The sequence below is a fragment of the Marmota monax genome, unplaced genomic scaffold, assembly GCF_021218885.2.
Source record: "Marmota monax isolate L192 unplaced genomic scaffold, Marmota_monax_Labrador192_F-V1.1 WCK01_AAM20220418_F8-fsc00108, whole genome shotgun sequence".
In the NCBI taxonomy this organism is placed as follows: Eukaryota; Metazoa; Chordata; class Mammalia; order Rodentia; family Sciuridae; genus Marmota; species Marmota monax.
Window position 1 is genome coordinate 5,014,065 of NW_026694593.1, and position 560,936 is coordinate 5,575,000.

Sequence of the window (560,936 nt, forward strand, 5' to 3'; positions counted from 1 at the left end):
GACTGGGGCTGTTCAGAGGTAAAACACCCCTGGATCCAATCCCCAGTTCCTGTGGGGATTGCATGTATCTAGGGATCAGTTCCTTCAAGAGGACTTTGGTTATTTCTGAAGTCAGGTTGTTGTTGTTGTTCTGGTGGGATAAACCCAACCTTCCAGAGGTGTCTACCAATACAATCAAATACCTGAAATTTCTCATAGCTCAGGGCATTGGGTAAAATTTATTTGTCAACCATCAAAAGGCTGTGTTTTTACATATTGTAGGCTGTCTGCAGTAGGCTTTTGGTCTTCAGATTTTTGTTGTACATAAGACAGTTCTGAATTTCTTGCTGAATAGTCCACTGGAAATGTAGCCCTGACAAGTGGGGCCTGATGAGATTTACCAAGGCATCCCTCTCACAGATTACAAGTCTTGTAGGGTTCTACCAGGGCCAGACCCCACTTCAGGTGGAGGATGAGCCTATGAGAATCCCATCTCCATTTGGCAATACTATCCAGGAGTCCAGACTCCGTTCCACGGCCCATTTCTCATCCCCCTCAGCATAAAAAAAAAAAATGTTTTGTATTGGTCTGATGTAAGCTGAGGTGTTGGGACTCCCATAAACAGTTTGTCCTCTGGGACCCTTTTGGCTGCCTATTGGCAGCCTGATTTCCTTTGGCCACAGAATTATCAGTCTTCTGTTGACCAGGACAGTGTGTGATTGCCACCTGCTTTGGTTTGGCCACAACCTGTATTATGACAATATTTCAAGGGAATGTTTGATGTCCTCAGTTTTGTTGTTGTTTTGTTTGGGGTTCTGGGGATTGAACCCACGGCTCTCAACTGCTCTCAACCACTGAGCCACATCCCCAGCCCTTTTTAAAATATATTTTATTTAGAGACAGGGTCTCACTGAGTTTCTTAGGGCCTCACTAAGTTGCTGAGGCTGGCTTTGAACTTGCAGTCCTCCTGCCTCAGGCTCCTGAGGACTTATAGGGATTATAGGCTTGTGCCACCGCGCCTGGATAATCATCTAGGTTGTTTTTTTGTTTTTTTTAATGGACACAATACCCTTATTTTATTTATTTATTTTTATGTGGTGCTGAGGATCAAACCCAGGGCTTCACACATGCTAGGCAAGTGCTCTACCTCTGAGCTACAACCCCAGCCCAAAAATTTAGCTCCTTGGCTAATCTAAAATCCCAGTTAGGTGACTTATTTACAAATCTGAGCCTTTTTAGTGGACACCTTATATCCACATGAGGCGAGTACAGCAGTGTTTAAAAAGCAGTGTGCATAGTTGGTCCAGCTATAAGCAGGTCATCCCCATATTGCCAAAGGATTCTTCAGTCCAGCCATTATCCTTGCAGGTCTTTTACTAGACTCTCAGGAAACAGAGTAGGAGAGTTTTAAATCCCTAGCTAGGACAGTCCACAAATACTGGGATACTGGGTAGTTACTTTGATATCAGGGACCTGCCTTTCAGAGCAAACAGTAATCGGGACTATTTTTTCCTGCATTCCAATGGGATGCAGAGAATGCATCCCATATACCTAGTCCCATGGACTAGCCATAGTTATCTGGTGCTGCAGTCAGCAGGGTGTATGGATCTGGTACTGTGGGATGAACACACTGAACAATATTATTTATGGCTCTCAAGTCTTGCACAGATCGGTACTCATCACTGTGAGGCTTTATAACAGTCAGGATTGGAGTATTATAGGGGATCTGGCAAAGCCAATTCAATTGGGTTTTTAAAAATCTGTCCAGAAGAGGCTGGATACTTATCAACGCCTCTGCTTAAGGGAGATGTGATTTCTTCCTGGGTCAGATTACCTCCTCCTTAGGTAAAATCTTGATTTTAGCATTGATCACCTTTCCCAGGGTCCTTTGGGCCATACTGCCTTACTTACCTTTTAGCTGGTCCCCAGCAGAGGAGGCTGTTTCTTTTTCTGGTTGGAAAATGAAAGCTGGAACCAGAGTGTGTTTTCCAGTGCCACATGCAAACGGACGTGTTGCATTCTGGGTGAGAAGGTTATTTGAACATTTAATTTACACAACAAATCATATCCCAGGGAGGTGTCAGACAACTGGCATGTACAAACAGCTACGGCTTAATCTTCGTTCTCCCAGTTTGCTTTCAAGGGGTTGGAGGAAAAAAAAAATGTGGAGCCTGACTTGTCACTGTTGTCATTATCAAAACTAACTGAATGAGTCCCCCATGTCAACTGAAGCCAGGGGTTCCTGTGGGCCTTTTTCTTGCAGTGGGCATATTGATTCTTAATGGAGGGAGGCCCTTCCCAACCTTTTCTTTAGGCTCCCCGGGGGATCCCTTTGAGAGGTTGCCAATAAAACAGGAGTGGACTTTAGTTTCTGTCCCCTCCACCCACTGACTCTCCTTATGTCCAGGGCACTCTGTCAGATGACAGTCACAGGGTTTTCAGGATCCTTTCTGCAGAAACCAGCAGGTCAAGAGGCATGTACCTGCATATGCGGGGACTCTGGGAGTCCTTGTTCCTGTTCAGCGACGTGAACAGCAGGCAGGGCTCACCCAGGAGTGTCTGCTGCTGGGAGAAAGCTCAGCAGTGAGGTGGGGGAGCAGCACGCTTCGTGGTGTTCACATCATTTTGGGTCAGGACAGCCCCAAATGCATATATACGGCAGGTCAAGGAGGCGAAAGGCAGGGCAGAGGCCAAGTCCTCAGGGGTTCACTCCGCTTGTTCCCAATTCTCTGTAGCCCAGGCCGCTTTCTGAAAAATCTCCTCCAGCCCAGGGTCTCGGGTCTCCTCTCCCACCCACAGGCCTGGAGCCGGGGCAGGCTGAGAAAGTGCTGGGCCAACAGCACTGGGTTGAAAGGATTCGAATCTTCTGCAGCTTTTCTTCCAGGGTCCTGCTGTCCTTGCACACCAGAGGCAGTGCATTTCTTTGCACCATCAACTTAGCTTCTGGCCATTCAGACTCCTGATTGTGCAACTGCATAAATGCCTGCACAGACAGAATCTTTCCCATCTTTTGACCTCTACCAGAGGTCATTATACAACTATACAATATTATACAATCAACTGCAAGACTGTATAATAATCTAGAATACCATTCAATGGCCAGGTTGTATTCTAGTAAAATATCATCTTTTTCGTAATCATAGGCTTATAACTGTATGTGGCCCATTCAGCCCTGATCTTTCCCAAGAGACTGCCCACATCTTAAAGGGCTGGTAACATATACAAACAAAAACACAGAGACAGACAACTGGAAGGGATCCCCCAAACCAGCACTGACAGATGGAAATCTTTAAAACAGACAGACCAGCCAGGCTTGAGAGGATAAGGCAGGAGGTTGGCAAGTACGAAGCCAGCCTCAGCAACTTAGGTTAAGCCCTTAGCAACTTAATGAGACCTTGTCTCTAAATCTCTAAATAAAGAATATAAAAACCACTGGCTCAGTGGCTAAGCACCCTTAGGTTCAATCCCCAGTACAAAAACAAACATCAGACCAGATGGGGGAGAATACTCAAGGTTTCCCACTCCCACTTATACGTGATTCCTATACTGATGGTACCAAATGCATGCAATGTCCCCAAATGCGAGGAATTCAGGGTCTGGTGTGCATACTAGGGGAGCTTACCAGATGGCCAAGGTGTCACCACTTTACTGTGTGCAGTTTCTGTTTCCTCAAAGTAGACCTATTAGTGGAGCAACCTGTACCATTCAGGGGGAGAAAGTGGGAGCTCCCTGAACCAAAAGGAACCTGCGCAGCTCTGGGCGATCTCCCAGTCCCTCCCCTTACTTATAGGACCAGCTTTTCTGTTAAAACCCAAGATAAACTCACTCATCTCCTAATTTTCCAGTGGTCAACTCTCAAAAAGCACTCCAGTCACCTTGCAGCCTCAGGAAGGCTGGAGGGGGTCTCGTCTGGGTTGCCAAATTTGATACCATAAGCTCAATTCTTGTCCCTAATGCCAACTCAATAAAAAGGACAAGGCCTTTGAGAAAAGGGGAAATGAAGTTTTATTGTTTGTTACCAAAAGAGAAACACAGGGGACTCCTGCCCAGGGATTGTGATTCCGTCAGGGGCTTCTAAAGAGGGGAAACGAAGGCTACACCCCAGCTGTGCACTGTTAAGAGTCATGATTCACGTGTAGCCTTGAAAGACAGCCATTTCTTGGACATACTGGTGCCAGCCCTAAAGTCTGGATTACTTCATTCTTGTGACCTGTGAACTGAAGGCAGACAACTCAGCCTAGGATGGCAAGAAGGTTGATCTGGATTCCCCCATGGCTAGGAAGAGGGAGAAAGAGAAAAGAAAGAAAAAAAAAGTCAGCTTTAAAATGAACTTCAGTATAAAACAGAGCAGCAATAGTTATGTTCAGCCGTAAAGTGGACACCTCTTACAGGGGCTTTTCTAAGTACTTGACATATATTGTTCTTTAATTTCCAAGACAAACGATGAGAGTAGGTGTTTTTATTGTCTCTCTCATGGGGATGAGGAAACTGAAGTACTTTGTAATTTGGATAATTTGCCCAAATCCGCATTGCCTGTGACTGGTGGAACCAGAATTCAACAGTGGCAGTGTGGCTCTAACCTTTTTGCAGTTAATCTCTTAATAATAGGCCATCTGGCAGGTGATGGTGTCTGGCAGAAAGCCAGTCACCTGTAAACCGGGCTGGAATGCTTTTTCTTCTCAGGATCTTTCAGGCAGTGTTTCTTCTGAATCCTGTGGGTGAACTGAGCAAGGAGGGTCCCTTGGCAAGCGAGGGCAAGCTGGGTGCAGCCCAGGCAGGATCTGCAGCTTCGCCTCCTTCAGGATGTCCTCAGGCTCGGGCTAGTTGTACTGGAGGTGTGAGCTTCCCTGGGCTGAGGAGGTGGGTCACTTAATTCCTGGTTCAGGAGGGGGCCAGTATCATGAGGTCACCTGGTGTCCTGGGTTTGGTCGGGACCCAAAAGCTCACAAGTGGGTATTTGGCTGTTTATTAAGGGAAGAGCTGTTGCTGAAGTGGGCTCGACCTCCCTCCCCTTCGGGCCACCCGGGTGCCACAGCCTCAAGGATCACCCCCGTGGGCTGAGTACCTGGGATTTGCTGAGTCATAAGACACACGTGGTTGAACCACAGCTGGGAGCGGCCGAGTGCCCTTCCTGGTCCTAGATCCCACTCTCAGGACACTGCCTCTGCCTCTCTAACTCCAAGTGCCGCCCTGGCACCACAGGCTGGGTCCCAGGAGCTTCCGCAGCTTTGCTGCCCACCCCACCCTGCCCGCCCCTCACCAGCCAAAGCGCACTCCCCCCCTGCTCTGCAGCAGTCTCAGCCGGCACACCTGCTGGGGCTCAAGGCCTAGGAGGCTAGGAAGCCTGGGAAGGTGAGCCTCCGGCCTCTAGCCTCCCTCCAAATTCTATAAAAGGGCTGTGTGTACTGGTCAGCCCTCCCAGCAAGAAACACAATAAAAAACAAAAAGCACCTTGTCTTAAGGGTAAGCGACGTGATGTACTGTAGGGCAGGGGTTATGGGCAGAGCGCTAGAGCGACCACCTGGGTACAAATCCTGGGCTCAGCTACTCACTGGCTCTGTAATTTTGAGTAAGTAACTCCCCCTTCATAAACTGTCACTTCCTTATTTGCAAATGGGACATAATGAGAGTACTCGTTTCATAGAATTGTTGTAAATATAAGTAAAACAAACTCATAAAGACTTTATAGAAGTGCTTAGTCAGCATTTATTCTATTTTAGTTATTTCTGTGGTACCAGAAAGGGGACCCAGGGCCTCTCACATGCTGGGCAAGTGCTCTTCCACTGAGCCCACCTCCAGTCCCACAGTTTAACTATCGATGGACATTGACAAATTGCCTTTCTGCATAGGGCACCAGTACTGAATCTTAACCACGGATTGATTGATCGCAGTGCTGAGTGTCAAGTGGATTAGACATGACCTCTCACCTGGTAGGCAAGCATGCTGTCACTGAGCTACGTCCCCCTTGAAAATTTGTGTCCACCTAAGAAGCCACAACATTATTGTATTCTTTCACTATCCTTGTCCTAAATTATGCATGTGTCTCAAGCTTAATTATAAAATTTTTACAGTATGTAATTCATATTCAATGTAAAAATAAAAATTGCTCTCTGTAATCCAAGTCATCAGAAGTAACCACTGTTTGCTGGGTTTCTGATCTCACAACTAAAAGGCTCAGGGGTCACTCTAGTTAAACTGGGCTGACTGGGCTGCACAAAATAACCACACAAGAGACACAAATACCTTTTTCTTTGGGGTCACTGTGACAGCTCCTCTGACCTTAAGGGTCCACAGAGAGAGAGAGAGAGAGAGCGAGAACAATCGCTGACCCCTTTTTTTGAGAAGCTCTTCAAATGAGGCAAGGGGTCAGGTTTCAGGGGGCTGAGTATCTTCATGATGTCCACTGTCAGCAGGTTGACTGACACCTGGGTAGGCCACACCCAAGGGCACAGTAAGAGAAGGGGACACACACAAGGCACTTCCATGGAAGATTCTATCCTAAACAGGGCAAGGGGTTAGATTACAAAGGAACAGGTGAGCATAGCTTCACCCATGGGGCTGTAGCAAGACACACCCATGCACAGGACACTGATCCTCGCACCCAAGAAGGGTGGGGAAAGCTCTGCCACATTTCTGCCACTGAGCACCTCAGCACCCAGCCAGGGAGTGTGACTTAGTCACGTGTAAGGTTGGTCTCCCACAACTGTTAGTTCCATTGGTATGACAAAGGAAGGTTTACCTTGTGGTTAGGCATAGTGGCTCACATCTGTTATCCCAACAAATCAGGGATCTGAGGCAGGAGGATCACAAGTTTGAGGCCAGCCTCTGCAACTTAGAAAGAGCCTGTAATCCCAGAGGCTGGGAGGCTGAGACAGAAGGATCTTGAGTTCAAAGCCAGCCTCAGAAATTTAGCAAGGCCCTAAGCAACTCAGTGAAACCCTGTCCCTAAATAAAATATAAAAATGGGCTGAGGGTGCGGCTTAGTGGTTAAGTGCCCCTGGGTTCAATCCCCAATACCAAAAATAGTAAAAATAAATAAATAAAAACGGTTGGGGACGTAGATCAGTAGTAGAGCATCCCTAGGTTCAATTCCCAGTACCACAGAAATAAATAAAGGAAGAAATATTTGTCTCTACAAATCCTTTTCTGTGAACATATAAATAATAGGTGTATTGGGGCTGGGGTTGTGGCTCAGTGGTAGAGCGCTCGCCTACATGTGCGAGTCACCGGGTTCGATCCTCAGCACCACATAAAAAATAAAATAAAATAAAATAAAGGTATTGTGTTCATCTACAACTAAAATGTAGAATCTTAGAAAAAGAATCTTAGAAAAATCTTAGAAAAAGATTCTTATTTTAAGACAGGTCTTGCTCAATTTCCAGGCTGGCCTTGAACTTGCGAATGCTCTGCCTCAGCCTCCAGGATGGCTGGGATCACAGGTATGCACCATCACATCCAGCTCGATCCTTTTACTTTGAAAAATCACACTTATTGTTGCTTCGGCAAGCTTTCTCTAATTGCTGAGAGACTGGGTACCTTTTCTTATGTTTCTTAACCGTTCATATTTCATTTTCATATCCTTGGCATATCTTTGTGTTGCTTTCTTTTTTTCTTTTTAAAAAACAGAAATTCACCATCCTCTGACAGTTCTAGAAACTAGAAGTCCTAAATCAGGGTGGTCAGGAGGGCAGTGACCCTCTGAAGGTTCTGGAGGAGAATCCTTCCTGCTCCTTAGCTTTCTGTGGCTCTTGTCAAACTTTGACCACATCCTTGGCTGGGAACCGCGCTGCTCCAATTCTGCCTCAGTTGTCACGCGGTTTTCTTCCCCATGGGTTCTTTCACTTTTACAGTTGATTTGTTGGCGATCATTCTAAATTAGGAACAGTCATTAGTTTTCAGGTTAAGTCTTATTTACTTATTTCTTGGCTCTTTGTTTAAGCCTAATTTATTTATTGGCTCCATGGAACCCAGGGGTGCTCTACCACTGAGCCACATCCCAACACTTTATTTATTTATTTATTTGAGCCCGTGTCTCACTAAATTGACAAGGCTGGCCCCAAGCTTGCAATCCTTTTGCCTCATCTTCCTAAATCACTGGGATTATAGGTGTGTAAACCACGCCTGGCTGTTTCAGCCTTCTTGAACTTTCATCTCTGAACAGTCTTTTTTTTTTTTTTTCCCCTCTCCCATTGGTATTGGGAATTGCACCCAGGGGTGCTCTACCATTGAGCTACCTCTCCAACCCTTTTTTAAAAAGTTTAAACAGGATCTCGATTGCTGAGACTGGCCTTAAACTTGGAATCCTCGGCCTCTGCCTCCTGCAGGGATCACAGTGTGCACCGGCACACACAGCCCTACCCAGCCTCTGGATAAATTGAGAGAGGAATTCTGGAGCTCCCAATCCCACACTCTTCATTTCCCACGAGCACTTTCAGCATTTGTCCCTGTGAACCTGGGGGGATCCAGGGCGGGCAATGAGGCTCTGTTCCAGGGTCCCCTATCCCTGGTGTAACTGAGGACAAGTCTCTAGACTCTTGGTCCCTACCTTCTTCCCAGGCAGGATAGGAGCTGAGCTGGAAAATCAGGGCAGGCAGGGGGTGTTTGGGCTCCCAGAGGGGAGATTTGTTCCTGCCCGTCCTGAGCTTTAGTAGAGAAACTGTGACTCAGGACATGACTCCAGGGACCAAAGGTCCTTTCCAACCCCAGATACAACGGCTTTCATCTTCCTTTGCATATTTTATTTACAGTTTTGTAACATGTCCAAAATGGAAGCTTTATGAGAGGTGTTTGATGCTTCGTTTGGGCCATTAACCAAGACTGATGTGATTCTTTCTTCCCAGGCCCTCGCCTGAGGTGCCAGCCCAGGGAGGCTCTGTAAAGTGGGACTGTTGCGTAAAAGCCGTTTTACAGCTCTGTCTCAGCTCTTGTGGAGCCAGGCTTGGCACTGGAGGAGGGCTGGGGGGGCACGGTGATGGCCAAGTGTTTTTTCACCTGTGTCCCTGTAACTAGAAGAGCTGCTACCTTTCCTAGACCTGGTGGTTGTGTTCATACCCACGACTCCTATTTTTCTTGTACATTAGATGTATAACGAGGGACGTAACTTCTGCCCTAGTCAGAGCCCTTTTGGTTTAACCAGAAAATCAGTCTTCAGGGAACCTCTGTTCCTCACCAATAGATTAAAGAGACTCAAAATTCATCAAAAAAGACAATAGAAATGTACAGACCCTCTTTAGCTCTTGAGTCCAATAAACAGACAAAGTGTAAAATAAAAACAGGAAATAATGGGGAAATTGGAACATTGAATATCTGACAATAGTAAAGACTTCAATTAGTTTGAGCCTGATTATGGTATTGTGGCTTAAAATTCGTATCGAGTAGATTTTTTAAAATATTTATTTATTTATGTATATTTAGTTTTAGGTGGACACATTATTTGTTTTTATGTGGTGCTGAGGATCGAACCCGGTGCCTCACGTATGGTAGGCGAGTGCTCTACCACTGAGCCACAGCCCCAAGCCGAATAAGTAAAAATTTATGCTAATCTTTTTTTTTTCTTCAGTATTGGAGATTGAACCCAGGGGTTCAATCTGTACCACTGTACCACTGAGCTACTTCCCTAGCACTTTTTTTTTTAATAATTTTTTTTTGTTGTCAATAGACCTTTATTTATTTATTTATATGCTGTTCTGAGAATCAAACCCAGTGCCTCACACATACTAGGCAAGTGCTCCACCACTGAGCCACAGCCACAGCACTTTGTTTTGTTCTGAAACAGAGTCTCCTTAAGTTGCCTGGGCTGGTCTTGAACTTGGATCCTCTTGTTCAACCTACTCTTTTCTTCTAAGGTGGAGGTAGGACTGGGGCATAAATCAGTGGTAGAGCATGTGCTTGGCATGGACAAGGCCCTAGACTTGGTCCTCAGGAACCATACACACATACACACACAAACACACACACATGGGTAAAATAGTCAAGGAAAAAACATTGGTATTTTTGTAAAAGTTTTAAACACTAAATTGCTGAAGCTGGGGCTTATACTCAGGGAAGGTCTCTACCACTAAGCCACATTCCCGAACAACAGCTGCTTTTAAATACATTTCTTGGTTGCCTATGCCAATACATTGAGGTGTTTCCCCTGTTTTCTTCCAGTAGTTTCAAAGTTTGGGGTTTTTCATCAAGGTCTTTGATTCATTTGGGGTTGATTTCTACATGGGGTGAGAGGTAGGGTCTAGTCTCCGTCTTTTACCTGTGGATACCCAGTTTTCCCAGCGCTGTCTGTTGGAGAGGCTGTCTCTCCGTGTGCGACTGGGCACCTTTGTTGGGGCTGAGTCGGCTGCAGGTGCGTGGTCCATCTCCGTGTCTCCTGCTCCATTGGCCAGCGTCTATGCCAGTGTCACGCTGCTTTTGTCATCATGGCTCTGCAGCATGTCTTGAAATCAGGCTTGTGAGGCGCTGACAAGTGGGATTATGTGGAACTACAAAGCCTCTACAGAGCAAAGGAGACAACCAACAGGGGAAGAGGCGGCCTTGGGAATGAGAGAACCTTTACCAGTGATTCACCTGACACTGGATTAGTACTAGAATATGTAAAGAACTCAAAAAAGTTTACAACCAAAGGACAAGTGATCCAATTTAAAAAGTGGATAAATGATCTGAACAAAAGAAATACAAATGATCAATAGCTGTAGGAAAAATGTTCTGATCTAAAATTTTTAGTCATCAGAGAGATGCATAAATGTGTATCTTAACTACACTAAGATTCCATCTCACCCTAGTCAGAGTGGATGTGAGTGTGTGTGTGTGTATGTGTCAAATGCTGGTGAAGATATGGAGAAAAAGGAGCCCTTACACACTGTTACTGGGAGTATAAGTTAGTGCAACTACTATGGAAATCAGCATGAAAGGTTCTCAAAAAACCTAAATAGAACTACCACATGATTCAGCGATACCACTCCTTGGTATGTACAAAGGAAATGAATACCCATGTTTATTGTGACTCTATTCACGGTAGCCAAGATATGGCTAGGGGCCTGTCGACAGATGAATAGAGAAAATATCATATATACAATGGAATATCATTCAGCCATAAAGAAGAATGAAATTATGTCATTCCCAAGAAAATGGATGGAGTGGGAGAACATCATGTTAAGTGAAATACGACAGATACAGAAAGACAAATGTCCCATGTTTTCTTTCATATGTGGAAACTAAAACAAAAACAGAACAACAACAACAAAACCCCAAAAGTAGAAGAGGGACTATTATGTAAGGGAAAAGGGACCGGGAGGAGGTGGAAAACGGGTGGAGAGGGGTCGGGGGCCAGAGAGGGGAGAAGGGAGGATGGGTGGAAATGATCAGAGCATGAGATATGCATGCGCAGAAATGTCACAGTGAAACCCGTTAAGTAGTACAATTAATATGTGTTTATGACTTTTTATTTTTTTTTAATTTTCCCTTTTTTTTTTTTTTTGGTCGCTGTAGATGGACAGAATGCCTTTATTTCACTTGCTCACCTTTAAGTGGTGCTAGGGATCGAATCCAGTGCTCACACATGCTAGGCAAGTGCTCTGCCACTGAGCCCCAGCCCCAGCCCCATTCTTAGGGGAAAGAATGAAGAGAAAAAGGAGGGAGGAAAAGGGGAGATGACTGGGGGGGGGAGAAAAGTATATAAAATGAAAGTGGAAAGTGTCTTCCTTCCAGTGTCCCCCTCCTAAGGCAACACCAGCTAGCACTTGGATGCAGACCCTTCCTCTCCTTGTTGTTGAATATTCCTTAGTTGTCAATGGATCTTTATTTTATTTATCTTTATGTGGTGCTGAGGATCCAACCCAGCGCCTGCGAGCGCTCCCCCACTGAGCCCCAGCCCCCCTTCATCTCCTTTTATTATTTTTTATCTTTTTGTTTTTAATTAACTTGCTTGTTTATTTATGCAACTGGGGATTGAGCCCAGGGACACTCTACCAGCCCTTGGTATTTTTTCTCATTTTGAGACAGAGTCCGGTAAGTTGCTCAGGCTGGCCTCAAACTTGCCTCAGCCTCCCAAACCGCTGGGCTGCCAGGAGGTGCCATGGCCGCTGGCTCTCCTTGTCTCCTTTCTGCAGCACCATCTCCGCTGATCCTCCTCCCCGTCACCTCCGTTCAACTCAGCAGACAAGAGTCTCTTCACTTTTCTCCCCACCTCTGAGAAAGAGTCCCTCTGTCCTGGGACCTCCAAGAAACCCAACCCCCCAACTTTCTGCATTCCTTTGTTCTTCTGCCTCCCCACTCTGCCTCCCCTCAAACCGAACAAATCAAAGCAAAATGAAGAAAAAGCAAAGCAGCTCAGAGAGACTGCAAAACTGGAGTCGCAGGGGGCTGGGTGGGCGATCTACTCTGCCACCAGCCAGGGGCTTGGATGCTTTCCGTGCCTGAGTTTCTTCATAGCTAAAATGGACCTGGTGGGGCTGGGGCTGGGGCTCAGAGATAGAGCACTTGCCTAGCATGCAGGAGGCCCTGGGTCCGATCCTCAGCACCACATAGAAATAAATAAATAAAGATAACGTGTCCACCTAGAACTAAAATATAAATATTAAAAAATGGACATGGCATTACCTGCAAGATTACAGGATTATAGCAAAGATCAAAGAAGTTGACGTGTACTAGCTGCTTCATGCATGTTGATTTAATTCACCTCCCCAACATCACTCCCTCTTACTGGAGTTTGATTGCTTCCCTTTTGTTTTGATTTTGCTAGAGATAAAGAATACCAAATTTCTTTTTTTTTTCTACATTAGATTATTCTTACAGACTAATTCTATCATCACCCTCCCTTTTTGTTCACTAGGTTTAGCCTGTTTTTCCTCACCTCCCATCTTCCCCATCAATGGTCTTGGAACCTGCGCACAAGGATCACAGTGTCACCACCTGTAATCCCAGCCACTCAAGAGGCTGAGAGAGAAGAGTTGCAAGTTTGAGGCCACCCTCAGCAATTTAGGGAGACCCTGTCTCAAATTAAAAAATAAAAAGGCCTGGGGATGTGGCTCTGTGGTAAAATACTCCTGGCTTCAATCCCCAGTGCCAAAGGAAAAGGTCCAAAGTAATCTGGCTGAGGGTGGGAGGGAACAGGAGAGCTAGCCACAGCCCATCCTCCCACACAGCAGCCACCCAGCCCCCACAGGGCCTGGGAAATTCACTTCTGTTTGAGGAGACCAGAGCCAACGTTCTGAGAAGTCCCGCTGTAGGTCTCGTACCCCGCCTCCCCAGTCTTCCAGTGCTGCGCTTTATCTTGGCTGCAAACAGTAGAAATGCAGTGGGCCTCTGCCCCAGTCCGGCTGCAGCAAAATAACGGGGGGGGGGGGGGGGGGGGGGGGGGGGGGGGGGAGGTGACGAGCAACTTGTGTACATTGATACAGCAGGAGAGGGAGGGAGCCCTTTATTGCAGGACAGGAGCGGTATTTATACATTCCACACAGCTGATCTTAATTAGCATAAACTAGATACAGCAGTCAACCAATAAGGAATCTCCACACTTAATGGCTCGCTGGCGTTACTTCACAAACCACTCCCTCTGGCAAAATGCCAGGCGCCCTCCAGACTTGTTTACAGACTCTAACAGGCCCCGCCCAGCCTGGCCTTCCCATGCAAGCTGCTTCTGGGCAGGGGTGCCGGCACGGGGTCATCAGCACCAGGGTCAGTTTGGGCTGCTCCCCAGCCACCAACTCTTGCTGTGAATTCCAGAGTCACCCAGCTGTGGTTAGCCTACTACACCTAGGGAGGTGCAGATGGGATTAGGGAAGGAGCTCTTCAGCTCTTGAGAAACAAAATCAGGAGGATTTAGCAGATGTTTCTGCCAAATGGGCTCAGTCTACTGACAACTGGAAGCCCCAGATCCATCTGTGCCAGAAGAAGGCAGAGGCCCTGGGAATTTTTCTGTGAGCAGCTGGCCTCTTTCCCTGGACTGCCTCCCCTTGCAGGGCCCAGATTGGAACAGCTTTCCCCAACCAGCTCACGGACTTCAGAGCAAGAGTTCAGTGAGAAAGGCTAGGGGTGCTATGGAGAAGCCACTCGGAGCAGCCAGGTCGGAGGAGCACAGAACCATGTAAGAGCCGTGGTCAACAACAGACTCAAGGACAAACAAAATACTTTAGCAGGTTTTTTCAGAGGTAATGATTCCAGAACTTTTGATGAAAGGCAGGGGTGGGGTTGCTTTTTCTTGCAGAGCTTGGAGGGAGGGTTACCTTGAGCCAAAAGGAGAGTGGAAAGGAAGTAGGAAATGAAGACCCCAGGATCGGGATGAAGGCAGGATGGGCAGAAATAGCCTGGAGACCAGGAGACGGCACAACAAGGAAGCAGCTCTCAGGGGTGTCCCCTGTGGTGGGCTGCACACGAGGCTGGCTTTGATGCCCGGCTGGCTGATGGTACCGGGGCAAGGATCACCAAGAGAGGGGTTGGATGACATTGAGGATAAGGGATGGTCCCTGCTGTGGACAGCTACAGAGGGTCCTCCTTGGTGGGCACATGGCCCCTCACTGATGGGAACCAGGACACTCATTGCACCAAAGCCCGGTTTTGTTTGTTTTCTGGCCAGTTCATTACGATCCCACAGGATAGTGGGGTGTGTCGTTCCATATCTGTACACACACGCGATACCCGATGCAAACAGTGTCGACCACCTCACTCCCCTGGCCCCACCCTGCAGCCCATCCTTCCTTCCCTCCCTCCCTCCCTCCCTTCCTCTCTCTCACGCCTTTCTTCACAATGGATTCATATCGGATATTTCTACATGATTATTTGGTACAGAGAACTTTCTCTCCAGCCTTGTCCATCTGACTCTCTAGCTGCCTGTCAGAAGCAAAAGGTGACTCACAGTGCATCACTTGAGCGCCTGTCATCCCATCAAGGCCTCTCCTTTCTTGTAGGTGTCCCTGTAGCTCTTTCTACTGACAATCTTAAGCCCAAACTCTACCCTTTTCCCCGTCCAATAAACCCTCACCCCAGAGCTTCCATCCAGAAGAGGAAAGTGGCTGGTAGAGTCACAGCCTCAGCAGTTCCCTTAGGAATGGGCACAGGGGTTTCCCTGCACAAACAGCCAACTCTGAGGAAAGAAGAGGACCCTGGCTCCCAGGTGGGGAGAGGGTGGTCTCCCTCTCATCCAGCCCTTCAAACACTGGATTCTTAGGATGAGGGTGACCCCAGAGGCAGTTAGCAGGATCAGGCCTCAGCCCTGCTTTGAGTCCCTCTGCTTCAAGGTCTGCAGCGAGCAGTGGTTTTACTGACCCTGGTGCCTTGTTATCAGCAGGCATGGCCACCCTGAGCAGTCGCTGGCTATCCCAGCTAGAGGACTTCTTGCAGGATAGAGTCCCTGAGGGGTTTCTGGCTATCACCAGACCAGTTGGGGACAGTAGCATCTGTTGGGCTGCCCTTGGGTCCTGCCTTCCATCCCCCGAGGGCTACAGAGGCAGCAGGCTGGGAGATGAGGGGGAGGCACTCCACTTTCACCACTTGAGGTTTACGAGGGTAATAATAGGCACCGCTGGTTCTAACTCTACTTCAAAGCTCAAGGAGAATAAATGGTTTGGGGAAAAGTGGAATCCGGACCCGTTTGTCACCTCTGGTTCTGTTGGAGCAGCTGTGGCAGAAAGCCATGGGTGGGGAGTCCCTGGGTGAGCAGGACTGTGCCTTTTGGAGCATGGGGGACTGGAATAAGAGGAAGACCTTAGCGGGGAGCAGACTCTGGCTGTAAGGAACAGACAGGCCCGCAGCCCCTGGTACCACCAAATGCCAACAGAGAGGTCCAAATACAGAGGAGAGCATCTGAGGCACAAGAACATGGGCATGCGCACACTCACACAAACAGACCCTCCACGCAGGCACATACGCACACACATCCACACAGGTACACACATCCACAGAGGTACACACACATGCAAGCACATAGTAACACATGAGCACACTCACAAGCACCAACTCTCACACAAGCACATGTGCACACTCATGAGGCTCATACACAGAGGTACATGCATGGGTCACAGAGCAGCATGCGCATACACAGGCACCCACCAAAGGCACAGACCATCTGCATAAGCCCAGGCTCCCCCACACACAAACGCACACACAAACACATACCCTGTAACTCAAGCACCAACTGCCAGGCCGCTTGAGAGAGTCCTGGCCAGCTGCCCTGTGCAGTTCAGCCTGGGCTGCAGCCTAGTCCCTCCCCCTGCCCCACCCCGCCCCCAATTGGTTGTACAAATTCCCTCCCTTTGCCCCTTCCTGGACACAGCCTGCCTTGGACACCAGCAAAGCTCTCTGCCTCCCCTCTGCCTGCTCCTGGCAAACCATCGGAACCAAAGCTTACCAGTCAGCAGCATGGGTAAGAACGGGCTTCCAGAAATCGCACACTGGCCACCCTTTGTCTGCCGCCTCTAGTTTGTTTTTTTTTCCCCCTCTAGTTTAAAGGATCCTCCCTCCCGGAAATGCCTCAAAACTGGAGAGGAGGGAGCAGTTGGAGAAGGAAGGATTGAACTCTTCTCCATTTTTCTCCTCTGCACACAGGTTTCCCTCTCTCTCTCTCCTTCCACTCTTTCCTCCTTGCATTCTCCAGCTTAGCCAGGGGCTACTCTCTAGTGCTCTTCGGCAGAGGCAGGGCCAGGCTGCCTTCCTGCAGCAGAGATTCTTAGAGAAATCCCTCGTGTCGCTGTAGGAGATAGACAATCCTGCCTTCAGCCCTGGGCCGACTTCTTATTCCAGGGAGGAGGGAGCCCAAGCCTTCAATGCCCAAGTCTCTTTCTGGCTGCTCCACACAGAGAGTCGGGGGGGGGGGGGGGGGGGGGAGTCAGAGACCCACACTCTCTCACCCGAGACCTGTTTCAGTGTCCTCTCCAACCCACTGTCCTTCTATTCCTCCATCTGTAGCTTATGGGTGTCAGGCTGAGGAGTGTGGGTTTGGGAGGGAGTGTTGGTGTCCTTGTCTCTTGGAGCTGGCCCTTCCCTGGGCTGGCAGAAGGCTCAGCCGCCAGACTGGCATAGAAAACCCACTTGAGTTTTCCCAGGGTTCCTCCCAAACCCAAGATGCTCAGAGACCTAGCCTGAGATGCTTACGACAGAGATCACCTTGGGAAAGAGGGGTGACATTCCCTCGACCTAAGTGGCCTGCACAGCCCGACCCTGGGAAATCTGGGGGGAGTGAGCAGAGCTGGACTGGGCAGATGCCATGGAACCAGTCACCCTTGGCAGCACCTTTACTTCTCTTTGGCTCTGCAGTTTTTGTGTCTCTGGGTTTTCTTTTGTTTGTTTGTTTTTTGTTTTGGTACCGGGGATTGAACCCTGGGTGCTTAGCCACTGAGCCACGTCCCCAGCCCTTTTTTATGTTTTATTTAGAGATGGGGTCTGGCTGAGTTGCTCAGGGCTCTCTAAATTGCTGAGGCTGGCTCTAAACTCGAGATCCTCCTGCCTCAGCCTCCCCATCCACTGGGATTACGGGTGTGCACCACTGCGCCTCACCTTGCATCTGTTTTGGTGACTTGGAGTTTGTGAACCTCCTTCTCATCCCCCGACATCCTGTGCCAAGCTCTGCCATGACTTGGTTGTATAGCAGAACAAGTCTCCTTAATTTCTTTGGACAGGATCTCTCTCTCTCTCTCTCTCTCTCTCTCTCTCTCTCTCTCTCTCTTCATTCCACCCCTACCCCCAATCTGGAGCTCTCTCTCAAGACATCAAGAGGGACCTGGCATGCTCTTCCCTGTTCTGACAGCCCTACCCATATTTATATAATCATTTCATAATTCCAGCCTTTTGCAAACATTGCCTTATTTACCCATGCTTCCACACACTTGTCTTTCATATATTTTTTTTACTTGGAAATGCTTGTGAATATGTTGTCTTATTTGACTTTCGAATCTACATGGAGAAGCAGGTAGGATATTATTATTATTACCTCCTTTTAATAGAGTCGGTGTCAAATCTGGAACTTGCAGTCAGGTTTCTGAGGTCTGAAATGCTGTTGCTGCTTCTCAGCTTCCCAGTCACTGGGCTGCTACCAGCGGGGGTCCCGCCCCTCCTAGTGCAGAGGCTGGGTTCTGACTACCCCTGGCCTACGTGTGTCCCAGGGCAGGCGGGAGGCAGCGTCCTGTCCACCTAACTGCACTCCAGGACTTCATCCAGCTGCAGCTCCCTCTAGGTCGTCCTTCCTGGCTGGCCCCAGACTCCCACGCTGGGGGTCCGGGCAGCTGTCCTTCAGAGGCTGACTGTGGCCCTGAGGGTCAGTGTGACCTCTCTTGCCAGACTTCAGGGTCAGGAGGGCCATTCCCTACGACTGCAGGGTGTAGGGGAGTGGAAACTGGCCAGAATCGCCTTGAACCCCAGCCTCCTCTCCCTGTCTGGATGGGTTATGTCATCCAGGGCTTGGCCGCCCTCTGGGGACTGGCCCTAGGAGAGAAAAGCAGGAAGTGTCCTCTGGCCCTGCCGGGGGTACACTGGGTAAGCACCGTGGTGAAGACTGCTAAGCAGACCTTCCTACTCCCTGAGGATTACCCCTCCAGAACACCAGGGTTCACTGGGAGCCCTCGTGTACGTCTCGGGAAAGCCCGCGTGGTGTTCTTATCATCCCCTTTTACAGACGAAGCAGAAATTGAGCCCAAGAGGTTATGTAATTTGCCCAAGTTCCCGTGGTAGCCAGAGGTGGGCTGAGGTTGGGACCCAAGTCGATGTCACCACCACTGTGCCACATGGCCTCTGCTGTGCTTGCCTTCCCCACCTGCCCTGGGCCCTGCTGGAGTGTCTGTCCTGCCACACCGTCACCATCGTCAGGGATGGAGGGGTGGCGGGCGACAGGCCAGGGTGGTGCAGCTAGGGCCGTGAGGGGCTTGGAGTGGGGCCCTGGACGGCAGCCAGCGCGTCTGCCTCAGCCTGCCGGGTGAGTGTTGCAGGTGGAAGGGAGGAGCCCTGTCCTCCGGAGCAGGCTCTAGCCAACGTGTCCGCTCTTTCCACAGCTACCAAATGTGGCAAGTGCGGCCCCGGCTACCCTACCCCCTTGGAGGCCATGAAAGGTAACTGCCCTGGACTGATTCCAAGGCTGGCAGGGGTGGGGGGACCTCAGGCCTGGCCTCAGCCCCCTGGCACACCCAGGGCTGCCCCCAACACTCCTCCCCACCCCACTACCCCCTCTGCCTGCTTGTTACCTTCCAGGTCCCCGGGAGGAGATTGTCTACTTGCCCTGTATTTACCGAAACACGAACATTGAGGCCCCGGATTATCTGGCCACTGTTGATGTTGACCCCAAGTCTCCCCAGTATTGCCAGGTGAGGCAGGCCTTGGCCCTCCCCAGCCCTGGACCCTGCACTGCCCTTCCTAGCCTTCTTAGTCCTCCCTGGGTGTGGTTGTGCAAGACGCACACTACTCATCTACACCCCTACGCACACTCACCTACAGACAAATCCAGCTTAGGCTGTGATTCAGACCAAAATGAATCCCTGGGGATGCTTTTCTGAAAGTGCACAGAGGTGTCCCGTGGGCAAGCCTCACCCCGGTTCCCCCTCGGTCCTAGGTCATCCACCGGCTGCCCATGCCCTACCTGAAGGACGAGCTGCATCACTCAGGATGGAACACCTGCAGCAGCTGCTTTGGGGACAGCACCAAATCCCGAACCAAGCTAATGCTGCCTAGTCTCATCTCCTCCCGTATCTATGTGGTGGATGTGGGCTCTGAGCCCCGGGCCCCAAAGCTGCATAAGGCATGTCCTCTGCCCTCGCTGGCTGGGAGACCCTAACGCACCTGCTAGTCCATCAGTCTATAGGCAGGAAGCCCCTCGTAAACCAGCTGCCTCCCACTCTGTGCAGGATGCAGCTTAGGGGCAGGGAGGGAGGTTAGAGGTGAGATTTCAGGAGAAAGTTTCCTAGGCATCCTAAGTCGTCATCTCCAGCACTGAGCGCCAGGGCACCAGGGCACCAGGGAAGAGGAAAGAGGTTCTTGTTCTACTCTGACAAGAGAAAGGAAGCATTTCCCCCAACCCAGTTTTGTGTTGAACCCAGGGGTGCTCTACCACTGAGCTACATCTCCAGCCCCTTATATTATTTATTTTTTCATTTATTTATGCCTTTACTTTATTTATTTATCTTTATGTGGTGCTGAGGATTGAACCCAGGAGTAGGCGAGCGCTCTACTGCTGAGCCACCACCCCAGCACCCCTGACAGCCCCCCTTTTTTTTTAGTTTTTTAGTTTTAGGTGGACACAATATCTTTATTTTACATTTATGTGGTGCTGAGGATCAAACCCAGTGCCTCGTGCATGCTTGGCGAGCGCTCTACCACTGAGCCACACACCACCCCCCCCCGCCAGCCCTTTTTATTTGGAGACAAGGTCTCTGGTCTTGAATGTGAGATCCTCCTGCCTCAGCCTCCTGAGCTGCTGGGATTCCAGGTGTGCTCCACGATGACTGGCTTCCTTGCCAGTTATGAGTTCAGGGCTTGCTTCCCTTAGGCAGAAACCTCCAGTTCTTCCTCTGTTTGTTCATATCCTCTTGGTGCCAGTCGCTCACTGTGCTGGTTGCTGCTGATATAAAGTTGACACTGGCACATGCCCAGCCTGGGAGGAGCTTAGGGGCCCCTTCAGGACAGATAAGGGAAGAACTGGTGCTCTCCACCTGGGAAGTTATTAGCAGCCTCTCTGACTCTTCCTTGCTTCTCTGTAGAAGTCACCAGGCTGAATCTTTGTCATATTCCCACAGGAAGAGTTGTGATCATGATGTGAAGGAAGAGAGGACAGTAGAGGGGTGGAGGTAGGGAGTGGAGAACCCCTGGCCCCCGCAGAGTTCTGACCCAGTGCCGCCCTCTCCAGGTCATCGAGCCCCAGGAGGTCCACACCAAGTGCAACCTGGGCTACCTCCACACCAGCCACTGCCTGGCCAGCGGGGAGGTCATGATCAGCTCCCTGGGAGATCCCAAGGGCAATGGAAAAGGTACCTGCTGGCACCGTGTGAAATGCAGAAAGTGTCTGTCCTTGGGGGAGCAATGGAGTAGAGAGCCAGGGGCACCAACAGGCCAAGTCCCATGCAATATCTAAAATGTTACCACGTGATTCTGTTTTTTCAATGATGTCTATGAAGATGAGCCTTGACGGATGAGTTTAGTTAAAAGGCATAGGCAAAACAGTCTGCCATGAGCAATGTGAACCAGACACGGTCCCAGATAACACATCTGTTTAATATCAGGCCTGGCGAGGGCTTGAGTAGATCCCACAATGCTCGAGACTCAGTCTTCACATTTCCCTCTCACATACGGTATGATCCGGGCTCACACTTAGGTATACTGTGTGCCAGCTGCAAACTATGAAACAGACGCTATTACGATTCCTGTTTTGTAGATAAGAAAGTGGGGGTGCAAACGGGCTAACTGACCGACCCAGTATCACAGAGATAATAAGTTACAGAGCTGGGACGCAGACGCAGCAGTCTGGCTCCAGAATCTGTGTTCTAATGGCCACTCTGCACTGCATTTCTCAGAGCCCCTCCCCTCCAAGGTCTGGAGTGGGATATCAACTAAGGTCATTCAGCCAAGGGCACTGCACTGGACCGCATTTGACAGCTCTGTCCAGAAGGTGGGAGGAATGCGATATTCCTAGACTTAATAATACTTAGGAGTAGACATCTGGTGTGTTTGCAAAGACATGAAGATGTCTTAACACACACAGCAAGGGAGCAAAATATCGGGCATTCATGTTGAGTGATAGACAGATATAACGTGTCTCCTCTCTAAGTGAGCAGCGTGGGGCTTAGACTCGAGGAGGAGGGCCACTTTGATTGTGGGAGGCTGGGGAAGAGAAGCACGGGGTCCCGAGTTCCAGAAGATATCTTGCCTTGAAGGGAGAAGAATGTGCCCTGATGTTAGGAGAAGGATGAAGATAGAGGGAGATGGGGCACCAGGGAAGGAGGCCCCATGTCTCACCTGACCATCTCTGGGAGGGACCTTTTGGACACCCAGTGGAGGAGGGGGACAGACAAAGGGCTTAGAGTCTCCTGGAGGTGGCGGTGGGAGCTGAGAGTGGTTGGAGACTCTGGTGCCTCCACCTGACACCCTCCTTCCTTCCCTGCCCAGGGGGTTTTGTGCTGCTGGATGGGGAGACCTTTGAGGTAAAGGGGACATGGGAGCGGCCTGGGGGATCTGCCCCGATGGGCTATGACTTCTGGTACCAGCCTCGACACAATGTTATGATCAGCACCGAATGGGCGCCTCCCAATGTCTTCAAAGATGGTTTCAACCCTGCTAATGTGGAGGCAGGTGAGAATCCCCCGGTGGGCTGTAGAAGCCTTGAGCCACAGCCCTGTCCTGCTCCAGTCCCACTCCAAGTCTTCTGCCTTCTTCCCTTGTCGTGAGGACCCCAGACTCTGAGGGTGTGGTGTGGGGTGTGTCGAATGCTCAGACTGCCCTCAGCACCCTTCTGATCCCCCCCCTTTACACCTTCTTCCCTAGTCCATGCCCCACCTATGCCCATGCCCTCCCTGCCCCACCCACCACCCATCTTGAGCCCGTCCTTCGGCTCTCCCCCCACCCCAGGGCTGTACGGAAGCCACATGTACGTGTGGGACTGGCAGCGCCACGAGATCATACAGACCCTGCCTCTGAAGGATGGGCTCATTCCCCTGGAGATCCGCTTCCTGCACGACCCAGCTGCTGACCAGGGATTTGTGGGCTGTGCCCTTAGTTCCAACATCCAGCGCTTCTTCAAGAATGAGGTATCGTGCCCCCTGCGGCCCTTGGCTCCCAGCCGTCTTGTCAGCCAGGGTTTTGTGAGGGTGCCCCCTGATTCCACCAGGCCAGGCTGCTCCAGGAACAAACCAAGGCCGCATGCCCTGCCTGTCTTGGCACAGCGCAGGCTGATGGCTGCCTTGTCTGCTTTCCTGTGCTGTGACTGGCTGCCATGGTCAGAGTGATGTATGCAAAGAGTAAAGATCTATTTCCCACCCAGGTCTGGATCCAGGTTGGGAGGCTCAAGGTCAAGGAGAGGCATCTGGGGATCCAGAATCCCCAGGAGGCACAGGGGCATCACCTAGTGACAGGGGTGCAAACAAGGGGCAGCCAAACTTTTATAATAAACCCACTCTCAAAATAATCCATTAACCTGTTCATGGATTAATCCACTCATGAGAGCTCTGCCCTGATCACCCCTCACAGGTCCCACACGTCCCACCTCTTAATATCTCACAATGAGGATTAAAATGCAGCATGAGTTTGGGTGGAGACATTCAGATCATAGCACACTAGAACCCTAACTGGCCATACGTATTCATTTATTCAAAAACTACTTAGTGCACATGCCTATAATCATTGCAAATCAGGAGTCTGAGGCAGGAGGATCACACGTTTGAGGACAGCCTCTGCAACTTAGCCTATCTCAAAATAAAAAAAACAAATAGGGGCTGGGACTGTGGCTCAGTGGCAGAGCGCTTGCCTAGCATGTGTGGAGCACTGAGTTTGATCCTTAGCACCACATAAAAATGAACAAATAAAATAAAGGCATGCTGTCTATCTACAACTACAGATTTTTTTAAAAATATAAAAATAATAAATATATAAGTAGGGCTGGGGGGATAGCTCAGTGATAGAGTGGCCCTGGGTTCAATCTTCAGGACCACAAAAGAAAAAGAGGAAAAAAAATAAGTAAAGCCATTTCATGACGTCAGTGGGAGGCGGTGTGCTAGGCTGGGACTGACAGGGTAAAGCAGGCGCAAAGGTGGCCTCCGGGGACCTGCACGGAAGGGGACCCTCGTGGCAAGCAGGCCCCGCATCTACCCTCGCCCTTCTAACCCCCGACTCTCACAGCTCAGCTCGCCGCCTCCTGATCTCACCCTCTACTTCCCAATGTAGGGAGGCACTTGGTCAGTGGAGAAGGTGATCCAGGTCCCCCCAAAGAAAGTCAAGGGCTGGATGCTGCCTGAAATGCCAGGTGAGTGCCTGGAGGAGGTCGGGAATGGCAGGCTGGTTCCCGAGGCCTGGGGAGCAAGAGTCCTTCGGCCTCTGAGCTCACCCCTCTCCCCCAGGCTTGATCACTGACATCCTGCTGTCCCTGGACGACCGCTTCCTCTACTTCAGCAACTGGCTGCACGGGGACCTGCGGCAGTATGACGTCTCTGACCCTCAGAAGCCCCGCCTCGCTGGACAGGTGGGGTCCAGCAATCTGAGAAGGGGGGAAGGAGGAGAAGTGTCTGGGATGGGGAGAAGGGTGTGGAAGAGCTGGGGGATGACGGGGAGGAGCAGGAAAGGCCAACCGGGGGGCCGAGGGGGATGTGGGGAGCCAGCTGGGGACTGGACCCTGAAGGAAGCAAGCTGCTCTTCCTGCCACGCCCCAGACGCTCACTGTTGTGCCCTGCCCCCTCAACACCTCCGCACCCAGATCTTCCTTGGGGGCAGCATCGTGAAGGGAGGCCCCGTGCAAGTGCTGGAGGACCCGGAGCTCCAATGCCAGCCGGAGCCCCTGGTGGTCAAGGTGAGGACTTCTCCCTGTCCCCACCCTCCCCCGGTCCCTGTCCAGAAGCATGCAGGCGGGCGTCTTCTTGAGGTTCGGGAAGGGCTCAGCTCCCCTCCTAGGATCTGGTAATCTTGAGTTTTAAAATCCCATTCTCCCAAGGGAAAACGGGTGGCCGGAGGCCCTCAGATGATCCAGCTTAGCCTAGATGGGAAACGTCTGTACGTCACCACGTCTCTGTACAGTGGCTGGGACAAGCAGTTTTACCCTGATCTTATCAGGTGAGAAGCAGACTATCGGGGCTCCCCTCCAACACCCTCCTCTCCCAGAAGGCTCATTGGGCTTTCTGAAGACTCCCTGGGGTCCCCATCCGCACCCCACCACATAGATGGCCCATTCAGACCCTGCTCACTCCTCAAGAACCCACTCCCTACGCCCACAAGACCTTGAGGGGAGGGAGTGTCCTCACTTATCCCCTTTCCTTTTTCCACCAGGGAGGGCTCTGTGATGCTGCAAATCGATGTAGACACTGAAAAGGGGGGGCTGAAGTTGAACCCCAACTTCCTGGTAGACTTTGGGAAGGAGCCCCTTGGGCCAGCCCTAGCCCATGAGCTCCGCTACCCAGGAGGTGACTGCAGCTCTGACATCTGGATCTGAAGTCCAGCCCTCGAGCCCCTCCTGCCACCTTCTGAGCCCTCCCTTGAGAGGGACTGGGCTTCTGCCCCTTGGCAGTTTGTCCTGCCAAAGCCGCGCTGAGACTGTTGAAACACATGGAACGGCATCTCTGTTGCTGGTTACTCCTGTGCTGTTTTACATGAGCCCCCAAAGCACCAAGAAATAAACGGATGAACCTGTTCTCAGACCACCTTGTCTTTGCAGGGCATGGGACTCCTCTTCCACTGACCCCTGTGGCGACACGCAACTAAATCAGTCAGGGTCACTCCATGTGAATGGGGTTGGCACGAAATAATCACACAGAGACAGAGAAAATACCTTTTTCTTGGGGTTCAGTGGTGGCTCCCCATCCCCAGCTCCCACAAGGGAAGCAAGAGAGGCAGACCCAAGGGACAGAGCACACCCGCCTGAAGCCCTGTTTGTTGAAGGGAAGGCACTCGAGAAAGTTCCACCCAAATGAGGCAAGGGATTGGGCTTCAGGGGGGTGTGGCCCAGTCCCATTGGGTGATGCCCACTCCCATGGCCTCATGACCCGGCCGAGCGGAGATGGGGGTCCACCTGCCTCCCCGGCAGGGAAGCCATCTCCACACTTTCATCACTCAAGGCTCATGCTCATGGTGGCACCCGACAGACCCTTTCTGTCTTGCATGGGGTTATGGTGACTAGTTGACACCATAACTAGGGTTCTGCCTAAAGGACACGAGGGTTGCACGCCTCCTGTCTCAGCCTTATAGGTGTGCGCCTCTGTGCCCAGCTTCCCTTTATTTTCAGGCTGATCATGGTCTCATCTCTCTACACGGGACCCTACACCACTGAAACACACCACAAAAACAATGCCAAAACAGACAACCCCGACATCAGCAATCTGTGTGACCACTGCCGTGCCGCCCTGACACCTCCCTCTACTATACCCCCCAAGGTTTCTCCCCCACACACCTGCATCCGGCTGAATGAGAACAGAGCTGAGTGTGCCCTGCAAAACGTCGGGCGGTCATCTAGGTCTGCCAGCACCGTGGTCAGCTCCACTGGTTGGCCTGTGAGGCCAGGTGGAAGGTTCTAGAGAGATCACTGGGCCCAGGAACACCCCTAGAAAAGCTGTACCCCAGTCCACAGGAACAAAGGATGTGAGAGAGCACTGGGAGATCTTCAGCCCGTGGGGTCCTTGGAGAGTGACCAGCCCTTCACACGGGGCCATGCTGTTATGGTTAATGTCAGCTTCCGGGAACATCATCTCAGGGACAGTGAGGCCCTCTTTCCTGCAGCCCGGCAGCCCGTTCTCCCGACTTGCATCTTCCGAGTGTTTGACTTGATCCGTTGGCCTACTGCTCTGATATCTGCCCCGGCCAGACGCTGCATGCTATTCGCCGTCCCTTCCTGGATTTACTCTGCTCTCAACCGGCCTGGCCTGCAGGAGACCACGGGTTGTGCATTCTCCAGAGTTAGTGTACAGGAGAAGAGCAGGACCCACCCCTTCCCACTCTGTTTTTCTCTGCACTCGGAATCCAACCCAGGGCCTCACACGGGCCAGGCAAGTGCCCCCCCGCCCCCCGGGGTCCAGCCCCGGCCCAGCCCTAGTCCTCATTTTTTAAGAACAAACTCAACCATAATAGCAACAAAAACTCTATGTAGGTGGACATGAGTTTGTAAGAACATGAAAATGAGCACGGAAAGATACTTTCTAGAGTACATTCTCTTAGATGGGTGAGGATTTTTTATGAAATTAGACAGGCCGTTTCTGGAACTAATCTGGACATGTGAATGTATAGTGTTCCAGTTTCTAGTGTGTCTAACAAAACACCTCCTCAAAACTCAGTGCTTAAAGCAATGACATTATTTTGTTTACAAATTTGCAGATTAGATAAGACTGAGTGGGACCAGCTTGCCTCTGTGCCATCAGTATTAGCTGGTGCCATAGAACCATCTGATGGCGCACTCACTCCATGTCTGGTCATTCCTGCAGGCTGTCACTTGGAATTTCAGCTGGGGTTTTGCCCAGGCGGGCCTTGAACTTGCAACACTCCCTCCTCAGCTTCGCAAGTAGCTGGGATTACAGGAGTATGCCACAAGCCAGGCTCTATTCTTAATTTTATGGTAATAATTCTATTACTTTTCACTGCTTAATTTTTAACTACATATGTATTTATCTGCAAATAATATATATTTGCCTTCCCATGAGGCAGCTTAGCTCCCTCACAACGCGGTGCTGGGCTCCAAGGGTGAGCATACCAAAGACAGAGTGAAGCGGACATTGTGTGACCTATTCTAACCCAGGCTTGGAAGCCCTGGAGCATCACTCCTACCCTCCTACCACATTTCATTCAGTGAGGCACAACACAGAGGCCTTCCCAGCAGGGAACAGGAACTAGGCTCACCCCCCCCCCCCCCCCCGCTTCCCCCACAAAGGGAGAGCAACAGGGTTCTGAATAGCCTGCTCTTATGACCTTATTTGAAAAATGCAACCTTCCACATATAGGAATAATTGTGTGTGTGTGTGTGTGTGGGTGTGTGTGTGTTGGGAATCCAACGAACCTAGGGCTTCATCCATGCTAAGCATGTACTCTGCCATTGGGCTACACCCCCAATCCCAGGAATATATTTTTTTAATTAACAAAACTAATAACAGAAATTGTCAGCCTTAATAAATATCAAAATAGGGGTGAGGATGTGGCTCAAGCGGTAACGCGCTCCCCTGGCATGCACGGGGTGCTGGGTTCAATCCTCAGCACCACATAGAATAAAATAAAGATGTTGTGTCCACTGAAAACTAAAAAATAAATAAATAAATATAAAAATATACTATAAAGTTAATAGAATTAACGAAATAGAATAAAGTCCAGAAACAGGTCCAACTATACAAAGCAACTTAGTATGTGAAAAAAATATATGTCAGCGCCAGGCGTGGTGGCATACACCTGTAATCCCAGCAACTTGGGAGGCTGAGGCAAGAAAATTGCAAGTTTGAGGTCAGCCTCAGCAACTTAGTGTGAGACTCTGTGTCAAAATAAAAAGGCCTGATGAGCTGAAGATGTAGCTCAATGGTTAAAGCACTTGCCTAGCATGAGCAAGACTCTAAATTCAATCTCCAGCACTGCACAACAAATAAATAAACAAATACTTAAATAAAATTAAAAATTAAAAGGACTGGGGATGTAGCTCAGTGGTAGAACCTCCCTGGGTTCAATACCTAATACAAAAGAAGGAGGAGGAGGAGGAGGAGGAGGAGGAGGAGGAGGAGATGTCAAGGGTATTAAAATAATTGGCTATCCATTTAAATTAGATACCATGGAAGACATTAATTGTGAACAACTATTCCCAACCTCTTTTGCCTTGCCTATCATAAGTAACTTCTGTCCTCAATGTGTGTGTGTGTGTGTGTGTGTGTGTGTGTGACTGTGGTGTATGCATGTGCATGGGTATGTTCCTAGGGATTGAACCCAGGTCCTTGCAATGCTAGGAGAGTGCTCTACCACTGGGCTACATTCCCAGCCCTTTCTAGTTTGAGACAGGGTCTTCTGAACTGCCCAGGCGGGCCTTGAACTCGCAACATTCCCTCCTCAGCTTCGCAAGTAGCTGGGATTACAGGAGTATGCCACAAGCCAGGCTCTATTCTTAATTTTATGGTAATAATTCTATTACTTTTCACTGCTTAATTTTTAACTACATATGTATTTATCTGCAAATAATATATGGTTCAGTTTTGCTTGACATTAAATATTTACAAATTGCACTGTACCGTATGTTTTTCTGAGTTCTTTCAGTTTCTGCATTTCATCCGCGTGGATGTATCGCAGTAGCTCACTCATTTCCACTGTTTATAACATCCTATCCTGAATATACCACAACTTATCCGTCTACTGTTGATGGACATTTTGGTTATTTCCAGTTTTTGCTAATGCAAGCACTGACTACAAACATTACCACCTGTGTCTTTAGGGCATATGTCTAGACATATGTAAAATTGCTGAGATATTTACCATATTCTGAAATATTCACATATTAAACTTTGCAAGTAATATCAAACTGTTTTATGGAATAGTCATTCCAAATTATACTCCAACAGCAGTGAATGAAGGTTTTTGTTAAGTCTACAACCATGCCAATCTGCCATAGTCTGGCTGGGCACAAATAACCACGAGGCACTTGTAGGTTCAAAATGGAAACTACTTTATTGCCCGAACTCTCACCGGCACTCCACACGTATGCCACACAGTATGGTTAGACTCCTCGGGCTCCCATAATGGAGCGTCGGGTGAAAGGGTTCGGAGAGAACGGCGGGCAGATGGAGTGGAGAAATTTGAGAGGTCAGAAGCCGAGAAGTTCAAGGGAACCGCTGCAAGCAAAGGTCGAGTCAGAGAGGCGCATAAGTAGCAATCAGTTGGTGTAATGGCGGGGAGGGTTAGATTTAAGAAGATTACAGTTTCAGTAAGTAGTCGTAGCCATGAATACTGTGGTGGACTCCCGACATTAGGCTCATATGGATCCTGTATGGAGTCTAACAACTGCTGTTCGGAATGCTTTAAGAGGAGGACGATGATGTCCCCTGGAAAAGGGTGATGACTGTGAAAATACCACTTAGAAGAGTGGGAGTCATGGTGGAGTATGGGCGGTTACGCGAGACAGGCAAAGCTTTAGAGGATAGTTAGGATGTGGAGAGCAGGAGTAAAGGGGAGGTCTAGGAGGTGACTCTTGAGGCTCCTCTGGGGTAGTCTTGTCATCAGCAGGTGGGGCGGCCTCCTGGTGATATGGCTTCAACAGGATTCCTCAGTTTGATCTGCTATGAAGCATAGCATGCTGAACATAAGTGGGATGAGGTGGCCCAGTTGAATCCAGTAACATTAAGGGCCCGATTACAGCCAGTGAAAGGCCAATTGCCTTGACCCATAGACTGAGAGTGGGTGGTGCCATCCTGTTGCCATGTCGCTTGGATGTAGAAGCGCCATCTGTGGGTCGGGATAGAAGCTTGAGAGAGATTAATGATTAGTAACAGGAGAGGGTTGGCGAGAAACTTTGAGTTTGGTGGGCCCCAGCATGGTGGAAATATGACTGTATGGGTTCCTGTCCGGCAAGGTTTCAACGACTGAGAATGTAGCTCTCGAAGTAAGACTGCGTCACCCGGTTGAAGAGGGTCCGATTTAATTCCCGATTGTGCTGGAACAGAAGTAACAGATGGTGCAGGAAGACACCAGTCTGCATGTTCTCTTAGGAGTTTGTATAGAAGCATGAGATAGGGCAGGTGGGACACAAGGGGAGGAGGAGTGACAGGAAAGTTTTAGTCGATTAAGAAAGGCATCCATAGAACAGCTCAAAGGGGCTAAGGCCTGAGGGGGCTCTAGAGGTTGCCCGAATTGGGGTGAAGGCCAATGGCAAAAGATTGGGCCAGGACAGTCTGCGTTCAATAGCAAGTTTAGTGAGATGATCCTTGAGAATGCCATGAGGCCTCTCAACCTTACCCGAGGATTGGGGCCAGTGGGGGATGTGGGGCCTCCTTTGGAAACTAGTTAAACAATCCGAGAAGTGAAGGCTGGACCGTTGTCTGACTGGATGGAGGCAGGAAGTTCGAACCTAGGAATAATCTGCTCAATGAGGATGGAGGCGACAGTGTCAGCAGTTTCCGATGGTGTCAGCAGTTTTCCTGGAGGTAGGGAAGGCTTCTATCCAACTGTAAGAGAGTGCTATCCCCAAATTACAAACAGTTAAATCCTGCATCAAGGCCTGACTGAAGAGGTAGGGACTGTCCCTGAAGCCTTGGGGTAGGCCTGTCCATGTCAGCTGTCGAAACCTAAAGAATGTAAGGTCTTCCCATGTGAAGGCAAAGAGGTAATAAGGGTCAGGATGCAGAGGCACTGTAAAGAAATCAGCTTTAAGGTCCAGGACAGTAAAGTGAATGGTCAAAGGGGGATATGAGAAAGAAAAGCATGAGGGTTGGAAACCACCGAGTGGATGGGAATAACTGCCTCATTAATTAGGCGGAGTTCCTGGACTAAGCGATAGGCTCCGGCGGGTTTGCATACCAGAAATATAGGAATATTACAGGGGGAGTCAGTAAGGATTGGGAGTCCCTGGGCCAGCAACCCATCTATAATGTGTTTAAATCCCTCCCTATGGGTTTTGGAGATAGGAAATTGGGAACACAGGAAGTTTAGTTTGGTGTTCTAGCTGGGTATGGACTGGCTTGTGGTGGGAGGCAATAACCAGCATGGAGATGTCTCAGACCTAGGGATCAGGGGGCAATGGCACAGTAGGTACTGTCAGGTCATTAGAGAGGTAAGAGTTAAAGGCCAAAGGAGATGGGTGGTAATATTCTTGGGGTGTAATTGGAGGGTGGTTCCTAATAATTGAAGAACATCTCTGCCTAGGAGAGGAACTGGACAGGATGGAATGACCAGAATAGTGAGTGAATGGGTGTCCCTCCAGGGCACAGGCCAGCTTTACAGTTCTGTTTGGGGAGAAGGGTTTGTTATCAATCCCCATAACTGAGACCTGGGAAGGAAACAGAGGCCTAGCATGGGCAGGCAAGACAGAATAGGTAGCCCCCGTGTCCACAAGGAAGGTTATGGACTTACCCACTGCCTGGAGCATTACCCTGGGCTCGGAGAGGGCTGAGGGGGTCTTTGAATCTGGGCTTCTTCAGTCTTCTGCAAACCCCAAAAGTTCAGGAGAAGGGACTGCCTGACTGGTCATACCCCTGCGTAGAGGCGCCGAGAAAGGGCCAGCCAGGGGCAGTCAATCTTCCAATGTCCTGTCTGCTTACAGGTGGGGCATGGCCTGGAAGGAGGCCGTGGGTTTGGGCATTGGCGAGCCCAGTGACCTTCGCATCCATATTTGAGGCAAGCCTCTGGTGGAGAGGAATGCTGGTTCCCCTCTGAAACTTTTGCTGGAGATGTAGGCCTCAGGGCTGCTGTCAAGGCCTGGGTTTGGGCGTTACCTTTTTCTGCAATGGAGCCTGCTTTAAAGGCCATTTTCACCAGATCTCAGATAGGGGTCTGAGAATCCTCCTCAGCTCATTTGAGCTTTTTCTAATATCATGAGCCGATTGAGTAATGAAATGGGTTGCTAACACTGTAGCCCTGATGGGAGACTCAAGATCTAGCTTAGTGTATGTGGTTAGGGCCTCTGTAAGGCAGTTGAGAAATAAGGATGGATTTCCCCTCAGGGTTCTGGATAATGTCCTTCAGTTTATCAAAGTCAACTACCTTATTAGAAACTGCTTGCATGCAGTCCCAGTTAGGTTCAGTTATGGGACGTGCACTCGGACTATCCCTTCAGCACCAGCTACTTCCCTGAGAGAACAAAGGATCCGTGAGTTATCTGATAAGAGGGCTCAGTGGGACTGACAGGAGAAGAGAGACTGAGTAGGGGGGGGGGCTTATCAGTAGAAGAAGTGAGCAGAGTGGGGGGAGGGGGAGAGGCTTGGAGGGATCCGGAGATCCCACCCATTGCAGCCAGGTGGGACCCATCCTGCCTGCCTGTTGGAACCGGGTGGCAAAGGGAGGCACACGAGTCAGGGGCTCGCGGGAAAGCTGCTGTGGCGCAATGAAGGTGAAGGACGGCGGTTTGCCAACCGGCTGAGGTGGGATCCCAAGGCCTCTCCAAGCTGCCGAGGGCGCACTACCGGCCGTTTCGCCAGCCACACCAGGAAGGTGGAGCACCAGCGCACGTGTCTGGTGGCCAGGCAGACTAGAAGCATGCAGACAAGGCCATGGGCGGCGGCGGCGGCAGAGGCGGCAGCAACAGGGAGAGGGAGGGGACGTGGATGGGTACCGCTGGGAGGGAGAGCAGACATGGAGAGTGGAGGGAAGGGCGCGGAGGAGAAGGTTGGGAACAGAGAGCAGAAGGCAGGACGGGGAGACCTGGGAACTCTTTCTACCCTTTCAGGCGCCGGCAATAGTTAAAAGGTCCCAGAGGAAATTTGGATCTAAGGAGCCTTCTGGAAGCCAATGATTGTCATTATCTAGTGGATATGTGGGCCAATCTTGGGTACAGAATCTGATAAGAATTTTGGGCTTGAGGTCCGGGGAGAGAGAGAGTAGCCAAATTCTTAAGGAGACACTTGAGTGGTGAGGTTTCTGGTATAGACAGGAGGCTCCCATAGTTAGTGAGTGGAGGAAGGGACAGCAGAGGGAGAAAAAGAATTAACCCGGGCCATAGGAGCATCCTGGAAGCGTAGAGCAGATGGAGGATCACGTGGGCATCCCCGAAGTGACCAGTCCACTACGAGTAGGCAGAGAGGGCACAGCTCGGTCGTCACCGACAAAGTGCAGTCTGTGTGACCCTGTAAGGTCCAGGCCGCGGGCCACCTGACGTCAGGAAAAGTTTTCCACCGGAACGAGAGAAAGTCAAGGAAGGAAAGAACAGAGCCCCAGCAGAACACAGCTCCGGGCAGGAAGTTCAGCTCCGGGCTGAACACAGCTCTGGCATGGGAGGAAGAGACCAGGGAGCCTCTCTCATGTAAACCCAGAAGCCTCACGCCCCAAAGGGAAGCGGGTTTCCAGAGGGTCCACTGCAACCAGTGAAGGTCTTAGTGGGGTGTATTCCCTCCTCCCTACTGGGCGTCAGGAGCATGCCGGATGATCACGGTCCATCTCCAGCTGCTAATCTGAAGGGAGTTGGCGAGCCGGGGAGGGGGAAACTTACCCAGACCCAATCAGTGGTGAGTGCAGGGAGCCCGCGCCCAAAAAGACAAACAAGGGCGAAATGTGTGTGTCGTTGGTGATGGCGGTGGCGGAGACGGGGCTCGGTTTGTCAAGCACACTGCCTCCCGGGTTTTCGGCACCACTGGAAGACTGGAAGATGCTGTACCGCACTACACCACACGACACAGATCACCAAAGAGGTTCCACTTTATTACCAAAGGCTGTGTGTTTATATAGGTCTAAGGAGAGGTAGTAGGGCTGAGGTAGATAACAGGTCGCCCGTTTATTGGCAAGCTCTTCCATATGTCAGTTCCGGAGCCCAAGAAGTTAATTCTTATTGGGGCTAAGGCTTCCCACCAGCAGGATTTGAACATTGGCACCGGTGGGAACGTTTCACGCCAGTGAAAGAAACAAAAAGGAGAAAGAGGGTCGTTAGACGCCATGTTGGGGTTTTTCTCTGGGGTGCTGCTGCTGTTATATGTTTTCCCAACAGTGCTGAGGATCAAACCCAGGGCCTCACATGTATGACACAAGTGCTCTACCACTGAGCCACAACCTCAGCCCCATTAGAAGGTTATTTTGACATATCATATATACATGGAGTATAACTTCCCATTTTTGTGGTTGAACATGATAAGGAGTTACACTGGTTATGGATTCATATTGTTGTAGGGACAAACAAGGCAAGGCACCGAAGATAGCAGGAAACAGTTTTATTTGGCTGCAGCCAGGTTCAGAGGGTACAGCCTTTGCTGTAATCAATCAATCCCCTGAACCCCGAGTTCAGGGAGTTTCAGAGTTTTATACCCAGCGTGTAAGGGGAGGGGCTCAGAAGTTCACAGTCTGCAGAAGTTCACATAAAAGCAGCTTTTTCTTTCACTGTTCTGGGCAAGTTAACCCTTCAAGGACCACACCTGAGAAGGGGAGAGCTTCATCTCCCCTTTCTTTCCTCCCCTGCCAGCTGTTACCATGGAGCCCAGTTGTAACTTATCTTAAAAATTCAGACATCTCTGTGAAGCCCAGCTCAAGGCCAGAGGCCTTGTTTGCACATTTCTTCAAACTACTATACTGGATACGTTTATGAAAAACTATTAAGTGGGTGTCCAGCACCTGGAGTGCTGGTACCTTCCTGGCCAGTGGCCAAGCTAAACAGGGCTACAGGAAAATAGGAAGTTTATCTACAATGGACTCTTTTTCTGACAGTCCTAAAATTAGCCATGGTGAAGAGGGCTTTTCTGTGGAGAAAGGGGGTGCCACTTCAATTCCCCCCTTTAATGATGCTCCCCTTAATTTAATCCTTTAAATTTAAGAGCATCATTACCATTATCTTGGCTTAAGGCCTTATTAATGCCAAAACCTTAGTTGTTGTCATCCTTTGAACAGCAGCTTCTACAGTGAACCCAATAGTTTTAATGCACAGTGGAGCCAAACATGGGAGCAATGAACAGGTTCACAGCAGAATACCCATTACACCAGTTAAGTTTTAAATCTACAAAGAGTTGAAAACCATCTTCCAAAAGCATGTTTGGGACCCAAACTTTAATGCCCTTCTAGGTATGAACTAGGATATGTGCTAGTTCTCTTGTGTTGTTGGCTATATTTTTAATTGCTTGTCTATTGTCATCCATTTGGATGTAACAATCTGAGCTGTTGAACTCTCCACATATTTTTTTTTTCTCAACCAATAAGTAATTTAATGCCAAGTGGTTTTGATAGTTAGCCACTTTCGTCGGGTCTGTTTTGTGGCTAGGTGGTCAAAGGCTATGGCAGTCTGATTAATAATAATTTCTAGTATAGCTTATAAGTGAATAATTTGTTTAACATGTCAATAGGAGTTCTGTAGCTCCAACATTTTGTGCCCAGGTATCTGGAGCATAAGTGGCAATAATCCTCTGAGGTGGCCAGTTACCTTCACCCCAAGATTGGTGACTTCCTAAATCAAGTTTCTTTCCGATGGACCTCTTTTTTCCTTTCCAAATAGTCATCCATCTATAGCATTCCTCTGGTGGGACAAGTCCTAAATATATGTTTTACCACCTCTTAGATATAGTGGATTGTCTTGACACATGGTTCACATGATCTCCATGGTTGGAATAGGAGTAGAACAGAATCCCTTAAGGTTATCAAAGGAAACCAAACTAAATATAGACTAACATTTTGGTTAGCATAGGTTAAACAGCATGAATTAACAAAGCCAAACTAATAACACCAAACAAATCCTAGAAAACTTATATAAGCAAGATAAAAAAAAAATGAAATTTTGTTACCCAGAGTCCAGTCAGTTAGGAGTTACTGTTAACAAACCAGTAGCTAAAACAAAACAGAGAACTGTGCGTATATCCAGAAGCAAAGGGTGGCAATGCATTACTGTATAAGAACTATCTCAGAGGTTGAAAGAGTTCATTAGTTCTGGTGGGAAGTTTATCTTTCATTGATCAGCCAGTCCCTCCTGTGTGGCTGAAACAGGGCTGTAGTGTCCTCAAGCTTCGGCCAGTCAGCTTCCGGAGTGACTGGAGCAGGGCTGTTGTCCTTCTGATCCTCAAGCTTCTCTGGTGCTCCTTTTTCTTCAGGATGGTCAGCTTCAAGGGCGTAGCAGCATCTGGAGGGCACTCCCAGTCTGCAGCTGCAGGTGTGAGTCTGGTGTAGTGAATCCAGGGACCTATCTCTGCAAACTTGACTGTTCAGTTGGGGTGGATAAATAACAGTGAAAGGGCCCCTCCAAAGAAGTTTAGGGGCTGAATATTCCATTCTTTGACTCAGACTCAATCTCCATGCTTGAAAGAGTGTGCACCTGGGTCAAACTTACTGGCAATCTTTCTCCAACCCATTGGTTGAGAATCTGTAAAGTTTTCCCTAAGACCTGAAGCTGTCAACTCAGGGTTAATTTTCCTATCTCTCCCTGTAGTCCCCTAATAAGGGGGGGCCTCCCATATATTATCTCAAAAGAAAAGAATCCAGTCCTCCTAGTGGGAGTGGATCTAATCCTCAGCAGTGTAATAGGAAGAAGTTCATCACAATGTAAGTGAGTCTCCTGACACAGCTTACCTAATTGAGCCTTAAAGTCCTGTTCATCCTTTGAACTTTACCAGAACTCTGCAGCCTATAGGCAGTATGTAACTTCCATCTGAGCCCACAGTGCATCCAAAAGTTTAAGAATTTTTTGCCCATACATCATGTCTTTTTTTTTCTCCTGAGTTAATTAGCCTACATAAGGCCCTATGAACATGAACGGTAGCGGACGCATATTTTCAGTCTGTAAATATCCACACAGACTCCTGCTGTCAACTGAGGTGCTTGAATCAAAGCAATGTTTTACTTTTTGTGCTGAAGTTCCCTGAGGCAGAGGTTCTGCCTCGACAGTAGAGTCCAGAGTGGCCACTGCATATCCAGCAAAACATACCCCATCTTTTATAAAACTGCTTCCATCTGTGAAGTACTCTGCATCAGCATCCTTGAGAGGCTGGTCTGTTAGGTCTGCTGGAGAACACTTCATCCATGACCTCAACACATTTGTGATCAGGTTTTCCAGGTCCAATGGGCAGCAAAGTTGCTGGGTTTAGAGTTCTGACGACCTCTTGCAGATACATGGGTTTTCATATAACATTGACCATTCTTTTCATTAGTCAACCAATAGTGTCCTTTATATTTTCACAATGTCAAAATTGAATGAGGAACTCTGACAACCAGTTCTTGTCCCATGGCCAGTTTATCAGCTTCCAACACCAGAAGAGCTGTGGCTGCAAGGGCCCAAAAAAAGGTGGCCAGCTGTTTGGACAAATAGGCCACTGGATGGTGTCATGCCCCCAGCATCTGAGTCAAAACTCCTATAGGTACTCCAGACCAATCATGGACATACAGAAAGAAAGGCTTTGTGAGGTCAGGTAGCCATAATCCAGGTGCACAGGTGAGTGCTTATTTAATGTCCTCAAAGGCCTTTTGCTTAGATGACCCCCATATAAGAGGATCCCATTTTCCCCCCTTTGTGGCTTCATAGAGGGCTTTTGTCATAACTGAAAGTTGGGGATCCATACATGTCTGAACCCAGTAGCCCCCAAGAATTCTCTAGTCTGATGGCAGGTTGAAGGGACTGGAATTGAGCAGAACTCCTGTTTCTTTTGAGGCCCAGTTGCTATTGTCTGTTCTGTTGCTGAGTCAGATGGTAACCAAAGTATTTGACCTTTTTCTTGATAGATATGGGCTTTTAAGTCAGAGTTCAGTGCTGTCCCAAGGATGGTGTACTCCAGCCCCTGAGAGGAACTGTCATTTAGGGAAGGGAGGCATACATAGAACCTCTGGTGCTTTAAGATGCAGGAAATATTTTGTTATCTCCCAGTGCAGGATCTTGGCTGCTAGGATTCTCCAACTCTTTTTTTTTTTTAATATTTATTTATTTAGTTAGTTATTGGCAGACACAACATCTTTGTTTGTATGTGGTGCTGAGGATCGAACCCGGGCCGCACGCATGACAGGCGAGCGCGCTACCACTTGAGCCACACATCCCCAGCCCTCCAACTCTTAAATCTTAGCAGAGGCTGATGACCTGGGACATCATTTGTGTAAAAGGCACCTATGTCAATCTCGCCGTGGGCTGTCTGTCAAGGTTGGAAGGCAGTGGTGTGGTCCCGTGCAGGTCCTGGTGTGGTAGTCACATTGTGCCCACCTAGGTGTTTCTCCTTGTCTGTGTGGCTTTCTCCTCTTGTCAGGTGGGAGCCTGCTCTAATTGTATATAGTAGCTGCCTCGATTGTGTTTTGTTCAGTAAGCCTGGGTGCATGGGGCTCTGTGGCCCTTCCTACTGGTGGCTCACAGCATGTGGCTTGGAGTCAGGGTGGCATGACCTTTTGGAGTGAGCACCCTATGGCCCACTATTGGCTGTTAACGTGAACATATTCCTGGTTCATTTGGGGGCTTGCAGCAGCTGAGCCCTCCTGAGGCGCTGGGTCCCGTGCATCAGATGCAGCTGTGTGTGTCTACGGGACCCCTGCCATATTCGTCAATCATCGACTTCCAAGCAAGTGGGAAGAAACTGAAAGGAGGGGCTGGGGCCAAAGTCTTGGGAGAAAACATTCACTGCTTCTCTGTTCAAGTCTCAGCTTTTGAGCATGGCAGTGGGTGCTTGCCTGCCAGGGCCATTGGAGGCTTCCCCTCTTGTCTGGCCACGCTTTTTTTCCTTATAAACATTTGGACCACTGGCTGAGTTCTAGTGAGACCCCCCCCTTTGAGTGAACTCTGGGTTTGTAAGGAGATCCATCCTCCTCTTTATCTTTCTGGTCTGCTTGTCTTTGAGTGTCTGGATCTCGATTGATGAAAACTGTGGTGGCCACCTTAATCAGCTCACTGGCACATTTCTCAGTAAAGTCCTCTAGGATTGTAATTTTTGGCAAAGGGCTGTCTGAGCTTGTCCCACAAAGGCTGCATTGATCACCTGTTGCTTGCGCCTGTGCATTTTTTTCACTGACAAACTTGCATTGCGGTTGCAATGTTTGTATGGTGCCCCTCCTCTCCCGGGCACCTCTGGGCAGGGAGAGGGGCAGCAGCGGCGGTGGCCTGGACATTTAGCTCTGAGTCAGTTGGGCACATGTCTTTTGATCATTGCTGCCAGTTTCATAGGGCAGAGGGGCCTTAGGCAGATGTGGGGCCCAGAGAAATGTTCAGGGCTATGGAGGGTGCCAGAGGGAGGTGCTGGAGCAGCGGGAGGCCTATCTCTGCTCTGTTTGTCTGCAGATGCACTCAGCTTAGGCTGGGGCTCAGGGCTGGCTCCGACTCCTTCTAATCTTGGGCACAGACAGTGTGTTTTGTTCTCTTTTTCCCTTCTTTTGGACTTTCTCTGAGGGCTTCTTGACATCTCTTTATCTCTAGCCCTTCTTCTTTGTTGGGCCCCATCCTAGGTCTGGATAATGGATTCCATCAGATCAGTCCTGGCCCAGGGTTTCTCCGTGTAGGAGGGAGTATGATTTTTCCAGCTTATGAGCTCAATGGTGGAGAAAGGCTGGCACCCAAAACTGCCTTGTCTCCCTCAGGTGTTTCCCTCTGGTCAATATGGGCAGGTCCTTTAGTCCCTTGCAGGGGCATCTGGAGAGTTTTTATCTGTAAGGTGTGGCTCTGGTCTCGGGACAAATCTCCCACCTTCCTCTTGGGAGGTGAAAGAGTCTTTGGTCCTAGGAAGCGTTTGGCTCTGAGGACATCACAGAGGAAGGAATAGCCAGTATTGGGGGGGCCATCATTTGTTGCCTCTGAGGACAAGGGGGTTGAGGGGACAGTCTGCTGTCCCAGTGGTCTTGGCAAAATTGGTCATGGGTCTTCTTCTGGCTCACGGGGAATACTGTTTTCTTTCCTGACTTTCCTAGTCAGGTTTTCTGTTTAGCTGCTTTCTGCTGGGTCTTAGAGACCACTATGCTCCTGGCTAACATCAGCTTGGACTGTCCATCTAGACAGGCTCTCAACCAAGGGGACTGTTTCTGTACTCTCTCTTGATAGCAATCAAAATAAGAGAAATGGTTCAGGGGTTCCAACAACAATCAAAGGACCTCAGCAATGGCTCTCATCTAAAGATCCTTCTGGTGGCCATCGCACATCTTGGGTGAGCCACTCTAATTCACAGAGTATGCAACCTTTGAGAAGTGAGTCTCACCCCACAGTTACCAGGAAAACCTTCCTAAAGGTTTCTAACACACATTTCAGAAGGCTCAGTTGCCTTAGTGTGCCTCCCATGTTCCACCCTTCATCGGTGTCGCACACTTAGAACCAAACACATTTAGGACAAGACTTGCTTCATCCATCTCCGGCCACTCCCCTCGCGGGGACTTAGGGCCCTCTTAGCCTTGCGGGTCGGTATCAGCCCCGACCTGGAGCTTTCACCTGGATATTGGTTGGTGAAATTCCGCCATAGACTCTGTGAGGTGCCTCGGAACCGCGGATCAGGACTCTACACTCGCTTCGGCCCTCGGGTTGGGTCGTTGGGTCGGAACCCTTCCCTTTGTCCGTCTTATTCACACACTTTCACACACTTTCCCACAGACATGGCCAGGACAGAATTTCTATACCGCCCAATTTCCAACAATTCCAAACCAAACGGAAAAGGGAGTCACGGTGTCCCCTCTGCTCGCTGACCCCGAACAGAGGCTACTCGGGCGACTTCCTGGGTCTATTTTAGCTCCAACCACTTTGGAGTGTACTTGGGACCCAACAGAGGGTGATCAGGCCTCTCTTCCACCCTCTTAGGCCTCGAAGGGGAAGTCAGGTGGGCTACAAAACCAAATGGACCTGGGTCCTACCTGTTCAGATGGGCGGTGCCTCCAAAACCCTAATTCTGGTTCCTGCTGCCTGTGGGTTCTGTTGTGCTCCGGGGTGGCGGCCCCAGGGTGCTGAGTGAGTCGATCCTCCTTCAGGCCAAGAGTGGCCTGGGCGCGCCAAGGGGACTGCTGTCCCCCATCACCCCAGGAAGCCAGTCCCCAGAGACAGAATAGCCTTCCTTACCTCCTCTGTCCCATCTGGGTCGCCAAAAATGTTGTAGGGACAAAGGAGGCAGGGCACCGAAGACAGCAGGAAACAATTTTATTTGGCTGCAGCCAGGTTCAGGGGGCACAGCCTTTGCGTAATCAATCAATCCCCTGAACCCCGAGTTCAGGGAGTTTCAGAGTTTTATACCCAGTGTGTAAGGGGGGGGGCTCAGAAGTTCACAGTCTGCAGAAGTTCACATAAAAGCAGCTTTTTCTTTCACTGTTCTGGGCAAGTTAACTCTTCAAGGACCACACCTGAGAAGGGGAGAGCTTCTTCTCCCCTTTCTTTCCTCCCCTGCCAGCTGTTACCATGGAGCCCAGTTGTAACTTATCTTAAAAATGCAAACATCTCTGTGAAGCCCAGCTCAAGGCCAGAGGCCTTGTTTGCACATTTCTTCAAAGTACTATACTGGATAAGTTTGTGAAAAACTAGTAAGGGGTGTCCAACACTTGGAGTGATGGTACCTTCCTGGCCAGTGGCCAAGCTAAACAGGGTGACATGAAAATAGGAAATTTATCTACATTGGACTCTTTTTCTGACAATCCTAAAATCGGCCATGGTGAAGAGGGCTTTTCTGTGGAAAAAGAGGGTGCCACTTCAATATAAGAACATAGGAAAGTTATGTCTGATTCATTCTACTGTCTTTTGATATTTTTTAATTGTAGGTGGAAACAATATCTTTATTTATTTATTTTTTAAATATTTATTTTTAGTTTTAGGTGGACAAATATTTTGTTTCATTTCTATGTGGTGCTGAGGATAGAACCCAGTGCCTCATGCATGCTAGGTGAGCACTCCACCACTGAGCTACATCCCCAGCCCTGTGTGTGTGTGTGTGTGTGTGTGTGTGTTTGGGACTTTTTTTTTTTTTTTTTTGGACTGGGGATTGAACCCAGGGGTACTCAATCACTGAGCTACATCTTCAGCCCTTTTTATTTAATTTTTGAGCCAGGGTTTAGCCAGATTGCCAGAGCTGGCCTTGAATTTGTGATCCTCCTGCCTTAGCCTCCCAAGTAGCTAAGATTATAGACCTGCACCACCACACCCAGCTCCTCTGTCCATTTTATTTTTATTTTTGGCACTGGGGATTGAATTCAGGAGTGCTTTACTACTAAGTTACATCCCCAACCCCTCTTATTAATATATATTTATTTATTTATTTATTTATTTTGAAACAGGGTGAGTTGCTAAGTTGCTGAGGCTGTTCCAAACTTGCAATCCTCCTGGCTCAGCCTCCCAAGTTGCTAGGATTACAGGCATGCATTCATGCCTGCTCTGCCCACTTTTTAATTTGGCTATTTATTTATTTATTTTCTTTGTAAAAGATCTGTATAAATTCTAGATACAATCATTTGTCAGCTGAGAAACAGATGTGACTCCATTTTTGAGAAACCAGCCTCTACCTCAGAGCAAAGCCTGTGCAAGGAAGGGGGCATGACCCTTTTCCTTGGAAAAACCCACAGAGCACTCCTAGGCACATACCCACTCTGCTGAGTTGTTTACCCACAAATAACAGGAGAGATCTGTGGCGCCAGGTGTCTGACTCAGCTAGGTGAGGGCAACCCCCTTGCAGCCACCAATCAGCAGGAGACAGGGAAATACCTGGGATGCCAGATGACCCTCCCAGTAGTTTATGGTGGTTGATAACATGTTGGGAAACCACGTAGTTAAGCATGTATTCCCCTTGTGGCTTAAACCAATCAGTTCAAACGAATCCCCCTCTTGTACTAAGCAATCACCCCTACCCAACTTGTTCCCGCCAGTGAATGTGCTAATCATGTTTTAGAGTTGTTATTTGATTTTCCCACGGTGTGTGAGGATTTGCTAAGAGATACTATGATGTATGTGAAGACCCTGCCTTCCCCAGAGAGTGTATAAAACTTCTGCAACCCTGGGCTCGGGGCTTCTCAGCGTCACCAGTTGCTGGTGGAGGACGGAGCTAGCTTGCAATAAACACCTCTTTGCTGCTTACATGGATCTTGGTCTTTGGTGGTCTTTTGAGGATCCTGAACTCGAGCCTAACACAGCTATATGTCTTTTGTGGGCCAGGTCATGCCTGTAATTCTAGCTACTTGGGAAGCTAAGGCAGGAAGATCACAAGTTTGTGGCCAGCCTTGGCACCATAGTGAGATCCAGTCTCAGAAACTGATCAACAAACATATTTTCCTAATTTGTACTGAGAAACTGATGTGACTCCATTTTTGAAAATAAATAAATAATAGCAGCTTCTACCTCAAGGCCTGTCCTAAGGAAGGGGACGTGACCCTGGTCCTTGGGAAAACCCACAGAGCACTCTTAAGCCTATACCCACCCTGCTGAGTTGTTTTTCTGTAAATAACAGGAGAGATCTGCTGGGCCAGGTGTCCCTGACTCAGTCAGGCTAGCTGAGAACCCATAGCAACCCCCCTAGCAGCCATCAATCAGCATGAGACAGGGAAATACCTGGGATGCCAGATGACCCCCCAGTAGTTTATGGTGGTTGATAACATGTTGGGAAACCATGTAGTTCAGCACGTACACCCCTCATGGTTTAAACCAAACAGTTCAAACGAATACCCCTCTTTTTTTTAATATATATATTTTTTTAGTTTTAGGTGGACACAATATCTTTATTTTCTTTTATGTGGTGCTGAGGATTGAACCCAGTGCCTCATGCATGCCAAGCGAGCACGCTACCACTTGAGCCACATCCCAAGCCCAGGAATCCCCCTCTTGCACTAATCAATCACCACTACCCAACTTGCTCCCGCCAGTGAATATGCTAATCAATGTTAAGAATTGTTTGAGGGGCTGGGGATGTGGCTCAAGCGGTAGCGCACTCCCCTGGCATGGGTGCGGCCCGGGTTCGATCCTCAGCACCACATACAAACAAAGGTGTTGTGTCTGCCGAAAACCAAAATGTAAATTTAAAAAATATTTTAAAAAATTGTTTGATTTTCCCGCGGTATGGGATGATTTGCTGCTGTGTGATGTTGTGAGGCATAGAGTATCTCCCCAAAACCTATAAAATCTCACTGGACACAGGACCGGGACTCACTCCCTGGGACTGCTGGAGCTTGCAATAAAGACTCTTGTGTGATTGCATCGGATTCAGCTCCTGGAGGTCTATTGGGGTCCCACGAATCTGGCATTACAGTACCCTGTCTTGTATTCTTGCTACAGCATTTTTAAAAATATATTTAAGATTTTCATATTAATGTCTCTGAATTTATCAGTATTTTTCTTTGTGGGTGTGCTTTTGTGTTTCTTTATTAATTTTATTTCCAACATTAGTAGGCATTGTATAAGATTACCTAATGGCAAATTCTGAGTACATCCAGCCTATATTCAGGTTCTGACTCCATCACCTACTAACTGTATAGCCTTGAGCAAATTATTAACCTGTCAATGACTCAGTCTTCTCATCTGTAAAATGGGGGTAATCGTAGCATCAATCCGATAGAGTTGCTATGAAATATATAACATATATGATGTCTTAGACCATCCCTAGCACATATTAAGCTCTATATAAATATTTATTATGATTATGTCTATTAGACATTTCTTATTTTTAATTTTCAGTAAAAGTAAAACTATCATATTCAGTTTTATATCCCCAGCTCTTGGCTCAATACCTGCCATGAATGAATAGTTCTGTATTTTTCCCCTTGGTAGCCTTGTCCGCCATCAACCTAGCCTTCTGTGGTGTTGTCAAAATAATCTTCCTTACATAGATATGGCACTTTATCTCCTCTTACTAAAACTTTCAATTATTCTCTGTTCCCTGCTAATGTTAAAGCAGCAAATTTTACCCCAAACTTTATTTCCAAAGTGTTCTTGATACCCCTTTGCACCAAACTGCGGTGTTTGGTATCTTTCCTCAGTGTCTGCCCATATCTGTACATGAGCATCTGCAAATATGTATACTTGCAATCTAGGGTGGTGTTCCAGAGAATAAGCTCTGAAGGCAGACTGCCTGCAGCTGGCTTCCGACCCCAGCACTTGCTACCTATGTCACTGTGGACAAGCCCCTTCGTCACCAAGTCCCAACTTCCTCATCTATAAAATGGAGACAGTTATAGTGTCTACTACCTGTGTTATGCTCGAATTCAGGACCCCTAAAAGACCACCAGAGACCAAGATCGATGTAAACAGCAAAGAGGTGTTTATTGCGAGCTAGCTCGGTCCTCCGCACACACACCAACAGGTGACGCTGAGAGGCCCCGAGCCCAGGGTTGCAGCAGTTTTATACACTCTTTACATACATCACAGCATCTCTTAGCAAATCCTCACACACCACGGGAAAATCATAAAGCAACTCTAAAACATGATTAGCACATTCACTGGCGGGAACAAGTTGGGTAGGGGTGATTGCTTAGTACAAGAGGGGGATTCGTTTGAACTGATTGGTTTAAGCCACAAGGGGAATACATGCTTAAAACTACGTGGTTTCCCAACATGTTATCAACCACCATAAACTACTGGGAGGGTCATCTGGCATCCCAGGTATTTCCCTGTCTCCTGCTGATTGGTGGCTGCTAGGGGGCTGCTATGGATCCCCACCTAGCCTGACTGAGTCAGGGACACCTGGCGCAGCAGATCTCTCCTGTTATTTGTAGATAAACAACTTAGCAGGGTGGGCATGTGCCTAGGAGTGCTCTGTGGGTTTTTCCAAGGAAAAGGTGATGTCCCTTCCTTGGACAGGCTTTGCTCTGAGGTAGAGGCTGGTTTTTCACCTGTGAGCCTTACGTGAGGTGTTTGGTGTCTAGTATGGTGTCTGATACACAATAAAGCTCAAATACATTTTAGCTGTTATTAGAAAACTTTCTTGCCAGTGTCTCCTGATTCCACTAACTCTACAATGCTTTGAGTTTCCCTAGAAACCATAGAAGAGAGGAGGGAAATGGAGGCTATAAAGAGTAATGGTGATGAGATCAAGCAGCACCCTTGCCTTCTCTACAAAAGTACCTTGGTGGGGTAGTCAGTACTGCAAATACCCTTGCTATGCAGAACAAAATAGATTAAGAGATTGTCACCCCGGAGTCTATGCCCTCTCTGAAATTAGATGTAAAACGTGGTCTGTATGTACATTTTTCCTGGTGTAACATGGAGCTTGATCTCAATGGAGGGGTTCTTTGGACAAGTGGAGGGTAGACTAGCAAGATCTATTTAAAGCAGAAAAAGCTCCTATAGTACAGGAGAGGTCCATAGAAGAGTGCGCTGTCTTCTGCCTAGGGGTTTTTATGGGTTTGACCTGTTCCTACAGGTGATTGGTGGGACAACATGTGAATATAAGATTCAGAAAGGGGCTGATCAACTCTCTATTTTGGCTTCTTCAGCAAATCCAGAGAGAGTCTTTTTTTTTTTCTTTCTTTCTTTCTTTTTTAGTTTTCGGCGGACACAACATCTTTGCTTATATGTGGTGCTGAGGATCGAACCCGGGCTGCAAGCATGCCAGGCGACCGCGCTACTGCTTGAGCCACATCCCCAGAGAGTAGTTTCTAAGCCTTCATTAGCATAAGGGCTGGGGTGAGGGTTAGGAACAAAGAAGTGCCTCAGAAAACATTTTGTGATTGGTCATTGCTAGGGGTTGTTAAGGAACTGTCCTTGGGGCTAAGTCTAGCTGGAGTCAGAAGCTGGATTTCCCAATTCTCTCTTCCTCCTTTCTTCTCTGAGACCCCTCCCCAGCCGTCAATGAGTGGTCTATCTTCCTGTCTCAATTTGAGGAGATCCATTGCTTTCAGGACATTAAAAAAAAAAGTCTCACTAGGAGGTTAAGAACCCATGACCTACTCAGCACCATGTTCTCTGACGGTAAAAAGTTTGCAAGGCCATCCAGCCCCCACCCAGTTGTGGGAGTCAGTCAAAATTCCCATGTAAGGGAACAGAACCTTGAGGGTGCAAAGGCATTGGCAACCCTTAGAGGAAATTAAAGTACACACAGAAACAGGGACATGAAGAGCGAAAAGCATTTTAGCTTAATATGGTACAACTGCTGAGGTTTTGAGGACTCCATCAAGGAGAAAGGAGAGCCCATTTGCTGACTCCCTGCGAATGAGTGCGTCTGCAGGTTGTCTGTCTGTGACTAGGGACAGGTGGGGTGTGGGGGATTAGTCCAATTTGTTTGACATTAAAGTGGGTTACAGGGCTGGGTAGTAGCTCAGTGGGGGGCTTGCCTAGCACATGCGAGGCACTGGGTTCAATCTGTTATGCTCGAGTTTAGGACCCTCAAAAGCAAATCATCACACACCACGGGAAAATCATAAAGCAACTCTAAAACATGATTAGCACATTCACCGGCAGGAACAAGTTGGGTAGGGGTGATTGCTTAGTACAAGAGGGGAATTCCTTTGAATTGATTGGTTTAGGCCACGAGGGGTATACGTGCTAAACTACATGGTTTCCCAACATGTTATCAACCACCATAAACTACTGGGAGGGTCATCTGGCATCCCAGGTATTTCCCTGTCTCATGCTGATTGGTGGTTGCTAGGGGGTTGCTATGGGCCCTCACCTAGCCTGACTGAGTCAGGGACACCTGGTGCAGCAGATCTCTCCTGTTATTTGCAGACAAACAACTCAGCAGAGTGGGTATGTGCCTAGGAGTGCTCTGTGGGTTTTTCCTAGGACCAGGGTCACGCCCCTTCCTTGGACAGGCTTTGCTCTGAGCTAGAGGCTGGTTTCTCAGCACCACGTACGTATAAATAAAATAAAGGCCCATCAACAACTAAAAAATATATTTTTTTAAAAAGTGAGTTTTATATGGGCCAAATAACATTGTTATATTGTGTGCGTGTACAATATGTTACAGCAAATACCATCATTATATACAACTATAATGCACCAATAAAAATTGTGAAAAGGAAAAAAAAGTGGGTTATATGAATTTATAGTGAATTTTCATCACTACTGAGACAGAAACATAGAGCACCCACAGGCACATAGGAGGAGAGGAAAAGGAGACACCAGACCTGGGGGACATCCTGCTGCCGCCCCTGATAGCTTCAATTGCAATGGCTCTTCCTTAGCTACACCTAGCAACAAGGACAACTACAAAATGTTCTCTAAAGCACTTCCTCCTGCGCCAACAAACCCTCATGCCACCTTTATGTTAATAAAGTCTTGAAAACTACTACTCTCCCCCAGTTGTTGAAGAAGACAAAATAGAAATGATCAGCTCCTGGGGCTGGGGATGTGGCTCAAGTGGTAGTGCGCTCGCCTGGCATGCGTGCGGCCCGGGTTCGATCCTCAGCACCACATACAAAGAAAGATGTTGTGTCCACCGAGAACTAAAAAATAAATATTTTAAAAAAAAGAAATGATTAGCTCCTTTTTTTTTCTATTGTAATTATTTTTTTTATTGGTTGTTCAAAACATTACAAAGCTCTTGACATATCATATTTCATACATTTGATTCAAGTGGGTTATGAACTCCCATTTTTACCCCGTATACAGATTGCAGAATCACATCAGTTACACATCCACATTTTTACATTCTAAAATTTACATATCATCCCACTAATCATCTATAGGGACAGATCAAGCCCCTAAAAACCCCTAGAAAACATACAACCCTTTCTTGGCATCCCTTCCCAATCAGGAGCCCTGCTTTCTTTTTATTACTCTAATAAATCCTGTTTCTCTGCACTCACCCTTGTATCTGTAAATTTCATTCTTTGAATTAGCAAGACAGAAATACTGCCTGATATCATGCTCCATGTAACATTTGTGGGGCTCATCAGGGATCTAAGGGAGGATGAGTAATACAGAAAAGGGAGCTCTCATTTCTCTTCTCTGTGCTCTTTGGGTGGGGGGAACTGTCTTTAAACACTTTAAAAGTGATAGCCTGGGGCTGGGGCTGGGGCTCAGAGGTTGAGTGCTCACTTAGCATGTGCCAGGCCCTGGGTTTGATCCTCAGAACCACATAAAAATAAATAAAATAGAGGTATAAAAATTATGTTAATTTTTTTTTTAAAGTGACTAGCATGACTGTCAGACTCAGATGACAGGCCTGTTGGGCAGGTGGGGCAGATTTCCCTTCGCCTAGGCATTGGAAATGTCCTTACTAGCTTCAGTTTCCTTTCCGTGGGAGAGAACTGGTGCATGGGACAGAGGAAGGCTTTAGACAATTGAAGGCAGAAGACAGACTGGGGTAACTCCCAGATGCTGCATGAAGGTCTCCTGTCCCGAGTCTGACACCAACAGCCCTCAGGGGTACTGACAACTATCTGTCTTTCTGTTTCTGAATGACTTGGTCTGAGGGTGGAGGGCACTCTCACCTGATGTTATGCTCGAATTCGGGACCCCCAAAAGACCACCAGAGACCAAGATCGATGTAAACAGCAAAGAGGTGTTTATTGCGAGCTAGCTTGGTCCTCCGCGCACACACACCAACAGGTGACGCTGAGAGGCCCCGAGCCCAGGGTTTGCAGCGGTTTTATACATTCTTTGGAGAAGGCAGGGACCCCCCATACATAATAGCATCTCTTAGCAAATCATCACACACCGTGGGAAAATCAAATAACAACTCTAAAACATGATTAGCACATTCACTGGCGGGAGCAAGTTGGGGAGGGGTGATTGGTTACTACAAGAGGGGGATTCATTTGAACTGATTGGTTTAAGCCAAGAGGGGTGTTCCTGCTGAACTACATGGTTTCCCAACATGTTATCAACCACCATAAACTACTGGGAGGGTCATCTGGCATCCCAGGTATTTCCCTGTCTCATGCTGATTGGTGGCTGCTAGAGGGTTGCTATGGGTCCCCACCTAGCCTGACTGAGTCAGGGACACCTGGCCCAGCAGATCTCTCCTGTTATTTGTAAATAAACCACTTAGCAGGGTGGGAATGTGCCTAGGAGTGCTCTGTGGGTCTCTCCAAGGACAAAGGTCATGTCCCTTCCTTGGGCAGGCTTTGCCTGAGGTAGAGGCTGGTTTTTCACTGACAAATCTTGGATCCTGAGACAAAGTCTTAGACTGAGCAGAGGTCTTTGGAAAGAGGTGACCCATTGTTCCTGAGCACAAGCCAAGGAGTCTTTCTCCTTCTCTAAGAAATGCCTCTTCCACATGTACACCCTAGTGCTCAGTCTACTTCTAAGTGTAAGTCCTGTTGACCCTCAATTCTTCCATCTTTTCTCTTTCAAGTGCTTTAATAAAGTCTCTAAGGACCTCCAGGCTTTCAAATGCTTTCTGGGACCCAAACCCCAAGTCTGTCCCTGGTGTCCCTACCTCTGAAATAGGGACCCAGCATGGGAGATGACCAAGATGGAGCTCCCTTAGCTTCAAACGTACACTTCCTCCTTTAGACCTTCTTAAGGCACCTTTTCTTCTGTGTGCCCCACTGTCCTGCAGGGAAAAGACCAGAAGTTCTATTTCACATAATTACAGTAAACTACCACTTATCTCTCCGAGTTCAGGGAGCACAATCATTTGCCCTTCTCAGTTGGAGCTATCACCCAGAACAGACTTGCCTCCTTGTTCAAACAAGTACAAGGACCCACAGGGCAGGGAAGCTTTTTTTTTTTTTTTTTTTTGAGACAGATAATTTTTTTAATATTTATTTTTCAGTTTTCGGTGGACACAACTATTTTTTTATTTTTATGTGGTGCTGAGGATCCAACCTAGCGCCCCACACATGCCAGGCTTTAGGAAAAAAATTTAAAGGCACATTCAGTTGACAGATGCTCTCCTTTAACTCAAGTATTTATCAAGAAGTTAGGATCCTCCATATTGAGCGAGGCCCAGTTCTTCCTCCAACAGTTTCTCAACTGGTGGTGGGCTCAGGACGCTGCACAGATAAACAAGTCCAGATTGTTCCAAGTAGGGAATTACCCAGCTCGCTAGAGAAGGCTTCAGGTAGGGCCTTGTTGGTAAGCACAACTATCCAATAGGCCCCATCTCTGTGGTTGCATGTGAGAGAGGACCTGTGGCTACACAGGATGAAATCCAAGGGACACCCTCGCTTATTGGAGATAAGTGATATTGGGGGATGCCCTGACTCCTTTTGACCAAAAAATGGAAATCAGGTTTCTACTCCTCTGGAATATATATTTTTTAAAGTTGTACATGGACCCAATACCTTTATTTTAGTTATTTATTTTTATGTGGGGCTGAGGATCACACCCAGCTCCTCTCACACATTAGGCAAGCACTCTGTGACTGAACCACAACCACAGCCCCACTCCTCTGGAATTTGTCAAAAGAAATTGGGATAAATGCAACTCCCAGACCTTAAGGAAGAAATGTCTAGGGTTTTTCTATGTCCTGATCCCCAGCTGGAGGATGGAGGGGAAAATGGCCTTTAGAGGGAATCATGAACCAAAACACCATCTTACAGCTAGACTTGTTTTACAAAAAGGAGAAAAATGATCAAAAGGCCCTAGGAATAAGCTTTTTGCTTCTTATGCTCTAAATGGCAGCTTTGCTTTTTCCTTATCTGCCTGCCTGATATCCATCTGGAATGTAAGCTACATGAGCAAGGGCCTGTTTTAAAAGGTATCATTTTTAAATACATGTGGCTGTGGGCATAAAAACCTGTTTTCTCCTATCTTCTTCTCCGGGATTCTGCTCTTTCAGTTAGTTCCTCTATAAATGCTAGAAAAAGGAAGAGACAGAGAGGAAGGGAATCTGGAAAAGCCAGTTGCATCAGGCACCAGATCTTTTGAGGTCTACATTCTGCTTCAGAGACAACCTAGAGGAATTGCCCCAAATCATAGGGACTCAGCTTCAGGACACTGACACAATAGGCCCAGGAATATCAGGGGGATTTCTCATCTCTTCAGATGGGCCCAGTAAAATGAAAAGATCTCATATGTACAAATTTCCTTCTTTTTTCTTTTCTTTTTGTACTGAGGATTGAAGCCAGGGGGGCTTAACCCCTGAGCCACATCCCAGCCTTTTATCATATTTTATTTAGAGTTGGGATCTTGCTAAGTTGCTAAGTGCCTCACTAAGTTGCTGAGGCTGGCTTTGAACTTATGATCCTCCTGCCTCAGCCTCCCCAGCTGCTGGATTACAGGTATGCACCACCGCATCCAGCAAATACTTTTTCTTTTTTAAAAAATATTATTATTATTTTTTAGTTGCAGTGGGACACAATATCTTCATTTTATTTACTTTTATGTGGTGCTGAGGATCGAAACCAGGGCCTTGCACATGCTAGGTGAGTGCTCCACCGTTGAGCCACAACCCCAGCCCCAAATTTTTTTTCTTAAAAACCTTTTACTAAGGAACTTGTGGGCTCCCACATTCTTTAAATATCTGGATTGGCTCTAACCTGATCCAAAATTACACTCTGGTCTGATAAAGATCTTCTATGTGCTCTTTTACTAGAGTAATTATTACCATGTCATTTTTTAAATTTGTTCTTTTTAGACCTACATGACAGTAGAGTATATTTTGACATATACATGCATGGATGACCATGGCATTTTTTTAAAAGTCTCTTTTTCTAAGCTCAAGGTTTTTCTGGTGAATTCACCTTTGGTCTTGCACCAAATAGTCCTGTTTTGTCTAACTGGAGTTGCTAGCCCTTTGTTTTTCCTGCTGTCTTTATTCAGAGACCAATTATTCAAGGGTTAACTCTCAAATACACTGGAAAAGGAAAGAGATCTTCTCCATTGAAGAGTCCTAAGGAGGAAGAAGGAACAGTGGTAATGGTGGGAGTGAATTTGCTACCATCTTTTTGATTTCAGTGTCCACCATGACTGATAGACTCTATTCCTAACATCTTCAACTGCTCAGGTCCTTTCCATGTCTGAGTCATACTGTAAAAATCTGTGACAGGCTCTATTTTAATTTCTAAGGGGTTAAATCTGACAATCTGTATAGTTCAATATCTGCAGCTCTTTTGTCTCCAACCTATACGGATCTAATACTTGGGAAAAAAAAAGCTATAAAATCTTCATTTTCTTTCTTTCTTTTTTTTTTTTTTAAAGAGAGAGAGAGAGAGAGAGAGAGAGAGAGAGAATTTAAATATTTATTTTTTCAGTTTTCGGAGGACACAACATCTTTGTTTGTATGTGGTGCTGAGGATCGAACCCGGGCCGCAAGCATGCCAGGCAAGCGCGCTACCACTTGAGCCACATCCCCAGCCCCAAAATCTTCATTTTCTTTCGGTTTTTATGTATATGTGTGCACACCTAGGTATGTATTATAAGTTATGTCTACATACACGCTTATATCTATAAATCATATAAATAAATGAGCACTCATAAATAAAGAATGGATCCAAATGCCTTTCAGTTCACATGACTTAAGTTGGTTAAATGGTTAAGAGTAAGGATGTCTTTAAAATTACTAAACAAGCTAGGATGTGGAGAAAAAGGAATGTTTTTTATATTGTTGGTGGGATTGTAAATTAGAACAACCACCATGTAAATCAGTATGGTGGCTCCTTAAAAGACAAGGCATGGAACCACCACATGACCCAGCTGAACCACTCTTCAGCATTTATCCTAAAGAATCCTAAAGTCATCATACTATAGTGATACATGCATACCAGGTTTACATCAGTACAATTCACAATAACCAACATAGGTGGCCATCCACAGGTGAATAGATAAAGAAAATGTGGTATATATACACCATGGAGCTTTTTGTTTGTTTGGGGTAGGGTATTAAACCCAGGGGCACTCAACCACTGAGTTCCATCCCCAGTCCTTTTTTTTAATATTTTATTTAGAGACAGGGTCTTACTGAGTTGCTTAGGGCCTTGCTAAGTTGCTGAGGCTGGCTTTGAACTCATGATCCTTCTGCCTCAGCCTCCCAAGCCTTGGGGACTACAGGCGTGTGCCATCATGCCTGGCTCCCCATGAAGAAAAATGAAATTATGTCATTTGTAGGAAAATGGATGGAACTAGAGACTACTATTTTAAGCGAAATAAGCCAAACTCTGAAGGTCAAGGATGTATGTTTTCTCTCCTATGTGGAAGCTATAGAGGGAAAAGGAAAAGAAACATCTCTTCAAAGGGAGATTAGTAGACGAAAGGGACCAGGGGTGGGAGGGAGGGAGGGAGGGAGGAAGTGCTGGGGATTTTAGCCAAATTATATTGTTATATCGTGTGCATGTATCAATATGTAACAACAAATCCCATCATTATGTACAACTATAATGCAACAATTAAAAATGTGGAAAGAGAAAAAAAATTACTAACCCACACATTTCTCTAGGTAGTCAAACAATCAATAGAGCGTTGGATTCTATAAAATGTTTAAAATGAAATACCTATTGCTTCTAGGATTTTTCTTCAGCAGGCTTGTTGAATTTCTTGATTTTCATGGGTAACCTAAATATAACAACTAAATGGATAAATTAGATTTAACATAAATGGGATTTTCATAAATATATTTGTTAGAAGAGACACCTGATTAATGTGCAAAGTTATAATTCTGAAACATCAACAAGTACTATTGGCTTCTTGAATTCTGTAAGACAACATATATATTGGGGTCTATTAATATATTTTTATAATTTGTTGGTAAATAGAAAAATAGTTTAAGAGTGATCTGTTTCTGGGTCTTCACTAAAAAGCCAGGTGTTACTAAGAATTCAAATTCTAAGATTCTATAAATCCATATGCAAACAGTACAAAAAGCTCCAGCTGTAAAGTACTGTAAAAAACATGAAGTATTTTGTCTTATTAAAAAGGCGTAATTTGTCTAAGTTCAGAAGTTTCATAAGGATTTTTCAAAAGATAAATTTCACTGGTATTGGGGATTTAACCTAGGGGTACTTTACCACTGAACTACATCCTTAGCCCTTTTTGTTTTCTTTTGAGACAGGGCCTCCTTAAGTTGCTGAGGCTGACCTGGAACTTGCAATCTGATCCTCCGGTCTTTAGCCTCCCCAGTTGCTGGACTTACAGGCACACACTACCATACCTGACTCAAAAGGTAAATTTTTATAAATACCAGCAACTGGAAAAAGGGATGTATAAGAATTTTATAAGCATGGGAATATATTTTCTTAAGAAAAATTGAAAGAAAAAAGAAATGTTTCAGGAAGAGAAAGTATTCTGTATGATAAAGTAATATTCTTGTCCTAAAGTCCAAGATAGGGCTGGGGTTGTGGCTGGGCAGTAGGGCACTTGCCTGCCATGTGTGAGGCGCTGGGTTCGATTCTCAGCACCACATATAAATAAATGAAATAAACATCTATCAACCACTAAATAAATAAATAAAGTCCAAGATAAAAAGGAGAGGACAAGACAAAAGATGTAAACAGGTGAAAGAGTATTCCCATAAGTTACAAAAGATCTGTGAATGGTAAGTCTCAAAAAGTCTATATGTGATTAAGTTGGCTAGAACCAGCAGAGTCCATTAAAGTTATTTAAAGATGCTTTTAGTTTGTTTTTTGTTTTTTTGTTATCAGGGATTGAACCCTGAGCCACATCCCCAGCCTTTTTTATTTTGAGACAGGGTCTCCCTAAGTTGCTTAGGACCTCGATAAGTTGTTGAGGCTGGTTTTGAACTCACAATCTTCCTGCATCAGCCAGTGGAATTACAGGCATGCACTATGATGCCTGGCTTTAAGATCCCCCCCGCCCCCCGCACTAAGGTCAGTTTTTAATACACTGACATAGAACAAAGTCTAATTATCTATGTTTAAAAACAACAGGTCTCTTTAAAACAAAACCTTATAAATGGCTCTCTCTCAAAGCTACAAATAAATTATGATCCTGGACAGAGCACAACTGAAATACAGCCATTAAAACAACTTTTTTAAGGGACTGTTATTTGTCACCTGGGTTTCACCTTTTCTAAGAAATAAAACTTCTTTTTCCTTTATCTCAAAATTATGTCTTTATTAATATCAGGGACACAGCAAAGACCAAGTTTTCGGCAACATTATTATCAAGATTGCTTGTGTCTATCATGTTTACAAATCAATAAGTTTTCGCTCTTGCTAACTGCACTGTACAACTGCTCTCTGTTGGTGTTTTGCAGAAGTTGTGCGCTTGGAACAGAAGAGCCCAGAACAGCCGCCGCCCTGGGCGGACAGGCTACCGCGCTGACTTCCAGTACGACGACCCTAACTAAGCAAAGGGGTAACTGTAAAGTCGCAGTCATCAAAGGCAGAAGCCGCGTTCCCGTTTCCATCGTGGTGGAACTGGCCTCCAGATGTCTAAAAGGCCCGGGGTCCCCTTCCCGCTCCCCGGCACGCGTCCGATCTGCGTGTGGGTGGTCTCCTTTCCCATCTCACTACCACCCATGATTTTCCAGTTATTCTGTCACCCCGTGATTTTCTTCCGGCAGCACTGACGATCAGCCGGAAAACACTGAGACGTGGGAGGAGAGGGCCGAAGAGGAAAAGGCTCCAAAGACAGCCGAACTCCAGGGCTTCGGTCCTGCGATCCCTTTAAAAACCTCTAGGGACCCGCCGTCCCAACCGACCCCAGTTTTAACCGAAACCCAACCCGGACTTCCCCCTCTGGACTCAAATCGGACCAACTTTGGATTTTCCCTCCCCGGATGACCAATCAGATTCTGTTGCCAGGCAGACTAGAGCCGCCGCCTGTGCGGGCCGGCGCCGAGTCCCGGAGGCGGCGGCGACCAATGAGCGAGCAGGCCGTCGGAGTATCCGGGCAGACGGCGGCCGGGAGCCATTCAGAAAAAGCGCAGCCCAGCAGCGCAGGCGCCCGCCGGCCGGCCGAGCGCGGGGCCGGCGGAGTGAGGGCGGCCGCGAGGTAGTTTCTCTTTCTCCTTATCTTTATTGTGGCGTGCGTTGAAGGCGGCCGCTCCGAGGTAGGGAGGGGAGATGGGAGTTGGGAGGAGAGCAAAGAAAAGATAGATTCCGGCCTGTCCGCAGCTCCCCGCACGCGCACGTGTCCGAGTCGGGACCCCTCCCTCCCCGGCTCTCCGACGCCCGGCTCGGAGTCCCGCGGCCCGGACCCGCCGGGGCGGGAGGGAGGGGGCAGGGCGGGGGCGCCGGCCGGCTGTCGTGGGAGATGACGTAGGCCCGCGCGGGCGCGGGGCGGCGGGAGCGGCGACACTGGGCTGGGAGCTGGCCGGCCTCTCCCCGCCCTAGCGAGGCAGGGCCCGCGCGGCCCGTGCTTTCTCACCTCGCAGGTAAGATGAGGAGAACTGAACTTTGTTTTGCGGTTGTTGTTGCCGTGTTTGAGGGGCACAAGGACAGCTCGGGACTCCAGAAGAAATGAACATTTCTTTCTAACGTGGATCCCCCACCCCCCTGTCTATTCCTGGACGGTTTTCCAATTTTAGGAGTCTTAGAAAGGTGGGCAGAGAGAATGGAGATGGCAAAGATCTCTTTGGGTACAGAGGGCCCTGGTGAAGTAATGGAATGATTTCTGGATTTTGGAGACAGTTAGTGGCGAGAAAAAGATCACTGGGGAAATCTGGAGGCTCTTAGTTTTTCTTTCTGGGCAGAGATGAGGGCTGCCCTGAGATCTTCAGGGGAAGAGAAGGCCAGTGTGAGTTAAATCTTCATATCCTGTCCCTTCTCAGCTCTAGCCCTCATGCCAGGATGGCAGAAGATGAGCCTGATGCTAAGAGCCCCAAGACTGGGGCAAGGGCCCCACAAGGTGCTGAGGCTGGGGAACCCACAACCCTTCTCCAAAGGATCCGAAGTACCATTTCGTAAGTACTCATTGCTATCTCCATATTCCATATCCTACTCCAGAGCGCAGGATAGATCCCTGTAGCACTTCACTTTCTTGGGAGATGAATTGCGTCTTCCCAGACAGGTGCCTCTGAGCAAGGCAAGATTCTTGGTCATTCTTGGTCCACAGCCCTTGAGCACCCGCCCGGTGTTTCAGGCCTTTACCCTCCCTAGCAGTCAAAGGGATGGGAAAACAGTGTGTGTGACCTCCAGCTTTCTTTTTTTCTCCACAGCAAGGCCGTACAGAACAAAGTAGAGGGAATCCTGGTAAGCATGTTGGGAAGAGAACAGCAGAGAGATGGCATTGGTGGGGGATGAAGATGGTGGGATGCTATGGGTTTATGTCTACCTTGTCAGAAGATATTGGCTTTGCAACTTGCTGCCAGTTTGATTTTGAGCATCTTACCTCATCTCTCTGTGACCCCTTGTGTACATGTCCAGTAGAGATAAGATCAGAGCTGATCCCCTCTGCTTTCTTCTCTCTGTGAGAGCCCATAGGGTTCCTTAGAGCACAGTGAGCACCCAGCAGCCTCCAACCTCAAAAATCATTTATTTATTTTTTGGTGTTGGAAATCATCAAACCCTGGGTCTGGTGCCTGTGAGGCCAGTGCTACACCACTGAGCTATCTCCCTAGCCTCAAATCATTTCTAAGGTCCCTTCCTAGTCTTGACAATCTCTAAGTCAGCTGAATTCAGACTTTGTGTAGGGATCAGGGGGTCCTACATTTCATTGTTCTTGGCCTTATTATTTCTCCTGTCTCTCTGTTCCCTCCTACTTCAGCAAGATGTTCAGAAATTCTCAGACAATGACAAGCTGTATCTCTACCTTCAGCTCCCCCCAGGTCCCAGCACTGGAGAAAAAAGGTAAGCCTTGGTGGTAGTTTCGGATGTCAGAGGTTCTCATTCTCAAAAAGACAGTCTCGCTGAGAATGGCAAGCTGAGTTGGATTCATAGCTGTTGGCCTTGATCAAAAGGGAGGCCCCTGCCTTGGGTTTGGTTTCTCAGAGAACGGTGAATCTGGATGAAGTAATTTGGTTCAACATCATTGAAGTGTTAGTCTGGGAAGGACTGTAACACTGAGCATGATGTCAGGTGGGTTCTTTTGTCTCATGAATGAGATACATGTAAAGGACAGTAGAATAGCAAGATTTACTTAAAGCAGAAAAAGCTCCTGAGGTGCAGGAGGGGTCCCAAGGGAGGGTACGGCTCTGCTGTCTTCTGTCTGGAGTTTAGATGACAGGATGCCTTGTTTATTTTTATGTGGTGCTAAGGATCAAACCCAGTGCCTCATACATGCTAGGCAAGTGCTCTGCCACTGAGCTATAGCCCAAGGCCTGCCTAGGGGTTTTTAATGGACTTATCTGTCCCTATAGGTGACTGGTAGGATGACATGTAAATATAGGGTTCAGAAAGGGGCTAATCAACTCTATTTTGTCATCTTGAGCAAATCAGGAGAGAGTGATTTCTAAGCCTTTATTAGCATGAGGGTAGAGGTGAGGGTTTATTGGTATAAGAGGAAGTACTATAGAGAACATTTTGTGGTTGGTCATTGCTAGGGGTTGTTAAGGAACTAACCTCGTGGCTAGGACCAGCTGGGGACAGAAGCTTAGTTTCCCAATCCCCTCTTTCTCCTTTTTTTCTCTGAGACCCTTTCCGTAGCTGCCTATGTATGGTCTATCTTCCTGTCTCAGAACCAGGACAGTTGTTGAGATCTTGGTAATACTTGTTCCTTTAACTTCTTTTGCAGCTCAGAGCTAAGCCCACTCACCAATGAGGAGTACATGTATGCCTATCGGTGGATCCGCAACCACCTAGAAGAGCACACAGATACCTGTCTGCCAAAGCAGAGTGTTTATGATGCCTATCGGTGGGTGAAGGGGTTATGCCTGAGTTGGTAGGCACAGGACTAACCCTCATCCCTGGAGAGAACCCTGCCTTGATGCAGCCTGACTTTTAAAAGAGTTGCCCACACAATCCCTAGGAATCCTCTGTATCCTCCTTCTTTGAGTAACTTCCCATTCTGTACTCTACTCACTCAGGAAGTATTGTGAGAGTCTTGCCTGTTGCCGCCCACTCAGCACAGCCAACTTTGGCAAAATCATCAGAGAGATCTTCCCTAACATCAAAGCCCGAAGGCTTGGTGGCCGGGGTCAGTCCAAGTATCCTTGACTGGAGAGGATGGAGCTGGAGGACATGGGGAAGAAGACATAGGGTATGGGGAACCAGCAGTGGGAACAGCCTAACTTGCCTAAGGGGTTGGGAGAACCCCAAGTGTTGGCTGCTCCTTAACTTGCATCAGGTACTGCTACAGTGGCATAAGAAGGAAGACCTTGGTATCTATGCCACCCCTACCTGGACTGGACTTAAAGGGTTCTGAGAGTGTAAGTAACGGCCCTCCCCTCTTCTCTTCCCAGTAAAAGTCGGAGGTCTTCGGGACATGTTTTAAGGACTGACACAGCCTAGCTCATTGTACACATTGCTTCTGGGTGCCCTTTGGCTACCCTGAGATCAAAATAGATGAAAAAGAGTTTGTGGGTTCTGGGGCAGGATGGGTAGAGGCTACTCCCAACCCCAGTCTATTTTCAGCTTTGGTCAATTAGTAGTGTCAGGAGGAAAGGTCCTTTAGTATGGAATGTGATTGGGCATTTCCTTTCCCACCACAGCCAGAAATGGGTCCAGAAGTAACCCCCGCACCTCGGGATGAACTGGTAGAGGCAGCCTGTGCCCTAACCTGTGACTGGGCAGAGCGAATCCTGAAGCGGTCTTTCAGTTCCATCGTTGAAGTCGCCCGCTTCCTGCTACAGCAGCATCTCATCTCTGCCCGATCTGCACATGCCCACGTGCTTAAGGCCATGGGGCTTGGCGGTGTGTAGAACCTCTCTTATGTTTAGTACTTCTCTCATTTCTGAGAAACCCTCAGCCACTCTCCACTTTAAAGGCCTTCCCACATCCTAGAATAGACACACCTTGGAATTGCCTTCTATTCTTGGAGACTCTTCTTTGTTTTTTAAATTTATTTTTTGGGTGTAGATGGACACAACACAATGTGTTTTATTTTTATGTGTTGCTGAGGATCGAACCTGGGTTCTGCCCGTGCTAGGCGAGTGCTCTACTACTGAGCCACAGTCCCAGCCCATATTCTTGGAGACTCTTCTTTTTTTGTTTTTCTTTTTGGTACTGGGCGTTGAACCCTGGGGTGCTTTACCACTGAGCTACATCCCCATCCCTTTTTTATTTTGAGAAAGTAGGTTTAATAGCCTAACCCTCCCCATCGCTGGGATTATAGGCATGTGCCACCATGCCTGGCTTCCTGGACAACCTTCCAAGGCATACTTTAGATATCCTGCTTTTCCCCGCCTGTCCTTTCATTCCTCAGTACCCTCCTTCACCCTCACTTTATCATCTTTTCTGGGCACCTCTGCAGAAGAGGATGAACATGCCCCTCGGGAACGGTCATCGAAACCCAAGAATGGAGTAGAGAACCTGGACGGGGGAGCCCATAAGAAACCAGAGAGACTGGCCCAGGTAAGGAGGTCTTGTCCCTGACTTGCTACCCTGGGCTGGGGGTTTAGTATAAATAGATCCTTTTCCCAGTGGGTCCCCAACTTTTCCAACTCTGGTTTCTCCAGTGCCTACATTTCCTCCAGTATTCAGTCTTCACACCTTACTGTGGTCTTCTCTGCATTTTAGTCTCCAAAGGAGTTGGAAACCCGGGCTGGGCCCAGCCCTCAGGCACGTGGAGAGCGCAAGAAGAGTGTAATTGAGAGCTCTGCACCATCAGCCAGTAACCCGCAGGTCAATGCCCTAGTGGCCCGGCTGCCTTTGCTCCTTCCCAGGGCCCCTCCCTCACTTGTTCCACCAATCCGAGTTTCTTCACCCATCCTGGCCCCCAAGCTTTCTTCAGGCACCCTACTGCCCCTGCCCAGTAGGGTTGGGGGACCCCAGGCAGCTGTGCCTATCATTAACATGATCTTACCAACAGTTCCTGCTCTGCCTGGACCTGGGCCAGGGCGAGCTTCACCTGGGGGACTCACTCATCCCAGGGGCACAGAGAACAAGGAGGTAGGCATAGGTGGTGACCCAGGACTCCATGATAAGGGTGTCAAGAGGACAGCTGAAGTACCTGTGAGTGAGGCCAGTGGACAGGACGCACCAGCTAAAGCAGCAAAGCAGGATACAGAGGATGTAGCAAGTGATGCCAAAAGAAAACGTGGGCGCCCTCGAAAAAAGTCAGGTGGAAGTGGGGACAGAAATTCCACCCCCGAGAAGTCAGCAGCTGCCACGGACTCTGCCCAGTCCTCGAGGTTACCATGGGAGACATGGGGCTCAGGAGGGGAAAGCAACTCAGCTGGAGGATCAGAGAGGCCAGGGCCAGGGGTAGAGGCTGAGCAGGGAACAATGTTTGCCCAAGCTCAGGAAGATGGTGCCGTTTCCAAAGGAGGAAGGGGCCCCAGTTCCTGGCAAGCCAAAGAAGTAGAAGATAAAATTCCTCTTGTCACCTCAAAAGTGAGTGTCATCAAGGGCAGTAGAAGCCAAAAGGAGGCTCTTCAGTTGGTAAAGGGAGAGATAGATGCAGCAGCACAGGGTAATAAAGTCTTAAAGGGGCATGTGCTTCAAAGTTCTTTAATCCATGAGCGTAAAGACCCAGAAGCAACACCCCCATGATATCTGTGGAGAAGAGTGTCTGTTGTCCATATATTAACTCTGCCTGCCTGCCTGGTAGAAGCCCTTCTTTACTGCACTTGCTTCTCATTTGCTATTCTTTGCCTAAGGTAGTCATTCTCTGTAAGGACAGCTGAGTCGCCCAGTCTTACAGAGTGCCTGGTGGCTACCTCTAACCTTTCCAGCTTAATACCTTGGCTTTAGTGTAACCAATAAATCTGTAATGACCTTCTTACCTGAATCCCTGTGCTCTCCTGTGGGAACACAGGGATGGGTAAGTATGATGGATATACAGGTTAGAGATTTTCTGGTTTTCAATATAGAAAAACCTAACTCAAACTGGCTTAAGAAAAAAGAATTGCTGGGTGTGGTGATGCATACCTGTAATCTCAGCTACTTGGGAGGCTGAGGCGGGAGGATTACAAGTTTGAGGCCAGCCTAGGCAACTAGATCAGGCAATTTAGGGAGACCATGTCTCAGAATAAAGGTATAGGCAGAAAAAAGTGGCAGAGACACTTGGGGGTGAGGGTTGGTGGGTAGAGAAAGTAAAAAGGATTTATTGTGTGTAACTGGAAAATCCAGAGGTAGTGCCAGATCCAGTGAAGCTTGATATGGTTGCTCAGTATGTCTCTAAATATCTGATTGGTTTTTAATCTCACTGCTCAGCCTAATGTAAAATCATCTTAAGTCTGGGCTACCTCATAGCTACCAGCACTCCTAGGATTACGTTTACTCATTTATGTCTAGCCAGAAAGAGAAGGTATCATTGTGCCTGAAAATCCTGAAGATTGGTTCTGATTAGTCCAGCCTGGGTCAACATCCACCCCTCAGTGTGGCCAGTAGGATGATACATTAAGTTGCTTATTCTATACCGTGGACCATACCATTGGGGAAAAGGGTGGTGGAATCAGAGTCCCCACATGGAGACTGGGCAAGGGGAGTTGCTAGGAGGCAGCTGACACCCAACTACAACTACAAAGTGCATGTGGTCTTGCCTTGCTGGGCTGAGACCAGCTAGGGCTGCTTCTTTTCTCAGTCTTGTATTTCCCTTCCTGTAACTCTAACTTCTTTCTTCTTGTGCCAGTCCCAGAAAGAAGGAGAGGGAATTCATTCTTTAGGGACTCTTCTCAGTCTTACTTAGATGGCACCATCTTTTTTTCCACCTATATCTCAGTGATGGAGCTCTTTCCATTTCCTGTTTGAACTTTCTCCTCATTTTTGCTTCCCTATCTCCTTACTGACACTTTCACCAACTAGAGTGAAAGATTTACTTCCTAGTCATTTCTCTAAATTCATTCTGTGTCCACCAGGTGTCAGTCTCTTGTCGTACATAATCAGGACGGACTTGGCAAGACTGGGGTTTAGGCTAGAAGTATGAAAGGACGTTGTTCTGCATGTCCTGGAGCACTAAAGGAAGGAGATCCAGACCTTCCGCATGTGTCCCTGGGAAAAGCAGTAAACCAACTCCTTTGTTCTCTACATAGGGTAGCTTTGGTCAGGGAATCTTGGTTCTTCCCAAGAAATATGGATTTGTTTCAGGGAGATACTCATTTGCCCATTTGTTTCCATCAGAGCAGATTTTTTTAAAAAAAAAAATATGTAATATTTGATATATAAAGAATATATGTAACATGAGTAAATTATGAAATATAATAATAAAATGAGTAACTATGACCCTGTACTCGATTCACACATTAAAATACCATTGAGTTTTTGATCCTCCCGATCTTGTCCCCCTTCCTGTCTTTAGAGGTGAAGACTGTCCTTAATTTTGTGTTTATTAATTAATTGTTTTATATATATATATTTTAACCACATATGTATACTTTAAAAGTATATTGTTTAGTTTTGCTTGTCTTTTAGCTTTACAAAAATGTTACTCTACTACTACCTTGATGTTTGCCTTTTTGCACTTACCATTGTTTCTGAGATTCATCCATGTTGTAATAGCTGCGATTAACCCATTTTCATCTGTATAATATTACGTCAAGAGCATAAACCACAAATTATTCACCATTCACCTCTCAATGCATATTTGGGCTGTTTCCAGATTTTTGCTATTATGAACAATGCTGCTATGAATATTCTTGTACATGTTAGTGCCTTTGATTTTAGCAAGATTTCTAAAAAGGTTTCTAAGATGGTCCTTTTGATGGTACACCTTTTGAGCTTGAAATGTTCCCTCTTGTTTTATTCTCTGGATGAGTTTATATCAGAATGAAATGAACTGTTCTTGAATATTTGGTAAAACTCACCTATAAAGCCACCTTAGCCTGGTGTTTCTTTGTGGGAATAATTTTAACTATTGGTTCAAGTTCTTTATTAACATAATTAGACTATGTAGGCTTTCTGTTTCTTCTTGAGTCAGTTTAGACCAAGTGTTTCCCTAGAATTTTTGCAATTCATATCTTTTCTTCCTCTTATTTTCTTACATGATGTACTTTTTCTTTTTTTTTAATTCTTTTTTTTAATATTTTTTAGTTGGACATAATATCTTTACTTATTTTTATGTGGTGCTGCGGATCGAACCCAGGGCCTCGCACCTGCTAGGCGAGCGCTCTACCACTGAGCCACCCCAGCCCACATGATATATTTTTTCTACTTATTTTTTTCTGCTCCTGGGTAGTTCATATCTTCCTTTTCATTTCTTCTGTTTACTTGCACCTCTTTTTTGCTCTTGATCAGTTGTACCAGAAATTTGTGTATTTTATTTTTTTGGTACCAGGGATTAAACCCAAGGACACTTAACCACTGAGCCATATCCCCAGCCTGTTTTATTTTCATTTAGACAGAGCCTCCCTAAGTTACCCAGGCTGGCCTTGAACCTGAAATCCTGCCTCAGCCTCCTGAGTAGCTGGCATTACAGGCATGTGCTACTACACACCCAGTTGAGCTTCTCTTGTGTGTGTTTTCTGTTTTCTTCATAACTGCTCATGTATTTATTTTCTTCTGCTTTCCTAAGGTTTTAATTTTATGTTCTTTTACTTAAGTAATTTTAAGACTCTTCTCTACATCCTGTATATTTTTGTATTATACAGTATTTTGATTATTATTTAGTTCTAAAGGTATTTAAATTAGCTTTGCCACTTTTTTGATTCATGACTTGTGGGCTGGAGGATACTGGGGATCAGACCCAAGGCCTTGTACATGCTAGGCAAGTGTTCTGCTACTGAGTTAGGCCCCCAACCCCTCAAATTATTTAGAAATGTTTTGTAAATTTCCAAATATCTGGAACTTAAAATTTTATTTTTTAATACTAATTTTCAAACTAATAATTTGTATTCAGGAAATGTAGTGTGCAGTGTGTCTGCTACCCCCCACCCTCACCCCCAGTGCTGGGGATTGAATCAAGGGCCTCATGGATGTTGGACAAACACTGTATCATTTACCTATATCCCCAGCCCTTTTTATTTTATTTATTTTTAAAATTTTATGAATTTATTATTTTTTGTGTGTATGTGATCCTAGAGATAGAGCCCAGGGGTGCTTTATACCTGAGCTTTATCCCCAGCCTTTATTTTTGGTGGTGGTAGTAAACAGGGATTGAACTCAGGGGCACTCAATCACTGAGCCTCATCCCCAGCCCTATTTTATATTTTATTTAGCAACTCTCACTGAGTTGCTTAGCACCTCACCATTGCTGAGGCTGGCTTTGAAATGGTAATCCTCTTGTCTCAGCCTCCTGAGCCATTGGGACTACAGACATGTGCCACTGAACCTGGCCCAGCCCTTTTTTGAGAGTTTCACTAAATTGCCAAACTTGCCTCCAACATACAATCCTCTATTCTCATTTTCCCAAGATTCTGGAATTACAGGAGTACACCACCATACCCTGCCCTGCTACCATTTCTCAAATTTGATGGGATTATTTAATATTCTGCAACTATTTTTTCCATTCCTAGTCCTTTTTACTTTTTGAGACAGGATCTCACTAAATTTCAAAGGCTGGCCTTGAACATGTGACCCTCCTGCTTCAACCTCCCTTGCTAGGATTACAGTCATGCGCCACTGAACAGTCTTCTCTAACTTATTTTAGATGTCTGAATCTCTTTCGTTGTTTTCTCATCAGAAAAAAACCTACTCTTGGTAGCTTGTTTCCTTGTATATTTTGTATTTGGGGGTTTAGAACTCATTTCGTTAAACTTTATGGAAGTCCTAAGGGTCTAAATTGAGGGGTACTTTCCTCCAGAGGGGAATGTACATTTGCTTGTCAGGAACCAAGCGATGTTCTTGACCTGGGACTATGTTAGCCCCTTCAAGAGTCCAGGTTTAGTGGGATAGTGCATGTAGCTCAGTAGTTGAGGTTTGCCTACAATGTGTGAAGCCATGGGTTTGAGTGGGGAGGGAGTCCAGGTTTAATTAAAAAGTCCCAGATTTTTCACACCTGCCTGGACTAGACCCAAGATTGACTCTGTTCACAATGCTGACTTTGGCACTTGTCCCCAGATTAAATCTATTTCTGCATGTTGCTCATCCTTTATATAATAGTTTATAGCTTAAAGTTATATATTTTTTTCTCCTCCTTTCCTCCCATCTTCCCTTCCTTCCTTTTTTCCTTTTATTTTAAGATGGTGCCTCCTCCTTTCACCCAAGTTGGCCTTAAACTCCTGGATTCAAGTGATCCTCCTGCCTCAGCCTCCCAAGTAGTTGGAACAACAGGTGTGTGCCACACCTGGCTACTTTACTGCCTTAGTTTCTAATAAACTCAGCAATGTGCTAAAAAATATGAAATTGCTGTAATTTATCTAGAATCTAGTTGTAGTTTAATGGGAAAATGCTTTCTTTTATCCATGCTGCCAAAAGCAGGAATCCATTAATGTGGTTTTGATTAGGCACTTGTTAAAAGTTGTTTTCCTGCTGGGAATGGTGGCACACACCTGTAATCCCAGAGGCTCCAGAGGCTGAGGCAGGAGGATTGTGATTTCAAAGCCAGCCTCAGTTTAGCAAGGCCCCAAGCAATTCAGTGAGATTCTGTCTCTAAATAAAATACAAAAAAGGGCTGTGGCTCAGTGGTTTAGTGCCCTTTGGTTTAATTCCTAGTACCAAAAAAAAGTAAAAAAGAAGAGGGCATTCCAGGAAAAACAAGGTTGTAGAGATGTGGCGTGGTGATGCAGAATAGTAATAAACATCTCAACCAGAAAAGATGTACATTAACAACAGTAATTAATAAACTAGAGTCCAGGAGCAGTGGTACGTCGGGAGGCTGAGGTAGAACTGCAAGTTTAAGACTAGCCTCAGCAACTTAGCAAGACCTTGTCTCAAAAAATAAAAAGGACTGGGATGTAGCTCTGGTAAAGTGCCCCTGTGTTCAATCCCCAATACCTAGAAAGAAAAGAAAAACTATAGGCTGAGGACACAGCTTACTTTCAGACTGCTTGTCTCACATGCCTGAGACCCTATGCTCACTCTTCAGCACTACGATAGATAAATGGGTAAGCAAACTAGAAGACGAACACAGACCATTATCAATCATCTAGTTTTTAATTTTTTTTTAAGTTATAGAGGGATATAATACCTTTATTTATTTGTTTTTTATGTGGTGCTGAGGATCAAACCCAGTGCCTCACACATGCTAGGTGAACACTCTACCACTGAGCCACAGTCCCAGCCCTATCTGTTGATTGAAAAAATAAATGAATGAAAGGCATGAAGTTTGTATTAGAGAATAGGGAACTGGAGTCCAAGGAACTAGTCAGGCAGCTACTGCTGTGATCCTTATGTGAGATGACTGACCCAGGCTGCTGACAGATTACAGGTGATAGGCATATGGAAAAATAAACCACTGGTACTAGGATAGAAGCATCCAAGGAAATATTGTCCTTACCAAGACGTAGGTTGGAGATGTATCCATTTACTAGGATACCAGGCTACTGGATGATTTTTATATTTGCATGAGTGTTATGGGATTTAAGAGTAGCTTCATCTACACTGTTTTTAAAATGTAACAAAACAAGTTGTTATTCTATAGTTCAAGCAATCTTCAATTTTTAGATGAAGGGCCGAACTTAGATTTGGGGAAGTATATACTGCTTCTACTCTACCATTCCTAACTCTCCCTTTAGCAACAATTCTCTGTTTCCCCACTCCCATTATTCCCTGCCCTCCATGTCTTTTTTTTGATTTTAATGTTACCATAAAATAAAATTTAATAAAGTAATCTTTCTATTAAATGAAGACAAACTCTATAGGCCTAGTCTATGACCTCAAATAAATGAATCTATTTATGTGGTTAACAATCTGCTTTCTTTAGAAACTAAAGCAAATGTTGCATCCACAAAGCATACTGAATGGGGGAATTAATGTCATTATATATTTGTCTATAAGTGTTTTTCTCATATTTGGTTCCTCAGTAAACCTACATCATCTGCTAATTTCATCCTATGAGAGAAAACTAAGCATTTTATACATACAGATGGACAGATAAATCTCACAATATTTCTTATATACTCATAAGGGAGCACTTGCCTAGAAAACGCAAAATCCTGGGTTGAACCCAACACCACAAAAAAAATGAGAAGAAATGCTCATAGGGAGACATTCATTCACTGGAAAGATGAATTAGGTTCATATCTTAGCTTTTCTGATTAACATATGATTTGGTGGGGGGAGGTGTTTATGGGGATTGAACTCTGGGGTACTTGACCACTGAGCCACATCCCCAGCTCTATTTTGGTATTTTATTTAGAGACAGGGTCTCACTGAGTTGCTTAGTGCCTTGCTAAATTGCTGAGGCTGGCTTTGATCCTCCTGCGTCAGCCTCCCAAGCCCCTGGGATTATAGGTGTGTTCCACCGTGCCCATTTATTTAGCCCAGTTTTTTCAAACTGTAGATTGAATCCATTAATGGGTTGTAAAATCTGTTTAGCAGAATGCAAAACAATTTTTTAAAAAGTGAAATAAAATTGAATCAAAATATCAAGAGTGTATTGCACATAGAGTCAATATTGTTTCATGAAACTTATTTTAGCTAAGTTATGTGTTCTTCAGTGGTCATGATAAATAAAATGCATTTATTTTGGAATAAAGTAGAACAATTTTTAAAAGCAATGACTTAAATCATTCTGAAGCTCAGTTCCCATAATATGAAATACAGTCTCTTTCACGGGGGTTATAGTGAGGTATAAATGAGGTAATGTTTGTGTTCATACATAATTATTGCTCAAAAAATAACTGTTAGCTGCTTTTTCATTTCTCAAGGAAGAAAAGCCCATAATATCTATGATTCAGGAAATAAATTAACTCTTCCTAAAAAAATATTAAGCCACAAGGGTATTTGAGACATAAGTGGAACTATGTTATGACATAGGTCCTCTATTTTTATGAACTTTTTAACAATAAGCCTACTTCTTTCCCCTATTTGATGAAATTTAAACAAGACCAATAAATGACATTGTCTTGCCCTGTTGGTACTTTCCTGCACTCCCCAAAACCCAGTGTACCACACATGCATATTTTCCCACCAAGGCAAGAGGCTTCAAATGTATACACAACAATGTGGGTTCCTTTATAACCACCTGTCATCCACGTACCACCATTCACACCTGAATGGCTCCCTGGGATCTCAGAGGCGATTTTTTTTTTTTTTAAATCAAAATGGGAGCTCATAACCCACTTGAATCAAAGTGTGAAATATGATATATAAAGAACTATGTAATGTTTTGAACAGCCAACAATAAAAAATTTAAAAAAAAAAAGAGAATTAAAAGAAAAAAAAAAAAGGTTCTGCCTACCACAGTGGCACACATCTAGGATCCCAGTAACTTGGGAAGCTGAGGTAGGAAGATTATAATTTTGAGGCCAGCCTCAGCAACTTAATGACACCCCCTAAGCAACTTAGACACTGTCTCAAAAATAAAAAATAAAGAAAATAAAGATAGATGTGGCACATGCCTGTAATCCCAGCAACCCAGGAGGCGGAGACAGGAGGATTGCGAGTTCAAAGCCAGCCTCAACAATTTAGTAAGGCCCTAAGCAACTTAGCAAGACCCTGTCTCAAAATAAAATATACAAAATCCAGCTGGGATGTTGCCCAGTGCTTAAGTGCCCCTGGGTTCAATCCCCAGTTCCAAAAATAAATAATAAAAAGTACTGGGGATGTAGCTTAGTAGTAAAGTACCAAGTTCAATCCCCAATAACCCTCACCCCTCAAAAACAAAGGTTCAGTGGGATGGGGGATTTTAAAGAATCTGAAATTTTTTTTTTTTAAAGAGAATTTAAAAATATTTTTTATTTTTTTGTTTTCAGTGGACACAACATCTTTTTTTTTAATTCTAATTATCTTTTTTTTTTTTTTAGAGAGAGAGAGAAATTTTAATATTTATTTTTTAGTTTTCGGCGGACACAACATCTTTGTTTGTATGTAGTGCTGAGGATCGAACCCGGGCCGCACGCATGCCAGGCGAGAGCGCTACCGCTTGAGCCACATCCCCAGGCCCGACACAACATCTTTATTTTTATGTGGTGCTGAGGATCAAACCCAGCGCCCCGCGTAGGCCAGGGGAGTGAGCTACCGCTTGAGCCACATCCCTAGCCCCTGAAAACTTTTATACTTTAAAATTTTTTTATATTTAGTTGTTGATGAGCCTTTAGTTAATTAATTTATTTTTATGTGATGCTGAGAATTGAACCCAGTGTCTCACACATGCCAGGCAAGCACTCTATCGCTGAGCCACAACCCAGCCCCTAATATGTATTTTTAAAAAGTTTTACTAACCAGGTGTGGTGGTTGCATCTGTAGTCCTAGCATTTGGGAGGCTGAGGGGGAAGGATCACTAGAGCCCAGGAGTTTAAGACCAGCATGGGCAAGATAACCAGACTCCATCACAAACACATACACACATCCCTCAAATAAAAAACCCAATAACCAATATATTTAATTTATTAACTTACCTTAAATAACTATATTTCCCCAGGCATTAAAATAATAGCCTTGTTTTACAATTGTAGAAATCTTTTTAATACTGACTGGACTGCCTTATCTGCTTCTACATTCAACCCGGTGCTATATCAACAAATATGAACTTTTTTCCTGTGTTAAAAACTAGGATACAGCCAGAATTCAAAGATGAATCCTTTCCTGCTTTGAGGAGTTCACACTAGAAGGGACTAATAGAAATAGGGCTGGGGGCTGGGGATGTGGCTCAAGCAGTAGCACGCTTGCCTGGCATGGTGGGGCGCTGGGTTGGATCCTCAGCACCACATAAAAATAAAATAAAGATGTTGTGTCCACCAAAAACTAAAAATAAATATTAAAAATTTCTCTCTCTCTCAAAAAAAAAAGAAAAAAGAAACAGGGCTGGGGTGTATAGAGAGCTCAGCGGTGAAATAGGTGGTTAGCTTGCAGATAAGGCCCTGGGTTCAATCCCCAGCACCAAAAAAAAAAAAGAAAATTATAGAAGCAGAGAGTGACCCAAAAAATAACTATTGAAAGGCTGGGGCTGTGGCTCAGTGGCAGAGCGCTTGCCTCACACGTGTGAGGCACTGGGTTCAATCCTCAGCACCACATCAAAATAAACAAATGTATTGTATCCGTGTATAACACTATAAGTTTTTTTTAAAAGGCATAAAGACGAATTAATAAATAGACACAAAGAAATTTACACATATGAGCCCAGCTGTAAACAGAAAACTGAACTATTCCCTCCTTTAAATACGGTTGTGTATGTAAGAAAGTGGAGTGGTCTCACTTGATTAAGAAAAGACTTGCAACTGACTGTAGGTATGAAAAAGTTTCTTTTTAAGTAGTTTCTTCTTAAGTTTGAACAAAGCTATTCCCAGAATCTTGTTTTTTTGTCACTGGAAAAGTTAAAAAACTTTCTACTTAGAGGGCTGCCACATCTACTTCTACAATGTTTCAAAAGCCTAGTCTTGAGGCCCTTTGGAACCCTATCCCCTTGAGGGAATGTGCGACATTTAAACTCTAAGCTAATGCAGGGTCATCACCTCTTGCATGACAGCTGGTTGGAAGCTGCCCAAGAGCTGCTGGCCCTGACAGGTGGACTGGTGATCCCCACCTCAAACCAGTGGTAACAAATTTAAACTATCTTTGGCACTCCTGATTTCTTTCTGCTCATCTTTCATTATTGTACTACTGCTTAACCTAGCTTATCTCTTGCCCTGTTCTCCATGATTTGAGCAAATTCCAGTTTCTATTCCTCAACACATTATTTTTTGGTCTTTCAAATTCCCTCTCCCCTTTTAATTTTTAAAATTGTTGAATTTTTAAAATTTAAGTTTTATTTATTTATTTGTGAACCCTGGATGCTCAACAACTGAGCTACATCCCCCATCCTTTTTATTTCTTATTTTGAGATAGGGTGTCAAAAGTTGTTCAGGCTGGACAACTTGCAATCTTCCCACCTCAGCCTACTGAGAGTTGTTGGGATTACAAATATGTACCCTTTTTATTCTGCTGGATCATACCCAAATCTATTCTAAGACCTTGATTACAAATATCTCTAAGAAGTCTTCCATTCATTCACTCACTATATACTGTGTAGCTAGATTCTTCATATCAATTTAACCATACTTTGCCATGTTCCTTCAACAATTAAGTACCCATTTTTTCTGTTTTGTACATACTGTATACTTTACCCAGGCTACTCAAGCTATTACTCTTTATTTTGCCCCCCAATTAAACACTTTTCTTTCATCATCTTTCCTGTATTATTGGCCCAATAATAGTAATATAGTACTATATAGTAATCTGGACTCTCTTGACCCACACAAAATCCTGTAAGGTGTTAATATTACTGCATACACCTTGCAGACATAGAAACTAAGTTCAGCTGGGCACAGGTGGCGCCTGCCTTAGTGTCAGCTATGAGAGGCTGCAGAATTGCTTAGTCCAGAAATTCCAAACCAGTCTGGGCAACATAGTGAGAACAGAAAAGGGGAAGAAGAATGGGAAGGGGGAGGGAATGAAATTGAGGGAAGGGAAGAGGGAAGGAGGGAGAGAGGACAGAAACTAAGGTCCAAAGAGGTTGCATCAGTTATCCCAAAACAAACAGCAAGGGTGAGGGCATCCAAGATCCCAGCTCAAATAGCTATGCTCGATGCAGAATTGATTGATTAATTAATTAATACCCTATGAGGGGTGCTGGATGTTAAGTAAAGTCCTAGAAAAGGAAAGGGAGCTTCTGAGGAGAAAGAGGGCTCTCAGTCAACCCTGCTAACAGACAAAACCGCCACCAGAGGCCTGCTGGCGGGCGGCTTTGGAGATTTGTTTGGTCTTGGAAAAAGGTTTGTGTTCCCAAGTCTTGGCCACATCACTCACCTCTCCCAGCCCGGCTCTGTTCAGACCTCTCCGTGGAGGGGTCTGCGCCTGGATGCGGAGGCCAGAGGCTGCCCAGGTAGAGGGTGACCTCGGAGCAGAACGGCAGCCTCGAGTCGGCCGCTAACGGCGAAAGACTGACGCGGTTGGACCGCGCCATTCCGGAAGCGATAGGGGCATAAACTTGGCGTCGTCCTTAAAGATGAGTATGAAAAGGGTAGTGAGGGTGACTGCCTTCCTCGGGGCCTCGCTCTCTTCTCTCCCTTATGCCCCCACAGCATTCCTTCCGCCGTCTGATTTACTAAGACAGTCCTGCGTGACTGGGGAGGGGAAAGTCACTGACTGCAATGACGCTAACTCGGCGGCTGACTCAAAGGGCTCATTTGCATACAATTTGCATGTCAATATACTTATAGAAGTACACAGCATATCAATACTTCTTAAACTGGGCACCCACGCCCTCCAGCCCGCACTGCCATTTATCCACCAACCTCTACTTCCTTTTCGGCTTCCTTAGTCGAGCAAACGCTATCTTTTAGTTCCGCCTCTCAAATGTTGGCCCCTCCTCCTACCCCCGCCCGCTCCTCCCCTCCTAGCTTCCAAACATCTTTTCCCCGCCCCCTTTTCTTTTTCTGAACAGGCGTGTTCCAGGCAGCTCCTCCGACTCCTTAGATTACTATGGCATCGGAAGGGTCCTGAGCGTCGGGGAAGCAGGAAAGCAAATCCCGGGAGAAGGGCTTGGGCTCAGAAGAAGAACCTTACATCGAGACCGGCTAGAGGGTTGTTTGTTTGTTTTTTTGGTCCTGGTATTGCTGCCCTGTCCAACTTGAGGCAGAGTGAAGGCCCCTTCAGGCAGCGCTGCGGGCAGCCCCGCAGCCGGGGCCTGGTGCAGCCGCCGCGGCCGCTGTCAGGGAAGCGCAGGCGGCCAATGGAACCCGGGAGCGGCCGCTGCTGCTGAGGCGGCGGTGTCGGCAGTCCGACCCCGACCGCCTGCACCCCTTCTGCGGGGGTCCTCCGGAGGTAAGCGACTCCTCCCCGAAAAGTCACCTTTGCTCTGTTTGGTGTGGGGGGGTGTCCTTTTCCCACCCCACCCTGCCCCGCACAGCCTCCCTCGACCTGGGGTCGACTTCAAAACTGCCCTCTCGGTGGCTGCTGCACCCTGGGTTTCTTCTCCACCTTTCCTCTCAAGCCTGGGGTCTTTCTCTGCTTTTTGGCTTCCTTTTCTGTTTAGCTCCTCCCTCTACCCTGGGGATTCCCTCCCCCCTTCTTACCCCTATTGCCTCCGTCCCGAAATATTTTTTTAAAGTCGTGAACCTTTTTCACATTAGACCCCTTCCATTTATATGTCTATCCTTGCTTGTCCTTCCTCATCGTCCGTGCTTCAGCCCCAGACCTTCTCATGGACCCCGCCTTATCCCTTTTCCTATTTTACCCCACTCCTTCAGGATCTGTGCAACCTCAGCACAGAGTTCCTATTTTCCTTGAGCTAAAGATTGTATCCCTCTCTTCCTCTGCCTTTTCTGATTCCATTACCTCACCATCACCTACCCACCCAGCTCCTGGCCTCCAAAAATTGCCTATTCCCCTCTCCGAAAGGGATCTCGGGCCCTCCTCATCATTCCCAAAGTATCATTTACATTCTACTTTGACCTTAGTCCTCACCATTTTTCTTTAGGGTGTTTTATGGTCCCTGTAGCTGTCTTTACCCTCCCTGTCCCCCTTCTCAATCCCCAGACCTTTGCAGGATTGTTCCCATAGGAGAGAGAGCTGACAGTACCCCTTCCCATTGATTTCCAACTTTGACACCTCCCTTTAGTTTGAAGGCTTTTGCTGATCCTTGTGTCATTTGGTTCTGTTTTCCCTGTACTCTTTATGTGTTCTCTGTCACACTCTTTATCTCCACATACCACTTATTTCAGGATCAGCTAAACCTTGAACTATGAAGAAAATGTGTTGGGAGGAGGGGGAGCCTCAGCTGTCTCAGGCTTTTCTGAACAGAAGGGTGTTTCTGAAGGATGGAGCAAGTTTTGAAGAAGTCCCTATCAGATTACACTTTGTTGACTACTCAGGAGCAGCCACTAGGAGGGATGACAGGCCTGCATGGAAACTGAATGAGGTTGTGAGAAATTTTGTTTTGGATTATTTATTTTGGGGCTTGTGTTAAACAGATCACAGAATGAGTGTCTTCCCACCCCCATCCAGATCTAAGAGGAATGAGTTTACTGACTTTGCCTTACAAGAATAGTTTTGGTTAATTTCGTAAGCTTTCAGGCCTGGGGTGGGGTTGGGGGGTAACTGGGAAAAAGAGGATGAGACAATGGAAAAGCTTGTACATTCAGAATCAGGACTCCTAGGTTCAGCATGTGACTTACTCACTTGACTTCCAGAATGGTCGTTTTGAGGAAATGGCCCACTCTATAGGCATCAGTGCAGTTACAGGCTAGTAATAGTAGGGTGTGGGTTGGGGAAAGAATTAAACTTTGTTGACAAAACTTTCTGGGTTCTGAGACAAAGGTATTTATTATCAGAGGTCTTATCATCCTGAGAATTTTTCTTCATCTCAGTCTTTCTGTTGGATCTTTGTGGTCTTAAGAGTGTCAGTTTGAAACTCAAGCTCCTGACTTGTGTTTCATCTGCCTTGCTTTTTACCCCCAGCGCATTAAGTTGCTGACCACCTACACTATTCCTTCCATACTTAATCCATAACTGCAGATTCTAAGGGAAGAAAGAAAGTGTGTTTTTGGAAAAGTCCTTTGAGGAAGCTGACTTGAGAAGAGAACTTGGAGTGAGTTGGGTCTTAGGAAACTAGTTGCTGCCATGTCTTTCTCTTGGCCTGTGATAGTGAAGAGTGCACATGAAGTTCCATCCATCTTCTGACTCTAGACCCATCTCATTCCACTTCTTCATTTCCCCCTTGTAGTTAGCCAAAGTGCATTCTGCTTATAATCCCTTTATAAGAGAAGCCTCACTCCTTGGAAGCAGCTCACTCAACCAAAAATCATATTTACCCTAGTTTCCCTGGTTCATCTTAGCTGGGTCCACACTTAATGAGAACACGTTTGCTGAACACAATCCAAAGGAACCAAATGAGAGTCTTTGATTTGGGAAAGAGGTTTGGGAGAATCCTTTCAATAATTGGTATCGGACAAGAGAGAGCCTGATCCAAGTGCAATTAGGACTGGGAATGGGGAGAAGAAACAGTTCAGAGAAAGGTGAGCATACAGGTTGCTTTCTTTGCCATCTCTCTGTTTCATCAGGGGCTCCCAGAGCTGGCTTGGGCTGTCTGGCTGGAATCTGCTTATACCAGCTTCATGGCCCTGCACAGAGTTCTCAGCCTGATTCAATATTGACTTAACTACCTTGAGACCACTGCCTTCCGGAATGCCCTCTCCCCTGATGCCATCACCCTTTAGGGCATTCAGTTAGCATTCACCTGGTTCCTGGTGAGACTTGAGCCCACTCATTTTTTTTAGCCCTGAGTTTTCTACAGGAAAACTAGAGTACTTGTCCTCTACCTTTACCATTAGAGGGGAAAGATGAGTTGAAACCTTCCTAAAGTAAGGTTTGAACTAGGAATGGTGATGCATGCCAAAGCAGGAGGATTGCAAGTTGAAGGCCAACCTCAGCAACTTCGCAAGACTGTCCCAGAATAAAATTTAAAAAGGGTCTGGGTGTAGCTCACTGATATTCTCCCTAGTACCACAAAAAAAAAAAAAGAAGAAGAAAGGTTTGAGACCTTAATACATATAAAGAACTTCTCAACACCAGAATAGAGAGCCTAGGGTGATACAAATAGGTTGAAGAGCAACCTAATTTTTTTTTATTTTATTTTAAAGAGAGAGTGAGAGATAGTGAGAGAGAATTTTTTTTTTAAATGTTTATTTTTTAGTTTTCGGCGGGCACAACATCTTTGTATGTGGTGCTGAGGATCGAACCCGGGCCGCACGCATGCCAGGCGGGCGCGCTACCGCTTGAGCCACTTCCCCAGCCCGCAACCTAATTTTTAAAAAATTATTTTTTTAAAAGGAATGCATGTACTCAATAACAAATCCAATGGTAGTGTAAGAGTTTGTGATGAAAACCAACAGTCCCCTTCATCTCTACTCCTACTCCCTTAGAATTAACTTCTTTCATTATCTTAGTGTTCAGTTCTGAAGTTTATCATCATAGCTTTAAATAAAATGCTTGTGCCTCTATTTCTTGACTCAGTTGTTGCAAAAGAAGATTTAACTTTAGAGGATTTATACCTCTTGTTTATGTAATTATGCTGTTATTTTAACTTTTAAAAATAATATATTTGAACCTTTCTTTTCCATTATTAAATTTTTTTTTCCCCACAGTGCTAGGGATCAAACATAGGGCCTTCCTCATGCAAGGCAAATGTTCTGCCCTTGAGCTACGTCCCCAACCCAGGCCCTTGTTCATGCTAGTCTCTCTTAATTATCCACCTTATAGGATGAAAATATTGGTTCTTCTACCCGTTTTTCCACCTTTCATGATTCATCTTACAGGATCTTTTAAAGGAAGAGGGAAATTGAGCTTGCCTGCCTGCTTGAAGGCAGAGTACTAGATCAAATGATCTCTTAAAGGCCATTCTGTGACATTAGGATTGGTCTGAATGAATCCATATTTATCTGGTCCATGGGAAAAAAATTGACAAGGGAGATAGTGATTAGCTGAGTGAAGGGATTGATTGGGGCTCCTTACCATCCTGTCCTTCTAGAGACCAATCTAGTAAGTTCCTTAATGAAGGCCGGTGAACAATTGTTTGCTTATAATCTTTTGAGGAGATGGGAAGCAAGAAGCCAGGTTAAGTGATCATCCCCTCCAGAGTCCTCTACAGATCCCAGTGTCTCGCCGCACACCTGTAATCCCAATGACCAGGGAGGCTAGGGCAGGAGGATCACAAATTCTAGGCAGCCTCAATGACTTAGTGAAACCCTATGTCAAAATTAAAATAAAAATAGTAGTAGTTTAGTCATAAGTACCCTGTGTTCAATCCCTGCCCCCAAAACCCAAAACCAGAGTCCTTTACAGACTTGCTTAACTGCCCATGGTCCAGCAGAACACGTATGTACACTCTCTCTGTCCTCTTCAGCCACTGCTCTTCCTTGCCTTGCCCTGACCTGTAGCAACGCCTGATGCTCAAACTTGAGTCCCCTGCTTTGCCCAGGTGGGAGCTGTGGAGCCCAATTAGTTGTCAGTGCACACAGTACTCCCACCAACCTTTCCTGGGAGCTGCCTGTCAGTCTGGAGCAGAGGAGGCCTCTTCTTTTTCCCTTGTAGTCTGCCTGGAAGGAAAGTTTAGGCTTCTGGAATAAATACAGGACTTTTCTTTTGCATTCTAATCCTTTGATTTTCTTTAGAATTGTTAGCCATTAAGGGCATATTTTCTTTGTATTTGAGAATGAATAAATTTGTATTGAGGACAATATCTGGATTTAGGTTTTAAAGAATCCTTTTCCTATTTTTATTGACCACACTGTCAACATCATCTAACCCTGTTCCATCCAGCATTCCTTCTCCCCATGACTTGCTTCAGGTACAGGCAATCCCTGAGTCCCTGAGAGCCAGGAGAGGCCCAGGACCAGTTTGCTGGTTTCTACTGGCAGAGCTGCTTATAGAGGACAGGAGTCTGATTTTCTTACACCTTTTGACATCACTGGAGGAAAGGTGGATAGAGGCATCTGTTCATAGGGAAAGTCCTCTAAATACTGTGATATGGAATTCCTAGCTGAGTCCTAGAAATTTTTCTTCTTTTATCTATGGAATGAAGAGATAATGATATTTTTACCTGCCTTCCTATGCCAATAATAATCCCAGTCATGATTAAAATTGGAGCAGGAATCTGCTTAACTTCTTACATCTATGACATTCAATGTGAGCAAAGGTGTGAATTTCATTTCCCTTGAAAGGTTGGGGTTTTGTTTGTTTGTTCGTTGTTTTTGTCACGCTAGGGATCGAACCCAGGGCCTTGTTCATGCTAGGCAAGTGTTCTGCCACAAAGCTACACTCCCAGCCGCCCTTTAAAGTTTAGAAAAGGGGACTTTAGGAGTTTTTAGTGACTTGGAAGTCTCTAGAGGAAAAAGAGGAATGTACCAAGCATAGACATATTGAGAAGAAGAGTTATTTGTGCAGTATGATTGAGGCCATCATGTGAGATTCTAAGCAGATCTAAAAGGCAGAGAGTTGAATTAAAGTGACCTTCTGATGAGAGTGCCCTACAAAGTTTAGCAGGGAATGATTAACGCTTCTTTCTTATTATTCCTGTGTAACCCAATGTTGCAAGTAGAGACAGATCCACGTAGGCAACCATGCTGGTTCTACGACTCAGGGCACTGCCTAATTTTGGGAGAGAGCATAGTGAAAGAGTTGCCACCTTCTTACCAATACAAAGTTCAAACTGCATCAGGGAAATTAAAGAGACTTGGAAGACAGTCTTGCCTGACAAACGTGGAAGAATAATGAACGAAAGTAGCCTTTTTTGTTGATCTCTGAGAACAGAGGAGTTCCCCATCTGTCTTTCTACAAAACTTTAGGAAACTGGACTGTTTGATACTGGGCAGATGAAAGCAACCTTGACACTTAAAATTTCAGAGATGCAATACAAGGAAAGGTGGTGTAGAAAACAGTGCTTCCCCAAATGCCTAGAGAATCTATATGCTTAGCACCATTTTTCTACCCACCCAAATCTTTATGCTTAGCACCCAGGCTCTTAGGATCAAAGGTGATGTCACTAGGAAATTACCTGCATTGCAGCTCCACAAAAGCTACTTCTCTCTTGTTTGTGCTCTTAAGTATGTCTTAGTTTCAATCTGTTTGCATTTTTGCAAAGAGGACTCTGAATCCATTGCTGGCTAGAGCCAGATTCTGGAGACAGGTTGGTCTGATAAAATTTCCTTCTGTTCTGCACTTATTTTCCTGGTCTGGATTTGGTGAAGCTCTGAAGAATTTCTCTTGGAAAATAGTGGCTTTTGTCAATGGTGTTCTCTAACCATTCTTAGTTATGATTTCTTTTCCTCTCTGTTCTTTAGAAGTTCTAGGTCCATGAGTGCCAGCCTGATTTCTTATTGCCTTATAGCCAGCCCTCCACTTCTTGGAGTGTGTGTATAATAGTGGGAAAAGTAGTTTGAGGGCAGGAGAAGGCTATTATAAATATCTTGGAAGAGTTTTAAACAACTAATATAATTCTAATTCACTTCTCCTACAAAAATAATATATGTGTATAGACACACACACATTATTTACTAACCTTTCAGGTGGTTAAGATTCAACTAGCATTTATTGAGTACTACCATGTGCCAAGGACTGTGCTAGATCTTTTCATACACATTAATTTATTTCTTCTTCATGGCAACAACGAGAAGTAAGTTTTGTTTTGTTTTGTTTTTTTCCCAATTTGCAGTTGAGAAAACTGAAACTCAGAAGATACGTGGCTTGCATAAGTCTGTACATCTCATAAAGGCAGAGTGAGAATCTGAACCCCAGCCTATCTGCCTCCAAGTCCAGGGTTCTTTCCACTGTACTTCAGCTGCCACAGCCCTGGAGAAAGGGTATGCAGTCATGAACCCAGACGAGCAAAGAAATGGCCCAGCTTCAGCGGGGTTGATGATGCTTGTTTTAGAGCTGTTTTCTTCTAAACTAAGCATGGCATGGTATTTGCTGGCCCTTATTCCCTGGGAGCTTTGAGTCTAAAAGGGAAGGTAAGAAAGTATCTGTAACTAGAAAAATATATCAAGACTTTAACACTAAATAGAGGTGAGATGCATAGGACCCTGTGTGATTTGTCATATGAGTAAGGAAATAAAATTTAAGGAGGGGAAGAAAAAGTTATGACAGGCTTTTGAAGGGGGACACAAGAAGAGGAAGAGGGCGGAAAACTATTTGGAGAATTAAGAACAAGGGAATAAGACTCATATTGCTACTCATTTTCCCTGAGGCATTTGTAAGCCTGTGTGAACACAATGCATATCAAGCAACATTTCACAAGAACAGGCTAAGAAGTGAGGCTAAGCTGAGTAACTAAGTGCAGAAGGAATGAAGAATAACACAGTGATCAGAAGTGGAGACAGTGAAGGAAGCCTCCCTGGGAGGAGATGACTGTTCTGATTTTGAAGGAGTCCAGGAAGACAGACAGAAGAGGTGCCTGGGGAGGTTTCATGGTGAAGGGAAGATCTGAGGGGCACCACTAACCAGTGTGTATATGTCTCCCTTTCTGTTCCTCCCTCCTTCTCTCTGCCTCTCCCTCCCTCCCTCCCTCCTGTAGCTTGGAAGCTTGAAGTCTGGCTGTAGCCATGGGAGACACGGTAGTGGAATCTGCCCCCCTGAATCCAACTTCCGAGCCTACTCCTGGCCCACCAGGGAATAATGGGGGCTCCTTGCTAAGCGTCATCACAGAGGGGGTCGGGGAACTATCAGTGATTGACCCTGAGGTGGCCCAGAAGGCCTGCCAGGAGGTACTGGAGAAAGTCAAGCTTTTGCATGGAGGCATGGCTGTCTCTAGCAGAGGCACCCCACTGGAATTGGTCAATGGGGATGGTGTGGACAGTGAGATCCGTTGCCTAGACGACCCGCCTTCCCAGATCAGAGAGGAGGAAGATGAGATGGGGGCCACTGTGGCCTCAAGCACAGCCAAAGGAGCAAGAAGGCGGCGGCAGAACAACTCAGCCAAACAATCTTGGCTGCTGAGGCTGTTTGAGTCAAAACTATTTGACATCTCCATGGCTATTTCATACTTGTATAACTCCAAGGAGCCTGGAGTGCAAGCCTACATCGGCAACCGGCTCTTCTGCTTTCGCAATGAGGATGTGGACTTCTATCTGCCCCAGTTGCTTAACATGTACATCCACATGGATGAGGACGTGGGTGATGCCATTAAGCCCTATATCGTCCACCGTTGTCGCCAGAGCATTAACTTTTCCCTCCAGTGTGCCCTGTTGCTTGGGGCTTACTCTTCAGACATGCACATTTCCACTCAACGACACTCCCGTGGGACCAAGTTACGGAAGCTAATCCTCTCAGATGAGCTGAAGCCAGCTCACCGAAAGAGGGAACTTCCCTCCTTGAGCCCAGCCCCTGATACCGGGCTGTCTCCCTCCAAAAGGACTCACCAGCGGTCTAAGTCAGATGCCACCGCCAGCATAAGTCTCAGCAGCAACCTGAAACGAACAGCCAGCAACCCTAAAGTGGAGAATGAGGATGAGGTAAAGCTGTGGGGAGGTACAGAAAGGCCGGTTGGCAGAGGGCTGCACGGAGATAGGATGTCCTACATGGGGTTACTCTATCCTTTCTGTCCTTTCCTCTGTTTCATTTCACTGATAAAAGAATGGAATGTTAGAATGGAAAAAAGCCTTAGAATTCATGTATTCCAACTGACTCCTTTTACAGGGGAACTCAGAGATAAAGTGAGTTGCCTCAGGTCGTATAGCTAATAGTAAGGCTCCTGGCTGTCCACAGAGTCTTTACTAGACTGTACTGCCGTCCATTAACTCCATACTTACTGGAGGAGACCCTCTCCCCCTGGCTTGAGACCTGAATGCTACCAGAGCCTCTCAGAGCCGCACTCCTAGGGAAGGAGAAGGGGCTGTGGCTTTTGTGTGTTCTGGGGGAGGGAGGATGTTAAATAGAATGTCAGCTTCATTCTCCTGGCCACTCCTTTTCATAATCCCTCTCCCCTATGCCCTGAAGAGCCTGCTTTTTATTGACAACATAGGATCAGCTTCATTCCATATCACTGAGGCATCTCAGGGGTTCTTTGGCCTGACTTTCCTTGTGCAGTAGAGTTCCTTGCTAGTGTCTTTCCCATATCGTATCATTTGGGAGAAGCACAAAGGGACAAGAGAAGCAGTAAGTCTTAGTGCCTAGTCCAGGACCTGAGGCTGGAAGAAAACAAAGCTGAGTAGCAGTTGGGGGTGTGCGATACAGAACAGGGAGGAGATGCGCACATCAGTAGGATATGGTCACCGACCACTCCACATCTGGACAGATAACAAGGGAAAGTTGCCCAGTGGACAACCAAGTTCAGAGACCTGGTATCCCAGCTAGACAGTGGTGCCCCAGTCTTCCTCTCTGATTTGCCATTGGCCGGCCTCCCATCTTGGCTGCCAGCCCAGTCTAGAAAAGAAGGGAGGAAAAAAATGAGGAATTTGCACTGTTGGAAAATGTGCATAGCCACAGTGCTGGCATCTGCCTCCGTGGGGCATAACCCACCCACGTTGTCAACACAGGGCTTCTTCCAAGTAGAGGAAGGTCACAGTGACGAGGGAAGAGAAAAGCAGGGGGGAGGGGAGACTGCAGAGCCTGCTGTCTCTGAAAATGTGGTATTTTATCAAGATCATGCAGGGATCGTAAAGCTAAAAGTGCTAACATTTATTGAGCACTTATGTGCCAGGCATCGTGCCAGATTTTTGACATTTAATCCTCACAACAACCCTAACAGCATATATTATTTTACCAGTGAGGAAACTGAGGCTTACAGAGGTTAAATGATTTGCCTAAGGCGTCAACTGGTGAATATCAGACCAGGACCCAGATCACGGCTTGTGCTCATAATCACTCAGCTGAGCTGCCTTGGTGGGTGACCTTCTTCCTTGGGTCTCAGCTATCAGAGGCCATTGGGAAGAAGGGCTGTGCTGTGGCCACCTACACTTCCACATCTATTCACAGACAAAGCCTAAACTATTCTCAGACCAAAATGAACCATTTTCATTTTTGTTTGAGCTTGGCAGCAGATCTCAGGGTCCATGAAGAAAGGTTGTGGCAGAGCAAGAAGAATCCTCCAGATTCTGGTGAAATTAAGGACATGAAGGATTTGAGAGTGCCTCATCTTGGGGGTCCAGCCTGGGCATTATGGGTGTGAGCAGCAGAAATGAATTCCTTGATACTCTTGTCAGGCTTGGCTTTTCTCTGTATCCACTCTGTAGACCTCATCGTAGGACCAGGAAAAGCCGAAGCTATAGGGCTTTCTCCTTGCACTGGTCCTGATCCTTCTTCCTTGCGTCTAACTTCTGCTCTAAAATGATGGGAGGCTCTGAAAGGCAGGTGTTCTGTGAGTGCTTAAATCTCTGGGGTGGGTTCTCCAGCTGCCATTCTTCCTAACCTGGCTTCTTATCTTGGGTCACTAAGATCCAGGAAAGGAAAGAGATAACATGTTCCCAGGCTCTCTTGGGTAATCATTATCTGATGCTGGCAGAATGAGACACCTGTCTACTGTGGCTCCTTAGGAAATGTGAGCGCAAGGCGGGGATGGGATAAATGTAAATATTGCTGGGTTTCTAAACACTGGGCAAGTCTTCAGCACAGGGGTTTCTTCTAACCCCTCTGACATTTTGAGGTTATGTCCATCCAGGCCGTGTTCCCCAGTGGAAAGGAAACGGCTTTCCTTCTTCTGTCCGTCCTCCTCCCTGTCATGCAACATTCAGTCATTCCTTCAACAAGGAGTTACTAATCTTGTACATCATCAAAGCCCTGTTTGAAAGTCAGCAAAGAGTAGAGGATAAAATGTGTTCTTTCCTCTAGGAATTGCAGAACACCGCAGTATCTAAGGTAACTGGTTAGTCTGTGACTTGAAAGTTGTTAACTGTGCATAGGCAGTAAGTAGACACCTTACTAAAGTGAAGCACAGACTCTCTAGGTGGGCCCTGACACTCTTTTTTCGTACTGGGGATTTAACCTAGGGAGGGATGCTTTACCACTCAGCTACACCCCCAGGCCTTTTTTATTTTTCATTTTGACACAGGGAGGGGCTGTGGCTGTGGCACAGTGGTGGAGCATACTTGCCTCATACATGTGAGGCACTGGGTTCGATTCTCAGCACCACATAAAAATAAATAACTAAAATAAAGATATTGAGATAGGGTCTCACTAAGTAGCTTAGGGCCTTGCTAAATTGATGAGGCTGGCTTCGAGTTTGGATCCTCCTGCCTCAGCCTCCTGAGTTGCTGGGATTACGGAAGTGTGCCATGGTGCTCAGCTCTACTTTCTGTTTGATTTCTGAGTATAATCTTCTGCAATGGAGAAGTGCCAGAGGGTGAAGTGAGCCTCAGTGAGGAAGCTCTGTTCTCCTGCCTGTGGTCTATCTGCAGAGCTCTGGCCAGATCTCACTGAAGGTTCCATTATCTTTTCATGAGGAATTTTTTATACTCCAACTCAGTTCTCTCATCTCCCACCATTTTCCTCCAAACCCAGTTTTTATCAGCCTCCTCCGAGACCCCTGCACAGATAGATTTTCTTCCCATGTGACCAAATGATAAAATATTTTTGGCATAGAGAGAGGCATAGGGAGCAGAGAATGATTTGGGTACTCCCCCCACCCCACACCCTGCCCTACATAATGACACTCTAAATAGATCAACTTTGTCTTCAGGACTGCGACCTTTGTACACAGAAATCTGTTAGTTGTCATACTGGAAGCCCAGTGGGCCTTCTAGCCTGATACAGTGTGATGTCAGCTTCTTGGCCTGAGCTTTACTCCTTGGAGCTGACTCAGTGTGAATGACTCAAGCCCAGGAGTAGGAAGAGAGCAGGTCCTGATGCACCTCCTTTCCCCCAACGCTGTTAATGAGTCTGCTGGGACCTGTCTATGAGAGAGTCCACGGAGCGTTCATGCAGCCAGTGTCCTGCCTGCTGTCCCTTCCCCAGCCAGTTCATGGGGAGAGGTTGAATCATCTGGCCTTCTCACTGCCTCAGTTCTCCCTCCCACTTTTACCCACAGTGGAAGAGTTGTGGCCTCAGGGGAGTGTGTCCAAGGGTGACTTCTCCCTTAAAAGAGTTCTTCAAGGAAAGACCTGCCTATGGGAGCTCCTGCTGGAGTAGAACTTAAGTTATGGTGTTAAGTCAGTGCTTGAAATGCCAGTTGCAGAGTGGAAGCTCAGGGTTCACTGCCCTCCTCCCTGGGGGCTCTCAGGAGTTTGCCTCTGAAGTCCAGGCCCCTCCCCTCCTGCATGTTTGCATACAGTGCACCCCATGCTCCTTGCCTTGGTAGACCTTGTTGGGTAGAACCCACGCTAGCCCTGTGGTATCAGAGCTGCAGAATGAGAGTTTGACCACCATTCCTGTCCCCTGTTTTGTTCATAGACAGCAGTAAGACACAAGAATGGGGGAGAAGTTTAGATTTTTCCCTAAACTGGGACTCACAGAGGTGCTGCCTCAGCTAATCAGCTTTCTCAGGTGAATTTAGCTAGTACCTGACTCTCAAACTTAAGTCAAAAATTTGTAACATATTGAGTGTCAAGTGCAATAACCTGATAAGAAGCCTACGGACATTTGATATGAGACTGACCTGACTGACCTGTCCTCCACTTCCACCAGCCTCCAGCCCAAGGGGTTCAGGTTCATGAGTCTGGGATGACTTTGGGTTCAAGTTGTTATTGGACTTCCCAGGGTGATAATGAGTCTGATTGAAAAGGAGATACACACATATACTAGGCACTGAAGGTTTAGCTCTTCTTCCCCACTGAGATTTCTGAGAGGCTGAAAAAACATGGGGTTTCCAATGTGGGGGTTGTGCAGTGTGTTGAATCCAGTCTCTCTGTGGGAATCCACAGAGTGGATCCATGGGTGGAGACAAAGAGCAGGGAAGGTTGGCAGTGTAGTTACTTACCTGGGGACCCAGCTTTAGGGTTTCATCCTAAAAGGAAGATTCATTCAGGCCAAATGCAGTGGCACACACCTGTAATCCCAGCAATTTGGGAGGCTAAGGCAGGAGGATTTCAAGTTCACAGCCAGCATCAGCAATATAACAAGGCCCTAAGCAACTTAGTGAGACCCTGTCTTAAAATGAAAAATATAAAAGTCTGGGGATGTGGCTCAGTGGTTCACTGCCCCTGGGTTTAATCCCTGGTACCCAAAAAAAAGAAAAGAAAAGAAAAGAAAAATAAAAAGAGATTCATTCAGGCAAGAATAAAAGGGAACAAGTTGGGTGTAGTGGTGCACACCTATAAGCCCAGTTACTCAGGAGACTGAGGCAGGAGGATCGCAAGTTGAGGTTAGCCTTGGCAGCTTAGTGAATCCCTGTTTCAAAATAAAATAGAAAGGGACGGGGATGTAGCTCAGTGGTAAAGCATGCCTAGGTTAAGTTCCCAATACCCCGCTCGCCACCCCCCCCCAAAAAAAAAAAAGAAAAGAATCAAAGGGACTATAGTGGAAAACAAGCAATGCCTGTTTCTTCAGCCTTTCTGACCTCAAGTTCTGAGCTGGCCTTCTAGCGTCTCCCACAAGTGTCTAATCTGGGCAAGTGACATTTCTGGGTTGTCTCTTGTTCATTAAAGCACAAAGGTAGAGCTGCACAGGAGTAGCCGTTATGATCCGAGTTGAGCTAAACTCTTTGCCTTTGTCTCTCCCCCTTTCCACCCTGCCCCCTCTTTTCCCCTTTGCCCTCTGGCCCTTCCCAGGAGTTCTCCTCCAGCACCGAGAGTATTGATAATCCATTCAGTTCCGTAAGTGGGGCCAGGCTGGGACGGGTGGCAGGCTCCCCCCATGGCCGCATTTCCTCTCCCGCCCGTCCCAGGTCTTCAGAGCCCCCAGGCCAAAGCTGGAGTTCAGAGGCCCTTTGATTTCTGAGGCTTCTCCCTCCCAGACACGGAGGAGTCTCCCTGGCCTTCCCTGCCAATGCCAGGCCATACTAAGACGAGCTCAGTTTATTCCTCTCAGAGGCAGCTGGGCTGCTGTGCTCTTCTACCGCAGCTCCTGGGTCTCTGGAGCAAACAGCTGGGAGAGAGGTAGAGTTTACTCCTGGATCAGGGCCAAGAACTGCTTGGCAGAAACCCCCAGGACCCCATTTCTCCCACCCAGACCCTTTCCCCATGGCTTTTGCCATCAGACCATTAAATATTTATTCAGCGTTCTGAATGCTAGGCCCCGCGCTGGGTGATTCCACTCCAAAAGCAAACAGGACTTGGCCTGAAGGGAAGCTTTACCTCTCCACAGCTCGTTTTCTTTTTAACATCAACCACCTTTCTTCCAGGTCGGAATTCTCCCCTTTTCCCAGCTCACTGCCCAGGATGTTCCTTAATCCCCATTCTCCTTCTTGCTCCCTCTGGACTAACCCCTGACCCTCTGGTCCCACAGGGTCTTGGACCTTGTTGCTGGGCAAAGACGTGAGAGGAAATGCTGGACCCTCTGGGAGTTTGGATGATTTTTTTTACATTTTATTTTCTGTTTGTCTACCCAATCAGTTTTCTATGTTCTGTGCCAATCCCCTTTCAACCATGATTCCTATCTCCTCCCATGCAGCAGAGCCTTTCTCTGGAGGCCTGGGGTAACGTTTCCAATGCTCACAGAACTTGGGGGCCCCCAGCTCAAATGCTGATTTGAGGATAGGAAGGAATTCTGCCATTTCTAACCTGAGATGACTTTAAATTGGTTGGGTGGAGGGTCCTTGGGACAGTGACCACTTGCCACATGAGTGGATGGTTTAGGGGATCAGGATGAAGGAGTGAGTCTTCAAACATCCTGTTTTCTTTTTCTGTTAAGCCACCAGGATATATCTGGGGGCCATAGAAACCCAATTCTGTTGTCTTCCTTTTGTCTCTTTTTAACCCTGCTCCTAAAGCATTCCTGAGGGATTTCAGCACCCTGTTACATTACCACATGGTGCTCTAAGCCCGCCCACCTCCTCCCATCATGGGTGGAGGCTGAGAAAAGAGCTGATCCTCTGTACTCTGGCTGTCGCCCATGCCCAGGCAGACCAGATACTTCCCAGTTTTCAAAAGAAGCTCTTTTTTTTGCAGTGTGAGGGAGTCAGGGTAGAGATTCTCAATCAGGAAACTAAGCAAGACACACTCAGAAAGGGAGAGAAAAACCTGGTGAGTGAACTACTATTTGCTGTAAGAGGAGGAGACACCATCCTTATCCAGCTGTGGGGAGGTGGGCTGGGGAGCTGGGTGGCTAGTTGGGTGGCTAACAAATGCCCCTGTGGTAGGAGAAGTGAGACCGGGAGCAGAGCACCTCTGTGTGTGCCGCTGAGTGCATCTTCTCCCACCTCACTCCCCAGACTGACCGTGCCCTTTCTGGGGATGACTAACATGCCCAGTCTGAGGAGCCCAGCCCACAGCAGGGTACTGGAACAGGAAGCCTAGCTGCGAGAAGTAGAGGAAGAGGACCCCAGGAGGAATCACTAGAGACAGGCCTTCAGGGCCGTCCTCAGGACTGAAAAAAAGAGCAATTGCTTTCTTTCTCCATCCTCCTACACACACCTCCCTCCCTCTGCTTTTTTTTTTTTTTTTTTTTTTTTTTTTTGGTTATAGATGGACACAATGCCTTTATTTTATTTATTTATTTTTATGTGGTGCTGAGGATTGAACTCAGTGCTTCACCTGTGCTAGACAAGCGCTCTACCATTGAGCCACAACTCCAGCCCCACAGTCTGCTTTTTCTTTTCCCATTATTGTGCCCTCATTAATGCAGATTTGTTCATCCTCTTCTCATGCCCTGCATGGCATTGATTCCTTGTAAGAGACTGTGGGGTGGACAGGGCATGGGGTACCATGAAAAGCAACAGGAGTCATTTGGATGACTTTGAAAGGAGAAATTGACTTGAAGCTTCCTTCCTTACCCTTGTGGACCCCAGCAGAGCTCTCCAAGCTCCCTTGCCCAGCCTGTGGGCTTTGGTAGAGTCCCACAGCAGAGATCCAGCCCAGGGTCCAGATGGGGAGAGGTACAGCCTTGTTCTTGAGTAAAGCACCTTAGATGTAAGCAGTTCTGTCTGGGGCCCTGACTGACCTCCAGATGTCCCCTTCCCATCTTAAAACCTTGAGACATTACTTGAGGGTCTCAATAAGAGGAGGGGTACTTCTCAATAACTAGGATCCTGGCCCCATATACCTTCAAGAAGTAGCACACAAAAACGGAACGTGCTGGCTATTGTCAGTTCACGCAGAAACAGTGGGGAGAAATCTCCTGCCATGGCCAAAAGGTAGCCTTCTTCCTAGAGTTCCCCAAATGCTGGGGTCCCTGGCCTGTGTGGCCAGGAGAGATTGAGGGGTGGGCCACTTTTTTTTTTTAAAGGTTTCCTCACCATATTTTGTTTCATCCCACCCTCCTGTAGCCTGTCCGACTGGCCCCTGAGCGTGAATTCATCAAGTCCCTAATGGCAATTGGAAAACGGCTGGCCACGCTCCCCACCAAAGAGCAGAAAACACAGCGGCTGATCTCAGAGCTCTCCCTGCTCAACCATAAGCTCCCTGCCCGAGTCTGGCTGCCCACTGCTGGCTTTGACCACCACGTGGTCCGCGTGCCTCACACACAGGCTGTTGTCCTCAACTCCAAGGACAAGGTAGGTAGACTCTGGCCCAAGCCCTAACTCTGATATGATTCTCCCCCCATGATTGTCCAGAGTTTGTGTACATGCACAGGGATTCGCCTAACACATCTTCGACATCTTGCATAGTTGATAATTAATTGCATGTGTCAGCCATGATTCTTCTTCAGTGCTGTAAAGATCCTGTGAGTCCTCCTCCTGTCATACCCTTCTTGGACTTTCCTTTTCTGGGTCAAAGCAGCCTGATAGTTTCTGCTCACCTCTTGCTGGATTTTAGGGGAATTACTCTCCCCACCCACTCCTTACAGTCATGTTGGTAGCTCTTCTCCAGCCCTCCTGTAACTCTCTTGGGCTGTCCAGATACAGCAATCATGATGGTAGTGAAATGTTTTGTTTCTAAGACCTTTTCTGATCAGAGTGGGCAGGGAGGAGAGAAGGATGCCCAATTCATACTGGAGAGAATTAGCCGAATTTGTTGATTGAAGTGAGTAATGATGGTTCAGATTTTTCTTTGAGAGGAAGCATTGAAGATTAGAATCCTCCTTGGGACAATGCCCAGTTTTATCCAGTCTTTGCCACAGCAGCTCCTTTGGCCCTGTCTTTAGGACAACCCCACAGAGACCTCTAGGCTTCTCTTACAAGCTGCGGTTGATAGTTGGAAGAGTTATTCCCAACCATATTGACTGTGCATTTTGAAGCCCAACTGAAAATTTGAAAAACTTGTATACTCTCTTACCAGATTCTTTACATAGGTAATCATATGACAAGTTCCTGCCCTAAAAATATGGCGTCCATAGTATTAAGGGACTGATGATGAATGCAGGTTGGGGCTGGGCAGTGCAACAGGAAGAACGTGGTGTTGAGATTTGGGAGGTAGTTGTGGAGATAAGCTACAAATCCTGTCCTCACTCCCCACGTCAGGCTCCCTACCTGATCTACGTGGAAGTCCTTGAATGTGAAAACTTCGACACCACCAGTGTCCCCGCCCGAATCCCTGAGAACCGAATTCGGAGCACACGATCTGTAGAGAACCTGCCTGAATGTGGCATCACCCACGAGCAGCGGGCTGGCAGCTTTAGCACTGTGCCCAACTATGACAATGACGATGAAGCCTGGTCGGTGGATGACATAGGCGAGCTGCAGGTGGAGGTGAGGGAGCTCCAAGGAGGTAACCCTAGGGCACAGCACCTATTCTCCACAAGCTTCGATATATTTGAGACAAGATAACAAACCCCCTGGCAGGTGAGGCACGTGCCCAAATGAATGGCATGAGTAGTGTGAGGCGAATGCTCTGAGCAGCCGTCTAGACGATACTTAGGTAGAGCTCATTCTCCCACAAAAGGAATGCAAGTTAATGTAATGAGGAAAATTTAATGAAAATATTTGTTGAAGAACAGCTGCTCTATAAAGTTGACTTAGGAGAGCAGAGAGTGGTAAGTCACACAGTCTCTCATTCCAGACCCAAGTGCTATATACTAGTAAACAAGGGAGTTTGTGAACTAACAGGGGAAAGAACAAGACTAGGAAGCAGGAAGTTAGAGTGAGATGTGATCCAGGTTGTGGTGCCTGCGGAGGACGGGGTGTTAGGAGAGCACCCAGTGGGGGAGGTTGTGCTTACTCCAGACTTGGGGAGGGAGTCATAAGATTTTCTGGAGGAAGTAATCTCTCAGCCGAGGCTGGAAGCATGGTAGGGATTAGCTGGACAAAACATTTGGGCAGAAGAAGTACATATAAAGACTAGAAGATGAGAGAGAGCTTGGCTCCTGATAAGAACTAAAGAAAATTTGTAGAGCTAGAATAAGGCTGGAGAGTTGGTTAGGCAGGATCCTGTCAGCTGTGAAAAGAAATTTTATTCTGGGATTCTAGGGAGCAAGAGCAGGATTACATAGAGCCATTCTATGAAAAAGACAGAATCTTTGTCTTTGAACGTACATACATGTAGCTCAGTGGTAGAAGACCCCTGGGTTCAATCCCTATTACCACAGAAGAAGAAAGGGTGCATAGGGTTGTGTACTGGGTGACAAATGGAGTACAGAAGTGCTCTGGTACAGAGACTGGATATCGGACTCGATACGGGCCTTCAGGCCTGGTGGAATGTTTAACTGTAGGGGGCTCTCAGTATGATACTGAAAGTTCAAGTTTCCATGAGGTCATGGCAATGATTTGCAAACTTTAGTGTGTTGGAAATCTGGAGAACTTGTTAAAATTCCATACTTCCAGATTTCATCCCCAACAGTTCTAATTCAGACCAATGCCGAGGCCTTGTAATCTGCATTTCAGCAAGCATCTCCGCTAATTCTGACGCAGGTAGTTCACTTTTTGAGAAACACTGCTATGGGGCCCATGTGAGTGCCGCGGCACCTTGCGGTCCAAGTAGTCATGATCTGCTTGGGGTCCGTAAGAGGGGAGGCTTTTGTGAGGACTCTGGAAGGGAGGGCTGCGCATGCCGTGGCAATGGCAACCAAGCAGGAGGCAAGAGAGGGATCTGTGCTCACTTTGCACGTCTGACCAGCGCTCCCCTGCTCTCCTCAGCTCCCTGAAGTGCACACCAACAGCTGTGACAACATCTCCCAGTTTTCCGTGGACAGCATCACCAGCCAGGAGAGCAAGGAGCCTGTGTTCATTGCAGCAGGGGATATCCGGTATGACCAGATCACATTGCACTCATTAAAAAAAAAAATTTTTTTTGTAGTTGCAGATCAACAGAAAGCCTTTATTTTATTTTTATGCGGTGCTGAGGATCGAACCCAGTGCCTCACGCATGCTAGGCGAGCGCTCTGCCACTGAGCCCGAGCCTCAGCCCCAGCCCTGCACTCATTTTTTTAATCCCTCTTTCAGTCGTTGCCTCTCTCTGTCCCCTTCCTCTCTCTTTAGCACCTGCTGTCAGCCTGTCTTTCCTTTTTCTTTCCTTATTCTGTCCTTGTCCTGAGGCCATCAAACTTGAGTCAGTGAAAGTGCAGGTTGAAACATTGCTTGGGTGACTACAGAAAATTATATTACTTTAAGAGGATCCCAAGGGGATGACAGCACCCAAGAAAGGAATTCAAGCAGTGTTTCTCAAAGTGGGGTCTCATGGTGACGTGCATCACAGTCAGAGGGAATCTGCAGAAATGCAGATTCTGGGGTTAGGCTCATTCTGTCAGTCTTGTGGTAGAGGAATGAGAAGAGCCAGGAACTCTTCATTTTTAGTTGTAGATAGACACAATACCTTTATTTATTTATTTTTATGTGGTGCCAAGGATAGAACCTAGTGTCTCCTACGTGCTAGGCTAGCGCTTCACCAGTGAGCTACGACCCCAGCGCCCATTCGTTTTAACATGATCACAGACTACTCGAGTAGCATAACTAGTTATGCTTCCTCCTGTGAGTCTCTCTCTGTCTGTACATCCAGAATCCAGAACTGTAGAGAGAGTACCAGCAGAGTCAGGGGCATCGGGCTCTGGGGGCGCTCCTCCCAGCAATGGATGTATTTTCTTCCTGCTAGACGGCGCCTTTCTGAACAGCTGGCTCACACCCCCACAGCCTTCAAGCGAGACCCAGAAGACCCTTCTGCAGTTGCTCTCAAAGAGCCCTGGCAGGAGAAAGTACGGTGAGTAGGGTGGTCTCAAGGCCACTGCTGGCGCTCACAGCACCACCTCTGTTGGCCATCAGCCTCCAAAACCTTCATCAGACTTCCAGGGAGTTTAAGCCCTCACCCTGGCATCACCCTATGACACCCTTTACTTCTTCCTAAACAGGAGGATCAGAGAAGGCTCTCCCTATGGCCATCTCCCCAATTGGCGGCTCCTGTCAGTCATTGTCAAATGTGGAGATGACCTTCGGCAGGAGCTGCTGGCCTTCCAGGTGTTGAAACAACTGCAGGTAAGGAAAGGGAAGAAGAAAGATAGCCACCTGAGAGACCACACAGGTTGTTCTGCAGGGAGCTCTCCTGGGGATCAGCTTCCTGCCCAAGGGTGCTAAAGTTGGTGCTTTTTCCCCTGGGAAAAGCAGCCACAGGAACAGCTCCACAGCGGCCTCTGTTGGCTGTTTTGGTGAACTGCACCTGCCCTGTTGTGACCACTGAAAGTCAAGGTGCCTTGTTTGTCCTTTACATCAGAACTTCCTAAATGGCCTGTGGTGGGCGTGTTATAGTGTGTCGAGATATTGATGCCCTGAGCCCCCTGGGTTGGTTGTCTGCAAAGAGCTTCACCACTTTAATCCAGTTCTTTATTTATTTTATTTATTTATTTATTTTTTTTGAGAGAGAGAGAGAGACAATTTTTTAAATATTTATTTTTTAGTATTTGGCGGACACAACATCTTTGTTTGTATGTGGTGCTGAGGATCGAACCCGGGCCACACGCATGCCAGTCGAGCACGCTACCGCTTGAGCCACATCTCCAGCCCTTTAATCCAGTTCTTTATGTCAATATTTTTATTTTCTAGAGATTTCTTTGGTCCTAAATTTTTTCCTGTTTTTATTATTATTATTATTATTATTATTATTATTTGAACTTACACTAATAGTTCCCACTCTCCCTGCTTGTAAGGTGACAGTAATATTTCCTATTCTATCATTTCTTGGACTTTGTACCTATAAGAACCTTTCCCCATATACCTCTTAAGTATAGCTTCCTGTCAGGCCCTAGATGTCCTTTCAAAACTTCCTGGTCCTCATTCGATCTGTGAGTCTTACTTAATGGCCTATAATGCAAGGCCACCGAGGAGAGAGGTACTGGAGAGAGGGATTTTAGCCTTCTCTCTAGTTTGGAGAAAGATGAGAGTCTGATACCTGTGTGTCTCCTCACAGTCCATTTGGGAACAGGAGCGAGTGCCCCTTTGGATCAAGCCATACAAGATTCTTGTGATTTCGGCCGATAGTGGCATGATTGAACCAGTGGTCAACGCTGTGTCCATCCACCAAGTAAAGAAACAGTCTCAGCTCTCGCTGCTCGATTACTTCCTACAGGAGCATGGCAGTTACACCACTGAGGCATTCCTCAGTGCCCAGCGTAATTTTGTGCAAAGTTGTGCTGGCTACTGTCTGGTCTGCTACCTGCTGCAAGTCAAGGACAGGTATGGGTCCTCTGCCCTCATCCTAGTTCTGCACCAGGGTCTGCTGTGTCCCTTCATACATAATTCTCCATTGATAGAAACAAACGATGTATTTTCAGTAGAAACAGATGTATTCATGTGACATTGAGCCAAGGAGGATGCTGACAAATCCTAGGGTGAAAGAGCATAGGAATGTAGGATTTATGGGAGGAGTAAAGGTTTGAATGAATAGGGACTGAAAGGACAGGGAGAATGAAGACAGATAAAGCTGTGGAGGAAATATGTCCCAGGTGAGAAAATATTTCAAGGGGATTAAAGGTTGAGCAGGCAGTGACATCAGACAGGTATGTTGAGGCTAAATTAAGAAAGCCTTCACTGTAGCCAGGCACAGTGGCGCACGCCTGTATAATCCCAGCAGCTCGGGAGGCTGAGACAAGAGGATCACAAGTTCAAAGCCAGCCTCAGCAAAAGTGAGGCACTGAGCAAAAGTGAGGGAAGTGGTAGTGGCTGAGAATAGAAAGGAGAAGGTGGACATGAGGAACATGGAGAAGATGAAGTTGAAACTCCTAGCCAATGAACACTCCTTATCTCTCATCCCAACAGATGTTTTTCACAACTTTTAAGCACCCACTATTTTGCCCAGAACTGTTATTTCTCTCAGTTTCACATGATTTTATAAGGCCTAACTACACAGAGTTAGTATACATACACATATATAGGTTAAGTACATATTGCACATAATTACAACACTGAGGACCTGCCTTCTCAGAGTGTCTCTAGACAGTGACTTGGGGTCTATGCCCCAAATGCTTCTGTGAGTTGCAGCTCTCCCTGGGCACAGAGAAGGAAATGTAGGGTTGGGGCTGTAGCCCAGTGGTACAGCGCTTGCCTAGCATGTGGGTGAGGCACTGGGTTTGATCCTCAGCATAAAAATAAACAAATAAAGACATTCTGTCCATTTAAAACAAACAAATAAATAAATAAAAGGAAAAAGAAAAAAAAAAAAGAAATGCAGTGGCCTATGCTGCCAGGGTTCCTGGTGACATGGTGGCCTATTAAGATTAGCTACAGAGAAATCTGACATCACAACGCCTGCCATTTAAACCAGATGAAAACCTTGTTGGACAAGTGTTTCCTCATGAGGGAAGTAAGGGTCAGGTAGCTCTTAGAACCTGTGCTCATTCTGCCCTTCCACCCTACAAATGAACCAACACGAGCACTGCCTTTGACAGTTGCTGGGGAATGTGATCACAAGGAACTTGGTTGCCAGCTTTAGACTGTGCCTGGAAACATCCAGATTCTGAGCCCATGCCCTGGAGAACCTAGGGTTCAGCCCCAGCATTGAGTACATGGTGGCAGGGAAGCTGGCTCTAGTCAGGCCTCAGGGCCTTCCCTTAGGAAACGGGTAGGTCTGGAAGATGAGAGTGTATCCTCTAATAGGGGAGTTGGGAGGAGTGTGGGAGCAGGCAGCTGGGAAACTGTTCCTAGTAACTTCAAACAGAGTAGATGCAGGGCTGCTCATGGTTGGCGGCCATCCTACACCTGTGGCAGGAACATGGTGGCAACAAAGAAAATGAAAAAGATGACTGAAGTCAATCAATTCTAGGCTCCCACTTGCTATAGGAAAAGTGGTACTTGAGGGGCTGGGGTTGTGGCTCAGTGGTAGAGCACTTGCCTCGCACAAGTGAGGCACTAGGTTCCATCCTCAGTACCACATAAAAGAAAAAAAGAAACGTATTGTGTCCATCTACAACTGAAAGAAACAATTTTTTAAAGTGGTACTTGCCAGAGTACAAGATGACCAGACAAGGTGAAGCATTGGTCATCCTCACCAGCAACTGCCTAATTTTGAGGAAATCTGAAGAAAAATACTGTGCCATGTTGGCCAAAACTGGTATCCATCAATACCATGACAATAATATTAAATTAGACACAGTGTGCAGAAACTACTACAGAGTGTGCACACTGGCTGTCATTGATCCAGATGATTCAGACATCAGTGCAAGCATCCCAGAAAAGTAAACCATGCAAAATTTTTCTCTAATTAACCTTGCCAGAGCTGTTTTTTTTTTTTTTTTTTTTTTTTTTTTAAGAAAAAAGAATATAGTCAAGCCATGAATGGAATCAGCCACTGGAAAGAGGTGGCAGCAATGAACGGACCCCCAGTCTGGAAGCAGGTTTTAAGATCTCTGTACTTCAAAATGAGTTCCAAGCAGCTTTCCTCCTGGAGCCAAGTCTGGTAGTTAGTGTAGGAGAGAAATTAGCCTTGGGATCTTAAGAAGCGAGTCAGTTATTTGACTTCTCAGGGCTGTTTCCTCACCTGTAAAAGGGAGCAGGACATCTCATAGTCTTTCTGGCCCTCAGTGTTGTGCAGGTGCTGCTAAATCTTTAATGTTTTTCCAGAGGGGGAGGATTCAGGTGGGACTTGTTCTCCCTTTTGGTCCTTCCTGTTTAGGTCAGTCAGACCAGCCCCAGAGAAGGTGACCCTCAGACAGACTGTGAGCTCTTTGGACAGTGAGAAGGTTGGTTGTGCTGAATAGGCTAGGCTTCAAGTGCTTAGCATGTTAGTTGTTCTTTCTCCTGGCCATTCTAGTGGGAATGACAAAGACCTGGGCTTTACCTCCCTTCAACTCTTCTTCCCCTACAGCTGGCCTGCAGTACTTGCCTACTGGGGTGATTTTTGTGTTTTGGTGCTAGAGATTGATCCCACAGATGCTTTTAACCATAACTACATCCCCAGTCCTTTTTGTTTTTTGAGACAGGATCTTGCTACTTTGCTGAGGCTGGCCTGGAATTTATGATCCTCCTGCCTCAGTCTCTTAAATCACTGAGATTACAGTTGTGTGCCTGACACCTTTTGAGATTTTTAAATAATGATTTAAAACTTAACTGCTTGAAGCACACACACTATTTTACACTTAAACTTCAGAGTCTACTTGCCACTGATTGTTGTTTCTTCTGATGGGGCTTGATTTGCAGTGGGCTGATAGGGATTACAAATGAAACACAGGTGGATTAATTGGTTGATGGAGGTTTCCTACACAGCGAAGTGCCTGGCCTCTGTGACAGCTGGCTGGAGCCTCACAGGCCTTATTTCCTTGCTTCTGGATTCTCTACTAGATTGGGACTAGTTTGAATACTAAAAGTGAGATTTCTGGGAAATTGGGATAACCCTAAACTTCTTATTTTTGGTACCTGCGATTGAACCCAGGGGTATTTAACTATGAAGCCATATCACCAGCCCTTTTAATTTATTTTTTATTTTGGGAGTGGGTTTCACTAAATTGCTGAGGCTGACTTTGAACTTGTGGATCCTCCTGCCTCAGCCTCCTGCATCACTGGGATTACAGGTGTGTGCCATTGTGCTCTGCTAAATATTGTCATTAAGTTGTTAATAATAGGAATTTTAGACACCAGCTTTTGTTAGTGGTTTTCTCTTCTGCTTCCTTTCTTTTCACTGGTAGCTTTAGATCCTAGGAGACTGGACTCAGGATTATAGGCAGCAGAAAACATGGCAGGGGATGCCCCAGCCTGGTGTCCTATGGCCAGTGTGTTGCCGTTTTAAAGTCTGGTCTCAGGGGGCTGGGGTTGTGGCTCAGTGGTAGAGCACTCACCTAGCATGTGTGAGGCACTGGGTTCGGTCCTCAGCACCACATAAAGATAGATAAATGAAGGTATTGCATCGATCAAAAAAGATCCAGTCCCAGTAAGACTTACTATGACTCTTCCTCTCCTCTTTTTCTCTTCTTCAGACACAATGGGAATATCCTTTTGGATGCAGAAGGCCACATCATCCACATCGACTTTGGCTTCATCCTGTCCAGCTCACCCCGAAACCTGGGCTTTGAGACATCAGCCTTTAAGCTGACCACAGAGTTTGTGGATGTGAGTCAGGAAGCAGAGGCGCCTCAGGGTCACTGTTCTTTCTCTGCCATGGCAGGGGGAGCTGATGGGCTCCTCCCCGCTCCCCAATTAGGGATGAACAGAACAGAAATGGCAGTAAGTCAGGGTGAGGCAGGATTTCCCGAGTGGGGAACAGTGGAGTTTGGCATGATTGCTCTGGGAAAGGAAGCAGCACTTCTGGAAGGCTCACGGGACAGGGATCACTCCTACCATAGTCCTGTGGTGCACACACTCTTCTTCCTCCCCAGGTGATGGGTGGCCTGCATGGCGACATGTTCAACTACTATAAGATGCTGATGCTGCAAGGGCTGATTGCTGCTCGGAAACACATGGATAAAGTGGTGCAGATCGTGGAGATCATGCAGCAAGGTGGGCTGGGGAGAGCTCAGGGGCCTGTGGTACCCTCCGCATCCCCACTCAGGTTGAGGCCCTAGAGCTTAGGACTCCCATATCAAGATGCAAATTGGTTGTTGGGGGAGAGGGATCCAGCTCAATCCAGTGCCATTTCTCCTCCAGGACACTCTTCCTGACCCTGGCAGAGCTGGGCCTGGGAGGAAGAAGGGGCAGCAGAAACACCCTCCTTAGCACCCTCAGGGAGAAAAGAGCCCCATTTGTAGCCTCCTGGTCCTTCTGATGTCCCTATCCCTTTACCACCGAGTCTCTCAATCTCCTCCGTGCGTGGTTCTTCTCTTGACCCACTCAGGGGTTTCTACGTACTGGACTTTCCTCCCCATTCCACTTGACCTGCTTGCCCTGGCCTCTGCTCCCCCATGTCAGGCCGCCTTCCTTTCCCACTATTCACCTGTCCTGCTCTGAGCTGAATTTCTCATCTTTCTCCTCTACCCTGTCCGACCTCGATGTCCACTGTCTTGCCTAGGATCCCCTCCTGTGAGCTCCCCTGGGCCCCAGTCCTTGTCCCCCCTCCTCAAGGCTCCAGGTGGATACCACATCTAAGCTGCCAGTCTCCTCCTCCCCACCCCTGCCCCTGCCCCACAGGTTGTCGCCGTTGCTCAGGAGCATCCCCATCTGGCCCCATGATGACGGTGGCCCAGGTCATCTGTGAGTGTCAGACGTAGCATAGGCAGAGGCCTGCAACCAGATAAGTGTGCCCAGCTCAGGGCCCATCTCGAGTTTCTTCCTGGCCTTCCTTTTGGGCCCCGCAATTCTGCTCCCTCAACCCTTTCTATGGCCCTCTCCCCTCCTCTGCCCACATACCCTCACCTACAGAGGGGCTTAGAAGCACGGGATGCAGATGAGCTCAAGACAGGACCTCCCACCAGTTCCTCTTCTCTGCACAGAACGGACTCCACAGCTCTCGCGTGGGGAGGGAAGGGGCACTTCAGGAGTACCTGCCTGTGCTCCTGGGGTGGTGGCCACTGTACCTCCTTCCTATCCGGGATCCTCAGTCCCCACTCTTCCCTCCAGGCTCTCAGCTTCCTTGCTTCCATGGTTCCAGCACCATCCGCAACCTCAAAGAGAGGTTCCACATGAGCATGACCGAGGAGCAACTCCAGCTGCTGGTGGAGCAGATGGTGGATGGCAGCATGCGGTCCATCACCACCAAACTCTACGACGGCTTCCAGTACCTCACCAATGGCATCATGTGACACCCTCCTTCTTGGGCCTAAGAGTGGTGGGGGGATCCAGGGTACCCTCCTGGGAGAGCCCTTGTCTGGGAAGTCACAAACCAGGAAACCCCATCTACCCAACCATCCACCCAAGGGAAATGGAAGGCAAGAAATATAAAGGATCATGTGGTAACTGCGAGCGCTTGCCAGGGTGGGAGGAGCCGGCCATGGGGTGCAGGCTTGCTGGGGCTTCCCGCCCCTCATTGTGTATTACCATCTGACAGGTTCCAGGACTCCCTGCCCTCCAGAGAATAGAGGTGATGAATGCGAGGGGCACCTGGCCCTCCTCCCTCTCACCGGGACCTGAGAGGTTCTTTCCACAGGCTGCCCCTTATCTGTTCTGAGTCCCAGGAAGAGGGAAGGTTCTTGGTACTTAGGACTTGATCCTGTGGTTGGCCTTTGGCCATGCTGCTGCCTGACTCTAGATACTCTCCCAGGGACTGACCCCTGCCAGAGTTCCCCTTGATAGGAGGGCTCTGTCACAGGGTCCTGCACTTGCTGAGGTTCCCCATCAGTGGGATTGAGAAGGGGAATTACAATCCCTCCAGTTATTGAGGGTATTGACCTAGCCATGGGGAATTCCTACCCCTGATCCCTTCCTCATACCCAGGGAAACAGCTCTCAATTTTTTATTTTTTGTTTGAAATAAAGTCCTTAGTTAGCCATCTGTGTCATTTCTGAGTCTCTCCCTTTTTGGGGGTGAGTGAACAGATGCCTCAATGTCCAAGATACAAAAGGCACCCCACAGAAGAGGGGATGGCTTCTCCCTGCCTGTCTTGGTCAACACCACAGCTTCCCAGAGGACTCCTCCCCTCCCACCAAGTCCAGTGTTCAAGTCACATAAAAAGAGAAGCCTGATGGGGATTAAACCACAAGCAGTTTTAATGGTCTGGTTTTCTCCCATGTTAGTATTATTATTACTACAAGAATAAAGGATTCCTGAGAGCCTGTCCCCTCCTCTCCCCGGGCCCCCCGACAGGACTCATCCCACCAACCCCTCTGGATTTCTGGGGGAAAAGAAGACAAGTGAAAGGCACTGCAGGGGTGGGGGCTGGAGTGCCAGGGAGGGGGTGCTAGTGTGGGCCCAGCCCAGAGGAAGAGATCTCAGTCTGTGCCTGAAGGACTGGAGGGTGTGTCCAGGCCCCCTGTTCCCATCAGTCCTTCCCTGTGCCTGTCTAGCAGACTTACCAAAGTCCCACTCTCCTACCCACAGTGGCACACTGGGGGTGTGCAGCAGGAGCATAATTAGTGTTGGGTTCAGAAAGGAATGGAGGGCCCACTTGACTAGGGCCCAAGGGCCAAACCCAAAGAGGGGGGGTTGTAAATCACTATGATCCTGAAAAGCTTTCTCCTTTAGGGTTAGGAGGAGGAGAAGTGAACAAAACGTGTGTTAGTTTAACTCTCCAACCCAGGGGCCGGCGGCGGCAGCAGCAGCAGCAGTGAAATCCAGGCTCCCAGGGAGAGGGAGGGGCTGGTCAGCCCAGGGAGGCAGCCTAGTTGTCCCCACTGCCCCCCTGCCGAGCCCTAATGAACGCCATGCCATGTGTTCGGAAATGAGTCTTGAGATTGAGAGGGCTGTCACAGCTCTTGCCACAGACCTTACAGGTCAGTGGGCCTCCAGAACCAGGCAGGGGTGAATCTCCGCCCTCTGGGTCAGACCGTGACGGAAGAGGGGCCTCCTCCTCCCCATCCCCCAGCCCCAGGACACTGGCTCTGCCCACACCCCGTCTCTTCTTGTGACTGATAAAACGGTGCCGGCTCAAAGAGCCAGGGGAGGCGAAGCACAGGCCACAGTCGAGGCACTGCTGGGCACCACCATCCACCCTCAACCCCACCACAAGACTCTGTTCAACTGAGCTACCGCCCCGATAGCGCAGGGGACCATGGCCTCCTGACCCAAGGCCACCTCTGGGGGACTTGGCTGGGGGTGTTGTGCTGTCAGGCTCCTCACTGCATGAGTCGGAAGACTGGCGGCGTTTCCGTCCTGGGCCCTGAAGAAGAGCAGAAGGAAACGGGCCTCACCATCTCCCGTGTCCCTGGCAGCCAACCCTGCAGCCTCCCGCTCCCGTGGGCTAACACAGCAGGCCGGGCTTCTGCCTACCTGACCTCTGGCACCAGGCCCCCGAGCCAGGGCACCCCCTCGGCCAGGGGACTGGTCCCCGAGCTGCAGGCCATGCCGGACCTGGACGTGCTTCTCCAGGATCAGGCGGCTGCTGAAGGTGCGCTTTCCCTCTGTGCAATACCTGGGAGGGGAGAGGGGGGAGGGATGGCACCAGGGACACAGCCAAGGGCCTGGGGTTCCTGTGAGGCCATGGCTGCCAGAGCAATTGGAGGCCTCAGCCAAAGGGCAAGTGGGGAGCACCCTAGGAAGTTCAGGGGTGCAGGTGGGGTTCCCTACCAGGCAGGAGGAAGGGAGGGGGAGCAGGGGTTACCTGCATGGGTACACTCGCTTGATCCCCTCGTGATTGACCCTGACGTGGCGTCTCAGGCTGGGGGCGGAGCAGAAGGACCGCTCACACAGGCGACAAGGGAACTTCTTCACCGACTGGGAGAGCAGGGGGTGGGAGGTGAGAGCCAGGCTCTGGGGGGGCCCCATTCCCACTGGCCCACAGGCCAATCCCAAGGCTGCCCCCCCAGCCCCTCCCCCAGGGCCAGGCTCCCACTCACCTTGCCATGCTCCTTCTTCATGTGAGCCACATATTCATCCCGCTCAGGGAACCAGGAGTGACAAAGGCCACAGGTCCAGCCCCCAGGCCCCCCACCCCCACCCTTGACGCCTTTGCTCCCCAGTTCCCGCCTGGGTCGTTTGGTTGGGCGGGGTGGCTCAGGGGAGCTTGGCAGTTCCTCTTCTTCTGAAGATGAGGACGACTCCTCAGTGGCAGGGGCTGTCCCGCCCCGGGACACCGCCAGCTCCTCAGGCTCAGTCTTGGGAGTCAGAAGGGCGCCTCCAGCCCCTTTGCCAGCAGTCTCCTCCCCCAAGCGCCCAGACTGGTGGGTGTTCTGTAAGAGGGAGACAGGGGCACAGCTGCTTGTGGGAGAAGCTGGCTTTGCAAAGCTCCCACTTCCCGAGGGCTGTGACCCTAGCTCAGGTCAGCCCAGCTGAACAGCCCTGCTCGGCCCTCTGCTCTGGTACCTTGAGGTGCTCCAGCATGGTCCTTTTCTGGGCAAAGAGGAGGGGACAAGATGGGCACTTAAAGACACTGACACGCTGAGGCAGCAAGTGCTGGTCAAAGTGAGAGGTGAGGAGGGGCTTGTGAGTGAAGACCGTGTCACACATGGCGCACTTGTAGATGAGCCTGTGGGGCGGGGGGGGGGGGGGGGGACAGTGCGGCATCAGGCAGAGATGGGTGGCCCTGGCTCCACCCCTCCGCGCCCTCCACAGGTCTCACTTGGCTTGCTGCGTGAGGAAGCTGGGGTGCTGGGAGTAGAGGTGGGCGTGGGCGCTGGGTGCGGACTTGAAGGCCATGGGGCAGATGGGGCACTTGTGGAAAACCTCGCAGTGCGAGGCCTGGATGTGGGACTTGATGGAGTTCACACCCCCGAACACCACTGCGCAGCTAGGACACCTTGGGGAAGAAGCCGGAGGCAAGGTGGTGAGAGGGCGCGTCTCCACACCCACTCCCCACCCATTTATCCCCAAAGCCTGGTGGACTCCAGGAAGGCAACCAGTGGTGGAGGAGCACCAGCAACGTGGAGGGGGACCGGCCACCGAAGGCCGCGGAGGCAGCGCGGGAACCCCATCCTCACGGGGAAGGACTGGAGGGCAGGGCCGGAGTCTCAGGGCTGAGTCTGCCAACACAGCAGAGCTGAGGGGTACCGAGGACGGCGTTCTCTGAGGCCATCTGAACAGTTAGTGCCGAGACGCACGAGACCTAAAGTTCTACAAGGGGAGGGGTCCGAGGCACCTGTATCCCACACGGCGAGAGAAATGCAGACAGGCCTCCCGCAGGTGGGTCTGAAAATTGGCTTGCAGGAAGTTGCCCCCACACTCAGGGCAGACGTGGGGGGGTCGGTTCTTATGCGTGCGCTGGTGGGCACTGAAGCTGCAGCGATTGGGGAGCATCATGGGGCAGGATGGGCACACCTGTCGAGGGGGTTATTAAACAAGGTAAGTCCATGGGGTGGGACTTGTCCCCTATTACTCCTGTTGTTCAGGCCCCCAACACCCTGGATCCTATCCCCACGGCATCTGGTTGTTCCCACCCCAGAGGAACGTAAAGGCAACTCACGTTGCTGGTGGCCCCAGGGACAGGGGGCCCAGGTTGCTGGAAATGGGCTGCCATGCCAGCCTTGTCCCGGCACTGTTCCTTGCACTCCAGGCAGCGAAAGCACGTGTAAGCAGAGGTGGCAGGGGCAGCAGGCGGCTCTGTTGAAAGTGGCAGCACGGGGGCCTCGGTGGCAACTGCAGTAACGGCGGAAGAGGTGATGGCTGCCTCACTCTTGCCCAAGACAGGCAAAGCCAGAGGTCCAATGGCAGGTGGGACAGCTACAGGCAGCAGAGGAGTGATGTCCGGCTGGCCCACCATCTGATCAAGGGCCACAGGCCTCATGACCAGGTGTGAGCACTGCATAACGAGCCCCTTGTCCTTGTGCTCCCGCGCGTGCAGGAGCAGGCTGCACTTGTTGAAGAAGACCAGGCGGCGGGCACAGTGGTTGCAGGTAACCTCGATGCGCATGCTCCGCCGGTCGTAGTGCCGTGCCAGGCTCTTCTCCAAGGAGAAGGCATCCCCACACTCAAGGCAGCGGTAGCCTGCTGGAGGCAGGGCCAGTCCAGCCTCGGCTGGCGGACTCAGGTTTGGCCTGTAGGCGGGCAGCAGGTTCTTGCTATTGAGGATCTTGTTAAAGGCCTCCACCAGGCTGGACTGGGTCCGCGAGATCACAGTGCCACTTGCTGTGCCTGGCCCACTGGCCGGCTTTGAAGGCTGCACCATCACTACTGAGGCACCATTGACCTTCTGCCCCCCTGCCCCCAGTCCTGTCCGCCCCTCAGCCTTGGGCAGGGCTTGGGGAACCAGGCCTAACACATTCTTAGCCATTGTCTTAGGGCTGGTGGCAGTTCCCCCAGGCAGAACTACAGCTTTACGGGCCACACTAGCTGCCATCAGCATAGCGGTGCTGGCATTTTGGATGGTGGCCACAGGCAGCACAGTGCCTTTCAGCCTCGTGCCATCACCCAATTGTACGCTCACCACCTTTGGACCCTCAGGAGTTGGAGTTACGGGGGACAGCTTCAGGAGGCTGGCTTCAGCCAGGAGGCTGGCCTCAGCCAGGAAGGCCCCCTCAGTCAAGGGGGTAGGGGGATCAGGATCGGAGGGGACCCGAGTTACAGTCCTTGTGATATTCCCACAAGATGTTTTAATGGTCTTGATCCGCACCTTGAGGGGCCGGGAGGAGCTGGAAGAGGCAGGGGAGTCATTGCTGTCCTCGTCTGCAGCCTCAGCTCCACTGGAAGGACTCTGGGGACTTCTCGGGGGAGACTTGTCCACTGGCCCCTCATCTTCTTCCTTCAGGGGCTTACAGCTGGGCACTTTAGGGGAAGGAGGAGGGCTCTGGTGCCCTGGGGACTGCTTGAAAAAGGGCACTCCTGCAACCTGGGGAGGGGAGGCACTGGCAGGATCCCCTGCAGCCTCAGGACTGGAGCCTGAGCCTTGCTGGCCCAGTCCCTGGGGATGATGGGGGCTGCAGCTGCCCTGCTTCAAGGTCCCAGGGGGTGGGGAAGAGCTCGGGGGCAACAGGGGTGGGCCATTCTCAGAGGCCAGCTCAAAGGGAGAGGGGAAAGGAGGTGGGGTCATGGCTCCCTCTGGAGGGGGAGAAGGTACAGGAGGAGGCAAGGGATCTGGGTGCTCCCCTGGTTCAGGCCCAAAATGAGCAAAAAGGTCCAAGGGAGCTTTGCTTTCCATGGCTTTTTCTTTCCAAGTACCCCCACTGGGAGGAGCAGGAGAGTGGGGGGTTCCTGGGAGGGATGGCTCAGGGCCCCCAAATCCATTTTGCATCACGCAAGGTCCCACAGGTCCTTCCTCAGTTCCCTCTTCAGCCTGGGCACCTTCTCCTCCTGAACCCCCAGCCAGGGTCTCCGGCGGCTCAGGACACACGGTGTTCTTGACAATAACGCTGACTGTGGAAATGTCCGATGGCGGCAGGCTGTGGTCAGAGGCCTGAGCTGAACCCTCAGGGTCATCCCCAGCTGTTGTGGCTATGTCTTCCGATTCACCTCCTGCACTGGTTTCTGACTTCTCGGGGACTCCTGGCCCCTCATTTTCTTCTGGCCCAGAATGGATGGCTTCATTTGCATCAATGTCAGGGATGTCAAAGGCAGCAAGGAGATCATCAAAATCAGGGGTCTTCATGTCCCCCATAGCGGAAGATCCTAGACCTGACGAAAAAGGACAAAATGAGATGCTTGAAATAGGGACCCTACGCCTTTTCTCTCAGGATCCCCTCCAACTTGGTACACCTCCACCATTCTGTGAATCCTAGAGGGCTGCTGGAAGTGCTTGGTACGCCAAACCCCCAAATCAAAGATGAGTATGTACATACCAGTGCAAGCACCAAAATCCAGAGAGAAAGAGGAAGGAAGACACTCGAGGAAACACTGAAGCTGGGCAGTGACTCAAGAGGCTGAGGCAGGAGGATGGCAAGTTCAAGGCCAGCCTCTGCAACTTCGCAAGACTTCCTCAAAATAAAAATTAAAAAGACCAGGAATAGGGGCTGGGGTTGTACCTCAGTGGTAGAGCGCTTGCCTCACACGTGTGAGGCACTAGGTTGGATCCTCAGCACCATATAAAAATAAATAAAATAAACATATTGTGTCCACCTTTAAAAAAAAATCTTAAAAAAACAAACAACAACAACAAAAGACTAGGGATGTAACTCAGTGATAAACTGCTTCTGGGTTCAATCCACAGTCAAAAAAAAAGAAAAAAGAAACAGAAGAGTAATGCAGATTGAGGGAGCTCAATGAGCCTCTAGGTTAGAACCAGTTCATCCCTTCCTGTGCCCAGCAGAGAACCAATCAATTGATACAGTAAGGAGGATGCGGACACAGTGTTCTCTAGGGTTACAGGTTCATTCATGTCAGCATGGGATCAACTCATATTCTTCGTGGAACTCTTGTATCTGTACAAAAGGGCAGTGAGCAACTTATGCCAACGCTTAAGAAATTGTTCTAGTTTAGCTTTATCATGGGCCTTTATCACAAGCAAATCATTTTTGCTGTTTGAGAGGAAACGAGTAATCCATGTATCACAGGGTTATTCTGAGTATGATATTAAAATCTAAACGTGAGAATTAGACCCAGAATACGATTTACTATTTCAGCTGGACCAAACAAGGACATGTAAGGTGGAGAAGGAGCTCGGAGGCAACACGCGCCAGACATTTAGGGATGGGGTCTGAAACAAAAGTCGGGGGTCATGCAAAGCAAGTCTGGAGCACGAGGGGCCGGCCATCACTGCACCTGTCTAGCTTGGTCAGCAGGGAGAAACAGACGCAGGGAAGTCACACAAGAGACCAAGATGGAAAGAACAAAACAGGGAAAGAGAAAGACAAAGGGAAGAAGGACAGAAGGCAAAATGGTGTCGGCAGCCTAGTCACAAGGGCCCAGCCTAGGTCTCTCCTGTCACAAACACCTGCTGCTGGCTCACCTCCTTCCCCAGAGTACCCCTCCCTCCTCCCATCTTGCTCTCCCAGGGCTAAAACTCCAGGGTACAAGCTTATCCAGCACAACTGGCCCAATGGAGAAAGCCAGCTCTCTCCCCTGCCATTTCTCCTCAAGTCTATCCCTGACTCAAAACTCCCCTTTCCTTTCAATTTTCCTTTGAAAACAGCAGCTCAGGGAATCTCCACCAACCTCCTGGCCTGGCCCACTGCAAAAAATGTCCCATAAGACTTAGGTGACACTAAACCAACAAGGAGACTAGATCAGTATGTGAGACCTGGTCTATCCTCCACCAGTTGTTCCCCTTGAGTGAAGAAGTCTCTCCCCTCACACTCTCCCTGCCCAGGATGCAAGCCATTTCCCAAGGCCAATTCTCTCACCTCTTTCCAGCCTTCAGACTGTAACTGGAGATAGTCCCAGCAGGTGGCAGCTGGCATTGCTCAGACTACAGTGGGGGTGGGGGAAAGGGTACCAACTAAAGGAAGAAAGGGGAGCCTTCCCTGCACCTTGACCCCCCCCCCCCCACGCACACACACTGAATTCTGCAGACTTAAACAAAGCGCCAGCCTCTGCCTGATGAACAGGTAGAACCCCTATAGCCTGGTTCTGTCCGGACCAGGAGAGGCCTAGGCTACCTTCTCCTCAGGCCCCCAGCAAAGTAGCCTGGTGGAGCGCGGAACAGTGAGAAAACACCTGCGAACTTGCTTCTCCCACCCACCTTTCCCAATGACGAGCAAGTGACTTAGAGGTCATCCGATAGCCACCTGGAGCAGCCAGTTGACCCAGCGGCGGAGCTCAAGGCCGAAGAGGCTCCCCACTCCAAAGCCCAGGCCTTTCTGCGGCTGCTGGCTGCTGCACCCGTCTCTAGGTCTCTCATCTCCCCCCCCCCCCGCCCCCTTTTCCCTCTGTTCTTCCTCAAACGCCAAAGGAAAGGGCTTAACAGGAAGAGGGTGCGCGGGCCCGGGTCGGGTGGGGGCTCCACTGCCCTCGGCCCAGGCCCAGGCCTGCTGCGCAGAGGAGGGCGAGGGGCGGGAGCCTGGCTGGGGTCGATTAGGTTGCGGCCAAACTGGGCAGCGGGCGGAATTAAGTCCCTGCCATCTGCCGAGGGCTGGCGCGGGGAGCAAGTCCGGGATTGCGGAGAGGGGGCGGGATGCACATACAGGAAACTAGAGGGAAACTGAGGCAAGCGGCACTCCTTCTGCTCCCACCGGCCGGGCCTCGACCAGGCCAGGCCCTCTGGGAGCTGCCCCACAGCACCCCGCGGCCCAGAACCACACTGGAAGGTGGGGAGCGCGCACGGAAAAGGGGAGGGGGCGGTCCCAGCAGGACTCCCAGCGCTCCGGACCGGGTCGGACCCAACTCGGACCTCGTTTCTCCCCTCCGTGCGGGGCGCAGCCTCCTCCCCGCGCGGACTCCCCGAGGCTCCGGAGGCTGGGGAGCAGGGGGCGGGCGCGCGGCGGGCCCGGGGCGCTCGTGGAATCCTGCGGGGCCCGGACGCGGACTCGCGCCCAGTGGGGATGAACGCTCCGCGCCGGCCGGGCCCAGTTCCCCCGCCCCCACCCCGGGCTCGGACACCATTTTAGGTCGCGACATCCTGCAGCCTTCGGTCCCCGGGCCGCACTTCGGTTGCCTCTCGGGCTAGGGGCGCCAGGACTTGGGGGTCCCCGACCCTTCCTCCACGTTTACCCGGCTAGGGGCTGTGCTTTCAACAGGCTGTGAGTTTCGCCCATCCGCCCCGGGAGACAGAGGTGGTGCCGGGCCTCCCAACCAGCCGCCCCAGGGGGCGGCGCGGAGAAGGGGTAGTTGACCAAGTGGGGGAGGGGCGGGGGCATTTACCCGCCCCCCCAGGGGGCGGGGCCGAGGGCGGGTATTCGCCCCAAGCGAGCTTACCTGTTCGGTTCCTAGTGCGGGCCCAAACCCGGCCGTCTCTACCCTGCTCCAGCCGCCAGCGCTGCCGCCGTCGCCGCCCTCCCCGCGGCCGCCGCTACTTCCTGCTTCTCTCCGGTTTGGCCTCCCCCTCCCTCACACTCCCTCCGCGCTCCTGGTCTGGGCTGCCCGCTTTCACACTCGCCATTGGCCAGCACCTCGGTCGTTCAGTACTGCGCCCCTCCCAGGCTCACACTGGGTTGGCCTTAAGTACTGCCGCTCGGAACTAACCCCGCACAGTCCTCTCATCCTCGTTGGGCAGGGGACCTGGGCCCTCTGAAGAAGCCTGATCTCATTGGCTGCGCCCTAGTCCACCTGCCCCATCGGCAGATCTCCAAAAGCGATTGGCCGCTGCTACTGTCGCTTAGAAAAGAGCGAGCCGGACTCCCTGCTTTCCGCCAGGAGGCGTGGCTGTCCAGAGGCGTCTCCGCCCCCTCACTCCCTATTGGCTGCTGGAAGCTGGAAGCTGCGGTTCACTAAAGCAAATTTAAAGAACTCTGAGCTTGTGTGCAGTGGGCACTTTAAGGAGAATCTCCTCGAATCCCAGTGGAAAGTGGATACCGAGATCTGTGTGCGCTGAGCTGCACTCCAGTGCCAGTGATGCAGTGCAGAAGTCCCCGAATGGGACACCACCCCAAACATTACGTCATCTGGTTGACCATTGCCTCGCGCGCTTCCCACTGCCTACAGCGTTTCATGATCTGGATGGATGAGATCCTCACGCGGACCAGCTCCTGGGCGATGGCGTCACCCGCGCTCCTCCCTCTGCGGGAGGGCTTGGACCGGGCTTGGGCTTTGGAATGTGGAAGGAACTGGGATCTGGGGGCTGGGACGGGCTTGCGGACCGGAAGTGGGGGAGAGGTGACGTTGGGAGTGCTGGCGTGGCCTGGGCCGTGTCCCAAGAGATCTTAGGGTAGCATGCTGATAGGTCTCCTAAGCCCTGGAGGGAGGGACCCCAGAGCGCTTTCCCATTTAGGAGCTCTCTTGCCCCGCCCCCAGCACGAGGCGGGGGTGGGAACCAGGTTGAGCTTTCCCGCGCTCGCTTGCCCCGCCCCCGGAGGCGGGGCCGAGGGAGGAGTTGTGCGAGGACGAGCCGCTCGTGCGCCCTCGAGTAAACCCCGCTGCGGAGCGCGTCCGCCAGCCAAGCGCGCCGCGTGCGCGCCGGCCCTCCCGCCGGTCCTCCCGCGCACCTCCGCGCCCCGCCGCGCGGCAGCTGCTCCCGAGTGGCCGGTTTTTATGAGAGTCTGTTCCCGGACCGTGGGGGCCTGGGCACTGGGCCCCGCACTCTCAGGAGCTCCCTGGGAGTTCCCGTGGATATAAGGCTGCTTCGACGCGTGAATCGACCTGGAGGGAACTTGGGGCCCGCACTTCGCGCGCGGTGACGTCGGCAAGTCGATCGATCTCTCCGGAACTGTTTTCTCGTGGGTAAAGTTGGGATTGCGGTAGCCACCTGCCGAGATTATTTTTGTGAAGATGAAGAGTTTACAATGTACCGGTGATTTATAAAGTGATGACAGATGCGATTAACGCAGCCCCGACACACACGCGCGCGCGCGACCCTGGAGTCCCCTCTCTCTGGCTGCCCACAGTTGCCCCAGTTCACAGCGATCTTTCTTGGCTCAACAGCTAGTTAGGGGTCCCTTACTGGATGCAACCAACCGGCATTCCTTCTCACCCTCTTTCTGAATCTCCCAGTAGGTGTAACAATCACTACTCATATTTGTGTACTATGCGTGATCTACGATTAGAATTTTATGCATATAAACTCATTGATCTTTATCACAACCCCGGAAGGAGGTACTACTGTGATTATAGCCGTTTTACTTAAAGAGGAAACTGAGGCACAGACAGGCTAGGTTAGGTGATTTATCCAAAGTCAAAGGCAATAGAGTTAATTGTAAGAGTACAGAAAACTGAACACTGAATTTTACAGACTCTCTTGCCATAAGGGTTCTAGATAGAAGTTTGTTCTTCAGTCCATACAGTATTCATTCATTTAGAAATATTTTGCCAGGCACCTTGGCGCTCACCTGTAATCCTGGCAAGTTCAGGCTGAGGCAAGAGGATCACAAGTTCAAGGCCAGCCTCAGCAACTTAGCAAGCCCCTGTCCTAAAATTAAAAAATAAATAAAAGATCGAGGGATGTGACTTAGTGGTAGAGCATCCCTGGGTTCAAACAAATGCCACAAAAATAAAACAACAACAAAAGACACTGGGGTCCGGGTGTAGATCAGTGGTAGAGTGCTTGCCTAGCATGCTTGAGGTCCCGGGTTTGATCTCCAGCACTGGGGGCAGGGGAGACGCAAGGGAAGGTGGTAAGTAGGATGGTGGGATGTGAGAGAAAAAACTCAACTGTATGGGGACTGGGGAAACACAAGAATGATGTGCTGGGAAGTCTAAAGGAGAAGCAAGCGTCAGGGATTAGGCCAATAGCTCAATTTCAGTCATGTTGAGTTATTAAATATCCAAGTAGGGATTTGAGTGTCATCAGCTTACATATGGTATTTAAAGCCCAAATTAGAGTAGATTAAATCATCAAGGGAGTGTGCATAGAAAGGAGAAAAAGTCCACAGACAGCCATGGTTTAAAGCCAGAAATGAGAAGTGCAAGCAAAGGAGACTGAGAGGAAAGGGAGGAGGGAGGAAGCCAGAAGAGAGCCTAAACTTGAACACAAAGTCTTCAAGACAGAGGAAAGAATGATAAACTGCGAGATGCCACTAAGGTAACAAGTAGGATGCGAACTGCCCAATGGCTTAAAACAAAGTTGGGGGCTGAGGTTGAGGCTCAGTGGGAATGCTTGCCTAGCATGTGTGAGGCACTGGGTTTGATTCTCAGCCACGGGAGGCTGAGGCAGGAGGATCTCAAGTTCAAAACCAGCCTCAGCAAAAGTGAGGCACTAAGCAACTCAGTGAGACCCTGTCTCTAAATAAAAGACAGAATAGGGCTGGGATGTGGCTCAGTGATAGAGTGCCCCTAGATTCACTCCCCAGTGCCAAGAAAAAAAAAATTTTTTTAAGGAAAGGGAGAAACAGAGAGGTAACTAGAAGGAAAAGAACCCTGATGAAAGGACTTGTATGTATGTGGTGCTGGGGATTGAACCCAAGGGCACTCTACCACTGAGCTATACCCCAGCCCTTTTATTTTTATTTTGAGACTGCTGAGGCTAGTCTTGCAATCCTCTTGCCTCAGCCGCCCAAGTAGCTGGGATTACAGGTGTGTGCCACCATGCTTCACTTAGCTTGTTTTTTTTATTGCTATATCATATTGAATTTTATGAGTCAGCTACAATTTATCCATTGTACTATTGGTGGTCATTTCAGTTGTATGCAGTTTGGGGTTATTATGAATGGAATTAATTATATACATATATATATATATAAAGTTCATATATGTAATATGAATTATATACTAATTCTGTATTATATAATAACGTATGTGATATAATATATTAGTTATACATAATTCATATATATAATATGAAATTTTATATATATATATATATATATATATAAATTATTTTTGGTACCAGGGGTGCTTTACCCTTGAGCTACATCCCCAGCCCTTTTTATTTTTTTAATATATTTTTAATTTTTTTGGTACCAGGGTCACTCAGCCACTGAGCCATATCCCCAGCTCTTTTTTATATTTTATTAGAGATAGGGTCTCACTAAGTTGCTGAGGCTAGGTTTGAACTCATGATCCTCCTGCCTCAGCCTCCCAAGTGGCTGGGATTATAGGCATGCACCACTATGCCCCACACCTTTTTATATTTTTTATTTTGAGACAGAATCTTTCTGAGTTGTTTAGGGCCTCACTAAGTTGCTGAGGTTGGCCTCAAACTTGCTATCTTCTTGCCTCAGTGTCCTGGTACATTCTACCACTGAGCTAAGCCGAGATTCTGTTCTCGTGACTAAAAGGCTCAGGGGTCACTCTAGATTATTGCCACTTACAGGAAAAGTGAGCCATCAAGACCACCATTACATGAGAAGAATAGAGTCTAGCCAAGCCCTCAGCCTCCTGCTCCCCACTCCAGAACACTCTCATTCAGAGATACTCCCTCTTGAAAAATGGAAGTCCCATTAGCTGGGCAGATACATGTGGTCCTAGCTATTCAGGAGGCTGAGACAAGAGGATCTCTTGAGTCCAGGAGCCAGACTAGGCAACAAACTGAGACCCTGTCTGGGGAAGAGGGAAAAAAAAGAAAAAATAGGTGAAAAAAAACCTGCAAGTTCTCACTCCTCGGGAACCCAGCATTCCCTCCTCAGTCCACAGTTGCTCCCTGATGTCGGACAACTCTGAATGTGTGTCACATGAGCCAGATCTCCCACCTGAGCCCCACGGGTCTGGAAATGTTACAGGTCTTCCAAGGCCCCGTGATGAGAACCAGATTCACTGTTTCTACTGTACACTCTCTTGTCACTGGCCCCCACACGGACACCCAGGAGTTGTCTCCTATCACCAGGGTGATCAATCAGACCTTTCGATTCCACCTCCTTAATATTTTTCAAATCCAAGTTCCCTGCCCCAGCCCAGGATCCTAACCCTTGTTCCAAGTCACCATCATGTCTAGCCTGACTGTTTAACACATTTCTAACCTTTGCCCTACCCTAATTGAGGATTTTTTTCTATAAAAGAAAACTAAACATGTATATGCTTAAACCTCTTTATGCTCTCGAGTCACCTGCACCATGAAGCCCAAACTCCTTGGCATGTCATACCAGACACTCCATGAGCTGTGTCTCTTTTAGCCTCATACCCCACCACTCCCTGCACCCTGTACAGTACCAGACCACTTGGCAGATCCCAAAATATGCTGTTTGATACTTTTGCACTATAGTTCTGTCTCCCGATGGTTCACTTTACCTTTCTTTGTTTGCCTGGAAAATTCCTCTCTTCCTTTAAAGCTGTGCTAGTGAGCTCAGGATGCGGCTCCGTGGTAGAGACACATGCCTAGCATGCATGGGGCCTGGTTCAATCCCTAACACCATGCATACAAAAAGAAAAGTAAATTTTGGGGGGGTACCGGGGACACTCATCCACTGAGCCACCTCCAGCCCTGTTTTGTATTTTATTTAGAGACAGGGTCTCACTGAGTTGCTTAGCGCCTTGCTTTTGCTGAGGCTGGCTTTGAACTCGGGTTCCTTCTGCCTTCACCTCCCCCAGCTGAGATTATAGGCATGTGCCACCAAGGCCTGGCTACAAAAAAAGTTAATTAAAGTCATGGTAGCACTATGCTGTATGCACAGCTCTGCTTCTGAACCTATCCTGACATTATGATTCATATTTAGTCATTTTCTTGCTCTCACTGGACTGAAGCATTCTCCTCCTGCCAGTAGTACTGGGGATTGAACCCCGGGTCTCTTACATGCTGAGCAAGCACTTTACCACTGAGCCACATCCTAGACCCTGCTTGTTTGTTTGTTTATTTATTTATTTTTATAATTTTTTTTTTTTAGTTGTCAGTAGATCTTTTGTTTTATTTATTTGGTGCTGAGGATCAAACCCAGTGCCTCATGCATGCCAGGCAGGTGCTCTATACCACTGAGCCACAACTCCAGCCCTGGTTTAGTTTATTTTGAACAGGGTCTTGCTAAATTGCCCAGGTTGGCCTTGAAGTTGGGATGCTGCCTCAGCCTCCCAAGTAGCTGGGATTACACAAGTGCTTTGTCTCCCCTACACTCTAAAAAAGTAAATTTAGCTTTGACTGAGAAAGGAAGATTCTGCCAGGTGCTGTGGTGCATGCCTTTAATACCAGCTACTGCGAGGCTGAGGCAGGAGGATCACACACAAATTTGAAGCCAGCGTGAGCAGTTCAGCAAACCCTGTCTCAAACAGGGCTAGGGATGGAGCTTAGTGGTAGAGTGGTAGAATGCCTAGCATGTGTGAGGCCCTGAGTTCAATTCTCAGTATGGGGGCAGAAGGGGAATCTGCCCTGCCATTTATCAAGCTGGGACTGAAACACACACACACATACACACACACACACACACACAACTACAAAGTTCACAGGAAGCAATATTTCTCCCAACGTATGCAGTAATAAAGTTCATAACAAACCCTTTTTTGTGACTACTGCTTTCTTACTAAGAAATTTGGGGGCTACAGTTGTGGCTCAGTGGTAGAGCGCTTGCCTAGCATGTGTGAGGCACTGGGTTCGATTCTCGGCACAACATATAAAAAAATAGATAAATAAAGGTCCATCAATAACAAAAACAATAAAAATATTTTTTGAAAAAAGAAATATAAATAAATAAAATTTTGTTCTCTAAAATCATAGTCTATAAGAAATATTGCCATTTGAAATCTTGTCAGTAAAAATGAATCATTCTACTCTTTGTAAAAATTTTTAAATTTATTATACATGCAGTAGAATGCATTTTGATACATCATACATAAGTGGAGTATAACTATTCATCTGTCTGGTTGTACACAATGTAGAGTTACACAGGTCTATGCACAAGGGTAATAATGTCTGATTCTACTATCATTCCTACCCCCATGCCCCCTCCCCACCCTTCACTCCCCTCTTTCTAGTCCAAAATACCTCTATTCTGCCTCTCCTCATTGTGAATTAGCATCCACATATCAGAGAAAAAAATTGGCCTTTAGCTCTTTGGGATTGGCTTATTTTGCTTAGCATAATATTCTCCAGTTCCATCCATTTACTGGCAAATGCCATACTTTCATTCTTCTTTAAGGCTGAGTAATATTCCATTATGTATATACCATAGTTTCTTTATCCATTCATCTATTGAAGGGCATCTAGGTTGGTTCCATAGTTTAGCTATTGTGAATTAAGCTGCTACAAACATTGATGTGGCTGCATCACTGTAGTATGCTCATTTTAAGTCCTTTGGGTATAAACCTAGGAGTAGGATGACTGGGTCAAATGGTGGTTCCATTCCAAGTTTTCTTAGGAACGTCCATCCTGCTTTCCATAGTGGTTACAGTAATTTGCAGTCCCACTGACAATATATGAGTGTGCCTTTTCCCCCACATCCTCACCAAGATTTATTGTTGTTTGTTGAATCATTCTACTCTTGCCTAAAGGACCCAAGTCAGGTTGTGACAGAAGCAGCCTTGATTTACCACCCAGGTGCAGAGCCACCAATAAAGGATTTCTGGACACAATATCCTACATCAATGCTACTTCACAATGCAAACATGCTGTCATCCTTTGTTTTTCTTTTTTGTTGTTGTTGTTGTTGTTTTTTGTACAGAGGATTGAACTCCAAGGCACTCAACCTCTGAGCCCCACCCCCAGCCCTATTTTGTATTTTATTTAGAGACAGGGTCTCACTGAGTTGCTTAGTGCCTCACTTTTGCTGAGGCTGGCTTTGAACTAGTGATCCTCCTACCTCAGCCTCCCCAGCTGCTGGGATTACAAATATGCACCACCACACCTGGCTTTTTATTTATTTACTTATTGGTACTGGGGATTAAATTAAATCAAGGGACACTTTTTTTTTTTATTGGTTGTTCAAAACATTACAAAGCCCTTGACATATCATATTTCATACATTAGATTCAAGTGGGTTATGAACTCCCATTTTTACCCCATATACAGATTGCAGAATCACATCGGTTACACATCCACGTTTTTACATGATGCCATATTTGTGACTGTGGTATTCTGCTACCTTTCCTATCCTCTACTATCCCCCCTCCCCTCCCCTCCCATCTTCTCTCTCTACCCCATTTACTGTAATTCATTTCTCTCTTTGTTTTTTTCCCCTTTCCCCTCACATCCTCTTATATGTAGCTTTGTGTAACAATGAGGGTCTCCTTCCATTTCCATGCAATTTCCCTTTTCTCTCCTCAAGGGACACTTTAATACTGAGTGACATCCCCAGTCCCTTTTATTTATTTATTTATTTATGTTTTGAGACAGAGTTTGGCTAACTTGCCCAAGCTGGCCTCACACTTGCTGAGACTGGCCTCAGATTTGCCATCCTCCTGCCTTAGGCCCTCTAGTTGCTGGGATCATAGTCATGCACCATCATACAGGCTATCAACCGTTTTACACACACCCTTATTTCTTATAAGCCTATTAAAACACTGCTTCATTTAAATTCTACCTAGGCTTGAAAATTTTTCTCTCATGCTTTGTTTGAGGAGGTGCCCTGAAGTACTTTTGGTACAAGATATCCTTCACTTCAACTAGCCAGTCAGCCCATCATGGTGGTTGCCTGTTTGGGCTAAAATAAGCCTTCCAAGAAAAACTAAAGGCTTTGGTTCGGCAAAGTAAAAGAGTAAATCCAGAACGAAATTCGGTGGAATAGAGGAGATAGGATTCAACACAAGCAAAATCAGGGAGAGGGCTGGGGTTGAGGCTCAGTGGTAGAGCATGTGCCTAGCATATGCAAGGCACTGGGTTCAAATCAATCCTCAGCACCACTAAAAGTAAATAAATAAAATTAAGGTATTGTGCCTGGCACAGTGGTGCACGCCTGTAATCCCAGCAGCTCAGGAGGCTGAAACAGGAGGATTGCGAGTTCAGAGCCAGCCTCAACAACAGCAAGATGCTGAGCAACTCAGTGAGACCCTGTCTCTAATAAAATACCAAATAGGGCTGGGGATGTGGCTCAGTGGTGGAGTGCCCCTGAGTTTAATAACCAGTACCCCCCCAAAGGTATTGTATTGTATCTATTTACAACTAAAATATATTAAAAAGAAAAAACAAAAAATCAAGGCGAATCTATAGGATGAGATTCAAGAAAATTCACAGGGAAAATGGCAAAGATGATCGGGCCAGAGGCTCCAGGAAAGGTGGAGATTGACTAAATGCTTTCAGAGAAGAACCAGAAAGTTGTAGCAATGTTTTGAGGTAGTCAGTAATAGAAGACAAAAAGAATTTCAAGGAAGGAAAAATATAGTGACTCATCTGCAAAATAATGTAGTTATAATAATGTAATGCTTAAATAATCTTTTTAGCCAAAATTGTATCGTATTTTATGAGGGTAAAAGGGGAGGGAGGGTGAATGTGCACAGAACTTGAGCCCTCGTTATTGGAAATGAATGCACCCTATCATAAAGGAAAACTATCAAGGAGCCTCAATGCAAGCACTGTAGTTAGAGACACGGAAAAAGGTCATTGACAAACATCAGGTACAAGATTTGAAAGTGGTTGCTCTTAAGTAAGGAGAGGATGAACTGGGTTGCACTGGGTTTTTTTTTTATGTAAATAGACTATATTTAGTCATCCACTCTTCACTTGATGGTCATTTGGGGTTTTTCCACTTTGGGCTAATGTAAATAATGCTGCTATGAATATTCATTCATTTACAAGTTTTATGCACACAGTTACTAATTTCATACATAGGAGTACAATTGCTGAGTACAGTGTTCAACTTCATGTTTAACATTTTGAGGAGCTTTTAGACTGTTTCACTAAGTAGTTGCACCATTTTACATTCCCAACAGGAATATGTGAGAATTTCAATTTCTCTACATTCTCAACAACACTTTTACATGCTTTTTAACATTTATTATTACAATTCTCTTAAATGAAGTGAAGTGTTATCTCATTGTGGCTTTTGATTTATATTTTCATAATAGCTAATGACATCTAACATTGATTTTCTTTGGCTTATTGTTTATTTATATATCATTTTTGCAGAAATATTGGTTTAAATATCCTTTACCCATTTAAATTTTGGTTTATTTGTTTTTTCATTTTGGGGGTATACTTATAAATATTAAGTCTGTGACTATTTAACTCAAAATTATATGCATGTGTACATTAAAAACAAAACAAAACAAACAAACAAAAACAACTCCCATCAGGATGTAGTGGAGCACACATAATCCCAGCAGCTCAGGAGACTGAGAAAGGAGGATGGTAAGTTCAGAGCCAGCCTCAACAATTTAGCGAGACCCTGTCTCTAAATAAGATATAAAAAAGGCTGAGCAGGAGCTGGGGTTGTGGCTCAGTGGCAGAGCGCTTGCCTTTCACATATGAGGCACTGGGTTCGATCTTCAGCACCACGTAAAAATAAATAAATAAAATGAAGGTATTGTGTCCATCTATAACTAAAAAAATATTTAAAAAAAAAAGGCTGAGGATATGGCTCAGTGGTTAAGCACCCCTGGGTTCAATCCCTGGTCCCCCAAACAAACAAACAGAAACTCCCAAACAAGAAAAGATAGAACTAAAATTCTGAATGTAAGTACCTATTATTTGGGAGAGGGTTTGATTAAAGTTGTTTTAATGTTTGGTATCGATTAATATTGATTGCGAAATTCAATGTTCATACTAAAAGTTTAAGTTTATATACTAATAGAAGTAGAATGAATAGTTTCTACACAAGTTGAGAGAAAATAGGAATGAGAGGGGGAGGGGGAAACCTCAAAGAGTACAGAAGATAAGAAAGGAGAAAAAATAAACAAGATTTTAAAAATCTGGACAGGGGCTGGGGTTGTGGGTCAGTGGTAGAGAGCTTGCCTAGCATGTGTGAGGCGCTGGGTTCGATCCTCAGCACCACCTATAAATAAATAAATGAAAGTGCATTGACAATTAAAAACTATTTTTAAAAATCTGGACAAATTAAAAACACAAAAAAATTATAGATATAAAACCAATGATATCATTAATCGTGATAATTTAAATAGAGTAAATTCTTCAGTTAATATGCAGGTTGTAAGAGTAAATAAAAATTAAGATACAGCTATACATTGGTTATAAGAAACATTTAAAACATAGTAAGTAGAGAAGTTAAGTACAGAAGCCAGGCACAGAGGCAAACAAACACCTGTAACTCTGAGGCAGAAGGATTACAAATTTGAGGCCAAATTAGGAAGACCCTCTCTCAAAATAAAAAAAAGGGCTGGGGACATATCTCAGTGGTAGAGCACCCCCGGGTTCAGTCCCCAGTACCACACACACAAAAAAATCCCAGATAGGCCAGGCAAACACTAACTAAAAGAAAGCTACTGTAGCTACATTAATGTCAGAAAAAATAAAATTTAAGGCTGAAAGTTTTCCCTATACAAAGAGATTCTACATTGATGTTTCAATTTACCAGGAAGATACAGTAACTCTTAACCTATTTACAATGATAAAGTTGACAGAACTTCCAGGGAAAAATTGATAAATCCCCTACAATTGTGAGAAAGTTTACCATATTTTCCTCAGTTAATTGATAGCAAGACTCTGTGTCAAATAAAAATGAACAGAGCCAGGGATATAGCTCTGTGAGAGAGCACTTGTGGGTTCAATCCCCAGTACATGCCCCCCCCCCTCCCCCGTGAGCTTTATAAGTCAGGTTCAGTGGCGCACGCCTATAATTCCAGTGGCTGGGGAGGTTCAGAGCCAGCCTCAGCAAAAGCACTAAGCAGTGAGACCCTGTCTCTAAATAAAATACAAAATAGGACTGGGGATGTGGCTCAGCGGTTGAGGGCCCCTGGGTTCAATTCCCGGTAAATGCCCACCCCCCAAAAAAATAGCTTTATAAAACCCTGTAGCAGATAACTGGAGGATAGATATTCTTTTCTCCTATACATGCAACATTTTAAACAACTTTATTGAGATATAACTGATATGCAATAAGTGAAATATCTTTTCCTTTGTGATCCTGGGGATTAAACTGTAGTGCTTTACCACTGAGCTATATCCCCAGAAGTTTTTTGTTTGTTGTTTTTGTGACAGGATCTGGCTAAATTGCCCAGGCTGGTCTTGAACTTGTAAGTTGCTGGGATTACAAGTGTGTGCCACTGCACTGGGCTAAACTGCACATTTTTAAGTCACAATTTTATTAGTTGACTTAGTATCCATCTATAAAACCATCACTAAGGATCAAGATAATGAACATATTCATCAATGTGGAAAGTTTACTCATCTTCCTTTTGTCTTGGGTGACAGGATAACCTGAATAAAGAGTATATTTTGGGGGCTAGGATTGTGGGTCAGCGGTAGAGTACTCACCTAGCACGTGAGAGGCCCTGGGTTCAATCCTCAGCACCACATATAAATAGATAAATAAAATAGGGGCTGGAGATATAACTCAGTTGGTAGAGTGCATGTCTCACATGCACAAAGCCCTGGGTTCAATCCCCAGCACTGCAAAATAATAATAATAATAATAACAACAACAACAATAAAATAAAATAAAAGTTTTGTGTCCAACTATAACTTTAAAAAATATATTTTTTAAAAAGAGTACGTTTTCCATTTCTTGCAGCTAGGTGTAAATATGTGACTGCACTCTAATTATATATGTAAACAAAGAAGATGTGAATGGTGTGTGCAGGATGAATCTTCTAGAAAAGCTCCTTAAAGAAGAGTCAGACAAGCTGGGCACATTGGTGCACACCTGGAATCCCAGTAACTCAGGAGGCTGAGGCAGAAGGATTACAAGTTTGAGGCTAGACTCAGCAATTTAGCTAGAACTTGGCTCAAAATAAAAAGGGCCATGGATGTAGCTCAGGGGTAGAGTTCCCTGGGTTCAATCCCCACTACTTGCGGGGGAAAGTATCAGAGAGCTGGCATATACTGTCTTTATTTTATTTTTTGGGTGAGGTGAGGAGGTGATTCTAGGGATTGAACTCAAGGCTTTGTGCTCTACTACTGAGATCTATCCCAGCCCCATCCTCTTTAATTCTTTCAACCATCTTCTCCATCTCTCTTCTTCCTGTTTCCTCTCTAGAACACAGACATGATGTTTGAAGGATCTTGGTTTTTTTTTTTTTTTTTTTTTTTTAATGTACTGGGGATTGATCCCAGTGGTGCTCAACCACTGAGCCACATCCCCAGCCCTTTTTATGAGTTTTTATTTTGAGACAGCATCTTGCTAAATTGTTTAGGGCCTCACTAAATTGCTAAGGCTGGCTTTGAACTCATGAATCCTCCTGCCTCAGCCTCCCTAGTCACTGGGATTACAGACATGCGCCACTGTATCTGGCAGGATCTTGTGATTTTAAGGCAAAGTAAGGATGGAAGCCCAGGGTAAGGATTGTAGAGCAGGAAAATAGAAGCAACCTGGAAATCTGTCTCTGAATTCTTGGGGATACTATATCAGCCCTGTGCTTCCTACAGCCAGACTTCATTACCTTGAGAGAAAAATAAACTTTTATTTTATTAACTTCTGTTATTTCCATTGCCTGTTACAAAAATAAGTACAATTTCAAGTTGATTCATAATTAGTATTGGAAGTGGTAGGGCAAACTACAGTATCTAAAATGTGCCATGCACACCTGTAATCCCAGCAGCTCAGGAAGCTCATGCAGGAGGATTGTGAGTTCAAACCCAGCTTCAGCAACTCAGCAAGATCCTGTCTCTAATAAAATATAAAAAAGAACAGGAGATGTGGCTTGGTGGTTAAGAGCCCCTGGGGTCAATCCCTAGTACCAAAATAATAGTAATAATAATAATAATAATAGTGCCATTGTCTTAGAAGTAGATTGAAAGTTGTTAGGGAGGATTCTCCTAGGGCAGGCTGAAAAGTTGGTAGCCCTTAGGCTCTTCAAATAATTGCCCATGCTACCTTAAATAGCAATTGAGTCAGGCACGGTGGTCACACCTGTAATCCCAGCAGCTCAGGTGGCTAAGACAGGAGGATCGAGAGTTCAAAGCCAACCTCAGCAATAACGAATGCTAACCAACTCGGTGAGACCCGGTTTCTAAATAAAATACAAAATAGGGCTGGGGATGTGGCTCAGTGGTTAAGTGCCCCTGAGTTCAATGCCCGGTACCAAAAAAAAAAGAATGAATTGAGAGGGGCTGGGGTTGTAGCTCAGTGGTGGAGAACATATAAGGCCCTGGGTTCGATCCTCAGAACCACATAAAAATAAAATAAATAAAATAAAGGCATTGTATCCATCTACAACTAACTAAAAAATATTTTTTTAAAAAAAGCAATTGAGAAATTGGCTTTCTGCATAAGCCTAAATTCAAAGTCACCACCCCTTAGAGAGTCACTCATTCTCTGGATATCTTCCCTGTATACATAATACACACATATTAATAAACTTCTGTTTTTTGTTTTTTTCAAGTTGCTTAGGGCCTCGCTAAATTGCTGAGGCTGGCTTTGAGTTCAAAGTTCAAAGCCAGCCTCAGCAAAAGTGAGGCACTAAGCAACTCAGTGAGACCCTGTCTCTAAATAAAATACAAAATGAGGCTGGGGATTTGGCTCAGTGGTTGAGTGCCCCTGAGTTCAATCCCCGATAGCCCCCCCAAAAAAGCAATTGAGAAAATCTGGGCCTAGCTGCACACTACAATCCCAGCAATTTGGGAAGCTGAGGCAGGAGGATCTCAAGTTCAAAGCCAGCCTCAGCAACTTAGCAAGACTTTGTCTCAAAATAAAAGATAAAAAGGGCTGGGGATGTGCTCAGTGGTTAAATACCCTTGGGTTTAATCCCCGTGCCAACAAAAATGCAATTGAGATTGAGACAAGTTACTGTGTGCTAGCTCTTTTGTGCTGCTGTTAGTAAAGCCTTACATAAGACACTTGAAATCAAGCTTGAGCTGATAAGTAGGCATAAAAATGGAAACAACACTCTATGAGAGAAAGCGTTGTCTGCTTAGGACAACACACAAACCAGGAATAGAAAAGATGATTGTAAGGCCCTAAATAACTTAGCGAGACTCTGTCTTAAAATTAAAAAAGTAAAATAAAATAAAAGGACTGGGGATGGGGCTCAGTGGTTAAGCACCCATGTGTTCAACTCCTGGTACAAAAAAAAAAAAAAAACTCAAAAAACAAAAACAAACCAAAGTGACTGTGAGTTTTATTATTTGTTTTGCCATCCTGGGACTCAAACCCAGAAGCTCCACATGCTAGGCAAGTGCTGTACCACTGAGCTCTACCCCAGCCCCAGATCATTGCTTCTCAGGTTTTGTGTTGTTCTTGGTGGTGCTGGTATTTGAACTCAGGGCCTTGTGCCAGCTAGGCAAGCCCTCTACTACTGAGACGTATCCCCAGCCCAAGCTAACCTCTCTAATCCAAACTAAAATGTCCTTAACATTGCTGCTGCTGGGTATGATGGTTCATGCCTCTCATCCCAGCAACTGGGGAGGTTGAAGAAGATCACAAGTTCAAGTTCAGCCTGGAAAACTTAGCAAGACCCTGTTTCAACATAGAATAAAAAGGATGGGGTGTAGCTTAGTGACAGAGCACCCCTGAGTTCAGTCCCCATTACTGAAATAAATAAATAAAATTAACAGTGTAGTCTTCAACTCCCCATGGGAGAGTTAGAGAGAATGGTCAGAACACAGAGGTCAATATGCAAAACATGAGCGCTTCTAGGCTTTGTATGATGAGGTAATATACACATGCTGAAGGATTTACTGAAAGCCTTCCAATTATTTCAGGAAAAATTGTACCAAAGCAAACTAACAAAAAGTCCACATTTGGTCCATAGCAGCCTGCCACAGCCTATGACCATAGGTTAAACATCTTGGACCCCAAACTTGTCCCTCTAGAAGTGGTTGCCAAAATTATGCAGCCCTTCGGAGGAGTATTATCTGCAGAAGCTTCCTCAGGTTGAGCACCAGGATAGAGGCAGAGTCAGAGGACATGGAGGAAGAGTAGTGATGATTTTCAGGATGCAGAACCTGGGAACCCAGGTAGACTGACCAAGTAACTTACTCCTCTGTGCAGACCATCCTGGCCTTAACCCCCATATTTGAATACATGTTGTTCTGATAATGCTAGGCAACACATCATCCCAAAATTGAGTAGCCTAAAATAACAATTATTTTTTTATTTCCTAGTGTCTTATGGATCTGAAGGGCTTGATTGGGCATTGGGCTCAGGGTATCTTATGATTGTGGACAGGCATGGGCTGAACCAGGAGCAGATGGGAGCTGATTGAGATCTTACTATCTTCATATATTCTGAGGTTTCTCAGTGGCTCTCTATATGGGCTAATTTGGGCCACAAGATGGTGGCTTTAGGGCAGTTGGAATGGTGAGGCCCACAATCCCAGCTGAAATTGCATTGCCTTTCAGGACCTAGCCTCTAGAGTTACGAAGTATCACTTTCCACCATGCTATATTGATCAACCAACCATACACAGGCACATCAAGGTTTAAGGGGCAGAAACAGAGCCTGCCTCTCAGTGGGCTATAGAACATTGGCTAGTGACTGCTGGGTATCTCCTGTGCTCTCCTTTCCCAAATGGGAATTTTGACTGTGGTTAACTTTTCTCATTCCATTATTGTATGTGAGATGTGTTGAGTGCTGATAAATTTGTCTTTGCTTTATAGGCTGCTGAACCACAAATAACCACATGAGGAATTAATAAATCATTGAGTAGCTGAAGGGATGTACAGCTTCAGAGTCTAAAACCTATTCTCCTCTTCTTCCTCAGTAAAAGAACCCTTAGCCAGGTGTGGTGGCATACACCTGGAACCCCAGCTGCCCAGGAAGCTAAGGGAGGAGAATCACAACTGAGGCCAGCCTCAGCAACTTAGCAAGATCTTATCTCAAAAAGAGCTAGAAAACGGGCTGAGGTTGTGGCTCAGTGGTAGAGCGCTTGCTTAGCATGTGTGAGGCACTGGGTTTGATTCTCAGCACCACATATAAATAAATGAATAATTGGGCTGGGGATGTGGCTCAAGTGGTAGTGTGCTCGCCTGGCATGCGCACGGCGCTGGGTTCGATCCTCAGCACCACATACAAACAAAGATGTTGTGTCTGCCGAAAACTAATAAATAAATAAATAAAATAAAGATTCATCAACATCTAAAACATATTTTTTAAAAAGAGCTGGAATGAAGCTCAGTGATAGAGTACCCCTGGGTTCAGTCCCCAGTATGAAAAAAATTAAAAAGAACAATAAAATTTAACAGGCATGGTGGTATACACCTCTAAGCTTAGCAACTCAGGAGGCTGAGGCAGGAGGATCACAAGTTCAAGGCCAGTGTCAGCAATTTAGCAAGGCCCTAAGCAACTTAGTAAGACCCTGTCTCAAAAGAAAAAAACAACAAAAAACTGGAAATGCAGCTCAGTGGTAAAGCACAGCGGGGTTCAATCCCCAGTCCTAAAAGTAAAAAGAATAATAATAATAAAACTTGAATCTAAAACCACTGTAATTTTTGGTCTACATAATTGGCTTTATAATTGGCAGCCCAAATCAGCTGGGCACAGTGGCACATGCCTGTGATCCCAGCTGCTCTCAAGGCTGAGGCAGGAGGATCACAAGTTCAAGTCCAGCCTAGAAAACTTACTGAGGTCCTCTCTCAAAATAAAAAATAAAAAAGGCTGGGGATGTAGCTCAATGGTAAAGCACCCTTGGCTTCAATCCCAGTAACACACACACACATCACTCCTACCTTAAGACAGGTAGTAGGTTTTTCTCACTAGTTGTCCATGAAAGTAATTTTGCTTTTTTTTGTGTGTGTGTGTGGTGGGGGCAGCATTGAGGATTGAACCCAAGGCCCTGTCCATATCAGGTAAGTGCTCTACCACTATTAATCATCATTTTTATCCCATGCAACCCATGTTGAGGGTAGGGTACTCAATAGAGGCTGGATGTATACCTCAATTGTAGAATGCTGCCTGGTACTTATAAGGCCCTGGGTTCAATTCCCAGCATGCAAAATACATAAATTCTTGGCCAGGTGCAGTGGTGCACGCCTGTAATCCCAGCAGCTTGGGAGGCTGAGACAGGAGGATCACGAGCTCCAAGCCAGCCTCAGCAATAGCAAAGTGCTAACCAACTCAGTGAGACCCTGTCTCTAATAAAATACAAAAATTGAGCTGGAGATGTGGCTCAGTGGTTGAGTGCCCCTGAGTTCAATCCCTGGTACCCTCCCCCCAAAATAAATTCTTGTTGCATAAATGTCTAGTACTTTAAATTGTGATTGGTTATTGAATTGTCTGGACTTGATAGAGTACAAAGAGGAACAGTTCCCCACTCCCGTCAACATTGCCCTCAGTCCTGCTCTGCCACTCAGCCACATATCCAGCCCTTCTTACTTTTTTTTTTAATATTTATTTTTTAGTTGTAGTTGAACACAGCACCTTTAGATATTTATTTTCATGTGGTGCTGAGGATTGAACCCAGGGCCTTCGCGCATGCTAGGCAGGCGCTCTACTGCCGAGCCACAACCCCACCCCCTTTTTACTTTTTGAGATAACGTCTAAGTTGCTTAGGGCCTTGTTTACTTGCAATCCTCCTGCCTCAGCCTCCTAAATCACTGGGATTACAGGCATGTGCCACCACACCTGGCCAACAGTCAATTCTTAAAACTTTCATCTTATTGCCAATTCAAAGCCTCCCGTATCCCCCAGCCCTGGCTGCACCCACAGCACATAGACCTGCAGTGGCAAACAGGGGAGCCTTTGCTCTACTTTCACCCTCCCTCCACCTCCTACCTCTGGCTTCTCCAAAGGTGAAATGGTGGGAGAAAAGAAAGAGGTCAACTTTTATGACTGGGACCCTTAGAGTTCTCTGTGGACCTAAACACTGGTTTTCTCCTCAGGGAGTTTGAGGATCTTTAGGGACCCGTCACCTCACACTGTTTCTCACACCATGATCTCAATGTGTAGTGCATTATCTTGCTGATCTCTTGCACAGCACCCTGAGTTTTTCCCCATAGCATTTATCATTGGGGTCTTCTTGCCCTGTAGGGTCCCCTCTTGGGCGGTGACCATTCAGATAGCTAAGCCTGGGAACATTTCAAGCTATCCTCAGTCCATGGGAAACTCCCACATGCTTACCTGCAGATGCTGGAAACGCAGGAATCCCACAGCACTGACGTTCCCAGTCCTGCTCCAGTCAGCTGCCAGCATGTACATTCTGTGTTCTGTGTTCGTATACCCTCCCCTAATGCCAGTAAATTCATGTCAGGTTCTCTCTCAGTGCTTCACACATACTCTCTGCCAACACTGGGACAAAAATTCTACCACCAGGAAACATCCAGTCAAGGTGTAAGATACCTACCTGTTTCTTGCAGGCATTCCCTGTCTGTATTCTTCTAACTTGGCCTGTGGTCTATGCTCCCGTCCCGAAGAATGAGGGAGGGAGAGTAACAGATCATCGTCTCTCCATGACTCTTCATTTCCTTGTCAATATTTTTAACGGGTCTCACTATATAACCCAGGCGGGTTTTTTTTTTCCCCCCGGTACTGGGGATTGAATCCAGAGGTGCTTTACCACCAAACCACAACCCCAAAGTCCTTTTTATTTTATTTTTTTGGACACAATACCTTTATTTCTTTTGTGGAACTGGGGATTGAACCCAGGGTCTTGTGCATGCAAGGCAAGCACTCTACCAACTGACCTATATCCCCAGCCCACATATCTTTATTTTTTATGTGGTATTGAGGATTGAACCCAGTTTGTCACCCGTGCTAGGCAAGTGCTCTACCACTGAGCCACAATCCCAGTCCTCCTTTTTATTTTGTGAGACTTTGTCTCACTGTTTCTTAGGGCCTTGCTAAATTGCTGAGGCTGGTCTTGAACTTGCAATCTTCCTGCCTCTGTCTCCTAAATCACTGGGATTATGGGCATTTGCTGCCATGCCCTATGTCCAGGTTGTTCTTTTCTTAGATCCAAAGGATCCATCTGACTCAGCCTCCCAAGTAGTAAGGATTACAGGCATGTGCCACCATGCTTGGACTTTTTGTCAAATTTCTAATCTTGCTGCGAGTGATGGTCCACTCCATTGCAAGGTTGTTTTTTTTTGTTTTGTTTTGTTTTTTTGGTCAATGGACCTATTTTATTTATTTTTATGCAGTGCTGAGGATTGAACCCAGTGCCTCACACATGCTCAGCACTCTACCACTGAGCCCTACAGCCCCAGCCCCCATTGCAAGTTTAAGGCCAGCCAGGACAACTTAACGAAATCCTGTTTCAGAGTAAAAAAGGCTGGGATGTATGCAGCTCAGTAGTGGAGCCTTGTCTGGCACATGCAAGGCCCTGGGTTCAATCCCCAATACTGAAAAAAAAAATTGACCTTATGTAGGCTGAGGATGATAAGAGGCCACAAATCTTTAGCTGTGCTCACTTGGGTGTTCAATGAAGCCTATCAACGTAAACAACAGGAAAAATCTCCTTTGACCTTCGGTTACACATACACCACCACGTTTAATTTTCACAACCACTTGCTGAGACAGAGAAATAAGGTAATGGAGACCTAAGGAAATAGGAGCTTCTGGTTGACTGACCACACACATTTCTCTCTGCTCCCCTGAGAAACCACACCAAAATGAGAGTACAAAATCACAGGGAGAGAGACTAAAACAAATGAGATTTAATTTGAAAACCAGGAAACCAGAATATGAGGTAACTGACATAAGTTCGAAGATTTTCCATTCTACCCAAGAGGTGAGGAGTAGAGTCAAAAACGAACAAAATAATCAGACTTGAAACCTATAAAGACTCAAAACATTAACAGTCCTTATGTGTTCTGAAACGGACACAGTGGTACATGCCTGTAATTCTAGCTACTCCAGTGGCTGAGGCAGGAGGACTGTAAGTTCAAGGCCAGCCTCAGCAACTTAGGGAGGCCTTAAGCAACTTAGTGAGATCCAGTCTCAAAATAATAAATAAAAAGGGCTGGAGATGTAGCTTAATGGTAAAGTGCCACTGGATTCAACCCCTAGTCCTCCCCACAAAAATGTGATTGGGAGAAAGGGTGGTTGAGGGGATAACTCAGTGGTAGAGTACTTGCCTATTATACATAAGGTCCTGGGTTCAATATCCAGCACCCAGCATTCCAAAAAGAGAATACAATTTTTTGTTTTTGATACCAGGAGTGAACCCAGGGGTACTTAACCACTGAGCAACACCCTCAGCCCTTCTTTTTATTTTGAGACAGGGTCTCACTAAGTTACTCAGGGCCTCACTAAATTGCTGAGGCTGGCCTTAAACTTGTGACCCTCATGCCTCAGCTTTCGGAGTAACTGCCTGGCTATATAGTTTTATTGCTTCATCAAGGCCAACTTTTTGGGAGATTAGTATTTTTTAAATTAAATGTTACTTGTAAACTGATAATAATCCCAATGAGTAAAGAGGCAAGAAATGCCCCATTTCACTTAGAACTTGGGAGTCCTTTATGAGTACTGGTCATAAAAATATTAGTCGAGGGCTGGGATTATGGCTCAGCGGTAGATCTCTCATCTAGCACCTGGGTTCGATCCTCAGCACCACATAAAAATAAACAAAATAAAGATATAAAAAATAAAACCTTAAAAAAAAAAAAAAAAGTATTAGTCGATTCAGCTTTCCTGGGCCTGAATGTAGTTCCCTAAGCAAAGTCATGTTCTGGCAGAACTGGGACCTGTGTCCCAGTCTTCTGGTTCTTTCCATGTGTTCGGTGATCATAAGGACAAAGAAACCTTCTTCTGAATTAAGCACTTCATGAAGACATATGTTTTATCCTTTGGCTTCACAGACTTAACCGTTAAAGTCAGGCCTAAAGGATTTCTGCTCCTTGGTGCCCTGGGCCAACTGCCAGCCAGTTTCTGAGCTCCTCAGTTCCTCAACTGTGCCTCCACATGCTGTCAGCACACACTGCTCCTGTGGACTGGAATCATCTCTATCTCTTCTTCATCTGCTGATAAACTTTTCACCCTTTTAGAGGGCCTATGGTCACCTCTAGGAGGGTGCCCAGAAGTCACAGCTGGGCTGCCCTAGAGCCATTATAGTTTTCTATTCGCCTCTTGGGCCCTGATTCCTAACTAAAGAGGGCTCTTAACAAACTTCTCTTAATGACAAAGCAAAATAGCCCCAGGGCAGTAGAGCCAGCAGAAGTGACAGGGAAGAGATGGGAGGAAGGTGTCAGGATAGGGAGTGAGTACAGAGAGCTCAAAGGGAAGTAGTTCCTCAGGCTCCTTCCCCTCAGCTCCTTCTTTCCCAAGTGCTAAGCTATCACTACTTGAAGCAAAAAAGGAAAAAATTTGCCAAGCTTTATTTAGTTTGTAATTGTTACAGATAACATATCTAACCCTATATCCCACCCCACCCTATACAGTCCCCTGGGCAGGCTAGCCACCCTTTCCCTCAGTCTCACTTCTTATCCTCCTCCTTCTTGTCTTTCTTGCCATCCTTGGTGGCCTGGGAGGCCAAAGAGCCCATGGCATTTCGAATGGCTTCATTATTAGGATCCACACCTGGAAGGTTCTCTAGGACACTCTGAAGGAACTCAGGGTCCTGCATCACGTCATAATCATCCTCCTCCTGAAAAAAAGGCAGTGTTAGCTCATGCAGTGTGTGGGCTAACAGGGAGCAAGCAGGTATAAGGGACAGGAGCACACAGCTGCTTCAGGCGTGCTCTTCTCTTGACTAGGGGCAGGGGCTAAGGAGTACCTCTAGCTAAGGGAAGGAAGGAGACTCAGTAAGATACAACGCCCCAGATGTCACGTACTCTGCCATGTCCTTCCCAACCCCGTGGTGTGCAGGTGGAACCCACAGGCTCCTGCATGCTAGGCTAGGTAAAGAGAGCCACATCACCAGTCCTCCTCTAGATGGTATGAATTCAAACTTGTTACTGACAAAAAACAGGAGAAGCTTGAGAACTTTGCTAATTGTAATCAGGAGGTAAAAACACTCATCACATGCAGGTTCCCTGTTATAAGACGCCCAGAACTCCTTTTTCTTTTCTTTTTCTTTTTCCACTCTGGGAGGGGGTGATATCCTATAGAACTGGGATTCCATAGGATAGTTAAAAATTTCCCATCAGCAAGGAATTTGAGAACAGTTGGACATTTCTCCAACCTAGACGAATAGCATTCTGTTGCCTTAAGCAAGGTTTACAAACAAGAAATCCATATCCACCAGTGTGATGGCACACGCCTATAATCTCAGCAGCTTGGGAGGCTGAAGCAGGAGGATCGTGAGTTCAAAGCCAGCCTCAGGAACTGTGAGCTGCTAAGCAATTCAGTGAGACCCTGTCTATAAATAAAATTCAAAATAGGACTGGAGATGGTTGAGTCCCCCTGAGTTCATTCAATCCCCGGTAACAAAGGGAAAAAGAAAATCCATATCCATGTGTTTCCTTCTGCTCTTCAAAGGACTCATTTATGAAATCCTGAGGGAAGAATGGCCTTGGGCCAAGAGAGCTGAAGATCTGACTGCAAGGGGAATTTATTCCTGATGGAGGCAGGAGGTATGGCTGCCCTCACCTTGGCTGGCTCAGATGTATCCATGGCTGAGTTGGCATCGAGGTCAGCTGATTCTGCCTGGCCAAACTCTGAGAAAAGGAAGGCAGTCTGATCAGTTCCATTTCCCCATCCCACCCACTGCCCGTGCTCTATCACCCTGCCCTGGCCTACCTGCTCCCTGCAGGGACATCTGCATGGCATAAGCAATCTGCTCTTCCTCAGTCATACTGCTTAGATCAGGGAGTCCTGTGCGGCCAAATTCCTGCTGACTGATAGTCATCTTCAGCAGAGCATCATCTGAGTCTGGGAAAAGGAAGAAAAGGTTGGGATGGAACTAGTGTCAGTTCCACACAGCCCACATCAGCCATTCCATCAGCACATTCCTTTCACAGATTCCCCTCCCTCCCAGACACTCTCCTGCAGTCAGGCTTCAGATTCCACCTCGCTCACCTTCGGTCCCAGCCGCAGCAATCCCAGCCTCAGCAGCAGAGGCTGCTGCTGCCCGCCGTGCCTCTTCCTCCTGCCTTTGCCGCTGCTCTTCCATGGAAACACGAAGAGCCTGCCAATGGGAAAGGAACGATCAGATGTCCGCAGCCTCGTTTAAAGTCAGCCGAGGATGCAGGAAAGGAGCCTAAATAGCAGCTAAAAGAGCAGCTTGCGGTTTGTCTTATGGGAAAGAGCCGGAGAGGTAAGAACTGGTATGGGGGAAAAGGAAGGACCTGGGGAAAGCATGGGGTTTAATTAGGAGACTGAATGAGATGGAATCTGATGTTGGTGTCCTACAGATAAGACAGAGTTATAGGAAAGAGAGAATAAAAAGGGGGTCTTGGAAAACAAGGGTTATGGGAATGCTTAGGACTGCTAAGCCCTATTATATAAATCAGTAAAGGAGAATAAAGGAAAAACCCCAGGGCTATATTTTGGGTCAACATTTACTTACCAGGGCCAGCTCAGGATCAGCACTGGGATCCACTCCAAATTCAAAGTCACTGGCACCAAGACCCAGCATGGCACCACCTTCACCAGCCAGAATCGGAGAACTGATGAGAGCATCAGCCAAGCTGGGCCCAGGAGGCACTGTCACCAGATGAGAACCAGTTCCATCTTTGCCATTCAATGTGTTTACAAAGGCCGTCAGCTTTTCTGTGTTCACCTCCTGTAGGAAAACATGTGACATTCTCCTTCACACCTTGCTCCTCCTCCTCTGTCACCACATCAATTGTCCATAGCTCCCCTCCCATTCTGGGCCGTTCTCTGGGTAAAATTTGGCCTGAACATAACCAAATCAAGTCAATGCCCCCCCTAGTTCCAGCTCACCTCTTCCCCAAAATTGATAATGTCAACATTCACTTTCTCTTTCTTGAGGCGTTTAGCCAGTTTAACCAACTAGGAAGAAAGGGAGAAAAATCAAGAAATCAATTTCTTTTGAGAGGAAAAAGACTTGCCTCATAGAAGTACACAAAAATCCACTGACTTCCCCAAGGCCCCCCAACAGAAACAGAATCCTGCATATTTACCTTCCCCCAAACCATAAGCTCAGTGCCTCTGCACTGAGCACTAAAAGACCTCATTCCCAAACAGGCTGCCCAAATGCACTATCTCTAGGACTCACATCCTTCTCATTATCTTCTACGGGGCTCCCCACAAAAGCAATGATCCGCATCTTGTGATTCTTGCCCTGTCGGTGCTTCAGAGCCAGCTAGCAAAGGAAGAGAAAGTCCTTAGGGTCAACCAACGAAACTCCCTCGCTCTTCCCTCTATTCTTTTTCTTCTTCACAGTTCCTATGTACTTCATATCTATCATTGTGCTCACACAAGATCTAACCTCTCCCATCTTGCTGTGCATTTCTGTGGATAAAGAAGAGGAAGGGGAATGAATTCTCAATTCAAGGGATCGTTCCCTTCATAATGTTCATTGATCCTGGGATTCATCCCACCATATCCTTTCCCTCCCCCCTTACTCTGGCGATTGTTCAAGATTCCAGAGAAGGTCTGGGATTGTAGCTCAGTGGCAGAGCACTTGCCTAGAACACTGGGTTCAGTTCTCAGCATCACGCAAAAATAAATAAAGGTATCGTGCCCATCTACAACTAAAAAAAAAAGAAGATTCCAGAGGGGAAATGAGTGATGTTTAAGGCAAAACCCAAGCAGGAAGGGAAAACCAAAGGGACCCAGTAGGACTCACATGGGCTACGCGGATGCCAGTGCAGAAGGTGATCTTGCCCTTGGGTTGAACGGTGTGGAGCTTGGAGAGGATGCGGCCGGTGTCAGGGGTGAGTGTGGTCAGCACTTCACAGTCACTGGATGTGGGGAAGAGCATCTTAGTGAGTTCAGGTAAGCACAAGGAGATCCTAACTTGTTTGTAACTCATCTTTTCTTTAAAAACCTCGATAATAACTACAATCTCTTTCCGAATCAAACTAATATTTAATAGACACCAAGCACAAAAACACACGGGTTGGTTTGAAAGAATCTGCCCTTTGTCTCCCAATGTTTTACCCTAACTCTTCTCATCCTATTTTGCTCTCAGGGCCTTGAAAATCTGCCACAAAAATTACATGCTACTTTGTATCTTACCACCCTCTCCATTTCTAGACTCACTTTTCAGCTAAGAGTATGTATATTGAAATGGAAAGTTATTCATTTGATAATTACCAGTCCTGAAACAAGTCATTTTTGGGATAACAGAATGTGTGATGATGTATGCCCAGGAGCTCTGATCACCAAATAATTTTTTATTTATTTTATTTTTCCCCCCTCTTTTTTGAAGCGCTGGAGATTGAACCCAGGGCCTCACAAATGCTAGGCAAATGCTCTACCACTAAGCAATACCCCCAGCCTGACTTTATATCAAATAATTTAAATATCAAAAAGGAGTTACTACTGGCATTTATACTGAATAGTGAAGAACACAGTTGAAGAAGGTAATGGGCAAAAGTAGCCTAAGGGAATCCATGAAAGGGCAGTCATCTCAGATATGACATGCAACATTGTAACATGGGAAGAAAAGCCACCCATCTACCAAGTCCCTCCTCCTGTCTCACATACTTGGCCAGTGTGATGAGGCCCACGTTGTTCTCAGGGTTGCTTCGGGTCTTTGAGTGACATACTATGTTGACAGCATCCTGTTGGGCCTGTAGCCGGGTGGGTAAGAAGTCTCCATTACGCATATACTCACTGTTGTCCACACTGTCAGATTGGGGTGAAGGAGGAGAAAGAAGTATTTTAGGATCTTTCTGAAACATTCTCTTCAGTTCTGGGGCTCCCTTCAGCATCTTTCATGTGAGATACACTGTGTTATGGCAGTGGATCTCAGCCTTGGTGGAATAGAAAATTAACTGTAAATTTTTTTTTTAAATATAGTATATATATGACCAAGTCTTATCATAGACTGACTGACTCAGAATGACCAGAGGAGGAAAATTTTTTTAACATTCCACAATTCTGATGAGCATCAAAGGCTTATGTACCAGTGTTATTAAGCTTTGTCATAGGTGATTTAAAATCTATCATAAAGGGTGTACTCAAAATATAGGAAATGAAGAAAACTTTTAATCCAGCCTTCCACCAGCAGCCAGGAACTATCCCATGTCCTTGGTCACCAGCACATACAGCTCCAGCTGAATGACAGCTAGTTGAAAACCTCTTTGGGTTCATTTTTGCTGTTTTGTTTCTTTGTTTTTTTAAATAATGATATTCAGAAAAGTCTGAGGTTCAAAATGTGTTATTTTGAAATTTGTTCATTAAGCTTTTAAAATCTGGGTGCAGTGGCACACACCTATAATCCCAGCGGCTTGGGAGACTGGGGGGCAGGAGAATCAAGAGTTCAAAGCCAGGGGCTGGGGATATAGCTCAGTTGGTAAAGTGCTTGCCTCGCGTGCACAAGGCCCTGGGTTCAAACCCCAGCACCACAAAAAGAAAAAAGAAAAAAAAAAAGAGTTCAAAGCCAGCCTCAGCAATGGGAAGGGGCTAAGCAACTCAGTGAGATCCTGTCTCTAAATAGGGCTGGGGATGTGGATCAGTGGTTGAGTGCCCCTGGTACAATCTCCAGTACCAACCAACCAAATAAAACATGAAGAGCAATCTTTTTTTTTTTTTTTTTTAAGTTGCCAATGGACCTTTATTTTATTTATCTACATGTGGTGCTGAGAATCAAACTCTGTGCTTCACACATGCTAGGCAAGCGCTCTACAACTGAGCCACAATCCCAGCCCTACAGTAGGATGTTTTAATGGCCTGGGAACTATGTTCATTCCTGACCTAGCTTCACTACATATTCAAAGAGGAGTGTGGTGAAGAATCCTGGGAGATCCAGAAGGCTAAGGATTATTATCCAGACTGGGGTTTTTGGTAGAACAGTCTTTTATTGCAATATGCTAATCCCATCTACAAAGAAAGAATATAAAAGTTACATTGAAAACTTGAGTTTTCTCAGGGAAAAAAAATAGCATCCTGTCTCTCCCCCCTTTTTTTTTTGTACTAGGGATATAACCCAGGGGGCAATTCACCACTAAGCTACATCCCTGGCACCCCCGCCTCCCCTTTTAAAAATAACTTTATGTAGTGCTGAAGATCAAACCCCATGCCTCACATGTGCTAGGCAAGCACTCTATCTCTGAACCACAATTCCAGCAACTGGCCCTTTTATGTATGTATGCATGGATGTATGTATGTTTTGAGAAAATTTCACCAAGTTGTTTAGGGCCTTGCTAAACTGCTGAGGCTGGCCTTGAACTTGTGATCCTTCTGTCTCAGCCTCCTGAGCTGCTGGAATTATAGGCTTGCACCACCGTGCATAGCTCTCTTGCTTTTTACTTTCACATGGATATCAAAGCAGTAGGCTGGGAGCTAGCTGTAGAGCACAGCTAAGACTTCTCACCAAGGTAATGTGCCAGTTGTCTGTAGCAGTGCAATTTCTCTTAGAAGCAGAAACGCTTTGTATGAGCACCTCCAAATCTCAGTGATAAGTTCCAGAACTACCCATTTCCATTTTTATGTAATTTATGAAGAAAGATTGGAGCCATGTTGACTCTTTCACAGCCATTGGAGCTGACTGACCCTTCATTGTGTCACTCTTCCCCAGAGTGAATTAAGTAGAACACAGAGGTTTGATTGTCTAGCTGTCCAGTTTTTATGCCATCATTGTCTTAGATCATTTAAGAATATAACTTCCCTTTAGTTTGTTGGAGGATATAAATTATTCTCAGGAAGAACATAATAAACTCTATAGTTACTCTGACCTATTAAAAAGGTGTTACCAGGAAAAAAAAATTAAAGTACTTACAAATTAGCATATACTAGGCACAATGTAATCATTGTGGTTAAATGTTTAATAGCTTTGGAAGTTGGACTGAACGGCAAAAATTAGGTTTCATTGATTTTGGATCTCAACACTTCTATTGCTATAATTTTTTTTTTAGTTGTAGAAGAACATACAGTTATCTTTATTTATTTTTATGTGGTGCTGAGGATCAAACCCAGTGCCTCAGACATGCGAGGCAGGCACTTTACCACTGAGCCCCAGTCCTATCCCTATGAATTTTGACAATCTAAAAGAATTCAGTCTGGTATGCTGGTGCCCACCTATAACACTAGCTACTCAAGTGGCTGAGGCAGGAGGATCACAAATTCAAAGCCAGCCCTGGCAACTTAGCAAGACCCTGTCTCAAAATAAAAAAGGGCTGGGGATGTAGTTCCATGATAAAGTGCACCTGGGTTCAATCCCCAATACTGCAAAATAGAAATAATAAATTTCTTTAAAAAAGAGGAAAGAGAGGGCTGGGGATGTGGCTCAGCAGTAGAGCACACGCCTAGCACAGACAAGGCCCTGGGTTCCATTCTCAGCACCACACAAAAAAAATTAATTAAAGATAATTAATCCAACTACAATTAAAAAATAAATATTAAAAAGAGGAAATAATCCAGATAATACAAAACACAAGTTCCAGTTTTCCAGCGATCAAAAGCAGTTAAATGAGGTTGTTACTTAAGTCCCTGTAGATGATGAATTCTTTTTTTTTTTTTTTTATGTTTTTAGTCATTGATGGACCTTTATTTTAATTTATTTATTTGTATGTGGTGCTGAGAATTGAACCCAGGGCCTCACACATGCCAGGCAAACACTCTACCGCTTAGCTACAACCTCAGTCCCGATGATGAATTCTTTTTTTTTTTTTTTAATTGGTTGTTCAAAACATTACAAAGCCCTTGACATATCATATTTCATACATTAGATTCAAGTGGGTTATGAACTCCCGTTTTTACCCCGTATACAGATTGCAGTATCACATCGGTTACACATCCACGTTTTTATATATTGCCATACTAGTGACTGTTGTATTCTGCTACCTTTCCTATCCTCTACTATCCCCCCTCCCCTCCCCTCCCCTCCCAACGATGATGAATTCTTGATGACCCCTTAGGTCCCTGTAAGCGAGCTCCAACAGTGGATGATTCTATCTGTGCTAATGGAAGAAAGCAGTGCCCTAGATGATATACTTCATTTCTATTGGCAAGAAAAATACTGGTTTAGGGGCAATTTTTTTTTTCTTTAGAATACACTGTCTAGTAATAAACACACACCAAAAATGGTAAAGAGAGATAATTAAGAAGTTACTGGAAAATAAGCATAGAAAAGAATGTAGGATAGTGTTCAGGCCCAGGTTCAAATTCCCACTCTACTTCTTAGGATCATAATTGTATAATCCTAAGAAAGTTACTTAATTTCTCTGAGATTATTACATCACCTGTAAAATGGATTTTATTGTACCCAATCCTGTGGGATTGCTATATGGGTTAAATACACAGAAAGTACTTAGCAAAGTGCCTGATACTTAGAAGCATAAAACAAAAACTAATCCAGAGTAGGAACTCAACCACACACCTCTAAACAAACTATGTAAAGAAGCTCAAGGTCTAACTTTACTGACCATACCTTATATTTTCCCCCTGATAAATTGTTTCTGATTATTCTCCCAGCAGGGAAGTAACTGCCTCTCAAACTCTTACAATAAAAGTGCCAAGTCCAAACATAAAACACAATGGAGGCCTTGAGTATAGTCCAGATGGAATAGCTACTAAGATTAAGGATTGTGGGCAAGACCAGCAGGTGGATAAGGCTGGGGAGAAAATGGTGACAGGAGAGACCATGAGAACTGACTCTGGAGAACAACGCAGCAGTTTTCATACTTTGCCAGAACCAGTAGAGGGAAGGCTATTGGAGGCAAAAACAGATGCCTTACCACCCATATATGCATTCCTAAGAAACATATTGTTTAGTTTTCTCAATCTTAAACTTGATATGTAAGGAACACTTTTTTTTTTTTTTTTGAGACAAGGTTTTGCTTAGTTGCCAGGTTGGTCTCCTGCCATTCTCCTGACTCAGCCTCCCAAGTTACTGGGATTATAGGTGTGTGCTGCCCACCATGCCTATCCCTAGGCCTTTTACTTTGAAACAGGGTTTTACTAAGTTGCCTCTGCTAGTCTCAAACTAGCAGATCCTAGATCTCAAACTAGTGATCCTCCTGCCTTAGCTTCAAGAGTTGCTGGGATTACAGGCAAAACAATATTCTTTCTTTTCTTTTTTTTTTTTTTGAGGGGGATTGGGGTGGGCGGGAAGGATTAGGAATTGAACACAGGATTGCTTAACCACCGAACACTTTTATTATATTTTAAGGCAGGATCTCACTAAGTCCTTACAGCCTCACTAAGTTGCTGAGGCTGGTCTCAAATCTGCATCCTCATGCCTCTGCCTCCCAAACTGCTGGGATTACAGGCACATGCCACCACACCCGGCATAGAACAATATTCTTAAATGCCATTTTGTATACAGGTCTGCTCCCATGACCCTTAGAACTTTCCTTCTTTCTTTCTTAAGAATTTAACTTTGGGCTGGGGATGTGGCTCAAGCAGTAGCGAGCGCGCTCGCCTGGCATGCGTGCGGCCCGGGTTCGATCCTCAGCACCACATACAAAGAAAGATGTTGTGTCCGCCAAAAACTAAAAATAAATATTAAAAAATTCTCTCTCTCTCCTCTCTCTCTCTACCTTTAAAAAAAAAAAAAAAGAATTTAACTTTTATTTCTATGTGGTGCTGAGGATTGAACCCAGTGCCTCATCCCTGCTAGGCAAATGCTCTACCACTGAGCTACAACCCCAGCCCCAGTCCTTTGTTTTTTCTTTCTTTTTTTTTAGTTGTAGATGGACGCAATACCTTTATTTAATTAATTTAAATAATTAATTAAATAAAGGTGGTGCTGAGGATCAAACCCAGTGCCTTGCATTTGCTAGGCAAGTGCTCTACCACTGAGCCCCAACTCAAGCCCCAGAACTTTCTTAATAGTCCTCAATGGAAGGGTACAAGACAAAGTTCAATCACCTCAATTTAGCCAGGCACAGTGGTGCATACCTGTAATCCTAGCACTAGGGAGGTTGAGGTAGGAGGATCCCAGCTAAATGAAGCCCTAAGCAACTTAGTGAGACCCTGTCTCTAAATAAGAATTAAAAATGGATGGGAGCCAGGCAGGCACAGTGGCACATGCCTATAATCCCAGCAGTTCAGGAGGCTGAGGCAGAAGGATTGCGAGTTCAAAGCCAGCCTCAGCAAAAGCAAGGTGCTTAGCAACTCAGTGAGATCCTGTCTCTAAATGAAATAGAAAGTAGGGCTGGATTGTGGTGCAGTGGTTGACTGCCCCTGAGTTCAATCCCCAGTAGGCCCCCCCCACCAATAAAAAGAAAAAAAAGTAGACTGCGGATGTGGCTCAGCGGGTTCAATCCCCAGTACTTAAAAAGTTTTTTTAATAAATAAAAATCTCCTCAGCTTGATGTTCACAGTATTCTACTTGATTCCATCTACCTTTAAAAAAGAAAAAGAAACAAGTACAGTGTATGTCTGTAATTACAACACTCCAAGAGGCTGAGACAGGAGGATTACAAGTTTGAGTCCCTCCTCAGCAATTTAGTGAGGCCATAAGAAACTTAATGAAACACCACCTCAAAAATAAATAAGATTCTGAGCAGATCCTAGTGCCAAGCACGGCCAGCTGGGCAGGCGGCAGCCTGAGCTCCAGGGTAGCCTGCTCCCTTCCTGTCTCTCCTTCCACTGCGGTCAGCATGAAAAGCCTTCAGTCAGTCTGGTGAGGTGCATTAGGAAAAACAGTCTGTCAGACCACAGCCTGGGCATCTCCTGGAACAGACCCTGTTGGATGACCCGATGAGCCTGCTGTACAACACAAACAACTGTTACTCCAAGCTCAAGGAGCTGGGCCAAGCATCTCCCAAAACAAGAAGGTGAGCAAGATGGAAATCCTGCAGCACACCATAGACTGCATCTTGGACCTGCAGATCGCCCAGAACTCACACCCCAGTATTGTTAGCCTGCGCCACTAGAGACCAGGACAGAACCAGGTGTCCAGGACACCGCTGACCACCCTAAACATGGACATCAGAATCCCATCCTTGCAGACTTCTGAATTCCCTTCTGAGTTAATGTCAAATGACAGCAAAGCACTCTGTGGCTGAATAAATGATGTTCATGACTTTTTTTTTTCCTTTTTATTTTTTTCTTTCTTTCTTTTTGCACAACACCAACAACAAATCCACAGGATCTTTTAAGGCGTTGAACTTATTTTTCAACCATTTCACCAGGACAAATTGAACAGACCTTTTTAAAAAGAAAAACAAATGGAAGGAAAACTAAGAACGACCATCTTCCCACGGTGTTCTCTGTCCTGGACTGTGATATTTGTTATCTATGAAAAAGACTTTTAAATGCCCTTTCTGCAGTTGGAAGGTTTTCTTTATATACTATTCCCACCATGGGGAGCGAAAACATTCTAATTACAAGGAATTGCCCAATCGAAGCAGACTTTGCTTTTTTTGTTTTTTTTTTTTTTTAATGTTGATGAACCTTTATTTTATTCATTTATTTCTATGTGGTGAACCCAGTGCCTCACACATTCTAGGCAAGTGGTCTACCACTGGGCCACAACTGCAGCCTCCAGACTTTGCCTTTTTTCAAAATCCAGAAGGATTCAGTATTCACTTACTTAAATGAAATCTTTTGGTCAGAAATTACCTTTTTGACTCAAGCCTACTAAATGCTGTGTGTATATGTATATATACAGAGAGAGAGAGAGAGAGAGAGCGCGCATGAGCCCCCCCTTGTGAACTCCTTTAATTAAAGAGTTTTCTTGTATAGTGGCAGAGATGTATATTTCTGCATAAAGTGTAATGATATACTTATTCATGCTAAGTTTTTATAATAGTTGTAAACTTTACCTTTTTATACAAAATAAATCAAGTGTGTTTACTGAAAAAAATATATAATTAAATTAAAAAATAAAGGGCTGTGGATGCAGTGCAGGGATTGAACCCAGGGACGTTTAACCACTGAATCACATCCCCAGTCCTTTTTATTTTATATTTTGAGACAAGGTCTAAGTTGCTTAGAGCCTCACTAAGTTGCTGAGCCTGCTGATTCCCAATCCTCCTACCTCAGCCTCCTGAGCTGCTGGGATTACAGTCTTGTGCCACCACTCCATACAAATAGACATCTTTTATACTAAAAATTACTTACTGTTTGTCTGAAATTCAATTTTGGGGAATAATGGAAATTGAACCCAAGGATACTCCACCACTGAGCTGCATCTCCAGTTTTTAAAATTTATTTTAAGACAGGGTCTAGGTAAATTGCTGAGCTGGTTTTTAACTTGGAATCCTCCTGCCTGGGCCTCCTGAGTTGCTAGGATTACAGGCTTGTGCTACCATGCCTGGTTCTGAAATTCAAATTTAACTGAGTATGCTGTAGCACAATTTTCCACCAGAGAAAAGGAGAAATCTCATAGGTATCTGTTCCTCCTAACTGGAGACCTGTGTACATTTGTGTAACTGTTCTTTATTATATTCTAGGTTCATACTTAGAAGGAACATTCTTGCTTTTTTTGTGGTGCTGGGGATCCAACCCAGGACCTCACACAAGCGAGGCAAGACCTCTGCCACTGAACCATATCCCCAGCCCTAAAAAAGAACTTGAAACCCTGCAAAAGTTTGTTGTCAGCTTCTAATCTGCTTCAGTCCATGCCTGAGACTGATGAAGAGTCTCACTGGATTTAAAAAAAAAAAAAAAAGCTTTATGTAGTCCTGAGTCTGATATCTTGGCGCCACCGCTTAACTAGCTGTGTGACTTAGAATCGCTGAGCCTCATCTGTAACATGGAGAAATATTTCCTCTGAAGTGTTGCTGGGAGGTTTAAGTGAAATGAAGTAATATACCTGCCACGTAGGAAACAATCTGCAAGTGTAACTTTAAAGACGACACAGGCCAACGAATGGGACATCTAATAACAATAATCACCAACATCTTTACCACCATCCTCTCTCTTCCTAATATCCATTACTTTGAGGAAAGGAGGGCAAAGTCGGAGAAGCAGCCTGAGACAGTTCTGGGCTGGTAAGGAGCAGATGATGCTGAAACAAAGCGAGACAGCCAGGATCCCCGGCTCGGAGCTAGAGGGCATACCCGGGCCTGCCGCTCTGGGGCCCTGGGATGACTCAGGGAGTCGACCCGGCTCCTCCTCTCTAGACCCCAAGGCCGCGTCTTGACCTACAAGCCCCGCGGCCCCACCCGGGGCCCAGCCGGCCTGGACGCTGCGCGCACCCCCGACCCAGTCACGCCCCCACGGGCCCCAAGGTAGTTCCTCACCAAACCATAGTGCTCTCCAACACCATCTTGCCACCTTCCTCCCTCCCGGCCGGTCTACGGACTGCCTTGCAACAGCTCCTCTGATTGGCCCTCTGGTAACCACCAATCACACGCCTGGACTCCACGCACTGGTCCCGCCCCCATTCGCCGCGTTGAGTCCTGGGAGTTGTAGGCGGTGCTACGTGAAGGGACGCCTGGGGTGGTGGCGTGGAGATGGTTACCCAGGTAACAGAAGCGCTTCCCCGATGCCTTCCCTGCCGCGCTAGCTTTCAGGTGGGTTTCCCCTCTGGCCGAGCTCCGAGAAACTGTGGAGGAACATTGGAAGTGGTAGGAATGTCAGTTCCAGCGTCATCTCCCCCACCTTTTTCTTTTTCCGGTACCGAGGATCGGACTGGGCACGCACTAGTGAATTACACTCCCAGCCACCCACCACCCACCTTTGCGTTTTTGTGTTTTTAAAATTTTATTTTGAAACAGGGTCTTGCTAAATTGCCCAGGCTAGCCTTGAACTTTGAATCCTCCTACCCTCAACCTACCGGACTACCTGGAAGGACAGGACTACACCACCGCGCAGGCGCAGCAATGTCTTTCTTATTTATTAATTTACTTGTTTGTTTGTTTATTTTACTGGGAGTTGAATCCGGGGGCGTTCTACTACTGAGCTACACTCCTATCCCCGCCCACCTTTTTGGGGGTATGGGGTGGACAGAGGCTCACTAAATTGCCCAGGCTCCTCCGGAATTTGCGCTTCTCCTGCCTCAGTCTCTAGAGTCACTGAAATCACTGGTGTTTGCTACCACGCCCAGCAGCGTTGTCATTTTTAAAGAGGGGCGGATCTCCAGGCTGAGCCAGTCTCAGCAATTTGGCTAGACCTTGTCGCAAAATTTAGAAAAGGTTTTGGAGATGTGGCTCAGTGGTTAAAAAAAAAAAAAAAAGTGGCGCGGGAGCTGTAAGGACCTTTTAGCTACCACATCTGGTCCCCATAGCACTTCATCCATCTACTATAAACCCTTATACCCCTGAATTGAATTTGTTTACATATCTGTTTTCCCCATATAACTAAGGGGAGGAAAGGTTTCTAAATCATTGCAGTTCTTTTTTTTTTAATTTTTTTATTAGTTGCTCAAAACATTACAATGATCTTGACATATCATACATTTGATTCAAATGGGGTACATAATCTTATTTTTCCACGTGTACAGATTGCAGGATCACTTTGGTTATACAGCCACGTTTATACATAGGGCGATACTAGTGTCTATTGTATTGTGCTACCAATCATTGCAGTTCTTGAGCCCATTAGTAAACCTGACACACGGTAGGAGTTTAGAAAAGGTTTGACCAAACAATAATTTAATCTTCCAAAGATTGGGAGACAAACTAATACGATTTGGGTTAATAAGAATATTCGAAGTCTGATGCAGTGGAGCATGCCTATAATCCTAACGACTCCTCAGGTTGAGGTAGTAAGATCTCCACATCCAAAAGCCAGCATAGGCTACTTAGGAAGACCCTGTCTCAAAATAAAAAATAAAAAGGGGACTAAGTGGTAAAGTGTCCCTGCATTCAATCCCCAGTACCAAAAATAAATAATATTCAAAAATGCTTTGTTCAAGAATTATAGGTAACCATTGCAAGTTACATACGAGTAAAATTTTCATATCTCTAAAGGAAAAAAGGGGAGGGGGGCTAGGGTTGCAGCTCAGTAGTTAAGTGCCCCTGGATTTAATCCCTGGTACCAAAAAAAAAAAAAAAAAAAAAAAAAGCATATGCAAAATTAGTGAGTAGAAGGTGCTGAGGATTGAACCCAGAGCCTTGTGCATGCTTAGTACCCTTTCTACCACTGAGCTGTACCCCAGACCCCCAAATGCTTTTTTAAAAAACATGAAAATTATGTAAAGAATAAAAGCAAGGGCTGGGGATGTGGCTCAAGCGGTAGCGCGCTCGCCTGGCATGCATGCGGCCCGGGTTCGATCCTCAGCACCACATACAAACAAAGATGTTGTGTCTGCTGAAAACTAAAAAAGAAAAAATAAATATTTAAAAAAAAAAAAAAAAAAAGCAAAAGCCTGCCAGACACGGTAGTTCATTCCTGTAATCCCAGTGGCTTGGGAGGCTGAGGCAGGAGGATAGCAAGTTCAAAGTCAACCTCAACAACTTAGGGAGGCCCTGAGCAACTTAGGGAGAGCCTATCTCAAAATAATAAAAAATAAAAGGGCTGGGGATGTGGGACAGTGTTTAAGCCTCCTTGGGTTTAATCCCTAATACCAAAAAAAAAAAAAAATGTGAACAAAAACCACACAAGCCACATAATGTAAATACAACTAAGTGACCATAAAAATTGAAAATAAAGATTAAAAAAATCTGCTAATAATAATAAAATTTTAGAAAGCATGTATAGCTGTATTACTATTTTACAATAAGGCTGGGAATGTAGTGCAGTGGTAGAGCACTTGTCTAGCATGTTCAAGGCTATGAGTTGAATCCCTAGCACAGCATAAACTAAAATTTAAAAAATCTAGGGAAGCCAGGCTCAGTGGTGCAAGTCTATAGTTCCAGCAGGAAGGCTGAGGTGGGAAGACCACTTAAATCCAGAAGTTTGAGACCAAGTAGGCAACATAAGGAGAACACTCTCAAAAACAAAACAACAGGGCTGGGGATATAGCTCAGTTGGTAGAGTGCTTGCCTTGTACAAGGCCCTGGGTTCAATCCCTAGCACCAAAAAAAAAAAAAAAAAAAAAAACCTTTCAAAAACAAAACAACAAATGAACATATTCCCTAGGAAATGAATGTAGGTTAAGAAGGGAAGACTGAACCCTGGGATACTTTGATATTTAGATGAGTGAGGGAGCAACCCTTGATAAAAACAACCAGGAGAAAGTAGTATCCCAGAAGCCTAGTGAAGAAAATGTTTCAGAGAGGAAGTAAACTCAGCTGCTGTTGACATCAAGAAAGATGAAGACTGATATATTTAGCAAAATGAGAGGGCATTAATGACCTTAACAAGAGACACTGTGGGTAGGAGAAAAACCTTGGGAGTTCAAGAGAAATTTGTGGGGCCAAAAAAAAAAAAAATCCAAAACAAACAAACAATTTGTAGGCACAGTGGTGCACACCTGCAGTTTCAGCAACTCAGGAGACTGATTCCCAAGTTCAGAGCCAGCCAAACCAATTTAGAAAGACCCTGTCCTAAAAAAAAAAAAAAAAAAAAAATGGATTGGAGAAGCACCCCAGGGTTCAATGTCTAGTACTAAAGAAAAACAAAAAGAAACAGAAAATTATTTGTAAAAATTCATTTGTTGGGGCTGGGGATGTGGCTCAAGAGGTAGCGCAACAAAGATGTTGTGTCCGCCGAAAACTAAAAAAAAAAATAAATAAATATCAAAAAACTCTCTTTCTCTCTTAAAAAAAAAATGTAGCCAGGCATGGTGTAACATACCTGTAATTCCAGCGATTTGGGAGGCTGAGGCAGAAGGATTACAAATTCAAGGCCAGCCTCAGCTGGCCTCAGAGAGGCCCTAAGCAACTTAGTGAGACCCTGTCTCAAAATACAAAATAAAAAGTCTCCTCTGAGTGGCTGGGGTTGTGGCTCAGCGGTAGAGCGCTCGCCTAGCACATGCGAGGCCCTGGGTTCAATCCTCAGCACCACATAAAAATAAATAAAACAAAGATATTGTGTGTCCAACTACAACTAAAAAATAAGTATTAAAAAAAAAAAGTCTCCTCTGGGTTCAATCTCTAGTCTCCCCCTGCCCCTGCTGCCCAAGTAAAATAATTTGTAAAACAATTGAGTAACTTTGAAAAGTGATTGGATATTTGATATTAAGGAATTAAATTATTTTTTGAAATAATATTTTTTATTTTTATTTTTATTTTTTTAGAGAGAGAGAGAGAAAGAGAAGTTTTTTTTTGTTGTTTTTTAATATTCATTTTTTTTTTTTTTTTTTTAGTTTTCGATGGACACAACATCTTTGTTTGTATGTGGTGCTGAGGATCCAACCTGGGCTGAACGCATGCCAGGGGAGCGCGCTACCGCTTGAGCCACATCTCCAGCCCAAAATAATATTTTTTAAAAAGTCCTTATCAGGACTGGGTTTATCTCAGTGGTAGAGCACTTACTTACCTAGCATGCACAAGGCCATTATATCCCCAGCATGCAAAAAGTAAAAAAATGTAGGTTTTAGTGGTTGGGGGTACAATTGGTGGTAAAGCACTTGTCTAGCATGTGTTGGAATATTTATGGATGAAAGGATATGATGTCTAGAACCATTTTAACCTGATCCTTTAGAAATGCAGAAAGAAAGTAGGGGGTGGAGCATAAGGTATAGATGACTGACTTCCCCCCTTCCCCCAGTACTGGGGATCAAATCCAGGGCTTCGGAAGCTAGGCAAGCACTCCACCACTGAGCTGTATCCCTAACCCCAGACTGGCATTATTTATGTTGATGATTATTGAAATTGAGTTATAATGTACATGGTGATTCACCATACTACCCTTACTTTTGGAAATTTGGGTAAAAAGGAAAAAAGAACCAGCGGCAGGAGGATCAGAGTTCAAAGCCAGCCTCAGCAACAGCGAGGCGCTAAGCAACTCAGTGAGACCCTGTCTCTAAATAAAATACAAAAAAGGGCTGGGATGTGGGTCAGTGGACAAGTGCCCCTGAGTTAAATTCCCAGTACAAAAAAAAAATGGGAAGAGGAAAGATAAATGGGAACCAGCAATCAGATCCTTATTAATGGACTTTTGAATTTCTTTTGTAGTACTGGAAAGTGAACCCAGGGGTGCTCTACCACTGAATCACATCCCCAGCCGTTTATAAATTTTAACACATTTTAAAAATACCTTTATTTATTTAATTTTATGTTGTGCTGAGGATTTAACCCAGTTCCTCACACATGCGAGGCAAGCTACATCCCCAGCCCCAATTTTTTTTAAAATTATTTAAATTTTGCAGTGCTGGGGATTGAACCCAGAGGCACACTACCACTGAGTTACATTGCTAACCCTTTTCAATTTTTGCATCAGGGTCTTGCTAGATTGCCCAAACTGGTCTGCAACTTGCGATCCTTCTACTTCAGCCTTCAGAGCAGCTGGGATTACAGATGTACATCATCGTTCTTGACTAAGCAGCAATTTTAGAAGATTTTAAATAACCAGATTTTCTTTTTTTTTTTGAGAGAGAGAATTTTTAAAGTATTTATTTTTTAGTTTTCAGCGGACACAACATCTTTGTTTATATGTGGTGCTGGGGATTGAACCCGGGCTGCACGCATGCCAGCCGAGCACACTACCGCTTGAGCCACATCCCCAGCCCCCAAAAACAACCACATTTTCATGTCCCCAAATAACTGAAGTATAAATAGTTTAATCTTGTATCTTATTTCCACTGGAGAGTCTTTGTTTAATGATGAATACCTTTTTGGAATAGCTGAGTCTGACACTCTTAAAACACTAGAGCATATGAGGATTTTCAATTTTACTATGATTTTTTTTTTTTTTTTGGTGGTGGTACTAGGGATTGAACCCTCAGCCTTGTGCATGTGAGGCAAGCACTCTGTCAACTGAGCTGTATCCCCAGTCCTTACTAGGATTTAGTGTCCCTTTTTATTACAGAAGTTTTACACAAATAGACCTTGTTTGTATCTGAATAGAAATTAGGGTGCAGCTATAGAATGAACACTAGCTGCCACTCACCACTAGAGGGATCCTCTGACCAGAAAAGGGTATCTACTGCACTCCCTTGACAGCTGTAAACTGAAGAGGGAATGTTAAGGTCAGGGTAGCATAAATAAAAAAAAATAAAAACCATGTATGCTTAAAATACATTTAGATACAATTCCTGTTAGCAAAAACTGCTTTCTTTTTATCCAGATTAAATGAGGGCTGAACCTGTGAGTTAAAGTCAAAATTAAACCAAGAATCCCTAATTCCTCTTCCAATCCAATGATTCCATCACATGGTTTTAGTTTTTTTTGCAGTACTGAGGATTGAACCTAGGGCCTCACACATGCTAGCCAAGTGGTCTATCACTGAGTTAACATCCTCTGCCCTTTTTATTTTCTAGAGACAAGGTCTCCCTAAAAGTTCCAGCTGTCCTGGAACTTTTGATCTTCCTGCTTTAGCTTCCCAAATTGCTGGGATTACAGGTGTGCACCACTGTACCCAGACCCATCAAGTTTTATTTATTTAAGAATTTAACCTGGGGCTCGGGATGTGGCTCAAGTGGTAGTGCACTCGCCTAGCATGCAAGCCCTGGGTTCAATCCTCAGCACCACATAAAAATAAATATATTGTGTCCATCTAAAACTAAAAAATAATTATTTTTTTAAAAAAGAATTTAACCTTTATTTATTATTTTTTAATGTAGTGCCGAGGATTGAACCCAGTGCCTCACCGAGGCTAGGCAAGCGCTCTACCACTGAGCTACAACCCCAGCCCCAAGTGTTTTGTTGTTGTTTGGTATTAGGGATTGAACTCAGGGGCACTCGACCACTGAGCCAGCCCTAGTTTGTATTTTTTTTAGACCGGGTCTCACTGAGTTGCTTAATGTGCCTCACTTTTGCTGAGGCTAGCTTTGAACTCCAGATCCTCCTGCCTCAGCCTCCTGAGCCACTGAGGCCACTGGGATTACACACATGGACCACCATGCCCTGCCCCATCAAGTTTTTGTTACCATCTCAATGCTGTTAACTTTTCTTTCCAATTGCTCTCACCATCAACCCAGACTCACATCACCTCACATCTGACTTCTAGTCCAACCAGTCTGCTTTTTCTATCCATTCTGATAAAACTTTTGTTAACAGAGTCATGCATGGTGCATGCCTCTAATCCCAGTGGCTCAGGAGGCTGAGGCAGGATCACAAGTTCTCAAAGCCAGCCTCAGCAGTTTAGCAAGGCTTTGAGCAACATAGGGATGCCATCTAAAAAAAAAAAAGGTTGGGGCTGGGGTTGTGGCTCAGCAGTAGAGCGCTCGCCTAGCACATGCAAGGCCCTGGGTTCAATCCTCAGCACCACATAAAAATGAATAAAATAAAGGTATTGTCTCCAACTACAACTAAAAAATATTTAAAAAAAGTTTGGGGATGTGGCTTAGTGGTTAAGCATCCCCAGGTTAAAAAAAAAAATGTTAACAGATTGTCTTTGAATTATTTTTTGGTTTTGGGTGTTTTGCAACAATGGACATTGAACCCAGGGCCTGGAGTATCCTAGAGGCAAGTGCTCTACCACTGAAGACACACCCTGTCCTAAATTATTTTTCTCTAATGTTTTTCCACTTTTTTTGGTACCATCTTTCAGAGAATTTAGGCTTAGATATCTCCCATCTATGTTTTTTACTCCTGGATATTATAAACTCCTGGAAGGACAATTACTTCTTTTGACCTCCAACTGCTTTTGGGCATTACTCACTAGCTGCTACATAAATATTTGTAAAATATTCTTACCAGGATAGGGAATAGTGGTATGGAAAGGAGGATTCTCTAAAGCTTCCCTTATCTCTATGCCTTAAAATGAATCTAACTGCTGAGCACAGTAGAGCATGCATGTAATTCTAAGCAATCCACATGTAAGTGACTCAGGAGGCTGAGGCAGGATTACAGGCTAGAGGCCAATCTCTCAGCAAGTGAGCAAGGACCTAAGCAACTTAGTGAGATAGTGTCTCAAAATAGTTAAAAAGACTGGGATGTAGCTCAGAGGTAGAATGCTTGCCTAGTATGGAACTGAGGTTCCAGCCCCAGCACCAAAAATCAATCAATCAAAGGGCTGGGGATGCTCAATAGTAGAGCACCCTGGGGTTCGATTTCCAGTACCACCCCCTACCAAAAAAAGTGTTAGGTTGTAGCTTGGTGGTAATACATCACTGGGTTCAATCCCCAGAACCCGCTCTCCCAAAAGATAAAGAGTCCCAGGTCAATACCCAGTAATGGGAAAAAGTAAAGGTACCAAGAGGGGTGGGGTGTATATCTCAGTGGTAGAGCACTTGAATTAGGTGCAAGTCCATGGATTCAATTCCCAGTATTTAAATAAACAAAGAAACAAAAAACACAATAAGAGGTCTAAATAAGTGATGAAAGTTTAATACATTAAAATGATATTTATTATTATCACATTTTGCCATTTCTGAACAATACAAAGTAGAGGCAAATAGTAACACTTCATAAAAACGATGAGTTCCCTATTCCTTTCCCTAAGACCCAGCCCTCCCTCAAATATCCCCTCCCACCCCTTACAGAACTCTGTCCTGAATAAAACATTTAAATACATCATAAATAGTAAATTATGAAAAAAAAATAGCAAGAATTGTTTCTTTCCGTCTTGTAAAAAACATGGCAGCAAAGACAGGCAGCCAGAAACTGGTTGGAGGCGTCTAATATAGACAGTTATTTGGTGTATGGGTTAACCTACTATCCAGGTACAGTGGGATGGAGAAGAGATATTGTGGGACTTCAACAATCTGCCTGAGACACAAGGCCCTCTTCTTCCCCTGACAAGAACGGACAATTCAGACAGACAGCCACAAACAACTCTTAGAGATAGGCAGGAGAGGGCTTATATAGCTCTCACTTCCAACTTCCCTGCATGAAGAGAGGGGAGAGAGCATGTAGCACAGCAATGACCTTACCAGGAGGCTGCTGGCTCCCCAAGAGTTTAAGAAAACATTCTCAATTCTGGTAGATATGGACTTCCCGGTAGTCTCCCTCCACCTTAGCTCCATGAACAACAGAACATTTTGGGGGGGAAAATTGGGAAGAACAAGAAATCTCCTTTAGAGAAAGTAAAGTCTTCAATTTTTAGAAAACAACCAGAATACATTTCAAATTGCAGAAAAGTAATAACTATATGGTCTGGCAGTGAACAGGGTCCTCCCTAGAAGAGCTCTGAAGAGCCCCATACCCACCCCACTGGATTAACAAAAGGAGTAAGATAACCCCATGTTGCACTGTCTCCATTCCTTCATCCTGGAGAAATCAAGAGGAGGAGTTAAAGAGGAACTGCTGCTGGCAGAGCAGTCACCATATTTCTGCTTCACCAACACCAGGACTCTTCTGTGGGAAGAGGCATACAAATAGGTCTCTCTCTTTGACACTTCTGGAATTTGATCTGAAACTGCCTTGAAATTGTGCTGTGAACTGTTTGTTCTTTTCCTTTTTTAAGGAAAAAAGAAGATTGGGAGGTGGTTAACACCCTTACTCTCCCAAAAATCTTTACAGAAAGTGCAGGGTCTTATTCAGGGATCAGAGAGAAAGAGCTAAGATGGGGATAATTTGTCAGCCAGTCTGTCCTGAGGAAATTAATAAGAGTCCAGCTCCTGATGAAAGGTAGATGAGGAGGGAAGAAACCCAAAGTCCAGCAACCCCACTTCCAGCACAAAGACTGGGGCTTTGAAAAAATTCAGTTGTGGAAGCCAAGGCAGGCCAGTTGAAAATTCATGCCACCCAACTTAAGTGGAGGGGATACTGCTGTTCTCAATTGTCCAAGGCACTAATGCCCATTCAGAGGAAGGTCAAGGAGAGTAAATTCTTCTTCAGGTAGTGAAATGGAGAGCTCCCCTAGCCTCCAAATCATAACTCCTTTTTTGATGACCAAGCAGAAGAAAACTCAGCATTCCTGGGGCAAAGGCTGACATTCTAGGATCAGAGACAGCAGAATCTTAATTCAGGTCTTCTAGAATTTCTTGCTCACTGAAAGGGAAAAGAATTGTAAAGTTAAATATTTGGAGTGTATTTAATAAGGAAGCAGAAATGAAATTCAAGGTAATTTTGATCTAGCTGCCAAAGTTAAGACACTTTCTTCTATTTCAGCCTCAGTTTCCAAATATAAGGTCCCAAACCCACAAAACTTTAAGAAGCAAAAATTAGGGGAACCCCTCTAACATTGCCAATTAACTTCTTGCTCCATTCCATCCGTGACCCATTTTATTATTGGTACCTCCAGGGATTGAATCCAGGGGTGCTTAACTACTTAGCCACATCCCCAGCCCTTTTTAATATTTTATTTAGAGACAGGGTCTTGCTGAGTTGCTTAGATTGCTGAGGCTGGCTTTGAACTTGTGGTCCTCCTGCCTCAGCCTCCTGAGCCACTAGGATTACAGGTGTGCTGGGATTGCAGATGTGTGTCACTGCACCCGTCAGTGATCCACTTTCTACCTCCCCCACATCCCAAACACTCACATGGCAGAACTCTGACTCTGTAATTTCAAGCTTTTCCAACATTAAACTAACAGGAGAAAAAGAGACAGGAGAAAAATTAGATTAAAAAAAAAAAAAAAGACTCTAAGGTCACATCTCAATGCTGCTTCACTTCAGAATCAATTTTTTTTTATTTTTTATTTTTTTTTAGTTGTAGTTGGTCACAATACCTTTATTTTATTTATTTTTATGTGGTGCTGAGGATTGAACCCAGGGTCTCGCACATGCTAGGCGAGTGCTCTACCGCTGAGCCACAACCCCAGCCCCAGAATCAATTTTGGATTCAGAAAGATGTTAAGAAGCTACCCAATTTAGAAGTACTAAGTACTTAAGTTAGCACCACATAATGAATAAATAAATAAATAAAAGAGAAACTGCCCTCAGTCCAAAAGTCTTCAAGGAATCCTATAACCAACCATATAAGTAAGTGTGGAAGTAGATTTAAATTATTTTAGTTTAAAATTATGTCGTTTCTTGAGCACTACAAAATATTTCATAGTACTCTGCTTTTCTTTCTTCAATTCCCAGGTATGGAAGGCAGCCTCTAAATGTGCTCCCCAAAATCTCTCCCTCCTGGTAGTCACCTCTTCCTCTTTAGTATGGGCTGAATTCAGTGATTCTCTTGTAACAGAATGTAGCACAAATGAATATGAATTCTAAGACTAGGTTAGGAAAAGACTAGCTTCCTCTCAGTTTGCTTCTTCTAAGGAAAGCTAGGAAGCTGCTATGATATAAGCTGTCCTATAATAGATGGGACAATATGTGACAAGGAACTGAGGAAATACCATCAGCAAAAAGTCATCAACAGGTGAGGGAAGAACAGAAGGTCACTGGATTAGACAAAGGGGAACGAAGGGAAGGGAAAGGAGATGGGAATAGGAAGGACAGTAGAATGAACTGGACATAATTTCCCTATGTTCATACATGAACACACGACCAGTGTAATTCCACATCATGTAAAACCACAAAACTGTGAAGTTATACTCTATGCATATATGACAAAATACACACTACTGTCGTAAAAAGAACAAATTAAGTTTCGGGGTAACTTGTTACACAATAGATAATACAGATTTGTGCAGTTTTTCTAACAGAAATGTAAAGTTTAGGGATCTAGGCGTATAGCTCATTGGCAGAGTGCTTACTTAGCATGCAAGGAGTTCCTAGGTTCAATTCCCAGCAGCACCACACCACCACACCACCATTGCCACACACACATAAAAAAGATGGCTTTGACTTTAGAAGATGGGAATGGCTTTGAGGAGAGTTTTAATGCAAGTTTAGTGTCCTGAATGTGCTATTTATAGAATTTTGGACTAACTAGGGTTGCCAATGAGAAAAATCTAATTAGAAATGGAATTAGGAGGGGCTGGGGCTTTGGCTCAGCAGTAGCGCACTTACCTGGCATGTGTGAGGCACTGGGTTCGATTCTCAGCACCACATATAAATAAGTCTATCAACAACTAAAAAATTATTATTATTATTATTATTAATTTTTTAAGAGAGAGAGAGAATTTCAACATTTATTTTTTTAGTTTTCGGCGGACACAACATCTTTGTATGTGGTGCTGAGAATCAAACCCGGGCCACACGCATGCCAGGTGAGCGCGCTACCGCTTGAGCCACATCCCCAGCCCCTAAAAAATTATTTAAAAAAGGAAAAAAAGAAATGGAATTTGGAGATCCTTATAATGTAATGGCACAAAACTTACCAGCAACATAGTCCAGTTAGTGAAAAGCAGAACATGTGCCTAAGTAATGAACTGGTGATCTGGCTAAGGAGATTTCCAAGCAAAGTCTTGAACTGTCACCTGGTTTCTTTTTCTTCTTCTGTTTTGGTGGTTCTGGGATCAAATCCAGGGCTTCATGCCACAAGGTAAGGATTCTACCACTGAGCCACATCTCAAGCCCAATGGAAGACTTAACAAACAAAAAGAAGCCAGGATTTGGAAAGTTTCAAAACTTCTGAACCTTGATAGGGCATGGTGGTGCATACCTATAATCCCAGCCATTTGGAAGGCTGAAGGAGGAGGATTGCAAATTTGACTCCAGACTTGGCAATTTAGCAATTGAGACTCTGTTTCAAAATAAAAAAAGGACTGGGAGCCGGGTGTGTTGGCACACGCCTATAATCGAGCAGCTAGGGAGGCTGAGGCAGGAGGATTGAGAGTTCAAAGCCAGACTCAGCTAAAGTAAACGACTGAGACCCTGTCTCTAAATAAAAATACAAAATAGGGCTAGGAATGTGGTCCAATAGTTGAGCGCCCCTGAGTTCAATCCCCAGTACAAAAAAAAAAAAAAAAAAGGACTGAGATATAGCTCAGTGGTAAATCACCCCTGGGTTCAACTCTTGGCACAAACAAACAAAAAATCTGAAACTTTTGAGACAGCAATCAATGCTAAAATTAAGAAATTGCAGCAGGGCACAGTGGCACATGCCTGTAATCCCAACAGCTCAGGAGACTGAGGCAGGAGGATCACAAGTTCAAGGCCAGCCCCAGCAATTCAGCAAGGCCCCAAGCAACTTAAGACCTTATTTCAAACTTTGTACCCCTGGGTTCAGTCCCTAGTACCCACCACCACTCCCCTACCAAAAAAAGGAAAAATTACTCAGCTGCCAAGCCAAGCCAAGAGACATGAATTATTCTCTTACCTTGAGATCTAATCAAAGAAACGCCAACATTTCCTGACTTTCAGAATAGCGAATGCATCAGTTAACTTCTTTCATGCCTCCCATAACTCCTCACCACTTTTTTTTTTGGAGAGGGGCACATGGGGCCTGAACCCAGAACCTCACCTCATACATTAGCCAAGCCAAGCACCTTACCACTGAGCTGTACCCCAGCATCCCCTAACTTTTGCTACTGGGGATCAAACCCAGGGGTGCTCTCCCTCTGAACTACATCCCCAGCCCTTTTATTTTGAGAAAGGGTCTTGCTATGTTGCTGGGGCTGGCCTCAAACTTGTGATCCTTCTGCTTTAGCCTCCCAAGTAGCTGGGATTACAAACATGCATGACCATGCCCAATTTAACTTGTCTTTGTAGTTTCACAGACTAAGAGCTCTGGTCGAGCAGCTGCGCTTAAGGAACTTAAACCCAGGGAACTCAGTCAATCTGGACCCAACTTGTATAACAAAATTCTGGGCTTCGATCCAATGCTAAAGGGATAACACTTTGGGAGATCTCTGGAGGAAGGAAATGTAGTTTGCACATAGAGAGATGTAAGTCACTTGGAGCCAGGAGCCAGACTGTGATATGCAGTTCCTAAAATAGCTCCTAATGATCCTTGCTCCTGGTATTCACATCCTTGTGTCATCCCTTCCTTTTGAGTGTGGGCTGCATTACTCAGTAAAATGAAGCACAAGTAATAGTATCCTATCAATTCTGTAATTAGGTTACAAAAAGATTATGGCTTCTGCTCAAGCATATAAGAAGCCAACTGCCATGCTCTGAGTCTCCCTCACAGAGAGACCCACATAGCAAAGAAGTGAGGGAGGCCCACAGTCCCTAGCCAGCAAAGAACTAAGACCTTCCAGTTCAGCAATCCACAAGGAACTGAATCATGCCAATAACTACACAAATAAGCTTAGAAGCAAATCCTCCCAGTCAAACCTTCAGACAAGACTCTAGCACCAGAAATAGCTTGATTGCCACCTCATGAGAAACCTTGAGCCAGAAGACCTAGTTAAGCTGCATCTGGTTTCCTGACCGTGGAAACCACGATGTATATTTATTATTTTAAACCATTCAGTTTTAAGGTAATATATGACTCAATAGATAACAAATACACTAGATAATAAAATTAAGTCATGATCTTTACACTGGACCCTTCTGAAAAACTGACTCTTCATTATTTTCATCACCCAACAAAGATTTTTCCAGCCTTACATTTTTTTAAAAAAATATTTTTTAGTTGTTGATGGACCCTTATTTTGTTCATTTACTTATATGTGATGCTGAGAATCGAACCCAGTACCTCACACATGCTAGGCAAGGGCTTTACCACTGAGCCATACCAGCCCCCAGCCTTAAATTCTAAGTGAGAATTCTCACATTACCACCAGGAGATGAAGGGTTAGTTAGGATATGTGAGTGAATACCAGAAAGTCTGCACACACAGATCTCCCTTATCCCCACACTTTTCCAAATAGCTTAAGATGAGCTCTTAGGAAGGAGAACCTGCACAAATCCTAGTGAAGACCAACTAACAATGATCCACAGAAAAATAGAATTATGGAGGTTCCCAAAGACCTGAAGACAGAAAAGATAAGATACATGGAGAAAGGGCCAAAGAACCAACCTTGTATTTAGTATCTGCAAAGTCTCTGGAACTACAGGTGAGAAACTGGGGCCAGGAACAGGTGAGCCTTCACTGATTTCTTCCAAAGGTGGAGTCTGAGGTAAAACATCAGGACGACCGAGATGAACATCTGGAAAAGAAAAAGAATATTAAAAAAAAGAGAGAGAGAGAGAGAGAGAGGGAGGGAGGGAGAGAGGGAGGGAGAGAAATTAAGAAAGAAAGAAAGAAAGAAAGAAAGAAAGAAAGAAAGAAAGAAAGAAAGAAAGAAAGAAAGAAAGAAAATGGGGTAAGGGAAAAACTGGAATAAGTTGGCTTTTCCTGGATAGAAATGGGGAGTAGAATTCCTGGCCAAAGATAAGGTCTCAGAAGGGAGGGAAGGCATGCCCAATCACACGGGAAGCCCCAGCCCTGGCGCTGACCTGGCTCCACTTCCGCCTTTGTTGTCACTTGTGCTTTGTGTTCCCCAGAGACGGATGGCTGGGAAGTAATGCAGGAATTGCCGCTGGGGCCTGATCGCCGAGAGAAAGATGAGCCAGACCGAAACTTTTTGGAAGGAGAGGGCTTCACTTCAAAAGGGAAAGAAAGAGCCTACTTAGCACCCACTTCAGAAACCATCACCAAGACACAGATAAAAATTCCTAGTGTACCCAGGAGTTGGCACACACAGCCAAAGTTGTTCTTCTGAAGCAAAGGAGGAATAAGGGTTAACATCAATGAAGAAGGCTCTATGAATTACTATTTGGAGTGGGAGGTGTTTCATTTCACTTCATTTAGGAAAGAAGCAGAAAACTTAGAAGAAAGATGACACATACTCATCTCCCTCCCTTTCCCCTATATGCAACCTTGATAGTTTTGCTTCCACCTGATGAGATGTGCTCTTTTCTATAATTCCCTTGTTCTTTAGTAATATTCCCCCCACAACCTAAAAGATGTATGCACCCAACAGTGTAATTTATACTTATTTATGTGTCACTTTGAAAAGATAGGATTTTTCCATCCCCCATAAAACTGTCTGGCATGTTTAGGTCCTCTATATCTCACTAAAGGATTACTGATGTCTGATGAGGTGAAGGAAGGAAGAGCTGGAATTTACCATGGCAACAGCATGGATGGTTGGGGGGCGAGGAGCATATTGGCACTTCCCCCTGCCTTGTTTTACCCCTTGGAACCAAAGATTGAACCCAGGGGTGCTTAACCACTGAGCCACATCCTCAGCCCTTTTTATTTTTCATTTTGAGATAGGTAGGGCCCAAAGTTTCTGAGGCTGGCTTTGAACTTGCAGTCCTCCTGCCTCAGCCTCCCAAGTTGCTGGGATTACAGGCTTATATCACCATGCCCAGCTCTGTCTTTCTTTCTCACACATGTTAGACAAGCACTCTATCACTGAGCTACATCCCCATCCTTTAATTTTATCTTATTTTGAGATAGGACATCACCACACCCAAACTGGAACTTCTAAACCCATAAAGTTGAGGTTTTAAGCAGAAACCAGAAATGCTTCACCCACAGCAACTAGTCTGAGAACTGCTTGGTACCTGGGGCATGGACAGAAGATATAATACTGGTAACATCTTTGTCTATCACTCCCTGTACATAAAAGCCTGGCTCTGTCTGAGACTGCAGCATGGATTCTATATTCATAACTAAACATTTTTGCAATCCCACCAATTCCCCGGAAAAGGCCCTCACCTCAATGACACATGGAGGGAGAGCCAGGGGGAAAGCAGCAACTCGGAAACGACTGGGACAGACAGAGTGACTGACATAAAGACGAGAAGCAGCTTTCACAGGATGTAGAGCAGGAGAGGCCTTTGGCCTTTGCAGCTCCCTGACACAGGTGTCCTGCCACCCATCTCTTGGGGTAAGGGAGCCACTGGGGGATCATCTGGTAGAAGCCACTTACAGGGGATCTTCTTGAACACTGTGTTGCACATGAAGCGTTGGAACCGTTCAGCGTAGAAGCCTGGACGATGCACCGATACAGTGTCCTACAGAGCAGAAGAGATGGCTACAGAGTTAGAGAAAGGCCCAATAAAAGAATCTGAAGTCCAAGGAACATTTTCCTTTAGACCAAGCCCTGTCCAAAGGATAAAACCCCAAAATGAAATTGGGAGTGAGAGAGGCAAAAGTGGGGAGGAAGCCTTTAGCTGACTGCTACTCACCCCATCATGTACAAGTGCTTTCCAAGAATGCTCCAATTTCTTAACAAACCTGCAGAGAAAAATTAATATCACACACACTATTTCTGAATGAATGTCTAATAGGTTTTTTTCTCCTCCCCCAATTCTAGGAAGAGGCAATAATATAAAACCTTGAAAAGACAAAATCTGACAAAGTACTTCCACTCTGGTAAGCTGGCTTTCCAGAGAAAGGCATGGCAGTGCTTATTCAGATTAGAAATCAATGCCTTTTTTGTTTTTTTTTCACAGGGGGAGGTACTGGGGATTGAACCCAGGGGCACTTTACCACTGAGTTATATCCCCAGCCCTTTTTTGAGATAGATTCTCATAAAGTTGTTTAAAGCCTCACTAATATGCTGAGACTGGCCTTGAACTTGTAATCCTTTTGCCTCAGCCTCCTGAGTTGCCGGGATTGATTACAGGCATGCACCACTGTGCCCAGCAATCAATGCTTTTTCTATGTAAATCAATTATTCCTTCATAGGAAAGGGGCAGTTTATATGTCCTGGCAAATCAGGGACAATAATATTAATTTTAAATGGGCTGGGGATATAGCTCAGTGGTAGAGCACTTGCCTAGCATGCATGAGAGGCCCTGGATTTGATACCCAGCACTGCAAAACAAAAGAAAATAATATGAATTGTAAAAAGAGAGCTGGAGAAACAGATGGGCAAAACTGGAAATAGCAGTTGAAAGTGGATAATAATATGAAATCAGTAAGTCAAGTATTTTCCAGTCCCTATTAGTACCCAAAGTGTTATAGGAATAACAATGGGGCCTAACATTTCTAGCTTCTCCCTCATCACCACTTCACTATCTCTGTTGTTCCATAGGCTGATACCTTTATAGAACATTGATCCTCTTGTTTTTCCTCTGTGGGAAAGGGAATATGCTTCCAGCTATACTCCAATGTGGAGTATGACACATCTCACAGGTTTTCACAAAGAGCCAGGCAGATGGCATGTTCCACTCTGGTGCTTCTGAGGACTGATTCAGCTTTCCAGAGAAGGTATATATATATCATGTTTGGGAAGTGGTGGGGTAGGGAAGCCAGGAAGAGAGGTTAAATCAAGGAAGTTTAGAAAACCAATGGGTTAAACAGTCCAACGGCAACTCAAATGTTTTTGCTTTAGGAAGGGTGTGATGATAGACCCATCTAAAAAACATGAGTAGCTATCTGCATTTACTCTGTCTCCTACTTTGAGGTCTATATGTTTCTTACCTGTAAGACTGCAGAATATCAATAATGCCAATATAAAGCAGGAGCCTTTCCCCTTTACTGTTCCGGGCAGGGATGCCACCCATACTGGGGAAGACAAAAAGAAAGAATTAGAAAATCTGCTGGCTAGCAGGCAGAGGCTTCTCCTAACCCTAATTCAAATTAGAACATGGAACTCAGACCTAAACATAACTGACTCATTTTTCATAAACCATAAGAGAATGAAATCCTTCCTCAAGTCTTAAGAAACCCGTTTTAGTCTTCTCTACAATCTCCTTAATTATGTCTCCTACCCCATCAGAGACTGTAGAATCCCTATTACATAGCAATTTGGGGAATACTCCCCCAATTAACTAAACTTCCTAAGAACTTTCGTATTTTAACTTATGCCCACTAAAATATTCTTCTTCTTCTTTTTTTAATATTTTTTTATTTGTTGCTGAACCTTTATTTTATTTATTTCTTTATTTATATGTGGTGCTGAGATTTGAACGCAGTGCCTCACACACACCAGGCAAGCGCTATAGCACTGAGCCAGAACTCCAGCCCCAAGATACTCTTCTTAACAGTCATATTATAGGATACCTAAAGATACTTCGTGTATTTTACTAACATTAGTTAAATCATGATGCTAAGAAGATGCCTTACATTAAGAAGCCATTATTATAAAGTTATAATTTTCATATGTGTCTAAGACTCACTCTTTTCATCTTGAGTAGCTCACCTTCCCAGATGTACTATAAACCCCAAATCAAAGACCTCCTCCTTTCCTTTTATATTCTTTTATTTAAATTTTTTAAATTTATGACAGCAGAATTCATTATAATTCACATTACACCTATAGAGTACAGTTTTTCATATCTCTGGTTGTATACAAAGTATATTCACACCACTCTTGTCTTAATACACTTAAGATGGACATCTCATTCCATCATCCTTTTTCAACCTCTTGCCCCCTCCCTCCCCGTCCTGCTTAGGAAAGGTCTTCCTATGGTTCTATAAGCATTAATGTTGCTGGTTTGACTGCTGAAATCAAAGCTATTCTTTCTTTCCAGAATCCAAGTACGTTCCTTAAGGAAAAGTGCTGTGAGCTTGTGCTCACCTCCCTGGTACCCGAGCCTACTCACTGATCTTCTGTCTCCATGGTTCCACCTCGTCGAGCCTCGCCCTGGATGGATTCCATGGCTGTGGAGTAGAGAGCTTTTTGGGGAGCTGGTCTGCGCGTGTCAAATGAATATTGTGTTTCATTATTTAAGGGCTCTCGTTGTGCATGATCTATGTTGTGGATTGACATCAAAAGACTGTAATCCATTATCTTAAAACTCTGCAGCACCTAATGGAAAAAACAAGCAACCAAACAAATATGATATGAACCTTTGGAGGCATAAGGATTTTTTCAGGATTTCACAGCTTCATGATCTAATTATACTTGATAATGAACCTTCAGGGCTAACCATAAAATTGTCCATTGTTCTTCCTACTCTTTGGAGAAGAGAATATTAAGCTCTCTGGTCAGTCTTTAATTATACCCCTTTATCTTTCTCTCATTTGAGTAATGGAAATTAATTTTTCAAATCCCACTGCCAATCCACAGACACTCCTTGTATTTCTTCATGAAAATAACACTATATTCTCAAGGTAACAAGGAATATGTATTTGTGCTATAAGGAATCCACAATTAAAGTCTAAGTAAAAGCATACTTTATAGGGGCTGTGGGCGGTTGTAGCTCAGTGGTAGAGTGCTTGCCTAGCAAGTGTGAGGCACTGGGTTCCATTCTCAGCATCACATAAAAATAAATAAAGGTCCAGCAACAACTGAAAAAAAGTATTCTTTGTAACAGAGCAGACTTTAACCTATCAGCTTCAATTCGGTTCAAAATTTACTGAATCCCCACAATGTGTTATAGATATACACTTAGATATGTAGATACTTGATGAGTTTCTGGGCTGGGGTGTAGCTCAGTGGTAGAGTACTTGCCTACCAGGCAAAAGGCCCTGGGTTCAATACCCCACACCATGCACACACAGACATAAACACACAAAGGATTTCTGTCTTCAAGCATATTATAAATTTAGAAGGGCTACAAATGTAAATAAAGGCAATACAGTCTAACATATGCAACAAGAGAAGTATTTATGTGACAGAAAAGCACACATCTAATGGATTTATGAAGTAGAAATTGGACATAAAATAAGCCCAAGTAAATAAAGGCAGGAAAGAACGTTGCTAAAACTGGGAGCGCAAAACAGCACATTTTGTGCAGGGAGATATAATCTGTTATTGCTAGAACATAATATGCAAATACCTGGTGTAGAAGATTATGGGCAAGACAATGAGGGCACAATATATGTCATATTAAGAAGCCTGGTCTTGGGCTGGGGATGTGGCTCAAGTGGTAGTGTGCTTGCCTAGCATGCGTGAGGCACTGGGTTCGATTCTCAGCACCACATTAAAAAAAATAATATAAAGCTATTGTGTCCACCTAAAATTAAAAAATAAATACTAAAAAAAAAAAAGAAGTAGTAGTAGTAGTAGCAGCAGCCTGGTCTCCCAGGTCAGGTGGTACATGCCTGTAATCCCAGGAACTCAGGAGGCTAAGGCAGGGGTATTGCAAATTTGTGGCCAGTTGCAAGTTCAAAGCCAGCCTCAATAACTTAGGGAGACCCTGTCTTAGAACAAAAAACAAAAAAGGGATGGGGATGTGGCTCAGTGGTTAAGCACCCCTGCGTTCAATCTCCTGTAACTAAAAATAAAGAAGCCTGGGTATACTTCCAGTGCTGTGAAAACTCAACCAAAGGTATGCTGATAGAAGGATGAAGTAAAAGGAGAGGAAAACCTAAGGCTAGGATAGTTTTTTTTGTGCACAGTGTGAAAAAAACCTGTCTCCATTGGTTGAGTAAGTCTCCAGTCCTTGCAATTGAAGGATACAATCTAAAATAGACATTATCCTTGGAAGCAGATGCAGACTGAGCAAACAAAGGCAAGAATGGACAATATTCTGGACTGAGCAGAGGAAGATGATTTTGCAAAAGCAGTTAAAACAACAACAACAAAGAAAAATCAGTAGGGAAATGTTGACCGAAAGAAAAAGGAAATGATTTACAGTCAAATGCTGCAGAAAATTGAGAAGTATTCTACTCAGTATGTAGGTGGTCACTTAAAGAGTAATTCTACTGAAGTAGTGAGAACAAAAAGGGAGGACACAGTAGGTTAGGACAGGAGTAAGAGCTGAGAAAGGAAAAGGAAGCCTGGAAACATCATTAGTTAAAAGCGCTGAAAAAAAAAAAAAGTCCCCCCAAACTTAAGATAGAATAGATAAAGCTCACTTGCATGTAGAAAGAAAGTAGCCAATAGAGGTGGAATCTAGAGAAAGGAAAGGAAGGGATGAAGAAGGTCATGAAGAAATAAGAAGAAAAAAAAGAGATTTATTTATTTATTTTTGCAGTATAGGAGCCTGAAAAGAGGGCTTCATAAATGCTAGGCAATCTACCACTGAACTACATCCCAGCCTTTTTAAAAATTTTTTTTTATTTGTTGATAGATGTTTATTTTATTTATTTATATGTGGTGGTAAGAATCAAACCCAGTGCCTCACACATGCCAGGCAAGTGTGCTACTGCTGAGTCACAACCCCAGCCCTCATCCCAGCCCCTTTCATTTTTATTATGAATCATTCATTTATATATTGGTACTGGAAATTGAACCCAGGGTGTGCTTTACCACCAAGCTACATCCCCAGCCCTTTTTAACATTTTATTTTAAAATAGTCTCACCAAGTTGCCCTGATTGGCCTCCAACTTGTGATATTCCTGCCTCAGCCTCCTGGGTAGCTACTATTATGAGCGAGCACCACTGTATCCAGTAAAATTAAGAATTTTTAAGATACACTTACAAATTAGTTATGAGCATAGCACAAAGGGATGAAACAGGATATAAAATTAAGGTGTTGAGAAACAAGTTGGGAATTAGGAATTAGAAATGGTTTTAACAGAATGCCAAACATTTGAAAATCCCTGTTGAGAGGAACAGGAAATGAAATGATGAGCAATACTGAAGTTCTAGGTAGAAGTGAATACCATAAATCTATAGATATGCCAGTTTACAAAGTTGTGTGATTCTTCTTCAATAGCACTCGGCTTCTAAGATACAAATTTGGATTTAGCAGACAAAATCAAAATCTGGGGAATGATGGTGCTAGTGTGAAAGTAAGTACAAAGTTTGACTATAAGACCCAGGCTATCTAGAGAAGGCCCAGTGAGAGGATAAACAGAAATTACAAATGGAAAGGCATGGTAAATTTAAAAGTCATTTTAAATGAAGTCTAGAACATGGAACTAAGGAATAGAGTTCCATCTCCCACAGACTCAGTCTCAAAGAACCAAGTTGTTTTTTTTTTTTAATATTTCTTTTTTTGTTGTAGCTATTATTTTGTTTATTTATTTATTTATTTTATGTGGTGTTGAGAATCGAACTCAGTGCTTCACACATGATAGGTGAGTGCTTTGTCACTAAGCCACAACCCCAGCCCTTCAAAGAACCGAGCTGCTTCAATTTCTGAGATTTTTTGATGTCTGAGAGAAAGGTAAATATGGCAAACTCACCAAACAGTCACGCTGCAGGGTCTTACAAAGAGCATTGTACATGTCAGCATCCAAAAAAAGACCATCGGGGATGTCTTGTAGGAAGTCCAGGTCTTTATAGGTGGGGAGAACCTTCTCTCGCTCTTTCTGAGAAGCCCGTCGTTTATATGTTGAGCCCTTGAGGTCATATTTCATATGCATCTTGACTGACCGAGGTAAAAGATTGTTCATCACCACAATTCGTATGTTCTTGCCACCTGCCTGCACACAGTACAGTCCATAGAATTTAGGCAGCAAAGTTCGAGGGTTCTGATTGAGATTCTAAGGGAACAAAAGTAAAACACAGTAAAGCAAGTTAGCTGCTTTCCAGTGAAATTCAAGGGCAAAGGTTGCCATCCATCCTCCCTTTGTCTCCTACATGGGATTCAGGCACAATCTGCTCATAAACCCACATCACATTGGGTCAAAATTTCCAAATGCATCTCAACAATGTGATCACCATCAACCTGAGCAACAGACCTTCCAACAAAGTAATCAGCTAAGATCCCAAACATATAATGGATATACTAATTCAAAAGGACAGTGTTTTTTTTTTTTTTAAATTCTTGTATTCCTAATTATAGTATATGTTCCTGGGGGTATTATGCAAAGCATAAAGTGTTTCCTAACTTCTCTAACACATAAGACAAAAAAAAAGCCCCCCCCCCGTTTTTGGTAATGAAGACTGAATCCAAGGGTGCTCTACCACATGAGCTATATCCCCAGCCCCACCTTTTGTAGTATTTTTGTTGTTGTTGTAGATGACAATACTTTTTATTTACTTATTTATTTATATGTGGTGATGAGAATCGAACCCAGGGCCTCGCATGAGCTAGGCGGGCGCTCTACTCTGAGCCACAACCACAGCCCATCCCCTAGCCCTCCCCCCTTTTTTGTGGTGCTGGGGATTGAACCCAGTGCCTTGTGCATGTGAGACAAGCACTCTACCAGCTAAGCTATATCCCCAGCCCTCCTCCAGCCCTTTTTAATTTTTATTTTGAAATAGGCTCTTGGGGCTGGGGATGTGGCTCAAGCGGTAGCGCGTTCGCCAGGCATGCATGCGGCCCAGGTTCGATCCTCAGCACCATATACAAAAAGATGTTGTGTCTGCCGAAAACTAAAAAATATATATTAAAAAAAATTCTCTCTCTCTCTTTAAAAAAAAAAAAAGAAAGAAAGAAAAAAGAAATAGGCTCTTGCTAAGCTGCTAGGGCTGGCCTTGAATTTGTGATCCTCCTGCCTCAGCCTCCCAAGTCTCTGGCATTACAAGTGTGCATCAACATGCCCTTCTACAAAACCCTTTTTAACCTAATGAGGCAAAAGTACAAAAACAAACAACTGTTAAGAAAACAACGCTGAACTGTCTTGGCTTGCTGAAGACAGCTTTATAGCCTTGTCCAGAAGTGTCCAGCAAAGGTGGCCAGTGTTCCTCTCCTCCTTACCATGTAATATCCTGGAAGCAACTTCTGCAGAAACTCCGCTTCTTTATGCTGGACTGTCTTGATGATGAATTCGTCATCACTGGACACGTAAAAAAGGGAACCACTAGCTCCAGAATTGCAGAGTTCAATCAGTGGCTCACTACATAAGGAATACTAAAGTCGAAAGAGAGGACAGTAAAAAAGATTCAAACTATCCCACACAGAAGTCAACTATGAATATATTTCTGTTCTAAGGAAAACTAGAACAAAACTGTGGAGAAAGTGAGCCTTGCTTGGGAACATCCCTCAAACCTGGAGTCACAGGGTGCTGATACGAGACACTTACCAAGTAATCATCAGGCCGGATGCCAAATAGCTCCCTGAAGTAGCGGAAAGCAACCGGTGCATAGGTTTTGAAACGAAAGTCATTGTAGTGATGAGCAGGGGTCAGGTTGCTCCCTTCACTATGAAGTTAAATAAAAGAAACCTTAGAGGAAGGTCAATTCATCTTCCTGAGAGAACCAGAGGGATTACTCTCTCCTGAGAAAACTGAATGGGACAAAGTCACAACAAGAAGATCAAGACATAGGAATCAGTATCTCCTGGCCAATGCTACTGTTTTTTTTTTTTTGGACAGATCACTCCACAGGCCAGAACCTCATGGCAGCATCTGCTCTCCAAATGCTCCAGTATTACATCAGCCTGTTTTGACCAGGCTGAGAACTAGCAGGCTAAGTATTACAAGTGAGTCAGGCCCAATTTCTTAAAATTGCCCTGAGTTGATTTGAAAAACCCACATTTTCAACGATATTCTTATAAATGTTAATTGACCTCTGTACCTGGGGAAGAAGATACTCTCCACCACGTAGAAATCTTGCATGAGGACATCCCGTTCTGGTTTGGTACTCAGGCTCCCCACAGTATGAGTAATGCCTAATTGGATGGCACCTTTCAAGGCTGATGAGGTTGTCTTAAGAAACAGAAGACAAATGACAGAGCTAAGCTTCTAGTATTAAGTCTGACCATAGCAATAAGACTAGGAAAAAGGAGCCTGAAGGAATACCCAAAAGCAAATATACCCTCAGTGGTTCAGGCTGAATTGTTATATTTGTTATTAACCTTAGTTACTTTGTAATTACTCCCGGAAAAGAGAAGGACAGTGAAGGTACAGTAGCAAGGTAGGACCATCTGAAACAGACTTAGCTAGACATAGTGTTCCCTTTTTATAGGACAGCCTCAACAAGAATGAATATCTATATGTGGAAGATAGACTGTACTGAAAGAATAATCTTAGGACTCACTTGTAAGATTTCCTTCCCCCTGAGGTCCCACAAACATCAATTCATCTGATATAAAATTAACCAATACTTTGACTTGACTATGTAGTTACATAAGCTTCAGTCCTCTAAAAAAGGGTATGACTAACATGTCAAAGACAATTTATTGCCAAAAAGTTCTGAAGAAAGCATGAAAAATTAAAATTACTTCTGAGGTGGGTTTGGGGATATAGCTCACTTGATAGCGTGCTTACCTTGCATGCACAAGGCCCTGGGTTCAATCCCCAGCACCATAAAAAAAAGAAAACAAAAAAATTACTTTTGAGGAGTATTTAGATTTAAGATTGTTATACTAGGGCTAGGGTTCAGCCCAGTGTACAGCGCTTGCCCATACCATGTGTGAGGCACTGGGTTTGATGCTCAGCTCTACAGAAAAATAAAGGTATTATGTCCATCTACAACTAAAAAAAAAAAAAGAATCATTACACTACAGTCAAAACACATATAGAAGAATAAAGAATTCTAAATCTAAGATTTCAATCCCATTGCAAAATATCATATCATCTATATCTGTGCTACTAATACAATGCTCTCTTAGTGATCACAGTCCTGGGGCTTGATCCCAGGGATGCTCTACCATGAGTCAGATCCCTAGTTCTTTTCATTTTCCTTGAGTTAGATCCTTAGTTCTTTTCATTTTCTTATTTATTTGTTTATTTGGTGGTGTTGAGGATTGAACCCAGGGCACTTTACCACTGAGTGACATCCCCAGGACTTTTTATTATTTTTGAGAAAGGGTCACACTAAGTTGCTGAAGCAGGCTTAAAACTTTTTTTTTTAATATGTATTCCTCAGTTCTTTTTTTTTTTTTTTTTTTTTTTTTGAGAGAGAGAGAGAATTTTTAATTTTTTTTTCTTTTAGTTTTCGGCAGACACAACATCTTTGTTTGTATGTGGTGCTGAGGATCAAACCTGGGCCGCACACATGCCAGGCAAGCGTGCTACCGCTTGAGCCACATCCCCAGCCCCCAGGCTTAAAACTTATGGTACTCTTGCCTCAGACTTATGAGAAGCTGGGCTTACAGACTTGTGCCATCACACCTGGCAATATGGACATTTCACTTATTTCCCTCATATGGACCCCCATCAGACATTACTTGTAATTCCACTCAGGCCTCAGCAGACATTAAAATTACAAATAATCTTTCAAGTGTTTGCCACCCTAATCAGATCAGAAACTCACTTTTTTTTTTAGTTATACATGGACACAATATCTTTATTTTGTTTATGTATTTTTATGTGGTGCTGAGGATTGAACCCATGGTCTCCTATGTGCGAGGTGAGCGTTCTACCACTGAGCCACAAACCCCAGCCCCCAGAAACTCACTTTTTTATATCAATGTTCAGTACATAAAGAGCTCAATAAATGTCTGTTAAGTGACATGAGCCTCAAAGCCTACTCCAGACACAGACAAATGAGAAAAATAAGTTAGTCCACTTCTGTTACTTGGAAAAATGAAATAAAAGCAAAGAACGGACACAAAATTTACATGGACCCCGAGAAACCTGAGCTACAAGATATTTTGCAATTTGTATCAGACAATGTATAGATGCTAAAGCATTGACCTTTGGGAAGCCTAAGCTTCTCCAAATTAGTTCAGAACTGAATGAAGAACTGATAAGGAGAGAGGGCAGGGTGCAAAGAGAAGGTTTATGAAGAAGATAGGAAGGAAAGATGAGAAAGATTGATGACAACAGGACAAAATAGCAAAAAGAACAAAAACAAATTTTCGGCGGACACAACATCTTTGTTTGTATGTGGTGCTGAGGATCGAACCCGGGCCGCATGCATGCCAGGCGAGTGCGCTACTGCTTGAGCCACATCCCCAGCCAAAAACAAGATTTTTTTAAAAATTACAAAAAAAATAAAGAATCCAACCTGCTTCCTATTTATGGTATTACCAGGTAAAATATGGCCTTCACTTCATGAACATCCAGCAACAAAGAAAAGACAAAAGTATTGCAGAAACATGGGTTCCTGTGGCAAAGTGAGAATGGCCTACCAGTTACATATCTACTCCTAACAGTGAGACACAGTTTCTTCAGGCTCAATGAAATAGCAATGAGCTATTTTGTTCATTTGTTCATTAAGATCATAATCTGCTGGGGATGTAGCTCAATGGTAGAGCACTTGCCTAGCTTACTCAAGGCCCTAGTTTCAGTCCTTAGAACTACAAAAACAAAACAAAACAAAATTAAACACATGTATATAGATAGAAAACAATCCACCCTTTGTGAAAAAAATTCTAAAGCTAAGTTACATGATGGTCATTGTCCAAAGTCTTAAGACTATCAAGAAATGGGACAATATGTGGAGAATAGTATTAAGGTGGCAGTGTTGTGCCTGCTGAGTTCTCAAAGTAAGATGAGAGGGTTCAATCCAGACTCACCTTTTTTTTTTTTTGTAATGGGGATTTAAAACAAGGTACTTTACCATTGAGCTACATCACCAGCCAAACTTTTTCTTTTGATACAGGGTCTCACTAGTTGCTTAGGGCCTTGTTAAGTTGCTAAGTCTGGCCTTGAACTAGTGAACCTCCTGTCTCAGCTGCCCAAGTTGCTGGGATTATAGGTGTGTGCCACTGCGGCTGGTGAGACTGACCTTTTTATATGTTGTCTCTCCTGAGGAATCCACACTTCGGTGGCCTATTTTCTTGATGGGCAGTGTAGAGGCACAAGGTACCTAGAAAATAGAGTCAAGATCAAAATATGATTTCCATGTTAATACAACAAATAGCTATACTGATGGTATATTAAAACATACAAAACCTAAACACATCCTTTCTAGATCAAGAACATTTTATAAAATCTTTAGGTTGGGGTTATAGCTCAGTGGAAGAGTGCTTGCCTCATATGTATGAGGCACTGAATACAATCCTCAGTGCCACATGAAAGTAAATAAATAAAATAAAGGTACTGATTCCATCTACAACAACAATAAAAAATCAGAAGTTCCACCCCATGCAAATACACAGCTATCAAGTTTCTTCCCAATGTATTAACTGGGAAAAAAAAAAAAAAAATCAGAAGAAAATTCCAAAGGACATATATTTCACCTTTGGCCTGAGAAAGATGACAAGAAATAAAATGATTATCATTAGAGAAAAGCAGAAAGAGCAAAAGCAGGGAATAGAAGCCCCATAAAAATGGATAACTTCATCCACAAAAGCAAGACAGGTTAGAAACAGAGTTTCACACTTTTTTTTTTTTAAATTGGTATGGAATTTTGCTATGTTACCCAAGCTGACCTGATCCTGAACTTCTTGGCTCAAGCCATCATCCTGTCTCAGTCTCCCAAGTACCTGTAAGCTGCCACCATACCTGGCTTTTTTGTTTCACCAGCTTTGTTTTAGAAATTACTTCTTCTCTAATCCGCAACCCAGTCTCAGTGTTATTTGCTCAAACTGAATTCACCAGCAGAAATTTTATTTTCCACCCACAAAACAGCCCCTGAAATAGGGGAAGAATAAGACAGAGCAGAATCTAAAAGGCTATTCCCCAAGAGCCAAGATGCCAGTGCAACAGACATGAAGGTATTCTTCATAATGATAATACTCAGAAAAGCCTGTAGTCCTAATCCAAAGGGTCTGCATTCTGAGGCCTCTGAAACAAAATGTAAGAGGTAGGCAAGAAGTGAGAGAAGGGCTGGGAAATACTCATGGGGAAAAAGTTAAACAAAAATATTCTATACAAAAAAGAAAAAGCTGGGAGGTTATAGAATTCCTAGTGATTAAAAGTGTTTCCTATGCACTGAAGGTATGTGAACAAGAAAAAGTAACAGCAAAACAAAAGAATGAGTTTCAATACCAGACTGCCTGGATTTGAATCTCAACCTTATTAATACCACTTAATAGTTGTGTAATTTTGGGCAAGTTACAGAACCTCTCTAATCCTCACTTTCTTCATCTGTAAAACACAGATAACAACACTTATCTAACAGTTATTCATGTCCTTGGGGGTTGTTTGCAGGATTAAATAAGAACATCTATAAAGGGCACTTAAATAAAGTATTTGCTGTTAAGTTTTAGACACACTGCAATTGGTACATTAAGAAATGTCCAACAAATGTGAGGTTGTTAATATTCATAATGAAATGACAAAAGAAGAATTGTAACAATTTGTAGCCTATCAAATATACAAAAGAGTTAGGTAAAGTGGTATATGCCTATAATTCTGGTGATCCTGGAGGCTGAAAAGGAGGATTAAAAGTTTGAAGCCAGCAGGGTGCAGTAGCACATGCCTGAAATTCCAGCAGTTCTGGATGGTGAGGCAAGAGAATTGCAAGTTCAAAGCCAGCCACAGCAGTTTAATGAGGCCCTAAGCAACTCAGTGAGACCCTGTCTCTAAATAAAATACAAAAAAGGACTGGAGGGCTGGGGCTGTAGCTCAGTGGCAGAATGCTTGCCTGGCACAAATGAGATGAATGAGGCCGTGGGTTCAATCCTTAGTGCCACATAAAAATAAAAAATTAAAATAAAGTCATTCTGTCTAGCTACAACAACAACAAAAAGGGTTGGAGATGTGACTCAGTGGTTAAGCCACACTGGGTTCAATCCCTGGTACCCTCCCCACCAAATATTTGAGGCCAGCCTGAGCAATTCAGCAAGAACCTGTCTCAAAATAAAATTAGAGCTGGGCACAGTGGAGACACCTGTAATCCCAGAGACTTGGGAGGCTGAGGCAGGAAGACTGGGAGTTCAAAGCCAGACTCAGCAATTTAGCAAGACCCTAAGCAACTTAGCAAGAACTTGTTTCTAAATAAAATATAAAAAGGGGGTGCTAAGGATATATATAGCGCAGGTGGTAGAGTGCTTGCCTTGCATGCACAAGGCCCTGGGTTCAATCCCCAGTACAAAAAAAAAAAAAAAAAAGCAGGGGGTGGGTGGTGCTGGGAATGTGGCTAGTGGTTAAGTACCCCTGGGTTCAATCCCAGGCACCAAAAAAATCAAGTAAGAAAAGGGCTGGGGATGTAGTTCAGTCATAGAGCACTTATCCAGTGTACACAGGCCTTGGGTTCAATCTCTGTATTATAAAAAACAACATGGGGGTGGGGGTGGGGGAGGAAGCACCTGTCTAGGGCTGGGATGTAGCTAGTTAGTTGGTAGATTACTTACCTGGTATGCTTGAGAACCTGGATTCCATACCCAATTCCACAAAATAAGAAAGAAAGAAAATAACCTTCCTAATTTCCAATGCTTAAGCAGAGGGAAAATAAAGATGCTATAAAGAGACACCCTCTTATATCAGGATTAAAATTTAAGTATATAAAACTTACCTCAGATGCAGATGCCATAGCTCTCTTGATTCCAGGTACTGATGCTGCTTAAAAAAAAAAAAGAAAAAGAATTTAAGTATATATATATATATATATATATATATATATATATATACACACACACACACACACACACATACACACAATCTCTATCAAATACACTACAAGAATCAAAGTTTGAGGCACATCAAATAAGACCATAAACTCTTGCTCAGTGATACCATATCCTTTTGAATAATGCTTTCAAATATCACTTCAAATGAGAATAAAAACTGTCAAACTGAGAATAAGAAAACCATACAAGCCAGATGTAGTGGCACACAAATTTAATCCCAGCAGCTTGGGAGGCTGAGGCCCTAAGCAACTCAGTGAGACCCTGTACCTAAACAGAATACATGTATATATGTATACATAATACATATATATTTGGGGTGGGGGTACCGGGGATTGAACTCAGGGACATTCAACCACTCATCCCCAGCCCTATTTTTTGTATTTTATTTAGAGACACGGTCTCACTGAGTTGCTTAGTGCCTTGCTGTTGCTGAGGCTGCCTCTGAACTTGCAATCTACCTGCTTCAACCTCCCAAGCCACTGGGATAAACAGGTGTATGCCACTGCACCCAGCTATTAAATAGAATATTAACAAACAAACAAATAAACAACAAAAAAACCCAACACCAAAAATATACATTATGCAGTCCTTACGCATATTTCATTATTGTTCTAGCCCCTTTTCTTATTCAAGTGGTCATATTTTCTCTGAGAAACACAATTTGTCTTCCCTACTCCAATTGTGGGAATTGAACCCAGGACACTTTACCACTGAGCTATATCCCAAGTTCTTTTATTTTTTTGAGACAGGTTCTTGCTAGCCCAGGCTGGCCTCAAACCTGTAGGTAATGTAATTACTCTTAATACATTTAACCATCAGAGTCAAAAGTCACACTGAAAGAGAAAAGATATAAGAGATACCCAGGACCCAATAGAGACCCTGAGGTGTTACCTGATAATTTATTCTTTTAAGGTATATCTATAGTACTTCAGAGCAAATCTATGGTACTTCCCTCCTATAAAACAGGTAGAAAGCTGATTTATGGAAATGAGGAAGAGAAAATAATGTCAAAATGATAAAGAAGCATTCACATGGAAATTGAAAAATACTTTCTTAAATGAAGAATGGGTCACAGAAGAAATCTAATAAAAATCAAGAAAAAATATTGAATGTAAGGAATAGTTGGATGAGATCTGTGCAGCAAACATATTGTTACATTGAGATTTTTGGATATCAAATTCAATATATTTTATGGCATCTCCTATATGTTTGAAAAAAAGATTATAACGATTGTTAGATTATCTGAAGTGCCTATACATAGCCAATATCAAGTAGCATCCCTACAAACATGGGTTTTCTAGACACTAAGAGGACAGTTTGGTTCTCATGTAAAGTGTTAGGCACTATAATTATCTTACATTCCAGGCTGTTTCCTCATTTACATGTACAAAGTTAACCATTCAAGTGTTTTGTTTTCTTCATTTAGATCCTAATTTGCAAAATTTTAGTACTAATAAAAATGTAAAAGTTTGGGGCTGGGGATGTGGCTCAAGGGGTAGCGCGCTCGCCTGGCATGCGTGCGGCCCAGGGTCGATCCTCAGCACCACATACAAACAAAGATGTTGTGTCCGCCAAAAACTAAAAAATAAATATTAAAAAAAAAAAAGTAAAAGTTTTTAAAAAAATCAAGAAACAAATAATAACAGAGATACAACTTATCAAAATCTCTATGACAGCATGAAAGTAGTTCTAAGAGGAAAAATATATAGCACTAAGTGTCTACACTGGGAAAAAAAAAAAAAGGATCCCAAATAAAGTTTATGTTCCACCTCAAGGCTTTAGAAGAAGAAAAACAAACTAACTCTAAAACCAGAAGACAGAAAATAATTTAGATCAGAGGCAAAAATCGATGAAATTTAGAGTAAAAAAAAAAAAACAATACATAGGCCTTGCAGAATGGTTCATGCCTATTCCCAGTGGCTTGAGAGGCTGAGGCAGGAGGATCAAGAATTCAAAACCAGCCTCAGCAATTCAGTGAAGCCCCAAGCAACTCAGTGAGACCCTACCACTAGATAAAAATTTAAAAAGGAAAAAAGGGCTGGGGATGTGACTCATTGGTTGGAGCCCCTGGGTTCAATCTCAGGCATCAAAAAAGACAAAACAAATTAAAAAAAAAAAAAAAACACTCACACACACACACAAACACTGGAGAAGCTAGGGATTGAAGGAACTTACCTCAAAATCATAAATGCCATTTATAACAAATCCAAAGTCAATACCATACTGAATGCAGGAAAACGAAAAAAGCATTTCCTCTAAATCAAGAACAAGACAAGGCTATCTACTCTCACCACTCCTATTCAATACAGTCCTTAAAACATGAGCCAGTTATCAGGCAAGAAAAGGAAATCAAGGGGATACAAATAGGAAAAGAAGTCAAACTATCTGTTTGTTAATGACATAATCCTATACCTAGAAGACCCAAAAACCACCAGAAGGCTTCTATAGCTTACAAATGAATTCAGCAAAGTAGCAAGATACAAGATCAACACCCATTAAATCAATAATTTTCCTATACTCCAACAGTGATTCAACCAAGGAAGAAATCAGGAAAACCATTCAATTCACAATAGCCTCAAACAAACAAACAAACAAAAACAAACTAACTGGGAATTGATTAACCAATGAGGCAAAAGAGGTCCACAATGAAAATAACAGAACATCCAAAGAAAGAAATCAAAGACCTTAGAAGATGGAAAGACATTCTATGTTCTTGGATAAGCAGAACTAATATTGTCAAAATGACCATACTACCAAAAGCAGTATACAAATTCAAAGCAATCCATATCAAAATACCAATGACATTCTTCACAGAAGTAGAAAAAAACATTTTTAACATTCACTTGGAAGACTAAGAGACCCAGAATAGCCAAAGCAATACTAAGCAAGAAAACTGAAGTCGACGTCACAATACCTGACCTGAAACTATAATACAGAGCTGTAGAAATAATAACAGAATGGTACTGGCATCAAAACAGACATGAAGACCAATGGAACAGAATAGAAGGCACAAAGACAAACTTATATACCTTCAGCCATCTAATATTTGACAAAGTGTTAAAAATATATTTTAAAGATATCCTTTTTAACAAATGGTACTGGGAAAACTGAATAGCTATATGTAGAGTGTGAATAGACAGCCTACAGAAATCTCCCAGAAATGGGAGGAAATCTTGTCCAGCTACTTCTCCAAAATATATAATAACTCAAAAAGCATAACACCAAACCCCCACCCCAAATAACCCATCAATAAATGGGCCAAAAAAAAAAAAAAACTAAACAGAAACTTCTCAAAAGAAGAAACACAGTTGGCCCACAAATATATGAAAAGATGTTTAACATCTCTAGCATCTAGGGAAATGTAAATCAAAATTACACTAAGATTTCATCTTACTCCAGTCAGAATGGCAATGATCAAGAAGAAATAATAAATGCTAGAGAGGCTGTGGGGGAAAAGGTGCAATTTTACATTTTGGGTGATGGAACCACCATATGACCCAGCTCTCCAACTCCTTGGTATTCTCCCAAAAGATCTAAAACCAGCGTATTACAGCAGTACAGTCATCTCAATGTTTACAGCCACACAATTCCCAATAGCTAAATTATGGAATCAACCCAGGTGCCCATCAGTAGATGAATGGAATGGGTTAAGAAATTGTGTGTGTGTGTGTGTACACGTGCACATGGATAATGGAGTTCTACTCAGCCATAAAAAAAGAATGAAATTATGACATTTTCTGGTTAAATGGATGGAAATGGAGAATACCATGCAAAGTGGAAAAAGCCAAACTCAGAAACTCAAAGGTCGAATGCGTTCTCTCATCTGCGGACACTAGAGTAAAATAAAGGAAGGGGAAAGGAAAGATGGGATAACATAAAGAGAAGAATGGTAATGTAGAAGATCAAGAGGCATAGAGGACAAACAGGTAATGGGGGAGCAATGTAGAAAGAATTCTTTAAAAACCACGTTATGTGCATATATAAATACACCACAGGGAATTTTACCTTTATGCTAGGTAGGAAGAACCAATCAAATATAAATAAAAAGATGACTGAATGGAAGTCTAGTGGAGGAAGGAGAATGGGAGAAGTACAGAAGGGAAAAGAGGGAGGGAAAGAGAGTCAGGTGGGATCATGAACTGACTTTGTTTTGTTGATCATGTGTATGATCATGTATCTTCAATGTGATCATGAATGAAGGTTATGGAACAACAAACCATTAAGAGAAGATTTAACCTTTCAGAGCAGATTTTTCTGTTGATATGGTATTTTGGTCACTTTCTAAACACACCTACCTTTTTTTTGGGGGGGGGGCGGTTACTGGAGACTGAACCCAGAGGCACTTTACCACTGAGCTACATCCCCAGACCTTTTTATTTTTTAAGACAGGGTCTTACTAAGTTGCTTAGGACCTCAATGAACTGCTGAGGCTGGCCTCAAACGTGGGATTACAAGCACATGTCACCATACTTAGCTAAACACATTCACTCTTGAAGTCTTTCTCAAATGTAAGTGGACAAAGGCATATATTAATAATATTTATAAGGAGCTGGGATTGTGGCTCAGCGGTAGAGCGCTCACCTAGCACATGGGAGGCCCTGGGTTTGATCCTCAGCACCACATAAAAATAAATAAAATAAAGATATTTAAAAAAAATAATAAGATTAACTACAGATTTATCTTACACATCTTCAGTGAACATATATTTAATAAATTTTATTTATTTAAGGTGCTGGGGGTTGAATCCAGGGCTTGAACATGACAGGCAAGCACTCTACCCTTGAGCTACATCCCCAACTCCTAATAAGTAAATTTGAAACACCACATTCTTGTTCATGGTAAAAATCAAGATGAGGATGTACGAATGCAGAATCAATTGCAAAATCAACTTCTATCTGTACCAATTTTTTTTTTAGCTTCTAATTGACTTTAGTGTTGGTGGTATAGTGGTGAGGATAGCTTGCCTTCCAAATGACTTTAGTAAGAAAACTAATCAAATATCTGGAAATTAGAATGATTCACAATCTGAAAAACTCATATAACAATTTGGGCTGGGGATGTGGCTCAAGCGGTAGCGCGCTCGCCTGGCATGCTTGCGGCCCGGGTTCGATCCTCAGCACCACATACAAACAAAGATGTTGTGTCCGCCAAAAACTAAAAAATATTAAAATTCTCTCTCTCTTAAAAAAAAAAACACTCATATAACAATTAAATGTTGCAATCTCTACAGTTCTCTACCTTTATTTTATTTATTTTTATGTAGTGCTGAGGATCGAACCCAGTGCCTCACATGTGTAAATGCTCTGCCACTGAGCCACAACCCCAGCTCCTCTATATTTTTAATAGATGGCTTTTATGATCCCTGGCTTAATTGTATCATCTTCTTTTTTGAGGGGAGGGGAAGGGTACCGGGGTTGGAACTCAGGCACTCAACCACTGCGTCACATCCCCAGCCTTATTTTGTATTTTATTTAGATAGGGTCTGAGTTGCTCAGTGACTTGATTTTGCTGAAGCTGGCTTTGAACTTATGATCCTCCTGCCTCAGCCTCTGGAGTTGCTGGGATTACAGGCATGCGCTACCGTGCCCAGTTATATCTTTTTTTTTTTTTAATTAGAGCTTTATAGCTATACCTAGTAGTTCTGCTCATCCTGACAAATTGATACATGCATGGAATTTAATTTCAGTTCATCAGGAAAATTGTTCTTTGTACTTAACTAAAAAGAAATCTTTTTTTTTTTTTGGTAGATGGACATAATACCTTTATTTTATTTATGTATCTTCTAGTGGTGCTGAGGATCAAACCCAATGCCTCATACATGCAAGGCAAGCACTCTGCCACTGAGCCACAATCCCAGCCCTGAGAAATCTTTTTTTTTTTTAAGAGAGAGAGAGAGAGAGAGAGAGAGAGAGAGAGAGAGAATTTTTTAAGAAGTGTACAAATGAAAGGAAAAAAAACCTCACATGGCAACACTTGGCCTGGGAATGTCTGTCAGACAATTTTTAAAGAGAATATGATTCATCATCACGAGGGCTGGGAATATAACTCAGTGGTACAACACTCCTAGGTTCAATTCCCAGTACTGAAAAAAATTACCCTTCTTTTTTTTTTTTTAATTTTTTTTAATATTTATTTTTTAGTTTTTTTCGGCGGACACAACATCTTTGTTTGTATGTGGTGCTGAGGATCGAACCCGGGGCCACACGCATGCCAGGCGAGTGCGCTACCGCTTGAGCCACATCCCCAGCCCAAAATTACCCTTCTTTAGAGGAAATTTTTCTTACAAAGATTTTGGATTCTGCCATTCCCCCATCTAACCCCCAACTTTTTACTGTCAGTCTATACTTGGAAATGTGTCATGTACTGCCCAAGATAAAAGAAACTACAGACTGACAACCTGGCCATAAATGCTATAGTTAGTCCTACACCAGCTTGTCCTCACTAGATTGATTTTCTTTCTTTCTTGATTACTTTCTCTTTTTGATACTGGGGATTAGACCCAGGGACACTATAATCCCTACCGCCCCCCCCCCCTCTGAGATGGGTCTCAATAAATTGCCCAGGTTGGCCTTGAACTCACAATGCTTCTGCCTCAGCCTCTACTAGCTGGGATTACAGACATGCTCAACCATGCCCATTGGCCTTTGTACTATTTCTTTTTTTTTTGGTGCTGCTGACTGAACTCAGGGCCACGCACATATTAAGCACAGGCTATATTACTGAGTTACACTCCCAGATCCTGCTCTGGTTCATTTGTTCATATTTAATACATCTCTGCCCTAGTTCAAATACTGAATTATTATTTCTGCTTTCTTATTTAGGCATCAACCCCCTCTACTTCAATGTATCACTAAGCTTCAATGCTGATAGATTTTTTTAGAAAGGTTGTTTTTTGTCTTTTGTATCAGGAAATTGAACCCAGGGCACATAACAACAGAGCCACAAATTCTGCCCTTATTATTCTTTATTTTGAGATAAGGTCTTGCTAAATTGCTGAGACTGGCTTTGAGCTCGTAATCCTCCTGTCTCAGCCTCCTGAGCACGGGGATTATAGGCACCATACCCAGTTTAGAAAGGTTATTTATCTTTTTTTTTAATTTTTTTTAAGCTGTAGATGATACAATTTTTATTTATTTCTTTTTATGTGGTGCTGAGGATCGAACCCAGTGCCTCATGTGTGTGAAGCAGGCATTCTACCACTGAGCTACAACCCCAGCCCCAAGGTTATTTATCTTACAATCACACAACTTACACTTAATAATAACACTTTAAAAGCTTACAAATACATTTGGCCCTGAAAACATTACATGGAATGGAACTTCTTTAAGAACTTAAGAAACATCTATCAAATGTAATGGGTAAAACTTACTTGCTGATTGGGAGCAAAAAACTATAAGACAAAAACCCTTAAAAAACCCTAATACAGGGCTGAGGTTGTGGCTCAGCGGTAGAGTACTCGCCTTGCACATGCGAGGCCCTGGGTTCGATCTTCAGGACCACATAAAAATTGTGGGGCTGGGGTTGTGGCTCAGTGGCAGAGCGCTCGCCTAGCATGTACGAGGCACTGGTTCGATCCTTAGCACCACATAAAAAATAAAGATAAAAACTTTTTATAAAAAGGTATTGTGTCCAACTACCACTAGAAAATAAATATTTTAAAAAAAACTCTAAGACAGAACCCTTAAAAAATAAATTCAATAATAATTTCATACTAAGGATCAAACTCAAGGTCTCATGAATACTAAGCAAGCACTCTACCACAGAGCTACACTCCTATACCCCCACCATTCCTCCAAAAAAAAAAAAAAAAAATGGAGACTGTAGAAATACTTTCTGCAGTATTATTGAATTTTATTTAAAAGATTCCAAAGGGGCTGGGTGTGATGGCTCATTCCTGCAAATTCCAGCTACTTGGAAAATTGAGGCAAGAAGATCATAAATTCGAGGCCAGCCTTGGCAACTTAGCAAGACCCTGTCTCAAAAATAAAAATAACAAGGACTAGGATGAGGCAAGGTGAAAGGGAAAAGTCCTGGGAAAGGATACCGGACAAATTATATTGTTACATTATGTGCATGTACCAATATGTAACAAATAATCACACTATTACATAAAATTATAATGTGCCAATAAAAAAATGTGGAGGAGAAAAGAAAAGAATTGGGAATATAGCTCAGTGTTCAATCCTCAGCAATACACACACATATCCCTCAGATTTGTTAAGGATAATATAAATGCGAATTTTTTTCCCTTGAGGTTCTACCTTCTTTTGGGATAAGGGGATCTATCCTTCAATCTTACTGATAGAGGATTAAGAGTACAGTCCTCAGTTCCTCTTGATGAAATTAACAATATTCAGTTCCTGTGGCAGCAAGCATCAATGTCACTGGCAAAAATAGCAGGAAACTTCCAGGAATGGTGGCACATACCTATAATTCCATCAATTTAGGAAGCTGAGGCAGGAGGATCAGAAATTCAAGGTCCCCAAAATATAACAGGACTCAACAGAAGATAAAAAGGGTTGGGGACTTTTGGCTATCATGGATAATGATGCTATGAATATTGATGTACAAGTTTTTATATGAACATGTGTTTTCAATTCTCTTGGGAGATATACTCCTGAAAGTGGTTAAGTAACTCACTTTTTATTTTTTTGTGTGTGGTTCTGGGATGGGACCCACAGACTACTGTATGCTGCTGAGCAGCTGTTGCACCATGGAGCAGTCCTGCGTTTAATCATGTGAGTAATTGAACTGCCAAACTGTTTTCCAGAGACGGCACCAGTTTATATTCCCTCCACCAATGTCTGAGGCTCCAGTGTCTCTATCTGCTCTTCAATTCTTGTTATTTTCTGTGTGTTCTAATTATAACACCTTAGTGGCTGCATGATTTTCATTTACATTTGCCTGAAGACTAACAATTTGGATCACTTTTAATGTGCTTATTGGTCATTTGTGCTCTCTTTTTGAAGAACTATTAAAAACCTTCACCCAGCTGGGCATAGTGGTGCACATCTGTGGTTCTAGATGCTCAGGATGCCAAGGCGGGGAAGATGGCGAGTTCAATGCCAACCTGGGCAAATTGGTGAGACTCTGTCTCAAAAAAAAAAAAGTGGTGGTGGTAGTAGTGATGGTTAACTTGGTGGTGGAATGCCCCTGGGTTCAATCCTCAATATAAAAAGCAAAAACAGAAACAAAAACCTGGGTCACTTAAAAAAATTGTTTGGGGTTGTTTTTCTTTTCATTGTTTAAGTTCTTTGTACATTTTTGGTACTATATCCTTAACAGGCATATGATTTTCAAGTATTTTCTCCTGTTACATGGGTTTCTTTTCCCTCATTATAGTATCATTTAATACCCTAAGTTTAAAAATGGGATGAAGCATAATTCATCTGTTCTTTGTTTGCTTGTGCTTTTGGTGTTAAATCTAAGACACTGTTACCTAATCCAAGGTCACAAAGATCAACCATTTTATTTTCTCCTAAAGGTGTAGAATTTTAGCTGTTACCTTTAGGTCTTTGACATTTTAAGTAAATTTTTGACGCTCAATTCTTCTGTAATGTGGACATCCAGTTGTCCAACATCGTTTATTAAAAAGATTACCCTTTCTCCAGTGAATAAGTTTGGCACCCTGTCAAAAACAAATTGACCTTATATATATGGATTTATTTCTGGGCTCCCAGTTCTATTCTATTGTCTATTTTTATGCCAGTTACTATATAACCTTGATGACTATACTTTAGTATAGTCCTCTAACATTTACATTTTATAGAGAAAGCTGACAAGACCTGGTTATTGATTTAATGAGTGGGGAAACATAACCACTTTGGGGACTTTTCTGAACCTTTGCCATTTGAATACTGTGTTGTCCTCCTTCCTGGTAACCTTTTTAGAATTCCAGGAGGTAAGATACCTTTTCCAGGGGACACATTTGCAGACAGACAAGATGAAGATACTATGTATTCTCTCTCCTGTGACTCAGGGAGTTTAAAAAGAGAGTGATTATGTGCTGTAAATATTTTTTTAAAAATAATTTTTTTTTTCACAGTAGAAATTAGAAGTTTATTAAAGGACAGCAGAAAAGACTTCTCCCGGAGGAAGAAGGGGACCCAAGAGGTGGAATCCCTTAAATATTTTTTTTTTAAAGAGAGAGGGAGAGAGAGAGAGAGAGAAAGAATTTTAATATTTATTTTTTAGTTATCGGTGGACACAACATCTTTGTATGTGGTGCTGAGGATCGAACCCGGGCCGCGCGCATTCCAGGCAAGTGCTCTACCGCTTGAGCCACATCCCAGCCCTGCTGTAAATATTAATTGTTACCCTTTGTTGACAGAAAGTGTCAGAGAGCCATGCATGGCAGTCCTGTGCCCTAGGATTTGTCTAGAGCCATTCTGTCCAATACTATCATCACCAACCATACAGGGCTATCCAGGACCTGAAATGTGGCAAGAACAACTGGGAATTGAATTTTAAATTTTGTTCACTTTCTTTTCTTTTTTTGTTAAATTTCAATTGATTTAAATTTACATTTAAAAACTGAAACTTGATTTGACTTATTTTAAAAATTCTTAAGTATATTTGAAATAATTTGAATCTTATCTTCTTTTACCAGTGTTAATTTTATAAATTATAACTACAGACCAAGTATTTATGATGGAAGTTTAGCATCATGAAATTGTCAAATCAAGATAGAATGTCGGGGCTGGGGATGTGGCTCAAGCGGTAGCGCGCTCGCCTGGCATGCGTGCGGCCCGGGTTTGATCCTCAGCACCACATACAGACAAAGATGTTGTGTCTGCCAAATACTTAAAAATAAATATTAAAATTCTCTCTCTCCCTCTTTCTCACTCTTTCTTTAAAAAAAAAAAAAAAGATAGAATGTCAACTATAAAATACACGGGGGATTGCAAAGGCTTCATATGAAAGAGAAACAAAGAATCTCTCACTAGCAAATTTTGCAATGATTACATTTGAAATGACAATAGTGATATATTGGAGTAAGTGAAATACTTCATTAAAGCGTGGCACAATGGCATATGCCTATAAACCTAGCAACTAAGGAAGCCGAGGCAGGAAGATCAAGAGTTCAAAACCAGCCTTAGCAAAAGCCTGGCAGTAAGCAACTCAGTGATACCTTGTCTCTAAATAAAATACAAAATAGGGTTTGCGGGCTGGGGATGTGGCTCAAGCGGTAGCGCGCTCACCTGGCATGCGTGCAGCCCGGGTTCGATCCTCAACACCACATACAAACAAAGATGTTGTGACCACCGAAAACTAAAAAATAAATAAATATTAAAAAATTCTCTCTCTCTCTCTCACACTCTTTCTAAAAAAAAAAAAAAAAAATAGGGTTTGGGAATGTGGCTCAGTGGTCTAGTGCCCGAGTTCAATTCCTGGTAGCAATAAATAAATAACATGATTAATTTCACCAGATGACACACACACACCCCTCCCTCCCTTCCCCCTGTCCTTCTCTCTCTCCCCCTTTGGTACTAAGAATTGAAATCAGGGGAGTTCTAACTAAGTGCCAAGGTCTTTTATTTTGAGACAGGGTCTCATTAAGTTGTTGAGGTTAGCCTTGAACTTGGGATCCTCCTGCCTCAGCCTCTGAGAGTCTCTGGAATTACAGGCATGTGCCCCAGTACCCGGCTAGTCAGCTTCTTTTTATTTCTTAAAGCAAGGTTATTAGAAAGTTGAAAATGATGTCTCTGTCTTACATTATCATGCCACCAGACAGAACTGCTTTTAGTTTCTGCAATGATGACACCACAACATCGTTTTGTTTTTTTTTTAAGAGAGAGAGATAGTTAGAGAGAGAGAGAATTTAAATATTTATTGTTTTTTGGCGGACACAATCTTTGTTTGTATGTGGTGCTGAGGATCGAACCCAGGCTGCACGCATGCCAGGCAAGCACGCTACTGCTTGAGCCACATGCCCAGCCCCCCAACATCGTTTTGACCTCAGCGACAGATCAGGAACCGTGGTGAACTGGTACATGAGATTTAAGGTTCTAATTACATGGAGGCTATAAAATGAAGCAGAACAAGCAGGCATAGACTGGCCCTTTGCTGATGAAGTGTCCAAGGGTGCCATGCCCATGTCTCCTCCCTCTGCCTGTCCCCTGTACCTTGCTGGCTCCTGCTGCCTTACTCCAGCTTTCCTTTTCTAGGATCACTAAGTTCTGGTCTCTTCAGTCCAAACTTATGGACCCTGTTCTCCTTGTCCCTCCCTGCCTGGGGCTCACATCTTCCTACTTCACATATGACCAATCTTTGCTGAAACACAGGATAGAAACCTAACTCTAAAGCAGAGGTTGGCAACCTTTTGCTGTAGAGGGCCAGAGCCACAGAGTCTCTGGCCCAACCAACAAACCACCTGAGTGTGAAACAGCTGTAGACAATATGTAAATGAACAGGCAGGGCTGTGTTCCAATAAAAACTGATGTATAGAGACTGGGGGAAAAAAAAAGTTGAGGATGCAGCTGAATGGTGAGGACCCCTGGGTTCAATCCCCAGTGTGATGGAAGAGAGGCAGGAAGGTGGTAGTAGACAGGTCAATACTCCAGAAGAGCAACTGTTAAGTCTGATACTTAAAAAAAGCAGTTTCACAGCTTTATAGATGTTAAAGTCCTCACTAGTAGCAGGAGAAAGTACCTTTTTTTTTTTTTTCCTTTTTGAGATGGGGTGTCACTCTGTTGCTCAGGCTAGGCTCCTCTTGAACTTGTGGGTTCAAGTGATCCTCCTGCCTCAGCCTCCTGAAAAGCTGGCACTACAGGTAAGTGCCACCATAACCAGGTCAGAAGTACCTTTGCCTCTGCATTAAGACATCAAGCATTTTAATAGGGGGGGAAAAACAAAGTACTATTTGTCTCAGACTAGAGTTTACTTTTTGGTATATGACTTGTTCTGATTAAAAGTATTAAGACTTGTCGCTGCTGTATTTGCAATGGGAAAAAAAAGTTTATTTTGTTTTCAGTATCTTGGAATTGAATACAGAATTAGCTATCCATCCTGCCACACAAGATGGCACATGCCTATTATCCCAGTGGCTCAGGAGGCTGAGGCAGGAGGATTGCAACTTTAAAGTCAGCTCAGCAACTCAAGAGATTCTATCTTAAAATAAAAAATAGGTTCAGCACCCTTGGGTTCAATCCCCAGTACCAAATAAATAAGTATAGAAATAAAGCCAAGTTAGTTCACACTCAGACTTTCAGATTAGTAAGGGGAGTCAGAGGTATAGTTCAGCGGTAGAGCACTTGCCCAGCATGTGACAGGCCCTGGGTTTAATCCCCAGCACCAACAAAAACAAAACAACCAATCAGCAAGGGGAACAATAACAACACAGTGGGTAGCAATATAGGCTTTACAATCAGAACACCTCAGTTGTTAGGTTTGGATATTAGATTCATCATTTACTAAAAGGCAACCTTGTGCACATTTGGTCAAAACTTCTCTAGGCCTTATTATTACATCCATAAAATTCAGAAATAGCAGGTAGGGATGTAGGTCAGTGACAGAGCTCTTTGAAGCCCTGGTTTCAATCTCCAGCACCATTAAAAAAATAAATAAATAAATAAGATGTCATGTACAGACTTAACATTGTAAGTGCTCAATAAATATTAGCATCTATTATTTTATTAATGGTGAAGTTCCATCAATATGATAGGAAAGGTTAAAGGAAAATGAGAGGTGCAACAGAAAGGGAAACTGAAAAGAGCTGAGACTAGTTTACTAAAACAAGAAGAACTATGAGAAAAGACACCTCTGTTAAGATAGCAACCTTTTTTTTGGAGAAGGCAGAGAGACATGGGAGCTACAGTCAAATAATGTTTTCAAGACATCCACAGCCTTCTCAGAAGATCATGCACTATCACTACAAAAAGTGTGCAACTGTTATGGGGAAGAGGAGCTAGCAGCTAGTTACTGCAAGGAGCTCATGCTTCTTCATCACAGATATACATCAGATCTACCTCTCTTATGGTTGACCCCACAGCACAGAAAGTTGAAACCTAATGAGGAAAAAACAGAAAGTTACCACTTACTTCTGGGATTCTACTTGCTTAACAGCAGATTTTAAGAAAAGACAAAAAAACTATGAAGTTTAAAATTATGAACACGGCCTGGCTTAATCTCTAGCACCATACTGTGAAATATAAAATGATTTTTTGAAATTCCAGGTAAGTGTCCAAAAATACAGACGGACCAGCTCTAGCACAAAAATTCCTAGAGTAGTCACAAAACTTGTACTCCAAATCATTTTACTCTTGAGTGAATTCAAATTGGCCAAATTTTTCAGATATAAGGCTCCTCTACATACAGGCTTCTATCCAAAGATATATATATAAAGATGTTTACTATAGCACTATATATAATAACTATGAATGTCTAAGTACCATAACTGGAAAAAACCTATATGAACAAGGAGATAGGCATTATCAATTAAAATATAGTTTAACAGAATATTAAAAACTATAATTTTGATGTGTATTTATGGTATCATAATAAATTGTTGAGTAAAAAAGTTTTTTAAAATATAGTATAGTGGGGCTGGGGATGTGGCTCAAGCGGTAGCGCGCTCGCCTGGCATGCATGCAGCCCGGGTTCGATCCTCAGCACCACATACAAACAAAGATGTTGTGTCCGCAGAAAACTAAAATAAATAAATAAATAAATATTTTAAAAAAATATATATATATAGTATAGTATCTTTTTCTTCTTTCTTTTTATTGGTGCTAGAGACCAAACAGCATCTTGTGCATGCTAGTCAAGCACTCTATCACTGAAGTACATTTCCAGACCCTGATATAATTTTTCATAAAATATTTACATACACTTACACATGTATAAAACACCCAGAAAAATACATACCAAAATATTAAAATACAACACCTCTTTTTTGGGGATCAGATTTTTAAGTTTCTATTTTTCTTTAACTATATAAACTGTAACAAAAAAATTTATTATGTACATTACATAATTAAACAATTAAAGAACATCAACAAGAATGTGTATTGTTATTCTCTTTGCTTTTTTTTTCCAGCAAATGTTTTCATTGGCATACTAAAATATTCTTTTTTTTTTCTTTCCCCCCTTCAGATGTTTCTTTCTATTGAATTGACTATTATACTTCTAAAGTTCTGAAATAGCCAACAGACCATAGAAAGACATTTCTTTAGGCTCCTGCTTGAAACCTCGCTTTGCTTTGTAACCCATAATTCCCAGTATGCCACTACTCAACAGCCTGACCCCCACCCCCACCCTCACATACACATAACTCAAGCTTATGGGATCATGTTATACTGCTGGCAAAGAAAAGCTAGAAGAAAAAAATTTAAATAAAAATAAATGCCTAGAATGCTGTTGACAAACCCAAGCTAAAAATAACCCTAATTCCTATATGTAGTTTTTTTTTTTTAACATCTATTTTATTTGTGTATTTTTATGTGGTGCCAGGGATTGAACTCAGTGCCTCAAGCATGCTAGGCAAGAGCTCTGCCCACTGAGCCACAACCCGGCCCCTCCTTTATGTAGTTTTTCTCAACTATATATTACTTTGGTACATACTACTACAACTTGAATAAAAGTACATTAGCACATATAAGAAGTTCACTTTGAAAAAGGGAACCATATTCCTCAAATATCAAATGACTTATTAAAAACAGGGATACCCAATTCTGGCATATCTCAGATGCCAAGACATGGTAGGGGAGAAACAGCCTTTAAATTATGAAAAAAAGTTGGGAAATCACGAATGTTACTGAAGTAATTTCAGAACAGCTGAACCAGTCAAGCCAAATGCCAAAGTAGAGACAACCCAGTCAATAATTGCTAAAATACAAAGCTGAATCATCACACTGGGTTACAGAAAATTTTTCTGAGCAACTCTGTACTAGTTTCAGGGAAGCATTCCATTTTGGTCCTTGGCCCCACCCTACCTCGGGTTTATGATGAAAAAGGTACCGGAAGGGCTGGTTTCTAGTCACTTGGCAAAACACCACTGTGATTCTCCATAAATCTGCTTACTACTTATTGAGCCACTGGAGACAAAAATCCATTATTGAGAGGAATTAAAAAAAAAAAAATGCAAAGAAGGACCATGCACAGTGGTGCACATCTGTAATTCTAGCTAAGCAGGAGGCTGAGGCAGGAGGACCACAAGTCAAAGCAAGCCTACGCAATTTAGGGAGAATAAATAAAAAGGATGTAGCTGAGGACATAGCTCAGTGGGAGATCCCCAGCACTAAACAAAGAAAGAAAAAGAAAACATAAAAGGAAAAAGAGAAAAAACAGTGTAATCCTGAGAGGTATGAAAAGGGCAAACAAATTTCAGAGGGAGAAATGTGCGAACCTTAAAGGAGGAGATAATTTTTGGGGGAGTGGGATGGGGTGGAGGGGTGTTACTGAACTTAGGGGCGCTCGGCCACTGAGTCACATCCCCAGCCTTATTTGTATTTTATTTAGAGAAAGGGTCTCACTGAGGTGCTTAGCGCCTCGCCATTGCTAAGGCTCACTTTGAACTCGCAATTCTACTGTCTCAGCCTCCTGAGCCACTGAGACTATAGGCGTGTGCCACAGCGCCCAGCAGGGAGATGATTTAAAAAAAAAAAAAAAAAATGTAGTTGTAGATGGACAGAATACCTTTATTTTGTTTATTTTATTTTTTTATATGGTGCTAATGATCAAACCCAGTGCCTCACCCATGCTAAGCAAGCACTCTGCCACTGAGCTATAGGCCCAGCCCAGGACAAGATAATTTAAACAAAGAGTTACATACTGAATTGCTCTGAAGTGAGTTAGGTCTTTCTCCATCTCCAGCATGTGGGACAAAACAGAATTGGCCTTAATGGCAGAGCCTCTCCCTGTGCTTTCAGAGCAGAAGTATTTCCGCCCAAGATAAGATGACATCATCCACCAGATGAGAAACTAAGAGGCAGCATGTGAGTGACTTGAAGGTTTGAAGTACACATATAATTTGGGGATGCTAGAGGCTAGCCGGATGTGCATTCCTCAGACTATCAGGATTTTGCTTCACAGGTCATGGAAGTGTTCCCAGAGATTCAATTCAATGATCTAGCAACATTAATACATAAATGAATCAATAATTCCTATATTAGAGCACAGCTCCTTTGAGCTGGGGGTGTAACTCAGTTGGAGTGGGAGAAAGGGGGGTGAGGTTACACATGCACAAAGGAGCATTTTTGGAAGCAAAAGTTAACCTTCAGGGGACTCTTTGTTGATAAGTAGATAGTGATTTAAAAAAAAAAAAAAAACTAAACTAAACTCCCTGCAACAAAGTAAAACTAAAACAAAATCAACCCAGTTGCTTGCAGAACTACCTGAAGCACTCTCTCTAGTCCAAGTTAACTTGGAATACTGGAAGCCATTCTAACTATATCCCTGCAGGTGGGAGGCACAATATGTTCTCCAAATGAAAAGATATAGAAATGTGTTTGAAATGTCATCATGCCTTCTGAGGAGTATTATTGAAAACAAGCTCTAAAAAACAATGCTAAATATATATATATACATCATCACCCTCACTAATGACTAAAAACCAAGCCATAGCTCAGAGAAGACCTAAGTTTTGTTACCCAGCAGATATCAGTTTTTCCTAAGGAACAAAACCCTAAAAGCAGTCCGATCTACCAGTTGTGAAATCACCTTAGCTAAGAGCCAACTAAAAGCAGATCAAGGAATGAGCTACAATTCCATAAGATTCACTTCAGTGGGGCTAGGAATATAGCTCAGTGCTTGCCTCACATGCACAAGGCCCTGGGTTCAATCCCTAGCACCACCAAAAAAGATTCACCTCAATAGCAAATATCTTTGCCACTAGTAACAATCTCTCTCAGCCTGTTTCCCAGTTTGGAAAATGGAGTAGTTAAAGAAAAATAACTCAGGAATAAAAGTAAAACAATTCTATTTTCTTCTGTTGAACTTTTGCTTCCAGTACCACACTGGCAAATTTCATGGTTCTCAGGCCTCAAATATGTACCCCTTGGCACCAACACATTAATTGAATATGAAAAAAATATGAAACAAATCCAAGTCCTTCCTTAAAAGACCTGGATCTACCCATAGCCAAGAGGCATTTGAAATTTTTGGCAGACTGCTACCTCCTCATTCTATGTCCAAATCTGGCTCTATCTTGCAAGTACAGTGAGTCTTGCTCAACTAAAATGCACATATTTCCACAGAGAAAGCTGAAGATAATGAGCACTAACTGTCCCAACAATCCAAGCAATCCTCTTCACCACAGAAATCAGAAATATAGCCAAGTTACTTCTCTGCCGTCAGACTTCTTTATTTACCAGATTTGTTTACCTACATTATACACAGAAAAAGCTAATATACTCTAACTATACATTAAAAACAAACAAAAACTCTTCCCATTCCCTCGCCACAACTTCCCTTGCTCACCTCTCTTTAGTACACCCTTCACCAACATCACTGGTCCTTTGGGACAGTGCTCATTCTGGGATAATGACATATTGCTCAGTTAAGTATAAAAGACAATAATAATAATTATATATATATATTTATATAAATATATATTATATATTTATATAAAATATATATATTATATATTTATATGAAAATATATATTTTATATATTTCCCCCCCCTACAAGGAACTTGTCCTCTTTTTGCTAAAGTCTTCCTCGCAGTCCAACAACAGGAAGACTTTCCAGGAATCAGATATTTATAAGTTAATATATATTGTATGTAGCCATTTCAAATAAACAGTCTGGAATTTCAAAGGAGGAGAAAGAAAAATGCCTGGAAACAGTTAAAAAAGATGGAGGAGTTGAGTTCACTTCAAATAGAAAACAGTAAATAATAAAAGCTCACAGGAGATATGAACAAAACAGGATGAACATGTGGAAATTAAATGCTTTTTTTTTTTACACAATATCTTTATTTTATTTGTTTTTATATGGTGCTGAGGATCGAACCCAGGGCCTCGAACGTGCTAGGCAAGTGCTCCACTGCTGAGCCACAATCCCAGCCCCTAAATGCTTTTTTGATGGAAAAAGGGTGTGAGGAAACAACAGGGCAAATGGGATAAGAAGGGGTTTCCTCTAGGAAATATCAATCCAAACACGCTCATTAGACTGAACTTCGCGCTGGGTTTAGAACACAGAAAACAGAGATTCCCTCTGGCTATCAGGAAACAGCATGCTTCCTGAAATACACTTTTATTCTTGGTCATGAACGTATGTCCAGCACAAAGAGAAAAAAGATACTGCTCATTTTGCTCTTCTTGTTTCTGCCGCCTTTTTCTTTTTCTTCTTTTTTAAAATAAATGTTAGCTGCTGTTAATTTAATGACCAACATCTTTTTTAAAAAAATGTTTATTAGTTGTTGACAGACCTTATTATTTATATGTAGTGTTGAGAATTGAACCCAGTGCCTCACACATGTTAGGCAAGCTCTCTACCACTGAGCCACAACCCCAGCCCCATTGTTGCCTTCTTTAGGTCAAGTAATACCCCAAAATTCTAGAAGAGAAAATATCCAACTTAAAGGATAAAAAACACCTTTACTCTTTTCAGTTCTGCCTCTGGTCTAGTGTTATGGTAGTTCACTCCACAGGCTAGTTTCCATTATATTATCAAAGAAAAGCAGGCAAATAAAATATTTAAGCTACTACCTAGCACACATTTGAGCAAAAGTATTAATCAGAAGAGCTCATATTCACAAGTAAAACATACTATTTTGATACTCAAAGCTAACTTGCAAGTACATTTTACCAATTAATCTCTGATGCTGGATACCTATAAGACTAGTTAATTATATCTGATGCTAAACTTGAGTGGTTCTAGCAAAAAGCTGTAATTCCAGCTACTCGAGGCTGAGGCAGGAGACTCCCTTAAACCCAGGAGTTAAAGGCCTCCCTGGAAAATATAGAGACCTGTTTCAAACACAAATAAAGAATTCTGATGGCTACAAAATGGCGTACAAGTATATACAAAGAACAGAGACAAAAAAACATACAAAAAAACTCTACCACTCAAATTACTAGATTATGGCAGTTTACTAGAACAAAGCCACCAGAACAAAGAACTCATGAGACTGGCCCCACTATAAAAATCTCAAGCAAAAAGCTTTAATTCTGTGACCTATGGAGTTTCCCCTCTGCAGTTAAGGGGGGGCGGGGGATAAGGAAACGATTGTAAAATTACCCCCAAATAATTTGTGCTCCTGCTAAAAATTATAACTACTTTTTTTTGGTCCTGGAATTTGAACCTAAGGACACTTTATCACTAAGCTACATCCCCTGTCCTTTTTTTGAAACGGGATCTCACTAAATTGCTGAGGCTGACTCTGAATTTTGCAATCCTCCTGTTTCAGCCTCCTGAGTTGTTGGGATTACAGGTATGCACCACCATGCCTGGCTAAGGGGTTACTATTTTTAAAATGCACTAGCCAGATGTGTGGCACCTGCCTGTAATTCCAGGGACCCTGCAAGACCCTATCTCAAAAAACAGCAAAAATTTTAAAAGATGGGAATGTGGCTCAGTGGTACAGCACTCATGGATTCAATCCCAAGTACTGCAAAAAATAATAATACATATACAGGGAAATATTTTAAAAATTTTTAAAAAATGGCTGGGCACAGAGGCACAGGCCTGTAATTGTAGAGCTTGAGAGGCTAGAGGAGGAGGCTGGCAAGTTCAAAGCCAGCCTCAGAAACTTAGTGAGACCCTAAACAATTTAGCAAGACCCTGTCTCAAAATTAAAAAAAAAAAAAAAAAATGTTGGGGATGTGGCTCAGTGGTTAAGTGCCCCTAGGTTCAATCCCCGATACAAAAATAAAAAAAATTTTTAATGTTCTAGTCAGACTCCAAAACAAACTCTTTATTCTTTTCTAGTAAAAAGAGGACTCAGTGGACTTACATGTCAAATCTAAATTGACTGTAAGAAGTTAAACTAGCCAGGGCTGTAATCCCAGGACCCATGTCTGTAACCCCAGGGTTTTGGGAGGCTGAGATAGGAGGATAGCAAATTCAAGGTCAACCCTCAGCAACTCAACAAGGATCTAAGCAACTTAGTGAAGTCCTGTCGCAAAAAAAAAAAAAAAAAAAAAAAGGACTGGGATGTAATTCAGTGGTAAATCTCCAGTACTTTAAAAAAAAAAAAAAAAAAAAGGACTGGGATGTAATTCAGTGGTAAATCTCCAGTACTTAAAAAAAAAAAAAAAAAAAAGTTAAATAGAGATAAGGAAACACTTCAGATAAAGTCTCTGAACACTGGTGTGATAGATAGTCTCACTGTCAACAGCACCACATCAGTGCTGATTTTATTAAGTAGTACCATAGTTCAAATAATAAGGATGATAAAAGGACAGAATACATTTTCTTTACACACCAAGCAGCTGAGGCTAGACAGCAAACTCCATCACCTTTAACAACCAAAGTATAAGAACAAGCAAAAGATAATTTCTGCTTTAAGATGCTACACAGTTAACATCACCCCTCCCCAGTTAACTCCAATGGATGTTAAGCATCTCCTAGAGCTTATAGTTTGCTCTTCACTCCGTATTTCATTTGTCAGCAGTATAAAAGACCAGCTCTAGGTTAATGGTAAAACAATATAGTTAGGGGTTTCCTATTGGCAGGAAACAACTCTTCAAAATAACCTCTTCATCCTAATTTGAATGATAAAAATGATTTTGAGTATCCAAAAGTTTCAAACAGATTATCTAAAACAGTAAATCTGTCCCTAAACTGGGACATTATTCTTTATCCATTTTCAAAACTGCCAGAGGAGCTTATGTTTAGAATTGTAGAGTTTCACCAAAATTTAAGTAAAGTTCAGCTAAACATCTAAGAACAATAAATTGGTTTTATGATGGTTGAAACACACTCACCCTGAATTTCTACAAGGTTAGCCTTCTCTCTTTTTAACAATTTAGGAAACTGAAAACCATCATTTGTTCCTACCAAGCTCCTAATTCCCTGGTACCATCCAGAGAAGAGCTCTCCTACCATTACAAACCTTTTCTACATTAGGCTTTTCTGCATCAAAATCGAATATCTTATCCTTGGGCGTGTGTGTGTGTGTGTGTGTGTGTGTGTGTGAGTGAGAGAGAGAGACAGACAGACAGACATAGACACCAGTGATCCTACTTGGGACTAGCCTTAATCCCAGGATTTGGGGTGTCTTAAGGCAAGAGGACAGCAAGTTTGAGGCCAGCCTCAAAACTTAGCAAGACCACCTCAAAATAAAAAATAAGAAAGGCTGGGGTTGTACCTCAGTTGTAGAGAACCATGGTTTTGCTCCCCAGTACTGGGAAGAAAAGGGGTGGGGGGAGTCCAAAAAGTAATCTCTAATCTGTGACTTTTTTTTTAATATTTACTTTTTAGTTGTAGTTGGACACAATACTTTATTTTTACGTGGTGCTGAGGATCAAACCCAGGGCCTCACACATGCTAGGCAAGTGCTCTACCACTGAGCCATAACCCCAGCCCATAATCTGTGACTATTTTTAACTTAAGACATTTTTGAACCTTGACTTCACATAAACAGTAAAATCAAGCAAGTATAAAGTCAATTGAGCCTAATAGTTGACTTTCTGGAGAAAACTGAAGAGCATTTATACAATCTGTAATATTAGCTGCTAGCCCTAAGATCTGTCAGAAAACAAAAACCTATAAAAATATCAAATCATAATAATTAAAATAGATATTAGAATTAACTAGGAGTAGAAATGCAAGAGAGATGATTTATCAAAAAATGACAAATATTTTCTTGTTACTCCAGAATCTGTCTACCTGGGAAGGTACTTCTATGAGATGATGCCAAATTGAAACCTGGAATATAAACACGCTGCTCTTACTATTAAGCTTCTAACAAAGACTACCTACTTGATAGTTGAGAAGTTTGCTTAAAAAACACATTCAATCATTCCTCTTTCTGATTTGGAGAGTATGGGGAGAAGGTTTTTATATTAAGGAACTACTATATATTAAAAACAGCAACAAAAAGCTGGGCCTAGTGGTGCATGCCTGTCCAGAGACTCAGGAGGCTGAGACAGGACCATAGCAAGTTCAAGATGAGCTTCTGCAACTAAGGGAGATAAAAATAAAAAGGGGGGCTGGGGTTGTGACTCAGTGGTAGAGCACATGTCTAGCACATGTGAGGCACTGGGTTCGATCCTTAGCACCACATAAAAATAAATAAAATAAAGGTATTGTGTGATTTTAAAACAATAATAAATTTAAAATAAAAATAAAAAGGGCTGGGGATGCAGCTCAGTGATAAAGTGTCCTGGGTTAACTCCCAATACTAAAAAACAAATCCTTGGACTTTGCTTTATTCTTTTCACATTTAGAATGCTATATGACTTGTTCTGGTCCTCTAATGCTTTTACAGGAAAAGCAAAAATCACTTTTCAAAAAACTAAGAATAGATCTTGGCACAGTGGTATATGCCTGTAATTACACCTACTTGGTAGGCTGAGATAGAAGGATTGCAAGTTAGAGGCCAGCCTCAGTGATTTAGCAAGGCCCTAAGCAATTTACTGAGACCCTGTCTCAAAAATTTAAAAGGCTGGGGATGGGGGATGGGGACTGGGGTTGTGGCTCAGTGGTAAAGCACTCTCCTAGCATGTGTGAGGCCCTGGGTTTGAACCTGAGTACCACATAAAAATAAATGAATAAAACAAAGGTACTGTGTCCAACTACAACTTAAAAAAAAAAAAAGCTGGGGATGTAGTTCAGTGGTAAAACAACCATAGGTTCATGCCCCAGAACCCATGCTAGGCAAGTGCTGGCCTTAAACTTGTGATCCTCCTGCCTTAGCCTCCCAAGACAAAGCTTGTACCACAGCACCTGGCTCCAAAAAATAGATAGATAGATAGACAGACAGATAAGCAAGCTGGGCACCACGGGGCACAGAAACTGGGGAGGCTGAGGCAGGAGGATGGTGAGTTCAAAGCCAGCCTCAAGCAAAAAGCAAAAAGCTAACTCACTGAGACCCTGTCTCTAAAAATAAAATACAAAATAGGGCTGGGGATGTGGCTCAGTGGTTGAATGCCACCCCCCCCAGTTCAATCTCCAAAATAAGAATCCCCCCCAAAAAAATCCAAAATAAAAAAAAATAAATAAATTAAAAAGGCTTAATATGTAGCTGGGTGATAAAAATGCCCCTTGGCTCATGCCACACACAAAACAAAACACAACACTAAAAATAGATATACATAAATAAAACTGCATCTTACAAGGTAACTGTGACTACATATTCTCTCATTTTAGCTGGAATGTTTAAGGTGGAACCCTCTATTTAGCAGATTCAAAACAGCAAGGATGCAATTCCAGGCCTAAGGAAATGTCAACAAAATCTCAACTAAAGCATCCAACATCCAAGCCTCTCCTGTTCACAGTGTAGAGGCAACAGTCATCTGGGATATGAGACATTTCTAATAGAAGTTCCAGAACGGTTTCTGACTCACCCCCCCCCCCATACACACATTTTCCCTCCTACACACAATCTGTTTCTTCTAGGCGTTCTCCGCTCTCTTAATCTTCATTAGTTTCTAACTACTCTCTGTATCGCTGGGTTCCGTTCTCCAATTTCCGGATGCATCCAGCATCCCTCCAGTCTCTTCCCATTATGTAATAGTCCCCCATAGCACTTAGAGCCATCCCCCACTTTTCTTTCCTTCCCGGGCCCAACTCCAAACATCCCTTCCCTCAGGCTCTACTGGAATTCAAGACTCCATTTCATCTTCTCCGTCTGTTTTCAGGATCTTTTGACACGAATTCTCCACATTATTTAGGTTCTCTTCAAAACTTCTAAGTCCTTCCCAGAGTAGGGCAGGCCAGGGATGGAAGTCACGAAGGGAGTTTGGGAAAATATGTGCGCGTGTCTGCGCGGGCGGGGGCGGGGAGCAGCGAGAAGCAATGACGCACCAAGGGGAGTCGAAGACCGCTCCAGGAACTCCCACTCCCAACAAACCCAGCCTCCGACTCCGCCGACTCCAAGGGTCCTGAGACGCGGCGGCGTCCAAGCCCCACGTCTCTTCCACGTTCTGACCCAACTAACTGCCCAATCGACGAGGGCTCCACCTGCCTCGCACACCGACTCCTCTCGTTAAGCCTCCCAGAGTTTCCTGCCTACCCCCACCTTCCGTATCCACCCCTCCGCCTGGAAGCCCCCCACTCGATCTCTGGGACAGTCACCATGGTGGACAGCTTCCCTCCTCTCGGTTAAGCTCACCCTTTTCGCGGACTCCCTGCCCACTCAGAAACCCCTACTGAGAGCCAGGCTTCGGACCTTCCCGGAACCCCTCGGACCTTCCGGCTACAGGTGCCGGCCGAGTCTCGCTCTACCTCCGACCGCACAGGCCGCACCACCACTCCGCCCACGCCCCGCCTGGCTTACCTGAGGCCGAGTTACTCAAAGGGACCCCGGGATCAAAGGATGAAAATCCGACCGCCGACTGCCCGGAGGAGGCCGACGCCATCTTGGCAGCCCCCTCCCCCTCAGCGGCCTCGCTCCTTCAGTCGGGCTCTTCCTCTTCTCGGAATCGAATCTTCCCCACGTCTCTCCACAGAACTCACGTTTTGCGGACGGCCCTCCCGCCCCCTCTGGGGCCTCTCTCAGACGCGTCCGGCTAGCTCTTGGACCAGTTCAGGGCCGAACCATTCGCCGGCCATGGGGAAGAACTCCCGGCTCGCTGTCCCCTCCGCAACTTTAATCGCTCTCCACAGGAGCGATTTTCTGCTCTCACAAAGGAGTAGGCTCAAGCCGGAGGCCTGGACCCCGCGTCCGGACCTAACCTCACCCAAAAGGAAAATAAGGCATTTACTTCCAAAAGCAGTCCCAGAGGCGAGAACGCCCCCCCCCTTCCCTCCTCCCTAGCCGCAGCCTGTTTATCGCCCAACCGCAGGGCTCCACTCCTAGATGGCCAAGGGGGGTGGGAAGAGGCTGTGCGCATGCGCCCGACCTGCTGCCTCAGGGTTCCACCCACTGAATGGGAGGGGAAACAAAACCAATCGGAAGGCTGCAGATGGTCACGTGAGGAGTGTTCCTCACACCCTAACAAATCCAGGAGTAGAAAACTGGCGAGCAGCTAGGCGGCGGACCGCCCTACAGTGGCTCGGTAAGTCAACTTTGAAGCGGCTCTTTAAAGGACTTGGGTTTTGCGTGCTGTAAACTCGGAAAAAGTCAGCTCGGGCCGTCCCTCTCAAGTTCACAGCCCAGGAAAGAACAGCGGAAGCGCTGGCACCAAGTCAGAGACGTTAAGCCGTCGAATATACTAAACATCACATGCCACCAAGAACTCTTCCCAGCCCTTTTTCGGTTTTACGACCTTGTTTAATATATGTCTTACCTTCCTCCGAAAGACGTTAGAAATAGATCTGTTTTGTTTGCGTCCAACTCAAAGTTGGGCACAGTGTCGGAGTTCAGTAAATATTGGTGAATGAATCAATGAAGACCTGTAAATAGAGAAAAAGAAAAAGAAAAGAAAAAAACACGGAAGGTGATGAGACTGAATCACAAAGCTTCCCGTGATCCAAAGTCTTTAGCCTCCAACTTTCAATTAGGTATGCCCCAAAGGACCTTCGATATACCAAAATCCCCCCCCCCCCGCTCCTAATCTAGTCTAATTCTAATTGAATTAACTGCTCCGCTTTAACAAAAAACCCTGGAGGGTGTGGACCCTGGTGGAGAGCTGAAGACCTGATCACACCAAGCCCCTGGAGAGCAAGGGATGTTTGGTTCACTCTTTTGACCCGTGACTTTGAACGGAGTATTGCTCAGCAACTCGTTGTGGAATGAATAAATGAAGAGGAATGGGAAAATCCTCAAGTTTTGTAGCCCCCAATGTCTTTTGGGTCCTCCAAAGGGAACATAGGACAGGAACGTCCAAAGACTATCCTTTACTCATTTACATCAGCTTCATCGAGATATAAAATACTTGTTTTCTTGCTGCCACCTGCTGGATTATTTGTCTTCTAGGTACTGAAGGTAAACAAACATCAACCGATTGGGATTACTATTCAATACTGTTTACTACTGAAGTATTTTAAGATGGCCTATACCTATACTCTCCACCCAACTAAACATACAACTAGACAGCTTGGACACAGGATTTGACTCACAGGTATGCAGTAAACAAATATCAAACAGAAAAAGTATTTAAGAAAAAAAATATATCAATTGAATAAATTATCCTTGTTTTCAGAAAAGACATGCATTTACTTCCATTTCCTGAGTTACTTTAAGAACCAACTGGTGTGGGATAAGGTATAGTTCAGTTGGTAGAGAACTTAACCTGGTATGTGCCAGGTCCTGGGTTCCAAACCCAGCACCGCAAAAAAACAAAAACACCCCCCACCCCACTCCACCCCCCAAAATAAACCTCAGTGTAGAGGTAAAGCTGTTTATAAATAAACCAATAAATTCCTGAATGAACAAAGACAGTTAAACAGGAATCTTATCTCTGAGAGTTGATCTATGAATTTGATTTAAGCCCACCTGAAAGAAGAAATCTCTAATTTATAGATTCTTAGAGATCTTTATTCCTACCTTTTTTGCCAGAAGATTACTATTTCACCTGCCACCTTGTTATGTCAGTCTGCTTACCTGTTTGACTCCCTTATGAGACTTAACTTTTCAGGTCAAAGACTACATCTTATCCATTTTTATATCTCAAGCATCTAGACTAGTGCCTGGTACAGAGTAAGTTCCTAATAAATGTTTACTAAATGTCCTAATAAATGACTGAATGAACGTAAAATCCAAAAGTCAAGTTAGGAATGTTGAAAAGGCAGGTATTTTCCAACTTGTACCCCTCAATCTTGTTTCTGTCCCCCTTCCCACTTAACCCCTGGGTGCCCCATGAGTCATAGAGCCATTCTCCTCTAGTGACATTCCTGGCATAGCAGAACTGGGGTGACGTGATGTGGCAGGGTGTGGAAGCAGAGGCAGAACAGTACATGTTGGCTTGGTGCCCCTAAGGAAATGAAAAAGGGAGTTCACCAATACATACTCTGGGAAGCAAGGCAATTTGGTGACCTCAAAACATGTCCACATATTCAGACTTGAACACATCTGAGTATACACCCACAGCTTCATTAAATCATCTTTTGGGGGGCTAAGGATACATAGCTCAGTGGTAGAACATTTGACTGTGATGCACAAAGCCCTAGTACCATACCCAAAAAAAGTCCTTCAAGTCTTATACCAGCTTCTTAGATCAGAATAAAGGGCCTGGGAACTGGCAAGGGCAAGAATAGGAGGATGGGTACCAGACAGGCATGGTAGATAATGCTTGTAATTCCAGCTGTTTGAGAGGCTGAGGCAGGAGGACTGCAAATTTGAGGCCAACCTGAGAAACCTGGCAAGACCCCATGGTAGGGGAAGAATGGGTACCTTATTCATTCATTCATTCATTCATTGATCAATTCATTCAAGTAACATAATTTAGTCCCAGCTATATCATATAGCCCATGTACTAAGAGAGTCCCTAGTATACAGATGAAGATAAAGCCACTGCCCTCAAAAAGATCACAGACTAATAAGGGGGATAGATACATAAGTCATTAGAATAAAATGAAATAGGTGCCATCATAGAGGCATACAAGTGCTATGGTTTTACAGGCATATATTCAGAATAAAAAATGAGAACAGAAGTGACACAGTGTCTTGATAAATACCACAGTCTATTTGAGATTGAAACAATTCCAAAATCATGCCTTCCCTAGGAGGCATGATTTCCATGGCTATGGAAACTGCCTGGAAAGAGAGGAATGAGTGTTCAGGAAGACTTCACTCTACTATAAAATTAAAATTATGCCAGACAAAAAGGAAAGGATTTCTAGGAGAAAAACCTCCAGGTCATCATCCAGGGATGATGAATTGGGTGATAGGGAAATAATGCTTAAATAGGATGATGAGGCAGGAGGTGAGGTTAGAAAGACAGGGAGAGGCTAAATTATGAAGGATCTTAAATGTCATGCTAATAGTAGTTATCTTCTACGAAACGTTTATTATGTCTTTACTAAACACCGTGCTAAAGACTTTACAAGGATTATATCTCTTAATCTTTTCAATAATCTTTAAAAGGTAGATATTATTATTAGTCCTGAAATGCAAAAGAACCACAGTAATGCCATTTTATTCTGACCTTACTCCATTTTATGCTTGCTTAAAATGTTTTCTTTTCAGCCTCCTGACAGCTGTATCTATGTTAACAATACATTAGTATCTTCCCACGGCCCTGACGTATAACAAAAATAACTATGAAATGTATAATCAAAACAATTCTCCGGCTGGGGCTGTGGCTCAGGGGTAGAGCACTCACCTCGCACGTGCAAGACCCTGGGTTCGATCCTCAGCACCACATAAAAATAAATAAGTGAAATAAAGGTATTGTGTCCAACTACAACTAAAAAAATAAATATTTTAAAAAACCAATTCTCACATGTAATCAAAATATCTGTCTCAACAAGGTCTTTCCCACGTACATCTGGCTCAACTGTCCTTGTGGTTTTTCCCTTTATAAACTCTATGCTTCCAAAATTCAAGTGCTGCGAGTTCTAGAGGCGACACCTGTTCCCAGTCGCTTACCTGACTTTCTGATTTAAAGGGCTTTTTTTTCCCCTTTCAGTTTGGCTCGATAAGTGTGGTGGTCTGTTAATTCTCACTCACACAGTAACAGTCTCATTTTGCAGATGAGAAAATATATTCAGAGAAGTAAAACTATTTGTACAGTCACATAGGTAGAAAACCTTCCAGCTCAGACGCAAACTGGTCTGTCTAGTTCTAAGGCTGTGTACTGAACCATAATACTGTGCTTTCTGCTTATCCTGTAGATGATGGGGAGACATTAAAATTTTTCAAAGAGAGGAGTGACAAAGTCTGAGTTTTTATAAAGATTCCAACTGGCAAAATGAACAACAGGCTGCAGCAGAGGAAGACCGACCTCTTAAAATCAAAAATAAAATTTAAAAAAAGAGGGGGGCGCGCTGGAGGGTTCAATCCCCAGTACAAAAACAACAACAACAAACTAGACGTAGGGTAGCGAGGGTCCTGGTGTCACTAAGCAAGCCAGGTCAGAGGCCTTGGAAGCTCTTCGCTAGAGTGGGTGGAGCTGATGAGTAAAAATGGTTTAGAGGCGGGACTGGGGGGGGGGGGGGTGCACTCGACGCTCTGCTGCATCTGCCTGCAGACGCCCGACTTCCGTCGTGGGCGGCCGCCCGCAGGTAGTAGTGTCGAGCGCCGAGCTCCAGGAACTGAGCTGGGTGAGCGGGCCCTTGTGGCCGCGCAGTCTCGCTAGGCGACATGAGTTTGGCTGGGGGCCGGGCCCCCCGGAAGACCGCTGGGAACAGGCTTTCTGGGCTTCTGGAGGCAGAGGAAGAAGATGAGTTCTACCAGACGACTTACGGAGGTTTCACTGAGGCAAGAGCCGGGCCTAGGAACTGGGAAGGGAAGAAGCTAAGGGACCCCGGACAAAGGAGGAGGGGGCGGGGAACCCAGAGGACCCCTGAGAGCTGATGGAAACGCGGGCGCGGGGCGGGGTCAAGGAGGCCTAGAAAGGCCAGCCCTCGACGCGGGGGTGGGTCCGGGACGGAGGAGGCCTCCGCAGGCGTCCCGCGGTCGTGGCGCCTCGGCGCACTGGGACGTCCAGAACCCCAGGCGCGTCGAGGTTAGGCCCCTAGTGTGCACTGCCCGACGGACCGGGAGGGACCCCGGAAAGGGGCCGGGCTCGATAACCCCCTCTTCAGCTTTCAAGTCTCTATGGAAATGTTTTCTTAGATGACCCTTCCTTACCTATCCTAAAAGAGTCCCTCTTCATTTCCTTAGTAGAACATATTTTAAATTTGAAACTTGATTTGGTTTGCTTACTTGTTTTTGCTTTTCCGTTAGATTGTAAACTTTATAAAGTTAGATTTGTTCCCCGTTATACATACAGTGCCTAGATCAGTGTCTGGACTGGGCTGACACTTGTTAAATATATTGACCAAGTCTTTCTAGTCATTAAATATGTGTCAAGCATCTAGAGCGTGCCATAGGCTCCAGGGAGACAGTATTAAACAATTCAACCGGCCCAAGCACAATGGCACACAGACTCGGAAGATTGAGGCAGGAGGATCTCAAGTTTGAGACCAGCCTCTGCAACTTTGCGAGACCCTTCTCAAAATAAAAAGGGCTGAAGAGCCAGACGGTGGGGCTGAAGCAGGAGGATCACAAGTTCAAAACTAACTTCAACGATTTAGCGAGGCCCTAAGCAACTCAGGAAGACCCCTCTCTAAATAAAATATATAAAAAGGGTCTGGGATTGTAGCTCAGTGGTAGAGCGAATCCAGAGCACTTGTGAGGCACTGGGTTCTATCCTTAGCACCACATAAAATTAAATAAATAAAAGGTATTGTGTCCATATACAGCTAAAAATATGTATTTTTTAAAAAAGGGGCTGGGGATGTTGCTCAATGGATAAGCACCCATGAGTTTAATCCCTGGTACCAAAAAATAAAGTGGGAAGGGCTGCTAGGAATACCTCAAGGGTAGAGTACCCCTGGGTTCATTCCCAAATACGTACACAGTCACATACATACATAAATAAACACTGCCCTGGGGTTGGGAGTATGCCTTAGTGGTAGAGCACTTGCCAATTAGGGTGTAGTGGTGGCACATGCCTATAATCCCAAGAGGCTGAGGCAGGGGGATCACAAGTTGAAGGCTATCTTCAGCAATTTAGCCAGGTCCTAAGCAACTTAGTTAGACTCTGTCTAAAAATAAAAAGGTAAAAAGGATTGGGAATGTAGCTCAATGGTAAAATGCCCCCACCAAAAAAAAGAGCACTTGCCTAGCATGCCAGAAACCCTGGTGATCTGTTAAATATCGCAGACCCCAGTGGGGGAACTGACTAGCTTCACAGCCAATTAAAATACCACGTGATAAGGACTGAAACAAGAGGTAAGCATAGGATGCTGTAATAACTTGTAGGTGCCAGGGTCTTGGTGGGGATAGGCATCCCCAAGGAGATGACGTTTCAGCTGAAAACAGTCTAGAAGTAGGCCTTGGCTGGATAAGAAGTGTGGGAGTGGGGGCAGTGGGGTTGTCCACAGAAAGAAGTGGGGTAGAATGTATAAAGGTATGGAGATCCTGGTAAGTTCTACTTTCATTTTCCAGGAGAATAGTAATTATTGTTATTTTTTTTTTAAGAGAGAGTGAGAGAGAGAGAGAATTTTTAATATTTATTTTTCAGTTTTCAGCGGACACAACATCTTTGTTTGTATGTGGTGCTGAGGATTGAACCCGGGCCGCACGCATGCCAGGCGAGCGCACTACCGCTTGAGCCACATCCCCAGCCCGAGAATAGTAATTAGTAATGCTAAAGGGTAGAATAGTAATTAATAAGGCCTGGGTCAGATTATGTAGGGCCTTGTGAGCTGTGTTAAGGAGTTTGCTCTTTACTTGGAGGACTGAGAAGAGTCATTAAAGTTCTATAAATGCACACCTGTAATCTAAGTGGCTCTGAAGACTGAGGCAGGAGAATCACAAGTTCAAAGCCAGCCTTAGAGCCAGGCACAGTGGCACACTCCTGTAATCCCAGCAGTTTGGGAAGCTGAGGCAGGAGGATGGCGAGTTCAAAGCCAGCCTCAGCAAAAGCGAGGTGCTAAGCAACTCAGACTCTGTCTCTAAATAAAATACACAATAGGGCTGGGCATGTGGCTCAATGGTCAGGTGCCCCTGAGTTCAATCCTGATACCAAAAAAAAAGCCAGCCTTAGCAATTTAGTGAGGCCCTGTCTCAGTAAGGGCTGGGGGTACTGAGGTTGTAGCTAAGTGGTAGAGTGCCTGCCTAGCGTGTGTGAGGCACTGGGATCAATCCTCAGTACCACGTAAGAGTAAAGTTATTGTGTCTATCTACAACTAAAAATTTTTTAAAAATTAGAAAAAAAAAAGGAGTGGGGATGTGGCTCAGTGGTAAAGCACCTTGAGTTCCCTAATACTGGGAGTGAGGAATGATTATGTAATGAGGAAAATAATCTTAAGGGGGCAGTGAAAGTAGAGAAACCATGGAAATATTGGGCGTAATTGTGCAAGCCTATAATCTGAGCGCCGGATGATTCTAAGTTCAAGGCCAGCCTCAACAAGGCGCTAAGCAATTTAGTGAGACTCTTGTCTCAAAAATAAAAGGGCTTAATATGTGGCTCTTGATTAAGTGCCCCTGGGTTCATTCCCTGGTACAGAAACCATGTGACAGGGGCAGAGGGTATAGCTTTCGTAGAGCACTTTCCTAGCATGTCTGAGGCCCTGAGTTGGATCCCCAGCACCAGAGAGGGGAAAATGTTACATGGACAGTAGTGTTCAAGAGAAATTAAGAAAATAGAATCCCCAGGACTTAGTAACTGGGAGTCATTACTGATATAGCACTAATCAAATAGTTTAAAATAGAACATTCTCATCTCTCCTCCAAGGCCTGTTTTCCTATTCCTGTCGTTTTACGAGTCGTTATTTAATATGTACCCTTTAAGCTTCCAAAAAGGATTTAAGGAGGCTTATAAACAAAAAGTAAGAACAGCAAAAATAGAGACAGGTCAGAAGTAATTGTACCAGGAGCCTATGCTAAAATGGTAATAGCAATTGACATTAAATTTAGCTGTGAGCTTCCTGGCAGCCAAAGTCTGAATTTCTTTTTTTTAGTAAGAAAGAGGCATACAAGTACTTCAAGAAAGACAACCTTATTCAGCATGAAGGAGAATTTATCATTGCATCCTTATATAAGATATATATAAAGTAATGGGGTTGGTAGATGATATAAAAACACTGCCTTAACTAGCCATGTCTGTCAATGACTCTTGATAAATGCTAAATGAATGGTAGTAAATCCATAATTTAATGAAAACATTTCTAATGGGAAGTTGAGCTACCCTGTGGTGATATGGCTTAATACTAGATTAAGAGCTGAGGGGATTAATGTGTTCCTAGGCTGTCTTTCACAAACATCAGTTTGGAGGAAATGATGGTCATCAGTGCAGGATTGAACTCTGGCTGGTATAGAGTGTCAACCATCTGTGTTATGTGCTTGCTTTGCAACCTGTGTATCAAGATAAGAACAATCTGCATCACTGATTGAAGGGAGATCCACATGTTTGAGTGGTTTCAACCCAGTCGACCCCCCCCCCCCACTTTATTTCTTTTGTACTGGGGCCACTTAACCACTGAGCCACTTCCCCAGCCCTTTTACATTTTTTTTCATTTTGAGACAGGATCTTCCCAAATTGCTGAGGCTGGCCTTGAACTTGCAATCCTCCTGCTTCAGTGCCTGAGTCACTGGGATTACAGGAATAATACATATTTTTTATAGGTGTGTGTCACTGCACTTGTCCCAGTTGACTCCCCTTAAGTGACTTTCCCCCCCTTTCTTTCCAGAGTGACTACCATTCTAGCCTTAACCTGTATCACCTCAGGCCTAGGCTGTACTTCAGATTTTCTAGCTTTTACAGCACATCTAACTAACCCTCAGAGCTTTCTGGAACATCTCTTATACACGCCCCTAAATCTTCAGTGGCTTCCCATTATTGATAATAATACCCAAATATTTTTCCATCCCAATACACCTGAGGAATAATACATTTTTTTTTCAGAAAATTTAGTTGATTTCAACAATGATTATCAATACTGCTATAGGTAAGGAGAGGGAAAAGTCAGTAAGCTGCAGGTTTAAATCATAGTTATTAGCTTGACATTTAATTTTCTCCATAGACCTAATTTGAAATTTTATAGGGCAATCACTGTTGGAAGGAGGTCATGCTAGAGCCAAAGCAACCAGCTAAGGTTTCTTGCCAGAGATAAACCTGGCTTACTTGGGTCTAAATCCTTATTCTGCCAGGCACAGTGGCATGTTCCTATAATCCCAGCAGCTTGGGGAGGGTACTGCAACAGAATTTTGAGTTCTAGGTCGGCCTCAGCAATTTAGCAAGGCCCCAAGCAATTCAGTGAGAGAGACCCTGTCTCTAAATAAAATACAAAAAAGAGCTGGGGATGTGGCTCAGGGTGTAAGCACCTCTGGGTTCAATCCCTGGTACCCCCCCCCAAAAAAAAAAAATCTTTATTCTGTAAGCACTCTATGTACATTCCTGCTTCTGAACCTTTTTCCGTCTTTCCACATGCCTGTGAATCCCTCTTCCCTCTTGGCTGTCTAAATACTATTTTAAACTATGACTCAAGTTCTTTTCATCCTTTATAGTCTAAATCAAGGTTCAGGGGCAGGGGATGTGACCTAGTGGTAGGGTGCTTGCCTGGCATGTGCAAAACCTTGGGTTCAATTCCCAACATCCACAAAAAATAAAACAAAATCATGGGTCAGTAAACTACAAGTTTTATTCCAAACTGACCCATTCCCTATCTGGCCCTTTACAGAAAAAGTGTTCTGATCTCTGGTTTAAAGGATTGAACTCTAAAGGTTAGATTTGGACCACCAGTCTTCTTTGATCTATAACATTGTATTGCCATTTGGTACTTTATGTTGCTTTGTATTAAAATGTTTTTATTGGGAGGGGCCAAAATCTGAGTAACTGAGAAGCCACACAGTGACAGAGACTCCCACCCAAATAAAAATCCTGAACACAAAACCTGGGTGAGCCCCTTTGTTTGGCAGTATTAGGTACAAGTTATTACACATTGATACTGGCAGAATTAGTGGAAGAGGAAAATTGGACTCTGCTCTATGCATCTTTTGTCTTTGCTGGTTTTAATCCATATCCTTTCACTATAATAACTTAGTGTAATCAAAAAATATTTTTTTTATGGGCTGGGGATGTGGCTCAAGCAGTAGCGCGCTCGCCTCGCATGCGTGCGGCCCGGGTTCGATCCTCAGCACCACATACAAACAAAGATGTTGTGTCCACCGAAAACTAAAAAATAAATATTAAAAAAATTCTCTCTCTCTCTCAAAAAAAAAAAAAATTATGACGATGTCCTGTACTTCACTGGACTATGGGACTATTTTTTTGGGGGAAGAGAGGTACCAGGGATTGAACCCAGGGGCATTTAACCACTGAGCCATAACCCCAGCCCCTTCTTTTTTTTATTTTGAGACAGGGTCTCACTAAGTTACTTAGGGCCTCGCTAAATTGCTAAGGCTGGCTTTGAACTCGTGGTTTTCCTGCCTTGGCCTCCCAAGCCACTGGGATTTTAGCCGTGTGCCACTGTGCTCAGCTAGACTATTAGACTCTTGTAGGTAGAGACCAAACCACATTTTTTTTTTTTTTAGTCATAGATGGCAGAATGCCTTTATTTTATTTGTTTATTTTTTTATGTGGTGCTGAGGATGGAACCCAGTGCCTCACACATGCTAAGTAAACACTCTACCACTGAGCTGCAGCCCCAGCCCAAGGAATTCTGTTCTTTTTTTTTTTTAATTCATTTTTTAGTTTTAGATGAACACAATGTCTTTATTTTGTTTTTATATGGTGCTGAGAATCTAACCCAGTTCCTCACGAATGCTAGGTGAGCGCACTATCACTTGAACCACATCCCCAGCCCCAGAAATTCTCTTTTTTATGAAGGGATATGAATAAGTCTATTGCCAGCCACTCTCATTGTGTTCTCAGGAATCTGGAGATGATGAGTATCAAGGGGACCAGTCAGACACAGAGGATGAGGTGGACTCTGACTTTGATATTGATGAAGGGGATGAACCATCCAGTGATGGAGAAACAGAAGAGCCAAGAAGGAAGCGCCGAGTAGTCACTAAAGCCTATAAGGTACAGGAGGAATCTTGGGTTTTTTGGACCTTCATAATCCCTCTTCTCTCCATCATTGGGTCCCAGTGCTCCCCACACCGGTCCCATTTTCTACAACGCTAGTTTGTCTATTAAGATCCTCATCTTTCTCCTTATCTCTTTGTTCTCTGGTATCTAATTGTAATCTGTGTCCAGGAGCCTCTAAAGAGCTTGAGACCTCGAAAGGTTAGCACCCCAGCTGGTAGCTCTCAGAAGGCCCGAGAAGAGAAGGCGCTGTTGCCACTTGAACTACAGGATGATGGCTCTGACAGTGAGTATGGAAATTTTCAATAGACAAAATTAGAATGTGATGATGAATTATTTTATCAGTGTTAAGTTTACTGAAGTTGATAAGCATACTGTCATGTAAGAAAAATCCTTTTTTTTTTTTTTTTTTTTTTTTTTTAGGAAATACACACTATTTTTAGGAATAAAGCCCATGATATGTACAGCTTAATTTTCAGATCATTTAGAGAAAACACACACAGAGAATGAAATTAGAATAAAATGGGGCAAAATACTAACAGTAGGTAATGTAAATTAAGGAGATACATGGGTGTTGTTTGTACAGTTCTTACAATTTTTTTGTAAGTTTGAAATTATATCCAAGTAAAAAATTTAAAAATATGTAAATAAACAAAGAAGGTAGACGTGACTTCAAAAGATTTCTTCCCATCTGACTTTTTCCAGGTCGGAAGTCCATGCGCCAATCTACAGCTGAACATACACGACAAACATTTCTTCGGGTACAGGAAAGACAGGGCCAGTCCCGGCGGCGTAAGGGGCCCCACTGTGAGAGACCACTGACCCAAGAAGAGCTGCTCAGAGAGGCCAAGATCACAGAAGAGCTCAACTTACGTTCATTGGGTCAGTCTGTAGTTTCAGGGAAAATAGGTAGAGATAGGCTGAGGAGCATAAGAAAAACTTTTGAGACCTGGAGGACCAGAGAACTGTAGAGAGACAGATTTGGGACAAAGGAATCAGAAGACATAAATAAGAATAGGTATTTAAGAGCAAGGGAAAATGCAGTTATGTGGGCTCTGAAGAATAAGGTACATTTAGGTATTTTTATAAAAAATAAAAATTGTATAGAATTAAATTCTAGTTCTAGGGATTGGGAATGTAGGTCACTGGTAAAACATTTGCCTAGCATGCTAGAGCTCCTGGATTTGATCCCATGAACCATACCAAATAGTTCCACTATTCACTTGTATTAAGATTGCAGGCAAATTACTTCTTCATCTTATTTGCTTTTATTTATTTAACTGTTTATTTTAAGTAGTACTAGAGGGCTGGGGTTATGGCTCAGTGGCAGAGCACTTGCCTTGTACATGTGAGACACTTGGTTCAATCCTCAGTCCATGTATAACTAAAAAAAATAAACAAGTAGTACTGGAGATTGAACCCAGAGGCACTCTACCACTGAGCTATATCCCTGGCCCTTTTTTTTTTTTTCAATTTTGAGACAGGGTCTTGCTAAGTTGCCCAGATTGGCCTTGAACTTGTGACTGTCCTGCCTTAAGCTTCCCAAGTAGCTGGAGTAACAGGTGTGCACCACCACACCAGCCACCATCTTGCTTGCTATCTTTGTTCACAAAATGGGATAATAATAATAATGCCTCTTTAATGATAATCATGAGAATGGAAAATCAGGGTTAGTCTTTTTTTTTTTTTTTTTAGAATTTTAATATTTATTTATTTTTTAGTTTTCGGCGCACACAACATCTTTGTTTGTATGTGGTGCTGAGGATCGAACCCGGGCCGCACGCATGCCAGGCGAGCGCGCTACCGCTTGAGCCACATCCCCAGCCCCAAGGGTTAGTCCTTTCATGAGATAAATTGCTTTACTGTACATATTCTTAAAAATATCTTCAGTTGATGTGGGGGGTAGGGTGCTAGACCACTGAGCTAAATCCCCTTCTTATTTTTTATTTGAGACAGGGTCTAAACTGCCCAGGCTGGTCTTGAACTTGTAGTCTTCCTGCCTCAGCCTGCCAAGTAGATAGGACTACAGGAGTACCCAGCTACTGTACCCAGTCTAAAATTATGAATTCCTTTTGCAAAATAGTCTCAAATCATGAGAGGTAAATGAGAGATAGAGCAAACAGCAGATTCTTACCTCCCATTGTATGTTTTTTTGAGATATACTTTTATTGAGTGAAAACGCAAGTAGAATCACCTTCGGTATTTATTTCTCTTCCTGAATCTCTTCCTTATGGTGTTTTTTGTTGTTGTTGTTGTTGTTGTTGTTTGGGGGGATTTTTTGTTTTGTTTTATTGTTTCAGTGCTGTGGATCAAACTCAGGGCCTCAGACATGCTGGGCAAGTGCCCTACCACTGATTGCATCCCCAGCTCTTTCTCTGTTTTTTGACCAAGGATATATATAGTTGATCAAAAATAAGTCAAATATAATTCTGCTGTGGAGTGGAAGATTATTTACCCTAACCACTTTGTATCGAAGCCATCCTAGTTTAACAATAGTTATGAAATTTAGACAACTTGACTCCAAAAGAACACAATGATTGAGAAAAGGTTTAGTTCAGCCCTAACATCTTCAGAATGTATTTTCATGGATCTTTTCCCCGCCCTATGGTACTGGGATGGAACCCAGGGGCACTCTACCATTCAGCTGCATTCATATTCCCAGCCCTTTCTATTTTTTGAGACCGTCCTTCTGAGTTGCCCAAGCTGGCCTCAAAATTGGGATACTCCTGCTTCAGCTTCCCAAGTAGCTGGGAGTACAGTCATGTACCACCATGCCCAGCTTCATAACTTTTAAAAAATTTTTCATTCTAAACTGCATGCTGTGGCACATACTTGTAATCCCAGCTACCTGGGAGGCTAATTAAGGAGGATCCCAAGTTTGAGGCCAACCTCAAACCAACAAAGCGTAGCTTGTCTTTAAAAAAAAAAAGCTGGAGATGTGGCTCAGTGGTAGAGGCCCCTGGGTTCAATCCCCAGTACCACACACATCCAAAAGAATAATAAATAATAATAATGATAAATAGTAATTATATTGGCTTTAATTAGGATATATAATTATAAACATATGATAATAGTCCAGTACTTTTAAAAGAGTAGGTGCCCTCAAAACATCTGATGATTGAGAAGTATCATCAACCATGAGTGATATCAAGACTCCAGGCTTTGAAATCATCAGGATAACCTAAGATGATAGGAGTTGGAGTGGAGAAGAGTGGAAACTCCTGCCGAAGTCCTTCATAAGAGAATGACTGTGACTTAGAGAAATTATTGTAGACTTTGGTACTGGTCTCAAAAGAGAAGGGTCTGCAGGTAGGTGGAAGAAAAGTGATCTAAACCCTGCATCTGCATTGTAGAGCTCAGTAGGATACAGGTGTGTCCTACGTGGGACATGAGAGAATGAGCAGCCTCCACCAGAAGGCTGCAGGGAGAGCAGTGGCCTCAGTGGATGACCAGGTTTCCAGTAAAGCAAATTGTGTAAGGAATGCTGAGTGAGGAGCTGAGGATATGGGTGAGTTGGCTGATAATAGAGCAAGAGGTCCACAGAACAGAGGGATGCCTTGGAAAGAAGGCAAGGGATTGAAAGTTTGGGTCAAAGTAGAAGAAGCAATATTACCAGAGTTCAAGTAAAAGAGCATTTCAGTCACTGAAGAGGTTTCCAGAGCACTCCTTTCATGGTCAGACGTTAGAGAATTCTGTTCACAGTTCCCACATACAAGAAGGACACAGAAATGTGGAGTTCATTCAGAAGAGAGGGAACAGGAGTATTTTTATTTATTCATTAACAAATACTTTTGAGGGCCTATAATGTGTGGAATGCTTCCTGACGCTGATGACACGTAGGTAATGTGGATCACACTCACTGCCTGTAAGGAGGAGACATGTACCAACTGTGAATTACCATAGAGCAGGGTCATGGGGTCCAGGTAGGTGACACAAAGTACAGCCAGCGCAAGGACTGAGGTGGCTTAGGGAGGAATAGTCTGCCTGATTGCTTCCCAGTGAGAACGTGAACTCAGGGTTGCCAGGTTGCCTGCCTTTCTTTTTCTTTTGTACCAGAGATTGAAGCCAGGACACTACCACTGAGCCACATCCCCCACCCCTTATATTTTGAGACAGGGTCTCAGTAAGATGTTGAGGATCTTGATAAATTGTTGAGACTGGCCTCAAACTTGTAATCCTGTCTCAGCCTCCTGAGTAGCTGGAGTTTCAGGCATGCACCACCACACTATACTCCCCCCCCCCCTTTTTTGTGTGTGTGCTTGTTTCTTTGTTTTGTTTTTTCAATACCAGGATTAAACCCAGGGGCTTTTAACCACTGAGTCACATTCCTAGCTCCACCCCTTTTTAAAATTTTACTATATTGAGACAAGGGTCTTGCTGAGTTCCTTAGGGCCTTGCTAAGTTATGGAAGCTAGCTTTGAACTTGCGATCCTCTTGCCTCAGCTTCCCAGGTTGCTGGAATTACAGGCATGAACCATTGCAACTGGCTTCTTTGTTTTTTAAAAAAGGAACCAGAGGGCTGGGGATATGGCTCAAGGGGTAGCGCGCTCGCCTGGCATGCGTGCGGCCCAGGTTCGATCCTCAGCACCACATACAAAGATGTTGTGTCTGCCGAAAACTAAAAATAAATATTAAAAAAAAATTTCTCTTTAAAAAAATAAATAAATAAATAAAAATTAAAAAGGAACCAGAAATCTATATTTAAATATCATTTCCCAATTTCTAAATGTCAACAGTTCCAATTTTTGTTTTTGTTTTTGTTTTTTTAGTTGTAGATGGACACAATACCTTTATTTTATTTACTTATGTGTTGCTAAGGATCAAAACCAGTGCCTCATGAGTGCTAGGCAAGTGTTCTACCACTGAGCCACATCCCCAGTACTGATTGAACCCAGGGGTACTCTACCACTGAGCTACACATCAGCCCTATTTATTTATTTTTGGTATAGGGATTGAATCCAGCAGTGCTTTACCACCAAACTATATCTAAACCCTTTTTATTTGCTGAGGCTGGCCTCAAACTTGTGATTCTCCTACCTCAGCCTCCAAAGTCACTGGGATTACAGGTATGGGCCACTACATTCAGCCATTTTATATTTTGAGAGTGTCTCAGTAAATTACCAAAGCTGGCCTTGAACATTCAATCCCCTGCTTCAGGCTCCTGAGTTGCTAGGATTATAGGTGTACACCCCCTTGCCTACCTAGTTCCAGTTTTTCTTTAAAACACTGCAGATCAGATGGGCACAGTGGCACATGCCTCAGCCAGTGTCTCGGGAAGCTGAGGTAGGAGGATCTAGAGTTAAAAGCCAGCCTCAGCAATGGTAAGATGCCAAGCAATGATGCCTAGTGAGATAGGGCTGGGGATGTGACTCAGTGGTTGAGAGTGCCCATGTGTTTAATCCCCAGTATCAAACACCTAATGGTCTGCCAGCTTGCAGCCTCTGCCAAAGTCTGTAATAGGTACAGTAATAGAAGAGTGTACTAGGGGTGCAATGACACACATCTGTAATTCCATTGACCTGGAGGCTGAGACAAGAGGATTATATGTTCAAGGTCAGCCTTGACAGCTTAGCGAGACCCTGTCTCAAAAAAAAAAAAAGATGGGGGGCTGGGGATGTGGCTTGGGCGGTAGCGCGCTCACCTGGCATGCGTGCAGCCAAGGTTTGATCCTCAGCACCACATACAAACAAAGATGTTGTGTCCGCCGAGAACTAAAAAATATATATTAAAAAAAAGATTCTCTCTCTCTTAAAAAAAAAAAAAGATGTGGGGATTGAGGATGTAGCTCCATGGTAGAGGGTTCTTGGGTTCAACCCCTAATATCACAAAAATAATTAAATACAAAAGAATGTACTAGATACAGGGGGATTGAGGTAATGAATCAAAACTGTGGTATGAGGAGTGGTTTAGTGGAGTGGGTATTATGATTAGCCTGGGGAGGAAAGAGTGTAATCCATTTCTTGGCCAGGAGCAGCGTAGTTGACAGCGTATTCATAGAGGAGAGTCCAGCACCCAGGAAAAGGAACCGGCGCCTTGTCACAGAGTCTCTTTCAGCTTGAGGTTCTTCAGTGCTGAGTGCTTGAGAACCCAAGTTACTTGAGAAAGGAGGGGTAGGGAGGATGTGAAGAGGGGTAAGAAGAAAACTCCTGAAGTGGGAGGTGTTAGGGAGCCGTAGGAGTGGCCAGAGAGATAGATAATTGAGAGATTATGGAACAGAATTGAGTGTGGGAAAGGGAAGAGTGACCATCTTTTCATTTCTGCCGGTGACACTGAAGAGACATATGAGCGACTGGAGGCTGACAAAAAGAAACAGGTTCACAAGAAACGGAAGTGCCCTGGGCCTATAATCACCTATCATTCGATGACGGTGCCACTTATCGGGGAGCTGGGCCCCAAGGAGGAGAATGTGGATGTCGAAGGGTAAGTGGGCCAGCCTGCTGAGCTCGCCGCTTTCCTCACAGCCTCCCTGACTTGCACCTTTCAGAATCTGCCTCCCTTCAGCTCCTTTCTTTCAGCCTCTCTTCTCTCTTTCCTGTCTTTCTTTCTAGCCTCACATTTCTTCCCAGCTACCATCATCTAGGAGGTTCTCTCAGGATGCCCACCACTCCCGTTTTTCCTCTTTCCTCATCTGATTTCTTCCCTTCTGACTCTGTTTCCCCTCAGCTCTTGTGTTTTCTCCCTGTCTTTTGTCCTCAGACTTGATCCTGCTCCCGCAGCCTCCTCATTGGCTCCCCATGCTGGGACTGGACCTGTCATCCCACCTGCTCGCTGCTCGCGTACCTTCATCACATTCAGTGATGATGCGACATTTGAGGAATGGTTCCCCCAAGGTCGGCCCCCAAAGATCCCTGTTCGGGAGGTCTGCCCAGTGACCCATCGTCCAGCTCTGTACCGGGATCCTGTTACAGACATCCCCTATGCCACTGCTCGAGCCTTCAAGATCATCCGTGAGGCCTACAAGAAGTACATCACTGCCCATGGACTGCCTCCTACTGCCTCAGCCCTGGGCCCTGGCCCCCCACCTCCTGAGCCCCTCCCTGGCTCTGGGCCCCGAGCCTTGCGCCAGAAAATTGTCATCAAATGAAGAAATGTCTAGTCCTTAGCAAACTCTTTCCTGCCTGAAAATGGGGCTCTTGATCTTCCCTCTCTCTCTACTTCTGCCCTTAATATCTCTGATTGCCCATTCCTCTATATGTCTTTCCCCATCTTTCCCCCAGTTCCTTGTTCATTTTGTTGTGGTTTTTTAATATAATAAAATGGAAAGATCCTTCTTGTTTGGTGTCTATTCTACAATTGGGACAAGAAGTATTTGTGAATGTCTGAGTCTATTTGGGTCTTTGTGTTTGTTTGATAACATTTATTATGTGCTGTCCTTTGTATCTCTTGTTTTTTTTCTGACACGGGTTCTTGCTGTGTGTCCTAGGCTGATCTCAAACTCCTGGGCTTAAGCAGGCCTTGCACCTCAGCCTCCTGAGTAACAGACTACAGGTGTGTGCACCATACTCAGCTTGGTTTTTTTGTTTTTAATATTTTTGAAGTTGTTGATAGACCTTTATTTTATTTATTTACACACGGTGCTGAGAATTGAACCCAGTACCTCACCCATGCCAGGCAAGTGCGCTACTGCTCAGCCACAGCCACAGCCCCTGTCCTTTTTTGATTGTATTCATTCCTCCAACTAGATTACAAACACCTTAAAATTAGATACCAAGGGGCTGGGGCTGTAGCTTAGTGGCAGAGCGCTTGCCTTGCACATGTGAAGCACCGAGTTCGATCCTCAGCACCACATAAAAATAAACACATAAAATAAAGGCATGCTGTACAACTACAAAAATATTTTTAAAAAAATAGATACCAAAACAAAAGCCTTACATCTGCCAACATTTTTGTGGGAGAAGGGGCTTACCACTGAACCTCATCCCCAGCCCTTTTTTGTATTTTATTTAGAGACAGGGTCTCACTGAGTTGCATGGGGCCCTCCCTAAGTTGCTGAGGCTGGCTTTGAACTCGAGATCCTCCTGCCACAGCCTCCTGAGTCACTGGGATTACAGGCTGTACCACCGAAACCAGCACATTGACCTTGTATTTACTGCTTTAAATGTAACAAACATCAAATAGTAGAAACCATCTGATTCTCATGAACTTGACTCCAGGACTGGGCTTTTATGAAGAGAAGAGGCAGAGGTGCCATGGCTATTCATGGCCACTAGAGGCTCTCAGGGCTGGGCAGGGTATGGGGGCTGTGTATATGTGATCTCCCACTACCCCCCACCTGGCCAGAGCTAAAATAATAAAATGCTGATCTCACTGTTCCCCCACCCTTTCCCCCGGCAGGGCACCAGGCTCCTCCTGCTGCCGGAGCAGTGCCCCAGTAGAACAGAACTAGTGACAGAAGGGGAGGTGAGAAGGAGGTGGCCATCAGGACTGGTAAGTGGGGACAGCAGGGGGCTTATAGTTGAGAACCTGGTGGGAGATAGGAGAAGAAGAGTAGCTCTTAAACAACATGAGTATGTCTCTGTCACTCAGTGTTTGTCTCTGCCACCACCCTGTTCCTTAACTGTGTCATTTATGTTGTCGGTATAAGTGTCTCACACACGTTTTGGGTCTTTTACCTTAGCAGCAGGGTGTGTATGTGTGGTTTGTGTATGTCTTTACATTGTAAAAGATCATGTGAGTTTAATCTTTCCACAGTTTTAAGAGAGACTTTACTCCATTTAAAAGGCATTTCTCACCCATTGGTCTGGTGTCACCTTCCTGGTGACAGATATGGGGACTCAGTCCCTTCTCCTGAGGCCGTACTGCCCTTCCCCCAACTTGGAAGTCCCCTAGCTTCTGAGTCGTTGCTTTCCCTAAGGATTCAGAATTTTAGCAAAGAGGTAAAGTGAAATCTTGATCTCTCCACATAAAAGAGGAAATACGGGTGGGATAAAAAAGTTCGCCTCCCTCCCCCACCAGCCCTCCTTGTTTTCCTTAGCCGGTTTAGTAAAACAGACTGAGTAATAGTAAGGAGAGGACAAATTTCCCCGAAGTCCTCTGTGCACCCCACCCCCATACACACACCTTTCAGTGGGGACTGGGCATGACTCCAGCTGTGCTGGCAGAGCTCCCAGCAGCTGTGCTAGGCAACAGGCCTGATGGGTGAGGGTATGGGGTGCGTGTTGCCAGGATTTCCCTGTCACACGGTGAGAGGACAGACCCAGTTTGGATCCTGGGATCCCCATCCAAATTGGATAGAAGCTGAAGAAGGAGACACCAATTCTAACTCTAAACAGACTCACCTCCCCTACCCTGCTAGATTTCTGACCTCCAGTGTTCTACCCCCCGCTTGTCTCTTGATGTCCATACTGTGTCCATGTCCGTCTTTCCATGTCCAACTACTTTTTCCATGTCCCCCCAGGCTCTCAGTGCCACACAGTGGGGAAGGGGTGGGGGTCACCATGTCATCGTATCAGAAGGAACTGGAGAAATACAGAGATATAGATGAAGATGAGATCCTCAGGACCTTGAGCCCCGAGGAGCTAGAGCAGCTGGACTGCGAGCTGCAGGAGATGGACCCTGAGGTAGGGGCTGCAGCACAGCACCAGGAGTGGTCCCCCAGCATCTGGGAAGGGTGCTGGGCTCCCGGGTGGCTGAGACCAGAGCTAACCACAGGGCCTGGAGTCCCAAGAGAGCCAGGGAAAAGCTATCTGGAGATGTTTTAGGGAGCCCTAGAGGTACACCAGAGGGGTACCTGACTTGTTTCCTAAAACTCATCCCTCAGAACATGCTCCTGCCAGCTGGATTAAGACAACGAGACCAGACAAAGAAGAGCCCAACGGGGCCACTGGACCGAGAGGCCCTTTTGCAGTACCTGGAACAACAGGCACTAGAAGTCAAAGAGCGGGATGACTTGGTACCCTTCACAGGAGAGAAGAAGGGTATGGGGACCCTGACTTCCATGCCTCCCACACATTCAATGGCTCTCTCAGTCTCCCCTCCAACTTCCCTCTCACCTCCAACTCCTACCTGCCCAGGGTGCCCTGACACCTGCCTGCCAGCTTGCACTCCGAAGTCTTCATCAGGGATCAGGGGATCCAGGGGTCCTGAACTTGTAGAGGATTCAGACTTTCTGGTGTCCCCTAGCAACCCAGCATTATACCTCCTGAAGAAAGGAAGGAAGCTGGAGGCCAGGATCTTGGGAGAAATGACCTCGGCCTGAACCATCCTTCATCTCCCCATCAGGGAAACCCTATATTCAGCCTAAGAGAGAAATCCCAGCACAGGAACAGATCACCCTAGAGCCTGAGCTGGAAGAGGCCCTGGCCCATGCCACAGATGCTGAGATGTGTGATATAGCAGGTGGGCAGTGGTGAGAACTGGAGGAGGGCAGAGGGTCAGGGGCAGGGGTGTCCTTGCTGTGATAGGACACCTATAGGTGGGAAAGGTCTATATTCTGAACTGGGCAGAGATGTCAAAGCCTCAGGCAGTGGTTTTTTAACTTTTCTTAGTTGTTTACTTATAGATGCATTCATTTTTAATTTAACAAGGTAGTATCCCAGAGTAATTTTACAGAGATTATAAAAGCAAAAAAAAAAAAAAGGAGATGTTCTGGCTAAAATCAGCAGGGGTTCTCTGCAGACCCTCATCATCTTCTTATAGTTCCTCAGGGGGACTTCCCTAAGCCCTATCTCAAAGTTTTAGAAACCACTGCCTTGGGCAATTTATAGAAGGGAACCTGGGGACTGAGGATGGGTGGGAAACCCCTATGGAAAAATGAAAGGGGGGCTGGGGGTGTGGCTCAAGCGGTAGCGCGCTCGCCTGACATGCGCGAGGCGCTGGGTTCGATCCTCAGCACCACATACAAATAAAATAAAGATGTTGTGTCCACCGAAAACTAAAAAATAAATAAATATTAAAAAAGAAAAAGAAAAAGAAAAATGAAAGGGGTTAGGATGTACAAAGGCTGCTGCAGAGTAAGGTGAGAGGCGTGCTTGGAACAGGCCCCTTCTCATCACCTGCACCTCCTTTACTTCCCCTCTCTAGCAATTCTGGGCATGTACACACTGATGAGCAACAAGCAATATTATGATGCCATCTGCAGTGGAGAAATCTGCAACACTGAAGGCATTAGCAGTGAGTGTGTTGGGGAAATGGCCCCCCACCCCAGGGCTCTGGGCAGGCAGTCCCAGAATCAGAGAAAACGTGGCAAAGGTTAAAATAGATGAATCTGGGTGAGGACATGGTGCCTGAGTGATAGAACAATGGGGAGATTGTGCGGGACATGTTGGGGTTCCCTTCCTGCTGTCACCCATCAGGTGTGGTACAGCCTGACAAGTATAAGCCAGTGCCAGATGAGCCCCCAAACCCCACAAACATCGAGGAGATGCTAAAGAGGGTTCGAAGCAATGACAAGGAACTGGAGGAGGTGAACCTCAATAATATACAGGTATTTGATGTCCATCTTCCAAACAGTAAGATAGGGATAACTCTGCTGACATATGAGAGTCCCTAGCCCATCATCTCTCATGCTCCTCTGATAGGACATCCCAATAACCATGCTAAGTGAGCTGTGTGAGGCGATGAAGACAAACACCTATGTCCGGAGCTTCAGTCTGGTGGCCACAAGGAGTGGTGATCCCATTGCCAATGTAAGACTAGTTGACATTCTCAGCCCTCTCCCCACACCTTGATATGAACCCTGAGCAAGGCTGTCATAAAGGAGTGGCTAGGGGTACTATTCCCATCATATTTTCTTTCTTTTTTTGGTGGGGGGCACCAGGGATTGAATCCAGGATTGCTTTACCACTGAGCAACATTCCCAGCCCCTTTTATTTTTTGAGACAGGGTCCTGCTAAGTTTCTGAGGCTAGCTTTGAATTTGGGATTCTCCTGCCTCAGCTTCCAGAGCTGCTGGGATTACAGGCATGTGCTGCTATGCCCAGCTCATTGTATTTTCTTCAGACAGACCTCATGGGGGGTGATTTAGCTCAGTTGGTAGAGTGCTTGCCCTGCATGCACAAGGCCCAAGGCCCTGGTTCAATCCCCAGCACCACAAAAAAAAAAAAAAAAATCTCATGGAGACCCTGACAAATAGTCCTATGGTTTGCAACTCTGAAATCCTGAAATGATTTTTCCAAAAGGCCTCTGTCCTTTCTCATACTCCATCTCCACTGTGTGTTTAATTTCCATTTTTACCTACTACTTACTTCAGTCTCCCTCTAACCCCACTTACAGCTCCTCAAGGACTCTTCAAAAAGTTGTTTCCTTCTTGCTCCCGTTCTTTCTCCTCAGTCATCTATGAAACTCTCCTAATCTTAACCCAAGTTCCTACTACCTAGGCGGTGGCTGACATGTTGCGCGAGAACCGTAGTCTCCAGAGCCTGAACATTGAATCCAACTTCATTAGCAGCACAGGACTCATGGCTGTGCTGAAGGCTGTTCGGGAAAATGCCACACTCACTGAGCTCCGTGTGGACAACCAGGTCAGCATTCCTTTCCCTTGGTCTTAACCTTCAGCTAATACCCAATGAGTTTCCTCCCTGAGCCAACCATTGGAGCAGTTATCTCACTTGATTTTGTTGGAATTCTCGTTCCTCTCTGTGAGGGAAACCAAGTCAGCACCTTTCTTCATCACCTGGAGAAACGAGCCCCTTGACTTCCCAAAGGCATCGATGGTCTGGGATGGTGAATGACCCAGAGGGTGGCTGACAGCTTTCACCTCTTCCTCCTCCAGCGCCAGTGGCCTGGTGATGCAGTGGAGATGGAAATGGCCACCGTGCTAGAGCAGTGTCCCTCTATCGTTCGCTTTGGCTACCACTTTACACAACAGGGGCCACGAGCTCGGGCTGCCCAAGCCATGACTCGGAACAATGAACTACGTAAGTAATTGCAGACATGGTGCGTGTGAGCTGAAGACAGGAAATGTGGAAACTGATTGATGCACCTGAAAGCAGACTTAGTGACAAACACCTTGGGTTGTTGCCAGAGATATTCATATGAGAAGTTCAGATCCCATGAGTGATGAGAAAGTATATAGAAAGTTCTTCTGCCCCGGATATATACCCATAGAGAGGTGAGAAGGAAGCTGGACAATTTTTTTTTTTTAAACTCCAGAGTACACTACCACTGAACTACATCCTCGGTCCTTTTTATTTATGAAACAGGATCTCACTAAGTTGTCGAGACTGGACATGAACTTGTGATCCTCCTGCCTCAGCCTCCTGAATCACTAGGATTACAGGCATGTGCCACTGTGCCCAGCCATAATTCTAATATTTGGTGTAGTTTCTTACGTTATTAATGTGGCATGGGCATGTCAGGTGGCCTAAGACACTACCATCTTATGATTCTAAGGAACTGGAAAGAAGAGTACCCTTGCCAAAATCAGGAGATGGAACAAAAGCTTGTGTTTGCTTTCTTTCGTTTACAGGTCGCCAGCAAAAGAAGAGATAAGACCACCCTTCCCTTGACCAACTAGAGCTGGGAACCCTGGACACGTAAATTCTCATTTCCCCTCTTCCTGTAAATAAAAGCCCTTTTGTCCATCCTGCATGACTGCTTCTTGGGCTTTTGGGTGGGAATCTTGGCGCTAACCCCCAAGGGTTACTGCCAGTTCATCAGGGGATTATTTATACTCTGGGGATCAGCAGGCAGAGAGTTTCAGGTTACTAGGAGAAGGTGGGGGAGCTTCCTCCTTTGGTGTTCCCCACAAACCTGCCAATACCTTCAGTCTTTCTACTTTCACAGAGTATTTGGCCTCAATCCTGTTTCCAGATTTGACCAGAGTCCCCCAGTCTACCCACAACCCTACATTGATTTGATCTAGGAAGGACTTTGAGTGGAGGTGGGGAAGGAGGCAGACAACATGAAGGGCAAAGACCTCTTTCTGACAGACTTATTAATAGGGCATTGGGCTGCATGCAGCTGACGCTTGGCATGACTTTGGTAGAAGGTGGGGGAGGGATTAGAAGTATGGGGAGCTGTGTACATTGCAGAGAAGGAATGGCCAGGTTGAGAATGAACAGATCTGAAATCCTGATATAGAAAAGGAAACTCAACTCAAGGAAAGTCAGGCTCCCAGTGCCCACTGTAGTTTATTTGTAAATGAATGGGGAAAGATGGTTTCAGTCTACAGGGAGGTCAGGGGGTTCCTCCTCATCAGAGTCAAACTCAACATTTTCATCTTTTATCCATCGACCTCGTCCATCTGGGATCCATCCAGAGCTGGAAACATCAGAGAAAAGACAATTAGTCAGGGAGGTAATATAATTTGTGGCAATAAGAAAAAATATTAGATAGGTTTGAAAAAAGGAGGGTCAGGTAGCATGTGGTGGTACACTTTTATTATAATCTTAGCTATTTGGATCACAAATTCAAGGCCAGTTTGGGCAACTTAACATGACTCTGTCTCAAAATAAAAAATGTTAAAAAGGGGGCTGGAAATGTAGTTCAGTGGTAGAGTGCTCATCCAACATGCAGAAGGTCCTGGGATCAATCCTGAGTACCACAAAAAAAAAAAAATTAAAAGATAAAGGGCTGAGGTTGTGGCTCAGCGGTAGAGCACTCGCCTAGCATGTGCGCGGCGCGGGTTCAATCCTCAGCACCACATAAAAATAAATAAATAAAATAAAGATATTGTGTTCAACTATTTAAAAAAAAAAAAAAAAAAAGACAAAGGAATCTTGGGAGTGTGGTGGTCAAGCCTAGCATGGAAAAGACCCTAGGTTTAATTCTCAGTACTGTGGGAAAAAAGAGGTCAGAGAGAAAACAGAAAACCTGAGGAAAGTAATTCAGCATATTCACCTTCGGAGTGTGAGGTAATGGTCCAGGGCTCGTCTTCTTGTGGGGCTCATAGGTGCAGGGGTTGAGACAGTCGCTTTCTCCTTGGCCTGTGGGCCAGCCTCTGGCTCAGGTTCCCTATTGATCTTCTTACTTTGGAGCTGGACCTCTGGGGTTGGCAAAGGGGAACAGGAGACAGAAGGACCAGAGGCTTCTGATCTGGGTAGAAAAAAATAAGAGCCTATAAAAGCAGTAATGGAAAGGGCCAACTATCCTATGACTCCCAACCTCTTAAAGCAATGTTTTCTAAATAGTGTTCGTCAAGATATCAATAAATATCTTTCGGGCTGGGGATGTGGCTCAAGCGATACCGCGCTCGCCTGGCATGTGTGCGGCCCGGGTTCAATCCTCAGCACCACATACAAAGATGTTGTGTCCACCGAAAACTAAAAAATAAAATATTAAAAAATAAATAAATAAATAAGTAAATATCTTTCATAAATATTATTTTGGAATCATGAATTTGGGAAAAGCTAGCTTAACATTTTAAAACTTTTAATCTTTTTTTTTTTTAAATGACATTACTATTTTTAGTTGTCAATGGATCTTTATTTTATTTATATGTGGTGCTGAAATTCGAACCCAGTGCCTCGCACATGCTAGGCAAGTGCTCTAACACTAAGCCACAATCCCAGCCCTAAACTTTTTATCTTAAAAGACTGTATATTGAGGCTGGGGATGTGGCTCAAGCATGCGTGAGGCCCGGGTTCGATCCTCAGCACCACATACAAACAAAGATGTTGTGTCCGCCAAAAACTAAAAAATAAAAAAATAATTTAAAAAAAGACTATATTTAGCAAGGTGTAGTAGTGCATGCCTGTAATCCCAGCAACTTGGGAGACTGAGGCAGGAGGACCACAAGTTCAGTAACTTAGGGAGACCCTGTCTCAAGATAAAAAATAAAAAGGACTGGGAATGTGACTGAGTGGTTAAGTGCCCTTGTGTGCTAGCATATGCCTGTAATCCCAGCAATTCAAGAGGTTGAGGCTGGATCACAGGTTCAAAGCCAGCCGCAGCAACTTAGTGAGACCCTACCTCTAACCACTAAGCCACATCCCCAGTTCTTTTTTACATTTTATTAGAGACAAGGTATTGCTGAGTTGCTTAGGGCCTTGCTAAGTTGCTAAGATTGGCTCTGAACTCATGATCCTCCTGCCTCAACCTCCCAAATTGCTGGGATTACAGGCATGTGCCACAATGCACAGTTCTATCTAAAAATTGTTTACAAATAAGTAAAAAAAAGGATTGGGGATGTAGTTCAGAGGTAGTGTCCCTGGTTCAATCCCCAGTACTACATAAACAAAGAAGCAAGCAAAAAACCCTAAAACAATTCAAACCAAGTCAAACACCAGTATTCCTCAGAATACATTTAAAAAAAACAATAAATTTAGAACCATCTATTTTCTTCTGTCCTCCCTACTTCTGGCTTTCCCATCCCACAGACCTGTACTTCCGACGGCAGCAACTGTTATAGTGGGGAGCTCTATGCAGAGCATTCTGGGTGATAAGTCGAGTCTGAGTTAACAGAGGAGCCTGGTATGGAAATGAAAGAGTCAGAGCCTTCAGAAACAAAAGTTCTTTAAGCATAATGTATGCAGCAAAGTCTGTCTGTCTGTCTGTCTGAATATCTAAACCCCTCCCTCTCTGATTACCTCAGCTTTGGTCTCTTCCCTCCTCAATTCATTCTGTTGTCTTGGATTTTGCTCTCTTCCTTTTCCTGGCTGCTTCTTGCCATAGAAAAGCTGCAGGCCTGAGGAGAAAAGGAAAGAGAACTGAAAACCTAACACCAAGGGCTGGGGTTGAGGCTCAGCAGTAGAGCGCTCGCCGAGCCCGTGCAAGGCCCTGGGTTTGACCCACAGCACCACAGAGTGGTCTGTGGAAATTTTAAGTTTATTCTCTATCTCCTGACTTCCCCCAAACTTACTAGACAGATGCTTCTTTCCTGAACGATGGGCAGTCAGCATGGCCAGTGTGTCCAATACAGGTCGATGGGGGCAGATGGCACAAGCAAAGCTGGGAAGGGGGAGAGAAGAGGATAAAAAGCTCAAGGACAGAGGAGTTTCCTGCGGTGGGGAATTTGTCCCACCCTATTCTAGCAATCCTTTCCAAAGCCTAACCCTCAGGTCTCCCGATCTCCACCTTTTCCAGTCCTCACTTCCCACCAAAGAATCGTAGATACTCCTGATTCCTTAATAACAAAAGTTTGTTGAGCCAGAAACCCTTAGGTTCGATCCAATCTTTGCCCTCACCGTCCATCCCGTAGCATCAGAGCCTCATCCTCCGGGATGTAACTGGCCAGCAGGTCCCCAACCCTTCGTTTCTGCAGGGGACAGAAGAAGTTTGGAAAGGATCCGCGGAATAGGAGAGATGGGTGGAAGGTAAATAATAGGGATGAGGAGCCAAGTGGAATAAGGGTCGTGGGGAGAACAGCGATCATAAGAAGAGCTCCTGGGAGCCTGGCTCCGCGCTAGGCAGCTCACACTCTCAACCTGGGCTCCACATTAGGTTCTGGTCCCTCCATAAGAAGAAGGGATCACTCCCATTTCTTCTCGTCTGGATCGCTCCACTACCAACGCAGCTGTTGCCAGGGCAACATAACAGAACTCCTTCACAGCCTTCAGAAGGCAGCTGAAGATGCTCCAGACCCTCTACTAGCACTTACTTTGAGTACATTGAGCTGACTCCAATCATCGCCTTCCCTCTTGAAAGACATCACGAACTTGAGCCCTAGAAATGATAAATTCTCTTGGGCCGGCTTCGCCACTCCTTCAGGCTACCGTAGGAAGAACGGAACATCTCCGTCCCTTCTTCCGGTCTCTTCCGGGTTGGTCTCCGTAAATTTCCGGAGGTGCGCTTCCACAAATGCACCGCGCGATCCCGAAAGCCCGCCTCCAATGTTCTGAGAGGACTGCATTTCCTATGGTGCGCTGCGACCCCTCCGACGCGGAGCCTTTTGGGAAATGAAGTCTTTTTTTCAAAGAGCTTGCCGCTCAGCTGGGTCGAGGCCCTAGCATCTTGACGGATTCCAGGCGTCGGAAGGGACCAGAACCTAATGTGGAGCCCAAGTTTGAGGGTGTGACCTGCCTGGTGCGGAGCCAGGCTCCCAGGAGCTCAGTGGAATGTGCCCTACAAACTCTCGCAGTCTTCGAGCGTCTCGTCAGGGGCCACAGCCGACCTAGGGTGGGCCCGAGGTGCTCCTGACCCTAGCAGATGAAACTCAGGACGGCGCCGAGCCGGAACGTGGGGGCCCCGGGAGGCCTGGCCGCCGTACTAGGAGACACCCTGAGGAACGCGGGTTGAGGAGGGGGCTAGAGTTCAAAGGTCAGAGGTCACCGCAGCGAGGCGCGGCGAGGGGATGAAAGTCAGAGGGTGTTGAGACTCCAGGACTGAATACTCGGGACAGATCGGTGGGTGGGCGAGTTGCAGAGAGGAAAAGCGGAGCGGGGGCGCGGAGGGAGGCTTAGGAACGAAGGAGAAGGAATTCCCTGGATAGTCATTCCCTGGGTTGGAGCGACACTGCCTGTCACTTAACCGGGCGACCTCTTTCGCGACCCCAGCTGTCCGGGTGAGGAGATGGCTTCTCCCTCTAGACAGCCCCCCTTGGGAGGCTCTGGGCTGCTGCAGGGCAGCCGGGCTCGTTCCTACGGAAGCCTGGTGCAGTCCGCCTGCTCCCCGGTGAGAGAGCGGCGCCTGGAGCACCGGCTGGAACCCGGAGACACCCTGGCCGGGCTGGCCCTCAGATACGGAGTGACGGTGAGTCTCCCGGAGCACCGTGTGCGCGACCACCCGGAGAGGCCCGCGCCCGGCGCAGACGGCCCCTTCCGCCGTCTCCCGGGCGCGCCCCTGCGTGCGCGGTGGCCTCTCTTATCTCGGGTTCCCACTCGGTGTTGCGCTGCCTGGTGGGGACGGAGCCTGTCCCACGGTGCCGATGCAGAGAAGTAGTTCCAATGGTTATGCCAGACACCGTGCCGGGCGTCGTGTGCAGGAGCCGGTTTCAGCCTCGCATCCCTCCAAGTACACACCTATTGTTTTTTTTTTTTTTTTTTTTTGCGTCGGAGAAACTTGAGACAGCTTGGCTAACCAGTTTGATCAAGGTCAAATAACTGAACATCAGAGTTGGAATTCAGACAAGTCTGTCTGACTCTAAAGACCATATTATTAACCACATAGAAAAAATTTAATTGAGAGATTAAACATTTACAGCAAATAATGAAGAGATGGTTTTTAGCTCTCAGTGCCTAAAGTGTTTATCTCTTCTCATTCTTGTTTCCTCCTCAGGGCTCTGCTTTCTTTCCAGGTGCAGAACACGTACTCTGTACATCAAGTATTTCAGGTCATGATTATGGGAAATTTGATATATGTAAAAATATATTGCATTAAGATGGGCGTGGTGGTGTGTGTCTATAATCCCAGTGACTACTCCAGAGGCTGAGGCAAGAGGATCACAGGTTCAAGGCCAACCTCAGCAACTTAGTGAGACCCTGTCTCAAAATAAAAAAAACAAAAATGACTGGGGATGTAGATCAGTTGTAGAGTACCCCTGGGTTCACTCCCAAGTACAAAAAATTAAAAAAAAAAAAAAAAAAAAAAAAATATATATATATATATATATATATATATATATATATATATTTATTTATAACATTAAAGTTGATGAGATTCCGCCCCCCATGTCCTATTCCATCTCATACAAACAATGTTGAATTTAGACAACATTTTTATACTTTGTATATTTATTTATTTTTCTTGTTGGTACTGGGGATTTAACCCCAGGGCATTTTACCACTGAATCACTTTTTATTTTTTATTTTGAGACAGGGTATCACTAAGTTGCTGAAGGCCTCACCAAGTAGAATTATTATAGGTGTGTATCACCATACTCGGCTTGCTTTGTACATTTAAAGCACTGTGATAACCCTTTTTGGAGACAGAAACATAAATATATGGTTGCTGTGCTCATGTAATTTACAGTCTAGTGAGAATGGACAGAGATACAAATAATGATTATAGGTGAAAGAATGTGGTGAGTTTGTAGTGGTAATTACAAGTAGTGGGAAAACAGAAAAGATTAACTTTTGCTTGGAAGCAGGCAGGGATAGCCATCAGTGCAGGTTTTAAGGGTGCTATCACATTGAGCTTTGAAAGACTTCCTCTATACTCCCTTCCAACAAACCTATTTAATATAGTTATTTATATCTTTGTCTTTCCAATAGCCTATATCCTAGAGAGTAGGAACTTTTTCTTTTCAACTTTGTATGTCTAAAGTCTGGCATTGTCTCAGATACTTAGAAGCTTGAAAGATTTTTTTTTTTTTTTGGAATGAAGGAATGAAATTGAGGCTGAGTATCTACAGGTGGAGGAGCTGGGGATGTGGCTCAAGCGGTATCACCCTCGCCTGGCATGCGTGGGGCACTGGGTTGGATCCTCAACACCACATAAAAATAAAAGATGTTGTGTCCACCGAAAGTTAAAAAATTCTCTCTCTCTCTCTAAAAAAAAAAAAAAAAAATCTACAGGTGGAGATTGGGAGTATAAGAAAGGGAACATTTCAAGTAGAGAGAGTGACCTAATAAGCAAAGGAAGTGAATATGAAATTATAGGGCATTGTGTGCATATACAAATATGTAACAAAATATTTCATCAGTGTGTACAACTATAATGCATCAATCAAAAAAAAAGTGGAGGAAAAAAGAAAGTATATAGGACAGCCTCTTGGTCTCAGCAAAGGCTTGCAGGTATGTCAAGGAAATTGGGGGACCATGGGATATAGCTCTCTGGTAGAGCATCTGCATATGCAAGGCTCTGGGTTCAATCTCTAGCACCAAAAAACAAAAACAAAACTCAGTAGATAATAAGTGATTTCCTGGGTAGTCCAGTTTCCCTCCCCTTATTTTTTAGTGCTAAGGATCAACCCAGGTCCTTGCACATAGATAAACATTCTACCACTGAGCTACCCCCCAGCCTGATATACCTTCTTTTTTTGTTTGTTTTGGTACTGAGGATTGAATCCAGGAGCACTTAACCACTGAGTCTCATCCTCAACGCCCGGCCCCCTTTCCTTTTTTGAGTTAGGGTCTCAGTAAATTTTCTGAGGCTGGCCTCAAATTTGCAATCCTCAAAAAAAAAAAAAAATTGCAATCCTCCTGCCTAGGCCTCTGGAGTAGCTGGGATTACAGGCATGCACCACTACCACCACCACCCTCATCCTGAGGGTTTCTTATATCCCTGAAAAAAGATCTGTAGTCTAATGAAGAATTTTAGGTTCTGGTTCTATTCTGCTTAGTAGCTGTGTCTCTTCTCATTTGGAGCCTCAATTTTCCCACTATTTGTAAAATGAAGAAAGTGTATTAAATAATGATATTTACTTAAGTTATTACCTACCTATTAATTAAGGAACACTTAGCATATGCCAGGCTCTATACATATATTATCTGATATTATCTTCATAACACTATGAAATAGGTATAACCATTCTTACTTATTTATTTATTGTGGTGCTAGAGATTATACCCAGGGCCTCAAGCATGATAGGTAATCACTCTACCACTGAGCTACCTTCCTAGTCCTTATTCTCATTTAAAGATGAGGAGCCAGGGGGCTGGGGATGTGGCTCAAGCCGTAGCACATTTGCCTGGTATGCGTGCGGCCCGGGTTCGATCCTCAGCACCACATACAAATAAAGATGTTGTGCCCGCCGAAAACTAAAAAATAAATATTAAAATTCTCTCTCTCTCTCTTTAAAAAAGAAGAAAAAAAAAAAAGATGAGGAGCCAGTATGGTGGCATATACCTATAATCCTAGCTACTCTTGAAATTGAGGCAGGAGGATTGAAAGTTTGAGGCCAGCCTGGGCAAAATAATAATACCATGTGTCAAAATTTAAAAGGCTGGAGGTGTAGTTCAGTGCCTTCCTAGTATGCATGAGGCCCAGGATTCAATCCTCTGTACCACAGAATAGATAAAAACATATATCATAAATAAATTGAAAGTAAGACTTAGGAAGGCTACACAGACAGTATAATTGGTATAATTAGGATTCACACCAGGTCATCTCATATTAAAATCCTCACTTTTAAGCCAGATGTTGGTAGTGCCTGCCTATAATCCCAGCAAGTTGGGAGGCTGAGGCAGGATGATGACAAGTTCAAAGCTAGCCTCAGCAATTTATTGAGACCCTGTCTCAAAATAAAAAATAAAAATGGCTGAGGCTGGGTGTGGTGATGCTGTCTTGTAATCCCCGTGGTTTGAGAGGCTGAGGTAGGAGGATCATGAGTTCAAAACCAACCTCAACAACTTAGTAAGTCCCTAAGCAACTCAGTGAGACCTGTCTCTAAATAAAATATAAAAAGGGCTCTGGATGTGGCTCAGTGGGTAAGCATCCCTGGGTTCAATCCCTGGTACCAAAATAAATAAATAAATAAAAATACAATTCTTACTTTTGCCAGGTATGATTCATACCTATAATCTCTGCTTCTTGGGAGGCTAAGGGAGGAGGATCACAAATTCAAGGCCAATTTATCAAGATTAAGGATGAGGATATAGCTCAGTGGTAAACGATTCAGTTTTATATATATATATATATATATATATATATATATATATATATATATATATGTTCATATATTATCTGATATTATCTTTATATTTTTTTTTTCCACAACTTAGACCGTATCTTAAAATAAAAAATAAAAAGGACTGGGGATGTAGCTCAATGTAAATCACCTCTGGATTTAATCCCCAGGTCCAAAAAAAAAGTGATTTTCCAAACTGGTGCCAATATAAAATGAAATTATAATAAAATTGACACTCTGCCTTCTGATAATACTAACATACTCTATCTTTAGTTATTATATTTTATCATCTAGTTTATTCATAATGAATAAGTAAACCCCTGCTGGGTGCCAAGCTCTGTGAGATGCTAAGGTACACCTTGGGGATACAGAGACATCAAGTCACCATCCCTGCCCTTAAGATTCACAGGAGGGCTGGAGATTTTGCTCAATGAGAGTACTTGCCTAGCATGCACAAGGCCCTGAGGTTCAGTCCCCAGCACTGCATTAAAAAAAAATAATCATAAAGGGGCTGGAGGTGTAGCTCAGTGGTAGAGTGCTTGCCTCGCATGCATGAGGCCCTGGGTTTGATCCTCAGCACAACATAAAAATAAATAAATAAAAATGAAAATATTGTGTTCATCTACAACTAAAAACTATTTTTAAAAATAGTAATCATAAATAAAGACACAGGGTTTGAATAGGTGCTGGGGATATAGCTCGGTTAGTAGAGTGCTTGCCTCGCATGCACAAGGCCCTGGGTTCAATAACACCGTCAAAAAAAAAAATGCTACAAAGACACAGGGTTTGAGTAAAACATTCATAGAAGTAAATAACAATATGGTAAGGCAATGTGTTTTGTGGTTTTTTTCTTTTATATTTTTTCATTACTGGTGATTGAATTCAGGGTCTCTCATATGATATGCAAGCACTCTACCACTGAACTATTCCCCAGCCATTTATTTATTTATTTACTTACTTATTTGGTACTGGGAATTGAGCCAGGGAGCTTTACCACTAATATTTACCCAGCCCCCTCCTTTTTTAAAAATTTGAGACAGGGTCCCCTTAAGTTGTCCAGTCTGGTCTTGAATTTTTGATTTTCCTGCCTCACCTTCCTTAGTTGCTGGGATTACAGGGATGCACCACCACATCCAGCTTGTTTTTGTTTTTTGTGTAGTTCCATGGATCAAATTCAGAGGCTTGCACATGACAGGCAAGTCCTCTGTTATTGAGCTATCCCCTCACCTCGAAGGACCAGTATTATTACATCAGTTACAGCTGTGAAGAAGGTAACACAAAAGGAGTGTTGATGAGTAAAAATTCTCCAAGCAGAGAAGGGGAGAGTGGGGAGGCATTTCAGGCAGAAAGAGCAGCTTGAATAAGACAAAGTATGAAAGATCATGGAATCTTCAAAGAAAAATGAAAAGTTCAGGATAGCAAAGTTTGTATAGATGGCAGAAGACAGACAAGGCTAGACATTTCTGGACTGAGAAAACTAGACTGAGAAAACCCTGAATGTTAATTTATTTTTCATTTTTGGTGGTGCTGGGAGTGAACCCAGGGCCTTGTGCATGCAAGGCAAGCATTCTTCCAACTGAGCTATAACCCCTGATTTTTACCTTTTAGCCAGTGAGGATCCATAGGAGTTTATAAGCAGGCTAGTGGGTTAATCAGATTATTTTTCTATTTGTGAAGAGGAAGATGAGTAGAAGTGAAAGAGGAAGAGCAACTACACTGTTGGGATAACTCAGATGAGAAATATTAAGGGTTTATTCTAGGGCAATGGCATTAGACATGAAGATAAGATCAGATGAGGCATGTCTGTCTGTCTCTCTTTCTCTCACTCTCTCTTTCTTCATTATTGAGTATTGAACCCAGGTCTTTGCACATGCTAGGCAAGCACTCTACCACGGAGCTACATCCCCAGCCCTGCCAGCCCAGATTTTTAGAGCACTTTTGTTGTCCAGTTTGGTGTGGATGATAAAAGTACATGATAAGGGGCTGGGGATGTGGTTCAAGTGGCAGCAGGCTGGCCTGGCATGCACAAGGCACTGGGTTCGATCCCTAGCACCACATAAAAATAAATATATTATGTCCACCTAAAACAAAACAAAAACATGATAAGGATGACATTGAGCTGGGTATTGTGGCATTTGCCTGTAATTCCCTGATACACTGGAGGTTGAGACAGGAGGATTGCAGATTCAAGGCCAGCCTGGGCCACTTAGTGAGAGACTCTATTTCAAAAAATAACTTTGGGGGCTCGGGATGTGGCTCAAGTGGTAGCATGCTCGCCTGGCATGCATGAGGCACTGGGTTTGATCCTCAGCACCACATAAAGATAAAATAAAGATATTTAAAAAATGAATAAATTTAAATAATAATAATAATAATAATTTTTTAAGATGTAGCTTAATAGTAGAGCACTTGCCTAGCATGTGCGAGGCCCTGGGCTCAATACCATAAAAAAAAAAAAAAAATCAAAATCAAGCCAGGCATGGTCACTCACGCCTGTGATCCCAGTGGCTTGGAAGGCTGAGGCAGGAGGATTGTGAGTTCAAAGCCAGCCTCAGCAGCTTAGTGAGGCCCTAAGCAATTTAAAGAGACCTTGTCTTAAAATATATTTTAAAAGGGAAAGGGATGTGACTTGATGGTTAAGCACTCCTAGGTTTAATCCCTGGTTTAAAAAAAATTAAATAAAAAAATAGGGATATAGCTCAGTGGTAGAATACCCCTGGGCTCAATTTCCAGTACTGGGGGTGGGGGGGAAAGATGTATTTCCAAGCAGGAAATACCACTGAGCTGCATCCTCAGCCTGACATTGCAAGACCAAGTAGATAGATTGTGATGGCAGTCACTGTGTTCAGTGATGAATAAATATTTTATGAAAGAAATTATTATAGTGTGAAAAGCATTCCCAGGAGGAGTAAAAGGCCAAGGATTCTAGTTCTACCCCAGTTTAATTTACTAGAATTTTTTTTTTTTTTTGCCATAATGGGAATTAACCCAGGACTTCACATGTGGTAGGCAATCACTCTACACTAAGCTATGTCCCCAGCCCTTTTCATTTTATTTTGAGTCTCACTAAGCTGCCCAAGCTGGCCTCAAACATGTGATTCTCCTACTCAACCTCAAGAGTAGCTGGTACTGCAGGCATGCACCACCATGCCTGGTTTATAAAAGCTTTTTGCCTCAATAATTTTTAAAAATGTAAAGGCGGGGCTGGGGATGTGGCTCAAGTGGTAGTGCGCTCACCTGGCAGGCGTGCGGCCCGAGTTCGATCCTCAGCTCCACATACAAACAAAGATGTTGTGTCCGACGAAAACTAACTAACTAACTAAATAAATAAATATTTAAAAAAAATGTAAAGGGGCCCTAAGACTAAAGAATATGAAAATGGCTTACATATAAATAGGAATAATGTCAGCCCTATGTATTTTAGATTGGTTGTTATGATACGACTGTACAATTACTTTAAAAAGTTTTAGATACTATGTAAGATTGATCATTGTAACTGTTATTAATCTTGATGGCTTTTTTTAAAAGATGGAACAGATCAAGCGTGCAAACCGCCTTTATACTAATGACTCCATCTTTCTGAAGAAAACTCTCTACATCCCCATCCTGAGAGAGCCCAGAGACCTGTTCAATGGTTTGGATTCAGAGGAAGAGAAAGATGGAGAGGAAGAGGTAGACCCACGTAAGGATGAAGTTCAGCTACACTCAGCTGAGAGGAAGAAACAAGAGACAGGTTCAGGCCGTGCCAATGGTGAAGCTCTCCCTAAAGCTGGCCAGGAACCCCCTACTCCCCTCCATGACCTCTCTGCCTCTGATTTCCTTAAGAAGCTTGATTCACAGATCAGCCTGTCAAAGAAGGCTGCTGCCCAAAAGCTGAGAACAGGGGAAAGCAGGTGGGTCTTGAGTAGTTCCTTGTAAGTCCCTGCATAGATTCCTCCATCTTACCTAACCATAAACACAAGTGCCAGCAGAAATGAGGTGATACCTTTTCCTTGGTGACCCCAAGACAGTGAGCAGAGCCAATGGCTGCTGGATGGGTTGAGGTGGTGGGAAATTGGGTTCCATGTTATCAGTGGAATAAAACAGTTGACTTCTTCCTGCTCTGATAATCCATGCAGGAGCATTAGTATTGAGAAATACATCTTAGAACAGCTAGTTCAGGAATCAAGAGAGGAAGAGAGCTTCCCCTCTTCACTTGGCCTATTCTCACGTTCTTCCCTTCATCTATCACTCTTTCCCTGCTTTTCTCACCTGCAGGATACTTGGGGAAGATGCAGGTCTCCATCAGAGCTCCCCTCGGATGCAGCAACGAGCAGTCCTAGGTCCTGTGCCACTGACCCGGACCTCTCGGACCCAGACACTGCGGGACCAGGAGGATGAAATCTTCAAACTCTGATGTTCCCAGAACTGAGAGAAGCAGTATGTTGAAGAAGCAGTGTGAGGGGGAGAGGAGCCTGAGGTGAGGCTCAAGGACATGGCTTCCCAGCCTGACTCCCTCGACTCCTGCTGTCTTCTCCAGCCTCCCCGTAGACCAAGAATTCCTTGGCCTGGGCATTTTTCTGGCAGGAGTTCGAGATGGGGCCTAGACCCCTCCCTAGTTCTTGGGCTGAATCTAGAGTTTTCCTTTAGATTCAAAAGGTTCTTTTTATACCCTTGCTACCTTTCCTATCCCTTTCACCATTCTCTGGCCTTAGAGCAGAGAAGCAAAGACTCCCTTTCAACTTCTTCCCTATCTCCACCTGTGTTACCTAATTTATTTGGTGCTATATTGAAGTAATATTTATTTGCTGTATCTAACTCTTTCCCACTGTTAGCTGAAAATGTGATTTCTAGAGCCCTGGAATGAGGGGAACCCAGACACAATTAAGTGGTCCGTCAGCTTCCCCACTCCTTGCCCACGCATGTTATCAAGGACAGGGGAATCGTGGTCTAGCGCTGTCATGGAGAACAGTGGGCTGTGCCAAGTCTTTTCCCCAGTCTCAAGGTGAAGGATTTGGGTTCAGTCTGACCAACTAGGTCCCTATACTTCTAAGAAAAAGCAGCAGTGTAGAGACCTGAATTCTCCATTCTTCCAGTTCACCCTTCTGACCTCTCTCTGCTCAACCTGCAGTGGAGCTAAGGGATAGAAGAAGCATTGCCTTGGGGTGTGAGAAGGACAGTTGTGGGAGTCTCTTTGTTACACCCCCTCCCCACTAAAGCCTGTCTGTGTACGCCTTGTCCCTTACTGCATATTTATTTGCAATTTGTAGCACTGGTTTGCGGTACAGTTTGTTTTTTTGTCTTAAACAGAAGAAGTAGACAAGGGAACCTCAATAATACTGGAAATGTTTGGAAATAGTGAGAGGTGAGACAAGTGGTGTTTATATACCTCCTTTCCTCTGTGATGATCCTAAGGTATAAAAAACTGGAGAGATTAAACATTGAGCCCTATGCACATTTTAATAGTTTTATTTCCCCTGTGAGAATCTCCCTTACCCTAGTTGCTTCTTCCTGCACTCTAAAACAGGCTCTGACATCTGGGCAAACTCCACCTAGAGCTGGGAGTCTAGAACATCTCTAAGGGCCACCTTACCCCCTCCTGTCTTTAGTGTCCCCAGAGGGGTTATATGGGCTGCACCCCTTCCCTTGATTCATGGGAGAAGGGGCTTCCCTGTTTCAGAGTCCCTCATGGGAGAAAGATCCAAGTTTCACTTCGCCTTTTTCAGGCTGCTTTGTTTCCTGTGCTAGGGCTGGAGTGGGAAAGAGTCCTCACCCCTCAGCATTGCTCCTTCTCCACCAGCAGTTTGGGGGCAGGGTGGTCTCAAAGTCTAAAGCACTCTGGAGAGCGAAGGCTGAGGATTGAAAAGCGTTAGTGCAGATGAGCAGGGTTAGAAAGCCTGTTATCTGTTTTCCAGCTGGCCACGGGAGGCGGTGCTGGGTTCAGAGCTTTCAGAGCTTCCCCTCATCCAGCAGCTTCCTGAGCCCATCGCAGATCTTGCCAAGGTGCTGAGTGAAGCCAGGCCCGTAGAGGGCTGTGAGCAGCCCTGGGTCAGAGAAGTGATCAAACACGTGGCGAATGCGGCCCTGTGACTTGGGTGTGAGGTGGTGCTGCACCAGTTCCAGCAGCGTGTCTCGGCACTCAGTGAGCAGGCTTGCTAACACGGCAGCCTCGAAAGTGAAGTCCACCTCGCCAAAGCTCAGTGCTGTCATGGCACCCTGCCGCAGCTTCTGGCGAAAGTGGGTAGCCAGGTCCAGCTCGCTGGGGCCAAAGCTGCCATTGCGGTGCAGCACAGCCACCTTGACAGCCACCTTGATCAGGTCCTTGATAACCCGCTGGGCCTGGGGCCGACTGTGCGTGTACTCTTTGGACACACGGTACAGCTCGTCTAGCACCTCGCTGCTTGTCTCATCAATGAAGAGGTGAACCACAGACCGACCTGCCATCTTACTTAGTAGTTTCTTCTCCGCTTGCAGTGCCAGACTCTTTGAGCTGAAGGACTCCATGGTGTCTGGGAATGGGTATGTGGACAGTCACTAGAAGAGAGGCCACAGGCTTCCTTAGAAAGAGAGAACCGGCTTTTCCCCTTTCTGTTGCTTCTGTGGTTCCTTTGTCCTCTTTCCCCTGGGCCCCTCCATCCTCTCTGCCTTGCTGTTGCTTTTTTCCTTTAGTGCTGTATGAAATCTTGATCTCCAAAACAGCCCTGAAGAGCGTGGGTTACCCAGACTGGAGGACCGAGCACACAGAGAAGCTAGCCTCCAGGAGTTGCAAAGCCTCAGGGGAAGTAGTCTGTTGCTGCCACAGTGGAGAGAGTGGGGCTTACCTGGCAGTTAATTCTCACAGCTATCATTTTTGGATGCTAACTGTATACCTACAGCTGTAAGGTATAGACATCACTCTTGATGTTTTACTACTGAGCAAACTCAGACTTGGGTTAAAGTATTTACCCAAAATCAATCACAACTGGTTTTTTGGTCTCCAAAAGCCCATCTGTACTATATTGCATTTTTATCTTATTTGTTTTCAATACTTGGGATTGAATCCAGGTGTGCTCTACCACTAAACTACATCCCAGCCCTTTTTATTTTATTTATTTATTTTGCAGTGCTGGGGATCAAACCCAGGGCCTTTGTTCATGCATTCTACCACTGAGTCTCATCTCCAGCCCCTCAACCCTTTTTATTTTTTATTTTGAGACAGGGTCTTCCTAAGCATCTGAGACTGTCCTTGAGTTTGCAATCCTCCTGCCTTGGCCTCCCAAATCACTGGGATTACAGGTGTGCACCACCATACCCAGTCACTGCTTTGCATTTGAAAAAGTGACAAACACAGGGACCCAAGGAGTACTAATACGAATACCTAACATTTACTCAAAACCTACTGTGTGCCAAATGCTTTATATGAATTACCTGTCTACCCAACTGTATAAGGTTGGTATCCCCATTTTGCAATGAGAAAAACTGAAGTTAAGAGAAATTAAGCAGTTTGGCTGAAATCACTAGTAAATGATAACAATGGATGTCAAACCAAATAATCCAAAAAGCCCTTCTTCCCCAGAGCTGTCAACGAGGTTGAAGACACTGAGCAAGTCTGAGAAACAAGCACCTCAAGAAGGGCAGGTAGTCCTAAAGCTCTGGTCTGCTGAGCTGAACTAGAGGCCCTCCTAGTGATATATATGATGAATATGTCCAGGGTTCTCCCCCCAGGATCCTCGCCTGTGGTTCTTCTGGTTGTTTTGCTTCTTACTTCCCCCTCCCCTGCTCTGCAGGATGTGGTGGCTGTGACCGCAGTGAGGAGCAGCCTGGTCCTCTCCCCTAAATGAATATGGGAGTCTGAAGAGGCAGGGGAGGTGGGTACCTGAAGGGGTTTCTTCCCCAGCTGAATCATTCCAATGGGAACCTTCAACATTGATTTGCCTCTGGCTTGCCCTGGGGCTTTCTAGATGAGGCTCCACAGCCACCGGAAGAGACATTGCTCCATGTGAGCCTTCCTTCCTCCTTGGCCTTCCTGTTACCCAGCTCTGCGTTGCCCTTATTGCCATCTCACATTTGGTTCAGTCTTCTCACCCTCTCCTCCTTACAGTGTCCCCTTTTCTCCCCTCCAGGCTCTGCCTTTAATTCTGGCCATGGTCTCCCTCTGTCCTGACCCACCTACCTCCATGTCTTTGACATTTCCTTATATCTTCCAATCCTCGCCACACACCCATACCCACCCTCAGCCCTCAGCCCTCCCCACCCACACCCCTCTCCCAAGCCAGGACTTTCTTTCCCAGGCGCCTTGCCCCAGGGAAAACTCAACTTTACTGGGTTACTTACAACCAAGAATTCTGCACGTGTAAGCTTCACAATATAGAAAGCTAAGGTCTGAAACAGCTAGAGACCCTCTGCCCACCGTCACCCTGAAGTCTACCTTCTGTCATTGCTGGTCCCTCACCTGTCACGCACTGGTGCCAGTCTTGCCTTGGATGTTCCCGGAGAGCTGGCAGAATGGAGAAGCTCCTAAGTGAGAGGCCCTCTGGCCTGGCCCCACCCCTCAAGCCCCGCCTACCTACTCTGTGCTCTACCTCCGGTTCACCATCCCTGTCGCCAAGGGGGCCAGTGGCCAAACGGTCACCTAGACATAAGACGAAGGACAAAAGGAATAGAAGGTCTCTGATAAAACCGACTTGACTCTTTGAAACAGGCAGAAGGGGATGCACATTCTCCACTCTCAAAATGTTTGTCGGCTTCTTTCTTTGCGGTCCAGATCCTTGAGATCCGATTATATTGCTGTGTTTCTAGAGAAGATGTAGAGTGTCGATTGCTGGGTGGGGGGAGTCAGTGGGAAAAGTTCTGAAGAGTGATACCGTGAGTCAACATTGTCACAAGCAACTTTCAGCTCCTGACAGGTAAGGTTGGCACAGGCCTTAGTACTGGAGGGAGGAAGGTGCTGGGCTCAGGGCTGCTGGGCCATGTGTGACCAGCAGGTGACAGCACTGCACTGAACCACTCTAGAAACAGGAACCCCAAAATGAGGGCAAGGTCTTGAATGAAGCAAAAGCATTTACCATAAAGAATCTTACAGCTGGGCGCGGTGGCGCACGCCTGTAATCCCAGCAGTTTGAGAGGCTGAGGCAGGAGGATCACAAGTTCAAAAGCCAGCCTCAGCAATTCAGTGAGACCCTGTCTCTAAATAAAATACAAAATAGAGCTGGGGATGTGGCTTAAAAAAAAAGAATCTTACAACCTGTCTAGGGCCATAGATAGCTATAATACAAGTCAAAAGTCAAACAATGCCATTAACTTTGTTTACCATGGGTCTTGCTATGTCAACCAGGTTGGTCTCTGACTTATGGGCTTAAGATGATCCTCCCACCTCAGCCTCAGCTTCTGAAGCAGCTGGGACTACAGTTGTGCTACACCCAGATCATTCATTTTTATATATTTATTTTGGTACTGGGGATTGAACCCAGTGGTGCTTAACCATGTAGCCACATCCCCAGTCCTTTTTTAAAAATATTCTATTTAGAGCCAGGGTCTTTCTGAGCTGCTCAGGGCCTTGCTAAATTGCTGAGGCTGAGGCTGGCTTTGAATTTGTGTTCCTCATGCCTCACTCTTATCAGCTGCTGGGATTATAAGCTCTGCCACTGTGTCTTTTTTTTTTTTTTTTTCCATAGGGGATCAATCTCAGATCTCAGGTCCTTACACCTTACACATGCTGGGCAAGCACTATACCACTGAGCTATACCACCAGCCCTACCATTAGCTTTAATATAGGGTTAGAGGTCTAAAGAATTAAAGAGGCTTAGCTTTAATATAGGGTTAGAGGTTTAAAGAATTAAAGAGGCTTAGATTAATTCTGATAGGGCAGAAAAGTCTGACTTGCAAGGATAGATTAGACTATTTAGTAGTCAGAGATGGGGAAGAAATACTTCCCAGATGGTGGAGCAACATAAGCATGCATGGGGCATCTTCAGAAGTGGTGATCTATATGTTTGGAGCATAAGTTATTTTTTTTGTTGTTGTTGTTTTTTGTTTTTAAAGAGAGACAGAAGGAGAGAGAGAATTTTTAATATTGATTTTTTAGTTTTCGGCGGACACAACATCTTTGTTTGTATGTGGTGCTGAGGATCGAACCCGGGCCACACGCAAGCCAGGCAAGCGCGCTACCGCTTGAGCCACATCCCTAGCCCCTGGAGCATAAGTTTTGTGTTTGTTTTTCTGGTACTAAGGATTGAACTCAGAGGTGCTCAAGTGCGTAGCCACATCCCCAGCCCTCCCCCTTTTTTAAAATTTTGAGACAAGTTCTCACTAAGTTTCTTAGGGCCTCACTAAGTTGCTGAGGCTGATCTTGAATTTGCAATCCTGCCTTAGCTTCCCAAGTGGCTGTAATTATGGGTGTGCACCACTTTGCCCCACAGTTTTTTTGTTTTATGTATTAGAGTGTTATAATTATATGTAGTATTTGGGTTAATTTTGGCAAAATTAGGCATATAAGGAATTTGATTTTAATCTTCAATCTCCCCTCTTAAGTTGCCCTTCTCCCTCTCCTTTTCTCTTTCCTCTACTGATCTTCCTTTCACTTTTACTTATTTATTTATAGTTGTAGATGGACACAATACTTTTATTTTATTTATTTATTTTTATGCAGTGCTGACGATCGGACCCAGGCCTTCACATGCACTAGGCAAGTGCTCCATCACTGAACTACACCCCAGCCCCTCTTATTTTTTATTTTTATTTTTTTTAAAGAGAGAGAGAGAGATAATTTTTTTTAATGTTTATTTTGTTTTAGTTCTCGGCGGACACAACATCTTTGTTTGTATGTGGTGCTGAGGATCGAACCCGGGCCGCACGCATGCCAGGCGAGCGCGCTACTGCCCGAGCCACATCCCCAGCCCCCCTCTTATTTTTGATTTGTACTTTCTACATATGCATACAGGTGCAGTTCCCTTTGGTACATTTCTATATGTATATAACATGATTGTGTTAAATTTATTCCATATTTCTTTCCCTTCCTTCCTCCCTCTCATTCTCCTACTCCACTGATCTTCCTCTATGACATCCCATCCCTTCCCCCACTGCTTTCTTTCCCTTATTCTGCTCTAGCTTCCATATATGAGAGAAATCATTTGACCCTTGATTTTCTGAGACTGGCTTATTTCACTTAGAATGATGGAATATAGGCTCTTTTTTAAAAATATATTTTTAATTCTCAGTGGACCTTTATTTTATTATATGAGGTGCTGAGAATCAAACCCAGTGTCTCACACATACTAGGCAAGGACGCAATCACTGAGCAACAACCCCAGCCCAGAACATAGGTTCTTTGAGAGATAATTGAAGAAAGAAAACGTCCAGCTCATGGCCAACTTTTTAAAAGTTGCTCAAGAGTTCAGCGGGACAGCTGGGTGAGGTGGCACACACCTGTAATCCCAGCAGCTTGGGAGGATCCAGAGTTCAAAGCCGGGTTGAATGCCTCTGAGTTCAATCCCTGGTATCAAAAAAATAAAGTTCAATGGGGAAACAGTAAGTTTAATAAGGGGAGTAAAATAATGTGCTCAGTGGGGATGTGTTATATGCTTCAATAAATTTTCAGGTGAGGAAAAGGGCATATTTATAAAGTAATCAACCAGTGATACAACGTGCTTAAGTACAGGTGAGAACCCACAAGAGACCTTGGGATTTGGTGATTTTAATCTATTTATTTACCTAGATGCTAGAGATTGAACTCAGAATCTGACACACATGCTCTGTCACTGGAGCTATTAACCACAACCAAAGGATTTGATGATTTTTAATAAGCATCTTGTCTTGTTATTTTGGCACTGGGGATTGAACCCATGGGTGCTTCACCACTGATGTGTATCTACAGTCTTTTAAATTTTTATTATTTATTTGATATTGGGGATTGAATCCAGAAATGCTTAATCACTGAGCAACATCCCCAGCACTTTTTATTTTGAGACAGGGTCTCACTAAACTGCTTAGGGCCTCACTAAGTTGCTGAGGCTGGTCTTGAAGTTGTGATCCTCCTGCCCCAGCCTCTTGAGTCACTGGGATTACAGGCATGCCCCACCATGGCCAAATTTGTGTGATTTTTTAAGCATATATTTTTTTCTGATAATTTCTTCAACAAGCTTATATGGCAATAACCTTAACCTTAATAGCAGCATTCTACTTCTGTATGCTCTATTTATACACTGATCACACACTATAGGGACAGTATTAGGTACCATTACCAAAATCAGAGGAAAAGTAAGTCTTTTTATAAGAAATGTACCAGGGCTGTGGGTGGAGGAAGGGAGGGAAGGAGGGAGGGAGAGGGCCAGTGGTGTAGCTCAGCAGTAGACTCCTTTGCCTAGCATCCATGAAATCCTGGTTTCCATCCCCGTCACTGGGGGAAAAATTGTGCAAACTAGTTGGAAAAATAAGGATAAGGACAACAAAGATGCAAATACAGTAATAATTTCTGAATCCTGAATTCTGCTGCCAACTCTACCTGTTCACCTCGGTGCCTTCAACTCCCTTCTGTCCCTTGTACTGTGCTCTAGCCATGTTGGCATTCCATGACTTCCTCCAGTGCTTCCTGTGGTAGTCTCTCCCTCCTCCCTCCTGCCATGTCTTCCTATGCTCTAGACCTTGCCACTTCTTTTCCCTCTGTCTACAACTCACTTCTCTCCCACACCTTTTTCTTGTCTGATGAATTTCTACTTATCTTTTAGACTCCAGCTGGAAAATTCTACCTCCCCTGAAGCTATCCATAACCCCTCAACTTTAGTAAGTGCTCAGTTATGTAGTTCTAGAGCTGCAAAACTTCCCTATTGTAATGATCAGACTTTGTGTGATGTGTGATTTTTTATAAAATGCTTTTCTACTAAACTGTAAACTCCATGAGGACAGAGATGCTGTTTACTGTGCTCAATAAGTGTTTGCTGAAAAAATAGATCCAAAACATATTCAAGAATGTGGGGGCGGGGGCCACTGGGGCTACAGCTCAGGGGCAGAGCGCTTGCCTAGCTTGTGAGAGGCACTGGGTTCGATCCTTTTCACCACATAAAAATAAAAAAAATAAAGACATCTGTCCATCTACAACTACAAGAAAAAAAATTTTTTTTAATTAGGAGATAAGGGGGAAATAGTGTGAGGTGACAGTCTGATATCATAATATTCATTTACTTCACTCATGAGGAAGGCTTTCTTTTATTTTCTCTTGATCTATATCCATTTCTTGTAATCTCCAAACCCATAGCATAATTCACAGCAAATTAAAAGAGGAAAAGAGTAACACTTAGAAGTAAGAACACTGATATTAAGGAGAATTAACACAGCAAGAGATGACTAGGAAAACAAAAAGCAGATAATTAATTAAAATTGCAGCCTGGCATGGTGGTTCATGTCTATAATCTCAGTTACTCAGGAGACTGAGAAAGGAGGATTGCAAGTTCAAGGCCAGGGGCTGGGGATATAGCTTAGTTGGTAGAGTGCTTGCCTTGCATGCACAAGGCCCTGGGTTCAGTCCCCAGCACCAAAGAAAAAAAAAAGTTCAAGGCCAGTCTTGGCAATTTAGTGAGACTGTCTCAAAATAAAAATAAAAAGGACTGGGGATGTACTCAGTGAAAAATCAGTACTAAGTTCACCTTAGGACCAATAAATAAATTTAAAAGTGGGTTGGGAATGTAACTCAGGTGCACCTGGGTTCGATCCACAGTACCACACACATTATTTTGGTGCTGGGGATTGAACCCAGGGCCTTGTATATGTGAGGCAAGCACTCTACCAACTTATCTGTGTGTCTCCAGTCCCCCCAAAATGACATTTTTTTTTTTTGCAGCCACGTAACTGGGAGCAAACAGTATTAATTACACATACTTTGGGATCTTCACTGGGTTCCTAGATGATTAAGTTCATAGTACTCCCTCTGAGTAAACAAAAAATGGTTAAATTATGATATCTTTTTTTAAAAATGTTTATTTTTTAGTTGTAGTTGGACACAATACCTTTATTTCACTTATTTACTTTTATGTGGTGCTGAGGATCGAACCCAGGATCTTGCATGTGCAAGGCGAGCGCTCTACCGCTGAACCACAACCCCAGCCCCAAATTATGATATCTTAAATCTTTTGCATATATAAAACATTTCACTACATTTTCTTGGTCCTGTGAGGGAGGCGTAAGGTAACAATGTTTACTTACAGATGACAGACTTAGTCTTAGAGATAAATGGTTTATCCAAAGCCATACTCCAGAGGTAAATCTAGGTCTTAATGACTTCAAATCATGTTTTTTTTTTTTCCCTCACTATATAACCCACAGAAAATTAATAGTACCTTTTTTTTTTTTAATTAATCTATTTGAAACAGAACAAAGGTCGCAGGCATTGCCTTGCATGTGCAAAGCCCTCAAAGCCCTGTGTTTGATCCCCAGCAATGGGAAAAGAAAGTTGAAACAGAATGAAAATTTCAGAATGAAACAGTCCTACCTTTGGTTTGGCTGAGGTTTGGGTTTTAGTTTGGTTTTTGGTCCTGGAGATTGAACTCTCAGCCTTATACATGCTAAGCATGAGCTCTACCAAGGAGCCACACCCCCGACCCTAGCTGAGGTTTGTATCAGTTCCGGAAGAGAATGTTCAGTATGATTTAAAGCAGTCACGGAAGACTTCAGCCTGACGTTGCTGAAAATAGTTTGCAGCTTTTAATCTTTTTTTTTCTTTTGATTTTTTTATGCATTTATTTCATCCTCTATTTACTGTATGCTAGACATTATGACCAAGTACTAGGGATATGAAAATAAAAGACAAGGGCTGGGGATGTGGCTCAAGCGGTAGCAGGCTCGCCTGGCATGTGTGCGGCCCGGGTTCGAGCCTCAGCAGCACATACAAACAAAGATGTTGTGTCTGCCAAGAACTAAAAAATAAGTATTCTCTCTCAAAAAAAGTAAATAAATAAAAATAAAAGACAAGCTTCGACTAAGTGATAAATACATACAAGAAATCCAAATGGAAGTATCCAATAAACAATTGCATATGTGAGTTTAGAGCTCAAGAGAAAGATCTGAGTTAAATACCTAGATTTTATGATGAGTAGTATGTAGATAATTTTGGTAACTGTTGGTGTGGATTATCTTGACCAAGAGACTGTACATGAAGAAGAGGTGGCTATGTACATACTTAGGGAACACTAACATTTAAGAAGAGGTCATGGGCTGGGTATGTGGCTCAAGTGGTAGTGTGCTCACCTGGCATGCGTGCGGCCCGGGTTCGATCCTCAGCACCACATACAAACAAAGATGTTGCGTCCGCGGAAAACTAAAAAATAAATATTAAAATTCTCTCTCTCTCTCTCTCTCTCTCTCTCTCTCTCTCTCTCTCTTAAAAAAAAAGAGGTCAGAGAAGTCTCAGAAAGGTCACAGTAATAGAAGTTAACTCAATCATTCATTTAAAATATATGTTTATTAAACTTGTAGCCACTGTCAAGACAAAGAAGAACCTCAGGAGCCAAAAGCGTATTCCAAGGGAGGAGAAAGGTCAACAAGGTCAAATGCCACAAAAAGGGTGAAAGGATGAAGACTGAAGAGCCATAGCAATCTCAGTGATTGATGGGGGCAAGAACTAAAAAAAGGCTGGGAATGTACCTCAGTGGTCAAGTGCTTACCTTGCATGTGTGAGACCCTGGACTCTATCCCCAGCACTGCAAAACAAACAACCCAAAACTAAGTGAAGTTTGGGGAGGTAACTCAATGGTAGAGTGCTTGCCTAGCATGTTCAAGGGCCTGGGTTCGATTCTCAGTATTGAAACAAAACAAAACAAACACCTTAAATAGGAAAAATAGTAATGCATTGATAGTTAACACCTACTATGTGCCAGTGCTGTGCTAAATGGAAAAGATACAGGGGTAAGCAAGACATACTATGACATACTATGTGGAGCTTACAGTAAAATGGACAGGAGATTTTGATTCCTCATTCACTAGGACTAGGGAGATGTGATGATGATAAATGTATCTGTATGAGGCAGAAAGTTGATAGAACCCTCACTTTATTGCTCTATTTTTCTCTGAAGATGGGTGTAGATTCTATTGGAATGAGCAAGGAGTAGTGAGGAAAGGAACTTCAGGAAAAAGTAGGAAGTTTCAATTAGCCACTTGTGGGAAATAGGAAAGGGTGATTTTCCCAGTTTGGAGAGCCTAAATTTATGAAGATTCCAACCTTTGGAACTGTGTGATTTTCTTCAGAACACCAGGGGAGTAGGAAGAGAGTTATGTTGCTTTCTCTTTTGAAATAACACTCTCATCTATTTCTTTCCATACACAATGCTATCACTCTTAGGTTGCCCCTCTCTCCTCATCCTTAGACTTCCCTGTTTTCTTCTTGCTAGTAGTTTTCTCTTTTCTTCTTGCTTAGAACCAAAAACATTCTGACAAAAGTCCCTTATTCTGGGGCTGGGGATGTGGCTCAAGCGCTCGCCTGGCATGCATGTGGCCCGGGTTCGATCCTCAGCACCACATACAAACAAAGATGTTGTGTCCACCGAAAACTAAAATAAATAAATAAATTTTTTTTAAAAAAGTCCCTTATTCTGGAACTTAGAATGAGATTCTACTTTAACCTATCACCATGGTGTTCTAGGCCTTCTGTAATTTGTGGCCCTCCTCCCCTTTCCCCTGCTTCTAACCAATGCTGTCCCTGGGTATCAATCTCATGTGACCTTCTGCAATCTAGGCTTCAGGCTCCATGCTCACCAAGTAAGAATTTTTGCTTAAGCAATGTCCTTCTTTAGAACATTTTCTTCTTTATCCAAGACAATTCCCACCAAAGTTCCTTTGTCCTATTTGATAAAATGCATCCAACATCATACCCTGCAGTCATCATGAAGAGTATTTATTTCCTTTACATTTAGGAATTTATGTTCATTGTACCTTTTTTGTTTGAGACTTGGTATTGCTTTTCAGTCATTTAGTATAATAAATCTTGTTTTAATTCAATTAGGTGGTCATTTTCCTCAGGATTGGGATCAATCCTCCAGAGATGGTACAGTAGATTGGAACTGTTTCAAATTTATTGAATGGAACTGAGATTTGAACTAGGCCCTATAACTTTAAATGAATTCCATATTAGTCCCTATTCATACATCACTCAATAAATAATATTTGAGTACATCAGCCGCTCAGCCTGTGCTAGGATCTGGAGAGATTTCTTTTAACCTCTGAATACCTCTAATTTTTTTTTTTCTTCTAGTGCTAGGGATCCAACCCAGGGTCTTGCACAAGCTAGGCAAGTGGTCTACCACTGAACTACATATCCAGCTCTTGAATGCATGTAAATTGCAAGGTAGTTTTCTCCCCAAACTTCTTTCCAGTCTTTAAAATAGCTCCTAATTCAGGGCTGGGGTTGTGGCTCAACAGTAGAGCAAGGCCCTAGGTTTGATCCTCAGCAACACATAAAAATAAATAAATAAAATAAAGGTATTAAAAAAAAAAAAACAGATCCTGATTCAACTGTCCATTGAATTGCCTTAAATCTGAGACTCCTCAGTTGTTCATCTCGTGTGGAAATTGTTCCACTGTTGCTGATTGTGTTTATCTCACTGGTTCACTTGGCTTTAAGTCTCTGTTGCTGCCTCTCTCTTTTTTCTCTTTCTGTGTGTGTGTGTGTCTTGCTTACTCACTATGGGGCCTAGCCCAGTTGGTGTTGTTACCTACCCTGATCCCAGTCAGTTGAGGCTGTGTGGAAATGGTAAATCTACCCCTCCTTTCTTATAGTTCAGAGACCAAGAAGTGGGTAGAAGTGCCCACTCTGATAACACTGTCTGAGAATGCCAATGTCTCCCAGGCCACCTACTTTCCTGGGAATTTTGAGAATGTCTTTTGTCCCAGCCCCACACAGAGAAGAATCCTAGCAGGCAACACCAAGGTGGAGACCAAGCAGTACTTCTGAAGTACTCTCATTCTTCCTCCTCACTAACATTCCCAGAACCAAATGGTTTTTATAGCGGGTGGGGATGGAGGAGCAGTTCTGCTATTTGGAGAGACGTCTAGGGCTCTTTGATGAATCCTGAGCCTATGGGGCACTATGGATTAGGGCTGGTCATTTTCTCTTTTAGTTCGCTTTGTGACTCCTCTTTCTGTGGGTTCTCTCAATCAATTATTCTGGGTCTTCGCATTTCCCTTTTGGCTTCAGCCACTCTCACCTGTCCTCTTTCATCAACCAACAGCCTGACTGCCAACCACCCTAGCTTCTTGGCTCCTTAGTTCCTGGCGTGGTGACCCAACCCCATCCTGCTTTGACTGTAGAGGTGGGAGGGGAGGAGATGATTTTGGACAAGAAAAACCTCCCAAGGGCACTTTCCTGTCCTTTCCCAGGCCTCAAACCCCCAAGAACATGCTAGGCCTCCTCATTGAGGTCAGGAGGAATCAGAAGAGGTGCATGGGAAGAAATAAGGAGACCGAGGTATAAAAGCCTGAGGAGGAGGAACGGAAGGATGGGGCAGAGCGGGGGAGAGGCCAGAGACTCCCTAGGGCATAGGGTCGCCAGAGCCTTAGAGGGGAAGTGAGGGAGGATCGCGCAGGCTCTGACAGCCCAGCCCAGCGGAGGCCTCCGGGTTTCCTGTCTCTTGCCAGCTTTGCTTTCTTGTGGCATTTCTCAAGGCCTCCCCCCCGTCGGCCTGTTTCTGTGTTTCTTTTCCTCTGTCCGGGTCGAGCAACAATCCACGGTCTCCCCATCTCACTCGGGTCTCTGGTCTCCAGCTCGCCCTCCCCGCGGGGCTCTCGGGGTGGACGGTGCTCCTGGAGCCCCACCCCCGAGGAGTGCTACTGGCGGAGAGGGGCGGGAAGGCGGGGTCTAGCGGGCCTCTGGCGACACGGTTGGCCGCGGCGGCCGGGAGGCGGGTCGGAGGCGGGCCCGGCCGGGAGGCGGGCGGGGCGGCTGGGGCCGAGCCCAGAGCTCCGGGCGGTCGCATTGTTTTCCTCCGCGGATCCGCGGCGGGAGTGGGGGTTGCGACTCGGACCTAGGGCTCTCGTGACCGACAGTCCCCCGGAGCCCACATCCCAGCTTCACCCAGTTGGGACGACAGTCATCTCTCGCCTGGGCGCCAACCACAGACAGAACTCTGCGCGGTGCGGGCTGCTGGCCGCCCGCCGCGATCTCGATCCCGCTACCCCGGATCTCGGAGCAAGTACCCGGGGCAGAACCGGGTGGAGGGAGGCGGGGAGGAAGCGGCTCCGCAGGTGAGCGGCCAGCAGACACCGTGCTGGAGAGGCCAGGGGCACCCCGGGCGCTGTGCGCCTGGCTGGCAGAGAGGGTCGGCGGAGTTGGGGCGCCCCGGGGAGGAGGGACCGTGGCCAGGCACCGTCACCGCACTGCTGGGCTCAGGTCCGCGCTCCTCTTTCGACTGGGCTCTCTCCGAGTCGCCTCCCACTGGATTAGGGAACAAGAGGGGGAATATTTTGAGGCGCGCACTGTACAGAGAGTGGAAAACCTGGTCCCTTGCCTCCCCCGCAGGGTAAATAAGGTTCCGAGATTGGAGAACCGACCCTCTGGTTGCCCCTGCGGGAATGGAAAGCGGGACGCACCGTTCTGGACTTTGGTGTCAGGGCTGCATCTTCGTCCTTGTGCAAGCAGGAGTCTGAGCACCTCTTGGGGGTTGGCTTGAGCACAGAGTCGGAGAAAGGCGCCCCGAGAAACCTCGGTCCAGCTCCTCTCTCCTTCCTTCACCCCACTCGGCCCAGGGCTTTGTTAGACTAGTCTCCCAAGGAGAAGAGCCGAGTGGCGACTGCATCCCAGCTCACCGACTCCGTTCAGCGCCGGCCTAGGGCCCGCCCTCGTCGGTTCCCAGCCTCTGGCCCTGTTTCCCTGGCTTGCGAGACCCGCCTCCGCTCCCCAACCCCCGCTCTCGTCCCCTCTCAGTCTGAGCTTGCAGGCCCCTTCAGCCCCTCCTCCCGCTAACGTGGCTCTGGGACCCGGTCCCGGCCCAGACTCTGCTACCCGCCCCTCCTCGGAGCCCCGGATCCAGCGAGGGGGAGACACGTCGAGCCCCTGGCCCCAGGCCCAGCTCACACGAAGCTCTAGACACCTGGATTATCCTCGTTGGGGGCTGGGTGGGAGGGAAGATAGGTGCCGAACCTGGGGCTGAGAGCAAAGCGTTGGGGAAAGGTCTTGGATAAGGGAACGCGCCTAATCCGTGAGGCTTCTGGGTGCACCCTAGCTCCCCCTGAGGAAGGTGGACCCGGGCGGGCGACCAGCCCAGGGCTTCCTGCTATTGTCCCCAGCCCGGTCTCCCCTTCCCCAACCCTTCCCCATCTCTGCTAGACTCTGGCTATGACCTCCGCCACTCCCCAGAGGTGGCTGCCCAGCCAGGAGGAGAGAGAAGGGCTGTTTCCTCTTCCCATCAAGGAGAGGTTCTAGAAGGGGGAGAAAGAGTTGGCCAGGTCTCTCCCTACAATTCCTCCAGGTCTCAGTAAGCCTCTCCCCAAGTCAAGGGGATGGGTAGGAGGTACCTAGATGCTGCTCCCCAAAAACATCTATGAAAAGCCCTCTTTAAAGATGTGTCATAGTGGAGTCTAGGGGCAAGGCAGAGGCCGACCAAGTGTTTTTAGAGGCGGACTAATCCAAGTGTGCAGTGTGTGGGGGGGTCTATGTGAAGGGGGGTTAGATAGGAGGGAGACAGGGCCTGCTTTCTCAGGGAAGAAGGAAGGGGCTGGGGGTCCTTGTTATCAGAGCATTTTGCTGGAAATGAAGAGCATGCAAATGAAATGCAAATTAGCCTCTATTGTCCCTAGCCAGGGCGCTTTTGCTAAGAAGGCTTTTGGATTCTGAAGGTTTTAATATGGGAGTGATCTTCATGCCCCACAAACTCTCCCATTACCCCTTTCCCCAAGGCTGGTCTTGCCGTTTCAGGAGTTTCTGGCTAGGGACCATCCCCTGCCCTCATATCTCTAGCTGCCAACACCTTTAAAACCAAACTAAATAGCATCTCCCCTCCCCCTCTTCCCAAGCGGCATCTCCCTACACTAGAAGACTTTTCCTGAATTTTCACATTTACTTGTAAGAGATTCGGGGCAGGAGGTGTAACTCAGGCTCTTCCCTCTTTTTGTCCCTTTTTCCATCAGGTTGGAGGTCTCCTCTCCCCTTCGGAGGTCTCCTAACCCCTTCAATCCCCCTAGGAGTTACCATCCCAGGTAAGGAAGCAGGGGATAGAGCAGGGACATCCTGGGAACAGGAAGAGGGTCCGGCTGTTCTCCCCACTTGCCAGCCAGAGACCAAAGTAGTTTCCAGGGTGAAGATAACAGTTGCCCAGGGCAACTTGGGGGGGGGCAGTAGGGGAGCTTAGGAGACAAGCTGTGTCCCTTCCCCTTCCCCTGGGAGTTCCAGCATCCGGAAACAGGGGATGGGGGAAGGAGGCTGGCTCAGCCTTTCACACCAGAGGGTCCTTAGCTAACCGACTGTTCTGCCCCTGGGGAAGGGGTCATCATTAGGTGTTCCTGCCCCCTCCCCTCCTCCAGCTCTCTTGGGGCCCCACCTGACGTCAGCCTCCCCACCAGTGACGCTGGATTGGGGGTGAGGGGAAGAGTAGAAATAATGGGGAGATGGAAGGCTGGGCCTGTAAGCCTAGGGTTTCTCCTTTAGGGGACATGGTGGGAAGGGCAACTAAGGATTGTTGTGATCCCTTCACAAAGAAAGGATTCTTCCTGACCTGATTTCAGGAGCCTCCTCAGCCCCTGACTTCAGTTTCTGGGGAAGGCAGGAAGCTGGTGTGCATCTCCCACTGGGGGACCAGCCAGGGTCAGCTGGCTGGGGGAGGCTGATGGGCGGGAATAAGACCTGCCTCACCATCCCCTCTACATATCCATCTTTCCAGGACTTCGGGCTACAATTGCCTGCCATTTAATTATTTATATTTCAATTTTAGAGGCAGCCTGATGAGGAAAGACAGGGACAGAGGGGCATATTCCACTATTTCACCTCACCAGTCCATTCTGTTTCTGGCTCCCATAGAGGGCCAGTCTACAACTGACCCCCACCCCCATCAAGTACATGCGCTGGTTCTTTGGAGCCAGGGAGGGAACAGGGGGCTAGGAGAGGCTGGGAGGGGGCACAGTGGTCCAGGAGACAGCTGCAGCCAGAGCTAAATTTAGCCTCTGATCTGGCTTTGATGCAGATTCATTTTTGGCCAAGATGGTCCCCCCCCAGCTCCCCTCCCTGTCCAGCTTTTTCCTTAGCTGTGGGAAGGACCCCCTGGAGCATGGGCTTAGATGGGGACAATGACCCCTAGGCTGCCCCCCACACCCACCCTGTTCTTCTTGGATCCTAGAGGACCATGGCTGCCGCACAGCTGCCTCAGCCTGGGCACCGTGCCTGAGTCACTCCCAGTGTGGGGTGGGGGTCTGAGAGGGAGAGAGAAGTAGACTTGGTGCCCTCTTTCTCTTCCCAGTGCCAAGGAGCCACTATTTATAATGTCAAGGCTTCAGTGTCTAATTATAGCTGGGAAGGGGTTAACACCAGGGGGGGCAGGAGGTGTCACCTACCAAATGTCCCAGACTCAGTCAGGAGAGAAAAGGAGAGGATGAGTGAGAAGCCTGGAGCTACAGGCCTGTCCTGTCCTTACCTGGGGTCACGAAGGCAGGCCTCACACTAGCCAGTTCGGGCCAGTTGGAGAAGCAAGATCCTTGAGTGACAGTGACAGCTGGCTGGGACTAGGATAGAGCAGCAGAGAGGTTCTTGGCCCCACCCCACAGGGTCTTCTGGGGATAGACTGGGAGAGAAGCTGACTATTAGATGGAGGGAACTTGGCCCCTTGCCCCACTTTTCTGTTTCTCCTTTCAGGGCCAGCATATGGGTGAAGGGGCACCCCCTGGGGCCTGAGCTGCCCCACACAGGATGCTCCGTGTCCCCTACTTCATGCCCCTGCTGCTGCTCCTGCTGCTGCTCTCACTTCCCTATACCGGAGCCACCTTTCCCCAGGACCCCCTCCCTCTGTTGATCTCTGACCTACAAGGTGAGTGACCCTTTCCACCCCACCCCTCTCGGTGAGCGAGCAGAGATGAGGCCAACATGGGGTACAGGGTGGGAGAAGGCCCCAGCCTCAAAGAAGCGAAGAGCCTGAGCAGCCAAGGGCACGGTCAGGCCCAGGAGAGGCTGGGAGGGGCAGCTGGTGCCTCAGGTTCATTCTTTCTTTTCCCTGGGACTGCTTTCTTCACTTAGAGACAGTGTGATCTGATGGTTAAAATGTCCTCTTAGGGTTAAGGCTGTAGCTCAGTGGCAGAGGCTTGCCTAGCACGTGTGAGGCACTGGGTTGGATCCTTAGCACCACATACAAAAAAAAAAAAAACAGCAAATAAAATAAAGGTGTGCTGCCATCTACAATTACCAAAAAAAAAAAAAAAAAAATCCTGTTAGCCAGGTGGGATTGTGTCTACCTAAGCTGCACTAAGTGGCAAAGCACCCTTGGGTTCAATCGGGAGTGCCGTGAAAAAGGTCGTGGTGGCAGTGGTGGGATGCTCATGGGGACACATGCCTAGAATCCCAATGACTCAGGAGTCCATGCCAACTTTAGCAAGATCCTGTCTCAAACTAAAAACAACAAAAACTGGGAATGTAGCTAAGTTGTAGAGCACCCCTGGGTTCAATCCTCAATACCAGAAAAGAGAAATAAAATGCCGGGCACAGTGGTGCATGCCTGTGATCCCAGTGAACTCAGTGAGACCTGTCTCTAAATAAAATACAAAATAGGGCTGGGGATATGGCTCAGTGGTCGAGTGCCCCTGAGTACAAAAGAAAAAAATAAAAATAAAAATAAAAAGAAGATGAGCTTGGTGACACATTCTTTTAATCCCAGCAGTTTGGGAGGCTGAGATAGGAGGATCGCAAGTTCAGGACAGCCTCAGCAGTTTAGCAAGGCCCTAAGCAACTTAGTGAGATCATGTCTCAAAATAAAAAGAGGCAGGGTTGAGGTTGTAGTTCAGTGGTAGAGCACTTGCCTGGCATGTGTAAGGCACTGGGTTGGATTCTCAGCACCACATATAAATAATGAAAGGTCCATCGACAACTAAAAAAAATTATTTAAAATAATAAACAAATAAAAGGGTTAGCTCAGTGGTAAAGGACCCCTGGTCTAAATTCTAGTGCAAAATATGTTAAATAAAATAAAATAAATAAAAAGGACTGGGGGTATAGCTCAGTGATAGAATGCTTGCCTATCATGCACAGGGCCTTTGGTTAGATCCCTAGTCCACAAAACAATAAAAGAAGGTGAACTCACAGCCAGTTTACATTCCTGCTAAGTTGCTCACTATCTTGGTGACCTTTGTTAAGCTTATTTAACTTTTCTTTGCCTCAGTCTCCTCATCTGCAAAATGAAGATAATAATAGTGTTCTACCTCATGGGGTTATTTAGGGATGAAATGAGATAAAACATGTAAAGTGATGAGAACACTGTCTGGCACAAACTAAATGCTTTACATTTATTTGTTGTTATTATTATTAGTCACAAAGTAAAGGCCTGGATCCCAACACCCCAACACCTCCTTTTCTATCACTTGTACTACCACTAAGCCTAGGTCTTTTTTTTTTTTTTCTTTTTAAATATTTTTTTCAGTTGTAGATGGACAAAATATCTTTATTTATTTATTTTTATGTGGTGCCCAGGATCGAACCTAGGGCCTCACACATGCAAGGCAAGTGCTCTACCACTGAGCTACAGCCCCAGCCCAAACCTAGGTCTTACTATAATGGAAACCAAGCCCAGTATTTCTGAAAACTTTTATCTGTTTGCAGTCCCTGTTATATATCTAGGATTTAGAGCAATTTTAAGGAAGGAAGAACTGCAATTGGGTTTTGGGGAGTAATTGTTGGGGAACAGATCTGAACAGCAAATACTTACATGAGCCAAATGCAATTCTAAGCACTTTATGAAGTTAAATCAATTATCCCTGGACTCTGAGCTCTCTGTGAACACTGATGACTGTGGTTTCCATAATCAGGCCGGGTGGATGCTGGAGTTGGTCAGGAGAGGCAAAAACCCTGGAGGGCTGAGGTGACCTGCGAAGACCCTTGAGGGGAGAGTGCAGAGAGGGCTGGTTGAAATGGAGGAAGTAAATGCTCCAGATGGGACAGCACACAAGGTGGGTGGGGAATTGTTAACCCAAAGGCAGTTCCAAGAAAGGACTGGACTCAGCTCTAGAGTTATACAGACCTAGATCTAAATGAGCTCATGCAATTCCCTTAATTTTCCTGAGCCTCAGGCTCCTCATCTGCAAAATGGGGTCAACATTAGCATTTACCTCATAGGATTAATGTACTAAGTAAGATCTAAAGTGCTACACAAGCTGGGCACAGTGGTGCACACCTCCAATCCCAGCGACTTGGGAAGCTGAGGCAGGAGGATCACAAGTTCAAAGCCAGCTAACTTAGAGAGGCCCCAAGCAACTAGTGAGACCCTGTCTCAAAATAAAATATAAATAAAAAGGGCTGGGGATATGGCTCAAAGGTTAAGCACCCCTGGGTTCAATCCCTGGTAACAAGTTAATAAATAAATAAATTTTTAAAATGAATAATAAAAGGGGCCTGGGGATATAGCTCAGTGGTAGAGCACCCCTGGGTTCAATCCTTAGTACCAAAACAAAACAAAACAAAACAAAAAACAAATAAATAAAATAAAGTGCTAACACAGTGCTTAACAGAGATTAATTAAGTGCTCAGTGTTACTGGCATCATTTTTATTAATAGCTTTTGGTTTCCTCTCATCTTTCCCTGTGTGTGGCTGGGTTTCATGTGGCTGTTGTGGTGTTGGGAGTGCGTGTATCCTGGCTGGCCCTCAGCACTTCACCTCTCTGTGTCCTCCAGGTATTTCCCCATTATCCTGGTTCCGGGGCCTGGAGGATGATGCTGTGGCTGCAGAACTTGGGCTAGACTTTCAGAAATTCCTGACCTTGAACCGGACCTTGCTAGTGGCTGCCCGGTAAACTGGCCGAGGCACAGTTGTGGGGCAGACATGCATGCTCCTGGGCAGACATGGGACCTGCATGGCCACTGCAGCATCTTGCAGGGGACACATGCAGGTGCACAAGCCATGGGACACGGATATGCTTGGACCCAGAGCACAAATGCCAAGGCATGGAATAAAGGGAGGGAAGGGAGCAGGAGGTCTGTGGTTTGTCCCTGAGCAGGTGACCGTGGCTAAGGTGGGGGGCTAAGGAGCTCAGGTGGGGCACCTTGGCTCAGCTCTGATCCTCGTTACCTACCCCTTCAGGGAACACGTTTTCTCCTTCGATCTTCAAGCCCAAGAAGAAGGGGAGGGGCTGGTGCCCAACAAGGTGAGGGGCTATGTGGGAGGAGGTGCAGGCATTGAGATGAGCTGGGAAAGGTCTAACAGTGGTCAAGTGGGTGGGAAGGAGGATCTGAGAAGAGCCATAATGTGGGGGGTCCAGATTGCCTCACAGTGTTCTACTTCTCCTTCAGTATCTAACATGGAAGAGCCAAGATATGGAGAACTGTGCTGTCCGGGGAAAGCTGACGGTGAGGAATAGAAAGAGCATCTAGGGGGAGAAAGAGGCCTCTAGCTTCTGCCCAAGGGTCTTCTACCATGCCAAAGTTCCTACCCACTTTTCCATCCTAGGCCACCGAGGACAATGGGAAGGAAAGAGGATTAATGCTTTTTAGTTCCCTTTATATTCCTCACAAAAAGGGAAAATGAGGCTCAGAGAGGCCAAAGGACGTGGCCAAGGCTGCAGGGCTAGCAAATAGTGTAGCTGGGACTTTATCCCACATCATTCTGATTGGCTCAGGGTAGTAGCCTTACTTCTTGTGACCCCTAGTCCCAGTCCCAGCAACCTGTCACTGACCTAGAATTTTGGGTTCTCTAGGACGAGTGCTACAACTACATTCGTGTTCTCGTTCCCTGGGACTCCCAGACGCTGCTTGCCTGTGGAACGAACTCATTCAGCCCTGTGTGCCGCAGCTATGGGGTACAAAGAAGAGGGTGGGGGGGAGGATTGGTTGGGAGGAGAACTCATGCTGGGCAGTCAGTTCAACGTGAAGGGACTAAGAACTGGGTCAAGGAATGAGAGTGCCCAGAATGCAAGGGTCCAGAAGGCATCAAGGGGACATGCAGGGGTGGGTTATGGAGCCTGACTCCAAGATGCCAAAGATACCAGCAACCTGCTCCCTCTGCCCCCAGATAACTTCACTGCAGCAGGAGGGTGATGAGCTGAGCGGGCAGGCTCGGTGCCCCTTTGATGCTACCCAGTCCAACGTGGCCATCTTTGCAGGTATGCACCTGGGCATGTGGCTGGAGGGAGCTCCTACCTTACACCTCTCCTACCTGGTCTTTCCCCTGTGTCCTTGAGTGGAGGGTTGAGGTAGGGGCCAGGTCCAGGTCCAGGTCGGGGTGTGGATAGCCAAATAAGATGCAGGATGCAGACCCCTGGCCTCACCTACCCATCCCTCCAGAGGGCAGCCTGTACTCAGCCACAGCTGCGGATTTCCAAGCCAGCGATGCTGTTGTTTACAGAAGCCTTGGGCCTCAGCCCCCGCTCCGCTCCGCCAAGTACGACTCCAAGTGGCTGCGAGGTCAGGGCGGGCCTGGGGGAGGAAGCCTATTCTTGGGGTGAAGGTGCAGAGGGAGGACTGTGTGGGGATCAGGCAGAGGGTGTGGCAGTAAGCTCATGTATACAATAGGGAGAGGACTTTCTGGGCAGATATAGATGCTCTTCCATACCTTTGCCTGTCACTCCCCACCTCAGAGCCACACTTTGTCCATGCCTTGGAACATGGAGATCATGTCTACTTCTTCTTCCGAGAAGTCTCTGTGGAGGATGCCCGGCTGGGTAGGGTAAGGAGATGGGCACCAGGGATGGGTAGTGGAGGGTTCTTTTGGGTCCTAAGGAGCCAGTGTGAATCTGGGGAAGATTCTGGGACCCTAATCTGCACAGCACAATCCCCTGGACTCTGAGCCCCCACCTCAGTGTGGCCCTCAATTCTACCCTCACATTCAGCTGTGAGCTTCATCCTGACCCAGATTGACCTACCATGCTGTACCCTTAGCTGCAGCCTTAATCTTTGTCTTGGTGCTCTTAACTCACCACCTCCCTCTCAGCTAGTGGACTCTCACTTTCCTCTTCCCCACCGGCACAGGTGCAGTTCTCCCGGGTGGCCCGTGTTTGTAAACGTGACATGGGTGGCTCCCCTCGGGCCTTGGACCGCCACTGGACATCCTTCCTGAAGCTGCGGCTCAACTGCTCTGTCCCCGGGGACTCTACGTTCTATTTTGACGTCTTGCAGGCCTTGACTGGGCCTGTGACCCTGCATGGCCATTCTGCTCTCTTTGGAGTCTTTACCACCCAGACCAATAGGTTGGTACCAAGCTGAGCACCAACAGTACGACTCCAAGTGGCTGCGAGGTCAGGGCGGGCCTGGGGGAGGAAGTCCCCTGTCTCACCAACATCCAAACTCCCCTCTCAAAGCCTATATATTGATGAGCCAGGTGTGTTGGTTGCATCTGTCATCCCCGCTACTTGGGCAGCTGAGGCAGGAGGATCACAAGTTTGAGGCCAGTCTCAGCAAGATCCTATCTCAAAATAAAAAATAAAAAGAGGTGGGAGGTAGCTAGTGGTAGAGTTCTCTGGGTTCAACCCAGTACTACCCCTGCGCCCTCCCAAAAGCCCACTGATGAGGGCAGTGAGAGAAAGCTTTAAGCAAAACCAGTTTGCTGTCCACCTTTTATTCTGGCAGCATGGCACCCAGAAGCTGCCCTGTCCCTTAGTGTCTGTCCCCTAATATGGTACGCAAAATGAGGCCACCACTTCCTACCTAGTGGAGCTATGCAGTCCCTCTCAACCAACATTTATCCTGCATTTTTTTTCTGGCTCCCTCCAGCATCCCTGGCTCTGCAGTCTGTGCCTTTTACCTGGAAGACATTGAACATGGGTTTGAGGGCAAGTTCAAGGAACAGAGGAGTCTGGATGGTGCTTGGACGCCCGTGTCTGAGGACCGGGTCCCCTCACCCAGGTACCCAGATAGTGTTGGCTTTTGGGGGACAGAAGTAAGCATTATCTAAATGGGATAGGGAGGAGGGGTAAGGTGTCCAAGGCCTGGGAGGGGGGTTAGCAGTGTGTTGGCCATGGGATTGAAGAGCTGCAACAGGGATGGGAACAGTTGTGCAAGAGTCTGTGTGGAGGGCACAGGGGTTACCAAGTATTTTTAGGAGCAGTGGTGGGACACAGAACCTAACTAAGCCCACGTTCCCCACACTAAGGCAGCCCCTTCTCATGTGCCCACCAGGCCAGGATCCTGTGCAGGTGTGGGTGGGGCAGCCCTCTTCTCCTCTTCTCGAGACCTTCCTGATGATGTCCTGACCTTCATCAAGGCTCACCCACTGCTAGACCCTGCTGTGCCACCTGCCACCCACCAGCCTCTCCTCACTTTCACTAGCAGGTATGGGGCTAAAACCACTAGCTAGCACCTCCTGCCCTCAGCCCCTCTCCTCTTTCTCTGACCCTAGAAGGTAAATCACATGATGAGTACTTCACGGGAGGAAGTACTCATGAAGGTGGAAGGGAGAGAGCTAAGAAAGGAGCCCTGGAGTGAGGAGTCAGGATGCAAGAATGGGAACCAGGACGCCTGGGCTCTCCTTGAATGCTCTAGCTGAACAGGTTACGCTGACCTGAGGCCTATTGCTCCAGGGCTCTACTAACCCAGGTAGCTGTGGATGGCACGGCTGGTCCCCACAGAAACACTACCGTCCTGTTCCTTGGCTCCAATGATGGCAGGGTGCTGAAGGTGCTGCCTCCAGGCGGGCAACCTGAACCTATCCTATTGGAAGAGATTGATGCCTACAGCCCCTCCCGGTGAGCCTTCTGGAGGGCGGCCCCTGCAGAGCTGGAGGGGAGTGGAGGTACAGACGGGGAAATGGGAATGGGTTGGGAATTCCAACATTAGTTTCTTTTTTTAGGACAGGAGCTGTGGGATAGAGAAAGGGGCTTGGTAAAAAGACCAGATAGTGAGTTGGGGCAAGGTGATTCCATGGATTGTGCTTGGTTGCTCCTGCACCTCCTCACCTTCTGCTCATCACTTCTCCAAGGGAAAGGTAGCCCCACCTGCCCCATCCTGAGTCCTTCTGGCCTCACCCTAGGTGCAGTGGGAAGCGATCAGCCCAAACAGCAAGACGGATCATAGGGCTGGAGCTGGACATTGAGGGTCACAGACTCTTTGTGGCTTTTTCTGGCTGTATTGTCTACCTCCCTCTCAGCCACTGTGCCCGGCATGGGGCCTGTCAGAGGTAAGAGGGGTCTGAGGCCTGGCACTGCCTGGGCAAGCTTCCTGGGCCAGCAGTAGCACAGAAAGATCCACAGGTGGCAGGGAGATATAAGGGATGTTTGGGTGAAAGAGTGCTTTGGGCATTCTGAAGGTGGGCAGGCAGCAAGCAAGGTCTGGAGTAGAGATCGGGGCCGATGCGATGGGAATGTAAGGCTGGGAGTCTCCTGTGAACCAAGGTGAAAGAAGAGGCAGCAGAATGGAAGGGAATAGAGTGGAGTCCCAGCCTCACATGACTCGGTCTCCCCTAGGAGCTGTTTGGCTTCTCAGGACCCATACTGTGGATGGCATAGTTCCAGAGGTTGTGTGGACATCAGGGGAACTGGTGGGTAAGTAAGGAGCCCCTGAATCTTCTGAGGATTACATTCCCTACCACTAAAAGAGGGCTAGGATGCAAGATGGGGACAAGGTGTAGAATTGCCCTGAGCCACTTCCTTTTCTTCCTAGGACTGATGTGGATCAGGTTGGCAACCAGGAATTCACAGAGCATGGTGAATGCCAAGGTAAAAAGCAGGGGTGGCAACAGCTGCAGCCAGAGGTGCACATGGTTCTGATAGCCAGACACGTCCCAGGCATGGGTTTTTGTCTTTCTGGCCTTCTGTGGCACAGTCACCTCCATCAGTTCTTCATGAAGCTTCCCTCTGACCCCATCTTTACCCTCTCTCTCCCATTTTCATAGATGGAGCTACTGGGAGTCAGTCAGGCCCTGGGGATTCTGCTTATGGTGAGTCCTCTTGTCCCAGCCTCACCTTCCCTTACTTAGCCCACACACCCAGGTCTGTGTCCCATGGCAGCAGCAGACCAGTACCCGGACCTCACAAAAGGTCAGGACCCTCCTGACATCCAGCATATAAGCTCAGTACTTGGATACAGAAGGATGCTTAATAAGTGGCTTATGAACAAATAAATCAGAGAATGTCCTGCATGGTTAGCCCTTCCCCATGCCCAGACCAGAGTAGAGGCTGAAGTTGGGGCCTCTTGGGTTCCACAGTGGGAGGGATCCCCTGGGTGGGTGTTGGGTGGAGAGCAGGAGCCTCACTGGCTCTGACCTGGTCTTTGTCGCCAGTGTTTCTGAGTCCTGGCCCTTCCCCTGAGACCCCCAGTCCCCCCAGTGATGCCCACCCCGGGCCCCAGTCTTCCACTCTTGGAGCTCACACTCAGGGTAAGGGGGTTAATTGGGAGGGACAGGAGTGAAGTGTGGGGCTGCTGACTCCTGGCGAGTTCTAAGCCTGGCACTGACTGGTGTTTGGTCTCTAATGCCTGTTTGGAGTCTCCCTTCCCAGATGCCCCACCTCCTTCTGCACGGACGATTTGGCGGTTCTTCTTGGCATGGCTACAGGGGCCAGGACTGGGCTGGGGACTCCCCAGGCCCATGCTCTAGCCTGTGTGTGAGGGGCAGTGCTTTGGACTGCGTGTGTTGAGGGGGGAGGGGAGGGGAATCCCAAGGAAGGAAGGTCAAGGCCGCGGGAGTAAAGCTAAGCAGCAGGGGAGGTGGTAGAGGACCCTCTAGGCCTGGCACCACCCGTGCACCCCCTACCCTAGGCTGAGCCTCCCTCTCCCTCTGGGTTGGCAGGTGTGCGCCGGGACCTCCTCCCGGCCTCGGCTTCCCGCTCTGTCCCGATACCGCTGCTCTTGGCCAGTGTAGCCGCAGCCTTCGCCCTGGGCGCCTCAGTCTCTGGCCTCCTGGTTTCCTGTGCTTGTCGCCGAGCCCACCGACGTCGGAGCAAAGACATCGAGACCCCGGGGCTCCCACGACCTCTCTCCCTCCGCAGTCTGGCCCGCCTGCACGGCGGCGGCCCCGAGCCCCCGCCACCCTCCAAGGACGGGGAGGCCGCCCAGACGCCGCCGCAGCTCTACACCACCTTCCTGCCTCCCTCCGAGGGCGGACCCCCGCCCGAGCTGGCCTGCCTGCCCACGCCAGAGTCCACCCCAGAACTGCCGGTCAAGCGCCTCCGCGCCGCAGGAGGGCCCTGGGAATGGAACCAGAACGGCAACAACGCCAAGGAGGGCCCGGGACGGGCGCGGGCCGGCCCGGCGGGCGGGTGCGCGCCGCGCGTGCTGGTGAGGCCGCCGCCGCCGGGCTGTCCCGGGCAGGCGGTGGAGGTGACCACGCTGGAGGAGCTGCTGCGCTACCTGCACGGCCCGCAGCCCCCCGGGCCGGGCGCCCAGCCCTCGATCCCGGCCTCCGCGGCCTTCACCTCGCGGGCGCCCCCGCCGGAGCCCGGGCCCGGCCTGTTGGCCGACTGCAGTCCCCTCCCGCGCGAGTGCGCGCCTCCGCTGAGGCTGGACGTGCCCCCCGAGGGCAAGTGCGCGGCCCCCTGCGCGCGGCCCGCGCTCTCCGCCCCGGCGCCCCGCCTCGGGGTCGGGGGGAGCCGACGGCCGCCTTCAGCCCACCGTGCGCCCCCAGCCCTGCTCACCCGAGTCCCCTCAGGGGGCCCCGCCAGGTACTCCGGGGGGCCCGGGAGGCACCTCCTCTACCTGGGACGGCCGGAGGGTCACCGAGGCCGCGCTCTGAAGAGGGCGGACGTCGGGGCGCCGCAGTCGACTCCGAGGCCGCCCCTCCTCGGGCCGGCCGCTCGCCTGGCTGTGCCCGACGGCAGCCATTTTAACTTTTAAAGGAGCTGCTCCACCGCCTCACCGGGGCCCTTGAGGCCCAGGTCCTCGAACAGGTCACCTCCGGCCTTCTGGACTCCAAGTCCCCGGGGTCCCTGCTGGCCCCGGGCTTATTTATTGACTGTCTTTCCCCCAGTCCTCAAGAGGAGTGGGAGGTAGAAGCCGTCCCTCAGCGAGCCACATTCCGGGACTGGCAGACCTCCATCCCCTCTCCCTTCCAGCCAAGCTGCCTTAACTCGCCCTCGGGGCTGCTTCCACGGACCGAGCCCCGGGCGGGCCGCACGGCGGGCGGGCGGGCGGGCGCGCGCGCGGGCAGACGTGGCTGGGGCCACGCAGCGTCATGCCGCGTCTCGGGCCTCTCGGGACTGGGACGTGCCTCCTCCTACTGTGTAGGAGCCTCCGCTCCCCAATACAGCTGTGTCCCTGAGCTGCTGCCTGACTACTCGCTGTGGGGCGGGCACGGGGCGTGGGGTCGGTCGGCTCCAGCGTGGGGCGCCTTCGCCCAGAACCTGCCTTCACCTGGCCTTGAGCTCTCCCCAGTAGCGGGAAGGCTGCGGCCCCACAGGGACGGCCAGCCTGGTTTCCCGAAGGCGGCACGCGAAGGAATGGTGTGTGGGGACGAGCCAGGACCCAGGGGACGCGCCGCAGGGCCAGGGGGCTGGGGAAACACGCGAGCACGTGCCTGGCTCGAGATCGGTTCTACGGGGTGGGGAGGAAATTTTGGAGGAATAAAATGAAGCTGCGGCGTGACTTGAGTTTTAGATCAGGAAATCTTGTCCCAAAGAGAATTGGGCTGAAAGAGGTTGGATCGCTTGAGGGGTAAAGCTGCGGGAAACAGCGAAGCACTCGGCCTTGCTGGCGGCAAAGGTTTCCTGGAGTGCTTCCCCTTCAGGTAGCGGCGGGGGTGGTCGCCAGGGCGTGTTTCGTGGCGCGCAGGCGTAGCCTCGCTCCGCCGACGCTCCGGCCACGCGCCGCAGGAGCCCGCTCGCCCGCGCTCGGCCTGCGCGTGCGCACCGCGGTGTTCCATTTTTCTGGCTGGTGTTGGTTGCAGATACCTGTTCATTACTTTGGGTACCAATGGGAGGGACGAATGCCCACCTGCCTCGCCCACACCTTGCGTTGAGGACAGTTAAGGCTTGTGCGGGTGGTGACTGCTTTTGAGGATTTGCAAGTCAGGTTTTTCTTCCGCGCGTGGCCGCAGCGTCCGCCCGGTTTGCGCCCTAGTCCGTTCCTGCGGCGCCGCCTGGAGGCCGCACTCAGCCCTGCAGCCCCTGGAAGCCTCCCCGGTGGCTCACCGTTCGCCCCACTGCTGCTCTTTTGATTAGTTCGGTACGGGATTTAACCAGGGCGCATGACCCCTGAGCCTCGTCCCCAGCCCCTTCTTTTATTTTTACTGAGAGACCGCGATCTTCCCGCTGCAGCCGCTGGGATTGCAGGCTTGCGCCGGCTTCGTTTGCTCCCAAATGTTCGTGGCGGGAAACTTGGGAGAAGAGTCTCCTGGAGAGAGCGGAGCTTGCTTCTGCTTCCCCGTTTACTACTTGAGACCTCCGTTCTGCCCTAGGCCCCTGTTTCCTCCTCCCTGAGCACCAGGGTGTGCCAGCGCTTCCGAAGGAGAAGTCGGGGGATGGCTCCTTCATCATCCGCTCACGCTTAGGGTCTTCGAACCTTTGCGATCTGGTTTTTAATGAGCAAGGCTTTCCCTTTGCATCCTCATAACTCCACTTGTACGTTTAACCCTCAAGGTGGGTTTTTTTTTTTTTTGGGGGGGGACCAGGGATTGAACTCGGGCACTCGACCACTGAGCTATGTCCCCAGTCCTATTCTGTATTAAGAGACAGGATCTCACTGAGTTGCTTAGTGCCCCGCTGTTCCTGAGGCTGGCTTAGGCTGACTTTGAACTCCTGAGCCGCTGGGATAACAGGCTTAACCCTCAAGGGTGTGTGTGTGTGTGTACCCAGGGCCTTGTGCATGCCAGGCAGGCACTCTACCAACTGAGCTATACCCCAGCCCAGCCCTCAAGGTTTTGATATGTCCTCTGAGAGTGAGATATTCCTCATGACGCAGTTAGGCTTGTTTGGACAAATGTAGTTGTCCTCCAGAGTTTAACGTCTCCTCCTGTGTGTGTGTGTGTGTGTGTGTGTGTGTGTGTTGGGGATGGATTCTGCCACTGAGCCACATCCCAGCCTCCCGATTTTTTAAATTTTTTGAGACAGTTTCTTGCTAGGTTGCTGGGGCTAACCTCAAACTTGCAAACCTCCTGCCTCAGCTTTCAGAGTTGCTGAGATTCCAGACATTGACCACTCTGTGCCCTTTATGCTTGGTATTGTTGCACCAGAGTGGAGTAATCTTTTAGGGCTCAGTTCTCCCCTTCTTGCATGCCTTACTTAAGCTAAGATGCTTTGGGGCCATTGCTAGTGCCCTAGTATTGAGAAAAGAATGGAGGATCTTTCCAGTTACCTGACTTCATTAACTTTCAAACCAAGATGTTAAAGAAAGAATGAAGAAAAAAAAATGCGACTGTAGCCTTTGGAAGTTCTCAGAGGAACAAATTTCACAAATACAGTTCTTGCCCTGAAAGTGGTCATAAGCAAAAGGGGTGAATGATCCTCAGGTTTAAATATAGTCCCAAAAGAGAAGTACAGCCATCCCTCTGTGTCCAGGGGGATTGGTTCCAGGACCTCCCTATATCAAAATATGGGGCTGGAGTTGTGGCTCAGTGGTAGAGAGCTCCTCTAGCTCATCTGAGGCACTGGGTTTGATCCTCAGCACCATATAAAATAAAGGTATTGTGTCCATCTACGACTAAAAAAAAAACATTTTAAAAAATATGCAGATACTGAAGTATAAAATGGCATAGTATTTACATATAACTGCCACACAGCCTCCCTTATACTTTAAATCATCTTGACTACTTATTATACTTAACACAGTGTAATAATGATAAGGAAAAAAAAAAGTCTGTACATGTTTAGTACAGAGGTAATTGCCCCTCAAACATTTTCAACCTGCAGTTGGTTGAATCTGTGTGTGTGGAACCAGCCCATGGATATGGAGGGCCCACTGTACATATAATAGAAATTTAATCTTGTAACTGCAGATAGCAACAACTTACAGGTTAAAGTCCTGGTTGTAGTTTAATTGTAAAAAATGTTCAGTTATTAGTATCTGTAAGAGTATGGTGACTTCTTTGCCAAGAGTGTCTAAGTTGAATTCTTACAGATAGTGGAAGCGACTTTGTTGCAGTGAGAGCAACAGTCCTGGGATTCTACCATTTGTTTTGTATGTGACCTTGGCAATTCAACAGCAGTTCAAAGCCTGTTTCTTTTGTAAGGAATGGAAAGAACATATGCCAATGGGGATTTGTAAAGCATCCTAAAAATACAGGTTTAAATTGTTTAGTGGGAAACAGTTATTTGCCCAAAATAAAGTAGGCCATTACCAAGTATGTGATTCATTAATACTCATGAGATACCTCTTTCTGACAGACAGTAGTGAGTAATAAATTAAGGGGATGAATTAAAAGAAATAATTATTGCTGACAAAGAGAGGTAAACACAACCTCGATTAAGGAATCTGCTGATGGTTTTTAAAAATCAAAATATTATCTCAAACTTTGTCTTTAGAAAACCCAGAATGTGCCATCAGGAGGATAGAGTCCTCATCCTTGGGGATTTCTAAGCTGATTTCTCAGAAGCATCCTGGGAGGTTATAGAGAAACCAGGGCCCCAGCAGGCAGTCCATCAGCTTATGTAAGGCTTTGGGGACCTGACACTCAAAAGGTTCCATAGTCACAGAGCTCAGAAAGCTGTTTAGCATCTTGAGTTCTTTGGGGGCTAACTCACAGGGGCCTGAGCTATTACTGTCACTCAGACTTGTGGCTCCTTGATGCCACCACCACACAGGTGAGTCATTCTTTGCTACTTAATCCAGCAGTTGACCCTTTAGAGTGGTTGACTCAAGCTGGAATAGGGTCTTGCTAAATTGCTGAGGCTGGTTTTGAACATTGTTCCTCTTGTCTCAGCTTCTTGACTTGCTGATTATAGATGTACATGACCACACCTGGCAGAGGTCACATATAGTCTGCCTGCCTGCCTTTCTTCCTTTCCTTCCCTTCCTCCCTTCCTTTTTTGGTATCAGGGATTTAACCCAGGGGTACTCAACCCAGTTATATCCCCAGACCTTTTTATTTTGAAACAAGTTCTCGATAAATTGCTCAGGGCCTCGCTAAATTGCTGAGGTTGGCTTTGAATTTGCAACTCTCCTGCCTCAGCCTCCCAAATCGCTGGGATTATAGGCATGTGCCACCATGCCCAAGCTCTATTTTAATCTTCTATATTTTCTACCTATTGATCTCTTGGGAGTAGCGAATTCTCACAGAGAAAGAAAATCTTAGGGAATTTGCTCTAGTTCATGTTTTTTTTCCCCATCATTTAAGAACATCATCCATCAGCTGGGTGCACTCCTATAATCCCAGTGGCCCAGGAGGTCAAGGCAAGAGGATCAAAGCTAGCCTCAGCAATTTAATGAGGCTCTAAGCAACTTAGCCAGACCCTGTCTCAGAATAAATAAAAAGGGCTGAGGATGTGTGACTCAGTGGTTTAGAGCCCCTGGGTTCAACCTGTGGTACAAAATAAAAAAAATCACCCATCAGAGAACTCTAGGTTTCTGTCTCTCCAATTCCCTTCAACCTCCCTTCCTGTCTTCCTGATGATATCTCTCACCAGGATTTTGATTTGAAACTACTCTTAGTTATTTGCTTCTCAAGGCTCTTCAAGTTCCTGCTCTTTTTCCTTCAGCACAGCAAAGCCCTAATGTACATTTATGAGGCACTTGTCAGAAGGAAATCATAATTAATATATGCACAGTATTTGTTGACTATACGTATTTACCAAAAGCCAATTATCACCAGGTAGCCTAGCATATGCAGGTGTTCAATTTCCTAAATACAGACTTCGAGAGTTTGCCTGGAGATTCTAGTTGTTGAATGCAGATGTTAGTATGTCCTTGAATTTGGTGTCATCCTCCTTTTAAAAAGAAAGGTAACCTGATTGCCATTGGAGTGACACTTGAGAGCCCTATACACTACATGGGGACACCTGTTAGCTAGCCAAATAAGTTTGTTCTACTGTGGCTATCAATGGGGCTTGAGCTACTATTACCAGACTGTTCCTTGTATTTACCTAATAAATGTGTGCTCATTAGGACTGAGGCAGCAAACACAGGAAATAACAGAAGCTGAGAAGCCAGTAGAGCAAACACACTCTTTCCAAGCCTCCCTGAGCCTATAGTTTTTTTCCCCTACTTCTCAGTATTGACTCCCACACAAGACACAGAATAATTTCCTTTAGCTCCTATTCTCCCCTCTTGGTAGTTTGCTTTTAGAGAAAGGGTTGAGGGAAAAGTGGAGGAAGGAAAAATGTACATTTAACAAGGCCAGTCAAAAGCTTTCTTTTTTCTCATTTCTCTTCTTGCCTTGAGTTGCTCAGCCTGTCAAGAACACCAGGCTGAGACAGATAGCTAGTTATGGGTATCAACAGGATCAGAGACTAGATATAATTTTTGCCTAAGAGATTAAAAAAAAGCTATTCAATGATACTCGAAATGGTAAGACTTTGACATTTTATTAAGAAACATCTTTATTTTAAATGATAGTACAAAAATTGTATATATAATATAGATCTGTATAGGTATGTATATATATATATGTATATATATATACATACATAAATGCTCATACACACAGACATACAGACTTCCTCATCAGACTCAAACTCTATCCTAAATTTAAAAAAGTAGGATATTTAAGTTTTCCTAAAAACATGCTGTACATAAAGCTGTCAGACAACCTGAAAAACTGAGGACATTGTGAACAGAATGTAGGGGCACTCCTCCCTGCTGCCCCCCACCAAATGGCCTTGGCAGAGGAAAGCATGTGGGGCAAAGCCAGGAAAGAGTTGTTACCATCATTATTGATAGAGCAACATGCCTGAAACCAACTGGGAAAGCACAGTTAAATAGAGGGTGTGACCTAGATTAATTATCAGAAACAAACTGCATCAGAATAAACAAAATATATGGTAGGGAGGGGAGTGGAGAGAGAAAAGATAAGGCCCAAGGATTTAAAATGACCTACTAATTAAGTTCTAGTGCCTTAGAAAGACTTAATGAGATAAAAACAATGAATCACAAAAGCAGAAGCAGTAGAGTGGGGGCAGAGGAAGGGAGAGAGAGAGATAGATAGGGAATCACAATTCCCTGCTATTAACAAACCAAATTGCTACTGTAAGAGTCTAGGAATGTCACTCTATTCCCTAGTCCTAGAGAGGTTAAAAAAAATTTTTTTTTTTAATTAAAAAGGGTTGCACCAGAGGCTCAAAGTTATTTAATTCTAATTCATGCCTTTCTTGTTCCTGCTGTCTTGGTAAATAAATTGGCGTAGGAAATAACTACTAACTCAGAAGGGGGAAAGAATCATCACATAAAATGGAGATGGACAGAAGCCTAGAGTACATACGTACAGGTGGGCTTGACATGCATTCCATTTTAAAGTTCCTTTCCCAGTCATCCAGAGATGGGTCTGGACCGGAGTGGAGAATAGGAAGCCATTCTCTAATAAATTAGGACAAAAACTGATTCCCAGTCATTATTAAATTTCTAGGAGTTCATTACATGCCTCAGGTCTTCTAGCTCTGGAGGTCCCTAATGTTGTTAGGAAAGAGCCACACAAGCTTTCTCAAAATGAAGATCATTTCTCAAAATAAGATTTCTAAACTAGGAAAATGGATGTAGGGAATATCTTCCTTCTGCCATGCTGCCTTGGCTCTCTATCTGGTGAGGTTTTTCCCCACTGAGGGATGAGATTTTATAAATGTCAGTCAAAACAGCTTCCACAAGAGTGAAAGGAGGCCTGTCTGGTGAAGGGGCAGCTCCATTTCTGTCCCTACTCAGCTCTGAACCTTTCACATACACGATGTCATCACACTGTCTGCTGAACAAATTCCCTTTAAAGCCAGGCGCTGGCTCTCCCGAAGCCTCACCCCTCTGGTTTCTCTTTTTGCCTATTAAAGCACATCTCTCAGAAGCAGGCAAAGTAATGCTTTCTCTTCCTCCGTGCATTCACTGAACCCAAAGAAACCCTATGTGTTTAATGAATAAAAAGTTTTCCAGGTTACACCTGGTGCTTTAGAGCAGAACCTCAAATAAACGAAGAGAAAATGGGAAAATACATATTTATAAACATACACACTAACGTATACCAGCAAAGGGGTTCAGAAACTATCCTCATCATACAATACCCAACTTCAAATGGAGGGACCTCTGAGAAATTAATTTCTTTTACATTAATATAAAGAAAGAAATCATTTTGTATACAGAGATTTCTAGCATCACAAAACAAGCAAAAATTTTAATTATGCAATAGTAAGGCTGAAGAAGAAAGAATGCAAAGTAAATAGCTAAATGTATATCTGACAAGAGAAAAAAACATCTTTAAGGACTGAGTTCAAAACACAGAAAATCCTAAAGCCATGTTTTTCAGTATTTCAGTCAAGGGATCTCAACTCTGGCATTACAATTAAGAGATCCCACAGAGGTAGTAGTGGGAAGCAAAATGCATATTTATATGTTTATAATTAATTTCCCTGAAGCTTTGGAAAAAGGTTTAAGACCAAAATGCAAATGTAGGTTCTAAAATTCTTGACTTTAATACTGATACAATTAAAGCAGCTTCATTTTAATGTAGAGAACTATCCTAAACTCCAAGTTTCTCCTGCTCAAGGACCAACTCTGAACCACCTTACTTCTCAATAATCCAACCTTGCCAGTAAACTAATTGTAATCCCCTAACTCAGAAGACCTAACCCACATTTTCCTAACTTCCATGACTGACCCAGAAAGATATGAAAAATTCAGACATGGTATTGTAGTACTGCATTCAATGCCGAACTTCTGATTCTACAGAGCATCCTGAGCTACCATTCTCTTCATGGCAGTATAACTGTAGACCAAATCCTATTTCCCCTCTAGGGCATGCTAAAAGGTCTATTCCAAGTAAATAAAAATTAATACCTTTTTCCTCTCCACCCCTTTACAGACATTTCCCTTCTTTCACTCCCTACTCCAGCCTCTCCAATAAGAAAATAACCTGTTTGTATTAGAGACTTTGGGAGAGGAGTGGAAGATATATTCCTCAGAAAGAGTAATAAGAATTCCTAAACAGTTCCCCCCCAAAGTGGGACTCTCTATGCTCAGAAAAGAGTGCTAGGTGGATATTCCCTACTACCAATCAGTAAATAGCCCAGAGAACGAAGTAAAGTTTCAATTTTTTTTTTTTTTTTTTTTTGCAGTACTTGGAATTGAATCCAGGGGTGCTTTATCACTGAGCTATACCCTCTGACCTTTTTAATTTTTTAATTTTGAGACAGGTTCTTATTAAATTCCCCAGGCTGGCCTCAAACTTGTGATCCCACTGCCTCAGTCTCCCCAGTTGCTGGGATTAAAGATGTGTGCCACCACAACTGACTAGGTTTAGATAATTTTTGCAGCTAACCTCTCTCTACTCCCTCAATGGGGGGAACAGCACCAAAACATAAACAAAAGATATCTAAAATGGTACTTGGTCCCTCTATACTTACTTAAGCTAAGACTCTGAAATGCCACAGAGCAGTTTATTGTTAGTACCTGGTTCCCAAAAGGACTCAGAAAAAAAAGAAAAACATGCAAACAGGACAAGGATGATATGACAGTAGATACTAAAATTTCATCCTTAACTTTACCTAGGCTTCTCCACTTCATATCCCTGTCATCCCCAACAGCCGAGAATAATCTGTGATCATCTGGGAAGTGCTAGATACATGGAGAAAACCTAGCTAATGGCCAATAGCCAAGGTTAATTTCAAAACTGGTATTTTGCTTATAAATGTCTAATAGCCAATTCTGTTTTTTAAATTTAGTTTGGGGAATTATATTTTCAGTCTATTTTGAGCTCAAAATGATTCTGCATCTTCAGAACACTGTAGCAATTTACTTTACTAATCAAGGTAAACAGAACCATGTTAACTGTCAAGTTTTTTTCCAAATTAAAAATGCATGTTTTCCCCATGATCATTAATTGAGAAAACCATATTCTAAACAGTCATTCAAATGTTTACTTGGCACATCTCCCTCTGGTTTCTTCTTCTAATAATTTACAATAAAGCAAGCAAGTCTAGAATAATGAGAGCCCAATTTCAAAGGCAATAACCTCTGCAATGTAACCTCTCCACAACCTCTCCCTCCCTCTTTCTTCCTCCCTCCCTTTCTCTCTCTCCATCCATACACCCTCTTTTTTTTTTTTTTTTTTTAATACTGGGGATTGAACTCAGGGACACTTAGCCACTGAGCCACATCCCCAGCCCTATTTTGTATTTTATTAGAGGCAGGGTCTCACTGAGTTGCTTAGTGCCTCGCAGTTGCTGAGGCTGGCTTTGAACTTGTGATTCTCCGGTCTCAGCCTCCCAAGCCGCTGAGATTATAGGCATGCGCCACCACACCACCCTTTTTCTTTTGAAAAAACTGCATGATGACACACAAAGAAAACCCAGCAATGAGACACTTTCCAAAGTCTCTGGGCAGCAGGAGCAGGCATAGTGGGAGAAAAGGGAGGAAAGTAAACAGGACAGAAACTTTGGTTCCGTAATTTATGGCACTGATAGTTATTCCCTTGTCAGCATACACTGAACACCAGTAAGGCACAAAGCTCTGTAGCAGGTCAAAAACAGAGCAGCTGACTCATCCTAAATCAAATGGAAACAAACTATACATCATCAGCATTGTTCTTTGCCACCCTCCTTTGTTTTGCACTTAAGAGGACATAAGCTCCACAGAAAAGCAAATGTGTCCTAAGTGACACAAATTCAACAAAGTTTTATAAAATTAAAGAGTCTGAGCCTGATATTACATAAATAATGTTTGGAAGCAAGTTGTATGGACAACAGATTACCCTCCTGATTGCAATTTTATAAAATCCAGCCAGTGCAAAGTTAGTATCCCAAGACAAGAGTTCCATAACCCTGCCAGCCTCTTTTAGGCCACCTACCAGCACTCAAAATACAGACTGGGGAATTCAGGTATTATGTAAACTTCTACACATACAAGTTTCCTTTCCAGTTTTTAAAAATTCAATTTCAGTTTCATTCTTTTTTTCTCATCCTTTCTTTGTGGTGCTGGGGATGAATCCAGGACTTGGGGCATGCTAGGGACCTGTTCTACCACTGAGCTACATCTATATCCCTAGCAGTTTCAGTTTCTTACACTGGCATCTGAGCTATGGACACAAATTTATCAAGTAATTAAAAAATTTTTTTCTAGTGATATTAACTCAGGATAGATGGGAGTGCCTGCTCCTTTGGAAGTGGAATATATTCCTTTCCTCTTCCCCGAAGCTTGCTTCTAAATTCCCTCCTAATTAGTTTTATAAATTTAAGGCAAATTTTCAGGTCACTTGATGGTATAATTACTAAAGGCTTTTGGTGTATATGCATTAGGAGTATTATCTTAAAATCTTTTGATACAAAGTCAGTTATTAAAAAAAAAAAATCAACGTATAACATCTATCACTTTTACCTGTATGCTTAAAGCAACAATGTGAGCTGAGAAACTTGGTCCTTATTCTCTCTTGGCTCCCCAGGAGAAGCATTCCCTAAATACAGCTTCGAATTTTCCAGTTGTATACAGTTTTCCTGGGCCCAAGCATTGTACCCTGCCATAGTTTTCTTGTTAAGGACATCCTTAATTTTAATACAGTGTTTGTGCTCTGTATTTTCTTCTTAAAAGATGAACACAGGGCAAGTTGTGGCCCTTATATGTTAAGATGAAACAGTTTCCATGGAAACTCCAGTATGAGGCTCTGTGGTCCCCCCTGACCTAGACACTTGTGTTTCTCTTTCTTCCACCTCCCCCTCTGTGACTATTAAGGCATCTATCTCAGCTACCTCTTCCACCATGGTGAACTCAACTCCATTGGGCTGCTGCCGGGCCATAGCCTCCAGTTTGCGGCGGTACTGTTCTGCCTCCTGCTCTTTCTTTAGGAGCTGGTGTCGATATTCCTGGGCTCTCCGATTGGCCTCCTGGAGTTGCTGCTGTAGTAACTCTCTTTCTCTGCCTTCCTGTAAAGTAAACCATATCACCACCAGGTAAGAATTCCAGATCACAGATTATCCAGAAAGTAGACAAAAAGATGAAGAAGGGTTCAGGCTTCAATATTACACCTTCTGATTCTTTCCTTTTTCTTCTCTCCATCATGGCTAAAAATCACATTACCTCGCCTTCCTCCATACTGTTTGCCATCTCTTCTATCCTTGGTTTCTTTGCCAGTGGCAACTTCTCTACTTCTTCTTCCTCTTCCTCTTCAATTACAGTCTCTTCTGCAACCTGACCAGCAGGTACACTTAGAACTATAAGCCAAAGAACACCAATTGGAGGGGATGAATACACAGTAAAACAAAGAGGCTTTGCTTGCTTTTTTGTACCAATTTTTTTTTTTTTTGTATTGAATATTGAACTCAGGGGTGTTCAACTACTAAGTCACATCCCAGCCCTTTTTATTTTTTATTTTAAGACATGGTCTCACTAGGTTGCTTACAGCCTCACTAAGTTGTTGAGACTGTCTTTGAACCTGCAATCAGGCTCCTGCCTCTGCCTCCTGAGAGCTACTGGGATTACAGGTGTGTGCCACCACACCTGGCAGGTTTTGCTTCCTTTTAACTAGAAAACAAAGTGAAATACATTCTTTGACGTATTGTTTTTCATATCTCTTTAGATTTACAATCAAAAGATAAGGCATGGCCATGCAGAGAGAAACAGGATTAAGGAAGGACTAAGCAAGGCTCAGGAAGGTATAGATTTTTAAGCCCAGAAACCACACAGGTAAATCCCAGGTTTGAGGCTCTTACATAAAGAGATTTGACTCCAGCAGGGTGCAGTGGCACAGGCCTGTAATCCCAGCAGCTCAGGAGGCTGAGGCAAGAGGATCGCAAGTTCAAAGCCAGCCTCAGCAACTCAGTGAGTTCCTAGGCATCTTAGTGAGACCTAGTCTCTAAATAAAATATAAAAAAGGGCTGGGGAAGTGCTCAGTGGTTGAACACCCTGGGATTAAATCTTTGGTAGGAAAAAAAAAAAAGATATTTGACTCTAGTTTAGTAGCTATGACCATCCAGTTTATGATTTCTGTGGGAATAATCTGTCTAAAGAAGGCCAGGATGCTGGTGGTATAGCTCAGGGATAAAACATACACTCAGTATGCATGAGACCCTGGGTTCAGTCTCCAGAACCAATAAAAATTTAAAAAGTCAGAAATCCTTATATACAATTATTGAGAAACTTCTTTTGTTAAAAAAATATTTAGGGCTGGGGATGTGGCTCAAGCGGTAGCACGCTCGCCTGGCATGCGTGCGGCCCGGGTTCGATCCTCAGCACCACATACAAACAAGGATGTTGTGTCCACTGAAAACTAAAAAAATAAATAAATATTTAAAAAAAAAAAAATTTAGTTTTTAGTTGTAGTTGAACACAATATCTTTATTTTTATGTGGTGCTGAGGATCAAACCCAGGGCCTCGCACGTGCTAGGTGAGTGCTCTACCGCTGAGCCAAAATGCCAGCCCCAGAAACTTCTAATGAAAGCAATTCACCATTATACCTAAAATAGTTATTTCTCTTCCCATAGATAAGTGAGAGAAAAGTTGACATGCATAAAACATACAAAAGTTTTAGAGAAAAACTTGTAAAAGAGAGAGAAAAGTTGACATGCATAAAACATGCTTTACATACCTATAAGAATGGCTAAAATTAAAAATGCGATAATACCAAATACTAGAGAATGTAGGGAACTAGATTGTTCATAAATTGCTAGCAGGGATGTAAAATGTCACACCTAGAAAATAACTAGCAGTTTTTTACAAAACTAAGTATGTACTTACCATATGACCCAACAATTACACTCTTGGGCATTTACTCCCCCAATTTGAGAATTCATGTCATATAAGAACTTGTATGAGAATTGGGCTTGATGGCAGCATGCTTGTAATCCCAGCTGCTCCAGATGCTGAGACAAAGAATCAACACTTCAACGTCAACCTCAACAATTTAGCAGGCCCTAAGCTATTCAGTGAGCCCCTGGCTCAAAATAAAAAAATAATAAGGGCTCATCAATGGTAAATTGCCCCTGGGATAAATACCTAGTACCAAGGGAAAAAAAAAATCTGTACATGATTACGCATAAAAGCATTATTCTTTGATAGCTGAAAACTGAAAAGTATTTTCAAGTATCCTCAACAGGTAAAAATATGGATGTACCACAACATAATAGCATGGGTATACCATAGCACAGTATGGATGTACCATGATATTTATTATACTCAGCAATAAAAAGGAATAAACTATTGATACAAACAACATGGATGGATCTTAAGAAAATTAATTATACTGGGAGTAAAAAGGCAATTCTCAAAAGGTTACCTACTACATGATTCTATTTATTTAAATGGTGTGTGTGTGTGTGTGTGTGTGTGAGACTAGTGATCAAATTCAGGGCCTTGCATCACATATGCTGGGCAAATAAATACTCTATCACTGAGCTGCATCCCCAAGCCACATTTATATAACTTTTTTTTTTTTTTTTTGTGTGTGTGTGTGTTGCTAGGGATCAAACCCAGGGCCTCATACATGCTAGACAAGCATCTTACTACTGGGCTATATGAGGTATATCCCAAGCCCTATAACTTTTTTTTTTTTTTTTTTGGTACTGGGTATTGAGCCCAGGAGTATTTCACCACTGAGTTATATACCAACCCTTTTTATTTTGAGACAAGGTCTAGATAAGTCACTGAGGGTCTCATTAAGTTGCTGAGGCTGGCCTTGAACTTGCCATTCTCCTGCCTTGGCCTCCCGAGTCCCTAGGATTATAGCTGTTACCACCACATCGGGTTATTGAAAAGACAAAAAAATCATAGAGAGAGAACAGAATAGTTAGTGGTTGCTAAGGGTTAGAACAGAATGGGAAGGGAGGTGGCTGTGGATATAAGGGTATCACAGGGATCCAGTGATGGAACTGTACTGTACCTTCACTCTGGTGGCTCTTGTACAAATCTACACATATATTAAAATCACACAGAACTAAGTGCACATACATATACAAGAATGCATGTAAAACTGGAAAGGTCAGTGAATTATAACAATATCAACTTTCTTGGAGCTGGGGTTATGGATCAGTGGTAAAGTCCTCACCTAGCACGTGCGAGGCCCAGGGTTCAATCCTCGGCACCATATAAAAGTAAATAAAATAAAGGTATTATGTCCATCTACAACTAAAAAATAATTTAAAAAAATATATCAACTTTCTTGTGAAATTATAATATAGTTAGGCAAACTGATACCATTGAAGAGAAACTCGTTGAGGATATAGATTTCTCCATAGTATTTTTTAGAATGATACATGAATCTTATGATGGTTTCAAAATAAAAAGTTATTTAATTTATTTATTTATTTTTTAATTTATTTTTTTAAGAGAGAGAGAGAGAGAATTTTAATATTTTTTTTTAGTTCTCGGCTGACACAACATCTTTGTATGTGGTGCTAAGGATCGAACCCGGGCCGCACGCATGCCAGGCGAGCTCGCTACCGCTTGAACCACATCCCCAGCCCCAAAAGTTACTTTTAAATAACTTTTATAACTCAAAATAAATTTTTTTGGGGCCAGGTGCATTGGCACATGCCTATCTCAGCGATTTAGGAGGCTGAGGCAAGAGGGTCACAACTTCATAGCCAGCCTCAGCAACTTAGCAGGGACCTAAACAATTTAGTAAGACCCTATCTTAAAATAAAATATAAAAACAGCTGGTGATGTCACTCAGTGACTAGTGAGCAACATGAGTTCAATCCATGGGCTCAATCACTAATACCAAAAAAAAAACACCTTTTTTTTTTTGGTACTGGACATTGAACTCACGTGTGCTTTACCACTAAGTTACAACCCCAACCTTCTTTATTTAGCTATTTTTTTTTTTTTTTAATACCTGGTTGAACTCAGGGGCACTTAACCACTGAGTCATATCCCCAGTCCTTTTTTTTTATTTATTATTTTGAAACAGGGCCTTCCTAAGTTGCTTAGAGCCTTGCTAAACTGCTAAGGCTTTTTTTTTTGTTGTTTGTTTGTTTGTTTTTTGCGTGATCAAACTATTTATTTATAAGGTTCTATTAAAATTAAATTTTTAATTAATAGTACACTGATACAAAAGTAAATTTTGCTATCCTCTTTTAAGCAAGATTTTCAAGTAATTCACAAAAGATAGTAAAAGGTTTTAGCCACCTTTGAAGGAAGTTAAAAGAAGAAGGGAGCAAGTGAGAAAAAAAATTGATCTATGTGCTTTGTGCTGTTTTTATTGGGTCTGGCTTTTAGAAAAATGAGTCTTGAAAAAATTGAGGTCTTTCTATAGCTATGTGGCTTTTCTGTTTGTCTTTAATATCTTTTGTCTCTCTGATTTTTTTTAATATTTATTTTTTAGTTGTAGTTGAATACAATACCTTTATTTCACTTATTTAACTTTATGTGGTGCTGAGGATCGAACCCAGTGCCTCACGCATGGCTGGCGAGTACGCTACCACTTGAGCCACATCCCCAGCCCTTGTCTCTCTGATTTTTTAAAAAATATTTTTTAGTTGTCAATGGACCTTTATTTTATGAGGTGCTGAGAATCGAACCCAGTACCTCACACATGCTAAGCAAGCGCTCTACTACTGAGCCATCACCCCAGCCCTGTCACTTTGGTTTTATTTCATAATAATCTGTGATCCTATTTTGATTGCTTTAAAACTTTTTTTGTGTGTGGTGCTGGGGATTGAAGACAGGGCTTTGTGCATTCGAGGCAAGCATTCTACCAACTGAGCTGTATCCACAGGCTGTTTTAAAACTTTTTGATGTGTTTAGCAGTTTCCAAAATCAAATTTCAAAATGAAGCCTTTCTGAACAAAAACTAACCTTGGGATTTCCAGGAGTACTGGAAGTCTAAAAGCAACATATTAGACCTAAATTACAAGGAAGCATTATCAAATAAGGATGCTTAAGGCTGTTTTTTTTTAATATTTATTTTTTAGTTGTAGTTGGACCTAATACCTTTACTTATATATTTATTTTTATGTGGTGCTGAGGATAGAACCCAGGGCTTCACATGTGCTAGGTGAGCACCTTACCCCTGAGCCACAACCCCAGTCCCCCCACCCCACTAAGGCTGGTTTTGAACTTGCAATCCTCCTGCCTCCCTCAGCATCCCAAGTTACTGGAATTACTGGAGTGTGCCAACATGCTCAGCAGTCCTGTGTATTTTTTTGAGACAGGATCTATCTAAATTGCTGTGGGTAGTGGTTGCAGTTATAGCTCAGTAGTACAGTGCTTGTCTAGTACCTGTGAGGCACTGGGTTTGAGCCTCAGCACCACATAAAAATAAATAAAATAAAGTTACTGGGTCCATCTACAAATTTAAAATTTTAAATAAATAAATACATTGCTGAGGGTCTTGCTAAGTTGCTGAAGCTGGCTTCAAACTTGTGCTCCTCCTGTCTTAGCCTTTCAAATTGCTGAGATTACAAATGTGCGCCACATGCCTGACTTTATTTTGTCTAACTATATGTAAGGCACCAATATAAAAAAAAAAAATTAGAGTTTAAAAGGGGCTAGGGATGTAGTTCTATGGTAGAGTGCTTGCATAGCATTGTGTAGGGCCCTAGGTTCAGTTCCCAGTACTGCAAAAAAAAATTTTTTTTTTTTTAAAGAGAGAGTGAGAGAGGAGAGAGAGAGAGAATTTTAATATTTATTTTTTAGTTATCGGCGGATACAACATCTTTGTTTTGTATGTGGTGCTGAGGATCGAACCCGGGCCGCACGCATGCCAGGCGAGCGCGCTACCACTTGAGCCACATCCCCAGCCCCGCAAAAAATTTTTTAAAAAAGAATTTATATCAAAATTTGAATTATAAGGGTTTAATTCCTATGCTATCTTCCTATAATACAGAGATCCAACAATTCAAATAATTTGAAAATTTAAAAATTCCCAAAATCATTTAGACCAAGTCAAAATTTTGGTGACAATAAAGGCAATTATACCAAGGCTGTGCTTTTCAACTTCCAATATTTTTAAGAAATGTAGTTGTAATGATTGGCTTCTTTTTCTTTCAAAGAAAATTTTTTTTCAGTGCTGGAAATCAAATCCATTGCCACACACACATGCTAGGCAAGGGCTCTACCACTGAGCAATATCCTCAGCCCTTTATTTTATTTTGAGACAGGGTTAGGCTGCCCTCAAACTTGAAATACTCCTGTCTCAGCCTCCTGAGTAGTTGGGATTATAGGCATGTATCACCACACCTGGCCAAAAATGATTTTTTTTTTTCATTGCCAGATATCAAACCCAGGGAAAAAGTAATTTTTTAATATGGCTGTTTAATTTTTTTAAAGAGACAGAGGTCTCACTATGTTGCCTACACTGACCACAATCTTTCTGCTTCAGCCTGTTAAGTAGTTAGGACTTCAGGTGGAGGCCACAGTGCTCAGATTTCAAAAAAAATTTAGGGCTAGGGGTACAGATGTATGGTAGAGCACTTGCCTGGCGGGCATAAGGCCCTGGGTTTAATGCCCAGCACCACCAAAAAATAAAATTAAAAAAACAAAAGAGCAGACACAGTGGTGCACACAGTAATCCCAGCAACTGGGGAGGCTGAGGCAGGAGGATAGCAAATTCAAAGCTAGCCTTAGCAACTGAGTGAGATCTTGTCTCAAAAAAATAAATATAAAAAGGGCTGCAGATGTAACTCTGTAGTTGAGAGCCCCTGGATTCAACCCCCAGTACCAAAAATATTTTTTAAATTAAAAAAAGTAAAAAATCATAGAAACATGTTAAAAAACTTCTACCCATCCCCAGCTATCCAGTAATCCTTCCCAGAAGGAAGCAATTTCTTTGATTTTAATTATTTATTTTTCACCCTTAGGAAGCAATTTCTTTCTAGAGGCATTCTAAGTCTAAATTTACATATATTTCCCCATTTGAAAATACAAAAATAGCACACTCTACACACTATCCTAAATCTTATACTTATTACTTGACAGTGGTGTATGTGTGTGTGTATATGTGGTACTGCGGACTGAACCCAGGGGCTTAAAAGGATACTAGGCAAGCACTTTTCCATTGAGCTACATTCCAAGATCTTTTATTTTGAGACAGGCTCTCACTAAATTGCTAGAGCTGGCCTTGAACCTGTAATCCTCTTGCCTCAGCCTCCTAAGAGGCTGGGATTATAGGCATGCACCTATTAGGCTCCTTTTAATGTTTAACAATTACAAAAATAATGCCGTAATGCATAACAGTATATAAGTCATTTCTGTGGGTTTAAATATAAATTAATAGAAAAATAACTGCTTAATCAAAAGGTATATGCATTTTGGGGGGGGGGCATAACTGGGGATTGAACCCAGGGATACTTTACCACTGAGCTACATCCCCAGCCCTTTTTAATTTTTCAGTTTGAGACAGGTGGCCCGGATTACAGGCATGTACCATTGTGCACTGCTTGCATCTTTAATTCTGAGAGATACTGCTAATTTGCTCTTTAGAGGATAGATTAATGCAAAAACTTACAAGTGATTTACAAGAGTGCCCGTTTGTCTATACTCTTGATAGTTTAGTGTTATCATGGGATCTCAGTACAATATTTCTTTGCATTTCTTGTTATCAGTGAAGCAGGTTGAACATTTTCACTTTATTTATTTATTTATTTTTTAGTTGTCAATAAACCTTTACCTTATTTATTTATATGCAGTGTTGAGAGTCGAACCCAGTGCCTCACACATGCTAGGCAAGCACTCTACCACTGAGACACAACCCCAGCCCCCATTTTCTTTTCTTTTTTTTTTAAAGAAAGAGTGAGAGAGAGGGAAAGAGAGAGAGAATTTTAATATGTATTTTTTAGTATTTGGCGGACACAACATCTTTGTATGTGGTGCTGAGGATCGAACCTGGGCCGCACGCATGCTAGGCGAGCGCGCTACTGCTTGAGCCACATCCCCAGCCCCATTTTCATTTTAATTTTTTTATTTATATATGACAGCAGAATGCATAATTCTTATTACATATAAAGAGCACAATTTTTCATATCTCTGGTTGTATACATAGTATACTAACAATTCGTGTCTTCATACCTGTATTTTGAATAATAATTATCATCACATTCCACCATCATTAATTACCCCATGCCCCCTCCCTTCCCCTCCAACCCCTCTGCCCTATCTAGAGTTCATCTGTTCCTCCCATGCTCCTGCTCCCTGTCCCACTATGAATCAGCCTCCTTATATCAAAGAAAACATTTGGCATTTGGTTTTTTAGGATTGGCTAACTTCACTTAGCATTATACCCTCCAACTCCATCCATTTGCCTGCAAATGCCATGATTTTATTCTCTTTTATTGCTGAGTAATATTCCATAGTGTATATATGCCACATTATTTTTATCCATTCATCTACTGAGGGGCATCTAGGTTGGTTCCACAGTTTAGCTATTGTGAATTGTGCTGCTATAAACATTGATGTGTCTGTGTCCTTTTAGTATGTTGTTTTTAAGTCCTTTGGTATAGATCGAGGAGAGAGACAGCTGGGTCAAATGGTGGTTCCATTCCCAATTTTCCAAGTAATCTTCATACTGCTTTCCATATTGGATGCACCAATTTGCAGTCCCACCAGCAGTGTATAAGTGTGCCTCCCACCCACCCATCCTCGCCAACACTTACTATGGTTTGTATTCATAATAGCTGCCATTCTGACTGGAGTGAGATGAAATCTTAGAGTGGTTTTAATTTGCGTTTCTCTAATTGCTAGTAATGATGAACATTTTTTCATATATTTGTTGATTGATTGTACATCATCTTCTGAGAAGTGTCTGTTCAGGTCCTTGGCCCATTTATTGATTGGGTTATTTGTTTTTTTGGTGTTTAGCTTTTTGAGTTCTTTATATACCCTAGTGATTAGTGCTCTGTCTGATGTGTGAGGGGCAAAGATTTGCTCCCAAGATATAGGCTCTCTATTCACCTCACAGATTGTTCGTTTTCCCAGCCCCCATTTTCATGTTTTCAAACGAGGCATCAGTATTTTCTGTGAACTATTAGTTCACACTATTTGATCTTTTAATTTTTTTTTTCAATTTTTTTTAGTTGTGGATGGACACGGTATATTTATTTATTTATTTTATGTGGTGCTGAGGATCGAACCCAGTGGCTCTGCCACTGAGCCACAACCCCAATCCTGATCTTTTAATTTAAAAAAAAATATTTTTAAGTTATACATGGACATAAAATCTTTATTTTGTTTATTTTTATTATCAAAAATGTGTTTTTGTTTATAAATCGGTGCTGAAGATCAAACCTTCACATGTGTGAGGCAAGTGCTCTGCCACTGAACCACAACTCCAGCCCTCTTTGATCTTTTTTCTATTACTGTATCAGATCATTGGTTTTTACTGACAAATTTTGTATATATTAGAGGAATTAGTTTTTTTCTGTTTCTTTTTCTTCTTCAAAGCTTGTTTCATCTTTTTTTTTTTTGAGAGAGAGAGAGAAAATTTTAATATTTATTTTTTAGTTATCAGCAGACACAACATCTTTGTTTTGTATGTGGTGCTGAGGATCGAACCAGGGCCACACGCATGCCAGGCGAGCGCGCTACCGCTTGAGCCACATCCCCAGCCCTGTTTCATCTTTTATCTAGCATTCTTCCATTTCCACTATTTGTCTTAATGCCTCCGTTTTAGGGGAGTGTGGTGTGGAGTGTCTAGAATATCTTTTTGTTTTTTTGTACCAGGGATTAAACCCAGGGGTGCTTAGCCACTGAGCTATATCCCCAACCCTTCTTATGTTTTATTTTATTTTGAGACAGGGTCTAGGTAAGTTGCTTACAGCCTTGATAAGTTGCTGAAGCTGCCTTTTTTTGAGATCCTCCTGCCTCATCTTCCAGAGCTGTTGGGATTACAGGTGTATGCCACCATACTCAGCTAAAATATCTTTTAATAATCAGAGATAACTCACCTTGCTGTCCATCTTGCATAGTTACAATAAATGGCTGGCCAATGGCTCCAGTAGGGATTGCAGTTTGGATATTACCCAAAGGGACTCCATCAGTTACTATGGTGATGACTCTCTGGCCTCCACTCCCCACCACTTGCTGGATTGATGAGTCAACAGAATTTCCCTGCACGATTTCCTCTGAATTGGCTAGAAATAATAAAAGTAAAATTTCAGCTTTTTCAAAACAGGAGTATAACAATTTCATCCTCCTTGAAACTGATATTATTAAGGGAGGGAGAAAACTGCAAAAGAAAAAAAAGTTAGGCTGGGCTCAATGATCACAGAAGTTTTTGTGGATAATGTGAAGTCAGAGGAGAAAAGAAAATAGAGAATGCACTAGAATAGTTTTTTTTTGGGGGGGTACTGTGAATTGAACCCAGGGTGCTTTACCACTGAGCTACATCTCCAGCCCCCACCCCACATCCCTGCTTTTTAAAATATGGTGCTGAGGATTGAATCCAGTGCCTCACTCATGCTTAGGCAAGTGCTATTACCACTGAGCCACAACCTCAGCACCCCATCCCTTTTTATTTTGAAATAGAATCTCACTAAGTTGCTTAAGGCCTTGATAAATTGCTGAGGCTGGCCTTGAACTTAAGATCCTCCTGCCTCAGTCTCCTGTGTTGTTGGGGTTACAGTTGTGGGCCATGGCATATGGTTTAAAATAGTATTTTCTACAGTGTTTTTATTAAGTTTATTAGTAGCTTTCAATAAAGATGATTTCTATGTATAAAATGTTAATATGTTTGAACTTTTTTGTTTATTTTGTACTAAGTATCAGAGGCTTTAATAGGCTAATGAGCATTGTGATTTTCTTATAGTGTGTAAATTATGGTGATTTTAACCAATATATTTGGAATCCATTTTTTTTTTCTTCTCTTACTGTTTTCTTTTTTACACTGGGGATTGAACCCAGAGGTACTTTACCAATAAGCAACATCCCTAGCCCATTTTGTTTTTTATTTAAGACAGGATTTTACTAAGTTGCCAACACTGACCTTAAACTTGCAATCTTCCTGACTCACCCTGCTGGGTCACTGTGCCAGGCTTAGAACCTTTTTTTTTCTTTATACAGTGAATCAAACCCAGAGGTGCTCTGCCACTGAGCTATATCTCCAGCTTTTATTTTGAGATAGGGTCTCGCTAAGTAACCTTGAATTTGTGATCCTCCTGAGCTGCCAATAATATACATGTGGGCCTCTTTAGTCTCCTGAGTTGTTAGGAATATAGGTATAGTCCACTGCAACCGACTCTTGGAACCCTTTTTTAGTGAGAATCTTTTTTTCTTTTCTTTTGGTCGTACTAGAGTTTAGGGCCTGCACATGCTAGGGTTGTGCTCCTCCACTTAGCTACATCACCAGCCCTTTGTGAGCATAAGTAGTCAAAGTATTGAAGATAGTAAACAAACTGTATGACAGGTATTTTCTCCCATCTGATAGATCAACAAGAGCTAACATTTACTGACTACTTTATGTGCCAGCTACCAGTCTAAGAGTTTTACATGTGTTATGTTGAATCAAGATTTTCAGTCTTAGCAGGACACAGTGGTTGGTGTACACCTGTAATCCCTGCTATTCTGGAGGCTGAGGCACAAGGATTGTATATTTGATGACAGCCTCAGCAACCTAGCAAGACCTTGTTTCAAAATAAAATTAAAAGGGCTACGGGCTAGACATGGTAGCAGATTCCTGTAATCCCAGTCTCAACGATTCAGTGAGGCCCTAAGAAGCTTAACAAGACCCTGTCTCGGGCTGGGGATGTGGCTCAAGTGGTGGCGCGCTCGCCTGGCATGCGTGGGCCCGGGTTCGATCCTCAGCACCACATACAAACAAAGATGTTGTGTCCACCGAGAACTAAAAAAAAATATTAAAAAATTCTCTCTCTGTCTCTCTCTCTCTCACTTTAAAAAAAAAGACCCTGTCTCATAATAAAAAATAAACATGGCTAGGTATGTAGTTCAGTGGTAGAGTACCAGGAAAGAAAAAAAAAAAAGATTTTCAGTCTGATTAATCAATATCCCTAATCACTATTAGGGGAAACAATTCCTGTCATTATGACATTTCTCGATCTAAAGAGTCACAGGTAGAATCCTGCAATAATAAGTGGGATATGAACCACCCATATAAGATACATTTGGGAAGAATGCAAATATATCATTCACATCTCTTAGAAACAAAGAATAGTTAAATGTTAGAGCTGAAAGGAACTAAAGACCTGGAAAAGTACAATGATTTATCAAGATCCAAGAACAAAACAAAAGATTAGCAAGAATGAGTTTAATATAATGTTTTTAGGCTGGGCATGGTGGCAAATGCCTATAATCCCAGTGGCTTGGGAGACTGAGGCAGGAGGAATGAGAGTTCAAAGCCAGCCTCAGCAAAAGTGAGGCACTAAGCAACTCAGTGAGACCCTGTCTAAATAAAATACAAAATAGGGCTGGGGATGTGGCTCAGTGGCTGAGTGCCCCTGAGTTCAATCCCTGGAACCCCCCCCCCTCAAAAAAAAACCCCATATATATATAATGCTTTTCCCTCTGCTGTACCACTCTCTCATACATGTCTGAGGAGATATGTTTATGAATACTATCAGTCAGAAAACAGGACTGAATTGGAGGAATGTTCTCACTACCCAAATGTAAACCCTAAGACTTCTCCCTTTGTAGACCACTTGGTCTGATTAAGTGACTTGAAAACTCTTTTTAAGTATGAGAAGGGTACAGTGTCAGGCACAGTGGTATGTGCCTGAGATTTGGGAGGCTGAGGGAGGAGGATCACAAGTTCAAGATCAGCCTCAGCAATTTAGTGAGACCCTGTCTCAAAATAAAATTTAAAAAAGGACTGGGGGAATAAAAGGACTGGGAAGGTAGCTAATACAAAGTAGAACATTCCTGGGTTCAATCTCCAGTACTACAACAACAACATTGGAAATGCCAAAGCAATATCAATATCTCCAGTAAAAATAAAGCAATCCTAGCTTAAGTACATAGGATATGATGATAAAAAAGGTAGCAGTCCCATGAATTTTGATACTTTAGTACAAGATATCTAGCTGCTATTTTGAATCATTCTATGATGGCATCAGTCAAAACATAACAATAACTTTTAAAAGTCTGCTAATACAAAACTAAACATTTCAACCTGAATCAAGTGGAATCAGGGCAAACTTCAAGCTGTAAAAATACAAAGGAAGAATTCAGTCATTGGTATTACTCAGTTATCTGAAAATATCTCAATAATTTTCCTTCTGATGTTCTGTGACATTCAGTATGTGGAACATACTAAATGTCTATATATCCATTTTCTTAAGTGCTTCTAATTAATTACAATTCTTTAATATATTTCATGCAAATTAAATCTGCTGGAGATTTAAAAACCAAAGTAGAAATGGTAATTCATCCAGCAGACATCCCCTACCTACCTGTGGCTCTGTGTGAATTGGAGAGGGGGGCTGATGCCTCAGCAAGGGCTGCAAGGGTGGCCAGCACTGAGGTGGTAGAATTTGAGAATTGTACTGTTGAGGCATGGGGGTCACCTATTTTAGTAAAAAAGGCAAATGAGGTACAGTGGAGAGAATACATTGAGGCACACTAAAAAATAGCTTATTAAATCAAAAGTTTAGCTTTTCAATCTAATGTCCTTAATCTTGTTCTCCAATCCAAACTGATATAAAACATTTACCACAGAGTTAAAAACTCTTTTTAAGCTGGGCACACGCCTGTAATACCAGCAGCTCAGGAGGCTGAGGTACGAAGATTGTTTCTAAAGCCAGCTCCGCAATTTAGCAAGGCCCTAAGGAACTTAGTTAGATCCTATCTCAAAATAAAAAAAGTAAAAAGAGCTGGGGATGTGGTTCAGTGGTTAAGCGTCCCTAGGTTCAATCCCCAGTTCAAAACAAAACAAAACAACCCCACCTCTTTTAAGATCTAAAAAGTGTTTCCTTTGAAGTAGATTATGTTGATATACTCTGGCTACTACATGCACCTCATTTGATCATTCTCTTGGTAATGCCAATGCTGAATATTAGTGGTCAACATGCCACAGTTGCTGCCCACTCCTTAGGCTGGCTATTCCAGACTCTGGTTAGAAGTCTTGAAAGCATGCCTGACCCAACCTAAGCAATGGTTAATGGAGCCGACTTTTCCTGCCCTCTGTTCTACCATACTACCTCTGTTCACTAGCTAGACAGATGAGAAGAATAGGACTGACCACTAGTGTAAGGACAGGTAAAAACCTCAAGTTCCACATACTGAATGTCAAACTGGAAGTAAAATGGATTAATATTAAAAATAATAATTATCGACTTTAGTTAATACATGATGAGCTGTTTTAAAAACACCCTTTTACTCTTATATCTGTGTGTTAGTCTCACAGCTTAGTTCTATAAGGAAAGCATATTAGATTTGGCAACAGGGCATGACTAACTTTATGAACCAAAAGAGTTGCTCAACAGTGGTAGAAATCTAAATTTTATAAAATGAAGTGCATTCTGACTTTCACTATAATTTTGGAGATACTGATTATGTATTATGGATTTCTTGCCTTTTAGCTGCAGATATGCCATTCTTTACCCGGTGTCAAAGCTAGAGCTGGACGCTATAAACACTTTCTGTTAGCTGGCATGAGATTAAGCTTTGTCATTATAAAAGTTGTTGCCACTTTCTGTATTGGCTAATCCTATATTCTTTTTTTTTTTTTTTGGCAGTAGTGGGAGTCAAACTCATGGATACTTTATCATTTTATCATTGAACTAAACCCCAAACCCTTTTTAATCTATTAATTAATTTAGCACTAGGGATTGAACCCAGGGTGCTTTATCACTGAGTTATATACCCAGTCCTTTTTACTTATTTTTTAAAAATGAATGTTTTTGTCCCTTATTTATATGTGGTGCGTCAAACCCAGTGCATCACACATGCCAGGCAAGTGCACTACCACTGAGCCACAGCCACAGCAACCCCCCACCCCGCCCCACCCTTGAGTCCTTTTTATTTTTTATTTAGAGAGAGAGAGAATCTTTAATATTTATTTTTTAGTTTTTTCGGCGGACACAACCTGTTGTTTGTATGTAGTGCTGAGGATCGAACCCGGGCCGCACGCATGCCAGGCAAGCGCGCTACCGCTTGAGCCACATCCCCAGCCCGAGTCCTTTTTATTTTAAGACAGGGTTTCATTAAGTTGCTGAGGGTCTTACTAAACTGCTGAGGCTGTCCTCAAACTTATGGCCCTCCTATCTTAGCCTCCAGAGTTGCTGGGATTACTGCTGTGAGCCACATGCCTGGCATCTGTTTTTGTTTGTTTATACTCCAGATGGAACCCAGGGGTGTTTTACCACTGAGTTACATCCCCACTCCTTTCAATTCTTTTATTTTGAGCCAGGGTCTGACTAAGTTGCTTACAGCCTGGCGAAATTTCTGAGATTGGCCTTCAATTTAGAATCCTACTGTCTCAGCCTCCCTAGTCCCTGGGATTACAGGTGTGTGCCATTATACCCAGCTCCAGCACTTATTTTTTAATTTTTGAGACAAGATCTTGCTAAATTGCTCAGGTTAGCTTTGAACTTGTGATCCTCTTGCTTCAGTCTTCCAAGTTGCTGGGATTACACTCATGCATCACTGTGCCGAGCTTGATTTAACAATTTTTAAATAAACAATACACATATATTTATTGATGTTATATATTTTAGAAATTTAGAAATTACATGTATACAAAATTATATTGTTGTTATACAGATCACCATGCAACTTGACTTCCAACTAGACTCTAATACACTTACCTTCTTTAAAAAGGCCCTGTTCGTTGAAGAAGATAATGCTAAGTGAAGTTAGCCAATCCACAAAAAATAACTGCTGAATGTTTTCTCTGATATAAGGTGCCTGACTCATAGTGGGGTAGGGAGGGGGAGCATGGGAGGAATAAATGAACTCAAGATAGGGCAGAGGAGTAGAAGGGGAAGGGAGCAGGCAGGGGGTTAACAAGGATGGTAGAATGTGATAGACATCATTATTCGAAGTACATGTATGAAGACAGGAATTGGTGTGAACATACTTTATATATAACCAGAGATATGAAAAATTGTGGTCTATATGTGTAATAAGAATTTTAATGCATTCTGCTGTCATTTATTTTTTTAAAAAAATAAATAAATAAAAATAAAAATGCCTTGTTTGTTTGACTGTGCTAGGGATTCAACCCAGGGCTTTATAAATGCCAGGCAAGCCCTTTCCAACTGGGTGTATCTCCAGCTCTAAAACTTACTGTTAATTTTTAAATTTTTTCACTACCTATGTTTAAAGATTTTTTTAAAATATTTTTTTAGTTATACATGGACACAATATCTTTATTTTATTTTTTTTAAATATCCATTTATTTCTTCGTTGTAGTTGGATACAATACCTTTATTTATTTTATATGTGGTGCTGAGGATCGAACGAAGGGTCTTGCACATGCTAGATGAGCACTTTACCGCTGAGCCACAACCCCAGTCCAGTTTATTTATTTTTATGTGATACCGAGGGTCAAACCCAGTGCCTAACATGTAAGAGGCAAGTGCTCTGCCACTGAGCAACAACCCCAGGCTTTAAAGATTTTTTTCAGCTTTTATTCTATCAAGAAATCAGTTATCGGGGCTGGGATTGTGGCTCAGTGGTAGAGCACTCGCCTAGCACATGTGGGGCTTTGGATTTGATCCTCAGCACCACATAAAAATAAATGAATGGAATAAAGATATTGTGTCCAACGATAACAAATATATATATATATATATATAAAGAAATCAGTTATCAGGGCTGGGGATATAGCTCAATTGGTAGAGTGCTTGCCTTGCATGCACAATGCTCAGGGTTCAATCCCCAACACCACACACACACACACACACAAAAAAAAAAGAAGTCAGGGGCTGAGGTTGTAGCTTAGTGGCAGAGCGCTTGCCTAGCATGTGTGAGGTGGTTGAGTACCTGACTGTAAAATACTTAAGGAGGGACTGGGGATATAGCTCATTTAATAGAGTGCTTGCTTCATGCACAGGACCTGGGTTCAATCCCCAGTACCACACACACACACACATAACAACAACAAAAAAAAAAACTTAAGGAAATCCCTCTTTTTTTTGTTGCTGTTTTGTTTTTTAATATTTATTTTTTAATTTAGGTGGATACAATATCTTTATCTTACATTTATGTGATTCTAAGGATCGAACCCAGTGCCTCATGCATGCTAGGCAAGCACTCTACCACTGAGCCACAATCCCAGCCCTGCTGCTCTTTTTGATACTAGGGATTGAACCCAGGGGTATTTTACCACTGAGCTACATCCGGAGCCCTTTTTTATTTTTGGAGCTTAGGGCCTTTGTAAATTGCTGAGGCTGGCGTTGAACCTGTGATCTTCCTGCCTTAGCATATGACATCTTACCTGGCAAGGAAACCCCTATATATTCCTTATAGAAAATCCTTCCATAGAGCAAAGAATTAATTCTTTTTTCTCTCCTTCTCAGTACTGGGAATTGAACCCAGAGCCTCATGCATCATAAGCAGACACTCTACCACTGAACTACATCCCCAGCCTTTTTTATTTATTTTGGGATAGTCCCCTAAATTGCCCAGGCTAGTCTGGAACTTGGGATCCTCTTGCCTCAGCCTTAACAGTAGTTGGACCTACAGGCGTGAACCACCACAAGTTAAGAATCTCTCTCTCTCTCTCTCTTTTTTTTTTTGAAGTAACTAATTTAGGTACTCTTACTGGATTATAAATTTGCATTTCAACATATTTTCCTTTAAGAGGTAAATTGGTGGCCTGGAGCCAGTCTCCCTCTCTCTGCCCACACCTGGCCTACTCTGCTCTACTGAGTATATTCATTCTACTTTATGGACTGTTATTTTCAGCTTCATTAAATCTATGCATTTTCTGTCCAAAATAATGATGATGATGATAATAATAATAATAGAGGTGAATTGATTGTTGCTGGATATGCCAGCACACGCCTGAAATCCCAGTGACTCAGGAGGCTGAGGCAGGAGGATTCCAACCAGCTTGAGCAATTTAGGGAGGCCTTAAGTAATTCAGTGACACCCTGTCTCAAAATAAAAAATAAAAAGGGCTGGGAATGCAGTACCAAAAAAAAAAGAAGGTGAATTGCTTATGTACTATTCCTCACAAACGCAAACCATCTTACTGTTTTTGGATGCTAACTGTGGAAGTTGGAATGAGGATGGAGATACTGATAATACACCAATTTTTATTCTAATTCTCTCATAAAATACCCAGAGAACTAAGTGGTCCAAGTTCAAACATAACAATCCATTCAACTTTCCCTCAATAGGCTCAACATCTTAACCCAATTGAAATTAAAAAGAAACAATGCAGGGTTGGGGTTGTAGCTCAGTGGCAGAGTGCTTGCCTCACACATGTGAGGCACTGGGTTTGATCCTCAGCACACATAAAAATAAATAAACAAAATAAAGATATTGTGTCCATGTATAACTAAAAAAATATTTAAAAGAGAAACAATGCAAATTACTTCTTTAGACTTATCCTGTGAATTATAAGAAAACAAATACTTTATTGTTCAAGTTTTTTTGGGGGGTGGGGATAACTGGGGATGGAATCTTGGGGTGTTTTATCACTGAGCTAACATCCCCAGCCCTTTTAAGTTTTTTACTTTGAGACAGAGTCTTGCTAAATTGCTGCGGCTGGCTTTGAATTTCTGGTCCTCTGCCTCAGCCTTCTGAGTTGCTGGGATTATAGGCATGGGCCATTGCACCCCGTTTGTTCAAGAATGTTAATTACTTCTTGGTTTTATTTTATAATTTTTTTTTAGTTGTAGATGGACACAATACCTTTATTTATTTATTTTTAATGTGGTGCCGGGGATCCAACTCAGTGCCCCATACTCTGCCACTGAACCACAACCCCAGCCCATACTTCTTGTTTGTTTTTTTTTTTGTTTTGTTACCAGGGATTGAACCCAGGGGTGCTTAACCACTGAGCCACATTCCCAGGCCTTTTTCATATTTTATTTAGAGATAGGGTCTCACTGAGTTGCTTAGGGCCTCACTAAGTTGCTAAGGCTGGCTTTGAACTCACAATTCTCCTGCCTCAGCCTCCCGAGCCTCTGGGATTACAGGCATGTGAAACTCTGTCTGGCTATGAATGCTAATTACTTCTTTCTCCTTGATATAATATCCAGATGAGTGTGGTAGCACATGCATAATCCCAGATACTTTGAGAAAGTGAGGCAGAAGGATCTTAAGTTCAAGGCCAACCTTGAAATAAATAAATAAAAAGGGGTGGAGATGTTGCTCAGTTGTAGAGTACCCCTGGGTTCAATCCTCAGTACAAAAAAAGAACATAGAAAAAAGAAAAAAAAAAGATCCAACTTCAATAGAGTGGTTTTTATTACCTATTCAGAACATGGTTACATAAATAAACTCTTCAGACCAGGATTTAGGAAGGTGTACTATAGTATAAGCCAGGAAATCCCAATGAGTTAATGAAAATTAGAATCTGAAAAATTAAGTAACTTGTCAAGGTCATACAGATAATAACTGTCAGAGCCTAGATTAGAACCTATGTCATCTGAGTCCAATGAACCAATACAATACAAAGCTATTTATATGTGACTTTAGAATGTATTTTATGATGAGGAACAGGAAATTCATCTTCATGGGTTGTTTTTTTCCCTGATTAATGTTTAAATTAATCTGCCCTCCCAAATCTCTGCAGTTTGATGGTGGCACTGAGAATGACTGATATTCTTAGTCACAAATGGCTCTTTTTTTTTTTTTGGTACCAGGGATTGAACTCAGGGGGACTTAGCCACTGAACCACATACTGAACCTTTTTTATTTTATTTTTTTTAGTGCTGGGGAATGAACCCAGGGCCTTGTACATGCGAGGTAAGAACTCTACCAACTGAGCTATATCTCCAGCATCCTCTGAGCAATTTTTAAAAAATATTTATTTTTTAGTTTTTTTTTTTTTGGGTGGACACAATATCTTTATTTCATTTTTATGTGGTGCTGAGGATTGAACCCAGTGCCTCATGCATGCCAGGCGAGCGCGCTACCACTTGAGCCACATGCCCAACTCCTGAGCCATTTTAATTTTTTCTATTTATTTTTAATAACACGTTTATTTTATTTATTTATTTTTATGTGGTGCTGAAGATCGAACCCATGGCTTCATGCATGCTAGACTCACACTCTACCACTGAGCCACAACCGCAGCCCTTTTATTTTTTATTTTGAGACAGGGTCTCATTAAGTTGCTCAAGGCCTCATTAAATTGCTGAGACTGATTTTGAACTTACAATCTTCTTGCCTCAGCCTGCTGAGCTCTGGGATTACAGGTGTGCATCACTATGCAAGGCACAAATGGAAAATTTGAAAGCAAACTTTGCAATATGGATTTTGGTATCAAAAATATCCACTAAAAGCATTAATACCATCATATTCTCTCTCTCTCTCTCTCTCTCTCTCTCTCTCTCTCTCTCTCTCTCTCTCTCTTTTTTCCTATAATACTTAGGGTGAAACCCAGGGTCCTCTACTACCAAGTAGAGCCACTTCTATTTTTCATTTTGAGACAGGGTCTCCCTAAATTGCCCAAGCTGTCTTTGAACTTGCAATCTTCCTACTTAGCCTTCTGAATTGCTGATATTTACAGGCATGCACTACTGTGCCTATTGTGTCCAGCTAATTCTTTAATCCTTTTTTCTTTAAAATATGGAATGCTTCATAAATTTGCGTGTTGTCCTTGCATGGAGGCATGTGCTGCCAAAGTGAGGACTAATTCTTTCTTTTTTTTTAATATATATTTTTTAGTTATCAATAGACCTTTATTTTATTTATCTACTTATATGAGGTGCTGAGAATAGAACCCAGTGTTTCTTCACACATGTCAGGCAGGCTCTCTACCACATTATGCAATATTATTATCCAATATTATTGGATAATCCCAGCAGGTGGGGAGGCTGAGACAGGAGAACAGAGAGTTCAAAGCCAGCCTCAGCAACAGTGAGGTGCTAAGCAATTCAGTGAGTCCCTGTCTCTAAACAAAATACAAAATAAGGCGGGGATGTGGCTCAGTGGTCAGTGCCCCTGAGTTCAATCCCTGGTACCATAAATAAATAAATAGAAATTATTGGATGATGAGAAAGGAGAAGCTGTCCAAAGAGAGAGAGAGAGAGAGAGAGAGAGAGAGAGAGAGAGAAATACTCAATGAATAACAATTTAAATTTGTCTTGATTTTCTTTTGTACCAAATAAACATTGGGTAGGTTAACCAGATAAAAGAGAGTAGAATTGCTTCATAAGTAAGATATCATGGGGAGGTCAGCTCTTAACATGGTGATTTAGAAACTTAAATTTATAGTTGTCAACAAAGAGAGAAAAGAAGAGTAGGTGTGCCAACAGCTACATGACAAATAGAATACTGGCCCAAGGGAATCAGGGCAAGAAACCTTTATTCTGAATAAGTTAAACTTTTGTTATCATTCCTAATCAAGATTTGGAGAATTTCAGCGGTTAGACTAAAGACCAACTCTAGCTCTTTTCTCATGTTTGTGAAGAAATAATCTCATTGGCTTCTAAAGGCTTTTGGATTATAAAAGTATTTGTTCTAATCAGTGTGACACAAACCACTATAAATCCAAAAGTTGCTGGGTGTGGTGGTGCATTCCTATAATCCCAACAATTTGGGAGGCTGAGATAGGAGGATCCCAATTTTGAAGTCAGCCTAGCAACTCAGCAAAACTCTATCTCAAAATAAGAAATAAACAGAACTGGGGAGGGGCTGGGGTTGTGGCTCAGAGGTAGAGAACTCGCCTAGCATGCGTGAGGCACTGGGTTCGATCCTCAGCACCACATAGAAATAAAATAGATGTTTAAATATTAAAAAAAAAAAAAAAAAGAACCGGGGATGTGTATACTGGTAGAATGCCACTGGATTTAATCCCTAGTACCACCAAAACCAAACCAAAACAAAAAATTAGTCATGCATGGATATTGGCAGAGCTCAAGACACAGAATATCAGAATTCAAAGGAACTTAAATCAGGTTGAATACTGAGTATCCCCCCCAAAAAACCCTGCAAGTCTATAAATGTTCTGATTTCATGTATGTGTATATTTAAGCCAAATGTTTTGAATCATTTAGCTGAAAGCAAAATGATTTAAAACAATCAATAGCCTATAAAAATGAAGGTCACTATTGCCCCCTTGTGGGCATGACAGGGTCAACCTTCATTGAGAAGTTATAATTTCATTTAACAGCTGTTATTTTGAAGACCTTGTTAAAAAAAGGACACTGAAATATAAAATCTCAGTCTCAACAACTCATAAAATTGGAATCATTATATTCAAATTTTACAGATAAGTAAATGGCCACAGAGAAGAAGTTTTTCGGAGGTCAAGAGAACACAGTACTGATTTCAAAAAAATCTGTCCATATTATGTACATGCTTCTTCTATTTTACCAGATTGCTGCTCAATAGTAGTATCTCATTCAACAATGTTCCTTTGATGTTATACAAATTTAACTGGGAATTCAGTTATTTATCTACAGTTTTTATTTAGTTATTTATAGTTTCCCAGACTGGATTCAAATTTATCATCTTCCTATCTTAGACTCTCTGGATTTACAGGTGTGTGCCACTGCACACCAAGCTTATTTATTTTTTAATGAAAGTCAGAAACAGAAAAAGAAACCAAGAGACAATTGGAAAACTTACTAAAATTAGAACATGAAATCAGGTGTGGTAGTGTATGCCTGTAGTGACTCAGGAGGCTGAGGCAGGAGAATTGTAAATTTGAGGCAAGCCTCAGCAATTTACTGAGGCCCTTAGCTAGACTCTGTCTCAAAATAAAAAAATACAAGGGCTGGGGATGTAACTCATTGGTAAAACAACTCTGAACACCCCTGGGTTCAATCCCCAGTATTCAAAAAAAAAAAAAAAAAAAAAAAAAAAAAAGAACTTAAAGGACATAATTTCCTGCATTGAAAATAAATATTTGGGGTACTCTATTTTTTTGGTACCAGGAATTGAACGCAGGGGTGCTTAACTACTGAGTCACATCCCCAGACCTTTTTATTTTATTTAGAGACAGGGTCTTGCTGAGTTGCTTAGGACCTCCCTAAGATGCTGAGGCTGGCTTTGAACTTGCGATCCTCCTTCCTCAGCCTCCAGAGCCACTGGGATTATACTGGGCCCAGTATTTGCAGCACTTGTGCCCCTCCCAGGCGTGCTGCACTGGGAGTTCTGGGGCTTTTTTCTTTCTTTCTTTTAAATTTTTTTAGTCATTGATGGACCTTTATTTTATTCATTTATTTATATGTGGTGCCGAGAATTGAACCCAGTGCCTCAAACATGCTAGGCAAGAGCTCTACCACTGAGCTACAACCCCAGCCCCTCACCTTCCTTCTTAAAAATATTCCTGCTTGCTTGAAAGAAAGAAAGAAAATATTCATAAAATGAGATGTTGAATTTGTTCCTTTTTAAATAGAAGTTTTTGTTTAAAACATGATGGTTTCAAAACATCAACACCAATACTTTTTTGTTTTTTAAAAATATGCTCTCAATGGGCTGGAGTTGTGGCTCAGCGGTAGAGCACTACTTGCCTAGCATGTGCAAGGCCCTGGGTTCGATCCTCAGCACCACATAAAAATAAATAGATAAATAAAGATATTGTGTCCAACCAAAAAATAAATATTAAAAAAAAAAAATGCTCTCAATGGAGCTGGGGTTGTGGCCCAGTGGTAGAGCACTCGCCTAGCATGTGTGAGGCACTAGGTTTGATCCTCGGCACTACATATAAACAAATGAACAAAATGAAGGTCCCTCAATGTCTAAAACATTATTAAAAAAATATGCTCTCAAGACCAAATTAAGTCTCATAACAATCACATGTATCTCTCTTTTGTGTGTGTGTGTGTGTGTGTGTGTGTGTGTGGTGCTGGGGATTGAACCCAGGCCCTTGTGCACCCTAGGCAAGCACTCTACCAACTGAGCTAGCTCCCCAGCCCACACACATAGCTCTTTTATATCAGCAGTTCAACAGTTATTTATGTTTATTCCACTTTGTTATTACTTTAGGTTAAGAATGTTTATTTCCTTTAACAGTACCATATTGAGGCACCCTTATGTTTTCATTTTGGGGTCAGACATAAAGCTTCAATAGACAAATCTGTGGAATATTTTTCTTTTAACCTAAGTATTTATGTATAATCCCTATGTATGATCTTCCCCTCCTCCAGAAAGAATAAGTGTCTTTGCTTTAAAAGCTTTTATTTGGGCAATATTTTATTTTAAAATATTTTTGCTGGGTTGGGGGTTGTAGCTCAGTGGTAGAGTGCTTGCCTAGCATGTGTGAGGCACTGGGTTAGATACTCAGCACCACATAAAACTGAATAAACAAAATAAAGATATTGTGTCCATCTACAACTAGAAATTTTTTTTCCCTGCTGGGGACTGAACTCTGCGCCTCAAGCATGCTAGGCAAGTGCTCCATCTCTGAGCTACATCCCTATACCTGTTTGGAGAATATTTTAATAAAGAAGTGAATATCAGACAGAGTACTCATTCATCTCTAGGAAAACGAGGTTTTATTAATTTTTAAGTCTAAAATAAGTGCCACGTTATGAGAACGTTACCTGAGGTTGTTTTGGTGTTGGTTGAAGAAACAAGGCTAGCAAGGTTAACAACCTCTCCTGAGGTGAAGATGAATGGGGCAGCCACAGTCACAGGGTTAGGCACAGAGTCTGCTCTCTCGGGATGAGCATTCCCCTGATTCTGCATTGCTTCCTACCAAACAAAGCAGGATTCAAAGTCAGAACACTTATTAGCTTTAGTTATAGGAATAGTACAAACTCCCTCCTCCTCATGCTCTGTCAAGCAGAACTAGTTCTGCTTGACAATGTCCCAGGGAGTACAGAGTTTTCATCAAGACTGCTTTTGTTTGTTTGTTTTTGTTTTGTTTTTCTCAAACCACAGCAACAGAGATGTTAGATTGCTTTCCCAAGCTTGTTTCTACTTGAGAAAAGCAGAGGTATTTTATTTGCAAAAACTCATAGATAATTCCCTTATCCTCTCTGGATCTTTTTTTTTTTTTTTACTTAAAAAAAAAAAAGGAGGGGAATTGGTCTGAATAGTCTAAAAAATAATTTATAGCACTAATATTCTGTGATCAATTATCTACAAGACAATGTGGTAGCAGGAAATCCCTGTAGAGAACTTACAGAGAAACAATATTCTCTAGAGTTTTGTCCAACTACTTGTTCCATTCTGCCATTGAATAAATCCCTAAGGGACTATATAACGAGCAAATAAATGAGTGCCAGATTTTAAAGTCGAGTTCCATATGCTGTACTTTTGCTTCCATAGATTTTGGTGAAAAAGAAGCTCGTCATTATATTTTATTTTTTAAACTTCAGAAGTTTTTTACAAACATGATCACCACTAAAAAAATTCACTTATGAAAAGGCTCTAAACAAGAATTGAAAGTCGAAGAAGAGAACCAGTCTTTGGGGAGTCATTTGTCAGAAAAAAACTGAAAATGCAGTAGAAATGGTTATTTTTCACATATAATGATCTCTTTGAGAAGAACTTCAATTGAAAAAGATTATCTGTTCTCTGAATACTGCTGAATTCCCTCTTCAGTACACCATCATCTATCCTCCACTGTTATTTCTTTAGTTGAAGCCCTCATTGGCTCCCGCCTGGCCTAAGGAAAGTCCCCTTATGGTGATTTAGCATTGTCTTCTCTCTCCAATCTGTGTGCCACATTCCAGTCATCTTTCAAAAACAAGATAATCTTATCAATCCTCTATTTAAAAGCCCCTAGTCAGGGGCTAGAGCTGTGGCTCAGTGGTAGAGTGCTTGCTTGGCATGTGTGAAGTTCTGGGTTCCCTCCTCAGCACCAGATATAAATAAATAAAATAAAAAATCCACTGACAACTAAAAACTATTAAAAAAAAAAAAAAAGCACCAGTGGACCCCCAAGTGCCCACATAATTCAAACTCCTTCAAAGGTAACATCCTTATATTCAGAATCCAGTCTAATTCTCAAGCCTTAGCTCTGCCACTCCCAAACTACACTTCCCTTTACCCATTCTCTGGTCACACAGCTACTTTCTTTCTTTTTGGGCACCAGAGATTGAACCCAGGGGCATTAACCACTGAGCAACATCCCCAACCCTTTTTATGTTTTTTATTTTTATTTTTATTTATTTTTTAGTTGTAAATGGATCTTTTATTTTACTTATGTATTTACATGTAGTGCTGAGGATGGAACCCAGGGCCTCACACATGCCAGGCAAATGTTCTACCACTGAGCCACAATTCCAGCCCCCCTTTTTATATTTTATTTTGAGACAAGCTGTTGATAAATTGCTCAGGACCTAACTAAGTTGATAAGGCTGACTTTAACTTACCATCCTCCTGCCTCAGGCTCTCACTTTCTTGAACATTTTATGTTCTTTCACACCCCTGTCTTTATTTCTGTCTTTATACTGGAGTTTGAGCCCAGGGCCTCACACATGCTAGGCAAGTGCTCTACTGCTGAGATGTATTTCCAGCACTTTTTTTTTTTTTTTTTTTTGCAGGGAGATGGGGGTACTTTACCACTGAGTTATACCCTCAGTCCTTTTTATTTCTTACTTTGTGACAGGGTCTTGCTTTGTTGCTGAGAGTCTCACTAAATTGCTGAGGCTATCTCAAAATTGTGCTCTCCTATGTTAGCCTCTGGAATTGCTAGGATTACAGGCATGCACCACTATATCTGGCATTATTTTTTTAAATTTTGAGACAGAGTCTTGTGAAGTTGCTGAGGGTCCTGCTAAATTGCTGAGGCTGCCTGAAACTTGCACTCATGCTGCTTCTACTTTCCAGGTCATCAGGATCACAGGCATGTACACTGCAACTGTCTTCAGCCTTTTTTTAAAAAAAGTTTTTGAGACAGTGTCTCGCTAAATTCCCCAGACTGGTCTGGAACTTGGCAATCCTGCCTCAGTTTCTGAGTAGCTGGGACTGCAGTACTTCTGCGTCTTTGATTTGTTTTTCTTCTAGCCTAGAATGTAATTTTCTCGCTTCTCTATTTACTTCTTCAAAGCAGTATTTTACATATACTTTAATCCTTCCCTTAAAAATCATTGATACTCCTTACACTATGCTCCCACGATACTTGCTAGATATATTTTTATTTTGTAATATACTTATACTTTATTTCCTGTCTTCATCTTTTTTTTAATATTTATTTTTTTTTAGTTTTAGGTGGACACAATATCTTTATTTTACATTTATGTGGTGCTGAGAATCTAACCCAGTGCCTCGTGCATGCTAGGGAGCGCTCTACCACTGAACCACAACCCCAGCCCGTCTTCATCTTTAACATGTTGTGAACATAAGGACAAGGTCATGTCCTATTAATTTTTGGGGTGTATGTGTGTGCTGACACTTTTTTTTATTAGTTCTAATCAGTTATACATGACAGCAGAAAGCTTTTCGATTTATTGTACACAAATGGAGTGTCCTATTAATTTTTACATCCCCATCTTAGTGTTCCTTTTATATACAAATACTGACTTAAGAAATTAATAGATATAGCTGAGCATGGTGGCTCACATCTGTAATCCCGAGGCTTGGGAGGCTGAAGCAGGAGGATGGCAAATTCAAAGCCAGACCCTGTCTCTAAAATACAAAATAGGGCTGGTAATGTGGCTCAGTGGTTGAATGCCCCTGAGTTCAATCCCCAGTGGAAGGAAGGAAGGGAGGAAGGGAGGAAGGAATAAATTTTTGAATTTGAGTTGAGATGATTTCCTTATCACCCAACATGTGTTAGAGCTATATACTATCACACATCAATTGATAAACATTCAGAAAATAAAAAGTGACTTTTAATATTGTCTCAAGTTAAGTTTAGAAAGGAAATTTTTCTGGAAGGCGAAGGCAGGAGGACTATAAGGACTATAGGGCAGTTTGGGACTTAGGAAGACCCTGTCTCAAAATATAAAAATAAAAAGGTTTGGGGATATGGTTCAGTGGTAGAGCATCCTTAGGATCAATCCCTAGTACCAAAGGGGGGAAAAAAAAAAAAGGGAAATTTTCATGGAGAGAAAAATGAAATTTAACAGAATATTTTTGAACAAAGAATGATTAAAAAATCAGGAAAGCCTCAGAACAAAAGGTTCAGGGAATTCTGCTCTGCAACATGGGCAGTAAGTATTTCCACAACATTTTTCTTTAATCACCATGAATAATTCAATAATTTATGGACTGTTTTGTTTAAAGTTTTCTCTTTTTTTAGTTGTTGATGGACCTTTATTTTATTTATGTGTGGTGCTGAGAATTGAACCCAGTGCCTCACACATACCAGGCAAGTGCTCTACCAGTGCTATAGCCCCAGCCCCATTATTATTATTATTATTTTAAAGATACTAATGACACTGAGTCACAGATCGAAATACATTGGAAGTATTACCTTGATAAGATGGGGAAAATTCAGTTTTGTGGTTTATTTTTTGATACCAGGAACTGAACCCAGGTGCTTAACCTTTGAACTACATCCTCAACCCTTTTTATATTTCATTTAGAGACAGGATGTGGCTAAATTGCTTAGGGCCTCGCTAAATTGCTGAGGCTGGCTTTGAACTCACAATCCTACTGCCTCAGGCTCCTAAATAGCTGAGATTACTGGCATGCACCACTGTTCCCAGCAAAAATTCAATTTTAGGGCTGGGATTGTGGCTCGGTGGTAAGAGTGCTCGCTTAGCATGGCCAGGACCTGGGTTCGATTCTCAGCACCACATAAAAATAAAGGCATTGTGTAGTGTCCATCTACAAAAAAAAAAAATCTCTCTCTCTCTTTAAAAAAAAAATTCTGGGCTGGGGATGTGGCTCAAGCGGTAGCACGCTCGCCTGGCGTGCGTGCAGCCCGGGTTTGATCCTCAGCACCACATACAAAGATGTTGTGTCCGCCGATAACTAAAGAATAAATATTAAAATTCTCTCTCTCTCTCTCTTAAAAAAAAATTCGATTTTAGAGCAACTTCCACACACACACAAAAAAATCTTAACTTTAATCAATGTATATTCTGAGAATATACATACCTGAAGGATGACCAAAATCTCAGCATTGTTCTTCTCCAGGGCTATGTCAAAGGCAGATTTATCGAATTTGCTGAAAGCATGGACATCAGCTCCATATTTGATAAGTAACTCTACCACATCTCGATGGTGGTGCTCTGTGGCCCAATGCAAAGCTGTCATCTTCAGCATGTCCTTGGCATTCACATCTGCTCCATTCTGTCACAGAAAAGCAACTTTTTCAACAGAAACTGGTTATAGTAGCACAAGTGCAAGATCCCATCACCAAATAACAAGGATTTCCATAGAGATTACACATACTTAAACTGAGATAACATTTAAGAACTTAAACTGAGATCACATTTAAGAAATATAAAAGAGAAAAATGTTTCTCAAATTCTCCTGAATGCTGACAAGACATTATGCTTTCAATGACTGGGTCTTCTAAGGGACTCACTGGGAAATATTAACAGATGGGAGAGGAAGGGGGAAAGAAGAGATTATTGTTGCACTTATTAACAGAGTGCTGAGTGCCCCAAAAAACTGGCATAATATAGAGAATGACTGCAGAAAAGGAATAAAGAAAAATCAATAAAATCTGTTTAGACTTTAAAAAATTAGAAGACTCCTCATACCATGAATCTTGAAAGTGATATAACTCAATGTTTTAAACCATCTACACTTAATCTTTCCCACCTCAATTTCTTATCACTATTTAAGAAAACAGGGAGATCGATGTCTTTTTTACAATATAGCTCCACCACTATTCTTGCTTTACCCTAACAAGCAGTTCCACGATGTGCGCATGTCCATCAGCTGCCGCCATGTGCAAAGGGGTCCTGTCCACTTTGGTCCGGGCATCCCTGCTAACGCCTGCTCGAAGGAGCACTTCTGCTGTGGAATAATGACCGTACTGGGCTGCAAGGTGGAGGGGTGATGTTCCAAGCTGTGGGAAAATAATATTCATTGAATATCTACTGTGTGCAGAATCCTATAGCATTGATGGATTCATATGAAGAAGAGTTAAATCCTATGGTTCCTATCTTTGGAGAGAGAATCTAACTGGACAGATAGTGTTGAAGAAATAATTTAGCTTAAAAATTAATATACAAGCTGGGTGGGTAGCACACGTTGTAATCCCAGTGGCTCAGGAGGCGGAGACAGGAGGATCTCAAGTTCAAAGCTAGCCTCAGCAATTACATGAGGCTCTAAGCAACTTAGTGAGACCCTGTCTCAAAATAAGAAATAAAAACTGGTGAGGCTGTGGTTCAGTGATTAAGCACCCCTGGATTTAATTCCTAGTAACAAAACAAAACAAAATAAAAATACAATAATAGTCGTGCATGGTGGTGCACACCTGTAATCCCAGCAGCTCAGGAGGCTGAGGCAGGAGGATTGAGAGTTCAAAGCCAGCCTTAGCAAAGGCGGGGCACTTGGGGGCACTGTATGTCAGTTGGTAGAGTGCTTGCCTAGCATGTACAAGGCCCTGAATTCAATCCCCAGCACCCCAAAAAAGACGAGGCACTAAACAGTAAGACCCTGTCTCTAAATAAAATATAAAATAGGGCTGCGGGGCTGGGGCTCAGCAGTAGCGCACTTGCCTGGCATGTGTGAAGCACTGGGTTTGAGTCTCAGCACCATGTATAAATAAATAAAAAATGATAAAGATCTATCAACAACTTAAAATAATTTTTTAAAAAATTTACAGGAGCTGGGGCTGTAGATCAGTGGTAGAGCGCCTCCCTTGCACCTGTGAGGCACTGGGTTCCATCCTCAGCACCATGTAAAAATAAAGATATTGTGTCCATCTACAACTAAAAAAAATATTTAAAAAAAATCCCAATAATAATAATATACAAATATGCAGATAAATATATACCAATTAAATAAGTATGCAGTATAATGGTTATAAGTCAGGTAGATTTATCAGATTAAGACTCTCTGAAGAGGGGCGAGGGGCTGAGGTTGTGGTTCAGTGGCAGAGTGCTTGCCTAGCATGTGTGAGGCACTGGGTTCGATTTTCAGCACCACATAAAAATAAATAAAGGTCCATCAACAACTAATAAAATATTTTTAAAAAACTCCCTAAAGAACATTATTTTAAACAGGAAGAAGGTTTTTAAAAAATGCCAAGCATGGTAGTGAATGGCTATCCGGAGGTTGAAACAGAAAGATTCCAAGTTTGAGGCCACCTTCAGCAAAACCCTGTATCAAAATTTAACAAAAATTAAAAGGGCTGGGAATGTAGGTTAGTGGTAAAGTGTCCCTGGGTTCGATTTCCAGTACTAAAAACAAAAAACAAAAGGATCAAAAAGAGCATTCTGAGCCAGGGATAGAGGAAACGGCTAGACAGGTTCAAAACAATTCTTTTTTTTTTTTTTTTAATTAATTTATTTATTTATATTTTTTTAGTTTTCGGCGGACACAACATCTTTGTTTGTATGTGGTGCTGAGGATCGAACCCGGGGCCGCACGCATGCCAGCCGAGCGCGCTACCGCTTGAGCCACATCTCCAGCCCTCAAAACAATTCTTAAGAAAAGGGCAGAGACAAGTTACATGTGGAATTTGAGGTACAAATTTGGTTCGAATAGAGGTTTGTTGCTACAGTAAATAAGAATAAAAAGACTGATGAGATGAAAAGACCGATGAGGTAAAAATTTAGCAATACCATTCCAACAGCAATAAGCAAGACTGTGTCATCTCAAAATAAATCTTATATCAGCATCCATTTTGGAACTGAGATTTATTCCTTTGTGTGTGTGTGTGTGTATTACACCCTTTATTTTAAGCCTGTTCAGTTTATTCTGTGTTTCCCATATATTCCACTTCTGTGCCTGACTGGATTTAATTCATATTGCTCTTTTCACATCTGTTTATAGAAATGCTAATCTCAAGGGTTTCCTTTTCTGCCTTTTTATAAAGTGCTAAGAACCTGTTGACTTCTGAAGTTATGAATTAATAACCCCACAAGAGGTCACTCACTCATCAAAATTGTTAAAATTATTCAGTGCTTACAAATATGTGAATGGTAAGAAGGCCCACAGGTTCTGGGTTCAATCTCCAGCACCAAAAAAAAAACGAAGGCCCACATTACAACTTCCCAAACATGCTGATCTCCAGGCCGGTTGTCTAGGCTCATTAAATTATACATTCCTAGCCAGGTGCAGTGGTGAACTCCTGTAATCCCAGTGACTCAGGAGGCTGAGGCAGGAGGATCACAGGCTTGATGTTAGCCTCCACAACTTAGTGAGACCCTGTCTCAAAAATAAAAAAGGCTGGGGATATAGCTCAGTGGTAGAGTGCCCCTGGGTTCATTCTCCATATTGAAAAAAATTACATCTTCCTCTTTAATGTTTTCCAAGAGTGGCCAACAAAATGTAAAGACTCTTCCTTATGAACCAGAACAGTGAAAGGAAAGGAAAAGAAATACACTCTTGGGGATTGGCTGTGTAGTTCAGTGTTAGAGCACTTGCCAAGCATTCATAAGGCCCTGGTTGCACCAAAAAACAAACAAACAAACAAACAAACAAATAAATAAATAAATAGAAATGTACTCTTATTAGGGGCTGAGGCTGGGGCTCAGTGGTAACGCACTTGCTTAGCATGTGTGAGGCACTGGGTTCGATTATCAGCACCACATATAAAATTTAAAAAAAAAAAGGCTATTAACAACTGAAATAAAATGTACTCATATACTCATCTTAACTTCTTGGTAATTATGAAGCCTACAACCCAAGAATACTCCAAAGAGAAATAAACGTTTAGGAAATACTTTAAAAAACATTACAGAAAATCACAAACATATAATACCTTATAATTACCATCTATGTATCCCAGAGGAGACACTTTCAAATTGGAAAACTAAAAAAGAAAGCCACATATTCAGGTAAGATAAAGAAAATAAAACTCTTATAAGGGGAATGAGGAAGCAAGAGAATGAAGAAAAATAAATAATGTCTGTTTGGCCTTTAACAAAAAATATTGGTAAAGGCACACTTTGAATATAAGAGACCTTTCTGCTAAGCTTACCCAGTCTGTGGTAAATGGGGCACCGTTTGCCATTAATGTTCTCACTTCATCATCTTGGCCTTTTCTTGCTGCTTCTAGCAACCTCTTCCCCAAGTCCACCAAAGACATCTTTATGCATAAGAGCAAAACTTTTCAGGTAGCTATAATTCAAACACAAGGAAAGCTGCCTGTAAAATGTTTTTAGAAGACTTTTAATACTTGAATATACATATGATACATCTCATTAACTGGTAGGACTCTTCTATCATCTTAAACAATTAGATATTTGGGAAAGTTTTAGGCACTAAATGATAGTTCCCTCCCTTTTAATCTCCAGAAAAACTTTGGAAATATAAGCAATATATTCTATACATACTTTCTAATATAGGGAATCAAAAAATAACATTTCATACTCTTGAAATGACCAATGGTAGAATATTATTATTTAAAAAAAAATTTTTAGTTGTCAATGGAACTTTATTTATATGTAGTGCTGAGATTCGAACTCAAGGCTTCACACATGCCAGGCAAGCACTCTACCACTGAGCCACAACCCTAGCCCCAGTAGAATATTATTTTAAGGAATACAATATAAAGTAATAAAACATGAACTGATTTCCAGGCAGGGACAAAGAAGTGTGCCTATATGTGAAATTGCTGCTTGATGGAAATTATGGGATTCCTTATTAGCAACTAACAACTCTTTCTAAAGGTTTATAGATCTTTGGATGCCATAATGAAATAGGACACATCAAGATTTCTAAAATAAATTGCACTGTTAATTTTTCTCATCTGTGGTATAAAGATATAATGATGGAAGTTTACAAAAAGCAAACTTTCTGGTCAAACACTGATCTGCTTCTGGGCCTGATGGCATGCCTGTAATCCCAAGGACTTGGGAGGCTGAGGTAGGAGGATAGCAAATTTGAAGCCAGCCTCAGCAATTTGGTGAGACCCTGTCTCAAAAAATATATATTAAAAGGACTGTGGGGGGGAGGGGTGTAGCTCAGTGGTAGGGTGTTTGTTCAGCATGTCCAAGGCCCTAGGTTTGATCCCCAGCATCATTAAAAAAAAAAAAAAAAAAAGGCTGGGAATACAGCTCAGGGGTAAAGCACCTCTGGATTCAATTCCCCATACGGCAACAAACAAGGCAAGTTGTTAAACTGTGGTACATGGCCAAATGCGGTGCTACACACCTGTAATCCCAGAAGCTCAGGAGACTAAGACAGGAGGATGGAAAGTTCAAGACCAGCCTAAGCAACTTAAAGAGACCCTAAGCAACTTAGGGAGGTCCTGTCTCAAAATAAAAAAACAAAGAACAGCTGGGGATGTAGCTCAGTGTTAAAGTGCCCCTGGGTTAAATTTCCAATACCGTCCCCACAAAAAAGTGGTACATGGACCCCTGGTGGTCACTAACAATCTTTTTGGGGTCAAAACTATCTTTATTAGAATACTAAGATATTATTTGCCTCTTTTACCATGTTAACATTTGTTCTGGTAGTACAAATACAATGCTAGATATAGCTCAGATCAAATTGTGAAACTAATTTCCTTGTTATTACTATTATTTGCTATACTAGGGACTGAATCCAGGGCCTTGAGTATGCTAATTATTCTATTCTTCATTGCAATGTACTTTCAAGGGAAAAAAGCCAGTTCTATTTAAAAATATCCTTGATGAAGCAGTAAATATTACTAATTTTATTAAATCTTAACACCTAAATACATGTGTTTATAATTTGTGTGTGATGAAATGGGACATATATATTAAGCACTTCTGCTGCATACTTCAGTATGGTGGATTTCTTGAGAAAAAACTGTACAATTAAGTTGCAAACTGAAATAACAGCTTTTATCATAGAACTCCTTGTTTTATTTATTTAGTGGTACTAAGGATCGAACCTAAATGTGCTCTACCACTGAGCTATATCCCCAGCCCTTTTTATTTTATTTTTACTTTTAAGACAGAGTCTTGTTAAGTTGCCCGGGCTGGCCTCAAATTTGCAACCTTCCTGCCTCAATCTCCCAAGTAGCTGGGCTTATAGGCATGCATTACAGCACCCGACTCATGGAACACTCTTTGTATGAAAGAATGATGAACAAACAAATCAAAGACTCAGGAATATGACAGACGTTTATTTAAAAATGAACCAAGTGGGGGCTGAGGCTGTAGCTCAGTGGCAGAGCACTTACCTAGCACGTGTGAGGTCCTGAGTTTGATCCTTGGCACTGCATAAAAATAAATAAATAAAGGCATTCTGTCCATCTATGACTATCAAAAAAAATTTTAAAAAGAAATATGAAAAAGGGCTGGGGATGTGCCTTAGTAATTAAGTGCCCCTGGGTTCAATCCCTGGTACCAAAAAAAAAAAAAAAAAGGAAAAATGAACCAAGTGGGCTGGGCTATAGCTCAGTGGCAGAGTGCTTGTCTAGCACGTGTGAGGCACAGAGTTTGATGCTTAGCACCCCATAAAAATAAACAAATAAAATAAAGCATGCTGTCCATCTACAACTACAAAAAAATTTTAAAAATGAGTGAGCCAAGTGAGCCTGACACTACAAGGAAAACAACTGACAATAATTATTAGTAAATATCATTAATTTGAGCTTTCAGGCAAAAATTAGAATTTGGAAAGCCTGGGTTCAATCGCCAGCACTAAAAAAAAAAAAGAAAGAAAAAAAGGAAAGCCTAAATCCACCAAGGTGAACTCGATAGCTTACTACTTCTTAATGACTTTTCTGATGAAATCAGTGGTAATATTAATGAATGTGCTTTTTGATATTATAAAATAAAATGGACCAACATTTGGATGATATGCATAATTTGGTGAACCAATACTTTCCAATGACCATTGCCTGAAGTTATAAAATCCTGCACAAGTAAAAACATTCAAAGTGAAAGATAGATCAAAAGGTTTTAAGGTAAAAGAACACAAGTTCACTGACATGGTTTCAGAATTCTCATGCGACTTTTCTGTGTGTATGTATAGTACTAGGGATCGAACCCAGGAGCATTCTACCTTTGAGTTACATCCTCAGCCCACTGAGCTTAACCACTGAGCCACATCCCCAGCCCTTTTTATTTTTCATTTTGACAGAGGTTTTGGTTCAAGTTGCTTAGAGACTCTCTAAGTTGCCGAGGTTGGCTTTAAACCTGCAATCCTAATGCCTCCCAATCCTCGTGATTACAGGTGTGTGCCACCATGCCCAGCTGCCCTTTTTATTTTTGAGGCATTGTCCAAGTTGCCTAGGCTGGCCTTGAATTTGTGAGCCTCCTGCCTCAGCCTCGAGAGTAGTTGGGTTTACAGGCTGGTAACACCTTGCCTGGCCAATTGCCATTAATTTTTTAAGAAATAGCAGTTGTTGAGCTGGGGAAGTAGCTCAGTGTTAGAGTGTTTGTTTAGAACATGCAAAGCCCGGAGGCTCATTCTCAACACTGAAAAAAAAGAAAAAACAAAAAATTACCACCTGCTAAGTTTTTGTGTAGATCAAAAAATACTGACAGTTGTCTGAAAATGCTATTAAAATACTGTTTCCTTCTCCAAGTATTTATTGCAACAGATTGAATCAGAAGTAGTTCTGAAAATACAGCTAAGTCAGAAGTTAGAGATTAGTAAAAAATGTAAAACAATGCCATTCTTCTCACTATATGTAATTTTTTTAACTGAGATTTATTTTTCATAAAAATACGTTAGTGGTAGAGTGCTTGCCTAGCATGTGTGAGGTCCTGGGTTCAGTAACTAGCATTGCAAAAATAAAAAACAAAAAAAGTCTAATCGTGTTAACATTTAATGGATTAATTAAGTTAATTAATAAATTTTCTTTTTTTGGTAGTGCTAGGGTTGAATCCAGGGCCTAGTGCATGCAAGGCAAGCACTCTATCAACTGAGTATATCCTCAGCCCAATAAACTTTTTTTTCTTTTTTTTTTTTTTAAGTTATGGGGTGGACACAATGTCTTTATTTTATATTATGTGATGCTGAGGGTCGAACCCAGTGCCTCACACATGCAAGGCTAGCACTCTACCACTGAGCCACAACCCCAGCTCCCAATAAACTTTTTTTAAAAATATATTTTTAGTTGTTGATGGACCTTTATTTTTATTTGCATGTGGTACTCAGAATCAAACTCAGTTCCTCCCACAAGCTAGGTAAGCACTCTACCACTGAGCCACAGCCCAGCCCTAATTAATGAATATTTTAAAAAATAACTTCTAAAATAATAAATATCAATAAATATGACATAATGAAGTTCTCAATGATAATTTTTAAGAGTGTAAATGGATCTTGAAACAGGAAAATATAAAAATCACTGGCTTAGACAAATAATTTAGCTGCTGTGTGATTTTTCAATCTGAACTTTGTATTCAAACTACCAAGGTTGTTGCCTTGCATGCCAAGGCCCTGGGTTTGATCCCCAGCACCACAATTAAAAGAAAGAAAGAAAAGAAAGAAAAAGAAAAGAACCCCCCCCCCCCAACAAATTACCAGGGTTGTTTATTCAACATAAATATACCTAGCTGGGAGTGGTGGCACAGTGCCTCCTGCTATCCCAGCTATTCAGGAGCCTGAGGGAGGAGGATGGCAAGTTCGAGGCCAGCCTGGGTAATGTAGCAAGACCTTGTCTCAAAATAAAAATAAAAAGAGCTGGGGATGTAGCTCAGTGGTAGAGCATCCCTGGGTTCAATCCTCAGTACTGAAAACAACAGAAAACAACACAAACCAAAATGAATATACCTGAGATCTGCATCCAGGTTCTCTGAATAAGTATGCCCAGGAGAATAAGAACTTCATTTGTTTTTTAAAGTATACGGTGTGTGTGTGGCAGTGAGTGTGTTTGTGTGTGTAGAACACAATACCTTTATTTATTTTTATGTGGTGCTAAGGCTCAAACTGAGGCACGTGTGCTAGGCAACTGCTCCACCACTGAGCCACGTCACCCATTTTGTTTTATTTAGAGGCAGGGTCTCACCGAGTTGCTGAGGCTGGCCTTGAACTACCGACCCCTACCTCGGCCTCGCGGTGCTGGGATTGCAGGAGTGCGCTTATTTATTTTGAGACAGGGTCTCTCGGGTTGCTTAAGGCCTGACTTCAGTTGCGGACGCCGACACCGAACTCGGGGCCGCCTCTGCGCCAGGCGCCCTGCTAAGAGGCTCTGGCTTCATTCCCACGGAGCTGGGGTCTTCGGAGCCCGAGCTTTCCTCCTCAGTACTGGGGAGCCCATACTCAGTACTCGGTCTTCTCAATAGACTCGCGGAGCCCGTGCGGTGCCGGCGCGCTCAGAAGCCCGCTAGGATCAGGTAATTACTTTGGTTTACAGAAGTACTGGGCGGTCGTCCGCTCCTCGTCGCTAGCGAGGCAGGTGGGAAACAGACGCTTAGGAGCAGGGCTGGGCGGTCGGACGCGACGACCAAACGCGTCCCGGGTGGCCAGAAGCATGACGTCGTCGATTCGCCACAGCACGTCCTTCCCCATGACAGAAAGAGGAGCAGAGGGGAGGAGAGGCCTTTAGGAGAGGAGTGGGATACGGCTCAAGGAATCGTGAGGCCGGAGGAAAGGCTGAAGGGTAGAAAAGGGACAGGAAAGCACCAACTCGAGAGTCCGCGGTCGGGAGATGCTTCTCTCGGGATCGCACACGTCCCCGCCGGGCGGTCAGCCGTCCAAACGAGCGTCCGGGGATGCAGCCGGGCTCTCCTGCTCGCCCCCCGCCTCGCTGCGCCGCGGGAGTCGGGGCCGCCGGGCCGCCCACCCCCGCTCTACAGGGCCTCCAGCTCTCCACACCCGAGTTCTGGCTTTCTGAGCCGGGAGCCGAAGCTGGCGCCCAGGGGCAGCCCGCGCTCCGGTGCCGCGCGCCCCCTAGTGGTCACCCCTGTGGCCTCGGCTTCCCGTGGTCCAGCTCCGCGGCCCCAGGTCTCGCACCCACCCCCTTCCTCACCTCCGCCAGTCCCCTCCCCTTCCTCCCGCCAGCATCCCCTTCCTCTGCGTCCCCCTCCCCCGCTGTGCCCGCTCCGCCGCGGGGGTGCCTCTCCGAGCGCACCCAGCGGTCTGGGGTTGCACTGCGAAGCGGGGCGGCTTCTCAGGCACCTTCCACTCCAGCCCTACGCCCCCGAGAGCCCGCGCATCTCTTGGCCTGCTCACCTCCTCGTCCGGGACGCTGTCGGCTCCACTTTCAGCGAGCCCGCCAGTTTGGCCCCATTTCCTTCAGAAGCTAAGACTCCCTGTCAGTGACGGTTACTTTTTGGCCTTTTCATGTATGCATATTTTGGGGGCCCTTACCCCCCCTCATGGAGAAATGGAGGCAACAAAATGGCGGACCCGGAAGTGAAAGGGCAGGAATATAACTTCTGGCGGAGGAATCTCTGGTGAAAAACATTAGGGATATCACGTTTCTATTCGAGCGGGAAGGAAGTGCATCTCTTAGGCTCATCTATTTATTATTATTATTATTTCATGTCTTCTAGAGGTCTCTTGGTCCGGGAAAGTGTGTGTCGTGGGTGTTCTTGGAGGACTATTTAATGAGGCGGATGATTATGTATTACGTTCGTATAGTTCCGGTAGGGGACGGGCTGTGATGGCTGTTTGGCGCCAAGAACTCGGCGAATTAATTAAGAGGGATTATTCCTTGGTCCTGGAATTTGCCTTCTGTTTGTCGGCGGCTCCTACGGGGAACTAGCGTTAGGGTTGACGGGAAAGGCCTGCTTCCCGGTCCCTGTCTCGGGTAAAGCTGCGTGGGACGCTCCTGACTGCGCGGACCGGCTGGTGGACGCGTTCCGGTCGCGGCGCGCCGGGGAGGTCTCGGGAGGCGCGCTGTCGGAGCCTACCGTCAGGCAGTTTCTGCCAGAGGATGGAGCAGGAGTTTGCAGGTCCTTTCATTTAGCAGTTGATTTTCCATGACTAAAGGGAGCGAGAAGCCCGGAAAGCCTTTCAGAAATCAGTAAGTTAAAAGCCAGCCTCTGCAACTTCATGAGACCCTGTCTCGAAATTTAAAAAAAAAAAAAAAGGGCGGGGTTGTCGTGGCTCAGAGGTAAAGCCTCTCTGGGTTCAATCCTTAGTTCCAAAAAGATCTTAAAAAATAAATTACAATAGAAAGGACACGTCATTTGACCTTCCTGGTCCCATTCTTTATTAGACTTTGGTCTTGGTTGTTGATGGTGGCAATCTTCCCTTCCTTCAAACTTATCTAAGTGATATCGATGTTGTCTTTAAATTATTTATGGCGTTTTAATACTATAAAGATATTTTTTTTTTGTCTAGCTCAGTGTTGTAGTTTCAACCCAAAAACTATTTGTTAGTTTCATAGTTTTTTAGAATGAGGTAAGTTACAAATACGCAGATAACATATTTGAGTGTCAGTTTCTTTACCTGAAATGTTAGTAGTCCTTGGGGAAGCAGAAGAGTGATTGGTTGTAGGTGAAGTTGATTTCACCCTTTTTACCTAAAGTTCACCATTTAATGAACATGCTATTCAAATCATTTTTCCACAAAGTTGAAGTAATAAAATGTATATATGCTGAATGTGAAATTGAAAGCATGGCTAACTTCTCTGATCTGTACTGCTTGCTTATAAAGAGAGAGAACTGTAATACAATCCTGGGATTGAATGTCTTTATTTTTGGAAGGAGTGGGAACAAGGTGTAGGGGCAGAATGTAATTGCTCATTTCGGGTCTTAATGTAGCTTTAAAACTGTGCCTGAGGCCCACTGATTAGTACATTGCAAATGAGGAATGGAACCAAACCTTATGCTTTTCTTTAGAAGACCCAATCAGAACCTTACAAATTATCCTAATAGCAAGGTTTCTTCTTAAGATTTGAAATCTGATTTTTTTCAGCTAGAATTATCAATCCAAAATTAGAAGCAAAGTTGTAAGCTGAAGAACATCCTTTTGGACTATGGAGGCTGACAAAAGGATAACAAATTCAAGGCCAGCATGGGCAACTTAGACCCTGTCTCAAAATAAAAAAAATAAAATGGGCTAGAATGTAGTTCAGTGGGTTGGATCCTCAGTACTGCAGAAAACAAAGAATGCTTTTTGGAAGGAAAGAGCTTCAGCTATTTCTGAAAAGATTGAGTGCTCTTCCATATTTTCATAATATATTATTTCCTCATTTTATACCTTTACCCCTGATTTCTCTGGGGAAAAGAATGTATTATAAGAAGGAATAGGATTAAAAAAGAAGATCATCACCTTAACATTTTGGAAATGATTCTGTTGTGACAAATCATCTTAAAAATTAGAAGGTTTTCATTAACCCTGGAAAAAATAACTTAAGTTTACTGGTAACTACAAAGGTTTGAGCAATCTTTTTCTTTTTTGTGGTGATAGGGATCAAACCCAAGGTCTTACATATGGTTTGAGCAATCTTTGAAGCCTATTAAAAATGGGATCAAAACTATGTTCCATTTTGCACTACTCTACTACTCCCTGATGTCTCCACAAAGCCTGTTTTCTGGGGTTAATAATCCAGGGGGTGGGGGTGGGATTTCTATTATCCAGTACTCCATTGCTTTAACCCTTTACTTTGGTTTGAGGGCTTTTGAGAGAAATGGAGTAGCTTAGCTAGCTAGCTAGCTAGATAAATAAATAAATAAATAAATAAATAAATAAAACAACTGGCAGATTCATCAGCACCACCAACACAATAGAGGGAAGAGAACAAGATTAATTTGGGAAAGGAATGAGAAGGAAGGGGCTTGAAAGAGAAGACAATAAGGGCAAGGTGGTGGGAGACGGAAGTCTTGGCCTTAAAGCAAGTCCAATTCGAAGGAGTGGATGCTGGCAATGGGAGCTCTCCAGAAGTTGAAGGTGCTGTACTCTAAGAGGGTATCGCCTTCTGGATTTTTTTCTTGCTCTGCTCCTGTTGCTTGCCCGATCATTTTGCCAACGCTGCTGTCCTTGATCTTGTAGGTGGGTGTATCTGACAGACCCAGGCCTTCCAGCTCCGACAGATCCAGTTCTGGTATGGGCATCCTCCAGAAAAGAAAGGAGCTGTACTGGCTACTCACAGGGTCCCTCATAGTGTCCTGGAAAGAAACCACTTGTCATTCTTCATGCTAAAGCAATCTCTTTTTGGCTCCTGGCTCAAGCTTAGAAACCCCATATCTCAGCTGGGCGTGGTGGCCCACACCTGTAATTCCAGAGGCTTGGAAGGCTAAGGCAGGAGAATCATGAATTCAAAGCAACTTAACAGACTTGTCTCAAAATATAAAAAGGGCTGGGGTGTGGCTCAGTGGTTAAGTGCCTCTGGGTTCAATCTCTATTACCCTCTATTACTCCCTGCCCCCCCAAAAAGGGGGTGGGCCATGGTGGCACATGCCTGTAATTCCAGCAACTCAGAAGGACTGCAAGTTCAAAGCCAGCCTCAGCAATGGTGAGGGACTAAACAACTCAGTGAGACCCTGTCTGTAAAGGACAAAAAAGGGCTGGGGATGTGGCCCAGTGGTTGAGTGACCCTAAGTACAATCCCTGGTACCCCCCCCCCCCAAAAAAAAAAGTACTGGGGGTAGGGGGTGTAGCTCAGTGGCAGAGCATACCTGAGTTCAATCTCCCCTCCCCTCACCAAAAAAGAAACTCCATATCCTTGTTTGCCTCTGTAAATAATCCAAGTTCCCTAGGATAAGCTTCTGGAATCCTCCCTTTATTATAATTTTCTGCCATTTCCTAACTTCTCACCTTCAAATGGTTTACCTACTGCATCAAGTGAATCTTGGATCTGATTTTTGAGACCTTCCAAAATTTGGCCCCACTCTTCCTAGCAGTATAGCCTCTGGTAGTTTTGTTTATTCCTGTCTTGCTTAATTCCTTCAACTTTCTATTATATCAATTTTTGGTACTGGGGATTGAACCCTGGGCATCTAACCACTGAGCCTCATCGCCATCCCTTAAAAAAATATATATTTTATTTAGAGACAGGGACTTGCTGAGTTGCTTAGGGCCTTGCTAAATTGCTGAGACTGGCTTTGAACTCACAATCATCCTGCCTTAGCCTCCCGAGATACTGGGATTACAGAGCTATTGGGATTACAGATGTGTGCCACCATGCCCAGCTACAGTGTTTCTTAGGTTTCAAGACTCCATTCAAGGGGGTAATCATGAACTGAAATTTATTTCCATGCATATATGAGTTTGTCGGGAGGATGAACTCAACTACTATGTATAACCGTACATCTCAAAAAACTCCAAGTCCCTAGAGGACTTTCTCCTCCCCCAATTACTATATATTTACAAATACTTTGTAAATTCTGACTTTTTAAATTTAAAGGTCATTTTACTTCTGAAAAGCCTATTACATTCTGCTTTCTTTTTCCTCCTAAACCGTACTATAAGATCATTTCTTTCAAGATGACTTCCTTACACTTACCCTATTTCCTCCAGCAACTCCCTGACACTCTAGAGGTTTACCTGACTCCCATCATTTTGGGGTTACAGATCATTTATGTTTTATGTACAGGAAGAAGGTATTATTTCCTCCAACAGACTGGAAGCTTCCCTGAGGGAAGCTACCCAGTCTGCTTTCTGGGTACCACAGATGCTAGGCTTTATAACAAAGATATTTAAGGCTGCTGATATAATTATCATTAATTTAATATGATGAATACTTTACTATTCTCATCTATTAGTCTACCAATAAGTTAATCTGTTTCTCTCTAGCCTACCTCTCTTTAGAACAATATCCAGATGCTAGAATATACTTGAATATAATGAGAACAAATGGGTTGGCAATTCAAGGTAAGGAAGTAAAGTTTAGATTGGAAGCATAAGGTCTTTGCCATACTTTAATGAGTAAGTTCTTTCACCTTTTCTGTTCATCAGCCCCACCTGAAGTTAATGACTATTGTAGCTCCCTGGAGCCTCCACCCTGCTACTTACTAGCCAAGAAAAGTGGCAAGAAGCTTTACTTGAATTGTTCCCAAAGGAACAGAAAGAACATTCCACAGCTTTCAAAAATATAACTCTTAAGTTTCAAAAGACCTTTCTCCAGCACACCTCATTGGTTTTCATCAGGCCTGTGACTCTTAGTGTCCTCAAGTAGTTTCCAGAATTCTTCCACTAATGTGAAATATCTCTACTAAAGCGGAAAAAGAAAGCCTTAATCTAGAACATGGTGATATGAGCATGTGGGGCAACATGATGAACATTACTCAGCAGAGAAGCTGCTTATAAGGAGGGTGATGCAGGGACTGTAGCACGGCGGGGGAGTGTGTTGGAAAGGTGAGATCATCATTCTATGATATGCAGCTCTGATCATCTCCACAGTAATTTGCAGAGCCATGTATGCAGAAAGAGAGCTTGAAAAAAAAAAAATGGTTCTACCTCTTAACTAGTTTTGGCTTAGATGTGGAACTAAGATCCAAAGAAGCAAACCTTAGGAGTCAATAGTGTTACTGACTCTGCCTATTGGGATTATTTACTATACTATCAGGCTTTTCCTTATCTAGCTGGTTTCTTTTATATTCCCTCCATTGTTATGTTTCCTGCAGAGTAACCGTAGTATAAAGATGAACACATAATAGGTTCTTTAAAAAATAGAATCAACAGGGCACAGTTGTGCATGCCTTTAATCCCAGCAACTCAGGAAGCTGAGGCAGGAGGACTGCAAGTTTGAGGCCAGCCTCAGCAACTCAGTAAGGCCCTAAGCAACTTAGTGAGACTATCTCACCCCCCCCCCATACCAAAGTAAATAAGGAAATAAAATAATCATAAGGAAAAAATAAAAATTTAAAATTAAAAATGACTTTTAGAAATTAGTGACTTGTGAAACCTCCCAGTTTATGTAGAACTCAAATCTCATAATAACCTCTCTGATCCCTTTTGTTATTCATAGATAGTTGCCTACAGCTTTATATAACCCTGTACTCATATTCTCAAATTTTACACAAATTTAGTTCTTGAAGAACAGATATTCTGTGGGATAGGTACTGATTATTCCTGTGATTCTAATCTGAATAGTGAAAATGTAAAAGGCAGTAGAGAGTAAGTTAGAATCTGAGAAGAGGGAAAAAGCTCTTTGACACTAACAACTATAGTCTATATAAAAACTGCTCTAACAGTCCCTGAGTGTTTGATGATTTTATTTTACAATTTAAAAAGCTGAAGGAAACTTTGTGAAATATTAACTCAAAAGGCCTAAAATCTTTAGTTATGTCTTTGACCAAAATATGTCCAGAGAATACTAAATGCATTCCAGAAAGACACACATAAATTTATGTGTAATTAAAATCAAGAACATAAGAAGATTAGCAGAAGATTGAAGCTAAAATGTCAATGTTTACTAATGTAAAGACATTTGTAGTGATATTTTTAAAAAATATATTTAGTTGTTGATAGACCTTTATTTATTTGTCTGTGGTGTTGAGAATCAACTCAGGGCCTCACACATGATAGGCAAGTGTGCTACTGCAGAGCCACAGCCACAGCCCCTGTAGAGACATAATTGAGTACAGATTTAATTCCCAAGTCCTCCAAATTTTGTGAAGGATTCCTTTTCAGCTAGCTTCCCTTTTCCTTCCCCAAATGCTCTCCATCCATGTCATCTCATATCTATTATTTACTTATTTCAAAAGGTTTGGACACTTATCTGTACCATGATATATGCTCATTAAATGCTTTCCACTATCCTTCATTTTAAATTCTGCAGATAATTAAGGCAAACGTAATTTTGTAAATATCAGTAGTTTGAGATAACATGACTAATAAATGTACAGATTAAAAACACAGTTTTTCTTAGCCACACAGACACACCCAAATACCCTTTGTCCAGACCCTCTCTAGGCATCCAAGGCCTACTCAACCCAGCCTTGCTGTGTCATGCTGCCACCATGGGAAGCTGGGGAGAGGATGGATGTCGGTGGAGTTGCATGGAAGATCTGTGGCATCTCCTGTGTACCTCATTCTGAGCTTGGATTTTCCGATTAGCCATGACCTGCCCCCAGTTATTCTACTGAGCTGCAAATAAAAATCTGCTTCCATCAGTAGCTCCTGTGGATATGGATTTCAATATGGGATCAGGCAGTTCTCCAGCAGAGAGCTCCACCTTTCCTACCTAAAGCTGTTTCTTCGGAGCAAAGATTTGAGGTGGGGAGGAGAGTTCTGTTAAAAGGTCGGGAATACCCAAAAAAAAAAAAAACCACATTCCACCCCGCAAAGCCCTTTCTGCAGAGACAAGTAGGACACTATAGAAGAAAATTCAGAAATGGGGGGAGCAGACAGGGTGGTACTAAAGATCTACCAAGTAACCGGTGGGAAAATCGGCTCGAAGAGAAGACGTAAATAATCAGACCGAAGGTATGAAATGCACAGGCTCTAGGTCACGGGCAATGGAGACTTGAAATGCGGTTAAGCGCTGAGGGACGGTCACACGTGGACTGTTCCGAGGCTCGCCTGGGCACCTGAGGAGTGGGCATCGGTGAGGAGAGCGCGCAGCGGATAACGCCCATTGTTCACAGCGCCCCTTCTCCGAGGGTCTCCACCTCGAGCTCCTCTACCGCAGGAAGCCGCCCTCCCGCCCGGGCTTCCAGGCCGTCTCCCTCGGTCGCGCTTACCTGTTACCAGGGAACCACCAGCGCGTTCCAGAGAAGGGCCGCGGGCCTCCGGGTCTGCTGCGGACGGCGCTGGAGCTGCGGCGGTGCGCACGGCTCGGTCGGCTCGCTCCCGCTGGCGCCGCGGGGACGAGCGCGCCCGCCCAGCCTCCCCCGCAACGCAGCGCCCCCTAGGGAGCGCGGGAGGACCCTCCGCCCGGCCCGTGGCGCTCGCACCCCCGCTCGCGGACTTTCCGGCCCCTCGGCCGCCTGGCTGCCGAGAATGAGCGGTCTGCTGTTCTCTAGTTCACTGAATAAAGACTCGGGACCGCGGTGCCGTGGAGGAGCCCCTTTCTCAGCCGAAGGACTCCCGTGGTCACCTGCCCCTGTTCCTGTCGGGACCGGGCGCACCGGGCTGAGGCGCTTCTCGCCTCTCTCCCGCCCGGAGCCCTGTCAGGTCCGGGCTTTGGGCTGCACTCTGCCCCGCAATGCCTGGCGCATGGAGGCCGCGCGAGACGCCGGGGCCCGGTCTGGGTGCCAGGCCCTCACCCCGGAGCCCCACGCCCCAGTGCACCTGCGGGAGCGGTGGCCCTCAGGGCTGCGAAAGCCCCCTCCCACAGCCCCGCGGAGCCATGCGCTCGGCCCGGAGCCCGACGGGTGTCGTAATCGCGTCGCGGCCGTTTCCGCCCTCGGCCAGCCCCACCTCTGCCGGCCCGCCCTCGGCTCCCCCACCGCGAGGAGCGAGCCCGGGAAGCCCACACGGCGGGCACCGGGCGGGAGGCCCCTTCCAGCTGCGGCTGGGCGCCCAGAGGCCCGAGGACAGAAGGTGAGACCGTGGAGCGGGGCCTGGCCGCCAGGGCAGCCTGCCAGGCCGCGGAGACGCACCGGATGCTGGGGAGTGTCGGGGTGCCGCGACGGCGGGCCGGTGGGAACCGTCCCCGTCCACCAGCCCCGGCGCTGGGCGTGGGAGGCAGGGGGTCGCTCTGCTGGGGTTGGTGCGAAGGAGGGCGTCTCCGCGTCTCACCGACCATGGTGGTGGCGGGTCCCAGGCAGAAACGAAGCGAAGCACAGCCGGGAAGGCCTAAATCTGAGAGCGGGGCCGACTCGGAAGAGGGGTCTGAAGACCCCGGGAGCTGCCCATCCCTGCCCGGGGCTGGGAGGCCGAGGGAGAGCGTGCAGAGGTGCGGTCCTTGAGTTCACGCGCTGGGCGAGGGAGGCCGAGGGCCTAGTTCCGCTTCCCGGGAGCCTCCGCAGGACCTTTCCTGGGGAAGGGCAGGGCTGGTGCGAGGGCAGACGCCTGACACGGCCGAAATGTGGGTCCACCCCCTCCCGAGGGCCCCTCAGCAGCCCTGCAGGCTGGGGGGTCTCCCCACCGACCCCCTGCGTCCTGGGCTCGGAGCCAGAGTTGCCCACTCGGTTCTCAGTTCTTTCTGTTGCTCCAGCTGTTTCTTGTGAAGGCTTGTCGGGCCGCGGGTTGGAGGCCGCGGACCGGGAAAACCGGTTTGGGGCAACCACAGGACCAGGGAACTACCTCTGTACATCCTTCCTCCCTGGCACCTTTCTCCCTTCCCTCTTTTGCTTGCCCCTCAACAGCTTTGAGGCTCTTAAGTCCTAGTGTGACCATGATGGCAGTGGTAGTAATTTAGGGGGTGTCTTTACCAGTTCAATATTTCACTCTTTGGACTCTTGTCTTTGGGGTCCCGGTTACCAGTACTCCTTGGCTATCCGGATATGGTCTTATGCTGTGTAATCCTTGATCCTCCCTCTTATTTTCCCAGCCCCTTCCCTTTCACTGGGGGTTGAATAGCAGTAGATTCAGGCACCTCTTCTTTCTCAGCATACCAACTCAAGACCTCATTTTTCCTCAACCCACTATTCTCTGGCTACTTTAAAGAGAGTGACAGCCAATGGCTCTTCCTTTTCTAGCTTTGTTCCCTTCCCCCCAGCCCAAACCACCACCACCACATTCACCCTGTCCTGTCTTCACCCTCTGACCCCACCCCCAATTTTCAGAGACCCTAGGGAATGGAATTTCCTGGTCACTTATCATTGTTCATTTCATGCCAAGTCCCCCCCCCACACACACACACATTTTCCCTCCACCCCAGCTCTAGTCAGATCCCTGAAAAAGAAACAGAGAGGTCCTTGTTCCCTCCACTGCCCCTTTCCCTCTCCCTCCTCCTCCCCCACTCTTCTCTTCCCTCCCAGCACCATCCACCTCTGTCCACTCAGCTTTGAGCTGGGTGGGGAATGTTAAAAGTCCAGTCTCAAGTCAGACTGTCTGGTGGTGTTGGGGGTTTCCTCTTATTCTTCATTGTTTTCTCCATTTCCCCCCAACTCTTACCACCTGCCATCACCACCAATAAGATCAGCGCTGTGTCTGACTTCTCCACTGACCACTGGTCCCGTCCTGATTAACATCCTTTCCAGGGATGGGAAGGGAAGGGAGAGAAAGCCCAGACTCTTGGGTTCTTCCCACCCCATGGCTTACTTCAGTCTTTGTGTGATGTCATCATAAGGCTGCTAAAAAACAAACTAAATTTTTAGGTCATCTAGGGTGCCAGAGCACCAGGATTCCAGGCCTAGAAGGAAAAACAATTCCTTTTCATGTTAATGTTTAATATTTATAAGTTGGACCCTTTGAGGTTTCTGTACTCCTAAGACAGGGAAATGCAGTGAGAGGAAACTCAGAAGGCCTCTACCCTGCTGGCAGTAAGGAAGGGAGAAAGTTCTTCCTTGGACACCATTGCTACTGGAAAGTTCCTTGTGTCTGGTTGGTTGAAGCTTGGGGTGGAGGTGGTGAGGGAGGAGAAAACAGGTCACAGCATGAGGGGAGGTAGGAAGGAAGCCTGGGCCCTATAGAGTGAGGCAGAACAGAGCTGCACGACAGGACTTGTGAGGAGGGTGGGGAGGCTGGAAAATAATTCCTCATGGGATAGAAGTTACTCAGCACATGTGCAGAGATGATCTGGAAAAGATGTGTTTGGAGATAGGAACAGATTGTGAGCATGCAAACAGGTGTACACATAGGAGTTGGCAGCACCAGACAGATGTAACAGTGTACACAGCCTTCAGAAAGGTTCTCAAGGTCAGGTAATAAAGGAACTGCTAAGTGGTTTCTGGGAGGGGTTGGATCTCAGTTGAGAAAAATGAGAGGAACAAGGGCAATGAACTGAGAGAGGTAAGAAATTCCTCACGGAAGAGTCTTACTGTTTCCTAAGACCTAGGTGGTTAGTCCTCTCTTGTTCTTAAAGAAAATCTAGGTGTTCAGGGCAAGGTAAGGAAATAGGAAGGGACAAAGGGTGGAGGCCTTGTTTATGAGAACAAAAAACCGCAATTTCCTCTTCAGAGTCACTTAAGTGCTCCTCCCCTTCTGCCCTAAATCCAGGGTGAAAGGAGCTAAACCATTGAGCACCCTCAAATTTTGCTCATTTCTGTCACCATTCTTTGGTCCTCTCCCATCTTTTCACTCTAAGTCCCTCTAGCCCTCTTTTTCTCCCTTGATGCAAACAACCATTGCTCCTTAACCCCTTGGTATTCTTTTGTTTTTGTTCCTTTTTCTGAGAGTCAAATGATGTTTTTGCAAAACATTAGTCTTGAATACAGAATTAGGGGGCTGGGGATATAGCTCAGTTGATAGAGTGCTTGCCTTGCATGCACAAGGCCCTGGGTTCAATCCCTAGCACCAAACAAACAAACAAAAAACAGAATTAGGGCCTATAAGGGAGAACTGAGAAGATTGGGACTTATCTGGAGTTTTCTCGAGCATCTGTGAAGGGGATTTCTTGTTAACTTTTCTTTTTGCTTTTTGCTTATCTAGGATTCCAGATTTCAGGAAGACCTAACCTTGTACCTGCGTGCCTACTCCCCTTCTCTCTGGTCCTGTTAGACTCTCCAGCTCTGGAACGCTGACCCTCACTGCTCAGCTAAGGATCCTGGGGATTCTACCTTCTCTAAACATATCCAGCTGAGTAAACCCAGGGTGTTATTATACCTGGGGAGAGTAAGAAGTGGGGGGTCAAGGCACCAGAGCAAGAGCCCTCTGGGGCCTCAAGAAGAGAAGTGAAGCTGGAACCATCAGGGAATATGAGTGAATTTTGGCACAAACTGGGCTGCTGCGTGGTAGAGAAACCCCAGCCGGTGAGTTTCCCAACACCCCCACCCCAAAAAACTTAGTTACCTTATGCTGTGAAGTGGATATACCATCTAGGATCTACCTTCTAAAAAGCACACTTCTTGCCTCTCTGTCAGGAAAGTTTCTAGGCCAGGCAGATGTATACATACAATAAAAGGGTCCACGTGATGGAAGAAATGAATGTCCTAGCTATCACTTCCTGTTCCTGTCCATTCTCAGTTGGGCAGGGGTTGTAGGTTGAGCTGAATACCTGTCAGCTTTTCCCCATTGTTTCCTCATCAGCCAGGATATGACTTTGACATATCCTTTTTTTTGAACATTCACTCTGCAGGCCACTGCCCTCCCCACTTTGGTCTGTGTGGTCTCTTGTTATTCCACCTTTGTCTTTCATTCCCTAGTGATTTCCCTGTCATAATGCTACTTCTGGCCATTGGCTCCTCCCTTAGTCGTTTTCAAGACTCTTTCCCCTTCCTCACTGACTTAACTCGTGACTCCTTATCATCTCTAAGCAGAAAAAGAAAAGACGACGAATCGACCGGACCATGATTGGGGAACCAATGAATTTTGTCCACCTGACTCACATTGGCTCTGGGGAGATGGGGGCTGGAGATGGACTTGCCATGGTAATGAGGGAATGATAAATGCCTGTGGACTGTAATTTTAATTGTTTTTGAAAGTTTAAATGAGGAACAATACACTCAATGGGGAAGCAAGAATCTGGGATTCTAGTCCTGGTCACCAGCTGTGGAAATCTAAGATCTGGCACTTCAGATCTCTTGGCCTAGGTGACCTCATCTTTATAATTAGCATGTTCTTCATTGGGGTGGGGGATATATGTCTTAATAATTAGAGGACTTCTTCAAAAAATATAACCCCGGCCTGGGGTTATATAGCTCAGTGGCAGAGTGCCTGCCTAGAATGTGTGAGGCACTGGGTTCAATTATTAGCACTGCATATAAATAAATTAAAAAAAAAAAAAAAAAGATCCATTGTCAACTAAAAAAATATTTTAAAAAATAAAACATAGCCCTCCCTTCTCCTGATTAAGAACTGCTGAATCAGTGCCACAGAAAGTTATATTGTGGCTGGGAGTGTTGGAGCATGGAAACAGTCCAGCACCTCTATCCTAAATGATGTCTGTAATACATTTCTGCTCTCATAAAAAGGAAAATTGGTCTACAGATAGTGATGAAGTCTTTTTACTGATTAGTTGAACCTCATATGGGAGAATTTTTTTGTGAGAACTTATTAGTAAGATAAGTTCTCACAAAAAAACATCTTCACGAAGGCCAATATGAAGGGAGGGCATTGAGACTTCCCTTCGCGGAATGGTAGTTTTCACCTTTTCAGATTGATATTGTCAAGGAGATAACAGCACTGGATAGACCTCTTACTGTGGGATATGAACACTTAGAAGGGTATCTCTCTTGCACCTTTTTTTGGTTTTTTTGGCCGTGCTGGGGATCAAACCCAGGGTTGCTCTACCGCTGAGCTGTATCCCCAGCCCTTTTATTTTGAGACAGGGTTTCCCTAAGTTGCTTAAGCCCTTGCTAAGTTGCCCGGTCTGGCCTCAAACTTGGCGATCCCCTTGCCTCAGCCTCCAGAATAGCTGGGATTACAGGTGTGTTCCACTGCATCCAGTTCACATGTGTTTTTAACAGACAGGTGCAGTTCAGGAGCAGATGAGATCCAAGGGAAACCGAGACAGGCCGTGGAGCAATTCTAGGGGCTTATAGCCCCATAGGAATGGTGAGTGATTAGAGAAATGCAACACCTCAGGCACATGCCTGCACATCCTGATACCCTGCTTCAGAACCTGATCCTGATACAAGAATGGGAACTGGGGGGAAGAGGGAGGAAGAATTAGAATGGAGACAGAAATAGAGGAAAGAGCCCCTCTATCCTAAATAATGTCTATAATGCATTTCTGCTCTCATGATAAGGGAAATTGGTCTAGGGATGATGGAATATTTTTACCAGTTATTTGAACCTCACATGTATATGGACGAGTTTTCTGTGAGGGGATCTTATTAGTAAGAGAGCCATTGGATGTCATCTTCATTGAAAGCCAACATGAAGGGAGGCAGTTCCAAGACTGCACTATGTGATGCCTTCTCCCTGAGGACTTGGTTGAGGCAAACCTTCTTTTAAAACACTTTTTGTTTGTTTTTAAATTTAGGTTCTACCGTCTTGAAGCCCCTGCTTTGTGTCCAGTCCAGAAGAAATGCTGTCCCCACCAGATCCTTCCTAGAACACAAGGGCCCACTTTTGCCTATCTGCCTAATAGTGCCTCAAAAGGCATGGGGGCTGGACTCCCTCTACTCCCTCTGGCCATAGCCCCTCCTGGAGATGGGGTCAAGGCAGCAGGACTGACCACATGACTACTGTTTGGCCAGAGGAGCTCAGCTGAAGCCCTGGTACTCTAGATCTGAGCTAGGAGTTCTCTGGGAATCTGGAATGAGTTCCCTTCTCCTGAATGACGTTCTAGGTGCCACTTGTTTTTAAACTCCTGACCCGGAACTCCTTTGATGGGGTAGGTAGGTGGGATTATGCAAGCTGAAGCTGGCTTTGCTGAGAAGCTCCCTACCTTCATGCCCGTCTGTTTCCTCCTGGAATTAACTAAAGTAGATTTCAAGCAGGGGCTGGGTGGTCACCACTGCCTGATCAAGTCCATTCTTTCTCTTCAGATTTTAGACCTTAAGCTATAGTCCCTCAATCTCTGCCAATACCAAGGTCTTTCCCTAGTTAGGGCTCTAAATCCTATGTTTCTGTAGCATTACTAGCTTCCCAGCACCATTCCCCTCCTTTTTTTTTTTTTTTTTTATTAAAAATTTAATTTAAGACGAGTTATTTTAATTATCCCCATCCTGCTACTCCTACCTCTGCTCTTAACTTCATCCCTGTTAGGAACTTTATTGTTTCCCACTGAACAAGGATTAGGAGGTAGATGTTGACAGTATTCCATTTAAGTCTTGGGGCATCTGGCCTGCCTTCTGCCAACCTCCCTGTTAGCCCAGGTAAGAAGAGGAAGAGAGGGGCTGGAGAGAAAGCCATAATGCAGCAAAACTAGGAGTTATATCTCAAGATGGACTTCCTGACCATTAAGGATAGAAGAGTGCTGAGAGAGCAGTTGTCTGTGTTCAGGGTCTTTCCTCAGCATGGGAGCAGGAGAGGCTCTAGAATAAGGTTTAACCAAGACACAGTCGTCATTTGGAAGTAGGTAATTTATTTGGAGAGCTGTTCTGTGCATTATATTTAGCAGCATTCCTGGCCTACCCTAGTTATGACAACCCCAAAATTTTATTGTCTCCAGAAATTACCAGATGTCTACTAGTGGCAGAATTACCTACAGTTGAGAATCAGTTCTGGAGTCAGGATGGTTTTCCATCTTCTACCCTTCCCTAATCTGGTTGTTTATCTTAAGTCTGAGCCTTGAGTGAACTACAACCCCTTACAAAGTAGGCTCAGTAGAGCTGCACATAATTTTTTTTCACTCAGTGTATTATTTGTGCTTGCATAGGATTATGTCTGTGATGGACATGTATCATGCTTCTCCATTCTTGCTCTGTGGAAGAGGGGTTCCTGCAGTATGGAAACAGGAACAGGGTATGTTGGGATTGGAGAGGGAGGAGATAAAAGCAGCAGATATACCCTACTTATTGTTCCCAAGTTCTAAGCTTTATTTCTGTGCCCTAGTCCTAAAACCAGACACAAGACTCAGGAAGTTTTGTCTGAAGACCAGGTCCCACTCCCCACCTGCTCAAGGCGGCTTTAGATGGGAAAGCAATGTAGGAGCAGGGTCTTTAGGCACTTTGTTTTCTCAGGTGTTTTTTTGTTCTGACCCTTTCCTTGCAGGGTAATTAGGAAGGCCCAACAAGACTATTGAGCTCCTGCCTGCTCTAAGACAAGAAGGCTGGAGTCTTGTTTACCTCTGTAATAGGAAGCTTATTTTATGGTAGAGGGGTCAGGACTCATGGATACTCAGTGGATTGTGCTTGCATAGGATCATTTCTGTGATCCTGTAAAAACTGGTATCCACTCTGCTGATTTCACCATCCATACAGTTTGCCCCACCTACAGTGATTGATGTTTTAATTTTTTTCAAATTTCATTGTACTTCCTACAGTTTTTCAGGGTCTAAGATTGGTCATAGAGATACATTCCCAGTTTACTCTGTTCTAGGCAAGTTAGTTGTTCTGAAAATAGCCCACCTTTTTGCCCTAAAGTCAGTGGCCTGAAGGTGAAGTCTAGAGATCTAAAGGGTTAACAGGATAGAGTGGGAAGGGGGCTGGCAGACTCCTGACCTCTAGACACATCCTAATATATTCTTTGGACACATCTTCTCTTTGGTGCTCTCTTGCCTTGAGCTGCCTTCCTTCTCTAAATGTATGCTACCATCACTTTAATAATAAAGTGACAGGAATGGGTTTGAGAGTCATAATTTATATTAAAAAATTGTTAGACTTTTAAAATACATTTTTCAAATAAAAAATATAAGCAAAATAGTTGCAGAGTAATCACTACAGGTGTGTCTTGGATTAAATGATAGATGTGGCAGATGTAGATAACCCCTAGAGTGGCTAAGATGGGATTTTGTACCAACATTGCCTTTCTGAAGAGAGGGCCAAGTATTGAGAAGTCAAGGAGAAGCCACCATCATCTTTCAAGGGCTGGACTCCTTGTTCTTCCTATTTCTTTCCTTGGCACTTGAGTTTTTTAGTCTTCAAAGTACTTGTTTAAAAACAATATTGGAGATAAGGTATCAACATTTTATCCTGGGGGACATGTGTAGAGGAACAAGCCAGAGGCAATGAAGTTCAGTTTTAGGATTGAAGAGACTTATGGTCTCTTCCCTCAAGTACTTCTGTAAAAAGACACAAGAACAAACAATATTTTTTTTCAGTTTTGTTTTTCTGTACTAAAAATATCTAGTGGGTGCTGGGGATTGAAAGGGGAGAGGTTGAGATGCTGACACCTCCTCTTGTGGATGAAGTGGCCATTACCTCCGGTTTCTGTGTGTCTGAGTAAGGAAAAAAAAATAGAGAAAAGGGGAAATTACAACCACATCTACATTCTTTCTTTTTTTTCTTTTCTTTTTTTTTTTTTTTTTTTTTTTTTGTGTGTGTGTGTGTGTTGCCCAGGCTGGCCTTACACTAGTGATCCTCCTGTCTCAGCCTCCATAGTAACTGGGATCACAGGGGTTCACCATGGTGACACACATCTTTTTTTTTTTTTTTTTTTTTGCAATGCTGGAGATTGAATCCAGGGCCACACACATGCCAAGCAAATGCTCATAATCATTGAGCAGCACCCCAGTCCCCACACCTCTTTATCCTTTCATTGCTTTCCTCCTTCCACAGAACCTCATTACCTCAGTCTTACTGCTGTCCCTCTTGATGCTTCTTTTTTTATTCTCAAAATAGTATTGAACAACTGAGCAAGGTGGTGCATGCCTGTAATCCCAGCAGCTCAGGAGACTAAAGCAGGAGTGTCACAAGTTCAAGGTCAGCCTCAGCAACTTAGGCCCTAAGCATTTTAGCAAGGCCCTGTCTCATGAGATGTGGCTCAATGTTTAAGTGCCCCTGGCTTCAGTCTCTAGGACAGGAAAAAATATATATATATACACACACACATACATACATATACATATACATACATATATAGAAGGAGAAAGACAACAGAAACCAGAAGAATTACCAAGGATACCCTTTGTTTATTGCCTTTTTTACTTCCCTGTCATCAGTAGCAACTTTGACTACTTTATCAGGTCAATCAGAACCTTTGGTAACTCTTAGAAAAGGAAGGCTGTCTTTCCTTGAGAAAAGTTGCTTAAAAGAATCCAAGAAGGACAGTTCTTTGGGATGACAGTAGTTAAGAATATGGGCACTGGTGTCAAATCTGGTTTCAGTATTGTGGCTCTGCCACATACTAGTAGTAAATTTGTTTCTTTGTAAAGTGGGGACAATAGCTCAAGTTTGTGAAGACTCAGGTCAAGTGCACATAGTGAGAAACCTCACATTTTAGCTTTTGTTACTGTTCAACTGCATTAATTAGGTAAAAACAAATTCCTCCATGTCTGTTAACTGTGCATTAAGAAGTCTTTACCTAGGTTGGTCAATAAACATCTTATGGCCAATAAGACATGTTGCCAACAACCAATCAGCAGTTGTACAAGAAAAAAAAAGATAGCCAGGCACAGTGGTGATGTACACCTGTAGTCCCAGCTACTAAGGAGGCTAAGGTGGGAGGATCACTTGAGCCCAGGAGTTTGAGACCAGCCTAGGCAACATACAGAGATCCTGCCTCAAAAACAAAAGAAGAAATAACATGTAGAATCAAGGGTCAACAATAACATGAATAACAAATGCATGTTACGAATCAATAACTAAACAGGTCTAAGTAACAGTTCTTACAAGCACACTGGCTAGTTTAGCAACAGGATTGGGGATATCAGGACTTTTCAGAACCACCAACAAAGATTCTGGCTTATCAACAAAACACTTACTGGTTGCATCTCTGTGAACACTGAAGAGAGGCTATTCCAAATATCCTCCAAGCGCATTCTGACTTTTTTCCAAAAAACGAGACCTGGGCTAGGTGGGGGAGGTGGAAGGGTTAGGCGTCTGGTTTGGATGGGGGCCGTGGTGGTGGTGGTGGTGGTGGTCTGAGTGGTGCAGCTATTGTCAGAACAGAGATCTGAGTCCAGGGGGCACTCTTCCCGAAGCCGATTGCAGGGACATTTCTGGTAGGTGCAAGGCCGATGTTCTGTACGGATTTGTCTCAGTGCTCCAACTCGAAGTCGCCCAGAAATGCCCTGCAGCTTCCCGGACCGGGTCCGGCTCATGGTGCCTGACTTGCAGTGGCAGTGCCAAGGGCCCCAGGGCATCAGCACTAGTCTTAGATCCTCAGGAGGTGGCATAGCTGTGCGCGAGGTTGACGGCCACCCGCTGGGGGTAGACCCAGCTGTTGACCACCGGCTCATGTCCTCTGTGCTCAGTTCCCCAGTAGAACGCAAACCGGCGGCGGGTGGCAGGCTTGTGGTCATCCTGATTTCCTTCTCTTGTTTGTTGGCTGTTACCCTCCCAGTGCTAGTACTTATTGTCATAGGATCTATAGTGCGACCCTCCATACTGGTGTTATTCTTTCTGGCATCAATCACAACCCCCTCTTCCAAAGACCCATCATCATCGTCACCAAAGCCGGTTTCAGATGACCTGCTCATGCCTGTCACCGTGGCCAGGAGCTCGGCTGCTGCCGGGCCTGCTACATGATCTGCGGTGGCCACTGCGTCATTCTCATCCTCCAGAACTATCTTCGTCTTATGGGCAACACTGGACTGGGAGATGCCGCCAGTATTCCGGCTGCGGGCTGGGCTCCCGAAGCTTAAGGTGACCCCCTTCGTCCCTGTCCCTGTCGGGGTAGTAGTCGGGGTCTGGTCCTGGGCCCCCGCCGCCTGGAGCCCCAGACTCAGCAGTAGGGCCCAGAACACCACGCAGGCGGCGGGGACCATGGGGCTGGGTGGCTTGGAACTGGGAGGGAGGCAGGGTGCTACCTTCTCTCCCTCTTCCTCTCTCCACCAACCCGCCGGGTCGTTTGAACCAAGGCGGGGCGCTCAGAGGTAGAGGCGCGCGCCACACCCCTCCCCCTTAGTCCACTCTCACAGGGGCTCCCCTCCTGCAGCCCCACGGCAGGGGCTGAGCTAAAAATCCTAGGGAACCTCTGCAGCAAGAACTCTGTGCCAGAACCAAAAGGGGGATTGTGATGTAAGGGGCTGGGAAAACAGACTTAAATCTTGCACGGCAGTTTATTAACCGCTACAGGTATGAATTCATTAAGGTGGGCGAATACAGGTTTTAAAAGTACTGCTTCCCAGACTCACAATCTGCAGACATGACTTAGAGGGAAAGAAGAGCATAGAGGCGTTCCTAAAGATTTTGTGAGCTGCACCCTGGCTCCCAGCAGGCAGGCTGGCTGTGGTCAGTTAAGCCCTTCTGGCCCATCCAACTCCTCTCCAAGACTCTAGAATACCCAAGGTAAAACGGAGGGAGTCCTTCACTTATAGAAGAGGAAAATGAGACCCAAAGAGATGATATTTGTCCAGTATTCTACAGCTAAAGATTAAAAACAAGAGCTCTTCACTTCCAATGCACTAGTGACTCAGCCTTCCAAACCACAGATGAATTGAAAGCCACCCAACAGATCAAGTTCCCAACCTCAAAGTCCCATCAAAACCAGGGTCATGTTCAGGATGGCATCCCAGTGAAGATCCAATGGTATTGGAGTTGAAGATGAGATGATTTACAAGACAGATGTTTCCAGGGTTGGGATGTAGGCAGATCAGTATCTTTGTTTGGTTCTAAGGCCCTTTATCCAGTACTGAGCCATGGAGATCCTGGTCCAGCCTACGGCAGAGGGGCAGAGAAGCAGTCAAGGAGCAAGAGGTTGGTTTAGAAAAAGGAGTCAAGTGAACTGGAAGAGCTAGAAGACTGGATGTTTAATCAAATATTAGCATCTTTTGATCCCTAACATCCTCTTTTCCACTTGATATAATCATACTTACTGCAGACATATTCCTTCCTTATTCCTAGGGCTGCTCTGAGTCTCCTCTAACCTCTATGCTGTAATTATTTCTTGATGCTTCTGCATTTTTTATGTATATTTTTTTCCTTTTTTCTTGCTGAATGCAGTAGTGTCCTTAATTTCTCTGTGTGTGTGTGCAGTTTGCTCAGATACACCGAAACACCCGAAAGCAGGGTGTTTTAGTTCCTTTATATCTCCCACAAGGTGTTAAGAAAATGGGATTGGCTTTACACATCCCACCCAAACCTTCATCTTTAAGTGCAGGACTCACTGCCTGACAGCTTCAGGGATGTGGACTTGATCCAGGGAGATGAGTTGGGCCAGCTCCCTCAGGCTGTCCAAAAAGCGTATCTTTCGTGTGAACTTGGAACTGAAAAGAGAGAGTATATCAAATATGTTTTGTACTGGGAGGATGGTTCTTAGAGACCCTTACAAAAGGAAATGTGGTAAGTAGAGTGGTTAAGGCAAGAAAGGGCAAGATCTTTCTTAATTTTTATTTTGAAAATGGAGAGTAGGAGAATCCTTGTCCCAGACCTAGTACCTGATGAAGGGCCGAAGCAGTGCCAGAAATGCCTTCACATACCATGTGGCATGGACAACCACAAGGGCTCTCAGGTTTTTCCGAAGCCTGAAGAAGAATAAAATATCATCCCATTTCTTCTTGTTCCACCTTCAAACCTGAAGATCAGGTGGAGCTATCTTCTGTAATGCAACCATCTTCTAAAATGCAACCTCCTTGGCTAATTTCTAATATTCTCTGGTGACTGGGTATAATCCTCATTCCTTTGGCTGCAATCTCAGCTCCATCCATTGTATTCAACCTTCCAGCTCCTCATTTTTAGGAAACTCTCCTTTCAGAATCTCTCAGCCTGGTCTTCTCTACCCATTTTCCCCCTGCCCATACTCTCACATAAGTTCTTCCTGCAAACTTCTCTATCCCACCCTGACCAAGCCTATTTTAAAAATTCCAAATGGGAAAAAAAAAAAAAATTCCAAATGGAAAAAAAAAAAAATTCCAAATGGAAGACCAGTAAGGAGGAAAAGAAGAAAAGGAGCAAAAAGAAAGAAAAAAGTAAGCAAAGGGAAGATGGTGAAAACTAAGGAGAAAAAAAGAACATCAGGAGGAAAAGAAACATACAAGTTAGGGATGAAGGAAGAGAAGAAAATAGACATGTGGAAAATGAAGTAAACGGCAAAAACCGAAAAAAGGGAAGAGCACTTTCTATGTGCCAGGCAATATGCCAGATTGATTTACCTGATTTTCACAAAGGCCAAGTAGCAAAGGTATTATCATTGCCATTTTACAGAGAAGGAAACTGAAATGCTAAAGGCTTGTTCAAAATTATATAGCTAGTAAGTGGTTAAAGGTGAGACTTGAAATGGTTTCCTGACTCTAAAAGAGAGCAAGCAGAAGACAGGAGATGCATGGGAAGGGGTGTAGAGGGACCAAGAAAAGATGAAGGGACTAGATAGAAGAAAGAATGGAAAGATGGAAAAAAAAAAGAAGAAGAAGAGGGAAAGTTATAGCCTTCTCTCTCATCCTAAGGACTCACCGCCTATCCAGGGTACGGTAACACTGGCGTATCCAGCTCAGAGGTGGAACTTGGGCCCTGCTTGTGCCTCCGCTCAAGTGAACAAGCAGATAATTTTCAGCTACCAGCAGCTCCAGAGTTCCCACCATATATCTGAGGAGACAGTATTGTAAGGAAGGTATGTGCTGGGTGTTTCAGAGTAAGAACATTAATTAGTATAGAGTCTTCAATCAGCCACTGATCTGGATGCGGCTCTTTTACTTTTCCCTTCCTAATGTCCTCCCGGTACCCCCTCAGGCTTTCCACCTTACCTAAACAAATGTTCCATGACATAGTTGTAGTTGGGGATGCTGCTTTGGGGTAGATAACAGGAAGCAAAGAGGATGACAGCATTGAGGCCATCACCATGGTAACCTGGAAATGATTAGGGAAAATTCAGGCCACAGATATGTATTGAGAGACAGTACATCTTTTATATGGAGGGACACTGAGGGTCTCTGGGAGTTATAGGAAAGATGCTGAGACCAACAGCTAAGTCTCCAGCTTAGGTATTTCAAGAAGCTATAGTTTTATCCCTCTACTTCCTCTAGCCATTACCTCCATGAGATAGGACTTTCTTATAGGGCTCAATGATGGTCATATCCACTCGTCGCTCCCACTGTCCTGTTCGGAACACCCTCCAGCGATGACCATCTTCTCCAGCCACATCCCACATGCAACCCTGGCCCAGTCTTTCTGCTGCTTCACTGGCCCCCAGACTCTCTGCCCGGGGTAGCTCATCTAAAACAGAGGAGTAAGGAAAGGTCAATGTGGTCAATCTCCCCTCTTCACTAACTTGTAACTTCTCTAGATCGCTAGAATTTACTACTCCAAACCTCTCATTCCTCAATCTTTTTCCTCTCTTTTCAGAATCCCTCAGCCTGGTCTTGACTCCTAACTCTTTAGCCCCTGTATGTAGTTAACCCAAGCCCTTCCTGGTCTCTTTTTCATTATCCTCACTTATTCACTAGAGATGGCCTTGGGGTGAACTTGCACTATGGCAGGTCTGCGGCTCTTACTAGTATCAGGTTTGTATACCCTTCCCATATTCTCTTTCTTCCCTACCTTCCCCAGTACTGGGGATTGAACCCAGGGGTACTCTACCATTAATACCATTAAGCCATATCTATGACCCCCCCATTTTTTTTAGGTACCTGGGATTGAACCCAGGGACACTTAACCACTGAGCCACATCTCCGGTCCTTTTTATATTTTTATTTAGAGACAGGGTCATGCTGAGTTGCTTAGGGCCTCCATAAGTTGCTGAGGCTGGCTTTGAACTCTCATGATCCTCCTCCTGCCTCAGCTTCTCAAGCTGCTGGGATTACAGGCATAAGCCACGGTGCCTAGCATCCCTGGCCCTTTTTTTTTTTTTTTTTGGTACCAGGAATGGAACTCAGGGACACTCAACCACTGAGCCACATCCCCAGCCCTATTTTATATTTTATTTAGAGACAGGGTCTCACTGAGTTGCTTAGCACCTTGCAGTTGTTGAGGCTAGCCTTGAACTTGGAATCCTACTGTCTTAGCCTCCCAAGATCCCTGGCCCTTTTTGAGACACAGTCTCACTAAATTGTGGAGGCTGGCATCAAACTGTTACCTTCCTGCCTTAGTCACCACCATATTCTCTATTTCTTTACATGCTTCATCTATTCTCATGTCTTCAGTTACCATCAGCAAGATTATGACTCTCAAATTTGCCTCTTTAATGCCAACTTCCCTCCTAACTTCTGATCCATATCCCTGAATGCCTAGAGTACACATCTCCCTTTTGTGTTTCCCTATTATCAACAAGTCAGATTCAAAACACAACTCAAAATTATTCTTTTTCTTTTTCCCATATTTCCTGTTTTTTTGTTGTTGTTGTTGTTTTTGGGGGGCGGTACCAGGGACTGAACGCCAAGCACTTAACCACTGAGCTACATACCCAGCCCTTTTTTGTTTTTTATTTTGAGATAGGGTCTCACTAAGTTGCTTAGGGCCTAAGTTGCTGAGGCTGGCTTTAAACGTGTGATCCTCCTGCCTCAGCCTCCTAAGTCACTGGGATTACAGGCATGTGCCACTCTGCGTGTTCAGGAATGATTCCATCCATCTAGTTGCCTGAGGAAGAAAATTAAATGTCTTCTGAGATTCTTTCTTATCTATCATCTCTCAAACCAACTGGACCCCACTTCCTCTTCTATCCACTTCCATAATTTTCTTTTCTTTGGTACCAAGGATTGAACTCAGGGGCAATCAATTACTGAGCCACATCCCCCAGCCCTATTTTGTATTTTATTTAGAGACAAGGTCTCACTGAGTTGCTTAGTGCCTTGCATTGCTGAGGCTGGCTTTGAACTCACATTTCTCCTGCCTCAGCCTCCTGAGCCAGTGGGATTACAGGTGTGGGCCACTGTGCCCAGCCATAATTTTCTTTTGTCATTTTTTTTTTTTTTTGGTACAGGAGGTTGAATTCAGGGTTGCTTAACCATTAAGTCACAATTTCAGCTATTTTTACTTTTTATTTTGAGACAGATTCTTTCTAACTTGCTTAAGGCCTTGCTAAGTTGCCGGCTTTGAACTTGTGATTCTCCTGCTTCAGCCTCCCAAACTGCTGGGATTATAGGCCTGGGCCACTAGGCTTCTCACCTGGTCTTGGTACTACCCTCCTATCTGCTTTCCCTGTGTTTACTTCATTTTCCTCAATCCACCCTCTAAACTACTGTTAGAGAAATCTTTCTTTTCTCTCTACTTTTTAATTCAAATTATAACATACTACAGGGTATCCTTCTCTTGGGACTCTTCCCCTTTTGGGAACTGTGTTTTCTTTCTATTACTCTAATAAATCCTGTTACTTTGCTCTCAAAAAATAAAAAATTATAGTGTACCACCACATCCATCATCTGGTATGATCTTTCCATGGCAATAAAGAGCCGTCTCAGTGCCTAGCATGTGTGAAGCACTGGGTTCAATCTTCATTACCACATTAAAAAAAAAAGAAGACGACACTAAATAAAATAAAGCATGCTGTCCATCTATAGCAACAACAAAGAACTGTCTAGTCTAAAAAAAATATTTGCAATGGTATTGCAGGTGTAGATAGATAGTATAGCACTTACATAGCATACATGAGACCCTGATTTCCCCAGCACCACAAAAAACAGAGAAAAAAAAAGAAAAGAAACTGCATAATATTTAGCATTCCATTTTATGGATGGAATACAATTGAATTTATACTGTACTGAGGGATTTTTAGTTTGTTTCCAGTCCTTAAAGTATCATTAAAGCCAGGTAGGGTGAAACATTCCTGTAATCCCAGCTACTGGGGAGTCTGAGGCAGGAGAATGACAAGGCCAACCTTGACAACTTAGTGAGACCCTATCTCAAAATAAAAAGGTCTGGGACTTTAGCTCAATGGTTGAGTGCCTCTGAGTTCAATCCCCAGTACCAAAAGTCATTAAATTTGACTATAATTAAAACCTTTCAATGCTCCACATTGTCTATAATATAAAATCTAAACTCCTTAACATGGAAACAAGGACATGTATGATTGGGCCTTTACCTGCCTTACCCAGCACTATCTTTGGGTATACATTTTTGTTTCACCTCAGAGCCTTTCATCTGTAAACAGTCATGCTTCATACTATGAATTCCATAACTTGCCATGCAATTGATTGAGCTGCTGCTTCCACTTTGAATGCCCTTTCTCCAAATACCTGTTAAATATCAACTTCAGTTTTTTATTATTATTGTTATTATTATTATTATTGTTATTATTATTTTTAGTTGTAGATGGAGAGCATGCCTTTATTTCATTAGTTTATTTTTATGTAGTGCTGAGGATCGAACCCAGTGCACCACACATGCTAGGTAAGCACTCTGCCACTGAGCTACAGCCCCAGTCCCAGTTTCAGCTTTTAACCTCAAGCTTAGAATCACCTCCTCTATGAAGTCTTTTCTAAACATCTTTAAGGCAGAACAAACCTCTTCTTTTTCTGTACTGTATGCTGTGCAAATGTAGATCATATTTTTGGTACTGGGGATTGAACTCAGGGGCAATTAACCACTGAGACATATCCCCAGCCCTTTTTATATTTTATTTAGAGTCAGGGACTCACTGAGTTGCTTAAGCCTTCACTAATTTGCTGAGGCTTCTTTGAACTCATGATCCTTTTGCCTGGCCTCCTAAGCTGCTAGGATTATAGTGCACCACTGCGCCTGGCCAGATCAGAACATTTAACTGCAATCTAGAACCCCATTCCTAGCTGAATGGTAACATATAACAGGCACTCAATAGAACCACCTCTCTCCTCTACTCTTGACTATTTCACATCAAATCTATAAACTCTACCTTTCCCATCTGAAGAAATCAATTTTGCTACCTTTCCTTTTATCTAACATCAGTCCCATTAAATCCATCCTGAGTTTCTTTTTATATTGATTTCTACTTCTCCTCCCTCCCCGGCACTGGGGATTGAAGCCAAGGGCCCTCTATCAATGATCAACAGCCCCAGTCCTTTTTATTTTGAAACAGGGCCTTGCTAAATTCTTGAGGCTGGCCTCAAACTTGCTATCCTCCTGCCTCATCTCTTGAATCACTGCAATTACAGGTGTGCACCACAGTACCCATGTGCTACTTCTTCCTTCTTCTCTTCCTTTTTCTTCTTCCCTTCATCCTCTTTATTTATTTATTTAAATTTTATTTACTCTGGGCTAGAAGAGTAAAAGCAGGCAGAGAGCGAGGCTAAAAGCTTCGAGCCACATATCAATTTATCAGCTGTCTCTCCCCACCATGATTTTATTACCTGTGTTCCTTTTTCCCACCTCTTTCCTTCAAGTCCTTCCTTTTTTTAAAAGCTCACTAGCCACATTAAAATTATATGCAACAGGTCTGGGGCTGTAGCTCAGTGGTAGAGTGCTTGCTTTGCAGGTATGAGGCACTGGGTTTATCCTCAGCACTAGATAAAAATAAATTTAAAAAATAAAGCTATCTTGTCCATCTACAACTTAAAATACATATATATATATAAAATGGCCAGGGGCTGGGGCTGCAGCTCAGTGGCAGAGTTCTTGCCAGCACGTGCGAGGCACTGGGTTCGATCCTCAGCACCACATAAAAATAAAGAAAGATACTGTGTGTTATCAACAACTTAAAAAAATATTTAAAAAAAATTTGTTTCCCACCTTCCCATTCAAATTCATGTCCACTGTCCAGCTGCTCTGAGTCTGAAGGTGTCTCTAATTCATCTACTTCCAGGTCTGAACTGCCATCAGAAGAGGAAGATGCAGAGTAGGTGGGAGAAGCTCCATCATCTCCAGGCCCCGCAGTAAGATTCAGCTGCAACTCTGGGGCAGAAAGTCGTTTCCGCATGAGGCGCTGGCCACACAGGGCTAAAGTATTGGGGGTACCTGGTTTTGGAGGAGAAAACAAACAAACAAAAACAATAGCAACAACAATAACAACAAAAAAAAAAACAGAAAGGTATGAGTCGAGGAGTGCTGCTGGTGGCTGGAGTTCCTTATGTATGAGTAGTGATACAGGGTGAGTACTGAAGAAGGAAGCGACTCAGGGGACATTTCGGGAAGGGGAATGAAACTACGAAGGGATAGTGGTAGCACATACCAACACTGAACTAAAATAAAAAACTTGACCCCTGTTTTTTACATCACCTACCTGGCTGTGAGTCTCTCTGAGGGTCCTCAGGATCTCCAGAAGGGCCAGTCTCCTCAGGAAGCAATCTAGAAGGGAGAGTAAAAGCAGACAGAGAGCGAGGCTAAAAGCATCGAGCCACGTATTCATCAGCTCTGTTATCAGCTATGTTCCTTTTTCCCACCTCTTTCCTTCGAGTCTAATTCTTCCTCCCTGCTCTCCATTTGTGACCACTTTTCCTTTCACCCAGCCTTCCTCCCACTTCCTCACCTAGGGAATTCTTCATCTTGCCATTCTTCCTTCAGTTCCAATTCCTCGAGTCGCAGGGCGACTGCTTGTTCTGTTGCTTCTGCGTCTTCCCTAACCCTAAGATGGTCCCCAGAAGAAAAGATTATCATGAAAAAACCTGGAGAGTGTCTTAAGGGAGCTGGATATACAATGGAATGGAAAACAGTTTGTGAACCATGACCAAGTGGGATTCATCCCTGGGCTGCAGGGCTGGTTCAATATACAGAAATCAATAAATGTAATTCACCACATCAATAGACTTAAATAAAAAAACCATATGATCATCTCGATAGATGCTGAAAAAGCATTCGACAAAATACAGCATCCCTTTATGTTCAAAACTCTAGAAAAATTAGGGATAACAGGAAATTACCTCAAAATGGTAAAAGCTATATACTCTAAGCCTCAGGCCAGCATCATTCTAAATGGAGAAAAATTGAAGGCATTCCCTTTAAAATCTGGAACAAGACAGGGATGCCCTCTCTCACCACTTCTATTCAACATAGTTCTTGAAACACTAGCCAGAGCAATTAGACGAAAGAAATTTAAGGCATAAATATAAGAAAAGAAGAACTTAAATTAGCACTATTTGCTGATGACATGATCCTATACCTAGCAGACCCCAAAAATTCAACCAAGAAACTTCTAGAACTAGTAAATGAATTCAGCAAAGTGGCAGGATATAAAATCAATACCAATAAATCAAAGGCATTCCTGTATATCAGTGACAAATTCTCTGAAATGGAAATGAGGACAACTACTCCATTCATAATATCCTCAAAAAAAAAAAATACCTGGGAATCAACTTATCAAAAGAGGTAAAAGAACTATACAATGAAAACTACAGAACCCTGAAGAAAGAAATAGAAGAAGACCTTAGAAGATGGAAGGATTTACCTTGCTCATGGATTGGTAGAATTAATATTATTAAGATGGCCATACTACCAAAAGCACTTTACAGATTCAATGCAATTCCCATCAAAATCCCAATGACATTCCTTGCAGAAATAGAAAAAGCAATCATGAAATTCATCTGGAAAAACAAGAGACCCAGAATAGTTAAAGTAATTCTAAGCAGGAAGAGTGAAATTGGTGGTATCGTGATTCCACATTTTAAACTATACTATAGAGCAATAGTAACAAAAACAGCATGATACTGGCACCAAAACAGGCTGGTAGACCAATGGTACAAAATAGAGGACACAGAGACAAATCCACAAAATTACAACTACCTTATATTTGACAAAGGTGCTAAAACCATGCAATGGAGAAAGGATAGCATCTTCAACAAATGGTGCTGGAAGAACTGGAAATCCATATGCAACAAAATGAAATTGAATCCCTTTCTCTCACCATGCACAAAAGTCAACTCAAAATGGATCAAGGAGCTAGGAATCAGACCAAAGACTCTGCGTCTAATATAAGATAAAGTTGGTCCTAATCTTCATCATGTGGGGGCAGGCCCCAAATTTCTTAATAAGACACCTAAAGCACAAGAGTTAAAACCAAAAATCAACAAATGGGATGAATTCAAAAAGTTTTTTCTCAGCAAGAGAAATAATATGCGAGGTGAATAGGGAGCCTACATCCTGGGAACAAATTTTTACCCCTCAAACATCAGATAGAGCCCTAATCTCTAGAGTATACAAAGAACTCAAAAAGTTAAACAACAAAAAAGCAAATAACCCAATCAACAAATGGGCCAAGGACTTGAACAGAAACTTCTCAGAAGAGGATATACAATCAATTAACAAATACATAAAAAAATGCTCACCATCTCTAGCAGTCAGAGAAATGCAAATTAAAACTACTCTAAGATACCATCTCACTCCAATAAGAATGGCAGCCATTATGAAGTCAAACAACAATAAGTGCTGGCGAGGATACAGGGAAAAAGGTACACTCATACACTGCTGGTGGGACAGCAAATTGGTGCAGCCAATTTGGAAAGCAGTATGGAGATTCCTTGGAAAGCTGGGAATGGAACCACCATTTGACCCAGCTATTCCCCTTCTCGGACTATACCCAAAAGACCTAAGAAGAGCATACTACAGGGACACAGCCACATCAATGTTTATAGCAGCACAATTCACAATAGCTAGAATGTGGAACCAACCTAGATGCCCTTCAATAGATGAATGGATTAAAAAAATGTGGCATTTATACACAATGGAATATTACTCTGCACTAAAAAATAATAAAATCATGGCATTTTTCAGGCAAATGGATGGCATTAGAGCAGATTATGCTAAGTGAAGTTAGCCAGTCCCTAAAAAACAAATGCCGAATGTCTTCTCTGATATAAGGGGGGGTGACTCAAAATGGGATAGGGAGGAAGAGCATGAGAAGAAGACTACCACTAAATAGGGAAGAGAGGTGAGAGGAAAAAAGAGGGAGAAGGGGAGTTGCACAGAAGATGGAAGGAGAACCTCATTGTTATACAGATTACATATATGATATTGTAATGAGAAAAAGAAAAAAAAAGTGTGTCACATTAGATTGGATAGAAAGAAAGGATGGGAGAGGAGAGGAGTAGGGAGGATACGAAGGGCAGCAGAACAGAATAGACAATATGATTGATGTATGTACATTCCATGTATGTATTATATATCAAAATGCATTCTACCGTCATGTATGACTAAAAAAAAATAAATAAAAATTTTAAAAAAAGAAAACAGTTTGTGAGATACAGGGTAGACCTTAAAAAGAACTCAGCAATTCAGGAGGCTGAGGCAGGAAGATCACAAGTTTGAGGCTAAACCAGCCTCAGCATATTAATGAGATCCTGCCTTAAAATGGAAATTATAAAGGACTGGGGATGTAGCTCAGTGGGAGAGCAACCCTGAATTCTATCCTCAATACTAAAAAGAACTCAGATTTCTTGTCTCCTATATAGAAGTTTCTCCCATCTTCTCCACTTGCTAGAAGAAGATCACCTACTTCCTGCTGGGTTTAGGAGCAGAGGAAAGAGAGAATGTAAAGCTAATCTTATTCACCTGTAAAGCAGTGACTCCACCTATAATGCAAGGGTGAGAGATGACCCACATTACAATTGGCTTGAACCCAGAGACACTCCCAGCTATCCCTGGGCAGTTGGCTAAGATGGCACCTAGTCAGGCCTGCCTTTTCTCTACCATGCAGGGGAGTGGATGGGGAAAATATAGCCTAAGTAGAGGCACTGGGAAGACGGGAAGAAGGGAAGAAGGAAGAGATGGTTATTTTGGAGGGTGGGAGTTAGAAAGTAAATAACATAGGCCAGTTACACTGTCATACACCTATGATCCCAGCTAGCTACTGAAGAGGTGGAGGCAGGATTATTGCACGTTTGAGGCCAGCCTGAGCAATTTAGTGAGATGCTGTCTGAAAGTAAAACTAAAAAAAAAGAACTGGGACTGTAGCTTAGTGGTAGAATGTTTGCTTAGCATGTGTGCACCTCTGGGTTTAATGCCCAATACAGAGAAAGAGGAAAGCCAGGCAGAGTGGTGTACGCCTGTAATCCAGCAGCTCAGGAGGTGGAGATGGAGGACTGTGAGTTCAAAGCCAGCCTCAGCAAATTAGTGAGGTACTAAGCAATTCAGTGAGACTGTCTCTAAATAAAATACAAAATAGGGGGGGATGTGGCTTAGTGGTCAAGTGCCTCTGAGTTCAATCCCCCAAAAACCCCACCCCCACAAAAAAAAAAGAGGGGAAAAAACAAAGAACATGGGAAGATCTATCAGAACACAAAATACAGAACCTTCCTTTTTTAAAAAACCAGTTATAACCAGAATAGTTACTCAAGAGACTAAGGCAGAGAATCACAGGTTCAAGGCCAGTCTTGGCAACTTACCAAGACCCTCAGCAACTTAAGGAGAAACTATCTGAAAATAGAAAATAAAAAACAGGGGCTGGGGGTGGGATGGGGTTGTGGTTCAGTGGTAGAGCGTTTGCCTAGCATATATGAGGCACTGGATTCTCAGCACCACACACAAATAAATAAGTAAAGGTCCATCAATAACTAATTAAAAAATTGTTTGTTTGTTTGTTTGTTTTTTTAAAAAGGGGGACTACTGGGGACATAGCTCAGTCGGTAGAGTGCTTGCCTTCCATACACAGGCCCTGGGTTCAGTCCCCAGCATCACAAAAAAGGGGGTGCTGGGGATGTAGCTCAGGTATAGTGTCCCTGGGTTCAATCCCTTGTTATTTTGTGGGTTTTTTTTTTTAAGATTTTTTAAAAAGATGGACACAATATCTTTATTTATTTTATTTTTTATGTGGTGCTGAGGATGGAACCCAGTGCCTCACACGTGCTAGGCAAGCACTTTACACTGAGCCACAACCCCAGCCCCCATCAATCCCTTGTTATATAAAAACAAACAAAAAACCCCCAAAATAAACCCATAAAAAAACTCAGTTCCTTACCATATTTACATTTCTTACTTGAGATTACCCTATCCCTTTTCTGAAAGTTCTTACACAATTCTCTTTTGGAGGAACCCCTGAAACCTGGGTAAGGGTTGGATAGGAAGGTCTCTCATTCCATTTCCAATCAAGTGAGCCAGGATCTTACTTACCTAAGATCTAATGTCTTTCTTGTTTCTTCCTGTACAGTTCCCATCTTCACAGGTATTCCTGTCTGTTTTAAACACTTAATGTTGCGAGGGAGCTGGTTGTCCCAGCCCCTAAGACTTCTTTGCCCTTTTCTGTCTCAGCTGTTGCTCTGGCCTCTGAGGAGGAGGTGTAGAAGGGAGGTAACCTCATCTTCAAACAGGTTTTGCCACCTCACCTCCCAAGGAGCCGGTTTTCCCAAAAGAAAAGCCCTGCCTCCTGTGTGGGGGCGCGTTTTGGGGAGGAGAATGTTTTCCAGGGTGGCTAGTTTTGGGTGAGTCTAGGAAGGCAATTTGTTCTCCTTTTCAGATTTTTTTTAAAAAATTTTTTAAATATTTTTTTTAGTTGTTGATAGACCTTTATTTATTTGCTTATTTATATGTGGTACTGGGAATCGAACCCAGTGCCTCACATGTACAAGGCAAATGCTCTACCTCTGAGCTTCAACTCCAGCCTCTCCTTTCCAGATTCTTTATAACCTTCTGGAAGCTGCTTTAAAAGCAAGGTGTGGGGTCGGGGGCAACAGTATAAAAACCGTTTTGTTTATAAGACTATATCCTTGGGCCTATTTTTCAAGGGTAAGCAAAACTGGGAAGAAAGAAGTATAAGACTGGTTCTAGGAAAAGAAACAAAGGGAAAAAAAGACTTAGGATGAGGGGAGACAGAGCTGGCTGCTCCTTATTCCTTAAAGAAGACCAGAATCCGGGTGCAGTGGTGCAGACTGCAATCCCAACTGTTCGAAAGGCCAATGCAGGAGGGTGTCAAATTTGAGGTCAAGCTGGGCAGCTTAGTGAGACCCTGTCTCAAAATTAAAAAATTTCAAAAGGGCTGAGTGGGGGAATGCCCTGGGTTCAATCCCCAGTACAATTAAAAAAAAAAAAAAAAAGAAGGAGACAACAAGTACAGTAGGAAGAAAGGAGATGAATCTGTAGGAAGCTGAAACAATTACTAAATTGAGGGGGAAAGCCTTGTTATAGTTGTGAAAAGAGACAATAAGACCCAAAGAGGAAAAAAGTCTTTAATATTTAACAAAATGCAAAATAAAGTACCTAAATTACAAAACATAAATTCCTTTGGTTCAGTGATCACACCACTATTTTTACCTTCCAAATGGCTATAGGCTTCATATCCTTAAACTGAACTCAGAGTGCCCTGTCACACTAGAAGAGTCATGCCAAAACCATCATGTACCCCACTGTTTGGTGAAATTGCTGGCAACTGACATGGGGTAGGCAAAAGGAGGAGTGGGTTGATTTGAAGATAAAAAGGAGACTCTACACATGCAGAACAAGTCAGTGGGCAGGAACTTTTTGCTGGGTCACTATGATATGTATGAATTACATCCCTGTACATGCTACATGAGGCTAACTCCCTTGGTACAATCACACATAAATACAATCCAGTGACCCTGAGCATTCCCAGGGAAAACAAAAGAAAAATACAGAGAAGAGGAGAGAGAAAGGATGGTAGCAAGCAGCACATTACAGAAGACCAGGGAACATCTAGTCTAAACCCTGTTTTACAGATGGGGAAAATGAGACCTAGAGAAGTACAGTGTCTTGCCAAGACACACAATTTATGGCAGTATCAGAACTCCATGCTTTCTTTTAACATGAACAAAAAGAGAACAAGATGGACAAGAAATTCATAGACCCACTAAGGCAAAGGAGAGACCCAGAGTTCTCATTCCACTTCTGCCATCTTTAGGGAAGTGCCTATGAGGTCTTAGGACCTTCCTCGGTACCTCCTGAATGCTAAAAAAAAGTAGATGTCTTCAGTGAGTTTTCAAGATTCCTGTGGCTCTAGAACAGAAGGATCTAAAGAAAAAGAGCCAGGCCACCTAATCAGGACAGATGATAATGGCCTCCAACTTGTTCCCAAATTAAGACCTAAAACAGTCACAATAAGCTCAAAATAGAAATTTAGTCATCTCTGAAACATACACCATCACCTAATGGGTGGGCAGAAAGAAGAGTCACGGAGCTGAAATCTGCTGAAGGCTAAAAACTGGAATAAATTTCCTAAGCACACTCTTTTCTATCTAGCTTAAAACAGGTCTTCAATAAACACTGAATGAATAAGTGAATTCATGCAGAGAATGAACATTTGGTTCCATGACAGATATTGGTTCTATTCAAGATCCTTACTGAGGGTCCTTTTAGGGTCTATATTCTTCTTATCCCTCTCTGCTAGGACAGTGGGTATATCACATTATGCCCTGACAAATGAAGAGGAAAGCCAGTGCAGATTTAAATAATAACATTAAATAATACAGCTTGTTGGATAGAGACTGAGGGAAAGGCAGAAAGCCATTAGTGAATCAGCTACTTTCTTTCCCTTCTTTCTCCTCCCAGTTTTATGAGAACAGTACACCAGATCCTGGAGCAATGAACACATGACTGCTGAAATCTCCAAACATCTCAAAACATGCATTTGAGGTGGGTCAAGCAACCTTTCCCACTATCTCTTCCTTTCCCAAGAGTTACTTATTCGACAGGGAGGCAGTGGTAGACTGGGACAGTGAGATCTGACTGCACTTCTCAAAGACTGCCTCAGCCGAGAGCTTAGGCAGCCCCTGATCCAGAGGGCACTCATCCACCAAGCTGTTCATGGGTGTGGGGGGTAGTGGAGGGTCCTCCTCATCTTGACTTAGTCCGGAAATCAGAGCGTGGCCTGCCCTGTCCAGATCCTTGTCCGCCTGTTCCCTGGACACACCCACTGTCTCAGGCTGCCCTGAAGGTATCTTTGTGGAGTCAAAATATGTTGACAGGGCTTCCTGGAGCAGAGGCAGAAGTTTCTTTCGAGAGACCTGGGTATTGCCTTGAAGATAGGCTTGGAGGTTAGGGTGGGTGTTTGGGACAGGGGTCAGCTTCAGAGGTGGGGAATGAGAGCGTTCCAGGACTTCACAGATCTACAGAGGAGACAAGAATGGGAAACAATATATAATGTGGTATAGCAAAGGGCTGAAGCTTCTAAGTGAGATGCTTGCAACAGAGAAAAAAATTAATTACATCATTTAGACTTCAATTTTACTGCTTGCAATAAAAAAAAAATTTCTAACATACACAGTATTTAATTTATTTCTTATTTTATTTTTAATATTTATTTTTTAGTTTTCGGTGGAAACAACATCTTTATTGTATTTTTATGTGGTGCCGAGGCTCAAACCCAGCACCCTGTGCATGCCAGGCAAGCACGCTACTGCTTGAGCCACATTCCCAGCCCTACACAGTATTTTAGAAACATAACATTTTAGAACACATATATCATTTCGCTCCTCATTAATGAGGAAACCAAAGCAAAGTCATGTGAATGCTGGTAGGTTCTGAACCAGAATCCAGAATCCCCATTTTTACTGTGTGTTGTTGCCAACACACTTGAACTCTGTCCTTAGCTAAATGGGATTAGCCCCTATTCAGAGATCTGGGGAATGACTGAGGTAAAAAGAATGAGTAGAACAAAACAAGGGTGGAAAACAGACAAAGCACAGAGTATGGCCACTTAGAATTATCTCATTTAAAACAACTACCTCATAAGATCTGTATTTCTGGGGCTGGGGATATGATTCAGTGGTACAGCACTTGCTTAGTATGTACAAGGCCCTGCAACACATACACAAAAAATAAGATTGGTATTACAATTACCCTCACTTAGGGGTAGAGAAATTGAGACTTAGGAAGATTAGGCAACCTGCCTAAGATCATGGTTTGTATGAAGCAAAAATTACAATTGAATCAGATTTATCACCAAAGCCAGTGTTCAAATCAATATACTACCCCTAACATAGGAGAAAGAAAGGCAGTTACAGGGCAGATTATAAAAAGGGGACCATTTCTCAACACAGAGGCATCCTGGGCAATGGGAGAAGTCATCAAACATCTGCATGGCTTCAAGACTGGCAGAGAGGGCTGGGGTTGTAGCTCAGTGACAGAGCATTTGTCTAGCATGTGTTAGGCAATGGGTTCGATTCTCAGCACCACACATAAATAAATAAATAAATATTAAACTCCAGCACCACAAAAAAAATAAAAAGTAAAAATAATAAAGGTCCATTGACAACTAAAAAGAACAAAGAATGGCAGAGAGGGGAATAGATTTCAGAAGGTAGTAGGGTATTTCTTATAGCCAAAGCACATTTTCCCTCATGACATCATTGGTAAAAGCCACCAAGTTGTGAGCACTTACTCCAAGCCAAGCAATGTATTTTATGTATGATATTATGTTAATGGCCATATCAAACTAACCAGTGGGTGCTGTTATGCTATTTATAGACTCAGAAGTCAATTGACTTGCCTTAACTCAAAGGGCCAATAAGTGATAAACTTTGGACAGAAAAGCACATCTACTTGATCAAAAAAAAAAAAACAAACAAACAAAAACTGTTCTTGTAGGGTGTGATGTACACACCTGTAATCCCAGCTACTTAGGAGGCTGAGGCAGGAGGATCCCAAGTTCAAAGCCAGCCTCAACAACTTAGTAAGACCCTGTCTCAAAACAAGATAAAATTAAATGCTGGGGATATAGCTCAGTGATAGAGCACTTATCTAGCATGTGTAAGTCCCAGGATGTAAGAAAGACAGAGCTGGGTATGGTGATACACGCCTGTAATCCCAGCAATCTGGGAGGCTGATGCAGGAGGATCACAAGTTTGAAGCCAGATTTAGCAACTTAGTGAGGCCCTTAAGCAACTAGTGAGACCCTGTCTCAAAATAAAAAACAAAAAGGGCTAGGGATGTGGCTCAGTTGTAAAATGCCCCTGGGTTCAATCCCTGGTATCAAAAAGGAGAGAGAGGGAAGGAGGTAGGCTGTGAGGAATGAATGAATGACTGGAGATTTAACCCAAGAGTACTTTACCACTGACAGACATATCATAGCCCTTTAATTTTTTTTTTTTTTTTAGATAGATCTCACCGAACTGATGAGGCTAGACTCAAATTCGCGATCATGGGGCTCAGGATGAGGCTCAAGTGGTCGCGTGCTCGCCTGGCATGCGTGAGGCACTGGGTTCGATCCTCAGCACCACATAAAAATAAAATAAAAAGAGGGGCTGGGGATGTGGCTCAAGCGGTAGCTCGCTCGCCTGACATGCACGGGGCACTGGGTTCGATCCTCAGCACCACATAAAAATAAAATAAAGATGTTGTGTCCACCGAAAACTAAAAAATAAATATTAAAAAAAAAAAAGATATTGAGTCCATCTAAAAACAAAAAAAAAAAAAAAAAAAAAAAAGATCCTCCTGCCTCAGCCTCCCAAATTGCTGGGATTACAGGTGTCTACCACTGTGCTCAATTCCCAGATATATCTTTTTTTTTTTTAAGTTGTACATGAACACAATACCTTTGTTTATTTATTTATTTTTATGTGGTGCTGAAGATCGAACTCAGGGCCTCGAATGTGCTAGGTGAGCGCTCTACTACTGAGCCACAACCCCAGCCCCCAGATTTACGTTTTGTAACAAAGGATTATCTAGACAGCCTTCCAGTTCAGAGCTATAGAACATAAAACATATGTATCTTTAGAGATCCTCACATAGTCCAGGTAACATGTCCCTAGACAGCCTTAAATTTACTTTAAAATTTTCCTCTAAGCTAATCAGTAACCAACAGGAATAGAAAGGGGAGGAATTGGAAAAGGTAGCCAAATGGAAGATAGGAAAGAGAACAAACCTGGTCCTTGATCACTTCTCCAGACTGCACATAACACAGATTAATCCCTGCATGGTGAGTAGTAGACAAGGTTTCTCTTTGGTGTTTCTTTCTTTTGTCCTCCTCGCCCCACCCCACCCACCACTGCTGGGGATGGAACCCAGTGCCTCACACAAGCAAGGCCAGCACTCTACCATGAGCTACATACCACCTCTCCCCACATTGTGTTTCTGTCAAAGCAACAGAGCAGAAAGAAAAGAACTGATTTTTTAGAGATGAAGAATTAATGATTAAACCAAGAATCAAGTTCTAACTCCAGATTTATAACATTTCCTTCTAATCACATTTCAAGGTCCTTCTAAACAGGAACTGTGTCTCTAATTCTCTTTGGAGCCCCCTTTCACAATAAGAATATTCACAAATATAGAGTTTAGTAAAAAGCAGAGAAGGGAAGTTCTAGAAAGAGTCAAAGAGTCACTGTGAAAAGGCAAGAACTAAGGACAGCCTTCCAGTGCAGAGCCATGGAACGTGGAGAACATATGGGCAAGTGCTGGGAGGACCTCAAGTTAGGGCAGGGACTCACCATCATTCGAAGGGCCACATGGGGGCAGAAAATAGCCAACTGTCGCACTGGCTCATTATGAGCGTTGAAAAAGATAGTCATGGCGACCAGGGCATCATAGCTGTGAGCCTGGCAGAAAGCACTGAGATCTGCAAGCAGGTTGGGCCTCTGCAGAAAGGCCTGAAAGAGAAAAAACGGAGAGGGATGAGGGCTACAGCTTGACCTTTCTTGTCACCATCAATGAAAAATCCTTATGAAGGATTTCTTTGCCTGTTAACTCATGTCTTATGCTCTATTAAAAAAGTACCTACTATTTAGTATATACACATGCTGGGAGGCAAAGAGAAAGAATGGGTAATACAGGCTTTGGGTTAAGACAGAATTAGTTTGAAAATAATCTCTATTACCTATTAGCTATATGATCAAGGAGACAACATTGCCAAACATATTTGTTTTGGGAAAATTAAAACAAGAAGCCAGGTGCAATGGCACAAGCCTGCTATCCCAGTGGCTCAAGAGGCTGAGGCAGGAGGATCTCGAGTTCAAGGCCAGCCTCAGCAACTGAGTAAGACCCTGTCTCAAAATTTTAAAATAAAACGGACTGGGGATGTAGCTCAGTGATACTGCAAGCCTTGGCTTCAAATCCCAGTACCAAATAAATAAAATAATTTTTTAAAATTTTTATATTTTTAATAAAGGTATTATGTTCATTTACAACTAAAAAAAATTTTTTAAGAATATTCACAGATATAGAGTTTAGTAAAAAGCAGAGAAGGGAAGTTCTAGAAATAGTCAAAGAGCCACTGTGTAAAGGCAAGAACTAAGGACAGCCTTCCAGTTCAGAGTCATAGAATAATGAAGGGGTCTGGGGTTGTGGCTCAGTGGTAGAGCACTCTCGCCTAGCGCGTTCAAGGCTGTGGGTTCGATCCTCAGCACCATATAAAAATAAATAAATAAAATAAAAGTTATTGTATCCAACTACAGCTAAAACAAAATATTTTAAAAAATTTTTAATATTTTTAGTTGTAAATGAACACAATACCTTTATTTTTATTTATTTATTATTATGTGGTGCTGAGGATTGAACCCAACGCCTCACACATGCCAGGCAAGTGTTCTACCACTGAGCTGCAACCCCAGCCCCCAAACAAAAATTTTTAAAAAGAGCTGGGAAGGGCTGGGGTTGTGGCTCAGTGGTAGAGTACTCACCTGGCACGTTTGAGGCACTGGGTTAGATCCTCGGCACCACATAAAAATAAATAAATACAATAAAGGTATTGTGTCTAACTACAACTAAATATATATTTAAAAAAAAAGCTGGGGATGAAGTTCCGTTGGTAGAGTGCCCCTGGGTTCCAACTGTAGTACCATAAAACAAACAAACAAAAAAATCCACCATTATTAAAGTTACTTTCTGCCACTCATTCAACAAAATTAACTGTTTGAGACCTGATCTCAAAACAAAACAAAATGAGCTAAGGACATATCTTAGTGGAGGAATGCTTGCTTAGCATAAACAAGGCTTTATATTCAATCCCAGTACCTGCCTCCACACAAATTAACTGTTACAGATTTTTTTTTATTGTTATTTTTGGGTTTTTCTTTTTTTTAACATTTTTTTTCACTTGTCAATAGACATTTATTTTATTTATTTATATGTAGTGGTGAGAATCAAACCAGTGCCTCACACATGCCAGACAAATGTGCTAATGCTGAGCTGCAACCCCAGCCCATTTTGGGGGTTTTTTGAGATAGGGTCTTACTATGTTGCCCAGGCAGGCCTTGATCTCTTAGGTCAAGTAATCCTCCCACATCAGCCTTCCAAGGGTCAGGAACTACAAGTGTGTGCCACCAATGCCCAGTTGGAGATTTTTTGAGCCTGGGGATATTATTTCAGTTTGGGTAGTCAGGGAAAACCTCTCAAAACAGGACACATGTGAGCTGAGGCATGAATGATAAGAAGCAGCAAAGAGAAAACCAAGTTCAAAGAGCCAGAGTTGAGAATAAACTTAACAGTCTGAGGAAAGAAAAGAGAAAGAAAACCAACATGGCAGACAAATAGGGCCTTGTAAGTCAAAGTAAGGCTGGCAGATTTTATTTGAAGTACAATGAAGGGGTCTGGGGTTGTGGCTCAGTGGTAGAGCACTCTCCTAGCATGTGCGAGGCTGTGGGTTGGATCCTCAGCACCATGAAACCAGGGCCTTATAGGTCCTAGGCAAGTACTACACCACTGAGCTATATCCCTAGCCCTTCTATTTATTATTTTGAGATAGGCTCTCACTGAGTTGCCCAGGTTGGCCTGGACCTTGTGATCTTCCTCATGCTTCAGTTATCTGAACAGCTGAAATTAAGGGATGTGCCACCAAGCCCAACTTAATTTAGGTATTAATAAGATCTGGGGCTGGGATTGTGGCTCAGCGGTAGAGTGCTCACCTAGCACATTCGAGGCCTTGGGTTCAATTCTCAGCACCACATAAAAAATATAAATAAATAAATAAATAAATCGCTCTCATTCTCGTTGCTGTGGGAAAAATGGTTTTTAAGGATGCAAAAGTGGAGGCAGGAAAGCTAGTATATGGGCTATAACAGAGTACAATGAGAGGTAATGAATTATGAGGGTCACAGAGAAAACAGAATTGAGAAGACGGGCACAGAGATATAGACAGTACAGAGGTGAACCAGTAATGAGGAGCAAAAGAGAAACAGGGGAAGAAGGGGAAGGAAAGGAGAGGTAATGAGGAATGAAACTGATCTAAATATGTTCTATGTGGGTATAACTGTCACATGAATCCCACTATAGTGTATAATTATAATGCACCAATTAAAAAAAGAAATGAAGGAGCAAAGTTACATATATAATCTAAAGTTTTCCCTTCCCATCAACATCTGCAACTTGGTCTTACCTCCAGATCCATGTATACTGCACTAATGGCCACTTTGGTACCTTGCCTATAGATGGTCTTCTGGTCCTTTCTCAGTATCTGTTCAGTGGTCAGCCCTAAAAAGTGGATGTAAGACTATGAGTCAAACAGGGAACCCAAGGTCCTAACACCAGGAAGATGAGGACAAAAAAAAGAAAAAAAACATAGCCTCTCTTAAGGGCAATGAACAGAGGAGATCACTGAAAATTTAGCCACCCCCACCCCCGATTTTCCCCTTATTTGTACTGTTTTAACTTTCTAAAAGTACATCTGGAGTTTGGTGTTGTGGAACATGCCTATCATCCCAGCTATTTGGAAAGTGAGGCAAAAGATTTTTGTCTGGAATACACAGACACCCTGACTCAAATAAATAAGATCACTCTAAATAAATAAACAAATGGATAAATAAAAGTATTTGTAGGGGGCTGGGGTTGTGGCTAAGTGGTAGAGTACTCGCCTAGCATGAGTGAGGCACTGGGTTTGATCCTGAGCACCACATAAAAATAAAGGAAAAAGTACAAGGCAGACAGTGTTTAAAACAAACATGTAGTACTTTTCATTCTTTCCTTACATCTTTCATTCTCCTTTTTTACATCAGGTAGTGGTTGAGTAGAAGATGATAGAGGTTTTTTTTAGTTCTCTTCCTTTGTCCTTTGTATATTCATTCTAAATGTTTCTTCTGCCTCTCTATCCAATTATATAGCTTTTGCTCTGATAATTTACTTTCCCTCAGTATACTTTATTTATATATTCTATGTTCTCTGATTAGACTGGAACCTCTAAGACTATTCCTCCTCATTCTTCCTAAGATCCAGGATAAAACATTCCAGTAAGTAATTGATCAGTTCATGATCATACTAATATGATGCCTCCTTTCTCTCTGGTATGAAGTATAAATCCTTATGCATGCTCTGGAATTGTTTTGATTGCATTCACGAATATAATGAAAAAAGCTTGCCCACTTGCTTTCTCATGTGGGAGGCAGAGAATTCAGCTTGACACTTCATACCTGACACATCAAACTTTGCTTTTTGTAGGAAATCAAAAATGTCATTTCTCTTAGGCAGATCTGGGAAGAGGGCCTCCAGTTTCTCCACGTATTCATTGTCCTTTGGGGTTGCCTTTCCAATTTTAATGTCCATGTTGACACAGTCCAAGATGATGGTTCCTATTGAGAAGGGGGATGGCAGAACTTAAATCATGTGACCTCCACTCACAACCACCAGAACACATATAACCTTCAAACCAAATGGGCACAATACAGAGGAGACTTGCAAGGCAAACTCACTGAAAATAAAACAAGAAACTGGGACTATGTCGTAAGATTTCCGGATCCTAGGCAGGGAAATAGAGAAAAAGTGGAAAGGAAGCCTAAATATCTCAATCCTTGGAGATGCTGCAACCTTGTTACAGAGAGGACATCTTTTTCTTTTTGGTTTGGGTGGTACTTGGAATTGAATCCAGGGGCACTTAACCACTGAATCACATCCCCACTCACCCACCCTTTTTTTCTATTTTTTTTAATATTTTGTTTTAGTTGTAGTTGGACACAATACCTTTATTTTATTTTTTATTTTTATTTTTTTTATTTTATTATTTTTTTTAAAGACAGAGAGAGAGAATTTTTAATATTTATTTTTTAGTTTTCGGCAGACACAACATCTTTGTTTGTATGTGGTGCGGAGGATCGAACCTGGGCCGCATGCATGCAAGGTGAGCGCATTACCGCTTGAGCCACATCCCCAGCCCTTATTTTTTTTAAATATTTTTTAGTTGAAGGACCTTTATTTTATTTATTTATATGTGGTGCTGAGAATTGAACCCAGTGCTTCACATGCACGAGGCAAGTGCTCTACCACTAAGCTACAACTCCAGCCCCCTTTATTTTTATGTGGTGCTAAGGATCAAACCCAGTACCCTACACATGCTAGACAAGCACTCTACCACTGAATCCCATCTATTTTTTATTTTGAGACAGGGTCTCACTAAGTTGCTTAGGGCCTTGCCATATTGCTGGGACTGGTTTCAAACTGTGATCTTCCTGCCTCAGCCTCCTGAGCTGCTGGGATTATAGTGTGTACCACACACACCCAGCCCTTGGACATCTCTTTGGTAGGCCAAATCTCATCAAAGAATTTAAGCTGAAATAAGAGTGTAGTCTAACTCTTTATTTTTAATTTATTTATTTTTTTTAGTTGAAGATGGACATAATACCTTTACTTTATTAATTATTTTTAATGTGGTGCTATGGATTGAACCCAATGCCTCACATGTACAAGGCAAGTGCTCCACCACTAAGCTACAACCCTAGGCCCTCTCTCTCTCTTTTTTTTTTTAATAAATAGAGAAAATGAAAATAAAAAAGGTTAAGAGATTTGCTCCAGGACACATGCCTATTTCCTAGTAGAACTGGTATAAGAATCCATTTTCTGCTTATTTGGCTAGTACTCCTTCCATTAAATACCACAAATAGGAAGCGTCAAGGTTTGCTGCCCTGTGATTCCTTTCTACTTTCTCCAACAAAATATCTCACAGGCCTTTAAATGCCTAATTGTTCCCTGAAATAATTCCATCCTCTGGTATGAACTGAATGGTTTTGAGAGCATATATGGTTAGACTGGAAGAGTCTAGATTTTCCCACTCTCCCTTCTTTGGGTTGGGTCTCAACACCAAACCACCCTTACCATGCAGAAGGGCTGCAGTTTGCCTGTCCAAGATCTCTGGTGCCCCCTGCAGGATTCTCTCAGCCACCAGGGTAGCACAGGACCCCACAAGCTCAACACAGACATGGCAAAGAGGGCAGTGTTTCTGCTCGATGGGTCGATGGTCTAGCACCTCTACTATGGCCTCTTCTAGAGCTGCATCACTTCTGTGGAGGCGGGAGGGTATGGGAAAAGAGAAAGAAAGATAGGTTATCTATCTTCAAAACCCTCACACCAAAGGAAAGTGCAGATATCTTAGGCTAACAAGTAGACCTGTAGTCATTCCTACTCTGCCTCATTTCTCTCCATTCTCTTCTTTAATGTCATATCTGAAGGGGTATTTAAATAGCATGTAAGTGAATTCTGTGAAGTATCTGCTTCAAATAGCTTGCCCACATATTTGTTGTACATTTTTTTCTTTTTTGGGGGGAGGGTATAATGGAGATTAAACCTAAGGGCTTAACCACTGAGCTGTACCCCCAGTCTTTTTTATTTTTTTATTTTGAGACAGGGTCTTGCTAAGTTGCTAGGGCCTTGCTAAGTTGCTGAGGCTGGCCTCAAACCTGCAATCCTCCTAGCTCAGGCTCCTAAATTGCTGGGATTACAGGCATGTGCCATCATGCCTGGATCCAATTGACATTTGATACTCAACATTAAAATCTTGCCTGTTTCTCAATTCCCTCAATACTCAAATTCCACATAGGTGACGAGGTCCTAGGGCTCCTCTTCATGCCTTCCTTTCCAGCCCTCAGCTATTGTCTTGTTCTAGGCCCTCCATAGCTTTCATCTGGACTACTTCAACAGTCTCTTAACCAAACACCTGCCTCCAGCTAAACGCCCTCCTAAGCTATTCTTCACAAAGCTGCCTGAATTTAAAGTAAAAAAGCAAATTTGATTGCCAGGACCTAGAATAAATATAATTCACAAGTTTCCCACTGCCTAAATCAGTCTAATTCCCCCTGCCTACCTCTTTAGTCTTATCTTTTTCTACATTCTCCTTTTCCCTCCTATTTTATGCTCTGGCTGTGCAAAACAAATTTCACTTTCCCTAACTTACCATGCTACTTCATACCTGCCTGGCTTTGCTTCTATTAATTACTTCTTCTGCCTGGAACACTTCCTAACGCCTTCCCTCCTTATTCAGGGAGCAAACACCTAAGATCAGGGGTCAATTCTGCTACAAAACCTTTCCTGATGCCCTCAATTCCCTTCTAGTATAATGAATAATTCCATCCTTCATGTACCTACTGTCCCTAGAATGAAAATCACTTGTTTCCCACCCATTACAATGATCTATTTACCCAATTTCCTCTTCCTGACTGTAAGCTTCATGAGAAGGGAACCCTGTCTTACTTTCATCCTCTAACTAAGAGTTGATTAATGCATGAATGCATAGCTCATCCATGCTATCAGGCTTTGTCATTTTCTGCTACAATTATAGGATGCTCAAGGAAAAAAATCATACATTTTAAAGGCCAGAGAGCGTGATTCAGTGGTAGAGCACTTGCCTAGTACATGTGAGACCCTGGGTTCCTTCCCCAGCACCACAAAAAACCCAAAATACATTTTTCCCCCCAGGTACCAGGGATTGAACTCAGGGGCACTCAACCACTGAACCACATCCCCAGCCCCATTTTTGTATTTAGAGACAGAGTCTCACTGAGTTGCTTAGCGCCTCACCATTGCTGAGGATGGCTTTGAACTCGTGAGCCTTCTGCCTCAGGTTCCCGAGCTGCTGGAATTACAAGAGTGTGCCACTGTGCCCAGCCCAAAATACATTTTAAGATTAGCAGGAATCAGACAGACTTAGGCAAATCTCATACCCATGTTATGTTTTTGAAAATTTTTTTCCAATCATAAATTAGGGGTTGGAATTATTATAGAAGTACACATTTTTCAAATACACTAAAATGAGACATTTATAGACTTTACCATGTTATTCTGAAGTTACCATGAATTTATGTAGGAAATATGGTCACTTACTAACCTTTTAAAAATTAAAAACATAATTCCAACAAATTTTTAAAGGCCTATATTATAATAAATCTGCCACAAAATCTTGCAATGATGATACCAAAGGCAGATTTAAATGATCTTTGAGTTATTCTTTAGTTTGAGCTCAAAATGTTCCTATTTCTCTGCTTTGTTTCTTTTTTGTTAATTTTTTTTTTCTGGTAGTTGTAGATGAATAGCATAGCCTGCCTTTATTTTATTTATTTATTTATTTATTTATTTAAGAGAGAGAGAATTTTTTAATATTTATTTTTTAGTTTTCGGTGGACACAACATCTTTATTTTATTTTTATGTGGTGCTGAGGATCGAACCCAGCGCCCCGCGCATGCCAGGCGAGCATGGTACCACTTGAACCACATCCCCAGCCCCATATTTTATTTGTTTATTTCTATGCAGTGCTAAGGATCCAACTCACTGCCTTACCTGTGCCAGGCAAATACTCTGCCACTGAGTTATAGCCCCAGCTCTGTTATATGTCTTTATGCTATAAACAAACATATAACTGGAGAACTGACATTATTTCCTGTTGAATTTCTGTATCAAATATGACCAATCAGTTATAATTAATCTTTAAGATCGCTAAAAGCAAAGACTCTTCCTTTATTTATATCTCATTCATCAGAGTCCAATGTGGTACATAAGTATGAATTTAATTTCCACCTACTTACTTGGGTAAGACATGATGGTCAACAAGGATGAGGGTAAGTTGGCCAGCCTGGTGCAATGCATGGAGATCAATCTCATCCCGAAAAATCAAGATAGTTTCGGGAATTTGAATCTTCTGAAGGAAGAAGACATTGTCACCTCGTAGAGGTAGCTCAGAACGTTTTATATTTAAAACTGGTATAAAGACTTCCTCAGCTTCATTCGTCTGAATAGAAAAGTGAAAAAAAGGTATCACAAGTTTTGGGATAGGAAAAAGTACCAAGATTGGGCTGAGGTTGTAGTGCAGTAGTACAGCATGTACTTAGCATGCACGAGGCCCTGGGTTCAATCCCCAACACCAAAGGGAACAAAAGTAACAAGACAATTGGAACCAAAGGAGACATGATCTTGAATAAGCTACTACCTTTCTCAAAGTCACAATTACCTACTCCATAAAAATAAAAGGATGCTTTTTTAGTTTTTAGGTGGTAAGGATTGAATTAAGGCCCTGCACATGTTAGCATGTGCTCTATCACTAGTTTGTACCCCCATCCCCAAAAGGATGGCTCTTGCCCTCCCTCCTTCTTGGTTATAACATGAAAGCCAATAAGGCAACTCATAATAAAGACCTAGTTCTAGATGCAATGCCACAGAGAAAAAAAAAATTTTTTTTTTCAGTCCTTAAGAGTTATCCTGGGCTGGGTGTGGTGGCGCACACCTGTAATCCCAGTGGTTCGGGAGGCTGAGACAAGAGAACTGCGAGTTCAAAGCCAACCTCAGCTAAAGCAAGGAGCTAAGCAATTCGGTGAGACCCTGTCTCTAAATAAAATACAAAACAGGGCTGGGGGGCTGGGGATGTGGCTCAAGCGGTAGCGCGCTCGCCTCGCATGCGTGTGGCCCGGGTTCGATCCTCAGCACCACATACAAACAAAGATGTTGTGTCCGCTGAAAGCTTAAAAAAATAAATAAAAATTCTCTCTCTCTTTCTCTCTCTCTCTCTTTAAAAAAAAAAAAAAAAAAAAACAGGGCTGGGGGTGTGACTCAGTGGTTGAATGCTCCTGAGTTCAATTCCCAGTACCCACCCCGGAAAAAAAAAAAAAAGGTTAGCTGGGCAAGAAGAATACCCACTAGATGACTGACACCCTAAGGAACTCACAATAATTTGAATATTGATTTATGGTTTTACATATCCCTCAAAACTTATTTACCAGCCAGGCACACTGGCAAATGCCTGTAATCAGGAAGCTGACAGGAGGATCACGAGTTCAAAGCCAACCTCAGCAACTTAGCGAGGCCCTAAGCAACTTAGCAAGACCCTATCTCTAAATAAAATATGAAAAGGACTGGGGTTGCTCAGTGGTTAAAAAGTGTCCCTGGGTTCAATCCCCAGTTAAAAAAAAACAAACAAAAAAAAACTTATTTACCCATTTTCTTCCCCTCACAGTAACACTGAAAAGTATGATGACATGAGAATCAGCAAAGTTAAGGGATTTAACTTACCCAAGACTAAATGCTGGTAAATAGCGGAGCTGGTCTTGAACTTAAATTTTTTCATTCTAAGGGGCTCTGTTCCTAGGTACTTACCTTTGTCAGATAAAAAGCCAGAGCAAGAGCAGACACCATGGAGTCCAAGTCACAGGCTTCATTTCCCAGTACAACATGTAGATGTCTGGACTCCTGGAGAGGAAAGAGAGGTGGAAACTGACAAAAGCATCTCCATCTTTCTCCGTTTACCTATACACGTCCATTTACTGATCTTCACAGAGGAGGGTGAGACACAAAATCTCCTGGGTCCTCACTTTATGGATGAAGAGATGAGCAGAGGGTCTGTTTACCTAAGCTTTAAGCATTCCACACACATCCAGTGGGGCAAAAGTGCTCCTTCCTCACTAGTAAACTGTTTTCTTGAATGTTGTTAACTTACAGAAGAACAGTGAATAATTCTGATTTCTTATGCTTCAAAAGTATAACATTAGGGTAGATAATATAGAGAGAGTTTGCCACTCTCTGCCTCCATTTTTAAAATAGATAAAATGACCCTTATACTTCTAAATCAAGAGAACAGGTGAAGAGGCTTTGAAAATAAAGGTAAAAATAAGATCAAGTCCATTATCCAGTTGTCCAGATAAACTATGCCTGCCCTGAGAAGCCCCAATGATAACTATATATAACTGACATCTCTCACAACCCAAAAAGCAGATTCAGATTAAAGCAAGAACAGCTGCTGCTGCTGGAACCTTTATTTTTAAAGCATTGAAAAGTCCAGCTGCTGATAAGAACTCCTAGGAGCAAAGGATAGCTACTATTATTAAACTTGTTCTTCTCCATCTGTTTAGTAATCAGTTTTAAATACAACACACTTAGACTACAGTGCCTACAATAGCAAAGACAGGGTTCTTTTTTTGGCTTTGCTTTTACTAAATGTTTATTGAGTGTGTCAAGCATTATTCTAACATTTTTACATGCATTAAATAACCATTTAGTTCTCAAAACAACCCAATGAGGCACATACTTAAAGAGTTATTATTTTAGCCAGGCATGATGGTATAAGCCTGTAATGTGTTATTTGGAAGGCTCAGGCAGGAGGATTACAAGTTTGAGGCCAGAATGAGCAACTTAGAGAGATGCTTTCTAAAAATAAAAAATAAAAATAAATGAAAAGAGATGGAAATGTAGCTCAGCAGTACAGTTCTTGCCTAGTATACACCAGTCCCTGGTTCAATCTCAGTACCACAAACACAAAAAATATTACTGTTTTATTCTAAGAATGACCATTATGTTGGGTGAAATAAAAACATAAAGCTTATGACTTAGTTTAGGGCACAATAATTCTCTTACCAGTTTTTATTTTTGAACTTCTATCTCACTCTGCTTCTGAGAGGATGAGATGAGAGAGACAAAATAAGACATACTAGTTATAGCAGGATTTCTTAATTTTGGTATTACTGTTATTTCGGACTGGCCTACTTCAAGATTATGGAAGCCTCATCACTAATCATTATTTTGATTTGATATAAATCAAAACCAGTAAGATTTACCTCTTCCCAGATAGAAGGGATATTATCAAAAAGGCAAATAATTAACATGCTGGTCAGGATGCTGGTGGGGAATGTAAATCAATACAGTCATCATGGAAAACCATATGGAAGTTCCTCAAAAAATCAGAGATTGAACTACCAATGATCCAGTAATCCCACAACTCAAATCAGTATGTCAGAGACATCTGTTAATTGCATGTTTATTGCAACACTATTCACAACAGTAGTCGAGATATGGAATCGACCTAAGTATACATTCACAGATGAATGGATAAAAAAGTACTGTGAAAAAAAATAAAGAAGAAAGGAGAGAGGGAATGAAATGTGGGGCTAGGAATGTAGCTAAGTAGTAGGAAGGAAGGAAAAGAGGGAGCAAAAAAAGGAAGAGGAAGGAAGGTTGGGTAAGTGGGGCTGGGGATGTGGCTCCCCAATACAATGCTTGCCTAGTATGCATGAGGCCCTGGGTTTGGTCCCCAGCACCACAAAAAAAAAAAAAAAAAAAGTGGTAAAAAAGAATGAAATTGCCCATTTGCAGCAACATGAATGGAACTGGAAGACATTATATTACATGAACTATGTCAAGCACATCAAGACAAATACCACATATTCTCACCTATATATGGAAGCAAAAAAGTTGACCTCAAAGAAAGAGAGTAGATCTCAGATCCTGAGATGGGGAGAGAGGATGGTGAAAGGATGGTTAACAGGTAAAGGGACGCAGTCAGATACACAGGAGGAGTAACCTCTAAAGTTCTGTAGCACAGTAGGATAACTATTTTGATAAAAATTATTTGAATATTTCAAAATAGCTAGTAGTGAGCATTTTTAATACTTCCAACATAAAGAAATGACGGCATATACAAGGACCTAGGTTTGATCCCCAGCACCACAAAAAAAAAAAAGATGGAGGGTAGCACGTAGCACAGTTGTAGAGTGCTCGCACAGTTATGTGCAAGACTATAGGTTCAGGGCTGGGGATGTGGCTCAAGCGGTAGCACGCTCGCCTGGCATGCGTGCGGCCCGGGTTCGATCCTCAGCACCACATACAAACAAAGATGTTGTGTCCACTGAAAACTAAAAAAAAAATAAATAAATAAATATTTAAAAAAAAAAGACTATAGGTTCAATCCCTGGCAGCAAAAAAAGAGAGAGATGATAAATATCTGAGAGAGAAATAATGGATTATATACATGTATTAGAATATCATACTCTACCCCCAAAATATGTACAATTATTTTGTCTCCAAAAAAAAAAAAAAAAAAGCATGGTGGTGCATGCCTGTAAACCCAGCAACTTGGGAGGCTGAAGTGGTTGGATTGTGAGTCCAAAGCTAGCCTCAGTAACTTAGTGAAGTCCTAAGAAACTCAAAGACCCTGTCTCTAAATAAAATATTTAAAAAGGGCTGGGGATGGGATGTGGCTCAATGGTTAAGTATCCCTGGGTTCAATTCCCAGTACAAAAACAAAACAAAACTGTGGCATGATAGTGCATGTTGGTAATCCCCAGCAGCAACTTAGGAGGCTTAGGTATGAGGATCACTAGTTCAGCCAGCCTCAGCAACTCAGGAGACCCTGTCTCAAAAAAAGGGTGGAGGGCTGGGGATGTGGCTCAAGTGGTAGCATGCTTGCCTAGCATGCGTGAAGCAAGGGGTTCGATTCTCAGCACCACATAAAAATAAAATAAAGATATTGTGTCCACCTAAAACTAAAAAATAAATATAAAAAAAGGGTGGAGATAAATCCCCAGTACCAAAATACACACACACACACACGTGTGTGTGTGTGTATTGCCAAGGCCCATTCATATTGATAATACTATGAAGGAGTGAGTCTTTTAACATTAAATCCTTCGCCAAAGCAATAAGAGAATTCTGTACCCAAGACCCCAGTTCTATGACTCCTTTGACTTACAATTCCTACTCCTTATACTAGAGTAGGTTCCTTTGTTTCCTGCAAACCATGAACTTCCCAGATGACTCTGGAACAAAGTGACAGCAAAATACTTGAGATAAGTGACTGCAGAGATAACTTGCTCACTGAAGCAGTAAAAGGGCTCCTATGTTTTCTAGAAAGGGAACTACATAAACTACATAAAACATTGCTGGGTACAAGGTGGTCCTTGGAGAACCTTTCCAAAACTCTTTTACAATAGTGCAGCTTCACTGTAAGTGGCAACTGAATCAGGATCAGTCAGATCCCTGGCATGAAATCAAAACAAAGAAAAGCAGAAAGCAGGAACCAAATACAACTTCACAGTTCTGAAGTGGAGATATGATCTCCAGAGCAAGGTGAACAAGCAACCCTTTGAGCTCAGTCCAGCCCAGACAGCAACCAAAAGAAATGATTATAAATGGATATTCAGGAACTTGTGGCACATCTTGGAACTCGGATAACCAAGGGAGGTGGTAGAATTCTTTTCTCCATCATCACCCACCATTACCCAAGTCCAGCTGGACTATTCACCACCCCCAAACCATGATGTGCACATTCCCCACTCTGCCCTTTCTTTGCACTATTTGTTCTCTACAAGCAGAACTGCCACTTGAAAAGATCACAAACTCTGGTTGAATCCCAGCTGTTTCTACTGTTTCTAGTGGGACTCTGGCTTCTTTAAGCCTCATTTTCCTATGTAAAAGTGAGGATAATGTGGTAACCAAGTTCATGAAGTGCCTACTCTGTAAATACTAAAGACATACTCGGTTCCATTTCTTCTTTCTCTACTCCTCCCTGTCCATGCCAGTTCTACTTACATGCCCCCTTTCTCTGGGAAGCCTTCCTTACCATTCAGACCAAAGCAATCCTCTCTCAAACACTCCAGTTTCCAGCACTGTGGTTCTTAGATGGAACATAACTTCTATGGTAAAGGGCTTACTGTCCAGTTCTCCCGTCCCCGTACTGAGGCTTAACACAACAGGGCTCAACCACAGAACCACATCCCAGCTCTTTTTATTTCTTGAGACTGGGTCTCTATAAATTGACCAGGTTGACTTTGAACTTGTAATTCTCCAGCCTCAGCCACCAGAGTTGCTGGGATAACAGATGTCCAACATCCTATCTGGTTCACTTTTGGGTGGCTGTGTATCCCCCCTAATCCTTAACATAGTTTAAGAGCTAGCTGACTATATACTTTGTTATTCACATGAGGGACAATTTTAAGAACAAAAAGGAGTGCCAGGAACAGTGGTGCATGCCTATAATCCTGACTTGGAAGGCTGAGGCAGGAGTATTGCAAGTTCCAGGCCAGCCTCAGCAATTTAGAAAGACCCTCAGCAATTCTGACTCTGCCTCAAAATAAAAAATTAAAAGGGGAGCTGGGATTGTGGCTCAGTGGTAGAACACTCACCTAGCACATGCGAGGACCTGGGTTCAATCCTCAGCACCACATAAAGATAAATAAAATAAAGTTACTGTGTTCAACTACAACTAAGAAATAAATATTTAAAAATTAAAAGGACTGGGATTACATAGCTCAATAGTAAACTGCCCTGGGTTCAATCCCTAGTATCTTAAAAAAAAAAAAAAAAGAAAAAAGAAAAAAAAGAAAGCAGGTACTCTCAATGAGTTTTCTCTTAGCTTGAAAAAACTGACTATCTGGCCAAAATAGGTAGATGGCAGTCCAACTTATAGTGATCCATTCTATTCTTCTTTTTTTGTGTATCAGGGATTAAACTCAGGGGCACTCAACCACTGAGCCACACCTCCAGCCCTTTTTTCTATTTTATTTAGAGACAGGTGTGGTAGGCTGCCACCTCATGTGACCAGCAGACAGGGTCTTGCTGAGTTACTTAGGACCTCACTAAATTGCTGAAGGCTGGCTTTGAACTCTCAATCCTCCTGCCTCAGCCTCCGGAGACACAGGGATTATAGGCATGCACCACCACACCCGGCTCTCCTCTTCATTTAGGAAAAATCTATGAAACTTCAGGCCAATCCTCCATCAGCTCAAAGCACAGGCCAAACAGCCTTAGTTTTCTGACAATCACATGGAGAATTCAAGAAAACTATAGTAACATTTAACAGTATGAAAAAAACTCGAGCTACAAATGGAAGAAATACAATCTGAGAACACAATATAAACTTTTTTTCCCTTAAAAATAAAAAAGACTCATTAAGTTTAAATGACTCATCCTGATTTTTTTGGGTGTGTGTGTGTGTGTGTGTGTGTGTGTATGTGGTGTCAAAGGGAGTAGAAAGGGGATTTAGGACTGGCAAAGTAAACCACTTCCCTTCTGAAGCTGAATATGATCTGATAAGTACTCTAAAAAAGTTAATGAGGGATGAGGGAGGAAAACACACAAAAAAACAAGACAGAGCCAGAGACAAACCCTCCCAGCAGAGCAAAATGGGACTGATACTAATATCAGGATTACAAATTTCTTTCTTTTTTTTTTTTCTGGTGCTGGAAATTGAACCCAGGGCCTTGTGCATGCGAGGCAAGCTCTCTACCAACTGAGCTATATCCCTAGCCCCAGGACTACAAATTTATTTTCTTCTTTTGTTTAAGAAAGAGCTTTTTAAAAAAATATTTTGTTGTAGTTGGACACCATACCTTTACTTCATTTATTCATTTTTATGTGATGCTGAGTATGGAACCCAGCGCCCCACACCTGCTAGGTGAGCACTCTACCATTGAGCCACAACCTCAGCCCCAGAAAGAGCTTTTTTTTTTCTTTTTTCTATAACTTTATTTTTTTTTAATATTTATTTTTTAGTTGTAGTTGGATACAATATTTTTATTTTATTTATTGTGTGTGGTGCTGAGGATCGAACCCAGGGCCTCGCATGTGCTAGGCGAGCACTCTACCACTGAGCCACAACCCCAGCCCTATAACTTTATTTTCTTAACTTATTTTATGTGTCGAGTACCCCCGAGTTCAGTCCCTGGTTACCCCTCAACCAAAAAAAAAAAAAAGATATCTTCAAGGGAGACGTGCTCAGCCAGTGCCTCACACGTGCTAGGCAAGCACTCTACCACTGAGCCACAACCACAGCCAGGACTACAAATTTCTAAGGACAGCCAGCCAGCCACTCCTGATTCCTGCCTCATACCTGAGAAGTATACACAATTATCTAAAACTTCTGGAGCTTTTGTTCCTAGATTAATCACCTGAATTTGACTGCAGTCCCACCCTGAAGAAAGATTTCTCTCTCCTAGAAGTGAAAGATGTCACCTGAATAGGACATTTAGTTAAACAGGATTTCTCGGTACATCCTATTGTCACTGTGGTAGAACCTATAGAAAATTTTTGTTATCAAGCTAAAAATATGCTATCAGTTGGGTGCAGTGGTGCATACATGTAATCCCAGTAGCTCTGGAGACCGAGGCAAGAGGACCACAAGTTTGAGACCAGCCTCAGCAACTTAGGGAGGCTCTACACAAACTTAGCGAGATCCTGTCTCAAAAATTAAAAGGGCTGGGGATGTAGTTCAGTGGTAAAGCACTCTTGGATTCAATCCCCAGTACCAAAAATAATTAGATAAGTAAAATTTAAAAATGGATCAACAGGAGACTTGGCTGGATTATCAACTATCCCTATCCTGTGCAAAAGCCAAGCATTCACAATTTCCTGAGAAGTGATATTTAAACTATCACTTAACAGAAACATTCAAACTTAACGGTGTGCCTGTCTAAATATGCCTTTCTTTATATAAGAAATGTATATTCCTGGGTGGCCCCAGGAAATAGATGGGAAGAAAAGGGATCTTCATCTTCTTCATTTCGTATTCTTTTTGTACTTAGTACAGTATAATCAAAAGCAATGTAAACCTCGGGCATCTGCCAGTACGTCGAATAAGCAGTTTACTCTCCGTTGTTCTTATTTTCTCCTTTCTCTAAGACCTGTCCAAGCTTGGCTCCGCTGACAGTTCTAAGATACAATCTCACCTTTAACAGCTCACAAGTTTGGAAAGAAAGCTCTAGATCTTGCTCTTTGGGAGATGAATGCAGAGAAAGAAAAGCCAGGATACCAGGAATATTGGGGAGGGACAAGTTTTTTCCCAGCTTTATTATGCTGTAGAGATACACGGCTGCGGGGAGGGGCCTGTGGAAGGGAGATGCGGGAAAGCAGATGCCTGCAAAAAATTGTTTTTAGGTTCAAAGGCTCTTCGTCAAACAGTGGCAGAGAGCAGTCATTTGAGTTACTGGAGGAAAAAAACCATCCACTTACAATGGTGGCACAAAAACTCTGCATCAGTCTTCCAGTAATAATTGGTTCTAAATTGCCTTATGCATTTAAACACTTTTTCCCAAATATGTTTTTCACAAGGAAAAATTCAGGATAAGAGAACATTCATTTAAACCACATGAGGAATTGGGTGACTTTTAGGTATGTTAAAGATCAGAATGTACTTCCCACGGGAATTTGTAGAGTTAAAGATACCTTGGCCAGGCGCGGTGGCACATGCCTGTAATCCCAACGGCTCGGAGGCTGAGGCAGGAGGATCGAAGTTCAGAGCCAGCCTCAGCAATGGCGAGGCGCTAAGCAACTCAGTGAGACCCTGTCTCTAAATAAAATACAAAATAGGGCTGGGATGTGGCTCAGTGGTCGAGTGCCCCCGAGTTCAGTCCCTGGTTACCCCTCAACCAAAAAAAAAAAAAAGATATCCTCCAGGGAGACGTGCTCAGCCTCGTGTGTGTGTGTGTTTCTCCAGGGGCAGTATGACTCAAAAGCGGCCCCGGTGACTGACCGCCGGTCGTTTCTGTCTGGCTAGCTTTTTGCTGCTGCTGGGGCAGTCAACAGGGCTGGGAGGGCCCACCGGCCGGAGGCACCCACCGGGAGTCCCACAGTCGTGCTGGGGCCCCCGCCTTCAAGCTTCCCGAGACTCGCGCACGTTAAGCCAGACGCCGCGGCAGAGGGCGGCCGAGCCGACGCGCCGGGTCCCACGTCGGGCTTACACAGGGGGAAGCCAACACCCGACGCCGCCGGCACGGGCGTCCGCAGCCCGCGAGGCGGAGCGGCGGGAGGCCCTGGCACTCGTCTCGGGCGGGCGGGCGGACGGCGCACGGCCCGGCGGCAGCAGGCCGGGGAGTCCGACCAGAGCCGGACCAGGACTCGGCTCCGCGCTCCCGGCGGGCCGCGAAGGACAGGGACCCCGAATCGGGGCCCGGGAGCGGCCTCCTGCATGAGCTGGTGTTTGCTCCCCACGCTCCAAGCCCAGCCAGACCCCGGTGTCTCTCGCCACTCGGAGACCCCCGCACACGGCCCGTCTGCGCTCTCCACACCCTACACGTCCACGCTTCCCGGACCCCATCCTCGTTCCTCAGCCAGACAGGGATCCGTTACCTGCAGAGCAGCTCGACAACCCTGCAGGTAGTCCTCCATGGTGAAGTCCAAGGTGCGCCACCGCCCCTCGCGGAGGAGCGGTTACCCAGCGTGTGTACCCCACCCAGGACTCAAAGGCCAGAGGCCAGAGTCAGTAGGCGGGACTCGAACCCGCCAAACAGAGACTGGGCCTCCGACCCCGAGAGGAAGTGCGTAACCCGGCGATCCCGGAGGCCGACACCGCCCCGCCTCCCTCCCCCCCCACACCAGCGCCCAGAGACTCAAGGGACGTCCCTCCGGAAGGGGAGGGGCGTGGCGCAAGGCGTCCTGGGAAACGTAGTCCAGAAACTCCGAGATGACCCCCAACCATTGAGGGAAGGAGAATTTTCTCAAGTGATTTGATACACAAATGTGTATGCGTCATAGTCACTCATCTTTTGGCATCTGAACTCACTCTTCCAGAGATGGCTAAGTATAGCATCTTTCCATATATCGCACCAAGCATCTGGCTGACGTTTTAAATTATAACATGGCGAACGGCTCTCCATCTTCCTTTCTCAAATTTTCCCTTTCACCAAATTGACCCGTTGCCGCCGATTTTGTGGTTGTCCATGCTAGAAAAGTACTAGGATAATCTTTGACACCTCTTCTTTACTTAATACCTACAGTCTTGCCAACTCCTGCTTCCTTTAAAACTCTACAGCCTCACCCCACGCGGTGGCGCGCGCCTGTAATCCCAGCGGTTCAGGAGGCTGAGGCAGGAGGATCAGGAGTTCAAAGCCAGCCTCAGCAAAGCCCAGGCGCTAAGCAACTCAGTGAGACCCTGTCTCTAAATAAAATATAAAATAGGGCTGGGGATGTGGCTCAGTGGTCTAGTGTCCCTGAGTTTAATCCCCGAAACCCGCCCCCGCCAAAAAAAAAAAAAAAACACAACTCTACAGTTTCACAAGAATTTCATTCCTTTCGTGGACTGTTGTAACCTTGGCTCTCTGCTCCTAGCCTCCCTCCTTGTTCCAATTGCTGTTTCAGGCTTTCAGACTTGCCTGGAGTCTCAGCCTGTGGCGGCTGTGTTCCGAGGGCCCTTCTGAATGTACAGCTACAGCGAGGTTCCAACTTCCCTTAATAACTGCCACTTTCCAGACCCAGGGTATTGCAGAGTACTGCCAAGAAAAGGTTCCCCTCATGATCAAATGTTCCTTTAAAAAAAAAAACAAGTACTGAACCCAGGGGTGCTTTATCACTAATCCACATCTCCAGCCCTTTTAAAATGTTTTCAATCTTGAGACTTGAGACAGGGTCTCACTCTATTGGTTAGGGCCTATGTTGGCCAGGCTGGCCTCAAACTCGCCGTTTTTCTGGGATTATAGCGCGATCCACCACACTTGACTCTGTTCCCTCATTTATTAATCATTTCCTACCTCCAGCCTCACCCAGCTTTTCCTCTTCCCTGAGCTGGAAGATGAGAGGAGGTGACATCTAAGAAGCTGAGGCCTGTAGGAAACAAGAACCAGCGCACAGGCCCTTGTGTCTCCTCTTATTCCACTGGGTCTCCTGCTGTCCTCTCCACCCAGGACCTGCTGCCTCTGTGCACTACTAGGTGCACAGCCCAACCAGTGTCATTTCTAAACTAAGAAAGGAAGGGAGGAAGGAGGAAGAAAAAAAAAAGAAAGAAGTTAAAAAAAAAGATACAGGGAAGACCTAGAAAGGAGCCCTCTAAAGGCTCCCAGAGAGACAGGAGCAGATTTTTTTTTTCTCCTTTTTTACATTAAATGAGTTAACATGCAAATATCATGCTCTTTGGCTCTGCTTCTGTGGATCCAGAGCAAAGGACTATCTCACGCAGGGAGAAAGCCCAGATCCAACAAGCTGCTGGGTCCAGCTCTGCTCCTCCCTGCTCAGCTAGGGCACTTGCTCTTCCCTATTCTCACCAGAGAGGCACAAGCGCTCCCTCCCTTCCAGCGGCAGGCGAAGGGAAGAGAAAGGGTCTGTTGTTTTTCTCTCCTTGTTTCTCTCTCCCTCTCTGCTGATTACCAAGCTGCTGACCGGATCAGAAAGCTCTGATGGAAATCCTCCAGTGCTGGGCAAACCCCTCCTCCTCCAGAGAGCTTGTCTTTGACTAATTTTTCTTTCTCCCAGTGGGAAAAAGAGAGAGAGAGAGAAAGAGGGAAAAAGAGAGAGAGAGAGAAAGAGGAAAAAAGAAAACCCACAAACTTCCTTTAAAAACCAGTTTGTAGTTAGGGCCTGGAGTGCGCACGCCGAGACTCAGCCTCTCAAGAATCCTGAAGCCACTCAGAGCCACCACCGGGAGCACCTGGGCTGCGCCCCTGCTTGCCCTCACCCCACTGCGGTGCCCCAGTCCTGGGCGTGAGTCCGGAAGTAGCCACAACCCAGCCAGGACGGCCAGCCACGCTCGTAAAGCTGTGTCAACCTGTATAAGCTCTGGACAGCCGGCCTGGTGGTGCCCCTCGCTGATCCCACCTCCCCCATCAGACTGCCAGAGCTGAACCCTCCTGCTCCGTCCTGGAACTGCACCCACTTCTTTAAGGTAAAACTTTGTCTTAACCATCTTCTCCACCTCCTCTCCAGCCCGCAGCTCTCCTTTCCCTCTTCAGCTGGGGGACTTGACACCTGTCTGTCCTCCCATCTGTGGTCTCCAGGAGCTAAGGCAGGAGGAACATGTAATAGCGCTCCTCGGTCCTTTTATCTCCTGCTTCTAGCCAAACCCTCCCCATTCCTTGGAAGCAAGTAGACAGCACACTGTGGCAAGGTTTGATGATGAAGGGAAAATAGAAACCATTGATTGCATGAGGATTTGGGTCAGGAGGAGATTGGTGTGGGACAATAAGGTACTTGAGGGGAGAGGAAAGATCCTGTGGTGTGTGTTTCTGGGGTGTCTTCTTGAAGCTACCTACCTATTTTGTTTCTTGCACTCTGACACTGACTAGGGAGGGGCCAGAGTTGTTTAACTCCCCCACCCACCACCATAGGTTAATTCAGCTGCAGGAAAAGTGTAGGGCTGAAAAGAGAACAAACAAAAACGGGTGAAATCCTGATTTGCTTGGGTTCCTTCCCCTCATCCTTTCCTACTCAGAAATACTCCAAGCTCTCACTACCAGGAGTGTACCTTGAGAGGGTGGAAACCCTGCATTACATTTCCTGCCCTGCCTCTTAGGACTTAGCCCACTTAACTCTGCCCAATTTCCCTAGAGTCCCCATTCCCTGTGGTGTTGAGCTCCTGGTTTCCCCTGGTTCATTCCTCTGGCCAGCCAGCTTCCCAGCCCCCACGTAATTATTGATTATTTCTAGCACTGGGCAGAAAATGAGTCCTGTTTTCTTCAAGCTTTTTTAACTTTCCCTGAGTCTGACATCTACTTCAAAACTCACCTTAAATGCCATGTGGGAGGGGAGGAATAAAGGAGAGAGGGAAAAAAATGTGTAAAGCCTTTACAGGCAATATTTGCTATTCTGATTGTAAATTAACAACATGTAAATGAATTGCAACTGACATGAATTATATTTGAATCAGGAGGATGATTGAATGACTAGGCTTATTTTTATTTTATTTTTTTAAAATTTTATTTATTTATTTATTTTTGCATTACAATTCTTAATACATCATTATACCATAATTTATCATATCTCTGATTATATATAAGGTATGTTGACACCAAATTCACATCTTCATACTAGGCCTATTTTTATTTCAGTTAATTTAACGTTCCTCATCCTCATTGGCCAGGCCTTCCTCCTAGCCCCAAATTCCTGCACCTTTACAAGAAAAAAAGTATAACCCCAGGAGAGGAGGGAACTGGAGAAAAGGCAAAGACAAGATCTTTAACCTGTTTAATTTCTACTTTTTTTTTTTTTCCCCTGACTAAAGAGTAGGGAGGGGAGTAAGGAGATTGAAGAGGGATGGTTTCTAGAAGCCAGGGTTTGTGGCTTTTTACCCTTTGTTACCCAGTGTTGATTAAATGTCTATCTATGCCTGACTTGATGCTTAGTGCTGATAGAGAACAAGTTAAACAGGCCTAATCTTCACATCAAAAAGCACAGAGATGGAAACAGACATAAAGAACATACACCAGTAGGTAACAGTGTAGGGAGTATTTTTTTAAGTCAATCAATAATCAGCATTTCTCTTTTCCATATAAATAGTGGGCAAGAGAGTATCTCTGGGGTTAGGTAGATTGGGAGAAAAAAGAACTACTGGGAAGTTGTTAACTCCAACTGTCCAGAGAAGCTACTGGAAGAATTTGCAGTGAGGGGCAGTCCTTTTTCTGCCCCCAATTTGAAGTTACTTATCTAAGGCACTCTCTAATTCAAGTCCCTATAACCTACATTTCCCCTCTGCAGCCTACAGGAAGCTCCTCCCAAGACATTTTTGCTGTGGTTTGTGCTTGTGTAAGGTCTGGTAGACTCCTTTGAGGAGAAAGACTTCCCTTCCTCACCAGCACATCACTTAGGAGCATGACACTGCATCTCCACTCCACCCCTGTCACTTTTCACCTTTGGGGTGACACAGGGAGACAGTATCCATGAGAATCCAAGCAGTCTGTGTGTGCTCAGGTTGTTTCATGGAGGGATGGGATTTGGTGTAAGGGAAGAATTGCCCATGTCCTGGCTGTTGTGCAGGCTACTGATATGATGCCTTTTACAAGGTTAGCTGAATGTTATCATATTATAACCATTAGGATCATTGGGTTTGTTTAGGATAGTTTTGGTTTTCCTTTTTTTTCCAGTCCTGGGTACTGAACCAAGGCTTCACACTTGCTAGGCAATGAGCTGCACCCCTAGCCTACAGAAACGACACCTCTGTATTAGGATAGTTTAACATTTCTTTCTCCATCTATTTTCCTCCTTCTCTGCTACATCTCCCATTTTCTTTATCATTATCTGTTTCAGGGAAGCTGGCTCCACTTAATGTGTTCAGTCCCTCCAGAACTATCATTCTCAAGCCTAGAAGCCCAAGCCACCGTTGGTTCCATCTGGTCACAAGTTAAAAGTGGAAAGATCTCAGTCTGAGTCCTGTTTATGCAAGCTGAGAAAGGCATGTACTACTTGTAGCCAGGAGTGCCTGTGCAGATACACAGCCAGCCTTCCATACAGCATTCATTTTCTAAGACTTCTCTGGGTGGCTTTGCTTTCTGGCTCAACGATCTTCTTCTTACTGGACAGGTCTATGTTTTGCATACCAAGACTGACATAGGCAAGCCCTTGAGGTTAGGAAACATCCCCAGCTTCCCTCAGTTGACTCCCTTCCCATCATGGAGCACCCTCAGCCTGAACATCCGTCCTCGGGTAAGGCCAGGAATGCAGAAACAGACACCTCTGAAAACCAGGAGGTCCTATCAGGACCAGATGAGTACCCTCAGGACCAAGACACCAGAGATGCTGATGAGGAAGCTGCAAAACAAGAGCCAGGAGACCAAGCTTTGTTACCAACCCAGAGTGGGGAGAACCTTGAGTCCCCTCCTCCTGAAACTGACTCAAGTCAACCTGGGCCATCCTGTAGCATGTCACCTGAGGCAGAGACACTAGGAGCATGCTCCAGGCCCCAGGAGCTTCCCCAGTCCCCGAGGACCCAACAGACTGAGCCAGATTTCTACTGTGTAAAATGGATCCCCTGGAAGGGAGAACGGACACCCATCATCACCCAGAGCACTAATGGTCCTTGCCCTCTCCTTGCCATCATGAATATCCTCTTCCTTCAGTGGAAGGTAAGAGAAAATCTGACATGAACTCAGAAATTATGGGGAACACTCTTCCCTGACCCACCTCCCTTTCATCCGGATTTTCTCAAAGCAATCTGAACTTTTCAGATTATTCTCTATACTACTCCTGTCTCTCCTGTTCTCTAGCAAATAGGAAGACCTTGTAGTATTTCACATTTATTCTGTTGCTCCAGTTTCAAACCTTTTCCTCCCAACCCTAAATACCACAGGGCACTCTCTCCACTGTTGTAGTTTCTTCCTTTGTGCTCTGAAAGGGAGACACATACAGAATCATTCCTTCTACCCTAGGTGAAGCTGTCTCCCCAGAAGGAAGTGATCACATCAGATGAGCTCTTGACCCACCTTGGTGAGTAATTGGGCCTTAATGAGGAATTTCCTAAGGGGTTCCAGAGCTATCCCCTCAGCCAGAAATTCAGACTACCAAGGGATCCCCATTCTGGGTTCTAACGCAGCAGGGAAGCTAAGGGTCATTGGGCTTCTCTGCAAGGCTGGAGGATAAAGCCAAGGTCAAGATGTCAGGAATCCTGAGCCAAGTGTAATGGTACATTCCTGTGATCCCAGGCTGAGGGTGGGAGCTGAGGCAGGAGGATGTGTGAGGCAAGCCTCAGCAACTTAATGAGATCCTGATTCAAAATAAAAAATAAAAATAAAAACTTCTGGGGAGGTAGTTCCATGGTTAAGCTCCCTTGGGTTCAATCCCCGTATTTAAAAAAAAAAAAAAGTCAGGAATCTTGAGTTATAATACCAATTCTGCTCTTAGCCTTTTTCTTTTCTTTTTTTCTTTTTTACAGTTCTGGGGATCAAACCCAGGGCTTGAGCATGCTAGGCAAGTGCTCTACCCGTGAGCTATTCCCCCCGTTTCTGCCCTTAGGTTTTGAATGTGAACTTGAGTAGGTCCTTCCCATTTACAAGCCTGTTTCTTCCTCTGAGAAATGAAAGGTCTGAATTAGACTCTAAGGACCTTTCCAGTTCTAAAAATTTGTGGTTCTGTGACATTATCCACATTCTCCAGGAAAAGAGGAAGCTGAGCCTTTAGGACAAGTGGTGGGGTAGGTTGATAGAGTATCCTGTCTTATAGGAAACTGCCTCTTGTCCATCCAACCTCAAGGAAAATCAGAGGGACTTCAGCTTAATTTTCAGCAGGTAAGGCAAGAAGTCCGGAGACTTAGGGGTTTCGTGGTTTGGAAGGGGACACTGACTGCAACTATCGAGAGAAGCTGTTTGCTGCATCTTAAGAGGGCTCTTTGAACTGTGCTTCCTTCTGCAGGTATGAGAGAGGATGTTATATCTCTATCCTGGAAAAGATTTCGTTTATATAAGATAAAGAAGGATTGAATCAGGGGAGGAATAGAATGGCTTGTAAGAATGTTAGGGAAGAAAAGCAACAAGTTTTTTTTTTGTTTTGTTTTTGTTTTTTTTTTTCTGGACGTGGGAGTGGGAAAGGAGGCTAGGCTGTTCATCATTTTTTTTTTCAATCCCCAGAATGTGGACGATGCAATGACAGTGCTGCCAAAGCTGGCCACCGGTCTTGATGTCAATGTGCGATTCACAGGAGTCTCTGACTTTGAGTATACACCCGAATGCAGTGTCTTTGACCTACTAGGCATACCTCTGTACCATGGCTGGCTTGTTGATCCACAGGTGATGGTGGAAGCCCCCCTGAGTCCTTTACCTCGCTGGAGCTGACCTGAGTGAGGCAAAATGTTGTGGGTTGGGTGCCCGGGGAAGGAGTTAGATTGGCTTGGGAGGGGAGTAGAATTTGGAGACTGAATTTCTTGAATTTTAGCCTTTTTTTTTTTTCTGGTAGGGGTAGCATTCTAGTACAAGCAAACCATATGCAAATATGCAAATAGGATCATTCTTTTTTTAACATGTATGTATTTTTTTTAATTTATTTATTTTTTAGCTTTAGGTGGACACAATATCTTTATTTTATTTTTATGTGGTGCTGAGGATTGAACCCAGTGCCTCACGCATGCCAGGCAAGCGCGCTACTACTTGAGCCATATCCCCAGCCCCTATATGTATTTTTTTTTTAAGTTGTCAGTGGACCTTTATTTTATTTATTTATTTATTTATCTATCTATTTATTTATTTATATGTGGTACTAAGAATCAAACCCAGTGTATCACAAACACCAGGCAAGTGCTCTACCCCTGAGCACAAACCCAGCCCAGAAACAGGTTTTTTTAAATATATATATATATATATATATATATATATGTTGTATTTAGACACAATACCTTTATTTATGTATTTATTTATTTATATGTGGTGCTGAGGATCGAACCCAGGGCCGCACACATGAAGGCGAGTGCTCTACCGCTGAGCCACATCCCCAGCCCCATAGAATCAGTTCTTTCTTTTTTTTTTTAAAGAGAGAATGAGAGAGAGAGAGGGAGAGAGAGAGAGAGAATTTTTTTATTATTTATTTTTTAGTTTTTGGCGGACACAACATCTTTGTTTGTATGTGGTGCTGAGGATCGAACCCGGGCCACACACATACCAGGCGAGCGCGCTACCTCTTGAGCCACATCCCCAGCCCTAGAATCAGTTCTTTAGACATCAAAAATTGAGGAACTGGGCTGCGGTTGTGGCTCAGGGGTCGAGCACTTGCCTACCATGTGTGAGGCACTGGGTTTGATTCTCAGCACCACATATAAATAAATAAAATAAAGGTCCATTGACTACTAAAAATATATGTATATATTAAAAAGAAAAAAATGTTCAGGAACTGATGCTCTAAGTGCAGTAGCACACACCTGTAATCCCAGTGACTTGGGAGCCTGAGGCAGGAGGATCTCAAGTTCAGAGCCAGCCTCAGCAACTTAGCCAGGCCCTAAGGATTGAGTGAGACCCTGTTTCAAAAGAAAACAATGTTAGGAGGATGTGGTAGGAAAGGTACATTCATTCATTGCTGGTGGGACTGCAAATTGGTGCAACCACTGTGGAAGGCAGTATGGAGATTCCTCAGAAAACTTGGAATGGAATCACCATTTGCCTAAGTTATCCCACTCCTTAGAATATATCCAAAGGACTTAAAATCAGCATACTGTTGTAACATGGCCACATCAATGTTTATAGCAGCTCAATTCATGATAGCTAAGCTATGAAACCAAACTATGTGCCTTTCAACAGATGAATGGATAAAGAAAATGTGGTATATATACACAATGGAGTATTACTCAGCCATAAAGAAAAATGAAATTATGGCATTTCATAAATGGATGGAACTAGACTATCATGCTAAGTAAAAGAAGCCAGTCCCAAAAAACAAAGGCCTAATGTTCGTTCTCTCTGACGTGCAATAAGGGGGAGGGGAGAGAATAATAGAAGTACTTTGGATTAGACAAAGGGGAATGAAGGGAAGGGAGAGGGGATGGGAATAGGAAAGACAGTAGAATGAATCAGACATTACTTTCCTATGTTCATATGTGAATAAACGACCAGTGTACCTCCACATCATGTAAGACCACAAGAATAGGAAGTTATACTCCATGTATGTATAATATGTCAAAATACATTCTACCATCATGTATAACTAAAAATAACAAATAAAAACTTTTGAAAGAAATTTTTTTTAGGAAATGGCTCAGTGGTGGGCTGGGGTTGTAGCTCAGTGGTAGAGCACTTGCCTAGCATGTGTGGGGCACTGGGTTCAATCCTCAGCACCACATAAAAATAAATAAATAAAAATAAAGGTATTGTGTCCACCTACAACTAAAAAAACATTTTAAAAAAATGACTCAGTTGTTAAAAGATCCTGGGTTCAATCCTGGTCCCCAAACAGAACACCTTGATCATAAGGTCGTAGTCCTTGTGGGCTTCCTTTCCTTCCTTAAATAAATTCAACATTCTTTCTCACTCCCCACCCTACTCCCCACATGTGCAGAGTCCCGAGGCTGTGAGCGCAGTTGGGAAACTGAGTTACAACCAGCTAGTAGAGAAGATCATCACCTGCAAACACTCCAGTGACCCCAACCTCGTGACAGAAGGTGACATCCCTCCTCCCTCATGGATCTTATGCGAAGGGTAGAATAGCTGCTTAGGTTCACTGTTTATTGTCTCCTGCCATTCTCCCACTAGAGTGTAAGCTCCCTAAGAGAAAGTTTGGAAAATTTGTCTGTTTCATGCAGGGATACATCTTCCCTCTCCGCGGCCTCCTGGGCTTAGTGTAGTGCCTCACATGAGGTAGCTGCTCAATATCATTTTCCTTTCTTTCTTTTTTTTTTTTTAAGGCAGTGGGGACTGAACCCAGGGCACTCTACCACTGAGGTTCACCCCCAGCCTTATTTATTTATTTATTTGTACCACTGAGGATTGAACCCAGGAGTGCTCTACTACTGGTACTACTGGGCTATATCTTGAGCCCTTTTTATTTTTTATTTTGAGGGTCTCAACAATAAATTGCTGAGGGCCTTATCAAGCTGCTGAGGCTGGCTTCAAACTTAGAATACTCTTGCCTCCACCTCCTGAGTCACTGGGATTCTACAGGTGTGTGCCACTACACCTAGCCCTTTGTTTTGTTGTTGTTTTTAATCAGCTGATTTTCTTTCTTTTTTCTTTTTTTTTTTTTTTTTTTGTAATCTGGATTTGTAGCTTCTGTGTAGATATCACATCTGACAATGGTGGTACCTACTTGTTGTCATAGCCACAATCAGTGGGTGATGAATTGTGGCTGCCTCTTTGGATAAGATGAACCAAGTTCTCCCTGGCTTGACATTTAGTAGTTTTGCTTCTTTTCTGCCTAGTCCCTATAAATATTTGAGTCAACACACCTTAGGGTTTTTTTGTTTTTGTTTTTGTTTTACATCAGGGATTGAACCCAGGGTTGCTTAACCACTAGCCACATCTTCAGCCTTTTTTATATTTTACTTTGAGACAGGGTCTCGCTGAATTGCTGAGGCTATCCTCAAACTTGTGATCCTCCTGCTTTAGCCTCCTGAGTAGCTGGGATTATAGGCATGTACCACCACCCCTGACAAGGGATTTTAGAAAGTCAGATTCAGAAGGACTTTTGACAGGTACTCTTTGGATGATCCTTCCTATCTTGGACTTCATTTTGTTTCATTTATTTTTTGATGGTGCAGGGGGTTGAACCCACAGCCTCCTACACACTAGGCAAGTGCTTTACCACAGAGCTGAGCTATATGCCTGGTCTTTTTTTTTCCTTTTAATCATGGACTTTGGATGTAAGCCAAATTTCTCCCATCTTATGCCTTCTGGTAGGCTTGATCGCAGAGCAGTTCCTGGAGACCACTGCAGCACAGCTGACCTACCATGGCCTGTGTGAGCTTACAGCGGCTGCCAAGGAGGGTGAACTTAGTGTCTTTTTCCGCAACAACCACTTTAGCACTATGACTAAGCACAAGGTGATAAGGGTTTGGAGGTGTTGGGGGGTTGGGGTGCTGTGGTTTCCCCATGCCTTTTTCTTCTGGGTCTGTTTCTTCTGGGTCAGTCAGGATAAGGTGAGTTAAGCTGCAGTAACAAATATCACTGAAATCCTTGTGGTTTACCACAACAAATGTTTTTTTCTCACTCATACTGTGTGTATGCCTAATGAAGATTGGCTACATTCTGACCCATTCCATCTTCACTCTAGGACCAGGCTGACCAAAGAGCCTTAATCTGAAATATATGCAGGGAAAGAGAGAGGAACATTGTTGTACACTCACTGTTAGTGCTTCTGCCCAGAAATGGTCATTTCTGCTCATATCTCAGAGGCCAGACAAAGCCATAAAGGATAAGTCCACCATCAGTGGAACAGGAAGCTATAATCCTCTCCCAGAAAGGGGCAGTGGAAATTTTTAACACCACCACAGTCTTTGAGTTAAAAATTGCCGAAGCTCTCTAAGAGTTCAGTAGAAGAGGGGTCTCTGGTTCCCAAAGAATTTATTCCCACCGCCATCAAAAGAGACCAGAGGACCATAAGAAATAGGGTGAAAAGCATGGTCTTGGGTTTTATCCCAACCGTAAGGATTCTACACTTGACCAAAATCACCACTATACTTATACCCAACTTCACCTGGACATACACTCAGACATCCCTTCCCTCTCCATACTGTGTGTGTATTCCGTAGGCTAACACTGTGCAGTTCCAGCCAGCACATCAGTTAATTCAAGTGGTCTGTGCATCTCAGGTAATGTTGAGAAGTAAATTGCCGCTGTGTCACTTATCCCACCAGTTGGCTGTCCTTTTCTTTGCAGAGTCATTTGTACCTACTGGTCACTGACCAGGGTTTTCTACAGGAGGAGCAAGTGGTATGGGAGAGCCTGCACAACGTGGACGGAGACAGCTGCTTCTGTGACTCTGACTTCCACCTAAGTCATTCCCTCGGCAAGGGCCCTGAAGCACAAGGTGGGGGTAGCTCCCCAGAGAAGCAGCTGCAGGTAGACCAGGTGTGTGGGCCTTTGGGGAAGGTGCCCAGAGGTCCTCTGCCTCACAGAGTTTTTTGCTGTAAGAGCCACGTGTGATTTATTGTGTCAAGGCCACATCCCTAACACCCATGCCCCTCCACTCTGCTACCTTCAGATCATCTCCTTGTTTGCTGTGCATTTTCTGGCACCAGGGGTACAACTGGCTGTGTTTTCCCCTGGAGGGAGAGAAGTTGGAGAATTTGAAGGAAAGCCTAGTTTGGAAACCTTGCCTGAGTCTCCTTCCCTGCCAGCCTTCGCCCACCTGGGAACTCTTGTTCTTTCTAGGATTACCTGATGGCCTTGTCCTTGCAACAGCAGCAGCAGCCACAAGGAATGCTGGGCCTTAGTGACCTGGAGCTGGCCCAGCAACTTCAGCAAGAGGAGTATCAACAGCAGCAACCAGTCCAGCCTGCGCAGATGCGGGCCCTGTCACCCCAGGTAAGCCCCTGTCACCTTTCCTTAGTGGGGCCAGACCACCCGCTGTGCCTTGTCCAGTTCACTTGTTGTTTCTGCACTGGTCTCTTCTAGGTGTCCCTTGGGACCCTTCTCCTGCTGGACCCTCTTCCTGGAACCCCTTCCTGTTTTTCTCTCCCTGTAGTCCCTCCTGATCCCGACCCCCTAACCCCTTGAATCTCAGTCCTCTACTCCTCCAAAGTTGTTGGATGACCCAATGTTAAATCCCGCACAGGGGAGAGGAGCCACGTCAGGACGCCCAGCCGGGGAGCGCCGACAGAGGCCGAAGCAGGAGTCGGACTGCACTCTGCTATAGCTCTGCCCGCTGCTCCCCCATCTCAACCCCTGAGATACATGGGGTAGCTTATTTATGGACTGTTGGGGGTCAGAGCAGGCAGTAGTAAATACCAAGGTCAAACTCGGTAATGTCCCTGCCTCATGTGCTGCTGCCTCTCTTCCTCCCAGGGCAACACTGGGATGGGCAGGGTGAAGATGTCTGATTCCTAACTCCCTTTCATGAACACACAGACTCAGGCTACAGGGTGAGGGCCTATCTGGGCTGCACCTCTCTCCCTCCTCCCTACCCTGCAGGCCTGTCTCCTTTTGCTTCAGGGTTTGATTTGGGTTTCTATGTCTGTTATTTGTAATGCCTTCCTAGAGGTTTGGAAATAAAATTCTTTCCTGAGATGTTGTTTGGCTTCCCCTGCAGCCATGGGGTTAAGTATTTGACCCAATTGAGGAATGCAAAGCCAGCGGGGAGAGGGAGAAGGAGGCTGCCTGTGGTTTCTAACAGAGCCAGCAGGGGGAACCCAAGCCTGCCTTTTTCCTCCTCCTGTTGATGCCGTCATAGGTGTCCCAAGAGAAAGGCCTGGTTTTCAAGATCCCTGCTTGGACAGATGAACTGGAGCTGGGAATTTGAGAAGTTACCAAGACTTCCCAGGGTTGGGAGGGCAGTTTAACCCTTTGCTTTCTTCCCACTTCTCACAAATGGTCCTTTGCTACCTCCAACCATTTCTGACCTCATTCTTGTGCTTGTTCCTCAATTAATTTGCCTGAATTTCCTGGGATAGGGAGAATAATGAATGTGAGAGTAGACATGGTGGGTGGAACATGTTAATAACTGCAACACGGGGGCAAAAACAGGATTCCCATTGAATAGCCAAGTGCACTTCAAAGGTGCTTCAGCTCCAAGGCGTCTTCCTGGTCTGTGTCCTGCTCCACCCAAAGTTCAGTCAGAGAACACAAACAACAGTAAAGTTTGCCAAAAAGAATTGGAGTACCAGAGAGATGTTCTGGCCAGGGTATGAGAAAGATGAGTGGGATAGAAACTATCAAAGAAATCCCATTACCCTTCTTCCAGGACAGAGCTAGAGGACCCAGGTAAAGAAACCATTTTGAAATGAAAGAAATTAGGGATTTAAAAGATACAGTTCAGCCTTAACAAGAAGCTTGGTATGCGGGGCACCATGAAGGGTCATCCTATTTAGAGGCCCAGCTGGTATCCTGCAGGCTTAGCCAAACATGGGCATCTCAGATCCTTGAAGGTCACATGGAGGTCGGGGGAAGGGAGGCCTCAAATGTCTTCAGCTCTGCACAGGGCCAGAAGGGCTGACCGGCAATCCCCTGTGACAGCATCCTGCAGACAAGGAAGTCAAATGTTAGAAAGACTCACCACCATTCCATGGACCAAGCATTCTGATCCCTCCCTCCTGCTGGTCCATAGCTCATCCAGGAGGGAAAGATCCTCCCTGATGCTTGGAGTCTTGCACTCAATGAACTAATTGCTCATGAGATCTATAAGGGAAGAATATGCTCTGCTGTGAGCAGGAAAGATGGGTATCAGTGAGGAATGAAACTCCAAGGCTCCAGGTTAAGAACTAGCCAAATTTCACCTGGAGAGAAGAATAGAGGGACTTTCCAAATTTCTTCTTGAACTCAGCTCGGATGCTTAGAAGGTCAGTCTCACTTCGAGAGATAAGGATGCGCATCAGGACTTGGTAATTGGGCTCAGACTCCTGGTGAAAGAAGAAACAGATGGGGAAGGAGTAGTCTGTAAGATACACACAAGAGAAGGGATTGAGCAAGAAGTGGTGCACACCTTTTGTCTCCCAGCAACTCAGGAGTCTGAGATAGGAGGAACACAAGTCTGAGGCCAGCCTCAGCAACTTAGTGAGGCCCTTAGCAACTTAGTGAGACTCTGTCTCAAAAACTAAAAAGGACTGGGGATGTAGCTCAGTGGTAAAAGCACCCCTGGGTTTAATCCCCAGTATCCCCCCCCCAAAAAAAAAAAAAAAAGAAAAGAAAAGAAAGGAAAAAGAGGGTTGAACTGCAGGAAGTGTTATTTTAGGAAGTAGAGGTAAGGTAGAATCCTGGAAAAAGAGAGGTAGACATTATTGCAGGGGCAGAAGTCATCTTTGTTCATCCTCATTCAGCCCCTGAGTGGGCAGCATGAATACTTCTCTCCTTCCTCCCCTATGTCTTTCCTGGCCCTGCCACTAGTTTACAGCCCCACTCCCCCACAGCTGGGTGGTGAGCGGCTCCAAAGGGTCCATCAGGGAGGCTAGAAAAGGCTCCCTGGGGCGAGGGGAGGGAAAGGAAAGGTAATGAAAAATGAGATTGATCAAATTAGGCTATGCACATGTACAAAAATGGCAAAATGAACCCCACGTTCTGTGTGGTTATGGTGTACCCATACAAATGGTGTACCCACGTGTGTGTGTGTGTGTGTGTGTGTGTGTGTATATACATATATATATATAATTTGTTTGTTTGTTTATAAAAGGGCTGGGGAAGTGGCTCAGTGGTTCAGTGCACCCGGGTTCAATACCAGGCACCAGAAAAAGAAAAAGAAAACATGATGCTGTATTTCATTTGGACTCATTTTTAAATTATCAGTGGACCTGATGGCTACTTCATTTTAACTTTATTTTATATTGTCTTAAAGATTGTCAGTTGCTCTCTACTATCCATTTTTCCCTTCTTCCAATTTTTGTCCCTCCAAAATTGTTGAACTGGACCAAGAAACACTCCTTAACTAAATATAACTAAATATTTTCTTTGGTGTACAAGTGTTCTTTACACTTGATACTTGAGAGTAGACTTGGCATTCCATAATCCCCCAGGACTGTCATTGTGAATATTAATTTTTAAGTTCAGATTGGTCCAAATGAGCCTCAAATCAGTCTTTGCTGAAGGTCATTTTTCTGAATAAACATTCTTTACAGTCTATGTTTCCACATATCTCTAATTTTTAAAAAAAAAAAATTACTAGAACTGGGAGCAGTGACACATACCTTATAATCCCAGTTCCTGGGGAGGTTGAGGCAGAGAATCACAAGTTTTAGTTCATCCTCAGCAATTTAGTGAGACCCTGTCTCAACTTTTTAAAAATTAAAAAAGGATTGGGAATGTAGCTCAATGGTAGAGCACTTGCCTAGCAAACACAGGTCTTGGTTTCAATCTCCTATACTGGGGGAAAGAAAGTACAAGGTTATTCTGAATGAATTTTTTCCTTTTAAATTTTTACAGAAGGGCTGGGAATGTAGCTCAGTGATCCAGTGCTTGCCTACCTGGGTTCAATCCCCAACCCCACAAAAATAAAAGCAAAACTTTCAAGATACTTTAAAATTTTTACAGAAAAATGGGCATGTACTCTTTTCAGAATCCTGAGATAAATCTTGTATTTACATTAAAAAATGTGGGTCCTGTAATTCAAATGGACTATAATTTACTGTTTGTTTGTTGGGGGCGGTGTGGTGGTGGGGATTGAACCCACTGCCTTGTGCATGCTGGCAAGTGCTCTGTCATAGAGCTATGGCCCCAGCCCACAAGTTTGTTGCTTTAACAAAAATTTTAGACAGCTAACCATAGCTCTTCAAATGAATCTTGCTGTTGACTCATAATGATCCAGGCTTTCTTGGTCAAGTATAATAATTTCCTGTCGAGACGGAAATCTCTCGATAAAAGAGCAAGTGTTTGACTATATTTTGAGTAGTCATCAACAAGGCATGATAACTTCTAAACCAGTATACAGAAAGCTATTTCATCTACCAAAATGAGAGTTATTACTATTACTACTACTACTATTACTACTACTATTGTTATTATTAGGTAACAGGAATTGAACCCAGTGGTGTTTAATCATCGAGCCACCTCCTCAGTCCTTTTTGTTTTATTTTGAGACAGGGTCTCACTAAGTTGCTTAGGGCCTAGCTAAGTTGATGAGGCTGGCTTTGAACTTGCCATCCTCCTGCCTCAGTGTCCTGAGCTGCTAGGATTGCAGGTGTGTGCCACCATGCCCGGAAAAAAACGAGAACTCTTTTATCTTTTTCACATTTCACATTTTTTCCAACTTGGTGATTTTTGTTAACCCCTACTTTGTAGGGATGCTCTACCAACTGCTGAGCTATATCCCCAGCCCTTTATTTTTTATGTTGAGACAGTACCAAGCTGCCCAGACTGGCCTCAAACTTGCCACCCTTCTGCCACAGCCTCCTGAGTTACTGGAATTATAAGCTAAGCGTGAGCCATTGCACCCAGTGCAAACATTTTATATGCAGGTTTTGGGGGACAGTTTTTATAGGAGAACTAGTTAATTTGTGCAGAATGAGTAGATTTTGTTGTGGAATTACTCCAACCAACGTCACCATTAATAATATGGAACAAAATCTGACCAGTGTAGAGAAAGGGGGTCCTGGATGCTAAGAGCACTTATCACTGACAAAGTATTGACACAGGACAGTAAATGTCTGATATCATTCAGTGTTTTATAGGGAGACTGTATGATTTACTAGCTGTGTGACTTTAGGCAAGGTACTTAACCTCTTTTGTTTTTTCACGTATAGAATAAGGATGGAGTATGGTTGTGGGGATTCATTGAAATGTGTGTTATATACTCAGGATAGGCTCTGGCACCCAATGAGCACCTATGAAATGCTGGCTCTTATTCTTGCTAGTGTTATCTTCATCACCTCTGACAACAGTGGATACTGGACAAGGAAGTCACTGTCTGTAAATTCATCAGGGGTGGGGCTGTGGCTCAGGGGTAGAACACTTGCCAAGCATGCGTGAGGCACTGGTGTTTGATCCCTGGCTCCACATAGAAATAAACAAAATAAAGGAATTGTGTCCATCTACAACTATATATATATATGAAAGAAATCCATCACCTGGTGATTAATGAGGCCAAAACCTTAGCTTTAGTGCTCTTATGGGTCAATTAACTTAGTTCTAACTACAGCCTTCTCTTCTGCCTTTAATGAGACAGTGTGTAGACACAGGAGAAGACACCCCTGTAGAGTTATAAAGTTAATGTGAGACTGTCACCTTAACAGCTGGCGGGGAGAGTCTCCCCAGATTTTGTGGAAAGGGAGGAAAGAGCGCACTTCTCACCTGGAGGGCTCGGTGGAGTTTGGCAGCAAAGTACAGCGGCGTGTTCCTGATCACCGAGGCTGGAAGCCAACAGGGGGACGGAGGAGCTCAGGGGGGCCCAGCCCAGCCCAGCAGAGGCCCCGCGGCACACACGGACACTCCCTACCTAGGCTGAGCAGGGCGGCCCGGGCGTCTCCACGGAAACGGGTGCGCACGGCCTCCTCCAGCTCCTGCCCCGTGCGCCGCTGGTACTGCTCAAACACTGGGCGTGCGTGGGAAGTCAGAAAGGGGCTGGTGGGGGGACCCCCAACACCCCCAGCCCACGGTCAGGGCAGCCGGGGATGAGAAGGCCCCTGCCTACCTCGGGTGAGGTGTTTGGGGTTGCGCTGGGTGAGGATTAGGACCCATGGCCCCTGGGTGCTGCGCCCTTCATCCTGCCGCAGCGCCTGGGAGGGGGAAGGATCAGCAGGAGTGCATCAGGTCATTGGAGGGGTCAGCGGAGCCACCGTCATGATGTTCCCAGAATGTACCACGAAGGAGATGGGATTAAGGATGGAAAAGGTGATTTTTAAACTATAAATTCATTGTCCTATATATGGTTTTTAAAAAAGAAAGAAACCGGGCTAAGAGAGGGGCCCTCACAACTCTGTTCCCTGAGTTGGAAAAATCCTGATCTTTAAGGAATTAAATAATCCCTCACCCAAATGCCCAGGAGAGGGGACTGGGAGGCAGAGTCAAAACGAGGGAAGAGGCTCTTGCTACCGTGTCCCAGGCGCCTCCCCAAGTGGGTCCCAGGTCCCAGGCTCCAAGACCCAGTGGTGAAGGGACTCATGGCATGGCCCTGAAAACCCCTCGGCCCCGCTCACCTGGACATCCTGCTCTGCCAGATTGTAGTCAATAATTCCAGAGTAGCTCTCCCGGCCCCCCTAGAGGAGAAAGTGTTCTCAGAAGGCTCTTTGAGAGGCAGGTGTTTGTTTTTGTTTTCTTTGTGCCTGAAGATTAAACCCAGAGGTACTTTACCGCTGAGCTATGTCCCCAACCTTTTTTATTTTTTGTTTTGAGAGAGAGTCTTGCCAAGTTAGAGAGGCTGGTTGCAAACTCAGGATCCTCTTGCTTCAGCCTCCTGAGTTGCTGGGATTAGAGGCAGGGGCCCCTGCACCCATCTTGAGAGGCAGCTTTTGATCTTCAGACTGAGAAGCCAAACCTTGGCCTCCTTAAGGTGCTCTCCTGTCCATCACATGACACAGTGCTTCCTGCACTTGCCTGTCCCTGACCTGATGAGTGTAATTCCTCCTCACCTTGGCCAGGGCCAGGAGCAGGTCCCGCAAGATGCCACTGGTCTTAGACTTGATGTCGTCCTCAGCCTCCACCTGGAAATCTGGGGTGGAGACAGGAGCTCTTGGTTCCTGCTGATATTCCCCAGTGTAGACAGCCACAGTGCCTGTCAAATTGCTGACCCCCTGTGCCCTGCCATCTCCTGCTTATAGTAGCTTGATGCCTGCTTGTTGACCACTCTGACGGTCTCCCTAGGCCGTGAGCTGGGCGCTGACTTCAATCTGAGCACCACCTGCCAGGCAGGAGGCATCTACTCATTATGAGTGGTGGCCAGCCTGGAAGAGGGAAAAGGACACCTTACTGTGAAACAAGAGGGCTAGTGACAGCTGGAGATGAGGAAAAGATGGTGTGTGAGGCAGGATGCAAAGCAGGGAAAGAGCGGGAAAGGGAGAAGGAAGGGAAATGAGGCCAACAAGGGCTGGGGACGAAGTGTGGTGACAGAGTGCTCACCTAGCACACACCGGGGCAGGGAGCAAGAGTCTGAAGAGGCAGTAAGAACACAAGACTAGACATCAAAGGAAAACTGGGGACAGCAAAACAATGGGTGGTGGTGGTAAGATGCAGATGGGAAAAGCTTTTACAAATTAGTGGGTGAGGCAGGGGACACCAAACGGGGCAAGCGACTGGGAGAGGTGACACCTATCACTTAGAGAGCAAGTTCCCATCTTAACCCCAGGCTACACCAAGGCTGCACTCAGCTAGCAGGGGTGGTCTTATGGCAGGGACAGCAAGGGGCTAGGAGGGTGACAGGGGTGCCATGGGGATTGTTACAGTGTCTAAAGTTGTCATTATTTTGGAATCTGCCCTGGAGCCCCAGACTAAATGGTTAATCATCACTTGTCTTTCCTGGTCACATCTGGTTCTTTCTCCTGGGGAGACTGAGGCACTGGCAGCAGAGTAGGGGTGTGAGAGGGAGGGGAGGCCTAAGGGAACAAAACTCGGACAGTTAGGCTTTCAGATGGTTCATGGTAGAAGTGGATTGTCCTGCAGTCACTGTCCAGTTCTTGGGACCCTCCCATGTTCTTACGGTGCCCGTAGGCTGCCAGGCACTCCTGCAGCCGAGGTGGGGTTCGGGTAGCAAGAATTTCCATGGTTACATCCTCTGCAGAATCTGAGGCCTACAAGAAATTGGGAGGCCACTCAGACTAGGCCATGTCATGAGGATGGCAGACTAACAGGGGCAGAGGGCAGGTGCTGGCCATCTCTCCATCCCAGGGTCAATGATGAATCATAAGAGGGGCCTCCAAATCCACCCTCTGGAGTGGACAAAGGCCAGGCAGATGGCCCTGTCCTTCCCTCAGTGGTGTCTTTAATTCCCTGACATTCTTCACAAGTGTCCTTTTCGGTACCTTCAAGGCTGTCCTCAGTTCCTGGGCATCAAATTGGGCTGCAGGCTGCAGCAGGGCCACCACAATCTTCTCCAGGTTCCCAGAGAGTGCCGCCTGCAAGGACTTCAGCAGGTCCTACAGTAAATGGTGCCCACAGCAGAGACATGGGGTCGGGGAGGCCTCGGAGGTGTGGGCGGGTTTGGGAAGACTTAGCTGGCTTTCCTCTCAGACCTGAAGCACCACCCCTGGAAGCCAGGAGGCTGGGCTGCCATTGCTGTGTGGGTCCTCCCTGGGGCCACTGTTCCGGGGGAGTCAGTGCCGTCTCACCTGTTGGGTACGCTCCTGGAAGGCTCTAGAAATAAGCTGCCTTTGCTCTCTGCTCCGATTGGTTAGCACGTCCACAATGGCACCACGATTCACACCTGAACCAAAGGGAGGCTGTCACCAAGGTCTTTATTTATACCAGACACCAGGTGAGTGCTCTCCCACTTGAGCCACAACCCCAGTCCTTTTTTTTTATTTATTTTAGTTGTAGCTGGACACAATACCTTTATTTTATTTATTTATATGTGGTGCTGAGGACCGAACTCAGGGCCTTGCACGTGCTACACGAATACTCTACCGCTGAGCCCCAGTCCCAGCCCCTCAGCCCTATTTTTAAAAATATATTAATTTACTTTTTGTACCAGAGATTGAATCCCGGGCACTCTACCACTTAACTACATCCCCAGCCCTTTTTATTTTTTTATTTTGAGACAGAGTCTCACTAAATTGGAGACTGGCCTCGTACTTGAAACCTTCCTGTCTCAAGTCTTCCAGGTATTTGGGATCACAAGCATGCACCTGGGCATGAGGACCTTCACAGGGCTGGGGTCCCCACACTCTCTAGATGAGAGAACAAGGTCTAAGGCTGGGAAGGGAAGAAGCAAGGGCTGCATCACCCATATGTCCACTCGATCTCAAAAGAAGATGCAGGGGCTGGGGTTGTAGCTGGTTGTAGGTTGCAGCAGAGAACTTACCTAGCATGTGTAAGGCACTGGGTTTAATCCCCACAATCACATAAAAATAAAAAAATCAAATAAAGATATTGTGTCCATCTACAACTAAAAATTTAAAAAAAATTTTTTTTTTCAAAAGATAACAAATTGGGGCTGGGGTGGTGGCTCAGTGGTAAAGCACTTGCCCAGCATGCGTGAGGCACTGGGTTTGATCCTCAGCACCACATAGAAATGAAATAAAGATATTGTGTCCACCTAAAACTAAAAAATAAATAATTAAAAAACGGATACAAATAAAATGCCAAAGCAGCATGTAAATCTGATACAAATTTAGGTGTTTTTTTTTTGTCATTGTTGTTTTACAATGCTGGGGATTGAACCCAAGGCCTTATCCATGGGAAGCAAGCACTCTACCCACTGAGCTATATCCCCAGCCCCTGATACAAATTTAGGCAAAGGTGGCCCCATGTGGTAGTTTAAAAAAAAAAAATGCTTTTTGGGATTGGCCAGCTCAGCTTAGAACCTTAGCTCCACTGTTAAGAGCTACATGCCCTTGGGCAGGGCTCTTAACCTCTTTGAACCTTAGTTCCTCATCTGTAAAATGGAAAGAATAAGACTTCCCTCCCAGGGTGTTGTGAGAATGGGTAGGACACACCTACCAGGGTATGGTACTTGACACACAGGAATTAAAGTATTTCACAAACATTTCTTGAACTTTGTTAGTTCCTCCTTCCTGGCTCCTTCTTGGTCCATAGATCGGCTTCTAAAAGAACCCCAAGTGCAGAGGGAAAGGGCTCACCTTGGCCTGTAATGGCTTTCAGTAGCCTCTGTACATCTTTGTCCACACTGAAGCTCAAGAAGGTCCTGAGTGTGCCCAGGGTCCCCCAAGCTGCAGTCTGCAAGAGCATGGAGTGATTAGGAGTGGAAATCCCCTGTCTGCCCTCTGCCCCTCCCCAGTGCCCAGGACAGGCCCTACTCTCCACTATGTCCCATCTTCCCACAGCCCCTGAGTTGATACATTAAAGACCATCCCCAGGCAGGCATGGTGGCCCACACCTCTCCTACCTTATTGGCAAGGCCCAGGTGGCTAAGGATCTCCGGGGTCAGAGAAGGTCCCATCTCCCTGCTGCTCACAGACATGGTACAACAGGATAGGATGCCCTAGGGAAGGAAACAGGAGCAAACTGAGGCCCACCTGGGCTCTGGATGACCCTCAACCTACAGCCTGGGCCACTCACTGCAGGAAAAAAAAAAATTAATCTGTTTAGCAGGTGTGTGAGCCTGGACCGGAGTGGTGGGGGAGGGGGAGGAGGAAAGCCCCCACCTTCCTCCCCTTTCCCTCTTCCTTGAGGAAGAAAGACCAGAGAGACTGCTGGAACCAGTACTGATGAGACCCTCCCTTGACTCCAGAGTTGGACCCAAGGTTCCTTAATCCTTGGTCTGGACAATGCCTCCTTCTGAGGCCCATGTCCCTTCCCCAGGGTCTGGCTGGATTCTCCTGGGGGAGTGGAGGGCAGTTGAGGTGAGGTGGCACTATTGAGTGCACGGGTGGGATTCCTTCCTCATTGCACCCCCATCAGCACCTTCAAAGCTGCCTGCCAGCTTTTCTGCCCTTTACCCTGGGAATCTCACTCTGGAATCTTTAGGTCACCAGGTACAGACTTTGATTTGAAGTATGTGTCCTTGTGGGGACATGGGTACCTGGACTAGGGAGCAGGCACTCTGAGATTGGGAAAGGAAAACATTCCTACCTCCCTCAAGCAGTCAACAAGGTCCCCTCCTTCAGCTGAAGGACCAGGTCCAGGACTTACCCAAAGGTGCTAGGTGTCCTTCTGGCCTGGTGGCCTTTCTGCCTGTGTGGGCACCCCAGCTTCTGTGTAGCCTGGTAGAGGAGAGGGGGCGTGGGCATCCCAGGCTGAACAGCCGGTCAGATGACATCTACTGCAGACCAGCCCAGCTGTTGTCTGGGGCTGTAGCCCCTCCCAGACGTGGGAGACCAGCTCTGGCTGCCTATCTCCCTGTAAACACCTCCCTGCCCAGCATCTCTCCTCCTAGGCACCGGGCCTTCACCCACACAAGCAACTCCGCTCAGCCTCTCAACAGCTCAGCCAAAGACACAGGAGGCTTTGTGCATGGCTTTCCCTGTGGGGCCAGATGGGACCACAGAAGCCCAGTCCAAGTCCAGCTTCTGACCTGGCTCTGCCTCTGGCTCCAGCTCCCTGGGGGGGGCAGGTCCAGCAGGCTCCAGGCTGATTTCAAGGTCGATAGAGAAAAACCTGTTGGGGCACATGCCATCAGGACACCCCAGCCTGCACCCCAGAAGGGGTCCCAGCCCGGAAACTCCCCTGACCGCTGCTGCCTTTTTAAAGCCAGTTGGTCTGGGTGGGAAGATAGGAGGGGTTTTTATGTCTGTGAAGGAATGGCCCAGGTATTCTGGGGTGGGAGCAGATGTACAGAGTCAGGAGAGAAAAACGAAAAGGGTGTTCCCTGGAGACAGAAACGTCATGCTCCCCAAGGCACCGTGGAGGAGACTCCCTGGGCCCCACTTTCTTTGACTCCTTCTGCTGACTTCTGGCCGCCCGGGCTTTCTGACCTTATTGAGCTGCGGATGATGCAACCCCGGCAGGCAGCGGGCTCCAGGCTGTCAGTGCGCAGAGCAGCAGGTGAACAGTCTTTTCCAGCCTCCGGGTCCCTGAGGAGTTGCTCCAGCCGCACAGCTGACTCCCTTGGGCCTGGGAGCAGTCTCTTCCCTGCTTCCTGGAGATAGCAGTTGGGGCTGGGCCCAGCCCTGGGCTCTATCCATAGTACTCCACTCGGCCGGCCACTCTCCCGGCTACTCTCCCGGCTCAGGACGGCCCCCACTGATAGAGTGCTTCACACCATGAAGGAAGATTTCCCTGGTGGCACTCCCTCACTTCTCTCTCCTGTTGAAGTGGAAAACACAGCCAGTCACAGTCACTCACCTCTACAACCCCAGTGACTCAGAAGGCCAAGGCAGTGAGATCCCAAAAGTTCGAGGCCAGCCAGCCTGGGCAACTTGGTGAGACGTGTCTCAAAGTAAAAATCAAGATTGGCTGGGCGGAGGGGGAGGCTGCGGCTGTAAGGGCTCAGTGGTAGAGCACTGCCTGGCACGTGTGAGGCCCTGGGTTTGGTCCTCAGCACCACATGAAAATAAATAAAATAAAGGTATTCTGTCCATCTACAACTTAAAAAAAAAAAAGATGGGGTGTACAACCAGAGAAATGAAAAGTTGTGCTCAATTGTATACAAAGAGTTGAAATGCATTCTGCTGTCATGTGTAACTAATTAGAACAAACAAACAAAACAATGAGGAGGATGTCGTTTAGTGGTAGAATACCCCTGGGATCAATCCCCGAGGCCACAACAAAGTGGAAAATATGCACCAGTTTTAGGGTTAGAGAATGTGGGTTTAAGTCCCAATTCTTTTCTTTCTCTTTTCTTTTCTTTTTTTCTTTTGGTATTGAGGATTGAACTCAGGGGTGCTTAACCACTGAGTCACATCCGCAGCCCATTTTTAAAATTTTGAAAAAGGGTCCTACTGAATTGATGAGGCTGGCTTTGAACTTGAGATCATCCTGACTCAGGCTCCTGAGCTGCTGGAATTACAGGCTTGTGCCACGGTGCCTGGCTCCAGTCCCAATCCCGCCACTTGTTTTATTCTGTAACTTTAGGGAGTCACTTCAGCTCTCTAAATGGGAATAGCAGAAGACACTGGTGGGGGCAGTGGGGAGGCATCTGAAGATCAGCTTCCTGGGAGGGATAAATAAGGTAATGATAGAAAGTGGCGCCGTGCCTTGTTAATAAGAGGAGTCAGAGTAAGTAAATGCAAATACAGGACAGCCAGGTAAATTAGAGTTTCAGATAAACAATGAATAATTCGTTCACAGAAGCATTACCCAAATAGTTCACATAATATACTTATGTTAACAAATTATTTATTGTTTACCGGAAATTATAATTATAATTATAATCCAAGCCAGGCATGGTGGTGCATGCCTGTAATCCCAGCAGCTCAGGAGACTGAGACAGGAGGATCACCAGCCTCAGCAATTTATGGATGCCCTAAGCAATTCAGCAAGACTCTGTCTCTAAATAAAACACAAAATAGCTGGGATGTGGCTCAGTGGTCCAGTGCCCTGAGTTCAATCCCTGGTACCAAAAAAAAAAAAAAAAATAAAAGTAAAATTATAATTCAACTTCATGTCCTGTATTTTACCTGACAACCTGACATATGGAACTCAGTTTTGGCATAACAGGAAAAGCAAAAAATAAAAAAATAATAATAATAAAAATACACACACACACACACACACACACACTTGGGATTGAACCACATCCATAGGTCTTTTGTTTTTTATTTTGAGACAGGGTCAGGCTGGCCTCAAATTCTCCCGCTGGGTAATTAGCTTAACTTTTCTGTCCTCAAAACAGAGATAAACCAGGTGGGTACTGCACTCCTATAATCTCAGCAATTTGGGAGGGTGGGGCAGAAGGATCACAAGTTCAAAATCAGCCTCAGCAACTTAGTGAGACCCTAAGCAACTCAGAGAGACCCTATCTAAAAGAAAGAAAGAAAGAAAGAGGGGCTGGGGATGTGGCTCAGTGGTTGAGCAGCTGAGCCGGCCCCCGCTTCCCCCAGGGTTCAATTCCCAGGACAGAGAGAGAGAACAAAAAATATTGTTGATATTGCAGATTGTTGTTAGAATTAACTAAATACAAATAATGCTGGGGATGTAGCTTAGTGGTAGAGAGCCCTGGGCTCTATCCATAGTACTACAAAAATATTAACTGTTAACTAATATATAACAATAAGTACTGTTACAATATTATTTTGTAATGGTAACTGTTATTACTTGTATCCCTAAGAAATCCAACCTTGGCTCTTTGGCAATTTCTTCCTTGCCATTTCCAAAGATGACCACAAGAGGGCATTAGCAACCATTGGGAGTCTGCGGAGTCCACTAGTTGCCACTTGAGGTCCCTGGCTCCACTTCCAGACAAGAGTCTCTCTCAGTCACTTGCTGAGAGAAGAAACCTCCTGAGGGCCTGAGGTTTCTGGGTGGGCTTGATGGACAGGTGGGGCCAGGGGAAGAGCCTCACTGCTCGCAGATGAGACAGACTACTGGGCATACCAGGTTACCTCAGTTAGACTGGGTGATCACAGTACAACACTTCCACAGCCAGGGTCCCCATGTCCTCAGCTCTTGGAACTCTTCAGAATCTCTTCTGGCTACTCATGCCACGCAGGCTTAGAGGGAAAGGAAGAGAGAGTGAGGGCACCTGTCTTGCCCAGTGCCAACCTCTTCAAAGGACTCCTGGTAGACCTGCAAGGCTAAACTCAATTTGGAGAAGGCACACAGAAGTCCACAAGGCAAAGGCCATGTCCTTGTGGGAGGAGTGTATGTGGGGTGAAGGGGAGTGCATTTACAGCATCTCTGCTGAAACTTTGGTGGATTCTTGCTGAGTTTCCTTCCTGAGTTTTGTTTTGATCAAGACCCAGGCTAGACTGAGGTTGCTTTTAGATTTACCATTCACCTTCCACTTCCATGTTCTTCCACCAGGAAGAACATGGACAGGACCCTGCTTAGCTTCTGGGATCAGATGAGAGCCCATGTTCAGGGTGGTATGGCAGGAGACCTAACTCTATGTTCTAAATTTTAGGATTTCAGGGTTGGAGGACATCTTAGTGGTGATCTAATCTGCCATCTTTTGTTACTGATTCCAGGAAGGCCAGACTTCCCAAGGCCATGACATTGGAACCAAAATCCAGGTCTCCTAACTCTCTTTCAGTGTTGTCTTCATCCTTTGATGTTAGTATGTCTGATTTGCTGTCCCTCTTAGTGGAATACAGGGAGGGGGAAAGCAGTAATAGTTGCCTCATGAACAGTGCTTCAAACCCCCAAGCCCCATATTGCTTTTCTGCCAATATTTTGCATTGCATTATTTCAGAATACAGAGCAATCGATCCCTTTTGGCTATTTTACCTCTTTTTTAGGGGGGGGTGTTACCAGGGATTGAACTCAGGGGCACTGGACTACTAAGCCACACCCCCAGCCCTTTTTTGTATTTTATTTAGAGACAGGGTCTCACTGAGTGCTTTGTGCCTCACTTTTGCTGAAGTTGGCTTTGAACTCACAAGCCTCCTGCCTCAGCCTCCCCAGCCGCTGGGATTACAGGCATGCACCACCACACACAGCTTGGTTATTTTACTTCTTGTTAGGAAACTTTTCCCTATAGCTCCTGGCACCTGAGTGTGATCAGATACCCGATACTAGGCAGACTCTACTCCCTACTTCTGTGTTGTATTGCTGCCCTGTCCTGGACACACCCACCTTTCACAATTGAGCTCCATGGATTCTCCCGTTCCAGAAGCTCTCTTAGATACCCAAACTCTGGCCTGGTGGCTTGTCCTCTGCCTTGGGACACCTCAGCAGCCCACATAGAGGAAGTGAGTCATGACAAGGCAGGCCTCCCTTGGGGCACTGTGGGTGTGGCATACCAGCCTGTGGTGGGGGTTGGGTTGGAAGGGTAGTGATCATAATCGTGTCCAGTCAAGGCAGGGCAGTGTAGCATCCTCCCAATCCTGGCTGAGGCCAAGTTTCCCCTCCTCCCTTGACTTTCTCCTTTGTGTCCCAGGGGAGGGGTATATCTTCTTATCTTTATTTCTCAGGCTTTCATTATCCAACTTCTGCCCTAAAACTTCCTCTCCCCACTGCTCACTTTTCATACACACACACACAAATACTCTGTATGAATTTACATATTTATAAATATTTATGTAATTTACATATATACGGTTATATAAATAATTTGCACATATAAACATATACTCATGTATATAATTTTGTTTTGAGTGGTGGGGATGGAACCATGGCCTTACACATTCTAGGCAAGTGCTCTACCACTGAGCTACAACCCCAGCCCCGCTCCACTGCTATCTTAGGAAAAATAAATAAATAAATAAAGACTAACCAGGACAGTTAAATGTCCCCCTGAGGAAGGCTTTTAAAAGTCTGGTGGTGAATATGGGAAAGCATGGAACCTAGGAAAATCCTCTGAGAAAAGAGGGGAGACAAGTAGCCCAGGGGCCTGGGGGGTTAGACACTGGAACCCTGTGGATCACCTAGTGTGGGCATGTGGCGGGTAAGTACTCTAGGGACTGCACTGGAGAAAGAGAACCGAGGAATTGGAAGGCTCAGGAAAGGAGAGTAACAAGTGGGAAGAAAGATACTGTTGAAGATGTCCTAGAAAGAGAGGAGTTCAGACCAGGGGCATAGGAAAACAGGACCAGAGCTTGCTGGGAACTGGGAAAAATCAGGCCGGCAGTGGCTGGAAAAGCCCGCAGGGTCCCGCCGGGGACCGATCCAGTGTCCCCTTTTCTTGCCTGGTAGCCTGGGCAGGTGGTCTCACTGCGAGGGGCAAGTGGAAGGTCGGAAGTCGGCCTGGCCTGCAGCTCTGGGCGCATCCCCCCCAGCACCCCCTCAGGCTGCAGGCGCGCCGGGTTCAAGGTCGGGCTGTTTAAGGGCTGTTTCCACGGGGGATCGGACACGCGTGGACGTGGCGCACGACATTTCACAAGCCAGCCGGAGGGTGTCTCTCTGCCCTCTCCCGCAGTAGGGCGTGCGTGCGGGAAGGGGTGCTGCCACCCAGGCAGCGCCACGGCGCGGGGTGCAGCGCGCGCCTCTTACTGGGGGCAGTCGGGGGGCTGCTGCCCGGGCGCGCCCGAGAGGCGTCCCGCCCGGCGCGGCCCGGGGACCGTGGTGGGAGGGCGGCAGTGGCCCCGAGGGGCTGGGCGCAAACCGCGGTGGGGGCGAGCGCGGCGGGCCAGGGCGCCACCGCCCCCGGTACTCGGGCAGCTCGTGGGCCGGTCCCGGGCCCAGCGCGCTCCGCTCTCGCGGCCGCAGAGCCGCGGGTGTCCGGAGGCCGCTCGCCGCGCACGCTCCGCGGGCCCCGCCCGAGGCCCTTCCCTCCCGAGGCCCACGCCCAGTCTCCAGCTCCCGGCGGCCGCGGCCTCCCTTCCCCGCGCTGGGCGCGGCGGCAGGAGGAGGAGGAAGGAGGAGGAGCGGGCCGGCGGCGGAAGGGGGAGCGCGGCGCGGGCCGAGGGCGCGGAGGCCCGATTCGGACGAGGGGACGGAGCAGCGGCGCCCGCTGGGCCAGCTCCGCGACGCCGCGGCGAGTGAGTCGGCGCCCGGGCGCGGGCGGGAAGGGGCCGCGGACGTGCTCGCCGAGGGGCCCGGCCGGGGGCCGCGGGTCGGCCGAGGACAGGCCTCCCCAGGGCGGCCGTGCGCGGAGGTCGCCGCCGGGGGCCCTGCCGGCGCTCATGGCGGCGGGCGGCGGGAGGGCGGGTCGGCGCGTCTCCCAGCCGCGGGGCCCCCAGCGCCGCCCGGCCAGCCCGGCCTGGTCCCCCGGCGCTCCCCGCGCCGCCCCGGGCCGGGGAGCCCTGCTGGGCAGCAGGAAGGGGCTGGGCCGTGGGGCCACCGGCGCCCAGGGGCCACCGCGCCCCTTTGTTGGGGAGCGGAGAGGCTCGGTGACCTTCGCGCGGAAGCCCCGAGCCGCGGTGGCGCCCCCGGCTGCTCGCGCCCCCGTGGCAGGACTGCGGGGCAGAGCAGGATCCGGCTGCCCCTTCTAATTACCGGCCCACTGAGCCCACCGCGGGAGAGCCCCGAGCGTCCATGTGCTTAACGGGAAGCAGGAAGGAGCGGCTCCGGGCGCCGTCCCGGGCCCCCGGGGCCCAGGCGCCCAGACCGTTATGGGGTGTGTGGCTGGCGGGGAGCAGCCAGAGAAACTGGCTTTCTGGGCCGTAACTTGCTAATTATTGGCTCCGAGGCCCTCTGGCAAAGTGGGCTGACTGCAGGTGTGTGGCCTTAATCTCTGGCCGAGCTGGCGAGTTCCTCTCTCCCCGTGCCAGGCTCCGGACATCAATACCTGCTTTCATCCCCTGGCCGCCGAGGTCTCAGAGCTCCGTGAGTCCCCAGGCGCTGAGGGCCTCTCTCCCCAGAGCGCCCAGGAGGGAAGGAGGAGGGAAGGCCTGCAGCAAGCAGTCACCCTGTCTGGGTTCCAGCAGGGGCTTGTGGGCCCTCTGCTCAACACCAGAGTTGAGGCGACTGGGCCTGAGTGTGAGTGGCCGACTGCACCTGTGATCCCTGTCCCTTGGGACCTGGCTCTGACCATACAGAGACCTGTATAGACGCTTTCCAGACAGAGCGAGCCTTTTGTCTCCTGGCATCCCACAGCCTACTCTTCGACTAACTGCGGCCTCTGGCCAAATTTCACCCTGAAAGGTAGGGCCTCCTCATTGTCCAGCCACTGGTCAGGCTGGCTTTCTCTGTAAATCAGGCCCCCATCCCTACCCTCAGCTGCCTCTTCACAAGCTGGCCCTGGGGACTTTTGGATTGACATCCCTGTCAAGCTGTAGGCCAGATGAGCCTGAGGACCCAAGCTGTTTTTCTGCCTCTCACCCCCATCTTTCCCAGAATTTGACCCAACTTTCTGGGCCTGTGCTGCTGTTGGATTCATGACACACCTCTTCTTCACTCACACATTGCTTGCAGCCTTCTAGTTCAGTTTGAGATCTGCTGCCTGGAAGGAAAGTTTTCAACAAGGAAGACTATTCAGGACTTCTTGCATGGCTGTGTGCGCACGCCAAGGATTGAACCCAGGGGCACTTAACCTCTGAGCCACATTCCCAACCCTTTTTATTTTTTTATTTTGAGATAGGGTCTCACTCAGTTGCTTAGTTACTGTGGCTGTTTTGAACTTGTGATCCTCCTGCCTCAGCCTCCTGAGTTGCTGGGATTACCAGGCATGCACCACCTCACCAGCATGCCATGTTTTTGTAGTTCCTAGGCTTTGCAAGACCCTTTTTCACACTCTCTGACTCTTAGGGCCCCTTTGTATTTTCCTTAGTTATTTTACCAAACTCTGAGAGCCAGTGGGACTGTTATTACATTGAGTCTGTGAGAATTCTTTTCTCACAGGCTAAATTTCTGCTCTGTCAGCTCCCATGGAGTCCCCCTACTCTTTTCATCCACCTACAGGAGTCTTGGGGGGGTGGTCAGACAGAGGTGGGGTGGAGATCGGGGCTCAGCAGAACACTGCTCATGTTCAAGGTAACCTGATACTTGAAGCCCCTGCCCCACTGGCCCCTCTCCAGCTTGCAGAGCATTTGTGTCTCTGAGGCAGGTGTGTGGTGTAAGGGAGACACACACATGCTCACCCACTCCATCTCTCTTCATATGGGGGATGTAATCTATTTCTTTTTTGGGGGTACCAGGGATTGAACTCAGGGGCACTTGACCACTGAGCCACATCCCCAGCCTTGCTGAGGCTGGCTTTGAACTCGTGATCCTCCTGTCTCGGCCTCCTGAGCCACTGGGATTATAGGTGTGCACCACTGCGCCCCGTGTGGGGGTGTAATTTCTGTAGGTCGAAAAGGGTGTGATTTTCTCTGCCAGAAAATCAAGTGTCTGCCCTGAGGGCTGAGGGGGCCAAAAGGCAGGGTCTTCCCTGTACCTTGACCTTTTCTTGCCCTGGCCTCTTGTTTATGGGATTCCTTGTTTGGCTTGATGTACAGGTGCCAGGAAGCTGCTAGGCTTGCCACCGGGAACAGACGGGCTGCTTGGCTCTGCGGGGGGAGTGTAGGTGGGGCGGCTAGGAGCCCCACTTGTCATCCTTTGCCTCCTGTGGAGCCAGAAGTCCTAACCCCCTGAACCCACTGCTGGGAGGGGTAGTGCTTCTAGGCTAATGGAAGTGAAGGACAGCATGGGAGGGCTGTGATCACAGAAAGCCTGTGAGAGCCCCATTAATCTGCATCTCGGAACTCCTGACATACTCTCTCACACACCTGTCTTTTACCCTCCATGCCTGGGGTGGAAGAATGTGGGTGCTGTCTTGTCTTGAGCTGAAGTGGGTACACTTTGTAGGTTCTCTGACACCTGTGGTGCCTCCCTCCCCAGCTCATCTTTGTAGGGATCAGACAGGTGCAAGACATTCCTGGGCCCCAGGAGTCCAGGAGAAGAGGCTCACTCCAGGTCCCTAGCTAGCCCTCTGAACCCTTACCCCTCAAACACCCCGACCAGAGACCCACCTTTGCCAGTTTCCACTGACTGGGATGGAGATGAGGTTCAGAGTGGAAGCTTGCCTGTTCCCTGGGCTTTAATTTATGGAAAAATTGGGCCTCAAGAGACAGCAGATTGGGACTGGGGATGTGGCTCAAGTGGCAGCGCACTCGCCTGGCATGCGTGCGGCCCGGGTTCAATCCTCAGCACTACGCCCTACATACAAACAAAGATGTTGTGTCTGCCGAAAACTAAAAAATAAATATTAAAAAAAAAATTCTCTCAAAAAAAAAAAAAAAAAAAAGAGCAGATGACTGGGTCAGTTACAGTTCCCCACCTCCAGTCAGGCTGAGCAAAACAGAAGAAGGTGGGAAGGAAGAGGGGAGGCGAAGGTGTTCAAACATGCTTTGTGATTCCGCATGTCCCTTCTCAAGTTTTTATCCTTGTCCTTTCTTTGATTTTTCTATTTTTCTTTGTGAAAAATTGCATGTATATGTGTGTAGAAAGTTCTGCTGTGGGAAGTTATATTTAATTTTGTTCAGTTCAAAAGGGTTCCATCTCTTGAACTAATTAAATATTTATTCTGGCTAAGGTGGAGGGGGAAGGGGCAGTGCCCTTGTGTGCCGAGGCCTGGAATGTGCGTGTGTCTGTGAGTGATTCTGGGCAGGAGGGGGAAGGTGGAGCTGAAGCTCCTTTATTGTCAGTGCTTACCTCTGATTTCATTCGAGAGAGCAATGACCAGGAGTGGGGACAAGAGGGTAAAGTCCTTGAGCTGGAATACTGACCCGTGACAGGCTAGTGACAGGCTGAGAGGGATTTCGCAAGTGCTTCTGTGGTAGGTGGGGTGGAGCCAGCTGAGGCCAGCCCACCTCTGCTCAGCCTTTTGCAGCCGGGGATTGGTCTCCCATTCACATGGGACAACAATCCTCCCACTCTCTTTCCTCCCCAGTTGGGAGGGGACCACCTTCTGTCTCAGCTTGCAATCTCAAAGCCAGTCTGAATACCACCAGCTCTTTCCTCTTGGGTGGGAACCTGGAGAAGACCGCCTGGGTCACCCTTCTTGCACTCACGGTGGAGTCCTGGGACTGCCAGGTGTCGTGCTGGACCTGACATCATTGACTCTTCAGGGCTATTTTGCTACTTCTGTTGGCTCCAAACAAATGCTGTCCCCCCCATGAACCACACAACATTCTCTCCTTCATTTGGGTTCTGAGTGGTCTGCGGCCCTGTTCCTTTCTCTTCAGTGGGGGAAATGGTGAAGGGGTAAAGCGACAGCTGTTTCCTGGGAGGAGGAGTATTTGCGATGAGTGTTTCCCTGCAGATTAGTGTTTTATGTTCTGGATGAGCCTTCATAAGAACTAGCTCAATTCTACCAGATGTCTTGGTCTGTTGTCCAGATTCTTTGTCCCCAGTCCTTGACTCTATGCCACTCGGCCTTCACTTTCTTCTTTTAAAAAATAATTTAAAAATCAATCAATTAAAAAAATCATACATATATAGATGGAAACACGTCTTTATTTATTTGTGTGGTGCTGAGAATCGAACCAGTGCCTCACACATGCTAGGCAAGTGCTCTGCCACTGAGCTGCAGCCCCAGCCCCCTTCACTTTCTTTCTGAAAGAGGCTTACACATAAGGTTCTTCTGCCTTAAGTGCAGACTGGATGGCTCATTGTGCGGTGTCACCTTGTGTGCTTGGTGATCATTGACTGTTTTGGGGCTCAGCATCATTCAGGAATATTTTAGCTTTCCTTAGGATTTGCTGCCCAGATGAGTTGTAGGGAAGGGAAGTGCTTGTCCCAGCCTGTAATCTGTTTGGGGGCCCTTCTCTCCCCTCTCCCATGAACCTTAAAGCCTGAGAGTGGGGTGAAGGAAGGGTGCCTCTGATTTTACTCAGGTTCTTGGCCATGGCTTCTCATGTCAAGTTCTGCCTGTCCTCCAGGTTGAAACAGCAAAGTGAAGAACCTGAGGTTCTGTATTCCAGGGACTCAGGACTTCTAAAGGTGTCAGCACCACCTGAGGTTGCCATAACATTAAGTGTTAAATCTGGAAAGCCATGGGCTGTGGCTCAATGACAGAGCGTTTGCCTAGCACATGCGAGGTACTGGGAGGTACTGGGTTCGATCCTCAGAACCACATACAAATAAATAAAAGGTATTGTGTCCACCTACAACTAAAAAAAAACATCAAAACAACAGCAGCAACAACAAAAACTGGAAAGCTACAATATTACAGATGAGGAAACTATTTGCCTCAGACCAGCCAGGACCAAACTCCAGGGCTTGAGTTGCGGCCCCCTGCTCCTTTTTTTTTGGGGGGGGGTACCAGGGATTGAACTCGGGGGCACTAGGCCACTGACCCACACCCCCAGCCCTATTTTGTACTTTATTTAGAGACAGGGTCTCCCTGAGTTAGCTAGTGCCTCACTTTTTCTGAGGCTGACTTTGAACTCACGATCCTATCTCAGCCTCCTGAGCCACTGGGATTACACAGGCCACAGCACCTGGTCCCTTGCTCCTTTTGAAATACCAAGAAAGCCTTCATTCCTCTAACTCTTCCATTTTATCTCATTCCCTCTTTACTCAGGATGCTCCAGACCTTGTATGATTACTTCTGGTGGGAACGGCTGTGGCTGCCTGTGAACTTAACCTGGGCTGACTTAGAAGACCGAGATGGACGGGTCTACGCCAAAGCCTCCGACCTCTATATCACACTACCCCTGGCCTTGCTCTTCCTCATTGTTCGATACTTCTTTGAGCTGTGAGCATATCAGCCTATCCTCAGGCCTTCCCCAGCCGCCTGCCAGTCTTTTGCTGTTTAATTAGACTTGGATCCTGGTGTTCTGGTTACCAGGTCCCTGCCCACTGTGTCCCCTCACCCTCAGGGCACCATTGTCTTCTGAGGGCTCAGCACCCCCCAAGTACTTTCCTTCAATGGTTATTTGTTCTTGTCCTCCACCCCCAACCAGGCCTGGTCACTAGTGAACACAGGCAGCTTTGTCAGCTGTGGGCAGCCCAGGAGGCTAGAGGAAAGGGGTTGCCAGGAAACTGGGGAAACTGAGGCCCAGAATAAAGCTGCCCGAGCTTGCAGTTCTGTCCCCTCCCAACTCAGGGACTCAGAGCATTCCAGGAGAGCCAGACACCTCTCACTCGTGTCCTTTCCCCAGTTACGTGGCTACACCACTGGCTGCCCTCCTCAATGTAAAGGAGAAAACTCGGCTGCGGGCACCTCCTAATGCCACCTTGGAGCATTTCTACCTGACCAGCGGCAAGCAGCCTAAGCAGGTATGAACTGCAGACTCCTCTGGCCCAAGCTACTGAGCCCCCGTGGGGAGGGCAGAGGGAGACATGGGGTTTTAGCCCTGGTGGGTGAAGAGACAGGAGAGTGGGAGTGCTGCTGATTCCGAGGTTGAGCATAATGGCTTCTTCACTCTATCCAGGTAGAAGTAGAGCTTTTGTCCCGTCAGAGTGGGCTCTCTGGACGCCAGGTAGAACGCTGGTTCCGCCGCCGTCGCAACCAGGACCGGCCCAGTCTCCTCAAGAAGTTCCGAGAAGCCAGGTAAGCTGGTACAAACAGAATTGGGTGGTAGAGGGGCTGGGGCTGAGTGGTAGCGCACTCGTCTAGCATGTGTGAGGCCTGGGGTTAGATCCTCAGTACCACATAAAAATAAATAAAATAAAGGTATTGTGTCCAACTTAAAAAAAAAAAAATGAATGAATTGGGTGGTAGAGAAAGGTCAAATGTGTCTTGCTGGGAGGCCACCACGAGCAGGCAAATTCAGTTATTAATAGTAACCTTGAGGATATCTGGGGGCTATGCTATTCTCCTACCCAGCCATTTGTGCTCCCTCTTCCAGTTGGAGATTCACATTTTACCTGATTGCCTTCATTGCCGGAATGGCCGTCATTGTGGATGTGAGTGGCGATTACTGGGAAGTGGGAGTAGGTTCTCTAGCAAGGTGGGATGAAGCTATAGAATTTGGGTCCATTGTTCTTTTAATGTTTTACCATTTCTCTGCAGAAGCCCTGGTTCTATGACATGAGGAAAGTTTGGGAGGGATATCCCATACAGGTATAAAATGGAGCCTTGTGAAAAGATGGTTTCTGGGACACATGGAAGAGGGACTGGTATTACAGAATTAAGAATAACCTTGGCTAAAAGGGCTGGGATTGGAGGGTGAACCCTTTGGGGCTAGTTGCCCTGAGGTTCCTACCCGCTTTCCTCTTCCAGAGCATCATCCCTTCTCAGTATTGGTACTACATGATTGAACTTTCTTTCTACTGGTCACTGCTCTTCAGCATTGCCTCTGATGTCAAGAGAAAGGTTGGTGAAGAGCTGTGCAGTTAAGCCCAAGAGCCAAATGAGGTTCTGGGGTGAAGTTTTCTCCTTTGACTTCTGAGGGCTTTGGGTGGAGCTTTTACAATATGGGGGACAAGAGGTAAAAAAGAATAGTGAGAGCTGGGGAACAGGAAATCATCTCCTAGAACCTGCATCTCTTCTGCAGGATTTTAAGGAACAGATCATCCACCATGTGGCCACCATTATCCTCCTTAGCTTCTCCTGGTTTGCCAATTACCTCCGAGCGGGAACTCTCATCATGGCTCTGCATGACTCTTCAGACTACCTGCTAGAGGTTAGCCTTCCTTTTGAGGCCCTATTGCAGGTTCTTCATTGGCTTTGTCTTTTTTGGGGTGGTGGTGAAGGCAACAGAGAGCCAGTGCTGATACTGAGTGCACGTATGAATGTATGTGGGAGTCAGGGTCTTGTGGTGACGTAGGGGGCTATTTATGCAGTCAGCCAAGATGTTTAACTACGCTGGATGGAAAAATACCTGCAACAATATCTTCATCGTCTTCGCCATTGTTTTTATCATCACTCGACTGGTCATCTTGCCCTTCTGGTAAGTAGGTGTCCAAGCTATTCTCTTGAGAACTCACCTTTCTCTCCCTCACTTATTTTCCCACTCTGGTCCATGTTTACAATTCTCTCTCCCTGGAAATCCTCAGGATCCTGCACTGCACCCTGGTGTACCCGCTGGAGCTCTATCCCGCCTTCTTTGGTTATTACTTCTTCAATGCCATGATGGGAGTGCTGCAGACGCTGCATATCTTCTGGGCGTACCTCATTTTGCGCATGGCCCACAAGTTCATAACTGGAAAGGTGAAGGCTGTCTCCCATTTGTAGGCCTTATCACTCTCAACTACAGAACTCCCCAAACTCCATGTCATGTCAGTAATCCTTCAAAACAAACAATGGTGGGGCCCTGGGCACATAGGGACAAGCTCTCAGTGACCTTTTTCCTCCATTTTTCACAGCTGGTAGAAGATGAACGCAGTGACCGGGAAGAAACAGAGAGCTCAGAGGGGGAGGAGGCTACAGCTGGGGGAGGAGTAAAGAGCCGGCCCCTAGCCAATGGCCACCCCGTCTTCAATAACAACCATCGTAAGAATGACTGAACCATTGTCCCAGCTGCCTCCCAGATTAACGCAGAAAGCCAAGGAACTAGCCAACCTTCCTCATAGGGTCACTTCAAGCTCTGGGGAGATCTACAGAGAAGGGGAAAGGAGACTTCTGTGTTCTCCCTCTTCCTTTGTCACCCTGTTGCCTTTAAACCAAATTCTAACCAGCCTGTCCTCATAGAGGAGACTGGTTATATCCTGTATTAGAGGGGAATGGTTTTACTGTCCTCTCTGTTCACTATTATCCTTTCTATAGCTTTTGAGATCCCTCCTCAGCTCTGGGAGTGGGGGGTATGATCCACATTCCTTGTTCTAGAGAATTTGGCCCTGTTTGCCTTTGACTCCCTGAATGCCACAGCCAGGGTCGTGCCTTACTGTCCCATCTGTGGGCCTCATTCTGCCAAAGCTGGACCAAGGCTCACTTTTCTAAGCTTCCTGACTTGGGTCAGAAACCAAAGCTAAACTGACTCTTAACTTTTTCCGACTTTTTTCCTCAAGACAAAACAGACTAAGTGTAGGAGGGTATGCAGCACCCGACCCTATCTCTGCCAACAAGTGGGGTAATACTGGGGACTGCTCAGATGGTCGTGCTGCTGACTTCTCTGCCAGCTGTCCCTATGGCCACAAGTCCAAGGTCTTCCAGCTTCCCTTCTGTCCTCTTTTCTTCAGCTAGGCTAGCTGGTGTGGAGTAGAATGGCAACTAGTTCTAATTTTTATTTATTAAACATTTGGAGTTTTGGTTTTAAAGCCAGAATTACAGCTAGCACCTGGCATTTCAGCAGAGGGACCATTTCAGACCAAAAATGTACTGTTAATGGTTTTTTTAATTAAAATATATTAAAGATTAAATAAAACGTGGCAACAAGGATCAGACTATTAGGAATTGATGAGGAATTAACTAAATAAACTAAGATAGTTTTTCTTATGCCTTCCTTGTAGTTATGTAACATTCTTTTAAAAGTTTCACGTGGCAAATAAAAGTTGGAGAAGGTATAAGATTAATGACAGCTGCCCATTGGAGGGGGGAGTGGGGCAGGTCTCTCCACTGACAGATCCAGAATGGGAGTATGGGGCCTGAGGGAGGGAAATCAAATCAAAATCTTAGTTTGACCATTTTGTTAAAAAGACTTTTCAAGGAACAATACAAACCAGGGATAGCAGATATGCACCGCCGCCTCCACTTCAATTAGAATAATGGACATGGGAACAAACGTGGGATGGCAGGCCCAGGTACGAGTGGTGACCTCTTCCCATCCCCGAGTGCCTCAGGGAGTCAAGAAGGGACTCTGCCTTCTAGCACCACATTGGAGAGATCTCCTGATCCAGAACCCCCATTTCTATCTACTAGGAACTGGGGGGAGTGGCTAGACCAGAGACTTGGGGTCAGAGCTGAACAGTCAGGAAGACCCAGTTCCTGAGGAAAGAAGAGTTCTGAAGGCGAGGAAGGCGGCTGTCTAAAGAAGACGCCCTCTGCATTCGATGGCCCCACAGCAGCAGAGCAGCTCCTTGCCTTCCACACTGCCCACCTCATAGTTGTAGTCCCAAGTAAGTTCTGTTCCAGCCCGGATTCTCCTGAAGAGGAAGAAAAAAAAAAGGATGGGGTGTGGTGAAGGTAGCAAATTATGTAGGCACTTGGGGTTATGAGAATGTGTACATGGAAGCCAGGCGTGGTGGTGCATGCCTGTAATCCCAGTGGCTCAGGGGAGCTAAAGCAGGAGCATCATGAGTTCAAAGCCAGCCTTAGCAATAGTGAGGCACTAAGGCAAATTCCCGAAACTCTATCTTTTATAAATACAAAATAGGGCTGGGCATGTGGCTCAGTAGTAGAGTGTCCCACAGTTCAATCCCTGGTAATCCCCCCAAAAAAAGATGTATATGTGGAGCTGGACCATGGAGGCAAAGCACAGCTCTCAAACATTTGTAGCCTCTGACTGTATCCCATTTGTCCCTAGCATATTCTGTGCTGTGGCTACGACTGTGAACAGGACTCAGCTCTTTGTTCCTTAAAAGACAGACAATTCAGGGCTGAGGTTGTGGCTGAGCAGTAGAGTGCTCGCCTGGCATGCAAGAGGCCTTGGGGTTGGAGCCTCAGCACCACGTAAAAATGAATAAATAAAATAAAGGTATGTGTCCAAATACAAAAAAAAAAAGATAAAAAAAAAAAAAAGACAATTCTGGGAGATAGTGTCACAGGCAGGGCTCCCCCGATGACCAAAACCACTAAGGTTTGGAAACCACAATTTTACTCATCCTTACCCTTCCCCACTCATCCCCTCTCCCAATTCCCTCTTACTTGCTGGCAAAGAAGGCCACCCAAGGGAAGCGAAGATCATGGGTATCCACAAAGACATTCTGAACAAACAGGTTGGGGCTGCAACTATGCTGTAAGTTTAAGGACAGCACCGAATCAATACCAAGGAAATAAAAGTGAGAGCAGAAAAAAATGATGGTATCTGACCAACCCCATTATAACAGAGATGTTTTGAAAGAAAGCTACCTCTTCAAAAATTTTTGAAAACCAATTTATAAACATCAACTATATAAAAGTTCATATTGTATGTTAACAAAAAAAAACAGAACTTTGGGGACCATGGGATAAGTGAACCATCTAGAGGCAGAGGGAAGGGATCTTACATTGAGGTAGCGGCCCAAGTTGCCTTCAAGCTTGGCATCGATGATATAGCAAGACTCTTCACCATCGTAGAACTGGCGTGTATTCTTCCGAACAGGTGCACTCTCCCCCTTGTCCACAGAGGCCATGTTGGTTGATTTAATGGCTATCCCATGGGTTGATTTAAGAGCAAAGCCCCGGGTTGATTTTACTGCCACCTGGCGCTTTGTCGGACCTGGAGAGGAAGGAGAATGGGGTCAGGACCCACCCCAATTCATGATTCAATTGCATGTTCTTACCCACTCCCCACCATTTTTTGGTGTTCTAGAGATGGAACTCCAAGCCTAGCACATTCTAGGCAAGTGCTCTACCACTGAGCTACATCTCTAGCCTATCTACTCTCATTCTTATGCCACGTGTAGCAGCTCAGGAATACCAATAACCTAGGTCTCGGGCAAAGACTTCAGTAGCCATGTTTTCAAGCAGGATTAGATCTGCTGGACAAAGGAACTGAGGGAAAGAGTAAGGAACTGAGAAGAAGAGAGGAAGGGGACATGTTAAATAAGTTAATAGCTTAGCTTAGCATCAGGAAGCCCTCCCCAAAATGCTTCAACTCTTAGGATCTGAATTTGCCACTCCCCTACTTCTTTAGGTTCCTTTAAAAAAATGTTCTACTTTCTACTGTTTCTCCCTACCACTCCCCCAAATTTTCCAGACTACCAGACATGTTCTTCTTGTCCTCAAAGTCATCCCCTTCAGAGCCAGAGGAGATGGTCTGGATATCATCACTGTCAACTGCTGTGGCTGAAGTCTGACCAGGAGTAGGCTTTCGGCTGGTCCCACTTTCCCCCTCACTTTCTGTGCTGCTGGACAGTGTCAGGATGTCCTGGGGAAGCAGAAGGATGAGAAGAAGGAAGAGGAATAAATGGAAAGGCCCCTTCAAATTCTTGCTTTTACCTATGGTTTGACAGAAGGGACTGAGACTGTAAGCAAGAGGAAGGTAAGATACTGAATCAAAGAGAACAAGACAGGAAGTCAAGGACAGATAAGCAAGAAGACACCTAATAATAATTATAGTGAAGGACTTGTGAGGGGAGACTGTTCTATGTTCCTTTACTTGGCTCCGAGTAATAGAAGGCTGGGTAAGACACAGCTTGAGAAGGTCACTTACATCAGGGTTGGACTGGGCAGAAGCCATGAGTCGCCGGCTCTGATGCATACTAGTCTTACTAGGTGGACGGCGAAGTCCTTCAGGCTTCACAGGAGAAGGATTGTAACCATAATTTCGAGAGGTTTCAGTAACTCTGATGTGGGGGAAAGACAATGAGAATGAGTCAGGTTACAGGCTATCTTCTTAAGAGAATGCACAAGAGAAGACAGATTTGGAGAACACGTCAGAAAGACAAGCACCAACAGGATGGTGCACACCTAAAATCTCAGCTACTGGGAAGGCTGAAGCAAGAAAATCACAAGTTTTGGCAACTTGGACCCTATCTCAAAAAAATAAAAACAAAAGGCCTGGGGATGTAGCTCTGGGGGAGAGCACCCCTGGGTTCAATCTCCAGAATCACACACACAAAAAACTTACAAGGACATCTTGTTCCGGTCATCAGGGTCCTAGAAAAGAGCAAATGCAGAGTTAAGGAAGTTAAGATGGAAATGTTAAGAAATAGTTAAGAAAGAAATGCTTTCGTGGTCTAAGGTTAACAAATCCATTAATTTGATTATTAAAGAACATTAGGCAGTTAAGGGTACATATACACTATTTAAAGTGGGAAGGTGTGGGGAAATCACCCTGACTTGATAGTAACAATTATATTCTCATCACTAAACTCCCCTAGCAGGGGCCTCTATTTATAATGTAGAAAATTTCAACATTATGGTCTGGGGTTGTGGTTTAGCAGTAGAGCACTCATCTAGCATGTGTGAGGCCCTGAGTTTGATCCTTAGCACCAAATAATAATAAATAAGTAAAATAAAGATACTGTGTTCAACTATTACTAAAGGATAAATATTAAAAAAAAAAAAAGAAGAAAGAACAGAAAAAGAAAATTTCAACATTATCAAAGATAGACCTAAAATTGATTCTTTTCTTTTGTAATGGGGTTTTTACTTTTTTGCCCAGGCTTATTTCTAACTCATGGGCCCATATAGTTCTCTTACCTCAAACTCTTGCTACCACACCCAGCTTTAAAGTAAATTTTTGTTTGTTTTTGTGGTACTGAGGATAAATCCAGGATTTTGCACATGGTAGGCAAGTGCTCTACCATTAGGCTCCATATCCAGCTCTTAATTTAAATTTTGAGACAGTGTCTCATTAAATTCCCCTACGCATGTAACCCTCCTGCTTTAGTCTCTTGAGTGGCTGGGCTAAGGTGTGTGCCACCAAGCTCAGCCTGTTTCTTCAATATAAGCAAACAATGATGTAGACAACTTGCAACACCATTTAAAAAAAAAAATCACTTATAATCCTTCACTTGGGAATGAATCAAATAATCTGCCTCTCCTAGGCAAATGGATTTTAAAATAATTTGGTCTTTATTTAACCTAGGAATGTACTGAGTTGAGGAAGAGAATAAGGTGGCCACAAGAAGTATCTGTCATGTAAATAAGATGACTTGTTACTGTATTGAGGTTATTACTATAACAAAGTTAAAAGCCATTGCTTTGATTTTGGGCCACTGCTTACCTCTTTCTTAGCCTGCTTGATGTCTCCTTCATCCTTGATGGCCATTCCCGAGGTAGAGGCCTTCTCAGCCTCTCCTCGACTTCCCCCAGCCCTGCCCTCCCCACCTTCACTGGTCTTGAAGGATGAACGACTATCAGAGTCACCAAAACCACCTTCACTGACACTATTGCAGCTCAACCATGAGGCCACTTTGTTCTTGGGCGTCTCTTCGGAGGAAGGTGGATTACAGCCCCCTACAGGGACTGAGGAAGGGATAGGAAGATGTGGAGGCCCAAGGTCTGGGGGGCGAGAATCCTTGGAAGCTGTCTCAGACAATCCATTCTCTTTCTGACCACGGGTCTGCCTCCGGGTAGCATAGCTGCGCCAAACTGAGCTGGTGCTGAAGTCCTCATCCTTACAGAAGTTATCATCTGAGCTATCATCATTGGACTCTTCAGGGTCCTCTGTACCACTGTTGCCATCTTCTTGGTCCTTCAAATCTACACCACTGCTATCAGAGGAACAGGGGACATCACTCTCATATCCTTCCTTGAAGTTCTCTACGCTCTCAATATGGTCCAGATTTGCAAAGTACTCGTCACCCATTTCCAGGCCCTCCTTGTCAGCAAAGTCATCTGTCAGGATTTTGCCTAAAAATAGAGAATTAAAGGCTTTCTGGAGTTATGGGGACCTTTAAGAATAAGTTCATTAAAAAAAAAAAGGTCATTCCATCAATACACTGCCTACCAGTATCAAGTCTTCAAGTCTAGATCCCTTTGTTATAAACTCAAGTCTTTGATGACACCTTGTGTCTTACTATGAGAGCATGGGGAAATTTATTATAGTTTTTTTTTTTTTTTTTATTTCTGCAGTACTGGGGATTGAACCTAGGGGTACTATATACCACTGAGATACATTCCAACCCTTATTTTTAAGCAGTTGAAGTTGCCCAGGTTGGCAATCCTCCAGCCCCAGCCTCCCAAGTAGCTGGGATTATAGGCATGTGTCACCATATCGGCTCCTTTCTTTCTCTTAACTTTGTTTATGGAAAGAGTGCTCTCAACTATGCTAAAAGATTCTGGGTGGACGTGGAAGAAAAATTATACAATAGACTCTATGATCACGTTATCTCCTCTCAAACATCAGTGTCCATAACATGATCCCCTTCACACTGCTATACTTCTCTGGTCCACCTAGACTGGCACAATACTCATCATGTCTTTTCATTTTTTGTGGTACTGTGGATTAAACCCAGGGCTTTGCACAAGCTAGATAAGCACTCGACCACTGATCTACATCCCAACCTTTTTTGTTTTGACACAGGGTCTTGCTAAGTTGCCCAGGCTGGCCACAAACTTGCCATCTTCCTAACTCAGCCTCCTGAGTAGCTAGAATTACAGATGTGCACCACTGCACCCAGCACTTAGCATGTTCTTTATAGAAGAAATCCCCACATCCTTTTATTTCCAGTTCAAATGTCAAGAACTATATATTCTTTAAAAATACTGTGGTGCTAGGTATTGAACTTAGGGTCTCTTGCATGTAAGTACATACCCTAGGACTGAGTTATACCTCTAACCCTAAGCACTTTATTACGTATTTATCTTGTATCTGGTTCAATTCCCTATCATGTTCCAACTCTAGGAAGCAACCCTTGTATTTTATTACTAACCTGCATAAATACAAACAAAAGAGCCTTTGGCAATGTCATCCAAGCAGCGGATACCCCAGCCCTTGTTCTGTGTCTTGAATAGCTGTAGCCGAACCTGTAGTCCATGCTGCACTAATCGATTTGTGCACATGTGTGGGTCACATTTACAGCGTTTGTTACATTCATATACCCTAGAAATAGGTTAGAATAAAATCAATTATGATATTATTAGTGGGATACTAGAAATCCACAAAACATACCATGGATAAAAATTAAAGTTAAGGTAATAATCTAAGCAAGTGAATTTATGGAACTGTTTAGGCTCCTTGATATACAGCCAAAGGAAACAATTCAAAAGGGGGAAAAGTAATTTACACAGGTGTTTATAGGAATATAGTACATAATACTATGTCAGAATGTCCATTGCCTGGAGAAAAGCTAAATAACAATGTGAATAAAGACTGCACAGCCATTAGAATAAGTATATAGACTATATACATTTATAAATATAGGTACATCAAATAAAGATAGGTAAGCCAACACTGCAGATACTGAAGAGTACAGGGATAGGAGGAGCTTGTATAAAGTTTATGGCATTAAGATTAAAAAAAAAAATTCTTTTTAGTTGTAGATGGACACAATACCTTTATTTTGTTTATTTATTTTTATGTGGTGCTGAGGATTGAACCCAGTGCCTCACATGTGCTAGGCAAGCACTAAGCCACAACCTAAGCCCTAAAATTTTTTTGATAAAGCTTTTTTTTTCATTCAGCAAATTTACATAGCAAGATTTATAAGACACTGGAAATACAACAATAAAAAAGGTCATAATCTCTACTCTCAAAGTGTTCATACTCTTCTTCAACAACTTATTTTAAAAATAATTAGGGATCTAGCAAATAACACCATTAAAGGGAGATAATACAATTATGCTGACAAAAACCAATCACTTCTGATGTCAATACTTTCATTCTATTTGTTTTCCTCAGCGTTAAGATTTTACTTTTTGAGTCTAGGGATATAGCTCAGTGGTAGAGTGCCTGCCTGGTATATGTGAGGCCCTGGGTTTGACTCCCAGTACAAAACCAAAGCAAAGCAAACCAAAAGAAGTCTATTTTCCCATTATTAAAATTTAAGGGAAGCATTTTCTTTTGGGAAGATGACAACAATGCAATTAGTTAATGACATATTAGTCATATCCCTCTGGATAAAAATGGTAAGACCAAGCTGGGCTTGATGTCACACACTTGTAATCCTAGTGAGTCGGGAGGCTGAGGCAGGAGGATCATTAGTTAAAAATCAGCCTCACCAGGCTGAGATTGTGGCTCAGCGGTAGAGCGCTCGCCTAGCACGTGTGAGGCCCTGGGTTCGATCCTCAGCACCACATAAAAATAAATAAATAAAGGTATTGTGTCCAACTTAAAAAAAAAAAAAAATCAGCCTCACCAACTCAGCAAGACTCTAAGCAACTCAGTGAGACCCTATCTCTAAATAAAAAATAAAAACGGGTGAGGATGTGGCTCAGTGGTTAAGTACATCTGGGTTTGGTCCCCAGTACCATGAAAAACAAATAAATTTTATATATATTTCCCCATAAACCACACAAAAAAAACAAATGGTAAGACCAACTTCTATTCATCAAAAATAGAACTTGTGTGGTGGCACACACCTGTAATCCCAGTAACTTGGGAGGCTGAGGCAGAAGGATCCCAAGTTTGAGACCAGCCTTGACAATTTATTGGGATCCTCAGCAACTTGGAAAGACCCCGTCTCATAACAGAAAATAAAAAGGAATGGGGCTCAGTGGTTAAGCAATGCTGGTTCAATGTCAGAACCAAGAAATAAATTTTTTAAAAAAGTTGTTGGTGTTATATTAATGATTTACATGCATCTTAGTTATAACCCCAAAGCAGCCCTCTAAAGGTGTGTGTATATATATATTACATATTTATTTTTTGGTACTGGACACTTTACCACTGAGCTATATCACAAACCCTTTTCTTTATTTTTTATATTGAGACAGTATCTAAGTTGCTTAGGAACTTGCTAAATTGCCAAGGCTAGCCTTAAATTTACGAGCCTCCTGTTTTAGCTTCCTGACATGCTGTGAGTAGTCATGTGCCACTGTGCCCAGCTAAAGGTGTGTGTGTGTATATATACACACACACACACACATATTACTTTCTTTTAGTTGTAGATGGACATAAAACCGTTCATTCGTTTATTTTTATGTTGTGCTGAGGATTGAACCCAGTGCCTCACAAATGGTAGACAAGCGCTCTACCACTGAGCTACAACTGCAGGTTTATAATTTTTAACTTTACAAAGTATTATTGGGGCTGGGGTAATGGCTCAGTGGTAGAGCACTTGCCCAGCATAAGTGAAACACCGGGTTTGATTCTCAGCACCATATATAAATAAGTGTTATTGACGTCGGCAATCCCAGTGGCTTGGGAGGCGGAGGCAGGGATTGCAAGTTCAAAGCCAACCTGAGCAATTTAGAGAGGCGCTAAGCAACTCAATTGAGACCCTCTCTCTAATAAATACACAATAGGGCTGGGGATGTGGCTTAGTGGTGGAGTTCAATCCCTTGAAACAAAAAAAAAGTATCATTGATGGCTTGGGAGCCTGAGGCAGGAGGATCAGGAATTAAAAGTCAGCCTCAGCAACTTAAATGAGGTCCTAAGCAACTCCGCGAGTCCCTGTCTCTAAATAAAATATAGGAAAAAATACACACCGAAGACTGCAGCTCAGCTGGGCATGCTGGCATACGTTTGCCATCATGACAACTTAGGAAGCTGAGGCAGGAGGATCGAAAGTTTGAGGCCAGCCTCAGCAATTTGGCAAGGCCCTAAGAAACTAAGTGAAACCCTTTCTGAAAATAAAAAGGTCCAGGGATGTGACTCAGTAATTAAACACCCCTGGATTCAATCCCCACCCTCAAAAAAAGACTACAGCTCAATTAATTCTTACACACAAAATATACCATGTAACCAGCACCAGAATAGGAAACAATTTTGTGAGGTCTTTTAAAAGTCCTCTGTGAGTGGGGGGCTATTTGTTAATATCTTTTGTATGTAGTTAACAGGATTAGCCTGGGAGGGGCAGGTCCAGAATCAGAAGTCAGGTTTAAGCACCACCATACAAAACTTTTAGAGTGGCTGTACCAAGTTCATTCATTCATGAATTTCATAAAATCTGTTATGCACCAGGCATTGTGGTAAGTTAGCTGCTGTGATATGATAGTGTGTAAAACAGACAAGGTCTCCACCCTCATGAAGCTTACATTCTAATGGGGAAAGAGAAACTGAGTTGACTAAGTTATTATAGAACATAAAGGTGGTGCTCAATGACAGAATCAGGGAGTGACTAGGGTCTCTCTCAGGAGGTGAGATTAAAGCTGAGAGCTCAATGTTAAAAACAGCCACACAAAAAACAATGGAAAGATGCCAAAAAGAAGGCACAAGGTGTACAAAGGCCCCAGAGGGAGATTGGAAAACACAGGGTGAACCGCATTCAGGAACAGAATATTAGTGTGGCCAGAACAACTTTGGAGTGGGAGAGATAGGAAGCAGCTAGACAGTACAGTGTTTTGTACCATCTGGTTAGAATGGTACATGGGTTAGAATAAAATTCAATTGCAATGGGTAGCTATTAGTTTTAAGCAGGAAAGTGACATACTAGTTGTGGTTACTAAAAAATACTTTTATATGGCTGGAAGTGTAGCTCCATGGTAGAGCACTCCTAGCAGGTGCAAAGGCCCTAAGGTTTACTCCACCATTAACACACACACACACACACACACACACACACAAGGAATCTATATAGAAAACATTTTAAACATGTAAATAAAGATACAATGAGCACCCATGTAGCAGCCACCCAATATTATTAAATCTAAACATTATATAAGGTTCAGAATTTTCTTTAATTAAACCAAAAATTTGCCTTTTCTACTGCTTAGTATTCTCTGTATTCAGCATAAATTCACCCCCAACTCAGACCTTTCAGGCTTTATTTTTCTTTTTGGTAGTACTAGAAATTGAACCCAGAGCCCTGCACATGTTAGGCAAGTGTCCTACACTGAGCTACATTTCTAACCCTTTTTATACTTTGAGACAGGGACACTTACCCAGGCTGGCCTTGAATTTACAATCTTTCTGTTTTAGTGTCTTGAGTAGCTGGGATTACAGGTGTGTGCCCTCAAGTCTGGCTCCATGAAGCTTCCTGTCAGGTCTATTCTTTTCTTTTTTGAATTTTTTAGGTATAGATGGACACAACACAATACCTTTATTTTTATGTGGTGCTGAGGATAGAACCCGGGCCCCGCCCATGCTAGGAGAGTACTCTACCGCTAAGCCACAATCCCAGCCCTGTCAAGTCTATTCTGCTGAAGAAGTTGCTCCTACAAGTCACCCAACCTGCTCTTTTTTTTTTTAGAGAGAGAGAGACAGAGAGAGAGAGAGAGAATTCTTTTAATATTTATTTGTTAGTTTTCGGCAGACACAACATCTTTGTTTGTATGTGGTGCTGAGGATCGAACCCGGGCCACACGCATGCCAGGCGAGCGCACTACCGCTTGAGCCATATCCCCAGCCCCCAATCTGCTCTTTCTATAAATTGAGTGCACAGCATCAATCTGGAAACCCCCTTCAATTCACTACCATTTGGCATTCCCTTCACTTTTCTTCTGGGTTGAATCCTGTCTTTTGGATGTGTGCCTTTCTTTCTTGGCTTTCCCCCTCATTTTGGTAAACAAAATGATTTCCCTTTAAAATTCTGAATAGATTGTGCAAATTGCCATCAAGCTTCCAGTATCTTTATTTTGTTTATTAATTTTTATGTGGTGCTGAGGATCGAACCCAGGGTCTCACCCGTGTGAGGCGAGTACTCTACCGCTGAGCCACAACAACAGCCCAAGCTTCCAGTATCTTTTATGATTTTCTCTTTGTCCTCTGAGTTTTGACACTTCCCGATTCTGTCTCTCAGTGGGTAGTGGGTATCTATTTTCATCTATTATGCTGGGACAAGAGTGCCCCACCCCTTTTTTTATTCTTTTTTTTTTTTTTAATAGTTGGGGATTGAACCTAGGCCCTTGTATATGCTAGGCAAATGGTAAAGCCACACCCCTAGCTCTTTCTTTCTTTTTTTGGTGGTAGTGGCGGTGCCAGGGATTGAACTCTAGGGCACTCCACTATTGAGCCACATCCCCAGCCCTATTTTATATTTTATTTGGAGACAGGGCCTCACTGAGTTGCTTAGTGCCTCGCTTTTTGCACAGGCTGGCCTTGAATTCAGGACTTCTTGCCTCCACCTCCCTCAGCTGGGATTACAGGCGTGTGCCACCTTACCAGGTAATCCCTAGCTCTCAATTTGGAAACAGACAAAAAATTTTCAGTTACAAAAAATTTTGGGGGCTGAGGATGTGGCTCAAGCAGTAGCGCGCTCGCCTGGCATGCGTGCAGCCCGGGTTCGATCCTCAGCACCACATACAAACAAAGATGTTGTGTCCGCTGATAACTAAAAAATAAATATTAAAAAAAAAAATTCTCTCTCTCTCTTTAAAAAAAAAAAAAAAAAATTTTAATTAAGCCAGGGGTTACCACTGAGCTACATCCCCAGCCCTTTTTATTATTCATTTTTGTTTTGAGATGGGGTCTTGCTAAATTGCTTAGGGCCTTGCTTAGCTGCTGAGGCTGGCTTCAAATTTGCAATCCTCCAGTCTCAGCTTCCCGAACTGCTGGGATTACAGGTGTGATCCACCATGCCTGGTTAAGTATTAACGTTTATTAACTCATGTTCATATGTACTAGTTTATCATGCTATTTCCACTATTTCCTTGTCTTCTACTTTCTCTGACTTATCCTTCTCAGTCTCATATTTGGCTCTATATTCTCTGTTTAACCTCTAAATTTTGAGGCACCATGAGCTTACCTGAGATCCCTTCTCTACTACCAACATTTTCTCTAGGTGAACTCAAACTTTTAAAATTTCACTCCAATCTGCAACCCTCTTCTAATCTTCCATCTAAATAAAAAGCACCAACATTGTTGGCTGCTAAACCACAAAAAATCTTTTTTTTTTTTTTTTAAATCAGGGAGTAAACCCAGGGGCACTTAACTACCGAGCCACATCTCCAGTCTTTTTTTATGTTTTATTAGAGACAGAGTCTCACTGAGTTGCTTAGGGCCTCGCTAAATTGCTGAGGTTGGCTTTGAACTCGAGATCCTTTTGCCTTCCAAGTCACTGGGATTATAGGAGTGCACCACTGCGCTGGGCAAGAATGGTTCTTGATTCTACTCCTTTCTTCCCATTCCATAGTGTATCAAGTTCTGTAGCTCTACCTCTTGATACATCCCAGACATATCCCCTTTCATTTCTTCTTGGTGCTGGGACTGAATCCAGGCCTTGAACATGTTAACTGCACACTCTACCACCCAGCTACATCAATAACATCATCCTCTTTCATTTCTAACTGCCACACATGCATTCTAGTACAAGCCCTAGTCATTACTGCCTCGCTCTCATCTACAAACTTACAATTATGTCCTCATTAATACTGTTTAGCTTTTGCAGCCCCAAGATCATTACACCACAAAGACGACAGAATAATCTTAAAAAGGCAGAATATATTACTTACCTGCTTCAAACTCTCTAACAGCATCCTATCACTCCATGAATTTGATTCTAACTTTCATTCTAGGTTGCAAAGTCTTATATAATCAGGTCCCTGCCTATGTTTCTCCACACGAATTTCACTTGCTAGAGTAAATCACAATCAGAACACTTATACAGCTATGAAAGGTCATCTTTTCTACAACAGAAAATTATATACTAGTCAATCTTTTTTTTGGTGCCAAGGATTGAACTCAATAAACCACATCTCCAGCCCCGCCCCCTTTTTTAAAAAATATTTTTTAGTCACTGATGAACCTTTATTTTATGTGGTGCTGAGAATTGAAACCTCATATGTGCCAGGCAAGCACTCTATCTGAGCCACATCCCCAGCCCCCCACAACCCTTTTAATTTTTTGAGATGGGTTCTCATCAGGTTGCTTACAGCCTTGCTAAATTGTTGAGGCTGGCATTGAACCTGCGATCTTCCTGCCTCAGCCTCCTGAGCTGCTGGGATTATAGGTGTGCACAACCATGTCTGGCTATTCAATCACATGTCTTCAAGAAAAGTCCATGTGCTGGGAATTTAGGAAACATGATTTAATTAATGAAATGCTTTTTCTGGTTCCAAGTTTTTAATTTGTGATAAGTATGCTTCCCTCTTGGGTGCCACACCATCCTGAGTACTTACCCTGTGGGCAGACACTCTTCTAGTCTCTTGTACTGGTAGCCAGAGTTAGGGTTGACTTGGCCACCAGGGGTGCAGGCCGTAGCCTGGATAGTCAGTTGATGGCAGGCACACTTGGACCTGTATAAGACAAAAAGGGACAACAGCTAACCAAAGTATGAGGACAAGATAGTGAGTTTTTTTTTCTTCTTCTTTCATGCACATAAGTGAAAAAGGAATGGGGCTGGGGTTGTGGCTCAGGGGTCGAGCACTTGCCTAGCATATGCGAGGCACAGGGTTCGATCCTCAGCACCACATGTGGTTATTAATGATGGTGGAATGTGATGATCATTATTATCCAAAGTACAGGTATGAAGACACAAATTGGTGTGACTATACTGTGTATACAACCAGAGATAGAAAAACTGTCTTCTATATGTGTAGTGAAAATTATAATGCATTGGCTGTCATATATAAAAATTCAAATAAATAAATAAAATAAAGATATAAAAAAGTTGTATCTATTAAAAAAGAAAGAAAGAAAATGAGAAAGCATGATTAAGATAGTAAGAAAAAGATGAGAGAACAAAACAGAGATTAGAGGGAAGCAGAATAAAAGGGGGAAGAATGAGAAAAAGAAATGTAAGACACACACCCACAGTTATTCAGTGGGGTCACATCAGATTCTGGCCTTCCTATTCAACTTTCTTTTGTGGGGAAGGGGGGGATGGGGGTGTTCTGGAGATTCAATTCAGGGGCACTTGACCATGGATGGAGCCTCACCTCCAGCTCTATACCCCTATTCTGTATTTTACTTAGAGACAGGGTTCACTGAGGTGCTTAGCTTTTGCTGAAGCTGGCTGTGAACTCACGATTCTCTTGCCTCAATGTCCCGAGTAGCTGGGATTACAGGTAATAAATACAGCAATACAGGTAATAAAGCAAAGGTGAAAAGAGAGGAAATAAAGCAAAGGAAAGGTGAAAAGAGAGGAAACCATAATAAAGCTGGAAGCAGAGGCAGCTATCTCCCCTGCAACCCCCAACTTACTTGTCACGACAACCATCCTTGCAGTCACAGCCAACGAGAAATTCAGGGCCTGTGTTAATGAAAACACCCTTGCCTGGGATCCGTTCCTTGCTATAGGCCACCTGGGGTGGGGGAGTTGTGTCAATTTCATTGACACAGGAGAGGGGAACATCTTCCTTTCCATAAGTGATGTCTAAAATATAGTAAAAAGGCTTGTAGGGCTGAAACTTTCGGTCCACAAGAACATACGGATCCAAACAGAACATCTCCAGAAAAAGGAAGTCACATCCAGTCTCAAAAAGGTAACGTTCAATCTCCTGCATTGTCCGAAGGCAGAGGCCACAAGGTGTCTTATAAATAACATGAAAACCCATCTTCCGATTAACTCGACGCCGGGCTGTCATCCGCCGGAAGTCATACAGCAGTGGGACTAACAGAGGGTTCTTCCCCCGATACTGTTCATTCCTTATAGGTCTGATCCGAGACAGGCAAGTATAGCTGCAGACATGAGGTAAGTAGAAGAGCTTCTCCATGGGGGCACGGTAGGAGGGCTCTGCTGGGGCCCGCTCCAGCATGCCATGGAAGGCTGGAGGGGCTGGAGGACCAGGAGGGGCTGGAGGACCAGGAGGGGCTGAAGGACCTGGAAGCGCCGGAGGAGCAGGGGGTGCTGGGGCAGAGGTTGTTGAGCCTAATGGTGATCTGCAAATGAGATGCAAGATATCAGATCAGATAACAGGTCTCTTTGTTGTATAATTATTCCTCTAGCTAGCTAAGCCATTTCTCTAATTTTTCAAATAGCTGCATACCTGAAGAAAGTCAGATCTTCCCTTGCTGTACCAAAACTGATCAATGATAATCTCTAGTTACTCTTCACTAACTGATGACATCATTATTTCAATAGTGGACTTATTACTAAATTGTATTTGCCTGGGAATTATGAAATTAAGAGTCCAGTCTGCTACTAATGCCTTGTCTGTTGGGTGTCTTGTAAATATCTTTATGAATTCCAAGGACTCAAGGAAAGAAGTGGTATCTCCTTTCTGTTATAGTAATGATGACACTGAATTCAATGAACATTTTTGACAAATAACTTTCTGGTGATAACTATATTTCTAGACATCCAGTTTCTGAATTCAATTATTCTTGTTTTCTGTTTCTCCGAAACACCTAATATTAGCTTCCTTTTTAAATTCAAGCTCCTCAGCATCATAACTTTAAACTCTAGCCCCTAGAGCCAAGGTGTTTTCCCTACACAGTGAACACTCAGTTCATGATGCCAACACGCCCATAAAGAGCCAAGATTTTCTCACCTATAAGTCTGATTGATCCCAGGTTTCCCACCAGGGGCACTTTCACTGAGTGCAGGAGACGTAGGGGAGGAATGACCAGAGCCCACAGATCCTGGTCGGAAGGATGTGCTCTTTTTGGCTACCTGCTTCCGTGACTGAGCAAGCTGGCTTTCCAAGCTTCTAGGAGATTGAGAAAAGATTATATAGTAAGGGATGCAGAAAATATGTGAAAGAAACTGAAGGAAAAAGAACAAATAGCACTCACTCATTGTCACCTGCTTGGGGGGACAGAGGAGGACCAGGTGGGGCAGAGGGGGCAGCGGGGGCAGGTGGAGCTGTAGGCTGTGGGGGCTCCATTGGTTTGAACTGAGTTGTCAGATCCTGTGTGTACTGGACAACAGGGCCTTTGCTCCTCACAGCACCTACAGGAAAAGGAAAATGATCTCTGAGAAGATGATAGCTGTGTCAGCTGCATTCACTCATATACCTGATCCTCAATTTATACAGTACTAAAAACAGTAACGGAAAAATCTGGAGCCCTGCATGGTGGCATATATCTATAATTCCAGCAACTCGTAAGTTAAAGCAGGAGGCTCACAAGTTTGAGGCCAGCCTCTGGAACTTGGTGAGGCCCTAAGCAAATTTAGTGACACCCTATCTGAAAATATAATAATAAAAAAAGTGGCTGGGGATGTGACTCAGTGGATCACCAGTTCCTATTATTTATTTATTTATGAAGGGGAACTCTTAACATCCGCATTTGATTTTTTTTTGGGGGGAAGGGCAGGGTGTGGTGCAGGGATTGAACTCAGGAGCACTTGGCCACCGAGGCAAATCCCCAGCCCTATTTTATTTTATTTAGAGACAGGGTCTCATTGAGTTTCTTAGCACCTCGCCATTGCTGATGCTGGCTTTGAACTTGCGATCCTCCTGTCTCAACCTCCCAAGCCGCTAGGATTATAGACATGTGCCACTGTGCTCAGCTTGCATTTGATTTAAACAATAATTTTCTTCCTGCCCCAGTCAATTCACCCCATTAATTATGTTAGATTTTTGTGAATTTGAAAAATGCACTCTTCGATCAACTAATGTTGATGGAAAAAAAAAAACAATCAGAAAGTATGAAAAATATAAAACCTAAAAATGAAAACCAGTCTGGGCTTAAAAAAAAAAAACAACAAAACTTTATAACACAGAAACTAACAATTTCCATATAGACAATGGAGTTAACTATCAACCACTACCTAACCTAAGCCAGGTGTTCCACTTTTTTTTTTTTTTTTTTAAATATTTATTTTCTAGTTTTCGGCGGACACAACATCTTTGTATGTGGTGCTGAGGATCGAACCCGGGTGGCACGCATGCCAGGCGAGCGCAATACCACTTGAGCCACATCCCCAGCCCAGTTCCACATTTTTATGTGGTTGTTTAGAACAAATAAAGGGCATAGCAATGCAGACAGCACCATAAATCCATCACTAGAAGTAACAATGAGTCAGCAGTGTCATCCTGGTAAACAAAGAATAGCTACTGTATATAATCTGTTCTCTTTCTTCTCTCCCCTACAAATCTTTATGACATACCCATATTTGGACGTGTTCTGAGCTGTCCCCCTTGCTTCTTCTCCAGTGCAGAAGCTGAAGACGTCTTCATGCTGAACATAGGCTCCAGCCGTGTAGAACCTCGATAGATCCACTCACATCTTTTGTCATCCTAGGGACAGGAGAAAAGGAGAGCAGGGTGAAATGGGTTAAAGGTTAAAAATCTTTCCTTTCATTTGTGCAGAATAAATACCATATGCCACCCCTGAGAAATCTCCCTGATGAGCCCTGAACTCCTTATCCATTCAATACATTTATGTGCCAGGCTCCATGATAGGTATCAGGAGTATAAAGAACACCACAATCTATGTTTCAGAAATTATAGGAGGGGGCTGGGGTTGTGGCTCAGCGGTAGAGCGCTTGCCTCACACGTACGAGACTATGGGTTCGATCCTCAGCACCACATAAAAAAAGTAAATAAATAAATAAGTGAGGGGCTGGGGATGTGGCTCCAGTGGAAGTGTGCTCGACTGGTATGCGTGCGTCCTGAGTTTGATCCTCAGCACCACAAACAAACAAAGATGTTGTGTCTGCCGAAAAACTAAAAATAAATATTAAAAAAAAGAAAAAATAATAAATGAATAAGTGAAATAAAGGTGTTGTGTCCAACTACAACTAAAAAAAATAAAAAAATAAAAAATAAATAAAAAAAAGAAATTATAGGAGAACACTAGCACAGTGGCATGAACACCTGTCTGTAGTCCCAGCTATTTGGGAGGCTGAGGAAGAAAGACTGCTTGAGCCCAGGACTTCTTCAAGATAAGCCTGGGCAATATAGCAAGGCCTCATCTCCCTCACCACCCACATACCAAAAAAAAATTTACACAAGAGACAGATTTATACACAGAGTATAAAAAGTGTGACAAAGATCATAAAGTGTCAGGATAAAAGGGTTGAAATAAAGCAGAGAAGAACATTAATCCTAGGAAGTGGGGTGACAAGGGAAAAGAGAACAGGAGGATGGGTACAAAAGAGAGAAGTTCAACTGAGCTTTACAAGATCACCAAAACCTCTAATTCCTTCAGTTCTTTATCCCATTACTGTACGAAAACCATAATCTCGGAAAAAATGAAAAGGGCTGCCTTCTTTGTACCTATACATAGTAAGAATACTCTTAGAGGGAAAAAAAAATCAAAACCATACAGATTAGTGTCATGATTAAATTCAGGGAACTTATTTTATTCATTTATTTTATATTATTTTAGTTGTAGTTTGACACAATACCTTTATTTTATTTATTTATTTAAATATTTTGTTTATTCAGTTGTAGTTGGACATAATACCTTTATTTTATTTTTATGTGGTGCTGAGGATCCAACCCAGGGCGTCGTATGTACTAGGAGAGCACTCTACCGCTGAGCCACAACCCTAGCCCCTTATTTTTATATCTATTTCTAAAGGAAGAAAAAGGAGGACAAAAATAAAAGGACAAAGCAAAGATTGAAGATAAGAAAGAGGAAAACTACAGATATGAAGTCATTCTCATTGTTGTCTTTTTTCCCCTTCTGTATGTGCTTCTGAGGATTAAACCCAAGCACTCTACCACTCTACATCCCCAGGTCCTCATTACTGCCTCTTATGCCTCCATCGCCCAATCCCACCCTGAAAACTGCCTCCAATTTTACAAAAACAGTACCAGGAAGAGGATCCTGACTAGGCTGCCATCCACCTCCTCAACTCGGGACTTCCACCATGTGCCTTCCCACTCAGTCTTGATAAGCTGGCCGCTCTTAAGCAGCACCATGGGTCGGTTGGGGTAAGCAGTGATATACTCCTCTATGAAGTCTCGGCAGGAGATGTCTTCAATGTCCTCCCAAGTCTTTTTCACTGTCACAAGGAAGAAACAGAGCTGAGAGAGGGTAGTAGGACATGACTTGATAGGGGAAAAAACAAAAATCAGGTGACATCATGAAATTAAAAAATTTTTCCTTCTCACTCATTAAATCCACCCCTCCCACTGCCATAGTAGGGATTGAATCCAGTAGTGTTCTACCTCTTAGCTACATCCCCAGCCCTTTTTATTTTTTAAAATTCCTTTTAGTTGTAGATGGACACAATACCCTTATTTAACTTATTTTTATGTGGTGTTGAGGATCAAACCGCTGAGCCACACATGTGCCTTACATGTGGGAGGCAAGCGCTCTACCATTAGCTACAACTCCAGCCTCCTTTTCATTTTTTTTAGACAGGGTTTTGCTAATTTCCCAAAGCTAGTGCCAAGCTTGAAATCTCCTGCCTCAGCCTCCCAAGTAGCTGGAATTACAGGTATGAGCCACCATACCCAGCCATATTAAATTTTTTAAAAATTTCATTTGTCTTTATAACCAAATAAAATTCCATTGTGTTTATTTTTAAATTTTTGATACCAGGAATTGAACCCAGGGGTACTAACCACCATGCCACATCCCTAGCCCTTTTTATTTTGAGAAAGGGTTTCACTAGGTTGCTTAAGCCCTCACTAAATTGCTGAGGCTGGCCTCAAGCTTGTGAGTGTCCTGTGTCAACCTCCCAAGTAATTGGGATTATAGTCATATTCCACCACACCTGCTTTCTGTATTAAAATTTTTTTAACAACCTTTTTTTTAGTTGTAAATCGACATAATATATTTTTTTTTATTTTTATGTGGTACTGAGGATTGAACCCAGTGCTTCAAGCATGCAAGGTAAGCACTGTACCCCAGCCCTGTATTAAATTTTTAAGGGAATCTCAATGTGTTTTACTGCCATATTATGTAGAAACTCAGTAGTGTTAGTTGATTCCTCTGCAATCAAAAATAGTCACTTCTGTAGGAGTCTATACCCAAGCCAGAGAAACAAGTACAGAGGACTATGAAAGCTCCATCTGACACAGTCTCTGTTTGTACAAATGTTAGGTCAAACATGAGACTAGGAAAGAACATCTTTTCAAATATCAGTCACTTAAACACCTATTATAAGAGCAGTTTACCCAGTTATGATTTTTTTTTTTTTTTTGGTTCCAAGGATTGAACTCAGGGGCACTCGACAACTGAGTCACATGCTCATTCCTATTTTGTACTCTATTTAGAGACAGGGTCTAACTGCGTTGCTTAGCATCTCGACTTTGTTGAGGTTGGCTTTGAACTCATGATCCTCCTGCCTCAGCCTTCCGAGCGCTGGGACTACATGTGTGCGCCACCACATCTGGCTTTAAATTTTTTTTATTTTTATTTTTTTTAGTATTTTTTGTAGTTGTAGATGGACAGCATGCCTTTAGTTATTTGTTTATTTTTAGGAGGTGCTAAGGATTGAACCCAGTACCTCACATATACTAGGTAAGCACTCTGTCACTGTGTCTGAACTGAGGCCCCAGCACCAGTTATGATCTTCTAATGTCTTACTCTGGCTACAAAGACCCAGGCATAGAAATGGATAATAAAACTGTACTTATTAGCCACAAAACAATAAAGCTTTCCACTCAGGCATCTTGATAAGAAATACAAGATGGGGGGAAAAAAAAAACTGATATAGGTAAAGAAGAATGGAGGATACTCACATGGCCGGCAAATGGGATAGAGTTCTGACTGTGTGACATAGGAAGCATAGCCATCATCAAAGAAAATAAGAAACCTGTAAAGGAAGGGTGATTAATAGAGAGGGAAGGTTATTATATTTAACACAAACTACAGATTACTTTTTCATAGATCACCTCTGGATCACAATAGGACACACTCAATGGAAGCAATTCCATTCTATTCCCCACACCAATTAAGAATTTTCCCTTAATCTAACCAACATATTCCTTTTTAAAAAAATAATTTATTCTTTGGGCTGGGGTTGTGGCTCAGTGGTAGAGCACTCGCCTCTACCCTGGGTTCAATCCTCAGTACCACATAAAAAAAATAAACAAGTGAAATAAAGGTTTTGTGTCCAACTACAACTAAAAAATAAATTAATGATAACAATTTATTCTTGTTCCTCTGGAATATTCCTATGCTGCCAATGATTTATTCTCCATTCCTTCCTTCTATATGAATTCTCTATTCCCTTAATCACACTAACTGATCTTTTTTTTGCCCCCTTTGTGTGACACCAGTGATTGAACTCAGGTTTTACACAGGCTAAACAAGAATTCTATCAATGAGTTACAACCTTAGTCATTTTTCTTTTAAAAAAGGGTCTCATTAAGTTGACTAGGCAGGGCTTAAACTTGGGATTCTCTGCCTCAGCCTCCCAAGTAGCTGGGAGTATAGGCATAAGCCACTATACCTAGCTCATTAATCCTTTTTTTTTTTTTTTTTTGGTAGATGGACACAATACCTTTGTACTTATTTATTTATTTAAATATTTTTTACGTGGTGCTGAGGATCACACCCAGTGCCTTAATCATGCCAGGCAAGCACTCTACCACTGAGCCACAATTCCAGCCCTCATTAATGCATCCTGATTATTCTCCTAGTTTTCCCCTTAAAAAAAGAAAAGGGGAGGTGGAAAAAAGAAACCAAAGAAAGAATCACCCATATAGCAAAGAGAGACAGAGGGTTATCAGACCTCACACAAAACCCAATTGTGAAAACGGGACTATGACGTAAATAGGCAGACACTATGTTCCCCCTTTTCCAGTCCTCCTTCCATGTACCTGAGCTTGTTTTTGACATTTGGTGTCTCAGCCACAATGCCAGCATAGAGCCAGACCTGATTCCCATCTTTGTATTTAGCCACCACTCGACTACCCACATATAATTTGTCAGCAGGAGGGTGGTAATCATAAGCAATATGGTTCCCTGAAAGCAGACTCTTTCCTTTGTTGTCAAATTTCACCTTGTATTTCTTCCCTGGCCCTGAGTAAAAAAAAAAAGACAAAATTGTAAAAAAACTGTCATTCCTAAGTAAGCCCTCCCTGCTTGCCATGTGAAAGACAATAACAAAGGCTGTGGGGAAAAAGAAACAATTCATAGTATACCTACAGGTTGCCTTTCATAAGCGCTTTCTCTAGCTTGAACATACCAACTGTCTGTATGGCGATAAGGGTGCCTTTGTGCCACGTCTTAGTTCTCTTCTTGCCAAGAATCCGCATGCTAACTACCAGGTCACCATCTTTGCTCAGTTCTCCAGACATCTGACTCAAGGTTCCTATGGAGGAAAGCAAAATTGTTCTAAAGCGTTGTGCCACAGGTTGGCAGAAAATAGAAAGGTAAAGAGGGCAGTACGTGTATCAGGAAAAACGAGGTAACCTTTGATCCTTGAATATTCTTCTCCCCCAGTACTGGGGAGTGAACCCAAGGCCTCATGCATGCCAAGCAAGTGCTCTACCACAGAGCTAAAATCCTGCCCTTGTTATTATTTTGAGACAAGGTCTTGTTATCCTCTTGCCTCAGCCTCTCAAGTAGCTAGAATTATAGGTACATGCCACCATGTCTGGGTGATCCTTAGCCATCTTTTCTTTATTCTTGGCCAAAGGCAGAAACACAAAACATAGATATGCTAACAGGAGAAACTTGAAGAACTGAAGTTTACAATGTAATTCATATACATATCACTTCAACCCAATGTTTTCAACTACTTTTTTTTTTTGGTACTGGGGATTGTACCCAGAGATGCTTAGCCAATGAACTACATCCCCAGCCCTTTTGATATAATATACAGGGTCTCACTAATTTGCTTAGGGTCTTGTTAAATTGCTGAGGCTGGCTTTGAACTTGCAATCCTCCTGAGTCACTTAGCCTCTTGAGTCACTGGGATTACAGGCATGCACTACCATGCCCACTCCAACTCCTTATTAACAACAATAGTAACTACCACTCAAATGCAATAAAACTTTTTTCCCTTTCTAAAAAACTTGGCCTCAAAACTTATTTTATTTTATTTTTTTAAATATTTATTTTTTAGGTGTAGATGGACACAATACAATGCCTTTATTTTTATGTGGTGCTGAGAATTGAACCTGGATCCCACCGGTGCTAGGCGAGTACTCTACTGCTGAGACACAATCCCAGCCCAGAACTTATTTTTTAAAAATATTTATTTTTTAGTTGTAGGTGGACACACAATATCATTTTTTAAAAATTCTTTTTGTAGTTGTAGATGGACAGAATGCCTTTATTTCATTTATTTTTATGTGGTGCTAAGGATTGAACCCAGCACCTCACACGTGCAGGCAAGCGCTCTGCCACTGAGCTATAGCCCCAGCCCAGACACACAATCTTTATTTATTTATTTTTTTATGTGGTGCTGAGGATCGAACCCAGTGCCCCACATGTGCTAGGCAAGCACTCTATCACTCAGCCACAACCCCAGCCCTGCTGCAGAACTTTTGATAATAGTTCCAAGTTATTTTCTCCCCACTAATCTCCAACTGGAAAAAGTACTCAAGAACATGGGAACAATCTAAATGTAGACAGCTAATAAGTGCTAAGATAAAACATGACACACTGGAAACTCAGCATCAGTAAAATTGGGATCTGACAACTTGTAAGGATAACGAGACTGGTATATCACAATCAGTAGACAAAAGGTGGTAGCAGAGGTTGTGGCTCGTAAAATAAAGGTATTGGGTCCAACTACAACTAAATAACAAATACTAAAAAATTTTTAAAAGGTGGAAGCAGACAACAATTAAAACAAAATAACTAATAATCCTAACATTCACCATAGACAGCCTACCTATGGTGGTAAAAGAAGCCCACAGAAGTGGAAAAGGTTATCCAGGAAATCTTGTAATAATTCACCTCCCACCTCTACCCAGATATTCCTCGACTCTAACCTTTATGTAAATCCTGGGAACTGCTCTTCTTATTGACAGCATCCATGAACTTCTGGACATCTTGGGCTGATTTTCTTAAGGCAGCCATAGCCTCACGGAGCTGTAAGGAAGCAGATCAGGTTAGAAATAACTTGAGAGAAATGGAGATGTAGCTCAGTGGTTGAGTGTTTGCCTAACATATAAAAGATCCTGGGTTCAAGACCCAACACTGCAACAAGTTTAAAAAAAGAAGAAAGAGAAAGAGAGACAGACAGAAAGAAAGAAACCTGAGAATAAGAAATAATATCTTTCAGGGCTGGGGTTGTGGCTCAGTGGTAGAATGCTTGCCTAGCATGTGTGAGGCACTGGGTTTGATTCTCAGCATCGCATATAAATAAATGAATAAAATAAACGTTCATCAACATCTAAAAAAATTTTAAAAAAATAAAAAACAATATTTCATAAAACAAAATGAGTTATATTTGGAACTTCCTAGTTACCATTATCAGACAAAAATTTCCCATTCTTATAAACCTGATTTAGAAGTCGACTTTAGAAAGCGTTTCTTGATTAATCTCCCCTAGCAGGATCCTGTTACATTTCACTTTCATAAAGCACTCTCAGCAGATAGCATTTCTTGGTAACGTTCTTTTGCATTCTTATGAAATCTATTAGAGGACTATAGCCCTCAACGCAAATTACAGGATGAATATGTTGACAGGTAAACTGACTGCTCAGGCCATAAATTTCACCCATTTTCTTTTGTAGTGTTGGGAACTGAATCGAAGGCCCTGTGTATATAAGGCAAATAGTCTACCTTAGAGCTACACCCCAACCTAGCTCCCATTTTTAAATTCATATCTCTCAACTGTCTCCCACCTACCCCAACTCACCTTCTGGTCTTTTGGAGTTCTGCTGCCCGCATCACCTATGGAAAAGAAGAACTCTACTAAGTATAAGAAACTTATGAAGCCAGGAGCAATGGTGCACACTTGTAATCCCAGAGGCTCAGGAGATTAGAGACAGGAGGATCACGAGTTCAAAGTCAGCCTCAGCAATGGTGAGGTGCCAAGCAACTCGGACCTTGTCTCTAAATAAAATACAAAATAGGGCTTAGCATGTGGCTCAGTAGTCAAGTGCCCCTGAGTTCAATCCCCGGTACCAAAAAAAGAAGAGAAAGATTAATGAACAGAAATTTCTAAGAAATCAAGAACTACTCCAACACCTGGAGACTAAATAATATGCTACTGAATGAACAATGGGTTGGAAAAGACATCAAGGAAGAGATTAAAAAATTCTTAGAGGTGAATGAGAACACTGATACAACGTATTGAAATCTCTGGAACACTATGAAGGCAGTACTAGAGGAAAGTTCATTGCATGGAGTTCATTCCTCAAAAGAAAAAAGTCAACAAATAAATGACCTAACATCATATCTCAAAGCCCTAGAAAAAGAAGAAAAAATCAACACCAAAAGCAGAAGATGGGAAATAATTAAATTCAGAGCTGAAATCAATGAAATTAAAACAAAAGAAACAATTGAAAAAACTGAAAAAACAAAAAGTTGGTTCCTTGAAAAAATAAATAAAATTGACAAACCCTGAACCATGCTAACAAAGAGGAGAGAAAACTCAAATTACTAACATACATGATGAAAAAGGAAATATCACAACAAACACTACAGAAATATAGAAGACAATTAGAAATTATTTTGAAAACTTGTACTCCAATAAAATAGAAAATATCAAAGGTATAGACAAATTTCTAGAATCATATGATTTACCCAAATTGAATCAGCATGATATCCACATCTTAAACAGATCAATTCAAGTGATAAAATAGAAGATGTCATCAGAAGCCTATCAACCAAGAAAAGCCCAGGACCGGAGAGATACACAGCTGAGTTCTACAAGACCTTTAAAGAATAATTAATACCAATATTCTTCAAATTATTTCATGAAATAGAAAAAGGGGCAGTACTTCCAAACTTATTCTATGAGGCCAATATCACCCTGATTACAAAACCAGACAAAGACACATCAAAGAAAGAAAACTTCAGACTAATATCTCTAATGAACATCGAATCAAAAATTCTCAATAAAGTTCTGGCAAATCAAATACAAAAACACATCAAAAAGATAGTGCATCACGATCAAGTCGGGGTCATCCCAGGGACTCAAGGTTGGTCAACATATGGAAATCAATAAATATAATTCATCACATCAATAGACTTAAAGATAAGAACCAAATGATCATCTCAATAGATGCAGAAAATGCATTCGACAAAACACAGCACTTCCTCATGTTCAAAACACTAGAAAAACAAAGGACAACAGGAACATATCTCAACATCGTAAAAGCTATCTATGCTAAGCCCCAGGCCAACATCATTCTAAATGGAGAAAAATTGAAAGCATTCCCTCTAAAAACTGGAAAAAGACAGGATGCCCCCTCTTTCACCACTTCTAATTAACATAGTTCTTAAAACACTGGCCAGAGCAATTAGACAAAAGAAATTAAAGGGATACAGATAGGAAAAGAAGAATTCAAATTAGCACTACTTGCCGAAGATGATTCTATACCTGGAAGACCCAAAAATTCCACCAGAAAACTTCTAGAACTAGTAAATGAATTCATCAAAGTAGCAGGATATAAAATCAACACCCATAAATCAAAAGCATTTCTGTATATCAGTGACATATCTTCTGAGAAAGAAATGAGGAAAACTACCCCATTTACAATAGCCTCAAAAACAAAACAAAACAAAAGAAAAAACAAAAACCAAACTTGGGGAATCAACGTAAGGAAAGAGGTGAAAGACCTCTACAACGGAAAATACAGAACGCTAAAAAAAGAAATTAAAGAAGACCTTAGAAGAAAGATCTCCCTTGTTGTTAGAAAGGCAGAATTAATATTGTCAAAATGACCATACCACCAAAAGCATTATACAATTCCAATCAAAATCCCAATGACATTCCTCATAGAAAATAGAAAAAGCAGTCATGAAATTCATCTGATAAGAGACCCAGAATAGCTAAAGCAATCCTTAGTAAGGAGAGTGAAGCAGGGGGCATCACTATACCAGACCTTAAACTATACTACAGACCAACAGTAACAAAAACAGCATGGCACTGGCACCAAAACAGACTGGTAGACCAACGGTACAGAATAGAGGACACAGGGACTAACCTACATAATAACAATTATCTTATATTAGACAAAGGCACCAAAAATGCACATTGGAGAAAAAATAGTTTCTTCAGCCAACGGTGCTGGGAAAACTGGAAGTCCATATGCAACAAAATGAAATTAAACCCCTATCTCTCACCGTGCACAAAACTCAATTCAATCTGGATAAAGGACCTAGGAATTAAACCAGACACTGCGTCTATCTGAAGAAAAAGAAGGCCCAAATATCCATCATGTTGGATGAGGCCCCAACTTCCTTAATAAGACTCCTATAGCACAGGAATTAAAATCAAGAATCAATAAATGGGGACTGGGGTTGTGGCTCAGCAGTAGAGCACTTGCCAAGCACATGCGAAGCTCTGGGTTTGATCCTCAGTACCACATAAAAATAAATAAATAAAATAAAGATATTATGTCCAACTACAACTAAAAAAATAAATATTTTTTTTAAAGAAAAAGAATTAATAAATGGAATGTATTCATCTCAGCAAAAGAAACAATCTGCGAGGTGAATAAAGAGCCTACATTTTGGGAACAAATTTTTACCACACGCACATCACATAGAGTACTAATCTCTGGGACATATAAAGAACTCAAAAATCTTAACACCAAAATACAAATAACCCAATCAATAAATGAGCAAGGAACTGAACAGACATTTCTCAGAAGAATATATACAATTAATCAACCAACATAGAAAAAATGTTCAACATCTCTAGCAATTAGAGAAATGCAAATCAAAACTACTCTAAGATTTCATCTCACTCCAGTCACAATAGCAGCTATTAAGAATAGAAACAAGTGTTGGCGAGGATGTGGGGAAAAAGGTATACCCATACATTGCTGGTAGGACTGCAAATTAGTGCAGCCGATGTGGGAAGCAGTATGAAGAATACTTGGAAAACTGGGAATAGAAGCACCATTTGACCCTGCTATCCTATTCCTGGTCTACACTCAAAGGATTTAAAAACAGCATACTACAGGGACACAGCCACATCAATGTTTAAAGCAGCACAATTCACAAGAGCTAAACTGTGGAACCAACCTAGATGCCCTTCAGCAGATTAATGAATAAAGAAAATGTGGTATATATACTCAGTGGAATATTATTCAGCTCTAAAAGAGAATGAAATCATGGCATTTGCAGGCAAATGGATGGAGTTGGAGAATATAATGCTAAGTGAAGTCAGTCAATCCCAAAAAACCAAATGCCAAATGTGATCTCTTATTTACAAATGCTGATTCATAATGTGGCTGGGGAGGGGGATGGAAGGATTAGATGAACTCCAGATAGAGCGAAGGGAAGGGAAGGGATGGGAGGGAGCATGGGGGTAGGAAAGATGGTGAAATGATATGGACATCATTACCATAAGTACATGGTATAAAGACACGAATGGTGTGACTCTACTTTGTGTACAACCAGAGATATGAAAAATTGTGCTCTTTATGTGTAATGAGAATTGTAATGCATCCTGCTGTCATACATAACAAATTTTTAAAAAAATCAGGGCTAGGGCTGGGGCTCAGTGGTAGTGCGTTTGCCCGGCATGTGTGAGGCACTGAGTTCAATTCTCAATATAAATAAATAAATAAAGGTCTATCAACAACTAAAAAGAAATCAAGAACTAAATTATTTTTTAAAAGCATTATCACAGAAGCTTTTTTAATAACAATTCTATGCAATGTAGAGATACATACATAAAAGGTCTGGAAAGAAACATAATAAATGGGTAAGGGTGCTTACCTCTGTATAAGGTACTAAACTGGTGCTGATCTACAGAATTTGGGGTTTTCACTACATATCTTAACTATAATAATAACCATTTGTTAATGAATTATTTCTGTAACTTAAAAAAAATGTAGCTAATGAATTAAGCATAGTACTTATATTTTTGCAGTGCTGAGGACTGAACTCAGGGCAATGGGCATGCTAGGCAAGCACTCTATCACTGAACTATAATCCCAAGTTAAGGCAGGTGAATCTCAAGTTTGAGTCCAACCTTGGGAAAAAAAGGGGGGGGGGGTTGGAGATATACCTCCAGTGGTAAAGAATTCTTGATTTCTTTTTTTATTTTTTAAATTTTGTTGTTGTAAATGGACACAATATCTTATTGTTATATTCGGTGCCGAAGATGGAATCCAGTGCCTCACACATGCAAGGCAAGCACTCTACCACTGAGCTACAACCCCAAGCCCAGGGCTCCTGATTTCAATCCCCGGCATCACACAAAAAAGAGCCAAGGCCTTCACAATGACAAAGTTAATGGACCTAAGATAAAAATTCACAAAAATATAAAAATTTACACTGATAAAAATAGCATACAGGGCTGGGGATGTGGCTCAAGTGGTAGCGCCCTCGCCTCGCATGTGTCGGCCCGGGTTCGATCCTCAGCACCACATACAAACAAAGATGTTGTGTCCGCTGAAAACTAAAAAATAAATATTAAAAAAAAAATTCTCTAAAAAGATAGCATACAAGTAGGATAGATGGCACATGATAGTCAAGAGGCTGAGGCAAGAACTGGGATTGTGGCTCAGCGATAGAGTGCTCGTCTAGCACTTGCAAGGCCCTGGGTTGAATCCTCAGCACCACATAAAAAATAAAATATATTGTGTCCAACTACAAAAAAAAGAGGATGAGGCAGGACCACAATAAATTCCATGGCCAGCCTCAAGCAATTTAGACCATATCTCAAAATTAACAATTAGCTGGGCATGATGGAACATGCCTGTAATCCTAGTGACTCTGGAGGCTGAGGCAGAAGGATTGCAAGTTCAAAGGTAGACTCAGCAAGGCCCTGTTTCAAAATAAAATATAAAAAGGAGCCAGGCACTCATGTACACTTGTAATCCCAACATCTTGGGAGGCTGAGATAGGAGGATTTTGAGTTCAAAGCCAGCTTCAGCAACTGTGAGGTGCTAAGCAATTCAGTGAGACCCTGTATCTAAATACAATACAAAATAGGGCTAGGGATGTTGAGTATCCCTGAGTTTAATCCCTGGTATCTTTTACAAGAAAACAAACAAACAAATAAATAATTAAAAGGGCTGGGATGTGGCTCAGTGGTTAAGCACCCCTGGATTCAATCTCTAGTAACAACAACAACAACAACAAAAAACCCTACATGAATGACAGAGTAAAAAAAAAAAGTCCAGAAATGTGTATATATATGTGTGTGTGTGAGTATATACATGTGGAAACAGTTTATGACAGAGCAGGCGATGTAAATCAATAAGGGAACAGTGCTGAAAACAATCACATGAAAAAAAAAGAAGTTGGATTTTTACCTCCAATACTATATAAAAAGCAAATCCCTATAATTCTAGTGACTCAAGAGACAGGGACAGGAGGATCATAAATTCAAAGCTAACCCCAGCATCTTAGTGAGGACTTAAGGAACTTCGCAAGACCCCTGGGTTCAATCCCCTATACAAAAAAAAAAAAAATTCAATCCAGGGCTGGGGATGTGGCTCAAGCGGTAGCACGCTCGCCTGGCATGCGTGCGGCCCGGGTTCGATCCTCAGCACCACATACAAATAAAGATGTTGTGTCTGCCAAAAACTAAAAAAAAAAAAAAAAAAATCCAGTTGTAGACTTAAATTGAAAGCCAAGGCTGTGGATATACCTTGGTACAGAGTGTCTACCTAGCAAACATGAAGCCCTGTGTTTGATCCTTAGTACCAAAAATAAATAAACAAATAAAACAAAATAAATCGAAAGCCAAAACAATGAAACTATCAAAAGGTAATATAAAACATGATCTTCATAGCTTCAGGGCAAGAAAGATAATTTAAGAAACAAAACCAGTAAAAGGAAACTGTAAAATCATTAGAATTTCTACTTATCAAAACATAACATCAGGTGAAGATAAACCATAACCTGGGAGTGACAGCTACAACTTAACTGCAAATGATTAATTAGAACATAAAGATTTTCCATGAATCACCAGGTGTGGTGGCACACACCTATAATCTCAGTGGCTCAGGAGGCTGACGTAGGATGATCAGGAGTTAAAAGCCAGCTTCAGCAACTTAGCAAGGCCCTAAGCAACTTAGTGAGACCCTGTCTCAAAAAAGAAAAAAGGGCTGGGGATATAGCTCAGTGGCTAAGCACTCTTGGGTTCAATCCTCTCCAGACACTCCCCACAAAAATTCTTTTTTTTTTTTTTCTGTGGTGTTGGGGATTGAATCCAGGGCCTTATGCATGCAAGGAAAGTACTCTACCAAATGAACTACATCCCCAGCCCCAAAAACTTTCTTATGAATCAAAAGACAACCATTAAGAGAATAAAGTCCGGAAGTAATGCTTAGAAGTAGAGCTCTTGCCTAGCATGTGTAGGCCCTGGATTTATTAGCAGCCTAGGAAGTGAAATTTAAAAAACAAAAAACAAAGTGTTACCAAGGATATGGAGTAATAGGTAGACTGTCATGCATTGGTTGTATAAACTGGTAAAACCATTTTGGAAAGCTGGTGGCCATTAATTGAGATTACCATATCCTTAAAATTAGTATATCCTAAAAGATTTGCAAATGTTCAAGCAGAGACACATACATAAATATTTAAAGCATATTATTTTTAATTTTAAAAAACTTAAATCAATGTCTGTTGTTAGTAAACAATAAGTTGTGGCACATTCATTACAATGGACTATCATATTACAATAAACAAGTAAATTTAAGTATTACACATCAACATGATGCTGAAGAGAAGCCACTAGAGAATGTATAAAGTTATGTTTGAAGCATATATGATTTCATTTATACAGTTCAAAATATAGGTAAAACATTGGCACTTCTGATAATAGTGATATGAAAAGGCAGATAACTCCTATGAAGAAACAAGTATGAAGGGGCTGGGGCTCAGTGGTAACGCACATGCCTGGCAAGTGTGAGGCACTGGATTCGATTCTCAGCACCACATATAAATAAATAAATAAAATAAAGGTCTATCAACAACTAAAAAAAAAAGCATGAAACCAGACAAAAATAGCTGGGTGCAGTGGTGCATGCCTATAACCTCAGCTCTTGGGAGGCTGAAGCAGAAGGATCACAAGTTCAAAGGAAACTTAGTGAAACCCTGTCTCAGAATACAAAATAAAAAGGGTTGGGGGTGGGCTGGGTTTTGGCTCAGTGGTAGAACACTCACCTAGCACCTGCAAGGCCCTGGGTTTGATCCTCAGCAGCACATAAAAATAATAAATAAAATAAAGGTATTGGGTCCACTACAACTAAAAAATATTTTAAAAGGGAGGAGGGGTGTTGGGAATGTAGCTCTGTGGTAGAGCACCCCTGGGTTCAATCCCCAGTGCAAAAAAAGAAAAAACAAGAGAGAGGACAAAACTGTCAAAAACAATCATTTTAGGGCATTAAAAATTCATAAAAGGCAAATAATAAATTGAGAAGTACTCATTTCTGAAAAACTGTGAAAGCATCTGGAATGAAAGATGGGAGCCTACAGACTACTTTCTGGGGAGAATACCCACCTCTACCGGCAAGGTGAGTGAATCAAAACTGTAGCTTTACTAATAAAGGGCTAGATATGACAATGAGCTGCTTTAATGGTTCCAAGCTACTAGTTCTAGTTTAGGATATGCAGCATATCAGTAAAAATTTAACAAGGCGATCTGGAAAATAAGAAAATATAGAAACACTGGAATAATTTCTTGATATATTCTTGGCTGATTGCTAAAATATGTATATGCACAAAGACTGAGGAAAGCCTGGTTAAAAAAAAAAAAAACCAAAGCCAAGAGAGATTTGAGCACTAAATGCAAATGTGAGTGCATTCCCCATAAACTTAGTAGCCAAATCATACAAAAAGAAAAAAGTCAAACTGGATGTAGTGGTACATGCCTGTAATCCCAACAACTTGGAAGCTTAAGTCCTAAGAAACTCAGCAAGACCCCGTCTCAAAATAAAAAAGGACTGGGGATGTTGCTCAGTGGGTAAAGCACCCCTGGGTTCAATCCCTGGAAATAAAAAATAAATTAGGAAGAAAAAAAAAAAAGCAAAAAGAAAGAAGTCAATGGCTAGGGTTGTCACTCAGTGGTAGAGCATTGTATAGGAACATGTGAGGCACTAGGTTCGATCCTCAGCACCACATAAAAAATAAATAATAAAAATTATTTAAAACAAAATTAAGTCAATACTGAGAAACCAAGCTAAAAATAAATTACAAGGAAAAAAACAAACAAAAAACAACAGAACAGAGATAACAGCAGCTGCTCACAGCAAGGCAGATTTGATGGTTTAAATTCAGAAAAATTACTTGGGGGGAGTGTAGTGGCACACACCTGTAGTCCCAGCTACACAGGAGGCTGAGGGTGAAAGCACTTGAACTCAGGAGTTTGAGGCCAGTCTGAGCATGACAAAGTGAGACTGTCTCAAAAATAAATAAATTTAAAAAGAAAAAGAAGTAAAAGAGGAACTCTAAAAAACAACAACAACAAAAAAAACCCAACCAAAGTTCTTACATTATTTAGAATATCAACTTTTAAACAAAAAATGATGAAACATGTTAAAAAAAAAAAAAGCCCAACCAAACAAAGCAGGAAGCTATGATTTTTATTTAAGACAAGATAAAAACACACACATCCTTATCAGTTAAGTATGGTGGTGCATGCCTGTAATCTGTAATTGCCCTAACCCAGGGGGTTGAAGCAGGAGGATCTCAAGTTTGAGGACAGCCTCAGCATCTTGGCAAGACCCTGTCTCAAAATAAAGGACTGAGAATGTAGCTCAGGTCAAGTACCCTTGGGTTCAATCCCTAGTGTGTGTTCATACACACACACACACAAACGCTAAAACAAAACAAAAACCCTATCAACAGAAACAACTCTAGTAGATATTGGATTTACAAATAAGCTCAAAGATATACAGAAAATTAGGTTCAAAGATTTAAAGGAAAATACACTATTACTTAGTAAACAATAATCTTTTTAAAAAGTATATTAGTTTTTAGTTGTAGTTGGACACAACACCTTTATTTTATTTGTTTATCTTTATGTGGTGCTGAGGATTGAACCCAGGGCCTCATACGTGCTAGGTGAGCGCTCTACCACTGAGCCACAACCCCAGCCCAACAATAATCTTGAGAGAAACTGAAACTATAAAATAAAGAACCAAATGGAATTTTCAGAGTTGAAGAAAAAAACCTGAAATGAAACATTTATTAGAGGGGCTAAGCAGCAGACTAACAGCAGAAGAAAGAATTATCTGGCCTCAGCAACTAAGCAATGCCCTCAGCAACTTAGTGAGACCCTGTCTTGAAATAAAAAAGGGTTGGGGATGTGGCTCAGTGGTGAAGCATCTCTGGGTTCAATTCCCAGTACCAAAACAAAAACAGTCAAAAAACAAAACCCAAGAATAGTACTGGAGATAATATAATTTAAGATGATATCATTTTATTATTTTTATAATGACAAAGAGAAAATAAATGAGCAATTATACATATAAAACCATCAAAGGAGTCCAAAACATAGGAAGCAAAAATTGACATACTTAAACAAAGAAAACAGATAATTTATAATTTTAGGTGAAGATTTCAAGTTTCTTTCCAACTATTTGAATAAGTAGACAAAAATATCACTTAGAGAGGGCTGGGGTTGTGACTCAGTAGTAGAGCACTTGCCTGGCATGTGTGAGGCACTGGGTTTGATTCTCAGCACCACATAAAAATAAATAAATTTAATACAGGTCCATTGACAACTAAAAAATATTTTTAAAAAATAAATAAAAATGTGTCCACCTAAAAATAAAACAAATGTTTTTTTTTTGTTTGTTTGTTTTTTAAATCACTAAAGACATACAAATTTGAACAACCTACCAGACAACTTAACCCAATCAATATTTATAGAATACTCCGTCCAACTGCAGTGGAATGCAAATTCTTTTCGAACATACATAGAATATTCTCAAGAATACACAATATGCTGTGCTTGGACATAATAAAAATCTTAATAAATTCAAAAGGACTGAAATCATACAAAATATGTTTTCTGACCACATAAAATGAAGTTAAACATTAAAAGAAGAAATAAGGGCTGGGGATGTGGCTCAAACAGTGGCACGCTCACTTCGCATGCCTGCGGCCTGGGTTCGATCCTCAGCACCACATACAAACAAAGATGTTGTGTCCGCCGAAAACTAAAAAATAGATATTAAAAATTCTCTCTTAAAAAAAAAAAAAAAAGAAGAAGAAGAAATAAATCTGGAAAATACCCAAATACTTGGAAATCAAACAATACATTTCTAAGTAATCCATCAGTCAAAGGAAAACCACAAGAGAAATGAAAAACAACACTGAATTAAATGAAAAGGACAATATATAAAAATGTATGAAATAACTGGGCACAGTGACTCTCACCTGTAATTCCAGATAGCCAGGAAGATCACAAATTTGAGGTCAGTCTGGGCAACTTAGTGAGTCCATGTCTCAAAAATAAAATAAAGGGATGGGGCTATAGATCAATGGTAGAGCAACCCTGGGTTCAATACCCATTATCCCATTAACACCCAAAACAAAACAAAAAAAACAACAACAACAACAAAAAAAAACAAGTATGAAATGCAGCAAAGCGATGCTTAATGGAAAGAAATGCAAAAGCTGGCTCTTGGGGGGGAAAAGCAACAAAATGGATCAATGTTAGCTAAACTACCAAAAAATTAAAAAATATCTTAATAATCAATATTATATTGGAAAAAGAGACATCACTACAAAACCTACAGAACTAAAAGGGTCAAAGGGAATACTATGAACAATTTTACACCAAAAATTAGACAACTTAGATGAAAAAGAAAAATCCTATAAAGACACAAATTACCAAAACCAACAACAAGGGACAGAAAATCTAGTAGATGCACATCAAGTTTAAAAAAAAGGATTAGTATAATTACAAACTTTCCCATAATAAATTCAATGACGTATTCTGGATTGAGTCATAGAACAGGGAAAAAAATACAGAAACTGAATAAAGTCTGGAGTTTAGATAAAAATAATGTACCAAAGTTATTTCAGTAATATTAACACACTATAAAAAATTGGATGAAAGGTATGCAGGAACTCTCTAAAAGTAGCTCAGTTGGTAGAGCATTTGTCTAGCATGTGGGAGGAACTGGGTTTGATCTCCAGCACCACATAAAAATAAATTTAAAAAAATAAAGTTATAATATCCTTTCAATTTTCTGTAAATATTAAATTATTCCAAAGTAAAGTTTATTTAAAAAATCTTGCCACAAAGTGCCAAGCAAGGTGGCACACCTTAATTCCAATGATGTGGGTGACCAACGCAAAAAGATAAGTTCAAGGGCAGTCTTAGCAAATTCATTGAGACCCTGTATCAAAACTGGGCTTAATCCCAGTTAAAAAAAAAAAAAAAAAATTCCACAAAAAAAATGTTCAGGCCAGAGCTGGGTACAGTGGTGTACAACTATAATCCCAGCAAATTGGAAAGCTGAGGCAGGAGGATCACAAGTTCAAAGTCAGTCTCAGTAATTTAGCGAGTCTCTGCCTCAAAATAATAAAATTTAAAAGGCTGGGGATGTGGCTCAGTGGTTAAGCACCCCTGGATTCAATCCTCAGTACTAAAGAAAAATTCAGGTCAAAATGGCCTCAGGGCTGAATTTATCAAATACTTAGCAAAGAAACATTCTATACAAAGTCAGAGAGAACAATTTCCAACTCGTCTTATAAATGCCCCTATTATAGTAATTTCAAAACCAAACAAAAACACCACAATAGAACTACAAACCAAGAATCCCCAAGAATAATATAAAAAATCTTAACTAATTATTAGACAAACTCAGCAACATATAAAAGGAATTATTGACCAAGACCAGGAGTAGTTTATTCCAGGAATGCAAGGCTGGTTTAATATTAAAAAGAAAAACCTTATTACAATATAATCTATTAATAGAACAAAAGCTCTATGGTTATATGAGAATGAGAAAAAGTAGCTAACAAAAAATCTAAAATCCAATCCAGTTATGATAAAAATTCTCATCAAGGCTGGGGTTGTGGCTCAGTGGCAGAGTGCTTGCCTAGCATGTGTGAGACACTGAGTTTAATTCTCAACACCACATATAAACAAATAAATAAATAAATAAATAAAAGTCCATCAATAACTAATAAAAATTAAAAAAAAAAAATTATCAACAAACCGAAACCTAAGGAACTTTCTAAGAGGTGCAACGGCCAGCCTGAGAGTGACATAGTGAGTGACTCAGGAGGCTAAGACAGGAGGATCTAGAGTTAGAGGACACCCTCAGGCAACTTAGCAAGACACTCATCAAGTTGAGAGAGACTCTGTCTCAAAATTTAAAAAAGCAAGGTGCAGTGGTAAATGTGTTTTTCCAGTGACTCAGGAGGATGAGGAGGAAAATCACAAGTTTTAGGTCAGCCTCAGCAACTTAGCAAGACCCTGTCTCAAAATAAAAAAAGTAAAAGGACTGGAGTTTAACCCCAGTACATACATACACATATAAATATAAAAAATAACAAAAAACAAAAAGCAAGTAAAGAAAAAAAAAAAAAAAAAACTTAGGGATAAACTCATTCAAAAAAGCAAGATGAGAAAAATTAAAGACCTACGGCTGGGAATGTGGCTCAGTGGTAGAGTTCTTGGCTAGCATAAGTGAGGCAGCAGATGAGGCCCTGGGTTCAATTCCCAGCACCACAAAAAAGAAATCAAGAAATTAAAGACCCAGCAGGGTGGTGGCGCACTGGTAGTGGTAATCCCAGTGTCTCAAGAGGCTGAGGTAAGAGGCCTGCAAGTTCAAAGACAGCCTTAGCAATTTAGCAAGGTGCTAAGCAATTCAGTGAAATCCTGCCTCTAAATAAAAAATTAAAATGTAAAAAAAAAAAAAGATATTAAAAATCTAAATTAAAAGAGATATACTATGTTCACTGATTAGAATCCAATATTGTTAAAAAGGCAATACTCCCCAAATTTATCTTTAGATCAATAGTCATTTTTAAAAATATATATTTATTTATCTATTTATTTATTTATTTTAGTTGTAGTTGGACACACACCTTTATTTTATTTATTTACTTACTTACTTTTATGTGGTACTAAGGATCGAAACTAGGGCCTCGCACATGCTAGGTGAATGCTCTACCACTGAGCCAAAACCCTAGCCCTAAGAGTCATTTTTAAAAATTCTAACCTCTAAGAAAAAAAGAAGACATTGAAAACAAGCTCATCTTAAAATTTAGATGGAATATGTATGCTATACAAAAAAAATGAGGGACTTACACTGATACCAATGCTTGCCATAAAGCTAATTAAGACATGCTGTCGTAATTAATGTAATTAATTAATGTTATTAAGGCAGTGTGATGCTGCTACACATTTCAATCAATGTGACACAATAGAATGTAAAAACAGGGGGCTGGGGTTGTGGCTCAGTGGTAGAGCGCTTGCCTAGCATGCATGAGGCAGTGGATTTGATTCTCAGCACCACATACAAATACATAAAAAATAAAGGTCCATCAACAACTTAAAAAAATTTTTTTAAAAAAAGAAGAAGGTAAAAACAGGGCCTTATACTGATCAACTGATTTCTTTATTTCTTTCGTTTTTTTGTGGTGCTGGGGATTGAATCCAGAGCCTTGTGCATGTGAGGATGCAAGGCAGGCACTCTATCAACTGAGCTATATCCCCAGCCCAGTCAATTGATTTCCGACAAAGGTATAAAAAGGACAGTATTTCCAACAAATGGGATGGAACACCTGGGTAGCCATAGGTAAAAAAAAAATCCTCAACCTTTACCATAGCAACTTACTCTTCAAAAGACACGAAGAAAATGAAAATGGCTGGGGATATAGCTCAGATGTAGAGCACTTACTTAGTGAATGCAAGGCCCAAAGTTCAATCCCCAGAGCCACAAAAATAAATAAACAAATTAGTGACAAGACTGTCACATCTGAGAGAAATTATAACACTTACCTGGCAAAAAATTGGACCTAGAGTACACAAATAAGTCTTCAAAGTCATGGATAAAAAAATAAACTAGGGCTGGGGATATAGCTCAGTTGGTAGTGTGCTTGCCTCACATGCACAAGGCCCTGAGTTCAATCCCCAGCACCACCAAAAAAAAATAATAATAATAATAATAATTAATGTTTAAAAAGACAAAAGATTTGAATAGGTATTTCCCCAAGAACATGTATAAATGGCATATATAAAAAGATGTTCAACACCATTAGTCATTAGGGAAATGCAAACTTTAATAATATAGTACCATACACCAATTAAAATGGCTAACGTGCTAAACTGACAATACCAAATAATGGTAAGGATGCAGAGAAACTGAAACCTCCATACTTTACTAGAGAGAATGTAAAACAGTATAAACACTTTGGAAAATACTCTAGCAATTTATTAAAAAAATCAAACATACAGGCCGGGGAAGTAGCCCAACAATGGAACTCTTTTCTTGACTAGGATATAGGAGGCCCTGGGTTTCCAATCCCTGATACCAAAAAAAAAAAAAAAAAAAAAAAAGTCAAACCAGCACTTACCATAATACTCACAAACACTTATATAAACATTCACAGCATTATTCATAATAGCCCAACTGGAACTAATCTGAATGCCTATCAACTGGGGATGGATAAAAACACATGGTGAGGGGCTAGGGTTATGGCTCAGCGGTAGAGCGCTTGCCTCGCATGTGTGAGGCCCTGGGTTCAATCCTCACCACCACATATAAATAAATAAATAAAGATATTGTGTCCATCTACAACTAAAAAAAAAAAAAAAGCACATGGTGAGGGCTGAGGCTATAGCTCAGTGGTAGAGTGCTCGCCTCGCACGTGCAAGAGACCCTGGGTTCGATCCTCAGCACCACATAAAAATAAATGAGTAAAATAAAGGTATTGTGTCCACTTACAACTAAAAAATGAATTAAAAAAAACACATGGTGAAATCTATATAATGGGAGATTATTCCCCAATAAAAGACCAAACCCTGAAACATGCAAGTTAGATAAACTTCAACAACATTAAGGGACAGAAGCCAGACAAAAAGAAAAGCTAAGCTGGGCGTAGCAGCCGTGATCCCCATGGTTAGAAAGGTTGAAGCAGGCTGATTGTGAGTCCAAAGCCAGTCTTAGCAATGGCGAGGCACTGAACAACGCATTGAGACTCTAAATAAAATACAAAATAGGGCTAAGGATGTGCCTCAGCGGTCAAGTGCCCGTGTTCAATACCCTGAGAAAGAAAGAAAAGAAAAGCTATATATGTAGAGAGAAAGAAAGTGGACCAGTAGTCACTGGAACTGATAGTGGAAATTTAAGGCAAACCGGCGCAAGAAACTTTCTGGGTGATGCAAGTGTCTAAAGTTGAGTACTATATATAAATGTACTAAAACTCAAACTGTACAAATTGGATAAGATCTGAGCCAGGTGCATTGGTGCATGTCTACTATAATCACAGTATACTACTATAATTGGTGCATGTCAAATTACTATAATCACAGTAATTTGAGAGGCTTCAATCCCCTGTACAAAATAAATATGTTGGATAAATTTCATGGTGTGTAAATACTATCTTTAATAAAACTGCTAAAAAATAGAGAAAAATCTATAGTTTTAGGGCACATACATGGGTGCTAAGGTCACCTATAAAAAAAATCAAGAATATTTATAGAATAGAGGTTAACCAGAATGGAGAAAGGAGGGGAATCAGGGTGTGGTATGTAGGGAACAGCAATGGTACTAACAATGAGACATTTTTTTCTGTAATAAGTCGGGCAGGATAGAATATATAGTTATCACTATAAGCGTTTTTCCTCTTGTCTATCTCCTCATCTTTCAGTATTTTAAATTCAATCCTGGAAATTTCCTATCCACATTCTCATTTCTTACCTGAATCAATGCTGAGAACATCATCATCTTCATCAGGAATCTCAATTATCTCTGTAGGCTGGGAAGTTTCATCCTCAGAGCTACTGTCCCTGTACTGTAGTCCCAGCTTGGAGTAGAAGTCCTTCACCAAAGACTCACAATTAGTCACTGCCCTAATATTGGAACACACATAGAATCGGTCAAAGCCAGCAAAAGAAACAGAGACAGGAGCCATTAGAATTCATATACAATTTGGGCTGGGGTTCCGCTCTTCAGCGGAAGAGCGCTCGACTACCATGCGCGAGGCCCTGGGTTCGATCCTCAACACCACATAAAAATAAATAAATAAAATAAAGGTATCGGGTCTAACCAAAAAAAAAAAAAAAAAGAATTCATATACATTTTTTAAAAAATATTGTTTTTTAGCTTTAGGTGGACACAATATCTTTATTTTATTTTTATGTGGTGCTGAGGATCGAACCCAGTGCCTCATGCATGACAGGTGAACGCACTACCACTTGAGCCATATCCCCAGCCCCAGAATTCATATACATTTAAGTGTATAGTGTCCTCAACTTGAATGGGCCCTATAGATTTCAAAATGTCTCTATTTAGAACACATTTCCCAAACAAAGCATTTTTTTTTTTAAAGAGAGAGAGAGAATTTTAATATTTATTTTTTAGTTTTTGGCGGATACAACATCTTTGTTTGTATGTGGTGCTGAGGATCGAACCCGGGCCGCATGCATGCCAGGCGAGCGCGCTACCACTTGAGCCACATCCACAGCCCCAAAGCATTTTTTTTTTTTTAAGAGAGAGAGAGAGAATTTTTTTTTAATATTTATTTATTTTTTTTAGTTTTTTGGCAGGCACAACATCTTTGTTTGTATGTGGTGCTGAGGATCGAACCTGGGCGGCACGCATGCCAGGGGAGCGCGCTAACGCTTGACACATCCCCAGCCCCCCAAAGCATTTTTTTAAAATGGATTTTTAGAAACATTTTTTTCAGTCATAGATGGACACAATACCTTCATTTTATTTACTTTTATGTGGTGCTAAGAATTGCACCCAGTGGCTCACACATGCAAGCGCTCTACCACTGAGCCACAACCCCAGCTCCAACAAAAGCATTTTAAATGGTGGTTTGGTTTCCAGACTAGGTCCTCAAAAATTCAAAATTATGGGGCTGAGGATGTGGCTCAAGCGGTAGCGTGCTCGCCTGGCATGCCTGCGGCCCAGGTTTGATCCTCAGCACCACATACAAACAAAGATGTTGTGTCCGCCGAAAACTTAAAAAAAAAAAAAAAAAAATTTTCTCTCTCTCTCCCTAAAAAAAAAAAAATTCAAAATTAGCCTTGAGTACAGTATTTTCCACCTTAAATCATCAGAATTTGCCTTGCTGTTATGTGAAATTGAATTCTAAGTGACAACTAGGGTATCAAGAACAAATCTAAAGGGTTTAGAAACTTATTCATGCTTCACATTTACACAAAACAGTAATTCTAAAATCCTTACACCCTGGGTGATCTTACTAAGGAAACAATTGATTTAGAGTACAGGAGGAAGAAGAAGTGATTTAAGACTTGGACTTTCTTATACTGACCATGTATTAGCCTCAGATAGGTGAAAATTACACATATGGGTGGGCGATTGTGAGGTTAGAGCTCAGACCATAAACTCTGAAGAAGAGTAAGGTTCCACACATCTGTATTTTATACAGTGCTTGGTATAATATCATGAAGAATTATAGTTTTAAAATATCTGCCAATCAGATGCTGTGGTCTGTACCTATAATCCCAGCAACTCGGGAAGCTCAGGAAGGACAACCTCAGCAACTTATTGAAGCCCTAAGCAACTTAGTGAAACCCTGTCTCAAAAACTAAAATATAAAAGGCTTGGTAAAAGTGGTAAAGTGCCCCTGGGTTCAATCTCCAGTACCCTCCACCCCCCAAAAAATCTGCCAGTCAGCTGGGCACAGTAGTATACTCCTGTAATCCCAGCAGCTCAGGTGGCTGAGGCAGAAGGATTGTGAGTCCAAAGCCAGCCTTAGCAATGGCGAGGTACTGAGCAACGCATTGAGATGCTGTCTCTAAATAAAATACAATAGGGCTGGGGATGTAGCTTAGTGGTCGAGTGCTCCAGGTTCCATCCCCAGTACAAAAAAAAAAAAAGAAAAAAAAAATCTGCCAGTCAACAAATTTTCCATGTAATCCTCACCTGGATACATCATCAAAGAGTTGGTCAACATGAGCCACTTCGGATTCTTTCTGTATTACCCACGTCTCCAACTCTGCTAGCTGCTTCTTGCGCTGTTGTACACATTCCATCTTTTCCAATTCTTCATCAATGAACTGTCGAAGTTCCTCCATAGAGATACCAAGCTCCTCAACCACCGCCTGTTGTAGTTCTGCAATCTCTTCAGATTCCACTGCAGCTGTTGCTGCATCCAGACCAATACACCCAGGGAGGGAGGACATGCTTTTGTTCTCTGAATGGAACAAGAAACTAAAATTGCTTTGAAGTCATTATGACCACAATCAATAGAGAATTTCTATGTAAAACTCTGCCACCTGTCTTTCAAATAACCTATGTTCTTCTCCTCATTCTCCAGAATTTGATGCTGCAATTCTGTGGAACTCTTTTCTGCTATAGATTAACAGGTCTAAGACTTAAAAGTATCAGAGCCCTAGCAGTGTTGTATGCCTGTAATCCAGCAACTTGGGAGGCTGAGGCAGAAGGATCATAAGTTTGAGGCCAGCCTCAGTAATTTGCAAGACCCTGTCTCAAAATAAAAAGGACTGAGTATGTAGCTCAGTGGCAAATCACCCCTGGGTTTAATCTCCAGTTTGGGGGGGGGGAAGTAAAGTTGTTTCAGCGCGTGTGGAGAACATTCTTTGTGTAATACTGAAAATGTTATAGGACGCTCAAGTGAACCAATCTAAAAAGAAAAGTATGTGCACGCCTGTAATCCAAGCAGCTTCGAAGGCTGAGGCAGGAGGCTGGCAGGTTCAAAGCCACCCTGAGCAATTTAGCAAGACTATACGCAACCTAATGGAAAAAAAATTTTTTTTGAAACCTACCAGTCTCAAAAAAAAAAAGGGTGGTGGGGGGAGACTGGGGATGTGGCTCAGTGGTTAAGTGCCCCTGGATTCAATCCCTGGTACCAAACATAAATAAATATAAAAGAAAAAGAAAAATATTTCTGCAACTTAATGTGTTCCATTAATTTATTAATGAGATAAATGTTTACACGTTGTGCCTAATTTAAACAGCCCCTCCCACCTGAGAAGGGGTTTGATCTACAACTCACTACTTCGGTGTTTTCTCCTTTATGCTTGTTTCTCTTACTTTGCTTCCACGCAGAAATTTCCTTTTTAAAAATACTACCACGCTGGGGGGTCTAACTCCGCGAAGAAGGTGTGCTTAGCACGTGCAAGACCTTGGTTTGCATCCCCAACACTAAAAACAGTGTGTGTTTTGGGGGGTGCATTTCAGCGTTCAAAAGATCACAGCAAAAAGGTTTTCCGAAGTAAACAGAGTAAAGCAACCTGGGAATGAGACGCGGCTACTGTCCACAGTCCGACATCGCGCACATTCCCCCTAACCGCCTCTCCACCAAAAGCTCCACAGACACTGCAGCCGGAGCCCCTGCGGCCCAGCGCCGGCTCCCAGCGCCTCGGGTCGGCGCGACGCCCACCCGCACGAAGCCCCTTCGGTGCGTCCGGCTCACCGCAGACCCAGCTCAGCCCCGCCCCCGCTCGCGCCTCAGCCAAGACCCTCGCCGGACCTCCGCCCACAGACAAAACATTAAGTCTCTGCTCCCTAGGTCCTCCCCACACCTCCCTGCTTCCAGCTAAAAGAGCTTTTTCACCGACCGGACCCCAGACTCAAGACTCAGGGGGTAGACTCACGACTCGGGGGTCGGCCTCGACCCGAAAGAGCGAAACCGAAGGGAAAAGGGAGCGGGGGAGGGGAAGCGGCGTGAGGGTGGGAAGGGGAAGCAAAAGAAAGACCCGGAAGCAGACGTCTAGGCCGTTCCGGTCACCGCGACGGTAGCCTAATGGGGTCAAATCCAAAGCTCCGGAGCACAGAAAACCAAAGCGATCACGCATGCGTTAAGGTAGGGCCTTACAGGCACTCTTAAGGATCCACCGGTGGGGCAAAGGAGGCGTGGCCAGGAGATTTTACAAAGCTCCGCCCCAACACTGGTAGCCTCAATAAGGCATTTACTGTGTGACAACTTAGTTGGCATCTTAGGGTTTTTTCCTGTAAAGTTGTTTTTACTAAGAAAGTTGTACAAATTATAAAGGATATCAAAGCAGCAAGATGTGGGCTGGGTATAGCTCAGTGGTGCACCGCTCACCTAGCCTGCATGAGGCCCTGAGGTTGGATTTTGGATGCAGGGGGAAAAAAATTAAGATATACTTTAGAAAAACAAAACAATCTCTTCTCCTTCCTCATCACATATATCATCTGGCTTCTTTGAAGCAAAATATCTTAGTTTTCCATGCTCATACGTTCAAATTCCTGTATAAACATTTTTGTTTTCATTTTAAATATTTTTTTAGTTATAGATGAACACAATATCTTTATTTATTTTTATGTGGTGCTGAGGATGGAACTCAGTGTCTCCCACTTGCAAGGCAAATGCTCTACCACTGAGCTACATCCCCAGCCCTTGTTTTCATTTATTTTTTTTTAATTTTTGATATTTATTTTTTAGTGGACACAACATCTTTGTTTGCATGTGGTGCTGAGAACCGAACCTGGGCCGCACGCATGCCAGGCAAGCGCGCTACCGCTTGAGCCACATCCCCACCCCCCCCTTGTTTTCATTTAATGAGGACATTCCTGAAGCAAATAAAATAAACGAAACTTGACTTTTTGACAGATGCATAGTATTTCACAGTATGGCTAAACCAAATTTGGATTTTTTTCCAATTTTTAGTCACTTCAAACAATGTAAAAGTTAATATTAGCATTCAAAGTAATACTTTTATTTCTGTAAAACAGATTCCTGAAAATGAAACCTGAGTGTTTTTTTTTAATGCACTTTTTAAAATTTTAATAGAGTATGCTTTCAAATTACTTTTTCAAAACATAACAATCATTGCTCCCACTAGCAAATCTTTGACAGTATCTCTTTCCCCACGCCCTTATTAGGCATGGATGTTGAGTATTTTATTTTTGAGAATTTGAATCTGTGAAAGTAATATATAAGGAAAGACTAGATTGTGTTGTGTGCTTTAAAGCTGTTTTTTCTTTATGTCTAAAAATAGGTCTAAAAATATGTTTTTAATTGTTGATGGACCTGTATCTGGTGCTGAGAATCAAACCCTGTGCCTCACACATGCTAGGCAAGTGTTCTACCACTGAGTCACAACCCCAGCCCTCTATGTCTATAAAATAAAATTCAATTTCCACAGTATAAAATCTGAGATTTTTCATAGTTTGGCCCCAATTTACTTCACTAACCATATTTCCCATCCCTCCCTTCACATTCCTAATGATGTTCCATTTCTCCAATATATTTACATATTTCACTTTTACTTTTCCATACCCTTAGTTGTTGTGTGTCCGTTCCCTTTCTCTGCCTATTAATTCTCTAAGATCCAAATCAAATATCTTCTCTGTGAAGTTTTCCTGGACCAACAATTTAAACTTTCACCTGCATCAGAATCATACCTAAAGGGCTTGTTAAAACAGGTTGCTGCCCCTATGTTCACTGAAGGAATGGATCTGAGCAGAGCTGAGAATGTTCATGTCTACGTTTTCCCAGGAAGCTTCCCTACTATTGGTCCTGGGGCCAGAGTCTTAGAATCACTGTCCTAAACCATCACTCATTCCCTGCAAAATTAATTCCTGCCTCTGTGCTCTAATTACCTTAGTCCATTCCACTTGTATGTTACCGGTGTATGTATATGTCGCCTCTGCTTGTTCATGAACAACTTTGAGATCTTGTCTAAATCATCTTTGTTTCCCCTGGCACCTGATATATGTGGTGTTCCATAATTTATGATGAATGAGGGAAAATCTTTCTCACTCTGGTTGAGTTATATTTCTATTTGATTCTTTCAGCTTTCCATGTGGAAATGGGGAATGTTAAAGGGAAACAGGATGCTATTTTGGATCATCATATTCTACTTTCTTCATTTTCCTGAGAGGACTGAAAAGGTCAATTCTGTATAAACGAGTGGATGGACTCAAAGTGTCACCTAAGGCTTTGCTACTTGATATGCATTCAGGGAACTAATTAAAAAATTGAAATCTCCCCAGGGTCAGTGACTCTCGCAGGTAATCCCAGTGACTTGGGAAGCTGAGGTAAGAGAATTACAAGGTTGAGGCCAGCCTCAGCAAATTAGCAAGGCCCTCAGCCACTTGTTGAGACCTGTCTCAAAAATAAAAAGAGCAGGGGATGTAGCCTAGTGGCAAAGCACCTGTAGGTTCAATCTTTAGTACCAAAAAAAGAAAGAAAGAAAAGAAAATTGAAATCTCTGGTCCTACTCTAGACATACAGAATCAGTTTGTGTTTTACTTTTTTATATTATTTTTATATACTGTTCAGTGTCGGGGATTGAACCCAGACCCTCATTCATCCTAGGCAAGCATTCTGTCATCAACTAGAATCTGAATTTTAATAAGATTCCCCAGGAAATTTATTCACAAAAATTCACCCTGTATGAAAGTCAGGTTTAAGTTGTATAATTTCTATTACAGTAGGACTTCATAGTTAGGAAGCCAAGTTCTGGCTTTTTGCTTTTAAGGTCTGAAGACTAACTCTCATCAAAGGTGATTAAGCCTTGACATAAATGACACAGTATTAAATTTTGCAAGTTATTGTAGGGAATAGTTCTTTGCCATTGTCGATATAAAGTAATTCGTAACTGGTACCCCAATTGGAATACTCAAGTGTGCTCAACACATTTACTCCTATAATCCATTGAGTACATTGGAAAACCACAGCCCTGCTCTATTCAGTACTTGACTGTGAGAAATCATACCACAAGGCTCAAACAATGGAATGCTAAATAATCCTTTCCTACAGTCAGACTGAAGGGAAATTAGATTGTAATCCAAAGGGAGCTGAGTGATCTCAGAATCAAAACAAAAGCAGTTTGGGGTGATTGAAAACCCAAAGGTTTGCAGGCACCTGGAAAGTTATGTAATCAAGCGAAGTGAGGTCGGTGAGAGCTGTGGCCACTGGGAAGTAGGTATCTCACATAACAGTGGCACTTGCTGCTTAGCTCCTGCGAGTCTTCGTCCCCTGCAGTATAGCAGTATAGTGTTGTTCTGTCTTCCCATTTTCTCTCTCACTCTCTTTTGTTGTTGTTGTTGTTGGTGGTGGTACTGGGGAATGAACCAGGTGTGTTTTACCACTGAGCTACATCCCAATCTCTTTTTACTTTCTTTTGGGGGTTATCGGGGATTGAACTCAGGGACACTCAACCACTGAGCCACATCCCCAGCCCTGTTTTGTATTGTATTTATTTTTTTAATTTTTTATTGTTGGTTGTTCAAAACATTACAAATTTCTTGATATATCATATTTCACACTTTGATTCAAGTGGGTTATGAACTCCCATTTTTACTTGTATTGTATTTAGAGACAGGGTCTGACCTGGTTGCTTAGCCCCTGACATTGAATTCTCGATCCTCCTGCCTCAGCCTTCCGAGCTGCGGGATTACAGGCATGCGCCACTGCACCCAGCCCTTTTTACTTTGAGAGAAGGGCTCACAAAATTGTTCATGACCTCACTAAATTGCTGAGGCAGGCCTCAAACTTGTGATTCTTCTGCCTCAGCCTCACCTGGCTTGACCTTCCCACATGGTTAAAACACATCTTTTGGGCCTGTTATGGTGATATGTGCCTATAGTCCCAGCTGCTTAGGAGGTTAAGACAAGTGAATTGCTTGAGCCCATGATTCAAGACCAGCCTGGACAACAGAGCAAAACAAACAAACGAAAAATGCATATTTTATGTGAAAGCTCCTAAGTTTTAAATATTGGCAATTAATTAGAAAACTTTAAAATTCTGCAATACTTTTTATATCAGCAGTTCAACTTCTAGGAAATTACATACTGTTGAGATTACATTCTTTTGAATTTGCATGACATTGAAATCATATGAGTGCTAAGTTATCTAGTAGAACATTATTTGAAACAGTACAAAGTGAAATAGGAAAAAAAAAAAAAGAAACATAATACAGATTCTATTCCCAAGGGTTGGTTAGATTATGGCAGACTCAAATAATGGAATACTTTTCAGCTATATTTTTTTAAAAAGGCAAAGGATGATTTTTGTGTATTGATATGGAATAATCTTCAATATACAATATGAAACAAAAAAGCAGGTGCAAAACATGTATAAAGTATGGTATTGTTTGTGTAAATGCTGGGGGAAAATAAGCAATTTTTTTCTCATATACATATAAAATGTCACCAGGAGAATATTTAAGAAATCGGGAACTGGTGGTCTCTGAAGAGGGAAACTGGAAGAAGGCAGTGGGGAAGGAGAGTAGGAATTTCACTGTACCCTGTTTGTACCTTTTTGAAATTTGAAACATGAAAATAGATATTCTATTCAAAAATGTTATATTAAAAAGAGAAAAGAAAGATGTTTGGAAAGATATACATATATGCAAGACCAAACTATTTAACACTAGTTACCTTTTAAAAGAAAAATGGGAAGGAAACACTATCTCTACTATAGTGTGGATCTTGAATGTCCTCCAAAGGCCCAGGTTTTAAAGTCTTGGTCCCCAGCCTTTGGGGCTGTTGGGAGGTGGTGAAAGCCTTAAGGGGTGGGACCTAGCAAAAGAATTTTGGTTGTTGGGGTGTGCCCTAGAAGGGCATGTTGGGACCCAGGCTCACCTTTCTCTCTTCCACTTCTTGGGGACTATGAGATGAGCAGCCTCCCTTGCCACGTGCTCCCACCAGGATGTACTGTTTTTCCACAAGCTCCAAAGCAATGGATCAACCAACCCTAGAACGAAACCTCAGAAACTGTAAGCCAAGGTAAACACTTCTTCTTTTATTTCCCTTGTGTCACTGATGATTGAACCTAGGGATGCTCCAGCACTGAACTAATCCCCAGCCCTTTTCTTAAACTTTTTTTTAATTTAATTTTTTTTAGTTGTAGATGAATACAACATCTTTATTTTATTTGTTTTTATTTTTATATGGTGCCAGGGTTCGAACCCAGTACCTCATCATGCTAGGCAAGTGCTCTACCACTGAACCACAACCCTAGCCCCAATTTTTTTATTTTTTAAAAATTTATTTATTTATTTTGGTACCAGGGATGGAACCCAGGGGTGCTTAACCACTGAGCCACATCCCTAGCCTTTTTATTTTTTATTTTGAGACAGGATCTCGCTACGTTGCTTAGAGTTTCACTAAGTTGCTGAGGATGGCTTTGAACTTGCAAACCTGATTCAGCCTCCCTAGCTGCTGGGATTATAGTCCTGTGCTAGCATGCCTGGCAAATTTTTTGATTTTTTAAAATATTTTTTTAAATTTTTTGATTAGACACAATACCTTTATTTTGTTTATTTATTTATTTTTATGTAGTGTTGAGGATCGAACCCAGGGCCTCACACATGCTAGGCGAGCACTCTACCACTGAGCCACAAGCTCAGCCCATGATTTTTTTTTAATTTACTTTTTAGTTATAGTTGGACACAATATCTTTATTTTATTTTTATGTGGTGCTGAGGATCAAACCTAGAGTCTCACACATGATAGGTGAGCGCTCTACCTCTGAGCCATAAACCAGCCCCAGTTTTTTTGATTTTTGAGACAGGGTCTTGCTAAGTTGCCAACGCTGGCTACAAACTTATGGTCCTCTTTCTCAGCCTCCCTAGTTGCTGGGAATTCAGGCATGTACCACCATGCCCAGCAGCCTTTCCTCTTTATATGTTATCTCAGGTATTTTGTCACAGTGACAGAAGGTTGATTTACCTAATATGCATGCATTACTTTTATAATAATAATTTTGGAGCTTGGGGGGTGTAATTTGGTGATAGAATGTTTGCCTAGCATGTGCAAACCCTGGGTTTGATCCCCAGCATCTTCCCCAAAATAATAATAATTTTAAAATGTTTTTTCAAAAAACAAACATAGAATCCCAACACACACCTGCATATACTTTGTAGGTTAACACTGGAAATGTTCTGGTTCAATAAAACTTCTCAGGAGACTAACAGGACATGGATTTAAAAAAAATGTTTAAGAATATGAGATAGGGGCTGGAGTTGTGGCTCAGCAGTAGAGCACTTGCCTAGCATGTGTGAGGCACTGAGTTCGATTCTCAGCACCACATAAAAATAAAGGGCCACCAAAAACTAATAAAATATCTTTAAAAAAAAGAATATGAGATTAACAGAGATAATGCAATCAATAAAACCAGTTAGACCAAAGGTTTATAGGCCAAAACTCCCTGAAATTCCACACCAAGGTCTACCTGGCCACGAAGACATTAGGTCAATCCTCTTGTTCTATGTCCACAGCTGTTCTGATTCCATACTTATGTTCCTATTAATCATGTATTTGCCTGTCAGCTTATTTGAGAGGTGGGAGGGGGTGTTAATTTCTGAATTCCCGGAGGTAACACATTGCAGATTTCATGGGGCTAGGGATGTGGCACATTGCAGATTTCAAGAACCGACACTAATCCAATTTCACCTGACCTGCACTGGCCCTGAATTTCTTTTCATTAAATCAAAATACAAATTCCTCTCTTTTCTGCAGTTTAATCAATACAGCACCCTCTTATCCTTTGTTCTGAATAAGGCAATGTCTAGTATCTCCCTTGGAAGGCTTTAATTCTCCTGTCCCCATTGTCAAAGTATCCTGGAGGTTTACTCAAGCTAAAAAAAAAGGAACAGTTCTACTTCCACGAATCAGGAACAAAACAGTTATGAAGTCTCTGCTCAAGTGCATGGCTAGAGTTGTGTTTCTATGCCATGTGTTATAGTGGTCTCCCCTGTTAGTGGAGAATGTGTTCCAAGACCACCCAGTGGATGCCTGAAAGCTCCAATGGTACTGGACACTATACATACAATTTTGAAAAAATTTCTTTGTAGTTACAGATGGAAAGAACACCTTTATTTTATTTTTAATATATTTTTTAGTTGTAGGTGGACACAATACCTTTATTTTATTGATTTATTTTTATGCGGTGCTGAGGATCAAATCCAGTGCTTCACACATGCTAGGCAAGTGCTCTGCCACTGAGCCACAACCCCAGCCCACATACAATTTTTATACATACCTATGATAATGTTTAACTTATGTATCAGTACAGTAAGAGGTTATTAACAACTATAATAATAAAATGGAATAGTCACAACAAATGACGATTTCATGGGTGGAAGATTCTTTCTTACTAGATATCTTAGCAAACTCAGCTTATTCACTTTTTTCTTCCTTAATTGAGAACTTTTACCTTTATTACTTAAAGAGAGCATTTATGGCGGAGGCTGTGGCTCAGTGGTAGAGCACTTGCCTAGCATGTGTGAGGCACTGGGTTCGATTCTCAGCACCACATAAAAATAAATAAATAAATAAAGTAAAGCTATTGTGTCCATTCTTAAAATAAATAAGTCCTTATTTTTTAAAAAAAACTATGAATTGCTTATTTCTGAATTTTTTATTTAATATTTTTGGACCATGTTTGATCACATGTAAACAAAACCACAGAAAGTGAAACCATGGATTGGGAGTGAGGGGACAATAGCTATTCCTAAGTATATGTGGGGGAATGGTTCCAAGACCCTTGTGGATACTAAAATCCATGGATGTTCAAGTTCCTTATATAAAATGGTATAGTATTTGCATATAACCTACATTTAACCTCAATGATCTATAATAACTAATTTAATGTAGGTGCTATGCAAATAGTTGTTATACTGAATTGTTTTAGGAATAATGCAAGAAAAAAATCTGTATTTATTCAGTATGGACACAATTTTTTTCCTGAATATTTGTGATGAGCAGTTGGGTGAATCCAACAATGTGGAATACAAAGGACTAACTGCACCCTATTGCTGTTAAAGACAGGTCTAGCCTGGTCTCATTGGATAAATGCCTTCTCTGATTAATTTCTGGTCCAAGTCCCTGCATAAGCATAGATGATGCCCCACACTTAGATTCTAAAGTTATGGTTATCAGTTCATATTCATATAATAGCTTTCTATTGCCTAGAATATTTGATCAGCATGGCTGGATATGAGGGCTTTAATTCTTCATTATTTGCTGTGCTAGAACCAGTCCTCTTCAGACTAACATTTGTTAAACTTTGGTAAGCAGCCTAGATGCCCTTCTTTCTTTCTAGTGAATTCCTTTGTGGACTTCCCTGACAGTTGACCCATATCCCATTCTACCAAATTTTCTTAACTTCAGACTTTGGAGAGTAGGCAACAAGAAATTTTTGGCTGAGAGAGATTATGGGATTCAACCAAGGCAAACTGGTTCTCCTCTACCACAGAATTCTATCTACTTCAAAAGAGCAGCAAATTTTACAAAACCTCATACATTAAAAATGTCTTGTTATACTGGCCAGAGCAATTAGACAGACGAAAGAAATTAAAGGCATAAAAATAGGAAAAGAAGAACTTAAATTATCACTATTTGCAGATGACATGATTCTATACCTGGCAGACCCAAAAGGGTCTACAAAGAAACTATTAGAGCTAATAAATGAATTCAGCAAAGTGGCAGGATATAAAATCAACACGAATAAATCAAAGGCATTCCTGTATATCAGCGACAAATCCTCTGAAATGGAAATGAGGACAACCACTCCATTCACAATATCTTCAAAAAAAAATAAAATACTTGGGAATCAACCTAACAAAAGAGGTGAAAGACTTATACAATGAAAACTAAAGAACCCTAAAGAGAGAAATAGAAGAAGATCTTAGAAGATGGAAAAATATACCCTGTTCATGGATAGGCAGAACTAACATCATCAAAATGGAGATATTACCAAAAGTTCTCTATAGGTTTAATGCAATGCCAATCAAAATCCCAACAGCATTTCTTATAGAAATAGAGAAAGCAATCATGAAATTCATATGGAAAAATAAAAGACCGAGAATAGCAAAAACAATGCTAAGCAGGAAGTGTGAATCAGGCGGTATAGCGATACCAGACTTCAAACTATACTACAGAGCAATAGTAACAAAAACAGCATGGTACTGGTACCAAAACAGGCGGGTGGACCAATGGTACAGAATAGAGGACACAGAAACCAATCCACAAAACTACAACTATCTTATATTTGATAAAGGGGCTAAAAGCATGCAATGGAGGAAGGATATAGCATCTTCAACAAATGGTGCTGGGAAAACTGGAAATCCATATGCAACAAAATGAAACTGAATCCCTTTCTCTCGCCATGCACAAAAGTTAATTCAAAATGGATCAAGGAGCTTGATATTAAATCAGAGACACGCCGTCTGATAGAAGAAAAAGTTGGCTCCGATCTACATACTGTGGGGTCGGGCTCCAAATTCCTCAATAGGACACCCATAGCACAAAAGTTAATAACTAGAATCAACAAATGGGACTTACTTAAACTAAAAAGTTTTTTCTCAGCAAAAGAAACAATAAGAGAGGTAAATAGGGAGCCTACATCCTGGGAACAAATCTTTACTCCTCACACTTCAGATAGAGCCCTAATATCCAGAGTATACAAACAACTCAAAAAATTAGACAATAAGATAACAAATAACCCAATCAACAAATGGGCCAAGGATCTGAACAGACACTTCTCAGAGGAGGACATACAATCAATCAACAAATACATGAAAAAATGCTCACCATCTCTAGCAGTCAGAGAAATGGAAATCAAAACCACCCTAAGATACCATCTCACTCCAGTAAGATTGGCAGCCATTATGAAGTCAAACAGCAACAAGTGCTGGCCAGGATGTGGGGAAAAGGGTACACTTGTACATTGCTGGTGGGACTGCAAATTGGTGCAGCCAATTTGGAAAGCAGTATGGAGATTTCTTGGAAAGCTGGGAATGGAACCACCATTTGACCCAGCTATTCCCCTTCTAGGTCTATTCCCTAAAGACCTAAAAAGAGCATGCTACAGGGACACTGCTACATCGATATTCATAGCAGCACAATTCACAATAGCAAGACTGTGGAACCAACCTAGATGCTCTTCAATAGACGAATGGATAAAAAAAAAATGTGGCATTTATACACAATGGAGTATTACTCTGCATTAAAAATGACAAAATCATAGAATTTGCAGGGAAATGGATGGCATTAGAGCAGATTATGCTAAGTGAAGCTAGCCAATCCCTAAAAAACAAATGCCAAATGTCTTCTTTGATATAAGGAGTGTAACTAAGAACAGAGTAGGGACGAAGAGCATGAGAAGAAGATTAACATTAAACTGGGATGAGAGGTGGGAGGGAAAGGGAGAGAGAAGGGAAATTGCATGAGACCCTCAGGGTTATACAAAATTTCATACAAGAGGAAGTGAGGGGAAAGGGGAAAATAATACAAGGGGGAGAAATGAATGACAGTAGAGGGGGTAGAGAGAGAAGAGGGGAGGGGAGGGGAGGGGGGATAGTAGAGGATAGGAAAGGCAGCAGAATACAACAGACACTAGTATGGCAATATGTAAATCAATGGATGTGTAACTGATGTGATTCTGCAATTTGTATACGGGGTAAAAATGAGAGTTCATAACCCACTTGAATCAAAGTGTGAAATATGATATATCAAGAACTATGTAATGTTTTGAACAACCAACAATAAAAAATTAAAAAAAAAATGTCTTGTTATAATCTTCTCCTAAGACAATCAGTTCCTGTTTGTATAACTAAAGCAACCATTTGAGTCTGTTACTTGCAGGTGAGCTTCTACTTTTAGATGGGCCCTACAAAACATGATATTATGTTACATCACAAAATTATGGCCTACTGTCCCATCCCAAAGACTTTAATTCTAATTGTTTTCGGTACTGGGATTGAACCAGGGGCACCTAGACACTGTGCCAAATCCCCCATTTTTTAAAAATTTTGAGCCAGGTTCTCACTAAGTTGCTTAGGGCCTCACTAAGTTCCTGAGGCTGGTCTTGAACTTGTGACCCTCCTGGCGTAGCCTTCTCAAATCGCTGAGATTACAGGCATGTGCCATTGCACCCGGCCTAGGACATTAATGTCTAGACAACTAAAACCAATGTGTTCAACCTGTTTCTGTCCCACTTTAGTAATCATTTCCCTGAAGAAGAACAATATAAACTGGCTTGCGTTTCATCTCTTTTTATTATTATTCTCAACTCACTCTCTATATCCATTGTGGAATACAAGAGTGAGAAGGCCGAGAAATGGGGAGGTGAGATAATATAAGGTCTGGATAATAAAGTCTGTATAAAATATTTCAAATCTCTTGAAATCGGGTGTCCCAGGTTTTATCACACTTCAGCTCAGAGGTGTTTCTGTGGTTGTGGAGCTTGCCTCGTACGGATTCTTCACCAACTTGGCACACCGAAAAATCATCACTATCAGAAATAGAAACAGAAGAACAACAAATGCAATGGCAAAGCCTTTGTCCACGTCGACACTGCTAGACGGGCTTGCGTCTTCCATGGTGACACACACCTCTACACTGTTAGCCAGCAGCAGTTACCTGTTCAGGTACGACTCCAGATTTGTCATATTCCTAGAAAAAAAAAAGGATAAAACAAGTTGTTAGGTTTTTTTTGTTTTGTTTTGTTTGTGTGTGTGTGTGTGTGTGTAACAATACTGCGTGGAGCCTGGTGCTGTGGCACGTTTGTAATCCCAGGGACTTGGGAGGCTGAGGAAAGTGGATTGAAAGTATTAAAAATAATAATAATACCAAAATGGGGCTGGGGATGTGGCTCAAGCGGTAGCGTGCTCGCCTGGCATGCATGCGGCCCGGGTTCGATCTTCAGCACCACATACAAACAAAGATGTTGTGTCCGCCAAAAACTAAAAAATAAATATTAAAAATTCTCTCTCTCTCTCTCTCTCTCTCTCTCTCTCTCTCTCTCTCTCTCTCTCTCACCTCTCTCTTTAAAAAAAAATACCAAAAATGGGGTCAAGGGTTGCAAAAAATCATGAAGATCTATTTTAAAAGTGTCAAGTTACAGTGACACATTCCTATAATTCCAGCGACTTGGAGGATTGCAAATTTGAGGCCAGCCTGTGCAACTCAGTGAGACCCTGTCTCAAAATAAAAATAAAAAGGGCTGGGAATGTAGCTCAATGGAGAGTGTCGCTGGGTTCAATTCCCAGTTACCTGCCCTCCAGGAAAAGACTTATTTAAGAAGCACTTATGATGGCGCTGGAGTTGTGGCTCAGTGATAGAGTGCATGCCTAGCACGCGTGAGGCACTGGGTTCGAGCCTCAGCACCACATAAAAGTAAAATAAAGGTATTGTGTCCACCTACAACTAAAAAAAAAAATTAAAAAAGAAGCACTTATGAAATTGCTTAAGTTAATAATATAGATTCCATAAGGCCAATAATGACTACTCCTATTTGCTCTGCCAGTCTGTTTCTTTGTTTTGTTTTTTCCCGCAGTTCTGGGGGTCGAACCCAGGGCCTTATGCATGTTAAACTGTGGTGCAGGGGCTCCACCACTGAGCTATACACATCCTAGGCTCCGGCCCATTCTTTATGGGTACTGTGGTGGGGTGAAGGGTGGGAGTTGGTGGACATATGGTTGACTAGACCTCCTCTTTATAAGATGTGAGAGAGATTATTTAAAAAAAAAAAAAGGTGGGGGAGACAAGAAACAGCAATAAGAACATCAAAAAATATGTGGGAGAGTTCTGGTTCCTATTGTTGCGACTCTTGAGAATATACTCGATACTTACTGACCCTTGTCCTCACCTTGGGACTTGACCACAACACTGTAGTAACAAGGAAGTTGCATTCAACACCTTTTACCTTGGGTTCTCATGGTCACCAGCTGAGCTCCTGCACAGATGGAATGAATAGACATTGTAAATTTCTGATAAACGGATTAATTAAAAAAAAAAGATGCTATTTTTTTATTTTATTTTTTTTATTGGTTGTTCAAAACATTACAAAACTCTTGACATATCATATTTCATACATTAGATTCAAGTGGGTTATGAACTCCCATTTTTACCCTAAATACAGATTGCAGAATCACATCGGTTACACATCCACATTTTTACATAATGCCATATTAGTAACTGTTGTATTCTACTACCTTTCCTATCCTCTACTATCCCCCCTCCCAAGATGCTATTTTTTAACGAGATTTTCTTAAAAAAACAACAACAAAAATATATGGGATGACAGAACAGATGTAAAAGGTTATTAAAATGGGTCTTCGTCTCAATTATGATTATGGTATAAAATTGAACAATACATAGGTGGTATTGCATGCTTCAAAGAGAAACCTCCTAACAGGCATTGCAAAAAGCAAGTGGCTAAAGACCATTTTTTTATATCCTCAGCTTAATATTCTGCTTGAGGATGTAAAAAGGATTGAAAGTGAAGAGGCAGCAAATTTATTTATTTGGAGAAAACTGTTGAAATGTTGGTATTTTCCACCTGTTCTTACTGCATTTATGAATCTTTCAGCATATTATGTATTAGCATACTTATCAAGTCAGAGCTGTGAAAGCTACACTCAGAGAAATGTCACGCCTCCTCCATCATCCTTTTATTTCATTCCACCCAAGTACTATCCTTTCTACCCCGTTCCTATTATCTTCATCCTGTAGGTAATAAATCTCCTCTATTTCTGGTTCATACTTCCTGTGTTCTTTTCACCAGTAAATCATTTTTCATTTCTCCTTTTTTTCTTACACCAAAGATAGCATCTCATAGATAGACATTCTTGCATTTTTTTTTTCACTTAATAATACATCCTGGCTCAGCAACTTAGCAAAATCCTGTAAAGTGCCCTTGGGTTCAATCCCCAGTACCAGAAAAAAAATTCTGGGACTCTCTTCTAATCTGAAATAATGTTTATAGGTAACTTCTGCATTGTTATTATTATCATCATCATCATCATCATCATTATTTTATATTTTTACTATAATTATCATTATTATTTTGTGGTACTAGGGATTGAACCCAGGGGCACTCTACCACTGAATTATATTCCCAGTCTGTTTTATTTTTTTATTTTGAGACAGGGTCTCACTAAATTGCTTAGGACCTCACTAAGTTGCTGAGACTGGCCTTGAATTTGTGATTCTCTTGCCTCAGGCTCCTGAGTTGCTGAGATTATAGGCATGTTATATCAAGCCCAACTTGCATTATTTTTCATTTTTACAACTGTGGAGTATTCTTTTCTGTGGATAACCACTCTTATACACATATTTAATTACTTCCAATATTTTTTGCAACTATTAATAACTACTAATGCCAGGCATAGTGGCACACACCTGTAATCCCAGCAATTTGGGAGGCCGAGGCAGGAGGATTGTGAGTTTGAGATCAGCCTCAGCAAATTAATAATCTCTAAGCAACTTACTGAGATCCTGTCTAGAAATAAAAAATAAAAAGGACTGGGATGTGCTTCAGTGGTTAAGCACCCCTGGGTTCAATCAGTACCATAAATAAGTAAATGAACGAATTAATCTTTAAAAACTATTAGTAATGCTACAGTAATAATGCAGCAATAATACTTGTGTGCAGCTATTTTCATAAAAAGGTGTATCATCAGGGTAAAACCCTACAAGTGCATTTGTTGAGACAAAATTTAAATGAATTTGTACTTATAGTAGTATAGCTAAATTTTCCTCCATAATGGTTGTATGATTTGCATTCCTGTAAAAAATTACTGAGCGTGCCTTCTTCCTCACAGCCTTGCCAACAGAATGTGTTGTCTCCAATAATTTATAATCTTTGATAATATAGATAAAACATTTTATACTGGTATAGTTTTGTCTTTCTTTTATCATGAATGATATTGAAGATCTTTTAATTAAATCTTTAATTTATATCTCTCTTTTGTAGCAACTTGAAATGTAATTAATATACAATGAAATATAATGAAACCATACAATGTACACCCATCAAAAAACCATTGGCATGTACATCAAAAGTGTACATGCCAATGGTTTTTTAGTGTATTTGCAGAAATGTGCAATCATCACAATATTCCACTTAACTGTCACCCTACATTACCCCCCCCCCCGCTCTAAACAACCACTAATCGACTTTCTGTTTTACACACATACAGATATAGACACACACACACACACACACACACACACACGTTTTGTGACTGGCTTTTTTTTTTTTTTTTTGGTACCAGGGATTGAACTCAGGGGCACTCAATCACTGAGCCACATCCCCAGCCCTATTTTGTGTTTTATTTATAGAGACAGGGTCTCACTGAGTTGCTTAGTGCCTTGCCATTGCTGAGACTGGCTTTGAACTCCAGAACCTCCTGTCTCAGCCTCCTGAACTGCTGGAATTACAGGCGTGCACCACCATGACCTGCATGACCGGTGTGACGGGATTTTTTTTTGCTTAACAAGATGTTTTTATGATTTATCCAGGTTGTAGCATGTATTGGTACTTGTTTTCTTTATGTGGCTGAATAATATTTCATTGTAAGGATATATACCATATTTTGTTGTTGATTCATCCATTTATGGACATTTGGGTTGTTTCTAAATTTTGGCTATTATGAATAACATTGCTATAAACATGATGTTTTGTGTGGCTATGTTTTCATTTATCTTGGATATATACTTAGGAGTGGAATTATATATTTAATCATCTGAAGAACTACCAGATGATACTTCACACACATAGAAGGGCTAGAATTAAAAGTCAGTAATAAGTGTTGGTGAGGATGTGGAGAACTTGGAACCCTCCAACACTGCTGGTTGGAATAAAATGGTGCAGCCACTTTGGAAAACAGTCTGGTATCTCCTCAAGTGATTAAGCATAGAGTTATCACTTGCATATGTCTGTCTCTCTCACTCTCTTTCTCTTTTTTTCTTTCTTTTTGAGAACAGGGGGATTGAACCCCAGGGGACTCGACCACTGAGCCAAATTCCCAGTCCTATTTTTAAAAAATTTTTTTTAGTTATAGATAGACACAATACCTTCATTTTATTTATTTATTTGTATGTGGTGCTGAGGATTGAACCCAGTGACTTACACATGCTAGGTGAACACTCTACCACTAAGCTACAATCCCAGCCCCCCAGCCCTGTTTTATATTTTATGTACTGAGTTGCTTAGCGCCTTGCTGTTGCTGAGGCTGACTTTGAACTTGAGATCAGCCTCCCAAGCCACTGGGATTACAGATGTGTGCCACTGTGCCCAATCTCTCTCACTCTCTTTATGTTTTACACCAATAATTAAAAAATCAAATTGCCCAATGACTTGCAAAATTTTCCTCTTATCCTGTGGATTTTCTTTTAACTTTCTTGACATTGTCCTTTGAATCACAAAAGTGCTTAACTATTTTTTTCTTTGGTTACTTGTACTTTTGGTGTCATATCTAAGAACCCATTGCCAAATCCAAGATCACAATGATTTATCCCTATTTTTCCTCTTAAGAACTTTACAGCTTTGACTCTTATGTTAAGGTCTTTAACCCATTTTGAGTTCATTTTTGCATATGGTGTAAGGTTAAGGCCCAACTTCATTCTTTTACATGTGGATATTCAGTTTTCCTGGTATGATTTGATGAAAAGAATATATTTTTTGCCATTGAATGTTTTCAAAATTCTGGTTGAAAAATCATATGATCAGAGAAACATATTCATTTCTGGACTTTCAATTCTATTTCATTGATTTATCTATCTACATATGTATATTTTATGCCAATATTACACTGTCTTGATAACTGTATGTTTATTTGTAAATTGAAAAGTGTGAGCACTCCAACTTCTTGTATTTAAGATTTCCATACAAATTTTATTTTAGTTTGTTAAAAAATTTTTAAATTTTTTGGCTGTACTGGGGATTGAGCTCTACTACTGAGCTATACCCCCAGCCCTTTTTATTTTTCATTTTCAGACAGGGGCTAGCTAAATTGCCCAGACTGCCTTGAACCTGGAATCCTCCTGCGTTAGCCTTTCAAGTTGCTGGGATCACAGATGTGCACTATTGTGCCAGGTTCCATATGAATTTTAGAGCCATCTTGTCAATTTTCACAAGGAAGCCACTGGGATTCTGGTTACAGATTGCACTGACAATTTGAAGAGTATTGCCATCTTAATGATACTGTCTTCTGATTCATGAACATGGGGGTGACTTTCCATTTTTTTAAACCTTTTCTTTTTTTTTTTTTAATTTCAATATTTATTTTTCAGTTTTTGGCAGACACAACATCTTTGATCGTATGTGGTGCTGAGGATTGAACCCGGGCCGCATGCATGCCAGGCGAGCACGCTACCGCTTGAGCCACGTCCCCAGCCCTCTTTAAATCTTTTCAATCTAACAATATTCTATAGATTTTAGAGAATTTTGCACTTATATTGGCTATTTTTATTCCTTATTATTTTATTCTTTTTTTATGTTATGCTATTTATTTATTTTACATTTGTTTTGTAATACTGGGGATTGAATATTCATGGTAGGCAAGTCCTCTACCACTGAGCTACACACTGGACCTATTTTATTTTGGGGGGCATGTGTGTATGTGTGTTACTGGGGATTGGACCTATGTACTCTACCACTGAACTACAGCCACCCCTGCCCCAGCCTTATTTTATTTTTTATTTTGAGATAGGGTCTCGCTGAATTGACCAGGCTGGCCTTAAATGTGAGATCCTCCTACCTCAGTCTTTCAAATCATTGGGATTATGGGCATGTGCTACCTATGTTAGTTTAAGTGAAATTATTTTGCCAGGCACAGTTGTGCATGCCTGAAATCCAGCTATTTTGGAGGTTGAGGCAGGAGGATCACAAGTTTGAGACCAGTCTGGGCCATTTAGTGAGACCCTGTCTCAAAAAGGGGCTGGGAATGTAACTCAGTGATAGAGCACCCCTGGATTCAATCCCCAGTGTTGGATAAAAAAAGGAAAAAAGGGAATTGTTTTCTTTTTTTTTTAATATTTATTTTTTAGGTGTAGATGAACACAACACAATGCCTTTATTTTTATGTGGTGCTAAGGATCGAACCCGGGTCTGCCCGAGCTAGGCGAGCGCTCTACTGCTGAGCCACAATCCCAGCCCAAGGAATTGTTTTCTTAATAATTTTTGAGACAGGGTCTCGTTATGTTGCCCACACTTGTCTTAAACTCATACACTTAAGTGATTCCCCTGCTTCAGTCTACCAAGTAGCTGAAACTACAAGTGCACACCACCCCAATGGCTAATAGTACCTTTTAAAATTTTTTTTCTTGTAGTGGTAGGTGAACAGCATGCCTTTATTTCATTTGTTTATTTTCATGTGGTGCTAAGGATTGAACCCAGTGCCTCACATGTGCTCAGCAAGTGCTCTGCCACTGAGCCACAGTCCCAGACCCTAATATTCATATCTTTTATGTAAATCATTTGTTCATGTCTTTTGTCCTTTTTTCTAGCCTCATTCTTTACATGTTGTTTATGCAGGAAGAATGTTAGTCCTGCAGATGTGACATATATTACAATATTTAAATGTGACATATATTGCAAATATTTTCTCCTGGCTTTTCAATTGTCTTTTCTTTTTATTTGTGGTGGCTTTTTTTTTCTTTTGCCATACAAGTTTTTTTTTTTAATCAGTGATATTTATGAATTTTCTTTTATTATCTCTGAATTTTGAGTCATTATTACAAAAATTTCCCCTCATCCAGATTATAGAATTCACCCGTGTTCTTTTCTACTGTTTATCTGGCTCCTTTTTCTTTTTTTCTTGATCCCCTTGGAGTTTATTTTAGTATATGGTGTCAGGAATGAAGATCCTCAGTAATTTAGTGAGAACTTGTCTCAACAAAACAAAAAATGGGCTCAGATGCAGCTCAGTGCTTGTGGTTAAACCCCCAGTACCACACATACACACATACAAAAGAGCTTGTGGTCATTACAGACAGAGGCACAGCTTGTCAGAGAACTGCAATGAAAATGGTCTTAAGACTTAGGATGAGAGAAAACTGGTCTGGAGCTCCTCCTGTTGGCTAGAAAATGTGGGAAGACTGGTAGACATTTGTGCAACTTTCAAAGTATGTTTATTATTTCCATACATATGACATTATTCCTGTGTCTTGTCCTTTTTGCGGTGCTCTTTCAGAGCAAGGCCATATGCTTTTTTGTGTTCCAAATTACAATGGTTTCTCACTCTAATTTCCTTTCAGGCCTATTTCCAAAATATCTCTTAAATCAATTCTGTTCTCTTCATTCCTACTACTATTCTAGACTACCAATGCCAGACTCCTATAAATTCCCTCTGATTTCTTAAAAACACTCTTGTTCCCTTCTGAACCACAAAGTGATCTTTGATAAATGTAAATTGATCAGTTCTCTGATTAAAATCCTCCAGCAACTTCCCTTGTCTTGGATCTTCTTAATGGGGCTACCTTTGGTCTAAGCTTGTTTTTTTTTTTTTTTGTTTTTTTTTGCCACTTTCTGCCCCTTATACTTTTTGATCTTGGAATATTGGACTTCTCATAGTTTCATGAATTTTGCATGAAACGCCTCTTGTCCAAATCTTTCCCACTAACACTCGCTGCATTTTTATCCTCCCTCTATATTCACCTTGTAGGTCTAAGCTTAAGTATTAATTTACCAAGGCAATTTTCTTCAATCTATTATAGTTACCTTAGTGTCTATATTCCCTGATAAAATAATAATCCTAAATGAGATTATGGGCCATATCTAATTTGTTTCTTATCCTAAAAGTCTAGGTTACATTATATACTCAATAAATTTCTGTTTAATGAATGAGTGTTGCACTGTATCTTGCTAAAGTGGATGTGTAAAAATTTCTGTTGAAGGAATTTTTGTGAATGAATAAATGACTTTGAGATACAGCATTGAATGAAGACAGAAGAAGACTACTGGTGATCTACTGGAAATAATGTCAGCAGAATAGTGAAGAAGGAATCCAAACTTCAGTGAATAGAGTGGAAATGGCAGTGAGGAAATGAAGACACTAAGACTTTAAATAATTAATGAGACATTGAACTAGGAAAGAAAGAAGAGAAGTAAAATAGCAGATGAAAGCCTATTGCAGAATCAAGTGAGGGATTTCTTTTCAAAGGTGGAATAGAAGGGTATCAGGTAGAATGGGTGCTTTTAATTGTAAGTGACAGAAAAGTCTAATCAAGTGAGGTTTTTAAAATACATGGGTTAGAGGTACAACTCAGTGATAGAGCACATGTTTAACATGTATAAGAACCTGAGTTCAATCCCCAACACCAGAAAATAAAACAAAACTACCTTGCAACTTATTGATTCATGAGGCTAAAAGTCTAGAGCAAAACTAACTTTAGAAATGGTTGGACTCCAAGTCCAGGTGTCACTGGGTTATATCTTTACATGTTGATTGCTTTGTCTGCCCTGCCTTTATTCTGTGTTTTTATTCCCAGAATGGCTTCCCTTATGGTATCAAGAATGGGTCCTATGGGCTGGGGTGGTGGCTCCACTGTAGAGCACTCGCCTGGGGCGTGTGAGGCCCTGGGTTCGATCCTCAGCACCACATAAAAAATAAATAAATAAAGGTGCAACGAAAAAATAAATATTTAAAAAAAAAAAAAAGAATGGGTCCTGGAAATCCAGACTTCACATATACCCCCTATACAACATCTCTCCTTCCTCCATTCCAAAAGGACAAAGAACATTTTTATATCAGACAGAATTCTTGTTGATCAGCAACAGAAATGGAGTCTCTCTTTCTTAAACAGAAAAGATATTTATTGGAAAGAGATCATTTAGCCCCTAGAAGGAGAACTAGTTTTACAAAAAAATCAGAAATCAACAAGCCGGGTGATATGATACACAATTGTAACCTCAGCTACTTGTGAAGCTGAGGCAGGAGGATTACAAGGCCAAACAATTTAGAGAGACTCTGTCTCAAAACAAAAAATAAAATGGAAGAATGCCCCTGGATTCAATCCCCAGTACCACAAAACAAACAAACAAATTTTAAAAAATGAAAAACAGAAACTAACAGAAGCCAGCCATCAGAAATCATAGCCAAGGTCAGTGCAGAAAAAGTCTGGTCAGGACAATGCTGGCACTAGACATGGCCACCATCAGACATTGCTGTTGCTGAGTATCTTGCTGCTGTCATTGGATACTGCTGCCTCAGCCATGCCTGAATTATAAATTGTGTCATCTTTGTGTCACTCAATATTTCTAGTCCCTGGCTAGAGCATCCAACTGGTCACAGCCGAGTCACGCACCAGCACCTCAGCGGCCAGGGTGTGGAAGAGGGAATATTTGGTTTCTCCAGACTTCTAGAGTGGGAAGGAGATTCTGTCTCACATGGATTCATATATGGGAAGATAGCCCCAAAGGAGGGATTGTTGGATGTTGGGCAAACAAAAAATGACAAACATCCACTTTTTTGATCTTGGCCCCAGTCCAACTAAGTGCTCTTTTTAAAAAGACTCATCTATAAGGGAAAGGTTGAAAATAAAAGGGAAAGAAAAAGGTATACAAGGTAAATGCTAACCAAAAGAAAACTGAGGAGCTATTTTTAATATCAGACAAAATGGAACTTAAGGTAAAAAGTATCATTAGGGATAGAGGATTGATAAATACTGATAAAGGATTCAAGTCAGCATCGATAAAATAGCTGTGGGCTGGGATTTAACTCAGTTGGTAGAGTGCTTGCGCTTGCCTCGAATGCACAAGGCCTTGGGTTCAATCCCCAGCACCACCAAAAAAAAAAAAAATAGTTTAACAATAAACAAAAAGCAGCGGAATTATAGGAAGACACTGATAAAAAATCACCATTACAATAGGTAGCAAATATATTCTCAATTATTTTTTTAAGAGAGAAAGTTAATATTTATTTTATTTTATTTTTTTAGTTTTCGGCAGCCACAACATCTTTATTTGTATGTGGTGCTGAGGATCGAACCCAGGCCATACGCATGCCAGGCAAGCGCATTACCACTTGAGCTACATCCCCAGCCCTATTCTCAATTATTAAGAGGGGAAAGATTGCTATGAAGAAAACTATAAAACATTGATGAAAGAAATTGAGGAGGATATGAAAAGTAGAAAGATATCCTGTGTTCGTGGATTAGAATAATCAATATCATTATTTTAAAATTTTGGGGCAGAGTCTCACATAAATTGCCCAGACTGGCCTTGAAGTTGCAATCATCCTATCTCAGCCTACAGAATAGCTGGGATTATGGGATTACACCACCATGTCCAGCTTTCAATATTGTTAAGTTATCTATACTACCCAAAGTAATCTGCAGATTCAATTTAATCCATATCAAAATACCAATAACTTTCTTCACAGAAGTAGAAAAAACAATCCTAAAATTTGTATGGAATGACAATCACAAAACAAAAAAATGTCAAAGAATTTTTCTTTTTTTTGTACCAGGGATTGAACTCATGGGCACTCAACCATTGAGCCACATCCCCAGCCCTATCTCACTGCGTTACTTAGCACCTTGCTGTTGGTGAGGCTGGCTTTGAACTCGGGCTCCTCTTGCTTTGGCCTCCTGAGCTACTGGGATTACAGGCGTGCACCACCATGCCCAGTTTAGGTCAAAGCAATCTTGATGAAAAAGAACCAAGCAGGAAGCATTCCACTATCTGATTTCAAAATATACCACAAAGGTGAAGTAATTAAGACAGCGCAGTTTTGGCATGGAAAGACACATAAACCATTGGAACAAAGCAGAGCTAGAAGTAAATTCACATGTCAACAGCCAACAGTTTTTTGTTTTTTCTTTTGTATTAGGGATTTAACCTGGGGCCATTCACCACTGAGCTACATCCCCAGCTTTTTTTTTTTTTTTTTTTTTTTTAAGTTTGAGACAGGATCTCACTCAGTTATTTAGTACTCTACTGAGTTGCTGAGGCTGGCTTTGAACTTGTGATCCTCTTGTCTCAGTCTCCTGAGCTGCAACTGATTTTTGACAAAGGTGCTAAGAACATGCCTTGGAGAAAGGACAGTCTTCTCAATAAATGGTGTTGGGAAAATTGGATATCTACATGGAGAAGAGTAAGACTAGACCCTTATTTTCTTACCAGTTATAAAAATCAACTCAAAATGGATTAAAGATTTAAATGTGATACTTGAAACTATGAAACTGCTAGCAGGAAACATAATGGAAACATTTCTGAACATTGGAATAGACAAGGACTTTTTAAACAAAACCCCCAAATCACAGGAAACAAAAGCAAAAATAGATAATGGAGATGAGATTACATCAAACTAAAAAGCTTCTGCTCAGCAAAGGAAACAATCAACAAAGTGAACAGACAACCTACAGAATGGGAGAAAATATTTGCAAACTATACATCTGACAAGAGGTTAATATACATAATGAAGAAGGCATTCCAAAGACTAAATAGCAAAAATTTTTTTAAAAAATCCAATTTATAAATGGGCAAAAGACCTAAATAGACATTTCTCAAAAGAAGACATACTAATGGCCAACAAGTATATGGAAAAAAATGCTCAACACTACTAATCATCTGGGAAATGCAAATCAAATGCACAATGAGGAATGAGGTATCTATCACCTCACTTCAGTAACAATGGTCCTATCATAAGCAATAGAAGCAGCTAGCCAGGTTCAGTGGTACACAACTGTAATCCTAACAAATCAGGACTCAAAGGCAGGAGGACTACAAGTTCAAGGCCAGCCAAAGCAACTTAGTAAGACCCTGTCTCAAAGTAAAAGACAAAAAGGACTGAGGATATAGCTCGGTGATAAAGAACTCTTTGGTTCAATCACCAGTACTCATTCCCAGGGAAAATGTTTAGCACATAGATGAATAGTCTTGAGTTTCCATGGGCCTCATATTTCATATGGAATAGCACATTATATTTTATTTTTTGCAGTATTGGTAATTGAACCCATTCTATGCAAATACTCTACCAATGAGCAACACTCCCAGTTTTTTTATTTTAATTTTTTTTAATTTTAAGACAGTGTCTCACTGAATTACTGAGGCTGGCCTCAAATTTGAGGCTGAGGGTTAGGATTGTGGCTCAGTGGTAGAACGTTTGTTTAGCATGTGTGAGCACTCGGTTTTATCCTCAGCACCATGTTAAAAGAAAAAAAAAACTAAACAAAATAAAGTTATTGTGTCTATCTACAATTGAAAATATTTTTAAAAATTTAAGGCTGGCCTCAAATTTTCTATCCTACTGCCTCAGCCTCTCAAGTAGCTGGGATTAGAACTGTGTCCCTCCATTCCCTACCTGTGGACACTGAATTATAAAAGGGATAGGGGTACACTAGAAAATCTTCAGTGGAAAAAAACTAAAGTAATAGAAATACCATATCCTCTGAGAAATTATTAAAGAATCATCAATAAGTCCTTGATAGTTATATTTAAATTACTGAAAATCTTGAGACTTGAAATTTAGGGTAATGAATTGAAATTTTATTCTTTCAGACACGGGGGAACCATTGAAGGTTTTTGAGCAGATAAAACACTTTGAGAGGAGAGGCCATAATTGTTGTGTATAGCACTAACTGTAATGTAAGCTCTAGGAGTCTGTTCTATTCATGGTATAGCTTCAGTGTGTAGGGAAAGGCTGGCACTCTGTGGATATTTAATTCACACACATGAGTGAATTAATATTCATATCAGTACTTGGCATGTTGTGTGTGTTCGATTCATGCTTGTTGAATGAAGGAAAATAAATTAATCAAAGCCGTACTTTAGGAAGATAACTGACAAGAGTGCGTAAAAGGTACTGGAAATATAAAATAGCACAACAGGGGAAAACAACAGGGAGGCGTTGTAGCAGTGTCAAGAGGAAACAAAGGTTAGGGGACCAGATAACAGAAAGGAGGCATGGATATGGATACGAGGTTGTGAAAAGATTTGCAATCACTTAGGAATTAAATGGACATATAGTGGGAAGACAGAAGTGCTAAAGAAATACTGGGACTTGAATTTGGAAAACTGAAAGAAAAATTTTGACATTCATAGAATTATTTATTTTAAGGATAGCAGATATTTTAATATACCACAGTGAATTCTGTTTTGGGGGAATAGGTTAATTTAAAGGTAATGACAAAACATGCTCAGAAAGGCAGAAATGCAGGACTGAAATTTAGGAGGAAAAACAAGATCTTTGGAATTGAGAGTCACCCAACTACAGGATAATTGAAATCATAGTAGATAAGAAGATCAAAGGAAAATTAGCGACAATAAAATATCTGCATTTACGGTGGAGGAAAGAGGTCAAAAAGCCACAGATGGAGTAGTTACAAGTAGGAGAGACTGGAGCGTGTAGGGTTGAGGAATTGAAACCATAAGAGAATTTGGAGAGGGTTTGCTGATAACGATAATGCTCCCGGGAGATTGAAAACGTTCAATATCTGGAAGTTGGAAAGCATCAAGTCACCTTTGGTTCTTTTTCTCTTTATCTAATTAAATCTGAATTTCTGAACCTTGAATCAAAGGTCCTGTACTGATTCAGACTTTTCACTCATAGCTGCCAAATTCCAACAGGCTACTTTTGCTCCAATTAGGATCAGAACTTTCCTCCCTCTCCCTCCAAAAGTAAAATGCATTTTTACTGGGGCTGTGGCGGGTGGGAAGAGAATAAAAAAAGATAATGTTGTTTTGTCCTAAATATACCATGTATAATCTTGGCTCTTTTCATATGCGTGGATCCAGGTTTTATGGAACCTAAGTTTATAAATTTCTCTTTAAGAAAAACAGTACAAGATTTTGAATACAAAATTTGGTAAACAATTTTTGTATTTATTATTATTATTATTATTTTGGGATAGGGGATTGAACCAAGGAGAGCTTTACCACTGAGCTACTTCCCTACTCCTTTTTTTAAAAAAATATTTTATGTTTTTTTTTTTTTATTGCAGTTGGACACAATACCTTTATTTCTTTTATGTGGTGCTGAGGATAGAACCCAAGGCCTCATACATTCTAGGTGAGTGATCTACTGCTAGTACTTTTTTATTTTTTATTTTGAGACAGGGTCTTGCTAAATTGCTGAGGCTAGCCTTGACCTTGTGATCCTCCTGCCTCAAGCTCCTGAGTAGAAAGTACAGGCCTGTGCCACTACTCCTGGCTAACCAATTTTTTTGAATGGAAAAAGTTACAACAAATTATTGGAGGCTTGGATATTCAGTTTCTTTTCTTTGAGATTTCTTAGGCTAAAATAGCTTTTTTTTTTTTTTTTTGACACATATGCTATCAAAAATGGTAGATTCAAAATTTGCTTTTCAAAGTAAGACCTGTCCTAGAAATGTTTGTAAAAGTGACTTTAAAGTTCTTGTTTTCTTTGAGACAAGTAGCAGCATTGCTCAGGACTAGTGTGGGAGGAAAAGAAAGTGGGGCACGACTATCTGGTCCTGCTCAAGTAAAAAACAGAAAAGAGCATTTGTGAATCTTTAACAAAGTCACCTACTCTTTGACTTCCAAAAAGATCAATCACCTCTTCCTTTCCATGTGTTCTTTTCCCTAATCTCTTCATTCTTTCCACCAAATAGTATCAAATCATTTTTTTTAAACACCCCCAAGCTAAAAGACCCAGCATTTCTCTCCTGGCCCTAAGTTTAGCCTAAAGGGAGAAGTTGGTGAAGAAACACAATAATGAATCTTACTATAATTCCTAAAATCAAAGACAGTCTTTGACTAATAGGACTAATCAGGGTGTTTCCCCAACTTACCTTGAAAAGAGACCCTAGCCAAGACCATCCCTCTCAGATGCAAGTTTCACTTTTCTAAAAAAGCTATGACAAAACAAAGCTCTTTACTCCTCCCAGTCATTTCCCTCATGTTGCCCCAGCTCAGAGGAAGATGCCATTAAACTTGGGATTGTTGGGATTTTTCCCAGGTGGAAACAACACCAGGAAGGCATACGGGGTCGTCATTTACCTTTTGAGAGAGAGCTGTCCTAGGCTGGATTTGGCTGTTGCCAGGGCAGTCTCCTCCTACTCAAGCACATCTCTTGGCAGGTTTTCTTCTCTTTATCAACCCCCTGGTGCAAAAGAGGTTGGTGGCTCTCTCTCTTCGACTCCTACGTTGAACTCATAAATAGTTTAAAACAGGATCAACTTTCAGGCACTCCCATCGTGGGTGAGAAAATGATCCCACTAGATTAAATTGGAGCCTAGATGGGTGGAGGAATAATTCCACAACTCTGCCAGGGCCAGGACAGCCACAGTTAATAACTCAGGTAGTACCTTCTAGGCATGATCACACGGGTGGTAGAGGATGGATCAGCAGCCAGCTTTCGGCCTATGCAATGGGTCTCTGGATTAATAGCTCACCTCAGAACTTGCTAGAAATGCAAATTCTTGGATCCCAATCTCAGCCTTAATGAATAAGAAATCTTAGGGGTGTTGGTGTCTGGGTTTTAACCAATTCCTCTATGTGATGTGATATATGCTCAAATTTGAAAACTACTTGTCAACAGGATCAGTAAAGCTTTAAAATCTTTGCTACCTTTCATCAAAAGTATTTACTGGGGACATTTGGATCAGAAAAGTCAAAATGATTTCACTTAGCTTAGTCATTGTACATATTCATAAATATTTCTAATGCAAAATTTACCACTGTTTTCTAAAGTTTTTTTATTCTTTTTTTTAGGTGTAGCTGGAATAATAACTTTATTTATTTATTTTATGCGGTGCTGAGGATCAAACCCAGTGCCTCTCATGTTCTAGGCAAGTGCTCTACCACTGAGCCACAATCTTAGCCCTCTAAAGGATTTTATTTATTTTCTACTTTTGGGTTCCAGGGATTGAACCCAGGAGTGTTTAATCACTGAGCCACATCCCCAGCTCTTTTATTTTTTATTTTGAGACAGGATCTTGCTAAGTTGCTTAGGGCCTTACTAAGTTGCTGAAACTGGTCTCAAATTTGAGATCCTCCTGCTTCAGCCTCCAGAGTCACTGGGATTAGAGGTGTGCACCATTGCACATGGCTGTTATAATTATTATTATATTTTTAGTTGTAGTTGGACACAATACCTTTGTTTTACTTATTTATTTTAAATATTTGTTATTTATTTGTAGTTAAACACAATGCCTTTATTTTCTTTTATGTGGTGCTGAGGATTGAACCCAGTGCCTCACACATGCTAGGCGAGTGCTCTACTACTGAATCACAACCCCAGTGCCTTGTGGAGATGTTTTTGTGGGATAAATTTTTCAAAATATTGGGGCTGGGGATGTGGCTCAAGCGGTAGCGCTCGCTTGGCATGCGTGTGGCCCGGGTTCGATCCTCAGCACCATATACAAATATGTTGTGTCTGCAGAAAACTTAAAAAAAAAAATTTTTAAATTCTCTCTCTTAAAAATTTTTTTTTCAAAATATTAAAACTATAAATGCTAGGTTATAGGACCTGCATATTTAGAATTTTAATAGGTACTTCCAGATAAATACTAAAAAGGTTATCACAATTTACACTCCCATAAATAGGCATGAAAATGTCTTTTTTTTTGTAGTTTCATTATTAGAGGTCACTATTAATCTCTGAAATATTCATTTACCTAATAGGCTAAAAATAATATCTGCTTTTTAAAAACTGTATTTCTCTAATTATAATAATGTTGAGTCTCTATTGTTTGTACATTTTTTTTTTTGCATGTTGCTTCACCTATCCTTTCCCCATTTGATAGGGTTTATTAATATATAATATAATATATATATATATATATATATATATATATATATATATATATATATATATATATTTGTGTGTGTGTGTGTGTGTGTGTGTGTGGTGTTGGGGATTGAACCCAGGGCCCTATGCATGCAAGCCAAGCACTATACCAACTGAGCTATGCTCCAGCCCAAGCCCACTCTCTTGATTTGGAACCTGCTTTCTATCAATGTCAGCATCCAGAATTAAACCTTTCTTCTCAGCTCATTAATTTCTGTCTTCACTGGTTTCCCAGGCCACTTTCATCCCCTTCTAAAGACTTTTAAACTGTGCTGCTCCTGCGGCTCTAGAACCTTCCATCCCTAAGATACTGATCTCATTTGTCTATTTGTCTCCAATTCTGGGAAAATGGCTGTGTTTGCTCTCTTTCACAGTTCTCAGAACTGACAGAGAAAGGAATAACAATGCTCCACAGTTTCATGAACGTGTATGCCTTTTAACTTTGGGAGCATTTGACCATCTTGGCCTTTTATTCATACCTAGTTGATTTCCCACATTGAATTTCCTCAACTCTAGAGCTGCACCCAACTCCATTTCTACATTATTCTCACCAGAAGTTTCACCAACTCTTTGAGAACCAAAGTCATCACAGGTGAGTTAAACTTTCTTTTCCTCCACTTCAAAATGTCTATATTTAATTAGTAAAAAAATTGCCTTGGTTTTCTGAGGGTAAACGTAGTCATAATCTTATCTCCTCGTCTCCCTTGTCTTCTCAGACACATACATCATGCCCGGCAGACACATACATATTCTTGCATATTTATTTATTATAATTATTATTTTTGTATTGGGGATTGAACCCAGAGGTGCTTTAGCACCAAGCTACATTCCCAGCCCTTTATAAAATTTTTTATTTTGAGCCAGTCGTGGTCCTGCATGCCTTTAATCCTAGCAGCTGGGGAGGGCAAGGCAGGAGGATTGGGAGTTCAAAGCCAGCCTGAACAATTTAGTGAGGCATTTAGCAACTCTGTGAGACCCTGTCTCTAAAAAGTAAAATACAAAAAAGGGCAGTGGATGTGGCTCAGTGATTCAGCACATCCCTGGGCTCAATATTCAGTACAAAAAAAAATATATATATATATATTTTTTTTTTTTTTTGTAAACTTGCTTAGGGCCTTGCTAAATTGTTGAGGCTGACCTTGAATTTGAAATCCTCCTGCCTCAAGCTTCCAAACTGCTGGGATTACAGGTGTGTACCACTATGTCCAGTGTCTTGCATTTTTAATTTGTCCCTTTCTACAAGCTCAGTCTAGGGCTGGGGATGTGGCTCAAGCGGTAGCGTGCTTGCCTGGCGTGCGTGTGGCCCGGGTTCGATCCTCAGCACCACATACAAAGATGTTGTGTCCGCTGAAAACTAAAAAATAAATATTAAAAAATTCTCTCTCTCTCTCTCTCTCTCTCTCTCTGTCTTTAAAAAAAAAAAAAAGCTCAGTCTATAGACATAGTTTACTGTTTCTACCTCACCCTATCTCTACCCCCAGATATCATTTAATTACTTGCTATTCATTGTCATGCCTCTTGCAAAACTGATCTATTATAACCAGCAGCCTCTACTTATTTACCCAATAGCATCTGATTTTCAGTTCTTATATTTACTTATCTATCCTGATTTTCCTTAGTTTCTCTGAATATATGGTGTTGTTGCCCAAACTATTTTATCTTGAAATTCCTTTGCCTTCTATTGTCTGATTCTTGCTAGGTTATCTCTTACCTTCTTCCATAATCTAAACTAGGCTTTTTTTTTTTTTTTAGGTATTCTTTTCCTCATTGCCATTTTTTTTTAAATCTCCTTTTTCATTGTTTTCTTATTTATTTATTTGTGATGTTAAGGATTGAACCCAGGGTCTCAATGCATGCCCAGACAAGCATGAGTAACTGAGTAACATCCCCAGCCCTTTTTCTTTCTTTTTAAAAATCCTTTTTCTTATCTCTTTTAACTTTGGTTCTGACATTCTTTGCAGTGATAAGTCTCTTACAATTGATGCACATGTTTTGGTCGAGAGGTGGGATCTAGTGGATTTCCTGATTCTGTTTTTTTCTCCCCCAAATAGCTTAAATTGGTGTTCCTTAAAATTTTATCCTCCAAAAGTAGAGTTGTCAGATTAAAATATAAAAATTCTTTAGTGCAAATTGTCCTATGCAACATTCAAAACATACTAAACAGTGGTACATATACACAATATTACTCAGGCATAAAAAAATGAAATTATGACATTTGCTGGTAAATTGATAGAACTGGAGACTATTATGCTAAGTGAAATAAACTAATCCCCCCAAACCAAAAGCCAAATGTTCTCTCTGATATGTGAATGCTGACTCACAACAGGTGGGAGGGGGGAAGTTCTCTGGAATGGACAAGAGGGAGTGGGGAGAAGGGAAGGGAGATGGGAATGGGAAAGACAGTGGAATGAATCGGACATTCCTTTCCTATGTTCATATGTGAGTACACAACCAGTGTACAACCACAAGAAAGAAAGTTATACTCCATGTATGTTTGAGATGCCAAAGTACATTCTACTGTCATGTATAACTAAAAAGAACAAACAAACAAACAAAAGAAAGGCAACCCCTTTTCTCAGTTAGCCTCTCTGAGCAACACTGGAAGGAGGAGGTATAGGTAAATTAAAAGAAGTTGTAACAAATGAAAAACAAAAAAAACTAAATAATTATTTGTTGTTAATCCTAAAATAAAATTGATCTGTCCTGTGAGATTTATTGGCTAAACCTGGCAATTCTATCCAGGGATATGTAGTAAAACTTGGGCACATCTGCATATTACAGTTCTAAATAAATAAAAAATGGGTTTGCCATGGGCATGTAACTCAGTAATAGAGTGCTTGTCTCACATGTGTGAGATCCTGGGTTCAATCCTATGTGGGGGGAGGGGGAGAAGGAAAGACTATGGTTTACCATAATAAAGATAATAGAATTTATATAATTTTAAAATTTTAGTAGTAATATTAACTTTATTTATTTATTTATTTATTTTTATTTTTATGTGGTACTGAGGATCGAACCCAGGGCCTTGCATGTGCAAGGCAAGCGCTCTACTGCTGAGCCATAACCCCAGCCCAATATTAACTTTTTAAACTGAAAACATGTGATAGGTGGTACATGCCGGTAATCCCAGCAACTCTGAAGGCTAAAGCAGGAGGATTGCAAATTTGAGGCCATTCTCAGGAATGGGGATGTAGCTCACTGGTAAAATGTCCCTGGGTTCAATCTCCCAATACCAATAAATAAATAAATAAATAAATAAATAAATAATCATGTGTTATGAAATAATAAACTTTGTGGTCAAGGTATCTGCATCATAATTATAGTGTGTTCTTACAAAATCCTGAATTTCTTTTTTTTTTTCCAGTGGTAGGAATTGAATCCAGTTCTTAGTGCATGCTAGGCAAGCACTCTTTCATCTGATACTTTGTTCATAACATTAATACTTTGTTCATAACATAATCATGGCTTTGTGATTCACCATCTTCAGTGGAACTGCCATTAACATGCAGATTTTCAAAAAACTCTTATGTGGAAGCCCTTCATTCCCAAGGTTGTTGAACCTTCTGATAAAATAAATAGAAAATGTAGACATCTTTCAAAATAAGGTAGGCATTCTTCCTGATTAGCTAAGACTGATTTTTGGTGGCAAGCAATTGGAAGGTAGATGTGCTTTGTCTGAGAAAAGCATTAGGAGTCTAGACATGCACATCTTTTTTTCCCCCCTTCCCCTGGTGCTGTGGATTGAACCCAGAACCTTGTAGACATTAAGCCACACTTCATCTTCTATTGGGACTTGTATTGGTTGTCTGACCCATTACTTCAACAAGCCAGAAAACAAGTCATTGTGCATGGGTTAACTAAAAAAAAAAAAAAAAAAAACACTAAAAAGTAATCATAATGGGCTGAGGATATATGTAGCAGAGTAATCACTCAAGGGCAGAAATGATTGCCTAGCACAAGTGAGACCCTGGGTTTGATCCCCAGCGCCACACACACACAAAAAAAAAAAAAAAGAAAAAAGAAAAAGAAAACAAGAACAAAAAACCACAGCAATAATACAATAACAAAACAACCATGGTTGGTATATTAGTCAGCTTTTGCTGGGAGCCATTAGCCAAGTAGGTATGACAATTTCCTTGCCAGCGTACCCCTTTTTTATTTATTTATTTATTTTTTCTGTTTCTTTGACGTAATATCTGAGAAGATCAAATTAAAAGGAGGAAAGGTTTATTCTGACTCATGGTTTCAAAGGTTCAGTTCATGGTAAGTTGGCCCCATTGCTTTAGGTCTGTGGTGGGGAGTGAGTGGTGGTGTAAAGCTGTTCGTCTCAAGGTGGCAAAGAGTGAGAGAGTAGGAGCCTGGGTCCTACTATCCCTTTCATGGCCATATCTCTGGTGACCTAACTTCCTTCCAGTTGAGTCCTCACCAGCTCCCAATAGTGTCATCAGCTAGGGACCAAGCCTTTAACACATGAGCCTTTGGGTGACATGTTAGATCCAAACCATAACACATGGCATTTAGAACTTGAAGTTATAAGCTCAAGTTAATGAAAATATTGCTCAGATAAGCTATTTGAGCAAGTACACTTGAAACAATAAAAATAGTTTCTGTTAGTATTATTTACATAAAAGAATGAACTTTTCCTTTAGTCATTATTAAAAATAACTGTATCTGCATCTTACCTATTCCTGGTATCTATACTTCATTGTGAAAAAATACCTATTTACCTACATATTCTCAAATATTTTGCTCACTGGCTACTATTTTACTATATTTATGGTTTGTACTAATTTGTTCTATGTTGAATCAAAATTTAGGAGAAAGATTTCTTATAGGAACAAGATATTTTCTGCATTAAAATACAACTCCATCAGTTTTGATCCCAAGATGACTTTTTCAGACTGCCAACAAAGTAATTCTTAACTAAATGAAAAATGTAATTTTCTGTAACTTGATTCCCCCCCCACCCACCCAGTGCCAGGATCTTGCACATACTAGGTAAGAGCTCTACCACTGAAGATCCAGGAACTTGCACATACTAGGTAAGAGCTCTACCACTGAGCTATATCCTCAGCCCTTTTAAAATTTGAGACTGAGACTGATTCTGGTTAATTTGCCTGACTAGTCTCAAACTTGTGATCCTCCTGGCTCAGCCTCCAAGTAGTTGGGATTATGGGAGTGTACCACCAAATTCACTGTAACTTGACTTTTTAATGATAAACTAAGTAGGAAGTTTCAGGGCATTTCTTCTCATGTATTGCATAAAATGGATGACTGCAAATTATGGATTTTTTTACCCCCCCCCCCCTTTGGCACCAGGGGATTGAACCCAGGAGTGTTTAACTACTGAGCCACATCTCCAGCACTTTTTATATTTTATTTTGAAACAGTCTTGCTAAGTTGCTCAGTGCCTTGTTAAGTTGCTGAGGCTGGCTTTGAACTTGTGATCCTCCTGCCTTGGCCTTGAGAGCTTCTGAGATTACAGGTGTATGCCACCCTGCCTGGCTGATATTTTGTTCTTAGAGTTAAAAATCAAGGTTTTGCAATCTTACCATCTGCGATGGAACTACCATCATATTGTGTACAGTGGTGTCCACTCCTAATGTAAACATCTGTTAGCAGGCACAGTGCTGATACTGACTTTTCACGGTGTATACCCTGATTCTGTGTAATGTTTAATAAAGAATTTTACCAATAGCTTGTTATACTTTCTTTAAGCTAAATATTTGTTTTTAACTTGTAGCTATTTGTACAAATATCTCTGTAACAAAATGACTTCTACCAATTTTTTTTTTCTATGAAGAATGTAAACTTCATCTCTTTTATCCAGAAAATTCATTGATGTCATGCTAGGAAACATTGTTTTGCATTTTTTTCTGAGAAAATAAATTTTACTCAGTAGAGAAGTTGTATTACATTTTGTTTAAAAAATGTCTTGGAAGCGTCAATGGTTTGCTTTTTATTTATTTAAAAAATTTTTTAGTTGTAGATGGTCACAATACCTTTATTTTATTAATTTATGTGGTACTGAGGATTGAATCCAGTGCCCCTGCATGCAAGGCAAGCACGCTACCACTGAGCCACAACCCCAGCCCCAATGGTTTGCTTTTTAAATTGGTGCTTTAAAATTATGCATAAGCCGGGTGCAATGGCACACACCTGTAACCCCAGTGGTTCAGGAAGCTGAGGCAGGATTGCCAGCCTCAGCAATGGCAAGGTGCTTAGAACTCATTGAAACCCTGTCTCTAAATTAAAAAAATACAAAATAGGGCTAGGGGTGTGGCTCAGCAGTCAAGTGCTCCTGAGTTCAATCCCTAGTACCTCACTCCCAAATTATACATAATAGTGGAAACTGTTATATTTGCACATACACAGGACGTAATTTGATCACTCTCATTCCTCTATACCGTCTATATTCCCTCCCCTATGCCCACCCACTTATGCTTCAATGGTTTTTCACATCATTGACTGACAAAATTTTCTAATAAAGAAAGTGCAGCAGGCAAAGGACAAATGGATTGATTGCTAGTCCAAAAAAATCCAATTGTTAGATATTCATAGTTGTACTTCTTAGTTACCTTAAAATTTTTGGCTGCTTTCATGATCTTACCACATTTATTTTTTTCAAATATTTTTTGTTTGGGCTGGAGTTGTGGCTCAGCAATAGACACAATACCTTTATTTTATTTACTTATTTTTTGTAGTCCTGAGGATCAAAACCAGAGCCTCACATGTGCTAGGTGAGCACTCTACCACTGAGCTACAACCCCAGCCTGAACTTACCATATTTAAGACACACACATTCACATTCTATATCTGCACTGGAGTCTTGCTTAATTAAATTCAATTGTAATTAATTTTTTTTAGATGGACACAATACCTTTATTTTATTTGTTTTGATTTTTATGTGGTGCCAGGGATGGAACCCAGAGCCTCAATCATGCTAGGCAAGTGCTCTACCAATGAGCCACAATGCCAGCCCCTCAATTATAATTTTGGTGTTTTTTTTTTTTTTTTTTTTTGGTCTTTTTTGGAACTGAGGGTTGAATCCAGGGCTTTGCTAATGCAAGGCAGATGCTTTGCCACTGAGCTACATCCCAGCCCCCCCTCAATTGTAATTTTCAATTGGAGTACTTAACTTTTTTCATATTTCTATGCCTTAGTGTACTTCTTTCCATATTTTTATTTTTGTAGGTATTGGAGATTGAACCCAGGGGCACTTTACCACTGAGATATACCCCTACCTCTTTTTTTTGGAGACAGGGTCTTAGTTATTATGTAGGCTGGCCTGGAGCTTGCGATCCTCCTGCCTCAGCCTTTCCAGTTGCATGCACCACTGAACCTATCTAAGTGGATGACTTTTTTTTTTTTTTTTTCCCTATTTGGTAAAATTAGAAATATAACAACAAATGGTAACAAAGAAAATTAAATTTTAACAAATGTAACCCATATGCAAAGTATTCTAAAATGTATTGGCTTTTAGCTAAATGAGATAAATGAATCAATGTAATCTTTATAGTACTCCTAAGAATAGCATAATAGGGGGGCAGGGGTTGTGGCTCAGTGGTAGAGTGCCTGCCTCATACATGGGTTCGATCCTCAGCACCACATAAAAAAACATCTAAATAAAGTATTGTGTCCATGTACAACTAAAAAAAAAATTAAAAAAGAATAGCATTATAGGATTTTTGTTAAAATTCTAATTAAATTCATATTAAACAATTTGTGAAGATACATGAAAAGGTAGTAGTACCCCGTAGTGCTAAATCTGTAGAGCTCAGAACGGGGGGATAGGTGGAAAAGGTTTCTAGTCTCAGACTCCTTTATTTTGCCTCCCACACCACTACTGGATTTACTTGCTGGATGTCCCTTGATTAACCTCTTTGTTTCTATTTCCTTAGCTGCAAAATGAAAATAACAGTAGAATAGATCTCATAGTGTAGTTGTAAGAATTAAATGAGAAAATACATATAAGTAGTCTAAAGTGCTCAGTGCTTCCTATTACTAGAAAATCAATCTGTGCAGTCAGCATGTGATCACTTCCTTACTGAAAACCTGTCACTTTGTTCCTATTATTGACCAAAGGATGTTATTCTATTCACCTTAATCAAAAATAACTTCTTCAATGCCTCTGGTTTGGGCTGTCACTATCTCCTTTACCAGATCATAAATGCCCAGATCCTTTTACCCTACCAGATCCATTAGAAATCTTTCAAAAATTAGTTATTGAACTTTTTTCCACTAGAGGACAAGCCACCTTGTGAAGTATTAGAACACCTAAAGAAGATTTACGAAATAAATAGTCCGCAGGGGAATACCCGGTCGAACTGACTACCAAGTCAAAACTTTTTAGTGAAATGCCCATTTTTCATTGCTTTTCACTGACGTCAACTGGTCACTGACCTCCCTCTGACGCAAAAAAGGCGTGTTTAGGGAGACAGCTGGATTTCTTCCTCGCCCTGCCTTCCAGGGACCGGCAGGCGCCGTCCCCAGCCCTGCCCGCTAGCCACTTTGGACACCATTGGTCCGGTTTCCCAGAGAGGCCGGCTGCAGTATGGCCCCGCCCATCAGTGGGCGGGGCCTCTCCTCCCCGGGGGCCGGGGCGGTGGGGGTTGCTGCGTCCGCCATCTTGGGTTCCGCGGTAGCGGTGGCGGCAGGGGGGCGCCGCTTCTGGGGAGTGGCTCTTCTCTCCCCTCCCTCCTCCGGCTCGGTGGCGACAGCTCCTCCCACTAGGGGGGTGGGTGGCGCGGCGGCGGTGGCATCTAGGCCATGGCGGCTACTACTGCTAACCCCGGTGAGGAGACGGGAGGACTGGGGCTCCCCTCAAGGGGGAGGGGCCGAGGGGCTGACGACTGAGGAGACCCGGGGCTGCGCGGCGGTGGCGGGGCTGACGGTGCGGGGGCGGGCGGGGCACTGGGCGGTGGGGGAGGGGTGCCATGGGGGAGGGGTGCCATGGGGGAGGGCCCGGCCCCGGAGACCGGGGAGTCCTAGCGGGAATTGGGGGTCCGCTGAGTGAGAGTGGCCGCGGCGGCCGGGCAGCCGGCCTCCTCTCGGGCGATGTGCCGGTGTGTGCTGAGGTCGTCTGTCACCCTGCGCCGGCGGCAGCTGCCTGGGGCCGGCTCCGTGGGCGCCGTGGCTGCGCTTACTTCCAGAGTAGTTGGGTTCATAAACACCGGACCACGTTGCTGTTGAGCTGAGGCGTTGCTTTTGGAGTTTAGTTTTCATTTTAAAATTTAAAATTCTTGACGATCTACTCAGGGGTCTCTCCTTCCCACCACCACCCCGGGCTGTATTTTGAGATTTTCTTTTTAAGTGTTAGGAGGGCCTGTGCTGAGGGCAGAGGTTTGGGTAATGGTGGGGGTTCGGGACCCCAGGTTTAAACTTTATCAGAACTAGTTCCCATTCTTTCAGAAAAAGTTTAGTTCGTTGACGTTTCTCAGTGAACATTAATGAAAGTCTCACGGGCCAAGTCTAAGACATTGGAGTAGGTTGTAATGCATATCTAGAGAGTTCAAATCTTCTAATTTTTACTTCCAATCCTCTTTTCGCTATATTACAGTTATTTCTCCCTAGGAATTTTTTTTTCAATATCCTTGGTCATTGCCTTGTAAAATAAAATATATCCTTTCCCAGAAATCTTTTTTTTTTGATCGGGTGTGTTACACCATAAACTGACCCCGGAAAATCAAAAGTTCCAGGTTAGCTTCACAATTTATTTCGTCTCAAAAAAAGTGGAGTGGGGAATGGAAGAGGAAGAATTCCTTGCTGTCATTCACTGTTGAAATTTAAATTTGAATTTCTTTATGTCTCTGAAAGGCAGGTTTTGATACTAAAATTGAAATCATCCTTGAATTTACTGTCTTTTTCACAGTGCTTCTGGGAGCAGAGCTATTTTTCAAAAATATTTTTTAGTTGTAAATGGATCTTATATTTATTTATTTATATGCGGTGCGCTGAGGATTGAGCCCAGTGCCTTACACATGCCAGGCAAGTGCTCTACCACTGAGCCACAACTCCAGCCCCCAGGAGAGAACTATTTTAAGATGTTGATATGTCCCACATCAATATTAACATTTTAATCTTCAAAAAATTTTTTCGGGAAAGGGCAATAAAATTAATGGCTAAAATTCTCTTGAAGAAAGTGCTGAGTGATGGAGTAAAACTATTACAATTGGCAAAATGCTGTTAGGGACACCTGATCTTGGAGTGAAATAACTTATCTGTGAACTAGGGAGCAAATAAACAAGATTTTAAATTGATCACACATTGCAAAGTTCTTATATAACCCTAGTCAAATTGCAAAGCGTTTCTCTTATTAAGAAGTGGCCTGGATAAACAAGTCTTAGTGCATATGTCAGAAGCTTTTTTCCAGCTGTGTGGGTGTGGTTGCTTTATTTTGTTTTGTTTTTTTTAAGCAACACCAGAATGACAGTCTCTTGATAGTATTTTTATTAGCTGACCAATATCAGCTTAAATTTCTAATCAGAAAATAACATTTTTTGGTTCAGGACCCTTTGTTAATGAAACAGATGATTTTATTTATTGTTTTTTGCTTGCTTATGCAATTTTTAGATGTTTCTCTTTAAAAAAAATTTTTTTAGTTGTAGATGGACACAATGCCTTTATTTTATTTATTTATTTTTGTGTGGTGCTGAGTATCCAACCCAGTGCTTTACATGTATGAGGCCAGCACTCTACCACTGAGCTACAACCCCAGCCCTTAGATGTTGCTTTTGATGTTAAAAGATTCTTCTATCTCTTCTAAGTTTATCAATCCCACAGTCAGTACATGATAATTAAATAAGAAAATGTATTTTTTCTTCATTTTTCCCTTTACCCCTTTCTAGCAAAAGGAAGATCATAGATGTGTAATGGTTGTTGTGTAATGGTTGGGGTTCGCGACGTATCTTTGGTCCAGAACCCCAGGTTTAAACTTTATCAGAACTAGGTTGAGACAGTTCCCATTCTTTCAGAAATAGTTTCTTGACGTTTCTCAGTGAACATTAAAGTCTCGCCGGCCACGTCTAAGACATGGAGTAGGTTGTAATGCATATCTAGAGAGTTCAAATCTAATTTTTACTTCCAATCCTCTTTTTGCTATATTACAGTTAATTCTCCCTAGGAAATAACTAGATGACTTTGGTAGCTTGTTGAATTTTGGAAAATGAGATCCATGAATGGACGGACATAGGGTAGAAATGTACTGTGTTCAGTGAAAAGAAAGTAAATGAATTTTTGGTCCGAATCTCTTGCTGCAACATACCTTCTTACCTTAGAATCATTTTAGGGACCAAGAAAATAATCCTATTTTTTGAAAACTTTCTACTTTGTATTTTTGCTGGAGTTGAATACTGGTTGTTTCCCTATAGTCCTTGTTAGTTCTGTCTTATATGTTTTGAAAAGATCTTTTTTTTAAAATTCACTTTTCAGTTGGGTGCAGTGGTACATTTCTGTAATACCAGCGGCTGGGGAGGCTGAGACAGGAGGATGGATAGTTCAAAGCCAGCCTCAGCAAAACTCAGTGAGACCCTGTCTCTAAATAAGATACAAAATAGGGCTGGGGATGTGGCTCAGTGGTGGAGTGCTCCTGAGTTCAATATCTGGTAACACTCCCCCCGCCAAAAAAAAAAGAATTCACTTTTCTCTTAAGCTTTATTTAAGTTAATCTTTATTTAGGGTTAATAACAACATTTCATCATGGTAATTGTACTTATTCTGATTTATTTAATATTTAAAGTGCTGGAACTTGAACCCAGGGCTTTGTGCAAGAGCTCAACCGCTGAGCTACATTCCCAACCCACTTATTCTGATTTAAAGACTGCTGGTGGCTGTCTTTCTTCAAGGGACCTGGTTCTTCATTTTTATCATATCTCAATATGGTGTTGGATCAGAAGAATATGATATATTTTGTAGTCTGTTGTGTTGCAGTGATAGTTCTAAGATGATGATAATGATGACTTTTTTGTCTGTATGAATTGGTAATTCTTCATACTTTATTATTCATTAGTTCTACTTACTAGTGGCAAATAGTCTTTCTTGGGTATAGATTGCTAACAATTTTGAGGAACACTTTAAAAAAATTAAAGAATATTTTTAGCTCTAGATGGACATGATATCTATTTTTTTAATGTGGTGCTGAGAATTGAACCCAGGCCCTCACACATGCTAGACAAGTGCTGTACCACTGAGCCACAACCCCAGCCCAAATTTATTCCTTTTTAAAAAAATGTTACTTTAAAATTTTTTATTCTTTTTAGTTATACATGACAGTTGAGTGTATTTTGATATTATACATACATGGAGTGTGACTTCCTATTCTTGTGGTTGTATGTGATGTAGAGTTTTTCATATATGAACATAGGAACGTTATGTCTGATTTGAGGAACACTTTTAAAATTGGATGTGCAATTTGTAGTGCACCAAAGGACTAGTTGGGAAAAGATAAGTTTTGTTTTTTTTTAATATTGTTTTAGTTGTTGATAGACCTTCATTTTATTTATTTATACACAGTGCTGAGAATTGAACCCTGTGCCTCACACATACCAGGCAAGTGCGCTACCACTGAGCCCCAGCCCCAGCCTCAAGATTGCATTTTGATTTGATTTACAATTTAATATTCAAACATGAGATGTGAATTAGTTTGTAATGAGTGTAGGTTTTTCCTCTCTTGATTCTGGTATTCTCATTAGCAGAGAAGTCTTTGTGTTCTATTATGCACAGTTTATTGTGGATGGAAAATATAGTAGAAGGCAAAAGAGGAATGCTGTTTGGGTTTGTAAAGGCTGACATTTAGGAAAGAAAAATTCTTTTAATGTAATTCTCACCAGTATAATTATAGTTTTAAAAAGCATCAATTAACAAAATTCTTATCCATTACCTTTGTTTGCCTTTTTCAGATATAGGAAAATAGTAATTCAGGCAGCATAAAATTAAGATGTCAAGATACTTCTTAAGAAGATTGGGGATATAGCCCAGTGGGAGAGCACTGCCTAGCATGTGTGAAGCCTTGGGTTCAATCCCTAGTACTGCCAAAACAAGCAAAAAAACACCAAACTTTTAAAAATATATTAAATTGCAAAGACCGTTCAAAAATTCATTAAGTGTATTTTACTAATTCAACAATTGAAATATAATTAACATTTTGAAAAGAAATCCCAATCTGCCTATCTTTATGCAGTAGATTGGTGGTGGCATCCTGAATATTCTGTATTTTCTTAGAAATTAAGAAGTAGAGAGGGGCTGGGGATGTGGCTCAAGCGGTAGCACGCTCGCCCGGCATATGTGCGGCCCGGGTTCGATCCTCAGCACCACATACAAACAAAGATGTTGTGTCTGCCAAAAACTAAAAAAAAAAAAAAAAAAAGAAGTAGATACTTCAGCTTTCTTGGAACTTTAGTTTTCTTGTTGCTTTGAAATAGTGGTCTCAGCTTAGTTTTTGGTATGCTATCCCCCCTCCACATTCAAATAGTTTACTAAGAGATGAGAATAATATGTTGTTTTATGGGTATTTTGAGAAGGTGTTTTATGTTCTTTGTGTGGACCTTGAGAGCTTGTTTGGAGATTCTAATAGGGGAGGGCAGCTACTCGTATACTTTCTATCTATCTATCTATCTATTTATTTATATTTATATATGACAGTGGAATCATTACAATTCTTATTAAACATATAGAGCACAATTTTTCATATCTCTGATTGTATACAAAGTATATTCACACCAATTCATGTCTTCATACCATACTCACTCTTGACTGAAGAACAATCCTCCTCTACCAGGGAAGGTTGTCCTCTTTGACCAAGCTGACAGCTTTGGAGGGATGCATTTGGAGTGGTGACAGAGGAAGGGAACACCCACCTAGCCAGCCAGATCAGTTGAGTCAACCCTGGGGATCGTGGGGTGACAGATGTTGAATCCAGATTGCCCTTACATCCTGTGTTTTCTGTGTGGATGACTTTCTTCTAAGGCAATAACAATAGGAATTTCAACAAGCCAAGTGGTAGTTGTTCTTCAAAAACTAAATTGCAGTAATCAAGAAAATAAAACCAGCTGAGAATGTAGCTTAGTGACTGAAGACTTGGCTAGCATGTGCAAGACCCTGGGTTCTACCCCAGTGCAGAAAAATAAAAAAATAAAAAATCCTTTATTCTTGAGTTAGGTCATAACATCTTGAAGTTGCTTAATTCCAAAACTAATAAAATTAAATCCTCCATTGTGGAAACTGTCTTTGGAGCCATCTTTTTCCCCCTTAGGCAAGTCAGAATATTTATTTTAAATGTTAATTCTCTAGCAGTACAGTCCTATAAAGGGGTGCAAGAGTAACAATTCTGTCCATTGTTTCTGTGGTTATGTAGTTTATTTCACTTACTTGTAACAATAAAAGAACACATTTAAGGCCCTTCTGAAAACCACATCTAATGATAGGTACTTCTTGTAGTCCACCTGTTTTTAAGAATGCTGTCTCATATCATGGTGATTTCAGTAAGTAGACATCAGTGAATGAACTTTTGAGTTGGAAACAAGATAGGTCTCTCATTTTCAAACAAGATAGTTGTCAAATAAGACAATTCTTTGGTTCGTAAGAAAACAAACCCAGGGGGCTGGGGATGTGGCTCAAGTGGTAATGTGCTCGCCTGGCATGTGCGGGTCGCTGGGTTTGATCCTCAGCACCACATAAAAAATAAATAAAGATGTTGTGTCCACCGAAAACTAAAAAATAAAAATTAAAAAATTCTTTCTCTCTCTCTCTCTCTCTCTCTCTCTAAAAAAAAGAAAGAAAAAGAAAACAAACCCAGGGCTGGTACTGTGGCTCATAGGTAAAGCACTTGCCTAGCACATTTGAGGCCCTGGGTTCGATCCTCAGCACCACATAAATAAATAAAATGATGGTATTGTGTCCATCTACAAATAAAACAATATATTTAAAAAAAAAAAAGAAAAGAAAAAGAAAACAAACCCAGAGAAAGGAATGGACACATTTATTAATTTCCTCTGTATGCCAGAGTACACTGTCCTATTTTGTTATTTAGTCTCTACATCAGAAACTTATCTCTGACTTTTCAGATAAATTCTCTTAATTTATGTCTTGTTTCATCTTTTTTTTCCTTTTGTATTTTTTCTCCACATTTTCACCATAGTTTGAATGGACAAAGTAAGTTTTATGGCTTCAATAATGTAATTGGAACATAAGTTTAATGAGAGCACTTTTGCTTTCCACGTTCACCATAGTATGCCAATTCTTACAGTAATGTCTAGTATATAAGACCAGAGTTCAGTGCATATTTGTGGATTAAATGAATGAATGTAAAACCTAGCATTGGTGGTTTATTCTTTTTTTTTTAATAGTGTACACAATACTTTTGTTTTTATTTTTATGTGGTGCTGAGGATCGAACTCAGGGCCTCGAACGTGCTAGGCAAGTGGTCTACCGCTGAGCCACAACCCCCGCCCTGTCCAATGTTTCTGTGGTTATTTATTTTACTTAGATGTAACAATAAAAGAACACATTTAAGGTCTTTCTGGAAACCACATCTAATGATAGGTACTATTTGTAGTCCTATCAACTTAGCAACTTAATGAGATCTCGCAGGATCTCACAGAGTTGCCCAGATTCTCATTAAGTTGCTAGGGCTGACCCTGTCTCATAATATAAATAAATAAATAAATAAATTATTCTTTATGTTAATATGAAAATACTCTTTGAAGAAGGAACACTGATAAAGCCATTGACATCAATAATTCATTTATAATACTTTAGTAACTATTATTAAAGTTTATTAATAGTATGATAGATGTTCTAAATGTATTATTTCAGTCCTCATATGTATTATTTCATTTAATTTAATGTTTTTTGGAGGTAAGGGGTTACTGGGGATTGAATTCAGTGCTTTACAACTGAGCTACATCCCCAGTCCTTTGTTTTGAGACAGGGTCTCGCAGAGTTGCTCAGATTCTCATTAAGTTGCTAGGGCTGACCTCACACTTGTGATCCTCCTGCCTCAGTTTCCCAAGTAAGTGGCTGGATTTACAGGCATATTCTCACTGCACCCAGCATAGTCAGCATTTTTTTTTTTTTTTTTTTTGTAGTGCTGGGGATTGAACCCAGGGCCTTGTGCATGCTAGGCAATTACTCTACCATCTAAGCTATGTCCCCAGCCCTAGTCAGCATTCTTAATTGCTAAATTACAAGACTTTTTAAATTATGTCTTGGTATTATTTACTACTGAGATGTACTACAATGGATAGCTTTTGAGAGGAAAAAGGAGGGCAGGGTATTGCTTTTTAAATTTTATTATTATTATTTTTTTCAGTAATGCGGATTCAAACCCAGGAACTTGTGCATGCTAGGCAGGTTTTCTGCAACCATTGAGGTATATCCTGGTCCAGTATCACCTGTTTAGCTGATGAAGAAGATGAAATATCACATCAGGCAGCCTGTAGGGCACAGTATTACTTGGGATGGAGAGAGAGTACAGGGTGCTGAACAAGGAGCTGAAGGGGTGCAGTTTCCTAAAATCTTTTGTGTAACTTTCTATGTTCTTTTCTCATAGTTCTGTGTTTCAGCTCTTTCAATAACTTTTAAGGTTTATACTAGAATCCTTCTGAGTTCTTTTACTCCATAATTGAACTGTTTTGATGAGCTGCTTCTTGAAACTTAGTTTCAGAAACACTGTGCTTTGCCAGGTGTGGTGGCACATGCCTGTAATCCCAGTGGCTCAGGAGCCTGAGGCAGGAGGATCACAAGTTTAACTTCGATCACCCCCCTCAGCAATTTAGTGAGGCCCTGTCTCATAATATAAATAAATAAAGAAGAAATAAAGAAGGGATCAAGGGCTGGGGCTGTAACTCCTCAGTGGGTTGAGCACCCCTGGGTTCAATCCCTTGTACAAAAAGAAACCAGAAAGAAACACTTCATTGCTTGTTCTTTTTGACTGTCTGTACCCTTCTTTATCCCTTTTGCGTGTTCATTTTCATTTTCTTGCTCAGAAAATGAAAACAAACCCAGGGCTGGTACTGTCATTCATTGGGCTAGAACTCCTAACTAGATAGTAAGCCAAGCAGCTTCCTTCATTTCTGCCTGTTTGCTTATTTACTTGCTTTCTTTTTTAATACCATGGATTGATCCCAGTAGTGCTTAATGATTGAGCCCCAGCCCATATGTATGTATGCCTCAGCCTCCCAATCTGCTGGGGTTATAGTGCCCCTGTGCCCGCCTACCTACCTGCCTTTTTAATTGCTGCTTGCCTTTCTACCTTGTTCAGCATTTACTTTTCTATATTTTTATCTATTTTAAACACATCTCTGTTTGAATAATGTTTAATGTACTACATAGTTCCTCATTAATATTTCCTTTAAAACTTGGCCTTTCTTAACTTTTCTGTATCTTTCCTAACTTTTCTGTATCTTTCATGACAAGTATAGATTTTCTAATTTCCCAAGCTGAACAAAGAGCTGTGTTTGTTTTCATCTTGGTTGATATCACATATATATTATTTAAAAATTTATTTTTTAGTCTGGGCCTATAACTCAGTTAGTTTTTCCTAGACCAGAGAATCTTTGGTTTATACTGTCTGGGAAGTAAATCTTTTGGCACAGTGAGGAAGGGGCACTTGCTCAGGCCAGAAGAAATGGAGGATAGGATCAGAATCCACATCTCTCCTGAACACTGTGATTAATTCTCCTTTTAGTTTTCATTCTCACTGCTCTGCACACCTGCTGGTACCTGGAACTACCAGCTTTAGGGTTTAGGGAATTCTGTAGTGTAAATTAGGTTGGTTTTCTGCCTTTTCCATTGTTGTTTTAGAATTCAGTTCTTGTGGGTCTACTAAGGCAATGTTCTATTTGATCTCTAGTTTCAAACTTGACTGCTCCTCTTTCCATCCTTGTGGTTTTATGTCATAAATTCTTTCCTTTAAAAAATATATATATGTATATATTTGTTGTATGTGTGAGGAGATGAGGGAGTAAAAGTGGGTGCATATATTTAGTCTACTATCTTATTCAGAAATCACATAGTTTAAAATTTTAGCTGGGCGTGATGACACAAGCCTGTAATATAAGTGCCTTGGGAGGCTGAGGCAGGAGGATTCCAAATTTGCGACCAGCTTCCTCAAGTTTCGAGACTGTGTCTCAAAATAAAAAAAGGACTGGGGATATAGGTTAGTGATAAAATTTGATCCCTAGAATAAATGAAAGAATGAATGAACAAATAAATAAAGTTTATTTTAGAGGTATCTTTTCATCTTGTCATTCTCATTTTGGCCTTTATTGCTTCATTTTTTATGAGTCTAATTCATCCACATACTTCTATAATTTACATTTAAATCTTGTCACCGCTAATGCGTCAGATCTATAAGGGTTGGGATTTTTGTCTGTTATTGATTTATCTCCAGGGCCTGTAATAGTACCTGGCATAGTAGGCACAAATAAGTATGAGACCTTTCAGACTTTGGTTATGAATATAATATATTAAAAATTATATTAATATACTTTTCTGTAATTTTGTTTTTGTTTTGGTGCTGAGGATTGAGCCTTTATCACTGAGCTATAACCTCAGTATTTTTCATTTTTTAATTTGAGACAGGGTCTTGCTGTGTTCCCAGGCTGGCCTCAAACTTGGGATTCTCCTGTCTGAGGCCTCTCAAGTTGCTAGGATTATAGCATGCACCACTGTACGCAGCTGTAACTTGTTTTTGTCATGTTCATATATGTAATGGATAACCTATCTCATTAATATAGAACAACTTGGAATTTTTTGTTTTTGTTTTATTTTGTTTTTAGAGATGCAGTCTTGCTATGTTGCCTCAGGATGGACTCAAGCTTCAATCCTCCTTCCTCTGCCTTCTGTGTAGCTGGGATTATAAGTGCATGCCACTACACTTGTGTGTGTGTGTGTGTGTGTGTGTGTGTGTATTCCCCCCTGTACTGTGGATTGAACCCAGGGCCTCATGCATGGCAGGTGCTCTACCACTGAGCTACATCCTCAGTCCTTTTTATTTTTTTAAGATAGGGTCTTAACTAAGTTGCCAAGGTTGACCTGGATGCAAGCTTGTAGACCTCCTACCTCTGCCTCCTGAGTAGCTGTGATTCCATGTGTGCCTGGCTTTTATTTTTATATATATATGCATATGTGCATATTTATTTAAAATTTTTTTTAATAGCAGAAAAATACACATAGTGAAATTTATCTTCCTAACCATTTTTAAATGTATAGTGTTTTGTTTTGGTTTTGGGTACTGGGGATTGAATTTAGGGGTACTTGACCACTGGGCCACATCCATAACCCTATTTTGTATTTTATTTAAAGTGAGGGTCTGAGTTGCTTAGCGCCTCACTTTTGCTTAGGCTGGCTTTGAATTTGTGATCCTCCTGCCTCAGCCTCCTGAGCTGCTGGGATTACAGGCTGGCTGTAATCCATTGAGCCTGGCTGCAAGTATATAGTTTGATGGCATTAAATACATTTATATATCTGTACAACCATTACCGTAGTTTACCTCCAGGTCTTTTTTCATCTGAAACTCATACCCATTAAACAGTAGCTCCCCATTCCTCCTTCTCCTAATCTCTGGCAACCACCATTCTGTTTTCTGTTTCTAGGAATATGAATGATGTAGGTACCTCATATAAATGAAATCATACATTGTTTGTCCTTTAGTAACTGGTTTGTTTCATTTAACATAATATCTTTAAGGTTCATCTATGTTGTTTATGTGTCAGAACTTCCTTTTTGAGGCTGAATGATGTTCAATTGTATGTCTAGACTACTTTCTCTTTATCCATTCATCTTCATCCCCATATTTGGGGTTTTGATACTATTTCCAAGAATTCTTTGCCAAATTCCATGTCATGAAGGTTTCTCTCTGTATTTTCTTCTCAGAGTTTTATAATTTTTTTCCTCTACCTTTAGGTATTTGATCCATTTTGATTCAGTTTTATTATATGGAGTAGGGTCATTCTTTTGCATATAGATATCCAATTTTCTCCCCACTATTTGTTGAAAAGACTGGTCTTTTCTCATTGAATGATTTTGGCACCCTTGTTGAGAATTCATTGGCCATATTTGTGAGGTGTTTTCCCTAGATTCCTTTCTTTGCTCTGTTCTATTCCATTGATCTATATATTTGTTTTTATGTGAGCACCATACTGTTTTGATGATTGTAGCTTTGCAATGCCTCATTTTTTGGGGGGCATGTAGCTCAGCAGTAGTGTTTATCTAGTATGTGTAAGGTCTGGGGTTGGATCCCAGTGCTGCAGAAAAAGAAAAAACAAAAAACCCCACACATACAAAATTACAGACATATCACTATTTTAATATTGGCATTTCAGTGTGTTCCCTTCCTTCTCCCTCTCTCTCTGTATCTTTCCTCTCTCTGGTGCTGGAGATCAAACCTCGAGGCATGATAGGCTGAGTTACATCCCCAGCCTTTTAAGTATTCTCTATCCAGTATTAAAGTGAATATGTATTAAAGATAATTATATGTGCTTTACTCTTGTATTAAAGACATGTATTTTGTGTTCAGCATTTGGTACAGTTTGTTATAATTTGTAGGAAATTGTTTTTTCTTTTTCTTTTTTTTGGTACTGGGGATTGAACCTAGGGGAACTTTACTACTGAGCTAAATCCCCAGCCCTTTTTATTTTTTAAATTTTGAGACAGGGTCTCACAGAGTTGCTTGGGGCCTTGCTAAATTGCTAAGGCTGGCTTCAAACTTGCAATCTTCCTTCCTCAGCCTCCTGAGTCACAGGGATTATAGGTGTGTGCCACTATGTCCAACAATGGAGGTAGATTTTTAAAAATAAAATTTGAAAAAAAAATTCCTAAGTGGTTCATTTGTTACACAAATTAGGCATGTCATGAGTCATTGCTACCATCATTTCTTTTTGAACATTTTATTATCTGTTAGTTTTGTAATGCTTCCTTTATCACTCCTGTTTTTGGTGACTTACATTATTTTTTCTGCTTCAAAAAAGCAAGTTTTAGGGCTGGGGATGTGGCTCAAGCGGTAGCGCGCTCGCCTGGCATGCGTGCGGCCCGGGTTCGATCCTCAGCACCACATACAAAAAACAAAGATGTTGTATCCGCTGAAAACTAAAAAATAAATATTAAAAATTCTCTCTCTCTCTCCCTCCCTCTCTCACTCTATCTTTAAAAAAAAAAAAGCAAGTTTTATTTTTTTTAATGGCTATTTTTTTAATATAATTTTTTATTGTTGTTTATTTTTTATGTGGTGATGGGGGTTGAACTCAGGGCCTCATGCATGCTAGGCAGATGCTTTACCACTGAGCTATCTGCCCAACCCCACACAGTATGTTTATTTTTATTTATTTATTTTTATGTGGTGCTGAGGATTGAACCCAGTGCCTCATGCATGCGAGGCAAGTGCTCTACCATTGAACTATACAACCCCAGCCCAAGTTTTTTTTTTTTTAAGAGAGAGAGAGAAAATTTTTTAATATTTATTTTTTAGATTTCGGTGGACACAACATCTTTATTTTTATGTGGTGCTGAGGATCGAACCCAGCGCCCCGCGCGTGCCAGGCAAGTGCGCTGCCGTTTGAGCAACATCCCCAGCCCTCAGGTTTTATTTTTTAAAAAATATTTTTAGTTGTATGGGGCTGGGGATGTGGCTCAAGCAGTGGTGCGCTCGCCTGGCATGCGTGCGGCCCGGGTTCGATCCTCAGCACCACATACAAACAAAGATGTTGTGTCCGCCGAAACTAAAAAAATAAAATATTAGAAAAAATATTTTTAGTTGTAGATGGACACATACATTTATTTATTTATTTTTATGTGGCGCTGATGATTGAACCCATTTTTTTTTTTAATAAGTATTTATTCTTTAGTTGTAGTTGGACACAATACCTTTATTTATTTTCATGTGGTACTGAGGATCGAACCCAGGGCCCTGCGCAAGCTAGGCCAGCGCTCTACGGCTGAGCCACAATCCCAGCCCTGAACCCAACTCTTCACACGTGCTAAGCAAGCACTCTACCACTGAGCTACAACCTCAGGCTTCAGAAAAGCAACTTATATTTAGAAATAAGTTTATAAGTTTGGGAGAATATGTTGAGTGATTAAAATCTGTTGCTGTAATTTCTGTCAGATTGTGTGTGGGTGTGGGTGTGTATGTGTGTTTGGTACTGGGAATTGAACCCAGGGCACTTTACCATAGAGCTACAATCTCCAGCCCCTTTTTATTTTGACTCAGGGCTTTGATAAATTGCTGAGACTGACCTTGTACTTCAGATCCTCATGCTTCAGCCTCCCAAATTGCTGGGATTACAGGCATGCATCATGGTGCCTGGCTAGACTGTGGTTTTTATAGAAGGTACTTGAATTCAGCATACTAAAAATACTCCTTAACTGTGTTACCCTTAATGTCACAATAAGTTTCTCTCCAATTTTAATGGAGCTAATCCATCTGTGGCCCTGGTTTTGATCTCCAGAATGAATGCATGAATACAATAAATAGAACTAATATTAGCATACCAAATCTAGCAGCTTATTAAATGAACCATACATTGTTATTGGTAGTTCCCCAAGGTTGCTAAAACAACACAAATTGGAAGGATTCTCTTGCAGTTCTAGAGTCTCAAGTTCTGAAATAAAGATATTGATAGGTCTGATTCTATCTAAAGGCCTTGAAGGAGACACCGCTTCCTATCTTCTAGGTTATAGATCAACCACGCCCAATTTCTTTGCCTCTATCTGAATATTCTTCTCTCTTTGTCTCTCTCTTTTTTCCCCCTTAGACAATAGTCTTTGGGTCTAGAGCCCCTAACCCCCAATCCGTTGTGACCTCAAGCTTAACTAATTGCATCTTTTTTTTTTTTTAATATTTGTTAATTGACATTTATTTATTTATTTATATGTGGTTCTGGGACTCGAACCCAGTGCCTCATGCATGCCAGGCAAGTGCGCTACTGCCAAGCCATAACCCCAGCCCAACTAATTGCATCTTGAGAGACCTTATTTCCAAATAAAAACACATTCTGAGGTTCTGGATGACATGCATTTTTACAGGATGCAACCCATTACTATTTTCAAGTAGGGTTGTTCCAGGAACTAAAAAATGGTTCCGAGCAGCCACCAGTTGTGGTGCATGCCCGTAATTCCAGTGACTCAGGAGGCTGAGACAGGAGGATGCATATTTGAAGCTATTCTCAGACTTAGAGAGACCCTGCTAAAAATTTAAAAAGTGAAAAGGGCTGGGAGTGTTTCATGTTATTAGCAAGCTAAAGGGAAGATATGATTTTATTAACAGATGTTTTATATAAGTATTTATTTCTGATAAAATATCATATTTGCTTTAAGAAAATGAGAATCAAGTCCAAAAAAAAAAAAAAAACTAAACAAGGTGAAGATTTCCATATTCATTGTGGAAATTCTCTAGGTCACGTTTTTTTTTTTTTTTTTTTAATATTTTTTAGTTGTAGATGGGCACAATACCTTTATTTTATTTATTTAGTTTTATGTGATGTTGAGGATGGAACCCAGTGCTTCACACGTGCTAGGCAAGCACTCTACCACTGAACCACAACCCCAGCCTCTAGATAAGTTTCTTAATCTTTGTACGCTATGAACCCTCTTGGTAGTTTGGAGACACCTATGGAACTTTTTTTACAATGTTATTTAGTACATATAGAAGGGTGCAGTGATGCATGCCTGTGATCCCAGGCGACTTGGGAGGTTGAGGCAGGAGGTTTATGAGTTTAAAGCCAGCCTCAGCAACGTAGGGAGGCACTTAGCAACTCAGCTAGACCCTGTATCTAAATAAAATATAAAAAAAAAGGACTGGGGATGTGGCTCCATGGTTAAGCACCCCTGGGTTCAATCCTCAGTACAAAAAACAAAATCAAACAAACAAAAAGAATGTTATTCATTACATAAGATGATAGTGTATCAATCGATTTTTCTTTTTATTGCAATGGTAATGGTATGTTTGTTTAACCATTCCTCTGTTGAAAGATATCTTTTTTAAAATCAGTTTTTGGTTGTTACAAATAAAACTGCTATGAACTTTTGTGTACACTTTTTAAAAAAAATATTTTTAGTTGTAGACGGACATAATACCTTTATTTATTTATCTTTATGTGGTGCTGAGGATTGAACTCTGCCTCACATGTGCTAGACAAGTGCTCTACTACTGAACCACAATCCCAGCCCCTTGTGTACAGATTTTTGTGCAAAGGTAGGTCTTCCATTTTCCTAGGAAAAAATGCCTGGGTCAGTCATCTCGGTGCCTGCCCCTAATCCCAGTGGTTTTGGAGGCTGAGACAGGAGGATTACAAGTTAAAAGTCAGCCTCAGCAATTTAGTGAGGACCTAATGAGCTTAGTGAGACCCTGTCTCAAAATTGAACAACAATAACAACAACAACGACAACAACAAAGTACTGGGGATGTGGCTTGGTGATTAAAGTCAGAATGAGATGAAACTAGATTCCCCACATCACCAATTTTCCTTCTGGGTTATTGTCTTGAAATCCACGGACAATAAAGGAAGGGAAGAATAAATAAAGTATGATGTATTTGAAGAGAGAGAATGAGAGGGGACCAGATAGCAGATAAACCCATTTTTGTGTGCTAACTTAGGGGCTTATGTGGTTTGGGGTAGAGCATGGAGCTAAATCTGTGTTAAACAGGCATTGAAAAAGTATCAAGGCTATTGGTTGTGTCCTTCAACCTGAATTTTAATCATATCTCATTTGGGTTTACTCCCACCTTCTATTTTCCTAAAAAATGTAATGTTCTTTAGTCTGAATTTTAATCCTTCTTGTAACTCCGTTTGGGTTTACTCCCACCTTCCATTTTCCCATGGTTGTACATGATGTGGAGTTTCACTGGTGGTATATTCTTGTATGAAAAGAGGAAAGTTATGTCTAGTCCCTTGTACTGTCTTTCCTATTCTCATTTCCTCTCCCTTCCCTTCATTCCCCTTTATCTAATCCAATGAATTTCTGTTCTTCCCTCTGCCCCTAACTTATTGTGTTAGCATCCACATGTCAGAGAGAACATTTGATCTTTTTTTTTTTTTTTTGATTGGCTTTTTTTTTTTTTTTTTTTTTTTTTTTTTTTAATTTTTTATTGTTGGCTGTTCAAAACATTACATAGTTCTTGATATATCATATTTCACAATTTGATTCAAGTGGGTTATGAGCTTGATTGGCTTATTTCATTTAGTATGATAGTCTCCAGATCTCTCAATTTACTGGCAAAAATTATAAAGTCTTTCTTTTTTATGGCTGAATAAATATTTCATTGTGTATATATACCACTTTTTTTTCCCAGTCATTTGTTGAAGGCACCTAGGTTAGTTCCATAGCTTAACTATTGTGAATTGAGCTGCTATAAACATTGATGTGGCTCCGTAACTGGAGTATGCTGATTTTTAAGTCCTTTGGGGGATATACTGAGGAATGGGATAACTGGGTCAAATGTTGGTTCCATTCCAAGTTTTCTTAGGAATCTGCATACTGCTTTCCAGAGTGGTTGCACCAATTTAAAGTCCTACTAGCAATGTATGAGTGTACCATTTTCCCCACATCCTTGCCAACAATTTATTATTACTTGTATGTTTGCTAATTTCTATTCTGACTAGAGTGAGATAGAATTTCAGTGTTGTTTTAATTTGCGTTTCTCTAATTGCTAGAGAAGTTGAACATTTTTTCATATATTTATTGATTATTCATATTTCTTCTGTGAAGTGCCTGTTCAGTTCCTTTGCCTGTTTATTGTGTTATTTGATTTTGTTGTTGTTGTTGTTGTTATTGTTTTTTGGTGTTAAATATTTTTGAGTTCTTTATATATCCTGGAGACTGAGTTGCAGGTGGCAAGAATTTTTTCCCATTCTGTAGGCTGGCTGTTTATGTTCTTGATTATTTCCTTTGTTGTGAAGAAGCTTTTTAGCTTGATAACCATTTCTTTATTGATTCTTGATTTTACTTCTTGCGCTTTAGGATCTTGTGTAGGAAATCGGTTCTTAAGTTGACATGATGAAGATTTGGGCCTACATTTTCTTGTAGTAGGTGCAGGGTTTCTTGTATAAGGCCTAGGTCCTTTATCCACTGTGATTTGAATTTTGTGAGATAGGAGTTCAATTTCATTCTGCTACATATGGATTTCAAGTTTTCCCAGTATCATTTATTGAAGAGGCTCTCTTTCCTCCAATGTATATTTATGGTGCCTTTGTCTAGTATGAGGTAACTGTATTTATGTGGGTTTGTTTTTGTGTCTTCTATTCTGTCCTGTTGATTTTCATGTCTGTTTTGGTGTCAATACCATGCTGTTTTTTTAACTATAGCTCTGAAGTATAATTTAACGTCTGTTTTTGTGATGCCTACTGGTTCACTTTTCTCACTATATCTTTTCATGACTTTTGCCCATGTTATATTTGAACTGTTTGCTTTTTTAGTGTTGAGTTTTGAGAGTTCTTTTTAAACTTTGGATATTAGTTTTTTTGTGGATATATGATTTGCCAATGTTTGCTCTATCTCTGTAACTTGTCTTTTCATTCTTTGATGGGTTCTTTTGCAGGGTCTTTTAGGATCTGTATACCTTTTATTTCCTTTTCTAGAATTTTTGTTTTGGCTGTAACTTCTAACTTCCCACACTGTTTAAATTGTGAAAGAAGACATTCTTGCACATTTTCCAGTCTCAGGTGAAAAACAGAATCCTGTATTTTATCGTGAGTATAATATTAACTATATATATATATATATATATATATATATATACATATATATATATATATATATATATTTTTTTTTTTAAATGGCCTCAGATCTGGTCTACCTAGGCATATTTTTCAGGGACACTTGTATCTCCAGATGTGTTGGTACATGCCTGTAATTCCTGGAATTTAGGAGGCTAAGGCAGGACTGTTGTAAGTTTGATACCAGCCTGGGCAATTTAGCAAGACTCTGTCTCAAAATGAAAAATAAAAAGGACTTAGGATGTATCTTAGTGGTAGAGCACCCCTGGGTTAATCCCTAAAACCACACCCAAAAGAAAGAAAAGAATGTGTATTTTCTGTTGTTGGTATGTATCTATAAATGTTAATCAGAGCCTGTTGGTTGATAAAGTTGATTTCCTCCATTTCTTTATGGATTTTCTTTTCTTTTCTCTTTCTCTTTCCCTTTCTCTCTTTTTACTATTTTTAGTTGTAGATGGAAACAATACCCTTATTTTATTTATTTTTATGTGGTGCTGAGGATTGAACTCAGTGCCTCACACATGCTAGGCAAGCGCTCTACTACTGAGCCACAACCAGCACCCCCTCCCCTTTTTTTTTTGAGGTGATGGGGATTCAACCCCTAGCCATCTTTGCTGATTTTCTAATTGTCATTTGTTCAGAGGGGCTTTCAAGTCTCCAACTATGATTGTTTTCTCCTTTCAGTTCTGTCAGTTTTTGTTTTGCATATTTTGCACTTTTCTTGTTTGGTGCATGCCGATTTAGAATTGCTGTATTTTCTTTTTCTTTTTTGGTACCAGGAATTGAACCCAGGGATGCTTAACCATTGAGCCACATCTGTTTTATTTTGAGACAGGGTCTTGCTTTGTTGCTTAGGACCTTGCTAAGTTGCTGAGGCTGATTTGAACTCAAAATCCTCCTGCCTCAGCCTCCCGTGCTGCTGAGATTACAGGTGTGTACCACTGTGTCTGGTAGCTGTGTTTTCTTGGCAAATTGCCTTATTATTTTAAAATCTCTTTTATCTAATAAATTTTATTTGCTATTTTATCTGATTTATTTATAATCAGTTTTATCTGCTTATTGCTAAATATAGCCACTCTTACTTTCCTTTGATTAATATGTACATGATATATTATTAAGTATATGGGCTACATATTAGAAACACATTGGACAGTGTTGTAGTTTTTACTAAACATAATTTAGAAAACACAAAGTAAGTGAAACTATTGATTTTTACCTGAATTTTGCTTACTGTGGTCTTTCTTCTTTTCTGATGTTGCAAAATTCCCTCTTTTATAATGTCCCTGGTGTTTAAATGACTTTCTCTAATCATAGTCTCTTAGGATAGGTTTGCTGTTGGCAAATTCTTCGTAATTTTCCTTTATTGGAGAATGTCTTAATTTCCCCCTTATTCCCTAGTGATATTTTTACTGAGTGTTAGGATTCTAGGTTGGTAGTTCTGTTCTTTCATACTTAGAAAAAAATGTCATCCCACTTATTTCTGGCCTCCCATGATTATTGATGAAAAGTTAAATGTCATTTGAATTGTTTTCCCCTTGTAATTAAGGTGCCATTTTTCTGTAGCTATTTTCAAGATTTTTCCTTAGTTTTTATTTTCCAGAAGTTTAATTATGATGTTGTTTTAATGGATTTTTGGGGGTTCATACAACTTCTTGAATCTGTAGGCTTGTATCTTCCACCATAGTTGGTAATTTTCCAGATGTTATCTTTTCAGCCCTGCCTTCTTTCTCATGTCTTTACAAGATTCCAGTGACAGAAATGTTAGATGTTTTTGTTTTAGCACCAGGGTTCCCTAGGCTCTGTCAGTTTTTTTTTTTTTTCATGTCTATTTTTTCCTACAGTCTCTTTTCTGTCATTAAGATTAGGTAATTTCTAGTGTTTTGTCTTTCATTTCACAGATTATTTCTTTTATGTCCTCTCTACTGTTGCTGAGATCATCATGAAGTTTTATTTCAGTTATTAATTATATTTTTCAATTCTAAAATTTCCATTGAGTTCTTTTTTTAAAAAAATACTTATTTATTTGTTTGTTTTAGTTGTTGATGGACCTTTATTTTTTATTTATATGCAGTGCTGAGAATTGAAGCCAGTGCCTCATGACATTCAAGGCAAGCACTCTACCGCTGAGCTACAACCCCAGCCTTCATTGAGTTCTTTTTATAACCCCTATTTCCTTGCTGAAATTTTTTTCCCCTTCATTTGTTTCAACTGTGTTTTTAGGTGCTTTTGAAGCATTTTTATCATACATACTTAAAAAATGTTTGTTAATTGTAATGTTATCATCTCAGTGTTGGCATCCATTCATTCCGTTTGAGATCTTTCTAATTCTTGGTATGACAGGTGGTTTTTTAAATTAAAACCTGGAAAATTTTGTGTTGTTGTGTGATGTTGCATGTTTAAACCTTTTTTTTTTTTGCTGCCTTTCATTGACATGACTTTGGCAGGAGAAAGGGAAGCATTATATAGACTGCTAGGTAGAGATAGAATTTGAGGTTCCCACTTTGCCTTTTTTTTTTTTTTTTGGTACCAGGGATGATTGAACTCAGGTGCACTTAACCGCCTAGCCCCATCCCTACCCTTTTTACTTTTTTAAAAAATTTGTGACAGGATCTCACTAAGTTTCTTGGGGTCTTGCTAAGTTGCTGAGGCTGGATTTGAACTTGCCTTCCTGCTGCAGCCCTCTGAGTTGCTGAGATTATGAGCGTGTACTCCCACACCCAATCCCATTTGCCTCTTTTGACACCTGAGGTGAGGACATCTTGTTACGCTGGGTGATGGTGGGAATTATAGCTCTTTTTTTTTTAATTTTTTTTATTTTTATTTTTTTAGAGAGAATTTCAATATTTATTTTTTACTTCTTGGCGGACACAACATCTTTGTTTGTATGTGGTGCTGAGGATCGAACCCGGGCCGCACGCATGCCAGGCAAGCGTGCTACCGCTTGAGCCACATCCCCAGCCCCAATGGTGGGAATTATAGATCATCCCCCCCACATACGTGGTAAAGGGTAGGTCCTTATTTCTGACCAGGGAAGCTGAAAGTTCTGGATCTCTACTTGGCCTTCTCTGATGGCGCCTTATAGGTATGTTGAGGTGCCTTCTTGTAGCTTTACAAGTGCAGAAGTCTGCACTCCCCACTCAGCTTTTGCTTATATAGGTAAGACTGGGGTCATAGTTTTTCCTGTCAAAATTGGCAGTTCCCTAAATATTGTCTTGTTTTGTGAAGGTATCCCTTTTTCTGATCCTTTGGCTAGAGAGAGCAGGCTTTTGAGGGGCTATTTTTGTCTTTGCCCCTTGGCATTTCTAGGTTTCTGACTTCTTCAGCTCCATGTCTGGAACATAGGAGGTAAAAAGACAATTCTGGGAACTTATCTCTATATCATTTCTCTAATCATGAGGTCTCTAGCTGTTCTGCCTTTCTCACCAATTTTCAAAGTACTCATATTTGTTTTATATAACGCACAGGATTTTTGTTGTATTTAGCAGAAGGAATAGGGAATGGTATATCTACTTCATTGTTCTGGAAACAAAAGTCAGTGTGTGACATTTAAGAAGAAAAATGTTATAAAAATGGGGAATACAGTTTTTCTATTAGGTGACTAGGATATAATGTAAAGCTGATGTAATCAAGTGTTTAGTACTGACATAGGATTAGAAAAATACATTAATGCAAAGTGCAAGTGTAGAAAGACACCAAATGTCCACAGCCATTTAATGTATAATAAAGGATATACTTTTAAATAAGTGAGGAAAAAATGGAATATTAAGCAAACAATGTTGGTATAATTAGCTGTACACTTGGAAGAAAATAGTCACGTTGCTTAATAACAGGATAAATTCTGAGAAATGCATCAGTTGGTTTTGTCATTGTGTGAACATTGTAAAGTGTATTTACACAATCTCTGATGGCTATGATATCATTAGGTGATATAATCTCATAGACTATCGAATGTGTAGTTCATTGTTCACCTCAACTATTATGTAGCACGTGACTGTAATTAGCATCCCATAAACCATACCCAGTAAATTCCAGATGAATTAAAGATCTAAAATGTGAACAAAAATGTATTAAGAAAATGTAGAAGAAAGCCAGGAGGTAGGTGAATTTTCCTGAGCAAGGCAAAAGTCTAGGAACTATTTAGAAAAACATTGGTAACTTTAACAACGTAAAAATGAAAACTGTGGGCTGGGGTTGAGGCTTAGTGGTAGAATGCTAGCATGTGTGAGGCATTGGGTTTGATCCTCAGCATCAATAAAAATAAATAAATAAGTTGGATGCGGTGGTACATACTTGTAATCCCAGTGGCTCAGGAGGCTGAGACAGGAGGATTGCATGTTCAAAGCCAGCCTCAGCAATGGTGAGGCACTAGGCAACTCACTGAGACCCTGTCTCTAAATAAAATTCAGAATAGGGTTGGGGATGTCGCTCAGTGGCTGAGTGCCCCTGAGTTCAGTCCCCAGTACCGAAAATAAATAAATAAATAAAGTAAAATATTGCATCTGTCTACAACTAAAAATATTAAAAAAAAATTTGTTGTTGTTGTAGATGGACAGAATGCCTTTATTTTATTTGTTTATTTTATGTGGTGCTAAGGATTGAACATGTGCTAGACAGGTGCTCTGCCACTGAGCTACAGCCCCAGCCCAACAACTAAAAATATTTAATAAGAATGAAAACTGTATAGTAAAGGTAATATAGATGGTGATAATATTCTTTTTAAAAAATATTTATTTCTAAATTTTAGGTGGACACAATATCTTTACTTCATTTTTTTTTTTTTTACGTGGTGCTGAGGATCGAACCCAGTGCCCCATGCAAGCTAGGCGAGCACGCTACCACTTGAACCACATCCCCAGCCCAAGAATATTCTTAGTACATAAAAGACAAAGGGCTTAATCTTTTTTTTTTGCTGGGGTGGGGGGGTGGGGGTGGTTACTGGGGATTGAACTCAAAGGCACTCAACCACTGAGCCACATCCCTAGCTATTTTGTGTTTTTCTTAGAGACAAGGTCTCACTGAGTTGTTTAGCATCTTGCTTTGCTTAGGCTAGCCTTGAACTTGTGGTCCTACTCTCTCAGCCCCTTAGCCACTGGGATTACCACGCCTGGCTTAATCTTTGCATACTACAAATTTATTAGAAAAGGACACCTTGTATTAGTCTGGTTTATGTTGCTTTAATGAAATACCTGAGGTAACTAATTTATGAAGAGAAGAGATTTATTTAGTTATAGTTCTGGAGGTCGAAAGGCATGTTGCCTATATCAGCTCAGTTTAGTTTAGGGCTGTGGATGTTAGTGCGTGTATGGGAGTTAGTGCATTGTGAGCCAGGAGACAGAGGGAGGAGGAAGTAAAGGAAGAAACATGATGGGTGAGTTTCTACATTCCCTTTCAGGGGTATGACCCCTATGACCTAGGGACCTTCCATTAGACACCACCTCCCAAAAAGGTTCAACAACACTTCCCACTAGTGCCAACCTGAGGATCAAGCCTTTAACAGTGGACCTTTGGTGGACACTCACATTAAACAGTTAAATGATATTGAAGCCATAGCACACATTATTCATCATAAAAATATGAAAGCTATGAAGAGTCAACTCTTATTTCAGATGACTTCCAAATCTAAAAGGAAACATAATGCTAGGGAAAACAAATGTATCATTTTTACCTTTAAGATTTGGTAAAAATAGGGGCTTGGGTTGTGGCTCAGTGGCCTTGCATTTGCCTAGCACTTGTGAGGCACTGGGTTTGATCCTCCAAAAATAAACAAATAAAATAAAAGTATTGTGTCTATTTAAAAAATATTAAAAAAATTGGTAAAAATAAAAAAGACTTCGTATCCCTTATCTGAAATGCTTAGGACAAGAAGTGTTTTAGATTTCAGATTTTTTTGAATTTTGGAATATTTGTATGTATGTGTATATAATATATATATATATATATATATATATATATATATATATATATATATAATCTATCTTGTGGATGGCATTCAAGTATAATCACAAAATACATTGTTTCCTGTACTTTAAACATATAGTTTAAAGCCGGGCACAGGTGCACGCCTGTAATCCCAGCAACTCAGGAGGCTGAGACAGGAGGATTGCGTGTTCAAAGCCAACCTCAGCAACAGCGAGATGCAGCAACTCAGTGACACCCTGTCTCTAAACAAAATACAAAATTGGGCTGGGGATGCGGCTCAGTGGTTGAATGCCCCTGAATTCAATCCCTGGTACTCCCCGTACCCCCAAATATAGCTTAAAGGTAATTTTATACAGTATTTTTAGTATGCTTGTGTTTTGACTTTAGCCCATTACATTGAAGTCAGGTGTGAGATTTTCTACTTGTGCTCTCATATTGGCACACAAAAAATTTTGGTTTTCTGGAGCATTTCACATTTCAGTGTGTATGTATATATATATATATGTGTATATATATTTGTAGATGGACAACTATCTATCTATCTATCTGTATAAATAAATAAATATATACCTGTATATATAGTTGTCGATGGACACAGTACCTTTATTTTGTTTATTTATTTTTATGTGGTGCTGAGGATTCCCGGTACCTCATATGTGCAAGGCAAGCACTCTATCACTGAACCACAGCCCCAGCCCCACATTTCATATTTTTTTAAACTAAATTGAATGCCAATGAGTAAAATAGGTTCTCTGATACCGGGTTAGTATAGGTATGTCGTGTTGCCGTCTTTTTAGAATGTAATTTAGTAGTAACAATCAAAATTTTAAGTGCTTGGGGTTAGAAATGATGGTGGAATATGATGGACATTATTATCCAAAGTACATGTATAAAGATACGAATTGGTGTGAATATACTTTGAATATAATTTTAAATTAAAATTTTAAATTAAAATTTATTACTGCAGGAAAAAAAAGAAAGAAAGAAAAGAATTTAACATTGTGTAAAGGGACTTGGAGGTCATGCTGCTGAAGCAAACATAGGCAAACAAGAAGGAGCCCAAATAGCTTTGTGTTCTATATGTGGAATAAGAATTGTAATGCATTCTGCTGTCATATATAAATAAAAAATTGATAATAAAATAAAGCGAACATTTTAAATTAAAATTTATTACTGCAGAAAAAAAAGAAAGAAAGAAAAGAAATTAACATTGTGCAAAGAATGGGTCTGAACACCCCCAATGAATGTTCATTGTAAATGGAAATATGAATAATTGCTCAATGGTTTCTATGTAGAATTTGTTTGTTCTCATTTACTAATCACTTTATAAAAATGTGGGAAGTAACGTGAAACTGTTTTCAAGTAATTCTACTAGCAGTTATTAAAAATTTAATAATATCAAAAAAATTTTAAGTGCTTATATGCTTAGAAACAAATTTCACTTTTAGAAATATATCCTAAATAGCAAGAGTACTTAAAGCTTTATATGTAAATATATATTATTTATAATAATGGTACATTATTTATAATAGTTAAAAATTGGGAATAACCTTAATGTCAGTTGGAGAATGGTTGAATAAAATATGATACATTTGGAGGCCTGCAGTGTCAGACGGAATGAGTTGACATAACCAAAACAGACCGGAGCTGCTGCTGTAGCCATGGCCCATGGTAAACAGTGTGAGCCCATCCCAATGTGAACGTGCAGTGCAACTCTGAGGGTAATGGTCAAGGTGATGGGTTTCTGCTGCTGCCCACATAAGCAAAGGGACTTGGAGATCATGCTGCTGAAGCAAACATAGGCAAACAAGAAGGAGCCCAAATAGCTTTGTGTCTAATTCCTTTGCCCTTTGCCTCTGAACTTGGAGTCAGCCCCACCATGCTCATGATTCCTTGTGTATTGCTTAGGTCCCAGCATTGATGGCATTCCCTTTGCCTTGAGTCTGTAGGAGGTCCCTTTTATGTTTCCATACTTCAGGTAGCCTCTCTTTCCCCTGGACCACTTCTGGGACTGAGAGGTTACTTTATCCCTGTGGGACATATCCTATTAAAATTTGCTCTGTAATATAAAAAATTCCAAATATATACATACATACATACATACATACATGGTACATAGTTAAACAATATGAATCAAATAACATGAAGTCATAAAAAAGAATGAGGTAGGCTGGGGTTGTGGCTCAGTGGTTGAGTGCTTGCCTCGCATGTGTGAAGCACTGGGTTCCATCCTCAGCACCACATAAAAAAAATAAATAAAATAAAGATATTGTGTCCATCTACAACTAAAATAAAATGTTTTTAAAAAATAATGAGTTATATGTGTGATTGTATATTATTTATAATTTTATATTATGTATAATACACATACAATATCTATGATATATATTTAAATGACAAAAAAGGAAGTTGCAGAGCAAAATTTCATTTTTACTATGAAAAGAGGTATCTGTTTTTTATTCCAAAGATAAGTATATATAAACTTAGAGAAAATTGATAAAGAGATAAGATGTACCTGTTAGCAGTAGTTACTCCTGGTAGATGGAATTGAATTAGAAGGAGAGGTGAGTTGTTAGGAGCAGGCAAGAAAGACAAACTGAGGGACTTTCAGTTTTACTCTGTTTCTTTCTTTTTTAAAAAAACTTTTATTTACTTTTCAGTACTGAGGATTAACCTAGGAGCACTCTACCATTGAGCTACAGTCCCAGACTTCTTTATTTTTTATTTTGAGACAGGTGTCACAAAGCTGCACAGATTGGTCTTGAACTTAATGATCCTTCTGCCTTTGCCTCTTGAGTAGCTGGAATTACAGGTGTGCAGCACCCAGTTGCTTGCTTGCTTGCTTATTTATTTACTTTTGAGACAGGGTCTCACTGTATTGCCCAGGCTAACCTTGAGCTCACAGTCCTCCTGTTTCAGTCTCCCAAGTAGCTGGGTGTATAGGTTTGTGCCAACCTGCCCAGCTTCAGTTTTACTCTATATAATTTTATTTTAAATATTGGAATTTAGGTTATTATTAGTATCAGGCTTTTCAGTTTGCTTTTCTAATTAAAATATATAAAAGTAGTTCAGTTATATTTGTTGCATGAATAAATGTATAAACCAATACATTTTGTGTATGAGTTTGTTTTAAATTAATATGTCACTGTTAAAAGCTTATTATGATCTGGGTGCAGTGGCGAAAGCTTGTAATCCCAGCGGCTTGAGAGACTGAGACAGGAGGATCGTGAATTCAAAGCTATCAGCAAAAGCGAGGTGCTAAGCAGCTCATTGAGACCCTGTCTCTAAATAAAATACAAAATAGGGCTGGGGATGTAGATCAGTGGTCAAATGCCCCTGAGTTCAATCTCTGGTACCCCCCCTAAAAAAGCTTATTATGGCTCAAGAGCCTGAGGCAGGAGGATTGTGAGTTCAAAGCCAGCCTCAGAAACTTAGTGAGGCCTTAAGTAACTTAGTGAGACTCTGTCTCTAAATAAAATGCATAAAGGCCTGGGAATGTGGCTCAGTAGTTGAGCATCCCTATTCAATCCCTGGTACCTAAATAAATACATAAAACTTTTTAAAAGTGAAGGCTACAGAATATGGTACTCCATATTCTAAACTTTACTAAATGGGGAAAACTGAAATATGGTAAAACCATTTCCCAATGTGAAAATTCAAGGAGACCAATATGGATATGAATATTTGACAGTTCTAATAAATAACTGAGATTTTATCCATAGCTTGAACCTTTCATAGACCCAAGCAGAGATCTTATTTTTTTTAAATGTTTTTCTATGACAGAAATGACATCAGATGTACCATCATTAGGTCCAGCCATTGCCTCTGGAAACCCTGCCCCTGGGATACAAGGTGGAGGAGCCATTGTCCAGAGAGCTATTAAGCGGCGACCAGGGTAAGTTTGAGTATAGTGTTATGAATATTTCTCCTATAAACAACACTGATTGAGTTAGTTGATCAACCCACTTGGCTATTCCTAACTCTCTCACTTCAACTACTTATTTAGTATACTATGATCATATATCTCCTCAGCACCTGGATTTTTCCTTTTATAGAATTTATGTTTTTATCTAAATTTATTATAAGTAATTTTTTTTTAAAAGCAAAAACCTACAAGGTGAAGGACTGTGGCTAAGCATAGAGATTTCACTATCGCTGAGAAAACTATTGGCTGCTTTCATTAAGCTTTTAATCTGTTCTCAAAATCATTTTGATGAGCTTCTTTTTTAATATTATTTTTTAGTTATAGGCGGACACAATGTCTTTATTTTAGTTTATATGGTACTGAGGATCGAACCCAGTGCCTCATGCATGCTAGGTGAGTGCTCTACCTCTGAGCCACGACCCCAACTCGATGCTGAACTCTGGAATATTTCTTTTCTAAGTTATTGGTTGCTTTTTGTGATATGGAACACAGAGCTCATTTCAGTTCCAAAAGTATTTATTAAGTGCCTCATTAGTAAATGACATTGTACTGATTGCTAATAGGATCCAGTGATAAATGAGATATACTCCTTGTTTCCTAGTTGCTTGAATTCTGACAAGGCTAATCATTGCATATATAAATAAATATAAGGGGGGCTAGGGATCTGGCTCAAGCTGTAGCGTGCTCACCTGGCATGCGTGCGGCCCTGGTTCGATCCTCAGCACCACATACAAAACAAAGATGTTGTGTCCGCCGAAAACTGAAAAATAAATATAAAAATTCTCTCTCTCTCTTAAAAAAAAAAAAAAAAAAAAAAAAATATATATATATATATATATATATATAAAATATAATATAAGGGGGAACTGGGGTTGTGGCTCAGCGGTAGAGTGCTTGCCTAGCAGGTGCAGGGCCCTGGGTTTCAGCCTCAGCACCACGTATAAAAATCAGTAAAATAAAGGTATCATGTCTAACTACAACTAAAAAATAAATTTAAAAAATATAATACAAGGTAGATTACAAGTTTTATAAGAAAGAAACGAGTGTAGTGCTTTTAATGTATGAAAATACTGCATTTAATTGGTAAATAATGGGAAAAGCCTAAGAAAGGAGGTTGCTTTAAAAGGGCCAGGAATGATGGATAGTATTGTGTCCGTTTTAAATATAAAATTTTCCTTTTTCCTTCGTTTTCTTTTTAAAAATAATGTAGTTAATAGCCAGGTGCAGTGACGCATGCCTGTAATCCTAGTGGCTTGGGAGGCTGAGGCAGGAAGATTGCAAGTTCAAAGCCAGACTCAGCAACTTAGCGAGGCCCTAAGCAACTTAGGGAGACCATCACTAAATAAAATGCAAAAAAAAAAAAAAAAAAGGGCTGGGGATGTGGCTCAGTCATTAAGTGCCCCTGAGTTCAATCCCTGGTACCAGGGGAAAAAAAAAAGTAGTTAATATTATAACTAGTTGCTATCAGTAGTAATGCAAGAATGATCCTTGGGTCAAGTAATGAAATGAATAACATATTAAGACTTGCTATATGTACAAGAGTTTTATAAATTTTAACTCATTTACTGAGGAATGAGATGAATAAGTAAATTTCTAACCAAAGTTAGTAAGTTATCAATCTAGGATGTGAATCTTAGGAGTTTAGCATTAGCTTTCACTCTCTAAAACAATGTGTTGTAGTTATATATAGTAGCAAACAATCAGAAGAAATGTAAATATCAAAATTAGGGCATCTTTTGAGAAAGTTATATATATATATAACATATATATATAAATTTAAATATGTATATATTTTTTTAATATTTATTTTTTAGTTTTTGGCAGACACAACATCTTTGTTTCTATGTGGTGCTTAGGATTGAACCTGGGCCGCACGCATGCCAGGTGAGCGTGCTACCGCTTGAGCCACATCCCCAGCCGGAGAAAGTTATATTTAAAAATGGAATACTATATAGCTATTAGAAGTGATAAATATATATCAGTACAGAAACTTTCATATATTAAAAGAAGTTATAGTATATGTAGTATTTCACTGTCAGAAAAAACAGAATGTGTGCATAGTGAAAAATTAAAAGAATACTTATCAGATTTCTGGATAATGGAGTTATGGGTGACTTATTTTCTTTTGTTTTTCATTATTTTCCAGATATTCTGAAATGAATATGTATTATTATTAATCAGAAAAATATATTGTCTTTTAAGTATTTTTTTAAAAGAAACACTAGAAAATATAGAAGTTTAGAAAGAACGATAAGATGGCCGAAGTCAGCAATCATAGATTTTTTAGTGTATTTCCTTCAGTCTTTTTTTTAAAAAGTTTTTTAGTTGTGGGTGGACAACAATATCTTTATTTCATTTTTATGTGGTTGCTGAGGACCGAACCCAGGGCCTCACGTGTGCTAGGTGAGCACTCTACCACTGAGCCACAACCCTGCCCTCCTTTAGTCTTTATATGTAAATATCTTAAGATAATTATATAGTTTATCATAACCCAATCTTTTCTCCTATAATAGCCTTTATTTTCATATTGTTACATGTTATATATTAATGTGATTTTTCATGTTTTTGTGGAAGATGTGCTGAATTCCTATTATGAGACACTTAAATTATTTTCAAGATTTTTATATTATGTATAATACCACAATAAACTTATTTGTACATAAAACCTCCCACATCCCAATTTTAAGTTATTTCTCTAAGATAGATTCTTAGAAATGGAGTTATTAGGTAGATTGATAGGATTTTTTAAGACACAATAGTTTTTTAAATTCTTATTATTTATTTTTTTATGGTGTTCAGGATTGAATACAGTGACTTACAAATGCTAGGCAAGCGCTCTATCACTGAGATGCATGCATCCATAGCCCTGAACGATAGGATTTAAAAAAAAAAAAAACATTTATTTTTTTAGGTGTAGATGGACACAACACAATGCCTTTATTTTTAGGTGGTGCTGAGGATTGAACCCGCCCGTGCTAGGAGAGTTCTCTCCGCTGAGCCACAATCCCAGCCCCTGATAGGATTTAAAAAAATTTTTTTTTAATATTTATTTCTTAGTTGTAGTTGGACATAGATCTTTATTTATTTATTTTTATATGGTGCTGAGGATCGAACCCAGGGCCTCGCATGTGCTAGGTGAACACTCTACCGCTGAGCCACAACCCAGCCCCTTTAAAATATTTTTTTAGTTGTAAATGGACACAGTAGTTTTATTTTTAAATATATATTTTTTTAGTTGTGGATGAACCTTTATTTTTATTTATTTATTTTTATATGGTGCTGAGAATTGAACCCATTGCCCCCCATACACTAGGCAAGCACTCTACCACTGAGGCACAACCACAGCCCAGCAGTACCTTGTGAATGAACCTTTATTTTTATTTATTTCTTTTTATACGGTGCTGAGGATCTAACCCAGTGCTTCACTCATGCTAGGCAAGTGCTCTACCACTGAGTCACAACCCCAGTACCCCAAATGATAGGATTTTGACAGATGATCAGGGAAGGAAGAGGAACAAACACTTGGAATACCATGTACTTCATATGTATTCCATCTAGAGATCTATAATACCAGGTTATCCCACTAGTAGAGATGCTAAGAGTGAGGGCTGGGGATATAGCTCAGTGGTAGAGTGCTTGCCTAGCAATCAGAAAGGTCCTGGATTTGATCCCCAGCACCACACACACACACACAATTCATGTAGAGATGTCAAGAGTGATAACTGGGTTAAAGTTGTAACATGAGCAATGTTTTAGTTTTAAGAGTATGGAGATTAATAGGAGATTGGCCTACTCTATTACCCATAATCTTCCCTAGTCCCTTAAAGTGAAAGTTGCTTCTTTCATTGAACATCCATAGCATGCATATATATATATATATATATAAATATTTATTTTTTAGTTGTAGTTGGACACAATACACTTTTTAATTTGTTTATTTTTATGTTGTGCTGAGGATTGAACCCAGGGATTCGCACATGCTAGGGGAGTACTCTACCACTGAGCCACACCCTAGTGCCAAGTCTTTTTTTTTTTTTTGTACTGAGGATTGAACATGGGGCCTTGTGCATGCAAAGCAAGCACTCTACCAATTGGGCTATATCCCCAGCCCCCAATAGCATATTGATTGTGTTCCTCAGACAGCATTTTTCCATTCTCACTTGTTTTATATTTGTATTTGTCTAGACAAAAAGCCTCTTCAGGGCAAGGTTTTTGTTTTTACCTCTCTCAGCTCAGTATCTTGAGCATAATGTATATTATATGTTTAGACTAAAAACTTCTTGTCTTATATCACTCCCTTATGTAATATTACTGTTTTGAAAGATGTTCAGAAACCTGTTAAAATGGCTTAGAATAGGCCATAGAAATAAAAAAATAGACCTGAGGCACAAGTTGTAGCCTCGTGATAGAACACTTGCCTAACATGTTCAAGACCCTGAGTTTGATCCTTAGGGCTGCACCAAGAAAACAAAACAAAACAAAAAAGACCCAAACAAACCCAGAATTATTCATATATTAACTTAAAAAATTGTTTTATTTGTTCTGCTTAGTTGTACATGACAGCAGAATGCATTTCAATTCTTTTGTACACAAATGAAGTGCAGCATTTCATTTCTCTGGTTGTACATGGTATAGAGACATACCATTCATGCAATCACACATGTACCTAGGGTAATGATGTCCATCTTATTCCACCATCTTTCCTATCCTCATAATCTCTCCCCACCCTCCCCTTTGACATATTAATTTTTTCTTGTCTTTTTTGAGTGGATTCCTATTCCTTTTTTCCCCCTCTCCTTTTCTGACAGTACTGGAGATTGAACCTAGATATCTTGCATGCTAGGCAGGCTCTACAATTGAACTACCCCTCCGATCCTTCTTATTTTATTTTGAGATAGTGTCTTGCTAACACATTGCCTTGGCTGGCCTCTAACTTGCATATTCTTGCCTTAGTCTCAAGCAGCTAGGATTACAGATGTGAGCCACCATGCTGGGCTCCTATTCCTTTTGTAGAGGTTGTACTGTGATGCAAACCTTTGATAAAGATAGGCTGCTACTCCAGGGAGGTGTTGAGGTAGTAGTAGGTACCCTTTTTCTATTGTCCAGCTTCTTTGCCCAGTTTGGCAATATGAGAAAAAGGTAATGTAGCTTTGTTTGACTTCTCACTTCCTTTTTTTTCTCTATTTGGATAAGTGTATAGGTAGGTATATTGAGAAATATTAATTTCTTAATGTTTTGTGTGATAACTATTGATAAATAAGCTTATAGTATTTCTTGTTGGCTTTCCCTAGGCTGGATTTTGATGATGATGGGGAAGGGAACAGTAAATTTTTGAGGTAAGAGTTTGGAAAATTTTATCTAGATTTCTGATGCTAAAAATTAATTGATGATCTTTATACTTCTGACTTGTAATATTTTTGTTCTTTGGACAAATGAAAGTATTTCATCCTAAAACTATACATTTTCATATTTATAATGTCCAGAATATTTTCAGGAATTCTGTTAGTAATTTCAGAGGCATGCCCTCAGAAGAGTTCAGACGATTTACAAGACCCTCTATTGATGCATAGTTTAAAAGAACAAAAATTAATTATGTCCATAATTATGTGTATTGACTGCATGGTTATTCTATTGATGTTGCCTAGACTTGCTCATAAGACTGCATTCAGCCTGTTGGTCAGCTGAGAGACTCATTTGGGATGCCTGTGTATTTTTCTGTTGTCTTTTGCCTTCAAGGAGGTGAGACTGAGTTTCTTCGTGTGGTGATGACTGTAGTACAAAGGGGCAATTTCCAGGGTGATTAACAAACCTCTGCTTCTGTGACATTTACTGATGTCCCTTTGGCCAAAACAAACCATATCTTCATGTCTTGAATCGATGTTAGAGATGGCTACACAAGGAAGTGAATATGGGGAGGAATAATTTGTTAATGTGCTGGTCTTATACCCTCTGAAACATTGAAAAATGGACTTTTTAATACGTTAATGAAGGGGTTCTTCTAGAAAGGAAGGATATTCTTGCTGAATAGTAATTGCTTGGCTTGTTTTCATGTAAAGAAGCAGTAAGACATAAAGAAAGGAAGATACCATGATTGAGTCTTCGTTTTTTTCTTTCTGAAGTTGAAAATATTACCTTGATAGTTTCTACATTGTCCAATAATGGGTACTAGACTAGTAAATTAAAGGAGCTGTGTTTAAAAAAAATTATATGGCTATGTGGCTACCCAGATTTCATTTATTCATTTACTAGTTTGTTTTATTAAATAAGTTTTTTAGTTGGAAAAGTAATATATTTATTGCAGAATTGCAGATATTAACATACATTAAAAGTACACCATCCTTTCACTTGACCCTCAGAATTCTTCCCCTTAGATTTTTAAAAAATCTTTAATAGCTAACTTTATTTTTTATATTTTTATTCTAATTTGTTATATATGGTAGCAGAATATATTACAGTTCATATTACATATAATAGAGCACAATTTTTCATATCTCTGCTTGTATACAAAGCATATTCATACCATTTGTGTCTTTATACATGTACTTAGGGAAGTGATGTCCATCTCATTCCACCATCTTTTTTTAACCCCCTTGCCCCTTCCCTCTCCCTCTCTCCCCTTTGCGCTTTCTAGAGTTTGTCTAAGCTTCCCATGCTCCCCCTCCCAACCCCACTATGAATCAGCCTCCTTATATTGGTGAAAACATTCGGCATTTGTTTTTTTTTGGATTGGCTAACTTCACTTAGCATCACACTCTCCAGCTCCATTCCATTTACCTTCAAATGCCATGATTTTATTCTCTTTTATTGCTGAGTAATATTTCATTGTGTATATATACCACATTTTCTTTATCCATTCATATACTGAAGGGCATCTAGATTGGTTCCACAGTTTAGCTATTGTGAATTGTGCTTCAGTAAACATTGATGTGGCTGTGACCCTGTAGTATGCTGTTTTTAATCTGAAGAGTGGGATAGCTGGGTCAAAAGGTGGTTCCATTCCCAGTTTTCCAAGGAATCTCCATACTGCTTTCCATATTGGCTGCACCATTTTGCAGTCCCACCAGCAATATATGCATCTACCTTTTCCCCCACATCCTCGCCAACACTTAATTCTTCCCTTAGATTTTTATAGTTATTGAGTATCCTTCTGGAAAAAGTGCATATACAAGCATCTATAAGTGAATATGTGTGCACATACACACATCATTTTCCAACTTTTTATCATTTCCCCACTTTTTTCCCCCATTTATTTATTTAAAAATTTTTTTGTAGTTATAGATTGGCAGCATGCCTTTATTTTGTTTATTTTTATTTTTTAAAATATGCTTTAGTTGTAGATGAACACAATACCTTTATTTTATTTATTTTTATGCAGTGCTGAGAATTGAATCAAGTGCTTGGACTTGCTCTACCACTGAGCCACAACCCCAGCCCCTATTTTGTTTACTTTTATGTGAACTAAGGATTGAACTCAGTGCCTCACCTGTGTTAGGCAAGCACTCTGCCACTGAGCTACAGCCCGAGCCCCATCATTTTTTTATTTTTATGCAGAGGATGTTTGTATTGTGAATTGTTTGCCCTTGTTTAGTTTTATAATGTTTAGTATAGCCAGTAACATCAGTATGTTACTTTACAGTAATGTTTAACATTAAGATTTACATTTCTAGTTTTGACTGAATGATGAACCTTGCTAGATCCTCTTGAAAATAACTGACTTGGTCCTTCATAAAAAATACTTAACAAATAAGAGTAATTCTCCAAGAGGTCTCTTTGAGAATTAGAGGGTTTCAATAAATGATAGGAAGGGAAGAAATTTCAGGGTTTTTTGCCAATGATAGACTTTTTCAAGGATCTCTTGAGAATTCTTAATTATAATGATAGATGCTATTAGTGGAATTGTGTTCATGAATGGTATATAGGTAATCACTAATATTTATTTATACCGATCAATTAGATATAATCCTGAGTTGTTGATTCCATAAAATCCACTAGTCCAAAACTACAGTCATGTTCTTTGCATAACATTTTGGTAATCAGCAGACCACTATATGACAGTGGTCCCGTGAGATTATAATAAAGCTGCAAAATTCCTATCACCTAGTGATGTTGTAGCCATTATAATATCATGCTCAAATGTTTGTGGTACTACTAGTATAAACATACTGTGCTGTTAGTTGTGCAAAAGTATAGCACATGTAGTTATGTACAATACATAACACTTGATAATAAATGACTGTTATATGTTTATATATTTATTTTTACTTTTTTTTTTTAAAGAGAGAGAGAGAGAGAAAGAATTTTAATATTTATTTATTTTTTTTATTTATCGGCGGACACAACATCTTTGTTTTGTATGTGGTGCTGAGGATTGAACCCGGGCCGCACGCATGCCAGGCGAGCGCGCTACTGCTTGAGCCACATCCCCAGCCCCTATTTTTACTTTTTATTATTTTATGTTTGCAGTACTGTGGATTGAACCCAGGGATGCTTTACCACTGTGCTACATCCTATTCTTTTTTATTTTATTTTGAGATAGGATCTTGCTAAATTGCTGAGGTTGGCCTCAGACTTCTGACCCTCCTGCCGCAGTCTTCCAGGTTCCTGGGACTACAGACATGCACCACAAAGTCTGGCTTATTTTATTTTGCCGTGCCAAGGATTAAACCCAAGTCCTCTTGTATGCTAAAGCCCTCTACCACTAAACTATACCCTAGCCTCTATTATTAGCCTTTTTTTTTTTTTTAAACCCTCTGTACTGAGGATTGAATCCAGGGGTGCTCAATTATTGAACTACCTCCAACCCTTTTTAAATGTTGAGACAGGGTATCTCTAAGTTGTACAAACTGGCTTCAAACTTGCAATCCTGCCTCAGCTTCCCCAGTAGCTGGCATTATAGGTATGTACACTAAGCATAGCAGAGTGTGCCCATTATAGAGGAAAAATGGCTGGGAATGTAGCTTGGTAGTACTAGCCTAGCATGTGTGCTCCCTGGGCTTGATTACCACAAAATAGAGAATAGTGTTTTTGGAGTTAGGTCTTTCTCCTTCAGTATATCTTTGTATAGTAGAAAGGAGGTTATCTATCTATTAAATAGTTGGGATGAATGGAATGCGTTTTCTTGGTCAAGGAGAGAAAATGCGTTATTTAAATCATAATTTAAAACTATCCTTTAAAAACTCCTGTACATCAAAGGAAGCAATCAGCAGAATGAAAATACAGTCTGTGGAATTAGGAGATATACTTGCAAGTCATGTATCTTAGAAAGAATAACATCTAAAACACTTAAAGAACTCCTACAATTTAGCAATAGCAATAAAAAAAAAAATCTTGATTAAAGAACAGGCAAAGGGCATGGTGGTGCATCTGTAATCCCAGCAGCTCTGGAGATGTAGGCAGGAGCATTACAAGTTCAAAGCCAGCCTCAGCAATTTAGCGAGGCCGTGAACAACTTAGTGAGATCCTGTCTCAAAATAAAAAATAATATGAGCTGGGGATGTGAGATATGGCTCAGTAGTTAAGTACCCCTGGGTTCAATCCCTGGTACCAAAAAGGGGCAGGGGAAGCAGGTCAAGGACTTGACTAGATATTTCTCTAAAGAAGAGATACAAGCACATGAGGGATATTCTAGTAATTATTGGAGAAACACAAATCAAAACTATAATGAAAAGTCATTTTTCACTTATTAGGATAGACACTATTAAAAAAAGCAAAACAAGTACTAGTGAAGGTGTGCAGGAATTGGAACTCTTGTACACTATTGGTGGTAATGTAAAATCATGCAGCCATGATGGAAAACAATATGGTGGTGCCTCAAAAAATTAAACATAGAGTTAACCATGATCCCTTAATGCCACTTCTGGTATATATCTAAAAAGAATTGGAAGTGTTTTTTTTTTTTGTTTTGTTTTGTTTTGTTTTTCCTTTTTTGAGACAGTGTCTCTTGCTAGGTTGCCCAGACTGGCCTCCAACTCATGCGCTTAAGTGATCTTCCTGCTTAAAGCAGGATCTTTAGGAGTTATTTGCATACCCTACATACATTGCCCTATTTTTCACAATAGCCAAGGGGTGGAAGCAACTCAAATGTCCATCTATAGATGAATGGGTGAAGAAAATCCTTGGTACCAAAAAACAGAAAACAACAACAACAACAACAACAACAAAAGAAGAAGAAGAAGAAGAGGAGGAGGAGGAGGAGAAAGAAAAATTTTTTATTTTTTTTCTTAGTTATAGATAGACACCATAACTTTATTTATTATATGGGGCTGAGAATCGAACCCAGTGCCCCTGACATGCTAGGCGAGTGCTCCACCACTGAGCCACAGCCACAGCTCGAGTAAATTTTTTTTTTTTTTAAAGAATTTAACATTTATTTATTTAGTTTTTATGTGATGCTGAGGATTGAACTCAGGGCCTCACCTGTGTTAGGCAAGTGCTCTATCACTGAGCTACAACCCTAGCCTGAGTTAGTAAATTTTATGTGGATTTTTTTTTTTTAACAATGATTTTAAAATAAACAAAAACCTACCTATCCCTAACTGTAGAGTGATGCTGGCATGGCAGTCAACTATATCTTCATGAGATCATCTTTTTATTTTTTTGGTACTAGGGATTGAACCCAGGGATGTTTAATCAGTGAGCCACATCCCCAACCCTTTTTATTTTTTACTTTTGAGACAGGGTCTTCCTATGTTGCTTAGGACCTTTCTAAATTACTGAGGCTGGCTTCTAACTTGGTGATCCTCCTGCCTTAGCCTTCTGAGCCACTCAGATGACGGGTGTGTGCCACCACACCCAGCAGCCCGTATCTTGTTCTTTGTAAATTTTTTATTTTTGTAATTGTAGATGGATAGCATGCCTTTATTTTATTTGCCTATTTTTATATGTGGTACTAATGATCAAACCCAGTGCCTCACACATGCTAAGCAAGCGCTCTGCCATTTCAGCCCCAGCCCCCATCATCTTGTTTTCATGTGTCTGATAAGTTAAGAGTAATGAAGCCATTGGAAACCTTAGAAATGTAGTCACAGGTTTTTTTAAGTTCTGTGGGATGCTGTTATTAATTGCCATTGCTTCACAATTCTTTTCCATTGGCTTTTTTTTCCTGTTTAATATTTTTATTTCTTCCTAGTTTTCATTTCAGAAATAGATGTAAAACAAGTGTATTGAATTAGCCCATTTTTTTCTACTTCAGGTGTGATGATGATCAGCTGTCTAATGATAAGGAGCGGTTTGCCAGGTAATGTAGTAGATTATTTTGTTCCTTGTTTTAGGAGTAGGCAATCCAACCATACTGAGTTTTCATTTCATCTGGATGAGAGTGAATTTCCTATTCTGAAAGATTCAGCTTCAAACCTAATGGTATATTTTATACGTTGCTTTTCTATATATGTGATAGTTATAGGAGTGTTTTTGCTAGGAGTCCACAAGAACACAAACTATGGATTTATATGAATTTATTATTAAATTAGTACAGACACTAGAAAATCTGTATAGATAAATGTGTTTTATTCTTTAAGAAATGATGATAGAAGAAGGTTGTGGCTCAGTGGTAGAGTACTTGCCTAGCATGTGTGAGGCACTGGGTTCAATTCTCAACACTGCATATAAATAAATGAATGAAATAGAGGTCAATCAACAACTAATAATATATATATATATAAATTAATATTTTATTAAAAAATGGTGATAGAGAACTTTTTGTAAAGAATGGAATTTTGATTAAGATAAATTTATTTAAGATGATTTATCAAGATGATGAAGTGTACTTACTTTTTACTAAGCACTAAATCCTTCTCAACTCAGATACTTGTTTTTCTTTTAGAAAGTTCATATTATATATGATTAAGCAGTAAGTTTTTTCTGTTTTAAAAAATTAAGTTTGTAGCAACCTCAAAAAAGTTAAAATCTTACTATTTCAAAGTACAGTACTTAACGGAGCACTTAGTATTTATTCATTGCTGATGCTGTCCATCTGGAAACCACTGTGAGAAACAATCATTTGGAGAACTAAGAAATATCAGGCAGAAAATTTTCAAACATTTTGAAGCAGTAAGATGCTATCACAGGGGCTGAGGATGTGGCTCAAGCGGTAGCGCGCTCGCCTGGCATGCGTGCGTCCCGGGTTCGATCCTCAGCACCACATAAAAACAAAGATGTTGTGTCCGCCGAAAACTAAAAAATAATGAATATTAAAAAAAATTTTAAAAAAAAGATGCTATCACAGGCTTTGAATTAGAGAATATCATATAAAATACTTGGTAGGGATATTTTTGTGATAGCATATAGAATTGATTAAAGAGAAGGACAGAAGTCACGGAAGTAGGTAGAAGCTGTTGAAATATAAGACAGCTGTAAAATCCTGAGTGTCTGGGCCAGAATTATGGCAATAGGAAAAAAAAAATGAATATAAGAGGTTTTTTTAAGAATAATTTATTTGGGCTGGGGCAGGGGCTCAGTGGTAGAGCAGTTGCCTAGTAAGTGTGAGGCACTTGGTTCCATCCTCAGCACTACATAAAACTAAATAAATAAAATAAAGGTATTGTGTCCATCTACAGCTAAAAAATTTATTAAAAAAAAAATGAATGATTTATTTATCAAACCTACTTGAAGGGCCGGGGCTGTAGCTCAGCGGCAGAACATTTGCCTAATGTTTGAGGCCCTTAGCCCTGCAAATAAATAAAAAATTATTAAAAAAAAAAAAAAAACCTACTTGAAGTAGCTAATTATAAAGTCTAGAATGTGAACCACTTTTTTTTTTGTACTAAAGATTGAACCCAGGGGCACTTTAACCACTAAGCCACATCGTCAGCCCTTTTTAAAAATATTTTATTTAGAGACATGGTCTCGCTAAGTTGCTTAGGGCCTCACTAAGTTGCTGAGGCTGGCTTTGAACTTGTGATCCTTTTGCCTCCACCTCCCAAGTTGCTGAGATTATAGGTGTGCACCACTATGCCTGGCTGTGAACCACTTATAAAATGAGAAGCTAAACATAGATGTTTGAGGAATCGTTTTTCAAACTGCTTAAAAAAGTCAAGCCATCTGTAATCCCAGCAGCTCAGGAGGCTGCGGCAGGAGAATTGCGAGTTCAATCAATCCCTGGTACTAAAAAAAAAAAGTCAAGCCATCAATTAGTATAGATGGTATAGGTCCATATTCTGTTGATTGAAATTCTCAAAAGCCATGAAAACATGAACTTTGAACTATTTTAGTTTTCATTTGTAGTGCATAATGTGAATGTTTACATATTCATATGTCTTATTCAGAAATATTAGAGTACATAAAGGATTACAGTTCTGTAGTAATAGGAGTAGTAATAGGAATTTACATATTTATTACAAACACTTATTCCTTTAAGACATGATGTGTTAAGGTAGTTAACCTCACATATCCTTGGGAATTCAATAAAGAGTCTTGAAAGGCTGAACAAGTATGAATTTTCTCAACTTCTTGAAAAAAAAAACATAGTTTGTTAAGGAACTATGTAGAGATAATAACTCAAGGAACATAAAACTCTAAAATATTTAATAGCCTATAGAATTGATTTTATATATATATATATATATATATATATATATAAAATCTTTCCCTCATCAATATATACAGTTTTTGCATGCTTCTTATAATTGCTATGTTAATTTGTAGAAATTTCATTGCTGCCTTTTTTTTTTGAAATGAGGTTTTGCTATGTTGCCCAGGCTGGCCTTGAACTCCTGGGCTCAAAGGCTCAATTAATCTTGGTACCTTAGCCTCCTCAGTAAGAGTGGGTTACAAGTGTGTATCATAGTTATAGTCATTTTTAATAACTAAAAATTTAAGCCTGTTAATATGCAATATTTAGACATTTTGCTTGAGGATTATCTATCTGAAATAGAGTTGAGTACAGATACACTGACCTGCCAATACATACCCTGATATTTTTTCAGTGGCCATCCACTCTTAACAGTGTCTGTTTTCTGGAAAAATGTAGTGATAATCCTTTGTCCTCCTCTAGGGGAGGAAGAGTTGATACTGAGGATCCAGCCATGTTACGGCTGTTCCGCAGAAAATGGTAAAGTGACTGAATTGGAAGTAAGAATTACTTTAGGAACACATCAGTGATAAAGGATATGCCGGAAACTTAGGTCTTAGTTACATAATTTCTCCACTCAAATATGGTTGGTTATTCTGAGTGTATGTGTGTGTGTAGGGGTTGACTATTTGAGATCATTTGTTTTGACAACCCTTCTTCAATTTACTCTGTCTTTAATTTTTTTTTTATTATAGAATAGCTCCTATGAGTATAATTTTCTTTCCAGATTGGGAGCAATATTTGAGAAGCATATTCCTGAATTTCCTTTGTTGTTTTTTGTTTAAGCTCTGTATATCTTTGGTCTCTAAAGAGATTGATTTACAAAATGCTTTCTGTGTTCAGATCATGTTAATTTACAGTATATATTGGCTTTGCTTTTATTTTGACATTTATCTTGTAAGTTACTTTTTCTCTGTCCTAACAGATCGTTTTGTAGATTGCAGGCAAGGTTCTGGTGCATATTTCCATTTCCTCCACTTCTCTACATGTGTTTTGTTTCTTTTTTCTTTTCTCCTTTCTTTCCCTTTCCCATTTCTCCTTCCTTCTTTTTTCTTTCCTTCATTCCTTCCTTTTTTCCATCCATCCTTTTTGTTTTAATTTTAGCTTAGTTCATTAATTCTGTTTTTAGGTCGGATGATGAGCAGAGCTCTGCGGATAAAGAGAGACTTGCCAGGTAGGAGAACAGTGTCTTTAGCATGATGAAGCGGATGATGCTGCTTTCCTATCCTTTTTCTTACTCTATCTTTTCTTCCCCTTTCTCTTTGTATTTTTTCCTTATCTGTGGCAAGAGAGGACAAGATTTTTTAGAAGTTTGAGTGTAACAGGAACTTTGGCTTCCCCCATCAGAAAGTGGGTGAGTTGAGGGAATTTTACTTAGGAATTTAATTGCTATGAGTTTTAAGTTTTCTCTTTCCTTCTTTATCTCAGCACAAAATTTCACAGAATCAAAAGGATTTAGAAATAATTCAGTTGTGCTAGTTGGTTCTTTAGCAGGGAATACTTTTTTTAAAATCAGAAAACCATAAACATACCTGTATTTGTAGTTTCTTCCCAGTGTACACCTCAGCATTTACTCTTGTCTCTCTAGAAAACTCACTTGTATTTTCCTATGTAGATTCACAGCCTAGATTACTATGTCACTTACTGGTGTTGCTTCGGTGATCAAATTCTTACTGTGATTTCCCAAAAAGTTTTAACTCCCTTGTGCCTATTTAGATAATCAAGTTTCTAGACTTACTGTCAGAAATCTTTTGGATACATGGAAGACTTAGAATCAAATTTTAGGTATCTCAGGCAAAGTAACTAAAAGTGGACCTAGCTGGGTGCGGTGCCACACGCCTGTGATCCCAACAGCTTAGGAGACTAAGGCATGAGGATCTCAAGTTTCAAAGCCAGCCTCAGCAACTTAGCAAGGCCCTGAGCAATTTAGCAAGACCCTTTCTCAAAAGAAAAAAAATTTTAAAATGCACTGGGGATGTGGCTTTGTCTGTTCAGATCATGTTAATTTACAGTATATATTGGCTTTGCTGTTGTGTGACCTTGGGTCCAATCCCTGGTACCTCCGCCCAAATAAACAAATATATAAACAAACCTATGTGGTGAAACCTTTTTGCCATTTGGAAAGAAAATTGTAGAGTTCTCTTTTGAGACTATTATCTATAACATAGAAATACTGCAGAAGATATGTACTCAAACTTTTCTGTTCTGGTCTAACTTGGGATGCCTTAGTAGGAAATACATCATTGATACAAACACTTATTTTTACAATTTTTCCCCTTCTCTCATTTACCTCTATGAGCTGTGCCACAAGCTCATTTTGCTACCATTTCAACCCATGCTTCTTACTAACACTTTCAATCTCTAGAAAACTGATTCAGCATGATGTGGTGAGGAAAGCACTGTGTTGGGACTGAGGGCTGCCCTGGGAAAAGTCACTTGACTTCAGTTTACTCGTCTCATAAAAAAGAAAATTTTTTTTGGATTAGTAGGCTGTTTTTGTTAGTTTTTTTTTTTTTTTTTTTTTTTTGACAAAGAACTGCTGTTCAAGTAGAATCCTGAAGTGGTAATAGAAGAATTTAAAGGTGATTAAACAAAGCTGCTCAAGTAGAAGCAGATAAGCAGTATGTAATTTGGTCTCTCCTTGAGTTATCTCCATTGAGGACACTGAGAAACCTCCTGGACTTTTCAGAATTCCTACTTGAAAACTACTGAGTTATTCCTTTTGACAGTGATATCATTCTGTCTCAATTTTGAGCTGAATCATTTTTTAGAGATGTGGTGTACTTATCATGGTGTGATCCAAATTGTCTCCAGGCCTTTAAGCACCCGCTTTTCAACTCACTTAGTCCCAGATGGGGATCCATTTGGTATCTGCCAGTGTCTTAAGTTCAGTGCACTGGCACCACACTCAGAAGATAGGACTTTTGTGCATAATGGGACAAATAAAACTTCAGATCTTTCAATTTTGCCTTCTCATGTTTTAAGAGAGAAGTGTACAGCAAAGTAACATTTTATAGACCCTTAATATCTATGCTATTATTTCTTATATCAGCTATTGAGCAATATACTTGAGTTAGCAAAAATTAGTCATTTTATTTTCTATCCTTCAAAAAATTAAATTAGGAAATATTTAATCAGCTAAGCTGAGATTATTTGTCATTTGGGAACTTAAGTGAGTGAAACTAACATTTATAAATACTATCATTTCTTAAAACACTTTTGTTCTAAGGAGTGGTAGTTTACATAGGATGTGATGTTCCCAGGAGATGGAGGGAGGAGTTTGATATCTGCTTATTCTCTGTAAATTCTCTTCCATGCTTGCTATGCATGAAGTTGGCAAACCTTATTTTAATTTCTGAGACTTAAGCATCATTAAACTAAAATATGACATTCTTCAGCAGCTCACTTGGTATCCACATTACTTTCCCTGCTACCAAATGACCAGATGTGATCACCTGGATGGGGCTTCTCCTTTCTTTCTTCATACAGGGAAAATCATAGTGAAATTGAACGGCGACGACGGAACAAGATGACAGCTTACATCACTGAACTGTCAGACATGGTACCCACCTGTAGTGCCCTGGCTCGAAAACCAGACAAGCTAACCATCTTACGCATGGCAGTTTCTCACATGAAGTCCTTGAGAGGAACTGGCAACACATCCACTGATGGTTCCTATAAGCCATCTTTCCTCACTGATCAGGTCTCTGGGACTTAGAACTGTGAGAGTCTGGAATCTGTTGAAAGTTTTGATTCATTTGGACAAGAATGTAGCTCCTCAGGAAAAATTCAGACCATGGGAAAAAGAGTTTCAGTACTTGGCTATAGTGTTAGTAAGCATTGGGATGATAAAAAGCAGAGAAGAGTTGTGAAAATTATTTAGCAAGTTTGTAGGTATTTTATTTTATTTTATTTTATGTACTGGGGATTGAGCCCAGAGGTGCTTAACCATAGATCACATCCCCAGCCCTATTTAATATTTTATTTAGAGACAGGGTCTCGCTGAGTTGCTTAGGGCCTTGCTAAGTTGCTGAGGCTGGCTTTGAACTTGTGATACTCCTGCCTCAGCCTCCCAAACCACTAGGATTACAGGTGTGAGCCACCATATCCAGCCTTCTAGGCATTTTAGAATTCATCTCATAAATACAACCTGTAATTTAGAAGAACAGTATAATCCCCAAAAGAAGAGATTACCATGTCCATGGAACCAATTGTTTTTAGGGTTATTGAGGATGAAAGAAGTAATAGGAAGAGTCCGATAATTGATTTTTTGTTTGTTTGTTTTTGATTTGGTACCAGGGATTGAACCCATGGTTGCTTAACCACTGAGCAACATCCCCAGCCCTTTTTTATTTTTTATTTTGAAATAAGGTCTTGCTAAGATGCTTAGGGCCTTACTAATTTGCTGAGGCTGGCTTTGAACTTGCGATCCTCCTGTCTCAGCTTCCCAAGCCACTGGGATTATAGGCATGGGCCACTGCTCCTGGCTAGGCAGTCATTGCTGCTCAGGGATGTGCTCTCACATTTGATGCAGTATGAGAAAAATAAGGCAGAAGTCCTTCTTGCCTTTAAAGAACTCAGTCTGAATATAAATATGTGAGAGGCAATAAACACACACAAGTGGAGCATGATAGGAAGATGCATACAGAGAAGAAAATGGTCTTTTTTCTTTGGTAATAATTTGTGAGTGGGCTGGGGTTGTGGCTCAGTGGAAGAGTGCTTGTCTCACATGCATGGGGCACTAGGTTAGATCCTCAGCACCATATAAATAAATAAAATAAATAAAGGTATTTTGTCCATCTGCAAATAAACATTAAAAAAAAAAATTTGTGTGTGACTAGATAAATATATAATGGAAGGATGGCTAAAGTGATAAGAATGGCCAGACTTGAATGAGGGTGGTTAAGGAAGACATGATCTTTTTTTTTTTTAATATTTGTTTTAGTTATAGGTGGACACAATAACATTTACTTTATTTTTATGTGGTGCCGAGGATTGAACCCAGTGCCTCTACCACTGAGCCACAACCCCAGCCCCAATATGTTCTATTTTGATTATTAAAAATAACCCATGAGGGCTGGGGTTGTGGCTCAGCGGTAGAGCGCTCGCCTAGCACATGTAAGCCCCTGGGTTCGATCCTCAGCACCACATACAAATAAATAAAATAAACGTATTGTGTCCAACTACAACTAAAAAATAAATATTAAAAAAAATAACCAATGATCATTTTGGAAAATACAGGAAGTATAAATAAGAACAAATTCACCTGTAATGCCAATGTTAAAAAACCGAAGAATTAGAAAAAGTGAAGGAATGTTTGGGAGAAAGGAATTAAGAATCCTGCAAACAGGGTGGCCAGTTGGAAAGCACGTATAGCTAATTTTTATACTGTTCATTGAAACAGGTAATTTGCTCTGTCAGTACATAAATACTAGTAGTTTGCAAGTATCAGTTTAGCACACCTTTTGTGGGCAAGCCAAGTGCTTTGTACTATGAGAAATACAAAGAATGATAAAAGATATAGTCACTGTTGGATACAGACATGTAAATAAATACATAAACACAAAATATGTTCTATAATAAAGGTATAATAATGAGGATTGTAGAAATGAGATAAAGAAAATGAGGACATGGGGAAAAGTATTATAGATTTTGGGAATAACTTGAACAAAAATTTAGAGGTGTGAAAGTGAGTTATTGAAGGAAAATCAAGTAGTTTAGATTTTGATAGGCTTGGACCTGAAGATGGAATATTTAGGTTTTAAAGAATTTAGATCTTAATTGTTAGGCAGGGAGGAGCCATTAAAAAATGTGTTTAATGTACCTATAGCATTTTAAAGATGGATTGGAGGGAGTAAAATTATTAAGATCATGTCATTTGTCTTAGCATAGGATGATTAGGACAGTGACATAGTATTGGAAAGTAGAATTGAGAAAACTGGAATGGGAGGGAGAGTAGTTAGATTTCTAGCCTAGGAGGATGCTGTTAAGAAAGGGAATGCTGGAAGAACACAGATGATTATATTTTGGACATGGATATGATTGTGGTTTTGAGATGTTGACATTGAGTTGCAGTTACAGTATCTACTTGGAAATATATAACAGACACTTGGAAATTAGGTTTACTGAAAGCTCAAGTAAAGAAAAAAAAAGGTTTTCTGGGGATGTATAAAACCTAAGAAGAAACAGTGGTATGAATAAAGAATAAAATCTTGGGATTGTCTACATTTAAGATTTGAGCCAAGCATGGTGGTAGGTACATGTCTGTAATCTCAGAGGCTAGGGAGGCTGAGGCAGGAAGATTGTATATTTATTTGTTTATTTATTTAAAAAGATTTATTTTTTAGTTATAGGTGGATACAATATCTTTATTTTGTTTTTATATGGTGCTGGGGATCGAACCCAGTGCCTCACGCATGATAGGCAAGCGCTCTACCTCTGAGCCATAGCCCCAACCCAGTATTGTATATTTAAAGCCAGCCTCAGCAACTTAGGGGAGACTCTGTCTCAAAATAAAACATCGAAAGGGCTGGGGTTGTGGCTCACTGGTTAAATGTCCCTGGGTTCAATCCCTGGTACCAAAAAGAAAAAAAGATTTGAACAGAGGACAGAGGGTCTGAAGAAGCAAAAATTGGAGTGTAGAATCAGAAGCATCTAGGGAAAAATAAAATTTTTAGGCTAGAATGGACATCATCAGATTTCTTTGAGAGATTGAATTTAAAAAATAATAAAAACCCAGGAAAAGGGACTTGAATTGGCCATTAGGATGTCGTTAGTAAACTCCTTCAAAAAATTAATAGGGCTGGGGTTGTGGCTCAGTGATAGGGCACTTGCCTAGCATGTGTGAGGTACTCGGTTCAATCCTCAGCACCACATATAAATAAAATAAACGTCCATAGACAACTAAAAAAAATTATAATGTATTAGAGTGATCATTGCAGTGGGATTGAGAAATAATTGAAAGAGAATACAGTCATTGACTGTAACATTATTTTTAGAACATATAACGTTGGCAATGAACATTCTGACCAACTTGAGGGAAGATTCATATAGAATTGAGGAAACATCGTGTTAATAGGCCTGAAGGGAAAGAGAAAGTGTGTATATTTGCTGAGAAGATCCTAAAAAGAGACCAGAGAACATGAGATCAAGAAGTCATTGGAAGTTATTATTGGGGCTGGGGTTATAGCTCAGTGGTAGAACACTTGCCAAGCACATGGGTTCCATACTCAGTACCACATAAAAATAAATAAAGATATTGTGTCCATCTATAACAAAAACATATTTTTTTAAAAAGTCAGTTGGGGGCTGGGGATGTGGCTCAAGTGGTAATGCGCTCGCCTGGCATGCGCGGGGTGCTGGGTTTGATCCTTAGCACCACATAAAAATCAAATAAAGATGTTGTGTCCACCGAAAACTGAAAAATTAATATTTAAAAAAAAAAAAAGTCAGTTGGGCTGGGGTTGTGGCTCGGTGGTAGAGTGCTCGCCTAGCACGTGCGAGGCCCTGGGTTCGATCCTCAGCACCGTATAAAAATAAATAAATAAAGGGTATTAGAAAATGTAGGTTATTGTTGGTGGTAACCCTTTTTGTTCCCCTCTTGAGTCCTGAGATAAAGAGGAAGAAAGAGGTGTGGATAGCAACATAGAGAAGTAGTAGCAACAATTGAAGAAGTAGCTATTGAAAAAACTTTGTTGTCAATGAAGGTAATTTCATTTAGGGTGGAAACCTGTGGCTGTGAATCAGGTATGAGTCAGCAATTGCTTATAGAAGTATACATACGGCATGAAGGATCTTATTTTTCCCCTCTATAGAAATATTTGTCTTTTCAGAGTTCAATATTAACTTTATTTTAAATATTAAAATATTGATTTTTTTTCCTTGGTTAGGAACTGAAACATTTGATCTTGGAGGCAGCAGATGGCTTTCTGTTTATTGTCTCATGTGAGACAGGCCGGGTGGTATATGTCTCTGATTCAGTGACTCCTGTTTTGAACCAGCCACAGTCTGAATGGTTTGGCAGCACACTTTATGATCAGGTGCACCCAGATGATGTGGATAAACTTCGGGAGCAGCTTTCCACATCGGAAAATGCCCTGACAGGTGAGAGTTACAGGGATGTGAAATGAATGAGAATTTTTTCTTATTTTTCTGAGGCATCACAGGTATTTAAAGCTCTTAAATTTATTTGTTGGCTGGCAAAGCTTCTAGTATTTTCTTCTCTAATGAATATAATCAGTTCTTTTTATCCACATGAAGATTATCTAGTTTGTGATTCATCCTTAGAAAATGTTTCTTTAGTGATTATGCTCATATAAAAGTTCATTTTTACCTTAATATTATTGTAAATGAAACAGTAAACTCAATGCTTAAAATATCTTCCTCCATATTAAAAGAGTCATCTATGCTTCTATATCATTTGTGTGAATAATTTCATGGTATTTTTTTCTGTCCACTTGTTCTTGGCTTTATGGTAAACTCTGTGATAACAGATTTTTATTTTATATGGGAGTTGTTATTGGTCAATGAATAAAGTAGTATTTTGTAGTCCTTGTTTGTATCTGTACTGTTCCCTTCCCCTACATCTATTCCCCCATTTTAATGCTATTCAGTCCTTTTGTCAAAGTTTGGTTAGAAGGAAAAAAGTCATATTTGTTCCCAAGCAACTGTAGGAAAAAATTTTAAAGTAGAAGCAGATTAAAAACTGCTGGTTAAAATACAGAACAGTCCCCAAACATCATATTAATGCTGGTCTTTAGTTTTTTAGTTTTTTCCTCTTTTAAGTATTTCTAGATTTCTTTTTTCTTTTTTTAGTTCTTCCTTTTCCCCAAACATTGAGACAGATGTATGTTTATGAAGCATATTAAATACATGTTTTTTGGACTGGGGTGTGGCTCAATGGTAAAGCACTTGCTTAGGTTCGATTCTCAACACCACATAAAAATGAATAAATAAAATAATGGTATTGTATCCATCATCAACTAAAAAAAATTTGTGTTTTTAAACCAATGATGTTTACTTTTTGTGTTTATCTAATCAGGAATGAGAGTATAGCTTTGCCTCTTGCATCTCTACTACTACTTTCCACTTCTACCTTCCCTTGCACAGTTATTTTCAGTGCTGCCTTTGAATTTAAATGAGAATTGAAATAATTTAGACTTGAAAAAATTTGTCTTCGGCTTGGTCTATTCTGTTATAAGCAAGGAGGTTGGAGGGTGAATAGGATTTATACTTGCTTTTAGTATTCTGCCCTTTCCCACTCACAAGATGGCACTCCAGATTGTTCTTCACATCTTTCTTCAGGGCGTATTCTGGATCTAAAGACTGGAACAGTGAAAAAGGAAGGTCAGCAGTCTTCTATGAGAATGTGTATGGGTTCAAGGAGATCATTCATTTGCCGAATGAGGTAAGTGTTAGGCTGAGGATTACAATTTGGCATAGCCTCAAGAGCTCAGGCTTTTATTTTTTTATTTTTATTTTTTTCTGTCAGAGAAATTAACATTTTAAATCCAAGCTTCAGTTGAATTAATTTTAACTGTACAAGACCTAGGTGAATTATAGCATAGAATAAAGTATTTGGTAAGGGAACTAACATTATCTGAATTATCTGAATCCCTTCTATGCCAAACAATGTGATCAGTACTTTATGTCTGTTGTAGCATCCCTTCAGCCACCCTATAGGTTAAGATTCATGGTTACCATTTTGCTGATTAAAAAATGGATTCAAAGCAAGATTTCCTGGGAAAAGTACAAAATTGAATATTATATGAATAGTGGTTTAGAGTAGCCTCTAGATTCAAACTGCTGGATTTTGTTCTAATCCAAAGTATTCTTTGGATTTGAATTCTGGCTTTGACCCTACTTTTGAAACCTCAGAGAAATCACCTGACTTTTTTGTGCTTTGATTTTATCATTTAATATTGGAGGTAATATCAGTCTGACCTCATGAAGTTGTTATGAAGATTGTATGAATTAATATATGTAAAGATATTTAGAACAGAGCATGGAATATATTAAACTATGTAAGTTTTGTTGTTTTTATTTTAAAGAAATGAGTGGGAAAGTAGGATTGGAGGTAGTATCCCAGCATAATGGACATGGCTAATGCAAAGACATAGGCAGGAATAAGATAAAGAGTAATGAATTGTAGTAGCTAGATTAGGTTGTGATTAATGAAGAGTAAGAGTCAGCAAACCACAGCCCTTTTTTTGTAAATAAAGTTTTATGAGAACATAGCTATGCCCATTTGTTTACATATTACATATGGTGTCTTTCATGCTGTAATGTCATAGGTAATTGGTTGCAACAGATGTATGTCCCACAAAGCTGGAAATATTTACTATCTGGGTTCCTTTTTTTTTTGGTACCAGCTATTGAACCCCAGGGGTTCTTACCCACTGAGCCACATCTCTCGTCCTCCCACCCTGCCTCCGCCTTTTTTTTGTTTTGTTTTGTTTGTTTTTAGTTGTACATGGACACAATACCTCCATTTTATTTATTTATTTTTATGTGGTGCTGAGGATCAAACCCAGTGCCTCACATATACTAGCTACATTTCCACTGAGCTACAACCCCAGCCCAAGCCCTTTTTTATTCTGAGATAGGGTCTTGCTGAGTTGCTAAGAGCCTCATTGAGTTGCTAAGGCTGGCTTTGAATTTGCCATACTCCTGCCTCAGCTTCCTGAGTTACTGGGATTACAAGCATGAGCCACAGTCCCCTGCTACTATCTGGTTCTTTATAGGAAAGCTCCACCAGTTTGTTTTTTTTTTTTTTAAATATTTATTTATTTATTTATTTAGTTTTCGGCAGACACAACATCTTTGTTTGTATGTGGTGCTGAGGATTGAACCCGGGCCGCACACATGCCAGGCGAGCTTGCTACCGCTTGAGCCACATCCCCAGCCCACCAGTTTTTGATATAGAGAATCTTCACATTTGAAGAACATATGACACATTTTTTTAAAAATTTAAATTCTTAGTTGTAAGCTTTAGAAATACCAGACTTGGTTTATCTTTGTCCATCCTTATTGTTAAGAGCACTGTTAACTTGTTTTCTGTGTTTGGTTGTATCCAGAGCCTGTTATCCTGCTGTTACTATGGAAAGTTCATTGATCATGCAGCCTGGCTGCTTTTAATCTCTCTGTTCATTGAAACAGGTGTGGCAATAGCGCTGTGGACTCAGTCTCCATGAATAGATTAAGCTTTGTGAGGAACAGATGCAGGTGAGGTCCTAAGTAGTGAAAACCAAAGGGATGACAAAGAGCTTTACTTTTTCACCCAACTTAACTGTAGTCCTTTCTTTAGCAGCCCTTACTCTTCTTCCTCATTTCCCACTTTTTTTACTGGTAGTAGTTTGCTGAACTTTAAAGGTTCACTTGCTCATCCTAAAAAACTGGAAGCTGCCTACTTCTTTACCTATTTTCCTCTTGCTGCAGTACCTTTTAATTGTTCTGCTTTGGCAAGGCTTAAAATTATGGTGGTCACTCTTTGGTGAAAAGGTCCAAGCACTTATTATCCTGTTTTCTAAACACCCAAGAGTCTAAATTTAAAGGTATTAAGGGCAGCATTTCCCTTTAAGATTTACTTTGTAAGGTTTTTCTCCTGACTCCTCTAACTCTTTTAGGAATGGACTTGGCTCTGTGAAGGATGGGGAGCCTCATTTTGTTGTGGTCCACTGCACAGGCTATATCAAGGCCTGGCCTCCAGCAGGTAGGAAAATTGGATAGTGATTTCTCCCTTGGTGCGCTTGGTTCCTCAGAGAGTCCAAGCAAATCATCAACATTTACTATATATCTGGTATATGCAGTGTACTTTGCTATAAGTTGAAAGATAATAGGACAGATGGAGAAGACTACTTCTCATTCATCACTGAGTTGATATTCCAGTTGGGGAGAAGAATTACTTAAATTTGAAAATAACTCATTATTTCTATGTTACAGAATATGTTTCTTTTTTTTTTTGAGACAAAGTCTTACTGTGTTGCCAAGGCTGGCCTTGAACTCCTGGGCTCAAGTGATCCTTTTGCCTTAACCTCCTGAGTAGCTAGGACTACAGGTGTGCACCACCATGACCCACTTAGGATGTGGTTTTTGCTTTTTTTTTTTTTAAGGTATTTTTTTTTAGACAGGATCTCATGAAGTTGCTGAGGAACTCACTAAATTGCTAAAGCTGGCCTCGAACTTGTGATCTTCCTGTCTCAGCCTCCCAAGTTACTGGGATTGCAGGCATGTACCAGTGCCTCTGGCTTGAGACTGTAGTTTTTATTTTATTTTTATTTTATTTTAGTTGTAGATGGACACAATACCTTTATTTATGTAGGTGGATGCAATACCTTTATTTTTAAAATTTGTTTTATATGTGGTGTTGAGGATTGAACCCAGTGCACCATACATACTAGGCAAGTGCTCTACCACTGAGCCACAACCCAATCCCAAGCTGAGCTTTGTAAATTCTAAATGTGCAAATTCATAATAATGTATACTGGATACCTATGTTCTAACTAATTGTTGTAAAGAAACATTGGCATTTCATGTAACTAATTGGGAAAGCTTTGTAAAATAGGTGCAAGACCTTGAGGAACAAAGGGAAAATATAATAACTTATAAAGAGAATGTAGTCTGCAAAGGCTTTAAATCAGACTGTGAGTAGATTAGATTATTTGAATTTGAGGTTAAATGAAATATGACCAAGGAGGTTGGAGTACAAGGATCAGCTTTTTAAATTGACTTGTGAAAGTTTCCAAATCATATCAACCTCATTCCTTCCCTGCCAGATGGGTAGACAGAAACTAAGAGAAAAGAGAGGCAAGGTGGTATATTTGGGTAGAGATTAAACTTCAATTTGGAAAAACTTGGATTTGATTTCTAGCATTGTTATTTATTAGCAGTACATACAACTTAGGGTAAATTGCTTGAATTTTTTGTCAGTCTTCTCTCCTATATTGGTTTATTGTGAGGATTAAATTTAATATAAGGAAAGCATCCAACCCATTGTTTGACATATGGCAGGCACCCAGTAAATGCTACTTAATATAATTAAGAAAAATTAATTTTAAGTGATACAAGTAGTAATGTTTGCATTTTTTAGTCTATATATTGTATAAATCATACTTTTAAGGTATGTGGTGATATTTCATACTTCTGTATAGCTATTAAGGAAATGCTAACTTCTTGGATAAATAGAAAATAACCTTAGAAAGAATGGGGGGAAATGTACTCTTCTTCCCTTTCCAGGTAAAACAGTGGAAAAGACCGAGGGACATAAATAATTATTGGTGTTTGTTATAGTCAATTTTCATTGTTTATTTACTTTAAAAGTCACAGGTAAGGCAAGATATCTGTTCTCTGCCAATGATATAATCACAAAATGGCTGCCTTAATATGTATTTTTTTTTAAAGACTACTTTGGGTGAGACTTGCTTTCCAGTTAAGTATAATTAGTATGGATAAAATATATTAATTAATAATTACATACATATAAACATTGAAACAACAATTGGCATTTATGGTAAACTCTATGTAATTGTGCAACTATTGCTTTATATCTAGATTTTTCATACCTAAATGTATTTTGAATTATTACTCACCTGATTTTTGAAGGCATTTGAGTTTGAGATCTCTAAATCCTTTTTATTTCACCTTCCAAAGGTGTTTCCCTCCCAGATGACGACCCAGAAGCTGGCCAGGGAAGCAAGTTTTGCCTAGTGGCCATTGGCAGATTACAGGCAAGTATGAGTATATTTTTTTCAAGTGAGAGGAAATCTCCTTCAGTACTTATTCATGTTAATTTTATTTTACTCTACCATTGAGCCAAATTAAGAATTCCATACAAGTCCAAAAAATTTAAGAAGTTTGGCATCCCTAATGAACATTATTACTCTTGGATTTAGCAGAAGTTCAAGAGTATGATGGAGCAGGTTATGGTTGTGGCTTAGTGGTGGAGCGCTTGCCTGGCATGTGTGACACACTGAGTTCGAGTCTCAGCATTGCATATAAACAAATAAAATAAAGGTCCACCAACAACTAAAATCAATAAATCAATAAACCAATAAATCAATAAATGTGTGTATGTGTATATAATACACACACATGTACACACACACACACATACACACATATATAAAGGAATATGATGGAGGGAAATCTTTTCCCCTTATGTCTTTTGGTACTTTGTGTGTGTTTGGTGGGTGTGTGTGTGCTGGGGTTTGAACTCAGGATGTCCTGTATGTTAGGTGTGCATTCTACCACTGAGCCATAGTCCCCCAAGCCCTCTTATCTCTCGCTCGCTCTCTCTCTTTTTTTTTTTTTAATATTTCTCTTAGTTGTATTTTTAATGTTTCTCTTAGTTGTATTTTTATGTTGTACTGAGGATCAAACCCAGTGCCTTTTATATGCTAGGCGAGTACTCTACCGCTGAGCCACAACCCAGCCCTCTCTCTTTTTTGTTGGTGGTGAGATGGGATCTTACTCTGTTGTCTAGGTTGATCTTGAATTCCCGGGCTTGAGTGTTATTCCTTCATAAGCCTGCTAAATACAGAGACTACAGGCACTTGCCAGCAACCCTACTCCCTTTATCTTTTTGACTTAAGCTTTTATGATGCTGAATTTTCTATTTCCAATTAATTTCCTTTGGCCCTGAACAAAAAAGGAAGCATCCTTTTCATGTTATCATTACATGACTAACAATAGAGAAATGTAATTGTTTTGATTCTTTTTAAAAGTATAGAATATGTTTGTTAGACCATAATTTTCCTATCTGAATAATGAGCACAGCCTAGTCAGCTGAAAGGAAGTGGGTTTTTCATTTTTTCCTTACTTTACTAACTTGGTAGAGTATATGTATTGGAATAGAGCTAGATTCTGTGGCCCCTCTGCTATTTTGCTTTCTGGATGCAAGGTAAAAATTTGGAAGTTTGTAAAACTGTGAGTCTCATATCTACACAATTCCCATGAGGAGATTAGAAATGTGTCTGCAAAGAATGTTATCATTTTACTCAATTTTATCTTTCCACTCATAGGTAACTAGTTCTCCCAACTGTACAGACATGAGTAACGTTTGCCAACCAACAGAGTTCATCTCCCGACACAACATTGAGGGGATATTCACTTTTGTGGATCACCGTTGTGTGGCTACTGTTGGCTACCAGCCACAGGTGAGGAGCTGCAACTGTCATGTCACTGATACTTAGGCCTGTGTTTCCCTTGCCATTGTTGAGGTTATATAGTTATCTTATTCTAAAGATAGTCAAAACAACTCTAGTTCAGAAAAAGAGATGATCCTGTTCTATCAGTAGCTAAATTTATCTTCAGCTTCTTAACAAAGCTGTCTACATCTAGAGAAATATGATTTGTGAAACTGGGAGGGAGCAGCAGGTACAAATATTATTTGTCTTTTGTTACTGATATCAAACAGATAATAATTCATAAGTACTCATTTTAATTAGCTATACTGTATATCTATCTTTAAATAATTTATGTAATTATCCAAAGGAATAATAACCCATAAAATACACAAATTTAGCACCAGTTATTACAATTTACTCATTCAACAAACCAGTGAACTATCCCTGAATTGACTTATATACATTTTCAAAGCTGTTGAAATCAGGGAGGTTTTTTTGGCTGTGACTATGTGAAATGGTTAATAAAGAAGAAATATTGAAAACAAAGAACAATGTTGGAGGTTTTCACTACCTGATTCAGAACTTAGAGTTATCAAGACAATGTAGTATTAGTGTAAGGATAGACACATAGATCAGTAGATACATAGGCCAGAATAGAGTTTACTTTTATATTTAACCATTTTCAGCAAATGTGCCAAGATAATTCAGTGGGGGAAAGAGATCTCTCTGACAAAAAGTGATAGAATAATGGGATATCCGAATGATATACCAAAAAAAAAAAAACACCTTAGACTTTACTTCACACTACCCACAAATATCAACTCAAAGACCTAAATGTACCGGAGCTAAAGTTATGAATAAACTTCCAGGAGAAAGTATTTGTATCCCTGGGTTAAGCAAAGATTTTTTTTCATATACTACTAAAAGCATGATTTTACAAAGAACTATACTGATAAATTGAATTCTATCAAAATTAAAATTCACTCTCTTAATAGGAAGTCATGGTGGGGCACGGTGGCGCATGCCTGTAATCCCATCCACTCTGAAGGCTGAGGCAGGAGGATTGTGATTTCAAAGCCAGCTTCAGCATCTTATGAGGCACTTAGCAACTCAGCAAGACCCTATTTCTAAATAAAATACAATAAACGGCTGGAGATGTGGCCCAGTGATTAAGCGCCCCTGGGTTCAATCCCTGGTACCAAAAAAGGAAGTCATGAAGAAGGTGAAAAGATCAGGCACAGACTGGGAGAAAATATTTGCAAATCATATGGCTGAAAAACAATTTGTATTTAGAATATATAAATAAGTCTTTAGGATAAGCAATTAATAAAAGGGACACAAGATTTGATATTTCAGTAAAGAAGAAATATGTATGGCATATGAAAATATGCTCAGAATCATTAGTCATTAGAAAAGGGAATGAAGAGAGGGGAGAAGGGATGGAAATATTTCGGAAAGACAGTAGAATGAACCAAACATGACTTTCCTATGTTCGTACATGAATATATGACCAGTGGAACTCCACATCATGTACAACCTCAAGAATGGGATTCCATTTAGAATAAGTTATATTCCGTGTATCTATGGTATGTCAAAAAACACTCTACTGTCATGTATATCTAAAAAGAACAAATTAAAAAATCATTAGTCATTAGTAAAGTGCAAATTAAAATCCCAATGAGATACTATCATATACACCAGAATGGCTATAATCAAAAAGTGTTGATGAGAATGTAGAAAAGCTAAAACTCTCATACATTGTTGATAGACGTATAAATGATGTAGCTACTTTGCAAAAACATTTTGATAGTTTCCTAAAAAACTGCATATCTCTACAATACCTATGAGGAGATTAGAAATGTATCTGCAAAGAATGGTATCATTTTACCTCAATTATATCCTATAATTTGGCAGTTCTACTCTTGGATGTCTACCCAGGAGAAATGAAAACAAATGTTCACACAAAGATGTGTGCATAAATATTCAAAGCTGTATTAATAATAGCCCCAAAATAGGAACAATCTTAATGTACATTAGTATTTTATGAGTTAATATACAAACTATAGTATATCTGTGTTAGAATACCACTGAATGATAAAAAGGAATAAAGTACTAATATATGCAACAGTGTTGATGAACTTTAAAAATATGCTCAGTGAAAATAGCCAAACCCCTCAAGTGGTAGCGCGCTCGCCTGGCATGTGTGCGGCCCAGGTTCGATCCTCAGCACCACATACAAAAAAAGATGTTGTGTCCGCCGAAAACTAAAAAATAAATATTAAAAAAAAATTAAAAAAAAAAAGAAAATAGCCAAACCCCAAACTGCATATTATATAATTCTATTTATATGAAATTTCTAGAAAAGGCAAAACTAAAGAGTTGGAAAGCAGGTCAATGGTTGGATAAAGAGAACCTTTGATGCAATGAACATGTTCTGAAACTGGATTGTGGTAATGATTGTACTACTATATAAATTTATTAGGAATTATCAAATCATACATTTAGAATGGGTAAATTATAAATGTGAACTGTACGTACAATCTGTAACAAAGGAGAAATGTGCTAGAAGCCAGCTGCTTAGCAGATCCATCTTTTTAATTTTTTCCTTCATACTTATTTTTTTAAATAAAAGGTTTTAATAAAATTTCAATAATATGCTATGTTAAAACAGTAATTTCCATATTTGTACAGAAATATTTATCTCTAAAACCATTGGTGATATGCCTCACTACAATTCACAGATCACTGTGAATTTACGTCTTATTTGTATTTCATTCTAACCTGAGGGTTTTCCCTTGGAGAGTCTACTTCCTCCTTAGTTCCCCTGTCATTTTGTTCCCTATTTATTATGCTTCCTATAAGGAACCGATTACATGTTTTATTCATTTCATTTTATTCATGTGTGTGTGTTTTAGAAGAGTCAAAGTTATTTGGACTCCCAATTTCAGAGGTTTGGTTCATGGTCATTAGATTTTATTGCTCTAGGCCTAAGATGACTCAGAATATCATGGCAGAAGAGCATGCTAAAGGAAAGCAGCAGCTCAACAAATGGCAACGCCAATTAGAGAGAGACCTTCGCTCACCAGGACAAAATATAAACCCCAAAGCACTCCCCTAGTCACCTACCTCTTCCATCCATACCCTACCTTCCTACATTTACCACTCAGTTAATCCATGTCAGTGGGTTAATCATTTCACCTCTGAAGCTCATCCCACAATGAAAAATACATTTAGTCCATTTTCTTTTCTTTTTTCTTTTGGGGGTGGGGGTTGGGGGAGGTACTTGGGATTAAACTCAGGGGTACTTAACAGCTGAGCCATATCCCCAGCCCTATTCTGTATTTATTTAGAGATAGGGTCTCATTGAGTGGCCTAGCACCTCTCTTTTGCAGAGGCTGACTTTGAACTCGTGATTCTCCTGCCTCAGCCTCACAAGCTGCTGGCATTACAGGCATGCACCAATACCCTTGGCTCATTTAGTCCATTTTTTATTTTTATTTTTATTATTTTTATTAGAGAGAGATTTTTTTAATATTTATTTGTTAGTTTTCAGCGGACACAACATCTTTGTTTGTATGTGGTGCTGAGGATCGAACCCGGGCCGCACGCATGCCAGGCGAGCACACTACCGCTTGAGCCACATCTCCAGCCCTAGTCCAGTCCATTTATTTAAAAAATATTTTTTTAATTGTAGATGGTCACAATATCTTTATTTTTATTTATTTATTTTTTTATGTGGTGCTGAGGATCAAACCTATGGCCTCATGCATGCAAGGCAAGCTCTCTACACTGAGCCACAACCCCAGCCTTCATTTAGTCCATTTTTAAGGGTCCCCATAGTCTTAACATTTTAGCACTACCCAAAAGTCCAGGTTCAGAGTCCTGAGACTCAAGGCAAACTCTCAGCATGAGCCCCTGTAAAAATCAAAAGCAAGTTACATGTATCTAATATATAATGCTACAGAGTAAACATTTTCATTCCACATGGAAGAAAATAGGGGCCTAGAGCTGGGCATGGTGACACATGGCTGTTATCCCAGTGGCTTGGGAGGCTGAGGCAGGAGGATCCAAAGTTCAAAGCCAGCCTCAGGAAAAGTAAGGCACTAAGCAACTCAGTGAGACCCAATCTCTAAATAAAATACAAAATAGGGCTGGGGATGTGTGTGGCTCAGTGGTCGAGTTCAATCCTTTCTACAAAAACAAACCAAAACATAGGGGCATAGAAAGAAAGGATGGAACCTAAATAAGATCAAAATCCAGATGGGCAAGTTCTATAAGTTCCAGGTCCAGCATCTGGGGCACATGGTATCATGATGTTCTCTTCAAAGGGCTTGTGTAGTTCTTTCCCTATGACTTTGGTGGTTGTAGCCTACATGGCCTTTCTCTTGGTTTGTTTCTCCTCAATTTCTGCAGTTTTCCTCAACAGATATCCCGTAGCACTGGCATCTCTTAATCTCAGACTTTTCCACTGCAGCTTCCATTTCCTTTATTTATTTATTTTTTTAACATCTTCACACATCAACTTCTCAGGGGCTGGCTGCAGCCCTTCTACACTTTCCTGACTTCGCAGGCCTTCCTTTGAAATCTTAGTGGAAGCCTCCCTGACCCCCTAATTTTAGCATCTTGCAGAACCAGCACCGCTTGGTTGATGCCAAGGTCTGCAGCCATCTCAAGCAGTTGCCAAGCCTTCTGGAACTCTGCTGCAGTAGCCTCTGAGTGCCTGGTGGCTCAGCATGGTGAAACCACTTCCCAGGCCCCTGCTGTAATCAGGGTGCACCCATGGTCTTTTCTCAAAGGAATCTTTACTTTTACCTCCTTCGTACTTACATATCATCTTGGGATAATTACAGAAGTCCAAAGTTCAAGTCCTCAGCTGATTCACCAGGAAAGTTAGATGACCATAAAATGTGTATCTTACTCTTCTTTCTCCCTTCCAGGAACTCTTAGGAAAGAATATTGTAGAATTCTGTCATCCTGAAGACCAGCAGCTTCTAAGAGATAGCTTTCAACAGGTAAGTTTTTTCCTGGTTTGGGTCTGAATATACATATTTTTAATCTATATATCACATTACTTCATACTGATTAGTTGAAGTGGTCACTGATTAGTTGAACACTGTAATAGGCATTAGAGTTTTGTGTGCCTTGAACTAACCTGTATTTATTTATTTATTTATTTAGCAGTACTGGGGGTCAAACGTAGGGTCTTGCACATGCTAGGCGAATACTCCACCATTAGTAACTATATCCCCAGCCCTTAACCTATATTTTTAAGAAATAGAAAGATATAATACTTTAAAATTATAGCTAGTGTTCAAGGTATTTCTATTTGGTTTTGGTTCTTTACTGTTTTGTATCCAGTTAGCCATCTATAAGGAACTGTCTTCAAAGTATTTAAAATATTATAGGTTTACTAATCTCTAGATTGCAGTAAAAAATTTATTTCACAGAGTTCTTTTATAAGTAATTAGAGTTAAACGATTTCTGACTCTTAATATAATTTTTAGGCCTTAGTTCCTTAAAATATTTTGTGAATTTAGACATGGTTTTAGATATTGGTCCTCATTTTATATTGGACAATTAATTTTTTACATTTTAGTGGTGTCTTTATAAAAACATTGTGCATACTAATAGTACTTAAGTAAATTCAGAGGGTCTTTGGGAAGATTTTAAAACCAGAAAATACAAATAAGGAATATAGCCCAGTGCCTGACACATATAATTTCAAAATGTTAACTTGCTAATATTGTTAGCTTTTTTTATTGTTAGGGAGAATCAAAAGATTATTTTCTATTCCATGAGACTAGAAAGTAAAATAATCTAAAATTACTTTTAATGTTTTTTTGGGGGGTACTTAACTTTTAAAACACAAGCAAAACAAACTTGGTGTTATATATAGAAACCTTTATTGATATTGTGAAAACAAATTCTCCAGTTTGGGAGGAAAAGCTGGAATTGCAGAATAGTATATAAGCTATATTCAGTGTCATTAAAGTTAAATTTCTATTGTAGAATTCTATAGTAGCTCATTGTATATTTCATGGACTTTTCAAGGAAACTGGGGAAATAGTATTTCTGTCTGGAAATAATTGTTATTGCTGTTTGAGTTGGACTACTGTGGTTAGATAGCTTGGAACCCTGGGAAGAAATGTGATAAATATATCCCTTATTTAGTAACTTAGTTTTCACTCCTTTGTATTGTTTTAACATTGAAAAAGACGAGTGTTTGAAGGATAACAACAAAAGAACTTTAGGATTATAGAAATGGGAAATTTTGTTTAATTTTATAAAATATCTCTGAGTTCTACTGATGGCATGAAAACCTTTTCAGGTAGTGAAGTTAAAAGGCCAGGTGCTGTCTGTCATGTTCCGTTTTCGATCTAAGAACCGAGAATGGCTCTGGATGAGAACCAGCTCCTTTACTTTCCAGAACCCTTACTCTGATGAAATTGAGTACATCATTTGTACCAACACCAATGTGAAGTATGTACCCTTTAGTCCTTTTCTAATGTTGGGATTTCTCATGACCCAGTCTGCTTAGCCTTATAAGATATCTCCTTTTCTGCTTTGTTTTCATAAGTAAATACCATTAGTTTGAAGTTTCTGATTTTCTAACTTCTTACAGGATTTGATGTAGTTGATCAAGGTAGAATAAGATTTTAATAAGCAAAAGTTCGGAGACTTTCATCTTCAAATGAAAAGGTTTATATTTTAATTTTATCGGCCCTTTCTAGAAAGGATTTTGTTTCATACACTAGTTTATTGCTTTAGTCTGGCAGGATTTTGATCTCTAGCAGGATTCGGCATACATTTTCTGTGAAGGAACAGATGGTAATTATTTTAGGCTTTGTGGTCCATACAGTTTTATTGCACCTACTCAATTCTGCTTTTGTTGCATGATGAATGTAGTCATAGAGAAATGATGAAAGAATATGACTGTGTTACAATTTTTTTTTTTATTATTATTATTTACAAAAATCAGCAGTGGACTGATTTGGTCCATGGATCATGGTTTGCCTCAGGGCATAGTTACATTCCAT

At 42.8% G+C, this 560,936-nt stretch overlaps 24 protein-coding genes, 1 long non-coding RNA gene, 1 other non-coding gene and 1 pseudogene across 94 annotated transcripts in view; 13 read left to right on the forward strand and 14 right to left on the reverse strand.

Moving 5' to 3' along the window:
• The first annotated feature begins 16,191 nt into the window (after window positions 1-16,191).
• On the forward strand, window positions 16,192-25,270 carry Selenbp1 (selenium binding protein 1). The gene is made up of 12 exons (XM_046421963.2): window positions 16,192-16,330; window positions 18,948-19,004; window positions 19,144-19,256; window positions 19,502-19,687; window positions 20,792-20,912; window positions 22,048-22,230; window positions 22,507-22,685; window positions 23,818-23,896; window positions 23,991-24,112; window positions 24,344-24,436; window positions 24,578-24,696; window positions 24,910-25,270. The coding sequence occupies exons 1-12, from the start codon at window positions 16,327-16,329 to the stop codon at window positions 25,070-25,072; spliced, it is 1,419 nt and encodes a 472-aa protein (XP_046277919.1). The 5' UTR covers window positions 16,192-16,326; the 3' UTR covers window positions 25,073-25,270.
• A 31,510-nt stretch (window positions 25,271-56,780) lies between these two features.
• Rfx5 (regulatory factor X5) lies at window positions 56,781-64,747 on the forward strand. Of its 5 annotated transcripts, none has more exons than XM_046421815.1 (10): window positions 56,781-56,887; window positions 57,666-57,797; window positions 58,053-58,086; window positions 58,601-58,683; window positions 59,567-59,686; window positions 59,859-59,978; window positions 60,119-60,200; window positions 60,483-60,684; window positions 61,244-61,344; window positions 61,510-64,747. In XM_046421815.1, exons 2-10 carry the CDS (start codon window positions 57,685-57,687, stop codon window positions 62,482-62,484), a joined length of 1,830 nt encoding a protein of 609 aa, XP_046277771.1. In that variant the 5' UTR covers window positions 56,781-56,887; window positions 57,666-57,684; the 3' UTR covers window positions 62,485-64,747. The 5 variants fall into 5 exon arrangements, with proteins under 5 accessions (XP_046277771.1, XP_046277772.1, XP_046277773.1 ...); XM_046421816.2 differs by having other exon boundaries at window positions 56,841-56,945; XM_046421817.1 differs by lacking the exon at window positions 56,781-56,887 and adding an exon at window positions 57,144-57,269.
• An 8,953-nt stretch (window positions 64,748-73,700) lies between these two features.
• Window positions 73,701-102,237, forward strand: Pi4kb (phosphatidylinositol 4-kinase beta). Of its 6 annotated transcripts, XM_058571974.1 has the most exons (16): window positions 73,702-73,721; window positions 74,393-74,772; window positions 75,672-75,868; window positions 81,158-81,305; window positions 82,019-82,955; window positions 88,143-88,187; window positions 90,797-91,024; window positions 91,931-92,158; window positions 93,542-93,651; window positions 94,494-94,598; window positions 94,747-94,870; window positions 95,799-96,064; window positions 99,796-99,928; window positions 100,195-100,315; window positions 100,943-101,005; window positions 101,372-102,237. In XM_058571974.1, exons 5-16 carry the CDS (start codon window positions 82,047-82,049, stop codon window positions 101,551-101,553), a joined length of 2,514 nt encoding a protein of 837 aa, XP_058427957.1. In that variant the 5' UTR covers window positions 73,702-73,721; window positions 74,393-74,772; window positions 75,672-75,868; window positions 81,158-81,305; window positions 82,019-82,046; the 3' UTR covers window positions 101,554-102,237. The 6 variants fall into 6 exon arrangements, with proteins under 6 accessions (XP_046277779.1, XP_058427957.1, XP_046277780.1 ...); XM_046421823.2 differs by lacking the exon at window positions 75,672-75,868 and having other exon boundaries at window positions 73,701-73,721; window positions 81,158-81,455; XM_046421824.2 differs by lacking the exon at window positions 75,672-75,868.
• A 195-nt stretch (window positions 102,238-102,432) lies between these two features.
• Window positions 102,433-111,842, reverse strand: Znf687 (zinc finger protein 687). 3 transcript variants are annotated; one of them, XM_046421819.2, is made up of 9 exons: window positions 111,122-111,842; window positions 105,804-107,947; window positions 105,480-105,658; window positions 104,964-105,140; window positions 104,708-104,870; window positions 104,242-104,574; window positions 104,007-104,119; window positions 103,676-103,817; window positions 102,433-103,565 (listed from the first exon to the last, which is right to left on the reverse strand). In XM_046421819.2, the coding sequence occupies exons 2-9, from the start codon at window positions 107,928-107,930 to the stop codon at window positions 103,068-103,070; spliced, it is 3,732 nt and encodes a 1,243-aa protein (XP_046277775.1). In that variant the 5' UTR covers window positions 107,931-107,947; window positions 111,122-111,842; the 3' UTR covers window positions 102,433-103,067. The 3 variants fall into 3 exon arrangements, with proteins under 3 accessions (XP_046277775.1, XP_046277777.1, XP_046277776.1); XM_046421821.2 differs by lacking the exon at window positions 111,122-111,842 and adding an exon at window positions 110,918-111,030; XM_046421820.2 differs by lacking the exon at window positions 111,122-111,842 and adding an exon at window positions 109,612-110,066.
• Window positions 111,843-132,997: 21,155 nt separating this feature from the next.
• Psmd4 (proteasome 26S subunit ubiquitin receptor, non-ATPase 4) lies at window positions 132,998-146,041 on the reverse strand. Its single transcript, XM_046421541.2, has 10 exons — window positions 145,905-146,041; window positions 137,254-137,394; window positions 136,391-136,505; window positions 135,818-135,904; window positions 135,523-135,591; window positions 135,146-135,361; window positions 134,656-134,764; window positions 134,377-134,508; window positions 134,227-134,294; window positions 132,998-133,282 (listed from the first exon to the last, which is right to left on the reverse strand). Exons 1-10 carry the CDS (start codon window positions 145,928-145,930, stop codon window positions 133,112-133,114), a joined length of 1,134 nt encoding a protein of 377 aa, XP_046277497.1. The 5' UTR covers window positions 145,931-146,041; the 3' UTR covers window positions 132,998-133,111.
• LOC124077243 (DNA-binding protein inhibitor ID-2-like) lies at window positions 141,246-143,811 on the forward strand (annotated as a pseudogene).
• A 7-nt stretch (window positions 146,042-146,048) lies between the features above and the next one.
• Window positions 146,049-164,959, forward strand: LOC124077302 (uncharacterized). The gene is made up of 3 exons (XR_006846581.2): window positions 146,049-146,177; window positions 160,860-163,581; window positions 164,847-164,959. It is a non-coding gene; the product is annotated as an uncharacterized LOC124077302 (long non-coding RNA).
• On the reverse strand, window positions 153,959-202,452 carry Pip5k1a (phosphatidylinositol-4-phosphate 5-kinase type 1 alpha). 2 transcript variants are annotated; one of them, XM_046421538.2, is made up of 16 exons: window positions 201,944-202,452; window positions 190,526-190,564; window positions 176,444-176,490; window positions 173,771-173,851; window positions 170,672-170,802; window positions 170,179-170,296; window positions 169,854-170,006; window positions 168,394-168,693; window positions 164,919-165,124; window positions 163,795-163,878; window positions 162,555-162,603; window positions 162,296-162,380; window positions 160,812-160,958; window positions 160,393-160,522; window positions 156,075-156,120; window positions 153,959-155,585 (listed from the first exon to the last, which is right to left on the reverse strand). In XM_046421538.2, the coding sequence occupies exons 1-16, from the start codon at window positions 202,023-202,025 to the stop codon at window positions 155,583-155,585; spliced, it is 1,701 nt and encodes a 566-aa protein (XP_046277494.1). In that variant the 5' UTR covers window positions 202,026-202,452; the 3' UTR covers window positions 153,959-155,582. The 2 variants fall into 2 exon arrangements, with proteins under 2 accessions (XP_046277494.1, XP_046277495.1); XM_046421539.2 differs by lacking the exon at window positions 156,075-156,120.
• Window positions 191,650-191,785, reverse strand: LOC124077566 (small nucleolar RNA SNORA2/SNORA34 family). The gene has a single exon (XR_006846653.1). It is a non-coding gene; the product is annotated as a small nucleolar RNA SNORA2/SNORA34 family (small nucleolar RNA).
• Window positions 202,453-206,777: 4,325 nt separating the features above from the next.
• On the forward strand, window positions 206,778-220,557 carry Vps72 (vacuolar protein sorting 72 homolog). 2 transcript variants are annotated; one of them, XR_009224668.1, is made up of 6 exons: window positions 206,778-206,968; window positions 213,132-213,284; window positions 213,459-213,573; window positions 213,993-214,169; window positions 215,009-215,119; window positions 219,563-219,690. XR_009224668.1 is itself a non-coding variant. In XM_046421615.2 (6 exons), exons 1-6 carry the CDS (start codon window positions 206,852-206,854, stop codon window positions 220,369-220,371), a joined length of 1,095 nt encoding a protein of 364 aa, XP_046277571.1. In that variant the 5' UTR covers window positions 206,779-206,851; the 3' UTR covers window positions 220,372-220,557. The 2 variants fall into 2 exon arrangements, 1 of the variants encoding a protein (XP_046277571.1); XM_046421615.2 differs by lacking the exon at window positions 215,009-215,119 and adding an exon at window positions 219,984-220,557 and having other exon boundaries at window positions 206,779-206,968; window positions 219,563-219,707.
• Window positions 220,558-221,156: 599 nt separating this feature from the next.
• On the forward strand, window positions 221,157-226,812 carry Tmod4 (tropomodulin 4). 3 transcript variants are annotated; one of them, XM_046421619.1, is made up of 10 exons: window positions 221,608-221,714; window positions 222,685-222,847; window positions 223,048-223,204; window positions 223,509-223,625; window positions 224,310-224,399; window positions 224,582-224,712; window positions 224,807-224,914; window positions 225,604-225,747; window positions 225,999-226,143; window positions 226,695-226,812. In XM_046421619.1, the coding sequence occupies exons 2-10, from the start codon at window positions 222,725-222,727 to the stop codon at window positions 226,715-226,717; spliced, it is 1,038 nt and encodes a 345-aa protein (XP_046277575.1). In that variant the 5' UTR covers window positions 221,608-221,714; window positions 222,685-222,724; the 3' UTR covers window positions 226,718-226,812. The 3 variants fall into 3 exon arrangements, with proteins under 3 accessions (XP_046277574.1, XP_046277575.1, XP_046277572.1); XM_046421618.2 differs by lacking the exon at window positions 222,685-222,847 and having other exon boundaries at window positions 221,157-221,714; XM_046421616.2 differs by lacking the exon at window positions 221,608-221,714 and having other exon boundaries at window positions 221,788-222,847.
• A 516-nt stretch (window positions 226,813-227,328) lies between these two features.
• On the reverse strand, window positions 227,329-230,947 carry Scnm1 (sodium channel modifier 1). Of its 4 annotated transcripts, none has more exons than XM_046421620.2 (7): window positions 230,766-230,947; window positions 230,353-230,423; window positions 230,028-230,116; window positions 229,756-229,853; window positions 229,548-229,636; window positions 228,068-228,262; window positions 227,329-227,488 (listed from the first exon to the last, which is right to left on the reverse strand). In XM_046421620.2, exons 1-7 carry the CDS (start codon window positions 230,814-230,816, stop codon window positions 227,389-227,391), a joined length of 693 nt encoding a protein of 230 aa, XP_046277576.1. In that variant the 5' UTR covers window positions 230,817-230,947; the 3' UTR covers window positions 227,329-227,388. The 4 variants fall into 4 exon arrangements, with proteins under 4 accessions (XP_046277576.1, XP_046277577.1, XP_046277578.1 ...); XM_046421621.2 differs by lacking the exon at window positions 230,766-230,947 and adding an exon at window positions 230,584-230,671; XM_046421622.2 differs by lacking the exon at window positions 230,766-230,947 and adding an exon at window positions 230,593-230,669.
• Window positions 230,948-231,008: 61 nt separating this feature from the next.
• Window positions 231,009-240,883, forward strand: Lysmd1 (LysM domain containing 1). The gene is made up of 3 exons (XM_046421623.2): window positions 231,009-231,856; window positions 239,202-239,566; window positions 239,931-240,883. Exons 1-3 carry the CDS (start codon window positions 231,677-231,679, stop codon window positions 240,067-240,069), a joined length of 684 nt encoding a protein of 227 aa, XP_046277579.1. The 5' UTR covers window positions 231,009-231,676; the 3' UTR covers window positions 240,070-240,883.
• A 222-nt stretch (window positions 240,884-241,105) lies between these two features.
• Tnfaip8l2 (TNF alpha induced protein 8 like 2) lies at window positions 241,106-244,178 on the reverse strand. The gene is made up of 2 exons (XM_046421624.1): window positions 244,084-244,178; window positions 241,106-242,186 (listed from the first exon to the last, which is right to left on the reverse strand). The coding sequence occupies exon 2, from the start codon at window positions 242,154-242,156 to the stop codon at window positions 241,602-241,604; it is 555 nt and encodes a 184-aa protein (XP_046277580.1). The 5' UTR covers window positions 242,157-242,186; window positions 244,084-244,178; the 3' UTR covers window positions 241,106-241,601.
• Window positions 244,179-254,534: 10,356 nt separating this feature from the next.
• Sema6c (semaphorin 6C) lies at window positions 254,535-268,972 on the forward strand. Of its 8 annotated transcripts, none has more exons than XM_058571982.1 (20): window positions 254,535-254,852; window positions 256,734-256,802; window positions 258,448-258,619; window positions 261,466-261,580; window positions 261,872-261,935; window positions 262,081-262,137; window positions 262,485-262,586; window positions 262,799-262,889; window positions 263,071-263,190; window positions 263,364-263,452; window positions 263,755-263,972; window positions 264,496-264,627; window positions 264,901-265,053; window positions 265,302-265,466; window positions 265,751-265,897; window positions 266,184-266,261; window positions 266,380-266,435; window positions 266,612-266,656; window positions 266,999-267,094; window positions 267,506-268,972. In XM_058571982.1, exons 3-20 carry the CDS (start codon window positions 258,502-258,504, stop codon window positions 268,546-268,548), a joined length of 2,889 nt encoding a protein of 962 aa, XP_058427965.1. In that variant the 5' UTR covers window positions 254,535-254,852; window positions 256,734-256,802; window positions 258,448-258,501; the 3' UTR covers window positions 268,549-268,972. The 8 variants fall into 8 exon arrangements, with proteins under 8 accessions (XP_058427965.1, XP_046277533.1, XP_046277534.1 ...); XM_046421577.2 differs by having other exon boundaries at window positions 254,535-254,796; XM_046421579.2 differs by lacking the exons at window positions 254,535-254,852; window positions 256,734-256,802 and adding an exon at window positions 260,604-260,744 and having other exon boundaries at window positions 258,498-258,619; window positions 261,466-261,680.
• Window positions 268,973-274,150: 5,178 nt separating this feature from the next.
• Gabpb2 (GA binding protein transcription factor subunit beta 2) lies at window positions 274,151-319,066 on the reverse strand. Of its 10 annotated transcripts, none has more exons than XM_058571986.1 (10): window positions 318,893-319,066; window positions 317,765-318,220; window positions 312,777-312,916; window positions 309,525-309,692; window positions 308,771-308,965; window positions 304,318-304,468; window positions 293,098-293,211; window positions 289,642-289,827; window positions 279,844-279,977; window positions 274,151-279,689 (listed from the first exon to the last, which is right to left on the reverse strand). In XM_058571986.1, exons 3-10 carry the CDS (start codon window positions 312,882-312,884, stop codon window positions 279,390-279,392), a joined length of 1,356 nt encoding a protein of 451 aa, XP_058427969.1. In that variant the 5' UTR covers window positions 312,885-312,916; window positions 317,765-318,220; window positions 318,893-319,066; the 3' UTR covers window positions 274,151-279,389. The 10 variants fall into 10 exon arrangements, with proteins under 10 accessions (XP_058427969.1, XP_058427970.1, XP_046277545.1 ...); XM_058571987.1 differs by having other exon boundaries at window positions 317,765-318,313; XM_046421589.2 differs by lacking the exon at window positions 317,765-318,220.
• Window positions 319,067-320,345: 1,279 nt separating this feature from the next.
• On the reverse strand, window positions 320,346-327,615 carry Mllt11 (MLLT11 transcription factor 7 cofactor). 5 transcript variants are annotated; one of them, XM_046421601.2, is made up of 4 exons: window positions 327,157-327,615; window positions 326,296-326,370; window positions 326,034-326,142; window positions 320,346-321,777 (listed from the first exon to the last, which is right to left on the reverse strand). In XM_046421601.2, exons 1-4 carry the CDS (start codon window positions 327,300-327,302, stop codon window positions 321,499-321,501), a joined length of 609 nt encoding a protein of 202 aa, XP_046277557.1. In that variant the 5' UTR covers window positions 327,303-327,615; the 3' UTR covers window positions 320,346-321,498. The 5 variants fall into 5 exon arrangements, with proteins under 5 accessions (XP_046277557.1, XP_046277560.1, XP_058427976.1 ...); XM_046421604.2 differs by lacking the exons at window positions 326,296-326,370; window positions 327,157-327,615 and adding an exon at window positions 325,084-325,173 and having other exon boundaries at window positions 325,983-326,142; XM_058571993.1 differs by lacking the exons at window positions 326,296-326,370; window positions 327,157-327,615 and adding an exon at window positions 325,084-325,173 and having other exon boundaries at window positions 326,034-326,089.
• Cdc42se1 (CDC42 small effector 1) lies at window positions 326,483-334,833 on the forward strand. 2 transcript variants are annotated; one of them, XM_046421600.2, is made up of 5 exons: window positions 326,944-327,097; window positions 330,092-330,411; window positions 330,919-331,029; window positions 332,068-332,155; window positions 332,586-334,833. In XM_046421600.2, the coding sequence occupies exons 2-4, from the start codon at window positions 330,358-330,360 to the stop codon at window positions 332,140-332,142; spliced, it is 240 nt and encodes a 79-aa protein (XP_046277556.1). In that variant the 5' UTR covers window positions 326,944-327,097; window positions 330,092-330,357; the 3' UTR covers window positions 332,143-332,155; window positions 332,586-334,833. The 2 variants fall into 2 exon arrangements, with proteins under 2 accessions (XP_046277555.1, XP_046277556.1); XM_046421599.2 differs by lacking the exons at window positions 330,919-331,029; window positions 332,068-332,155; window positions 332,586-334,833 and having other exon boundaries at window positions 326,483-327,097.
• Window positions 334,830-338,052, reverse strand: CUNH1orf56 (chromosome unknown C1orf56 homolog). Its single transcript, XM_046421598.2, has 2 exons — window positions 336,912-338,052; window positions 334,830-335,426 (listed from the first exon to the last, which is right to left on the reverse strand). The coding sequence occupies exons 1-2, from the start codon at window positions 337,914-337,916 to the stop codon at window positions 335,406-335,408; spliced, it is 1,026 nt and encodes a 341-aa protein (XP_046277554.1). The 5' UTR covers window positions 337,917-338,052; the 3' UTR covers window positions 334,830-335,405.
• Window positions 338,053-338,191: 139 nt separating this feature from the next.
• On the reverse strand, window positions 338,192-351,908 carry Bnipl (BCL2 interacting protein like). Of its 2 annotated transcripts, XM_046421597.2 has the most exons (10): window positions 351,028-351,908; window positions 346,457-346,552; window positions 346,211-346,275; window positions 345,721-345,945; window positions 341,116-341,298; window positions 340,830-340,932; window positions 340,540-340,671; window positions 339,528-339,614; window positions 339,258-339,356; window positions 338,192-338,808 (listed from the first exon to the last, which is right to left on the reverse strand). In XM_046421597.2, exons 1-10 carry the CDS (start codon window positions 351,069-351,071, stop codon window positions 338,763-338,765), a joined length of 1,080 nt encoding a protein of 359 aa, XP_046277553.1. In that variant the 5' UTR covers window positions 351,072-351,908; the 3' UTR covers window positions 338,192-338,762. The 2 variants fall into 2 exon arrangements, with proteins under 2 accessions (XP_046277553.1, XP_058427974.1); XM_058571991.1 differs by lacking the exon at window positions 346,457-346,552.
• A 153-nt stretch (window positions 351,909-352,061) lies between these two features.
• Window positions 352,062-376,072, reverse strand: Prune1 (prune exopolyphosphatase 1). 5 transcript variants are annotated; one of them, XM_046421583.2, is made up of 8 exons: window positions 375,872-376,069; window positions 367,136-367,228; window positions 365,575-365,777; window positions 362,875-363,059; window positions 361,200-361,358; window positions 360,173-360,267; window positions 357,291-357,449; window positions 352,062-353,972 (listed from the first exon to the last, which is right to left on the reverse strand). In XM_046421583.2, exons 1-8 carry the CDS (start codon window positions 375,908-375,910, stop codon window positions 353,544-353,546), a joined length of 1,362 nt encoding a protein of 453 aa, XP_046277539.1. In that variant the 5' UTR covers window positions 375,911-376,069; the 3' UTR covers window positions 352,062-353,543. The 5 variants fall into 5 exon arrangements, with proteins under 5 accessions (XP_046277539.1, XP_058427968.1, XP_046277540.1 ...); XM_058571985.1 differs by lacking the exon at window positions 375,872-376,069 and adding an exon at window positions 374,969-375,121; XM_046421584.2 differs by lacking the exon at window positions 357,291-357,449 and having other exon boundaries at window positions 375,872-376,072.
• A 1,486-nt stretch (window positions 376,073-377,558) lies between these two features.
• Window positions 377,559-389,137, forward strand: Mindy1 (MINDY lysine 48 deubiquitinase 1). 5 transcript variants are annotated; one of them, XM_058571984.1, is made up of 12 exons: window positions 377,559-378,395; window positions 380,753-380,897; window positions 381,026-381,567; window positions 381,871-381,928; window positions 382,661-382,725; window positions 383,065-383,223; window positions 385,475-385,577; window positions 386,812-386,954; window positions 387,663-387,722; window positions 387,832-387,981; window positions 388,285-388,437; window positions 388,528-388,680. In XM_058571984.1, exons 3-12 carry the CDS (start codon window positions 381,115-381,117, stop codon window positions 388,627-388,629), a joined length of 1,446 nt encoding a protein of 481 aa, XP_058427967.1. In that variant the 5' UTR covers window positions 377,559-378,395; window positions 380,753-380,897; window positions 381,026-381,114; the 3' UTR covers window positions 388,630-388,680. The 5 variants fall into 5 exon arrangements, with proteins under 5 accessions (XP_058427967.1, XP_046277456.1, XP_046277454.1 ...); XM_046421498.2 differs by lacking the exon at window positions 388,528-388,680 and adding an exon at window positions 388,688-389,137 and having other exon boundaries at window positions 377,573-378,395; window positions 380,753-381,567; XM_046421500.2 differs by lacking the exon at window positions 387,663-387,722 and having other exon boundaries at window positions 377,567-378,395; window positions 380,753-381,567.
• Window positions 389,138-389,547: 410 nt separating this feature from the next.
• Window positions 389,548-406,652, reverse strand: Anxa9 (annexin A9). 7 transcript variants are annotated; one of them, XM_046421506.2, is made up of 17 exons: window positions 406,430-406,652; window positions 402,645-402,752; window positions 400,077-400,407; window positions 399,677-399,759; window positions 399,295-399,365; window positions 398,549-398,644; window positions 398,283-398,379; window positions 396,813-396,907; window positions 396,507-396,620; window positions 396,185-396,275; window positions 395,121-395,200; window positions 394,689-394,748; window positions 394,184-394,268; window positions 393,989-394,084; window positions 393,844-393,902; window positions 390,345-390,467; window positions 389,548-390,088 (listed from the first exon to the last, which is right to left on the reverse strand). In XM_046421506.2, the coding sequence occupies exons 6-17, from the start codon at window positions 398,621-398,623 to the stop codon at window positions 390,026-390,028; spliced, it is 1,038 nt and encodes a 345-aa protein (XP_046277462.1). In that variant the 5' UTR covers window positions 398,624-398,644; window positions 399,295-399,365; window positions 399,677-399,759; window positions 400,077-400,407; window positions 402,645-402,752; window positions 406,430-406,652; the 3' UTR covers window positions 389,548-390,025. The 7 variants fall into 7 exon arrangements, with proteins under 7 accessions (XP_046277462.1, XP_046277465.1, XP_046277460.1 ...); XM_046421509.2 differs by lacking the exon at window positions 406,430-406,652 and adding an exon at window positions 403,837-405,230 and having other exon boundaries at window positions 390,419-390,467; XM_046421504.2 differs by lacking the exon at window positions 406,430-406,652 and adding an exon at window positions 403,837-405,220.
• Cers2 (ceramide synthase 2) lies at window positions 405,548-414,943 on the forward strand. Of its 3 annotated transcripts, none has more exons than XM_046421501.1 (11): window positions 405,548-405,680; window positions 411,146-411,319; window positions 411,726-411,843; window positions 411,999-412,117; window positions 412,416-412,473; window positions 412,580-412,630; window positions 412,790-412,882; window positions 413,064-413,192; window positions 413,353-413,459; window positions 413,566-413,719; window positions 413,875-414,943. In XM_046421501.1, exons 2-11 carry the CDS (start codon window positions 411,147-411,149, stop codon window positions 414,013-414,015), a joined length of 1,143 nt encoding a protein of 380 aa, XP_046277457.1. In that variant the 5' UTR covers window positions 405,548-405,680; window position 411,146; the 3' UTR covers window positions 414,016-414,943. The 3 variants fall into 3 exon arrangements, with proteins under 3 accessions (XP_046277457.1, XP_046277459.1, XP_046277458.1); XM_046421503.2 differs by lacking the exon at window positions 405,548-405,680 and adding an exon at window positions 406,449-406,467; XM_046421502.2 differs by lacking the exon at window positions 405,548-405,680 and adding an exon at window positions 406,647-406,785.
• Window positions 414,825-459,898, reverse strand: Setdb1 (SET domain bifurcated histone lysine methyltransferase 1). Of its 8 annotated transcripts, none has more exons than XM_046421493.1 (22): window positions 459,796-459,898; window positions 458,102-458,372; window positions 455,906-456,057; window positions 439,741-439,775; window positions 438,869-438,968; window positions 437,113-437,238; window positions 436,745-436,946; window positions 435,662-435,735; window positions 433,784-433,974; window positions 432,130-432,259; window positions 430,812-430,968; window positions 430,568-430,723; window positions 429,279-429,956; window positions 428,255-428,371; window positions 420,970-421,139; window positions 419,319-419,947; window positions 418,218-418,246; window positions 417,801-417,933; window positions 417,350-417,515; window positions 416,653-416,864; window positions 416,312-416,400; window positions 414,825-415,590 (listed from the first exon to the last, which is right to left on the reverse strand). In XM_046421493.1, the coding sequence occupies exons 2-22, from the start codon at window positions 458,359-458,361 to the stop codon at window positions 415,473-415,475; spliced, it is 3,924 nt and encodes a 1,307-aa protein (XP_046277449.1). In that variant the 5' UTR covers window positions 458,362-458,372; window positions 459,796-459,898; the 3' UTR covers window positions 414,825-415,472. The 8 variants fall into 8 exon arrangements, 6 of the variants coding, with proteins under 6 accessions (XP_046277449.1, XP_046277446.1, XP_046277447.1 ...); XM_046421490.1 differs by having other exon boundaries at window positions 430,568-430,726; XM_046421491.2 differs by having other exon boundaries at window positions 430,568-430,726; window positions 459,760-459,873.
• An 11,257-nt stretch (window positions 459,899-471,155) lies between these two features.
• On the reverse strand, window positions 471,156-487,196 carry Ctxnd2 (cortexin domain containing 2). Its single transcript, XM_046421519.2, has 3 exons — window positions 486,867-487,196; window positions 472,767-472,853; window positions 471,156-471,571 (listed from the first exon to the last, which is right to left on the reverse strand). The coding sequence occupies exon 3, from the start codon at window positions 471,496-471,498 to the stop codon at window positions 471,331-471,333; it is 168 nt and encodes a 55-aa protein (XP_046277475.1). The 5' UTR covers window positions 471,499-471,571; window positions 472,767-472,853; window positions 486,867-487,196; the 3' UTR covers window positions 471,156-471,330.
• A 1,913-nt stretch (window positions 487,197-489,109) lies between these two features.
• The window catches only part of Arnt (aryl hydrocarbon receptor nuclear translocator), an 83,274-nt gene continuing 11,447 nt past the window's right edge, over window positions 489,110-560,936 (forward strand). For 2 of the 6 annotated variants that reach the window (XM_046421514.2, XM_046421516.2), the window contains exons 1-13: window positions 497,289-497,452; window positions 525,069-525,180; window positions 530,502-530,546; window positions 536,402-536,446; window positions 542,267-542,480; window positions 546,667-546,880; window positions 548,081-548,183; window positions 549,935-550,000; window positions 550,402-550,487; window positions 552,425-552,501; window positions 553,795-553,929; window positions 558,837-558,911; window positions 560,228-560,379. In XM_046421514.2, the coding sequence (XP_046277470.1) occupies window positions 497,428-497,452; window positions 525,069-525,180; window positions 530,502-530,546; window positions 536,402-536,446; window positions 542,267-542,480; window positions 546,667-546,880; window positions 548,081-548,183; window positions 549,935-550,000; window positions 550,402-550,487; window positions 552,425-552,501; window positions 553,795-553,929; window positions 558,837-558,911; window positions 560,228-560,379 (1,349 nt within the window). In that variant the 5' untranslated portion in view covers window positions 497,289-497,427. Of the gene's footprint in view, window positions 489,251-497,288; window positions 497,453-525,068; window positions 525,181-530,501; window positions 530,547-536,401; window positions 536,447-539,906; window positions 539,952-542,266; window positions 542,481-546,666; window positions 546,881-548,080; window positions 548,184-549,934; window positions 550,001-550,401; window positions 550,488-552,424; window positions 552,502-553,794; window positions 553,930-558,836; window positions 558,912-560,227; window positions 560,380-560,936 lie in introns of those variants that run through there. The other 4 variants (XM_046421513.2, XM_046421512.2, XM_046421510.2 and 1 more) reach the window with 4 other exon arrangements.

Bases quoted from the DNA above. Each gene is read 5' to 3' on its own strand.
- Selenbp1 (XM_046421963.2), top strand. The intron at 19,005-19,143 runs GTAACTGCCCTG...GTTACCTTCCAG, and splicing joins CCCCTTGGAGGCCATGAAAG to GTCCCCGGGAGGAGATTGTC. The intron at 24,437-24,577 runs GTGAGGACTTCT...CATTCTCCCAAG, and splicing joins CGGAGCCCCTGGTGGTCAAG to GGAAAACGGGTGGCCGGAGG.
- Rfx5 (XM_046421815.1), top strand. From the start codon at position 57,685: ATGGCAGAAGATGAGCCTGATGCTAAGAGCCCCAAGACTGGGGCAAGG. The intron at 58,684-59,566 runs GTAAGCCTTGGT...CTTCTTTTGCAG, and splicing joins CCCAGCACTGGAGAAAAAAG to CTCAGAGCTAAGCCCACTCA. The intron at 59,687-59,858 runs GTGGGTGAAGGG...CTACTCACTCAG, and splicing joins AGTGTTTATGATGCCTATCG to GAAGTATTGTGAGAGTCTTG.
- Pi4kb (XM_046421823.2), top strand. From the start codon at position 82,047: ATGGGAGACACGGTAGTGGAATCTGCCCCCCTGAATCCAACTTCCGAG. The intron at 88,188-90,796 runs GTAAGTGGGGCC...ACCCTCCTGTAG, and splicing joins TTGATAATCCATTCAGTTCC to CCTGTCCGACTGGCCCCTGA. The intron at 94,871-95,798 runs GTAAGGAAAGGG...GTCTCCTCACAG, and splicing joins AGGTGTTGAAACAACTGCAG to TCCATTTGGGAACAGGAGCG.
- Znf687 (XM_046421819.2), bottom strand. From the start codon at position 107,930: ATGGGGGACATGAAGACCCCTGATTTTGATGATCTCCTTGCTGCCTTT. The intron at 105,659-105,803 runs GTGAGTTGCCTT...CCCCCTCGACAG, and splicing joins TCCCTGGGGCCACCAGCAAC to GTGTGCCCATCCTGCCCCAT. The intron at 103,566-103,675 runs GTAGGCAGAAGC...GCTCTTCTTCAG, and splicing joins GGCCTGGTGCCAGAGGTCAG to GGCCCAGGACGGAAACGCCG.
- Psmd4 (XM_046421541.2), bottom strand. From the start codon at position 145,930: ATGGTGTTGGAGAGCACTATGGTTTG. The intron at 135,362-135,522 runs GTGAGCTGGAAC...GTTTTCCTACAG, and splicing joins TTATCAATTTTGGGGAAGAG to GAGGTGAACACAGAAAAGCT. The intron at 133,283-134,226 runs GTGAGGGCAGCC...CCTTTTTTTCAG, and splicing joins ATACATCTGAGCCAGCCAAG to GAGGAGGATGATTATGACGT.
- Pip5k1a (XM_046421538.2), bottom strand. From the start codon at position 202,025: ATGGCGTCGGCCTCCTCCGGGCAGTCGGCGGTCGGATTTTCATCCTTT. The intron at 168,694-169,853 runs GTAAGGAGGAGA...TTGTTCCCTTAG, and splicing joins TGCTTCCAGGATATTACATG to AATCTCAATCAGAACCCTCG. The intron at 156,121-160,392 runs GTTGGTTCTTTG...TTCTCCTGTTAG, and splicing joins TTGCAGATACTAAATACAAG to TTTAATGTTGGAAAAGCTTG.
- Vps72 (XM_046421615.2), top strand. From the start codon at position 206,852: ATGAGTTTGGCTGGGGGCCGGGCCCCCCGGAAGACCGCTGGGAACAGG. The intron at 213,574-213,992 runs GTGAGTATGGAA...GACTTTTTCCAG, and splicing joins ACAGGATGATGGCTCTGACA to GTCGGAAGTCCATGCGCCAA. The intron at 219,708-219,983 runs GTAAGTGGGCCA...TTTTGTCCTCAG, and splicing joins GAGAATGTGGATGTCGAAGG to ACTTGATCCTGCTCCCGCAG.
- Tmod4 (XM_046421616.2), top strand. From the start codon at position 222,422: ATGGGTGAGGGTATGGGGTGCGTGTTGCCAGGATTTCCCTGTCACACG. The intron at 224,400-224,581 runs GTGAGTGTGTTG...GTCACCCATCAG, and splicing joins CAACACTGAAGGCATTAGCA to GTGTGGTACAGCCTGACAAG. The intron at 225,748-225,998 runs GTCAGCATTCCT...TTCCTCCTCCAG, and splicing joins AGCTCCGTGTGGACAACCAG to CGCCAGTGGCCTGGTGATGC.
- Scnm1 (XM_046421620.2), bottom strand. From the start codon at position 230,816: ATGTCTTTCAAGAGGGAAGGCGATGATTGGAGTCAGCTCAATGTACTC. The intron at 229,854-230,027 runs GTAAGTTTGGGG...TTTTCTCCTCAG, and splicing joins AGGAAAGAAGCATCTGTCTA to GCCTGCAGCTTTTCTATGGC. The intron at 227,489-228,067 runs GTGAATATGCTG...TGATGTTTCCAG, and splicing joins CATTACCTCACACTCCGAAG to CTCTGGATGGATCCCAGATG.
- Lysmd1 (XM_046421623.2), top strand. From the start codon at position 231,677: ATGGCTTCTCCCTCTAGACAGCCCCCCTTGGGAGGCTCTGGGCTGCTG. The intron at 231,857-239,201 runs GTGAGTCTCCCG...TTTTTTTAAAAG, and splicing joins CCCTCAGATACGGAGTGACG to ATGGAACAGATCAAGCGTGC. The intron at 239,567-239,930 runs GTGGGTCTTGAG...TCTCACCTGCAG, and splicing joins CTGAGAACAGGGGAAAGCAG to GATACTTGGGGAAGATGCAG.
- Tnfaip8l2 (XM_046421624.1), bottom strand. From the start codon at position 242,156: ATGGAGTCCTTCAGCTCAAAGAGTCTGGCACTGCAAGCGGAGAAGAAA.
- Sema6c (XM_058571982.1), top strand. From the start codon at position 258,502: ATGCTCCGTGTCCCCTACTTCATGCCCCTGCTGCTGCTCCTGCTGCTG. The intron at 261,936-262,080 runs GTGAGGGGCTAT...CTTCTCCTTCAG, and splicing joins AGGGGCTGGTGCCCAACAAG to TATCTAACATGGAAGAGCCA. The intron at 262,138-262,484 runs GTGAGGAATAGA...TGGGTTCTCTAG, and splicing joins CTGTCCGGGGAAAGCTGACG to GACGAGTGCTACAACTACAT.
- Gabpb2 (XM_046421589.2), bottom strand. From the start codon at position 312,884: ATGTCTTTGGTGGACTTGGGGAAGAGGTTGCTAGAAGCAGCAAGAAAA. The intron at 289,828-293,097 runs GTAGGTAGGGGA...TATTATTTCTAG, and splicing joins CAATTCACACAGAGCCACAG to CCAATTCAGAGGAAATCGTG. The intron at 279,690-279,843 runs GTAATGTGATTT...TTTACTTTACAG, and splicing joins ACAGTATGGAGGAAGGCGAG to GAAGGCAGAGAAAGAGAGTT.
- Cdc42se1 (XM_046421599.2), top strand. From the start codon at position 326,555: ATGAGCGGTCTGCTGTTCTCTAGTTCACTGAATAAAGACTCGGGACCG. The intron at 327,098-330,091 runs GTGAGACCGTGG...TTGCTTATCTAG, and splicing joins CAGAGGCCCGAGGACAGAAG to GATTCCAGATTTCAGGAAGA.
- Mllt11 (XM_046421601.2), bottom strand. From the start codon at position 327,302: ATGGTCGGTGAGACGCGGAGACGCCCTCCTTCGCACCAACCCCAGCAG. The intron at 326,143-326,295 runs GTAAGCGCGACC...CCCACTCCTCAG, and splicing joins TGGTGGTTCCCTGGTAACAG to GTGCCCAGGCGAGCCTCGGA. The intron at 321,778-326,033 runs GTCTGATTATTT...GTTTCTTTCCAG, and splicing joins CTGTGCATTTCATACCTTCG to GACACTATGAGGGACCCTGT.
- CUNH1orf56 (XM_046421598.2), bottom strand. From the start codon at position 337,916: ATGGTCCCCGCCGCCTGCGTGGTGTTCTGGGCCCTACTGCTGAGTCTG. The intron at 335,427-336,911 runs GTAAGTGTTTTG...TTCCTTACTCAG, and splicing joins TGTTCACAGAGATGCAACCA to ACACACAGAAACCGGAGGTA.
- Bnipl (XM_046421597.2), bottom strand. From the start codon at position 351,071: ATGGGAACTGTACAGGAAGAAACAAGAAAGACATTAGATCTTAG. The intron at 341,299-345,720 runs GTGGGAAACAAA...CCTCTGTTTTAG, and splicing joins ACATGAATTTGAATGGGAAG to ATGAGCTACCCCGGGCAGAG. The intron at 340,672-340,829 runs GTAAGGTGGAAA...CTGTCTCCTCAG, and splicing joins GTCATGGAACATTTGTTTAG to ATATATGGTGGGAACTCTGG.
- Prune1 (XM_046421583.2), bottom strand. From the start codon at position 375,910: ATGGAGGACTACCTGCAGGGTTGTCGAGCTGCTCTGCAG. The intron at 363,060-365,574 runs GTAAGTAGGTGG...CCGCCTCCACAG, and splicing joins GACCATCATGTCTTACCCAA to AAGTGATGCAGCTCTAGAAG. The intron at 357,450-360,172 runs GTAAGACCAAGT...TTTCTCTTTCAG, and splicing joins CAGTATACATGGATCTGGAG to GCCTTTCTGCAGAGGCCCAA.
- Mindy1 (XM_058571984.1), top strand. From the start codon at position 381,115: ATGGAGCACCCTCAGCCTGAACATCCGTCCTCGGGTAAGGCCAGGAAT. The intron at 386,955-387,662 runs GTGATAAGGGTT...TGTATTCCGTAG, and splicing joins GCACTATGACTAAGCACAAG to GCTAACACTGTGCAGTTCCA. The intron at 387,723-387,831 runs GTAATGTTGAGA...GGTTTTCTACAG, and splicing joins AAGTGGTCTGTGCATCTCAG to GAGGAGCAAGTGGTATGGGA.
- Anxa9 (XM_046421507.2), bottom strand. From the start codon at position 398,623: ATGTCTGTGAGCAGCAGGGAGATGGGACCTTCTCTGACCCCGGAGATC. The intron at 396,908-398,282 runs GTGAGCCCTTTC...CCTTTGGTTCAG, and splicing joins GAAAGCCATTACAGGCCAAG to GTGTGAATCGTGGTGCCATT. The intron at 396,621-396,812 runs GTGAGACGGCAC...CATTTACTGTAG, and splicing joins TCCAGGAGCGTACCCAACAG to GACCTGCTGAAGTCCTTGCA.
- Cers2 (XM_046421501.1), top strand. From the start codon at position 411,147: ATGCTCCAGACCTTGTATGATTACTTCTGGTGGGAACGGCTGTGGCTG. The intron at 411,320-411,725 runs GTGAGCATATCA...TCCTTTCCCCAG, and splicing joins GTTCGATACTTCTTTGAGCT to TTACGTGGCTACACCACTGG. The intron at 412,631-412,789 runs GTATAAAATGGA...TTCCTCTTCCAG, and splicing joins GGGAGGGATATCCCATACAG to AGCATCATCCCTTCTCAGTA.
- Setdb1 (XM_046421490.1), bottom strand. From the start codon at position 458,361: ATGTCCTCCCTCCCTGGGTGTATTGGTCTGGATGCAGCAACAGCTGCA. The intron at 456,058-458,101 runs GTGAGGATTACA...TTCCAATATTAG, and splicing joins CTCTTTGATGATGTATCCAG to GGCAGTGACTAATTGTGAGT. The intron at 415,591-416,311 runs GTAAGAGGGAAT...CTTCCTCTTCAG, and splicing joins GTGGCCTTCTTTGCCAGCAA to GAGAATCCGGGCTGGAACAG.
- Ctxnd2 (XM_046421519.2), bottom strand. From the start codon at position 471,498: ATGGAAGACGCAAGCCCGTCTAGCAGTGTCGACGTGGACAAAGGCTTT.